At 57.9% G+C, this 543,786-nt stretch overlaps 33 protein-coding genes, 3 long non-coding RNA genes, 1 other non-coding gene and 3 pseudogenes across 87 annotated transcripts; 22 read left to right on the plus strand and 18 right to left on the minus strand.

Moving 5' to 3' along the window:
- Positions 1-10,520: 10,520 nt before the first annotated feature.
- On the minus strand, positions 10,521-20,858 carry NUCB1 (nucleobindin 1). Its single transcript, XM_051828815.2, has 13 exons — positions 20,702-20,858; positions 20,182-20,311; positions 18,833-18,940; positions 18,254-18,386; positions 16,766-16,869; positions 15,159-15,344; positions 14,861-14,951; positions 13,559-13,617; positions 13,212-13,304; positions 13,043-13,135; positions 12,694-12,864; positions 12,335-12,440; positions 10,521-11,533 (listed from the first exon to the last, which is right to left on the minus strand). Exons 2-13 carry the CDS (start codon positions 20,299-20,301, stop codon positions 11,415-11,417), a joined length of 1,383 nt encoding a protein of 460 aa, XP_051684775.1. The 5' UTR covers positions 20,302-20,311; positions 20,702-20,858; the 3' UTR covers positions 10,521-11,414.
- A 208-nt stretch (positions 20,859-21,066) lies between these two features.
- Positions 21,067-27,978, plus strand: TULP2 (TUB like protein 2). 8 transcript variants are annotated; one of them, XM_051828750.2, is made up of 13 exons: positions 21,067-21,509; positions 21,738-21,770; positions 22,176-22,227; positions 22,514-22,673; positions 23,088-23,210; positions 23,346-23,501; positions 24,592-24,713; positions 25,220-25,534; positions 26,155-26,267; positions 26,691-26,805; positions 26,886-26,984; positions 27,179-27,350; positions 27,616-27,978. In XM_051828750.2, exons 2-13 carry the CDS (start codon positions 21,739-21,741, stop codon positions 27,747-27,749), a joined length of 1,593 nt encoding a protein of 530 aa, XP_051684710.2. In that variant the 5' UTR covers positions 21,067-21,509; position 21,738; the 3' UTR covers positions 27,750-27,978. The 8 variants fall into 8 exon arrangements, with proteins under 8 accessions (XP_051684710.2, XP_051684712.2, XP_051684711.2 ...); XM_051828752.2 differs by having other exon boundaries at positions 23,385-23,501; XM_051828751.2 differs by having other exon boundaries at positions 22,514-22,640.
- A 1,333-nt stretch (positions 27,979-29,311) lies between these two features.
- PPP1R15A (protein phosphatase 1 regulatory subunit 15A) lies at positions 29,312-32,421 on the minus strand. The gene is made up of 3 exons (XM_051828805.2): positions 32,206-32,421; positions 30,089-31,621; positions 29,312-29,774 (listed from the first exon to the last, which is right to left on the minus strand). The coding sequence occupies exons 2-3, from the start codon at positions 31,610-31,612 to the stop codon at positions 29,400-29,402; spliced, it is 1,899 nt and encodes a 632-aa protein (XP_051684765.2). The 5' UTR covers positions 31,613-31,621; positions 32,206-32,421; the 3' UTR covers positions 29,312-29,399.
- A 959-nt stretch (positions 32,422-33,380) lies between these two features.
- Positions 33,381-54,054, plus strand: PLEKHA4 (pleckstrin homology domain containing A4). Of its 8 annotated transcripts, none has more exons than XM_051828796.2 (20): positions 33,646-34,271; positions 35,011-35,142; positions 36,079-36,186; positions 38,191-38,263; positions 38,365-38,465; positions 38,589-38,698; positions 39,287-39,502; positions 39,763-40,042; positions 40,738-40,812; positions 45,009-45,056; positions 45,169-45,249; positions 45,398-45,547; positions 47,386-47,484; positions 48,919-49,059; positions 50,377-50,476; positions 50,546-50,622; positions 52,526-52,687; positions 52,881-52,939; positions 53,346-53,458; positions 53,621-54,054. In XM_051828796.2, the coding sequence occupies exons 2-20, from the start codon at positions 35,059-35,061 to the stop codon at positions 53,878-53,880; spliced, it is 2,337 nt and encodes a 778-aa protein (XP_051684756.2). In that variant the 5' UTR covers positions 33,646-34,271; positions 35,011-35,058; the 3' UTR covers positions 53,881-54,054. The 8 variants fall into 8 exon arrangements, with proteins under 8 accessions (XP_069919205.1, XP_051684756.2, XP_051684757.2 ...); XM_051828797.2 differs by having other exon boundaries at positions 35,053-35,142; XM_051828799.2 differs by having other exon boundaries at positions 33,646-34,263; positions 35,053-35,142.
- On the plus strand, positions 53,347-69,590 carry HSD17B14 (hydroxysteroid 17-beta dehydrogenase 14). Of its 5 annotated transcripts, XM_070063110.1 has the most exons (10): positions 53,347-53,458; positions 55,543-55,690; positions 56,074-56,112; positions 57,170-57,252; positions 58,258-58,324; positions 60,188-60,279; positions 68,640-68,744; positions 68,969-69,036; positions 69,110-69,206; positions 69,301-69,590. In XM_070063110.1, the coding sequence occupies exons 2-10, from the start codon at positions 55,603-55,605 to the stop codon at positions 69,472-69,474; spliced, it is 813 nt and encodes a 270-aa protein (XP_069919211.1). In that variant the 5' UTR covers positions 53,347-53,458; positions 55,543-55,602; the 3' UTR covers positions 69,475-69,590. The 5 variants fall into 5 exon arrangements, with proteins under 5 accessions (XP_069919211.1, XP_069919212.1, XP_069919214.1 ...); XM_070063111.1 differs by lacking the exons at positions 53,347-53,458; positions 55,543-55,690; positions 56,074-56,112; ... (1 more) ...; positions 58,258-58,324; positions 60,188-60,279 and adding exons at positions 61,169-66,568; positions 66,678-66,803 and having other exon boundaries at positions 68,592-68,780; XM_070063113.1 differs by lacking the exons at positions 53,347-53,458; positions 55,543-55,690; positions 56,074-56,112; ... (1 more) ...; positions 58,258-58,324; positions 60,188-60,279 and adding exons at positions 61,171-66,529; positions 66,678-66,803 and having other exon boundaries at positions 68,592-68,780.
- Positions 69,591-70,561: 971 nt separating this feature from the next.
- On the plus strand, positions 70,562-80,906 carry BCAT2 (branched chain amino acid transaminase 2). Of its 6 annotated transcripts, none has more exons than XM_070063107.1 (12): positions 70,562-70,677; positions 75,284-75,358; positions 75,678-75,948; positions 76,875-76,950; positions 77,451-77,561; positions 77,669-77,788; positions 77,879-78,042; positions 78,597-78,739; positions 78,831-78,916; positions 79,563-79,703; positions 79,782-79,856; positions 80,551-80,906. In XM_070063107.1, exons 2-12 carry the CDS (start codon positions 75,337-75,339, stop codon positions 80,587-80,589), a joined length of 1,248 nt encoding a protein of 415 aa, XP_069919208.1. In that variant the 5' UTR covers positions 70,562-70,677; positions 75,284-75,336; the 3' UTR covers positions 80,590-80,906. The 6 variants fall into 6 exon arrangements, with proteins under 6 accessions (XP_069919208.1, XP_069919207.1, XP_051684763.2 ...); XM_070063105.1 differs by lacking the exon at positions 70,562-70,677 and adding an exon at positions 71,024-71,199; XM_051828803.2 differs by lacking the exon at positions 76,875-76,950 and having other exon boundaries at positions 70,565-70,677; positions 75,678-75,881.
- Positions 80,907-105,052: 24,146 nt separating this feature from the next.
- Positions 105,053-107,122, minus strand: FGF21 (fibroblast growth factor 21). The gene is made up of 3 exons (XM_002723699.5): positions 106,881-107,122; positions 106,441-106,544; positions 105,053-105,438 (listed from the first exon to the last, which is right to left on the minus strand). Exons 1-3 carry the CDS (start codon positions 107,113-107,115, stop codon positions 105,148-105,150), a joined length of 630 nt encoding a protein of 209 aa, XP_002723745.1. The 5' UTR covers positions 107,116-107,122; the 3' UTR covers positions 105,053-105,147.
- Positions 107,123-109,426: 2,304 nt separating this feature from the next.
- On the plus strand, positions 109,427-112,134 carry FUT1 (fucosyltransferase 1 (H blood group)). Of its 2 annotated transcripts, XR_001792734.3 has the most exons (2): positions 109,530-110,715; positions 110,833-112,134. XR_001792734.3 is itself a non-coding variant. In NM_001082403.1 (1 exon segment), a coding segment is annotated over 1 exon segment (1,122 nt). In that variant the 5' UTR covers positions 109,427-109,529; the 3' UTR covers positions 110,652-111,132.
- Positions 112,135-112,798: 664 nt separating this feature from the next.
- On the plus strand, positions 112,799-118,207 carry IZUMO1 (izumo sperm-oocyte fusion 1). 5 transcript variants are annotated; one of them, XM_051840813.2, is made up of 10 exons: positions 112,799-113,067; positions 113,673-113,978; positions 114,251-114,325; positions 114,611-114,697; positions 114,863-114,883; positions 115,116-115,196; positions 116,446-116,546; positions 116,752-116,905; positions 117,116-117,361; positions 118,069-118,207. In XM_051840813.2, the coding sequence occupies exons 2-9, from the start codon at positions 113,744-113,746 to the stop codon at positions 117,319-117,321; spliced, it is 960 nt and encodes a 319-aa protein (XP_051696773.1). In that variant the 5' UTR covers positions 112,799-113,067; positions 113,673-113,743; the 3' UTR covers positions 117,322-117,361; positions 118,069-118,207. The 5 variants fall into 5 exon arrangements, with proteins under 5 accessions (XP_051696773.1, XP_051696772.1, XP_051696770.1 ...); XM_051840812.2 differs by having other exon boundaries at positions 117,116-117,349; XM_051840811.2 differs by having other exon boundaries at positions 112,801-113,067; positions 117,116-117,338.
- Positions 118,208-118,232: 25 nt separating this feature from the next.
- RASIP1 (Ras interacting protein 1) lies at positions 118,233-128,728 on the plus strand. The gene is made up of 12 exons (XM_070063115.1): positions 118,233-118,543; positions 118,707-118,847; positions 119,208-119,896; positions 121,265-121,620; positions 123,585-124,238; positions 124,546-124,583; positions 124,795-124,946; positions 125,023-125,126; positions 126,408-126,651; positions 126,840-127,012; positions 127,767-127,914; positions 128,313-128,728. The coding sequence occupies exons 1-12, from the start codon at positions 118,233-118,235 to the stop codon at positions 128,510-128,512; spliced, it is 3,210 nt and encodes a 1,069-aa protein (XP_069919216.1). The 3' UTR covers positions 128,513-128,728.
- A 149-nt stretch (positions 128,729-128,877) lies between these two features.
- MAMSTR (MEF2 activating motif and SAP domain containing transcriptional regulator) lies at positions 128,878-133,502 on the plus strand. Its single transcript, XM_051840807.2, has 10 exons — positions 128,878-129,414; positions 129,785-129,868; positions 130,831-130,869; positions 131,243-131,343; positions 131,491-131,675; positions 131,907-132,009; positions 132,118-132,312; positions 132,625-132,792; positions 132,886-132,940; positions 133,019-133,502. The coding sequence occupies exons 2-10, from the start codon at positions 129,811-129,813 to the stop codon at positions 133,300-133,302; spliced, it is 1,188 nt and encodes a 395-aa protein (XP_051696767.2). The 5' UTR covers positions 128,878-129,414; positions 129,785-129,810; the 3' UTR covers positions 133,303-133,502.
- Positions 133,503-142,313: 8,811 nt separating this feature from the next.
- On the minus strand, positions 142,314-150,513 carry FUT2 (fucosyltransferase 2 (H blood group)). Its single transcript, XM_002723737.5, has 2 exons — positions 150,355-150,513; positions 142,314-143,813 (listed from the first exon to the last, which is right to left on the minus strand). The coding sequence occupies exon 2, from the start codon at positions 143,809-143,811 to the stop codon at positions 142,768-142,770; it is 1,044 nt and encodes a 347-aa protein (XP_002723783.2). The 5' UTR covers positions 143,812-143,813; positions 150,355-150,513; the 3' UTR covers positions 142,314-142,767.
- Positions 150,514-158,565: 8,052 nt separating this feature from the next.
- On the minus strand, positions 158,566-160,454 carry RFT-II (galactoside 2-L-fucosyltransferase). The gene is given in 3 exon segments (NM_001082402.1): positions 158,566-159,231; positions 159,234-159,243; positions 159,245-160,454. Coding segments are annotated over 3 exon segments (1,062 nt in total). The 5' UTR covers positions 159,969-160,454; the 3' UTR covers positions 158,566-158,903.
- Positions 160,455-165,811: 5,357 nt separating this feature from the next.
- On the plus strand, positions 165,812-171,774 carry NTN5 (netrin 5). Its single transcript, XM_051840814.2, has 6 exons — positions 165,812-166,664; positions 167,050-167,702; positions 169,917-170,105; positions 170,275-170,424; positions 170,750-170,803; positions 170,991-171,774. The coding sequence occupies exons 2-6, from the start codon at positions 167,069-167,071 to the stop codon at positions 171,200-171,202; spliced, it is 1,239 nt and encodes a 412-aa protein (XP_051696774.2). The 5' UTR covers positions 165,812-166,664; positions 167,050-167,068; the 3' UTR covers positions 171,203-171,774.
- A 6,666-nt stretch (positions 171,775-178,440) lies between these two features.
- On the minus strand, positions 178,441-180,284 carry LOC138846659 (uncharacterized). The gene is made up of 2 exons (XR_011384194.1): positions 179,111-180,284; positions 178,441-178,801 (listed from the first exon to the last, which is right to left on the minus strand). It is a non-coding gene; the product is annotated as an uncharacterized lncRNA (long non-coding RNA).
- Positions 180,285-180,483: 199 nt separating this feature from the next.
- On the plus strand, positions 180,484-184,798 carry CA11 (carbonic anhydrase 11). Of its 2 annotated transcripts, XM_051840805.2 has the most exons (9): positions 180,489-180,980; positions 181,058-181,132; positions 181,803-181,945; positions 183,036-183,221; positions 183,351-183,446; positions 183,525-183,597; positions 183,695-183,849; positions 183,995-184,160; positions 184,676-184,798. In XM_051840805.2, the coding sequence occupies exons 1-9, from the start codon at positions 180,914-180,916 to the stop codon at positions 184,699-184,701; spliced, it is 987 nt and encodes a 328-aa protein (XP_051696765.2). In that variant the 5' UTR covers positions 180,489-180,913; the 3' UTR covers positions 184,702-184,798. The 2 variants fall into 2 exon arrangements, with proteins under 2 accessions (XP_069919237.1, XP_051696765.2); XM_070063136.1 differs by having other exon boundaries at positions 180,484-180,980; positions 183,351-183,597.
- Positions 184,799-185,127: 329 nt separating this feature from the next.
- DBP (D-box binding PAR bZIP transcription factor) lies at positions 185,128-189,569 on the plus strand. The gene is made up of 4 exons (XM_051831357.2): positions 185,128-185,886; positions 186,531-186,917; positions 188,113-188,324; positions 189,112-189,569. Exons 1-4 carry the CDS (start codon positions 185,748-185,750, stop codon positions 189,325-189,327), a joined length of 954 nt encoding a protein of 317 aa, XP_051687317.1. The 5' UTR covers positions 185,128-185,747; the 3' UTR covers positions 189,328-189,569.
- An 80-nt stretch (positions 189,570-189,649) lies between these two features.
- SPHK2 (sphingosine kinase 2) lies at positions 189,650-200,906 on the minus strand. 6 transcript variants are annotated; one of them, XM_070063123.1, is made up of 7 exons: positions 200,631-200,906; positions 197,357-197,491; positions 194,384-194,852; positions 193,695-193,844; positions 193,514-193,608; positions 193,318-193,433; positions 189,650-191,343 (listed from the first exon to the last, which is right to left on the minus strand). In XM_070063123.1, the coding sequence occupies exons 3-7, from the start codon at positions 194,781-194,783 to the stop codon at positions 190,245-190,247; spliced, it is 1,860 nt and encodes a 619-aa protein (XP_069919224.1). In that variant the 5' UTR covers positions 194,784-194,852; positions 197,357-197,491; positions 200,631-200,906; the 3' UTR covers positions 189,650-190,244. The 6 variants fall into 6 exon arrangements, with proteins under 6 accessions (XP_069919224.1, XP_069919223.1, XP_069919226.1 ...); XM_070063122.1 differs by lacking the exon at positions 200,631-200,906 and adding an exon at positions 198,133-198,294; XM_070063125.1 differs by lacking the exons at positions 197,357-197,491; positions 200,631-200,906 and adding an exon at positions 195,952-196,172.
- RPL18 (ribosomal protein L18) lies at positions 198,628-201,045 on the plus strand. The gene is made up of 7 exons (XM_070063138.1): positions 198,628-198,851; positions 199,702-199,788; positions 199,874-199,981; positions 200,079-200,177; positions 200,266-200,389; positions 200,475-200,544; positions 200,929-201,045. The coding sequence occupies exons 1-7, from the start codon at positions 198,849-198,851 to the stop codon at positions 201,002-201,004; spliced, it is 567 nt and encodes a 188-aa protein (XP_069919239.1). The 5' UTR covers positions 198,628-198,848; the 3' UTR covers positions 201,005-201,045.
- A 940-nt stretch (positions 201,046-201,985) lies between these two features.
- On the plus strand, positions 201,986-209,359 carry FAM83E (family with sequence similarity 83 member E). 3 transcript variants are annotated; one of them, XM_070063130.1, is made up of 6 exons: positions 201,986-202,770; positions 203,807-203,974; positions 204,216-204,340; positions 207,332-207,779; positions 208,664-208,721; positions 208,976-209,359. In XM_070063130.1, exons 1-6 carry the CDS (start codon positions 202,297-202,299, stop codon positions 209,290-209,292), a joined length of 1,590 nt encoding a protein of 529 aa, XP_069919231.1. In that variant the 5' UTR covers positions 201,986-202,296; the 3' UTR covers positions 209,293-209,359. The 3 variants fall into 3 exon arrangements, with proteins under 3 accessions (XP_069919231.1, XP_069919232.1, XP_069919233.1); XM_070063131.1 differs by having other exon boundaries at positions 203,807-203,953; XM_070063132.1 differs by having other exon boundaries at positions 208,664-209,109.
- Positions 205,919-206,729, minus strand: SPACA4 (sperm acrosome associated 4). Its single transcript, XM_070063139.1, has one exon. It carries the CDS (start codon positions 206,399-206,401, stop codon positions 206,024-206,026), a length of 378 nt encoding a protein of 125 aa, XP_069919240.1. The 5' UTR covers positions 206,402-206,729; the 3' UTR covers positions 205,919-206,023.
- A 135-nt stretch (positions 209,360-209,494) lies between the features above and the next one.
- On the minus strand, positions 209,495-240,420 carry SULT2B1 (sulfotransferase family 2B member 1). Its single transcript, NM_001082176.1, is given in 7 exon segments — positions 209,495-209,688; positions 210,418-210,598; positions 213,060-213,154; positions 213,667-213,793; positions 216,584-216,792; positions 223,604-223,746; positions 240,286-240,420. Coding segments are annotated over 7 exon segments (993 nt in total). The 5' UTR covers positions 240,357-240,420; the 3' UTR covers positions 209,495-209,521.
- Positions 240,421-250,071: 9,651 nt separating this feature from the next.
- On the minus strand, positions 250,072-273,934 carry LOC127485922 (uncharacterized). The gene is made up of 4 exons (XR_011384193.1): positions 273,796-273,934; positions 258,651-258,976; positions 255,066-256,889; positions 250,072-250,532 (listed from the first exon to the last, which is right to left on the minus strand). It is a non-coding gene; the product is annotated as an uncharacterized lncRNA (long non-coding RNA).
- On the plus strand, positions 260,619-277,924 carry LMTK3 (lemur tyrosine kinase 3). 3 transcript variants are annotated; one of them, XM_070063117.1, is made up of 16 exons: positions 260,619-260,674; positions 261,757-261,869; positions 262,633-262,766; positions 262,975-263,125; positions 263,518-263,594; positions 263,991-264,109; positions 267,958-268,045; positions 268,207-268,355; positions 268,648-268,732; positions 268,809-268,930; positions 269,033-269,182; positions 269,467-271,970; positions 273,854-274,263; positions 275,190-275,325; positions 275,459-275,596; positions 277,416-277,924. In XM_070063117.1, the coding sequence occupies exons 2-16, from the start codon at positions 261,794-261,796 to the stop codon at positions 277,430-277,432; spliced, it is 4,356 nt and encodes a 1,451-aa protein (XP_069919218.1). In that variant the 5' UTR covers positions 260,619-260,674; positions 261,757-261,793; the 3' UTR covers positions 277,433-277,924. The 3 variants fall into 3 exon arrangements, with proteins under 3 accessions (XP_069919218.1, XP_069919219.1, XP_069919217.1); XM_070063118.1 differs by having other exon boundaries at positions 260,630-260,750; XM_070063116.1 differs by lacking the exon at positions 260,619-260,674 and adding an exon at positions 260,782-261,634.
- Positions 277,925-280,490: 2,566 nt separating this feature from the next.
- On the minus strand, positions 280,491-287,913 carry CYTH2 (cytohesin 2). Of its 2 annotated transcripts, none has more exons than XM_051840056.2 (12): positions 287,432-287,913; positions 286,537-286,684; positions 286,369-286,435; positions 285,471-285,589; positions 284,816-284,896; positions 284,064-284,176; positions 283,818-283,966; positions 283,298-283,409; positions 281,264-281,340; positions 281,069-281,140; positions 280,826-280,980; positions 280,491-280,741 (listed from the first exon to the last, which is right to left on the minus strand). In XM_051840056.2, the coding sequence occupies exons 1-12, from the start codon at positions 287,448-287,450 to the stop codon at positions 280,654-280,656; spliced, it is 1,200 nt and encodes a 399-aa protein (XP_051696016.1). In that variant the 5' UTR covers positions 287,451-287,913; the 3' UTR covers positions 280,491-280,653. The 2 variants fall into 2 exon arrangements, with proteins under 2 accessions (XP_051696016.1, XP_069919230.1); XM_070063129.1 differs by lacking the exon at positions 287,432-287,913 and adding an exon at positions 286,939-287,417.
- Positions 287,914-289,912: 1,999 nt separating this feature from the next.
- Positions 289,913-299,738, minus strand: KCNJ14 (potassium inwardly rectifying channel subfamily J member 14). Of its 3 annotated transcripts, none has more exons than XM_070063133.1 (3): positions 299,364-299,738; positions 293,304-294,063; positions 289,913-291,769 (listed from the first exon to the last, which is right to left on the minus strand). In XM_070063133.1, exons 2-3 carry the CDS (start codon positions 294,009-294,011, stop codon positions 291,173-291,175), a joined length of 1,305 nt encoding a protein of 434 aa, XP_069919234.1. In that variant the 5' UTR covers positions 294,012-294,063; positions 299,364-299,738; the 3' UTR covers positions 289,913-291,172. The 3 variants fall into 3 exon arrangements, with proteins under 3 accessions (XP_069919234.1, XP_069919235.1, XP_069919236.1); XM_070063134.1 differs by lacking the exon at positions 299,364-299,738 and adding an exon at positions 298,512-299,352; XM_070063135.1 differs by lacking the exon at positions 299,364-299,738 and adding an exon at positions 294,192-298,505.
- A 142-nt stretch (positions 299,739-299,880) lies between these two features.
- GRWD1 (glutamate rich WD repeat containing 1) lies at positions 299,881-304,289 on the minus strand. The gene is made up of 7 exons (XM_002723735.5): positions 303,880-304,289; positions 303,608-303,725; positions 303,281-303,446; positions 301,957-302,170; positions 301,722-301,864; positions 301,368-301,565; positions 299,881-300,563 (listed from the first exon to the last, which is right to left on the minus strand). Exons 1-7 carry the CDS (start codon positions 304,064-304,066, stop codon positions 300,246-300,248), a joined length of 1,344 nt encoding a protein of 447 aa, XP_002723781.3. The 5' UTR covers positions 304,067-304,289; the 3' UTR covers positions 299,881-300,245.
- A 1,316-nt stretch (positions 304,290-305,605) lies between these two features.
- Positions 305,606-336,386, minus strand: GRIN2D (glutamate ionotropic receptor NMDA type subunit 2D). 2 transcript variants are annotated; one of them, XM_070063119.1, is made up of 14 exons: positions 336,043-336,386; positions 335,070-335,362; positions 332,001-332,491; positions 328,856-329,475; positions 324,411-324,525; positions 324,061-324,272; positions 323,733-323,901; positions 323,174-323,327; positions 321,188-321,313; positions 320,760-320,989; positions 319,235-319,395; positions 307,577-307,764; positions 307,209-307,441; positions 305,606-307,073 (listed from the first exon to the last, which is right to left on the minus strand). In XM_070063119.1, exons 3-14 carry the CDS (start codon positions 332,463-332,465, stop codon positions 305,748-305,750), a joined length of 3,999 nt encoding a protein of 1,332 aa, XP_069919220.1. In that variant the 5' UTR covers positions 332,466-332,491; positions 335,070-335,362; positions 336,043-336,386; the 3' UTR covers positions 305,606-305,747. The 2 variants fall into 2 exon arrangements, with proteins under 2 accessions (XP_069919220.1, XP_051696013.1); XM_051840053.2 differs by lacking the exons at positions 335,070-335,362; positions 336,043-336,386 and having other exon boundaries at positions 332,001-332,504.
- Positions 336,387-338,496: 2,110 nt separating this feature from the next.
- On the plus strand, positions 338,497-344,588 carry KDELR1 (KDEL endoplasmic reticulum protein retention receptor 1). Its single transcript, XM_051840061.2, has 5 exons — positions 338,497-338,832; positions 339,492-339,592; positions 339,708-339,866; positions 341,600-341,852; positions 342,400-344,588. The coding sequence occupies exons 1-5, from the start codon at positions 338,742-338,744 to the stop codon at positions 342,432-342,434; spliced, it is 639 nt and encodes a 212-aa protein (XP_051696021.1). The 5' UTR covers positions 338,497-338,741; the 3' UTR covers positions 342,435-344,588.
- A 502-nt stretch (positions 344,589-345,090) lies between these two features.
- SYNGR4 (synaptogyrin 4) lies at positions 345,091-352,692 on the minus strand. Of its 5 annotated transcripts, none has more exons than XM_051840058.2 (5): positions 352,544-352,692; positions 351,601-351,801; positions 346,405-346,642; positions 345,598-345,737; positions 345,091-345,384 (listed from the first exon to the last, which is right to left on the minus strand). In XM_051840058.2, the coding sequence occupies exons 2-5, from the start codon at positions 351,691-351,693 to the stop codon at positions 345,151-345,153; spliced, it is 705 nt and encodes a 234-aa protein (XP_051696018.1). In that variant the 5' UTR covers positions 351,694-351,801; positions 352,544-352,692; the 3' UTR covers positions 345,091-345,150. The 5 variants fall into 5 exon arrangements, with proteins under 5 accessions (XP_051696018.1, XP_051696019.1, XP_051696020.1 ...); XM_051840059.2 differs by having other exon boundaries at positions 346,405-346,594; positions 352,453-352,692; XM_051840060.2 differs by having other exon boundaries at positions 351,601-351,798; positions 352,544-352,689.
- Positions 352,693-352,939: 247 nt separating this feature from the next.
- TMEM143 (transmembrane protein 143) lies at positions 352,940-371,417 on the plus strand. Of its 3 annotated transcripts, XR_007916996.2 has the most exons (9): positions 352,940-353,066; positions 353,427-353,667; positions 356,652-356,756; positions 364,470-364,664; positions 366,302-366,432; positions 366,747-367,026; positions 369,414-369,501; positions 369,859-370,048; positions 370,385-371,417. XR_007916996.2 is itself a non-coding variant. In XM_002723738.5 (8 exons), the coding sequence occupies exons 1-8, from the start codon at positions 352,972-352,974 to the stop codon at positions 370,630-370,632; spliced, it is 1,485 nt and encodes a 494-aa protein (XP_002723784.4). In that variant the 5' UTR covers positions 352,940-352,971; the 3' UTR covers positions 370,633-371,417. The 3 variants fall into 3 exon arrangements, 2 of the variants coding, with proteins under 2 accessions (XP_002723784.4, XP_008250637.4); XM_002723738.5 differs by lacking the exon at positions 369,414-369,501; XM_008252415.4 differs by lacking the exons at positions 356,652-356,756; positions 369,414-369,501.
- Positions 371,418-372,423: 1,006 nt separating this feature from the next.
- Positions 372,424-376,126, minus strand: EMP3 (epithelial membrane protein 3 (MAM blood group)). Of its 2 annotated transcripts, none has more exons than XM_002723734.5 (5): positions 375,594-376,126; positions 374,666-374,758; positions 374,365-374,467; positions 373,519-373,659; positions 372,424-372,688 (listed from the first exon to the last, which is right to left on the minus strand). In XM_002723734.5, exons 2-5 carry the CDS (start codon positions 374,741-374,743, stop codon positions 372,519-372,521), a joined length of 492 nt encoding a protein of 163 aa, XP_002723780.2. In that variant the 5' UTR covers positions 374,744-374,758; positions 375,594-376,126; the 3' UTR covers positions 372,424-372,518. The 2 variants fall into 2 exon arrangements, with proteins under 2 accessions (XP_002723780.2, XP_017195311.2); XM_017339822.3 differs by having other exon boundaries at positions 375,870-376,029.
- Positions 376,127-376,524: 398 nt separating this feature from the next.
- On the minus strand, positions 376,525-377,402 carry LOC138846658 (uncharacterized). Its single transcript, XR_011384192.1, has 2 exons — positions 377,261-377,402; positions 376,525-376,963 (listed from the first exon to the last, which is right to left on the minus strand). It is a non-coding gene; the product is annotated as an uncharacterized lncRNA (long non-coding RNA).
- A 741-nt stretch (positions 377,403-378,143) lies between these two features.
- On the plus strand, positions 378,144-397,851 carry ODAD1 (outer dynein arm docking complex subunit 1). 2 transcript variants are annotated; one of them, XM_070063127.1, is made up of 16 exons: positions 378,144-378,284; positions 378,542-378,597; positions 378,851-378,943; positions 379,854-379,953; positions 380,064-380,253; positions 386,044-386,166; positions 386,283-386,396; positions 389,568-389,635; positions 391,371-391,558; positions 391,642-391,776; positions 392,001-392,083; positions 392,164-392,332; positions 395,797-395,960; positions 396,260-396,357; positions 396,607-396,685; positions 396,921-397,851. In XM_070063127.1, the coding sequence occupies exons 3-16, from the start codon at positions 378,874-378,876 to the stop codon at positions 397,470-397,472; spliced, it is 2,133 nt and encodes a 710-aa protein (XP_069919228.1). In that variant the 5' UTR covers positions 378,144-378,284; positions 378,542-378,597; positions 378,851-378,873; the 3' UTR covers positions 397,473-397,851. The 2 variants fall into 2 exon arrangements, with proteins under 2 accessions (XP_069919228.1, XP_069919229.1); XM_070063128.1 differs by lacking the exon at positions 378,144-378,284 and having other exon boundaries at positions 378,458-378,597; positions 386,307-386,396.
- A 4,772-nt stretch (positions 397,852-402,623) lies between these two features.
- LOC103345576 (uncharacterized) lies at positions 402,624-407,863 on the minus strand. The gene is made up of 4 exons (XR_011384195.1): positions 407,659-407,863; positions 404,678-404,779; positions 404,447-404,516; positions 402,624-403,056 (listed from the first exon to the last, which is right to left on the minus strand). It is a non-coding gene; the product is annotated as an uncharacterized protein (transcript).
- Positions 407,864-439,279: 31,416 nt separating this feature from the next.
- Positions 439,280-440,152, plus strand: ORYCUNV1R1567 (vomeronasal 1 receptor oryCunV1R1567). Its single transcript, NM_001167254.1, has one exon. It carries the CDS (start codon positions 439,280-439,282, stop codon positions 440,150-440,152), a length of 873 nt encoding a protein of 290 aa, NP_001160726.1.
- ORYCUNV1R-PS1521 (vomeronasal 1 receptor oryCunV1R-ps1521 pseudogene) lies at positions 466,821-467,224 on the plus strand (annotated as a pseudogene).
- Positions 483,956-484,903, plus strand: ORYCUNV1R-PS1563 (vomeronasal 1 receptor oryCunV1R-ps1563 pseudogene; annotated as a pseudogene).
- Positions 500,236-501,183, plus strand: ORYCUNV1R1661 (vomeronasal 1 receptor oryCunV1R1661). Its single transcript, NM_001167337.1, has one exon. The coding sequence runs from the start codon at positions 500,236-500,238 to the stop codon at positions 501,181-501,183; it is 948 nt and encodes a 315-aa protein (NP_001160809.1).
- Positions 501,184-518,468: 17,285 nt separating this feature from the next.
- On the plus strand, positions 518,469-519,495 carry LOC100356930 (vomeronasal type-1 receptor 4-like; annotated as a pseudogene).
- Positions 519,496-543,786: the final 24,291 nt, after the last annotated feature.

The raw sequence follows: 543,786 nt of genomic DNA on the forward strand, positions 1-543,786 counted from the left end.
TCAGATACTCTATATATCGTTTTTTTATCCTATACCTACAAAGAGTTCGTGGAGCAGCTGCTGTTAGCCGGGCATGAGGACGCTGGCGTCCTACATCAGAGTGCATGGGTTCCTGGGCTCCTGGCGCCAGTGTGATGGATCCAGTTGCTGGGCTCTTGCCCCCCACGAGGGAGACGTGGACAGAGCTCCTGGCTTCTGGCCCAGCCCAGGCCATTTCAGGCACCAGGAGAGTGCACCAGGGCATGGGAGTTCTCTCTCTCTTTCTCTCTAATAAATACAGATAAAGCTGGCCTTCTGGTGTGGCGGGTTAAGCCACCGCCCGTGACACCAGCATCCTGTACGGGCACCGGTTCGAGTCCCGACTGCTCCACTCCTGATCCAGCTCCCTGCTGCCGCACCTGGGAAAGCAGCAGAAGATGGCCCAGGCACTTGAGAGACCTGGATGGCGCCCCAGGCTCCTGGCTTTGGCCCTGCCCAGCCCTGGCCATTGCGGCCCTTGGGGGAGTTGAACCAGCAGATAGAAGACCTCTCTCTCTCTCTCCCTCTGTCTCTGTAACTCTGCTTTTCAAATACATAAATAAATCTTAAAAAATAAAACTTTGGAAGAGACTGGAATTGACTTAAACATTAAAGATATAAACCTTACGTCCCAACATAACTCCACCAAGCTCCAGGCACCTTTAGAAGCAGTGTACCAACTGTGGATCCCTCCCTGGAGGGCTGAAGTGCCCGGGTTTAACCAGGGTGTCGCGTTCTGCTTACATTACTTGCGGCCCTTTCAAAAGTTTTTTTTTTTTTTTTTTTGGACAGGCAGAGTGGACAGAGAGAAAGGACTTCCTTTGCCTTCGGTTCACCCTCCAATGGCCGCCACCCATGCTGATCCGATGGCAGGAGCCAGGTGCTTCTCCTGGTCTCCCATGGGGTGCAGGGCCCAAGGACCTGGGCCATCCTCCACTGCACACCTGGGCCACAGCAGAGAGCTGGCCTGAAAGAGGGGCAACCGGGACAGAATCCGGTGCCCCGACCGGGACTAGAACCCGGTGTGCCGGCACCGCAAGGCGGAGGATTAGCCTAGTGAGCCGCGGCGCCGGCCTAGAGTTTTTTAAAGGTTAGGAAAGCAGAGGAGGTCAGAGGGTGCCCGAGGCCGATGCGGATGGCTTCCTGTGGGAGCTCCTGCCCTGTGTGCCCAGGGACTGGCAGGAAGACCCCGGGGATGGAGAAAGCTCGGGGAAGCTTTCCCAGACACTTTTCTCCTCCAGCTTTTTAATTTTTTTTTAGATATATTTATTTTATTCAAAAGTCAAGAATTACACAGAGAGAGAGGAGAGGCGGGGAGCGGGGGAGACAGATTTCCCATCGGCTGGTTCACCCCCAGATGCTTGCAGTAGCTGTGCTGGGGCTCAGCCAGGCTGAAGCCAGGAGCCAGGAACTCCGTCCCGGTCTCCCACGTGCGTGGCAGGGAACAGAGCGCTTGAGCCGCCACGGGCTTGCTCCCGGCGTGCCCGTTAGCAGGGAGCCAGGACTGGAGCCGGGCCCCCTGCTGTGCGACACGGGTACTGCGGTCCTCGCTGGCTGGGGCCCGAACCCGTGCTTGGCTGCGGGACCGCGGCGACCCGGGCGGCAGCTTCCCCGGCAGAGCCGCAGGGCCGGCCCCGGGTTCCTGCAGCGGGATCCGGGTCTCGCCTGTGGGCCGTTTCCCCGATGCGCCCGCGCCGGGCAGGGCTGGCCTGCACCCATCGCCAAGTGTGCTCAGCGCTTTCATTCAGGGCTTGGCCGTGGCTTCTGCTGTTGATTCCTGGTCCTCTTCAATTAGAGCGTGAGAACTGTGACTGCTTTCACGCACGGATGCGGATGGGCCCGGGCCGCCGGCCTCGTTTGCAGCCTCAGCTCATTCCTCCCCGAACGCTGTTATCCACTGGTAAACTGCGATTTCTTTGTCCGCGCTGACTTGCCACAGAGCCTCCGTGATTCGCGAATCTTCCGCCCGGCTTCCCCTGAAGTCGCTGTTTGCTCTTGTTCGATTGTTGTGGAGTTCGTGCTACTCTAAGAACCCCTATTCTTCTCCTCCTCCATGCCTCAGACACGTTTAACGCTTTAGTGTGAGTTTATTTTGATGAAAAAAAAAAAAAAATCTGAACTCCAGGGACCGGTGTTGCAGCCCAGTGGGTTAAGCCGCCGCTCATGACACCAGCAGCCCATGAGTGTGGACTCCAGTCCCGGCTGCTCCACTTCCGATCCAGCTCCCTGCTAATGCACCTGGGAAAGCAGTAGAAGATGACCCAAGTGCTTGGGCCCCTGCACCTGCGTGGGAGACCTGGAAGAAGCTCCTGGCTCCTGGCTTTGGATCGGCACAGCTCCAGCCGTTGCAGCCAATTGGGGAGTGAACCAGCGGATGGAAGACCTCTCTCTCTCAGTCTGTCTCTCTCTCTCTGTCTCTGCCTCTCCTTCTCTCCCTGTGTAACTCTCACTTTCAAATACATAAATAAATCTTTAAAAATAAATAAGTATATACATTTGAATGGGTGCTCCTGGGTTTTAACCCTGGAAGATACAACAGCCCGAGGCTGGCACACAGACGTGCCCCCGGCAGCTCCATGTGCAGAAGCACAAGCGCCGGGACACTGTGACCCTGAACCTGGACTGAGCAGCAGGGTCTCTGATAACAAGAGCCTGATAGCAAGAGCACCTGATAACAGGAGCCCTTTGTTTGCAGATCCCACCCTAGGTCGCCCTAGGCTGGGCAAAGGCCACAGCTGCAGCTGGGAACCTTGGACTGACGCCTCCCTGGTCCCCAGCCTTGGAGCTGGAGCCGAGGGTTACTTTTCACAGTCTCTTGCAGCCTCCTCCTCATTCTCCCTTTAAAAAGTCCCCCTTGAATATGCGCGTGTCTACTTTAACTCTGCCTTTCAAATAAATAAAATAAATCTTTAAAAAACAAACTGGCAGCTGTGGGCTGGTGCTGTAGCGTAGTAGGTAAAGCCACCTGCAGCGCTGGCATCCCATATGGGCGCCAGTTTGAGTCCTGGCTGCTCCTCTTCCAGGCCAGCTCTCTGCTGCGGCCCGGGAAGGCAGTGGAGGATGGTCCAAGTGCTTGTGTTAGGTAGGAAATTAGTTATGAGCTTATGTGTGTGTGACATAAAGGCCTAAAGAGAAGACGTCTATGTCCAGCAGATGCATCTGCATCTCAAAGTCATCCTGACAATGTTCCAGGGGCAGCCGGGTATTCGCATCCTGCCCTGCCCCCTTCTACCTGATGACCTGCCAGGTGGAGGTCCCCCCGACTTCCGCCTGACAAATCCTCCACAGTCTCCCAGGTGCAGCCCAGTATCTGCATTTCAAACACCCTGCTCCCAATCCCCATTCTCCAGGGGGTCCTGCTCACCCTTCCTCTGAACCCAGGATGGTGCCAGCTAGGCTTCCTCCTGTCTGATACCTTCAGGGGAAAACTCAGATAGGAGCTTCTTAATATTTACAGCCATAAAACCCTTTGTTTCAGGAGGAGATGTGTGAAGACAGAGACCCATCTCCTTAAAACCCCCGGCCTCAACCGGACTGCGTGCTCAGCCCTCTGCCTCTCTGCTGAGCCGCCCGCCTGGTCTGGTCAGGTGTAATCTCTCTACTCAACCATGTAACCTCACCCCCACCCCACCCCCAGTCTGAGCGACTGCACTCTTTCCCAGGTCCTGTCTGTCTGGAGGGGTGCCCATCCATCCTCACGGATGTCCCTTCCCTAATAAACCTTGCTATTTTACCTCCCACTGCTCTCTGTTTCATGCCTGAATTCTTTCTTGCGCGAAGACAAGAACCCTGCAATTTCTCCGGTAACACTTGGGCCCCTGCACCCATGTGGGAGACCCAGAAGAAGCTCCTGGCTCCATGATCCATCTGGGGAATGAGTCAGCAGATGGAAGATCCCCCACCTCTGACTTTCAAATAAGAAAATCTAAAAGAAAGAAAGAAAGAAAGAAAGAAAGAAAGAAAGAAAGAAAGAAAGAGAGAGAGAGAGAGAGAGAGAGAGAGAAAGAAAGAAAGTAAGTTGACAGCCAGGAGCTCATGTACCTGGGAAGTCCTGGTGAGTGAGGTGGAAAATTAGCCTGCTCCCACGGTCCAGCGATTTTTACCCTGGGCAGAAGCCAGGAGGCTGCTTCCGGGAGTTTACGGAGAACAGAATTAAGGGATAAGTTGAATCCTGGTGCAGAAAAATTTCAAGTCTGTGCATCCAAGGGTCTTCAAAAAGTGCATGAAAAATGCGTGTTGTGAAAAGCCGCGCAGTTTCCACTCCTCCCAGGAGAGGGCGAGAACCTGCGGCCCTGGCCGCACTTCCCATCCAGCTCCCTGCCGATGCACCTGGGGACCAGCGTTGGGCGGCTCAAGTGCTCAGGCCCCTGCCCCCAGCTGGGAGACCCGGACGGAGCTCCTGGCTCCTGGTGTTGGCCTGGCCCAGCCCTGGCCGTTGCAGCCATCTGGGGAGTGAACCAGCAGGTGGAAGACCTCTCTCTCTCTACCTCTGCCTCTCTGTGACTCTGCCTTTCAAATAAATAATCTAAAAAAACCCCCAAAAAACCAACCCACAAACAAAAACAAGAAACAAACGAGTTAGTACCCATGCAGATTTCAAAAAGTTTGTGGAAAATGGAATTTATTTTGGTGTAAAAGTTTCAAAATCCATGTCTAGTCTTTTCATAAGATATATTTTTATAAATTAAAAAAAAGATTCATTATTTTTGAAGTCAGAGTTACAGAAAGAGGGAGAGGTCTTTTATCTGCTGGTTCACTCCCCAGATGGCCACAATGGCCAGGGCTGGACCAGGCCAAAGCCAGGAGCCAGGGGCTTCTTCCGGGTCTCCCACATGGGGGCAGGGCCCACAAGGACTTGGGCCATCTGCTGCTGCTTTCCCAGGCCAGAGCAGAGAGCTGGTTAGGAAGCAGAGCAGCCGGGACTTGAACCGGCGCCCACATGGGATGCCAGCACCGCAGGCGGCGGCTTTACCTGCTGCGCCACAGCATCAACCCCACTTTTTAAGTTTTACAAATATACTTATTTGAAGTGCAGCGAGACAGATGCATTAAGAGCCTCCATCTGCTAACTCTGGCCAGGGCTAAGCCAGAACAAAGGCAGGAGCCCATAGCTCCATCCAGGTCCAGGCGGGCTCCTGGGACCCAGGGACCTGTGCATCTCCCTGCCCCCAGGGCGCGCATCAGCAGGGAGCGAGAATGGGAAGTGGAGTCAGGACCCAAACCCAGGCACTCTGACTCGGTTCACACACTGCAAGCAGAGCCTTTTTTTTTTTTTTTCCCCTAAAGATTGTGTCTGTTTGAAAGGCATGCATTACAGATAAGCAGACCCAGATCCTCCTCTGCTGTTGCACTCCACTCCTCCAGTGGTCTCCACGGTTGGGCTGGGGCCAGGCTGAAGCCAGGCGCTTCATCCAGGTCTCCCACATGGGCAGCAGGGGCCTAAGGACTCGAGCCGTCCTCCGCTGCCTTCCCAGGTGCACCAGCAGGGAGCTGGAATGGAAGCAGAGCAGCCAGGACTTGAACCAGGGTCCACGCGGGATGCCGGCACTGCGGACGGCAGCTTAACCCTCTGCACCACAGCGCCGGCCCCAGACATCCTCTTCCAAACTCACCTTCCAATTCTATTTTTCCATGAACTTTTAGAAATATCCTTAGATATGTTGGTCTTGGGCATTTTTTCCAAACTTGAACTTTCCACTCAAAAAGGCGACTTCTACCGTACATAAATCATAGCTCTAGAGGCAGCTTCGCGGCGCCGTGGGTTACACGGCCGCTAGGGGCACCTGCATCCCACGTGAGTGGCAGCTGGGGTCCCGGCGGCTCCACTTCCCATGCAGCTCCCTGCTAACGTCCATCCTAGGAGGTGGTGGGTGATGGCCCAAGTGCTTGGGCCCCTGGCGCCCACATGGGACACCCAGATGAAGCTCCTGTGGCCATTTGGGGAGTGAATGAACCAGCAGCTATTTGCACAGGTCCTCACTGAGGACTTAAAGGGCCTATCTCTTGAGGGGGGTGCACAATAGTCCATAATGTCGATGGTTAAATGTGAATGAGTCTGTCTCTTTCCCAACCTGAGACCTGGACCTTACTGGGAGCAACGTGTAAACCAAGGGCAAGACAGGCTTTAGAAAGTTCCACAAAGCAGCTTTGTAGGTCTGACTCACCTTGAGCCGCCAGCAAAATGTCGCCCATAGAATGTAAAACACAGATGTACGGCCAGTGTCAACGGATTGGGTCCACTGCCTGTGCAACAAATGTTTGACAAAGGGTAGGGCTATGTGCCAGTTCTTGAGGCAAAACTTTTCAATGAGACCTTCTGAAAGTTCACATGGGGGAGACTGAAGGCAAAATAAGGACGACCATCAGGGTGTAGAGGTGAAAGAGCAGGCTTTGAGATCTATAACTATTTTTTTTTAAGTTAATCTATTTATTTATTTATTTTTTGACAGGCAGAGTGGACAGAGAGAGAGACAGAGAGAAAGGTCTTCCTTTGCCGTTGCTTCACCCTCCAATGGCCACCGCGGCCGGCACACCGTGCTGATCTGAAGCCAGGAGCCAGGTGCTTCTCCTGGTCTCCCATGGGGTGCAGGGCCCAAGCACTTGGGCCATCCTCCACTGCACTCCCGGGCCACAGCAGAGAGCTGGCCTGGAAGAGGGGCAACTGGGACAGAATCCGGCACCCCGACCGGGACTAGAACCAGCTGTGCAGGTGCCACAGGCGGAGGATTAGCCTAGTGAGCCGCAGCGCTGGCCAAGATTTATAATGATTTTGTAATAACCATTTGGGATGGCCACGGGGGTCGGCATGCCAGGTTGGAGGGCTCCATAGGTGCCATGACCTTATTAACAGCGTGCAAATCCTGTAAAAGGCGCCATTCATTAGATTTTTTTATGACAAAAATGGGCGTATTCCAGGGAGAATTGGAAGGCTCTAGGTGTCCAGCCACGAGTTGCTCCCGTACAAGGCTGTAGCGGCATTTAACTTTTCTTGAGTAAGCAGCCACTGATCCACCCACACAGGAGTTGAGTATTCCATGTGATTTTATCCGCATGGGGTACAGGAAGGCCAGTGACCGTTACTAAAAATCCGAATATCTGAGTCCATGTCTATGTGTTTTAGAGGGGGCTGTAATAGGTTGAGTTATGCCCTGTCTCATTTTTCCAAGCCCTGTGCCAGGCACATAGTCCATGCGCAGCATTTGTTGTGTGACTATAGTATTAGGGCTACACAGGATAACTTCCATTTGGGAGAGAATGTCACATCCCCACAGGTTAACAGGGAGGCCTGGTAATACAAAAGGAGTCACAGTGTCCTTTTTTTTTTTTTTTTTTTTTTTTTAATATAATACCCTTGAGCTGACCTGGGGGTTATTGGACTGGCCTATACCTCGCAAATCAGTGAGAGATGCGGTCAGTGGCCAATGGGCGGGCCAATGATCTTGAGATATGACTGTGGCATTGGCCCCTGTGGCCAAAATGCCCTTGAAATCCTTTCCTTCAATAGTAAGGGTTGACACAGGCCTATTTTTTGTAATTGGCTGGACCCAATAAGCATCCGAGGAGCCCAAAGGGGTAATGCCCAGGGGCCTGGAAGAAAGTGAGGATGAACTTCCAGTAATAAAGGCAGAAGAACCAGCTGTGCTAGACGGGTGCCCTGTGGAACGACAGCTACTCCATTAGTAGCGGCTGCCAGCATTTTTATCTCCCCAGTAAAGTTGCTGTCAATAATACCGGGAACAACTTGAATGCCTTTGAGAATGGTTGACGCTAGGCGGAGAGTAAAGAGCACAGGTACCTGAAGGCAAGGGGCCCCGCACCCCTGTAGGGATAATTTGTGGGCCCTGGGTGGAACCTAATATTGTATCGGCAGCGGCACAGAGGTCCAGTCCTGTGCTACCTGGGGTTGCTCATTGGAGGGAGGCAATTGTTGGGCCTGAGGCTGGGAAGGGACAAACCGTTCTGCCCCAGGGTTTGTCCTTTGAGATATGGGGGCCAGGGGCTGGCCCCTCTGGGAGTTTCCCAGTTTGCGAGGTGGGAGGGGTTGGCCTGAAGAATTAGTTTTTGATCTGCATTTATTTGCCCAGTGATAGCCCCTATGACATCAGGGGCATAGAGTGGATGGAGCCACGCCTTGGGCCGTTGGTCTGTTTGATAAGGCGGTTGGCACAATGTCTGGGCTGCTTACAAGCGTAGCAGGTGGAGGTCCCCTTGGAGAGATTTTGGGTCAGTTTGAGTGCACCCCCAATTGCCAAGCCCACGGCATGGGCCGATCCCCCACCAGCGCAGAGCCTCACATAGTCTGAAAGATCACCCTGATGTTTATGAGGCCGAAGAATATCATTACAAGCTGGGTTGGCATTTTCAAAGGCGAGGTGCGTAACAAATGCGCTTCCATTTTCCCCTGGGCCAAGTAGTCTTTCGGCCACAACATTAAGGCGCGAGATAAAATCACTGTAGGGCTCATCCGGCCCCTGTAGGATCTTAGCCAAGGAGGTGGTAACTGGCCCCCTTTGAGGAAGCTTTCTCCAAGCCCCTAATTCGGCAGTTTGAATTTGCGCCAGAAGTCCAGAAGGGAACTGGGCTTGTGAATTGTTGGAATCATACGGGGCGTCTCCCAAAAAGTTTTCTGAGGGTCCAGTTTTTAGATGAAGTTTTAGCAGAATTTTTTGGGGCTATTTCTTTGCAAATCTGAACATAGTCGGCCCTCCACAGGACGTAGTCACCTCCGCTGAGAGCGGCTCTGGCGAGGACGTCCCAGTCATTAGGTGTAAGCCATCGGGCGCTCCGGTTCTCCAGCAAGGCCTGAGTATACGGGGCAGTGGGACCATACTGGGTGCAAGCAGTTCCAAGTTTTTCAATAAATCTGAGACTAAGATTTTTATAGGGTGGGGGCTGCCCATTACCAGTCCTTGATCAGGGCTCTGTTCTTTATCCCCTGACCCAGGTTTCTCACTGTCTTCCCCAGAGTGGTGAGACAAATTTCCCTCAGCTTCATTTTTCCCACCAGCAGCATGCTCAGAGCGATCTCCGCGGCTTGGCTCCGGGTCATGGGAAAAGCCAAAAGTGGTTGGTTTTTAGACCTGACTTTTTTTCCCTGAGGTCGGGTGAGGGGCTGTCCCAAGGTGTTACCAGAGAAATTGGAGGGTTCTTGTCTTTGCGCAAGAAAGAATTCAGGCGTGAGACAGAGTAGCGGAAAGTAGAAGTAGCAGTTTATTAGGGCAGGGACATCCGTAAGGACGGACGGACACCTCTCCAGACAGCACCTGAGAGAGTGCCCAGTCGCTGGGGGTGGGGCGGGTGGAGGTTACATGGTTGAGTGGAGAGATTACACCTGGGCGGGCGGGCAGGCCGGCGCTCAGCAGAGAGGCAGAGGGCTGAGCGCAACGTCCAGTTGAGGCTGAGGGTTTTAAGGAGATGGGTCTTGCTTCCCCACCTCTGCTCCTCTTGGAACAAAGGGCTTTTGGGATGTAAATAGAAAAACTTCTGAGTTTTCCCCTGAAGGTATCAGACAGGAGAAGCCTAGCTGGCGCCATCCTGGGTTCAGAGGACGGAGTCCTCGTCAAGGGAGTGCAGCTCCTTAAGGAGCTGAATATGTCCTCGTCTGTGCTGAAGTGATCGCCGCAGGGCTGACAAGTCAGGCACGGCAGGGTCGGCCCTTAGAGAGCCGGGGCGCAAAGGGAGGGCGAGGGGGAGGGTTATATGGCGGGGGATTTTTAAGATTTGGGGGCCAATCAGGATTATGATAACATAATTTGAATCTAATTTGTCAGGACTGCCTCGGATGGCAGGATATAATTGACTCGATTTATTGGTAGAAGCCGAAATGGGCTCCTTATCCTCATTTATGGGGTCCTCATCGGCGGAAGGCATATCCAAGATGACAGACGGACATTTAGATGTGGGTCGGGGGGTGGGGGGATCGCTGTAGCGTCTCCTCACCGTCCCTAATCAGGGCGTCGATGGAGCGAACTTTTACAATGTCATTGATTAGACTCCAATATGAGAAGGCCGTAACAGGCGCCTTTTCAGGGCCAAAGGTCTCATGAAAATCCTTTAAACATCTCCAACTCCTCACCACTTGCCCTCGTCAGTAGTTCCCTCCCTGGGGAACCAGGGACATAACTTTTCCACATACTCAAAAAATGCCTTTAGATCCTTATTTTTAACCCGAACTCCTCATGTCTTGAGGGCCTCCTTTAGACCCGAAACGAACATTTCCCGTGACGATAACGCCTGTCCCACGGTCAGTCACTAACCTTGCGCCGTCTTCACTCCGCAGCGTTGACCGAAGCTGATGTCTCGGGTGGGCAGTTCCGAGCCGGTCACACAGTCAGTTGGATCCAAGTTTTCCCCCTCGAAGGCGGCGTTCCTCCAATCTTACAGGCACTCGAGCCCCACGTTGGGCGCCAGCTGTCCCGTCCCGCGGGACGTCAACGGGGGCTAAGGACCTAGAGGGAGGAATGAGAGGGACAGGAGACACAAAGAAGGCAGCAAGACAGGAGTTCTGATTAAGCTGTAAAATTTATTTTTTTTACACAAGGGTTTATATGCTTTGTAGCAAGGGGGCTGAGGAGGAGGAACTGTTGTATGTGGGCGAGAGGCCCTGTAGGGCCGCATGATAACCGCATGTCTCAGGCGGGTGGGTAGCAGGCTGTATGCACGCCAGGATGTTTGCTGGACCTAGAGCTATGCATTAACCACAAGACGTTCCTTCACTTAACCACAGGACCTTCCAGCCCTTGAGGCAAGAAGCCACTGCAGGCACATCTTCACGCTTGGGGTCGTGGGAGGGGGAGATGTCCCCGACAGCGCCTCAGGCAGACCCGTCGGCACCAGGCGGGCGGACGCCAGGCCCGGCCTTGGCGGAGACGCTGGGACTGCGCCTGGCCCGGCGAGGACGCGGCAGGTGGCGCCACGCACGCACCGAGCCAAGATTCGTTCCGGAAAGTGTATTCGTGCGGACCCACGAGCAGCAGAGGCGGGGCTGGGACTGCTCCGGGGTGGGGGCAGCTTGGGGCTGAGCGTCCCCCGCTGCGGGGCACCCAGCCCTGCCTGGAGGCCGCTGTCCCTCGGGATCGCTGGATCCAACAAGGCATGAGGCTCAAGGGACCCCCCCCGAGTCCCCAAAAACCAACAGAAGCCGGGCTCGGGGCAGCGGACGGGACTTCCAGAAGCTGTGCGGACACAGGGCGGCCGCGGACTTCCTGAGGAAGCTGACCCCGCGCCAGCGGACGCGAGAGAGGCCAGGCCGCTGGGAGGGGACGGAGCTGCAGGGCGGAGGCGGGCAGGGATGGCGGCGGTGGCGGCGGTGCAAGCTGCGGCCCCCACGGAGGGCAACTGGATCACACCCGCTCCCGTCGGCCATGCAGCGGACGTGGGGGGCTGGGGTCGTTTGATCACAGGCGCTGGGACTCCAGCGGGGGTCCCCCCGTGGCCGGCTCAGGGGCCTTCTTTTCTGAAACGTCCGCTTCTTTCTGGTCACCGGCCGGGGCCGGCACGGGCGCGTCGTCTGCAGCTGGAGGGGGCCGAGAGCGAAGCTTAGATTCCCAGAGTCCTGCACCACAGGGACCTAGCCCCTCCTCCCTCAGACCAGGGGTCCAGCCCAGCCCTCCTCCCTCAGACCCAGGAGTCCAGCCCCAGCCCTCCTCCCTCAGACCCAGGAGTCCAGCCCCAGCCCTCCTCCCTCAGACCAGGGGTCCAGCCCCAGCCCTCCTCCCTCAGACCCAGGGGTCCAGCCCCAGCCCTCCTCCCTCAGACCCAGGGGTCCAGGCCCCAGCCACTCCTCCCTCAGACACAGGAGACCAGGCCCAGCCCCTCTTCCCTCAGACCCAGGGGTCCAGCCCAGCCCCTCCTCCCTCAGCCCCAGGGGTCCAGCCCCAGCCCCTCCTCCCTCAGACCCAGGGGTCCAGGCCCAGCTCCTCCTCCCTCAGACCCAGGGCTCCAGGCCCCACTCCTCCTCCCTCAGACCCAGGGGTACAGTTCCAGCCCCTCCTCCCTCAGACCCGGGGTCCAGCCCAGCCCTCGTACCTCAGACCCAGGGGTCCAGTTCCGGCCCCTCCTCCCTCAGACCCAGATGCTCAGCACCAGCCCCTCCTCCCTCAGGCCCAGGGGTCCAGCCCAGCCCTCCTCCCTCAGACCCAGGGGTCCAGCCCAGCCCTCGTCCCTCAGACCCAGGGGTCCAGCCCAGCGCCTCCTCCCTCAGACCCAGGGGTCCAGCCCCAGCCCCTCCTCCCTCAGACCCAGGGGTCCAGCCCAGCGCCTCCTCCCTCAGACCCAGGGGTCCAGCCCAGCCCCTCTCCCAGGCCAGGGCCAGCACCGGTGTCCGGACGGAACTTGAGCTGCCCCTCCGGGTTGGGGCCGGGGGCACCGAGGTCCTGTGGCTGCTGCTGCTGCTGCTTCCTCTGCTCCATCTGCAGAACGGCCTGCGGGGGGGGCCGCACAGACCCGGCTGTGGCGCTGGCTTCCCGGGCACTGGGGCCTCGGCCCCAGGGCTCCCTTCCCTGCCTGACGTGGCCGGGGGGCCGCCTGGCCACAGGGCAGCCCCTCTGCCCCCGGCTCTGCCTTCCCCACCCGCCCGTGTTGCACGCGGCAGCCGCACCGTGCGCCCACCACCACGGGGTCTTCCCGGGCTCTGGAGGCCCACGTGGACGAGATCGGGGCCCGGGGTCTCCGCACCTGCTGCAGCTCCCTCCTCTGAGCCTCCAGGCGGTCCTGGGACCGCCCCAGGGCCTGTGTCTCCTGGCTCAGCCGCTGGGCCTTGGCGTTCAGCTCGGCCTCGCGGGCGGCCAGCTCCTCCTCAAAGCGCCGCAGCTCCTCCTCCGTGTAGGCCGGGTGCATCTCCACGGTCTGCGAGGCCGGACACGGGCCATCCATCAGCGTGTGGCGGGCGGTCTCCAGCCGCGGCCCGCCCACCTCGCAGAGGCGAGGGAGGACCCAGTGCAGGCCAGGGCCGCCAGGGCAGCAGGACAGGGCTGAGGGTCCGCGGAGCGAGGCAGCTGCGGCCCAGCGCATCCCACGGGCTCACCTCCCACCCCTCCGCGGTGTCCCCGAACTCCTTCCTCAGAGTGGACGCGAGGAACTCCTCCAGGGTCACCAGGCGGTCCTGGTTGGCGTCCACCTGCGGGACGAGGGTGGGATCAGCGGCGGAGCCCCGCCCCCAGCCCGCCCTCCGGGGCCCCGCCCCCGCCTCGCACATTCTTCATCACGTGCTCCCGCATGCGCAGTCGCTCCTCCTCCATCTCACGCATGTCGTCCTCCTCGTTCTTCGGGTCGTACACTTTCTCCAGCTGCGGGGTCGAGCGAGAGGCAGGGGTCGCTGAGGAGCGCGGGGTCACCGCGTTCCCAGACCCCTTCTCGGAAACCCTCGCCCCCGCAGCAACTTCAACTCCCAGCAGTCCGCGGGGCACGGAAGCCTGGTGTCGCCCCTGCGCCTTCTGGGAGTTGTAGTTTTCTCCGGACGCCGACTCAGGGGCCCTCTAGCATCCCGGGGCCAGGTATGGCTGCTGTGGGGTCCCCGGCCCGCGGCTCCCGTGGCGCTTACCTCCTTGGTGAAAAGCGCCTCCAGCTCCTGCTCGTCCAGGACGCCGTCGCTGTTGATATCTGAGGGGAAGGGACACCGGGACAGGTCGTGACGGCCCTCTGGGGGTGAACCGGGGGCTCTCAGGCGTCAGTACCCCACGGGGGAGCGTGGGCTTTCCCGGAGCGTGCGTGGATCGATCCCAGCACCGGGAGTTCCGGGAGCAGGCTCAGCCCAGGATCGGGGGTGTCCAGGACTGCCTCACAGAGCAGGGCCAGCGCCCACTCCGGTGCCAGGGAAACCCGAGCCCCAGCTTTCTCGGTGCCCCGCTCCGCCCCGTCCCCCCAGCTCCCGCCGGGGTAGCCAGCGACCCTGCGCTTGCAGATCCGGTGGTCAGTTCTCAGCCTGCATCTCACCTAACCGTCAGCCGGCGCTCCCAGGAGGCCATCCTGCCCCCCCCCGCTGCCCCGCCCCCCGCTCCTCGCTGGCTCCACCCCCTTCCTCAGGCCTGGGGCTTTGCCGTCCAGCCTTGGGGTCAGCACTACCCAGTATGGCCGCCACTAGCCAAATGGACTGTTTCCGTTAAGTTTCAGCTTTTCAGCCCCTCTCATGCTACACGGCGACGGCCACGGGTGGCTGGTGGCCGCCACGGTGGACAGTGTACATGGGGGCTCCGGGTCCTCGGCCTCCGGCGCACCCACACGTGCACAGCCAGCGCAAGCTTCCTCCCGACGCGGGTTGGGTCATGTACCTGCCAGCCGCGTGTGGTCTCCCTCGCCCTCCCACTCCATCAGCCCGTGTGCAAGCCCTGCCTGCCCGTCACTTCTCCCTGCGTCCCGAGGTCCCTCCTCCCCACACTCTGGGCGCCAGCCCCTACTCCCGCGGGCTCTCCTCAGCACCCATCGGAATAAAGTCCCCGATCGCGAGCCTGGGGGCTGCCGGCACCTCCCCCACGCCCCGCTCCCGCCTGCTCCCCGTACGTTCGCTCCAGCAAGCCCGGGCGCCCCCCACAGCCATACTGCCTCGCTGTGCTGGCTGCCCGCCCCCCACCCCTGCCGGGGTGGACACTGGCCGGTCTTTAGGACTCAGAGGCCCGGTGCGTCCAGGCTCACCCGTGGTGGGGAGGATCCCAGCCCCACGCGGGGAAGGGAGGGGCCGGGCCTTGTGGTCAACCAGACAGATGGCTTCAGGCCGCCCAGGGCTGCCTAAGCCCCTCTAGGGCAGGAAGGCCCCTCTAGGGCAGGAAGGCCCCTCCTGGTGTTCAGGCCCCAAGAGGCCAGAGCCACCGCAGGGCTCAGCCGGGTCTGGGCTCCCTCCCCACCTTACCATGCAGTATGAAGAAGGTCTTGGGGTTAAACCTGTTGGGATCCAATCCATCCAGCTCCTCCCACACCTCCTTCAACTGGGCTTGGCTGCCCTGTGGAGGGGAGAGCCGCAGCTCGTGAGCGACAGGTCTGGGAGCCGCGCGATCCAGCCAGGGGACCCTACTCCCATCCAACCGAAGTCACTCCGGAGCAAGAAAGCCAAGAAGACTACAACTCCCGGCAGCCCCTGTGGCACAAGCCAAGAAGACTACAACTCCCAGCAGCCTCTGCGGCAGCGGGTTCCCAGTCTGGGTTCTCACAGGCACGTTGACTTTCGGGTGCTCTCGGTGCCGGCGCTGCTGCTCCTCCAGCTTCTTCTCCGCCTCCTTTCTCTGCTCCTCTCCCAGGGACTCCAGATACCGGCGGCGCTCGTGCTCCTTCAGCATCTCGTAGCGCTTGAACTCCTCGTGGTGGGCCGCGTCGTACTGGGCGAGGTCCCGGGTGGCCTGGGGGAGGCGGCCGCTCGCACTCCTGCCCCGGCCGCCCTGCCCGGCTCCCGATCTGACATCCGCCCCGCCCCGGCCCAAGCCCTGCGCCCTGATCTCACTTTCTGGGTCTCCACGATTGCTCCTCCCCAGGATGCGCCCTTCTCTCTGTCAAACGAGATGACAGGGGCCGGTGCTGTGGCCCCTGCGGTAGCGGGTAAAGCCGCCCCTGCGGTGCCGGCAGCCCTTATGGGCGCCGGTTCGAGTCCCGGCTGCTCCACTTCTGATCCAGCTCCCTGCTATGGCCTGGGAAAGCAGTGGAAGATGGCCCAAGTCCTTGGGCCCCTGCACCTGCGTGGGAGACCCGGAGGAAGCTCCTGGCCTGGCCCTGGCTGTTGCAGACACTGGGGCACTGAGCCAGCAGCTGCATGATCTGCCTTTTGAAAAAAAAAAAAAAAAAAAAAAGCCAGACTGTTCTAAGCTACTAAGCACTGGTCAGAGCCACAGCAGGAAGTTAGCACGGCCGTGGCGTGGGGGCCGGCCTGTACCGGATTCTCAGCCTGCGTTCTGTGGCCACACAGCAGGTCACCCCTGGGGGACAGCCAGCACGGCCCAGTGCGGAGAGGAGCGGACAGTTTCTGGAATGTTCTGGAGTCTAGCGAATGTCAGGACGGGGGGCCGGCCCAGTGCGGGGCTTTATTGCACCGCGTTAAAATAGCTGCTATTACCTTCATGGCCACTAGAGGGAGCTACCGGGACTCCAGGCCAGGCTGGGCAGCGGGCTCGGGGCTGGGGGCGCTCGGGCTGGGGGGTCTCGGGCCAGGGGAGCCGCGGCAGGGCTGTGAGCCGGCCACGGCAGCCTTGGCTGCCCCTTCCTTGTTGATCCCATGTCTCAGACGCCGACGGTATCAGTTCCCATTACCGCGGGGAGGGATGAACCCAAACTTAAGAGCTTAAAGTGATGGGATCCAAGCATCCCCTTGGCCCTCACAGCCAGGGCTGGAAGGCAGCCCTCCCCGGAACGGCGGGCGTGCTGGCCCAGCCGGCGAAGCTGCAGCCTGCCACGCCCACATCCCGCGCCTGGGGCCCTGCCACCCACGTGGGAGACCCGTGTGCCTTGGCTTTGGATGGCCCAGCCCTGCCGTTGCGGCCGCTTGGGGGAGTGAGCCAGAAGACAGGTTTCTGTCTCCGTCACTAAGCCTTTCAGATAAGAAATCCACCCTAGGTCCGCATCAGCGGGGGCCGCGGCGGGGGCGGAGCTGTGACGCGCAGGCGAGGCCGGCTGTGAGCAGCACCCTCGCCCGACCTGCCCGCAGCCTCTGCTTCCCCAGAGGCCGGAGGAAGCTTCGGGAAGCAGCCCAGCCTGCGCCAGCGAGGAGGAGGAGGCGCGGGCAGGGGACCGGGACCCTGCTCTCCCGCTGGGCCCCGGGCCTCCCGGTTACCGTCTGGATCAGCAGCTCCAGGTCGCGGGCCTCGAACGTGTGCTGGTTCTGGGGGTCCAAGTGCTCGAACTGCCTCAGGAGGCTCAGGTGGTCCACCTGCACGTCTGCGGAGGGGGGGGAAGGGAGGGAGGTGCTGAGCCAGCTGCACAGCCCACGGTGCGGGGGTGTGGGGGGGTAAGCCGCCGCACAGCGCACGGTGCGGGGGAGGGGTGAGGGGTGAGCCAGCCGCACAGCGCATGGTGCGGGAGGGGGGAGGGGGTGAGCCGCCGCACAGCGCACGGTGCGGGGGGATGTGTGTGGGGGGGATGAGCCAGCCGCACAGCGCACGGTGCGGGAGGGGGGAGGGGGTGAGCCGCCGCACAGCCCACGGTGCTGGGAGGAGGCTCAGGGCCCAGCACACAGGGCGCTGGGGAAGCTCCGAGGATCAATCTGCTGCCGGAGCCTGGGCCAGCAGGGAGGGCTTCCTGGAGGAAGCGAGCCCACGACCAAGGCTGATGTGTACAATGACTGTACTGGGGACAGCAGGGGGGGATCTATGCTGATCCCCGCTTTCTGGAGTTGGAAACGGAGGCCCAGAGAGGACGCGGCTGTGCACACAGGAGCCAGGCAGTGACAGAGCCTGCACCCTTGGGAGCCAGGACGGCGTCGCGGCCACGGAGGCCAAGGCCAGTGGAGGTCCCGCGTGCAGGAGACTCTGCACTCAGTGAGCCGCGCTGGGGTGACGAGGGCGCCACAGCCCAGCAGAGGGCGCCCGCGGGACCGTGGTGAACCTGGGCCCCAGAGGCCGGCACAGACTTTGGACCGCCGGCCAGCTCCCCAAAGACGTCCACGGCCCAACCCCTGCGCCCTGCGGCTGCGCGACCTCGGGTGTGAAATGGGCCTGGCAGACGAGGCCCGGCTGAGGCTCTGAGATGGGGACAGGCTCCCGGGCTCCCGGGGGAGGAGCCCCTGTGCCCCCCAAGGCTCCCTGTGAGAGGGCCAGGAGAACTAACGACGGCAAAGCGCGACGAGATGGCCGAGGGCGACGCCAGGCACCGGCCCCGTGGCACAGCAGGTGGAGCTGCCCCCTGCGACGGCGGCGTCCCAGGTTCGAGTCCCGGCTGCTCCACTTCCGCTCCAGCTCCCTGCTAGGCCCCCGAGGAAGCAGCGGATGACGGAGCCCAGGGCTTGGGCCCCTGCACCCGCGTGGGAGACCCGGCTTCAGAGAGGCTCAGCTCCGGCCATTGCGGCCAACTCGGGAGTGACCCAGGGGACGGAAGACCTCTCCCTCTCTCTGCCTCTGCCCCTCTGTAACTCTGCCTTTCAAATAAATAAATCGCTTTAAATATGATAATGAGGTTTAAAATTTAAAATAGGGAAACAGAAGACAGACGAGAGGGCACCGTGAGCGCTGAGCTGAGCTGGGAAGAACAGGCACCTTACAGGGCCGGGAGGCCCCGCCCACCCGCGGCCCCGCCCACCCGCGGAGGCCCCGCCCCGCCCACTCACTGGGCTCCTGCTCCGCGTCCATCTTGGCCTTGAGCAGCATCCGCAGCCGAGACACCTCCTGCCTCTTGAGCTCATCCAGCTTGGTGCGCACGTGGTGGCTGACGAAGTCCAGCTCTCGGCTCAGTTTCCCGCTCTGCAGGGAGCGAGGGGTCAGCCTGAAAGGCCGGGCGGGCTCCTCCGCCTGCCCTGCCCCGCTACTGCGAGCCCACAGGACAAGGCGCAGCCCCTCAGGTCCGGGCCCTGCGCCCTCTGCACCGCGCCTCCCGTCGCCTCGCACGCTGGGCTGCAGCTGCACTCATGGGGTGTGGGCTCACACACAGGGGGCGTGGCCTGCCAGAGACAGCAAGACCAGGTGACCCCAGAGATGGACATTGCTAACAGCGGCGAGCGAAGCCCGTGCACGGTGCACCCTCGGCCCCCACACGGGAGTCGGCGACGACGCAGGGGATCCCAGCGCGGCTCATGTTTTGAATGAATTCCGCGTGCTAAGCGCGGGTTCCCCAGAGCCCTCTCCCGCCGAGAGGCCCCCCACACCGCGGGCTCAGCTGGCACCGCAGGGCCTGCGTCCCCTGCCCTCACCTTGATGTCCTCGGCGTTGGCGGCCTGCAGCTTGTCCCGGAAGTGACCGTCCGTCTCCAGCACGTTGATGACCTCCTGCAGGTACCGGTGGTAGTACAGCCCGGTGTCCTGGGTGACAAGGACAGACACGCAGCCATCGCCCCGCCCTCTGCAGCGCCTTCCTGTAGGCAGGACCGCGGCCCTGCTGCCCCGGAGGACTGACGATGGGGCTGGGGGCCAGGACAGCAGGGGGCCTGCTGTGGGGCACGAGGACTCCGGGTTCCAATCCCACTCACGGTGTAACCCTGACCCGAGGGCTGGTTTTCACCTCCTCCCAAGTCCGGGGGGGATTTGCGATGGAAATCGAGGGGCGCCCAGCCCGGCACCCCCACGGAGTGCGTGCTGGGGTGGACGGAATTTTGCTGGGAAGCAGTGACACAAGCTTCCGTTCAACCACCCATCTAGCAGTTCACTGAGTTTTTTGAGAGAGTTCTCATTGGCTGATGCACTCCCCACATGCCCACAACAGGCTGGGGCTGGGGGCTGCGGGGCCAGGAGCTCCATCCGGGTCTCCCGCGTGGGTGGCAGGGGCCCAACGGCTTGAGCCGTCGCCCTGCGTGGTCCCAGCTCCCAGGGCGCGCAGTAGCGGGAAGCCAAAGGCAGCCACGAGGGATTGGCGCCTATCAGACACAGCCTGGATGTCGCCATCCCATACGGACACCGGTTCAAGTCCCAGCTGTTCCACTTCCCATCCAGCTCCCTGCTAATGCGCCAGGGAAGGCAGCGGAAGATGGGCCAAGTGCTCGGGCCCCTGCACCCGCGCGGGAGACCCGGATGGAGCTCCAGGCTTCCTCCAGGCATTTGGGGAGTGAACCAGCAGGTGGAAGATGCCTGCTCTCCCTCCCTCTCCTTGTCCTCTCTCTGAAATCCTGCCTTGCAAATAAATAAATGAATAAGTAAATGTTGCGAAGCACTAAGTCTGGTGGGATTTGACAGACAGCTGTTGGGATTAGTGCGCAGCTCAGGGGCCCTTTCTTCCGTTCAAACCCCAACGCCTGGAGCTCCGTGAAGTTAGGACGCCTCTGCCTATCATCAGCCGCTCCCGGTGCTCCTGGGAGATGTAGTTTTCCTTTAATTTCTCGTTTCTTCTCGGGTGGCAAGGCTCTTAAAGCGAGAGAGGCTTAGGTGGACAGGGGTGCTTTGTAAACTTAGCATCTGGCCTGATTTTCAAGTGGGGGGCACCCCAGTTTTTAACTGAGCCCCAGACCCCAGTGTTGCGAAGAGAACGGCAGGCGGGCCACAGCCGCAACCTTGGGCTCAGGTCGCCCCGGGGGCGCCGAGGGCTGCAGCGCGCAAGGCGGGCCACTCACGGGACTCTCGGTGGCGGGGCTCTCGTCCTGGCGGGGGGACCCCCGCTCCAGCGGCACGGCGCCCGCAGCGTGCAACAGCAGCAGCAGCAGCAGGGCTCTGCGCGGCCCACGGGGCGGCATGGCGGCCGGTCTGCGAGGGGCAGCGAGGTGGAAAATGCAGACCCCCAGCCGCCTCCCAGCTCAGTCCCCTGGGGTCCGGCCCCCCGTGCGGCCCCCACCCCCGGGAGTCCGGACTCAACGCGTTTCGTGACCCGGCACCCGGGGGTCCACACCTGCAAGTCCCCGCTTCCTCCGCCCCAGGGACTCGGGAGTCCCGGCCCCCAGCGCCCTCTTCCCTCGCGCTCGGACACCCCAGACCCCGGCCGTTCCTCCCCCAGACCCCGGAGTCCAGGCTCCGCGCCTCCTCTCTCCCAGGACCCGGAAGCCCTGGCACCGGCCCAGCCTCCCCCGGGACCCCGTTCTCCGGCATCGCGGCCCCGTCCTCCCCCTAGGACCCCGGAGCCTGGGCCGCGGCCCTCACCTCGTCCTCGCCGCAGAGGGCGTTTTCCCGGGCCAGGACCTCAGGGGCTCGCTCAGTGATTTCCCCCCTAGGCCACGCCCATCTGCCCGGAGATCCCGCCCCCAGGACCCTGATTGGTCCACGCTGGCTCCGGGCGCTCTCGTCACGCCTCCTGGCCTCGCCCCTTGCCGAAGTCCCGCCCCTATCCCCCGACAGCTTCGCTTGCTTTCTCAGAAGCCCCGCCTCCTGATGCTGCGCTTCCTGCCATGTAGGACACTTTCCCGAAGAGAACTACAACTCCCTGCAGGCCCTGGGCGGGAGCGGCGGAAATGAGTCACTTCCGCCGACGTCTTGGCCCCTTCGCCTCCTGGGAGTCGTACTTTGACTATTTGTTTTCGCGCCCAAGAAGCACCTGCGAGGTGCAGCTCCGTAGCAACCGAGCAGACTTATAAGCTCCTTATAAAAGGAGACACATGGAGGAGACTTTGCGGCCGCCGCTTCTCTCAGGCCCCTTTAAGGAACACTTACGTGCCATTCCGATTCAGAACCCCGGGGTTGCCTAGCTGCAGGGCTGGCCAGAGGTCACTGCTTTGTTGGAAGTGAGTGTAGGGGACAGGGAGAGAAGAGATTAGGATAGGCCCCAAGAGGCACGCTCTCTACCTCTGAGCCCTTTGTTCTCCTCCTGCCTGCTTCCCAGAGAACCCGAGATTAGTCCCCAGCTCTCAAAGAGTTAGGTGTGCTTTAACATGGCCTCCAGAGGCAAGGCCCTGAGGTGTGAATATGAGTAGCCCGTCCCCGCCAAAGCGGAAGAGAGTCTTCAAAATCCCAGGTAGGTGGGACCTGCGCAGGGGTTTGCAGCCCGGGGCCCCGAGCTGCAGGCGTAGAGAGAGTCGGGCTCCCTGCCCCCCCCCCCCCCCCCCCCAGTGAAGGAGTCGGAACAGCTGGCCGTCAGTCCTGCTGCAGGACCCAGGCTGCCCGGGCTTAAGGTCAGGTCGGGAGGGCAAGGGCTGCTGGGAGGCTGGGTCTGCGTTCTGACCGCTTGTTCTCGCCTCTCCAGGATGTCTCAGGAAAATAGCACGTGTAAGAACGGGTGAGTGTGGAACCAAGCTGTCGGGGCGCGGGGTGCGGGCGCTAGTGGAGTTCATCTGAGACTTGATTATGCCTCCCCGGCACTCGGGTCCGGCCCCGTAACCTAGCAGGTGGAGAATCCGGGGCTTTGCAGGGGGACTGGGGACTGGGCTCCTGGGCCCTGCCAAGAGGGGGCTGCCGGGGGAGACCTCCGGGCGTGAGGGGGGACGGGGGACCCTGAGACGGGAAGAACGCAGATTCCAGACACAGAAAAAGCTTGAGATCTGGCGCAGCAGGCTCAGGTTCCGCAAGGTCTGTGACCTCACCGCTCAGAACCCGAGTGGGGCGGGGGCAGGCGGGGAGGGGGGAGGGCAGGGGGGAGGGGGAGGGCCCCGCTTGCTCCCACACCAGCCTGCGTCTCTCCCAGCACCCTTGCCGAAGAGCTCGCTGCCCTGAGGATGCAGAAGCTGGAACAGCAGGTACCCTGCCCAGGACCCTCCCCCGCCCCCACCTCACATCTGCACTTGGGAAATAAGAAATAGGAACTTGGGACCCTAGAGAAGCAAACCCTGGTGCGGAGACCCCTACATTTCGATGGAAGGAGGGGCTGCGTGCCCAGGACTCTTGGAGCTGAGGGCCTGGACCCTTGAGACTCAGGGGGTCACGAGTTCGCCCACCTATGCGGGCCTCCCCTCCCCAGCCCCCCCCCCAACACCTGTCTTCCCGTCTGATAACAGCGCGGGTTCCCGCTCCCGCCCCCTCCAGAGGCGGCTGTTCGAGAAGAAGCAACGCCGGAAGCGCCAGGAGCCGCTCATGGTCCAGGCCAATCCTGACGCTTCTCTGCGGCACCGGCAAGGGTCGCGGCGAGAAGACCGCTTCAAGGCCGACCACCGTGAGGGCAGCTCCGGGGCTCTCAGATGGAGACGTCAGTCTGTGGGGAGGAGCCAATAGGAGCGCGGGGGCGGGGCCTGGCAGGGCCTTTGGGCGAAGCCAAAGGGGAGCATGGGGCGAGGGTTCGTGGGCGGGGCGCATTGCCATTGGAGGATCGTGCCCGAGCGCGTCCTGTGATTGGGCAGAGCTCGAGGGCGGGGCCTGGGGGAACCCGGAAGCGGCCGGAGAGAGCCGAGGCCGGGAGCGGGGTGCGCGGAGCCAGGTGGCGCCTGGTGGCGGGGCGTGGACGGTTCGGAGGCGAACTTGTGGGGAGGCTGTGCGAGCCTGGCATGGGGTTGTTTAGGCGCGGAGCGGTGCCTGTTTGAGCCGTAGGATGGCGTTTCGGCGGGTGCGGGGGTCCGCGTGCTGGAGCCCTGTGCGTTCACTGACGCCGCCGCACTTGTCCCAGGCTTTGGGAACCCTCTCCTCCAGGCACACCTGCTCCCCGAAGCGCACGGTCCGCCGGGCACCGTGGGCTGCGGTGGGGACGGCAGCGGCGAGCGCTGCCCCTTGCTGTCGCCGACGGAAGCAGGTAACCGCCAGCCCCTGGGCCGCCTTCCCCCGAAAACGGCTCCGACCAAGCCCAGGCGTCTGCGGCCCCACCCGCTCCTCCCTCCTGCCTGGGCCGTCAAGTCCTGAGCCGCCGCCGCCGCCTCCAACCCCCTAGGACCCGAGGCTCCAGTCCCCTCCCTCTCCTGGCTTCCAGACAATTCCGAACCAGAGCTGGAGGAGGTCTCCGTGGAGGACGTGCCCGTCTCTCCTCAGCCCTATAAGGAGCCTCAGGGAACTCGCCGCAGGGGTTGGCTGGCCTGGAAGTGGCCCGGTAATTTCGGGAACATCGGGGTGAATTCCGGCTTCCTGCCGTGTGGCCGATCGTCTTCCTTTCTTGGAAGCCGCTTTCAAAAAAGAAAGGTTTATGTGTTTCTTGAAGGGCAGTTATAGATCCCATAGTTCCGTGGTTCTTGGTGTGTTCACAGATCTGTGCTGTTGCCTCTCTCTATCCTAGAACACTTATGCCACCCCGAAAAGAAACCCTGCGCCCATTAGCGGTCACCCCATGTCATTTCCTCCAAGAGAAGCCCTGATCCACTTCTTGTTTCTTTAAATTTGCCCACCCTGAGGCCGGCGCAGCGGCTCAATAGGCTAATCCTCCGCCTAGCGGCGCCGGCACACCGGGTTCTAGTCCCGGTCGGGGCGCCGGATTCTGTCCCGGTTGCCCCTCTTCCAGGCCAGCCCTCTGCTGTGGCCAGGGAGTGCAGTGGAGGATGGCCCAGGTGCTTGGGCCCTGCACCCCATGGGAGACCAGGAAAAGCACCTGGCTCCTGGCTCCTGCCATCGGATCAGCGCGGTGCGCCGGCCGCAGCGCGCCGGCCGCGGCGGCCATTGGAGGGTGAACCAACGGCAAAGGAAGACCTTTCTCTCTGTCTCTCTCTCTCACTGTCCACTCTGCCTGTCAAAAAAAAAAAAATTTTGCCCACCCTGTTTCATGTCCGTGGAATCATGCGATATGTGACCTTCTGTGTCTAGCTTCTCTTATGTATAAAGTTGCTAGGGGTCATCTATGCTGCAGCCTTGCCAGTATTTCATTCCTTTTCATTCCCTAGTAATATTCCATTGTGCCACACACACCCCCCCCCAATCCCCATGACATTGCCAGCATTTCAGTGACAAGACTCCACATTACTGCCCCAACTTCTACCCCCCGTCTCTGGGATAGGAGAAGGGTGAGACCCTCACGTCCCTTCCTATTCTCAGCAGCCTCTCGGGAGGATGTGGCAAGGGAGGGCAAGGAGTAGTGAGTAGGGGCTGAGAACCCCAGAGTTCTGGCCTTGTGCCGCTAGCCCCGATGGCCATGTCCCAGACTCATGGGACCGAGTTTTCCTTACTCCGGTCCCGGCTTCTCCCCCCCTTAGGGGCCACCACAAAGGACCAGAGTGAATTACAGGATGTGGAGGACGAATTCAATGAGCCCAGTCCAGACGCAAAGCTTGGAGTGGACAGTGGCTGGGAACGCGGGGACGTGGGCACCTGCCAGGTGACGGGAGGCACGGGCGCTCCGGAGGAGGAAGACGGCCAGCCTGGGACACCCGGGGAGGGTGGGGAGGAAACCCTGGGGCGCTTTTTCTTCCCTGCTGTGATGGGCTAGCAGACGCTGTGTGTGTGTGTGTGTGTGTGCGCGCTATTTATCAGAGCCAACTGCTCTCACTTAGCCTGGTGCAAGGGTTCCCTTGGAGCCACACCTGGGCTGTGTGCAGTGTTACCTGAATTGAATCTACACCGTTTTGTCCGAATGGGCAGTGCGCCCCACAGGGGTTCTCCAATCAGTAGGCAGAGTCGGCTCGGCTTCAGGGGGAAAGCGAATAGAACTAGCCAATCAACAGCTCCTGGGGCGTGGCTGGGTTGGCTGACTGAGACCTTTGACCAATGGCACAGGAAACATGTATGGCTGGGGGCGGCACCCTTTGCTGGGCTGGCCAATCAGCAGTCGGCAAGGTGGGGCGCCCGCTGTCGCTCACCTTTGAATTTGCCGTGTGGTGCTAGAGCGAAGACCCGGAGGAGAAAAAAGAGGAGCGGGGGTCTTCCGGAGTGACCCCCCCAGAGGCAGCGGAAGAGCAGGTGTCGGAACGCGAAGGCAAAGGCCCGAGCGGCCCTGACAGCGGCCACGTGGAGGGCTTGGTGCAGTTGCCGCCGTCCAAGCCCGGGCCTCGGCTGGGCGAGGACTTGGAGGCCTACGTGCTGCAGCCGGCGCCTCAGGGCCACATGGTGCAGTGCCGCATCAGCCGCAACAAGCGCGACGTGGACCGCGGCATGTTCCCCTTCTACCACCTCTACCTGGAGGCCGAGGAAGGCCTGAAGGTTCGGGCACGCCCGCCCGCCTCCCAGCCCGAGCCCCTTCTGCGCAAAGTCGGGATGTCCAGGAACCCTGGCCTCGCTGGTCATTTGCAAGGTGGACCTGCCCACTCCCACGCCCAGCCCTGGCCGTCCCAGGCCCGGAATCCGTTCCTCATGGAGCCCGGTGGCCTCGGCCGTCTCACACCAAGTCTTGTCCCACTGCAAGTGGTCTCTCCTGAGCTTCCTCACTGTCAGACCTCACTCAGTCCTGGGACAAGCCACACCCCTGACAGGGTGCCCCTCCCCTCAGGGCTGACCCCTAGCCAGGCCTGGGTATCAGGATGAACGTCCCTTCAAAGTCCTGCTCCAATGTTGCACGTGAGGCCGTTCCAAATTCTCAGTTCCTGCCTGTGACGGTCAGGCTTGCCACGGCCTGGGCTTAAGTCCCAACCAGGGGTCGCTACTAAGAGGTGAAGCTCCCGTCCAGGACCCAGCTGATGGCTTCCTCAGGGAGAGCCCCACCTCCCAGCAGGTTTGGGGGTCCTTACGGCCCTGGTGCCCTCGCCATGGCCACGGGCCACAGCCTTTCCTTGTCTGTGGACTCCTAGAAACCCCTTCCGACCGGCTGTGTCTCCCACCCGCAGCACTTCCTCCTGGCTGGGCGGAAGAGGAGAAGGAGCAAAACCTCCAATTACCTCATCTCCCTGGACCCCACAGACCTGTCCCGGGACGGCAACAACTTTGTGGGCAAAGTCAGGTGTGCAGAACGGGTAGCAGGGAGCCGGGCCGGGGGGGGGGGGGGGGAGAAAGGGACGAGAGGACCACAGTTTCCAACAGGTCACAGGCTCCCCCTGGGGAGTCTGATTCCGGAGGTGCAGCCAGGGGTGTGGGAGAGAGAGGGAAGCCGTTCGAACCCGTTGGGGTGCAGGCTCTCAGAGGCACGGGGCTGGGCCTTCTAAGTCAGGAGTCAGAGCCTGGTGTTGAACCCAGGTGCCCTGACGTGGGACGCAGGTGCCTTAACTGCTCAGGCCAAATGCTGGCCGCAGGGAGGAGGGTTGCTAACGGGCCATAGTAGGAGGCTGCAGGCTCACCACAGGGCTGGGGGCCGGGACTGGGGCTACAGGGAAGCTGATCCTCACCTGGGGGGTGTTGTATCCTACCCACTCCCTTCCCGGAGCAGATCTAACATCTTGGGCACCAAGTTCACCATCTTCGACAACGGGGTCAATCCCAAACGAAGGTATCTGACCCCGGGGACTTCCCGGCTCCGAGAGGAGCTGGGAGTCGTGTGTTACGTAAGTGTCCCAGGGTTGGGGGAGAAGGGGCAGGACAGGAGAGGAAGAGAGCCAGGCCAAGGGGGAAATAATGCCGGCAGGAGACCAATGTCCTGGGATTCCGGGGGCCTCGGAAAATGACCGTGATCATCCCTGGAATGGACAGGAAGAACCAGAGGATCAGAGTCCAGCCCCAAAATGTGAGCCCCCAAGGTTGCTGCCCTGGGGGCGTGTGGGGGAGGGGTGGAGCTGCCATCCTAGGTCCCGGGGCGGGGGAGGCCGGAGCGGTGCAGGTGGCCCGTGGATCCTGGGGAACTCTGTCGGATTCCCAGGGCGTGAACTCATTTTCTGAGGGTTGGTTTCGGTTAACCACGCCCCCTACTTGCCCTCCCAGGAACAGGAGTCACTCCTGGGTCGCTTTCATCGCGGAGCCAAACAGGGGCTGGTCCTGCTGCGAAACAAGTACCCGTCGTGGAGCGAAGAGAACGGCGCCTACGTGCTCAATTTTCACGGCCGCGTTACGCGCGCCTCCATCAAGAACTTCCAGATCGTGCACCTGGATGACCGTGAGCTCCTAGGATCCCGCGGCCTCCCTGGGCCAGGGGGCGTGAGCACCCGAACTACCTCTCCCATCAGCACTGGCGCGTTCTTCTAGGCAGGGCGGGCGCCGCGCTGTGGCAAAGCCTCCTGGGAGTTGTAGTTTGCAGGACCCGCGGGGGCGTTAAGGTCTCAGTAAAGGGCGCCACACGAACCTCTTGGGAGTTCTCTGAGCCCTGAAGCGGGGATCGGGAGAGCGGCCGCCCAGGGCTCAGTTCCCGACTTCCCCCTCAGCGAATTGCCTGGTGCTGCAGTTTGGCCGGGTGGCCCCAGACATGTTCACCATGGACTTCCGCTTCCCGCTTTGCCCGCTTCAAGCCTTCGCCATCTGCTTGTCCAGTTTCGATGGGAAACTGGCTTGTGAGTAATTCAATAAATACCACTCCCCCGCCAGCCTGGGCGCGTCTGCTTCTGCACCGTCTCAGGACCAACACGTACTAGATGCCGCCTGGGGTCAGTCCTGGCCCTGGGCGTGGAAGGCACCTACCCCCATGGGGTCCCCAATTACAGGAGCTGGAGGTGAGGGCAGCGTCGTAGCGGCCTGGGGAGTCAGTGGACAGGGCAGGGCGTGAGGCTGCACATTCGGGCCACTTTTTTTTTAAAGATTTATTTATTTATTTGAAAGTCAGAGTTAGGCAGAGAGACAGAGAGAGAGGTCTTCCTTCCACTGGTTCACCCCCCAATTGGCTGCAACAGCTGGAGCTGGGCCGACCCAAAGCAAGGAGCTTCTTCCAGGTCTCCCATGTAGGTGCAGGAGTCCAAGGACCTGGGCCATCTTCTACTGCTTTCCCAGGCCACAGCAGAGAGCTGGATCAGAAGTAGAGCAGCTGGGTTTCGAACCAGCACCCATATGGGATGCTGGCGCTGCAGGCGGTGGCTTTAACCGCTGCACCACAGCACTGGCCCCGGTCCACCTTATTTGAACTGGATGGATCAGAGATCAGAGAATTCCAAGCTGTCTATGGAAGCTTGGGTGGGTGATGGAAGACACGCATCAGGGAGAACGAAAATGGCTTACATTCCTAACACGTGAATTAATTCATTTGATGAGCACTTTTTTTTTTTTTTTTTTTTTTTGACAGGCAGAGTGGACAGTGAGAGAGAGAGACAGAGAGAAAGGTCTTCCTTTGCCGTTGGTTCACCCTCCAATGGCCGCCGCGACCAGTGCACCGCGCTGATCCGATGGCAGGTGCCAGGTGCTTCTCCTGGTCTCCCATGGGGTGCAGCGCCCAAGCACTTGGGCCATCCTCCACTGCACTCCCTGGCCACAGCAGAGAGCTGGCCTGGAAGAGGGGCAACCGGGACAGACTCCGGCGCCCCAACCAGGAACCCGGTGTGCCGGCACCGCAGGTGGAGGATTAGCCTAGTGAGCTGCAGCGCCGGCCGAGCACGGTTTTAAACTGTGATCCTTTTGAGGCCTTCCAATCCTGCAAGTTGTGTACAACTGTCAGCTATGTTATAGATAAGGAAACCAAGTCTGTGCACAGCGGACTCAGAAACATGACATCAGACGACAGGAAAATCTCCCGGAACTCAGCCCCAGGCGCATGCCAAGGCCCCCAGAGAGCGAACCCCAGCATTCTGGGCTAAGGGGGACCTGCAAGGTGGTACAGTGCCAGTGTGTGGCATTGTGGGTCCCCTGCCGCCGGCACACGGCACCCCATGTGCTGTGTCCCGGCACCTGGAAAAGCTATGGAAGATGTCCCTGCCACCCATGCAGGAGACCCAGATGGAGTTTCAGGCTCCTGGCTTTGGCCTGGCCCAGCCCCAGCCACTGCAGCCATTTGAGGGAGGAATGAGCCAGGGGATGGAATTTAACTCTACCTTTCAGATAAATAAAATATTAAAAACTGACGCACTCCCAGCAGTGCTATTTCCCAACCATCTCAAGGGCCCAAGGTAGGGTGTCAGTTCTGTCCCACACGAGATGTTGCTTGCTACAAATCCAAAGGCTTTATTTTTGCATAAATAAATACTTAAGAAAATGATGAATAAATAACACACAAACAAACTTGGTCTTAGCCACGCCTCCCACTGAGGCCCAGGCAGGGAGATGGGGTTTCAGTAGGCAGGGAGGGAGAGGGTGTGGCCACGGCTTGGCACAGGGCCATGGCTTGGACTGGGGACTTGGGAGAGGCGGGGGAGGAAGGCAACGTGTGGGCGGGGGCGAGGATGGGGCCCAGGGAAGAGGGTGGGTTCCTGAGGCGCGCCCAGGCTCTGGCCCGGGGTTCAGGGCTGAGGCAGGGGCCCAGCTCCTCCTGGGCCCGGGCGATGCGGCGGGCAAAGCGGCTCCGATCCCTGGCGAACTGCTCCCAAGGGCCCTTGCGGGCAGCCTGGGCCGGCCCCGCCCACACAGCCAGGAGATGGACGGTGACCTTGTCAGAGAAGCGCACCTGGAGGTGGACAGCACGGCCATGCAAAGACGGGCATCCAGGAGGGGGAGGAGAGAACCAGAGAGCAGTGAGGCAGGACGAATGCCCACCAGAGCAGATCCCCGCGCGGCCGGGTGCCGCAGCTGCTGCCTCTCCCCCCGGGGCCCCGCCTCTCACGCAGCAGTGCGTGACAGCTCTCCCGACAGTGCACACGCAATCCTGTGCAACACGGGCGCCCAGCAGTCCCGGCCGGCAGCCCTCCTCCCCCGCCCAGGCCTTCCCACTCCCAGCCCCCTCCTCCCCGAGCCTCAAGGCCCAGGGCCCTCGGCACCCACCTTTCTGGCCAGGGGAGTCTCAGGGTCCGGACCGCGGGCCGGGGCCTCTGAGACCTTGAGCCGCCTTCGCAGCCGGACGGGCAGCTTAGGAGGAGCCCACGGAGGGGGTGGCTTCTCTCCAGGTAGGTAGACGGCCACTCGGAAGGCAGGGGGCTCAGCTTCTCCATCCTCCTCAGCTGATCCCTCGTCGCTGTCATCGTCTGTGTCCTCTCCTGGCCGATACACCCAGGCCCTCATGAAGGCACTTGTTGCATGGGTGGGAGAGGAAACCTCAGCTTCTCCCCACTCCTCAGCTCCTCCCTCCTCCTCAGCTGATCCCTCGTCGCTGTCATCTTCCGTGTCCTCTCCTGGCCGACACACCCAGGCCCTCACGAAGGCACTTGTTGCACAGGTGGGAGAGGAAACCTCAGCTTCTCCCCACTCCTCAGCTTCTCCATCCTCCTCAGCTGATCCCTCGTCGCTGTCATCGTCCGTGTCCTCTCCTGGCCGACACACCCAGGCCCTCACGAAGGCACTTGTTGCACGGGTGGGAGAGGAAACCTCAGCTTCTCCCCACTCCTCAGCTTCTCCATCCTCCTCAGCTGATCCCTCGTCGCTGTCATCTTCCGTGTCCTCTCCTGGCCGACACACCCAGGCCCTCACCAAGGCACTTGTTGCACGGGTGGGAGAGGAAGCCTCAGCTCCTCCCTCCTCCTCAGCTGCCCTGTCAGCAGGGCCCTCCTCCTCCTCACTGTCTTCTTCCTCTGGGTCCTTGCCGGACTGACTGAGCAGGGGCCTCCGAAGGGGCGCCAGGCAGCGTGGCCCGGGGCCGGCGTCTCCTCTCCCGGCTGCTCCGTGCACCCCTTCCCCTGTCTCCCTGCTTTCCTCTCCTGAACAAGGCTCCCGGGGCCTGGGCTCGGCGCTGGAATCCGAGGCCGGATCGGAGGCCCTCCTGCCTTCCTGGCTTCCTGCTCTTTCCTCCTCCGTGGCTCGGGCCCCGCCGTCCCCTGGGCAGCGCGCCCCTCTGCTGGGCTCGGGTCCTGGAGTCGGGGAACTGGCGGCGCTGGGGGCGTCTCCATCCTCTGTGCGGGGCTCCCCCCCTGACCAGGGATAAGAGACCGGGGCCACGCCCCCTCTCTCCGCTTCCTCCGCCCCAGGGTTCTTATCAGACCCGCGCAGGCTTCCCCCCCACAGGCTGGGGCACAGGGCAGCAGGCTGGCCGGCTGCAAGCTGCCCTCCCTGTTCGACACTGGCTGCCTCTTCGTCATCGTCATCTGCAAGTCCCGGGGCCTCAGGCAGGCAGCCTTTCCGCCTGAGGCAGGGTGTCCTGCCGCTGCCTCCAGCCCCCCAGGGGGCTCCACGGGCGGCCACGGGCGCCTCCAGGCCAGCCTCGACCTGATGTTCCAGCAGCCAGCGCTGCGGAGGTCCTGGGCCTCTCAGGAGGCTCCAGGCCCGGCTGAGGAAGCCCATCAGCGGGGACAGGAGGAAGAAGGGGTGGGCGTCCCCCCAGGGGGCGCCATGATGCGGCACCTGGCCGGGCGCCATCTGTCTGGGCTGGAAAAGGGGGAGAAGGAAAGGAAATAAAGTTGAGGGGCCATTTGGGGCTGGCGCGGGGCGTGACCGTGAGTCAGGCCGCCGGAATTAGCAACAGGCGCAGCTCGGGATTCCTGACGCCGGCCACGCCCCTCTCGCGCTCTGGGGCCCGGCTCGGTCCACCCTTGGGTCCGAGCGTCCAGACCCCCGACCCCTCCTCTCTTCAGACCCAGGAGAACCAAGAACAAAGGCCTTCTCCTCGCTCCCCGTGGGGACGCAGGTCGCTCACCGCCCTGGGCACTGACAAATCAGGCCGCCATCTTTCCCTGGGGGCTCCGTACCTCCCGACACCCCCAGCCCCGCCGCGGCTTCCTTGGGGACCCAAGGGTCTGTCTCGCAGGCTCAAGCTCCAAGACTCCCAACCCTCCCGCCTTCCCAAGCTGCGGGCCCCGGCCCCCTCCTCCACGCCCCGGAGACCCCCACCCCCGGTCCTACCCCGCCCCAGGCCCTGCCTCCCTCAGGACCCGAGCTCGAGTCCCGGCCCCGAACCCTCTAGTCCCGGGAGCCCGGCCCTAGCCCCCAGCTCCCCGGCGCCCCTCGCTCACCGTCTGGGGCCTGCTCGTCACCCCGGAGGCAGGAGCGCCGGCTCGGGCTGCCAGAAGCGATCGTAGGTCCGGACGGCTCGGGAAGCCAGCGCGTTCATCTCGCCCTCAGGCGTGAGGCTCGAGGACACTTGGTCCCACCGGCGGTCGCAAGCGCAGTGGCGGCGAACGGGCGTCTCGCATGTAATCTTCCACGGTGCTGGCTGGCGACTGAGCGGTGGAGCACGGACGCCGCTCGCGGCGCTTTTATAGGCCGGCGCGCTGACGTCACGCGGGGCGGGGCTTCGGGAGCCCGCCTCCGCGGGCGGGGAAGCGAAAAGGGAACCGGGACTTCTCGCGGGGATTCCAGGCCTGTGACGTCACGGCGGCCTTTCCGGACGGGCTGTCCGTCACGCACGTGCCCCTGGCTCAGCTCTGCGCGATGGCTCCCCAGCCCAGCGTAGGCGGCGGGCCCCAGCCTGCGGTCGCTGGCGGACGGGGGTGGCCGTGTCCCCGTTCCACTTGCCCAAGGTGGTCACTGCAGCGTCCAGCCTCCTAGCGGGCAGGCCGGCCCCTGCTCGGCTGTATTCGCGGGGCTGCACTGCACAGTCGGCATTTCGCCTACTGATTTACTGTTCGATGTAACCATGGCCTTAAATATTTTCTTAATAAAGTATTTATTATTTATTTATTTGATAGCGTGAGAGAGAGAGAGAGAGAGAGAGAGCTTCCATCTGCTGGTTCACTCCTTAAATGGCTGCAAGTAGCCAGGACCAAGCCGGGTCAGAACCAGGAGCAAGAAGCTCCACCCAGGTCTCCCCCGAGGCTGGAGGGGCCCTGGGGCCTTCACCTGTCTGCTCAGGTGGGAACTGGATGAGCAGAGCAGCTGGGGCTGGAACCCGCGCTCTGACGTGGGGTTCCGGTTGGCCTTAAAGTGTCTGTATATATTACCTATGTATATTTTTAAAGATTTGTTTATTTTAAAGGTAGAATGACAGAGACAGCTGGAACTAGATCCGGCTGAAGCCAGGAGGCAGGAACTCCCTCGGGTCTCCCATGTGAGGTGTGGGGGGGCCAAGCCCTGGGCCATCACCCTCTGCCTTCCAGGGGGCATTAGCTGAGTGGCCGGCCTCGCACCAGCCCTCTGGTGGGGGTGTGAGTGTCCCAGCCGGCAGCTGAAGCCCCTGCTCCACAACACCTGAAGAAATTACTTTTTAGGGTGCACGTTTTGGTTAGGACTGGGTGACTCCCTCCTGGGAGTGGGAAGCATTTGCTCTGAGCGCCAGGCCCAGGGACACAGAGCCAATCCCCTGTCCCTCTTCCCCTAGCCGGTCCATAACTTTGCTCCCCAAAATGTGCCCCAGCTCCCACCTGGATCAGAGATGGAGATTCGGAGCTGCCCCCTACTTGACCTTGCCCCAGCCAGCGTCTGGAACTGGATCAGGCTGACACCAGGAGCCAGGAACTCCCTCGGGTCTCCCATGTGAGCGGCGGGGACCCAACCCCTGGGGCCATCACCCTCTGCCTTCCAAGGGGCATCCGGGAAATCCAGGCCGCCCCTGTGCCTAGGTGATGGAAGCACCCAGCCCCGCCCAATCAAAGTCTCCCTTCCAGAACCGAGGAGCCCCGACTCAGGCTGTCAGCTTCTGGATTCCTGACCCCAGTTCTTCAAGAGCCTCAGCCCAGACTGCTTACAAAACGCAGGTCCTCTCCCTTTAGGCCACCAGCGGCCCTGGCCCGATCCTGCCCCTGCCTGCAAGCCCAGAGCACTCCCGGCCACAGCCCTTGGGGACCCTGGAGCTGGGGGCCGGGCAGCCCCTCCCCTCAGCTGGGAGGCCAGCCCAGCCAGGGGTCTGGCTGCGGTGGGGAAGCCAGGAGGGGCGGGGACAGCCGGGATTGGGAGGGGAGACAGCGGCGTGGGCGGCTGGCAGAGGCAGGGAAAGACCAGCAGAAAGGAAAGAGAAACGGGAGAGGGAGGAAGAGAAAGCGGGGAGAGTCGGAAGAGAGAGGGGGAGAGGGAGAGAGAGAGGGAGAGAGAGAGAGAGAGAGAGAGAGGAACGACGTGGAGGGCCAGAGAGAAGAGTAAGAGAGTGAGTGGGGGGGGGGGCGAGACGGGGTAGGGGGGAGAAAAGTGTTAAGGAAGAAACCGAATCTGTAAGAAAAAGAGAGAGAGAGAGACGGGGGAGAGAGCGTGGTTGTGGGAGGAGAGAATGAGAGAGAGACGGACTGGAAGAGGCAGAGGTTGGAGAGAGGTAGGCAGAAGGTGAGTGAGAGGAAGAGAGGGGGAGAGAGGGAGCAACAGGAGACAAAGAGACAGCGAGAGGGCCAGCAGGCAGGTGAGGAGAGGCCGAGGCCTGCGAGAGGCGGTTCCGGAGAGACGCGGGAGGCGGGACACCTGTCCCCGGGACCTGTGAGCCGGGTAAGCTCCCTAGCTGGGCTGGGACGCGCTGGCTGGTGTACATTCCTCATGCCACTAGCTTGGCCCGGGCACTTGGCCAAGGTGGGGTGGAGGTGTGCGTGGGACAACAGGAGACAGGTAGCCTGGGACAGCCGGAAGGAGGCAGGGCAGGGGGTCCCTTAGGCACAGAGAGGGTCAAATTCCTGGCCAGGGCACGGTGGGCAGCAAGAAAGAGGCCCCTATTCTCGGGCCTGGGCTGCAGACAGCTGCCCCTCCCCGCAGCTGCCAGTACCGCCTACCTCTCTTGGCATTGCCCTTGGTATGCGGGCCTGGGCCCTGGCCTCCCCCAGCCCCCGGTCCCTAAACAACAGTCTCTTTCTCTTTAGCCTCCTCCGACCTCTGCGCCCCTGACCCCACTCTGTCCCCGGCAGGGTCCGCTGCAGAGACACAGCCCCTTTCTTCCTCTCCCCCAGCCCCTGATGGAGGAAGGCAGGCCCTGGAGCAGCCTCAGCCTGGCCAGCAGCACCTCTACCGTCTCCTCACTCAGCAACCTGAGCACCAAGGTTCGAGCTTCCCGGTGGGCATGGGGAGGAAGGCGCGGCTGTGGGCCACCCAGCCCCCTGTTTCCTTGCCCTGGGTTCTGAGCTGCTCCAAGGACCCTGGTGGTTAAGGACAGTATCGGGGGTCTGCCAGACAGAGTAGGGTCCCAGATCCCACCCGCACCCCGCCCCCAGCACAGCTAGGATTTCAGAGGCACGCCCAGCTCTGACCCCGCCCCTCATATTTTCCTAATTCTAAGACTAGCAACCTCCACTGACCCTGCTTGCTAAACTGGAGGCCACTCCCTAGCCGTGAGGCGGCTCTAGGAACTCTAGTGGCTGTGGGACACTCCCTGTGCTCTCTCTGGCCATCAGTCTACCCACTCATGAAACCCTATGAAGAAAGCCCCTTCTCTGACGGTCAAGGCCAGCTCCCTGCCCCCCGGGTCGTCACCACGGTCACGAGTCCAGTTGCAGCCTCTTTTCCCTGTCCTCCTGCTCACACGCTTCCCGCTCCCCAGGTTTGGGGCGCAGAGACCCGACCCCACTTCTAAGGAAGGGTGCATTGCAGCCAGCAGGGGGAGGCAGCCCCATCTGGGCGGGCGGGGGTAAGGGCCCCCTTCTCCTGCAGGTGGTCACCAGGGGAAGTCAGTGCACTGGACTGGCCGGAAGTGCCTCCTGATGCCGGAACTCCCTGCCAGTATTCAAGTTCAAATGCCAAGGGCTTCGCCACACCCGGGACTCTCATGGCTAAGGGAGCAGACTGCAGATTCCCAAGTCCCCCCACTCCCCACAGCCTCTCCCCTTCTCCAAGCACCGCCCCCCGTCTGCCCATCAGCTGTGCAGTGCGGACCCTGGATCTCCAGCAGGGCCCAAGGGCAGCTGGCCGAGGGCCCACGGCTGCCTGCGCCTCGTGTCCGTCTGGAGGCCCGGTTCACCTCTGACCCCTTCTCTCCTCAGAAGCCCACCCGGGCAGTCAACAAGGTGCACGCCTTTGGGAAGAGAGGCAATGCGCTCAGGAGGGACCCCAACCTGCCCGTGCACATCCGAGGCTGGCTTCACAAGCAGGTGCCGTCGGGGGGAGGGGCAAGGCCAGTGCAGGCTGCGGCCCTGGCTGCCCGCGGGGTCTCCCCTCCCAGGTTCCCGCTGTGCTCCCGTTTTGCCGTCACTGCCTCTCCCCTTGTCCTGCCGTTGCGTCTCTCACTGGCTCATTCACGCGTTCGTTCAATGACGCTTAAAACGTTCCTGGTCCCAGGGCACACACCATGCACGTGACATTTGGGAGGGGGGAACTGGGCAGAGATAGGTCGTAAGTTAGTAAATCAATAAATGGATTTTGGGGCTGGTGCCGTGGCTCACTTGGTTAATCCTCCGCCTGTGGCGCCGGCATCCCATATGGGCGCCAGGTTCTAGTCCTGGTTGCTCCTCTTCCAGGCCAGCTCTCTGCTGTGGCCCGGGAGTGCAGTGGAGGATGGCCCAAGTGCCTGGGCCCTGTACCCACGCGGGAGACCAGGAGGAAGCACCTGGCTCCTGGCTTCAGATCAGCGCAGCGCGCCGGCCGTAGCAGCCATTTGTGGGGGTGAACCAATGGAAGGAAGACCTTTCTCTCTGTCTCTCTCTCTCACTGTCTAACTCTGCCTGTCAAATTAAAAAAAGTCTTAAAAAAAAAAAAGGATTTGTTCATTTCAGAGGCTAGGAAGCGCTGTGAAGAAATGGCAGAGCAGGGTGGGCGTTTGGCCTGGTGGTGAAGTACCGGGGTTTGAGTTCTGCTTCTTCTCCCCGTCCCACCGTCCGGCCAGAGCAGACCCTGGGAGGCACCACGTTGTTGGGTCTCTGCCACCCGTGTGTGAGACCCAGATGAGATTCTGGCTCCTAGCTTTGGCCTGGCCCAGCCCTGGCTGTTACGGGCATTTGGGGAGTGAACCAGCACATAGGAGCTCCCTTTCTGTCTTTCACACAAATAAAAGTCTTCAAAGAAGAGGAAACACAGACGCGTGTACTGGAAAGTGGCTGAGGCCAGGGCGAGTTCTCACTCAAAAGGCCTCTGAGCTGAGAACGGAATGGCAGGAAGTAGCTCACCGTGCGAGTGTCTCCGGGGATAAGGGACATCCCAAGGGAGCCGTGTGGCAGAAGGCAAGAGCTTGGTGTTTGGACGCAGCCACGGGGGGAGAGGCGGGAGGGCCTGCGGGCCTTGGTTCTCGGAGAGAAGTCCCTGGGGATTGGCTGGAAAAGCACCATCGGCTTGCATCCCCGCGTTCCTGAGTTGGGAACCCTGGGGCTGGGGCTCTGGCCTCTCTGTTTGAACACAGCTTCCCAGGGGCTCTTAGGCAGGTGCTAGTTTGAGACGCCTTCCCAGGCTCCGGGAGAAATGAGCCGGATCTCAGTGTGGCAAGCCGCTGTCCCAGGGCGGGTGTTTGGTGCGCTGGTTAAGATGCCCGCATCCCCTATAGGAATGCTTGGGTTTCGGGCTGGCTCTGCTTCCCACCCAGTGCCCCGCTGACATGCGCCCTGGGAGGTGAGGGCGATGGCCCAGGCGCCTGGGTCTCTGGCACCCCTATGGGGCCCAGGTGGAGTTGTGGGCTCCTGGCTCGGGGCTGGCCAAATCCCAGCTCTTGTGGCTCTTTAGGGGTGAAGCAGTGGCTCGAGGATCTCTCTCTAATAAAATGAAAGTAAGTAAGAAATTGGAAACAGAGAGAAAGCCCCTGTCTCCATGTGGTACATCCTCTTCCCCAAACTTCCCTGAAACTTCTCAGCCCCCGACTGACAGGTGAGAGAGGATGAGGGCTCTCCGGGAAAACGCGTGTTCATGCTTTAAAAGGGACGGAGCCGCTCCTGTACCCGCGTGCCCAGAATCCACGTCCACTCCCACACACTGACTTCCGGCCACCAAAGCCACCAGCTCCAACATGTGTCTCTGTCCCTCCCTCTCCCCCGACCTGTGTGGCTGGCTCAGTCTCCCTGCCTGCCTCCATCCCGCTCCCCCCAAGTCTCTCTATCTCTGGCTCTCTGCCCCACCCCCCACCCCCGTGTTACCCATCTCCATCTCCTTCCTCCTCTCCTCTCTCTCCCCAGGACAGCTCTGGGCTCCGGCTTTGGAAACGCCGCTGGTTCGTCCTCTCTGGCCACTGCCTCTTCTACTACAAGGGTCAGTGTCCAAGCTGGCAGGGTGGGAAGGCTCCAGCCTTCCCCTGAGCCTCGTGGCCTCCTACCCCCGCCCCCCGAGTGATCCCAGCCCCCTCTTTGCAGACAGCCGCGAGGAGAGTGTCCTGGGCAGTGTCTTGCTGCCCAGCTACAGTATCAGGCCGGATGGGCCAGGAGCCCCCCGAGGCCGGCGCTTCACCTTCACCGTGAGTCCATCAGTGGGGCTGGAGGGGTGCAGGGTGTGTGGGTGCAGGGACAGCCATGCCTGGACAGCAATCGCCTTGACCAGGGTCCATGGCGGCCCGGTCCCAAGCGCTCCCTTCCCGCAGGCGGAGCACCCAGGCATGAGGACATACGTGCTAGCCGCTGACACGTTGGAGGACCTGCGGGGCTGGCTCCGCGCGCTGGGCAGGGCCTCCCGCGCGGAGGGGGACGAGGGGTGAGTGGGAGTCCAGGCCGTGCCCCTGGACCTGTACCTCCATTCTGAGGCAGTCCCAGCACCCCAAACTTCTGCAGGCGCTGCAGGCTGGAACGTCCAACCCCGGGTCTTCCAGCCAAGGGGACCAGCCCCACCTGTTACTCAGGCCCCGCCCCCAGGGAGTTCTCTTTCAATCAGCATAGAGACTCTCCCTTAAGCCCCACCCACCAACCTTCCACCCCACCCATCATCAATGTTGAGCGCTCCGATTGGCTCCGTCAGAAGCCTGTCTGTCAGATAAAAGACAAGGTCAGGTTTTGTTTGTTTGTTTGTTTGTTTGTTTTTAAATGAGAGCTTGTCTTTAAGGCTCTGCCCCAGCCTGTCCCAATTCTCGGGCTGGAACTGGATTCCCTGGCTCGGCCTACTTCAGAGTCCCAGGCATTGGGTTCCGCGAGCGGTGTGGACCCTGTGGCCTAGCCCCGGTCGCTTCCTCCATCCCTCTCTGCGAAATGGAAGCCGTGACCTCCCCTTCTGGGGTGCATCGCCGCGTCCCCGTGTGTGAAGACGGCGTTCAAAGCAGTGACATCCCTGCGTGTGCCCGCTCTGCAGGGGCAGACCCAGGTCCCCGGCTCGTCCCCAGCCGGCGGAGGGCCCTGGCGGCCCTGGCGGCCCTCCGGAGGTGGGCAGAGGCGATGAGAGGCGCGTCTCGGAGTCGCCAGAGGTGGCTCGCCTCGCCAGAGGTCGGGGCCGGCCGCGGCTGCTCACCCCCAGCCCCACAGCCGACCTACAGTCTGGACCCCGGGCTCGGAGGGCGAGAAGCCCGGAGTGAGTGGGACGGGGGCGTGGTCTCCGAGGAGGGCGGGGCCGGGCGGGGCGGGGCCTAGCGCCTTCTGAGGGGCTTGTGTGTGAGTGGCGAGGGTGTTTTGGGGTGGGAATTGTGGGGATCCAGCCCGTAGGGGAGGATTCTACTGAGAGACGGGAGGTAGGGGCCATGGAGACGTGCGCTTCAGGCTGGCCTGAGGGGTCCTGAGGTGCCTGGTGTGGGTGGGGCGCCGGTTGACTCAGTTTCCCGCTTCTTCCCGCAGCCTGTTTACACCCCTTTCTCGCCCTCCGTCCCCTCTGAGCCTCCCACGTCCTCAGTCTGCTCCTGCGCGGCGACCCCCACCCTCCTCAGGAGACGCAGCACCCCCGGCCCGACCTCACACCCCGCTGAGTCGCATTGATGTTCGGCCTCCTGTGGACTGGGGCCCCCAGCGCCAGATCCTCTCCCGGCCCCCTACCCCCCGCAGAGGACCCTCCTCTGAGGCCGGAGGAGGCAGGCCCCCCAGGAGCCCCCAGCACTGGAGTCAGGAGCCCAGAACACAGGTGAGCGGAGAGGGGACACTCTGGGCATCGTGGGTACCATCCTCACAGCTTGGCACAGCTGTGAAAACATGGACTCTATCTCCCATCAGGCACCTCGGCTGCCCTGCCAGGCTTGCCGGTGGCCGTTGTGCCTTAAAGCATCATGGGGATTGTAGTCCAGAATGCTCAGGGCGCCTCCGTTAATCTTCCCACATTGGTCTCCTGCCCCTTTTTCCTCTCAGCATCGTGGGGTTGGAGTCCAGAAGATATCTAACTAACTTTCATCAGTGCTTGAGGCTGTGTGGCCTGGAAAATCCATTTATTTTATTTAACTATATTTAAAAGAGTGGCAGAGAGAGAGAGAGAGACAGGGGTCTGTCATTTGCTGGTTCACTACCCAAATGATCACAGTAGTGGAGCCTGGGCCAGGCAGAAGCCAGGAGCCAGGAACTCCACCCAGGTCTCCCAGGCGCGTTGGCTGGACACCGCATTGGAAGCACGGTGGCCAGGATGCCGCTGGCACTCCGACAGGGGATGCGTAACCTGCCACTCTTGGGAGCGCACCTGTCGTCCTGAGTCCCCATGGTGGCGCACGGCTGGGCCCGGCTTTTGAGGAAGTGGAGCCTCCAGAGTTCTAAACACTTCAGTTCTGTGCTGTGATGTTTGTTACTAAGACAGGCCAGTTTCTAAACGTCTCCATGTTAACGTTCCTCCAGGCCCCCTCTGGCTCCTCCACTTACCTCCGGCTCCCTCCGCGGCCTCCAGGGACCCGGGCCTCCATGGTTTTGTTGGTAGGTACCCCGGGCTTCCTCTGCTGTGTGGGGTCCGTTCTCAGGCCTGCGCTGCCCCGGGGAGACTGGGTATCTCAAGGTGCTTGGAAAGGTACTTATGTTCCCCTACTGGGGCCGCGATAGCCAAGCGCCGCCAGCGGGGTGACCGACAATAACTGCGGCTCCGAAGGCCGGCAGTCTGCAGGGCTGTGCTCGCTTTGAAGGCCCTGGGGAGGGCCTTTGCTTGCCCGTCTCCTAGCTTCCGCTGACAGCAGGCCCTGGCGGCCCCATCACCCCAGCCTCCGCTGCGTCACCACCTGGCCATCTCCCTTTGGGGCTGCCTGTGTGTGACATTAGCATGACATCATCGTAACTCACGCTGCACCTGCAGACGCCCTATTTGCATATGAGCTCACCTGCCCAGGTACATGGTTGCGACCTGAACATGCTTCTTAGTAGGACACAAGCGAACGGTCAGTAGAGCCCAAGGGCTTTCCACTGGCAGGGCTGAAAGCAGTTCTGGAGATCTGTTCCAGGCAAGAAAGCCTAGGAGGGCGGGAGCTGCCTTCTGTGTCTTTCAGGAACTCCTTGGAGTAAGGGGGGGGGGGTGATGGGAGGGGCTGTCGTGCCCTAGAAGTGGGCTTCATGGAGACCACAGTCTGAGCAGTGGCCACTCACAGCGGGGGAGGGACGTCTGGGGTGGCACTGGAGGGCCTAGCAGGCCTGAGCCCGCGGCGTCTCGGATACTCCCAGGGGGCCAGCTGCTTCGAGCACCTGCCAACAGCGAGGGACTTTTGATGCAACAGCGCCCCTGTGCGTGTGCCTGGTTCGCGTGACTGGGTTCTGCACCTGTGCATTCAAACAACCCCGGGCAGAAAACACGGGGGGGGGGGGGGGGAATTGTTTTGAATTGAGTATACAGATTTTTTTCCTTGTCATTATTCCCTAAACAATTCAGTATAATAACTGTATTTTTTTAAAGATTTATTTATTTATTTATTTGAAAGGCAGAGTTACACAGTGAGGGGGAGAGACAGAGAGATCAATCTTGCATCCACTGGTTCACTTCCCAAATGGCCACAACAGCCAGGGCTGGGCTAGGCTGAGGCCAGGGGCTAGGAACTCCGTGCAGATCTCCCATGTGCAGGGGCCCAAGCACTTGAGCCGTCTTCTGCGGCTTTCCCAGGTGCGTTAGTAGGGAGCTGCATCAGAAGCAGAGCAGCTGGGACTGGAACGTGTGCTCTGGTGGGGACACTGGCGCTGCAGGTATCAGCTTAACCCGCTGCAGCACAGCGCCAGCCCAGGGACTCCTTGAATCCGAGTTCCTTCCTCTCCAGAGAGGAGCCAGCTTTCCTGTGGCCATCGGTCAGACGAGCCACCCTTTCCCATGGATTCCCCAGGCCACCTCTGTCACGTGTGCGTGGCTGGTCTCATCCGCTGATTCTGCGCCATTGGTCTCTTTGCTTACATGCCAAGCAAACTTACTTCTGTCTTTCTCTTCCAAAGGTAGCGTTATGGCCTTGTGCTGTGTATTCCCGTGAGGTGACGCAAGTCTACATTCACTCGTGAATCTGATGTGGGTTGGATTAGTGCGAGTTTCTCAGAGCTCCCCGCTGCTTGCTGTGAGGGGGGCGGGTACTGCGGTGAATTTATGTCAGTCAAGGAGCACCTAACAGCTTCATAATATTGAAGTGTCTCATACAAGGCATGGACTGGCCGGCGCCGTGGCTCACTAGGCTAATCCTCCGCCTTGCGGTGCCAGCACACTGGGTTCTAGTCCCGGTCAGGGCGCTGGATTCTGTCCCGGTTGTCCCTCTTCCAGGCCAGCTCTCTGCTGTGGCCCGGGAGTGCAGTGGGGGATGGCCCAGGTGCTTGGGCCCTGCACCCCATGGGAGACCAGGATAAGTACCTGGCTCCTGCCATCGGATCAGCGCGGTGCGCCGGCCATGGCGGCCATTGGAGGGTGAATCAATGGCAAAGGAAGACCTTTCTCTCTGTCTCTCTCACTGTCTACTCTGCCTGTGAAAAAACAAACAAACAAGGCATGGACTATCTTTTCATTCATTCAGGTCATCTCCTAGGTCTGTTTTTTCAAGTTTTCGATTTTTTTCCCCCATAGAGATCTTGTATATTCAGGTATAGCAACTCCTATACCTGAATTCCTGTTGTGTGTGTGTGTGTGTGTGTGTGTGTAGAAAAATACGAAACATAAAATGTACCATATCAATACCTTTTTAAAAATTAAAAAAGAAATTCTAAATCTGTTTCTTTGAGAGGCAGAAGGAAATCTCCCATCCACTGGTTCACTTCCCAAACGCCCGCATGGCTGCAGTTGGGCCAGGAGCCGGGAACTGAATCCAGGTCTCCCGTGTGGGCAGCAGGGACCCCATTGTCTGAGCCGTCACTGCGGCCTCCCAGGGTCTGCATGAGCGGGAAGCTGTGGCCAGGAGCCGAGGCTGAGGACCCAACCCAACCCAACCCAGGCGCTCCCATGGGGGACGTGAGCGCCTTAACCAGTCTCTTCTCCACTTCTAAGTGTGCAGTTCAGTTACGTGTGCTAAACACAATACAGTCAAATGAAACAGATCTCTAGAACTTGTCTATCTTGGGGCTGGTTCTGTGGCGTAGCAGGTAAAGCCGCCGCCTGCCGTGCTGGCATCCCATATGGGCGCTGGTTTGAGTCCCAGCCGCTCCACTTCTGATCCAGCTCTCTGCCTGGCCTGGGAAAGCAGTAGAAGATGGCCCAAGTCCCTGGGCCCCTGCACCCATGCGGGAGACCTGAAAGACACTCCTGGCTCCTGGCTTCAGATCGGCGCAGCTCCAGCCGTGGCAGCCATATGGAGAGTGAATCAGCGGATGGAAAACTCTCTCTGCCTCTGCCTCTCTGTAACTCTGCTTTTCAAATAAAAATAAATAAATCTTAAAATAAATTTTAAAAAGCACATGTCCATCTTGTACAACCCTGTTCCTTTTGAACAGCTCACTGTTCCCTCCCACAGCCTCTGGAACCCACTGCCCTGCTGTGTGTGTCAGTCGGTTTAGCTGTGTGCATCTGTCAGTTTAGCTGTGTGCGTCAGTCAGTTTAGCTGTGTGCATCTGTCAGTTTAGCTGTGTGCGTCAGTCGGTTTAGCTGTGTGCATCTATTGGGTTAGCTGTGTGCATCTGTTGTTTAGCTGTGTGCGTCAGTCAGTTTAGCTGTGTGCATCAGTCGGTTTAGCTGTGTGCGTCAGTCGGTTTAGCTGTGTGCGTCAGTTGGTCTAGCTGTGTGCATCTGTCGGTTTAGCTGTGTGCGTCAGTCGGTCTAGCTGTGTACATCTGTCGGTCTAGCTGTGTGCATCTGTCGGTTTAGCTGTGTGCATCTGTCGGTCTAGCTGTGTGCGTCAGTCGGTTTAGCTGTGTGCGTCAGTCGGTCTAGCTGTGTGCATCAGTCGGTCTAGCTGTGTGCATCTGTCGGTTTAGCTGCAGACTCCTCATGGGAATAGAACCCCGTGGAACTGGACTTTGGGGACTGGCTGATTTCATGGAGCCCGGTGTCTTCAAGGCTCTTCTCTGTTTGTGCAGCGGGACTCGCTTTCTGTACGGCCTGAGTGGTGTTTGCGTGGATCGATCACACTTCATCTGTTCACACGTCATGATCGGAGAGTTTGGGTCTGCTCTTTGGCTATTATGTGCAGTGCCGCGACAGACTGGGTGTGCCAAGATCTCTTCAACACCCTGCTTTCCATGCTTTTGGAGATGAGCCTTCCTGGTGGTTTTAAAGCCACTCGAATGGGGTCTTACGTTCTCATTGTGTTTCCCAGTTCTTAATGCTGTACAGCAGTGCCCTTCGTTTACGTGCCGTCCCCTTGCATCTGGGTCTCTGCCGAATCCACTCATTCGCTCTTGGATTCTGTTGCTTCTTTGGGGTGGAGGAACGTGCGACCTGTAAACATTGATGGCTTCACCGATCCCCCTCCTCTCCTTAGACCTTCCCGTTTCCCCTCTTTATAGCACTGGTCAGGGTCTCCGGTGCCACGTTACACCGTAGTGGCCACAGTCAGCTAAAGTTTCCCCATGGATTCTGCCGTTTGCTGTCGCTGTTTGATCCCATTGAATGTTCCGAAGCTGACGCTCAGAGGGGCGCTAACAAGCAGAGGGGGATAAAACGGGCAGGGCTCAGTGAGCTACGGTGGGGACCTGTGTGCACCCTTTGACCTTTGACTTCTCCCCCTCTTCAGCCAGGTCCCCCCTTGGACTCAGCCTTCCACCAAAATTTGGAGACAGATGTAAGTTCTCCCGAATCTAACCCCTGCTGCTCTCCGACCAGGGGAGGGAGTGTTCCGGATGGTGGTAGGGGGCGGGGGGTGCGTGCATAAGTAGCTCCTGTTCTTCCTCCAGACTCTGCTGACCAAGCTGTGTGGGCAGGACCGGCTCCTCAGGAGGCTGCAGGAGGACCTGGACCAGAAGCAGGAGGAGAAGGTGCCGGAGGGCCCCAGCCCCTCCCCTGCCCTTAGCCCTCCCTGACTGTCGGGTCCGGATGCTGGGTGGATGGCAAGGTGGGGGATGCTTGCCCTCTCCTGTGGCCGGGGGTGGCCTCGGAAGCCTGACCACCTCCCTGTCGCTGCAGGAACAGCTGGAAGCAGCCCTGGAGTTGACCCGGCAGCAGCTGAGCCAGGCAACCAGAGAGGCTGGGGCTCCCGGGAGGGCCTGGGGGCGCCAGCGCCTCCTGCAGGACCGACTGGTCAGCGTGAGGGCCACCCTCTGTCACCTGACTCAGGTGAGCCCCGGGGAAGGGGGAGGCCCTCCCAGGGGGTCCTTGGGGGGCACATCCATGGACTCACGGGAGCGTTCCTCAGAATTCCAGCCTCTTAAACTCTAAACCAGGAACCGGGGCCATCCCAGGGCACGGGAGACAAGCGTAAGGTCCACAACTTAAGTCAGCACTTTCAGAGGGTGATTTCATTTTTTAACTTTTTAAATTTATTTTTAAAGATTTTATTTATTTTGAAAGATTATTTATTTGAAAGGCAGTGTGAAAGACAGAGATTCTGTGTGCTAGTTCATGGCTAAAATGGTCACAACAGCCCAGCCGAAGCCAGCAGCGTGGAACTCTGTGGAAGTCTCCCACATGGGTGCAGGGCCCAAGTACTTGGCCATCGTCCGCTGCTTTCCCAGGTGCGTTAGCAGGGAGCTGGACCAGAAGTGGAGCAGCCGGGATTCCAACCGATGCTGGCATGTCAGGCAGCATCTTAATCCATTATACCGCCACATCGGCCCCTAGTTTTTAAATTGTTTTGAAGATTTACTTATTTGTTTGAGGGCGATGGAGAAAGGTCTTCCATTTTTCCATCTGCTGATTCACTCCCCACGTGGCTACGACAGCCAGCACTGGGCCAGGCGGAGGCCAGGAGCAAGGACGTCCATTCTGGTCGCACACTTGGGTGGCACGGGCCCACTGCTGCCTTCCCAGGTGCTTTACAGGGTGGCCGGGACTTTAGCCGGCGCCCGGGCTCAGGCAGCAGCTGACCCTGCCACATCACACACTGGCGCCCCTAAGAGGGTGATGTTAACGTGGGCTTCCTGGATCCGAATCTCGACTCCCACTCCTAGTAGCTGTGTGACCTTGAGAAGAGTCACTTAACCTTTCTGGGCCTTAGGTGCCTCCTAAAAATAGTATTTACTTTGTAACGTCACTGTGAAGATTGCACGTGTGTGTGTAAATGAATGACTAAACCAGTGAAGGACCCATGACTTGGCTATAATTATGACATATGCATGATGTAGACAGATGCTTACATGGTGAGATTATTGTTTACGTGTCTGTAAGGCGGAGACAATCACAGACCCCTCCTCACGAGAATTAAGCGGGTGTGTAAGCTGCTGTTGTGACGGTCAGTGGTGTGGCGAGGAGGTTTGTGCTGCCCAGAGGTGTGTGGCTGCCGTGGCACTGGTGTCAGCTGTGTAGACTCTGCCCCCGTGGAGTAGCTGTGATGTCAGCTGTGTAGACTCTGCCCCTGTGGAGTAGCTGTGACATCAGCTGTGTAGACTCTGCCCCTGTGGAGTAGCTGTGACGTCAGCTGTGTAGACTCTGCCCCCCCCATGGAGTAGCTGTGACGTCAGCTGTGTAGACTCTGCCCCCGTGGAGTAGCTGTGACGTCAGCTGTGTAGACTCTGCCCCCGTGGAGTAGCTGTGACGTCAGCTGTGTAGACTCTGCCCCCGTGGAGTAGCTGTGATGTCAGCTGTATAGACTCCACCCCCATGGAGTAGCTGTGACATCAGCTGTGTAGACTCTGCCCCCGCCATGGAGTAGCTGTGACATCAGCTGTGTAGACTCTGCCCCACCCTGTGGAGTAGCTGTGACATCAGCTGTGTAGACTCCGCCCCCGTGGAGCAGAAGTAACCCTGGGATTCCGGGAACGCTGTTCTTGGTCCACACCAGCAGCTCACTGGAACTGCAGGTTCTACCAGGTGCTGGAGCCCCACCTGGGGATTATTGTCTGTGTATCCCAGGGCACGGGAAGCAGGCTCCCTCCCTTCTTGTCAGCCGTGGAAAGGTGGGGTGGGGATGGTGGAGTGAGTGCTGACCTCGTGTCTCCTGTGTTCTGGAACCTGAGGAGCGGGAGCGGGTCTGGGACATCTATAGCGGCCTGGAACAGGAGCTGGGCACCTTACGGGAGACGCTGGAGTACCTGCTTCACCTCGGGTCACCCCAGGTACCTCCCTGCTGCGGAGCCTCCGGCCCTCTGTCCACTCTAAGTTCCCCTGGAAGCCTTCTTGTCCTTGGGGTGGGGGTGGGGGCTCCTGCTGTCTGTCCTTTCCTCCTGAGGCGCTTGGTTTGCAGACCGACTTTGAGATTCAGAGCCACTCTCCCCTGGTTCTACTCACGGCGCAGCCTCCTCTCCGTATGCAAATTCAGCTTTTGAGTCAGCACCCTGCCTTCACTGTTGCTTCTGTCCTCTGCAGCCTCAAGTTCTAGGCCCAATCCTGAGTTCAAGCCCCACTCCTAACATATAAGCCCAGTGCTCAGCCTCAGTCCCACTCCTCCTAAGCACAGCCGTGGCATTCTACATCGCGTGTGTGTAGTTGAAAACATTACCCTCTAGTTAAATCTGTGAAGTGCCTCTTCCCAGATTTAAGCCCCACTGTCTTCACCGTGAGCCCCTCCTACTTCATCCTAAAATCCACCCCATGACTCCAGTCCACTGCCTACTGGACTTAAATACATCTTGGCACCAACAACACATAAAAAGAACAATGGGTAACACCCAAATTGGGTTTATTACAGGAATGCAAGGTTAGTTTAACATTTGAAAACCAGATCATGTGTTTCACGATATTTAAGAAAATAAAGGCAAATAGATGAATGGATGCAGGAAAACATATCACAGATATGTTGGAAGTGAAGCCATTTTTACGTGCAGATGACATGTAATGTCGAAAATCCAAAATAATTTCCAGTTAAATTAGATAAGCAAATTCAGGAAGGTGAATATGCAAAAACCAACTATCTTTCTATGTGTTAGTGCCAAACAGTTGGAAAATGAATATGTAAAAACTATATAATTTATAATAACAGAAAAAGGGATAAGTCTAATTAAAGATATGCAAGACACTTATTCTGAGAACCACAAACATCAAAGAGAAACTGAAGACGACCTATAGACATGAGGAGGTATACCATGTTTATGGACAGGAAAAGCTTTAGTCTCCCCACACCCATGTCTCCAACAGAGATCTGCATTTCTGACACACATTCAGAAGATTTTCATGGAGATTAACAAGTTGACACTAAATTATATTTGGAAATGCAAAAGGCCAAGACAATCTCCAGGAAGAACAAAGTTTGAGGACCAACACAACTGGATGTGCCCTGTGACGATAAAGCCTCACTGAACAGTGTCACAGAGCAACAAAACTAGCCTAAGGGATGGAAGGAGGTGTTCAGAGACAGACTCCCAGGTATTTGTATGGTCATCTCTTCATGACAGAGGTAACACCGCAGAGGAGTCTTCAACCCAGTTGGACATCCAGATAGATAGATAGAGATCCATATAGACCTTAACACCCTAGCATAACCCTCCCTATGACATGTCAGCCAGAACCCGCCGGTCCCACCTCTGCATCACAAACTCCTCTCATTCCCCCAGGACCGCGCCTCTGCCCAGCAGCAGCTGTGGATGGTGGAGGACACCCTGGCAGGTCTGGGTGGCCCCCAGAAGCCACCCCCCCACACTGAGCCTGACTCCCCGTCGCCCGCACTCCAAGGGGAGGAGTCCTCAGAGAGGGAGGTGAGAGTCACACCCCTTGCTCCTCATCCCCAGCTTCCTGTCTCTTCCTGCGAGGCCCTGGCCCTGCCCCACCCCCCATCCTCTTTCCCAGGTTAGTTCTTAGCATGGTGCCAACCTTGTGCCTGGGCAGCTAACCAAGTTCCGGCAAGCAGTCTAACTCATGGAAGCCTCTCATTCCTTATTTGCTATCCAGGCGACACTGGGTAGCCATGGTGGGGGATTGGTCCCAGGATCCCCTGCGGCTGTAGAGGCTTAAGTTTCGTGTACAAAATCAGGCAGCACTTGCATACAACCTAGTGCATAGCCTCTCGTGAACTTACACCCGTCTCTACATGACTTGTGATACCCACTACATAAATGCTCTTGAACCGTCATCCTATTTCAGGAAACGATGACAAGAAAGAAAAGTCTGCACGTATTTGGGATAGCAATCTTCCATCTCTGGTTGAATCCACATGTGCAGAACGTGTGTGGGGGGTGACTGTGTCACCCCACATTCCTGTGCTGTGGGCCCAACAACTCCCAAGGCCGGCTGCGAGCGCCCCTTCCCAAGCCCTCAGTCAGATTCCGTGAGCTCAGCCTTGTGGGGAGCCCTCGGCCCACAGATCTGGGCGAGCGCTGCCAGTCAGGGCTGCTGCTGCCCCAGACACTGCTGCTTGTCGTGCTCGGCTCGCAGGGCTCTGCGGGGCAGCAATGGTGCCTGGAGCGTGTGTGGCACACAGTGGACCCTCGGGAAGTGGGGCCCCGGGTGCCACGGCTGGGTTAGAGACACTGCTTGCTCCAGCCTTCAGACAGTGCATCTGAAAGACCTGCTCAGCTTGGCTATGTTTGTGCCATCAGCCGTTACATCTCCCTCTCTCTCTTTAAATACACACACACACACACACACACACACATATCTATCTATCTATCTATCTATCTATCTATCTTTCGCTATCTGATTTATTTATTTGAAAGGCAGAGAGAGAGAGAGAGAGAGGTCGGTCTTCCATCCACTGGTTCACTCCCCAAATGGATGCGACAGCCAGGGCTGGGGCTGCTGAATCCAGGAGCCTGGACTCCCCCCAGGTCTCTCGTGCAGTGGGCAGGGACCCCGCACTTGGGCCGTCGTCTGCTGCCTTCCCAGGCACCTTAGCGGGGAGCTGGACTGCAAGTGCACAGTAGCTGCTCCAGTATGGGATGCAGGTGTCCCTCGAGGCGGCCTAACCCACGTGGCCACACACTCCACGTTTACCATCAAGGCCTTCCTGGCCCTGTCTCACTTGAACAGTGGGAACGGTAATGATAACTTTCACTCCTCTCTCCCGACCCCTGCAGAGCCTGCCTGAGTCCCTGGAGCTGAGCTCTCCCCGCTCCCCGGAGGCTGACTGGGGGCGGCCCCCGGGGGGCGACGGAGACCCGGCCAGCCCTCGCGCAGGTGAGCATTCCGGTGGGGTGGGGTCTCTGGGTGGTCCCACCCTCACCGACACCTGTGCCATCCTTGCAGGTCTCGGGTCTCCAAAGATGTCCCGGGCCCCCAGCCCCGAGGGTCCCCGCTCCACATCCCCACAGCCAGGAGCCAAGGTAGGCCATCTGGGGTCCCCCTAGGTCCATCTTTTATTTATTTTTTTTGACAGGCAGAGTGGACAGTGAGAGAGAGACAGAAAGGTCTTCCTTTTGCCATTGGTTCACCCTCCAATGGCTGCCGTGGCTGGTGCGCTGCGGCGGGCGCATCGCACTGATCCGATGGCAGGAGCCAGGTGCTTCTCCTGGTCTCCCATGGGGTGCAGGGCCCAAGCACTTGGGCCATCCTCCACTGCACTCCCGGGCCACAGCAGAGAGCTGGCCTGGAAGAGGGGCAACTGGGACAGAATCCAGCGCCCCGACCAGGACTAGAACCCGGTGTGCTGGCGCTGCAAGGCGGAGGATTAGCCTGTTGAGCCGCGGCACCGGCTAGGTCCATCTTTTGACCTGACTGCCATGGACCCCCCCCCCCACATTCCTGGGGACAGACCTGGGAGAAGCGAGTTCTAAAACCAGAGCAAATTGCACTAATTGGTGCCAGAAGCAGCAGCAGATCCAAGCTATCTCCCTGGAATTCTTACTCATGTATTTGAAAGGCAGAGAGATCTGAATCGCCAGTTCACGCCCCTAATGGCTACACCGCCAGGACTGGGCCAGGTCAAATCCAGGAGCAGGGAGCTCAGTCCGGGTCTTCACAGAGGCTGCAGCAACCCAGCTGCTTTATCCGTTACCTGCTGCTTCCCGGGTAAACTTGAGCTCGAAATGGAAATTCGAACCGGAGCTGGGACTCAAATCCAGGCGTTCAGATACGGAGTCCGGCTCCCAAGGGGCATTTTAACCTCTGCACAAAGGCTTGGCAGCAACCCTGGACCTTCTTTTCTTTATTTATTTGAAAAGCAGAGTTAGAGAGAGGCAGAGAGAGAGAGAGAAAATCTTCCATCCGATGGTTCACTCCCCAAATGACTGCAACAGCCAGAGCTGCACCGATCTGAAGGCAGGAACCAGGAGCTTCCTCCAGGTCTCCCACATGGGTGCAGGGGCCCAAGGACTCGGGCCATCTTCCACTGCTTTCCCAGGCCACAGCAGGGAGCTGGAATGGAAGTGGAGCAGCCGGGACTCGAACCAACGCCCATATGGGATGCTGGCACTGCAGGGGGAGGCTTTACCACAGCACCGGCCAGGCTCCTCCTGAAGACACTGGGCTAGGAGCTGTTCCAGGCATCTGAGCGTCTGGCAGTCCCTTGGCCTGGGACGGCAGAGCCAGCTTTCGGGGGGCCTTGTGCCCCTGTGTGCCCTTTGCACATCCAGGCTTGCCCGTCTCTGGAAGGAAGCAGGCCGCATGGCTCCCTTGGCCCGCTTTCCTGCCTGTGGGGTCGGAGCCCGACAGCCTGCGCTCCTTCTGTCCCATCTCTGTCCCCTCCGTTCAAGCTGAGAGGACCCACTGGACCCACCTGTCACTCACCATGGCCTAACCACTTAGCAGCCGGAGCCCAGCCCCACCCGCGGTGTCCTTCCGGGGCTGGAAGTCTGTGCAGGTTCCCTGGGCTTGTGGCAGAAGCAGAGGGGGAAGGGCATTTACGACGCCCTGCCAGCCTGACGCCTCTGCAGCCAAGGAGTCCCGTCTCTCCTCTTGTCCTGGAAGCCGGTGCGAGTAGCTTCTGTCGCCAGAGCTCGGGGGTCTACACTGGCGGCCAGGGAAGTTGGGGTGCTTCCTTCTGCTGGGGTCACAGCTTAAACTGCGGCAGCGGGCCCGGAGGAGGGTGCAGCCCCGGCCCCGGCCCTCCAAGGCCTGTCCCTGTGGTCAGGGTGAGCAGGGGCCGGCCAGCGCCAGCGCCAGGAGTGGAAAGACCCCTGGGAGATGCTGTGACTGTGCTAAGCACGAGGCTGCAGGCTGAGCGGCTCAGGGGAAAGGGAGAAGGAGGAGGCCCACGGTGGGGCAGCTGGGGGTCTCTCATCTCCCTAGGCCCCCGTGGCCCGGCCCCGGATGAGTGCCCAAGAGCAACTGGAGCGCATGCGCAGGAACCAGGAATGTGGACGACCCCTCCCGCGCCCGGCCTCCCCCAGGCTCCTCACTCTGGGGAGGACCCTGACCCCCGCCAGACGCCAGCCGGACATGGAGCCAAGGGTGAGGGGGCCGGGGCGGGGAGCGGGGGCCCTCCACGCCGAGTTTGAGCCTCAGTTTCCCTGTCTGTGAAATGGGGACACGCCCCCACCTAACCCCAAGGGCCTTTCCTGATTCTTCCCAACTCGTGGTGTTCACTGGCTCCCCTGGCGGTGGCTCCCGGCTCAGGAATTCTAATGCCCCAGTTCCTTTGCAGCCGGTCCTAGGACACACGGGAGCCGCGAGATGGCTGAGAAGCTCGGGGTCCTGGAGTAGGTAAGGAACCGGAGGGCGGGTCAGGCACCGGGGACAGCAGTCTGCACACGGGGAGGGGCGGGGCGGGGCGTGTGGCTCCAGCCTCCCGAGTACCGAACTCACGAAGGGCGAAGCGTGCGTCTCTGGGGCGTCTGTGACAAACTCAGAGAGCGCTAGGGCCTCAGTGAGAACTGCAGGCGCCGTCACCCCCGGGGTGGACCTCAAACCCTGCCCTTCCGCACCAAGGAAATCGGGTAAAATATGGACGGCGGCTGGACTACAAATCCCATAATGCACGCGGGCGGCAAGAGCGTCGCGCCAAGCTTGAAGTCTCCGGAAGACACGTGCCGGGGACTACAACTCCCAGAAGGCCGCGCGCGCACCGCCGTCCCCGCCGCACACGCTCCCCCAACCTTCTTTTTCCTAGTCCGAGGAACGCTGCCCAGTCCCTGCCGCCGTCCGAAGGCCCCCGGGAGCGGGTCCTCAGCCTCTCCCAAGCCCTGGCCTCTGAGGCGTCACAGTGGCACAGAATGATGATAGGTGAGGGGCTGGGACTCTCGGACTGTTGGGTTTTAGGGTGGGGAGAGCGGGGGCCTTGCAACCCTAGGTCCTGGTGAGGAGCGGTCTGGGGCCCCGGGCTCCCGGGGGTCCGGAGGCCCGCGCCCGAAGCTTGCCAGCCTCGTTCTCCATGCGTCTCTCCAGGCGGAAACTTGGACTCCCGGGGAGACCCGCTCCCCGCCGCGCCGCCTGCCCCCTCGGACCCCACGCCGCCGGGGCCGCCTCCCGCGAGGTCTCCGGTGGCTAACTCCGGCTCCGCGGGCTTCTCGCGCAGAGGTAGCGGGCGTGGCGGAGGCCCCGCTCCCTGGGAGCGCGCGTGGGACTCCGGGCCGTCCGCCCCGGCTGAGAACCGGGATGAGGGGACGTGGCCGCTGCGGGTCACTCTGCTGCAGTCCAGCTTCTGAGCAGGCCGCCCCCAGCGCGAGGGGTGGGCAGGCGGTCCCGCCCGCGGGCCGGGGCCGGCGCCAGACGCGGGGTGGCCTGGTCCCCACCCGTGGCCTGGGGGACGTGTTTCCATGGCCGAAAATTGGTTTGCCGAACACTGTGCACATTAAGATTAAAACAACTTTTCGCCTCCAGTTTCTGTCTGTCTGGGGTGTGACTGGGGTCCTTGAGGGGCAGGCTGCAGTCCTGGACTCCCGGGCCCTGGAGGAGAAGGGACAGGGGCACAGTCTGAGGAGGGAGGCACACAGGATCCTGGACTCCTGGGTCTGAGGGAGGAGGAGTTAGACAACCAGATCCCTGGGTCTGCGGGAGGAAGCTGGGGCTGGACCCCGGGTCTGCAGGAGGAGGGGCTGGGGCTGGACCCCTGGGTCTGAGGGAGGAGGGGCTGGGGCTGGACTCCAGGTCTGAGGGAGGAGGGACTGGGGCTGGACCCCTGGGTCTGCAGGAGGAGGGGCTGGGGCTGGACCCCTGGGTCTGAGGGAGGAGGCTGGGGCTGGACCCCTGACTCTGAAGGAGGAGGGCTGGGCTGGACCCCTGGGTCTGAGGAAGGAGGGGCTGGGGCTGGACCCCCGGTTCTGAGGGAGGAGGGCTGGGACTGACCCTGTGTCTGAGGGAGGAGGGGCAGGGCTGGACCCCTGGGTCTGAGAGGGGAGGCTGGGCTGGACCCCTGGGTCTGAGGGAGGAGGGCTGGGCTGGACTCCTGGGTCTGAGGGAGGAGAGCCGGAACTGGACTCCTGTATCTGAGGGAGGAAGGTTGGTTTGGACCCCTAGATCTAAGGGAGGAGGGGCTGGGCTGAACCCCTGGGTCTGAGTGAGGAGGGGCTTGGGGCCTGCACCCCTGGGTCTGAGGGTGGAGGGCTGGGGCTGGACCATGGGTCTGAGGGAGGAGGGGCTGGGCCTGGACCCCTGGGTCTGAGGGAGGAGGTGCTATGGGCTGGACTCCTGGGTCTGAGGGAGGAGGGCTGGGGCCTGGGCTCCTGGGTCTTAGGGAGGAGGGGCTGGGGCTGGACCCCTGGGTCTGAGGGAGGAGGGGCTGGGGCTGGACCCCTGGGTCTGAGGGAGGAGGGCTGGGCTGGACTCCTGGGTCTGAGGGAGGAGGGGCTGGGGCTGGACTCCTGGGTCTGAGGGAGGAGGGGCTTGAGGCCTGGACATCTGGGTCTGAGGGTGGAGGGCTGGGCCTGGACCCCTGGGTCTGAGGGAGGATAGGCTGGGTGCCTTGACTCTTGGTCTGAGGGAGGAGGTTCTGTGGTCTGGACTCCTGGGTCTGAGGGAGGAGGTTCTGTGGGCTGGACCCCTGGGTCTGAGGGAGGAGGGCTGGGGCTGAACCCCTGGGTCTGAGGGAGGAGGGTCTTGGGGCCTGGACCCCTGTGTCTGAGAGAGGAGGACTGCAGCCTAGACCCCTGGATCTGAGGGAGGAGAGGCTGAGGCTGGACTCCTGGGTCTGAGGGAGGAGGGGCCAGAACTGGACCCCTGGGTCTGAGGGAGGAGTGGCTGTTGGCCTGGTCTCCTGGGTCTGAGGGAGGAGTTCTGTGGGCTGGACCCCTGGATCTGAGGGAGGAGGCATGGGACCCAAGCTGAGGTCTCTGGCCTTCCTGATAACGCCCCCAGGGCGGGCCTTCTAGGGTCCATCCCCTGTGTGGGTTTCATTCTCGGAAAGACTGTGAGAGAGAGAGGAAGTGTCCATGGCCTCCGGGGCCCGCTATGCCGGGAAGGTTGTGGTCGTGACAGGAGCCGCGCGTGGCATTGGAGCCGGGATCGCGCGGGCCTTCGGTGAGTCAGGGTCCGGGGCTGGGAGGGGAAAGAAGGGGAGGGGAGATACTGGGTGTGGGAGGAAGGAGGTGGGATCCATGCAGGGGCCTGGGGCCGGGCACCCCCTGGTGTGCGGCTACAGAGCGGGTGGTTTGGGGCCTAGTTCTGTGCATATTTGGGGTTCTCCCTGGACCCTCCCCACCAGTTAGCACTGAGCCCAACGGGCAGCTGGAGTGGACAGGGCCTCATTGAGCCTCTGCCCTTTGTCCCCGGGGGCAGTCATGAGACTGGGGTGGGCGGGGTGGGGAGAGACTGGCTCAGGGCCTGTGGCCAGAAGAGGGCAGCCAAGGCCTGGGGCAAGGTCCACGCCTGCCTGTGGTGTAACTGCTCTCCTCCTTTGCCAGTGGACAGCGGGGCGCAAGTGGTTATCTGTGACAAGGACGGTGAGTGAGGGTCCTTAGTCCAGCCCCAGCCCTCCTCCCTCAGACCCAGGGGTCCAGCCCAGCCCTCCTCCCTCAGACCCAGGGGTCCAGCCCAGCCCTCCTCCCTCAGACCCAGGGGTCCAGCCCCTCCTCCCTCAGACCCAGGGGTCCAGCCCAGCCCTCCTCCCTCAGACCCAGGGGTCCAGCCCAGCCCTCCTCCCTCAGACCCAAGGGTCCAGTTCCGGCTCTCCTCCCTCAGACCCAGGAGTCCAGCCCAGCCCTCCTCCCTCAGACCCAGGGGTCCAGCCCAGCCCTCCTCCCTCAGACCCAGGGTCCAGCCCAGCCCTCCTCCCTCAGACCCAGGGGTCCAGCCATGGCCCTCCTCCCTCAGACCCAGGGGTCCAGCCCAGCCCTCCTCCCTCAGACCCAAGATTCAGCCCAGCCCTCCTCCCTCAGACCCAGGGGTCCAGCCCAGCCCTCCTCCCTCAGACCCAGGAGTCCAGGCCCTCCTCCCTCAGACCCAGGGTCCAGCCCAGCCCTCCTCCCTCAGACCCAGGGTCCAGCCCCAGCCCTCCTCCCTCAGACCCAGGGATCCAGGCCCTCCTCCCTCAGACCCAGGGTCCAGCCCAGCCCTCCTCCCTCAGACCCAAGATTCAGCCCAGCCCTCCTCCCTCAGACCCAGGGGTCCAGCCCAGCCCTCCTCCCTCAGACCCAGGGGTCCAGGCCCTCCTCCCTCAGACCCAGGGTCCAGCCCAGCCCTCCTCCCTCAGACCCAGGGTCCAGCCCCAGCCCTCCTCCCTCAGACCCAGGGATCCAGGCCCTCCTCCCTCAGACCCAGGGTCTAGCCCAGCCCTCCTCCCTCAGACCCAAGATTCAGCCCAGCCCTCCTCCCTCAGACCCAGGGGTCCAGCCCAGCCCTCCTCCCTCAGACCCAGGAGTCCAGGCCCTCCTCCCTCAGACCCAGGGTCCAGCCCAGCCCTCCTCCCTCAGACCCAGGGTCCAGGCCCTCCTCCCTCAGACCCAGGGTCCAGGCCCTCCTTCCTCAGACCCAGGGTCCAGCCCAGCTCTCCCTCTGCAGAGCGGGGCGGCCGCGCACTGGAGCAGGAGCTCCGCAGAGCCGTGTTTATCCGCTGTGACGTGACTCGGGAGGAGGATGTGAGGGTGAGGGCCTATCTGTGTCTGCCCCATCGCTGATACTTCTCCCTCTCTCGCTCTCACTCTCTCTCTGCCCCCTGGTTTGGCTCCAGGTCCACTCTGCCAGACCTCCCGGGGCAGGGCCTTCCGTAGGTGCCCTGGGCCCTCAGAACCTGTAGACCCCTCCCAGAGCCTCCCTCCACCACAGCCCCTCCTCGCTGGCTCCTGCCGCTTCGCTTCTCTTCCATCAGAGCCACTTTGTTATCTGACGCCCCTGATCCCGTCCCCCGACCTGGGGCTCCGTCCCTCTCTCTGGGTCTCTGTCCCCCCCCCCGGGTCTCTGTCCCCTCTCTGGGTCTCTGTCTCCTCTCTCTCTGGGTCTCTGTCCCCCGACCTGGGGCTCCGTCCCTCTCTCTGGGTCTCTGTCTCCTCTCTCTCTGGGTCTCTGTCTCCTCTCTCTCTGGGTCTCTGCCCCCTCTCTCTTGGTCTCTGTCCTCTCTCTCTGGGTCTCTGTCCTCTCTCTCTGGGTCTCTGTCCCCTCTCTCTCTGGGTCTCTGTCCTCTCTCTCTGGGTCTCTGTCCCCCCTCTCTGGGTCTCTGTCCTCTCTCTCTGGGTCTCTGTCCCCTCTCTCTGGGTCTCTGTCCCCTCTCTCTCTGGGTCTCTGTCCCCTCTCTTTCTGGGTCTCTGTCCTCTCTCTCTGGGTCTCTGTCCCCCCTCTTTGGGTCTCTGTCCTCTCTCTCTGGGTCTCTGTCCCCCCTCTCTGGGTCTCTGTCCCCTCTCTCTCTGGGTCTCTGCCCCCTCTCTCTGGGTCTCTGTCCCCTCTCAGGTTCTGTCCTGCCCCGCCCCCTCCTCTGGGACAGCCGCACATGACCGTGACCGTCTCCTCCTGGCACCCCTGCTTCCTGTCCCATCTCCTGCGGAGCCCGCAGTCCTGGGCTCCCCTTCCTCAGAGCCCTGCTCCCCACTTGCTGCCTTGCTCGGGGTCCTGGGGCCACCCCTGCCGGGTCCCAGGGCCGTGCGCTGTCTCCACAGGCCCTGCTCTCCGACACCGTCCACCGGTTCGGCCGCCTGGACTGCGTGGTCAACAACGCCGGCTCCCGTGAGTTGTGAGCCCGCCCCGTCCTCCTGCTCCTCCGTGTCCCCCGCCCCGCGCTGTGGCAGCCCACAGGCCTGAGCCCGCCCCGCTCCGTGCCTCAGTTTCTCCGTCTGTAAATCAGGAAACACTGCCGTGGTTTTTCTCCGGGGTGCTGGGGTGCCCCTGCAGAGTGACAGCTGTCACTCTCTCGGGCGGGTGCACAGCCTCCTGGGAAGCAGGGGCTGTGGGCTGAGGGGCGGGGCTTGCCTGGGGGCGCGGCCTGGCGCTTCTCTTCAGCTGTGCTGGGCTTGGGTTTGAGCAGAGAGCTCACCTTCCCCTCGGTGCCCTTGGCACCGCACAGGTTCCGACCCCTGCAGGGCCAGCGTCCCGCGAGGGCTAAGTTTGCGTCCACACAAACATTTTTTTAAGAGATTTATTTTGTTTATTTGAAAGGCACAGTGACACACACAGACAGAGGTCTTTCCTCTGCTGGTCCGTGAACGGCCACAACAGCTAGGACTGGGGCCAGGCTGAGGCCAGGAGCCTGGGACTCCATCCGGGGTCTCCCACGTGGGTACAGGGGCCCAGGCACTCGGATCGTCCTCTGCCTCTTTCCCAGGCCATCGGAAGTGGAGCAGCCAGGACTCGAACCTGCACTCTGATACAGGTGCCAGCCTTGTAGGTGGCGGCTTAGCCCACTGTGCCACAGCGCCAGCCCCAGGAAAATTTATTTGTACCCCAGAATCAGTGCCGGGGCTTCCCCTGGTTACTCCTGGGGGTGCACAGAGCTTGGGGGCACGTATTTCCTGCGGAGGTAGAAAAAGGGACAGAGAGGGGCCGGCACTGTGGTGTAGCAGGTAAAGCTGTCGCCTGCAGTGCCGGCATCCCATACGGGTGCCGGTTCAAGTCCCGGCTGCTCTACTTTCTATCCAGCTCTCTGCTGTGGCCTGGGAGAGCAGTGGAAGATGGCCCAGGTCCTTGGGCCCCTGCACCCGCGTGGGAGACCCGGATGAAGCTCCTGGCTCTCTCTGGCTGTCGCGGGCTGTGGCCACTTGGGGAGTGAATCAGCGGATGGAAGACCTCTCTCTCTGTCTCTCTTTCTGCTTCTCTGTAACTCTGCTTTTCAAATAAATAAACAAATCTTTTAAAAAAAGAAAGAAAAAGAGACAGAGAAGCCCTGAGGCAAGAGACTGATGGAGACCCGGGGTAGGCAGACGGACAGCTGTTGGGGGGCGGCTGCACAGCCCGGGCACTGTTTGCAGACGGGACAGTGGTGTGTGGGAGAAGGCACAGTTTGCAGATGTAGGATTACTGTCTGTGTCGGAGACACGCGTGTGGACAGACGTGTGGGCACACGGGCGTGTGACTTTCCATCACGCCACCTGTGCGCTCCCCGAGAAGTGGGGCCGCACCCCTAATCCACGACCTCGGTCCCTGTCTCCTGCTCTCTGGGGAGGAAGGCCGAGTGACAGACAGGGAGAGAGAGAAGAGACAGAGAGGTCTTCCACCTGCTCGGTCACTCCCCGAGTGCCCATGTGGCCAGGGCTGGGCCAGGTCGAAGCCAGGAGCCTGGGTGGCAGGGACTGGAGCCCCGGGGCCCGCCGTCTGCTTTCCCAGGCGCGAGGGCAGGAAGTAAGAGCGGAAGCAGCGTGAGGGGCTTGAACCGCTCATTCCTGCCTCCCGGTGGGGCAGCGGTGAAACCTACAGGGGCAAGTGAGAAGCGCCGGCGCCCCCGCTCGCAGCTGGGAACCCGGGAACCCGAGGGCAGGACCGTGGCTGTGCAGGGTCGCGCAGCCGGGAGGCGGGAGGCGGAGACTCCGGCCGCGGGCCCCACCCCTCCTGCCGCTCTGGGCGGCCCCTGCTCACGACGCCCCCACCCCACCCCAGACCCTCCCCTGCAGCCGTTGGAGGAGACCACGGCCCAGGGCTTCCGGGAGCTGCTGGAGCTGAACCTGCTGGGGACCTACACCCTGTGCAAGGTGAGGGCTGGGCCGGGCCGCAGACCGGGTGTGGACCGTGTCCCCGCGGGCAGAGCGCCCGTGCGGGCGGAGGCTTCACCGTGGCCCTTCTAAATGAGTTAATCCAGCAAGTACTCCTTTAGCCCCGACGCCATGCCAAGCACTGGGCACAAAGCAGTGAGCAAAGCCGACCCTTGTGGTGGGGCAGACCCGGGTGGGGGGCGGCCAGAGGTCAGGGAGCGGTCAGTGCTGTGCACAGAAGTGACGGAAGCTTGGGGACGAGGCGCGGTGGGCGAGTGTGTGCACGTGTGTGTGTGTGTGCATGTGTGTTGACACGTGCATTCTTGTGCACATGTATATGCATGTGTGTGTGTGTGTTCATGCGCTTTTTTTTTTGACAGGCAGAGTGGACAGTGAGAGAGAGAGAGACAGAAAGGTCTTCCTTTTGCCGTTGGTTCAACCTCCACCACGCTGATCCGAAGCCAGGAGCCAGGTGCTTCTCCTGGTCTCCCATGGGGTACAGGGCCCAAGCACTTGGGCCATCCTCCACTGCACTCCCTGGCCACAGCAGAGAGCTGACCTGGAAGAGGGGCAACCGGGACAGAATCCGGCGCCCCGACCGGGACTAGAACCCGGGGTGCCAGCACCGCTGGGCAGAGGATTAGCCTGTTGAGCCACGGCGCCGGCTTGTTTCCTGTGCTCTTGATCATGGCATTTTGCCAGTGTGCAGACAAGGAGAGAGAATCGTATCTCCAACCCCACGTGCCCATCGCCCTGTTCCCAGAAGTCTTTGCTTTCTGCTCTTCTTGCTTCTTGTGGCTTCCTTATTTTCATTTTGTTTTCTGGAGAGTTTTTTTTTTTAAATATTTATTTGTTTTGAAAGGCAGAGTTACAGAGACAAAGAGATAAAGAGAAGGGGGGGGGGTGTCTTCCATCCACTGTTCACTCCCCAACGCCTGCAGCAGCCAAGACTGGGTCGGGCTGAAGCCCGGAGCCTGGAGCTGAGCCTGGGTCTCCGGCGTGAGTGGCAGGAACTCAAGTGCTGTTGCCCTCTGCGGCCCCCAGGGTGGGCCTTGGCAGGAGGCTGGGTCAGAGGCGGAGCAGCCAGGCGTGAGGCCACACTCCAGCATGGCTGTGGGCACCCACACAGGGGTAATGCCCGCCCTGGTGGGACTTTTGTATGTGTGTGTGTGTAGGGGCTGGTGCTGGGGCGTAGAGAGTGAAGCCGTTGCCTGCAACATGGGCGTCCATACGGGCACTGGTTCAAATCCCAGCTGCTCCACTTCCGACCCAGCTCTCTGCTGTGGCCTGGGAAAGCAGTAGAAGATGGCCCAAGTGCTTGGGCCCCTGCACCCACGTGGGAGACCCGGAAGAAGCTCCTGGCTTTAAATCAGCGCAGCTCTGGCCGATGAAGCCATTATGGGAGTGAGCCAGTGGATGGGAGACCTCTCTCTCTCTCTCTCTCTCTCTCTCTCTCTCTCTCAACCCCCCTCCCTCTCTGACTTTCAAATCAATCAGTAAGTCTTGAGGGAGAACACCCTACAGTTGGTCGCTGTTTTAGCCGGAGCGCGGGGCGGGAGGACGGCTCAGGGCTCTCCTCTGAGCGGTGACTTGGACTCGAGACCCTAACCACAGCTGAGGAGTGAGAGCTGCCTGTGGTGGGCTGGTGGGCCCTCTCCAGGCACCGGACTCCGTCACTGAGCCCTTGACGCAGGCGTGCATCGTGCCCCACAGGTACGCCCAGGGATTATGCCTCAACCACATAAATTATTATAACCACTATTACAGGTTTTTAAATAAGAGTTGTGGAAGCCGGCACCGCGGCTCACTAGGCTAATCCTCCGCCTTGCGGCGCCGGCACACCGGGTTCTAGTCCCGGTCGGGGTGCCGGATTCTGTCCCGATTGCCCCTCTTCCAGGCCAGCTCTCTGCTGTGGCCAGGGAGTGCAGTGGAGGATGGCCCAGGTGCTTGGGCCCTGCACCCCATGGGAGACCAGGAAAAGCACCTGGCTCCGCCATGGGATCAGCGCAGCACCGGCTGCAGCGCGCCGGCCGCGGCGGCTGTTGGAGGTTGAACCAACGGCAAAGGAAGACCTTTCTCTCTGTCTCTCTCTCTCACTGTCCACTCTGCCTGTCAAAAAATAAAAATAAAAAAAAAGAGTTGTGGAAGAGCAGTGGGGGCCCAGGAGCAGCAGGTGCACGGGTCCGGGGGCAGGCGGCCGCTCTCGGGCAGGAGGTGCAGCAAGGGCGTCAGCGCAGAGCCCCTGAGGGGGCGCGCGCAGGAGGACAGGGCCGCGAGTGGGTGGAGGAGCTCCGACTGTGGGGACTTCTGGGTCCCGGGGATCTTTGCTTTGCCAACAGCCGGCTCAGCAGAAGGAAGGGAGCTGCCTGCGTGGGAACTGGCGCCCTCTGCTGGCCACCCCGGGGAAGGGCCTGCGACTGAGGGCCGAGGCTGCCGTGGCCAGGCGGGCGGTGAGGTTGTACGCGCCCGGGCCCTGCACTTGGTGCAAAGCGGTGCGAAGCCGGGTCCGTTTTGAAGCTGGGATTGTCAGGATTTCTTCACGGCCCAGCTGTGCGAGTGGATTTCAGAGAGAAAGGAGTGCCACCCCTGCTCCAGCAACCGGTCCGACCCAGCCAGGAGCCCTGGGAGGGGGGTGCTGCTGAGTGTGAGGTGCCCACCCAGCACCCACTCCAGGTGGCCAGCGGGCAGCGGGAGTCAGCGGGTCTGCAGGAGCGAGCCTGGGGCCCAGCTGCCGGGAGAGCACCGGCGTGGGGTGGGGGGCTCAGGCACTCACTCGCAGGCCCCTCCCGGAGGCAGGTGTGGTGCCCCGGCCGGTCAGGGCGAGCCCTGGCTCCTTCTTGGGCCGAGCCAACACGGCACCCCCCAGTGTACAGGCACGATGGCTCGTGAGGGTTCACGCACTTCCCCGTTATTGCCAGCGTCAGGAAAGAGAAAGCTGCCGGGCTCTTGCCACTGTGAGTGGGGGTCCTGCCTGCGATGCAGTGCAAGCGACTCGGCCCTCCCCGGGCCTCAGTCTCCTCATCTGTGAAATGGGGCTCATCCTGGCATCTCACTCACACAGCCCTGGTGGAATGAAGCCGCCCTCAGACTCCCCCGAACACGCGGTGACTGGTGAACCTTGCCCCGTGTTGCTCCTTGCGGCCAACCTGCCTCGCTCTGTTTCAGTTCCCTGAGCTCAGGATTGGGCAAACGCAGCCTGGGGAAGTAGGCCAGGGTGAGCACAGAGCCGACCTGAGCGGGAAGGCAGGAGGTGGACAGACCGGGCGTTTCTCTCACTGCGCCCAGCGTGGGAAGGGCCTGGGGCAGGAACTGCTTATCCTATCTTAAAGAAGCCGCACTGTTGCCTTAGACGGCTCTGTCCCCTGCCCCCTGTCCCCGAGACGTTGTGCAGGTTCATGAGTGAGGGCGTCACGTGGGTCCTCCGTGGGCTCGGCGGGGTCTGTGCTCCGTCATCTTTACGGGGACATAATTCAGCCCTGAGGAACATTGCCAGAGTGGGCGCGCGAGGTTCTCTGCATAGATTCTCCGTGGTCAGCGTCTTCCATGTTTCTCCGTCTGCTTTCTTTACGAGCAGAGAGACTGGAGAGGGGGAGAGAGAGGAGGAAAGACAGCTCTTGGGGGCGGGTGCTGTGGCGTAGCCAGTAAAGCCGCCGCCTGCAGGGCCGGCATCCCATATGGGCGCCGGTTCTAGTCCCGGCTGCTCCACTCCCTATCCAGCTCTCTGCTCTGGCCTGGGAAAGCAGCGGAGGATGGCCCAAGTGCTTGGGCCCCTGCACCCGCGTGGGAGACCCGGAGGAAGCTCCTGGCTCCTGGCTTCGGATCGACGCAACTCTGACCATTGCAGGCATCTGGGAAGTGAACCAGAGGGTGGAAGACCTCTCTCTCTCTCTCTCTCTCTCCCTTTCTCTCTCTCTCTCCCCCTCTCTCTCTCATATATATATATATATATATATATGGCTGTAATTCTCTGTAACTCTGCCTTTCAAATAAATAGATCTTTAAACAAGAAAGCAAGCAAGCTCTCCCATCCACTGGTTCACTCCACAGATGCCTGCAACAGCCAGTGCTGGGCTGGGCTGGGCTGGGCTGAGGGCTCCACCGGGTCTCCCATGAGAGGCAGGGACCCACTTGGCACCCCCTTGCAGGGTGGCTGGGTGTGCATCCGCAGGAAGCTGGGGTCAGGAGCTGCCAGAGCCAGATACCACACGTCCGCCGGGGCACGTGCGGAGCCCAGGTGGTGGTTTAACCCACAGCGTTACAACTCGGGCTGTCTGATACCTCCGCTCAGTGCACCTGGACCCGGGTGTCGTCTGCCCCTGCCTCCCGCACTTGGTTTTCCCCAAGATGAAGGCTTTTGTCTCTGTGTTCACACCTCAGTCCCCAAACCTAGGACGTGACACCATCCCTACCAGAACCCCGTGGGGCTGCCAGGGGCCTTGAACGGAGCTAGGCTGCAGAGAAGGGTGGGACCAAGGACCTGCTCCCTCCCAGGCCTACAGATCCCCGGGAGGCCTGGGCATGGGCTGTCAGAGCTGGACGCGTCCACTCATGCTGGCTGCTGGGGGACAGCAGTGAGCAGGTGCGGGGGGGGTGCTGGACAAACGCAGGGACAGGCGTAGGTGTGCGTCTCGTGGTGGGCCGGCGTTGGGGGCGGCTGAGAGTGACAGGGAGACCGGCTTGTGCTGGGTTCAGGCGAGGCTTCTGGACGCGGTGACAGGCGAGGGGGTAGGGAGGCGGTGACGCTGTTCCTGGCAGAGGGAGCAGCCATGCGAGGCCTGGCGGTGAGCCCCTGGGGTGCTGGGAAGGGAGGGGCACAGCAGGAGGGGCCGGGTGGGGACCAGGGCACGCTGGGTCTTGGGGCCAGGCTGAGAGGGCGTGGCAGCCGTGGGAGGTGCCTCAGCACGGAAGCGCCATGGTCCCACTGGCACTGGCTGCCGTATGAGGAAACCAGCGTGACCCTGGGAAAACCGGTATTAGGATCGAGTCTGTCCAAGGAGCAAGTGCTGGCCTTTGGGGTCTCACGTGGCCTGGCCCTAGTCCATCTCTGCCCTGACCTCTACCCCGCCGGCCTCACCGCCACCCAAGGCACCAGCTTTGCTTCTGCCTTGGGGCCTTGGCACCGGCTGTTCCTCTGCCCAGCAGGTGTTCCCGCCAGAACCCCCACGGCTCACACGGATGCGTTGTGTCAAGCCGCCCAGCACCCTCCAGGGACCCCCTGTTGAGAACTGCACCCCCAGCGCCCCCTGGTAGTCTGTCCGCTATCCGCCGTGGCTCTGTCATGGAGTCTGTCTTGTCTCCTGCAGCCCCCAGCACACAGCAGAGGCTCTGCGCGGGTTTGTTGAGTGAATGAATGAGGTGCAGCGACCTGGACAGGTCCAAGAGCTCACTGGCAGGGGCGGCTGCTGGGGCCGGGTGGGACTGAGGCCAGTTCCGGTGGGGGCAGGGGCTGGGGAGGACCCACAGGCCGGTTCTGTCCAGGAGACATTGAAATGCAGATGCCTGGGGGTAGAGGGGCTGGGGTCTCCAGAAGGGGTCTCTGGGGCAGATGCCAGAGGTGGGATCCCAGCCCAGAGGGAGAGGCAGGCCGAGGAACCCCAACCTTTAGGAGAAATGGGGTCAGATGAGGCGGCAGAGCCAGGCTCTGAGGATTGGCACTGGAAGAGGAGGAGGGGAGGGGAAGGGGTGGGGAGGAGGGGCGCCGGCCAATGAGGGCCGGCACATCCTGGAATGTAGCAAACGAGGTGCTGAGCGACCTTGAGGGAGGTGGGAGAGGCTGGGGAGGGCCGAACAAATATTTATGGAGCACTAGCTGTGTGCTTGGTGCCAAGCAGCCGGTCTGGGCCCCTGCAGGCCCCGGGTGGGGTGAGCTGCAGGCAGGTGTGCGGCTGGGCGGGGCTCTGAGCGGACAGAGGGCGGGAAGGTGGCCGGGAGGCCAGGCTCCCACCGCCCCCAGCGCCCACGCTCCCTTCCTGGCGCTCCTGTCCGCTCAGCATCTGCCTGGTTTTGGGTTTTGGCTTCAGGCTGCCTGGCCGTGGACAGCCATCTGTCAGGTGTCACGGGGAGCGCTGTGACGTCACGGGGAGCGCTGTGAGGTCGCGGCTCGCGGGGTTGCTATGACGATGGCATACTGGAACACTAAGCGCTGTGGCGAGCTGGGAACAGCGCCAGCCCCGCACCCGGTCCTCAGCCGCCGTATTCTCTCAGAGCCGTCCCCGGGAGACGGACGCGACGCACAGTCACACAGATGCCCGTCAGCGGCTCGCGTGACGGGAGGGGAGGGGCGGCCAGGGTGCGGTTCTGAGCAGAGTAGTCAGGGAGGGCTTCACTGGGGAGGCGGCATTTGAGCAGGGACTGAAGGTGCCGGGGGAGTGTGTTTACCCGGGACTGTCCCGATTTAGCACCGAAGCTGGGGACTGAAAGTTCCGTGTCCCCAGAAACCCTTGAGCCTGAGCACGTGGGATGGCCGGCCGCAGGGCAGCCAGCCTGGAGCCGTCTCAGGACCCTGCTGGTTCCAAGGCCCTGAGGTTGGGACGCGTGGCGGGAGAACGGAGGGTTTGGGGGACCCCACAGGGAGCTGCTCACATTCCTGCCGGGAGAACGCAGGGTTTGGGGGACCCCGCAGGGAGCTGCTCACATTCCTGCTGCGAGGATGCAGGGTTTGGGGGACCCCGCAGGGAGCTGCTCACATTCCTGCCGGGAGGACGCAGGGTTTGGGGGACCCCGCAGGGAGCTGCTCACATTCCTGCCGGGAGGACCTGGGTGCCAGCTGCTGGCTCAGGCTCACTAGTCTCCAGTGGCGGGGGAGGCCCCGCCCAGTCCGCTCAGCTGCCTGGGGCCGGAGGGAGGTGGACTGAGTTTGCCCAAGGTCACGTGCAGTGAATGCACACACAGGCGTGCTGCACGCACACGGATACACACGCATGCTGCACGCACACACATGCACACACGGATACACACACATGCTGGTACACACACATGGATACACACACAGGCGTGCTGGCACACACATGGATACACACATGAATACACACACATGCACACACAGGCGTGCTGGCACACACACGGATACACATGCATGCTGCATGCACACACAGGCGTGCTGGCACACATGCTGGTACACACACACAGGTGTGCTGGCACACACACATGGATACACACACATGCTGTGTGCACATGCATGGATACACACATGCACACACACGCATGCTGGCACGCACACACAGGCGTGCTGCACGCACACACAGATACACACGCATGCTGGTATGCACACACATGGATACACGCGCACGCTGGTACACACATGCTGGTATGCACACACATGCACACAGGTGTGCTGGCACACACATGGATACACGCGCACGCTGGTACACACATGCTGGTATACACACACATGCACACAGGCGTGCTGGTATGCACACACATGGATACACACGCATGCTGGTACACACACATGCACACACAGATGTGCTGACACACACATATGCTGGTACACACACAGGTGTGCTGGCACACATATGGATACACATGCATGCTGGTATGCACACACAGGTGTGCTGGCACACACATGCTGGTACACACACACAGGCACACACATGCTGGTACACACACACAGGTGTGCTGGCACACACATATGGATACACATGCATGCTGGTATGCACACACAGGCGTGCTGGCACACACATGCTGGTACACACACATGGATACACACGCATGATGGTACGCACACATGGACACACAGGCGTGCTGACACACACATGGATACACACGCGTGCTGGCACACACACATGTGCACACAGGTGTGCTGGCATGCACACACACGGATACACACGCATGCTGGTACACACACATGCACACACAGGCGTGGTGGCACACACATGGATACACACGTATGCTGGTACGCACACACATGCACACACAGGCGTGTTGGCACACACATGGATACACATGTATGCTGGCACACACATGCACACACAGGTGTGCTGGCACACACATGCTGGTACACACACATGCTGGTATGCACACACGCACACACAAGTGTGCTGGCACACACACATGCTGGTACGCACACACAGGCGTGCTGGCACACACACACACACAGTGGGGCCTCAGGTAGCCACGGTGTTGCAGGGAGCGTCCTCCACAGTTCACCCAGGCCTCCCATCTGTTCCCCTCTTGGACCAGGAGAGCCCTGGGGAGCGGTCGCTCCCAGACAAGCAGAGGCTAAGTGCTGGGACCGAGACACCAGAGAGGGTGCTCACGGCGGGGTCCTCCATGGCGTCCCCCGCGGGGCACCTGCGTCTGTGTTTCAGCAGAATCGGGGGACCCCAGGGGGGCTGATTCCGACTCCGTCTCTCGCCCAGCTCGCCCTCCCGCACCTGCGGAGGAGCCGGGGAAACATCATCAACATCTCCAGCCTGGTGGGGGCGGTCGGCCAGCTCCAGGGGGTTCCGTACGCGGCCACCAAGGTAGGCCGGCCCTGCCCACCCCCACCTCCCCACCTGGTGAGAGCCGGCGAGTGGACAGCCTGCCCAGGGTCACCCTCAACTCCCAGATTCAGCCCAAGGAGGCCTGACGCCCGTGACAGCGGGGAGCAGAGCGGGGTGCCCACAGGAGACGGGGAGCCCCCCCCAGGTTCTGCTGCCCCGGCTGGAAGGGGGCCCATATTCCCCTCCCCTCGCCTTTGCTGCAGGGCGCAGTGACGGCCCTGACCAAAGCCTTGGCCCTGGACGAGAGTCAATATGGCGTCCGCGTCAACTGGTGAGCAGCCCCCTGGGGGATGGGAAGGGGGGTGAGCCCCAGAGGCAGCTGCACTGATGCCCGCCCCCCCCAGCATCTCCCCAGGAAACATCTGGACCCCACTGTGGCAGGAGCTGGCAGCCCTGGCGCCAGACCCCAGGGCCGCAATCCGAGAGGGCGCCATGGCCCAGGTAGGAGTGAACACCAGGTCCCAGTGTGGGGCGGGGGCATGGCCATCCGGGCGGGGTCCCCTCCACGGCCGTCCTCCCTGCTCTCTGCCCCCAGCCCCTGGGCCGCATGGGCCAGCCCGCGGAGGTAGGGGCTGCGGCTGTGTTCCTGGCGTCGGAAGCCAGCTTCTGCACGGGCCTCGAGCTGTTCGTGACCGGGGGCGCCGAGCTGGGGTATGGGTGCAAGGCCGGCCCCAGCACCCCCGTGGAAGTCCCGGATCTGTCTTCCTGATTTCCCGCACTTCCGCCCCAAACCTGTACCCCGAACCTCCTCGGACCTCACGCCCACCTTGGGATGCGCGAGGCACACCCCGCCGGTGCCCACGAACACAGAACATTCTGCAGCCAGCCGGGGCGTCTTTGCGTTTATTCCCTGCCCTGTTGGACAGTGCCCGCCGAGCCGCCCTGCACCCCCGGGACCAGGGCTCCCGCAGCAGGTTGTGGGGAGAGCACTTGCCAGGCCGCTAATTGGCAGGCCCGCGGGGGAGACGCTAATTAGGCGCTGATTGGGAGGTAATGGGCCGGCTGGAGGCCTCCTTTTACTCTCAGCCCTTAGGGACAGCAGTTCTGGCCGAGGGCGGAGACGTCTGGGTCACAGCGAGCTGGGGTCGGGGGACACCGCGGGTCGCGGGCTCCCCGGGCTGGGCGAGAGCCGCCCCCGCCTCGCCCCAGGTGAGGGGGGTGGAGCCGCAGGGCTGCTGCGGATTGGCCGCGGCGGGGGGCGTGTGGCAGCCGCTGATTGGCTGGGGCGGCGGGGGCGTGGTCGCTCGGCTCCGCCCCGGCAGCCGCGGGCCGGGTGGGCGGGGGAGGAGGCGTGGAGCCGAGACAGGGGGCGGATGGGGCTGGGGGCCCGGGACCCCGGTTTAGGGGCGTTGCGGGGGATAGGAGTTGAGGGCCGAGCTGTCCCTAGGCAGACACACGGAGGCCCCAGGGCCGGTTTCCGGCGTCTCGGTCCCCCGGCTATGGGGGCGAGGGACGGGCCTCGCGTGGACTGCACGGCTGGACCCCGAGGCGCGAGTGGCCGGAGCGCCCCTGCAAGGGGTGCCCCCGGGGACCCCGCTCCAGGGGCCGGCCCTGCTGACCGGGGGGCGGGGGCTCCCTTAACGACAGGGCCCGGCAGGTCAGCGGGAACCCGGGGGCCGTGATGGCCCGAGTCCTCCGCTCCTGGCCTCTCCTGGCTCCCACCTCGGGCGGCAGCCGCAGCGAGGGGAAAGGGGTGCACTTGCGGCGCATGCGCCCTGCAGCGGGGCCCGGCTCCGGGGCGTTCCGTAATTGGGGAGCCCGGGCGGGCCTGGGATGCGGGGGGGGGGAGGGGCGGCCGTCCCGCGGGAGGGGGTGTGAGTAGGGCGGGGCCGGAACGTTTTTCTCCGGGGCCACGCCCGGGCGGGCACAGTTAACCGCCGCACGGATCATGGCCGCAGCCGCGCTGGGGCAGGTGGGTTCTCGGCCCCGCGCCGCCGAGGGGCCGGGGAACCCCTCGGGGCAGGCGCACTTCCGGCAGGACCACCGGCGCGCGCCCGGTGCGTCCGGCTGGGCGCCGCTGCGGGTGCGACGCTCGGGTTCCGCGGCGGGGTGCCGAGGAGGATGGGGCTCCGTTTGGCAAGGAGCACAAGGCTTGCAGTGGGGCGTGGGGAGTCGGAGGGGCAGGCCCTAGGCGGGCCAGATACAAAGCGGGAAACGTGGAGGAGAGGACCGAAACGGGAGGGGCGCGGCACTGGGTCAGGCTGGGGCGGTTGTGTTTGAGGAGGGGTGGGGGGCGGCCGAGGACCTACGGGGTGGGGGCAGGATGAGGGCAGGGCGTTCAAACTCCAGGCCCCCCTGGGAACCGGACGATGAAGCTCGGTAAAGACAATGCCGTGGGCCGTGTTCCCGACCCCCCTTACCTTGGTCCCGGTGACGTGGACGGCCTTCCTCCAAGGCGGAGAGCCGCGCTGCTGCGGGGAGTCCTTGCCGCTAGGTAACCAGGTCCTGCAGTGAGGAGGGGTCGCTGGAGCCCCGCCGGCCACAGCACGGCCCCCGGGGAGGGGGAGGTGTTCCCTGCAGGCGGGCAGAGTTGCGCCTTCCCCTGGTCCTGGGCGGCAGTGGGGGGGTGGTCGCCCCGGGCTGTGATGTGCAGAGGCCTGCCCATACTCTGCCGTGCTGTGGGACCCCCAGCCTCGAAGGCCGCTTTGTCTTGTAGTGGAGACGGGGCTGAGCCCTAGGCTGGGACAGGCGGGAGTCCCCGACCTGGGACAAGCCTGGGGCAGGGAGGGCTGTGATCCGGGGATGGGCCCGGGGTCTGAACGGGGACACTTCGGGCCCCCCTCAATGGGACAGACACACTGTGAGGTTGTGAGGTAAGAGGCTCAGGCTGCGATGTGAATCAGGGGCTGTGACCAGAAGCCCTGGGCCTGGATGAGACAGCATGAGCTGTGACCAGGACGTGAGTGGCCGACTGGGTTGTGGGGCGCGGAGGAGGCTCCCTGGGGTGACAGAGCCCTGCCCGATGGACCCGCCAGCCCCAGTCCTGCCCTTGTGTCTCAGGGCAGGTGTCCGAGCCCCGGCTCCGGTTCTGGCTCCAGCTTCCTGCTAACGCACACCTTGGGAGGCAGCAGGTTCCGCTCAGGTGTGGGAGGCCAGGTGGAGTTTCTGCCCCAGCTGTTGCGGGCGTTAGAGGGAGGAACCAAGAATGGAAAACCCCTAGTTCTCTCTGCCTTTCAAGTAAATAAAACTAAGTAAAGGAACAGTCACACTCCTTGTCCCAGCAGCCCCTCTGCCCTCTGGGGCCCAGCCCTGTCTCTGGGGGGGGGGGCACCTTCCTGAGCTGAGCCGAGCCCCGCCCCTCAGGATGGAGGCAGCTGCATCACGGGGCCTCCCTCCGTGGCCCGGGATCCGTCCAGCCTGGATGCTGAGCCAGTATCTGGCCAGTGCGGATGTTTTTCTGTCTAGTCTCCCTGAGGTAGTCTCTCTCCGGCAGTTGGGGTCTCTCTCCCCCAGTTTTTTCCCCAGGCCTCGGGGCGCCCTTCCACTCTGCACAGCCCATCTGATCTGCTTTTCATCGATTTCTCTTCCGTTTCCTTGTTCTCGCCATATCCCCCACTCAGTATTTTATCCTGAGGTCTCCTGGCTTTATTTCCTGAGACCTGAGTTTCTCTCTCTCTTTGTTTTGACAGGCAGCGTGGACAGTGAGAGAGATAGAGAGAAAGGTCTTCCTTTGCCGTTGGTCCACCCTCCAATGGCCTCCGCGGCCGGCGCACCGCGCTGATCCGAAGGCAGGAGCCAGGTGCTTCTCCTGGTCTCCCATGGGGTGCAGGGCCCAAGCACCTGGGCCATCCTCCACTGCCCTCCCTGGCCACAGCAGAGAGCTGGCCTGGAAGAGGGGCAACCGGGACAGAATCCGGTGCCCCGACCGGGACTAGAACCCGGTGTGCCGGCGCCGCTAGGTGGAGGATTAGCCTAGTGAGCCGCGGCGCCGGCCTGTTTGTTTGTTTTAAAGACTTACTTATTTGAAAGGCAGAATGACAGGGAGGATCTTCCATCCACCGACTGACTCTCCAAATAACCAACAGCCAGGTGTCGGCCAGGCCAAAGCCAGGAGCCAAGAGCTTCATCCTGGTCTCAGCCAGGGGCCCAGGTCGCAGGCAGTGGCTTAACCAGCTGTGCCACACACCAGCCTCGCTGTCTTACTCATGTGAAAGGCAGAGTGGTGGAGAGGGAGAGGCAGAGAAAGGGAGAAGGAGAGAGAGAGCCTCCACCCGCTGGTTCACTCCCCAGATGCCCACGACGGCTGGGGCTGGGACATGATTCCATCTGGGTCAGAAACCGTGGTCTGCTGCCTCTCTGGCACATTAGCAAGAAACTTGACCGGAAGAGGAGTGGCCGGGATAGAACCAGCACCCTGATGTGGAAGGCGGGCACGCTGAGCGGCAGCACACGCCCGGGCGCCACGCCACCTGCCCGGCTGGGATCCGATCCTTGGGCATCTCCCCGGGGCACCGCGTCGCCCGCCCGGCTGGGATCAGGTCCCTGGGCATCTCCCCGGGGCACCGCGTCGCCCACCCGGCTGGGATCAGGTCCCTGGGCGTGTCCCCGGGGCGCCGCGTCGCCCGCCCCGCTGGGATCAGGTCCTGGGTGTCTCCCCGGGGCACCGCGTCGCCCGACCGACTGGGATCAGGTCCCTGGGTGTCTCCCCGGGGCACCGCGTCGCCCGTCCGGCTGGGATCAGGTCCTTGCACCGCGTCGCCCGCCCAGCTGGGATCAGGTCCCTGGGCGTCTCCCCTGGAGCACCACACCACCTGCCCGGCTGGGATCAGGTCCCTGGGCGTCTCCCTGGGGCACCGCGTCGCCCGCCCGGCTGGGATCAGGTCCCTGGGCGTCTCCCGGCCTCCGACTCTGTTCTTTGCAGATTTGCTCCTCATTTCTGGGTCTTTTTCCCTCATTCTTCCTCTGCCTTCTCTCACTGTCCTTAAACTTCTTCCGTCCTGGCTGTTCTCTGAGGGCTGCTGTCCCTTCCCTGTGTCTGTCCTCTCTCCATGCCTGCTGTCCCACCCCCTCCTGGGCACCAGCTGCAGGGCTGGGCAGGCCACGCCAGGGACACCCGCTCTGCTCAGTCCAGGAGCCCTGGGGCCGCCCGAGACTCACCTGCCGGCCGTGACCGCGGCTGTTCTCGTCCACTGGGCAGGAGTGGCTTTGCCTCCCACAACCTCAGGACCCAGGCGCCTCCCTGCAGGGTTGGGGACACAGGTCACTGGGAGGGGCCACTCTGCTGGAAGCACTGACCTCTGTTCCCCTGAGGTGGGGGAGGGGCCGAGCGAAAGACTGTGGGCTTCTCTTGGGGCCTGCGCTGGCTGTGCTGTGGTGGAGCGGGTAAAGCTGGCGCTCGCGACTCACATCCCATATGGACGTGGACGCCGGTTCCAGTCCCGGCTGCTCCACTTCCCATCCAGCTCCCTGCTGTGGCCTGGGAGAGCAGCGGAAGAAGGCCCGAGTGCTTGGGCCCCTGCACCCACGTGGGAGACTCAGACGGAGGTCCCGGCTTCTGGTTTCCCTCTGGCCCAGCCCTGGCCCCCCGGCCGTTGTGACCATCTGGGGAGTGAATCAGGGGCTGGAAGATTCTCCCTCCCTCTCTCTCTCTCTCTCTCTCTCTCTGTAACTCTGCCTTTATAAAGAAATCGTTAAAAAAGTGAGCTTCGAAATATTGATCAGAGATGATGGGGGACTCCCCGCAGCCTTGGAGGGGCTGCCCACGCGGAACTGGGCTGTCCAGGGTGTGCGGCAAGCTGAGCCCAGTTGGGTCTGAGGGAGGAGGGGCTGGGGCCTGGACTCCTAGTCTGAGGGAGGAGGCGCTGAGGGTCCCGATCCTGGTCTGAGGGAGGAGGGGCTGGGGCCTGGACTCCTGGTCTGAGGGAGGAGGGGCTGGGGCCTGGACTCCTGGTCTGAGGGAGGAGGGGCTGGGGCCAGACTCCTGGTCTGAGGGAGGAGGGCTGGGCCTGGACCCCTGGTCTGAGGCAGGAGGCGCTGGGGGTCCCGATCCTGGTCTGAGGGAGGAGGCGCTGGGGCCTGGACTCCTGGTCTGAGGGAGGAAGGGCTGGGGCCTGGACTCCTGGTCTGAGGGAGGAGGGCTGGGGGGTCCCGATCCTGGTCTGAGGGAGGAGGGGGCTGGGGCTTGCAGTGCTCAGTCCCGGGGGAGCAGGACCTGTAGTCCCTCGTTTTCCTGACCTGGGCCAGGATTTGGGTCCTGGGGGCTTTCACTCACCTGCACAGCTCCCCTGGGCGTCCGCTGCTCTGAGCTGCTCTCAGGCTGGGGCCAAAGTTCCCTGAGTGGGCGGGGCCTCTCTTTGACTTTACCCCCCAGTGGGAGGGGTCAGACTGCCGCGGACTCAGCTCTTTCCAAGGATGTGGCACGCGTGGGGGCGGGGAGTGGGCTTGGCCTGGGCCACGTGTGTGGTGCGGAATCCCGGGGGGAGGGAACCTCACAAGTACAGGGGGTGCAGAGGGGGTGCGGGGGCCCCAGCTCTCTCTCTGCTGGCCTCATCAGCCTTCTCCCTTCTCTTCCTGCCCAGATCTGGGCCCGAAAACTTCTTCCGGTCCCTTGGCTTGTGTGTGGTCCCAGAAGATGTGCCTCCTCCAACTTCAAGGTGAAAGGAAGGGGCTGGACTCCTGGGTTGGGGGGAGGTGCGCAGGGGGCTGGGGTTCTGGACACCTGGACACCTGAGCCTGGAGGAAGACGTACTGGGGCTGGATTTGGGCGTCTGCAGGAGGCCCACAGCTTAAGAGGTGCCGGTGGTAGGCAGTGGGTGGAGGAAATGAAATGAAACTACATATCCCAGAAGCCTCTGTGGTCCGAGGCCTCCCTTCTCTATGGCTCCGAGGCCCGTGGCATCATGGGAGATGTAGTTTATCCCTTTGGCACGCATCTCCAGATTCCAGGACACCTGGTCCCCTGTCTTTCCTCAGGCCGCGGATCTGCAGCTACAAATGACGGCGGAGCCTCAGAAGAAGCCCAACCCCAGCGAGCCCCTGATGTTCGGGAAGACGTTCACCGACCACATGCTGATGGTGGAGTGGACGGGGAAGAAGGGCTGGGGCCAGCCCCGGATCCAGCCCTTCCAGAACCTCACGCTGCACCCGGCCTGCTCCGCCCTGCACTACTCCCTGCAGGTGGTGTGGTCGTGACCTCTTCCTGTTCCCGGCTGCACTTCCTCCGCCTTGCCTTGTCTCAAGCCAGGTGCACCCTCCTGGGTCGGCTTTGCCTGCTTCTCCTTTCTGTGGGTCTTCGTTTCTGAGGCCCTGGGTGTTGCTGGGTCCCCAGCGTGAGCCCCACGCTTTCAGTGTGACTGAAGCAGGACTTCTCCCGGCAGAGAGAGGAGCGTGGGAGGAGGGGCCCAGCCAGTGTCCGGCCCAGCTGCAGGGAGAGCCTGGCATGTCTCAGGGGAGTTGCGGGACTGGAGCATGGCCGAGGAGACCGATCAGGGCCACTGGGTCTTGTCCGAGGGCTCTGGGTAGGGCAGGTCAGGGCCAGATCTGAGACCCTCAGGGCACGTGTGGAGGCCAGGCTGGGGCGAAGGTCCAGGTGGGAGAGCTCTGGGTGGAGAGGGACAGTGTAGGGGCTAGCAGGAGGGGCGGGGCTGGTGCCCAGGGCTCTGCCAGCTGGGCGGGTGGGCCGGGGACCCGGAGGGGAGGGCCCTCTGCCTTTCTAGGAAGAAACTGGGGAGGTGTTGGGTTTCATGACTCAGAGCCAGGGAGGCGCGATGAGCGGCTCACAGCTGCAGGGCCCCTGGCAGTCTGGGTAGGTTTTGTCGTCTACAGCAGGGTTTTATGATATCGGGCGTACTTTCCTGTTCCTCCTCCCCCCACTCCCCCTCCTGATTTATTTATCTGAAAGGCAGAGAGAGAGAGGGAGAGATCTTGAGGTCTTCCACCTGCTGCTTTACCCCCTGAGTGCCTGCGGCGGCCGGGGCTGAGCCAGGCTGAAGCCTGGAGCCAGGAGCTCCATCCTGGTCTCCGGGTCTCCCACGCGGGTGGGAGGGGTCCAAGGACTCCCAGGACGCTGTCCTCCGCCACCTTCCCGGGGGCATCGTTAGGGAGTTGCTGGGACTGGAACCCGGACACCGGCCCGCCCTCAACGCCCACACCGGCTTGCTTGTTTTTCAGAAATCTGAGGGGTTTCCCCCGCTTTCTCTGTACACTGAGCTGGAGCCGACAGGGCCTGCGGCTGGTAGACACCAAGGCGAGCGTGGGGGGTGCACCATGGGGGCTGCAGACCCCCCAGGGGGGCGCCCGGGGCCGCATCCCCCTCTCCTCTCAGCAGCCACAGTTCCTGCCCAGTGTGGCACGCAGACGCTGGCCCGCGTCCTGTCCGTGACTGCCCTCGGGGGCCGGCTGACACCGGGGACCACGTCTGCAGGTCCCCCTCACTCTGGGGCACGCTAATTATGCTTTATTATAATTATATATGCATAACACACACATCACAGGATGCACCACTTCAACCATTTCAAGTACAGTAATGCTGTGTGGCCATCCCCGCTGTCTGTTCTAGAGCTTTCCATCCCCCCGAACAGAAGCCCCCAGCCCGCTAAGCAGTGCCCGAGGCCCCCTGGTTCACCCCCAGATGCCTTCAGTAGTTGGGGGGCTAACGCCAGGGCCCCGAATTCAGCTCGGAGCCGCCGGTCTCCTCCGTGTGTCCATCTCACTCTGGCGCTGAGCCCCGCCCCCACTTCCCTGCAGCTCTTTGAGGGCATGAAGGCGTTCAAGGGCAAGGACCAGCAGGTGCGCCTCTTCCGGCCCTGGCTCAACATGGAGCGGATGCTGCGCTCGGCCAGGCGCCTCTGCCTGCCGGTGAGGGGGCCCTGGCTCAGCCCGGGGAGGAGGGGGGCGCAGGGCCGGGCGGGCCTGGGGGCGGGATGGAGGGCTCCTGACTGCTGACCCCTCCGGATTCGCCCCAGAGCTTTGACAAGGCCGAGCTGCTGGAGTGCATCCGCCGGCTCATCCGAGTGGACAAGGACTGGGTTCCCGAGGGCAGCGGCACCAGCCTCTACGTGCGGCCGGTGCTCATCGGAAACGAGGTGGGCCCTGCCCCCGGGGCGGGGCTTCTGAGGGGGGAGGCCGGGGCCTGCGCTCCCGGGTTCCTGACGCTGCCCCTCTGCCCTCTGCAGCCGTCGCTGGGCGTCGGCGGCGCCACCCAGGCCCTCCTGTTCGTCATCCTGTGCCCTGTGGGCTCCTACTTCCCCGGAGACGCCGTGACCCCCGTCTCCCTCCTGGCCGACCCCACATTCATCCGGGCCTGGATGGGGGGTGTCGGCGACTACAAGCTGGGGGGGTAAGCCTTCCTGCCTCAGCAGCTCTGGCTGTGGGAGCCCCTGGGCGAGCACCTGTGCTTCTGAGGTGGGCCTCTGGGTGCCCGGGGGTGTGACCTTGGCATCGGGATCCGCGGCGCGTAGGCGCTCAGTGCGCGCACCGCGTCCAGAAGGAGGAATACCAGAGATGAGCTGGGGTCTCGTCCTTGGGCACTGGCGAGCCCAGGGAGGCTTGGGAGGGAGGGGCAAGCTTAGCGCCGGGTAAGAGACCAGGGTTAGGATAGGGAGACAGGAAGTCCTGGGCCGCAGACCAAGCCTGGACGCCGGCAGTGCGTCCCAGAGGGGTGACCTTGGCAGTGGTTTGACAGCTGGGGGTTTGGTGATCACAAGAGGGGTGAGGAAGATGATTGGGGGGGCACGTACCCCCCCAGGGTCTTCACACCAAGCTCATGGCCAAGGACGCTGTCCTGGGGGTGCCCAGGAAGCCACAGGAGGGCTGTGAGCTGGGGAGGGGGTGCCCCCAGTGTGTTGGGGAGGACGAGGTCCCTCCCCCATCTGACCAGCTTGCCTCCACCAGGAATTACGGGCCCACCGTGTACGTGCAACGGGAGGCACAGAAGAGGGGCTGTGAGCAGGTCCTCTGGCTGTACGGCCCCGACCACCAGCTCACCGAGGTGGGCACCATGAACATCTTCATCTACTGGACCCACGAGGACGGGGGTAGGTCCGGCCCTGGCCGCAGGGCAGGCCCCGGGGGTTCTGGGGGCGGGGTGTGGAGTAACCCCGCCCCCTTCCCTTGCACCTGCCCTAGCGCTGGAGCTGGTGACGCCCCCGCTGGACGGCATCATCCTGCCCGGAGTGATCCGGCAGAGCCTCCTGGACCTGGCTCAGAGCTGGGTGAGGCGCTGGGGGCCTGCGGGGGCGGGGCTCCCGTGGGGGCGGGGCTCCGGTGCTGGGGGGCCTGCGGGGGGGTTCCCGTGGGGGCGGAGCTCTGGTGCTGGGGTGCCGTGTGGGCGGGGCTCCCGTGGGGGCGGAGCTCCGGTGCTGGGGTGCCTGCGGGGGCGGGGCTCCGGTGGGGGCGGGGCTCCGGTGCTGGGGTGTCTGCGGGGACGGGGCTCCGGTGCTGGGGTGCCTGCGGGGGCGGGGCTCCGGTGGGGGCGGGGCTCCGGTGCTGGGGTGCCTGTGGGGGCGGGGCTCCGGTGCTGGGGTGCCTGCGGGGCGGGGCTCCCGTGGGGGCGGGGCTCCGGTGCTGGGGTGCCTGTGGGGGCGGAGCTCCGGTGCTGGGGTGCCCGTGGGGGCGGAGCTCCGGTGCTGGGTGCCTGTGGGGGCGGGGCTCCGGTGCTGGGGTGCCTGCGGGGGAGTTCCTGTGGGGGCGGAGCTCTGGTGCTGGGGTGCCTGTGGGGGCGGGGCTCCCGTGGGGGCGGAGCTCCGGTGCTGGGGTGCCTGTGGGGGCAGGGCTCTGGTGCTGGGGTGCCTGTGGGGGCAGGGCTCTGGTGCTGGGGTGCCTGTGGGGGTGGGTGTGCATCTGTGCCTTGCCGCCCAGGGGGAGTTCCGGGTGGCGGAGCGCGCCATCACCATGAAGGAGCTGCTGCGGGCGCTGGAGGAGGGGCGCGTGCGGGAAGTCTTCGGCTCGGGCACCGCCTGCCAGGTGTGCCCTGTGCACCAGATCCTGTATGAGGGCCAGGTGAGGCCGGGCTGCCGCCGAGGGCGAGGGCGGGAGGGCGGGCGCGGTGGCGCGGGGCCTCACGCGCCTTTCCCGCAGGCCGTCCACATTCCCACCATGGAACACGGGCCCGAGCTCATCCTGCGCTTCCAAAAGGAGCTGCAGGCGATCCAGGTGAGGCCGGGCGCTCGGCATGATGGAAGGGCTCCCCTCAGCAATCCTAGGAGCAGGTCACGGTTCCGCCCATCACCCCGGGGCCTGCGGGGTCAGCTTGCCGCCTTCCAGAGCCCCGGGCGAGGCTTCGCTGAGAAATCCCCTTTCCCATGAGCCTCTGCGGCCCCAAACGGATGTCCCGCTGGGATAAAGCCCTTTCCCATGAGCCTCTGCGGCCTTGGGGTATCCTGGTAGAGCATACCCCGTCCCAAGAGGCTTTGCGCGCATCCCCTCTTCCGTTTATCCTGGGGACTGAAAGCCCTTTCCCATGAGCCTCTGCGGCCTCGGGGTATCCTGGTAGAGCACTGCCCGTCCCAAGAGGCTTTGCGTGCATCCCCACTTCCGTTTATCCTGGGGACTGAAAGTCCTTTCCCATGAGCCTCTGCGGCCCCTGGGCATCCTTCTGGTGAGAGAACGCTTTTCCCCATGAGCCTCTGCGTGCCCCAGCTGCCCGTTGGAGCGACCCCCCTCCCATGAGCCTCGGCAACCCCAGGGTATCTTGGGTAGAAGGAATCCCGTTCCCGTGAGCCTCTGCGCTTTCACCCCACTCGCGGGCATCCTGGGGGCGGGAGGCTGCTTCCCGGGGACTTCCGGGACCGGGGCCTGCTGGGAGTTGCGGTGCGGCTGCCCCTCATGCCGCCCCCGTCTTCCCTAGTACGGAGCGAGCACTCACGAGTGGATGCTCCCGGTGTGACGCCGCGGGCTGCGCCATCCAGGCCCCTCCCCTCGCCTCCTCGTGACTCACCTCAAGTGCAATATGGAGTAGCAGGCCGGGGGCGCCGACGCCGGGCTGCAGCGCGCCCCCGTGTGGTCGCTACACTCCCAAAGCCGTCGGGGCCCGCTCGGCCGCCGGCCCAGCCCCGCATCTCGGCCTCGGGGACCAGGCGCCCGCTGCTCCGTTCCCGGGCCGTGGCCGTGTCTCTCCGTGCGCAGCCCGGCCCCGGTGCTGCCGTTGATTTTTTTTTTTTCCCTCTCTGTGCTGCAATTTTGAAATAAAATGCCAAAGAACAAGGCGCGAGTGGTCTCCAGCGGCGCGGGGGTCTCCAGCCAGGAGTCCTGGGGACGCCATCGGTTTGCTTTTCCAGGACCCGGTGGCTCCTGCAGCCTGCAGGGGGCGCCCCCTCCCCTCCTGCGCCCACACCTTGCCCTTCCTGGGGACGTCCACTCTGCAGCCAGTCGCCAGGCCAGAGCTGTCCCCCGTCTGCTCTTGTCCCCTCCTCTCTGTCCCCTTAGCCCTGGGGCAGCGGGATTCCCGCACAGAGAGGAGACACCAAGGCTTTCAACAGGAAGTGGTCTCTACTGTGTGCCCACAGCAGGCCCGGCGGAATTCCTTCTCCAAGCCCGAGCCGGAACCCAGAGGGGTCTTTCCTTCTATGTGGCTTTAGCCTCGGGTCTCCCCCACGTGGCCGCGCGCATAGGTTGGGTTGGTGGTCTCATGTCCCTGGCGGCCGCAGGAGTTGACACAGCACTGCCCGTGGGTCCGTGGTCTGTGGGGAAGTTTCGGGAGAGCCGGGCATCGGGACCAGGCGTGCCACGTTTCTTTGTGGACCCGTGTGCAGGCGGAGGGGCCCTGTGGGACCGCTTGGCAGACGCGGTTGGTGCCAGGCCAGCAGCAGTGTCTTGGGGCAGCAGCGAGCCATTGCCACATCTTCTCATCCTCTTTTGTCAGCAGTTGCTCAAGGAAAGGTTATGGGCCAAAGGCCTCAAGGGACAAACTGGCTCCAGGCCTCTGCCTCTTTTTCCTCCCTCCTTTGTCAGTTCCGTGGATGAGCAATGGTCGGAGCTGCTGCTGCCATTTTGTGCCCACGAAGGGTGCTGCTGCCCACACTGAACACGGCAGTGAGCGAGGAGGAAAAAAATCTCTGGGTCTCCCCACGAATATCCTGATTTTTTTTCTTTTTTGGCTTTATTTATTTGATAAGAGAGTTACAGAGAGAGGTAGAGCTAAAGAGAGAGAGAGGTCTTCCATCTGCTGGTTCACTCCCCAGATGGCCGCGACGGCCTGAGCTGTGCTGATCCGAAGCCAGGAGCCAGGAGATTCTTCCAGGTCTCCCACGCAGGTGCAGGGGCCCAAGGACCTGGGCCATCTTCTACTGCTTTCCCAGGCCACAGCAGAGAGCTGGATAGGAAGTGGAGCAGCCGGGACTTGAACCGGCGTCCGTATGGGACACTTGTGCTGCAGGCAGGGGCGTTAACCCGCGGTGCCACAGCACCGGCCCCTTCCTTTGTGTTTATGGAAGTCGGGAAGAGCTGAAACCCCCGTGTAAGCCGCTCGGGTCGGACGTTGGTCCTCTGTTGTCTGCTCGGTGATGTCAGCCGGGGCTGCTCCGTGTCGTCCCAGGGCCAGGGCTCCTGTCGCCCGGGAGCATCCCTGACTCCAGGAAGCCATCTGAGACTGTGCCCAGCCATCAGACCCCAGATGAAAATCCAGGCTCGCCTCAGGGCGCCCCAACGCTGGACCAAGGGCTCACCCCACCCCCGCTTTTATTTTGTAAAACTTAAACTGTTCGTGACTTTTGGGGAGCAAGTTCACCGTCCCAAGACTCCGTTTTCTCGATACAAACAGAAGGGCCCTGAGGCCAGCGCTTTGGCTCACTAGGCTAATCCTCCGCCTAGCGGCGCCGGCACACCGGGTTCTAGTCCCGGTTGGGGCGCCGGATTCTGTCCCAGTTGCCCCTCTTCCAGGCCAGCTCTCTGCTGTGGCCAGGGAGTGCAGTGGAGGATGGCCCAAGTGCTTGGGCCCTGCACCCCATGGGAGACCAGGAGAAGCACCTGGCTCCTGCCTTCGGATCAGCGCGGTGCGCCGGACGCAGCGGCCATTGAGGGATGAACCAACGGCAAAGGAAGACCTTTCTCTCTGTCTCTCTCTCACTGTCCACTCTGCCTGTAAAAACAAAAAAAAAAAAAAAAAAAAAAAAAAAAAAAAAAAAAAAAACCAGAAGGGCCCGCACCCTAGGAGACGGCAGGCGGCCACTCCGGTTCCCGGCCGCCCACGCGCGACACCCGGGCTGCGCAGGGGCGCCCCGCCCCGGCTTCACCAGCGTCTGGGGAATGAACCCGTGAACGGAAGATCGGGCTCTGCCTTTGGGGAAAAAAAAAAAAAACTTAATTGCTTTCCATGGCTAATTATATGGTGTGTGTTTCTGCCAAAGTTAAAATTGAAAGTTTGTTTTGTTTTGTGTTTAAGAGGAGGGAAAGCAAAGCTAAGGGCTAAAATAAATGTCGAGTGGCGGGAGCCCCGCCCCGCAGCCCGGCTTCCGGCGCCATCTGGCGGCAGCGGTGGGTATAAAGCTCGGCCGGCGCGAGCAGCCCGAGCTCCGGGTTCGATTGCGGCGCGTGGTTGGAACCGTCTTCATGCCGCTATGAAATGCAGACTGAGGATGGGCGTCTGAGAAGGACCCCTCGGGTGATGCTTAAGAAACACCGCCTTGGGCCACCGCCTGCGGTGCCGCACCCCGTATGGGCGCTGGTTCCAGTCCCGGCTGCTCCACTTCCGATCCAGCTCTCTGCTGTGGCCTGGGAAAGCAGTAGAAGATGGACCAAGAAAGGTCTTCCTTTCGCTGGTTCACTCCCAAATGGCCGGTACGACCGGCGCTGCGCCAGTCCAAAGCCAGGAGCCAGGAGCTTCCTCCCGGTCTCCCATGCGGGTGCAGGGCCCAAGCACCTGGGCCATCCTCCACTGCACTCCCGGGCTGCAGCAGAGAGCTGGACTAGAACCCGGCGCCCGTATGGGATGCTGGTGCCGCAGGTGGAGGTTAAACCAAGTGAGCCACGGCGCCAGCCCCCAAGGGAGTATAATTAAAAAAAAAAATTGTCACGGAGCCCTCATTGAAAAGGTGGCATTAGGCCAGCACTGAGTAGCAGCCATTTGGAGGGTGAACCAACGGAAGGAAGACCTTTCTCTCTGTCTCTCTCAATGTCTAACTCTGCCTGTCCAAAAAAGAAAAGAAAAGAAAAGAAAAGGTGGCATAAAAAACCCCACTTTTCTTATGAAAGCTGTCAAATACACAGGAAAATAGCGAGACGGAGTCCACAGCCGGTGCGCACCACCAGCACTCAGCAGCTTGGCTTCTGCCGCCCAGGTCTGCACGTGAGGCTCCGTCTCCCACACCCTCAGCTGCTTGTGCCCACGCCTTCCCCTGGCTTTTCTGTCCGCTGTGTATCTCTGCCGCACCTAAGGACAATAGCGCTGAGCCCCCGGCTCCGTCCAGTTCCCAGCAGGAAGTGGCGATGGATGCGGGTGAGGCGTGAACTCAGGGCTTGGCAGAAGAGAACGGAGGCAGCCAGAACCGCAGGTGCAAAGGCCCTGGGCCAGAGGCTGGGAAGACGTGGGCAGAGGGAAGGAGCCTGGTGCGGCCCCCGGGGGAGCCAGCAGAGGGCGCCCTCTGCCGGCCGCGTGCGGACCCGCGCGAGGCGGGCACGAGCAGGGAGCGTCCCTGGAGCCGGGGACCCAACGGTGCGGGTTCGTGGCGCTGAGCGCTGCGGGGCCAGGGCAGCGGCGACCTGGAGGGCGGCAAGCCGTCCTGCTCGGATTCTGGGTGCACTTTGAGAGTCACCCCGTGTTGGAGGGCAGGCCGAGAAGCAAAGCGCGCGGTGTGGCGAGGTTTCTGCAAGTGTAGCCTGTTCACTGCAAGGTTCCCGCTGACATCCCAAACCCCAGAGCCGCGCGGGGTTTCCCTGGGGGAGCGGCTTAAACCGCAGCCGTGCCGCGCGGCCCCCCCCCCCCCGCCCCTCCAGCCGGGACTCACCGGCCGGCTGGTCTATGCGCACCTGCTGCCTCCTGCCCCGCCCACGACGTGTTACGGGGATCACAGTAATCCACTTCACACCCTACCAGCTAAAAATATGAGAGTTCCCGTTACTTTTTTTTTTTTTTTTTTTTTTTGGACAGTGAGAAACAGAGAGAAAGGTCTTCCTTCCGTTGGTTCACCCCACAATGTCCGCTGTGGCCAGTGTGCTGCGCTGATCCGAAGCCAGGAGCCAGGTGCTTCTCCTGGTCTCCCATGGGATGCAGGGCCCAAGCACTTGGGCTATCCTCCACTGCACTCCCTGGCCACAGCAGAGAGCTGGCCTGGAAGAGGGGCAACCGGGACAGAATCCGGCACCCCGACCGGGACTAGAACCCGGTGTGCCAGCGCCACAGGCGGAGGATTAGCCTAGTGAGCCACTTTTTTTTTTTTTTTTAAGATTTATATTTATTTGAAAGACAGAGTTACAGAGAGAGGTAGAGACAGAAAGAGAGAGGTTTTCCATTTGCTGGTTCACTCCCCAATTGGCCACAATGGCTGGAGCTGCGCTGATCTGAAGCCAGGAGCCAGGAGCTTCCTCTGGGTCTCCCACGTGGGTGCAGGGGCCCAAGGACCTGGGTCATCCTCCACTGCTTTCCCAGGCCACAGCAGAGAGCTGGATCAGAAGAGGAGCAGCCGGGACTAGAACCAGCACCCATATGGGATGCTGGCACTGCAGGCCAGGGCTTTAACCCACTGCGCCACAGCGCCGGCCCCCACACTGCGACCTTGTCTAGGGAGGGAAGAAGTTCAAAGCTCTGCTTCTGTCAACTCCAGTCATAAACCTACCCAGTATCTCTTTTACAAACATACCGGGCCCACCGCCCACTGGAAGCCTGCTCCTAGGTCACGTAGGCTGCAACTGAAACCCACCAGGGCTGTAACAGCTAAGATGCGGATGAACCTAGAAATACTGCGGCACACGCGGGACTGTTGCACAGGTCTCGGGAGATGATTCCCGCTGAGCCCACGGCGTAATAAACTGCTCAACCCTCCACGTCTCTAGTGCCTGTTTAATGGAGGGAGTTTTCCCAACCCAGATTTCTGTAACATTTTCAATTTTTATGTTAATTTAGTTTAGCTTAGTTTATTTTAAAGATTGATTTTTATGTGTTTGAAAGTAGAGTGACACAGAGAGGGACTTGGGCCGTCTTCTACTGCTTTCCCAGGCCACAGCAGAGAGCTGGATCAGAAGTGGAGCAGCTGGGACTCGAACCAGCACCCTTATGGGATGCTGGCACTGCAGGTGGGGACTTTTCCCGCTATGCCACAGAGCTGGTCCCCACCCTGCTCCTCTTAATGCAAACATCTTGAGTCCAGCATTGTGGCCTAGGGAAGAGACTCCTGGCTCCTGACTTGGGATGGGCTCAGCTCCAGCCACTGTGGCCATTTGGGGAGTGAACCAGTGGATGGAAGACCTCTCTCCGTCTGTCTGTTTCTCTCTCTGTAACTCCATCTCTTAAATAAATACATAAAATCTTCAAAATAAAAAGGAAATGAATACCAAGGGGCTGGCGTTGTGGTGCAGTGGGTATAGCCGCTGCCCGTGATGAGAAGGGGTTGGAATCTCACCATGGGTCTTCGGGTGCCTAAAACGCACTTGCAGTAGGAGCAATTTTTTGGTGTGTGTAGCTGTTACGGGACGTTGAAAGAGATCTGTTCTTGTGTCCCATTGAAGAAGAATTTCCACGCAGACAGGGAGCCAGAACAAAGATCTATTGAAATGAGGAACCTCCTGCCCCAGCAGTCAGGAGGGGGCTCCAAGGGAGGAGTTGCCTGGGAAGCCTGCGGGCGTACTGGCTTCTTTATGCATAAAAGTAGCTACCTAGAGTTAACCAATCAGGAGAAGCGCAGAACCGCAGCGACTCAGAAGGCAGAGAGAGCAACCAATCAGAGGGCTGGAATAACAGCCAATCAGAGGACTGGGATAACGGCCAATCAGAAAGCTGGGATAACGGCCAATCAGAGGACTGGGATAACGGCCAATCAGAAAGCTGGGATAACGGCCAGAGGGCTGGGATAACAGCCAATCAGCGGGCTGGGATAAGAATCAGAGGCAGAGATAAACCCATCAGACATTGGAATCTGTAGGCTCCTCCAGCCTGCTCTGATAAGACTAAGGGTTGCTAACGGCGGCCTGGGGAAGAAGCAAGTGGGCTGTCCACTCTTATCCCGCATCAGGACTGGTGTCCGTGTGCAGGGGGTGGGAGTCTCCGGGGCGCCTCCCCCGTTCTCGGGTCGCGCGTGGAGGATGTCTGCATTACCTCCTTAGGGCACGGGGCGGGCAGGTGTGGGGGCATCTGTGGCCAGCGTGGAGGAGAAAGTCCTTCCGCCCCATAAAAGTGTGATAAGAAAGGCAGTGCATACAGGATGCGGGGAGATAGTGGTGTGGCCTTGACTGACTCAGCGGGCCTGGCTTGTCCAGACCCTGCCCACTCCCGGGAAGGTGTTCTTTGCCCTTCTCCTGGGAGTCTCTACGGTAGCTTTGGAATGTCTTGATAAGGCTATCTTGGTTTGCCAGGCGTTGCTGAGCTGAACCGGGTAATCTATGATAACAGTGATTATATCAGGGAACTTGTTATCAGTCTGACCCTGGACTCAGGGTGGTGCCCCCCCTCTAACGATGCTGGCCACGCTGCCCCCCGGGTGAGATTCTCTGGCCGACACCCTCTGTGCACCGGCATCGGTCACCGTTGGCTGAACTGGGCACCGTCCTGGGGGGTGGTGTTTGTGCCTGGCCTCTGCTGGGTGTGGCGGGGAAGCCCGAAGGGTCCAGGTTCTTGCCTCTGTCCGACAAAAGAAGGTGCGGGTGAGTCGTGCTGAAGGTACAAGGTATAGGGCCAAGGAATGGGATGGATTAGCAAAGTGGAGGTACAGACCCAGGGGGCGTGCAGGCTGAGCCGCCCCCCGGGGGTCCAGTGCTGCCTCTGGATGTAACAGGGGGGTCACAGTGGTTGGGGCTGGGGGCCAGGATTTCCAGGAACCCGGTGACTGCCTGCTCCTGCCCCAGAGGTGTCATGGCGCCCGGCACGTGGTGGGAGTGTCAGCCGTGGGGATCCCATAACAGTTTTATAGCAGGTTGCAGGTCATGGCTGGGCTGAGTGTGCTGGGTGTCTGCAGCCTGCACCGGTTACCAGCAGCGGCTTTCCTACTGGGGAGGGGTGTGGTGACCTAAGTTGTCCTCTCTTTTCTCCCATCCCTGACTGGGGCGGATTCTAACGTGTACAATAAACTACCCGTTTGCCTCCTTCCTCTGAGTTTTATGGGTCCCCAGGCTCCAGGCACGGCATGACCTGCGCACACAGGAGGGGCTGTAGAACAAAATGAGAATTGGTGTGCGGTCCACTGAGAGAAGCCAGCCTCGGAGGCATCATTTGCACAGCAGAAGCCTCACGCAGGTCCATCCACAGCCTGGGAAGGAGGGTTGCAGCCCTCTCCCTGGGGCAGCTTAAGGGACCACACCCAGCCGTATACCAGGAGAGGGAGGAGGGCTGAAGAGGAGCGGGCCACACCCAGATCTACAGGCCCTCCCGAGGGAAAGCAGACCGCGCCCTCACCTGCCACCACCCCCCCCCGCTGCTCTCGTGGTCTGCCCTGTGGATTTTTCCCATGCAGTAGGGCTGGCACGTTCACTGCCACCCTCGGTCTCACGTCTGCTCCAGCTGTTTCTGGTCGCAGGAGGTTTTGGGGGTATCTATGTTAGGGCCTGGTGAAACACTTAGATCTTGAATTACATAACAAAAATAAGGACATGGAGTATTAGAGAAGCTATGAAATATTGGGTGTGCATAAAAGGTACACAAAGAGGGCTGGCTCACTGGGTTAATCCTCCGTCTGCGGTGCCAGCATCCCGTCAGGGCTCCGGGTTCTAGTCCCGGCTGCTCCTCTTCCAGGCCAGCGCTCTGCTGCGGCCCGGGGAGGCAGTGGAGGATGGCCCAAGTGCTTGTGTTAGGCAGGAAGTCAGTTATGAGCTTACCTGTGTGTGACATAAAGGCCTAAAGAGAAGACGTCTATGTCCAGCATATGCATCTACATCTCAAAGTCATCCTGACAATGTTCCAGGGGCAGCCCGGTATTCACATCCTGCCCTGCCCCCTTCTACCTGATGACCTGCCAGGTGGGGGCCCCGCCCCTGCCGCCTGACAAATCCTCCACAGTCTCCCAGGTGCAGCCCAGTACCTGCATCTCAAACACCCTGCTCCGGATCCCCATTCTCCAGGGGGTCCTGCTCACCCTTCCTCTGAACCCAGGACGGCGCCAGCTAGGCTTCCTCCTGTCTGATACCTTCAGGGGAAAACTCAGATAGGAGCTTCTTAATATTTACAGCCATAAAACCCTTTGTTTCAGGAGGAGATGTGTGAAGACAGAGACCCATCTCCTTAAAACCCCCGGCCTCAACCGGACTGTGCGCTCAGCCCTCTGCCTCTCTGCTGAGCCGCCCGCCTGGTCTGGCCAGGTGTACTCTCTCCACTCAACCATGTAACATCCCCCCCCCCCCCCCAGTCTGAGCGACTGCACTCTTTCCCAGGTCCTGTCTGGAGAGGTGCCCATCCATCCTTACGGATGTCCCTTCCCTAATAAACCTTGCTATTTTACCTCCCACTGCTCTCTGTCTCACGCCTGAATTCTTTCTTGCGTGAAGACAAGAACCCTGCAATTTCTCTGGTAACACTTGGGCCCTGCACCCTCATGGGAGACCAGGAGGAAGCACCTGGCTCCTGGCTTTGATCAGCGCAGAGCCAACTGTGGCGGCCATTTGGGGGGTGAACCAATGGAAGGAAGACCTTTCTCTCTCTCTTTTTTATTATTTTTTTTATTTTTTTATTTTTTTGACAGGCAGAGTGGACAGTGAGAGAGAGAGACAGAGAGAAAGATCTTCCTTTGCCGTTGGTTCACCCTCCAATGGCCGCTGCACTCCCGGGCCACAGCAGAGGGCTGGCCTGGAAGAGGGGCAACCGGGACAGAATCCAGCGCCCCGACCAGGACCAGAACCCGGTGTGCCGGCGCCATAAGGCGGAGGATTAGCCTAGTGAGCCGCGGCACCGGCCATCTCACTGTCTAACTCTAGCTGTCAAATAAAAAAAAAATTTTTTTAAATGTACACAAATAACTTAAAACAATTTTTTTTATTTTTATTTATTTATTTTTTTTTTGACAGGCAGAGTGGACAGTGAGAGAGAGAGACAGAGAGAAAGGTCTTCCTTTGCCGTTGGTTCACCCTCCAATGGCCGCCGCGGCCGGCGCGCTGCGGCCGGCGCACCGCGCTGATCCGATGGCAGGAGCCAGGAGCCAGGTGCTTTTCCTGGTCTCCCATGGGGTGCAGGGCCCAAGCACCTGGGCCATCCTCCACTGCACTCCCTGGCCACAGCAGAGAGCTGGCCTGGAAGAGGGGCAACTGGGACAGAATCCGGCGCCCCAACCGGGACTAGAACCCGGTGTGCCGGCGCCATAAGGCGGAGGATTAGCCTAGTGAGCCGCGGCACCGGCCATCTCACTGTCTAACTCTAGCTGTCAAATAAAAAAAATTTTTTTTAAATGTACACAAATAACTTAAAACAATTTTTAAAACAATCTTCCAGGAACTTGTAGGATTTTTTTTAAAAGATGCATTTATTTATTTGAAAGGCAGAATTACAGAGGGAGAAAGAGAGGTCTTCCATCCGTTGGATCATTCTGCAAATGACCACAGCAGCTAGGAGCCTGGACTCCACCCAGGTCTCCCCCGAGGGTGCAGGGCCCAAGCACTTGGGCCATCTGCGGCTGCTTTCCTAGGCGCATTAGCAGGGAGCAGGAGTGGAAGTGGAGCAGCCGGGACTTGAACCAGTACTGCATAGAGGATGCCAGCGCGCTCCGCCCTCTGTGCCACAGTGCCAGCCTCCTCTAATTCTTTTATTAAAATCAGCTTGCTTATCTGAGAGGCGGAGCTTCTGTTAGGGCAGTCAGTGGGAATTGGGGGGAATTGGGGTGCGTTTCCTCAGGAATCTCCAATTTTACCCAGAGCAGAGCAAGGGAGTGGTCACTCCAGCCTCCAGAGCTCAGTTTATTGTGAAAACAAGTACCCATCCCCCCCCCCCCCCCCCCGGCTTTTTTTTTGTTTTATCCTGAGCGAGCCAGACAGGATAAAGGATTGCAGATCAGGTCTTTTGATGGATTCTGTCCCAGCCTTGTAACTGAATGTCAAGTGGTTTGTTTTTGTTTTTTCCAAAATTGTGCTTAAAAGCCCTAGAACCACTGGCCACTTTGGGTTTTTCCCTCCCTTGGAGCCCAGCCCCATGACTCTAATAAATCTTGCTTTTAAATCTCTCTGCTTGTCCACTTGGGAGTTCTTCTTCCATGTGAGACAAAGAACCGAGGTAATAATTTCTCCGCCGGTTCACCCCTAACACTTCCATCCCTTGGCTCGCTCCCTAAATGTCCCCCGTGGCTGGGATGGGGCCTCGTCACAGCCGGGAGCCAGGAACACAGTCTGGGTCTCCCGTGTGGGTGGCAGGAAGCCGGCTACCTGCGCCTTCTCCATCCGTCTCCACCTGAGGAGCCAGAGGCGGGTGCTAACCCAGGCTCACTGGGGGCCCCTGGTCTTCACAATTTAAGGAGAAACCTGGACTTCCTTCTAGGAGTACAACAAAAATTACCAAGCTGGGGCCGGCACTGTGGCGTAGTGGGCTAAGCTTCCAGCATCCCATATGGGCGCAGGTTCAAGTCCCAGCTGCTCCACTTCTGATCCAGCTCTCTGCTATGGCCTGGGAAAGCAGTAGAAGATGGCCCAAGTCCTTGGGCCCCTACACCCAGGTGGGAGACCTGGAAGAAGCTCCTGGCTCCTGGCTTTGGATCAGCGCAGCTCCGGCTGTTGTAGTCATTTGGGGAGTGAACCAGCGGATGGAAGACGCGCTCTCTCTCTCTCTCTCTCTCTCTCTCTCTCTCTGCCTCTCTGTAACTCTGCCTTTCAAATAAATTAAGATCTTTTTAAAAAATGATCAAGTTATGCTTGGCACAGGAACAGGCAGTTCTTGACGGTGTTTTCAATGCTCTCCTCACACTTACGATCAAGAGAAACTTTGCACATGGACTAAGACAAACACGTTTTGGAACCTTTCAGTCTTTTATTTTTTTATGACCTTTGAAATTATGCCTGCCAAATCCAACAGCTAACGTTATCATATCAAAGGAGGCTATGAAGGGAAAACCCGCCAGAAAAGCAAAGCCTGGATTATCACAAACTCATGCTTTCCCCTTGGAGGTAGGGAGAGATTGCGATTAGAGGGGAGAGGAGGCAATCAATGATCTATTGTTGGGCCTGCTCCTGTGTGTGGGCGGGAAGGCACCTCCCTTCACGCTGCCCAGGTCCTGATCCCCCAACCAGTAAATGTTACCCCATGTGCAAAAAAGGGGGCCCCAAATGGGCTGGACTGGGGCCACTGTTATGGCATAGTGGGCTAGCCTCCACCTGAGGCACCAGCATCCCATAGGGCGCCAGTTCAAGTCCCAGTTGCTCCTCTTCCCATCCAGCTCTCTGCTGTGGCCTGGGAAAGCACGGGAGATGGTCCAAGTCCTTGGGCCCCTGCACCCACATGGGAGACCTGGAGGAAGCTCCTGGCTCCTGGCTTCAGATCGGCGCAGTTCTGGCTACTGTGGCCATCTGGGGAGCGAAGCAGCGGATGGAAGACCTTTCTCTCTGTCTCTACTTCTCTTTGTAACTCTTTCAAATAAATAAAATAGATCTTGTTTAAAATAAAGAGCAAAGGTGCCTCTCAAACACCAAGCTCTGTGTCAGGGACTGGGATCCAAGGGTGAATGTTGAAGATGAAGGTCGCACCCCTATTGCCATGGAAATAAGAGTTTTAGGAGCTACGGGCTCTAACAAGCAGGTGGGGAGGAGCCCCATCTCCCAGCATGCCTTGCAAAAGCCGGGGTCCAAGCCGAGGCGGTGGGGGGCAGGGAGGCTGGGAGCTCTGGTCTCTCTGGGCTGGGACACAGCTGTGCCCACACGCCCCCCCCCCCCCCCCGTCTCTGCTGCACCTGCTGTTGGGATTCCAGCTCCCGGGCGCTGGTTACCTGTTGGTGTGTGACAACGGCACCCCCTTCCTCACAGCTTAAAATAGCACGTGTTGGTTATGGCACATACTTAAAACCATTTTGTAAAAAATCCATTTTATATGAAAGGCAGAGAGAGACAGAGAAATCTCTCCCCTGCTGGTCCACTTCCCAAAGGCCTACAACAGCCATTGCTCGGCCAGGCGGAAGCCGTGGACCCAGAGCCCCATCCGGGTCTCCCACGTGGGTGGCAGGGACCCTGTGCTCCAGCCAGCATTGCTGCCTCCCAGGGTGCGCGCGTGAGCAGGGAGCTGGGAGCCGAAGCTGAGCCAGGCTGGGGCTCGGCTGGGTCCGGGGCAGCTGGCCTGGGCGGTTCTGCCTCAGTGGCTCCACAGGAGGCTGAGGCATCCTGGGGGCAGGGAGGAGAGGGGGCGAGGGGGAGAGGGGAGGCGAGGAGGGAGGAGACCGGACACCACCTGTGAAGGCACGGCCACCGTCACCGGGGCTGCTGCCTGTGTCTCTCTGCTAATCGGTCTTCACACGTGTGAGAAATCAAACCGATCGTTGGAGCCCCAATATTTCGGGGGGAGCCCCAATATTTCGGGGGGCCCTTCCCAGCAGCCAGCACTGCTGTGGGACAGGGTGTGGACATTTGAATGGGACACGTCAGTGCTGTGTGACTTTGCCACGTGTGTATATAATGTCGATTAAAAAATAAATATGGGAAAAAAAAAGAGAGAGAATAAAGAAGACCTCAGTGACCTAATAATAGGAGGAAAGAGAGGGCACACAGTTTGCTGAGCGAAGGCCAAATGGCTCAATGAGTTCCCTGTAAAACGCGGCGGCTGTAAAGGGCGCTGAGCAAACAGTGGAAGGTTCCTTAACGACCTGGGTGTGGCGAAGCTTTTGAACGATGACTCAGCACCCAGAGCCATAAAGAAACGGGGACGCGAGAGGACTGGGGTGTTCTCGCTCGGCCCTCGGGAGCGGCGCTGCGGGCCAAGCTTCCGCGCCAGGGGCGGGGGTGTGGGCAGTGAGGCCCACGCGGGAGCTCTCTTCCACCGAGCGGTCCTGCAAAACACCAGTCAGAGTTCTCAGAAGGGGATGCACACACCGAAAGGGAGGAAACGAATGAGCCGTTCAGTTGGGATTGGTTGCTTTCCTTGCGAGCCCACCATCTTCAATACGTCAAGAGAGGGGCCCGCACTGTGGCGTAGCGGGTAAAGCCGCCGCCTGCAGCACCGGTATCCCATATGGGCGCCGGTTCAAGTCCCGGCTGTTCCACTTCCCATCCAGCTCTCTGGGAAAGCAGCAGATGATGGCCCGAGTCCTTGGTCCTCTACACCTGCGTGGGAGACCTGGCTCCTGGCTTCAGCCTGGCCAAACTCCAGCCATCGTGGCCATTTGGGGAGGGAACCAGCAGCCGCCACTGAGGGGTGAACCAACAGAAAAGGGGGACCTTTCTCTCTGTCTCCCTCTCTCACTGCCCACTCCGCCTGTCAAAAACAAAAACAAAAAACCTTTCCACTATAAATGAAGTATCTTACAGAAACTCACGAGATTGGTGGCACAGATGGGAAGTTCTTGCAGGCGAAAGTCCAAGGGCTGATATTCAGCTTACGGAGACGTGAGGCGGCGAGCTTGTGGCCCAGTGCTCACGAGTCCGTCCCGGTCGCCCAGATCCCGGCTGCGGGGCCTGGGCTCAAGCCCTGGCTCTGCTCCCAGTCCCAGCTCCCTGCTAACGCGGCCCCGGGGAGGCCACAGAGGGTGACTCAAGGACTTGGGTCTCGGCCGCTCCCGTGGGAGACCCGGCTTGAGCCCCAGCTCCTGGTTCCGGCCCGCCCACACCCCGGTGCTGCCCTGTGCAGGCGTTTCCTGAGTGAACCAGCGCAGGGGAGGTCTGTCTGTGTCTCTGTGTCACCAACTCTCAGATAGAAAGAAAGGGAGGGAGGTTCTGGGGGCTGGCAGTGGGGCACAGGAGGTTAGGCCGTGGCCTGGGAAGCCCACATCCTGCGTCAGAGCGCCTGGGACCTAGCCCTTCGCCACGGCTGACCCCTCTCTACTGACGTGCACCCCAGGACACAGCAGCTGACGGCTCCACCCGTGAGGGAGACCGGACGGAGGTCCTGACTCCTGGTTCAGGCACTTGGGCTTTTGGGGGATGAACCAGCAATTGGAAGATAGTTCTCTGCCTTCTCTTTAAAAAAAAAAAATAATAATAATTTCTCTTTCTCTCTGTCTCTCTCTCTCTCTCTCACTGTCTAACTCTGCCTGTCAAAAAAAAAAAAAAAAAAAAAAGGAGTTTATTTGAAAAAGATACAGAGAGAGAAGAGGCAGAAAGAGAGAGGTTTTCCTCCCTCTAGTTCACTCCCCAAATGGCTGCAATGGCTGGAGCTGTGCTGATCCAAAGCCAGGAGCCTGGAGCTTCCTCCAGGTCTCCCACGTGGGTGCAGGGGCCCAAGGACTTGGGCCATCTTCTGCTGCTTTCCCAGGCCACAGCAGAGAGCTGGATCAGAAGAGGAGCAGCTGGGACTCGAACCAGTGCCCACACGGGATGCTGGTGCTGCAGGTGGAGGCTTAACCTACTATTGCACAGCGCTGGCCCTTAAATAAATAAACTTAAAAAAAAAGTTAAATGGTAAATTTTTAAAAGGTTCATGGAATTCAAATTTAATTTTTAAAAGAAGTATAAAACTCCTTATGAAAGAAGACCAGCAATCCAACACAAAGATGGGCAAAGGGTGAACATAGCTCCCTGTCGAGAACATTCCAACGTGCTTGCGTCGACAGAAAGCTCTCATTTATGGAAGAACTGCACCTCCTGATCCTCTCCCGGCCCGTCGGGCTTCTGCCACCCGGAAGGAACCCTTCCCCTAAACTCCGGTGCTTAGTGGGTTTTGTGGTGGCCTCACACTGGTGCCGTGACTGGGAGCCAGGCTCTCCCATTCACCTTGCTCTCCCCCTGGGGATCTGAGTAGCTTTGGATCATGGACGCCTGCCAACCACAGAGCACACCCCAGACCTCCTTCCACGCCACCGAACACTCCGTGATCCCCATCCACACACCGGGCTTTCAGATTCCAGGGTTTTCTGATGATACAGCAATGGGTGGTCAGTACTTGTTAGAGCCCCTAAGGAAGAGGATTTTGCAATGCATAGATGTTGCAGTTGATTTCTTCTGAGAGGAGGAGCATGGTGGGGGCAAGAGGGGCGGAGTCACCACACAGACCCCGGGAGTCGGGTGAAAGCAGGCCTGAGGCGAGCAGCCACAGACTCGTTTGTTTCAGTAGGTACAGCAGCTTATATAGCCAAGACAGCCAATCCGGTCAAGGGGCAGTCTATGCCCTAACCAATCACAGCCTGTTGCCAGGCAGGGTTTCAAAGCCATTCCTGAGTAACTGATGCTCCTTGCCAGCGGCCATCTTGGCATGGCCTTCTCATTCCACCACACATAGACATTAGTCGATATTTTAAATCATCTTTTTTTTTTTTTTTTTTTTTGACAGGCAGAGTGGACAGTGAGAGAGAGAGAGACGGAGAGAAAGGTCTTCCTTTCCGTTGGTTCACCCCCCAATGTCTGCTGTGGCCAGTGTGCTGCGCTGATCCAAAGCCAGGAGCCAGGTGCTTCCTCTGGTCTTCAATGTGGGTGCAGGGCCCAGGCACTTGGGCCATCCTCCACTGCACTCCCAGGCCACAGCAGAGAGCTGGCCTGGAAGAGGGGCAACCATATGGGATGCCGGCACCACAGGCGGAGGATTAACCAAGTGAGCCACGGCACCGGCCCCACCACTTTTTTTTTTTTTTTTTAAGATTTATTTATTTGTTTGAAAGGCAGTGTTACAGAGAGAGAGAGAGAGAGAGAGAGAGAGAGAGAGAGGTCTTCCATCCGCTGGTTCACTCCCCAATTGGCCACAATGGCTGGAGCTGTGCTGATCCGAAGCCAGGAGCCAGGAGCTTCTTCCGGGTCTCCCAAGCAGGTGCAGGGGCCCAAGCACTTGGGCCACCTTCTACTGCTTTCCCAGGTCATAGCAGAGAGCTAGATAGGAAGTGGAGCCATTGGGACTCAAACCGGTGCCCCTATGGATGCTGGCACACCACAGTGCTGGCCCCAAGACACCAATTTTGTTTTCTGCTAAAGTAATCTATTGTGTTGTCTACTGTCCCGTTAAGCTCTGCTAAGGAGCAACTGAGTTAAAAGAGTTATGGTTTGTTTGAATATACAATCATTCCAGATCTCTGTGCAGTGATCAGATCTGGTCTGTATTATGTCCTGATGTTAAGGGATCCTGCTTCTACCAGATATTTTAAACCTCCCTGGTGTCCTTCACAGGCATAAAAAAAGTCCAAATTCCTTGGGGACTTTGATATTTCCAGTTGTCCCTGGAAATGTCTCTCATCGTGTAGAGACACCAGCTAGTCAGCTGTTTGGATTACATTACAGGCACTGTCGAGTGTGACATGGTGCTAAATTTTACGTTACGATAATGTAAAAGACTACTGATACAAATGTCCAAAAGTCAAAAATCTGATGACCTTGTTACCAGATGGGATGGTTATCTTACTGAGAAAGGCCCAGAGGCCTAAGACGGGATACAGGTGCTTTTCAAAATACTGAGTGGAATAAGCAAGTGCCTCCTGTGGGTTCACGAGTTTATAACTTTATCCACGGCTGTTTAAAGTCGTTTGTCACCCACGGTTTGTGTTCTCCTCCAGGCACTAAGGATCAGATTTGCTGCTCATAAAGCTGAGACGTTGTTGGTTCTATGGTTACCTGTGTTGTCCTGTAGGTTCTCATGGACTCTTCCCAGCCACGTCCGTGGTAGTCAGTGTTTCGGGACGGCTCTGCAAGCAGGTGAAGCCGGTAATGGACTGCAGGTCCCACTGGGAGAGACAGTGAGCCAGGTTACTGAGAGCAGAAACACTCGAATCAATCGGTAATTTATTGGTAAAAAATTTTGCTCATAAATTTAAACTGCTAAGTTTTTTTTTAAGACTTATTTATTTATTTGAAAGGTAGAGATACACAGAGAGAGGAGAGGCAGAGAAAGAGAGAGAGAGGTCTTCCATCTGGTGGTTCACTCCCTAATTAGCCACAATGGCCAGAGCTGCACCGATCTGAAGCCAGGAGCCAGGAGCTTCTTCCAGGTCTCCTACATGGGTGCCAGGGCCCAAGGACTTGGGCCATCTTCCACTGCTTTCCCAAGCCACAGCAGAGAGCTGGATGGGAAGAGGAGCAGCCGGGACTCGAACTGGCGCCCATATGGGATGCTGGCACTGCAGGCGGCGCCTTTACCCGCTACGCCACAGCGCCGCCCCCCTAAACTGCTAGGTTAATGGAAGATACATGTTGGTTCGTGTGACCTGAATCTCTGTGTCATGTTTTAAATGTGTTGGTAGAAAGAAACTGAAACTGCTTAGGTCACTGACGCGTTGGTGCTGAGTTTGCTGGTCAGACAAGTTACACGGTGCTAGATATTTAACTGGAGCTTCCTGACATGGTGTCCTGAGTTATCACTTAGCAGTTACAATTGTTTGCTAAGGTTTCACTTGACACTGTTGCTGTCCAGGCGGCCTGCGAAGCCTGGGCCCTCCCTCGCGCCTCTGGTCTCTTCCGGGTGGGAAAATGATTGTACTGGACTCCCCAGGGTGTGCAGTTTGATTCTTAGACCTTATACAAGGGATGGCTAACCTTTTCCTGTAATAATAGCGTGGCCAAAATGAGAGCTTAAATTATGGTGTTGCGGCTAGATTTACTTCACCCTGGGCGCAGTAGACAGACAAAGCCTCCCTTTCAGACCACACAAAGGGAGAGAACGTTCTAAAGTGAGGACGTGGCGTTCCCCTTGGCATTGTGTACCCTGCAGAACACCCACTACCAGAACCTGCCTGTGACGACAGACTTCTAGCTGAGGCCACAAGGGTCAGAGGTGGGACTGAGCACCCCCTTGACTTTAAAAAAAAAAAAAAAAACAGGAGGAAGAAACAGCGAGGCAGCAGAAGCAATGCAGAGATAGGCGGCGGGCCTGCTAAAGGCGGCTGTGCACAGTGGTCTGCCCTCGGGAGACCCAGCAGGCCAGGCCACTGCGGCGGCTTTTAGTGTGGAAGGCCTGGGCTTCCACAGAAGGCGGCTGGTGAAGGGCCCCGCAGCTCTATCAGGCGAGAGTTGGGTCACCGGAAATGGAGCTGCCCTGGAGTCGAGGGACGCCCAGGTCAGAGCCGCAGATCTCGCTGGCTCCAAGCTGAAAAGCCCTCCACTCAGCCCGCCTTCCAAAGTGACCACCGCAGCTGAGGGGACGGCCAGGTAGGGTCAGTGACACTGCAGGCAGAACCATGAATTTCCTGTTAGCGACGCCACCCGCCTTCCCCTGGCCAGCTCTCCTCCCAGGCCAGCTGGGTGATGGGAGTCCACAGGGTGCCTCCCCCAAGGAGGTTCACGCCCCCCTTAGGATGTACCCGGCGGGAACAGACAGGTCTGGGCCTCCCAACCGGCAAGGCCTCGGAGCCCACCTGACGGCTATCAGGCCCCTTCTCTCAGCTTCTGTGGGCCTCTCAGCTGGAAAGCTCAAGCTCAGCCCTGGTTGAGATAGCACTCTCTTAGGTCCTCCAATAACGACCTTGTCCTTGCTTCTAGACCCAAGTGGGCCTCACTCCTTTGTAATCAGCGCCTTACTCCTACAGCAACGGCTCTGCTCCCGACCCGGTGTATTGGCGGTCCTCGCCCCGCCTTGTCGTTGTCTGATTGTCCAGAATTGTTCTACGAACCCTCCACCCGCAGGAGACGAGCGGCCTTGCCCCCAGCCTTGGCTGGCATCAGCTTCGCAGCCCCCCGCCCCCCAGCGGTGAGCTCAGGGCAGCTTTGGGCCCCGATGTTATCTTGACCCCAAAACAACCCCAGCATTTCCAAGAGGAGGTCCCTAGGTCCATTGAGACCTCAGCTGACGCCATTCGAGGTCCCCAAAGCCAGCACCTCACTAACAGGCGTGGTGCTATGGGCCAGACCGGCCTTACCAGTGATGCTCTGTTAACCAGTCAGGCAAGGTAAACCACCTCCACCAAACAGCCTTCACCAGGGCCCGGAGACCCCCACCCCCCACCCCGTGAAATCCTCTCATTGCTTGGTTGATGCCACGCCTAGGACCATTGGCTGCTATGATCAGCCTGGCCTTTCTACCATCTTGTACAAGTGTTTACGGGAGGCGATAATGGAACCAACCAAAACCTTCACCAACCAGGCGGTCGACCAGATGCTGCTACAGGGATCCACAGGGCTCCTCCCCCAGGAGACAGCGGCCTGAGACCTTGTCCCCTGTCACTGGAGAGCACCTCATCGCCCCACGGCAGCAGGAAGTAGCTCTGAAGACAGATCATCGTCCCTCCACCCGTCCTGGACTTTTGGGGCCGCTGCAATCCCATTCAACACCTGCTTTATAAGAAACAAAAGGGGAAAATATTAGTGACATGGTGCGGTCTTATCTGTGGCGCCATCTATGCCCCGGACGCCGTCTTAGGCTCTGGGCCCTGCTGCCGTTGCTACAAGCCAGGTGACCAGACGGCCCAACCACAGGTGTCAGCTCCACCCCCACCCTAGTGGGATTCGCTGCTTCTATCGCCCTGCCCCCTGCCAAGGTATAATAGGACCTGCTTCCCGCCCACCCCCCCCACGTTGTCCTGGTTCCTCTTTCTCTCTCTTGACCTCTCCCCCACCCAACAATAAACCTCTCTCTTAAAAGAAAAAAAAAAAGAACTGCAAATGAGGTCACATGGGAAGCTGGCCAGGCCTGAGAGCAAAGAGGCTTGCAGATGAGAGAGGAGGCCCGTGCAACTCTTCCAAGGGAGCAGGGGATCTGGCCTCCGCAGGTGGGCTGGTGATACAGTCTTACCTTGGCCCAGCGGCCCTGTCCGGGGAGGTGGGGCTTTCAGTTTGTTTCCACACACAGCAAATGAAATGTTTACAGAGTGACTCATTGTAGCATTCCTGGATCCTGCAAGCTCCTGAACATAGTCCAAGAATCCAAGCCTGGGAAGCAGGTAGGTTAATCACTCTTGGTGTGTGGAATACTATGCAACTGTGTAAAAGAACGAGGCGGATGGGCGTTTGGTGCAGGGATTCGCATGCCGAATTCAGCCCCGCATTCCGGGCCTCCAGGCAGAGTGCCTGGGGACCCTGCTGTCAATCCCAGCTTCCTGCAATGCTGACCCTGGCAGACGGGGGTGATGGGGCAGGTAACTGGGCGCTGCCATCCCGGTGGGAGGCGGGGATGGAGTTCCAGGCTCGTGGCTTCAGTGTGGCCCAGCCTGGGCTGCTGCGAAGATTTGCGAGTGAACTAATGGATAAGATCGTTCTTTCTCTCTCTGCCTTTCAAATTAAAAAAAAAAAAAAACGAGGTGCTCTTTAGATATTCATGGGGAAGTATTAGTGCAGAGAATGAAGGGCGATTTTCTGATTTCTTTTTTGGTGTTGCGGCTGTTTTGTGAGAGCCAGGGGAACAAAAATGACTGGTTTCCCACTTCTGTTTTCTTCTTCTTTTTTAAAATACTACTGTTACTATTTCTATTTTTAAAAATATATGTCTTTGGGCCGGCGCCGCGGCTCACTAGGCTAATCCTCCGCCTAGCGGCGCCGGCACACCGGGTTCTAGTCCCGGTCGGGGCGCCGGATTCTGTCCCGGTTGCCCCTCTTCCAGGCCAGCCCTCTGCTGTGGCCCGGGAGTGCAGTGGAGGATGGCCCAGGTGCTTGGGCCCTGCACCCCATGGGAGACCAGGAGAAGCACCTGGCTCCTGGCTCCTGCCATCGGATCAGTGCGGTGCGCCGGCCGCAGTGCGCCGGCCGCGGCGGCCATTGGAGGGTGAACGAACGGCAAAGGAAGACCTTTCTCTCTCTCTCTCTCACTGTCCACTCTGCCTGTCAAAAAAAAAAAAAAAAAATATATATATATGTCTTTGTTTTCATTTTTTTATCTGAAAGGCAGAGAGACAGAGAGAGAGGTCTTCTCTTGTCTGGTTCACTCCCCAGATGGCCACAATGGCCGGAGCTGAGCCAATTGGAAGCCAGGAGCCAGGAGCTTCCTCCCGGTCTCCCACGCGGGTGCAGGGGCCCAAGGACTTGGGTCATCCTCCACTGCTTTCCCAGGCCACAGCAGAGAGCTGGCTCAGAAGTGGGGCAGCCAGGACTTGAACTGGCGCCCATATGGGATGGGCGCACTGCAGGTGGCAGCTTTACCAGCTATGCCACAGCACCGGCTCCAATAATTAATTTTTAAAGGGGTCATTCCATCAAAATCCTGAGCAGAATAGAAACTTGGAGGAAGCCCAAGGAAGTCGTAGAAAGTGTCTGTTATGAGAAAACCTCCCATGGATTTCCAACATGTGTTTGCACGCGGGTGAGCGCACTGTTGCATTCCATTTTCCCATGAACTTTTGGACGTATCCTTGTGTTTATTTACCTTTCGTTGTCAATGGACCGAAAGGAAGTGGGGCGATGGGATGATCGTTGCGCTCCAAGCTGCCTGCCCTGGACAGCGAAAGTATTTGTAAGATTCTGAACCCTTAGACTCAGAAAAAAAAAAAAAAAAAAAAAAAAAAACCATACTGGGAGTGTCTGACTGCGTTCTCTGTCCCAGGCGGTGCTGGGAATGAGATACCATACTTGCAAAGAGTTCATTGACTGAATTCGCAAACAGCGTCCGCGTGTTCGGAGAAGCCTCGGATTGGGAAATGCATGACTTGCTATTTTTAGCTGTGGAATCAGCTCCCCGAATGTTTAGAAGAAAGTTAATTGTTTAAAAGTTCATAGATCATTAACAAAAAGCCAAACAGTTGAAACAGTTGTGAATTTTCCTGTCCACGCACAACAGCTGGTGAGACCTTTCACCGGGCTGGGAGACTGGCCGGGGCGGGGCGGGTGGGACGGGAGCTGGGGCTCAGCAGTTTCAGTTTTGCAGAAGGCAGCAGCGCAGGAGGTTGGTCGCCAGAGCGTGGGAAATCCATTTTCTCTACTGAGCAGCTGTCTGGACGGGAGCTTCACGTCTGTGTTTAGTATCTGGGCATCACTTGAGAAAGACAGCGCCCAACTCACCGTCTCTGTCAGCTCCACAGTGCTACCCTGTACCCCCAGCCCCCCGCCAGGCCAGGCAGGGCTGGCTGGTGTGGGTGCTGGGCGGGTCGGCCCTCCTGTGCCCACTTTTGCATATTTTTAAAAGATATATTTATTTATTTGAAAGTCAGAGGTACACAGAGAGAGAGAGAGAGAGAGAGAGGTCTTCCATTCACTGGTTCACTCCCAAGTTGGCCGCGATCCAAAACCAGGAGCCAGGAGCTCCTTCTGGGTCTCCCACGTGGGTGCAGGGGCCCGAGGACCTGGGCCACCTTCTACTGCTTTCCCAGGCCACAGCAGAGAGCTGGATGGGAAGTGGAGCAGCCGGGACTTGGACTAGCGCCCTTATGGGCTCTGCCATCACAGGCCGGTGCCTTTATTGGCTATGCCACTGCACTGGCCCCAGGAGTCAGGCTCACAGCTTTGGGGATGACATATTCTTCAAGCTGTATCATGATCTGGGGGAGTATTTTTTTCCCAGGGGGTATCAGCAAGTGATGAGGAGGGTCTGGTACTCCGTGGAAAAATAGAGTGGGGTCATGAACGTGCTGCCTGGGAAGACTAGCCCATGTCACATGGCGTTCTCCATGGGGGCCACACTTGTCTCCTGCTTCCCAGGAGACAAGAACCAGCCGCAGGAGGCGTGGGCGGTGGGAGGGGCTGGGGCAGGTGGGGCTCCCACTACCCACCAGCCTCCCCCACTGTGATCTCTAAGACTGTCTCTCCCTCGCTCCGTTGTAGTGGAAAACTGCACTTTCTACAAACTTTCATCTCTGCTGGGTGTTGGATCCCTCCCATGACCCCGTGGGCCCTGAGTCTTATTTATTTACTTTCTTATTTGGAAAACAGATCGATCTCCCCTCGACTAGTTCACTCCCCCAGTGCCTGCAACAGCCAGGTCTGGGCCAGGCCAAAATCAGGAGCCAGGAGTTCCGTCCAGGTCTCCCACATGGGTGGGTGGCAGGGGCCCAAGCACTTGGGCCATCACCTGCCACCTCCCAGGGTGCCCGTTAGCAGGAAGGGGGAGCTGGGGATGGAACCCAGCACTCTGATATGGAGTGGGGCATTTTCATTTTTATTATATATTATTATATTTTAGTAAATGCCATATAGGGAATAAGGAATGAACCATGTGCGTGACGATGCACACACACGAATAAAACCTGGAGGGAAAGAGGGACGGGGTCCTGATCACCCGACACCTGTGTGTGTCGGTGCGGACCCCAGCAGCTGGAAATAAAAATCCTCTGGCTCTTACATCTGTCACTGCTCTCTGCGATGACTGGGAGATGATTCGGACATAACAAGAAAGGTCTTCCATCTGCTCCCCGAATGGCCACGACCGCCAGGTCGGGCCAGGCTAAAGCCACAGACAGGCCCTCCATCTCGGTCTCTCCACATCCTGGCCAGGGCCCCAGCACGTCAGCCATCATCCGCTGCTTTTTCAGGAGCATTAGCAAGAAGCTGGATCAGACGCAGGGCACCCAGCTCTCAAACTGGTGCTCTGGTAGGTGACCCTGGCGTTGCAAGTGGCTACTTAACCTGCTGCACCACAATGCCAGCCCCGTTATTTATTTTCATTTTATTTGAAAGACAGAGAGACAGACAGAAAAATCTCCCATCTGCTGGTTCACTCCTCAAATGCGTTAAACAGCCAGGGGCTAGATCCCAGAATCCATTCCAGGTCTCCCATGTGGGCGGCAGGGACCAAGTCCCTGAGCCATCAATGCATCCCTGGGTATAGACAGGCAGGAAGCTGGATCGGAGGTGGAAGAGCCAGGACTCGAAGGCAGACACCCCAGTATGGGCCGCGAGAGTCCCAAACAGCGTCTTAGCCCTACACTCCTTGTCCCTTTTGACTGAGAGAATCCTCCCACTTGAGTCTTGACGTTAAGAGCTGGAGACTACAATTCCCATGAGGCTGTGGGGCTGTTGCAACACTATAAAATGACCCTCTTACCGCGGTCCCTCTGAGAAACAGTTCCACAATGCTAACACAGGGTTGGGGCAGGAGTGATTAAGAAGTCCTTCCCTCTCCAAGAGCAAGAATAGTATCTGTGTCCCGGGGCGGGGCGGGGTGGGGTGGGGGGCTCAGAGCAGCAAGCTGAAGCCCAGAGGGAGGCCAGGGCCTTAGGAAAATGGGGGTGATGGAGGTGGGAGGTGGTGTTGGGGATGGCAGGGTCAGCATCGAGGGGAGACGGGGATGCAGATCCGTTCCGTCCCCCAAACATTGACACGTGCTCAGGTCACACTCTGTTGGAGTCTTTATTGTTCCACGTAAGAAAAAATAAAAAAATAAATAAGATAAATACCCCAATAAATAAAGAGGGGGCCCGGCGCTTCAGGAGGTGTAGCTGGGGCTCTGGTCCAGCGCAGGCTGCACCATGCTCAGGGGGTCCGGGGAGTCGACATCGGGGGGCGCGGCGGCCAGGAGGCCTGGCGGTTCCGGAAGGTCTGGCGGCAGGCCGGGCAGCGGCAGGAAGCGGGCTGGTCCCCGGGGGGCCGGCGCCCTGCGTGGGGAGCTGCCGGGGGACAGGCGCAGGGGCAGGCCCAGGGCCTCCGAGAGGTAAACGTTGTACCCGTCCTCACGCAGCAGCTCCCGGAAGCTGCAGGCCTCGCGGTCGAAGTGGAGCTAGGGAGAGAAGGACAGGAGATCAGAGCCCAGGGGGTCCTCTGTGCCCCCTGAGGCGGGTCCAGCCCTCCTCCCTCAGACCCAGGGGTCTGGGTGCCCAGCCCCTCCTCCCTCAGACCCCAGTGCCTCCTCCCTCAGACCCAAGGGTCCAGGCCCCGGTCCCTCCTCCCTCAGACCCAGGAGTCCAGCCCCAGCCCCTCCTCCCTCAGACCCAGGGGTCCAGCCCCAGCCCCTCCTCCCTCAGACCCAGGGGTCCAGCCCCAGCCTCCTCCCTCAGACCCAGGAGTCTGGGTGCCCAGCCCCTCCTCCCTCAAACCCCAGTGCCTCCTCCCTCAGACCTGGGGGTCCAGCCCCAGCCCCTCCTCCCTCAGACTCAGGGGTCCAGGCCCCAGCCCTCCTCTCTCAGACCTGGGGGTCCAGCCCCAGCCTCCTCCCTCAGACCCAGGAGTCTGGGTGCCCAGCCCCTCCTCCCTCAAACCCCAGTGCCTCCTCCCTCAGACCCGGGGGTCCAGCCCCAGCCCCTCCTCCCTCAGACTCAGGGGTCCAGGCCCCAGCCCTCCTCCTTCAGACCTAAGGGTCTGGGTGCCCAGCCCCTCCTCCAGGAAATAACACCCCAAGAACAGAATTCTCCCTCCCTCCAGGGCTGTCCTGCGGAGCCCACCCCTGCCCCCAGTTCACAGAGAACGTGCCGGCTGAGGGGCCCGCCAGGGTTCCCGGAGGTCAGGCTGCCACCCCGGGTTGCGGTCACTTCCCAGGCCACAGGTTCCTGAGCGCCCCCACGTGCAGCGGGGGCCCATGTGGTCAGGGGCAGAGGCGGCAGTCACAGGACAGGGCCTCTCCGCCACTCTGCCCGGCACGTGTCTCCTGACCTGCGGCCCCCAGGGGTTGCAGCTGGGTCAGGACGTGCTGGGAGCTGAGAGCCAGGCCGGGCCGGGCCGGGCTGACCACGCAGGAGCGCAGACCGTGGGGGGACGCACAGGAGGGAGGGGCCGGGAGACTCACCGAGCCGTAGAGCGTGCCATCCGGCCTCTGGCAGAGGAACCTGGACGTCTGGACCCCCAAGATCTGAATGATCCCCGGTTGTAAGGCTTTCATCTGCAAGAGACCTGCGGGAAGAGGGGGTCAAGCCCGGGGAAGCACTGGAAGAGGGCCCAGGTCCTCGGGCCCCTGCACCCGCGTGGGAGACCGGAAGAAGCTCCTGGCTCCTGGCTTCGGATCGGCGCAGCCCTGGCCGTTGCGGCCATCTGGGGAGTGAACCAGTGGATGCAAGACTCTCTCTCTCTCTCTCTCTCTCTCTTTCTCTCTCTCTCTCTGTAGCTCTTTCAAATAAATAGGTAAATCTTTCTAAGAAGGGGGTCAGGCCCTTGGGGCCCGCTCAAGGCTTGAACCCCAGCCCTGCTCCCTCAGACCCAGCCCCTCCCCCCCTAAAGCCCCCCACTCACTTTCTGGGCTCCTCCGGGCAGCCCCCACCACCGTGCCATCCGCCCTGATCTCCAGGTGGGCTTCTGTTTCCTGCGCATCGTCCGTGTACAGGTGCTGCTGCCGCACTTGGTCCCCAAACTGGAGGAGGGGGCTGGAGTCGGGGATGGGGTGTGCCTGGCAGGCCCCCAGCAGCAGGGCAGCGAGCGCGGGGACCCACAGCCCCGGGGGCCGGCACTTGGCCTTGCCCCAGTCCATCAGGGGCTCAAGTCCTCCGTGGTCTGGGGGCGGGGGGTGGGGACGGTCAAGACTCGGTGCCAGACTGGCTGGTGTGCGAGGGCCCGCTCCCGGAGGGCAGCTGGGGCCTGGGTCCTTCTGCTTGTGGGTCCCGGCCGACAGGACACCCCGTCTCCTCGGACAGGTGCAGCAGCTCCAGAATTTATAGCAGGCAGACCTGCCCAGTCACTCTCTCCGGGCCTGATCCGTGCTATTTGACCCACTTGGCAGGAACCAGAATTCCACGGTGGCCAGGACAGCCCAAAGAGATGATGCAACCCGGGGGTCCCTGCAGCCGCGGGCCTGGGACCTGACTCGGGGGGATGTCGGAGCTGGGGACCTGGCTAACTGGGACCCCAGCGAAAGGGGTCCTGGACTCCTGGGTCTGAGGGAGGAGGCTGGGGCTGGACCCCTGGGTCTGAGGGAGGAGGGGCTGGGGGCCTGGACCCCTGGATCTAAGTGAGGAGGCGCTGGGGGCCTGGACTCCTGGGTCTGAGGGAGGAGGCTGGGGCTGGACCCCTGGGTCTGAGGGAGGAGGGGCTGGGGCTGGACCCCTGGGTCTGAGGGAGGAGGCTGGGGCTGGACCCCTGGGTCTGAGGGAAGAGGCACTGGGGGCCTGGACTCCTGGGTCTGAGGGGGATGCGCTGGGGGCCTGGACCCCTGGATGCAAACTGTGCTCCCCACATAGGTGCTCTGTGCCCTGTCTGTCCTACAAGGACCCCAACAGTGAGGGTCCCTGCCCAGCAGGAAAGCAGGGGCTGCTGGGAAGGACCTGCAGAGTGTGTGGTGGGCGGGGGCTCTCTCTGGGCCTTGGGCCAGCCTCAGCCTCACCAACCCCTGCACCCACGCTCAGACACTGCATGGCCCTGCTGCCTCCTCCTCCTCCCTGATGCAATCCTGGTGTTTCTTTCACCAGAAAAGCCACTCCAGGCCTGGACAGGTGCTCCCAAGATATCCCTGCGGGCGGGCGGGGGGCACGCTGATGTCCCAGCCGGCTGCAGAGCCAGGCCTGGACTGGAGGCAGTGACAGCGAGAAGAGTGGGTGGTGGCCTGGAGCTCGGGGGATTCAGGGCCTGGACCCTTGGGTCTGAGGGAGGAGGGCTAGGGCTGGATTCTTGGGTCTGAGGGAGGAGGCGCTGGGCAGGTGCCCGGTCTGGAGGAAGTAAGGGTGACGCGCCTGTGCCTTCCAGATTCAGGCGGTCTGAGCGCTGGGGCGGGCGCGGCGCAGCTCCGAGGCCTGTGTTCCTCGGCCCCGCGGGACAAGCCCGATGTGGCCGCCTCCGCGCCCAGCTCTGCTGGGAAGGAGCTAGGAGGCGCCAAGGACCCTGCAGTTCCCGAAAAGGATGGCTCGGGCTGCAGGCGCCGCCCAGGAAACGGGCTCCATCCCCGGACGAGCGCAGCAGAGGCGGCCATCCTCGGGCCCCCAGGGACCAGGTGTGGGGGGCGGGGGGCTGCCCCGCGGCCGGGCAAGGCCTGGCTGGGCGCCCGCAGGTGCCAGGCAGAAGGTAAGCGCCGGCAGCGGACCGGGAGAGGGCGACGGACCGGAGCGCCCGGGACCAGCCTCGCACTGGAGGCGCGCGAGCATGAGGCGGCGGCCCGGGGCGGGCAGAGGCCCTGGGGGCTGCGGCGCCGCCCGGCGGCCCCGGCCCGGGAGAGCAGGGGCTGGGGCTCCCGCCCTGGAGAGCTCTGGCTGCGGCGCCAGAGACCGGGCGGGGCTCCGGCTCGCCTCCACCTGCCCGGCCCTGGGGGCGGGGGCTGGGAGCCCCGGACCGCGCCCTCTCACCTTCCTCCCCTCCCTGAGCCCTTGCAGCCAGTCGGGGGCGGCCGTGGCAGCGTGGCAGGCAGGGCTGCGGCCCGGGCAGCCTGGCGGCCGGGGTTCTGGGGCTGCCGGCGCTCCCCGGGCGCGCGGGGCCGACTGTGGATCTGCCACCCGCGAGGGGCTCGGGTGAGAGGGAAGCGGATGCCGGAGACCCGAGCCGGGCCCTAGGTGGCACTGCCACATTCAGCCTGATTCTCGCCGAGCCGGCTCAGCCTCTCCCAGGAAGGACTCCATCCCTGGGTCCTGGGCCTGCAACCTGCCCTATCCCCTTGGGAGCCTTCTCCATGGTGGCCTTCGCCTCGCCTACACAGGTACGCCGGAGCCGGTGGGCTTGGCACGTGGGGAGGCCGGGATTCCCAGCTGTGGGGCCCTGTCTGGAAAGCCATCATCTCCCCCACCCCTCCCGGGAGCGTGCCCCCTCCCGGTCTCCTCCCACACTCCCGGCAGCCGGAGCCTGTGGCTCCCTCATTCCCCGGGGCTGCCTGGGCCCAGATCCCCCCGCCTCTTTTCCCAGACCTCCTCCGTGGCCCCGCAGGCGCCCAGCCTTGCTGCTAACTCGCTTCTCCTCCCTGCAGCCATGTGGCCTCCGAGCCGCCGGCAGCTCTGTCTGGCCTTCTTGCTTGTCTGTGCCCTCTCTGCCTTCTCCTTCCTCCTGCATCTCCACCAAGACCTCTTCCGAAACGGCCTAGCCCTGTCTCTCCCGTGTCTGGAACGCCAGCCGGTGCCAGCCCCAGTGGCCATCGTCTGCCTGCCCGTCACGTCGCCGGCCTCCAACGCCTCCTCCTGCGCCGGTAGCCCTGCTGCCCCCTCGGGAATCTGGACCATCCACCCGGATGGCCGCTTTGGGAACCAGATGGGGCAGTACGCCACTCTGCTCGCTCTGGCCCAGCTCAACGGCCGCCGGGCCTTCATCCTGCCCGCCATGCACGCCGCGCTGGCCCCCGTGTTCCGCATCACGCTGCCCGTGCTGGCGCCCGAGGTGGACAGACGCACGTCGTGGAAACAGCTGCTTCTGCACGACTGGATGTCGGAGGAGTATTCCCGCCTGGAGGACCCCTTCCTGAAGTTCACCGGCTTCCCCTGCTCCTGGACCTTCTTCCACCACGTCCGGGAGCAGATCCGCAGGGAGTTCACCCTGCACGACCACCTCCGGGAAGAGGCCCAGAGACTGCTGGGCAAGCTGCGGCTGGGCCGCACGGGGGCGCGCCCGCGCACCTTCGTGGGCGTGCACGTCCGCCGCGGGGACTACCTGCAGGTGATGCCCCAGCGCTGGAAGGGCGTGGTGGGCGACCGCGCCTACCTGCAGCAGGCCATGGACTGGTTCCGGGCCCGGCACGAAGCCCCTATCTTCGTGGTGACCAGCAACGGCATGAAGTGGTGCTGGGAGAACATCGACGCCTCCCGCGGGGACGTGGTGTTCGCCGGCAACGGCCTCGAGAGCTCGCCGGCCAAGGACTTTGCGCTGCTCACGCAGTGTAACCACACCGTCATGACCATCGGCACCTTTGGCTTCTGGGCCGCCTACCTGGCCGGCGGGGACACCGTCTACCTGGCCAACTTCACCCTGCCCGACTCCGAGTTCCTGAAAATCTTCAAGCCCGAAGCCGCCTTCCTGCCTGAGTGGGTGGGGATTAATGCTGACCTGTCCCCAGTCCGGACACTGTCTGGGTCTTGGAGGCCCTGGAGATTTCTGGGATAGCCCGATCCGTCGCGAGCTGACGGTCCCCGTCCCCAGAGAAGTTTGTGGCGTGGCTCCAGAGCAGGTGGGCACCCACAGCCAGAGTGATTCTACCTGGGCAGACTTGGGGAGAAGGGGCTTTCTTGAACTGCCGGAACATTCTAGAACCAACAGAAACTTTTTTTTCCCCCTCCCCTGATAGCTGGCGGTGTAAGAAGAAGCTCAGGGCCGTTCCAGAAGCCACAGTGGCCACCTGTTCTTCCTTGGACGTTTCCAGAGGGCTTTGAGGTGGCTGCCCCGGGAAGAGGGGACCCTCCGTCTAGTGTTGATCAGCCTGGGCCTTTCTGGAAGAGGTGTTGCAACCTCCGGGACCTCAGAAGACAGAAGGGACTCGGTAGCTTTTCTACAGTCAGCATGTACCAAAAGCCAAAACGTGTTTTGGGGGGGCAGGCTCTTGCCTACGAGGAACCCGGCAGGGCCCTCCAGAGGGGATGGGGGATCCTAGATGAGGTTGGAGAATCTGACGACAGTACAGCAGGGAGGTCAACCCCTCAGCTTGAGAGATGGAAACAGACTCCCCGAGGCCGAGCAGCCTGACTCTGGCGAAGCCGGGGGAGCTTGGTCCGCCCCACAGCCCTTGCCACAGCCTCCACGCCTCTTCTGTGTTGTGGACAGACTGAAAGAGAAGTGTTTTTTTTGTTTTTTGTTTTTTTTTGTTTGTTTGTTTGTTTTGTTTTTTGCTGAAAACTTACCAAAGACAAGCACAGCACGTGTTGGCTGTCACAGTGAAGGAGGCCCCTCCTCTGCAGAATCTGCCAGTCAGCGGGCATCCAAACCCCTGCTGGGCATGGGGGAAGCCAGTCGGTGCCGTGCCTGCCAAGCCACGCGTGCCCCTGAGCTCACAGAACCAACCACTGGATCTGGCTTTGGCCAGGTCTGGAAAGAGAGAATCCAAAGATGTGTGTGGTTCCTGGAACCCAACCTTTAACCCAGGGGCAGCACAGGGTCTGGCCGAGGGCGGCAAGGTTCTTGGCTCAGATTTCAGGAGTCCCTTGTGGCTTTCCGGAGGGTGAGGGAATGCAGCTGTACCACAGTCCCTTCTGCTCACTTCCTCCACCCGCTGGTCCAAAACCCCGAGCCTCTACCCATTCTTCTCAGGGACTTCCCATTTCAGCCGCCATGGGCATGGAGTCGAGGTCCACACCTCCAAGCCCTGCCTCTGCAGCTTTGTGGAGCTATGTGTCCGTGTGTGTGTGTGTGTGTGTGTGTGTGTATCCGGTTCCAGACCCGGCTGCTTCACTTCTGATCCAGCTCCCTGTAACACACCTGGGAAGGCATCAGAAGATGGCCCAACTACTTGGGACCCCTGAAACCCACGCGGGAGACCTGGGTGGAGTTCAGGCTCCTGGTTTTGCACTATTTGGGGATTGAACCATGGATGAAAGATCTCTCTGTCTCTCTCTTTGTACCTCTGCCTTTTAAATAAATAAATCTAAAAACAAAACAAACAGTGGAGGGAAAGGTGGGGAACTTCCAGGGTCTTCCATCACTCACGATGTCCTGGGGTATGGTGGTGCAGGCTGAGATCCGCAGCCCCCTGTCGCTGCTAGAATCACACGGAAAGGTAAGGAAAGAGAATCGAGGCCCCAGCTTCTTCTCTCAGATCCTCAGTATCAGCCCCCAGCACGCCGATCTTGGCGTCCAGTCCCACAGATTGATGAGAGAAGGTGGAGCAGGGAGGGTGTGCAGTGTCATTATTGAACTACATTTCCCATGAAGCTATGGGGTTAGCGGTACCGATATGCAAAGAAGAAAGGCCCCTAGGCCTTCTGGGAGTCGTAGTCCCAAGACTACAAGCGGCCACTTCCCGCGCCTAAGTAATTGATGCCAGGGTTTCTCCAACGGGCGAGAGGGCATCTAACCGGAGGCCTGGTCCTGAGGCAAAAGAAGGGCGGACACCGACGGTTCCCTGGCTCTGGAACTTTAACAGGCGGCATCCGCTTCCATAGGTACTGGGAAAATTCTAGCATGAAAGGGAGCCACCTCTGTGACGTCATGGAGTGACAGGCGGGGCCGCCCTTTGTTGCGGTCCAATCAGAATGAGGGCTGCACTCCTGGGTGGGGCCAGGGAAAGCTCGGCGGCATCCCCTGGGCAACTGGGGCTCCCACGCGGGAACTGCAAAGGGGAGGCTGCAGGAGTTCCTCGTGGAGAGGGGACCGGCCCGCAGTCGTGGGCTCTCGATTTCCCGCGCCGTGGGAAAGCGCTGGAACAGGAGGACGCGGCTCGGCTCCCCCCTCCCCGTCAGCAGCCCTCAGAACCTGAACCGGGGTCCTCCGCGGACCCCAGTGTCCGAGCGCGGGAGTCGGGGCGCTGCTGCTGAGGGTGACTCGGGCTCCTTCGTCTCCTAAGGAGAGGCGTGCGCCCTGCAAATCGGGGGTGCGTTAGTCTTGGGGGAGGGTCGCTAAGGCACCCCGGGGCTGGAAGAGAGCTTGGTGTCTGTAGGGTCTCCAGGCTTAAGGGTTTGGGGTGTACTTTGTTTTTCACGGAGTTTTGAGTTTGACAATAGGGTTGGTTTTATATCGGGTGCTGTTCCCGGTTTGCTTTGGGCACTGAGCTTTTAGCTTGAGGTGCAATGGTTTGGGGAGACTTAAGGTTTGGAGTTCAGGATCCCTTCAGTCTGGGGAGTCGGGAAGCCTGCACGGGGCGGGGCTCCAGGGTCCTGCCCGAGTCGGGGCTGCACGGGGCGGGGCTTCAGGATCCTGCCTGAGTCGGGGCTGCACGGGGCGGGGCTTCAGGGTCCTGCCCGAGTCGGGGCTGCACGGGGCGGGGCTCCAGGGTCCTGCTGAACCGCTTGCTAAAGTCTTAGCTAGGATGCCGGGCGGGTACCCTGGAGGGCAGATTCTCACAGCCTGGAGGCATTTGGTGGCCAAGGCACATCTCTACTTGGAGGTTTCCCGAAGAGCTTCATTTTGTGGTTTGGGGCCCAGTGGATAGGGGAGCCAGTGAGGTCCTAAGTTGGGCTGTGGCTTTTCTGCACTTAGCGCTCAGCCACTCTCGGCTTGGGGCGAGAGGACCCTGCCCGGTGCTTCTGGACCTGCATGCTCTGGCGGCCATGGGGCCCTGCTTCGCCCTCCGCGTGGCGGCCCTGGCCGGCTGCCTGTCTGCCGTCGGGGGCTGCGTCACGTGCGACCCGAGGGTAGTGACGGCGCTCGAGAATTTGGAGAAGGACTACCTGCCTAGCCACTTGGATGAGAAGCATCACCAACATTTGATGAAGAGGGTCCATGATGCCCTGAAGGCACTCCAGGAACTGCCGTTTAGCGAGGATTCCTATATGGGTGTCCTTGGTGAGGGCAGGGTCTGGGGGGGCCTGGGGGCAGGAAGGGGGAAGGCCAGAGTGCATATTTCAGGGCCCCTAGAAAGTACTGTTTCTCTACTTAGCCAAAAGCTTTATGTACCAAAACTACAACTCCCAGAAGGCAACAGGACTGTATCCCTGAACCAGGCCTATCCCTGTACAGTGTGGCCTCATGGGTATTGTAGTTTGAGATGAGTTCCGCCCGCCCCATGAGGCAGTCCTGATGGAATCTGGGGTTCTGTCTCCCCCCGACACACACAGATGAGAGCACCCTGGACCAAGTCTCTTGGAGTTTCCTGAAGGATCTGAAACGCATCACAGACAGTGACGTCAAAGGTAAAGGGACGGAGGGTGCAGGCGGCCGCCGACTCGCCTGGCGGTCAGACCCGGGGCCCCACAGCCGAGTGTCCAGGCCCAGATTCCAGCTCTGCCACATCCCGGCTGCGTGGCCTGGGCCAGAGGCTGTGCAGAGCCCCCGGCAGAGCCTTCCTCCGCCGTGGTGAGGACGAGGGAGCGAGGCGTGGGTAGAGCAGTGTCAGGGCCGGCTCCTGGGAAGGCCAGAGAGCGGCCGGCGGCTGCCTGGCCCTCGCCCCTGGCTGCCCCTCGCCCCGTTCTTCCCAGGTGAGCTGTTCGTCAAGGAGCTTTTCTGGATGCTGAACCAGCAAAAGGAAGAGTTCATACGCATTGCCGCTCAGTTCCATAAAGAGGGTGAGCGGCACGGGGGCCCCTCCCTCCACAACCCAGGAACCCCACACCCCCTCGGCTCCCTCACGCCCAGCCCCTCTCCTGGAGCCCCAACTTCAGCTCACCCACCCCACACTCTTTAATTTAGAAATCTGATTTTCTCTCTCTCTCTTTCCCCTTCGGAGGCAGCTTACTGTCCGAACAAATGTGGTGAGTTGGATAGTGGAGGCCGGTGCTCCGTCCCCCACCCCTGCCCTCCAATATCATCTTCGCCCACATGGCTTTGTTGTGGGTGCCCCTGGTGTGTCTGGGTTCCCCAGCTTGGTTTCCCTGGGTGGCGGGTCAGGTTCTACCAGCTCTCTTCACTGAGCCTCCCGGGGGTGGGGACTTTGCCAGGTCCCGTGGCCCCGCCTCTCAGGGGGCGTCGACCTTGCTCGGGCAGGTACCATGTTGCAGGTTCTGCTGTGGTGCAACACCTGCAAAAAGGAGATTCACCCCTGCCGCAAGTCCCAGGACTGTGGGGGTGAGCAGGCAGGGCTGGGCGCAGGCTGAGCCCAGGAGGTGGGGGTGAGCGGCACTGGGTGCAGGCCGAGCCCAGGCGGTGGGGGTGAGCGGGTGGCGCTGGGTGCAGGCAGAGCCCAGGAGGTGGGGGTGAGCCCAGGAGGTGGGGGTGAGTGGGCGGGGCTGGGCGCAGGCAGAACCCAGGAGGTGGGGGTGAGTGGGCGAGGCTGGGCGCAGGCAGAGCCCAGGCAGTGGGGGTGAGCGGGTGGCGCTGGGTGCAGGCAGAGCCCAGGAGGTGGGGGTGAGTGGGCGGGGCTGGGTGCAGGCCGAGCCCAGGCGGTAGGGGTGAGTGGGCGGGGCTGGGTGCAGGCCGAGCCCAGGTGGTAGGGGTGAGTGGGCGGGGCTGGGTGCAGGCCGAGCCCAGGCGGTAGGGGTGAGTGGGCGGGGCTGGGTGCAGGCAGAGCCCAGGCGGTGGGGGTGAGCCCAGGCGGTGGGGGTGAGCAGGCGGGGCTGGGTGCAGGCAGAGCCCAGGAGGTGGGGGTGAGCCCAGGTGGTAGGGGTGAGTGGGCGGGGCTGGGTGCAGGCCGAGCCCAGGCGGTGGGGGTGAGCCCAGGCGGTAGGGGTGAGCAGGCGGGGCTGGGTGCAGGCTGAGCCCAGGAGGTGGGGGTGAGCGGCGCTGGGTGCAGGCCAAGCACAGGAGGTGGGAGTGAGCCCAGGCCGGTAGGGGTGAGTGGGCGGGCTGGGTGCAGGCCGAGCCCAGGCGGTGGGGGTGAGCGGGTGGCGCTGGGTGCAGGCAGAGCCCAGGAGGTGGGGGTGAGCCCAGGAGGTGGGGGTGAGTGGGCGGGGCTGGGTGCAGGCAGAGCCCAGGCGGTGGGGGTGAGCCCAGGCAGTGGGGGGAGTGGGCGGGGCTGGGTGCAGGCTGAGCCCAGGCGGTGGGGGTGAGCCCAGGCGGTAGGGGGTGAGTGGGCGGGGCTGGGTGCGGGCAGAGCCCAGGCGGTGGGGGTGAGCCCAGGCCGGTAGGGGTGAGTGGGCGGGGCTGGGTGCAGGCCGAGCCCAGGAGGTGGGGGTGAGCCCAGGCGGTGGGGGTGAGTGGGCGGGGTTGGGTGCAGGCCGAGCCCAGGCGGTAGAGGTGAGTGGGCGGGGCTGGGTGTAGGCGTAGCCCAGGCGGTAGGGGTGAGCGGGCGGGCTGGGTGCAGGCCGAGCCCAGGCGGGAACCTGCGGTGGGGCCCGGCCGCACGGGGGCGGGGCGTTTCACGGGCCCTCCTCCTCAGAGCGCAGGGTGGAGGTGCACCAGATGGACGACCTGATTCTGGACTGCAAGCTGAGCTGGCACCAGGCCTCTCAAGGCCTCACGGACTACAGCTTTTACAGGGTGGGGCCCCCACTCCTGTAACCCTGACCTCCCGAGTTCCCCAGGGCCCACTGGCCTGCACGCACGTCCCTCGTGACCCCATGACTGACACTCAGGACTCCGTCCCCTGACCGGCGGCCCTGCCCCCCCCATGACCCTCTCACCCCTGTACTCCCAGAAGGCCCGAGTTCCCCAGGCCTCGGTGACCCCTCGAGCTTGGGTCTAGGTTTGGGGGAACAATTCTGAGACCTTGATGGCCAAGGGGAAGGCGCACCTTCTGACCAAGCCCCTGGTGGGTCCAGAGGACGCAGGCACGTACCGCTGCGAGCTGGGCACCGTGAGCTCCGGCCCAGCCACCATCATGCGCTTTCAAGTCACAGGTCAGTGCCAGCACGGTGACAGGGGTGCGGCATTGGGGGCCCCGCGGGGTGGGGCCAGCTTCCGGAAAAGGCGTGGCCTCGGGTCGGGGCGTGGCCTTCCGCTCTGGGCGTGGCCTGTGGCTGCAGGTGCGTGCAGCTGCTGGGCCTGGGTCCCGGGCGGGTCGTGCGTGCGCCGCCGGGACCTCCCTCTCTGTGCCCCTCTTCCCTCAGTGTTGCCCCCGAAGGTCATGGAGGAGGAACCGTCGTCAAACGTCATAACAAACACCGATGGGCGCCCAGGCCAGGCGACCCCGGCAGGCTCGGCGCCGTCCTCCACCCTCCATGCCCCGCAGCCCGAGAACATGCTGAGGAGCCGCCTTGTGGGGCTGCTGATCTGCTGCGTCGCGGTGCTGATAGCCGGCATCGCCACCGCGTGAGCCGCCCACTGACGAAGGCAGGGCCCCAGTGAGAGGCAGGGTAGCCCCGAGGGCCGAGGGGCGGGGCTGGCCCTGGGGGTGGGGCTTGCCTGGGAGGGCGGCGCTGTCTGGGCGGGTGAGGCTTCCGCGGGGCGGGGCTTGTCTAGGTGGGTGGGGCCTTCCACTGTGGGCGGGGCTTGCCCTGGGGGCTGGGCTTGTCTGGGAGGGGAGGCTTCTGTGGGGGCGGGGCTTGCCTAGGAGGGCGGAGCTTTTCACTAGGGGCGGGGCTTGCCTCTCAGGGTGAGGCTTCCCCTGGGAGCGGGGCTTTCCACTGTGGGGCGGGGCTTTTGCCTAGGAGGGCGGAGCTTGCTGCTGGGGTGAGGCTTTCCACTGGGGTGGGGCTTGTCTCAGGGGCGGGGCCTTCCACTGTGGGGCGGGGCTTGTCTAGGTGGGCGGGGCTTGCCCTGGGGGCTGGGCTTGTCTGGGAGGGGAGGCTTCTGCGGGGGCGGGGTTTGCCCGGGAGGGCGGGGCCTTTCACTGGGGGCGGGGCTTGCCTCTCAGGGTGAGGCTTCCCCTGGGAGTGGGGCTTTCCACTGTAGGGCGGGGCTTTTGCCTAGGAGGACGGGGCTTGACTCGGGGGCGGGGTTTCTGCTGGGGGCGGGGCTCGGGCTATTGCTAGAATAGGATCAGTTTTGGGGGCGTCGGGCAGGGCATCGTGCCTTCAATGTCGCCTGACCCGTCTCCGGCCCGCACCCGCTCCTCCCGCAGGATGCTGTGCCGGGGCAAGGCGATGAGTAAGACAAAGTCCTCCCAGCTGGACGTCGGCAGCGACGACGAAGACGAAGAAACTTCTAAGAACCCAAAGAAGGCAGAGTCCACGACTCAATAAAAATCTGATTTTTTCTAAGTAGCCGGCTCGCTCCCCTGCGCTGATGCGAACTTCTGGTCCCCCCAGGGGACAAGTCTGGGCCTGGGGTGCTGCTCGCGGCCTCTCGAGAGGCCTGCCCGACAGCCTCCGGGAGCGGGGCTGGGCCAGGCTGCGCAGGCCTCCTCCCCCAGGCCTGGTCTCTCACAGGACGCCCCCTCCCCGCTCTTCCTGCCGGGCTTCCTCTCGCCTTTTCCTGTCCCCCACCCAGTGCTGGGAGCTGGGACAGAGGCTACAGCTTTACGGGAGCGGAGGGACCGGGAACCAACCCAGGCCGGCGGAGCCAGGGCCTCCGGGGGCTGCGGGACCCGACGCAGGGTGAGAGCCCGGGAGCCAGCGGCCGGCCCCTACTCCTCTCGCATCCCAGGGGGCGTGGGGTCCAGGGCCGCCTCCCGCTCCGGCCTCGGGGGCCTGTGACTGGAGTCCAGGACCCCCTCGGCTGCTCCCCCCTGAGCATCTGGGGCCTTACCCTGTGCCTCAGGGCCATGCTGTCTGGCGAGCGGAAGGAGGGCGGGAGCCCCCGCTTCGGGAAACTCCATCTCCCCGTGGGCCTGTGGATCAATTCCCCCAGGAAGCAGCTGGCCAAGCTGGGGCGGCGCTGGCCCAGCGCTGCCTCCGTCAAGTGAGTGCCCAGCTCCGCGGGACCCCTGCCCCGCCGCGGCCCCACCTGCCCCCCAGTCGCGTCCCCGTGCCTGCCCTGCCCTCGGTCACTGCCAGTGAAGGGCCTTGGAAGGGTTGGGGTGGCTCGGTTCCCGCCCTGAGTGGGCCAGCGGGGTGCGGAGCGGGCGCGGGGCCGCAGTGAGGCGGACGGGCGCTTCTTCACCGTCCCCTGCCCTCTCACCTCCCGGGGGTTCCTCCTGGGGGACTCGCTGGCCCTTAATTCTTTCGTCCCTCACTCTCTCTGCCCGCCTCGCCCGCTCCGTGCCCGCATCTCCGGTTCTGCGCGCTCTCCGCGTCTCTCTGCCACCCGACGGACGCCCAGGTCTTCGTCCTCCGACACGGGGAGCCGCAGCAGCGAGCCGATCCCCCCGCCGCCGCCGCACGTGGAGCTGCGGCGGGTGGGCGCGGTGAAGGCGGCCGGGGGAGCCTCGGGGAGCCGCGCCAAGCGCATCTCCCAGCTCTTCCGGGGCTCGGGCACCGGGACCGCCACGGGGTCCGGCGGCGCGGGAGGCCCTGGGACTCCGGGGGGCGCGCAGCGCTGGGCCAGCGAAAAGAAGCTGCCCGAGCTGGCGGCGGGCGTAGCCCCCGAGCCCCCACTGGCCGCCCGCGCCACTGCGCCCCCGGGGGTCCTCAAGATCTTCGGCACGGGGCTGGCGCTGGGCGCCAACTACAAGAGCGTGCTGGCCACGGCGCGCTCCACGGCGCGCGAGCTGGTGGCCGAGGCGCTGGAGCGCTACGGGCTGGCGGGCAGCCCCGGCGGCGGCCCGGGCGAGAGCAGCTGCGTGGACGCCTTCGCGCTGTGCGACGCGCTGGGCCGGCCCGCGGCGGCAGGCGTGGGCAGCGGCGAGTGGCGGGCCGAGCACCTGCGCGTGCTGGGCGACTCCGAGCGCCCGCTGCTGGTGCAGGAGCTGTGGCGGGCGCGGCCCGGCTGGGCGCGGCGCTTCGAGCTGCGCGGCCGCGAGGAGGCGCGCCGGCTGGAGCAGGAGGCCTTCGGGGCGGCGGACGGCGATGGTGAGCCGGGGCGGGGCCTGCGGGAGGGGGCGGGGCCAGGAGAAAGGTCGGGGTGGGGCCTGCTGGAGGGGGCGGGGCGAGGAGGAGGACGGGCTGGGGCTCGGGGGCGTTGCCAGGAGGATGGATGTGCTGGGGTTCGGGGGCGGGGCCAAGAGGACGGACGGGCTAGGACCCGGGGCGGGGCCAGGAGGAAGGTCGGGGTGGGGCCTGCTGGATGGGCGGGGCCAGGGGCGGGGCCTACTGGAGGGGCGGGGCTCGGAGGAGGACGGGCTGGGGCTCGGGGGCGGGGCCAGGAGGACGGATGGGCTGGGGTTGGGGGCTAGGGCGCAGGGCGGGGCCAGGAGGAGAGAGGGGCTGGGGCCCGGAGGCGGGGCCTGCGGGTGGGGAGGCGGGGCCAGGAGGATGGAGGGGCTGGTGCTCCGGGGCGGGGCTTGTGGTCGTGAAGGGCTGGCTGGGGGCGGTTCCTTTGGGATTGGTTCCGGCGGGGGACGGGGCCAAAGGCGAGGACCTGAGAATTGGGCGGAGCCTGGAGGCAGGGGAGGAGCTTGGGACCCTGGAGGGGCGGAGCCTGGTCGGAGACATGGGTGAGGGGCGCCCCAGAGGGGCTTCCGACAGGGGAGTGGGCAGGCACCTCAGAGAGCCTGGCAGGAGGGTCAGTGCGTAGCGGGGCCTGACAGTGGCCAGCCCCGAGGACTGTGTGTGTAGGGCCTGTGGGACGGGCAGGGGCCCGCGGGATGCGGAGGGGTTCGCGGGAAGCAGAGCGGGATAGCAGGTGGGGTGCTGGGCGTGAGGGGGTGGGCGGGGCCGGAGCTCCAGAAGGGCAGGAGGTGTTGGCGGCTGGGCTGGTGGGGGTCTGCCTCTGCAGTAAGCCCGGGGGGTCCTTGCCCGGCAGGGCCTGGAGTAGGTGGGCGGGGGCTGGGGCTCCTAGGTAGGCCGAGGCGGGGACGGAGCCCGCTGGTCTCCAAGCCTCCCTTGGGGAGACGGGGAGACAAGACTTCTGCGCTCCGGTCTTGATCTTCTGGTCTCAGCAAAACCTCAGGCGAGGGGTCAGTGAGATGTCCACCAAGGAGGATTTAGCGCAGGGCTTGCACCGCGCGGGCGCCTAGTAGAATTACCCCGGGTCACGACGGCCTCGGGTACCCTGGGAGGCGTGGTCCCAGCACGGTCCAGGCTGATCACCTCCGAGCGCCCCGTGGCGTTCGGGCGGAGGTGCCCGGTACCCCGAGCTTTCACAGGTGCTGATGATGAATCCACGTTAAAAGTTCCTGAGGGGAGACCTGCAGGGCGGCCGGGGGCTGCTTCCTGCCTCTCGGCGGCCCCTGCTTTGCCTCACGAGCTCCCGCCCCACGCGTGTTCTTCTCTCCGCAGGCGCGGGCGCCCCCTCGTGGCGGCCGCAGAAGAACCGCTCCCGGGCTGCGTCCGGCGGGGCGGCGCTGGCCAGTCCCGGCCCGGGGACGGGGTCGGGACCCCCAGCCGGGTCCGGAGGCAAGGAGCGCTCTGAGAACTTGTCCCTGCGACGCAGCGTGTCGGAGCTCAGCCTGCAGGGGCGGCGGCGGCGGCAGCAGGAACGCAGGCAGCAGGCGCTCAGCATGGCCCCGGGGGCAGCGGATGCCCAGATCGGACCTGCAGACCCCGGGGATTTTGATCAGTTGACCCAGTGCCTCATCCAGGCCCCCAGCAACCGCCCCTACTTCCTGCTGCTCCAGGGCTACCAGGACGCCCAGGTAAAGAGTCTCCTCCCTTTGCCCCTCACAAAACTACAACTCCCAGAATCCCCCGGGTCGCAGTGGCCTCGGGTACCTTGGGAGGCGTGGTCCCAGCAAGGTCCAGGGTAGATTTTTATCCTGAAGAGAGACGTGGGGCGGAGGAGGGTGGCCTCGGGTACCCTGGGAGGCGTGGTCCAAGCAAGGTGCAGGGTAGAGTTTTATCTTGAAGAGAGAGACTTGGGGCGGAGGAGGGTGGGTGGCTGACAAGGATTCCCCTGCGTTTCATTGGGAGTTGGGAGCAAACACGGTTTTTCTCAAGGAAGTGTGGGGGAGTCTATAAAGCAGGTCCCGGGCAAGCGGTCCTTTCTTTGGGGAGAGAAATGGAGCATGAGTGGGTCTCCTGGACCAGAAATCCCTTCACTGGTGCCTGGGCCGTTGTCCTGGATGACCCGAGCTTATCTTGCCGCGGAACAACGTGAACACTGTGGGTGGTAGCAGGTGGTACTGAGCTTTCCATTGGGGCCACAATAGGGGGACTTGCTGGAGGGCTAGGGAGCAGAGAGGAAACAGGAAATGGGCTGGGGTCGGTCAGGAATTATTTTGTGAATGGCAAGAGAAGGTGTTGTTGGGAATATTCATTTGTCTGTGATGTTGAGGGGACCCCTTCTTAGGATGTCCCCCTTTAAGCAACAGTGGTACAGCCAAGCTCAACAGGTGCGGCTGGGACCGGAGAGAAAGCCACTGTAGAAGGCTGTGGGGCTTGTGGGACGCTTGCATGTTTAGTGTTTGCGAGCAGGCCAGTTGGATTAGGCAGCGTGGCTGTGTAGAGATGAGGGGACAAGACTCGATTCATGGAGGATCCTGCATGGAAGAACCGGGGCGAGGGACTGGGGGGAGCACGCCGTGGCAGGGGGCTTGTATATATCCTGGAAGCCCACTCCCCAGGACAAGAAGGGAAACAGAGGCTGTCTTTTGGGACAGGCGGCGAAATTGGCCAGGGTTCTTCTGCCAGCTGAGAGTCTCCCGTAGGAAGAGGAGGGAGCACCCCCAGCAGCCAGTCCTTTCGGCGAAGTTCCTGAGAAGCCCTTGGTGGGGTAGAGGATTCACAGGAAGCGTCCATTTCTTGAGGACAGGAATGATGGGCAGACGCAAATATACCCTAAGAAGGAATTTATTTGGACTCGTCTGCTCATGGGTGACTGAGTGGCGAGAATCCGCTGTTGACGAGGCATTCCTTCCAGGTTAGGGAGCGGGAGAGCCCATTGGAGCCAGAACAGGGCTCCATAGAGAACAGGGTTCATTTTTCTGGGGAGGCAGATGAGCCCAAGGGGTTGTGTCCATTAACAGGGTGTCGGGGTCGCCGGGAGGGCTTTGTGTAGAGGAGGGGATTTGTGAAATCAAGGGGACGATCGCGCAGACAAGTGTGGGGAACAGAAAGACCTTATTTTAGGAAGGAAGCCAGATTGGTGGGTGTTCCATTTTTATGGACTGGAGATGAGAGAGACTATCTAGGAAGGAGACTTCTGGAATACACGGCTTCCTTCGGCGGGTGACACGGGACACGGTTCTAAGAGGGTCTGCTCGGAGTCCCTAGAAGAGGCCGCGATATGGAGAGCTCTCTGGAGCTGTCTGCTCCTGGAGAGGAGTGTTGATGGACTCCCCCATCGGGGGCGTAGGGCCGGCGGGTGCGGCCCTTGCGGGAGCAGTGTCCCCGGAAGTGAGGTCACGGCGGTGGGCTGGGGGTGCGTGAGCCTCCGCCCTATGGAAGAGCCCTTGGTGGAGAGAGGATTCTCTTTAGTGACGGAGTGGAATGGCAGCGTCCACTTCGAGGCAGCGGGGTGTGCTCATAGGTGTCTGGCCTCGGACCGGTGTTAGGCGAGCGGAAGGGCCCAGACGGCAGCACCTGGGGAGGCCTTTCGCGCTCACTGCCAGGAAGCAGAGGGTGCCGAGGGGTCCTTAGTGCGGCCTCGCTTTCCCACCAGGACTTCGTGGTGTACGTGATGACGCGGGAGCAGCACGTGTTCGGTCGCGGCGGGACCTCGTCGGCCCGCGGCGGGTCCCCGGCCCCGTACGTGGACACCTTCCTCAACGCCCCGGACATCCTGCCGCGTCACTGCACCGTGCGCGCGGGCCCCGAGCCCCCGGCCATGGTGCGCCCCTCCCGGGGGGCCCCGGTCACGCACAACGGCTGCCTCCTGCTGCGCGAGGCCGAGCTGCACCCCGGCGACCTGCTGGGGCTGGGCGAGCACTTCCTGTTCATGTACAAGGACCCCCGCCCTGGGGGCTCGGCCCCGGCGCGGCCGCCCTGGCTGCCCGCGCGCCCCGGGGCCACGCCGCCGGGCCCCGGCTGGGCCTTCTCCTGCCGCCTGTGCGGCCGCGGCCTGCAGGAGCGCGGCGAGGCGCTGGCCGCCTACCTCGACGGCCGCGAGCCGGTGCTGCGCTTCCGGCCGCGCGAGGAGGAGGCGCTGCTGGGCGAGATCGTGCGTGCCGCGGCCTCGGGCGCCGGGGAGCTGCCCCCGCTCGGGCCCGCCACGCTGCTGGCGCTGTGCGTGCAGCACTCGGCCCGCGAGCTGGAGCTGGGCCACCTGCCGCGCTTGCTGGGCCGCCTGGCCCGGCTCATCAAGGAGACCGTCTGGGTGAGCACCCCGAGCCCCCTCCCCAGCGGGCCCTTCGCCTCCGCGCGGAGCTGGGAGGGCGGAAACTGCCTTTCCCGTGATACCTTGCGGGGCCCCAGAGGATGCTGGGAGTTCACCCACTGCGCTCGATGCCTACCTCTGGAGCTGTGGGATCATGGGAGAAACTATTCTGCAAAATGGCGGGAGAGAGCAGCATAGGGTTAGGATCATCTGAACACTGGGCAGAGACCATGGATGAAAGAAAAGGCGGGATATTAGCCAGGACACCTTCTTTCCTCGCCTTGATTCTGATCTTACTGTTCTGCAGGAAAAGATCAAGGAAATCGGAGACCGTCAGCCGGAGAAGTAAGAGGAACTCTGGGCAGAAAGTTCGGGAGGGAAGCAGGGCTGGGGGTCTGCACCCACGCGGCGTCACTGCATGACGTCACAGTGCGAGTTTCCGCTCCTCCGTGGGACTCCCCTTGCCCAGCTGTGAAGTGGGGCTTGGCGCTGGTCTCCAACCCTGCTCTCGCGTAGGGGTTGGGCAGGGGCCGCAGGTTTCTTCCTCTTCCCCCAGCCACCCCGAGGGGGTCCCCGAGGTGCCCCTGACGCCCGAGGCCGTGTCTGTGGAGCTGCGGCCGCTCATGCTGTGGATGGCCAACACCACGGAGCTGCTGAGCTTCGTGCAGGAGAAGGTGCTGGAAATGGAGAAGGAGGCAGACCAGGAGGGTGAGCTCGGACGCCAGCCCACGCCCTCCCCGGCCCGCTCGTGGGGGCTCCCTCTCACTCCCAGGCCTGTCCTCAGACCCGCAGCTCTGCAGCGACTTGGAATTGTGTGACGAGGCCATGGCCCTCCTGGACGAGGTCATCATGTGCACCTTCCAGCAGTCCGTCTACTACCTCACCAAGGTTGGCCTCGCCCGCGGCGTTCCAGATGGCCGGCCTCGCTGACGTCACTTCCCGTCTCTCCCGCGCGCGCTGCTGTTGTGACACCACTTCCTGTTTGAGTTCGCATTGCTTCCTGCCTTTCTGGCCTCGCTTCCGGGCTTTGCGATGATCCCCTCTTAGCCGACTGCCCTCGCTGGCTGGGTGCTGTCAGCATCCCCCCTTGCGCAAGCTCCTGTTTCCTACGTCCACTCCTCAGGAACTGATAAGTGTTCCATAAACACCGGGAGGTAAACAGATCAGGTGGCGCCGGGCGCTGCCATCTAAGCTCCTGGCCTCCTGAATGCGGCCTGGCTCCCTGCAGCTCTGAGTTCACTTCCTCTGTGGACTCACGTTCTGCACCAGCTGCTTCGTCTGCTTGCCCGGCACCACCTTTGACCTCGCCGTCGCTTCCTGGGCTTCTCAGGGCCTGATCCCCGATCCCCTATCCAGAAAACGAGGGGGAATCTTGGGGGACCGACAGCATCTCAGCCGAGCAGCCTGGACTGGGAAGCCCGCTTCCCGGACGTCCCTGCCAAGCGTGGTTCGGTGTCTTCTGTCTCCGGCCTCATTTCCTGTCCTCAGCCTGGTCTTTCTTTCCCCTGGCTAGCTGCCATCCCACTTCCTGGCCTTCCATTCTTTTGCTTTCCTTTGGGGATTCCGAATAAATAGCTCCTTCGAGGGGGCCTCCTTCTCCAGTGCCCAATCTTCTTGAGCAGTCTCTGCTGAGAACTACAAGTCCCACAATGCACGACAGGTGGCCTTCAATACTCTTGGAACGCCTTGCTTGGGACTTGAGCTGTCCTTGGCCCGATCAGTGCTGGAAACCTGTCCACCACGGGGGATGCTTGGTGCACGCTGCTTGGGCTGCACGCACGGCCTAGTGGGGCGCCTGGTTTCCAGCTGCCTGCAGATGTGCGGCCTGGAGGGAGTAGCAATGGCCCAAGTGATGCGGCCCCTGCCACCCACGTGGGAGACCTGGACTGAGCTCCAGGCTCTCAGCTTTGGCTCGGCCCAGCCCTGGCTGTTGTGGGCATTTGAGGTGGGAACTAGCAGACAGTTGTCTCTCAGTCGATCTCATAAATAAATCAGTCAGTCCCATCTATAAAGTAAGGGTTTGTTCAGGGAGACCCTTAAGGGTATTCAGTCAAAAGAGAACTACAACTCCCAGAAGCCTTTGGTGGCTCTCCCGTATCCTCACGCTCCATCACCGCGGAGCTCCCAGGAGTTGTAGGCCGATCACTCGGTGTCCCTCTGTCTCCTCAGACTCTGTATTCAACGCTGCCTGCTCTCCTGGATAGCAACCCTTTCACAGCGGGCGCGGAGCTGCCAGGGCCCGGCGCGGAGCTGGAAGCCATGCCGCCAGGGTTGAGGCCGACGCTGGGCGTGTTCCAGGCGGCGCTGGAGCTGACCGGCCAGTGTGAGCTGCACCCAGACCTCGTGTCGCAGACTTTCGGCTACTTGTTCTTCTTCTCCAATGCGTCCCTTCTCAACTCGCTGATGGAGCGAGGTGAGGGTTTGTGTGGGGGCTGCCCGGGAGGGAAAGGCAGGAAGGAGCCGGGGAGCCAAGGCTGGACACGCCACGGGCTGGACACGCATGTGGGTGCTGGGGAGACTTTGCTTCCGCTGCAGGCCGGAGCAGAGCGGCCTGAGGACGGAGCCAACCCACCCACTGTGCTTTAAAACCCTCCCCCACAGGCCAAGGCCGACCCTTCTACCAGTGGTCCCGCGCTGTCCAAATCAGAACCAACCTGGACCTTGTTCTGGACTGGCTACAGGGGGCGGGGCTGGGCGACATCGCTATGGAGTTCTTCCGGAAGCTCTCCATGGCCGTCAACCTGCTGTGCGTGCCCCGCAGCTCCCTGCTCAAGGTGACTCCGGGTCGGCTGTGCCTGACCCCTGACCCCTGACCCCGGCGGCCTCCCTCTGCATTCCGCTCCCCCTCGAACCCCGTTCCACCCCGGCCCCAGCTCAGCCACCATGGGGTGCCGCACTGGCAACTAACAGGAAGCCAACAGCAAGAAGCACCAAACTTGGTGGTGCCTGAATCCCAGGGAAACTTGCTAAAAATAGTGTCCAGGGTCCCTCCCTCGGACGTGCTGAGTCAGGACGTCTGGAGTGAGACCAAGGCATTCCCATGATGCTTAAACCACTCACGAAGCGCGCGCCCCGCGCCGGGCTCTGTGTAGCCCTTCCAGCTCCCCGGGAGGAAGCCTGCTAAGTGCTTTTCAGACGAGGCCGCTGGGCTCCCGTCCTTCCCACTGTGTGCAGTGCGCGGAGGAAGCACGCGACAAGACTGCACCCTAACATCCTGTTAGGCAGCGCCCGTTCTCTGTTTGCGGAGGAGCAAACCGGGCCACAGGGACCTGCCACTGTGACAAGGCCCGCGGCCATTTCTGACCCCAGCCCGTCTGAGCCCCGTCTCGGATCGGAGCCATGCTCGCGGCCAGAAGGCAGCCACCAGAGCAAATCCTCACGTGCCAGTCTGCAGAACAGACTAGGGGCCCATCCCGTGTGCCCCCGCCCCCGCCCGCTTCCTCCATCCTGTGGCTCTACAGCGATTCACATCGCCGCCCAGACGCCGGGCCAGCCCGCTCATGACCACCTATCCGCTCTCCCCACCAGGCCTCCTGGAGCAGCCTGCGAACTGACCACCCCACGCTGGCCCCCGCTCAGCTGCACCACCTGCTGAGCCACTACCAGCTGGGTCCCGGCCTTGGGCCACCCCCCGCCTGGGACCCTCCGCCCGCAGAGCGAGATGCCGTGGACACAGGTGAGCAGGGCGAGGGCGTGTCCGCCGGCTTCTCTCCTCTGCAGCAGCAGTCGGGACCCCGGGCCGAAGCGCGGGATTCCACTCAGCTCCCCTCTTCCCAGGATCCTGGAGCCCTCAGCTCCCTCCTTCTCCCACACCTGGGAGTCGGGGCCCCGCCACCCCATGGGATCCTGATGCTGAGTTCCCAGCTCTGCCTCAGGGACCCGGGCAGCCGGGTCTAAGCCGTTCTAAGCCGAACTACAACTCCCATCATGCTCCGGGGCGGGCCGACTCGCGTCACGTGGGCGCGGCCTCCGCTCCAGGGGTTGCTGGGGGCCAGAGGTTTTTTTTTCCCCTTCCTGGATACGGCCGCCGCTCGCCCCTTGTCAGACTCTAACCGCGTCGTCCTCGCCTCCTAGGGGATATCTTCGAAAGCTTCTCCTCACACCCTCCTCTCATCCTGCCGCTGGGCAGCTCGCGCCTGCGCCTCGCGGGGCCCGTGACGGACGACGCTCTGCATCGTGAACTGCGCAGGCTCCGCCGCCTCCTCTGGGATCTTGAGCAGCAGGAGCTTCCGGCCAATCACCGTCACGGACCTCCCGTGGCTACGCCTCCTTGAAAGCCAATAGCAAACGAGCCCGCGAACCTTGAAAAAAACCCGTCGATTCCTGCTCCCGGGAGCCCGCCCGAGCGCAGAGCGTACTGGGAGTTGTAGTTCTCTCCCCGCGTGGACTGCTGGGAGTTTGAGTTTGCGGGTGGCGGAGGATGGGACGGTGGGGAGACGGGCTTGGGATGTAGCGCCAAGGGGCAATAAAGGTATCTGTGGTATTGGCAACACCTCGCCTGTTAAGACTCGGGGCGCCGGTGGAGACTTTCCGTGAAATAAGGCAGCGGGGCCCTCGCCTGGAGCGCTGGGCCGCTGCCGACTCGAAGGCGGTATTTATAGCCACGGCCTCAGCCTGCCCTCTGGCCTGTAATCCAACCCTGAGGGCCCGGGGCCTCCCGCGCACCTCCGAACACAGCCCTCGGCCCTGCCAGTGGCGACCAGCGGCTCCCTTGGGCCTCGAAGTCGGTCCTTCGGTCCCTCCGCTGGACCTGTCGTGCCTGTTGCACACAACAGGGGGCGCTGTCCCGAGCCCCTCCCTCCCTCGGACCCAGGGGTCCAGACCGCACCCCCGCCCCAGCTCCGGACCCCGCAGGCCAGGCGTCCCCTGCCTTGAACCCGACTCCTGCTGCTGCGTCAGGGAAAAAGCGACAGGTGGCACCTGCCGGTAGGGGCGGGGCACGACCACCTGTCGCTGCTGCTCACCCGCGCGCCGCTCCGGCAGCTGCTGCTGTCAGTCCGCCCGACCCCATCGCCCCGGGACGCGGAGGAGGAGCGAGCCAGGGAGCCCCACGTCCGCCCCGCCCCAGGAAGGGGGGTCCCAGATGGTCTCAGGCTGGCGGGGCGGAGCCTGTGGTCTCCAGCGCAGACCGTGGGACCCTGCCCGCGCCAGAGCACAGCTGCGCTGAGCCCACCTGGTGAGAAGCCCCCGGGTGGGGGGGGGCTCCTTAACTCTTTGCTCCCCTCTGGTCCTGTCCCTTCCCGGCAGACACTGATGGTCCCGTCTCCGCTGTGGTTCCAGGGACTTCCATTCCCCTCTTGATCCGGGATCTGGGATTCTAGCATTGAGTTCCCACCCTCAACTTCCTCTCTCAAGATTCAGAAGTCCAGGACCCCAGCCCCGTCCCCTCTCACACAGGCCTGCAGCCCCCTCCTCCCTCAGATCTGGGGGCTTGGGGCAGCTCCCCATAGAGTAGTTATGGCCCCAGGCCGCACCTACCCCTGACTTCCTCAGGCCCTTGTCCTGCAAACCTCCTGACCCCAACTCTGGCCCGGCCCTCCCCCCAGTCCAGGTCCCCATCCCAGCCTCCACCATGACCCTGGCAGCTTCCTCCCAGCGCTCCCAAATCATTCGCTCCAAGTTCCGATCCGGTGAGAGGCTCGCTTTATGCATGGGGTGGGGGGAGGGAGGTTCCAGGCAATGCTCTATTCTGGGGGGAGAGTGGGACCCACAGGGCACAATTGTGTGCCAAAAGGTCACTTGTGCATAACAGAGGCCCCAGCAAGGAGTGAGTGTGCAAATGGCTAGTGGGGACTGGGTGGGGACCGGGTGGGCGTGCAGAGGTTCAGACGATGCAAAGGAGCGAGGGCTTAAACTGATGGTGTTGGCAAAACAGCTCCGAGCCGAGGAGACCTCGGAGTGCAGGTGGAGGGGCAGTGAGCTGTGGAGCCTAGCAGGTGCCAAGTGTGCCAGTGAGTGGAGCTGGGGGAGAGTCAATTCCTGGGCAGGCGAAGGAGCCCTGAGTGTGCAAATGAGTGCTTGCATATATGGTTGGGTGGGTGCAGACGCTGGAAACCGAGCGAGTGTGCAAAAAAGGCACATGTGCAGGCTAGAGCAGAGGGCCGAGTGTCGATGCTGGGTGGGTCCCAAGGCAGAGCGAGCCAAGGGTGACGAGTGTGGGAAAGGGTGCAACTGTGTAAAAGTAGCACGTGTGCAAACGCAGAGTCCAGGAGATGCGCGTGTGAAGGGTGAGTGTGCAGAAGGGGCTGACTGTGGGAGGGGAGCAGGTGTGTGCCACGCCGGGCACACGGACACCGGGAGGTGAGGTTCGGAAGGGCCGGTCCGCCAAGATGGCGATCGTGGCGGGGCGGGGTGGGCACGGGCATGAGGGGGGCAGGTGGAGCTGGGGGCAGGGCTGCCTGCTGCGTGCACGCTCGCGGGCTGGCGCCTGGCCCCACCGCGGCTCCGTGCTGGCAGGGAGCTCTGGGGAGGCCCGCCCACCCGCCCGCAGGGGTGTGCGCGAGGGGGCCGGGCACCAGTGTCCCGCCAACAACTCCAGGCCAGGCTCCCGGACACTCCCTTCCCGCCTTCCTCCTCCCCCCTCCCGCCACAGTCCTGCAGCTGCGGATCCGCCGACGGAATCAGGACCCGAGTGAGTGTGGGCCCTGGGAGGGAGGGGATGGCGGCCGGGACACACAGAGAGCCCACTCCGCCCCTTCCCACTGGCCCAGCGGCCCAGCAGCCCCCGGGGGGCCCTGCTTCCTGTCTCCCTGCCCCCCCCCAAGATGCATGAGCCCAGATGCTGTTCCTTCTGAGAACACAGGAGCCCCAGACCCCACGAGCGCCTGGGACGTGGCTCTCAGCTTCTCCCCCTCTCCGGGAACCAGGGGTGCCTGGAACCTGTGCCCCCCCCCGGGCTGCCACACCCCTCGGCGACCAAGGGCACAGGGTCCCTGCCTTTCTCGGGCCCCTCCCCTCCCTGCCTGGCTGGCTGCTCCAGCCTCCCCATCTCTCTCTGACCCCAGCCTCCGGACCCGCCCTGCCCTCGGCCCCCGACCCTCTGCTCTTCAGCCCCGGGGTCCTGCTCCCTGAACCAGAATTTTGTCCTTGGAGGTCCCCCAAGAAGGTGAGTGCGGCCTGGGGCGAGGGCAAGGCCCCCTGAGAGTCTGGCCTTGGTCCTCCTTGCTGCTGTCCCTCCCTGGGGGCGCCCAGCTCACCCCAGCTTTGGCCCTGGCTCGGGGGGGGGGTGTCAGCATTGCACCTGCCCCTTCAGGCATCTCCCGGCGTCTCCGAAGGCTGCTCTGAGCCCCAGCCTAGGGGCAGCTTGACCTGCGACCAGCACATGCCCCCAGAGCCCAGACAAGGGGCCAGGGCGGACCCCCAGGCCCAGAGGCCGGCCCTGCGTCCCCCTGGACCACCTCTGTGGGAAGGCACAAGCTCACAGCCGCCACATCCTAGGTAGGACCCCACTTTCCGGTCTCTTGGGGACCCAGAAATTCAGCATCCTTCTGCCTCACACCGAGTCCAGGCCCCGGGAAGGCTGGCCGGAGCCCCCTCCTCCCCTAGGACGCCGGGGTCTCCCAGCCCCTCAGAGACCCCGAATTCTGGGCCCTCGCTTTCCTGCGTCTTCTCGTGGCCGGTCTGTGAGGACCACAGAGCGCCCGTCTCTCTCCGCCCCCTCATCGCCAGGATGAAGCCGGCTCCCCTCCCCCCGTCCCCACCGGGGGTCCCCAACCCCTCGCCCCCTCCACACAAGCTGGAACTTCAGACCCTCAAACTGGAGGAGCTGACGGTGAGTCTGGGTCCCGGAGCCCTCCCCGGAGATTCTGAGTCCTGCCCCGACCCCCGCCCGCGCCCCAGAGCCCGCCCAGCACCGCTCTCCCGCCCCCCACCCGCCCAGGTCTCAGAGCTCCGGCAGCAGCTGCGCCTGCGGGGCCTCCCGGTGTCCGGGACCAAGTCGATGCTCCTGGAGCGCATGCGCGGTGGCGCCCCGCCCCGCGAGCGGCAAAGACGCCGGCGCGAGGACAACCCCGCGGGTGCCCCCTGGCCACGCCTGAGACCCAAGGCGCTGGGAACCGCTCGGCGGCAGGGCCCGGTGAGGGCGGGGCTGTGCACGTGTGGGCCAATGAAGAGTAGATAAAGCGGGAGGAGGCGGGAAGTGAAGCGCTGAGTAGCCAATGGAGGTTGGGTGGGGCGTGGCTTCACGGCGAGAAGGCTCGTAGGCGGGGAGGGCGTGGTTCAGAGCAAGAGGGGGAGGATCTTAAGGGGAAGAGGCCAATGAGAGGGTGGAGGCGGGGACAAAGAGTATAGGCCGGGACAGGTCCTGGGGGTGGAGCCACAGGCTGAGTGGGCGGAGCTGGGCCCGATGGGCGTGGTTTACTGGAACTCGCCCTCTGCTCGGCTCCAGGTGAAGCCAGACCCGGCGTCTCACAGGTCGCCTCTCGCGCGTGCAGCGGACGCCCTGGTGGCGGCCCCGGCCCCGGCTGCGGCTCCGGCCCTGACCCCTTCCTCAGCCCCGGCCTCGGCGGCGCTGACTCTGGAGGAGGAGCTGCAGGAAGCCATCCGGAGGGCCCAGGTGAGGGCGTTGTAGGTGCCGGCGGGGCAGGGGGCTCCGGCCTGACGTTCTGGGCGGGAGTCCCAGGTTCACGCCGCGTCTGCCCGCCCGTAGTTGCTTCCGAACCCGGGCGTCGAGGACATCCTGGAGGATCGGGTGCAGCCTGACGGTGAGAAGGGGCCTGGCGGTCGGGGCTGGAGGCCCGGCCCCTGCCGCCCTCGGCTCACGCCCCGTTCCTTCCCCGCAGACCCGTTGCCCCCCATCCCCCTGGAGTTCCCCGGCTCTTTCGACGTGCTGTCCCCCTCCTCCGACTCCGAAGGCCTCTCCTCCGTCTTCTCGTCCTCGCTCCCGTCCCCCGCCAACTCCCCGTCCCCCTCGCCCAGGGGCCTCACGGACTCCTTGGACTGGCTGGAGGCCCTGAGTGGGGGTCCTCCGCTGGGCTCCGGGCCCCCAGCCCCCAGCATCTTCGCTGCTGACGTGTCCGACTCCAGTGGCAGCCGGCTGTGGGACCTGCTGGAAGATCCGTGGTGATGGATCCCGGGGCTCCCAGGGACCCAGAGGCCACAGAGAGACCAGCTGAGGGGTGGGCTGAAAGATGAGAGACCGCCCCGCCCCGCCTGCCCCCCCCCCCGCTCCCACCGCCTCCCCCTGCGGCTGCATCACTGCGCACGCGCGGGGGGGGGTCATTTGCTGCTGCCCACGGCAAACACGCTTGCTGCTCCCTTTCGAGACGTCCTGGATGTTTTTGTCCCGGCTCCCAACCCTAGCCGGCTGTCTGTTGTCCGGCGAAGCTGGACTTCCAGGTAGACTTCCTGGCACAATGGCTGGGGCTCAGCCGGGAGCCGGGACTTCCATCCGGGTTGCCCACATGGGGGCCCCAGCTCTTGGTCTGTCTTCTGCTTTTCCAGGCACGTTATGTGGAGCAGCCGGGACTCGAACCACTGCCCATACGGCTGAACCCGCTGTGCCACCAACCAGCCCCTACTGTGGCCTCTGTGGTACAGGGGGAGCAGTGGTTTGCGTTTCAAGGGCTCTGGGACCCAGAGACTGTCCTAATAGTGCTTGGCCCTAGGGTGACGAGCCTTGGGGACAGTGGCCCAGGGTGCGAGCTGGGTCAGGGAGCTGGCGGGCAGAGGAAGGGGGTGCTCGCAGGAGAGGCCCTTACAGTCGTGGCATTGATAGCCCTGCGACGGGCAGTCCTGGGGTCAGCCCAGCAGGACAAAGAAACATTGTAACGGCATCAGGTCTGCAGAGGCCGGGGCGAATCGGAGGGGCCGTGGTGGGGCTGGTAGTGATGGCTCGGGACCTGGGGCCAGTGACTGCCTGGCTCGGGACCTGGGGCCAGTGACTGCCTGGCTCGGGACCTGGGGCCAGTGGCTGCCGAGGCTTGGTCTCGGTTCCCCCGACCTGTGCCTGTCCAGGGAGGAGGGGCCTGTCCCACGGCTTGACCTGGCCTGGGGCGCATGCTGGTAGCCAGCAGTCACCACTGTCACTGCCGCTGGGCAAGTCCAGGGCCTCCGCGGCGGGCACGCGGGTGCACCTTGGAGAGCCGAGGGAGCGGGTGTTTAGCCTCGAAGATAAGGCGCCTGGCCTCGCCCCGCAGCGCCCGGGGTCCATTCCCAACACCGGCTCCTGACCCCAGACCCTGGGCGGCAGCCGTGATGCCTCACGGTAGGAGGGTGCCCTGGAGGGAGCTCCTGATTGCGGGCATTTGAGGAGTGAAAGGGGGCGGGGTGGGGGGCTCTCCCTCTCTCTGGAAAGTAACTAGCAGGGAAGGGAAGAGTGCTTGTGACCGGAGGCGGGCGTGGGCGGGCCTGGGCGACTTCCTAGCCAGCAGGTAGGATTTGTGAGGTCACTGGAGGGGCGGAGCTGCCCCACGTCACGGAGGCGGGTGGACGGGCTCCTGGCCGTGTCACGGAGGCGGGTGCACGGGGTCCTGGTCATGTCACGGAGGCAGGTGGACGGAGGCGGGTGGACGGGGTCCTGGCTGTGTCACGGAGGTGGGTGGACGGAGGCGGGTGGACGGGGTCCTGGCCATGTCACGGAGGCGGGTGCACGGGGTCCTGGTCATGTCACGGAGGCAGGTGGACGGGGTCCTGGTCATGTCACGGAGGCAGGTGGACGGGGTCCTGGTCATGTCATGGAGGCAGGTGGACGGGGTCCTGGTCATGTCATGGAGGCAGGTGGACGGGGTCCTGGTCATGTCACGGAGGCGGGTGGACGGGGTCCTGGTCATGTCACGGAGGCGGGTGGACGGGGTCCTGGTCATGTCACGGAGGCAGGTGGACGGAGGCGGGTGGACGGGGTCATGGTCGTGTCACGGAGGCAGGTGGACGGGGTCCTGGTCATGTCACGGAGGCGGGTGGATGGAGGTGGGATGGACGGGGTCCTGGTCGTGTCACGGAGGTGGGTGGACGGGGTCATGGTCGTGTCACGGAGGCGGGTGGACGGGGTCCTGGCCGTGTCACGGAGGCGGGTGGACGGAGGTGGGGTGGACGGGGTCCTGGCCGTGTCACGGAGGCGGGTGGACGGGGTCCTGGTCATGTCACGGAGGCAGGTGGACGGAGGTGGGATGGACGGGGTCCTGGTCGTGTCACGGAGGCGGGTGGACGGGGTCCTGGCCGTGTCACGGAGGCGGGTGGACGGAGGTGGGGTGGACGGGGTCCTGGCCGTGTCACGGAGGCGGGTGGATGGGGCCCTGGTCATGTCATGGAGGCGGGTGGACGGGGTCCTCCCCCTGTGTCCTCAGCCCTGGGGCCCTGAGACGTGCAGGGAGGGAGGAACTGAAGCAGAGGGGATTCGATGGCAGTCCTTGGGGGGTGGGGGGTGAGGCCAGTTCTCCCAGAAAGAACCGGAAGCCCAGGAGGTCGGAGGGAGCATTTTTGTGTGTGTGGGACTCCAAGGATGGGGACTGCGGCAGAGCTGGGGCTGGGGAGGGCGGGTGGGGGTCCCACGGGGTCCTTTATGTCAGGCTGCAAACTGAGAGGCCCTTCCTGCTGGCCTGCTGCAGTTTCTGACAGCGTCCGTCTCCACGGCAACCTCCCCCCCCCCCCCCCGCAGCCTGGCTGCTCCGGCCACGGCCACTCCTTGTCCCACGTCAGCTGAGAAGGTCTCCCCTGTGGCCTCTCTCTCCCCCTCCCTCTCTGTCTCTCCCCCTTCCTCTCTCCCCCTCTCTCCCCCTCCCTCTCTCCCCCTCCCTCCCTCTCTCTCCCCCTCCCTCCCTCTCTCTCCCCCTCCCTCTCTGTCTCTCCCCCTTCCTCTCTCCCCCTCCCTCTCTCCCCCTCCCTCCCTCTCTCTCCCCCTCCCTCACTCTCTCTCCACCTCCCTCCCTCTCTCTCCCCTCCCTCTCTCTCCTCTTTCCCCCTCCCTCCCTCTCTCTCCACCTCCCTCCCTCTCTCTCCACCTCCCTCTCTCTCCACCTCCCTCCCTCTCTCTCCCCCTCCCTCTCTCTCCACCTCCCTCTCTCTCCTCTTTCCCCCTCCCTCCCTCTCTCCCCCTCCCTCCCTCTCTCTCCCCCTCCCTCCCTCTCTCTCCCCCTCCCTTTCTCTCTCCCCCCTCCTTCTCTCCCCCTCCCTCCCTCTCTCCCCCTCCCTCTCTCTCCTCTCTCCCCCTCCCTCTCTCCCCTCTCTCTCCCCCTCCCTCTCTCTCCTCTCTCTCCCCTCCCTCGCTCCCTCTCCCTCCCTCTCTCTCCTCTCTCCCCCCTCCCTCCCTCTCTCCCCTCTCTCTCCCCCCTCCATCTCTCTCCCCCCCCCACCTTGCTCTCTCCTCCTCATCTCTCCACTGCCTCCTGCCCTTTCTCCCCACCCCTTTCAGTCCCTGCCCTCCCCTGTCTCCGGGCCCAGCTCTCCTGTGTCCAGCAGGGGGCAGCCTTGGGCTGAGAGTGGCCCGGGCGCGGGGCAGCCAGAGGAATTCTCCAGAAGGTGGAGGCTGGGAGCAGGCTTGGGTGGACTGGGGTTGGAACCCAAGTCTGTGGGCAGGGCTTGGAGCCGCACTGCCTACCGCCTGTGGCCCGACCTTTCTCAGACCCTCAGGCACTCCTGGCCCTGGGCACAGCCGAGGGCCGGGTCCCCCAGGGTCGGTCCCCTGGGAGCCCCAAGCAGCCCCTTTCTGCCCTCCCCAAAGACTAGGGATGAATTTGCTGTTTAACCAACATGGCCAGCTCGCTTTGTAACCGTGTTCCCGGAAGGCCAGGGCTCTTCCCCTGAAGTGCGCCCTCCTGCCCCCTCCAGTGTATACAGTAGGGGTCCCCTGCCTTCTCTCCTGGACATCTGCTCCCTCGCTCCCAGTTGCTGACCTGTGTCCTGCATGCCCGCCCCACTTTTCCTCCCTGCTCCCTCCATGGTGGCCTCCCCCAGCCCCCCCACCCCCCCCCCCGCCACCCCCCATCCTCTCCGCCCATCATCCCAGACACGCCCCTCTGGTGCGTCTTGAATTCTGCGATGTAAATGAGTCACGTTTAATCTCCAAGGCAGGTTTCCCACAGGTCAGCTTCTTTCCCACGGGGATAGAGAACCGCACACACACACGCACACACACATGCATACACACGTGCACACACCTGCTACACACATGCACACACACACACTACACACAGGCATACACACACAGACACAGGCACAGTGCTCATCTCCAGTTCCGCTGCACGGGAAGCACAGTGGGGACAGAGGAGCACACTGAGTGACACAGAGAGCACCCAATCAGCCAAACTGACCAGGCGGCGGCTTGCGCATGATAAACGCTTTTACAGACGTTAGCGAACAGTAGGCACGCTCTGCCCATTCCACAGATGAGAAAACCGAGCCAGCGATTCAACGCAGAGGGAGACGGGGGCGGGGGGAAGCTGCAGGCTGTTTTCTGACCGATTCGGCCTGACGGGACAGCCCATGCGTGCGGGGGAGGCACAGGTGCATGGCCCAGCAGTGAAGACCCCTGCGTTGCCCAGCCCAGAGCCTCTGCCCCCAGGGAGGCAGGAGGGACGGCTCCGGTGTTTGGGACACCCGGACTGAGTCCCTGGCTCCTGGCTTCGGCCTGGCCCAGTCCCCGGCGGTGTGGACATTTGGGATTGAACCAGTGGATGGGCGTTCTCCCTCGCTCTGCCTCTCAGATAATGGTTTTTGTTTTTAAAGGAGAGGGGAGTTAAGGGGCACGGACATCTGTGCAGCGGGCGGGGCAGGGCCGGGGCTTGTCCCAGCGAAGCTGAAAATGGTTTTGCTTCCTTAACGGTGCCTGGAATAACGAGGGCCCTAACAGTCAGCTCTGTCGATCCTCTCTGGTCTGAATTTGCTTGTATCTGCACAGACATCCCTGCAGTCCTGGGGCGCCCGTCTCTAGAGAGCCGGGTGGTGAGAGGAGTCTAGGTGCGCACGTCCTTGGGCCCCCATCACCAACCTCCCTGGAGTCTGGCTTTGCCCAAGACCAGGAGCGGCCCGGATGCTCCCGCTCCGCGTTCTGAAGGGGCTGCTTCCCTGGCAGTGCCTCCCCCCTCCCCCTCTCCCTCCCCACCCCCTTCCTCCCTCTCCCCCCCCCCCCCCCCCCGCACCTGCCTCTGCGGCCCTGGCTTTGTTGGAAAGGGAGGCACCCAGGGTAATTAAGGGAAAAAGCCAGAAGTAGCTGATGTCACTTCTGCCCGATTCTAACGCTCAATTAGAATTTAAAAAAAAAAAATTATTGTGTTTCTTTAACTTTTTTTTTTTTGTCTGTTTTTTGTGTTTTTTTTTTTTGACAGGCAGAGTGGACAGTGAGAGAGAGAGACAGAGAGAAAGGTCTTCCTTTGCCGTTGGTTCACCCTCCAATGGCCGCCGCAGCTGGCGCGCTGCGGCCGGCGCACCGCGCTGATCCGATGGCAGGAGCCAGGAGCCAGGTGCTTTTCCTGGTCTCCCATGGGGTGCAGGGCCCAAGCACCTGGGCCATCCTCCACTGCACTCCCTGGCCACAGCAGAGGGCTGGCCTGGAAGAGGGGCAACCGGGACAGAATCCGGCGCCCCGACCGGGACTAGAACCCGGTGTGCCGGCGCCGCTAGGCGGAGGATTAGCCTAGTGAGCCGTGGCGCCGGCTTCTTTAACTTTTAAAGTGTGGTGGGTGGGGTGGGGCTCCTGTTCCCACCGACTGCTTCACTCCCCAAACGCCTGCAACAGCCAGGAGCCGGGAGCTTCATCCGGGCCTCCCGCGGAGCTGCAGGGGCCCAAGCGTCAGCGGGAAGCGGGAATCAGGAGCCTAGCTGGGACTGCAACCTAGACTCTAATTGCTGTGCCCAATGCTTGCCCCTAAAAAAACCGTTTTATTTAAAAAGCAAATAGTCAAACCGGTTCAGCGACCATTGCCCCCCTGCAGCTAAGACAGGACTTTGAAAGGGGATCCCTTGAGTTGGGTTCTTTTGTTTTAAAGATTTATTTACTTGAAAAGCAGAGACAGAGAGATTTTCCATCCACTGGTTCACTGCCCAAATGGCTGCAATGGCCAGAGCTGGGCCAAACCAAAGCCAGGAGCCTCTTCCAGGTCTCCCACGCGGGTGCAGGGGCCCAAGGACCTGGGCCATCTTCTACTGCTTTCCTAGGCAGAGAGCTGGACCGGAAGTGGAGCAGCTGGGCCTCGAACCAGTGCCCACACGGGATGCCAGCCCTGCAGGAAGCTGCTTGAGGCCGAGGGTAGCGCGCGACCCGGTGCTGTGGGAAGCAAGTCAACAAAACGGGGCCCAAGAGACCCCCACCCCCCCCCCCCCCCCCGCACAGAGCAGCCTGCCAGGAGGGAGGGGCGTCCCTGGAGCTGTGCCCGGGCTTGTGACACCCGAGGGCCGGAGCCGCCTCTTCCCCACACTCCCGTTCCTTGGCCTTCTTCCGCCCCTCGCACAGAGGTCCCCGACTTAGGGTCGCTCCGCTCCGGGAGACTCCACTTCGCGATGCTGTGAAAGTGACGTGTGTCGGGAAGAAGCTCCTTCCACCTGAGAGTTCTGTGCTCTTCCTGGGCTGGCGCTTTGTTCTACGATCCTTTCCCTGCACGCCTGGGAAGCACCAGAGAGGGCAGCTCCCAGGCAGCCCCGGGGTCGCAAGAGGAAGCCACTGCGCCACCATGGGGCCTTCGCACGTGAAGGGACCTCGAGGCGGGCCGGGAAGTGTGCGGACCTTGTCTGTGTGTCAGCCGAATCTGCTCAGTTTGTTCCAGGAATGGGTGGTGGAGCAATGGGTGACCCCAAGACCTCATGGCGTAAGACAGCCTTGACCTCTGGGAGTCTGAGGGGCAGGAGCGGCTAGCCACCGCGGCCCTGTGGCGCTTGCCCCACTGCCACCTCTCTCACACCTGGGCCAGGCTGACCGCACGCGGCCCCTCGCTACGGCCTGGACTCCCCCTCCCAACATGGCGGCTGCGTTCCCAGCAAACAGGTGAACGCAGTGCCGGGAGGGGGTCCAGGCTGCGGGGAGACCCTGGTGCCGCCACGGCCCAGGTCGCACGGGGCCCGACCCCCGGAGTCACTTTCGGCCGCTGCGTTTGGAGGTGGCGCGGTCATGCGCCTTGCGCCGCCCCCGCTTGGCAGGGCCACTCTGACGCATGACAGGTGGGCTGGAGGAAATGTGACGCGGCCACCGCCGGAATCCCCGCGGAAGCCGCCTTTCTGGCATAGACTGGTGATGGGATTGCCTGCGAGGCCTTTTGAACCTGCTGATGTCCCCGTGATGAAACTCCACCGCTAGCCAGGCGCTGCGGCGCAGGCCATTACGTCACGGCCTGCGACGCCACAGTCCCATATGGAGCGCAGCTTCCGCTTCCGGCCATCTCTCGGCCGGGGAGCTTCCGCTTCCGGTCCAGCTGCCTGCTCCCGGCCTGGGAAAGCCGCAGAAGATGGCCGCAGAAGATGGCCCCAGGGGTGGGGCCCCTGCGCCCACGGAGAAAGGCCTGGCCCAGCCCTGGCCATTGCAGCCATTTGGGGAGTGAACCCGCGGGTGGACGAGCTCTCTCGGTGTCACTCTGCTTTTCAAATAAATAAAGGGAATTTTAAAATTCAGCCTGCCAAGGTCGGGTTCATGGTGACGATTAAGTAACCGCTTACTTGTTTGGTGTCTGACGGTGACACCTGTGTCTTCCAGATGTCTTCTGGATGGTGTGGGATGTGGTCACCGAGCATACGGGCAGACACGCGTGGACATTTACCGCGAGGCCGGGCAGAGCCCTGGGTCTCCGAGCTCTCGGGGATAACCACCCGGCCCTCGGCCCTCGGAGCCAGCGTGGCACAGCTGCCAACCGGGAAGAGGCTCCTCTTCTGGGTAGGCTGATTTTAAAGACGTGAGCCCTGTAGGGGACACAGTCCCAAGGACACCTGGCTTGAAGAGCACACCGTGGACTCGGTGCAGGCTCCACCTGCCTCCTTGGCCAGGTGCCTTTGTGTAGTGAACAACCTGTGCAACAGTTCAGGGCAGCCCTGTTGTCTGTCCTGCAGCCCCCTTCTTTCTTGGTAATCTCACCCCACAGTCTCCAGCAAGTCATCCACCGTGCTCTCCAGAGGAGACGGAAGAGGTCCCCTGGTGGCGGAGTCCAGCCGTGGGCTCACCTGCCTTGCCTCATGGGTGTGGGGACCCGGCTCTCTCACCGGAGATAAGGGGTCAGTTGCTGGAGGCCTGGGCAGGCGCTGTATCTGCAGGTGGCTTCCCGTGGCCGCCCAGGGTGATGGGTTGGGAGGCTGCCTCCATGGGGTGATCTGAGGTGGGGGCACCTCTAAGAAGTGGGGTCTGGGGGCCAGCCCTATGGTGCGCTGGGCTAAGCCACCACTTGTACCAGCATCCCATATGGGCGCTGGTTCCTGTCCCGGCTGCACCACTTCCGATCCAGCTCTCTGCTTATGGCCTGGGAAGGCAGTGGAAGATGACCCAAGCACTTGGGCCCCTGCACCTGCGTGGGAGACCTGGAAGAAGCTCCTGGCTCCAGGCTTCAGATTGGTTCAGCTCTGGCCATTGTGGCCATTTGGGGGAGTGAACCAGTGAATGGAAGACCTCTCTGTCTCTCCCTCTCTCTGTGACTCTACTTCTCAAATAGATAAGTCAGTCTTAAGAAAAAAATGAAGTGGGGCCCAGTGTTGGGGGGTGAAGTCACTGTGGGCCCTGGGAAGCGGTGGACAGAGATCTCACCGGAGCCCTGGGCTCATTCTTGCCAGAGGTTGTGATAAAAAGAGCAAGTCCAGCCCAGCCCCTCCTCCTAGGTGTCCTCTCTCGCTATGCGGCCCCGCCCCCTCACACCTGAGCCCCAACTGCAGAGCTGTGACCTAAATGAGCGTCTCTCCTGGGGCGGGCGCTGTGGCGTGGCGGGCTAAGCCGCTGCTTGGGAGGCCCCCATTGCCTGCTGGAGCGCTGGTTTGAGTCCAGCCCCTGCTCCTGCAGCCTGGGAGGCAGCAGGAGATGCCTCACGTTTTGGGCCTCTGCCACCCATGGTGGGAGACCCGGATGGAGCTCCTGGCGCCTGGCCCCAGCCTGGCTGTTGTGGGCATTTACAGAGTGAATCAGCAGATGGAAGATCTCTCTCCCAATCTCTGTCACTCTGCCTTTCAAATCAATCACTCTTAAAAAAAAAAAAAATCTTTATAAAGTTACTCAGCCCCAGAAACTTTGTTATAGCGACAGAGAACAGACTAACAGAAGGTTTTCCTCAGCTTTCCAAAGGGACCCAGGACGAGAGTGACCCTCTTTTTGCTGCCTTTGGAAAAGGTTTGCATCTGTGTGTGACACCTGGATATGTGGCAGCCCTTTTGGGACCGTGAGTTGAGGAGGCTAAGAAGTCGAAGTTGGCACAGCCAGAAGCTCCATGCAACAGAGCTGCTGGGTTGGTGACCCTGGAGCTGCACCCCCTCTGGGTCCCCCGGGGAGATACTTGGATTGTGCTTGGAGCACGTGGTAGCTGGCACTCCTCTTGTCTGCAGCTCACAGCACTCTTCTGCAAGAAACGGGTCTTGGCCCACGTGACAGTGTGGGCCTCCCATGTCAGAGTGGCCTCAGCGGGCCGGGGACAGGCCAGCGTCAGTGCTTGAGCAATGGGGACAGGTCAGCATTAATCCCCACCCACTCCGGCAGGAAGGCGGCCTCAGGCTTGAAGATTTTGAGGAAGGGAGAGTCGGGCAGGGTGTAGTTGGCCAGGTAGATGGTGTCCCCGCCGGTCAGGTAGGCGGCCCAGATCCCAAAGGTGCCGATGGTCATGACGGTGTGGTTACACTGCGTGAGCAGCGCAAAGTCCTTGGCCGGCGAGCCCTCAAGGCCGTTGCCGGCGAACACCACATCCCCGCGGGAGGCGTCGATGTTCTCCCGGCACCAGGCCATGCCGTTGCTGGTGACCACGAACACCGGGGAGCGGTAGCGGGCCCGGAACCAGTCCAGCGCCTGCTCCAGGTAGCCCCGGTCGGCCACCACGCCCTTCCACACCTGAGGCATGACGCGCACGTAGTCGCCCCGGCGCACATGCACCCCCACAAAGGTGCTGGGCCGGCTGCCGTTCACCCGCAGCCCCCGCAGGAAGGCCTGGGCCTCTTCCCGCACGTGGTCGTGCAGCGTGAACTCCCGCAGGATCTCGTGGCGCAGGTGGTGGTAGAAGGTCCAGGAGCAGGGGTAGCCCGTGAGGCGCACGTAGGGCGCGGGGATGTGGCGGTAGCGCTCCTCCATCCAGTCGTTGAGGTGGTAGTTCTGCCACGGGACCCTGCTGGCCGTGCTGCTGTGCAGCACCGGGAGGCTGATGCGGAAGATGGGGGCCAGCGTGCTGTGCATCTGGGCCGGGATGTAGGCGGGCCGCCCATTCTCCTTGGCCAGGGCGTACAGCGTGGCGTACTCGCCCATCTGGTTCCCCAGGCGGCCTATGGCGTTGATGGTCCACATGCCCCCGAGCGGCTGGCTTGGGGCCCTCTGGCTTGTGGGCCTGAAGGTCACGGCCGGCGTGAGTGCTGGCAGCAGCTCCTCCCACGTGGGTTGAATCCTCACCAGGCGCTGCTGGAGGTGGAAGATGGTGGAGGCGGTGAAGACGAAGAGGATGACGTGGACCATGGGGAAGGCGAAGGGGACCTGGGCGGTGCTCATGGCTGTCAGGGGAGGCACAGCAGGGATGTTAGTTAGCTCTTGGGAACCGGCGTGTGCGGTGTGCACGGGCGCCATGAGGGCGTGCGTGACCACTTGCCAGGCTTGCCTCTAGAGGGTGCATATGGGATGTGTACACCGTGTGTGTCTTTGCGAGGTGAGTATGCCTGCAGGGACCTACGCTGTAGGTACCCGTGAGGGTCCTTTGTGGGGAAATGGGATTCAAAGATCAGAACAGTGTTCTGCAGAAATGTTGATGTCCGTGCATGTGAGGGCATGCAAACGGTTAGTGGAGGATGCATATAATAAGAAAGCAATGCGTTGATTTCCAGATTGCATTAAGGGAAACTTATCTCTCTCTTTTTTAAATGTCTATTTATTCGAAAGGCAGAGGAACACAGGGAGAGAAAGGGAGAGAGGGAGAGAGGGGGAGAGGGAGAGAGAGAGAGAGAGACTGACCTCCCATCTGCTGGTTCACCCCTCAAATGCCTGCAGGCGCTGGGCTGCACCAGGCCAAAGCCAGGAGCCTGGCACTCACTCTGCATCTCCCACACGGGAGACCCGAGTGCTTGCGCCCTCACCTGCTGCCTCCCAGGCACATAGGCAGGAAGCTGGATTGGAAGCAGAGGCAGGACTCAATACCAGGCACTGCAATATGGGAATCAGGCATCCAAAACAGAATCTTTTTTTTAATGTTTTATTTATTTATATGAGAGGTATAGACAGTGAGAGGTTATAGACCTCTCTATAGACAGTGGTAGAGTTATGGACAGTGAGAGGAAGACAAGAGGGAAGGGTCTTCCATCCGCTGGTTCACTCCCCAAATGGCCACAATGGCCAGAGCTGAGCCGATCTGAAGCCAGGAGCCAGGAGCTTCTTCCTGGTCTCCCATGCGGTTGCAGGGGCCCAAGCGCTTGGGTCATCTTCCACTGCTTTCCTAAGCCACAGCAGAGAGCTGGATCAGAAGAGGAGCAGCCGGGGCTAGAGCCAGCACCCAGATGCCGGCACCGCAGGTGGAGGATTAACCTGCACCACAGCACTGGCCTCCAATACAGCATCTTGTCCTGCTCTGCCACAATGCCGGCTCCAAACTTACTTTTAAAATGTATTTTCAATGAGCTTCGTGAAGTGCCCTCACCAACGATGTGTGTGACATGGTATGCATACAAATGAGCAGTGGGTGAAGCCGCCACCCACTACACCAGCACCCATATGAGTGCTGCTTCAAGTCCCGGCTGCTCCACTTCCTATCCAGCTCCCTGCTAATGCATCTGGGAAAGCAGCAGAAGGTGGACCAAGTTCTTGGGCCCTGCCACCCACATGGGAGACCCAGATGGAGTTCCAGGCTCCTGGCTTTGGCCTGGCCCAGCCCTGGCTGTTGTGGCCATCTGGGGAATGGGAAAATCTTTGTGTGAGTGTGTGTGTATCTCCCTCCGAACTCTGCGTGTGTGGGCACACATGTGCACAGACCTTGCACGCGTGCACACTGTGTGTCTGTTGTGGGTGTTGACCGTCTGAGTCTGCCTGCGTGGACATCTCTACACGGGGAAGCAGTTACCTGCGGCTATGATTACTGGCCCCAGTGTCTAGGGACGTCCATCTTGTGTGTGCTCTGCCTCCGTCCCCCTGCAAGGGATAGGTCCCTGCCTATTCAGGGCTCAGCCACTCAGCCTACCTAACCCCCCACCCCGGCCACAGCTGACTGAACTTGACTTTGAAACCTGGCCCCACGGTGGCCCCTGTTCATTGACCACCAGCCTGTACACTGGCCATACATGGGAAAGCTGGATAGGGCCAATACGATTCTCTCTCCTGAGTGTTTTTAACTGAAGACCCTGAAGGCAGCTGGCAGGTGATGTGGAGAGAGGGAGCAGGGGTTGGAGCTGCTGAGGTGGGGGGAGCTGGTAACCCTTGGTAGCCGGAAGGTTCCTGAAGTCCCAGAAAAGCACCCAATATTTGAGTGCCTAAACAACCTGTTGTTTTCAACTCTGGTTACAATAGAAATGAGAGGCCGGCGCCGCGGCTCACTAGGCTAATCCTCCGCCTAGTGGCGCCGGCACACCAGGTTCTAGTCCCGGTCGGGGCGCCGGATTCTGTCCCGGTGCCCCTCTTCCAGGCCAGCTCTCTGCTGTGGCCAGGGAGTGCAGTGGAGGATGGCCCAGGTGCTTGGGCCCTGCACCCCATGGGAGACCAGGAGAAGCACCTGGCTCCTGGCTCCTGCCATCGGATCAGCGCGGTGCGCCGGCCGCAGCGCGCCGGCCGCGGCGGCCATTGGAGGGTGAACCAACGGCAAAGGAAGACCTTTCTCTCTGTCTCTCTCTCTCACTGTCCACTCTGCCTGTCAAAAAAAAAAAAAAAAAAAAAAAAAACAATAGAAATGAGTTCCAGGAGTAGGGTGGACGCACAGAGCAGCCCCTCAGGAACACCGGGACTCACTAGGGCGTCGCTGGAGGTGGCGGGCAGTGTGGACAGAGAACTTGGACCGGCGGTTTTCAGACCCGAGCAGTTCGGCTGCTGCCAGGGACTCCCCACCCCACCCCTCCTTACGAGGCTAAGGCTTCGTCATCGCTGAGGGCTGCATCCGAAAGGGATTGGTGATCCTTGCTGCTCTGGACACACAGCTGGGCTGTGTCACCACAGTCACGACCCAGGTGTGGCCCCCGACAGCGAGGTCAGGCTCTGGGTGCTGGGCAGGGGCAGGAAACCAGCGCCTCCGAGGCGCGGGGCTCTCCCCAGGTCTCGCCAGCCCCCCTACCCCCCGCAGGTGAAGCTGGGGACCCCAGCTGCTCCGCCCCAGCCTCCTCCTCGGGAGCAGGAGGTTTTAACTGTGCCAAACCCTGGAGGCTTTGCTCAAAGGTCATGTCGAGACAAAAGGTTCCTGGATGGCTTGGTCCAAGGCGAGGGTCCTGGGCAGGGTAAGCACGCAGATGGCCACGGGAGAACATTAGCACTAAATCAAGCACGTGTGACCTGGCTGAACCTGCAAAGCTGCCAGAGGCAGGCAGGTGTGGCCCATTAGGCTTATTATGCTTCATAAGATTGGCACAGGACCTCACAATGGCCCCGCTTCCCAGAAGCCTCAGGGCCCGTGGGGATCTTTCGGGAGTCGTAGGAAGGAACCTGGCCTGGGCCACTGGCTCTGAGGCCTTTGCTACGGGTTGAGCCCAGCACGGCTCTCTCCCTCTTTGACTTGACTGAGAGCAGCTGGGAGGCTGAGTTCACCCCAGTCCAGCTCATGTTCCTGGATCCCTCAGTGTTGTCAGAAGACGTTTTGTCCACAAATTCTAAATCAGACTCCTTCCTCATTGCTGCGAAAGTGAATCCTGGGGCCGGTGTTGTGGCACAGCAGGCTAAAGCCGCCACCTGCCACGCTGGTATCCCATATGGATGCCTGTGTAAGTTCCGGCTTCTTCGCTTCCCATCCAGTTCCTTGCTATTAACACATCTGGGAAGGCAGCAGATGATGGCCCAAGTACTTGGGGCCCTGCCACTCATGTAGCAGACCCGGATGGAGTTCCTGGCTCCTGGCTTCCGCCCCAGCCATCGTGGCCATATGGGGAGTGAACCAGCAGATGGAGGACCTCTCTGTCTCTCCCTGTCCCTGTCACTCTGCCTTTCAAATAAATATTTAAGCGAATCTACACGCACCAGGCCAGCATGGAACGCATTCTGTGCGTCACACAGTGGCTGCCATGCTCCCAATCTCATCAGCTGTGGGACGCGGGGCGGGTGACTTTGCCTCTCTGAGCAATAAGTCGAGGCTGGGCACAAACACACAGTGAGCGCTTGCTGCGGCCGCCTACACAGCGGGGGGCTGCTGCTGGGTGTAGGCTCTGGGTCAAGCCCTGGTGGTCTCCACGTTTCTTACTGGGGGTTGAGACAGGCATCTGGACCACAGACCACAGAGCCAGGAGGAATCCCAGGTGACCGAGGCAGCCACAGGCAGCCCCACCCAATCAGGTACAGGTAAAGCAGGCGGCGCTAACTCCAAGGAGTACCCCCCATCCCCTCAATGAATTCAGGGAGAGGTCTGTGAGTCCACCTGCCAGGACTGATGTTTGGGTTATTTAAATTAAAAAAAAATTTTTTTTGGCTGGTACTGCAGCTCAGTAGGCTAATCCTCCGCCTGCGGCGCCAGCACCCCGGGTTCTAGTCCCGGTCAGGGTGCTAGATTCTGTCCCGGTTGCTCCTCTTCCAGGCCAGCTCTCTGCTGTGGCCTGGAAGTGCAGTGGAGGATGGCCCAAGTGCTTGGGCCCTGCACCCCATGGGAGACCAGGAGAAGCACCTGGCTCCTGGCTTCGGATCAGCGCAGCACCGGCTGTAGTGGCCATTTGGGGGGTGAACCAACGGAAGGAAGACCTTTCTCTCTCTCTCTCTCACTGTCCACTCTGCCTGTCAAAAAAAAAATTTTTTTTTTTTTTTGAATCTTGCTGTATGGGACAGAAATGGTAAGATGGGAAATCAAGGGGCGGATTGTAATGAGGTAGCACTTTTTTTTTTTTTTTTAATTTGACAGATAGAGTTAGACAGAGAGAGAGAGAAAGAAAGGTCTTTCTTCCCTTGGTTCACCCCCCAAATGGCCACTATGGCCAGAGCTGCGCTGATCCGAAGCCAGGAGCCAGGTGCTTCCTCCTGGTCTCCCATGGGGTGCAGGGCCCAAGCACTTGGGCCATCCTCCACTGCACTCCCTGGCCACAGCAGAGAGCTGGCCTGGAAGAGGGGCAACCGGAACAGAATCCGGCGCCCCGACCGGGACTAGAACCTGGTGTGCCAGCGCCACAAGGCGGAGGATTAGCCTAGTGAGCCACGGTGCTGGCAAATCTGCTGCTGCTTTCCCAGGCTTCTTAGCAGGGAGCTGGATTGGAAGTGGAACAGCCAGGACTCGAACCGGCATCCATATAGGAGGCTATAGCACAATGCTGGCCCAGGGCCTGCTTCATTCTTGTCTCCCTCTGGAGCTGGGTCCCTGCCAGTATCAGCCTGCCCCTCACTTCTTGTTTCCCCTTGTCAGTGTTTCTGGGTCGGTAAAAAAGTCAACAGAGGCAGACAGGCCCTGTCAACCCATCTCTTACCACAGGGTCCCTGGGCAGGGAACTTTGTGTCCCCTTAAAATTTGTTTGCAGCAAACAGACAAAAAGGCCGGTTTGGCTTGGGTACACAGAGGGGCAGAATGTTCTAGAATAACGTCTCTCTCAGGCCGGCGCCGTGGCTCAATAGGCTAATCCTCCACCTTGCGGCGCCGGCACACCGGGTTCTAGTCCCAGTTGGGGCGCCGGATTCTGTCCTGGTTGCCCCTCTTCCAGGCCAGCTCTCTGCTGTGGCCAGGGAGTGCAGTGGAGGATGGCCCAGGTGCTTGGGCCCTGCACCCCATGGGAAACCAGGAAAAGCACCTGGATCCTGGCTCCTGCCAGGATCAGCGCGGTGCGCCGGCTGCAGCGGCGGCCATTGGAGGGTGAACCAACGGCAAAGGAAGACCTTTCTCTCTCTGTCTCTCTCTCTCACTGTCCACTCTGCCTGTCAAAAAAAAAAAAAAAAAAAAGAATAACGTCTCTCTGCCTCCTTACCTGGGGAGGATGCAGGAGAGGCCCCCACGCTATGAGGCTAAGGCTTGGAGAGAGGTCCCGTGGGCCATGGCCAGTGGCCTTGCGTTGGCTGTGAGACCCTGGACCTGGGTTCTGGGTGTCAGTGTCCCGCCCAGGGACCTGGGTCTTTCCTCTCTGAGTTTCAGTGTCCCACCCAGGAAGCAGAGACGGAGACCCCGCCCCCCTCTGGGGCTGTGTGTGCCACACTGACCCCCAGACTCGGACGCCCTGCACCCACGTTTCTGTCTGCCTTGAGCCAGGTCTCCTCGCCCCCACCGCACCCCGCCCCGCTGACGGCAGTAAGTCAGTGGGTTTCAACAACACCCATTTCACATCAAAGGGGACCGAGACAGGCGCGGGGCCACGTGGCAATGGAGGCGCGGATGCCTGGGTTTGTGGAGTGTGGGGGCCAGGCTGGGGCGGAGCAGGGAGCAGGCAGGGGCAAGAGGAGACTGGAGAGGCTCCTGCCAGCAGGGACATCCTGGCCAAGGCCACAGCCAGGGCCAGAACCCAGGGCTGTGCTGCTCAGTGTGTGGGAGGAGCCCAGGGCACTGTGGCAGGGAAACCCAGCTCCTTACCTGCCCTTGGTTCCGACAGCTGCATCCAGCGGCTGCATGGCAGCGGCGGGGAGGGGGCGAGGGTCTTCCCTGGAGGGGGTGCACGAGGAAGCCGGACCCACACGGGGCCCCCAGCTTCCTGGGAGAAACCCCACCTCCCGCTCCTCAGGAAGGGGCCCCGGCACCTGCAGGAAATCCCCAGCCTCTCTGCCTCCTTCTTGCCCCTCTGGTCCCAGCCCTCTCCACCCCTACACCGAGAGCCAGCTGGCCTGGGGGGCTGAAAGGTGGGTCCTGGCTGCTGGGGGTGTCCACTGCCCCAGCGACTGGGTTCAGCCCCTTGCAGCACTCTGCCCGGTGTGTGAGCCACAGGGGTGATGGGAGAGGCCCGCCACCCCCCCGGCTCTCACCTGGTTGTGGTCGCAGGAAGCGGGGACTTGTTCAGTGGCAGATTGGCTCACTGCTCCCTCCGGGTCTCTTCACCGGGGGAAACAAAGCAGCCGGAGCCCTCCTGCAGGTGTGGCTCCCAAACCCCGCCCAGGATGTCCCTGGTTTCCTAGAGCGGTGGGGCTGGGCAGAGGCCAGGTGAGTTTGGGCCCCTCCTCCTTCCCTTGTGCCTGCTGGGCTGCAAGCCAGGAAGACAGCCTGGAAGGGGCAGAGTCCAGCAGGGCCGGGCTCGTCCTGAGTCTGGGCACAGGCACACTGCAGGGCCCTGAAGGCGTTTATCTGGGGAGGCACCTGTGCCAGACCCCCGTTCCCCCTTGGCAGTAATTTCATGGGGGGTGGGGGAGGCACCCGCGGTAGCCCTGGCGTACGGAAGGGAACCCCAAGCAGAGAGAGCCGAGGAAGTGGCCGAGGCCGCACGGCTGAGGGCGGTGGAAGTCAGGGTCGGGCGCCAGGCAGGTGGGGTCGCGGAGAGCACCAGTAATGGCAGCTCCCGGTTTCCCTTATTCCGAGAAAACGCTCAGGAAATCAGCACCCTGCTCGCACATGCAGTATCACAGGCTGCCGGTCAGGCACAGGAGGGACGCGGAAGGTCACTGGGGAGGAGACGGCAGTGTCGCAGCCACATACCCTGGCCCCGAGGGAAGCAGCAGGAATTCCACTGACCAGCTGTGAATCCCCCTTAAAAACAACAAACAGGGGCCAGCGCTGTGGCATAACAGGGCAAGCCTCTGTCCGCGATGCTGGCATCCCACACGGGTGCCTGTTCGAGTCCCGGCTGCTCCACTTCTGATCCAGCTCCCTGCTATGGCCTGGGAAAGCAGCAGAGGATGGATCAAGTCCTTGGGGTCCCCTGTGCCCATGTGGGAGACCTGGAAGAAGCCCAGCCCCAGCATTGCAGCCATCTGGGGAGTGAACCAGAGGATGGAAGACCTCTCTCTGTGTGTCTCTCCTCCTTTTTCTCTCATTATGCCTTTCAAATAAATAAAAAAATAAAACTTAAAAAAAAAAAACACACACACACATGGGGCTGGCACTGTGGTGCAGCCAGTTAACGCGCTGGCCTGAAGCACTGGCATCCCATATGGGCACCAGTTCGAGACCCAGCTGCTCCACTTCCGATCCAGCTCTCTGCTGTGACCTGGGAAAGCAGAAGATGGCCCAAGTCCTTGGGCCCCTGAACCCACATGGGCGACCTGGAAGAAGCTCCTGGCTCCTGGCTTTGGATCAGTGCAGCTCCGGCCGTTGAGGCCAATTGGGGAGTGAACCAGCGGATGAAAGACCTCTCTCTCTCTCTCTCTCTCTCTCTCTCTCTGCCTCTCCTCTCTCTATGTAACTCTTTCAAATAAAAAAAAAAAATAAATCTTAAACACACACACAAATAGAAACAACCCAAATCAGATCAAGGCTTGCACTCAAACCACCAGTTTCTAGAAAACAGGTAGATAAAGTTTCCTGCGAATGGCAGCTGTGAGCAGGCAGGCAGCGAGTCCCGAGGTGCAGCGGTGTGCAGGACAGAGGGCTTAGTGCCCTGGAGAAAAAGAAACCCAGGGAACGGCGTACAGTACACAGGGCGGGTTCTGGGCTTCCGGGCACGGGCGTGGATTTTCACCTCTCTGGTATCTGCACGATGGTCAAAAGTCACAGGAGTGTGGGGCAGTTCTGCTGATGTGGCTCCTGCCATCCCCCGTCCCTGGTCCCCCAAGTGCTTTGGTAGCCTCTCAGAGTCCCAGAAGGCCCCACGGGGACGGCACCCCCAGAGTGCTGCTGCCCTAATGCCCTAAGTCCTCCACCCTCGGGGCAGCACTTGGGGCGCAGTGGTTACGAGACACTGCCATCTCCAAGCACCCCTGCTTCCAGTCCTGGCTAGTCCACTTCCCAGCAGCTTCCTGCTCACGTGCCTGGGACACAGCCATGATGGCTCAAGTACCTGGGCCCCTGCCACCTACGTGGGACACCCTGGCTCCTGGTTTCAGCTTCGCGCAGCCCTGGCTTTTATGGGCACTGGGGGAATGAACCAGCAGATGGAAGATCTCTTTCTCACATTCTCCCTCAGTCGCTCTTTTAAGTAGATGAAAACAAATAACTAAACTTCATTAAAAAAAAAAAAAAAAGCCCTTTGCTCTCCTGTTTCAGAACCAGTGCTGTGTGGGGAAGCTGACAACCAGCTCTCCTGGGAAATGCTCGGGCTGGAAGTGTCTGAATACGCCCGCCAGAGCCAATTCCAAGCTCCCAAGGTTACCTCGTGGGACATGGGACTGGAACAAGGTGTGCAACAGGACCATGCTGTATGAGGAGGCTCGTTGCGGGGGAACCCCCAGGTGGTTCACTCCCCAGATGCAGGAGCTGCTGCTGGGTGTCCAGCCCAGAGACTCTGAGTGGACATCTCAGCCACTGAGCTCAACGCCTGCGAGGCCCCTGCATAATAGCCTGCCGCCCTCCAGACACAATGAACGCAGGTAACCTCCAGAGGTGCATTAGTGTAAGTGTAGCAAGACAACCAGGGCAGGCTGGATTTGCAGATTTGGTCCCGATACAGTGTATTCAGCTGTGAGTGCTATGGGGTTAGATAAGTGCTGAATGTAACCAGTAGCTTGCAACATTCCCAGCAAGCCAGCCATCAGCCCTCCTGGGAGGTGCACCCTCCATAGCTCAATAGGAAAATCACAGAACGGTGTGGATGGACTCCCCTCCCCCCAACCTGCCCCTCTGATTCCCAGGAGCCTCTGTCCCATCCCTGTCTCCCTGTCCCTCCCAGGGCCTCCTGGCTCTCCCGCCCCGGAGCTGGAAGGATCACTCCCATCTCTCAGATCTGACGGCCACTGCCTGGCCCTGGGCTTCCACCGGACTGAGCTCACCAGGAACTGGCTGTCCCAAGGGCCGAGGCTGTGTTCCCGGCCCCTCAGGGCAGGCGTGGAGAGAGTGGGTCCCCAGATCCAAGTCAGGGCAATGGATGTCCAACAAACGCACTTGCCGGTCGAGCCAGCTCGGAGCAACAGGCTCCGGAAAGAGAAATGCACAGAGAAGGAGGGGCAGCAGAACAAGAGTAAGAGACGCAGGTCGTCTCCCTTACGTAGGACTGCCATGGAGGGCTTCCAGGAGGGGGTGGCATCCAAGCTGAGACCTGAAGGGCACTCTCCTGCGAAGAGTCAGCTCCCAGCTGTGCCCCTCTGCCCGGCCAGCTCCTCAGGTGCTGTGTCACTCAGCGCTCTGTCCTTGGGGCTGTAACAAGTGCCTGAGGCAAGCCACGGTGGGAAGGGTTATTCTGATGCACTGTTCTGCAGCCCTAATGGCTCAGCCTTGGGCGCTGCTAGGGGTTGGCAGTGGCGGAGCCTGAGGCATAGGGCGTGGCTGGGCCTAACCAGCTCCTGTAGCCTCCGGGGTGGCGCCGTAGGGATGCTGTAGCATAACAGGTAAAGCTGCCACCTGCAGTGGCTGCATCCCCTATGGGCACCGGTTCGAGTCCCAGCTGCTCCACTTCCGATCCAGCTCCCTGCTAACCTGCCTGGGAAAGCAGTGGAAGATGGCCCAAGTCTTTGGGCCCCTGCACCCATTTGGGAGAAGCTCCTGGCTCCCGGCTTCAGATTGGTCCAGCTCTGGCCCTTTTTGGGGAGTGAACCAGCAGATGGAAGATCTCTCTCTCTCTCACCCTCACCTTGCCTTTCAAATAAATAAGTAAATATTAAAAAAAAAAAAAAAAAGGCATTGAGCCTCCTGCTGCCTGGACGCCATTGCTGGATCAAGTCTCTGTCCTGCCAGTGTCTCTGCGTGACCCAGTCCTGTCCAGGCCAGAACAGGATCAAGGTCAGGGTGTGGCCCTGGTCTGTCCACAGAACACAGCACGCATTGTTCTGCACCAGGAAGAGGAGAACTGCAGGGACTGTGATTTCCGGAGTCAGGAGCTTCACGCGGGTCTCCCCCATGGTGCAGGGGCCCAAGCACCGGAGCCATGTCCCACTGCTGCAGAGGATCCCACCCGGGGGTCCCTCCCCCACAGAAGGGTGCTCCCCGCTCTGTGGGTGACGACGGTGAATGCTCACTGCCTGGCTCCACGGGCCGGGCATCTTTATAAAACAAATACCAGTCTATGGAGACATAATGTGCAGACTACACATCCTACCTGTTTGACACGTACAGTTCCATAGGGTTTAGTATGTTCACGGAGCTGTATGTGCCGCACCACAATCCACGAATAACATGTCCACCAGCCCCCGGCTGCGGCCTGAAGGTCATTGCTGGAAACTAATCCCAGACTCGACAGGGTTGAGAGGTGGGGCCCTTCCCGGGTGGTTGGCGGTGCTGGTGTGCTGGCTCAGCAGGGTAAGCCTTTATACCACCTGGAGTGCTGGTTAGAGTCCCTGATACTCTGCTTCTGGTCCAGCTCCCTGCTGGGAGACGGCAGGAGATGGCCCAAGTACTTGGGTTCCTGACACCCATATGGGAGACCTGGATAGAGTCTGTCTGTCTCTCTCCTCCTTTCAAATAAAAATTAATTCATTAAGGAAAACAGGGGTAGCAGATAAAGATGCTGCCTGTGTTGCCAGGAACCCATCTGGGCACGGGTTTGAGTCCTATCTGCTCCACTTCTGATCCAGCTCCCTGCTAATGGCCTGGGAAAAGCAGCAGAGGATGGCCCAAGTTCCTGGGCCCCTGCACCTGCATGGGAGACCCGGATGCAGCTCCTGGCTCCTGGCTTCAGCCTGGCCCAGCCTTGGCCATTGGTCATCTGGAGAGTGAACCAGTGGATGGAAGACCCCTCTCTCTACATAACTCTGACTTTCAAATAAATAAAAATTGGGAAAAAAAAAAAAAGAAAGAAAACCAAGACACTCCCCATTTCCTGTCCAAATCCTCCCCCCCTCCCCTGCCCCACATGCTTTCTGTGTGGACATTTCTTACAGCGTGTGGTTCTGTGGCCAGGCAATATTTGAACGCTCAGAGAGGTCAGGTCACTTGGCTGGAATCACACAGCTAATGATCGTGGGAGCCTGGCATGGGCAGCTGTGTCCAGGGCGTGTGCCCGTCGTCACCGCCCAGTGGACGAGCCCATCCCATGCTGGGTTTTGTGAATGCAGTGAAAGCCAGGCTGACTTTCCTCGCTACTGGAGAGGCGTCTTGCAGGTGACCAAGCCTGTGATGTAACTAAGAATCACAGAAGAACTCGTTCAGCGAACCCAGCCTCGCCTCCCCACCCCACTCCCAGCTCCTCTCGTGCAAGCCAAAGGGGGTTGCACACAGACAGCCCACTTCCGGTGGAGCTCCACCCCGGAGAGTGACCACAGGGGCCCAGCCCCCCAGCCAGAGCGGTGCAGCTGGCGAGGCCGAGCTCCCTCTGGGAGGACGACTCTCGGGCAATCTCAGGGGGTTTCTCGGCCATTTCTGCAAAAGCAGCTGGGTCACTCCAGGGCCACCCCTGCATAGCTCTGGCACCTGTCCAGGTCCAACCAGACTCACACCCTGCTTGAGTCAGCCCCGGCGTTCCCTTCCTGGAGACTTGATTTCCTCCTCTTGCCTGGAACACAGGCAAGGCCAACAGAGCCCTTTAGTCCCCAGTCTGCCTGCTAAGCCACCGTCTGTCATGCGGTGGCTGTGCAACCCACTCCGCTCACGTACGGTCACACTGGGCGGCTGTCACGAGGGACCCCAACAGGAAGCCACTCCGGCTCTGCCTCTGGCCCGCCATGGCCGTGCGGCCAGCAGTCGCGGTGGATGAAGGGCCCACCCTGCTTCTGGGTGACCTCATTATGAGTGGACCTGCAACCCGTCCTGTTTCCCAATAGGGCACCATTCCTGCGGGCCTGGGGCTTAGGGCTTTCGCGCAGGGATCCAGAGGGGTGGACTTCAGAAGTGTGTCCAGGCCTTGTCTGGGGGAACCGCCAGGCTTCCTTCTCGCCCCTCTGGTGACAGACATGGCGGGAGGAGCATCTCGGGGGAGCTGGCCAACTTCTGCTTGGGAACCAACAAAGGGTAAGGCGCTCAGCAAATATTTATTGAATGGATTTAGTGCAATTTATTGGTGGCAGCTGGCCTGGACAAAAGCAGCTCACTTCCTCCTTCACACAGGGAGGCAGCGCTAGGTTCCCCTGGCAGTCATGCCAGACAGAGCCAAGCACCGTGTAGGCCGTGACACCCCCCACCCCATTCCCAGCAGCCAGCCCTGTTCCAGGTCTCGCCCTCGGCACCTGTGGCTCCCCAGGAAGTATGAGAAGGAAGCAGGACAGCGAAAGGGTGCCCAGCTCCCCACCCCAGCAGCTCCTGGCTTTGTCCTCCACCCCATGTCCACGAGAAACATCCTGCCTTCTGATCTGGGAACCAACAAACCCTCATCCCGCCAAGCAGGGACGAAATGCAGCTAGTGGCTCAGTGTGGGTGCCAGGTGCCCACGCAGGAACTTCCCATAGCATAATACCAGTGCTGGCATTGGTCAAGTGCCCACGCCGGGCAGCAGGAGGTAGGTGCAGAGGTCTGGGTAAGATGTGGGGAGACCCAGGAGAAGGTGCAGCTCTTCCCTCCCGTTTCTGGGCCCAGCCCCACAGGAATTCAGAGGGCGAGGGGGCCCACGGGTGTCACCCATCAGCATCTTGGGGCACAACGCAAGGTGGAGAAAGTTGGAGATGAGATTTGGAGCAGCAGGGAGCTGGCACGCGGGTGACGTGGCTGCTGTCTGAGGTCTCCTTGACAGGGGGCAGGGTCAGGTCCCGGATTCCTCTCCCTGGAAGGGGTAGATTGGGAAGAGATCCAGGCTGAGGGAACTACGAGAGGCTGGTTCTGAAAATGGAGGGGAAATGTACGGAGGGTGGACAAGTGCTCGACTCCGGGAAGGGCTGGGCCTTTACGGCTGACCTGTGTTTCCCCAAAGTCATGCTGAAGCGCTCAGCTCCCAGCCACACCCTCGGGGTCTGTGTCTGGAAACCTGATCGGTATAGCTGTCATGAAAATGAGGTCATTAGAGTAGGAATGAATCCAACGTGACTGGCGTCCCTGCAAGAAGAGATCTGGATGCAGACACAGAGGGAGAGGATGGACGGCCATCGACAGGTCAAGGAGAGAGGCCCGGGGTGGATCCCCCCTCACCCAGCCTGCCAACACTTCGCTCCGGGACTTCCGGCCTCCAGGACTGCAGGAGCCCGGCTTTGCCAGGGCAGCCCCAGCGAGGCAACCCCCCAGCCTCCAACGCGGGCCACCCCAGTCCTCAGCCCCCGCCTGCCGGTTCAGTCCTCAAATGTTCACGACAGCAGAGGCTGAGCTGGGGCCAGAGCCGGAAGCCGGCGCGGAGCTCACAGTCTGGGTCTCCTCCTGGGGGGCAGGATCCCAACCACTTGAGCTGCAGTTGCTGCCTCCAGGGCCTGTGTTCTTAGGCAGTTGGGGCCGGGAGCCGGGGTTGGAGGCTGAACCCAGGTCACTCCGAGGTGGGACCTGGGAACCTGAACCCGCAGACCTGCTCCAAGGCTGTGGGTTTCTAAGAGGAGAGGCGGGGCTGTCTGACCTGGCAGGTGAGACTCCAGCTGAGGTGCCTGTGTCCCATCCTGGAGTACCTGGGTTCGATTCCTGGCTTGAGCCTACTTCCGGCTAACACAGACACTAGGAGGCAGCAGTGATGGCTGAGCTCCTGCCACCCACGTGGGAGACCTGGATCGAGTCCCTGGCTCTGGCCAACGGGAGGAGGGAGGGAAGTGGGAGGGGAGACCTGAACTAGGACGCTGTCTGCACGCGATGCCCTGGCTGTGTCACGGCCCAGCAGGGAGGCCCTCCTGAGAGGCAAGCACACCCTGGCACCATGTTTTGGGGCCCCAGAACCACATGTGGGATCAGCCTCTTTGTGTTATACTCCACATGGTGTGTGGGGCTCAGCTACAGTGACAGGGCCCACCCATCTGTCCTGGGGTTTCCCAGAGGGGTACAGGGCCTGGAGACACAGGCAGCGTGGGGTTGGGGGAGACCCCTCCTGTCAACCACTGTCCTTGAGGTGCCCACTCTGGGAGCCTTGGCCCCATGTCCTTCTCACTCCCCAGGGTGCTACCTGCACCCAAATCCCTCTCCCCACCCAGTGCAGGGGACTCCTCTCTCTACCAAGGGCACCTCAAACTCGGTGTGCCCTCCAACTCTCTCACGGTGAGGCCCAGGACACCCACAGCCTGGATTCCTCGCTGCCCGCCCAAACTTCTAGTTCCTCATTACTGCAGGCAGGGAACGGGGCCATCCGGGAGGTGAGCACAGATCCCTAGGGCTGCGGGGAAGGGGACATGGGTGCCCCACTGTCTTACAGCCCCACACACCACGCACTAACGAGGCACCGGCTGTGAACGTACTTGTCAAGTTCCCCCAGTCGCCGCTGAGGTCAGTTCTGAATTATTTTTATTTTCAGACAGCAAATGAAGGCAGAGAGAAGTTAAGTCACTTGTCTCAGGTCCCTCGGCTACAGGTAGGTAAGTCTGCATTCAGACTCCGTGTGGGATCCCGGGTCCATGCGCTGCTCCCCGTGAGGCGTGAGGAGCAGGGAGGGACGCACACGGCGCTAGAGGCCACTCCACAAGGCCCGCCCCATGTTGGCGGTGATGCCGACCCACTCCGGCAGGAAGGCGGCCTCGGGCTTGAAGACCAGGTGGAAGGGCGAATCTGGCGCGGTGTAGTTGGCCAGGTAGACGGTGTCCCCGCCGGTCAGGTAGGCGGCCCAGAAGCCAAAGGTGCCGATGGTCATGACGGTGTGGTTACACTGCGTGAGCAGCGCAAAGTCCTTGGCCGGAGAGCCCTCGAGGCCGTTGCCGGCGAACACCACGTCCCCGCGGGAGGCGTCGATGTTCTCCCGGCACCAGGCCATGCCGTTGCTGGTGACCACGAACACCGGGGAGCGGTAGCGGGCCCGGAACCAGTCCAGCGCCTGCTCCAGGTAGCCCCGGTCGGCCACCACGCCCTTCCACACCTGAGGCATGACGCGCACGTAGTCGCCCCGGCGCACGTGCACCCCCACAAAGGTGCTGGGCCGGCTGCCGTTCACCCGCAGCCCCCGCAGGAAGGCCTGGGCCTCTTCCCGCACGTGGTCGTGCAGCGTGAACTCCCGCAGGATCTCGTGGCGCAGGTGGTGGTAGAAGGTCCAGGAGCAGGGGTAGCCCGTGAGGCGCACGTAGGGCACGGGGATGTGGCGGTAGCGCTCCTCCATCCAGTCGTTGAGGTGGTAGTTCTGCCACGGGACCCTGCTGGCCGTGCTGCTGTGCAGCACCGGGAGGCTGATGCGGAAGATGGGGGCCAGCGTGCTGTGCATCTGGGCCGGGATGTAGGCGGGCCGCCCGTTCTCCTTGGCCAGGGCGTACAGCGTGGCGTACTCGCCCATCTGGTTCCCCAGGCGGCCCATGGCGTTGATGGTCCACATGCCCTCCCGGGGTAGGTGTCCGGGGACCACGACCACGCGGGCTGAATATGCCCAGGGAGCCGGCACCAGAGCCAGGCGCTGGTGGCAGTGGAAGACAGTGGATACCACAAAGATGGTGAACAGGAAGTAGATGGTGGAGACGGACGGGTGGGTGGCCCTCAATCTCCTGGTGGCTGTGGGAGGACAGAGGACATAGTCAGGGGCGAATCTCATCCTTCTTTTTATTTATTCATTTATTTATTGGAAAGGCAGAGTTACACAGAGAGAGAGGGAGAGGCAGAGAGGGTCTTCTACCTGTTGGTTCACTTCCCAAGTGGCTACAACGGCTGGGGCTGTGCCAGGCTGAAGCCAGGGGCTTCATCCGGGTCTCCCAGGTGGGGGCAGGGGCCCAAGGACTTGGGCCAACCTCTGCTGCTTTCCCAGGCCATCAGCAGGGAGCTGGATCAGAAGTGGAGCAGGTGGGACTCAAACCAGGGGCCATACCAGGTGCCGGTGCCACAGGCAGAGGCTTCACCCAGGACACCACAACACCAGCCCTGTGACCCTCATCCTTCTACCGCTCTCACTCAATCCACCCAGCAACCTAGTAGTGCCAGGGAGGCCTAAGGGTGGAGGCCTGGGCCTTTCTGCCTGGCCTGAGTGCCGGCCCCACTCCTCCCCAGTGCTGTGTGACTTTGGCCAGGTTACGGCACTCTCGAGTCTCTGATCCCTCACCTAATGGCTCAGAGAGGACCTGTGACCAGGTGGGACCATTTGAAAGTGCCAATATTCAACCATTATTGTGCCTATACCACTTTGCCATTTTTTAAAGATTTATTTATTAATAAGGCAGACCAACATACAGAGAGAAAGACAGAGACAGAGACAGAGAGACATAGAGAGATCTTGTACCCACTGGTCCACTCCCCAAATGGCCACAACAGTAAAGGCTGGGCCATGTCCCAAAGCCAGGAGCCAGGACTCCATCCGGGTCTCCCAGGTGGGGGCAGGCCCAAGCACTTGGGCGCATGAGCAGGAGCAGGATTGGAAGCAGACAAGCTAGGACTTGAACCAGTGCTCTGATATGGGATGCCAGCATGGCAGGCAGAGGCTTAACCTGCCGCGTCCATCACTGACCCCACCCCCACTCTACAGACCTCCCAGGACTGCCCCGTCACATCACTGACCCCCACCCCCACTCTACAGACCTCCCAGGGCTGCCCCGTCACATCACTGACCCCCACCCCCACTCTACAGACCTCCCAGGGCTGCCCCGTCACATCACTGACCCCACCCCCACTCTACAGACCTCCCAGGACTGCCCCGTCACATCACTGACCCCCACCCCACTCTACAGACCTCCCAGGGCTGCCCCGTCACATCACTGACCCCCACCCCCACTCTACAGACCTCCCAGGGCTGCCCCGTCACATCACTGACCCCACCCCCACTCTACAGACCTCCCAGGACTGCCCCGTCACATCACTGACCCCCACCCCACTCTACAGACCTCCCAGGGCTGCCCCGTCACATCACTGACCCCACCCCCACTCTACAGACCTCCCAGGGCTGCCCTGTCACATCACTGACCCCACCCCCACTCTACAGACCTCCCAGGGCTGCCCCGTCACATCACTGACCCCCACCCCACTCCACAGACCTCCCAGGGCTGCCCCGTCACATCACTGACCCCCACCCCACTCCACAGACCTCGCAGGGCTGCAGAACTGAATGCGCGTATCTGGAACATTCTCCACTCAGCGCCTAGCACACAGGACATGCCCTCTGTGTGTTGTCAGAGACACTCCCAGAATATCTGCCTGCAGCCAGTGCTGTGCCGGGGCAGGGAAGGCGCGGAGAACGAGAGGCAAGCACCCTTGGTCCAGTGAAGGTGGGCCAGGGCACCCCTGCACATGGCATTGATCTCCCTGTGCCTCAGCCTTCTCCTCCGGGAAATGGGATCAGCCACAGCACCTGCAGCCACGCGTCATTTCCCGTCACTGCCTGTGGGTGGGCCAGGCTGGTCCATTTTTCTCCTGAGGCTGCTCTGCCCCATCAGACGTGACAGTGGCATGTGCCCATGTTGAGACTGGCAGTCCCTGCTTCCTTCTTCCAGAACATTCTCTGTGTGCTACTGCGTCAAGCTGGATAGCTTCAGCTCTCCCATGTGGTCTGCAATGAGCCCTTCTCCCAGGAGGGATGAGCAATCCACACCCCACACAGCCCTCGCAGCCCACGGAGGACAACCTGGTGCCTTTCAGAGCGGAACATCTGCATCACGCCGCAAGGCAACCCCACGCCCTTCAGCCACCTCCCAGCAGTGCCCCCTGGCCTGCCCTCCGTCACAGGACCCCGCGAGGGCTTGGAAGCGGCCTTGGGGTCTGGGTTTGTGCACTCCTGGGGGCTCCCTGCGTGGCTGTGCCAGTGCCTCCATCCCCGGACCCTGGAGCTGTTTCCAGGCTGCCTCCTGTGGCCTGCAGGAACGCACCTGGCACGTTTCTGCGTGGACGGAGTTTTCAGCTCGCTTGAGCACCTCCCTGGGGCAGGACTGCTGTGCCCGGGCCGGCTGAACCGTGTCAGGAGCTGGCCCCTTCCAGTGCCCGCCCCAGCCGAGGAGGCTCTGAGCTCCCGCCCCAGCCGTCACTCGCCATCATCCCTCTGACCCCACATGTCCACAAGGGGCCCAGCTGACTCTGCCTGGGGCAACCAGGCTGCGGGCTGTGAACCGGCTCCACCCGGTCCTCCTGCAGGGACGCTTCACACCCAGACCTGGGCCGTCCCCACTCAGTCCCCAGCACAGCCTCATGCCCTGTCTGTTCCCCGACCCGCAGCATCCTGTGGTCTGCCCACGGCAGGTCCAGTGCCTACCACTCAGTAGGTCCCCTGGGGCCTGGTGAAACAACGGAGCTATGCCCCCAGCTCTTGGGACCTTGCCACCCCTGCTGGCTCTCCCCCTCCCTCTCCCCTGCCCCTAACCAGCTCCCGTCCTCAGCGCTTGATTGATCTGGCCCTTCCAGGAACTCAGCACACCTGGGTCCTCCCTGAACGCCTTGCTCTCCACCTGGTCCCCACCAAGGGCAGCTGGGACAGCATGGGTGACAGCACCCCTCCCCCCACTGAGGCGGACGACAAACCCACTGCCAACGCTCCGTTTTTAAAAAGTGAATTAAGGCCGGCGCCGCGGCTCACTAGGCTAATCCTCCGCCTAGCGGCGCTGGCACACCAGGTTCTAGTCCCGGTTGGGGCGCCGGATTCTGTCCCGGTTGCCCCTCTTCCAGGCCAGCTCTCTGCTGTGGCCAGGGAGTGCAGTGGAGGATGGCCCAAGTGCTTGGGCCCTGCACCCCATGGGAGACCAGGAAAAGCACCTGGCTCCTGGCTCCTGCCATCGGATCAGCGCGGTGCGCCGGCCGCAGCACGCCGGCCGCGGCAGCCATTGGAGGGTGAACCAACGGCAAAGGAAGACCTTTCTCTCTCTCTCTCTCTCTCTCACTGTCCACTCTGCCTGTCAAAAAAAAAAAAAAAAAAAAAAAAGTGAATTAAGTCTACCTGCCCCCCCGACCCCCAGCAAGCTGGGGAAAGCTGTCACACTGCCCGCCCACCTAAGGGTCCTGCCACGTGGGGGACAAGCCGAGCTCCCCAGCCAGCCAGAGCCCCCAGCAGGTCCCAGAGCCGGGGCAGGCGAGCAGAGCAGGGGGGCCCTGGTCACTGTCAGGGCGTGGCTGGAGCAGCGCACGGGCTCACGCAGGCCTCCGCTTACTAAATTCCGAAAGCTCCCCCTTTCCCGGCAGTGTCCATCAGTCCCAGCCCCGGAAGTCACGGTCAGGAACGCCGGGGCTGGCGGCCGGTCAGCGCCACCACTCCTTATCAGACATTTCCCAGCACAGGGTGGCAAACTCCATGTGCTGAGCTCGCCTGGGACAACGCCTGGCCTGAAAGGACCTGTGGCCTTCTGTACACTTCACTCCTCTGGTGCGTCCTCTCCCGGGATGCTGACACACTCAATGCCGGGTCGTGGCTGGGCCCTGCCCCGGCTGCCAGGTAACGTGCGGGTCACCCGCCCCGCGACAGAGCCGACACGGCTCATTCCCCTCCCCCAGGAAGGCACCTTTGACAGATGAGGAAACCGAGGGGCAGAGAGGCAGCGCCTGGACATGAACCCAGACAGCGCCCGTCGGAGTCTGTCAGGGCCCGAGATTCCTCCGGCAAGTCCTGGGGGCACAGCAGCCCCCCAGTTCCCCTCAGACACACCCTTGTGGGGGACCTGCCCTGGTCACGGGGCCAGTGATCACGTGAAGCCCAGAGCTGGGGGTGGCACCATACTAAGCCCCAGAGGCGGCTCGCTGGCAGGCCCTCCCCGCTCTGGGGCACTGTGGGAGCAAAGGTCCCCAGTTCCCAACTTGGGGAACCTTCGACCCTCCCTTCCCCACCCCCAGGCACCCTCAGGGCTGATAAGAAGGAACCCCAGGGCCAGCGTGACTACAGCTTTGCTGGCCACTACCTGGAAACACCCGGGCCTCCTGCCGGCCCCAGCCCCTTTGCTACTTAAGTCTACAACCCACCCCGCTTCCTGCAGGGGGCGCTCGCTCAGGGCCTGTGGCCTGGATGAGAGCTGGGATCCTGTAGGACGCCCCCAGCCCCAACACCCCACGCCCCCACCCCTTTCTCTTGCAGCGAATCCCACATCGCCTCATGAACTCGCATCTTCCAAATCCGACATCTTCACCCTGCTCCTGCCAAATCGTGGTGCCGGAGGGTCACCTGGGTCCACCCCCCAGGACAGTGGGCCTCCAGCTCTGGGCACCGCAGGCCGCACGGCAGCTGATGCCACGCCCCGGGGCACTGCTGTTCTCCGTGAAACAGGCCGGGAATGTTCTTTTCCCAAAGCCACGGGGACTCTGACAGCGACATTTGTGAGGACGTCCCGTGCAGGCCGCTGTGGAGGCCGCCTCCGAGCAGGGCCTCACTCTATGGGGTCCCGCTTTCTCCCTTGGCCACTGGAGCCACCGAGGCCGAGTGTTCTCTCTCTGCAGAGCCTCCCCTACCCCCTTAGGAGGCTACTGGGGTCTTCGGGCTTCCCAGCGGCTGGTCTGGTCCTTCCAGGGCTTGAAAGCGACTGACCCTAACCCACAGCTAACAAAAGCCTCCGGGTCAGGGGAGGAGCTGGTTTGGGGTCAGGCAAACGCCCCATCTCAGCGTGAGCGGCCCTGACCCAGCCCCAGGCCAGCCCCTCCCACGTCTCATCCACCACCAGTGGTGGGTCTGAGCCTCACCCTCAGGATCCGAGTGGGAACGCGGCACAGACCCCAGCCTCGGGACCCCCGGCCCCCGGCCGCCCCATCCTACCTGCCCGGAGCCTCCTCGGCCAGCTTGCTGGGGGCTGTTGGGCGGCAGCACTGCCAGGGGCGACCGCTCTCATGTCCCACGGGGTCCGGGTGGTGTGGCTGCCAGGGGTCCCTGTGGGGAGAGCAGAGCTGCGGTTGGCGAGGGGATTGGAGGGGGGGGCGGTGGTGTTGGATTCTGCAGTCTCGGCTCTGAGCTCCCGCCCAGAACCCCCACTAGCCTGGGGCCTGAGAACAGCCACTCGCCACTCCCTCCGGAGAGCCCACCGGAGCTCCTGCGGGAAGACGCACGGGGATCCGACTGCGGGGCGCTCTCTCCAGGGTGCAGGTTTGGCCAACGCCAGGCGCCTGAAGGCTGGGGTGGGGGTGCATGCCAAGAGCCGGGACAGAAGCCTGGGCTGCAGCCGGCCCACTGTCTGCTGGGAGGGTGGCTGCCCCTTCACTCAGGGGTGGGCTTATGGGGCCCAGCGCGGGAAGGGCTGGGGGTTCAGCCATGGGCTCCTCAGTGGGCAGGGACTGGCCTCCGGGTTCCCTCAAACCCTGTGGGACTCAGCCCGGTTCCTCAAGGTGCTAAGGGCAGAGGGTCGCACCGCTGAACTATCCCGCAAGAGAGAAACGGGGCATGGGAGGGGGGGCCCTTAATGAGGCTGGGACTGAGGGCCTGGCCAACGCCTGCAGCCTGAGCGCAAAATGGCGCCAGGCTCCTGGGGGGAAGGCGGGGGGGGGGCATGCCTGTTTGGGCTGCACGTGGCAATGGCAGTGGGGACACACGGACTGTGTCCTCCCAGGCACCGGTTCTGGGGTAGATTCTGAGCCAGGGCCTCAGAGGGGACCGAGAGAGGCTGCCAAGGTCCCTGGTCCTGAGTGACTACCTCCCTGGGAGCTGCTGGCTGGGGAGGGAACATGGCGGGCAGCTCAGGGTCAAGTCCCTCCTGGCTCCTGCCACTCCGGGGCTGGGCATCTGTCACCCACCCCGTCCCACTCTCCCTTCCTGCCTCTCTGCTCTCCCTCCCTCCCGACCCACCACCCTCCACATCTGCCCCACCATCTGCTCAAGGCCCTGCGGCCCAGGGCAGGACGTGGGGCCGAGGTGATGAGGAAGCCCTGGGAACCTCACTCAGGGTCCTCATACCCCCAGCCCCGCAGGAACCCAGACATCTGCCCTCCGACCCCACGGGGCTCTGGTGAACTGCTCCCCAGCGTTAGGGGCCCTACTCTGTGGCCTTGCACCTGGGTGGGAAAGGGTTAAGGGTGGAGGGCTGGGGGTGGGTGGCAGGAGGGAGGAGGCAGGGCTGTTTGGTGATAATCCTCCTCCGTGCCCAGGGTGTGGAGAACAAGGTTAGGGCCCCACGTGGGAAACGGCCTGTGCTCTGATCCCGTGGGCCGGGGCCTCAGCCTCTCGCCTCTGATCCCCCGCGGTACCGCCAGGCCTGCCCTCCCTCCGGGGGGCCCCTGGCCGTCTGTTGTCCACAGCTCCCCTGCCCGGCTCTCAGCCCACCTGCCTGCCCTCCACAGGAATCACAGAGCCCGGTTCCCCCTCCCTGAGGACTGCGGACCCCCGACTTCCTGTCTGGCCCCTCCCTAGGCCCAGGTCTCCTCTTCCCTGCCTTCGCTGCCATGGCTGCTGCCCCCTTCTCTGTGTCTTTGTCGCCTGTCTGCAGCCCCCTCCCCTGCCCAGCAGGACTGCGTCTCTCCCCTCTCTTGGTTTCCGCCTCTGGTGCAGCCCCTGTGCCCTCTCCCCAGGGCTCCTGCCCTCGACACTGACGGATACCTCTGGGGTGCTAAGCTACGGATTAGTTCAGGCAGAATTCTCGATTTCGCTTGCGTTCCTGCCCCTCTGGGTTATGTAAACAGTAATTCTCCCCAGATGGAACTATTTTCCTCGCTTCGGAGCCGCTGCTGCGAGGGGGCTCGGGCAGGGCTGGGGTGGGAAGCGGGGGCTCCACGGTCCCAACCTGGCCGCCTCTTCTCTGCAGGTGCGGGCCCTGCCGTGACATGACCGTGACCTTTGCCTTCTTGCTCCTCCTGGGCCAGGCCGCGGGGGACCCATGCTATGACCCAGGGGGCCGCCCCCGCTTCTGCCTTCCACCGGTGACCCAGCTGGCCAGGGGCACAGCAGCCTCCTGCCCGCAGGCCTGCGCCCTCTCGCAGGGGACGGGCCTCAGTCCCAGGGCCATCTGCAATGGCAGCCTGACCCTGGCGCTGGGTGGCCCCTTCCTCCTGACATCTGTCAGCCTCCGCTTCTGCACCCCGGGACCCCCGGCTCTCGTCCTCTCTGGCGCCTGGGCTGCTGGGGGTCCCTGGAGGCTGCTGTGGCGCAGACCTGCCTGGTCTGGGGCCTTAGGGGGCCCAGAGAGGGTAACCTTCCGCTCCCCACCGGGCCCTAAGGCCAGGGTGGTGGCCAGTCACCTCCGCGTGGAGGTGGGGGGCTGGGCGGGGCTGGCTGCGGCTGGGGTGAGAGGCCGCTGCCAGTGCCATGGCCATGCCGCCCGCTGTGCCGCCCGCGCCCAGCCCCCACGCTGCCGCTGCCGCCATCACACCACCGGCCCCGGGTGCGAGAGCTGCCGCCCATCCCACCGAGACTGGCCCTGGCGGCCTGCCACGCCCCGGCACCCTCACCCTTGCCTGCGTGAGTGCTGGGCCCTGTTCCCCCCTGACACTGGCCTAGCCCTGGGCACTTGGTCCCCACGGTGGCGGCAGGGTGCCCTCTTCCCTCCCCACTCTTCTCAGTCTTGGCTGCCCCTACTCCCCCACAGCCTCCTCACCCCCTCGGCTGCCTGCAGTGATGAGGATGACAATGACCCCAGCACCCTGCCCAGGGCCTGGCCTGCTAGGAGCTTGGGGGTGTTGACTGGACAGTTTTAGGGGAACAGGCAGCCAGCGACTCCTGACGCCTCCAAACAGCCCCATGGGAAAAGCATTCAGTTATGAAACGCAGACTTATGGGCCACCTGTGTGCTGAGCAGGGACAATCACCAGGCCCATTTTACAGATGGGAAGACGGATGCTCGAGTTCAAAAATCCCTTGCACAAGGACAAACCATGACCGCATTAGCAGGGCCAGGATCTGAGCCCAGGAAGCCGTGTTCTGGGGTCTCCGCTCGTCCTGTGGGGTGGAGGGCAGGAGGGCAGCCTCGAACCTCAGCTTGCACCCTGCTCCTCTGCCTGTTGGCTCTGAGGCCTTGGGCCAGCGACGCGACTTCTCTGTGCCCAGTTCCTGCCTTGCACAGTGGGGACAGTAGCAGCACTTCCTTTACAGACTGACATGCAAACTCAGCGAGCCAATAACACAAAGCCCTAGAGCCCAGTGCGGGGCCTGGCATGAAAGCAGGCTCCCTAGAGAAAACACTGTCCCTATTGCCAGGTCAGGAAGGGGGGGCCCAGGGCACGCGGCACCCAGGCCTCCGCCAGCCAGGGCAGTGCTGGCACTGTGCTCATGGCCCTGCATGCTGCCCACGTACTGGGCCACCAGGTGGACAGGGGGCCCCAGGAGCCGCCCAACGCCCTCTCCCTGCTCGGGGCTCCCACGCACAGGCACTGGGAGCCCCATCCCGGCCGCGGCCCTCCAGAGAAGGTGGGAGTGTGTTCTAGACCCCAGGCGGTAACTCTGCTACACAGAGAGACTCGTGTGTGTGCTGGTACACACGAGCACACGTGGGTACACGAGCGCACACACGCACACGTGCAGTCACAAGCGCCCAGATGCACACACTGACGTGCGTGAACACATACACAAGCACAGGTGTGTGCAATGCTGACATACACGTGCACACACAGCGACATGAGGCCCCCCGCTGACCCCCTGCCCCTCCGGCACGAAGGACACCAGAGGGGTCCTCACACCACACCCCATTCTCACCCCCACCGAGGACTTCCCCGGAGGCACCGCCCTCCCGGCACTCTGCCCGCCACCACTGAGCCAGCCCGTGCAGGGCAGTGAGGGAGGGGGACGCGTAGCCTTCGTCACGGGCGTGGACAGGCCCGGGAGCCCACTCCTCTGGAGAGTCGCAGGTGTCCCCAGACCGGGCTGGGCACTGAGGTGGAGGCTCTGGGTCGTCGGTGAGGCTGCCCCGAGGCGGGGGGAGAACAGAAAGGCTGACCCCCCCAGGGATGACCTGAGGCGCTCTACCACCGCTCCCGCCACAGAAACCCTGGAGAGGCCGTGCAGCCAACTGAGGCCAGTTCGGAGTGTCAGCCCATCCCACGGCTCCTCGGGGTTCCAGGGACTGACTGGCAGCCTGGGCCTCTCACGCCCCTGGAGTCAGAGATCCCTTAACCCTGGTCTCTCTAAAGAGCGGCCAGGCGGGCGCCCTCATCGGCCTCTCCTGCCGCCCTGGGCTCGCAGGAGCCCCGGGGCAGGCCTGGAGTCTGTCTGTGGCGGCTGCCTTAGACAGCCAGGAAAACGTGGGCTGCGCCAGCTTAGGCAGGGGACTTCCCCTCTCGGCGCCTCAGCGCCTCGGTCCTCAAGGGGCCATCGCCATGAGGATGCGGTGCAAGGCGCTCCGCGCCGAGACTTGCTCTGTGCCGGGCGCCGGGCCACGCGCCGTTTCCTTCACGTGAGCCTCCTGCCGGACACAGGAACGCCACTCCACAGCCGCGGAGAAACACGCTCCACCCGGGGGTCGCCCGCCCACGGCACACAACAGAGGCAGAGGCAGGGTCTGGCTCCTCTCCTCCAAGCACAGCCCCGCCCCCGCCCCGTCCACTGGACAGGATGAGAACGGAGATGGTCTAGGACCCAGCTTATCACCCAGCGCCCTCACTGTACTTCCTCTCCCGAGGGTAGGGCAGGGGGAGACGGCTGGGGAGCGGGCCCTGACGCACCCCTCCCCACCTGTCCTAGCCTGCTCTTGCAACCAGCATGCCCGCCGCTGCCGCTTCAACTCCGAGCTGTTCAGGCTGTCCGGTGGCCGCAGCGGGGGGGTTTGTGAGCGGTGCCGTCACCACACGGCCGGGCGCCACTGCCACTACTGCCAGCCGGGGTTCTGGAGGGACCCCAGCCAGCCAATCACCAGCCGCAAGGCCTGCAGGGGTGAGTGTGTGCAGACGGGTCCAGGGAGAAAGGTGGCCACGCCACACTCCTGGGTCTGAGGGAGGAGGGCTGGGCTGGACCCCTGGGTCTGAGGGAGGAGGCGGCTGTGGAGTTGGAAGAGGGCATCTGGGTTCAGACCCCCCGCACCCCAGCTCCTCTCCTCATGCAGCCTGCCAGTGCCACCCTATCGGGGCCGTAGGAGGCGCCTGCAACCAGACCAGCGGGCAGTGCTCCTGCAAGTTGGGGGTCACAGGCCCCACGTGCAACCGCTGTGGTCCTGGCTACCAGCAGAGCCGCTCCCCCAGGATGCCCTGCCAGCGTGAGTCCGGGGGACAGGGCCGCGGGCTGAGTGGGGCGGGAGAGGAGCGTCCCAGGTGTGCAGGGGGGCTGGGCCCTGGAAGCAGCAGCCAGAGGCTGAGTCTGGGGTCCTCGAGGAAGCGGGGACTGAAATCCCTGCCTGCCCAGCTTGGGGGAGGGGGCTAAGGGCTGGGCTACTGGCTCTGGAAGAGAAGGGGGCGGGTCCACAGCCCCAGGGACCAGGGGAAGAAGGGCCTGGGGGCCTCCGGGGGGTGGGGGTGGCGGCTCGAGGCCTAGCTTCCTGGGGTGGGGGGCGAAGAGACAAAACTTCTCCTTTGGTCTCCCAGGAATCCCAGAGGCAACGACCCCCCTTGCCACCACCCCCGGTGCTTACAGCTCTGGTAAGAGGCGGGCACGAGACCCTCGAGCAGGGGCACGGCTGACTGAGTCCCCAGGTCGGGGGACAGGAGCCACCCGCTGGGCCCAGTCCCAAGGGTGCAGGCACCCCATGGGAGTGCGGGGACGGGCAGGGCAGAGGGCACGCGCCAGGCCTCAGGTGGCGACTGAAGACCACCGGACCCTCCCCAGACCCTCAGTGTCACAACTACTGCAACGTCTCGGACCGCAGCGTCCACATGAGCCTCGCGAGGTTCTGCCGGCTGGACTTCAGTGAGTGTCGGGCGCCCCGCGGGTCGGGGGGCTGCACCCCGCCTCCAAGCCAGCCCTCCTCGGGAAAGGGGGTCGGATTCCAGAGGGTCCTTGCTGGTGGGACACAGGACAAACGGGGAGGGGCGGGCTAGGCTCCCCGGCCTCCTCGTCCATCCTCCGGTCCTTGGCCAGGCCTTGCTGATCTCGGCCCCTTTCTGCCTCCCTCTGGGTCCCAGGTATCCGAGCCTTTGCCCCACTCCTCGCCCAGCCCCAGGGTACACCAGCCCAATACCCTGGGCCCCAGCTCCTAACCCGGCAGACAGGCGCCCACCCAGGGGTCTCCTGCCCCCCAGACCCAGCCAGGCAGCCCAGCCCGCGACGCTGTCTCCCCCAGCCCCCTCAGAACGCACACTGTCTGAATCTCTTACTAGTACCTCCTCCTTCTGGTCCCCCCCAAATACAGCCCAGGGCCCTTCCGCCTCTTTCCCAAGACCTCCACTCCTGACCCCCTTGGACTGCAGACCCCTGTTTGGCTTTGTCCCCGGACCCTTCTATCATGGAAGCCCCCACGGCCCCCACCTTTAAAGTCCCCCCAACACACCCGAGCGCCACGGCCCCTCCGACAGCACGTGGAGCTCCGCCCCGTGCACCATAAGCCCCTCCCCGCCTTGCCAGCGCCCCTCCAGCGGTCAGAGACCCCGCTCCTCCCCACGCGGCCTGACCGCACCCCTCCCCCGCAGTTCTCCGCGCGCAGGTGCTGGCGTCCGAGGCGGCGGGCCCGGCGTGGCGGCGCCTGGCCGTGCGCGTGCTGGCCGTGTACAAGCAGCGGCCGCGGCCTCTGCGCCGCGGCGCCCAGGACGCCTGGGTGCCCCACGCCGACCTGGCCTGCGGCTGCCTGCGCCTGCAGCCCGGCACCGACTACCTGCTGCTGGGCAGCGCGGCCGACGCCCCCGACCCCGCGCGCCTCGTCCTCGACCGCCACGGCCTCGCGCTGCCCTGGAGGCCGCGATGGGCCCGGCCGCTGCGGCGCCTGCAGCAGGAGGAGCGCGCCGGGGGCTGCCGCGGCCTGCGGCCCCCGACGCCGAGCCCCACGCCGGGCCCCTAGCCCAGCCCCTGCCGCCCGCGGCGCCCACCGAGGAACTTAAGGGCGACGCCGAGCAGCCGGGCCGCCTGACGCCGCTGACGTCACGCCGCGCGCGCCGGCTCTGCGCAGGCGCGAGGCGCTTCGCCCAAAAGGCGGGAACGTGCATGAGGGCGTTTTGGTCCCCGAAGCCCCTCGTTCCACCTGTGACCCACGCAAAGTTGTCCCCGTAATAAAGCCTCAAACTCTGGAGAAATCTCGCCCGGAGACCGTGATGGGTGCTGGGACAATCCCTAGGGGCAAGCGGAGGCCTAGAGTTAAGTGAGGAGATGAAGAGCCGAGGACAGCGCCCCTGACAGAGCAGCCAATCCGCTGAAAGAGCTCTTCTGACATCACTGGGTGCTGGGCAGATGTGTGTTGCCTGCCGATAGGCCAAAAGCGGGAGGAGGGGCGTGGCTGGAAAAGGCGGGAAATTCGAGGAGGGAAGGGACAGCCGGTCTAGATTTCCAGAAAGTTCCACATTTAGGAACTTGGGGTTCCTGGTGGGCTCTCAGGATAGTCTCTGAGAAAGGAAGAAAGAGACTCAGGGGATCTCTGGTGAGGGTTCTGATGGGGTCACCTAGCCACCCAGCCCCGGAGTGGCGGCGTCACGTGGTGCCAGGACCTCTGTTCCCACCGCACCGCGGGGGTGGGCTGAAGAGCAGGAAGCAGCAAGGGCCGCGGGACGGACGGCCATTGTGGCCTGGGGCCTTCCTTGCCACACTGACCTTTGCCCAACACCCATGATCAACAGCGGTTTCAAAATCGAGGGCCCCAGCCAGGGGAGCGACTGAGAGGGACCCCCAGAGCAAGGCGCATGTTTGGACCCAGAGAACAATCCTGTTGCTTCAAGGGGAGAAAAGCGGAGCTCTTGGCCAATGAGGAGTCGGCATGGGTGATGACGTCACTGGGTGCTAGGCAGAGAAAGCCGCCCTCCTGCACGTGGCTGGCTTTCCTCGCGCGGAGCCGGAGCCGGAACCTGGCCTTTGGCCTCCGGCTGGGCCCGGGTGAGGGCTTCCCGGCAGCAGGAGTCTTTGGCCTCAGCGTTCAGATTCGGTCCTTCCTCCCACCGCATCTCTGACTTGATTTATTAATTTATTTGAAAGGCAGAGAGAGAGAGAGAGAGAGAGAGCGCTCGCGCTTCCATCTCCTGGTTCACTCCCTAAATGGCTGCCATGGCCAGGCCTGGGCCAGACCCAGCCAGGAGCTTCATCCGCGTCTCCCAAGCCCTTGGGTCGTCGTCTGCTGCTTTCCCAGGCGCATTCGCGGGAGCCGGACCGGAAGTGGAGCAGCCGGGACCACGAGCCGGCGTCCCAGGTGGCGGCTTCACCGGCTCCACGACAGCACCATCGCCTTCCTGCTCCTTTTCAGACCAAGCAAACCCTGCCCCAGGGCCTTTGCACTTGCTCACCTGGCTCCTTCCCCTCCTCAGCTAACAGCAGGCAGGCTCCCCTGCACCACTGAGGCGAGGCGAGGCTTGCCGGACACCAGGAGAGCCTGTTTCTTGCTCATGTACTGGCCTCCGTGGGGTTGACAAGACGGGGTTTCCCACTCAGACGTTCAAGGACTCAGACAGAGACAACGACCCCCCTGTCATCGCAGTGCCTGCCACCGCGGTCACGGGCAGGGAGAGAGCGCGCGCGCCGGCCGGGCCCCCAGGCGCCCTGAGTGTTCTGGCCCGGGCTGACTCCCTGCTGCCCCCCCCCCGCCCCCCAGCTCATTCTTGGCTCAGGATTCTCTCGTGGTGTCTGTCTCTGCTGCACGGAGGTGAGGGCGTGGGATCCCCCGACGCCCAGGCAGGCAGAGGGACTGGGGAACCCGTTTCCTGCGGCGGCAGTATAGACGCTCAGATCCCGCAGCTGGCGTGCCACAAGTTATCTCACGGGTCGCTGAGCCAGCCCCACCGTGTCCCCGAAGCGGCCGCCCTCCTGGGCTCTGCTCCCTCCGCCTGCCCGGGTTCTAGGGCCACCCCCATCCCGGGGTCATGGCCCCTTCTCCCACCTTCAAAGCCAGCAACTACAGGGAGAGTCCCTTCCACACTCCAGGGTTCCCCTGCCCCCTCTCCCCTCCGCGTGGCTCTTTCTGGCCACAGCCCCTGCGTCTAAGGACCTGAGTGGTTAGACGGGGGCTGCTGGATAACCCCGAAGCAGCTCTCCATCTCGGGCCTTTAACCTGACTCACAGCTGCAGGGTAGGGGGGAGGCCGCACAGTCACTGGTGCTGGGGACTAGCGTGCAGCCGTCTGTAGGGACCACCTTTCTGCCCACCACCACCACGGGACACGGGCGAGCGTTAGCGTCTTCCAGCACAAACCTCTGCTCGGGTCTCACAGCATCGGTGAGGACTTCCCTGAGCATCCCGACTCAGGGGCACCCGCCAGTCTTTGCCTCTGCTTTCTTTTTCCTTCTGAGCTCTGTTTGTCTATTTTTTTTAGGATTCTTTAAATAATATTTCTTTGAAAAGCAGAGTGATACATATATAAAGTGAGATCTTCCACTCATGGACTCACTCCTCAAATTCCTGCCACAGCTGGGGCCGGGCCAGGCCAAAGCCGGGAGCCTGGAGGTAGTCCAGCACCTTCCAACCTTCCACTGTTCTTAAAATCATCCCTCATGTTCCAAGATGGCAGCCACTGCTCCAGACATCATATCTGTAGCCCTGTAGTGGAGGAAGGCACAGAAAAGGTCAGAGCCCACATGGCTGACTTGCAAGGATGTTTTCCAGAAGCTGCCACACAACCTCTCTGCTGTCATCTCATTGGCTAGAAGTTCATCACATGTTCACACTGAGCTGCAAGAGACCATGGGAATGTGGCCTTCCACCCTGGGCTGTTTGGATCTAGCTAAATACAGTGTTCTGATATGAATGGGGTGGGTACTGTGGCATAGCGGGGAAAACCGCTGCCTTTGAAGCCGGCACCCACATGGGTGCTGGTTCAAGTCCTGGCTGCTCCACTTCCCATCCAGCTCCCTGCTAATGTGCCTTGGAAAGCAGCAGAGGATGGCCCAAGTGCTCTGGCCCTGCACCCATATGGGAGACCCAGAAGCAGCTCCTGGCTCCTGGCTTTGGTCTGGCCCAGCCCTAATGGATGTGGCCATCTGGGGAGTGAACCAACAGATGGAAGATCGCTCTATCCCTCCCTCTCTAACTCTGCCTTTTTATTTATTTTCTATTTTATTTAAAAAACAAAATAGAAAATAGAATCAGCTATGGGTGATGGAGCAAATATTTTTTAAAGACTACGTAATTTATTTATTTTATTTATTTTTTTTTTTGACAGGCAGAGTTAGACAGTGAGAGAGAAAGAGACAGAGAGAAAGGTCTTCCTTCCATTGGTTCACCCCCCAAATGGCTGCTATGGCTGGTGTGCTGTGCCGATCTGAAGCCCGGAGCCAGGTGCTTCTCCTGGTCTCCCATGGGGTACAGGGCCCAAGCACTCGGGCCATCCTCCACTGCACTCCCGGGCCACAGCAGAGAGCTGGCCTGGAAGAGGGGCAACCGGGACAGAATCCGGCGCCCCGACCGGGACTAGAACCCGGTGTGCCGGCGCCGCAGGCGGAGGATTAGCCTAGTGAGCCGCGGGGCCAGCCTAAAGACTACGTAATTTAAACATGCAGAGGCTGCGCCTCCCCCAGGAGGGGAGGAACCCAGGCCAGCGCGCAGATGGGGAGGATTTTGCTGGGTCCTGAGGCAGGGGGATGGGGTGAGGAGGCGGAGAGGAGCTGTGGGAACCGCGGGGCTCGGAACCCTGGCCCTGCAGCTGCCCGCTGGGAGCCGGGGAGGTGGGAGATGAAAGTGTGAGGCAGGGCGAGCCCCGTATGTCCCCTGTGACCCCCACTTTCTTCCCAGCGCCCGAAACGAATTGGCGTGAAATCCACATCTGGGCCCCACCTCCGGCCTGGCCGGCCCCTCCCCTCCGGGCACTGAGCCCAGTCACTAATGGCAGCGGCACAGGTGGCCTCCGGGGCTCAGAGGAGGCCCCAGCCCACCTCCGGCACCGCCCGGTGCCCTCCTGCAGCACACAGAAGGGGAATTGGCCCAGCAAAGAACGGGGAGCTGTGAGGAGCCCAGACAAAGGGAAGAGGGGGCCGGGAGGCGTGCTGGGGCAGGGGAAGAGGGGGCCGGGCAAGGCCAGGGCAGGTGGGATCTTCAAGGCCAGGCTGAGGGCCTGGTCTTAGTCCCAGGCGCACTGGGGAGCCATGGGAGATGCATGAGCTGGGGAGGAGTCACCAAGGCCTGGCTCCCCCGGGGAGCCCGGGGAGGGTCCTGAAAGACGTGGACCCTGAAGGACCCAGTGGGGCTTGGTCCTGACGGGAAAGGCCGAGGGCTGGGGACCTGGCGCAGGGCTGCCAGGGAGCCACGGCCCCGGCGGGGTCGGCTCTGGGTTGGGGGGCAGAGGGAAAGGGGAAGAAGATTGGAGGGGGAGCCGGGGGGGCAGGAGGAAGAGGACAAGTGCTGGGCCCCCTGGGATTACAGAGACACAGGCAGGCAGTTAAATGTCACCCACACAAGGAAGAGGTTTTTTTTTTTTTTTTTTTTTTTTTTTTTGTCAATATTTATTTATTTATCTGAAAGGCAGAGTTGGGGGGAGACAAGGGGAGGTCTTCCATCCAATGGTTCACTCCCCTATGCACCCCCCAACAGGCAGGCTGAAGCCAGGAGTCTGGCACCCCATGGGGGTCTCCCAGGTACGGGGCAGGGGCCCCAGCACCTGGGCCGTCTTCCGCTGCTTTCCCAGGCGCGCGAGCAGGGAGCTGGATCGGACATGGAGTAACGGGCGCTCCAGAGGGGGGCGTGGGAGTCCCGAGCGAGCGGCGGCTTGACCGCTGCACCACCGCCCTGGCCCCGGGAAGCGCCCGCCAACCTCCCTCCTTAGCAGTGTTTCTGCCTCTGCGAACGCTGCGGCCCCCGTATTTTCGCTTCATTCATTCAGCATGTTCTGGCGTCACCTGGACATGCCGGCCCGCAGACCTCCCTCCGTCACATGGGGACTTGCCCAGTGTGGGAGCGTGGGCAGCAGACATCTGGGAGCCACTGTGTTTGGTGTGCCGTGTAATCACGGAGGCACCTGGCCCAGCCTGGGAAGTCAAGGAAGGCTTCCCGGAGGAGGCGGGCACTGCAGAAATTCAAGTAGTCTCCCCAGACACATGGCAGGGCCTGCATCTCTGCAGAGAACGTCACGCAGTCACAGTGGGTCTCTCTCCTGAGGACTCCTGTGTGGGGTAATGCTGGGGACATGGGGGGCAAGCCTGGGCGCCTGTCCTCTCTGGTGACACGTGTTTTCTGGAGGCAGCCCGGGGAGGCTTCCCTGTGGAGGATGAGCCTGCTCCTGCCCTCTCAGCACCCCCAGCTCCTTCTGCCTCCCGCTGTGCTAAAAGCAGCGGCAGTAAGGCCGGCTCCGCGGCTCACTAGGCTAATCCTCCGCCTTGCGGTGCTGGCACCCCGGGTTCTAGTCCCGGTCGGGGCGCCGGATTCTGTCCCGGTTGCCCCTCTTCCAGGCCAGCTCTCTGCTGTGGCCAGGGAGTGCAGTGGAGGATGGCCCAAGTGCTTGGGCCCTGCACCCCATGGGAGACCAGGAGAAGCACCTGGCTCCTGGCTTCGGATCAGCGCGGTGCGCCGGCCTTGGTGGCCATTGGAGGGTGAACCAACGGCAAAAGGAAGACCTTTCTCTCTGTCTCTCTCTCTCTCACTGTCCACTCTGCCTTTCAAAAAAAAAAAAAAGCGGTAGCAGTGTACGGCGGTGTCACCGCGTGCAGGCTGTGCGTCCAAGACCACGGCGCTGGCAGGGACCTGCTCTCTCCAAACGCTCCAGGGGAGAATCCTTCCTGGGGCTTCCTGCAGTCCTGGGCTCGTGGCCGCCTCACTTCTCTCTCCTCCTCCTCTGTCTCCACTCGCCCTCCATCTTTCTCTTGTCTGGGGTCTGGGGTCTGCCAGCGAATGCAGGCTGATCTCATTACCACGTTCACCACATCTGCTAAGACCCTCCTGCCAGGGAGCTGTAGCGTGGCGGGTCGAGCCACTGCCTGCGATGCCGGCATCCCCTATGGGCGCCGGTGCCTGTCCTGTCTGCCCCACCTCCCACCCAGCTCCCTGCTAATGGCCTGGGGAAGCAGCCGGAAGATGGCCCGAGTGCTTGGGCCCCTGCACCCGCATGGGAGACCATGATGGAGAGCCTGGCTCCTGGCTGTGGCCTGGTCCAGTCCTGGCTACTACAGCCATCTGGCTAGATCTCCTTACATCTCTCTCTGTGACTCTGCCTTTCAAATAAATATTTATTTATTTAAATTAATTTATTTGAAAGTTAGAGTTACACAGAGAGAGAGGGAGAGTCAGAGAGAGAGAGAGAGAGAGAGAGAGAGAGAGGCGGAGACAGAGAGAGAGGTCTTCCATCTGCTGGTTCACTCCCCAGATGGCTGCAACAGCCAGAGCTGTGCCGATCTGAAGCCAGGAGCCAGGAGCTTCTTCCAGGTCTCCCACGCAGGTGCAGGGGCCCAAGGACTTGGACCATCTTCTACTGCTTTCCCAGGCCATAGCAGAGAGCTGGATCAGAAGAGGAATAGCCAGGACTGGAACTGGCGCCCATATGGGATGCTGGCACTGCAGGTGGCGGTTTTACCAGCTGCACCACAGCACTGGCCCCAATAAATATTAAAAAAAAAAAAAAAAAGAGCAATGAAGCTAAAAGATTTCATGTAGCATTTCCATACTACACAGTTTCCATGAACTTTTTGAAGAACAAAATATTTCATATTTCATTTGGTGGATTTGTTTGTGTTTAACTTTTTAATTCCACTTCCCCGGAACTTTTTGAAGTCCCCTGGAATGTGTCTGCCGTGTTTTCACCACGTCTCTCGGCTTGGTGTTCCCCGTCCCACCACGTCCTAGCTGGATAGCTCTGGGCAGGCAAGTCACTTATGCCCTTGGAGACTCGGTTTGCTCACCTGTGAAATGGGTCGGCAACAGCCTCCACCGAACTGGGCAGAGACCGTTCTTGGGACGGAAGGGAGTTTGTGGACGATCCCTGCTCTGCACTCAGTGTCTGGTTCCTCTCTGGTCTCCGGGGCTCCCCAGTCTGCACAGGTGAGAGTCCTGCTGACCTCAAAGCCTCATGGGGTTCTTAAAGGGGCCGCCTCTCTCTTGTTCTCCCCATCAGTGGTTTTAGAATAAATCCACCAGCAGGCACTAGGGCCAGGGGTCAAGGCCTGGGTCAGGAAGCCTGCACCCCTAATCCGGGTGCGTTGGTTCTGGCCGATGCAGGCCCAGCTACCGCCCGCCGTGGGCATTTGGAGGAGTGAATCAGAGATGAGGACTCTAATAAATACATAATGTAGAAATCAGCCTGCACATTCTTTGATGCCCCTCCCTGGGAGTGTGGGCCAGGTTCAGTGACTCAGGCCTGCAGCCCTGGCCAGCAAGGTAGCCGAGGGCCACCCCCAAACCGCCCACCCGACCCCGGATGCAGGGTGGCAACACCCCGTCCCTCCTGGGTGCTCTGTCCGAGTCTCCGTCTCTTCCCCGCTGGGGGTCTCTGGACCTCCGTTTCCAGCCTGCCCCTCCCAATGCCGCCGGCCCCTCCGTGCTATGCTTCCGGGCCTCGCTCCCTCTCTCTGCCTCTCTCCATCTCTCTCCCTCTCTGCCTCTCTCTCTCTCTCTCTCTCTGCATGGGAGGCTCTATTTATAGCTGCTGTGCTCTGTGCGGGTCTCTGGTCTCCCGGCCTGCAGCTCCCGGCGCGCCTCTCCCGGTCTCCCCCACCTCCGACGCGCCTCTGCCCCCGCCGCGGCGCGGTGGTCTCGGGCTCCCGGCTCCGCGTCCCCGCCCCTCGCTCCCTCGCCCGGTCTCTGCCTCCCTCTCCCGGTCAGCGGCCCTCACCGCACCCCGCGCTCCCAGGGGATCCCCTGGCCGCGTTAAGGCCGCCTCTGGCGGAGGACCGAGCTGCGCCGCGCGCGGGGGGCTGCGGGCGCCGGGGCGGGTCCCTCCCGGGCCGCCGCGGGCGGGGGGAACCCCGGACCCTCCGAGGGCGGCGGCCCGAGCGCCCCGACTTCCGAATACTCTTCCCAGCTCCACCTTAAGCGCCCCCTCCCGCTTTCTGCAGAGGACGGGAGCGGCCAGCTCGCGGCCCCAGGTGTCCCGGCCACCCCGCCCCCGCGGCTCCGGGGCCGACCCCCGGCCTGCCCCTGGCGCGCCCCCCACCTGCCTGAGAACTGTCGGCTGCTGAGCGATCTGCACCCCCCGCCCCGACCACAAAAAAATAAATAAATAAAAAATAACACCAAGCTCCTGGCGGAGAGAAGAGAGGAGGGGGAGGCGGGAGGCAGGGCCGGGAGAGGAGAGCCGAGGAGCGGCGGGAGGCGGCGAGGGAGCGCGGGAGAGAGCGGGGAGAGGGAGGCAGGATGGAGGCGCGGAGTTAGGGGGCTCGGGAGAGCCGGATGAAAGAGGAGCCGCGCCGGGGGTGTGCGCTAGCAGCCGAGAGGGGACCCCCGGGGCGGGCAGAAGGCGGGGAGAGGGTGCGGGAGGCTGCAGGGCTGGGGGCAGAGGAGAGGCAGGAGGCGAGGCAGAGGAAGGGAGCAGGGACGGAGTGGCTGGGGGTGGGGGTGGGGGTCTCGATCCCCAGCTGCCCTCGGGGCTCCCTGCGGGCCAGACGGGAAGGCTGGAAGTCCTGGAGGTGCAGGGTCCCAGAGAGAGGGGAGGGAGGAGCTGAGGGGGCCAGGGTGCCGGGAAGGGGTCGCGGCCGGGCCTTGTGGGGATGGGGGCGGCGGCTCGTCTGAGCGCCCCGCGCGCGCTGGTACTCTGGGCCGCGCTGGGGGCGGCAGGTAAGACCTGGGGGTCCGAGCCCCTGGGGGAGGGGCGGGGGCGCCCAGAAGAGGGGTTCAGGTCGCTCTCTTCCCAGCTCGCATCGGACCCGCACCTGACCCGGACGACTGGTGGAGCTACAAGGATAATCTCCAGGGAAACTTCGTGCCAGGTGCAGCCGGCGGGGACCCAGCAGTCCGCCCCCTCCCAGACTCAGGAGTCCGGGTCCCCAGCCCCCTCTTCCCGCCCCCAGGACCGGGAGCCCCAGCCCCCTCCTCCCTCCCTCAGGAGTCCAGCCAGCCTCTGAACCCCAGCGGCTCACCATGGGACATTATACATGCGCATTTCAAGTAGTGAGTGGGAGTGAGTGGAAGGAAAGAAAAGTGTGGAGGTGGACAGTCTGTGTGTCTGCGGCGACAGGCAGGTCCTGGCTCCTGCTGGGACCCGCCCCCTCCAGCCCTCTGTCTTCTAACTTCTCTCCCCGGTACCTTCATTACCCAGCTGTGGGATGAGGCGCAAAGAACTACAACTCCCATGGGGCTCTGGGGCGGCACACAGTGGATGGGCAGGCCTGCCGTGCTGGTGCCTTCTGGGAGCTGTAGTGCCTTCCATGATCACATAAGCCGGGTTGGATCAAGGAGATGTTGGGGGTGAGGGGCGAGTCTTAGGACTATTGCAAGAGTCTTCCAGGGCCCAGGGTGCTGGATCCCAGCCCCTCCCCCACCTCAGGCCCAGCCCCTCCTCCCCTGGGACTGGAAAGTCCAAGCCGCAGCCCCCTCAGCAGACCCCCCCTGCGTGGGGCTCCACCTGCCATGTCCCTTCCTTCCCTTCTCTGACCCCAGGACCTCCCTTCTGGGGCCTGGTGAACGCGGCCTGGAGTCTGTGCGCCGTGGGGAAGCGGCAAAGCCCCGTGGATGTGGAGCTGAAGAGGGTCCTTTACGACCCCTTCCTGCCCCCGCTGAGGCTCAGCACCGGGGGAGAGAAGGTAAGGGCGGGGCTCCCGCGGCCGCTGGGTGTGGGTTTGCAGGGGAGGGGTCTGGGGGTGTGGCGCTAGGGGAAGGAGAGGTGCCCACTGCCGGAGAGAAGCTCCCTGGCCGCCCCATCTCTGTAGAGGCAATGGAACATAGAACGGTTTCTGTGCCAGGCAGCTTTAAATTCGGGCTAAACCCTTTAATCGTCCTTGGAATGGGGGCTGTGACTTCACCCTTATTTTACGATGCAGAGACGGAGGCACAGAGAGGTTGAGTTCCTTGCCCGGGCCCACCCAGCTAGAGTGCCAGCACTGGGATTCAAACCAGGGAGCGTGGTCCCAGTGTTCACGCAGGAGCCGGCATGGCCCTGCACTGAGCCGCCCAGCCACTCCCACCCCGCACCCCCTCTCCCCCACTTGCAGTGCATGCGGGCACCATGGCCTCCCCTAGCCTGCTCCTTGCTAACCTGCCTCCCTGCCCCTGGTGATTCACTCTGCACCTCACGGCAGACTTGTTCCGGACACACCCCGGATCCTGCCATCCGGGTAGGTGATGGCAAACACTGACACAGTTCCTACAGAGGCTCGGCATCCTGCACACTGCTTATTTATATAAAAATGCAGCTTTCTCCCTCATTGTCCACAACGCCCTGCACCACGTGGCCACTCTCTCCTTTGTACACTGGACGTGCCCCCCCCCCCCGGCGGGTCACCTCAGGCCTTTGCACTCGCCATTCCCTTGTCCTGCAATGCCCGCCCCCGCCTACACTCCAGGTCTCCATTCGAATGTCACCTCCACAGGCAACACTTTCCTGACCCCCTTCAACCACAAGCTGGGGTCCCCTCCCAGCCTGAGCGCAGGGTGTGATGAATCAAGCAGTTACTTGCAAGGTGCACAAGGACAGTCCCCCTCGCTCACGCACGCTCACGCGCACCCACGGCTCTGTGCCTGGCCTCCGCTCCGGTCTTACCTGTCAATCATCAGGACGGGTACTAAGCGGCTGCCCCGGGGCAGCACAGAGCCTGCAGGTTGACTGAGTGGCTGTTGGACTTTGAGAAACCTCGGGGACACGGGCCCCCCTGAGCGCGTGCGCCTCTCCCACAGCTCCGGGGAACCCTGTACAACACTGGCCGCCACGTCTCCTTCCTGCCCGCGCCCCGGCCCGTGGTCAACGTGTCCGGGGGCCCCCTGCTCTACAGCCATCGGCTCAGTGAACTGCGCCTGCTGTTTGGAGCACGCGACGGAGCTGGCTCCGAGCACCAGATCAACCACGAGGGCTTCTCTGCCGAGGTGGGGCCCCTGCCGCCCCGCCCCCGGAGCGCTCACCCTACCCCAGCCTGGGGGGCCCCAGAGGTGGAGCCAGTTCTCTGCTCCCCTTCCGCCGGGGGACCCCACGCCCTGTGCGCCCCTCCTCCGCAGGTGCAGCTCATCCACTTCAACCAGGAGCTCTACGGCAACCTCAGCGCCGCCGCCCGCGGCCCCAACGGGGTGGCCATTCTCAGCCTCTTTGTCAACGTGCGCAGAGGCCGGGCTGCGGGGTGGCGGGGGGAGGGAGGGCCTGGGGCGCGGTTAACCCGGGGTGCCCCCACGCAGGTGGCAGGTAGCTCCAACCCGTTCCTCAGTCGCCTCCTTAACCGGGACACCATCACCCGCATCTCCTACAAGAGTAAGTCCCTGGCGTGCTGCGCGCGGGGAGGGAGCACCCGCGGGGCAGCGGGGGCCAGAGGGGCGCCCCTCTTCCCTGTGGCCTGTTCTTCGCGCAGACGACGCCTACTTCCTTCAAGACCTGAGCCTGGAGCTGCTGTTCCCCGAGTCCTTCGGCTTCATCACCTACCAGGGCTCCCTCAGCACCCCGCCCTGCTCCGAGACGGTCACCTGGATCCTCATTGACCGGGCCCTCAACATCACCTCCCTGCAGGTGAGGCAGGGGTGTCCGCTGGCCGCCCGCCCCCTCCCCAGCCGCCGGGAGCTCCGAGGGTCCCGCGCGCCCTGGGGGTGGGGCTTGGCCAGGCCCCGCCCACCCGCTCGCATTCACCCCCGTCCTGCGCCCCGCTTTCCCGCAGATGCACTCCCTGAGACTCCTGAGCCAGAACCCGCCGTCCCAGATCTTCCAGAGCCTCAGCGGCAACGGCCGGCCCCTGCAGCCCCTGGCCCACAGGGCCCTGAGGGGCAACAGGGACCCACGGCACCCCGAGAGGCGCTGCCGAGGCCCCAACTACCGCTTGCATGGTAGGGCCCAGTCCGCACCCCTCCACGTCTCGCGCTGACCCTGAGCGCTCAGCCTTTTCCCCGCTGCATGTCCACGTGGTACAACCCGCCACGGGCCACGGTGCCCCCTTTCCTCTTTGCTGCTTGGCAAGGCAGCGTCCTGGCTTCCCCGCGGGGGTCCCGCTTCTGCCTTTTCCAAAACGGGACAGTCCGGATCCCCTCCCGGTTTCCATGTGGTACGTCCCACAGCGCCCCCTTGCTGGCAGCCGACATGGTACAATCCCTCCCCCTCCCCGCCGCCTCTCGGTGGTTCAGCCCAGCGAGCTGGCGGGCCCCCCCGGCTTTTCCACATGGTACGGCCCAGCCCCGCCCTCGCGCCCCACCCCCGCCGGGTGCAGCCCTGGCCACTCCCCGTAGCTGCTCGGCTTGGCACTTTCCGGCTCCCCCCGCCGGAGTCTCCGTGTGGTAGAGCCCGGCGCGGCCACGCCCACGCCCTCTGCCCCGCGCCCCTGAACTTCCGCCGTCTGTCTCCACAGTGGATGGCGCTCCGCTAGGTCGCTGAAGCTCCGCGTCCAGGATTGCGCCTGCCCGTCCCGAGCCTCCCCACGAGGGGAGGGAGGTCACCCCCAAAACAAAGCTATTAAAGAGACAGAACACTTCCTGCTTCTCGGTGGTCTGAGTCTAGGCGCGGTGGGCGGAAAACTTGGGTAGCAGATAAGAGCTGCCGCCTCCCAGAAGCCAGTCGCTCTCTTCCGGAGCTTCCGTCCCCCCAAAAGCGACCCATCTGGGCACGCAGGCCTCCCCCGCCTCCCCCAAAGAAAAAGACCCATCTGGGCACGCGGCTCCTTTAAGAGGCACCTCCCCGCCCCACCCCCGCCGTCGGCAGCACGCGCCGGGCCATGTGCTTCCCCCTCCCTCCCGCCTCATTGGCCAGAACTGGGTCACGGTCCCGCCCCCTGAGCCGCCTCCCATTGGGCAAATGTAGGTCAGTGTCCCGCCTCCCTCCGAGCGGCGAGGCCGCGGCACGCGCTCAGCCCCTCACGCGCCCTCCCGGGCCGCGGCAGATCCGAGGGCTCCCATTGGCTGCGGGTCTCCAGGGGTCGGGACGCGATTGGCCCGTGCCGGCGGCCGGAGGGAGGCACGCGGCCGGGGAGGATGGCCAGGGCGGCCGGCGGGGGCCGAGAGGAGGGGCGCGCGCTGTGGCGTCGGTGTTTTGGTTTTTTTTTTTTTTTCCGCGAAAGAAGTTTGCTGTGGCCCCGCCTCGAGGCGGCCCCCTCCCCCGCCGCGCGGCGCACACCTCCGGGTGCGGGGCGCAGAGCGCCTTGCATTGCGAGAGCGGCGGACTTCGCGGGAGCCGGGCTCGCCCACCCTGCAGAGGCAGCGCCGCGGGCACCCGAGGAGCCGTCGCGTCGCCCGGGCTGCCGGGCGCTCCTGCCCCGAGCACCGCCAGGCCCCGTGCTGGATACTGGAGGCTTGCAAGCTGCCCTCGCCCGCCCCCGGGCCGGACACTCGCCCGAGCCGCGGCAAGGACCGTGCTGGTGACTGGCAGGCCCGCCCGCGCCCGCCTCCGCCCCGGGAGCCCATGAGCCTGGGGGCAGGTGCCGGGCGATGGCGCGGCCTCTGAGCGACAGGACCCCGGCCCCGCTGCTGCTGGGAGGCCCGCCCGGGGCCGCCCCTGGCGGGGGATCGCTGCTCGGGCTCCGCAGCCTTCTGCAGGGGACCAGCAAGCCCAAAGAGCCGGCCAGCTGTGAGTGAGCCCCCACCCCCGCCTCCTCCGATCCGGACAGCCCACTCCCTGGGGCCGCAGGTGCCGCCCCGAGTGCAGGGACTGCGTCTCTCCGCACCTGTGTCTGTTCATTCTTGAGCTTTTAGATCCCTAGAGCCCCTTAGAGCCCAGGACCCCCCGCCCCAAATGCCGGCTCTGAAGCCCGTACGTGAGGACCTCCCTCTTCCGCCCGCCCCAAGACTCAGGAGTCCAGCGCCCCAGGCCCCTGGGGCCCCTTTGGCTCGGGAGCCCGGACCCCCGGGTCCAGGGAGAAGGGAGGGGGTGTGTCGGATGCTCACACGGAGGTGACACGGGCGTGGGCGGAGCCTCGCGGGCTCACATGGAGTCTGGGGATGAGGAGTGTGCCCCACGAGTAAAGCCCCCTCTGGAGGGCGGGGGAGCCGCGCGGCTGTCAGTCTCCCGGCGCACCTGTCCCGGCGCCGACCCCCACTCGCCCTGAGCCTCCGCCCCTGGCTGCCCTGGGCGGCTGTGGTCCGCGTCCCTGCCCCGCCCCCGCCTCGGTGTCCCCCGGCGTCTGCCTGTGCCGCCCCCGTGTCCCCCGGGGGTCTCCGTGAGCCGGGCCGCTTCTCCCATCTCGAGCCCCACATTCCCCCCCTACCCCGCAGGTCTGCTGAAGGAGAAGGAGCGCAAGGCGGCTCCGCCCGCAGCCGCCGCCCCCGGGCCGGGCCTGGAGACGGCGGGCCCGGCGGATGCGGCGCCGGGCGGCGGGTCCCCGCGGGGGCGCCCCGGGGCCGGGCCGGGCCCGAGTCTGCTGGCGCCGCTGCTGTGGGAGCGCACGCTGCCGTTCGGCGACGTGGAGTACGTGGACCTGGACGCCTTCCTGCTGGAGCACGGGCTCCCGCCCAGCCCGCCGCCCCCCGGGGGCCCGTCGCCCGCGCGCACGCCCGCGCCCTCCCCGGGGCCCGGCTCCTGCGGCTCGGCTTCCCCGCGCTCCTCGCCGCGACACACCCCGGCCCGGGCCGGCCTAGGGGCCGCCGGCGGCCACCGCGGAGGTGCGACCGAGGGGGCTGGGCTGGCCGGGGGGCGGGTGCGGGCAGCGCTTCCCGTTGCGTCCGCGGGACCGGTGCCCCCAGCCCAGCGCTGTCGCAGCGAGGGGTGGGAATCCCTGTCCCCTAACGGATTAGGGGTTGAGGCTCTGGGCCCTGTGAGGGGACGAGGGCCTTGGGACCCCCAGTTCCAGGAAGCCTGCCCAGTCCAGAGGCTGGGACGTGGGGGGCCGGAGGTGCGGGGTGCGCCAGGCCAGGCGCCCAGAACTCGGACGGGCCGGGCCCGGGACAGGACCGCGACCGCTGAGGCTGAGCGAGGGGAGAAGGCGCGGCCGGGCACGGACTTGCGAGCCTGGAGCCCCGCGTCCTGGTTCCCCAGCAGCCCTGAGGCCGCCCGGGGTGGGGGACAAGGGCCGGGATCTGCATGCTGGACCTCCCGGCGGGGCGAGGGCCTGGCCGCCCGAGTGCCCGGGAGAGGAGGCGGCGCCTGGGTCCCAGTGGCCACGGGGCGGGTTCTTCCTCGACAGCAGAGCCGGGACTAGAGCCTTGCGGGGTGGAAGATGGCGCCGAGAGCCCCCAAGGCGGAAGGGCAGCGGCGCTTCCCTGCGGGCGCGCCGGCCTCCCTCGGGGCGCACCTGCCCCAAGCCCCGGGGCCCGCCCCCTCCCCGCCGCACACTCCCGCGCCACGTGAGCGCCGCCCGGCTCGCGGCGCCGTGCGCACGCGCGAGGGGGCGGTGCCGGGAGCGTGCGGGCGCCGCGGCGGGGGGGCGGGAGCAGGCGGCGGCACGTGACTCGGCCCTGAACCCGTGTCCTCAGCCGGCCCCGGCGGGCTCGCGCTTAAAGGCGCAGGCGCCTCTTTTCAAACCTGGCACCTGGGTGCCGCCTCCGCTGAAGAAAGCGGCCACCTAAGATCGTCTGGATGCGGGCGATTCCTTTTTTTTTTTCTGAGAAGCTTCGTGCCTAAGCTTTTGGGGTTCACGCTGAACCGTGGGCAACACCACTGAATCTCAAATTCTGGGGTTCTAGAAGCATGACCGGGTCTCTTTCCCTGCCCGTGGAAGTGGAGTTGGCTCCATGAGGGGTAGACTCCGGTGGCATAAGAAGCCATGCAGCGGTGGGCCTGACGCTGCATGCAGCGGGGGTGTCCGCTGGGGACCCCTCCCCAGGGTAAAGACGCAGTGGGGTGACCTCTCTCCCCAAGGCCTGACTGCTCGGGACACGCCCAGCCCCGTGGACCCAGACACGGTGGAGGTGCTGATGACCTTTGAACCCGACCCAGCTGATCTTGCCCTGTCAAGCATTCCAGGCCACGAGACCTTCGACCCTCGGAGACATCGCTTCTCGGAGGAGGAGCTTAAGCCGCAGCCAATCATGAAGAAGGCCAGGAAAATCCAGGTGCCCGAGGAGCAGAAGGTGAGCTGCCCGCAAGGCCCCCGGGGTCGTCCCCGCCTGTGGCCGCGGGGCACAGGGAGGCAGCGTGCTGGGGCCGCGCTGAGCTTCCACTGTCACTTGGAACCCGGACTCGGTGTGCGGGCTTCCTGCTCTCCGTTGCTAAGGACCGGCTTCCTTAGCAACGGGATGTCAGCCGTCGCCTTAGCAGCCCCCAGGCCGGCCGAGGCGGGGCCCTTGACCTGGGGTTAGAGCAGCGCGGTGGTTAGAGACTGGATTCTCCCCCAGGAAGCAGGCTTTAATTAAATGGGAGGGAGCATCTTCCCGAGCTGGGTGGGCCTTGTCACCAAGGCAAGGTCCTCCTTAGCAACCAAATCCAGGGTTGGAGAACTCCTGGGTACCACACTCCGCGGGAGGTCTTGGGTTCGGCCACCTTGTTAGGGCTCAGGCGTTCCATCGCCCAGGTCAGAGACTGGCCAGCATCTTTAGGTCCACTTTGGCTTGCTCTGGACCCAACCCGCGGAGGATCGTATGGGACACCATACCCCTGGGCGGCTCTGGAACGACGCCCACAGATGGGAGCATCCCTAAGACCCCAGACCCTGTTGCTAGGAAACAAGCGTCCCTAGCTACCTGCAGCCCCTGGGAGGCTGAGCACTTGGGGCTGGGGTCTGTCTCTCGGCTCAGCTGTTGCTAGGGGCGTGCTCTCCGTAGCAACGAGAGCCCCAGGCGGACCCCGCCTCCCCCAGGCTCTGCTGCAGGGCAGAGAGCGGCCCCTGGATCTCAGCGCCTCCCACTCCTCCGCCCCCAGGACGAGAAGTACTGGAGCCGGCGGTACAAGAACAACGAGGCGGCGAAGCGGTCCCGCGACGCCCGGCGGCTCAAGGAGAACCAGATATCGGTGCGGGCGGCCTTCCTGGAGAAGGAGAACGCTCTGCTGCGGCAGGAGGTGGTGGCCGTGCGCCAGGAGCTGTCCCACTACCGCGCCGTGCTGTCCCGCTACCAGGCGCAGCACGGGGCGCTGTGAGGCCGCGGAGCTCGCTCGCCCCCTCTCCCCTCCCGCCCTGTGGCCCACGGGCTGGCCGGCTGGGTGCTCCAGGGACGTGATGATGCAGATAAATACATTTATATTTTTAAGAAAAAGCGAGCCTCCCCGCCCCTCCTCGTGGGGGCGGAGAGAGTCCTCCGTGTGTGCCCCCGGCACTTTGGGGACCCCATCCTCCCACGCCCCCGTGGACACGGTCCTGAATAAATGTTGAGAACCCCGGAGCCAGCTGTCGTGGGGAGAAGGCAGCTACCTGGCCCCGGCTCGGGGCCCGCGGAGCCGCTGGACGAGCGAGGGGCCGAGGTCCGCGCGGAACGAAGCGGCTCCTTTATTGCATAGACCTTTTCAATTGCTTTTTAGACTGGGGACGAGGGGGACGCAGACGACACACAACAGGGGAATGGGCTTCCCCGCCCGCGCCCTCGGGGGCGGGAATATTAGTGCAAATCCGAGCGCTGGCCCGGGGGACCCGCCCCTCCCGAGCTGACTGGCCAGTTCAGTGGAGGCACCGGAGTGGATAGGGCGAGACCCGGGCCCACACCCGCCAGTTATCTAAGGCCTCCCCAGTGCGTACATTCCAGGTTCCGTCATTGGGTGACGCGTAAGGCAGGCTCCGCCCTCAGACGCCAGGGCCGTCCCGAGCCCTATGCGGTCTGGACCGAGGCCACGCCCGGTGGCCGGAGCTCGGACGTCAGGCACTACCCTCGGGATGCGCGTGGAGTCCAGGCCTCCCTTCAGCATCGCATCTGGTTCCCTGGGGGGGCGGGCGCAATCCTGAGTCGGGACTAAGGCCCTTGCGGGCCTCCGCCCTCTTAGCAGCCAGACCACGCCCCCTGGCTCAGGCTCCACCTCCTTGGAATGTAGGCCCCGCCCCCGGCGGGTTCCAGGCTTGGTTAGGTTCAGGGGCCCTGCCTGCAGCTGCCAGGAGGCCCGGTGAGCAGCGTGCCCAGGCCCGGGTGGATCTGTGCCTGCAGTGGCCCGTACTCCACCTGCTCCCCGTCCACCGTCAGCACGCCGCGAGGCGTGAGGGGCTCGAGGCGGAAGGCACGGGCAGTGGCGTAGCCCAGCTGCGGACAGCCCAGGCTGAAGTGGCTGCCATGCTCCATGGCCAGGAAAAGGCGCAGCAGCATGGCCCTCGAGATGCCGCTACGCACCCATATCAGGTGCACCAGGCCGTCGTCAAAGCGCGCGTGGGGCGCCGCCACGAGGTCGGCACCCAGGTGGCTGGGCGAGATGGCCAACATGAGAACAAAGTCTCCCTCCAGCGTCACCCAGTCTGGGGGCAGCGGGCTGCCGAGAGGCGGCAGCAGATGGTCCGGCGGGCCCCACTTGCATTCAGCTTCGGGGGCAACAGGAGTAGGGGGTGGGGGCGGGGGCCCAGGGGATGCTGGCACTTCTGGGGGCCCCTCAGTGATGGGAGAGAGCAGAGCTGCCTTGGGGGAGCCGGGGGGTGAGGGCAACAGTGGGTCTGGGGACAACGGGGCATCCCCAGCCCCACCCCAGTCCCCAGCCAGCTCGGGGCCCCCGCCGTTGAGAGAGAGGATAGGCAGGGGCTCCGGCGAGCCCGGGGAGGCCAGGGCCGGCTGGGGCAGGGGCAGGGGCAGGTCAGACACTGAGCGGTGCAGGGGTGAGTGGGCCACGGGAGGGGCTGGGTCTGGGGCCAGGGTCAGCTCCGACTTAGCCCGGGGCAGCCCAGAGGCAGAGGTGGGGGAGGCGGGCTCGGCGCAGGCGGGGAGGTAGGAGAGGCGTCCGCGGTAGGTGTGCAGCGTGGCGAGGCCCAGCACTGTGCCCAGTGTGAAGCGGGCACTGCCCAGGGCCCTGAAGCGCTCGCTGTGGATGTCCACGTCAGACACGAAGCCCCAGGCCACCGACAGGAAGGAGAAGCAGCGGGACCCTGAGGCCAGTGTCACCGAGAGCAGGTCCAGGGGGTGGCCGCCACCCCGGCAGAGCAGCAGCGTGCAGTTGAGCAGCAGGTCGAGGCCCAGGCACGGTGCGAACCTTCACAGCGGGGGGCATGGCACGCAGTGGGTGGGAGAGAGCACACGGGGTCAGACGTGAGAGGGTGCAGACGGGACAGACACACACACACACAGGGTTGGGTGTGAGGACAGGCAGACAGGGAGACACACACACACGGGGTCGGACATGAGACAGTGGGCAGACGGGAGACACGCACACAGGGGGTCGGGTGTGAGAGGGTGTGCAGACAGGGAGACACACACACACACAGGGTCGGACGTGAGAGGGTATGTAGACCAGGGAGACACACACACACATACATGGGGTCGGGTGTGAGAGAGTGTGCAGACCAGGGAGACACGCACACACACAGGGTCGGACGTGAGAGAGGGGACAGACAGGGAGACACGCACACACAGGGGGTTGGATGTGAGAGGGTGTGCAGACCGGGGAGACACACACACACAGGGTCGGATGTGAGAGGGTGTGCAGACCAGGGAGACACGCACACACAGGGGGTCGGACGTGAGAGAGGGGACAGACGGGGAGACACGCACACACAGGGGGTCGGACGTGAGAGAGGGGACAGACAGGGAGACACGCACACACAGGGGGTTGGATGTGAGAGAGGGGACAGACAGGGAGACACGCACACACAGGGGGTTGGATGTGAGAGAGGGGACAGACAGGGAGACACGCACACACAGGGGGTCGGACGTGAGAGAGGGGACAGACAGGGAGACACGCACACACAGGGGGTTGGATGTGAGAGGGTGTGCAGACCGGGGAGACACACACACACAGGGTCGGATGTGAGAGGGTGTGCAGACCAGGGAGACACGCACACACAGGGGGTCGGACGTGAGAGGGTGTGCAGACCGGGGAGACACGCACACACAGGGGGTCGGACGTGAGAGGGTGTGCAGACCAGGGAGACACGCACACACAGGGGGTCGGACGTGAGAGAGGGGACAGACGGGGAGACACGCACACACAGGGGGTCGGACGTGAGAGAGGGGACAGACGGGGAGACGCGCACACACAGGGGGTTGGATGTGAGAGAGCATGCAGATTGGGGAAGACACACACACTCACGGGGTCAGATGTGAGACAGGGCAGAGCTGGGGGAGATACACACACACACACACACACACACACAGGGCCAGACGTGAGAGGGCGGGCAGATGGGGGAGACACACACACACACACACGGGGTCGGACCTGAGAGAGCGTGCAGACCGGGGAGACACACACACACGGGGTCGGACATGAGACAGTGGGCAGATGGGGGAGACACACACACACGGGGTCGGACATGAGACAGTGGGCAGACAGGGGAGACACGCACACACGGGGTCGGACATGAGACAGTGGGCAGATGGGGGAGACACACACACACGGGGTCGGACATGAGACAGTGGGCAGACAGGGGAGACACGCACACACGGGGTCGGACATGAGACAGTGGGCAGATGGGGGAGACACACACACACGGGGTCGGACATGAGACAGTGGGCAGACAGGGGAGACACGCACACACGGGGTCGGACATGAGACAGTGGGCAGACAGGGGAGACACGCACACACAAACACAGGGTCGGACGTGAGAGAGGGGACAGACTGGGGGAGACACACACACACACACACACACACGGGGCCAGACGTGAGAGGGCGGGCAGACTGGGGGACACACACACACACACACACACGGGGTCGGACGTGAGAGAGTGTGCAGATGGGGGAGACATACACACACACGGGGTCAGACGTGAGAGAGCGTGCAGAGACACGCACACAGACACACGGGGTCAGACGTGAGAGAGCGTGCAGAGACACACACACACACACACACACGGGGTCAGACGTGAGACAGGGCAGACCGGGGGGGACACGCACACACAGACACACTTGGCACTGGTTCCTCCCGGGAACCAGTTGCTCTCACAGTGCCTCTGCCCCAGCCCAGCTGACAGAGGGTCGGGCTGAGGGGGGACGGCAGGGGCCCCGACCTACCCCCCACGCTGGTTCACTGCTCCCGCCAGCGCGTTGCCCGACCCGCAGGGGAGGATGCCCACGGGCACCTTCACGGCCTCCTGCCAGTCAGGGCGGTCCAGGAGCCCGTTCAGCACCTGCAGGGGGACAGAGCGGATGCCCGGGTCCGCGCGCCAGCCCCCACCGGCCCCCGCGGCGCAGAGGGTTCTCGCTCTACCTCATACAGGAGCCCGTCTCCAGAGACCGTCACGATGCCGTCCCAGCCGCCCAGGCTCAGCCCCTGCACCAGCTCCCGGGCGTGGTTCTGCCGTTCTGGAGTGGGAACCAGGAGGTGGGGCAGGTGGGCAGGCCCTCCCCTGGCCCCGCCCCACCCCCCGCCCACGCGGACCCCAGCGTACCTGTCTGTATGAGGTTGAAGGACAGCCCAGCTTCGGAGATCATGGGAAGCACATGGTTCTTACACCACTGCCAGGCCAGGCCCCGCCCCCCAAACGGATTGACCAACAGGAGCAGCCGGGCTGGCCGAGGCAGCAGGTCAGGGGTGATCTCTGCAGAGAGAGGGCCCTGGCCTTGGAGACAGCCCCTTCCAGCGCACCCCGAGGGCAGGGGCGGGGGCGGCACCGGAGCCCGCACCTGGCCCACCCCCATCTCCCGGACCAGCGCCCTTTGGACCCACGTCGGGGAGGGCCCAGGAGCCGGGGTTCCCACTCTGCCCGGGGCTCAGGCAGCCGCCCCAGAGGGACGCGGGCCCTCAAAGCTTTTCCTTCCTGCGCCATAGGAGACCCTGCCCCAGAGCCCACCGTGACAGCGCACGGGCCGGCCTACAGCCACCTCTGTCGGCATGTCACTGGGCGGTGACGGGTCAGCTCGCGGTCGGCTGCCCGCCAGCCGCCAGCCGGGCAGGCTGACTCATCTGTGGTGAGACCGGGGAGGGGGAGGGGATACAGCTCATTTCCCTTTGCCCTCGCCTCTGCCCCCTGCCCCTCTGCCGTCCATCCCAGGCTGTCACACACACACACACACACAGGAGGTGATGGCATGCCCAGAGGCCGAGCCACCAGCCCCGGACGAGGCCCTAGCGCCTCACCCCCGTCCCCAGGCAGAGGCAGTCCTCGGAGCAGGCAGGTGAGGGCGGAGGCCCAACGCTGGGCCTCGGCACGGTTCTCCTCATAGGTGGCCGCCCCGTCCACCCGGAAGGTGCGGGTGGCTCTGCGCCGGCCCCCTCGCCGGCCCTGGGGGTAGGTGTAGATGCACACGTAGGCCCCGGGGTCCGAGGGGCTGCAGCTCCGCAGGGTGCAGCAGCCTGAGACCTCAGCCAGCGGGACCAGGCCGCCCCGGGGCCGGGCCTCGGGCTTGGGGCGCAGCCGCTGTATGTGCAGGGCCTGTGATGTGAGAGTGAGGGCGAAGCGTGGGCCCCGGGCCGGGTAGGAGCCAAACTCGCCGTGCAGGAGTGGGGTGCTGGCGGCCGGCGGCGGCGGCGGGGCCATGGCCTCAGCCCTGTCCGGGGTGCTCCCAGGCTCGCGGCCCCAGCTCCCGGTCAGCTCTTGGTCCAGCCCCTGTGGGGAGGGAAGAGGGCAGGGGTCAGAGTCCGGGACCTTCCAGCAGGTAGAGGGAGGGACAGGGTCTGTGAACAGGGGCAGGGGCAGGATGGACATGCAAGAGACACACAGACCCAGAGGGACAGCGGCAGGTCAGGGCGGAGGCGAGCGGGCAGTAGGGCCGGCATCCCGGGGGGCCTGAGACCCAGGCGGGCAAACGCTCGTCCACGTGCTCACTCCCCGCCATGTGCCACTCGCACTGGGCCCACGCAAAGCACACACAGCCTTCAGACTCACAGGAACCGGTGCAGGGGGAGGGCCACGCCCCTGGCCCAACCCCGCGCTCAGTCATCGGCAGGTGCAGTCACATCGCCCAGCCTCAGACACGAGGCAGGGGGCGCAGGCCTGAGAGCCACAGAGAGTGGACGGAGGGAAACCCGGGTGGACGAGAGCGACTGGGAAGAGCGTCTCACGCCAGCGAGAAAGGCAGCGGACAGAGTTGGAAGAGAGGGAAGGCAGGAGAGGTAGGAAGCAGGGACGTGGACACCCAGGGGCCAGACGGGAGCCGCACGCAAGCACTGGTCCGTGAGTACTGACCTGGGCGGCTGGCCGGCTGCTCTTCAAGGAAGGGTGGGAGCCAGCACTGAGTCCCTGCCCCTGCCACTCACCCCTTCCTGCTGCCCCGCCCACCGGCCAGCCCAGCCTCTCTCCAGGCTCACCGCGGCCGGGACACGCCCCCCGGCCTGCGGACTCACCCTCACAACTCCCTCTGCCCCCTGCCCGGGGCGGCGCCCGCCACACCCCCGACCTGCACAGGCTGCCTGTGTGCACCTGAGCCCAGGCTCAGCCACACAGCGCTACATGTCCCCCCGGTTCTGGGCCTGCACGCACAGGTCCCTGATGCATGAGCCCGGGTCTCCGTCCCCGGGGGCTCTCCGTCTCTGGGGGCTCCCCGGCTCTGGGGCCTCCATCTCCACTCCGTTTCCAGAACGCAGCCCCAGGCCCCCTCAGTCCCCGGCCAGGTTTCCCATCACCACCTGCCACCCCGGGCACCCCGCAGGCGCTCCTCCTGGACCCTCCGTCCCCCAGACTCGGGCCCCTGTCCCGACCTCCGCACCCTCAGCACACGCGGCGCTCTCCGCCAGACTGCCCCTCAAGTCGGCGCCAACCGCCCCCATCGGACGCAGGGGTGGGGGGAGGGTGTGCATCCGCTCCGCCAATGGCCGTGGGGCCGGCCGCAGCCTAACCAATGAGGGAGCAGGGGGGCGGGACCGGTAGGCTCCAGCGCTTGGCGCAGGGGCCGGCCGCCCGAGTGCCCGAGATCTGGGCGGGGCATCGCGAGGCCAGCCGCCATCCAAGGAAAGGGCAGACGCGCAGCAGCCGTGGCGTCGCGATCCCACCAGGGAGCGCCGCTGCCGCCATCTTTGTTGAGGGCACAGAGAGGCCCGTCCCATTCTGCCAGTTAATAAAAGAAAAAAGGGGTGTGGGGCAGGAGACCCTAAAACAAGCAACGGAGTAAAAGACACGAAACAAGGCAGAGACCCAGAGACGGGCTCAGAGGCAGACAGCTGGGTGGGTGGGTGGGGGACTTGATTTTTTTTTTTTTAGTTGCAGAGAGAAAGGCAGAGATATTGACAAAAGAGACCAAAACAGTGGGGTTGGGAATGCAAGGTGAGGGCACAGGAAAACCTAGACGGCGACAGCGAGACAACTTACAGGATGAAATCCAGGGGGCAGAGCTCATACGCACAGAGGCGGCCCAGTGAGGGACCCGCACGCACCGGGAGACAGAGGTGACAAGAGCGTGGGGGGCGGGAAACTGAGCCCAAGACAGAAACGCACACGGGAAAAGGCGTGGGGCGGCACAGCCAGGAGACCGGGGAAGAGACGGAGCCGGGCGGGCCGGGGCACGGCTTCCTAGAAAGAGGAGTTCACGGTTGCCACACAGGGTGCCTCCCATCCACGCCCGTAGCCACAGCTACTCGGAGCCGCGGGTGACGCGGAGATGGAGGGACAGAGGCTCCCTGAGGTGCAGCACAGCGGGTGGGGCCGCCGCCTCATCCCGCAGGGGCGCCGGTTCAAGTCCCGGCTGCTCCACTTCCGATCCAGCTCCCAGCCAGCCAGTGCCCCTGGGAGGGCGGCCGAGGATGGCCGGAGCGCTTGGGCCCTTGGAGACCCAGATGAGGCTCCTGCCTTGGACCTGGCCCAGCTCCGGCCGCTGCGGCCATCTGGGGGGTGAACCAGCAGATGGAAGACCTCTCTCTCCCTCTCTGTAACAGTCTTTCAAGTAAGCAAACGCAGAGCTCGGGGCGCCGGGATAAAGGCGGCAGAGACACTGACCGAAGAGGCCCAGACAAACTCAGACAGACAGCACGGGGGGAGGGGGGCAACAGAGAGGAGGCGTGCAGCCCACCCAGAGGAGCTGGGAGACAGAGGGTCCGTCCACACCCGCCCCGACAGGGCTGAGAGCCCTGGAGCCATTCCCACGGGGCCGTGGCCGGGGCTCCCCGGGGGACACTCACCTGGTCCCGCGCTCCTCTGAGGCGGGGTGTCCATGCATCTGCACGGCCTCGGCTCGGCTACATCAGCGGGGCCTCAGCCCTGCGTGCGGGGCCAGGGCGAGGAGTGGCGGTCACCGTTCTGGCCTGGCCTTTGCTCTGTGGAGAAGAGGTGAGTGAGCAGCTTGCAGGCAGCCGGACCCGACGGGCCAGCTTCGTCACCGCCCCGACCCGTTCCTCTGGTCCCAGAAAGGAAACGATAATAACAGGTGTGTGAAAGAGCCGTTATTAGGTGCGAAGCATTCGACCCCAGCGCTTTTATGAACATATATAATCCTGGCAGACAGCGAGCCCATTGTCAGCCCTTTCTTGCAGACAAAGAAAGCCAGGCTCCCAGACTTGCCCAAGGTCACGCCGTCACTAGGCAGCAGAGCCAGGATTTAAAAGGGGCAAGCCCGAGTCTCCGCATTCTTGTATTATTCTCCTGGGGTCTCCATCCCCCGCCCCCGCGCCCCCTCCCCTCTGCATCTATCTCTGTCTCCATCCCTGCAGGCCGCTGCCCCCGCCCCTGCGGGGCCGGTTCACGCATCCCCGTCCCCCCCACACCCTGCACGCCGCCACCCCCTCCCCTGCGGGGACTCTGCACGCCGCCGCCCCCTCCCTGCGGGGCCGGTTCACGCATCCCCCCTCCCTGACCCTGCACGCCGCCGCCCCCTCCCCTGCGGGGCCGGTTCACGCATCCCCCCTCCCCGACCCTGCACGCCGGGGCCTCGCTCTGCGCCCTCTCCGCCTTCCAGTACCCTGCGCATCCCTCACACCGAAGCCGCCGGCCCGGCTGGACTCTGTGGCTTGCAGACAGACGGCCCCCGGCGGCGGAGGCCGAGGAGGGAGACAGGCACGGGCCCTCTCGGGGTGGGGGCAAGGCTGCGGGGACAGCGTGCTCCAGACGGAGCTGCAGCGACAAGGAATCGGGACAGATCTCAAGTAGGACTTCCCGAGCGGCGGCGGCGGCGCACGGGCAGAGGTGAAGCTGATAAGGAAACGCCCGAGGCGTGAAGTCACAAGTTTCCGGAGGCCAGGCCCGACCCGGCCCCGCCGGCCCCGCCTCCGCACCGCCGCGGCTCGGCCCGCCCGGTCCTCCGGCAGCCACCGAGAGGCCGTCAATGTCGGGCCAGAGCGTCCCCCTAGCGGCACACATCTCTCTCGGCTCCCAGCGCGCTTTCTTCCGGAAGGCTACCGAGAGCAAGGGCTGGGTAGGGCTAGAGAGGCCCCGACGCATCGGCCCTTCTCTCCCTGACGTCGCCCCTGTTCCTCTGTGGTTGTTTCTCCGCCCTAGCCCGTTGTCGCCCACGCAGCTGGTCCTCCGACGCGCCACAAAGAGGCCTCGGTCGTGCTAGAGCGGCGCGGCGCGCTCCTGTGACGTCACACGCGCGCCGCTCGCTGAAGGCTTTCCACACCCATTCCGGTGCTTCTCTGTCTCTCTCTTTCCGGACGGGGCCGGGCAGGAGTCGCCATCATGGTGAGTGAGTTTTGCGGAGAGCTGGGTGCTTCTCCATCCGCCGCCATCTGCCACAGTCTCGGGCTTGGGGCATGCGGGAGAGAGGCGGGGGGTCCGCGGGGGTGTCCAAGGAGCGGCTCCGAGGCCATGGGGCTCGGAGGGACTCCGGAGGCCAGCGCTGGGTCAGAGCCACTCTGGCCGGCTTCCTTCGGAGCCCGCTGCTCCCCGTGCTGAGGTTCGGGGAGTCCTAAGTGATGTGACCGTGGTCACGGGAGGTGGCGGAGACTCCGGACCCAGGCGGCTGACCCCCCAACCCGTCCGCGCCGACTTAGTCTTTGGTCCCCACGACCCAGATCGTCCGTCACCCTGCTCTGCTGCGGGGTCTTGGGGACGGGGAGGCCCTGTGGGTGCTGTGCCTGCAGCGGCTTCATCTATGGGCACCGTGACCCCCAGCGCCGCTGCGGACGGCGGGGAGTGGTCGCCACTTGGGTAGGGCAGGCGCTGGCCCGACGGGGCGCTGCGGTGGCTCCTTTCACCATGAACGCGCTGGAAAACCGAGTTACCCGGGACAAAGCAGGGGGTGCCGTCGTGCACGTCGTGGGCGCTGCGAGGGCCGCACACCAGCTCGGGCCCGACTGCACGCGGGGTCTCGCAGTGTTGACGTTACCGCAGAACACGGCTTGGAGGCAGTTAAATCCCCCTTAGCGTCGCGGGGTACGGCCGCCGCACGCACACGTGTCTCCCGGGGGGACCTGGGGTTTGCGCTGTTGTCCCAGAGTGGGGGGGCCCGGCCCGGCCGCCGCTGAGCGTGGGGGGGCGTGGTGGTTCCTGCGCAGAGTGGGGCCCGTGGTCACCGTCCCCCCCCCCCCAGGGAGTCGACATTCGCCACAACAAGGACAGGAAGGTTCGGCGCAAGGAGCCCAAGAGCCAGGACATCTACCTGCGGCTGCTGGTCAAGGTGAGCGGGAGCTGCGGCCGCGGCGTGGGCAGCCCCCGCGCGGGCGCGGGCCGGGCCGGGCCTCACCTGCCGCCCCTCTCTGCAGCTGTACAGGTTCCTGGCCAGACGCACCAACTCCACGTTCAACCAGGTGGTGCTGAAGAGGCTGTTCATGAGCCGCACCAACCGGCCGCCGCTGTCCCTGTCGCGGATGGTGCGTGGCCGCGGCGCGGGCGGGGGCGGGGGAGGGGGAGGGCCGCCCGGGGCGGGGGCGGGGCCTGACGCCCCCTCTGCGCCCCTCTCCCCTGGAGATCCGGAAGATGAAGCTTCCCGGGCGGGAGAACAAGACCGCCGTGGTGGTGGGCACCGTCACCGATGACGTGCGCGTCCAGGAGGTGCCCAAGCTGAAGGTGAGCCTGGGGCCTGGCCACGCCCCGGAGGGCGCCCCCCACGGGCCGGCGCTGGCTCGGCTCTGACCCCGCCCGCCCCGTGCCCCAGGTGTGCGCCCTGCGCGTGACCAGCCGTGCCCGCAGCCGCATCCTCAAGGCCGGGGGCAAGATCCTCACCTTCGACCAGCTGGCCCTGGACTCCCCCAAGGGCCGCGGCACGGTCCTGCTCTCCGGTGAGTGCCGCCGCCCGCCCGCCCGCGCGGGGCTCCCTGGGGAGGGGCGTGTCCCTGTCTGATCCCGCTCGTGTCGCACCCCCAGGTCCCCGCAAGGGCCGTGAGGTGTACCGGCATTTCGGCAAGGCCCCCGGAACCCCACACAGTCACACCAAGTGAGTGTCGGCCCCGGCGGCTGGGCAGCGCCTGGCTCACGGTGGGGGCGGGCTCTTGGAAGTTCCAGAAAGAGGGGGAGACAGACCTTCACCCGCTGGCTGCAGCAGTCCGGGCTGGGGCTCCATCCGGGTCTCCCACGCGGGTGCAGGGGCCCGGGCACTTGGGCCGTCTCCTGCTGCTTTCCCAGGGCATAGCAGGGAGCTGGAGCGGAAGTGGAGCAGCCGGCACTGGAACTGGCGCCCACGTGGGGTGCTGGGCTGTCGTACGGGGGCGTTGGCTGGGAGCTGGGTGTGAAGTGGGACGCCCTCCATGCGGGGGCAGGGCCGGCTCTAGTGGTCCGGGCGCCCCTGCTGCCCTCTCACCCTCCCCCCCTCTCCCCACAGACCCTACGTGCGCTCCAAGGGCAGGAAGTTCGAGCGCGCCAGAGGCAGACGGGCCAGCCGGGGCTACAAGAACTAACCCTGCGCACCGCGCTGTTAATAAAGATTTTTGGACGCCGACGTCTGTGTGTGTGTGTGTGTTGGGAGGGGGGACGGTGGAAGGCCCTGGCCCGGCCCCAGGCTGCACCACCTGCTCCCGGAGCCCCGCCTCTCCTCCCGGAGTCTGTCCAGTTGGCCACGCCCACCCTGGCACTAAGCACTGTTGGGGCGAGGACCAGGAAGTGCAGGGGGCAGGGTGTGTGGGCAGGTGAGGCGCAGCCGGCGCTGGTGGCCATTGGCCGCGGGCGGGCGCCCCGGGAGCTGCACCCCAGGACCTGCGGGCCCACCCCGTTTGCACAAGGGGCTGGGCTGCCCCGGGCGAGGCCTGCTGAGGCCACAGCAGGAGGAATGGCGGGAGGGCTCCGGCCCCCTGTGCTCCGTGCGCACTGAAAAGGCAAGGAGGGAGGGGGATAGCCGGCCGGGGCCGCGTGGGGAGGCTGGGGCTGGGCCTGGGCTGCAGGGACCAGGGGTCCAGAGTCTCCGGGAAGGAGAGGGATTCTGCAGCAGTCCAGGCTGGGGTCCCTGCGGTCAGGGCTCGGCGCGGCCGGGCCCGCAGCCTGAGCCCCGATGCTCCCTGGGGACCGTGGGCTGGCTCCGTAGGACTGGAGCCCCCCCCCCGGGTGTGCCTCCACCTCAGTGCAGGTCTAGGGATCAGGGTCCTGGGTCGAGTCCTAGTGCCTGGCTGGGGCGGGTGAGGCCGAGCTTGGAATGCGCTGCTCCAGGGTGGGGCGCAGGTGCACTGGGCCGTGAGCCGGCAGGCCGGCCGCTGGGGGCTGGTGAGGCAGCAGCTGGGGTGGGAGAAATAGGCTAGCCAGCTACGGGGTGCACCCCCAGCGGGCTGCATACACGCAGCTACCAGCAAGGGACGTCCAGGGGGTCAGCCGCAGGGACATGCTGTTGGCCAGGGTCGAGTAGTGGCTGGAGACACCTGCTGCCTAGGTGCGCTTGGGCAGTTAGCCAGGGCCTCAGCCTGGCCAAGTTCGGGACGGCTGAAGGGCCGGTGGTGGCATCGAGTGGCCAGCTGATGGGTCCCACGGTGGGGTGCGGTGTCAGCGTGCAGAGGTCAGAGGCATGGTGTTGACCCCAAGCGAGCAGGCTGAGGCACTGGCGGGCCGCCCTCTGGGTGCTCTGATTGTCAGGCAGTGACCCGGCTCAGCCACCGGAGCCATCTGGATGCCCAGCGCCTTCCTGTCTGGAGACCCCTGATGCTCAGCGCCCCCTCCCCAAGACAGCCGAACCTCGGGCCCCAGCCTCCTCACCGGAGCAGCCCGGATGGCAGCCTCGCAGCTGGCGGCCCTGGAAGGCGTGGAGCCGGGGGCTGAGGCGCTGCCCCTGACCGAGGCCAGCCCAGGCTTCCTGTACTCCGAGGGCCAGCGGCTGGCGCTGGAAGCCCTGCTGAGCGGCGGGACAGAGGCGTTCCAGACCTGCGTGCAGCACGAGGGGCTCCGGCCCTTCCTGAGCAGCGACGAGATCCAGGGCTTGGCAGAGGCCGCCGAGGACTGCGCAGGAGCCGAGCAGGGGCCCAGCGGGCCGGCGGAAGGAGCCGCCGCCACCGATGGGGACGCGGGCACCCTGACCTACTGGCCCGGGCAGTCTGAGGAGCCCGTGCCCCCGCTGCGGCTGGGCTGGCCGGAGGACACGGCCTGGAAGGGCATCACCCGGGCGCAGCTGTACACCCAGCCGCCCGGCGACGGCCAACCGCCGCTCAAGGAGCTGGTGCGCCGGGAAATCCAAGCTGCACACAAGGTGGGTGCCCGGGGGCCTGGAAGCCACGCCCCACACCAGGATGGCCTCACGTGCCAGCCCCGGAACTGGGGCCCAGCCAAGACGCGGACCCCAGTCAGAGTCCACACCCCAGACCTTGTCTCCATCTCCCCACCCCGTCAGATCTGGGGGTCTCTACCCTTCCCTGAGACCTGGGTGCCCCTAGACATTCAAATCCCCAGAACCATTTGCGGCCCCCACAGTCTCAGTCGCGACCCCCCCCCCCCCCCCGTATCCCCAGGCCGGCGTCTCCACTCTTGCCCACCTGTGGCCCCCAGGAAAGCCGGCTCTTTTTCAAAAAATAAAAATAAAAAAGATTGACTTTATTTATTTGAAAGGCAGAGTGAGAGAGACACGGAGAGCTCTTCCAATCACTGACTTCTTCCCCCAGTGCCCACAGCAGCCACGATTGGGCCAAGTGGAAGCCAGGAGCCAGGAACTCCCTCCGGGGGGGCAGGGGAAGCACTCGGCCGTCCTCTGCTGCCTTCCCAGGCGCATTAGCAGGGATCTGGATGGGAAGTGGAGCAGCCGGGATAGAACGGGATGCCCAGGATGCAAGCCGCGGCTTAGCTCGCTGCACCCCAAGGCCAGCATGCCTGTCCATTTGGCAGTGTTGGGGGCCCAGGGCTTTCCATGGTGACTAAGCACAATCCCCCAAGAGCCCTGTGAAGCAGGAAGCCGACACACAGGGTGGCCGGGCGGAGACTGGAACCCAGCTCCGCGGCTGGTGGCTCAGGCATCGTCACCACCCCCTTCCTCTGCACCCGGGAGCCCCAGAGCACAGGTGGGGGCCTCGCAGGTCAGCCAGAGCCGGGCCGCCGTGCACATAGGAGACCGCAGCTGCGGGGGCTGTGTCCAGGCAGGGAGTGGAGGTGTCTCCCCCCGGAGTTAAGCCCTAAACCCCCAATCCCGCCAGCACCTCGCCTCAGACACAGGTCTGAGGGCAGCCCCCTCCCACCAGATGCCCCCGAGCCCTCTGCGCCTTCTGCGCCAGCACATCCTGTCTCCCCACCCCTAGCTGGTGGCCGTGGTCATGGACGTCTTCACGGACCCGGACCTGCTCCTGGACCTGGTGGACGCCGCCACGCGCCGCTGGGTCCCCGTCTACCTGCTCCTGGACCGCCAGCAGCTGCCTGCCTTCCTGGAGCTGGCCCAGAAGCTGGGGGTGAGCCCCTGGGGCACGGAGGTACGGACGGGGCCCAGGAGTCCCCCCACCCCCGGCACCAGGGCAGCGGGAACAGCGCCTCCCATGGGGTCCTGCCGAGGGGCCCCCTTTAATCGGATGCCCCTCCGCGGCCCCGGGGGGGAAATGGGTCCTGGGCCATGACGTTGGGACCCCTGCGGCTCTGGGGAAACCGGGACAGACGGACCCTTCCTCGGAGAACCAGGCCAGCAGGGCCTGGGCAAAGGCATGTCCTCCCCGCCAGAACCTGGACGTGCGCGTCGTTCGGGGCTGCAGTTTCCAGAGCCGCCGGCGACGGCAGGTGTGCGGCTGTGTGCGGGAGAAGTTCGTGCTGCTGGATGGACACAGGGTCCTCTCTGGATCCTACAGGTGCGCCCCTCCCCCGTCACCACCACCACGTCCCCCGGCTCTGGGCCTCTCTCTCCTCATCTGAAAAATGGGTCCAGCCGGCGCCGTGGCTCAATAGGCTAATCCTCCACCTTGCGGCGCTGGCACACCGGGTTCTAGTCCTGGTCGGGGCGCTGGATTCTGTCCCGGTTGCCCCTCTTCCAGGCCAGCTCTCTGCTATGGCCAGGGAGTGCAGTGGAGGATGGCCCAGGTGCTTGGGCCCTGCACCCCATGGGAGACCAGGAAAAGCACCTGGATCCTGGCTCCTGCCATCAGATCAGCGCGGTGCGCCGGCTGCAGCGGCGGCCATTGGAGGGTGAACCAACGGCAAAGGAAGACCTTTCTCTCTGTCTCTCTCTCTCACTGTCCACTCTGCCTGTCAAAAAAAAAAAAAAAAAAAAAAAAGGGTCCAAACCACCCTTCCCCAGAGAGGAGTTTTGGGGCTCAGGGGCTCAGAGCTGGGTGCTGCTGCTGGCCTGTTGGGCGGCCTTGGGTCCACCTCTCCCTCCCTCCCTCCCTCTCTCCCTCTCTCTTTCCCCGACCCTGTGTTTCCCCACTGAAAATCGGCCCACAGTTTGTGGCGGGGGTGGGTGGGGTAACTGCCCTCCTCTGAGCCCCCCAGGGATGGGCTCACCTCTCTGCTCTCCGTTCTCTGGGGCCCCGAATCCCGGCTCAGCCACTTCTTAGCCGACACTCCTGCCTCAGTTTCCCCACCGGGAAAGCACGCATCATAACAGCAGTGCCATCTCATGCCGGGCCCAGCGGGCTTGCACCCCAGCTCTGCCAGGGACTGGCAGCAGGGTGACACGGGGAGGCCCCGGCAGAGGTGCCACTCACGTCCCGGCCCGGGTGCCCCTTCCTCGCCGTGCGCACAGGGAGGCTGAGCCACAGCCCGGCTCCACCCAGCACACATCGTAGCATCCTTGTCACCGCCACCCCTACAATTAGGACAGCCAGAAAGATCTCCGGGGACAGGCATCAGCCTGTGTTGAGTGGCTGGGGGAGGCGGTGGCGATGGCTCGAGTGAGTGGGGTCCCTGCCTCTCCACGTGGGAGACCCGGGTGGCGTTCTCCGCGCCCGGCTTTGGTCCCGGGGCGGGGGTGCCATGCAGGTGCTGGGGTGTGAACCGGCAGGTGGCCGCTCCCTTTCCCTCTCCCTCTCCAAATGCGAAGTCCGCAGCCCTCGCCACTTGGCCCTGGGGTTTGCAGCCTTGAACCTGAGCCAGAGTCACCTGGGGGACTTGAACCCCAGCTTCCTCCTGGGGCCTGGGGTGCAGCCCGAGCAAACGCATCTCCCCAAAGCTAGAAGCCTGGCGGCCAAGCCGGCTCCAGGGGCTCTCGCTTCCCGGCTGTGCCAGCGCCTGGCACACAGCACAACCAGGCTCTCAACAGCAGTGCTCCTCTGTTTCCCGAATACTTTTTTAACCGTATCTCATCGACTGAGCCTCGTGCAAAGCCGCACGTCTTAGAAGCGATGAAATACAGCAGTGGCAGCCGGCGAACCCCAGCTCCGGCCCCTGGCGGACAACCCCAGAATGGATGAAGCCAGGGCCACGAGGGGTTGTCCAGGGTGGGAGGGCCATTTAATGGGGGCAGGGGGTGGAGGCAGGGGGCGCGGGGAGCAGCACAGCCAGGAGACCCGCCCGGGCCCTGCCCTCCGCCTGGGTCATAGCAAATGCCGGAGCAGCGACCAGCCGAGCGCCAGGCCGGCGGCGGCCCCCGCTGTTGTGGGGCCGGGGGCGCGGTTGCACATGTGGCCGTAGCAGCAGGTGCTGGTGAGGGTGTAGGTGACGCCCATGTAGCTGACGGGCTCCTCGCGGCCACAGTTGGTGGAGTGCACGCAGCCCTTGTTGATGATGGGGCTGGCGCCCTGGGCTATGCCGTGGCCCACGAAGCAGTCCTCGTCCTCGCCGCAGCGCATGTGGGTGCCGGGACAGTAGGAGGCGTCGGTGAGCTCACAGAAGACGCAGTCCTTGGCGCCCTCTGCGCCCGGGGGCCGAGCCAGGGCCAGCAGCAGCAGCGGCAGCAGCTGGCCGAGGACCATGGTGGCCTGGCGGCAAGGACGGTGCCCAAGCCAGGCCGGGGCTTGCCGGACCTCCGCGAGGGGCTGACGCGGTGACCGCCCCGCTCGCCGCTCGTCTTCTGCCCGCCGCTCTGGCCTCAGCCGCCACCCCCACCCCGAGCTCCGTGTCCTGTTCAGGCCCTGTGAGGCCTCGTGGGCAGACACAGGCCAGCGGCCACTGCCTGTCCGGAGTCCATGTGAGGCAGAATGCGGTGACCTCACAGACTCCCCAGGGTTCCCGCCGGCTGCTGGGGGGGGTGAGGTCACAGGTGGGGGGAGGGGCGCCACGTGCCTTCCCACCAAGGCCAGGGGCTCCCGGCAGCCCTCGCCAAGGTGCCCTGCGTGAGCTGTGCCCGCCGCGGTTCGCTCTGTTTTCTTTCACTGCCGTTGGTTTATTTGAAGGCGAGAGTGACAGAGAGAGCATCCTCCATCTGCTGGCTCGCTCCTCAAACAGCGCAACAGCCAGAACTGGCCAGGCTGAACCCAGGAGCCTGGGCTCCATCCGGGCCTCCCCCGTGCGGGGCGGGCGCCCAAGCACTCGAGCCCTCAAACGGAGTCCTGGGGAGGGGAACGGAGGCCTCTGCGCCTAGTTCGTTTCATTCCCAAGAGGCTGAGAGAGGACGGGGGCACTGCCCGGCACTGCGCAAGGCTCCCGGTGCCGGCCGGGGCGGGGGCGCGGAGCTGGGCCCACATCCTCCCGTTCCAACCCGCCGGGGTTTTGGTTCCTTGTCACAGATGGGCCGGGGGCGGGGACAGCCAGAACCTGGCACACAGCAAGTGCTTAACCCATGTGGTGGTTCTAGGAGGCTGCTGAGTCTCAGATCAGTCCCTGGGGGGGGTGGGTACTGGGGCACGTCTCAGCGGGGGAGGGGGCAGAACCCGGGGTTCAAACGTCCCCCGACTCCGCCCTAGCTTCACCTGGAGCGACGCCCGCCTGCACCGCGGCCTGGTGACCCTGCTGACCGGAGAGATCGCCGACGCCTTCAGCCAGGAGTTCCGGATGCTGTACGCCACCTCCCGGCCGCTCCCGCCTGCGCCCAGTCCGAGCTCCTTGGCTAGTGACCCGGGGGGCCTGCCGGCGGCCCGCAGCCCACACCGGGTGGCGCACCGGTGCTCCATGGCCCCCGCCTCACCGCCGCCACCCGAGGGCGCGCTGGCCCGCCGCCTGGCCGCCTGCCGCGTCTTTGCGGGGGACAGGACTGAGGCCCCTGCGCCGCCCCCGGGGCCAGCGCTCAGCGACATCCTGAGGAGCGTGCAGCGGGCGCGAGCGGCCAGCGGCCCCCCGACCCGGCCCAGCCGCTCGCTGTGGGACCTGAGCCGGCTGTCCCAGCTGTCGGGGTCCAGCGATGGCGACAACGAGGTGAGACCCGGAGGCCCACCAAGGGGCAGGCACTGTTTTCCAGGGCGGAGGGAGAAAGCACAGGGCCATCCACTTCCTGCGCCCCTACTGTGTGCTGGGCAGGCGAGCGCCGGCTGGCACAGGGCAGAGACCACCCAGCCCCCGGTGCCAGGCCCGGCCTCTCTGAGCCTCAACTGTTCCCATCCAGGAAGTGGGCTGAGCGAGGACGCTCAGCTGGGGTTGCCTGGGAGGGGTTGGCCGTGACAGCAGCAGTGACCCCCAAACGGAATTTGTTTATTTTTAAAGATGTATTCATCATGGCGCTTATTTTTATCTTGCCTTTGCCCTTGCCGGGAACACGATCCCTTCTGGCCAGCTTCACGGGGGAGGGTGTTTCTCAGCACCCCACCCACCCATTTTACAGATGGGTTAACTGAGGCCCGCTCCATCTGGCAGATCCCAGTGCTGGGGAGGGGGCCGGGGGGAGCTCCAGGGTCTCCCACCCCCACCCCACAGGTGCTCAGACAATGGGGTCCCCTAGCACCTGCTCCAACCTCAGGAAGCCTCGTGGGGGAGGCAGGGGGCTGGCCCAGGACAGAGGGGAGAGTGAGAGGGGTGCCTCCCAGGAATCACCCCTGGGCAAGCAGAGGGGCTGGGGGATGGGCAGGGCGAGGTCCTCAGTGCCCCCGCCCTGGCCACCCTCACCCAGCGTCACCTCCCTTGGCAAATATTTGCTGCCCCAGGCAGCTGCCAGCTGCTGCGGGTCCCACCCAGCTGGGGAGCTGCCGGCCCCTCTGTGGGTCTGGGGTCCCCCGGGGGGCCTTCTCCCCTCTGTCTCACCTCCCCCTCCCCGGCTCCGGGCCCCCACCAGCCTGCTTCTCACCTCTGTGTCCTTCCCTCCACAGACCAAGAAGTCCTGGGGCTCCAAGGACACCCCGGCCAGGGCCCTGATGCGGCAGCGGGGTGAGGCTGACTCCCGCCCGCTGGCCTGGTCCCAGCCCTGGGGCGGCCCCCTGCCCCTGCTCCCCGGCCGCCGCCTCCGCTACCTGTCCCCTCCGCAGAGGAGGTTTGGGGAAGAGGCCGCGCCCAGGCTTCTGGAAACCAGGGGCGTGCGGCAGCCAGACTGGGCCTCGCGGACAGGACGTGGGGGGTGGCCCTGAGGGGCCCCGCACCACAGCAGCTGCGCGTCATGGCCCAGTGTCCGACTTTGTCCCCAGCTCCATCACTTGGTCTCCGGTTCTGGACCTGCCTGTCACAGCCTGGAGAAGGGGACCCTGGGACTGGCGTGGGGGTCCTGGAGAGAGGCTGCGGCCGCCACTCGAACTGTGTGGGTGTCGGGGTGGGGCTGCCCCCCCAAGGCTTCCCGCCCCCACTGTGCTCAGGAACGCAGGGGAGAGCCCTGGATGGAGGGCAGGGGGGCGGGAGGGGGCAGGGACCTCCAGCTGGGGCTGGGCGGCCCTGGGCCTCGGTGAGTGGTGAGTGTGCACGGGGGACCGGCCTGCTGGGGCTCCCCTTCGCCTCTGCTCAGGATTAAAGGGGTTCACGCCAAGCCCTGCATTTCCACAGCCTGCCCCAGCCCCTCCTCCTGGGACCCAGAAGTCAGGTCCCGCCCGCCGGGGCTCCTGGCCGCACCTTTGCCCCCAGGGGGCGCCCGAATCTCACACCCCCGCAGAAAACCGATGGGGAAGTGGGGCCCTCTCCTCCCGAGGCCCCTGCCCGAAGCGCATCGACGAGCTCGGGGAGCGAAGGGTTTATTGTGCGGGTCACGGGTTGGGGTGCTCAGAGGCGGGGTCGGGGCTGGGGTCCTCAGGGGCCTCGGAGGCCTCGTCCCAGGCGAAGGCGGGCAGCCCCTGCATCTGCCTGCGGTAGACGCGGTCGAACGCTTCGCTCTGCGCCACGGTGAAGTGGTTCTTCCAGTCCCCACAGACCCCTGCGGGACGGGACGGGGTGAGAGGCCGCCCCGCCGGGCACCACCCCACGCGTTGTCCCATCCCCAGGTCTCCTGAGCTGGCTGACCTCGGGTTCACCTGGCCAGGCCCCAGGACCCCTGTCTCACCTGCTCCCTCCCCGGCTGCCCCACCCCACTGCCTCCTCCAGCAGATCTCTTGCCACGCCCCCTTTGCCCCCTGACCTCTGCCCCAAATGTTCCTTCCCCTGAAGCTCCTAGGAACGTTGCACAACCCCCACCCCGTGTCACCTCCTGGGACTTGTCCCTCTCTCTGCTGTCTCCCTGCCCGGGTGCTCCTGGGTGCCCCGCACCTCCCCCCTGCAAGAAGTGCCCGCAGCCAGGACCCCACCCCTGCCTGGAGGCCCTGGTGATGCCACTCGCGTCATGGGAGTCTGAACCAGTGAGGGGCTGTGCCACGAATCACGTGACACCGCGGGGTGGGCTGGATAATGACCCCCCATGCCAATCGACGCCATCAACAAGGTGGCCTTAGGTGAGGCTGTGAGAGTCCAGGGTCCTGACATGTGGGGGGTGGTCCTGGGGTCCTCATGGCGGGGGACAAGAGTCAGGCCGAGACTGGAAGGCGAGGCCTCCGGTGGGCAGTGCAGGTGTGCAGGAGCCGGCCCTCCCGCTGGGGCTCTGGGAGGCTGAGCTGGGCTTGGGACCCCCGCACATGCACCCCCGCCCTGCCCCGGGCCCCCAGCCCCGCACCTTTCCGCAGGAAGGCCCCCTGGCTGTGGTCCAGCAGGCTGGCGGGCAGCAGCGTGTAGTTGGACATGGTGTTGGCCTTCATAGCGCCGAAGGCCGAGTGTGCCAGCACGGAGCCCAGCGCCTCCTCGCCCAGCGGCCGGCCCAGGAACTCGCAGACGCGCCGCACTGAGCGCTCGAGGTCCTGGGGGCGGGGACAGGGGTCAGCCCCGGCTGGACGTCCCTGCCCCGCGGAGCAGGGGGGCGGAGCCACAGCTGTGCGGTCTGGGGTTTTGCAGGAGAGGGGAGCGGCTGGGGGCAGCGGGGTCGGGAATCAGGCTGCTCCAGGCTGCGCCTGGCTCCTGCTCCTTGTCCCCCACGGCCCTCCTGCCATGGTTCCTCTCCTCGCCCTCCCTCTCCCAGACCCCCCGCCTCCATCTCCCTCCTTGTCCAGCTCCTCTGTGGCTTTGAGGGACAGCTGTGCCTGGTGTCAGAGCCCCCGCCCTGCTCCCTATCCTGGCCACTCCATCTCACCACCCCCTGCACGTCCCGTCCAGGCCTTGGCCGGGGCTGCCAGAGATGCCCTATGCCACCGATGCCGCCCAAACAGGTCACTGTGGACTGAGCGCCAGGCCACGCCCACACAGAGACGCTGGTTCAGATCCTGCCATCGGCTTTCCAGGGGAAGTGCCGGCTTTCCAGGGGAAGTGCCGGCTTTCCAGGGGAAGTGTTGGCTTCCCCAGTTGGTCCACTGGGGCTCAGAGAGCGGAAGACACAAGCCCAAGGCCACACAGCCAGACAGGAAGCCCGCCGGCCCTGCCTCTCCCCGGCGGCCCTCTCGGCCACACCCAGGGCCCAGCAGGGTGGGCGCCATGGCCGGCCGTGGTTTTCCAGGTGGCGCCTGGTTTCGTAACCCTGCACCCCTCCACACTCTGGAACCACAGACGTGGCCCAGAAACGCGGGCGTGGGCGGCACCGCCACCCTGGGCAGCCCAGAAGCTGCCGGGCTGTGGCCCAGTTCTGGATTTGGAGAGCAGAGCTTGCCGGAAGGGGGGGGGGGAGCACCAGGTCAGTTTCTCCTTCTGGATCTTTCCATCCAAAGAAAGGTACCAGGGTCTGGAGAACAGTGACACAGGGTAGGGCAGGGCCTGCACTGGGGGGCCCTGTCCCTCCCAGGCTGAGATCTGGGTGGCCGGCGCTCACACCCTGCGGGTGCGGTGAGGCAGGCCGGTGGGGGAGCAGTCTGTCTGTGCCTCTGACCCCTGGGGGACCTCACCGGGCCACCATCCCCCAGGGCCCCGCCCGCCGTCAGCTGGCAGGTTTCCCACCTGCTTTGAGGGCGAGACCCGGCCCTGGAGGCTTAAGGGACCAGGGCTTAAGGGACATAAGTGCTTTGCCGGACCTGGGTCAGACTCTTCACTACAAAGGGTCCCGCCCGGCAGGAAGGGAACAGAGTGACACAGGGCGCGCACAGGCAGGGGCACGTGGTGGGGACAGATCACGGCCGACGCCAGGCATCCTGCTTGCGGCCAGGCGAAGCCCAAGTCGTCCTGAGCGGTCCCTTCTTCCAGGGAGCCTTCCCGACTGCCCCGGCTAGAAGGAGGCTCTCGTCCCCCTGTGCCAGCCCCAGCGCTGGCAGATGGGGTCCTTCTAGGACTCCCGTCTGACTCCAAAGCCTGTCTCCTCCTGCCTGCCACACCCCCACGGACTCCGTTCCCACCTGCCACACTTCTACCTGAGTCCGTCGGCTCCTCTGCGGCTCGAAGCCCACTGATGGCTACTGCCTACCACGAGAGGAGCCCAAGTCTTCATGATGGCTTCACCGCCCACCCCCCCTTTCCTCACGGGGCTCTGGGGACACAGCAAGGAAAAGACACCCCAGGGCCTTTGCACTGGCTGTTGCTACTGCCCAAGACACAGCTATTGTCTGGCCGCCATCAGATCAAGTGTCCCTGGGAGGCCTGGCCAGACCACCACCCCCTGTTTTTTTTTTTTTTTTTTTTTAAGATTTCTTTCTGTGATAGGCAGAGATAGAAAGGGAGAGACAGACAATACACCGAATGTTACCCTATTTTAAATCAGGTCGGGGTGAGCATTGCGATGTAGTCGTTTGGGCTGCCTGCATGCCATGTGGAAGTGTCTGGTTCGAGTCCTGCCTGCTCCACTTCCAATCCCGCTCCCTGCTAATGCGCCTGGGAAAGCAGCGGAGGAGAACGGCCCAAGTGCATGGCCCCTGCACCCACGTGGGAGGCCGGGATGAGGCTCCTGGCCCCTGGCTTCAGCCTGGCCAGCCCCAGGGGTTGTGGGCAGTGGATGGGAGATTTGTCTCTGCCACTCTGCCTTTCAAATAAGTCTTAAAAAAAAAAAAAAAAACCCACACCCGCTGTCTCCCTTTCCTGCTGGGGTTTCTGTTCTTCACGGCAGCTCATGCGCTGAACGCTGTGTTCGTCCCTGGCGCCTGGCCCACGCCCGGCCTCAGGGACTGTGTTCCGGCTGTAACCCCAGTGCCTGGCGCAGCGGGAGGCAGAGCAGGCCTGGGACCCGCAGGAACGGCGGGTGTGTGTGTGTGTGTCTGCGTGTGGAAGGGGCGGGGATGATGAGGCGGTGGCGAGGAGGAGGAGGAGGGGGAGGAGGAAGAGGAGGAGGAGGAGGAGGAGGGCACGCACCTGTTGCATCTCCTCGTAGGTGATGAACAGGAAGTTCTCTTGGCCCTGCATCCGAATCCAGCCCTTAATGTGGTCGAACCAGGAGCCGAACTGCACTGCGGGCGGAGGGCAGGTGGGGTGAGGGCTGGGGCTTGGTGTGCTCTAACCAGCCCCCCTCAGCCCCCCAGGGGCTTTCCCAAGCCCCTCACGGCTCTGCCAAATTCAGGGTCCCTCCCAGCCAGCTCCTCCCTGGGCTCCCCATCCAGGTGGTCCCTGTCCATCTGTCTGTCGGTTCCTCAGCCATCTGACCCCCACCGACACACACACACACACACACACACACACACACGGGTTCCCCTCCAACCTCGAGGTCAGGGACGGGGTGCGGGGGGTGCCACTGGCTCAGCGTCTGGCACCCTGCCTCCATCCGTCTCCTCTGCGCTGATTTCTGCCTCTGCCCATGTCCGCCCGGCTCGCTCTGTCTCTCCCCCTCTCCGTGTCTCATCGTCTTTCCAGGCCTGGGTCTTGGTCCCTGTCCTTGCTCATCTGGAGCCTGAACCCCTCCATGACCCCCTCCCCCAGGGTTTGAGCTGCACATACCCCTCCCCCCACGTGTCCTTGACCTCACCTTCGCCTTTGAGGAAGTCCTGCAGAAACTGGTCGGGTTTGCCCGGGTCCTTCAGCTGCCCGGCGATCTTGGAGTAGTGGTAGAGGGACACCACCACGTCGCGGGGGTTCCGGCCCAGGTAGATCACCTGCGTTGGGGGTGGTGGGCAGAGGGGCGGAGGCCTCAGTCCCCTGAGGCTGCCTGCCCTTGGACCCCCTCCCTCCTGACCCCAAGGCAGGCAGGACTCAGCCCTGCCCCCTGGAGGGCCGCATCCCAGGAGGAGGGGCTTCTTGGGGCAGGTGGGCACACAGCTTGGCTTCAGACAACACAGGGTGGGGGACATCAGGGCACCCGGTGCCACCAAGAGAAACTGGTTCTGCCGCGGCTCTCCCAGGAGGAGGAGGGGTCCCAGGCCCTGCTCTCTGGGCTTGGAGCTCTTCACCATCTTCACATCCCACAGCCACGGCATCCCCACCCCCTGCCCTCAGCACCCCCAGCCGGGCTCCTCCCCCGAAGCTGCCAGTGACACCTGAGGCTGGGAGCACACGACCGCGCCTGCACCCTCTCGCCTGCCGGGCCTGGGTCTGCACTCCTGGGGTGGGTGCCCCTGCAGGGCAGGGCGGGACGCCCAGAACCCAGGCGCAGGGGACTCAGGAGATAACTTAGCAGCCAGAGTCCCAGACGTGGACCGTGACGGCTTTGGGCGTCAGCGCTCAGCACGTGCGCCCCGGGACCTCTGTCCCTGGCGCCTGCGCAGTCGCAGACTCAAGGCTGCCCGACAAAGGCAGCGCTTGCCCCGGGGTGCTAAGCACGGGCGTTTCTGGCCTAGTCGGGTGCCCTTGATGGCCGGGGACCTGGGGCCTGGGGCGACCTCTGGGTGAGCAGCCTAGCCTTCAGGCCCGTCCCCTCCCCAGTAAAACCGCCTGGACTCCGGGTGAACGTCCATCAGCTGCCCGTGTGACCTGCGCCGGGCGCGGCTGCCGGAGCCCCCGCACACGGTGCGCCCCTTCCCGTCCCTTCCCTCTCGCTGAACTCAACCCCGGCTGAGCACAGCAGTGCTCCTTGCCTGTGGTGACCTCGGGGCAGCTCCCAGGGGGCAGCCCCCGTGTCCCAGGCCCTGTTCTGCCCGCGCTCACCCTCGGCGAGCCCGCCCCGCCCCTCGGCGTTCCTTCCCGGCAGAAGCGACAGTCGCCGCAGCAGTGCTGGGAAGCGATGCTGGTGCGTGCGGATTTCTCCGCGGCGTCGGGCGCGGGCCCTCAATGCCACCGCCGCGGAGCCACCGCCGCGGGAGCCGGGGACCAGAAGCCGGCCGGGCTGCCTCCCTCCTGCAGCCCCTCCGCAGCGCACACCCGACAGCGGGTCGGAGGCCCTTGGAACAAGTGCTTGTCAGCGATGGCAAGATCCAGGCCTCGATGCCAGGACCTAGGCCTCTATAAAACCAAGCTAGAAATTCGATTGCTCCGGCCTCCCAGGAACTACTGGTAGGGACAAGCAAACACCCCTGGCCTGCGAGCCCCGGGGCTTGCCTCCCCCCACCCCAGCCCCTCTGATCGTGCAGTTCGGAGCTTCTCTTTTCGTTGCTTTAAACAAAGCTTCGCTTCTTCTACTCCCACTGTGTGTCCCCTCTCGTAAATCGTGACGACCCCAGGACAGGAAGCGACTGTCTCGCCAATTTCCCACAATACTATTGCCCTAGCATGGCTGCCGCGCCGGCCTGTGGGCCGAGGCAAGGGTGTGCAGAGGTGATAGGCAGGCACCACGCCATCTTACTGAAGGGCCCTGAGCCACAGTGGATGTTGGCCTCTGTAGGGGGTCCTGGAATCCCACTCCACCCCTGCAGACACCGAGGGACAATTGGACGCACAGTAATGGGCTGCCAGCAGATGTGTCAGCCAGACCAGAGCTTCCCCCTGGACATCTGAGGGGGCCCCTGGGTGCCCCATCTCCCCCTCCCCTTCCTCCACTCCTCCCCACCCTCTGCGTCCCAGCTGACGGCGGCCCGATCCTGACCGCGGCCTGAGCGGACCCCGACTCCTCTCTCTCCCACTCCCACGTCCTGTCCGTCAGCAAATCCTCCCGGCTCCCCCTGCAGATGCAGACTCAGCCCTTGAACCAGGCAGTCCCAGCCACCGCCTGGCTGCCACCCCACGCCATTCCCCGCCTGGCCTCCAGAGGGCACTGGTGAGACCTCGCTGCTCCACCCAGAGCGCTGATCCTCCAGCTCAGTGACCGGTCCCACCGACCGCATCTCCCCTTGCCCTGCTCACGTGGCTCTGGCCGCACAGGCCTCCTGGCTGCTCTTCAGACCCCACAGCCACCCCAGGGCCTTTCCGCCTGCTCTCCCCCCGCTCTGAAAGGCCCTCCCCAGTGACCCCGCTGCCATCACCCTCCCTCCTCACCCCCCAGGCCTTTACACAGATGGCACCTTCTGAACGGGGCCGCCGGTGACCCCCCTACTTACAACTGCAGCCCCCCACTCTGTCCCCAGCCTTCTCCCAGGGGACACAGCCAATATTTCCCTTATTTATCCCATCTCTTCCCTGCCTGTTCCCTTTAGAATCCGGGCCCCGGGGCCGGCACTGTGGCACAGCGGGTAAAGCCGCTGCCTGCAGGGCGGCATCCCATACGGATGCCAACTGGAGACCCGGCTGCTCCACTTCCTGTCCAGCTCTCTGCTGTGGCCTGGGAAAGCAGTGGAGGATGGCCCAAGTGCTTGGGCCCCTGCACTTACATGGGAGACCTGGAAGAGGCTCCTGGCTCCTGGCTTTGGATCAGCCCAGCAGCCATTTGGGGAGTAAACCAGCAGATGGAAGACCTCTCTCTCTCTCTCTCTCTCTCTCTGCCCTCCTGCGTGTCCGTGTGCGTGCCAGGCCACACACGCAGCAGGTGCATGGTAAACAGGGATCAATCACCCCCACCCCCACCCTGCTTCCTGTACCTTGGCCTTGGAGTTGAAGAAGGCCTTGGTGAAGAGCTGCCTGGGGAGGTGGGAGCTCCTGAGGCGGGGGCTGGGCTGGTCCGGAATGCTGAAGGCGCTCACGATGGTCTCACACCAGGGCGCCCGCTCCCAGATGGGCACGGAGCGGACCCAGGAGGGGTCCCCGTCTTTCAGGATCAGGCTGACGATCTCGATCATCCAGGAGGTGCCTGCCGAGAGAGCGGGGAGCGGCAGGTCAGCCGGGCGGGCTGGGGGCGGAGGCGGGGGTGGGGCAGGACCTGCCTGTTAATGACGCCTCTGTTGAGCCCTCTGCCCTTTCTCCCGGTGCAGATTCTGCCCAGCCCGTGCGGGACACGAGGCTGCGGAGCGGGAAGCGGTGCTGTGACACAGTGGGCTAAGCCACTTCCAATCCAGCTCCCTGCAGATGCGCCTGGGAAAGCAGCCGCAGATGGCCCAAGTGCTTGGGCCCCTGCACCCACATGGGAGACCCCGACGGAGCTCCAGACTCCTGGCTGAGCCTTGGCCGTCGTGGGCATTGGAAGTGGATGTGAACACGACATGCAGTGTTCTCTAGGCCTGGCCCCTAACCGTGCCCCACGCGGCTCTCGCTCCCTCCCTGGGTGCGGAGACTCGGGGCTCCGGGGACTGGCAGGGCCACAGCAGGAAGCATCAGGGTGGCTGGAGCTGCAGGGGCTCCCTGCTTCCCCCTCCCCTGACTGCACCCACAGGAGTGTACAGGAATGAGACACAGACTGTGGGATTCCACCACTGAAGTCCTGAGGCTTAAGAATGAGAGCGGGGGCCGTTGCTGTGGCGTTGTAGGTTGGGCCTGCACCTGCAGCACCGACATCCCATGTGGGCGCCGGTTCCGATCCAGCTCCCTGCTGGAGGCCTGGGAAAGCAGTGGAAGATGGCCCCAGTGTTCAAGTCCCTGCACCTGCGAGGGAGACCCAGAAGAAACTCCTGGCTCCTGGCTTCAGATCAGCCCAGCTCCGGCCATTATAGCCATCTGAGGAGTGAACCAGTGGATGGAAGACCTCTCTCTCTGGCCCCCCGCCCCGTCTGTAACTCTGTCTCTTAAATAAATAAGTAAATAAATAAATCTTAAAAAAAAACAAGCAATCGAGAACAGGCAGGCCTCCCTGCCACATGGGGGAAGCTCTGCGGTTTCTGTGCCTCCCACTGGACTCCCCTGCACTCGGGCACAGCCACCAGGAAGGGACCTGGGCATTACTCGGTTTCCGGGAGACCGAGATGGGTCGGATGAGAAATGCTAACAACCTCTCAACAGTATTGCACTGGGTTGGATTCTAGCAACCACCCATGCCACTTATCAACTAATGGCCTCCTGGTTCCAGGTCCGCTCGATACTGGAGCCGGACCCTGAAAACCCTGTAAACATTTCTGAGTCACCGGGCTCAGTGCTAATCTCTGGCAGCAGAGGGCGCTGGAGGACACCGAAGGAGGTCGAGGCTTCGCTCCCGGTTCCTGCCGCATCCTGCGCGGAGCTGCGTTGAACCAAGGCCAGTCCTGCAGGGGCCGCGGGGGGATCCCTGCGCCCCTTGCCGCTCCACTCCCCAGGGAGTTTCGGAGGCCGGGGGCACCAGAGTGGATGTCCCAGGGCGGTCCCAATCCGGAGTGGGGATCCCAAACACCAGGAAGTCTGTCTTCCAAAACTGGGGCCTGGGGGGATGGGGAGGTGGGGGGCGTTCGGCTGCTGGTCCGCAGGAAGTGAAGTCCCTGCGTCAGCGACTCCCACGTGCTTGGGCGTTCTCTTTACCCCTGATAAAGTTTCAGCCACTGTCCAGCGTGGGGTTTCCCATGGCCTCAGGTCCACTTGTGGTGTTGGGCCACCATCACCCTATGCGTCTCCAAAGCACTGTGCCTCTGCGCCCCTTAAATGGGAGCTCCCCACGCCCCCTCCCTGCAGCCCCAGCAAACACTGCTCTCCCTCTCCCGGGAATGCGCCTCAGATAAATGGAATCCCTCAGGGCTGGCGTGGTGCAGCGGGCTCAGCAGCCACTGTGACTCGGCATCCCACATGGGCACCTCCGACTGCTCCGCGTCTGATCCAGCTCCCTGGGGAAGCAGCAGAAGATGGCCCAAGTCCTGGGGCCCATCACCGATGTGGGAGACCCGGATGGAGCTCCATGCTCCTGGCTTCAGCCTGGCCCAGCCCTGGCTGTTGAAGTCATTTGGGAGTGAGCCAATGGATTAAAGCTCATTCTTGGGGCGGGCGCTGTGGTGTAGCTGGTAAAGCCGTCGTCTACAGTGCCAGCATCCCTTATGGAGCTGGTTCGAATCCTGGCTGCTCCACTTCCGATCCAGCTCTCTGCTATGGCCCAGGAAAGCAGCAGAAGATGGCCCAAGTGCTTGGACCCCTGCACCCACACGGGAGACCTGGAAGAAACTCCTGGCTTCAGATAGGCACAGCTCTGATGGTTGCAGCCAATTGGAGAGTGAACCAGCGATGGAAGACCTCTCTCTCTCTCTGCTTCTCCTTCTCTCTCTGTGTAACTCTTTCAAATAAATAAATAAATATTTTTTAAAAGTTCCTTCCCTCTCTCTCGCTCTCTCTCACTCTGAGGCTCATCCACGCGGCAGCACAGCTCAGCATGCCCTGCTTTTCCCAGGCTGAACGCGGATGCTGCAGTCGCTCCACTTGTTCACGCGTGGACGGGTATTTGGCTTGTTTCCACCTTTTGAGATTTTTTTTTTTATTTGAAAGCCAGAGTCTGTCTCTCTCTCGCTTGCTCTTTCTCTCTCTCTCTTGCACACACACACACACACACACACACACACACAGAGCTTCCATCCACTGGTTCACTCCCTAAATGGCTGCAACCACCAGGGCTGGGCAGGCCGAAGCCAGGAGCCTGGAGCTTCTTCCAGGTCTCCCACGCGGGTTCAGGGACTCAAGCACTTGGGCCATTCTCCATGGCTTTCCCAGGCCATAAGCAGAGAGCTGGATTGGAAGTGGATCAGCTGGGTCTCAAACAGGTGCCCCTATGGGATGCCAGCATCACAGGCAGCAGCTTAACCCATTAGGCCCCATGTTTCCACCCTTTGGCTACTGCGAGCCCTGTGCCTGTGAACGAGTCTGTCCCATGCCCTGTTTCAGTGTTTTGGGGACACACCGGCAGTGCGGTTGCTGGGCTCTGGGGTAATTCTGCACCCAAGTTTTTGAGGAAGCCCCATGCTGCTTTCCACCGCAGCTGTGCCAGTGGCACGCCTGCATTCCAGTGTCCCCACACCCTGGCCAATACTTGTTACTTTCTAAGTGATAACCACCTCAGTGGGTGTAAATGAGGCTTTCTATTAGCTTTTCCTGTCCAAATCAGTGTGTAATCGCCTCCTGCGTGGACCTGACTGAGCTCAGCGCCGGCCCCCTCTACCCTCCCCTCTCCTGGAAGGGGGTCCCCTGGCACAGGGCATCCACTCACAACTACAACCCCCAGCAGCCTTTGCGCCGGGGTGCGATCACGTGGCCGAGCTCTGGCCTATGAGAGGCGAGCGGCGCGAGCAGCCCTTCCAGGTCCCCTCTTTCAAAGGAGATCCTGGAGGTGGTGTTGGTAGCCCGGCCGCGCCGTCCTGGAAGCCGGTGAGAGAGGCCCTGGCGCTCCCGTGTGACTGCTGGAGCTGAGCGGGGCCCACCCTCCCAGAGACCCTCACAGGGGGCTGCAAAGATTTTAACCGAGTAAGTTTCACCGCGGACTTCCTGCCTTGACAGCCTGGGAGTCACAAAGCAGCCACGCCTACATCCGTGCCCCCAAGAGTCACAGCCCCCCCCCAACACACATACACACACATACACCACATCAGAAGGCTGAATCTACAGGTCTCAGATTAAGACGTTAACCAGGGGCCGGCGCTGTGGCGTAGCAGGGAAAGCCAACGCCTGCAGTGCCGGCATCCCATATGAGCACTGGTTCTAGTCCCGGCTGCTCCACTTCCGATCCAGCTCTCTGCTGTGGCCTGGGAAAGCAGTGGAAGATGGCCCAAGTCCTTGGACCCCTGCACCTGCGTGGGAGACCCAGAAGAAGCTCCAGGCTCCTGGCTTCAGATCGTCACAGCTCTGGCCGTTGCGGTCATTTGGGGAGTGAACCAGCGGATGCAAGACCTCTCTCTCTCTCTCTCTCTCCTCTCTCCTCTCTCTGTGTCACTCTTTCAAATAAATAAATAAAATCTAAAAAAAAAAAAAAAAAAAAAAAAAAGATGGGATGCTGTCAAAGCAGGAGGGGAGAGAAGACACAGACAGACACTAAGAGAAGCCAGAGGCAGAGCGCTGGCCCCGGATGTTAACTCTCGGGGAGGGAGGCTGCAACATTTCTGTAGGCCTCTGCTGCGCCCGCGGGTCCTCCAGGGATGCAGAGATGGCGGGCGGCGTGGAGGGAGACTGCTTACGTGAACCTTCTGTACTTCCTGAATGCTGAAATTTGACTGCGTTCGTTTTTGAGAGAGACAGTAATACATTTATTGTTAAAGATTCACTTATTTGTAAGGCAGAGTTAGAGAGAGAGAGGAGGAGAGAGAGGTGTTCCATCTGCTGGTTCACTCCCCAAATGGCCACAGTAGCCGAAGCTGGGCCAGGCCAAAGCCAGGAGCCAGGATTTTCATCCAGGTCTCCCACGCGGGTGCAGGGGCCCAAGGACCTGGGCCATCTTCCACTGCTTTCGCAGGTCATTAGCAGGGAGCCAGATCAGAAGTGGAGCAGCTGGGCTTCAAACCCGCATCATATGGGATGCCAACATTGCAGGCTTTGGCCCAACCCACTACACTATGACACTGGCCCCATGTTTTATTTTAAGTGTGTATACTTACCATTTTTATCTACTTGAAAGAGAGAAGGAAAGAGAGAGAGAAAGAGAGGTCTTGCATCCACTGGTTCACTCCTCAGATGCCCACAATAGCCACGGCTGGGCCAGGCTTAAGCCAAGAGCCAGGAACTCCATCCTGGTCTCCCACATGGGTGGCAGGGGCCCAAGGACCTGGGCCATCCTCCACTGCTTCCCAAGAGGCATTAGTAAGAAGCTGGCTCAGAGGCAGAGTAGCTGGGACTCGAATCCGTGCTCTGATACGGGATGCAGGCGTCCCAAGTGCAGGTCAAATTAATACATTTGAAAACGTGTAAAATGAACTATAATAATTGGGCATCTGTATGCAAATACATAAGAGCTTTAGCCTATACCTAGTACCATACATAAAAATTACTCAAAATGGGTCACAGATTAAATACAAAATCCAAAACCACAAAACTTACAGAAAAAAAAAGGAAGACTGAAAAAATAAAATAAAATAAAACCCAGTAAAACATAGAGGACACGTTTATGACCGTGAATTTGCAAAAAATTCTTAGACATGACATCAATTCATCACCTATGAAAGGACAGACTGGATTTCACCAAAATGAAAAACACGCTCTGGGGCAGGTGCCCGTGTCCCGCGTGGGAGGGCCTGGTTCGACTCCCAGCTCCGGCTCCTGACGCCAGCTTCCTGTTCATGCAGACCCTGGGAGACCGCAGTGACAGCTCAAGTGCTTGGGTCCTGCCACCCCCGGGGCGACCTGGGCTGAACTCTGGGCTCCTCGCTTCAGACGTCCTGGCTGTCATGGGCATTCGGGTGCTGAAACAGCCGCTGGATCTCTCGTTCTCGCCTGGCTCTCCCTCACACACCAGATCCTCTAAAAAGGTCTGTACACAGCTTATGTAAAGCACTCTCAATGTTCAAGGATAAGAAGACAAAGAAGCCAGTTAAAGAGAAAAGCAATATTTGAAGATGCTTTTCCAAAGAGGATGTATGCTGGCTGATGGCTGAAGACATGCTCAAAGTCACAAGCCATGAAGGAAATGTAAATTAGAGGCACAGTGCAACGTCAGTGTGCACCTACTGAGATACTTTTAAAAAAAACCCTTGGGGCCAGCATTTGGCGCAGCTGTTACCACATTCTGTATCAGAGTGCCTGTTTGAGTCCTGGTGCCCCGCTCCCCTATCCAGCTTCCTGCTGATGCACCTGGGAGGCAGTGGATGCTGGCCCAAGTGCTTGGGCCCCTGACACCCAGTGGGAGACCTGGATGGAGATCCTGGCTCCTGGCTTTGGCCGGAGCTGTAGGCATGTGAGGAGGTGAGCAGATGGAAGATAACTCTGTGTCTCTCCCTTTCTCTCTCTGCCACTTTGCATTTTTTTCTTTATTTTTTTTAAATTTTTTTATTTTTTGACAGGCAGAGTGGACAGTGAGAGAGAGAGACAGAGAGAAAGGTCTTCCTTTGCCGTTGATTCACCCCCCAATGGTCGCCACGGCCAGCGCACCACGCTGATCTGAAGGCAGGAGCCAGGTGCTTCTCCTGGTCTCCCATGGGGTGCAGGGCCCAAGCACCTGGGCCATCCTCCACTGCACTCCCGGGCCACAGCAAAGAGCTGGCCTGGAAGAGGAGCAACTGGGACAGAATCCAGCGCCCCGACCGGGACTAGAACCCAGTGTGCCAGCGCCGCAAGGCGGAGGATTAGCCTAGTGAGCTATGGCGGCGCCGGCCTTTACTTTTTTTTAATGATTTATTTATTTATTTGAGTTACACAGAGAGAGAAGGAGAGGCAGAGAGAGAGAGAGAGAGGTCTCCCATCCTCTGGTTTACTCCCCAATTGGCTGCAACAGCCAAAGCTGCGCTGATCTGAAGTCAGGAGCCAGGAGCTTCTTCCGGATCCCCCAAGGACTTGGGCCATCTTCTACTCCTTTCCCAGACCATAGCAGAGAGCTGGATCAGAAGTGGAGCAGCCGGGACTAGAACCAGCGCCCATATGTGATGCCGGCACTGCAGGCAGCAGCTTCACCCCCTATGCCACAGTGCCAGCTCCTGCACTTTGAAATAAATAAACAAATCTTTAATTAACAAAAATCAAATAGCCACTGGGGATGCTCATACCCCACACCAGAGAGCCTGGGTTACAGTCCCAGCTGACGCACACCTGGGAGGCAGCCGTGTGGCCACCCCCGTGGAGACCCCCGCCCCCCAGCCGGCAGGTACCTGACTTGGGGTAGGTAACGATGAAAATGTCGTCGTCCCGCACGTCGGGGCTGTTCTCCGCCAAGCTGATGCTCTCAGGTGAGTACAGGCCGCTGGGGAAGGGGACGCCCTTGTACCTGAAGTATTCACCTTGCAGCTTCTGGCTGTGGGAGGGGAGGGGAGGTGGTGAGGAGGGAAGGCGCTGGGCTCGGGCCTGTCCACCTGCTCTCTCTGTGGGGTCGGCTCCCTGCACCCCCACCACGATCCTGCAAAAGCAGACCCCTGCAGCCTCTGCTCTGTGGATGCAGTGAGGCACAGAGGGGCTGAGGGACTTGCTCAAAGCCACACAGCCGGCGGGGCGGAGGGGCCGAGGGCGTGCCTGACCTCAGCCCCAGAGGGATACGTGAAATCCCATTTTACAAGCAAGGAAATCAGGGCTGAAGTCAGGTGCTCGGGGCTGGCGCTGTGGCATAGCTGGCAAAGCCGCCGCCTGCAGTGCCGGCGTCCCCTGTGGGTGCTGGTTTGAGTCCCGGCTGCTCCACTTCCCCTCCAGCTCGCTGCTAATGCACCTGGGCAATCAGCAGAGGATAGGTCAAGTGCTTGGGCCCCTGCACCCATGTGGGAGAACCAGAAGAAGCTCCTGGCTCCTGCTTTTGGCCTGGTCCAGTCCCAGCCATTGCAGCCAACTGGGGAGTGAAGCACCCGATGGAAGACCTCTCTCTCTAGCTCCCTCTCTCTCTGTAACTCTGTGTTTCAAATAAATAATTTCTTTTAATCAGGTGCCCGCCCACACCACATGGCTACAAAATCCCATGCCAGGTGCTTCAGGAGCAGACAAGTGAAAACCTCCAAGGAGAGATGTGCTTGGAGCAATCGGTTGCATTCTCTCTTTTCTTTCTTTTTATTTATTTATTTTAAAGATTTATTTTTATTTATTCAAAAATCAGAGTTACACAGAGAGAGGAGAGGCAGAGAGAGAGAGAGAGAGAGAGAGAGAGAGAGAGGTCTTCCATCCAATGGTTCACTCCCCAATTGGCCACAATGGCTGGAGCTGAGCCGGTCTGAAGCCAAGAGCCAGAGCTTCTTCTGGGTCTCCCATGCGGTTACAGGGGTCCAAGGACCTGGGCCATCTTCTACTGCTTTCCCAGGCCATAGCAGAGAGCTGGATTGGAAGTAGAACAGCCGGACTCAAACCGGCACCCATATGGGATGTCGGCACTACAGGCAGCAGCTTTACCCACTATGCCACAGTGCCGGCCCCTGCTCACTTCAGATCCGGCTCCCTACTAATGCACCTGGGAAGCAGATGATGCCCAAGCGCTTGGGCCCCTGCACGCACGTGGGAGACCCAGATGGAGTTCTGGGCTCCTGGCTTCGGCCTGGCCCAGTAGATGACAGGAGTCGCTCCTTATGCCAGAGGACGCGTCCTAAAACCCCCAGTGGATGCCTAAAACTGAGGCCAGCACCACACCCTCTGTACAAGCACAGCAGTCACAATGGTTGATCTGATAACCCAGACACCACCGTGTGACTACCGGGCGGGCAGCGTCCATGGCGAGGATATACTGACAAAGGGATGAGTCCCAGTCCCAGGCTGGATGGAGCCGGGCAGCGTGAGACTTCATGATGCTACTCAGAACGGCGTGCAACTTAAAGCGTGGGAAAGCTTTGTTTCCGGAACTGTCCATGTGCAGACCACTGCTGGCTGCAAGTTACTGAACCTGCAAACAAGAGGGTCTGAGGGTACCACTGTGTACCACCTGTGAATTTCATTTCAAGATCTCTTCATTGTATGCAGTACTAACTCAGAGGGGTGCCCACTTAGCACAGCGTTTGGCACACAGTAGGCCTTCAGGAAATTGTAATTTCTTTGGTTGTCCAGTGGCGTCATCAGCCATCCCACAGGTTGAACACAGGGGCGGCAGGAGTGATGTCACCGGTTGCCAGGCAGATTTAGGCCAGTGGGTGGGAGCCGTGAGGTCATGGGTTACCGGGCAGATTAGCAGCTGCACGCCTGCGCCTTGGCTCTGCTTCCTTCCATCACCCACCCTCTTGGAGCTTAGTCTCCTCTGTCCTGTGAAGATAACTGTCACCCTCGAGGATCAAGAGGGCTGGCGTATCCGACACTCCACGCGGCAGGTTCACGTCTCCGATGTCACAGGGCCACCTTTGCCAGCTTGTAGTACGGGAAGACGGAGCGGCCACCAGGCAGAGAGCTGCGGCCTGCAGGAGTCCTGGAGCTTTTCTTTCCTTTTCTTTTTTTTAAGATTTATTTTATTTGACAGGCAGAGTTACAGAGAGAGGTAGAGACAGAGAGAGAGGTCTTCCAACCGCTGGTTCACTCCCCAGATGACCGCAACGGCTGGAGCCGCGCCGATCCTTAGCCAGGAGCCAGGAGCTTCTCCCGCGTCTCCCACGCGGGTGCAGGGGCCCGAGCACTCCCAGGCCACAGCAGAGAGCTGGATCGGAAGAGGAGCAGCCGGGACTAGAACCGGCGCCCATATGGGATGCTGGTGCTTCAGGCCAGGGCGTGAACCTGCTGTGCCACAGCGCCGGCCCCCTTGAGGTTTTTGTGGAATGGATGAATGAGTCGGGGTGGGGGGGGGTGCCCGCTCTTGCCCTCCCCAGCCCTGGATGCTCAACCAGGACTTGATGGAGGAAGGAAGGAGGAGTGGGTGAATGAATGACGGCGATCTACTGAAGCCTCAAGGGCGCTGGTGTCCTCGCTGCTGCCTCTGTGGGCCGTGCTCAGCCAGGCTGCAGCCAGCCAGGCACTGAGCCCAGGACCACTCCCGACGGGCTCCGGGCTGAGAACCCGGCAGAGCTGGGCTGGGAGGCTGCGCAGCCGGGGTGCACCCGCTCTCCACGCCTGGCCCCAGGTGCCCTCTCCTCTCCGGGTCACGGACACGAGGAAGGAAGACAGCAGATGTGCCAGGCGGCACTGGATGCAGGAGGTCCTGGCCTCCTGGAAGGTACCTGGCTAGCTCCGCTAGGGGGATCCCAGGACACAGGCTCTCAGCAAAGCCACCACCCTGCCACACCCGTCCACCAGCTCCAGGCCTGGCTCAGGCCCCTCTTACCCTGTGCCTGCAGCCACACCCAGCCCCTGCCAGGGCCTCTTTTTTCTGCCTACAGCCCATCTGCCCTCCCCAACCCCAGAGCTCTCCATGTCCCTCCCTCCAGTGGCTCCTCAGGACAAGGTCCCACCCGTCTGCCAGAACGCCCACTCCATCCTGCCCGCAGCCCACTTTCCCCCTCGCATAGAGCCTGTGTGCACTCTGTTCCCCCCGCCAGGAATGCCTCCCCCCTCCCCTGCCTCCATGGTCAAGGCCCAGGTTAGATGTCACCTCCTGAAGGCAGACTTCCTGGGCCACCAGCCCCTTGCACGGCCTCCTCGGATACCTGGACTCCCCCGGGAAAGGGGTGGAGGGTAAGGGATAGCCACCCTCTGGGAACCTGTGATCACAGATTCTCCCAGAACCCCATGAGAGCCGCACTTTGGACCAGAAGAAGTGGAGGCACAGAGAGGTCAAGCTCCCAGGGTCACGCAGCAGCCGTCACGGGGGGTCTGATGCAACACCTGTGCGTGAGCCCGTGTCCCCACGGTCCGACCCACACCCGCCCCCACTCAGTCCCTCATGATGGGAGCCCTCGTCTGGACAGACTGGGGTTTGCCCCGGGCCCTGTGTGACCCGGAAACCACGGCCGGACTCTGCAGAAGGAGGGCAGGGCGGCCGCTGGAGGGGCTCGGCGGTTGACTCGCCTGCTTGGGACCCCCGAATCCCGTGTCGGAGTGCCTGGCCTGCAGTCTCACCTCCTCTTCCTGCTAATGCACACCCTGGGAAGCCAGCACGTGCCCTGCCCCTGCCACCTACACGGGAGACCCGGGCTGAGTTCCAGGCGCCTGGATTCGGCTTAGCCCCGCCCTGTCTGTTGCAGCATTTGGGGCTGTGCATTGGCAGGGAGCTGGAATCAGGAGACGGAGCCAGGACTCAAACCCAGGCACTCCGATTTGGGACGGAGATGTCCCAAGCAGCAGGTTAACCGCTGGCCAGAAGTCTGTTGCAGTTTAAGGATTTTCAAATATTTGTTTTAGTTTTCAGTCCAACTTGTTTGCCAATGTACACAAAACACCCGTTGCCCAGGCTGACACGGAGGGGCCTTTGGTCAATGTTTGTCCTAGGAAGTCAGGGTGACGGGCAGCAGTGCGCGCTCACCGCCAGCTGCACGTGCTGTGACTCATTCATCCGCGCAGCAGCCCAAGCAGGTGGCAATGGATGGCCAGAGAGGCCGGTTCACTGGTTGAGGCCACACAGCTGCAGAGGGCCGAGGTGGGACCTGAACCCAGGTGGTGTGGCCTCAGCGTTTGCACCCTTAGCCGTCCAGGACCAGGGGGTGGCTCCTCCCAGCTTCCTCAGGGGGTCCCTGCCTGCTCGGCCCCTTTCTGGACAGAGGCTAAGGGTGTTTGGGGGACAGGTCAGGAAGACATGGGGTGACCTCAGGCGGCTCCCACACCCACCCTGCCAGCGTGCGCATAGTTAACCCCCGCGGCAGGCGATTCCAATGTTGATTAATGCGCCTCAGTGAGCTCTCTGAATAGGAGTGACCAAAAAAGGTCATGGAGAGGCAGGCACTGGGGTGCAGGCGGCTAAGCTGCCGCTGGGGACACCCACATCCCGGATCCGAACGCCCGGTTTGAGTCCTGACTGCCCCACTTCCAACCCAGCTTCCTGCTCAACGGCTCAACTGCTTGAGTCTCTGCCACCCCACGTGGTGGGAGACCCCAGTAGGGAGTTCTGGGCTCCTGTCTGGCCGGGCTCAGCCCCAACCTATCACAGATGTTTGGGGAGCGAACCAGTGGGTGGAAAATCTCTTTCTCCCCTGTGTCTGTCTGTCTGTCTCCCTATATACATTGCTCTGCCTCAAATAACAAAAAAGAATCCATCAAAAATGTGTATTATGAAAAATGGATAAATTTCAAAATTTTTGGCATCAAAATAAACTTAACATTTAATTCCATTTTCCATGAACTTTAAGAAATGTATTTATCTGAGAGGCAGAGAGAGACAGAGAGGGAACCTTGCATCTGCTGGTTCACTCTTCAAATGCACAAAAGGCACTGGAAGCCTGGGGCCCAAAGCTGGAGGATGGGAACTTGGTCCATGTCCCCCGCGGGGGCGCAGGGACCCAACCACGTGACCCAGCACGGCTGCCTCCCAGGGCCTGCACTGGCAGGAAACTGGAGTCCCAAGGTCAGGAATTGGATCCGTGTGGGATGCAGGGGTCTTAACCACTAGGCTGAAATGCACCCAAGTCTCCTTGTATAAACAAAGCGTCTAAAGTTCAGTCTCCATCTCTCCTGGGCGTTTATCCAAGAGAAGCTGAACCCGTGCTCACACGCACACCGCGGGTCATCACCACTCTGCCCATACATGTCACAAGTCACACGTCATGGGCTGGGAGCGGCCCTGGCAGGGTCTGAGCAGGATTTGGATCCCAGGGTCAGGTGGACGTTGAAGCAGCAGCACTTCAAGCTGACTTAATGCAGCAATGGTGGGGATCTGAGATTCTGACACCCGGGGAAGGGCATGGGGCACCCTCCAAAGGCAGCTCCCAGAGAGGAGTGGCTCTAGAAGCTGAGGGTGCTCCCTGCCACTCTCCTTCCTGGCTCACCACATGGTCCCATGGTCGTCCCTCTGGCCTTGGCAGATCCCTGAACCACGGTGGCCGTGGGATCTCGGACTGTGACCCACCAAGCCCTTAGTGGAAGTCAGCAGTCTTCTCTCAGGGGGACCGGCGCTGTGGTGTAGCAGGTAAAGCCACCACCTGCAGTGCCAGCATCCCATATGGGCGCCAGTTCGAGTCCTGGCTGCTCCACTTCCGATCCAGTTCTGCTGTGGCCTGGGAAAGCAGTGGAAGATGGCCCAAGTGCCTGGGCCCCTGCTCCTGCGTGGGAGAACTAGAAGCAGCTCCTGGCTTCAGATCGGCACAGCTCTGGCCATTGCAGCCATTTGGGGAGCCAGCGGATGGAAGACCTTTCTGTCTCTCCCTCTCTCTCTCTCTGTAACTCCATCTCTCAATAAATAAATAAATAAATAAATACATCTTTTTCTTTTAAGCTCCTCTTGTGTATTTTGGTGGCCATAATGGGAGGCTGATGCAGATAAATGTCCTTTGGTAGGAAGGGGCTAAGCCCTGGGCCGCTGTGCCGTGCACCACACACAGCACAGGGGAGGCTCTGAGACACCAGGTCACAGTCCAGGGAATTCCGTCTGTACGGCTCTGGTTGGCTGAATCACTACCCCAAGGACGTCGCCTCCTAATCCCCGCAGCGGGTGGATGCGTTCCAAGAGGGGCTTGTAGCCTGGAGCTGAGAAGGATCCGAAATGGGGAATGGTCCTGGGTTTCCTGGGTGGGCCCCGAGTGTCTTCATGAGGGATGTGGAGGCTGAGGGTGCGAGAGGGAAGGAAGGAAGAGAAGCAGCCCCGTGGGAGGCTGCTGGCTTTGAGAAGGAGGAAGGGGCTGTGAGCCAGGGAATGCAGAGGCTCCTGGAAGTTGAAAGGGGCAAAGAACGGATGCTCCCCTGGAGCCTCCAGGCGGAACCAGCCCCGTGACACCCTGGTTTTAGTCCGGTGAGGCCCCGGAAGAAGAACACACTGGCGATGGAAGAATCCCCGTCTGGGGTCTGGCCTTGTGGCACAGTGGAATAAACCGCCAGTGAGAGTCCCTGCTCCCTGCTAATGGCCTGGGAAAGCAGCGAGCAGAGGACGGCCCAGGTGCTTGGACCCCTGCCTCCCACGTGGGAGACCCGGATGGAGTTCCAGGCTCCGGGTTTCAACTTGGCCCAGCCCTGGCCGTTGCAGCCACTGGAGAGTGAACCAGCAGAAGGAAGACCTCTCTCTCTCTCTCTCTCTCTCTCTCCTCACCTTTCAAATAAATGGAATAAACCTTTGAAAAACAGCCACCACCGGGTAGTGGGGACTTCTACAGAAGCAAAGGAACACAAAGAAGTCTCAAAAAAGGAGGAGCGGCAGGGGCAGGGGCAGGGGCAGGGGCAGGGGCAGGGGCTTGGCCTCGGCGCTGAGTCACCGTGGGACACCTGCAGCTTGTGTCACAGCGCCTGGGTTCAAGGTCTGGCCCCACCTTCGATACCAGCTTCCTGCTGATGCACACCCTGGAGGGGGCGGGCGGGTGCCAGTGCTCGGGAGGGCCAGCGCCTGGCTTCGCCTGGCCCAGCTTTTGCTACTGCAGGCATTTGGGAAATGAACCAGTGGTGGGGAGATCTCCGTGTGTGTCTGTTCGTCTCTGGCTTTCAAATAGAAACTGAAGATTAATTAATTAGATTTATTTATTTGAAAGACAGAATTAGAGAGAGAGAGATCTTCCATCCAATTAGTTAATTTTAAAAAGAAAGACAGGACAGAGAACAGTGCAGCCACTGTGGAGAGGGGCTGGCCCTGGCGGTGGTGACTATAGACAGTGGCAGGAGGGAGCCACTCAGGGCCAGGAGACGGTTGTGGGTGCTGATTTTGCTGGCAGCTACGCAAATTTTTCCTGTGTCAAAATTCCTAAAACCACGCACAGCTCCCCCACCAAGCGGGACTGTATTGCCTGAACTTTTTTCTAAGAGCCTGGTAGTCGTAGTTGTGCTGGTAATGGGCCCTCGGCCAGCATCCCTGTCGGCTATCAGGGTCGCTGTCCATCTCAGGTGTCTCTGAGAAGGAGCCTGGGGAGGGTTGGGGGCAGGGGCGTGTCCAGGCAGCCTCCGGGCCGACACAGCACCATCTGAGCCCAAGTGGAACACTAGGTCCGGCTGCCTGAGCTGGGGGCAAATGCATCCCGAGCGCCCACTACCCTGCAGGAGCTGGGGAAGCCGCAGGGAAGGCGGTGCAGTCTGTGCCTGAGCGCCGTCCGCAAGTGACCGGAGGGAGGTGAGGGCTGCGGGGCCGGGGCTGCATCTTAGGGAAACGGAGTCAGGGAGGCCCCTCTGAGATGCTGCCATTTGGGCAGAGCCCCGAAGCGGGTGAGAAGCGAGCCGGCCGGGGCTGAGGGTCTGCGTGGGGCAGGGGTCCCCCTCCCGGGAATGCCACGTGGCCGCCCCTCCCTCTCACCCCATGCTGAGTTTCCCCAGGGCCCGGCTGTGCTGCTGACTCACGTCTTGGTCAGCCGCCTGTCTCTGCAGATGGCTGCCAAGCTCCCGAGCCGGACCCGGCCTTGCGGCACCTCTGGCCCAAGACACGCTGGGCAGCGGCCAGCCGCCCTGCCCCTGCCCGCGCTGGCCTCTCTGCCAGGACTGCCCTTCCTCGCCTCCTCACGGCTTCCACGGGGGGCCCATCTGGGTGGCTTCCCTGCCTCTCCCTTCCTTCCAGGATGACTCAGGCCGAGCACAAGGCAGAGCCTGGCTCCCAGCTGGGGCGACTGCCCCACCTCCCTGGGAGCTCATGAACAACGTTTGGATCCTATGTGCGCGGGCTCCGTCCTCTGCAGGGCTCGGGTCTCCCACACCTCCCACACATAGGATTTCCTTTTAACACTTAGTGACTCTTTTCTTTGTCTATTGCCTTCTTTAAATCAGTCTTCCCCAAGAGTGGACAATCTGAGACAGAGCAAAAACACTTCCTCTACTGTATATGCAGGATGTGCACAGCAACACTGGTTGCCACAGGCCAGAAACGAGAAAGGCTTGGGTAAGCAAATCAGAACCCCAGATAAACCTCACTGCAGTCCAAAGGCAGTGTTTGCCTCCAGATAGGGCGACAGGTGCACAGTTATTGCTCCAGACAGGTGCTCTTTGAATTTCTGCGGTCCATGACCATAAACATTATTTTTTTTAATTTTTTTTTTATTTGAGAGGTAGAGTTACAGACGATGAGAGGTAGAGACAGAGAGAAAGGTCTTCCATCTGCTGGTTCACTCCCCAAATGGCCACAACGGCCAGAGCTGGGCCAATCTGAAGCCAGGAGCCAGGAGCTTCTTCCAGGTCTCCACATGGGTGCAGGGCCATCCTCCACTGCTTTCCTAGGCCACAGCAGAGAGCTGGGTCCGAAGCTGGCAGCCAGGACCAGAACTGGCACCCATATGGGATGCTGGTGCCGCAGGCAGAGGATTAACCTTCTGCGCCACAGGGCCGGCCTTGTAAACTTCTAATAAAAGAAAACAAACCCAAGGACACAAAGAACTCCAGGCGATGCTACGAAGCCTGGGGTGTTGTTTAGGTGACACCTTCTATCTCAGTAACTCCCTCGGAAACAACACACAGGGGCAGGCGCTGTGGCGCAGGGGGTTGTGCCACTGCTTGGGACACCCTCATCCCATATCCCAGTGCCTGGGTTCGAGTCCCTGCGGCTCCACTTCCTATCCAGCTCTCTGCTGTGGCCTGGGAAAGCAGTAGAAGACGGCCCAAGTCCTTGGGCCCCTGCACCCACGTGGGAGACCCAAAAGAAGCTCCAGGCTCCTGGCTTCAGATTGGCGTAGTTCCAGCCGTTGCAGCCATCTGGGGAGTGAACCAGCGGATGGAAGACCTCCCTGTCTCTCCATCTCTCTGTAACTAACTGTGTCTTTCAAATAAATAAATATTAAAAAAAAAAAAAAAGAAAGTAAAGAAATCCCTTTTGTCTGGTTCACTCCTGAATCGCCGACAGTAGCCAGAGCTGGACAAGGCGGGAGCTAGGAGCCTGGACTCCCTCCGGGTCTCCCACGTGGGGGCGGGCGCCCAGGCACTGGAGCTGGCACTGCTGCCTCCCAGGGAGCACATCAGCAGGAAGCTGGAACTGGAAGCAGAGCCAGGACTCACAGCCAGGCGCTCCAGTACGGGATGTGGGGATGCTGGCAGCGCGAGAGGCCTCCTAACCAGGGCGCCAGATGCCCGCGCCTGCTCCGTGGCTCGTGTGTTTCTCAGTGGCTCCGTGAGGACATCGCGGCCATGTGCGAAGGTCCACCTGCAGAGCACCCTCCCTCGTGCTGGGAACACTGCTGTCCAGGATGGCAGCTGTGCGACAGTGAAGCCACTACTCGGGACACCCACGACGGGAGACCCAGAGGGAGCTCCTGCCACCTACCTTCAGCCTGGCCAGCCCTGGCTGCTGTGGGCATTTGGGGACTGAACCAGCTGATGCAAGATCTGTCTCTCCATTCCTCTTTCAAATAAAAAAAGATAAAGAAAAGAGGACCATAAAAAAAAAAAAAAACCAAAAAAAACAGAAACAAAAAGCCATTTTCCTTCTGAGAAGAGACACGCGTAGGGGAGTGGGAGTTTACCCAGCTTTTGCCTTCTCAAACCCATCCAGACAGAACGCAGCCCGGGGCCCCCACCCTTTGTCCCCAGAGGCCACTGCCGTTGGGAAGTGCCTCTGCCTGGAACTGCCACCACGCTTCCATCTCGGCCTTTGGCAGCTCAGCTTAGCACTGGATGCCCTCCGTATCCAGCCAGGACTGGGCCAGGACCCCCTACACACCCCTGGTCCACCCCATCCCGAGTCCCCTCTATGAGGTGGCATGGGGTTGGCACTGAAGCCGCAGCCTCCTCTGCGCCCCTGCCATGGGCTCTGGGTGACTGAGCTCCCACCCCACCCGACTGCCACGGCCGCCACGGCCCACACGTGGGGAGTAACCACGGACAGTGTCTGCACGTGGCCCCAGTACAGACCCAGTGGCTTTCTTTTTTTCCCCCAAAAAAAATTTTTTTTGGATGTGGAGCCCGTGGGCAGAGAGGGCCGACTGCATAGGAGGCAGCCACATCTCCACCGTGTGGACAGATCACCAGATCACGGCTTGTTTTCCATCGCCCTGACGGGGGACACCGGGGCTGCTTCCAGAGCTGTCACTCCCAAAGCTGCTAACTGGGGCCGGTGCTGTGGCGCAGCAGGTTAAACCGCTGCCTGCGACGCCAGCATCTCATACAGCTGCCTGTGTGTGCCTTGGCTGCTCCACTTCCCACCCAGCTCCCTGCTAATGGCCTGGGAAGCAGCAGAGGATGGCCCAAGAACTTGGGCTCCTGCACCCATGTGGGAGACCCGGATGGAGCTCCAGGCTCCTGGCTTCGGATCGGCTCAGCTCCAGCTGCTGCAGCCATTTGGGGAGAGAATCAGCGGATTCTCTCCCTCTGTAATTCGGCCTTTCAAATAAATACAAATAAATATATATATTTGTAAAAGCTGCTGACAGTGACCTCTCTGGCCTTTGTGGGACAGCACCCCCTGCCCTGGCACCGTCTGCCTTTCCCACGGACCAGTGATCGGGGGTGGAGCTGCTGGAACATGGCTGGACGCCACACTACTTGGAGCATGGCGACCGCGTGGCAAATCTGCTCTCCTCACCGTGCTTTTTCCCCCTCGGGGATTCTCGCACACTCCACATCTATGTAAACTTTAAGATGATTTTTCTAAAAACACACACAGTGGAACTCCATCGTGTCGATGTATTCCTTGATGACGCGGGAGACTTGAACTCCATTTTCCCCAGGAGCTTTTTTGAAAACCCCTTGTAGTAACAACAGAGAAATATCTGGCTAAAGAGCCACTCCCTGGAGTCTCTCAGGGTTCTTGGTGCGAGACGCGGGTTTGTGACTTTGCCCGACGTCCACTGAGCTCCTTAAACACAGGCCTGGAGTTGTTAAAGCAGCTGTTTTCTCCTCCAGACGTGCTGGGATGCATTCGCACGCCCGCAGACCGAGGCTCCGAGACGGGAGTGTCTCACCCAGCTTTGCAGCATGGGACACGCACTGTGGGCTGGAGGTCCCCAGCCCTGTCCCTTGAAGCCGTCTCTCTCCCTGCCACCCCGGGGTTCCTGTGCCCCTCCCCCTGGGTAGGCACCCAGCTTGGCGCCAGAACGCGGGCAGGGCTGGGCTTCCTGTATTGTTCCGTTCCCACTGTCAAGTTCTGCTTGTTCCCTGAACACTCCATGCTCCACCACACCACGGAGCCGCTGCCTGCGCTGGGCTCTCGCCTGGGGCTCTCCAGCCTTCTCTCTCTCTCTCTCTCTCTCTCTCTCGCTCTAGCTCTCTTTCTCCCCACCCCCAGCACACTCCTATTTAATTTTAAAAGATTTATTTATTTTATTTAAAGGCAGAGTGACAGAGAGAGGGGAGAGACAGAGAGAGATCTTCCATGTGCTGGTTCACTCCCTGCATGGCTGCAATGGCTGGTGCTGGGTCAGGCTGAAGCCAGGAGCCAGGAACTCCATCCGGGTCTCCCATGTGAGTGCAGGGCCCAAGCACTTGGGCCATCTGCTGCTGCTTTCCCAAGTGCATTTGCAGGGAGCGGGATCGGAAGTGGAGCAGCTGGGACTTGAACCGGCGCCCATACGGGATGGTGGGCTTAGCCCGCAGCGCCACGACGCCAAGCCTACCCAGCATGTTTCTTAAGCTCCTACTGTGTGTTCTCCTGCCCTTGGGATGTGTTACTGTTGATTCAGCTCAACACGGATGCTCGCTGGGACAGCTCAGAAGCAGCCAGGGCACAGCTTGGGCCTGCGAGTCGCTGAGGGCTGAATGTGAGGTGAACATTTCCTTTGGAAAGAGCGGCTCGGACTTGAGAAAACACGCTCGGCTCGGAAGGCTGGGGCGAGCGCACTGATCCTCAGCAGACCCAGCTGGGTGGGGCGGGTGGTGACAACAGTTCCACCTGCTTCTCCCACGTTAACACAAAATACACCTGCTACAAAACGCGGACCTATGGCGCTCCTGCTCCCACAGGAGGTGGGCAGCCTCGAGGGCCCCAGGGGACCACTGCAGGTCCCTCCCCGGGGCCCAGTGGAGAGAGGTCCCTGAGGGGCAGCTCAGTTCCAAGCCCGTCTGGCCCCTTCCTCTAGAGTGTGGTTAAGACTGGGGTCCCGGGAGTCGCCCCACATATACAGTGCCTCTCTGGGCCTCGGCGATCTCACCTGTAAGGTGGGGATCTCAGCACTGGCTGTCACGGGGGTGTCAGGAGGGGGGTCACACGAGCCCCCCCACACCAAGCCCTCAGAATGGGTGAAGGCTCAGGAAGGTCTTCGCCCAGGCCCTGCCCTCTCCAGCACTGGGGTCACGGACCCAGGAGTGGTCAGGGGACTTGGAGGAGGAGGAGGAGGAGGAAGCCAAAAGAAAAACAGCCCAGAATACGTGCTGAGTCAGCTGAGGCCTCGGGCCTGGCCTCCCCCAGCCGGCTGGCACTGACTCAGCAGCCCAGAACACGCCTGCCTGCCAGGCGGGTCCCAGAGTGGGCAGCAGGGGCAGGATTCGAACTCAGAACGGCCTTGAGGTCCCGGGAAAGCCCTGATCCTGGGGCCCTGGGCCCCCCGCCAGTCCCGGGGCGCAGCAGGCCCTCTCCGCAGGCTGCCCGCAGGGCCACCCTCTGTTCATTTGCTTACTGCAGCAGCTCTGGGACTGGCTGCCCCGCCACGGCTGTAAAATCATTGGAGCGGTTCGGGCTGGTGGGGGGAGGGGCTGGGTTGTAAAAGCACCGCCACCACCAGCGAGATCGGGGTTCAGCCATGGCTGCCCCCAGGTCCAAAAGCCAGGGAGGCTTCTCCGGCCTCGAAATGCAGGGAAGTGCAGTGGGGCCAAGGGCTCCTTCCTGGAATTCCCACCCAAGGCGTGAGTGAGGCAGGTTCCCCGGGGTTCAGATCCTGGCTACACCCTGCTTGGCAGCTGTGTGACCCTGGGCACGTCACTGAACCTCTCTGAGCCTTGGATTTTAAGATTACAGGGGAATCCCTGGGGGATTACAGGCGCTCCCAGGGCTTGGTGTGAGACGCTGAAAGCAGTCTGTGTGGCGGGCGCCTCCCCACTCCCCACCTCACTGACCTCGCATGGTCTGATGTCCCCACTTAACACTTTATTTCATGCTTGTTGTCTTTTCCACGCCATTGCATATGTGCAAGGCTACATGGACCGCACATCAACCTGGTAAGGCATGTCGGCTACGAACCTCACCTTCTGGAACATTCTGAGCCCAGCATCCCCCCAGAGCCTCCGGCTCCTCCCTGCCCATCCACTTCCTCCCCAGCTCAACCCCGGTCAGTCCCCTTTGCTTGTTTAAAGGTCGTTTCTATGACGGAGGCCTGTGTTCCAAGACAAGCTACGGGGCCATGGTAATGCATGGGCGGGGGCGGAGGGAGGAATGGCATCGAAAGATGTTTACTTCAACGCAAAGAATTTTTGAGACCTGCCAGAAGCCATCTCTTGATCTGCAGTCCCCACGGACGCAGGCGTGCGTCTCAAGGTGGTTCTGCACCAAAATCACCTCCTCCTTCCATTCCACGCTCTGCCAACCTGCACAGGGTCAACATGGCTCCTTCCGCAGCCTGGGGAGAGCCACTCGGCCACCCTGGGAGTTTCCAGAGCCTCTGCTACTACTTCCCTTCGAGCCTCGCCCTCCCCACCTGTCACCTCACCCTGCGATGAGAAGGTGGCTTCACCCCTCCATCCTTTTCTTCACGCTTCTGCTCCACTCAGCTCCGATCCTCACTCCGTGCTGAGCTGAAGTCTGACTCTGGCCCCAAGGCCTGGGGTGGGCGTGTCCCTACCCAGTCCTCTACTCCTGACCACGCGCCCTGAGCTGTCCACGTCAGATCGCGCACTCTGAGGAGTTTGGCAAGTGGAGGAGAGACGGCAGAGGTCACGGCGTGCAAAGGCCGGACCGGGGACAGTTGAGGCCAGAGTGGGCGTTGGGGCACCAGGTGGGGGTCACAGAGAGGAAGGTGGGGCCCAGGAATCAGAGGAGGGAGCACCACCTTGAAGCCACCCTGGATGTCAGATCCCTGCTGGGGCCACAGCCAGCTGGAAGCGAGGACATAAGGGTGTGGGGGGCAGAGGAGGGAGAGGAGGGGGCCTCAGCCCCCAGCCCCACCCCTGCACTCCAAGCCAGAGCAGTTCCTTGTGGATCACTCTGCTGTGGGAGTTCAGATTTCTCTCAGACAAAGGAAGTCTTAAGGTTTGGGGAACTCCTGTCACAAGTCCTGGGGAGCCACGGAATAAACTTGAGCTGGAGACAGAAAGGCCTGGGGCCAGCGTTGTGGCACAGCGGGTAAAACCGCCACCTGCAGCGCTGGCATCACATATGGGCGCCGGTTCAAGACCCGGCTGCTCCACATCCTATCCAGCTCTCTGCTATGGCCTGAGCAGTAGAAGATGGCCCAAGTCCTTGGGCCCCTGCACCCACGTGGGAGACCTGGAAGAAGCTCCTGGCTTCGGCTCAGCTCCAGCCATTGCAGTCAATTGGGGAGTGAACCATCGGATGGAAGACCTCTCTCTCTCTCCCTCTCTCTCTCTCTCTCTGCTCTCCTTCTTTCTCTGTGTAACTCTTTCAAATAAATAAATAAATGTTAAAAAAAAAAATACATAGAAAGGCCCTTGGCGGCAGAAGCCCGCCATGCAAAGGCCCTGGGGTACAGGACAGGGAGGCGTGGCCAGGGAAACAGAGTAGGGCAGAAGGAATGCAAGGGAAGAAGGAGATTGGCTTGGGGGCGGGGAATGGGTGAGGCCAGAACCCCAGGGGGCCTGGACGCTAGGGAGGGAGGACTGGAGGCAGAGGCGGTGGCCTGAGCTGTGGCTGTAGGATGTGGGGGTTGGGGCAGGCAGGGCAAGGAGCGTGCCTGGGCTTTGTGACGGGTGGGGGGCACCGCTGAGAGGGGCGGTGGGGCAGGCCTGGCAGCACAGGCTGTGCATGGCTGGGCCTGGGACATCCAGGAGGAAACAGCCATGGGAGGAGGATCGGGGGCTCCCGGGAGCTCACAGGAGTCCCCGTGTCTGGGCTGAGTGGCTGGGCAGGAGCAGAGAGCAGGGGGCTCCCGGTGTCGGGGCTTGGGGGTGAGGACCCCAGCTGTAAGCTGTTTTACCCCTGAGTCCGGGGCCAGAGCACACCCAGTGCAGAGCGCTGAGCAAGGCCTCTGGCAGCCCAAGAGGCCCAGAGACGCCTGTAAGCCAGGGTGGGTCACACAGCGATTGGGACTCAACTGCTGCTGCTTCGGCATCCTGAGCTGGAGGAGGGCCCCCACACTGGACGCTGCAGTGGGCCAGCTGGGGTGGGACCAGAGTGGCTGGAGGGCCCCAGGGGCCAGGAGAGCCGTCCCTCCAGAGACCGCCGGACACGGAGAGCGGCAGACCACCTGGGCCCCGGGGAAGGCAGGGCGTGTAATCACGTAAGACCGGGTCCAGACCTGCTTCTATCTGCGGGATCGCGACCGGGTCACTGTCCCCCTTAGCCTCGGCCTCCCCCTCTGAAAAGTGGGTGCCACTGGAGCCCGCCGAGGACTCCCGGATGGTCAGAGTGACGCCAACGCCATGCCCCAGCCACACCTGCCAGGGCCACCCTACTGGCAGCCGCCAAGCTCGGCCCTGCCCACCTCAGCTCTCCCGGCCTCCCCCCATGGAGGTAGCGCATCCTGAGCCCCCAGGAGGGAACACAGCCCCCATTCTCTGAGGGCCCTCCTGGGGTGTCCTGGGACGAGACTGGTGTACAACAGGCCCCTCGGCTTCCTGCACAGCTACTACGCACCGACGTGGAGGCCTCCATCAGGGAGACCCCGGGGGACCCCTCTGGCAGACGAGACAGCTGCGGCTCAGCACAGCCAGCCCATCCCCTCTGAGGGTCCCACACCCCAGCGAGGCCGGGAAGCACAGGTCAGTCCGGCCCCAGCCCCGGGGCAGGCCTGAGGCTGCAGGAGGCCTTGGCTAGCGGCCGGCCTCTCCCCACCAGCCTCCTCCTCCGGGGGGTCTCACGGCTCACCTGATTTCTGTAATGTCGTCCCCGTGGCCGCCCCACAGGTCCTGGGCCGGGAGGTCGCAGGGCTCGTCCATGGCAGGTGAGCAAGGGTGGGGAGGGGAGGACGAGTAGGGACCAGGTGTGCGCGGTGTAGCGTCTGCTGCCCGCCCCGGGGAGCCCGCCAGGTGCCTACCTGCGGCCCGGCCCACGGGGAGGGGCAGCACCCAGCCGGTTCTCCCAGCTGCTACCCACGCCTCCAACGATGGCGGGGAGAGGCCGCCAGTGAGCCACCCTTCTCCGAGGGAGGGGAGGAGCCGTGATGGGCACGTCCCGGGCGTCTCGTGCCTGGCTGGGGACAGAGTCCAGGGGGTCAGAGCCAAGCCCACACAGGAACCATCTGGGCGGCTGTGTGCCCACCAGGGGCCTCTGGCTGCTCATCTTGCAGAGGGGGGGCTCCCACCCATCTTGGGAGTCTGTTCATTCATGCATGCATTCATTCATTCCGGAAATATTTATGGAGCACCTGCCGTCGGCCAGGCACTGCTCGGGGTACAGGGAACTGCCAGACGGCGCCTCCGCCCTCGTGGGCTGGCACAGCAAGGGGCACGATTAGGAACAGAGACAGACACAGCCAGGACCCACGCAGCTCCAGCACAGGTGCAGCCGGAAGAGGGACGTGAGAGAAGGGGTCAGAGGCACAGAGAACCCAAGAGGACAGAGACCGTGAGAGACACGGAAAGCCAAGAGGAGACCACGGGCGAGACAGACCGCAGAGAAGGTCGGAGACAGGGAGGGACCCGCGGAGAGCTGGCCGTGGGGGTCTGAAGTCGCAGCGCGAACCCCAGCTCCAGCACCTCCCGTCCACCCCGCCCTGGCTCGGTCTCCCCCACTGTGAATGGTGCCGCCTCACCCGGCCATCGTGGGGCTGTGCGAGGCGTTCTCGGGCGCCTGTTGGAGTTTGTGGCACAAGCGGGCTCAGCGATGTCGGAGCTCCGATTCCCCTGAGCCTCGCGCTCCCACTGGTGGCCTTGGACCCCTCAGACCCCTCCGAGTCCTGGAGGCTGGCCAGGAAGCCCCCGGCTTCCCACCGGGGTGAGGAGAGAACACAGACCTTGTGTGGCAAGATGGCCACGACTTCTGAGCAGCCAAGGTCTGGAAGGGACATTAAGGTCCCTGTGGCCCCGCCGCCACGCCCCTTACGCACGGGCATTTCTCATGAAAACTTGCTAGAACTTTCTCCTCGCTTCCCTGGAATGTGCCAGAAAAGTTTTGGTCAGATGAAAAGACTCAAAGATACTATCACTTACAATCGTGTTTACTGACCAATTGCATGGGGGGGGGGGGCGGGTGACATCAGCTGCAGAAAGGCGCCCAGAGGGGTTCCTAACTTGCCTAAGAGCACACAGCACTGCCCACCCTCACTGAGCAGAAGACGAGCACCCCGGTGCCCCGTGCCCTGGCCCCCCTGCCCTGGCCAGGCCTGGCTCACACTCTGCTCCCCACCCCGGTCAGCCCCTATGCTCCGGGCTGTGCCAAGGACTCCCTCACAGAGAGGGTGGGGGCTGAGCCGAGACACCCACCCGGCCCTCGGGCCAGGCCGCCTCTGCCTCTGGGTTGTCTTCAACCTTTCTTTGTTCCGGGCTCTCAGGAGGTGACAACCCTGCCCTGTCCCTCCCGTGGGAACTGCCCCTCAGCCCACACACCAGCACCCGGGCAGAAGGGCGCCACCAGGGAGACACTGGGAGAAGGGCACGCTCAGGCCCTTAAAGGGACAGGGAGGCCCTTAAAGGAAGCAGGAGGACTCAGGGGATTGAACGGAGGGTGTTGAATGGACAGGGTGCCCAGGACCATTCCTCCCTGGGTAGTGGCAAGAAAATGGGCAAGCCAGGAGGCCCTGAGACCCAGGCAGTGCTCCCACCCCAGGGCCCTGGCACGTGCTGTTCCCCCAAAGCTGCGCAGCCTCGCTTCCTGCGAGTTTACCCCGTGGTCCTCCTCCGAGCCCTCCCACCATGCCTGTCCTTTCCCGCGTGCTCACCGCCACGTTTTGCTCCTTTGACTTGCTCATTGCCTGTCTCACTAGGGGACCACCAACCCCAAGGGGCAGGGCTGTGGGCTGCTGCATCCCCAGGGAAGTGCCTGGGGAATCAGAGGTGCTCAAAATGTGCCTGCTGAGGGGGTGGGTGAGGCTTCCCGGGGAGAGGGGGCGTGAGTGACAGGTCACGGGGTGCACAGGTAGGCTGTTGGCTCTGGGTAATGGGAGCTGAGGAGTCACATGGCTGGATGCCAGGGGCCAGGGGGCCAGCCTCCTGCAGGAGTGGCGAGGAGGAACTAGAAGAGACTAGCAAAATATCTCAGCCCATTACGGGAGGGTAGGGGCTTGACAGAGACCACCAGGTCCACAGAATCTTGACATCCAAGGACAAGGAAGAGACTGCGTGGGTAGAGGGCGTGGGGAAAAAGCAAGTGGGAAGTCCAGTACCAGCGCATACTCACTCCTCCCTCTAGCTGTCCATCCCCCGTCCATGTCCATCCATCCATCTGTCCATCCGTCCAGTTAATATCCAGAGAGGTTTAGAGCCATGCTGTTCCACATAGGAGCCACCTGCCATAGGTGGTTACCTAGCACTGGAAATGTGGCACATGTGGCCAAGCAGGTGACATTTTAAATTTTTATTTCATTTCAGTTAGAATTTAACTTTGAAAACCAAAACCATATGAAGGCTTTTTTTCCTATTGAACTGCTGGAAGCTGAACACTGAAATTGTGACCCAAAGCTGATAAAACCTCTCACAAGTCACCTTTATATTGATTCCTCGCTGAAATCATATTTGGATAGATTTGATGAGATATATGCCTAAAAATTTCACTGGTTTAACTTTTTTTTTTTTTTCAAGATTTAGTTGTTTAAAAGGCAGAGTGACAGAGAGGAGGAGACAGACACGCAAGAGGGGACTTCCATCTGCTGGTTCACTCCCCAGATGGCTGCAGCAACCAGGGCTGGGTCAGGCTGAAGCCAGGAGCCACGAGGTCCATCCAGGGCTCCATGTGTGTGTGTGGGGCGGGGGGCAGCACTTGCGTCATTACCTGCTGCCTCCCGGACACATCAGCAGAGAGCTGGATTGGAAGTGAAGCAGCCAGGATTTGAACCAGGGCTTGCATGTGGGATGTCAGTGTTGCAGGTGGCAGCTTAACTCACTGTGCCACAATGCTGGCCTCCGCTTTGTACGTCTCTAAAAAATGTGGCGACCAGAAGGTTTGAAAGGTTTGTGTGGCTCTGCCCACTCCGTATTGACTCCACAGGCTTTGGGAAGTCCCTGGGATGCGAGGCAGGGCTGGGGAAGGTAGAGGAAGCGAGGAGAGATGTTCTCAGGAGGTGAAGGAGCCTGCGGCCTGTGTGGAAAAGGCACAGGGGGTGGGCCTGGCAGGGTCAGGGCGAGGCAACACAGATGCTTCCTCCCAGCCAGGACAGGGACCTGGGCGATGGGCAGGTGACTGTGGGGCATCTGGGGACACTCACTCCCATCCCTAAAGGCAGCAGGAGGGGTCGGTGCAGTGGCGTAGTGGGCTAAGCCTCCACCTGCAGTGCTGGCATTCCATATGGGCGCTGGTTCAAGTCCTGGCTGCTACACTTCCAACTCCAGCTCTCTGCTATGGCCTGGGAAAGCAGTAGAAGATGGCTCAAGTGCTTGGGCCCCTGTACCCATGTGGGAGGCATGGAAGAAGCTGCTGGCTCCCGGCTTAGGATCTGGCTGTCACAGCTACCTGTGAGTGAACCAGCGGATGGAAGACCTTTCTCTCTGTCTCTCCCTCTCTCTGTCTGTAACTCTACCTGTCAAATAAGTAAACTTTAAAAAAAAAATCTAAAAAAATAAATAAAAAAGGCAGCAGGAAGCAGGGCAGGTGGGGTGGGCTGGGCCAGTCAGCACTTGCTCTCCACCCCCATAAACCTCCAGGAAGGTGGACCTGGGGCTTGTGTCACCTGCACGTCACCTTCACGTGCCATGACCGCGAGGAGGGCGCCTCCTGCCCCAGACCTCGGAGCTGATTGTGCAAGGGGAGCAGGGAGTGGCTCCCAGCCTGGGCCGCCTGGGACAGCAGGGCCGCGGAGCTGTGCCCCCGGTGCTCATGTCAATCCCCCAGCCTCTCCCTGGCGGCCCCATCTGCCCCCTGCCCCCCACCCCCCGGCCCTTGTGCGTCTCAGCTCTTAGAACTCAGCTGTGGGCTCAGGGAGGTCACTGGGTCATGAGGTCGCTGTTCACACAGAACCAGGCCACTGTCACCTCTACAGCCCGACCTTGCCTCTGAAAGCTGGTAACTGCCAGCCATGCGTTCCGGGAGAGCTGAGCAGACAGCAGCTCTGGCTGGCCCCTGGGGGGCAGCAGGCAGGGGCCCAGATCCCAAGTCAGGAAGGAAGCAACAACCAGGCAGGGAGGCTGCGTGGGTTGGGGAGGAGGTAGGCCTGGACCCCTGGGTCTGAGAGAGGAGGGCAGGGGGCCTGGACCCCTGGGTCTGAGAGAGGAGGGCAGGGGGCCTGGACCCCTGGGTCTGAGGGAGGAGGGCAGGGGCTGGACTCCTGGGTCTGAGGGAGGAGGGCTAGGCTGGACCCCTGGGTCTGAGGGAGGAGGGCTGGGGCTGGATTCCTGGGTCTGAGGGAGGAGGGACTGGGCTGGACTCCTGGGTCTGAGGGAGGAGGGCTGGGCCTGGACCCCTGGGTCTGAGGGAGGAGGGCTGGGCCTGGACCCCTGGGTCTGAGAGAGGAGGACTGGGGCTGGACTCCTGGGTCTGAGGGAGGAGGACTGGGGCTGGACTCCTGGGTCTGAGGGAGGAGGGCTGGGGCTGTACTCCTGGGTCTGAGGGAGGAGGACTGGGGCTGGACTCCTGGGTCTGAGGGAGGAGGGCTGGGGCTGGACCCCTGGGTCTGAGGGAGGAGGGGCTGGTGCTGAGCATCTGGGTCTGAGGGAGGAGGGCTGGGGCTGGACTCCTGGGGCTGAGGGAGGAGGGCTGGGCCTGGACCCCTGGGTCTGAGGGAGGAGGGCTGGGCCTGGACCCCTGGGTCTGAGGGAGGAGGGCTGGGCTGGACTCCTGGGGCTGAGGGAGGAGGGGCTGGGGCTGGACCCCTGGGGCTGAGGGAGGAGGGGCTGGGGCTGGACTCCTGGGTCTGAGGGAGGAGGGGCTGGGGCTGGACCCCTGGGTCTGAGGGAGGAGGACTGGGGCTGGACTCCTGGGGCTGAGGGAGGAGGGGCTGGTGCTGAGCATCTGGGTCTGAGGGAGGAGGGCTGGGGCTGGACTCCTGGGGCTGAGGGAGGAAGGGCTGGGACTGGACCCCTGGGTCTGAGGGAGGAGGGCTGGGGCTGGACTCCTGGGTCTGAGGGAGGAGGGCAGGGCCTGAACTCCTGAGACTCGGCTGAAAACTGAGCACCGAGACACCTGTCCCGGCCAGAAAGCTGCGAGCTGTGAGGGATGCTGGGTCCCCAGAGTTCTTTTAGGACAGGAAGGTGGGGGCCCGGCCCCACCCCCCCAATCAGTGGGTCCATCTGGGGTGTGCAGCGTTGTAGAAACCTCCTCCATGCTCCCCGCCCTGATTGCTCCATCCCACAGAGGAGCCTGCCCCAGGCCCGATACCATGGGCCTTGGCCCCACCCCACACACTCCCGGCCTGGGGCCGGGCTAGAGGCCCGTGGGGGCGGCTGCACACCCCAGCTACTCTCAGGGAGGGCCAGCCAGCAACCCTGGGGCACTTGGTCAGGGTGAGGGGGCATCTTGTGACCTCACCAGGCGCCTGGTCACACAGGAGAAGGAGAAGTGACCCCAAGGGGTTAAGACCAGGAGTGAGGAGTGTGAGGGAGCCACGGGGGGCTGAGGATCAGGAAGGCTGGCCAGACCCAGCGACCTGAGGTTCCTAGTGCTGCGTGTGGTGTCCACAGCGACCGACAGGTGGACAAAGGCACCGCCCCACCCCCGCATCTCGGGCCTCCCAGTGCCATCCTCACTGGTCCCTGGCACTCTCCTCTGCCAAGTGCTGGGACCAGCCAAACCCGCTGTGCCAGTCGGGCATCCCCACGCACCCCCCCATCCTCTCGCCTCCCTGCAGTGGCTCCAGGGAGGCCTGGCCCAGCCCGAGGGCGAGGGCGGCGAGCAGGTGGGTGGGAGAACAGGACGCCCCAATCCTGCAGCTGCTCCGCCCCTCCCTCTGGTCCTGCTCATTCCTGCCCTTCCCAGGCTCTCCTGGCCTGGGCTGGGGCCCTGCTCCTCTCCTCTAGGGGCCCATACTTCCTCTTGGCTCTGAGTCCCCAAAAACCTGCCCCACCACGCGCACCTGCTGGGCCTGCCCGTGGCTCCCATTCATTCAGATTCATTCATCTGACAGCTCCGAGGGGGCGGAGCCAAGCGCAGGCTCCTGCCAGGAATCCAGGAGAGCAGAGAAGGACAGCGTCACCGTGGGGGGCCTCACCACACCCCTCCCCCCACAGCTGGCTGCACAGGGGACTCTGCTGAGGTGGCCGGGTCCAGAGGTGACCCTGACCATCCTCTCCAGGTAGGGCCTGTGCTCCACAGCTGGCTCTGCAGCTGGAGGGAGGGGCCGAGACCCAAAGGCTATCGGCGGTCTTCACGCGGCGGCTGAGGCCCAGGAACATTCTCCCCTGGGCGCCCAGAAGAACACACAGCCCTGCCCGTGCCTGCCCTGTGAGGGGAGCCCCTGTTATCTTTGATTGATCTATTTTGATTGAAAGGCAGAGATACAGAGAGAGAGAGAGAGATCTTCCATCCGCTGGCTCACTCGCCAAATGACTGCAACCGCCAGGGCTCGGCCAGGCCGAAGCCGGGAGCCAAGAGCTCCATCCAGGTCTCCCACATGGGTGTAGGAGCCCAGGCACTTGGGCCGTCTTCCGCTGCTTTTTCCAGGGCATCAGCAGGGAGCTGGATTGGAAGAGCAGCAGCTGGGACTCGAACCGGTGCCCATGTGGAATGGTGGCGTCTCAGATGGCAGCTTAACCCGTTGCAGGGCAGCGCTGGCCCCTGGAGCCCCTTTTAGAAACGTTTGGTGCAGACTTCAGACCGCCACTGCTGAGGCGATGAATGAGGCAAATGGCACGGCCAGAGGGGGAAACAGGCAGCGGAGGGGGACACCAAGCATTGTGCAAAATGGCCGGGGGTGGGGCTTTGTGCCCTCTTCTCAAATGGAATTGTGGGAATATCAGCCTTTCTCTCACGGCCCTGGTGATGACAGCTGCCACTCGAGGCAGCCTTCCCGGCACCCGAAGCTGAGCAGGGGAGACAGGGCAAGGAGATTGAGGAGGGAAAGGTAGGCTGAGTTTCCATCACAGCCTCAGGTCCGAACGCTCCTTCGAAGGCGGTGAGAGCTGGAAGGAACATTCTAGAGAGTGGGTCAGTGTGGGCAGAGCCCGGGGCGGGGGGGGAGGAATGACGTCCAGCTGCCTTGCTGCCTGGCCTCGTTCAGGTCACCTCCTCTGAGAGGCCTGCCCTGATTGCTCACCCAGGACAGTCCCTGGTTCACATCCCAGCCTGTTCTCCCGCCCGGCCCTTCCCTTCCCAAACCCAACCCCAGTTTCCCTCTGAGACTCTCTGGGCGGAGGGAAACTGACACGCCTAGCCTGCCGATGCCGGCCTGGTGACACAGCCAGGCCACCCGTGTCCACACACTCCCGGTTCTGTCTTTGCCCAGCGCTCCCACCACGTGTGCTGGGGGCCCCGGGACCTGCACTGCTGCTCCCCAAGCCCTCCTCGCGACTTTTATGAGCTCATCCCCATTTCACAGACAGGGAACACATGTCACAGTCGGTAGAATTTGGCCCATGCTTGGGGAAAGCCTGTCCCAGCTCCTGGGGACTGCTTGATGAGCAGCAGCCGTGTCAGCCGCCCCGCCCAGGGCTGCCCAGCACGGAGAAGCCCGGCCCCAGACGGAGGGCAGCGGGCGCTCCAACGGTCAGCGGGTGGCTGGCTGCCTCTGCCATCGGGTTGGCATCTGAGAAGAGGCCCTGTGTCCACTCCGCTCCCCACCAGGGACCCCTCTGACCAAATGGGACTGACCCCCAACCTCCCCTAGGCTCACCTGGGAAGGACCGGAGCACTCTGGGTAGTCTCGGCTTCAGGAGGGGGGTGCCACTGGCACCTGGTGGGCCGAGGCCCAGGTGCCACCCTGCACAGGGCGGCCCCCGCCATGCCACCGGGAATCTCCCGACCCCGGGCACTAGCAACGCCGGGGCTGAGATGTAGACCCCGACTTCAGTGTGCCGGAAACAGGGGCGGGATGCCCCGCGGGACGTTCCCAGGAAAGAGACACACGCAGAAGCGGGACAAGCCACACAGGACAACGCCCCAGGCGTTCCAGCTCCTCAGATCCGGAGCAAGGAAGAGAACACACGGCAGGCTCTGCTCAGCTTCACCCCCTTGGTTCCAAGGCTGAACGCTTAAGCAGCCTCACGCGTGTTTCCAGAGCCCCTCGGCTGCCCGCTGGGGTGGCCGGCATGTAGCAGAGCACGCGGTGGCCAGGATGTGGGGCTGCGTGCAGGGGGCACGAAGGCAAACGGCGCAGGGGAGGGGAGTCGGTTTGTCGGTCCCCTGCCCAGCTCCGCAGACGCCGTGCCCCCGGCAGGCACAGCCAGAGCCTTGGGTGCTTACCCACAGCCGCGCTTATGTTAAAGCACACACTGGGCACCACAGATGCCCACGGGCAGATACACAAATCCGCAAACCGTGGCCCAGACAGACCGAGGGATGCTGCCAGATAGTCCAGAGGCAGAGGCCAGGCGGGCGTTTGGCTCAGTGGCGAGACGCCGCTCGGGGCACCAGCGTCCCATGTCAGAGGGTCTGGGTCCCCCCTCTGCTTCCTGCTAGTGGGCACCCTGGGGGGCGCAGGGGAGGGGAGTCGGTTTGTCGGTCCCCTGCCCAGCTCCGCAGACGCCGTGCCCCCGGCAGGCACAGCCAGAGCCTTGGGTGCTTACCCACAGCCGCACTTATGTTAAAGCACACACCGGGCACCACAGATGCCCACGGGCAGATACACAAATCCGCAAACCGTGGCCCAGACAGACCGAGGGATGCTGCCAGATAGTCCAGAGGCAGAGGCCGGGCGGGCGTTTGGCTCAGTGGCGAGACGCCGCTCGGGGCACCAGCGTCCCATGTCAGAGGGTCTGGGTCCCCCCTCTGCTTCCTGCTAGTGGGCACCCTGGGGGGCAGCAGTACTTAGCTCAAGTACTTAGCTCCCTGCCTCCACCTGGGAGGCCTGGATGGAGCTCCCAATTCCTGGCTTCAGCCTGGCCCAGCCTTGGCTGCCGCGGACATTTGGAGAGTGAACCAGCAATGGAAGATCTCTCTCATCTCTCTGACCCTGTCTTTCTGCCTTTCAAATATAAAAGATGAATCAAAATTAAAAACGTTAACAATTAAACTTACCGGGGCCGGCGCTGTGGCGCAGCTGGTTAACGCCCTGGCCTGAAGCGCCAGCATCCCATATGGGTGCTGGTTCGAGTCCTGGCTGCTCCACTTCTGATCCAGCTCTCTGCTGTGGCCTGGGAAAGCAGTAGAAGATGTCCCAAGTGCTTGGGCCCCTGCACCCATACCCATGTGAGAGACTTAGAAGATGCTCCTGGCTCCTGGCTTCGGATCGGCGCAGCTCTGGCTGTTGAGGCCAATTGGGGAGTGAACCAGCGGGTGGAAGACCTCTCTCTCTCTGCCTCTCCTCTCTCTGTGTAACTCTTTCCAATAAATAAATAAATCTTTAAAAAAATATTCAACTTACCGATGACCCAGCAGTCACGCCCCTCGGTGTTTACTGGAAAGAAATGAAAACTTTGTTAATTAAAATGTATACATCAACGTGTGCCTCAGCTGTGTTCACCACGGCTGAAGAGCAGAACCCCAGTGTGCACCACGAGGTACATGGATAAACATAGCTTTTGAATATTTTTTAATTTATTTATTGGAGAGGCAGAGTTACAGAGAGAGGGAGAGAGGTCCTCCATCCGCTGGTTCACTCCCCAAAAGGCCTCGACAGCCAGAGCTGGGCCAATCCAAAGCCAGGAGCTTCATCCAGGTCTCCCACGTAGATGGCAGTTGCCCAGGCCCAAGCACTCAAGCCATCTTTGCTTTTCCCAGGCCATTAGCAGGGAGCTGGATCAGAAATGGAGCAGCCAGGACTCAAGCCAGCGTCCACGTGGGAAGTCGGCATTGCAGACGGCAGCTTAAATCCGTATGTCACAGCACCGGTCGCTGGCTAAACACATTTTGGTGAATCCATGTAGGGGAAGCATCTGCAATGCAAAGGAATTAGCTCTTAGACACACAGCGTCCTAGAGAAACAAATCTTAATAAACGCATCATACAAAGTGGAAGAGGCCGGAAGGGTCAGTGTGGTGGCACAGCAGGCGGAGAGGCCGAGCTGCTGCTGTGGCGCCAGCGTCCAATACTGGGGAGCCAGTTCAAGCCCCACAGAGCTCTGCTTCCAATCCAGCTTCCTGCTAACGCGCCCGGGAGGCAGCAGGGGATGTGCTCAAGTACGTGGGCCCCTGCATCCGCACGGAGACCTGGGTGGAGTTGCTGGCTCCTGACTGGCCAGGCCCAGCTGAGGCTTGCAGCCATTTGGAAAGAACCAGTGCATGAAAGACCTCCCCCCACTCCCTGTCCCTTCCACTGTGTTGCTCTGCCTTTCAAATACACAAGGAAATCTTCTTAAAAAGAAGCTAGATGTGGCCGGCACCACGGCTCACTGGGCTGATCCTCCGCCTGTGGCGCCGGTACCCCGGGTTCTAGTCCCGGTTGGGGCGCTGGGTTCTGTCACGGTTGTTCCTCTTCCAGTCCAGCTCTCTGCTGTGGCCCGGGAGGGCAGTGGAGGATGGCCCAGGTCCTTGGGCCCTGCACCCGCATGGGGGACCAGGAGAAGCACCTGGCTCCTGGCTTCGGATCAGCACAGCGCCAGCCGTAGTGGCCATTTGGGGGGTGAACCAGCGGAAGGAAGACCTTTCTCTCTGTCTCTCTCTCTCTCACTGTCTAACTCTGCCTGTCAAATAAATAAATTTAAAAAGAAACTGGATGGGGCTGGCATTGTGGTGTAGTGGGTAAAGCCACCTCCTCTGATGCCGGCATCCCATATGGGCACTGGTTCAAGTCCCGGCTGTTTTGTTTCCAATTCAGCTCCCTGCTAACAGCTTGGGAAAGCAGCAGAAGATGGCCCAGTGCTTGGGCCCCTGCACCCACGTGGGAGACTCAGATGGAGTTTCTGACTCCTGGCTTCAGCCTGGCCCAACCCCAGCCATTGGGGCCACTTGGGGAGTGAATCAGCAGATTGAAGATGTCCGTGTGTGTCTCTCTGTAATTCTGCCTTTCAAATAAATAAATAAAAAAAATCTTTTTAAAAACCTCATCAGTTCATGTACAAACAGGGTGCATTTTAACTTGTTATACCTCTATCAACCTGAGACAAAAAAAAAAAGAAAGAAAGAAAGAAAGAAAGAAAGAAAGAAAGAAAGAAAGAAAGAAAGAAAGAAAAGAAAAGAAAAATGAGCCTAAGAATTCGCCTTGGTGGGGCTGGTACAGCAGGTAAAGCCGCTGCCTATGCCTCCGACATCCCATTTGGACGCCGCTTTGAGTCCTGGCTGCTCCACTTCCGATCCAGCTCCCTGCTATGACCTGGGAAAGAGGTAGAAGATGCCCAAGTGCTCGGGCCCCTGCACCCGTGTGGGAGACCCGGATGGAGCTCCAGGCTCCTGGATTCTGCTTGGCCCAGCCCTGGCTGTTGTGGCCATTTGGGGAGTGAACCAGCAGGTGGAATATGCACCTCTCTCTGTGACTCGAACCAGCACTCATGGAATGCAGGTGTCACAGATGGTGGCTTTACCCGCTGTGCCAAAATGGGCCCCGGCCATCGCACGTAACTGCCAGCTCTGGAGGACAAAGGCATGCTCCAAAGGCGCCTTTGTCAAACCCGCCACTCCCCATTCTCTGCTCAGCAGACCGGCGGGCCGGGAGTGATGTCAGCAGCCAGGTCACCGGGAGCAAAGCAGCGTGGGCGTCCCAGGGCTGTCAGGAATGGCATCAGCCAGCGGGGAACGCTGCAGCCACAACTTTTTTTTTATGTTTCTTTTTTTTTTTTATTTAATGAACATAAATTTCCAAATTACAGCTTATGGATTACAATAGCTTCCCCCCCCATAACTTCCCTCCCACCCACAACACTCCCCTCTCCCACTCCCTCTCCCCTTCCCTTCACATCAAGTTTAATTTTCAATTATCTTTATATACAGAAGATCAATTTAGCATATATTAAGTAAAGATTTCCACAGTTTGCACCCCCACAGAAACACAAAGTGTAAAATACTATTTGAGTACTAGTTATAGCATTAATTAAACACCTAAGAGTAATTGTGTATTAATTACAGAGTTCAACCAATAGTTTTAAGTAGATCATAAAATGTAACTTTTGTTTTGTTGTGGCTTCCCTCCCCCCCCCCCCCCCCCCCGCCAACCTCCCTCCCTCCCATGGCCCTCCCCTCACCCACTCCCTCTCCCATCCTGCCCTTCATCGAGTTTCATTTTCAATTACCTTCATATACTGAAGATCAACTTAGTATATACTAAGCAGGGATTTCAACAGGCTGTACTCACTCAACCGAACCAGGTATAGGGTATTGTTCGACTAGTAGAGTGTTGTTTTTGAGTTTCATAGTTAAACACATTAAGGACAGAGATCCTACGTGGGGAGCATGAACCCAGTGACTCCCGTTGTTGATTTAACAATTGGCACTCTTATTTATGATGTCAGAAATCACCCGAGACTTGCTATGAGCTGTCTAGGCTATGGAAGCCCCTTGAGTTCACGGACTCTGAACTTGTTTAGTCAAGGCCGTATCACAGTGGAGGTTCCTTCCTCCCTTCAGAGAAAGGCGCCTCTCTCCTTGATGGCCTGTTCCTTCTGCTGGGGTCTTGTTCACCAAGATCTTTCATTTAGATTGTTTTTTGCCACCGTGTCATGTGCAGCCACAAAGATAAGTGAGGGTGTCCCAGGGGACGGGGCTGGGGGACCACTCGGTTATTGGAACCCCATGGGATATCCGTCCCCTCTTCCAGGACATCCCCCTGGGGTCCTGCTGCGCCCATCTCATATCTTTGTGAGGTCTCCTCCCTACTGGATCTGGGCTGACCCATGGGACAAAGCCGTGACGGCAGCAGTGACACACGGAACACTGCGGCTAGGTCAGCAGAAGCCTCACGACCTCCACCGCGGTGCCCGGGTTGGGGCTGGAGGGAGCTGGTCGGGCCACACAGGTGTTTCCATCACACACACATCCGCCGTGCATTTCAACATGTATATATATATAGGCACCAAATAAACTCCTCTTTGAATCTCATTTTTCACGAATTTTTCAAAGATTCCGTAGATTCAGGGAGGCTGGAGTGGCTGGTGGCGGGGGAGACCCGCGGTGCTGGGGCAAAGCCCAGACCGGAAGTGACCCCCGTGGGAAAGTCGGCCCTCCGATCCTGCCTGCCCGAACCACCGGCCTGTCACTGGTGGAGCTGATGCGTGGGCTAAGGTCACGAGCAAGGTCAGGGCTGCTGCCTGGGTGGGCAGAGGCCTGGTGGGAACAAGGCGCCCCCAGAAAACAGCAGGGCAAAGGCCCCGAGGCAGTTTCTTCTTGCACAGAGTACTGGTCCCTGGGGGGGGGGGGGCTTTAGCCGTGCCAGCTGGGAGCTGCCGGGGGCTGGGGGCAGCGCAGGGACGTGAGCCGACTACAGGGTGGGGCTGGGGGCAGCGCAGCCAAGAGCCCACCAAGAGGCTGCTGCATCCATCCAAGCAGCCCAGAGGCCGCCAGAGGTGCTCAGATTCCAGGAATATTCCAGAAATGGCGTCAGCTGACGGCTCAGGTGTGGGGGTGTGAGAGAGGAAGGCGCCGGACGGGCACTGAGCCGCTGGGCCCCAGCCGCTGAGCCGGGAGGCCGTGGGTGGGGCGGGAGGACGCTTCCTAACCGAGCCACCCGACCCACGCTGCTCGCGCCTCCAGGCTTTGTGCCCGGTCCCGCCGCCTGGAATGCTCCCGCCCCCGGCCTCACCCCTGCTCCCGGTCACAGAGGTCACCCTGGCCCTGCGCACGGTGGCCGCACAACCTCCGGCCCTTCCCCCTCCCACCGGAGTCCGTCCGCCTGCAGCCCAGCTCCGGCCAGGCGGCAGAACCTGGGGGCGCTTTGATCGCACAGCGCACGCGCGACAGAACCACCTCACGCGTCCCTCCGCCCGCAAACGTGAACCGAGCCTCTGCTGTGCGCCGGACACCGCGGTAGGGGCCAGGGCCCCGGAGGCTCAGCGCCTCGGGTCCTGCTGCAGGCCGGAGGGCTTCACGGAGGAGGTCAGGGGGCGTGGCAAGCGCAGAGCCCAGGGGGACCTGGAAGAGGGTGGCGGGCCACGGCTAAGGGACTGGGGGGTGCGGAAGGCAGGGGCTGAGGCCAGCCTGGGCCCCGGGAGGGCCTGCGTTCCGGTGCTGGGTATTAGACGACGCTTTGACATCCTGGGGCCGAAGGACATCATTTGGCTGCGCTTTCCAGAAGCTTCCTTGTCCCTCGGCTTCTGGGCCCAAGCCATCACCAAGAACTACAGTCTCCCTCCCAGACCTGTCCTGACAGCTCTGTTGACAAGGAATTCCATCCCCCCCTGTGCAGCGGAGGAGCCCGCGCATTCGCCATCTGCGCCAACGCCGCCGCCGCCATCACTGCCCATTTCCCAGCCGTCTCCCAGACCCCTGGAGGGCCTACCCTAGCCCCAGGCCCGGCCGATCGTTCTGTCCCCGTGGACCTACCCGTTTCTCCCACAGGGACTCACACACCCCGCGGCCGCAAAGGTGCACCCACAGCGCAGCAGGTGTCGTAAAAGTCGTAAAAGACGTCCTTCCTTTTCCGGCACACGCACGCGCCGCCATGTGCGCATCCCTCAGTAGGGTCTACATCGCGAAGAAATTCTGCGTTCCCCATTTTTCTTTATTTGGCAGGCAGGGAGAGAACAAGATCTTCCATCAGCTGCTTCAGTCCCTCAAATGGCCACGCCAGCTCGGACCGGGCCAGGCCGGAGCCAGGAGCTAGGAGCCCCATCCGGGTCTCCCGCGTGGGGGGGGGGGCGGCGCCTCGAGTGCTTGAGCCTCCATCCGGGTCTCCCGCGTTGGGGGGCGGTGCCTCGAGTGCTTGAACTTCCATCCGGGTCTCCCGCGTGGGGGCGGCACCTCGAGTGCTCGAGCCTCCATCCGGGTCTCCCGCGTGGGGGGCGGCACCTCGAGTGCTCGAGCCTCCATCCGGGTCTCCCGCGTGGGGGCGGCACCTCGAGTGCTCGAGCCTCCATCCGGGTCTCCCGCGTGAGGGGCGGCGCCTCGAGTGCTCGAGCCTCCATCCGGGTCTCCCGCGTGGGGGCGGCGCCTCGAGTGCTCGAGCCTCCATCGTGGAGGTTTCCAGAAAGCGCAGCGCGCACACCCTGAGGCGGACACGCGGGGTTTGCGCAATGCCGCTCGGCGCGCCGCATTTTTTAAATAGTGGGTATTTTATGAAAATAGGCTTCTGTGTTAGCTCCGGAGGCTTCACGCGTTAGTATTGAGTCATGTTTAAGAGGCGTTAGTAAACAAAGGGCTTCAAGTTTCCACTTCGACTTTCTCGTGGGGCGAATCTCGGTGGAGGTGCCCACAGACGTAATAGCCTTTTGGAGACCAGTAATTTCTGCGGGTGAAAGGCTGTTTGCTCTTACGTGAGACCTGGTCTTGGTCTTTACTGTTTGTTTTTTCCTGTAGGTCACAGGGAAAGCGGAAATACTGATTTTTTAAAAAAGAATAATTTATTTGGAAAAGAGAGGGAGAGGCAGGGTGGTCTTCCGTCTGTTGGGTCGCTCCCCGACGGCCGGGGGCCTGGGACACCCCCTGCGTCTCCCCTGTGGGGGGCCTGGACCCCAGAGCTCGGGTGTCTTCAGGGCTTTCCCGGGTGCGTTAGCAGGGAGCTGGATCTCGCGTGCACGAGAACCAGAAAAGACAGAGAACGTCTCAGTGTCGGTGACATGAAAGTGATTTTGACTTCATGGACACCCCCAGAAGGATCTCAGGGACTCCCGGGGCGGGGCCCAAAACCATATTTGAGAGCCACCGATGTACAGCGACAGGTGTGCAACCAACGACCGTCCAAAGAGAACAGAGGTTCTGGCCAGCGTTGTGGTGCATGGAGTTGAGTGGCCACCTGTGACAAGAGCATCCCATATCGGAGCGCCAGTTCAGGTCCCGGCTGTGCCCCTTCAGGTCCGGTCAGATAAATAAATAAATCTCTCCTTTTTTAAAAAAAATCATTTATTTATAAAGTCATAGTTGGAGAGGCAGAGAGAGAGGTCTTCCATCCACTGGTTCACTTCCCAGATGGCCACACTGGCCAGGGCTGGGCCAGGCGGAAGCCAGGAGCCAGGAGCTTCATCACAGTCTCCCCTGTGGGTGCAGGAGCCCAAGGACTTGGCCTATCTTCCACTGCTTTTCCCAGGCCATTAGTAGGGAGCTGGCTCTGAAGTGGAACAGCCGGGACTCGAACCAGTGTCCAGATGGGATGCTGGTGTTGCAGGCGGTGGTTATACCTGCTTCGCCATAATGCTGGCCCTGAAGTAAATACTTAAAACAAAAAAATTGTATCAAAGAAGTGGCAGCAAAGAAGGATGTACTTTTCTCTAAAGGGAGGAGAGAACTTCCACTTTGCTTATGGCTTTGTCTAAATACTGACGGAGTTTGTGGATTCAGAAAGCTTCCATAGCCTTGGCAGCTCCTGTCAAGAGCCTTGGGTGGTCACTGACGTCATACATAAGAGTGCTAGTTGTTAAATCAACAGCAGGAGTCACTGTGCACTAACTCCCCATGCAGGACCTGTGTCCTCAATGAGTTGTATTATGAGAGTTAACTGTGATACTTGTTCTCAAACAGTGTGTGTGTGTGTGTGCAAATTGTTGAAATCTTTATAGAGTTGGTCTTCTGTGTATAAAGTTAATTGAAAATGAATCTTAATGGAGAATGGGACTGGGAAGGGGAGAGGGAGGAAGAGGAGGGGTGGGAGTGTGGGTGGGAGGGCAGGTATGGTGGGAAGAATATATCCCTCAAGTTGTACTTATGAAATTTGTATTCCTTAAAAATTAATCAATTAATTTTATCATAAGTTTGGTGACCAAGCCAATGGTGACCCAAGCAGATAAACAGTCTTGAATTATTTACTGCCTGTGAATGGGTGTTCCGAAGTGGTGGAATTCTTCATGCATTCCATGACAGAAAATTCTATCATTGCTACTGTGAAGACGCTGGCTTGGCCCCCAACTGCAGGCCTTAGACAAGCAGGGGCGAGTTTTTCACAGGTGCAAGCACAGCGCGTTTGGTTACAGAGACAAGGTATGCTGGAAAGAAGACTGGTACTTAAGGTGGTTTTTTTTTTTTTTTTTTTTTTTTTTGTATTGATTTATTTCAAAGGTGGAGTTACAGGAGGCAGAGGCAATGAGAGAGAGAAGTCTTCCATTCGCTGGTTCACTCCCCAAATGCCTACAATGCCCAGGGCTGTGCCAGGCCGCAGCTAAGAGCCTGGAACTCCATCCAGGTCTGCCACATGGGTGGCAGTTGGCCCATTCCCCGCTGCCTTCCCAGGGACGTTAGCAGGGAGCTTGAACACAAGCAGAGTGTCAAGGACTCTGAAATGGGATGTTGTCCTCGGAAGTAGCAGCATAACCCATTACCCACAATGCCTACTGGCACTGTGGCGTAGCAGGTAAAGCCGCCGCCTGCAGTGCCAGCATCCCATATGGCCGACAGTTTGAGTCCCGGCTGCTCCACTTTTGATCCAGCTCCCTTCTAATGTGCCTGGGAAAGCAGCAGAGATGGCCGCGTGGGGGACCCAGATGGAGTTCCAGGCTCCTGACTTCCCCCTGGCACTGTCCCCACCTTTGTGGCCTCGTAGGGAGTGAACCAGTGAATGGAAGATCTCGCTTTCCATAAAATAATCAATCTTTTAAAGAAGAAGAAGGCCATTTCTAGGGCAGGTTGTGGGGAAATTAGGCACATGTGGCAATTCAAAGATGGCGCCCAAAGGAAGTAAGGTGGGCGGTGCCCAAAGTCGTTTGCTACCAAAGCTGATTGGCTGCACAGCATCAGGGAGGTGACAACTGATGATGAGTGCACAGACATATGGCTGGTCCTGTAAAAAGTCACCCTGTAAAATGACCTTTTAAGTAATTGGTTGGTCCTTAATCCCTGCCCCAGTAATCACGTGGTCTTGTGCTTTAAAAGGCTTTGCCATGTGCCAATAAACGGAGTTCTTGCTTGCGTGACTTGACTCCCCGCTGTGTCTGACTGTCTCCGGGATCAGGAGGCTGGGGAACGGGCGAGCGGCGCACTTACCTTTCTTCGGACCCAGTCCATCCTCGTTCGGGTGGACTAAGACCCTGCAGCAGGTGTTTGGTGCAGAGGCTGAGACACCACTTGGGACACCCGCACTCTGGTCCGAGTGCCTGGGTTTGCGTCCTGGTTCCAGTTCTGAATCCAGCTTCCTGCTAACGTGCGCTCTGGGCAGCAATGATGGCTCAAGCACTTGGGTTCCTGCTGCACCCACGTGGCGGAACTGGATGGCGTTCCGGGCTCCTTGCTTCGGCCTGGCCCAGCCCTGGCTGTTGCGAGTATTTGATGAGTGAACCAGGGAATGGAAGATCCATCTCTGTCTCTCTGCACTTCAAATAAAATGAAAGTAAAATATTTGTTAGGCAAAGGATAGATAAGGAGCCGAGGATTGCATAAGGAGCTCCAGATGTCTAAGACGAACAGTGCCTATGTGTGCATCTTGCAAGTCAGACGGACCTGGTGGGTGAGATGGATAGAGCCCCCACTCTCTCTGACAGCTCTCAGTAGGGTTTCTGTTGAATGCTTTGCAGGCTTTTAGGGCAGTTCTGCCCACACCTGGGATCGTGAAAGTGTTGGATGCCAGCCCTGCTGCCCTCTCCCCATGCGGGGGCTGATCAGCCTATTAGAAAACTCTGAAAGACCTCAAATTCCAGAACACATCTGGCCCCCAGGGTTTGGGATAAGGGATGATGTTCCCTCTGCAGTCAGCGTGCCCTCGGCTACTCTAGTTCACTAAAAACAGTAATCAGACCCCAAATTGCTTGTGACCCAGGCGTTGAGGTCACACCCCACAGATGACTGTTGGGCACTCATGCTTTGGAACAATCTGGAACAGCTGTTCCGCCCCAGACAAGGTCACTCCCCTGCCCCTGGAGAGCTCAGCAGCTTTAAATCCTGGTTTGCGATTATTTCACACGCGGCTTCCAGGAAGGCAGGGAGCAGGTCTGACCCCAGGCCTGGTGAATCACACAGTAGGTGCTTAACAAGTGAGTGAACACGTGAGCAAGGAGCCAGCCGGAGTCAGAGTTGGGGCTGTAACCCCGCCCAGGCCGATCCCTAGGGCTGTTTTTCCCATGTCATCCGCAAAGATGCAGACAGCGGACCCTGGGTCCTGGCTGACCTCCACGGCCGGCCGGCCACCGCAGCGTCCTGGAGACCTGCGTAACCCGGGAGTCCGGGCTGGATGAACCAGGACTACATTTCCCACAAGTCTCCGCGCTGGAGCCACACCCCCTCCGTGAGCCTCCGCTTCCGCCAGGTTCCTTGCCCTTCAGCCTTGGGGGCAGCCCATTGCAAATTTCCTCACCACCACCCCCACTCCCGACCGCAGTCCCAGTCCCTGCGCCTTGCAGCCAGGGCCGAGCACCCCCTCCTTCCCGCAAGGAGCCTGCCTCAGTTTCTCTACTGAGACTCTCCTCCCCCGCCCCCCCCCCCACGGGGTGGGCTGTGCGCTGCGGGGTCTGTGGACCGCGCGTCTCGGTGGATAAGCCTTGGGTCCCTGCCGGAGGTGGGGGCGCCGGTGAGCCGCGCTGGGGAGGGGGCGTCTGCGTGCGCAGCGTCCCGCCCGGCCTCCCCTCGGCGACCACGCAGAAATCCGCGCCCAGGGTGGGAGTCCGCGCTTCCGGGTGTGTGTGTGTGTGTGTGTCTGTGTGTGTGTCCTGGTGCGCTGTGTGTCGGTGCCGCTGACGCCTCGGGCTCCTGTGGCAGCCCCGCCACTTCCCGCCCGAGCGCCTGTGCCTCAGTTTCCTCGTCTGTCCGTGGGCGTGACGCGAGCGCCTGGCTCAGAGGCTGGAGAGGTGACCGAGCGCCGGAGCGGATACTCGTGGGAATAAACAAATGAAAAAAACAAAAACAAAAACAAAAAAACCTGTGCTCCTGTTATCTTTTGTTGTGAGGAGGCCGGGGCGAAGTCTGTGCGAGTGCGCAGGGGACGTGGGTGTTCCTGGTGCGTGCGTGTCTCCGTGCGTGTGCTGTGGCTCGTCTTCGCACTGGGTCCCTGTGCCCGCCTTTGGGAGGGCTGCGCTCGGGTAGCGAGTCTTGGCGACCTTGTGTGGAATGTTTGCGCGTGATGCGTGCCTGTGCGGACTGGCGTGTCGGCTGTGGGTGCGTGTGCTTGCATGTGCTTGGCGTGGCTCTGTGTGTGGGCTGTGCGCGCCCGTGTGCACCTGCGTCCGGATGCGTCCGTGGGGTGCCCCTGGCTGCTGTGGGGGCCACCACATGCCTGAGACGTGTGCGTCTGTGATGCTGTGTCTCGGGGGAGGAGAGGTGTCCTTGGTGGCCCGTTTGTCTGCACAGCGCGTGTCCCTGTGGTAGCCGCGTGGATCTTTGTCTGTGGCCCGTGTGGGGGCTTTGTGGCGCTGAGGCTCCTGCGTGGCCGGATGCGTCTGTACCAGGGGCTGGCTGCCTGCGTGTCTGTGTGTGCGTGTGTGTTCCCGGGCCGCTCTCCCCGCGTCTTTGTGTGTGACGTGTACGTGTCCCCGTCTGCTGATAGCTGTCCACCTTTGTATGTGATGTGCTCGTCTGGGAGGGTCTCTGCGACGTGTGTCAGCTGTGTGGGGGCTGCGTGTGCCTGACATGTGCGTCTTCGTGTGGAGCACACGTGTCTGTGGCCGTGGCATGCCACAGCAGGGTCCCGGTCGGGCACTATGGGCCCTGGGAGCCCCCCCCCCCCACACCGCCACCAGGGGTCTGCTGGTCCCCGTCTGTCCTTCCCCCTCCCCTTCCCTCCCTCCTGGCCGCCCGAGCTACCCGGAGCCAGTTGCCATGACGACGCTCCATCCTCCCTCCTCCCACCTTCCTCTGACAGGCTCTCTGATCCCCCAATCCCGGCTGCCCTCGGGGGCGGGGCCCTCATCCTCGCCCCCCCCAATCCTACCCTCTCCCCCCCACCCCAGCAACCCCGGCTCCCCAGCTCCTCTCCTCCGTCCGCCTCTCCATCCCTTCATCTGTCTGTCCCTTCGAAGAGGGGGAGGGGGGTACCTGAGCCAGTAAGCAGCCCCTCCCTCCCCCTGTCCTGCGTCTCCTGCCCCTTTCCTGGGCCGGGGGGAGGCCAGGGTCGCGCGGGTCCCCATGGCTGGGGGCTGAGGGCCCGCCCCCCCCTCCTCCCCAGCCGCCACCACCTCCACCTCCCGGCCATCCTCGACAAGATGCCTGCGCCCGGCGCCCTCCTCCTGCTCGCGGCCGTCTGCGCCTCCGGCTGCCTGGCGTCCCCGGCCCAGCCCGGTGAGTCTGTCGGGCCACGGCCTCGCCGCCCGCCGGGGTCCTCCGCGGCCCCCGCTCGGTCACCTGTGCGCGCCTCCCGCGGTCTGCGCCGGCCGGGCCTGCGGGAGGGCGGCCGCGCAGGCCGGGGAGGGGTCCGTGGGGCCTCCCGCGTGTTCGCGTGCCCGCGTGTGCTGTCCGCGGTGCGCAGCAGTCGGGAAAGACGGGGCCGCAGCCGGAATTGGGGGCACAGGAGGGAAGGCTGGCCCGAGGGGCACACGGCGCGGGAGGCTGTTGCGGGCTCGGGGCGCTGGAGGTGGGGACCTGTGTGTGCGCCAGGCGACCCTGTAAGAGACAGGTGTCAGCCCCCTCCGGGGTCCTCCAGCGTGGGCCAAGATCTCCCAGCCTGCAGCCGGGGCCCATCCTCTGCCGCGAACAGGGGGTAACAAGGCTGTCCGTGGGAGCGTATTTTAAATTCTGAGAGCTCCAGGCCTCACTTTCACTCCTGCTTCCCTCAGTTCTCGCTGGAATCCGTCCCATCCCGGGGGTAAGGGAATGGGGTAGGGTGGACCCAGTTTGGGGCGAGAGGGAAGACCCCACCCCCAACCCAACCACCTGGGAAGGCCCCAAACTACGACTCCCACAATACCCCGGGCCACTCGGCTCCTCTGCCAAGGGGCTCCTGGTTGCAGAGCATCATGGGATTTGTAGTCCGGGATGGGAGGGGCCTGGCGTGCAGGAGCCGGGGGCTTGAAGTCGCGACTCCAGCCCAGCCCTGTGTCCACAGATGGATTCGCCATGGGTCGGGCCCCTCTGGCACCTCCCTACGCCGTGGTCCTCATTTCCTGCTCCGGCCTGCTGGCCTTCATCTTCCTCCTCCTCACCTGTCTGTGCTGCAAACGGGGGGATGTTGGTTTCAAGGTGAGGTGCCCTGGGGGCTTCCATGCGGGAGGAAGACGCTGGCAAGTCCAGATGGGTGGGGTGGGGTGGGGGCAGTGAGCCTGAGACCCCCTCTGGAGGCTTGGACTCCAGGAATAGGGTGCAGACGCGGCCGGGTTGGGGGCCGGCCCCAGAGGCCGGTGGCGCTCCCCCAGCCTGTGCCTCCTCGCCCCTCGCCCTCCGTGCCCAGGAGTTCGAGAACCCGGAAGGCGAGGACTGCTCCGGGGAGTACACTCCCCCGGCCGAGGAGACTTCCTCCTCTCAGTCGTTGCCTGATGTCTACATCCTCCCGCTGGCCGAGGTCTCCCTGCCAATGCCTGCGCCGCAGCCTTCACACTCAGGTACCGCCCTGCACCCGGCCCAGGACCCCTGGGCCCCAGGGAAGGCCCGGCCAATAGCGAGGGGGGCAGAGGTGATCTTTGAGGAGGCCATTGCTTGAGGCAAACCCAGATTTGGGGACCCGTGTGTGGTTGTGTTGGGGGGGCGACTGATAGAGAGAGGAGCCTAGATCTCATCCTTACAGGCAGCCAATGGGAGGCGGGAGTCAGGTCACAGGATCCCGGGCCCCCACAGGGAGGGACTGATTGGGTGCTGAAACTGTGTGGGCAGCCAATGAGGAGGCTGAGCTCACCGGGGACGATTGGAGGCAGCCAATGGAAAGCGAGTGGTGTCCCCACTGAGTTGGGGGTGGGGTTGGAGGCTCAAGGGCCTCCCCCTGTCCCTCTCACCCCAGACATGACCACCCCTCTGGGCTTGAGCCGCCAGCACCTCAGCTACCTGCAAGAGATTGGCAGCGGCTGGTTTGGGAAGGTGAGTGGGGCAGGGGTGGGGGTGGGGGTGCTTGCTCCTGCTGTGCTCCTGTCCTGTGTCCACACCCCTGCTCTCTCCTCATCCGGCCCTCACGGCCTCCCTGCCCCCCCACCGCCATCCCCCCACATCTGTCGGTCAGCGCCTCCCTCCTCACTCCATTGACCACTCCGCCTGGCCACCCGGCTCTCCACGGGTCCGTCCGTCTGTCCATCCTTCCATCCGTCCCTGCGTCCATCGGACTCTGGGCCTGTGAGTCTCTCATCTCATGTCTGGTGGGGTACAAGGGTGGGGGGAGATGGAGAGCCAGAAAGGAGGGGGCGGGGAGCTGGGAGCCGTGGGGGGAGGAGGACAGGGTGGGGGAGGGCACTCGCTGACTCCTGGGTGCCCCTTGGCCAGGTGATCCTGGGAGAGATTTTCTCCGACTACACCCCAGCCCAGGTGGTGGTGAAAGAGCTCCGAGCCAGCGCGGGGCCACTGGAGCAACGCAAGTTCATCTCGGAAGCACAGCCATACAGGTACAGCGGGATAGGAGTGAGCGGGACAGGGGTGAGCGGGACAGGTGTCAGTGGGACAGGGGTGAGCGGGACAGGTGTCAGTGGGACAGGGGTGAGCGGGACAGGGGTGAGCGGGACAGGGGTGAGCTGGGCAGGTGTGGCGGGACAGGCATCGGGGCTCCTCCATAAGCGTGGGCTCTGGGTCCTGAACACCTGGGGCGTGCGCCTCCTAGAGGCAATATCTGGAATGGAAGGCGTACGGTATGAGGTCAAACTGGGTTCAGATCCCCCAGGTCATTCTTCCTGGCTGGGGGGTGCCAGCTGCAGGTGCCCTCCTGGGGCCTGAGCTGGGGGTGCACAGGGCGCGTCTCCCTCGGGAGCCGGAGCCCAGGATGCCTGAGAGGGCCCCTTCCTCAGGCCCCTGCTTGTGGGTGGGGGAGGGCAGAAGCCGGATCACGCTCCAGGGCCTTGAGCTGGACCCCACGCTCCCCAAGCTGTTCCCGTCCCCTTTCCACTGGACTCTGTGAGGCTGGGGAAGGCAGGACCGGTCCCTGCCCTGCCTGCTCTCCCTGAACCCCACGGGCTCCTGGGTGAGGTCTGCCAGGTAAATGCCTCGTGTGTGTGTGTGTGTGTGTGCACGCAGAGACCCCCCCCCCCCCCCAGCACACATGGGACGTTGGCGCTCCCTCACTCTAACACCTGCTGTGGCTGCTGCTTGCCCACAGGCCCTGTGCAGTCTCACCGTGTCCCCTCCCAGATTCCCCCACAGCAACCTCAGCATGACAACTTGTCTTGCTCCCCCTCCCCCTCTCTGACCCCTCCTCAGGTCTCAGGCAGGCCCTGGGCCCCTGCACCTCCCACGCTCTTTGAGGGCCACAGGTGTGACTTTGTTGTGAGGCAGCCATTGGCCATGTAGGCAGAAGGAGAGTTGAGCCAATGGAAACTCATTTCCTCCCGCACACAGGCCACATCGAAGGGCTCGGTAGCCACGGGTGGCTCCTGTGCTGTTGGGCTCATCATGGCCCGAGCTCGCCGTGGCCACAGGGTGGCGGACATGTGTCCCTGGCTGTATGACCATTGGCAAGTCACTTCACCTCTGCCTCAGTTTCCTTCTGGGTCAGCTGGGGATCACCCACTCGCCAGGAGGGTGTTGGGAGGCTGTGCAGTGGTAGACAGGCGTGGGACAGGGGGTGGCTGTGCAGTGGTAGACAGGCGTGGGACAGGGGGTGGCTGTGCAGTGGTAGACAGAGGCGTGGGACAGGGGGTGGCTGTGCAGTGGTAGACAGGTGTGGGACGGGGGTGGCTGTGCAGTGGTAGACACAGGCGTGGGACAGGGGGTGGCTGTGCAGTGGTAGACACAGGCGTGGGACAGGGGGTGGCTGTGCAGTGGTAGACACAGGCGTGGGACAGGGGGTGGCTGTGCAGTGGTAGACACAGGCGTGGGACAGGGGGTGGCTGTGCAGTGGTAGACAGAGGCGTGGGATGGGGGGTGGCTGTGCAGTGGTAGACACAGGCGTGGGACAGGGGGTGGCTGTGCAGTGGTAGACAGGCGTGGGACAGGGGGTGGCTGTGCAGTGGTAGACACAGGCGTGGGACGGGGGTGGCTGTGCAGTGGTAGACAGAGGCGTGGGACAGGGGTGGCTGTGCAGTGGTAGACAGGCGTGGGACAGGGGGTGGCTGTGCAGTGGTAGACAGAGGCGTGGGACGGGGGGTGGCTGTGCAGTGGTAGACACAGGTGTGGGATGGGGGGTGGCTGTGCAGTGGTAGACACAGGCGTGGGACAGGGGGTGGCTGTGCAGTGGTAGACACAGGCGTGGGACGGGGGTGGCTGTGTAGTGGTAGACAGGCATGGGACAGGGGGTGGCTGTGCAGTGGTAGACACAGGCGTGGGACAGGGGGTGGCTGTGCAGTGGTAGACACAGGCGTGGGACGGGGGTGGCTGTGTAGTGGTAGACAGGCATGGGACAGGGGGTGGCTGTGCAGTGGTAGACAGAGGCGTGGGACGGGGGTGGCTGTGCAGTGGTAGACACAGGTGTGGGACAGGGGGTGGCTGTGCAGTGGTAGACAGAGGCGTGGGACGGGGGTGGCTGTGCAGTGGTAGACACAGGCGTGGGACAGGGGGTGGCTGTGCAGTGGTAGACAGAGGCGTGGGATGGGGGTGGCTGTGCAGTGGTAGACACAGGCGTGGGACAGGGGGTGGCTGTGCAGTGGTAGACACAGGCGTGGGACAGGGGGTGGCTGTGCAGTGGTAGACAGAGGTGTGGGATGGGGGTGGCTGTGCAGTGGTAGACACAGGCGTGGGACGGGGGTGGCTGTGCAGTGGTAGACAGAGGCGTGGGACGGGGGTGGCTGTGCAGTGGTAGACACAGGCGTGGGACAGGGGGTGGCTGTGCAGTGGTAGACAGAGGCGTGGGACGGGGGTGGCTGTGCAGTGGTAGACACAGGTGTGGGACAGGGGGTGGCTGTGCAGTGGTAGACACAGGTGTGGGACAGGGGGTGGCTGTGCAGTGGCCTTGAGCTCCTTGTGCCCCTGCCAGCCGCAGTGTCCTGCACAGGATGGGGGGCAGCTTTGTTGCACCTGTCCTGCGGGGGTGGGGGAGGCCACAGGATAAGCAGAGGGGGCCTGGGTACTTCCTGTTCCCCTGCCCCTGGCCTGCGTCTCCCGCAGAGCGCTGAGTCCAGCCAACAGAAACAGCTAGACCCACACCCCCTCAGTGGTCATCTTGCAAGAACTCACCACACCTTGGGGGAGACACATAAATAAATGAAGAAATATATTATAAAGTCTTTGTTTATTTGAGAGGCAGAGAGAGGGGAAGAGAGAGAGAGAGAGAAAGGGAGAGAGGGAGAGAGAGGGAGAGAAGGAGGGGGGGAGAGAGAGAGGGAGGGAGGCTCCCACCCATTGACTCGCCCTCCAGGAGCCTACAGAGGTGAAGCTGGGAGCCCGGGATCCGATCCAGGCCTCCCCTGTTGGCTGGGACGCAGTTACCTGAGCCATCCTGCTGCCTCCCAGGGGCTGCATTAGCAGGAGCCCAGGGCCAGGGCTGGGTATCGAACCCAGGCCCTCTGGGATGGGAAGCGGTGTCTCGAAGCAGCATCTTAACCTCCAGGCCAAACATCTGCCCTGAGAGAGAAATAGGAGAAAACCAGACGAGAGTGCCAACAGGGTGAGGCAGTTTGTCACAGAGACAGGGGCCACGCTGGACCACGGGTGAGCCCGGGTGGACCCACGGGAATCGGCCACGCAGAGCCGTGTGGGAAGCACGTTCCAGGCAGAGGGGTCAGCAGGTGCAAAGGCTGGGAGGCGGGAATGCACGGAGAGAGCCATCACTCCGTACACCCTGGACCAGAAGTGGCAGAGATACTGCCTGCCGGCTCCTCTCCGATCTCATTTCCACAAGCACAGGAGGGAACTGCGATGACCATCCCCGTTGTACAGATGGGGAAACTGAGGCAGGGAGCGAGGTGAAGTGACTCACCTGCCAGTGCACACCTGGGAAGGCTGGAGTGGGGAGAGAGCCCCAGACCTGACTCCCATGCAGGGGTGGGGGACTCTGGGGAGGGGAGGGCATGGAAAGGTGGCCCTGGGGAAAGCCACACTGGGCCAGCCCATGGGCTAGGGCAGACCAGAGGTCTTCCTGGGGCAGCGGGGAGCCACAGAGGGCTGTGGATGGGCAGACGGCAGGGCCAGGCAGAGTGAGGGGAGAGTGGAGGCCAGGAGGTGCTGACGGGTGAGGGTGCGTCCGCCCGACCCTGACGGCAGGCCAGTCCTGGATGACTCTCGGGGAAGGGCTGGGGTGGGGGTGAGCTGAGACGAGGCAGGGGTGGGGTGGCAGGGGCCGCTCCCCTGACCCAGCCCCCGCCCCCAGGAGCCTGCAGCACCCCAACGTCCTGCAGTGCCTGGGCCTGTGTGTGGAGACGCTGCCCTTCCTGCTGATCATGGAGTTCTGCCAACTGGTGAGGGTCCTGGGCGCGGGGCTCGGCGGGGGGCTGGGCCAGGCTGCTCGCCACGCAGACACTCCTGCCTGGCAAGCCGGGGGCTTCTGCGGCTACCAGCCTCCCAGCAGCCGGGGAGACCAGCGGCGCCAGGAGCTGACCCGGCTCTTCCTCCCTCCCAGGGGGACCTGAAGCGGTACCTCCGGGCTCAGCGGCCCCCTGAGGGCCTGTCCCCCGAGCTGCCCCCTCGGGACCTGCGCACCCTGCAGAGGATGGGCCTGGAGATTGCCCGGGGGCTGGCGCACCTGCACTCGCACAACTACGTGCACAGGTGGGCGGGGCTCTGTGGGGAGGGGCCTGGGGGCGAGGGGTGGCTCTCTGGGAAGAGGGGGGGAGCAGAGGCGGGCCAGGGAGGAAGAAGAAAAGAATCCCAAGAGAGCCTGGAAAGGGGTGGGAGGAGCCAGGGGCCGTTGGGAGGAAAGGCCAGAATTGTAGAGAGGAGAGGGGGCGTCACCTGAGTTGGAAGAGGCGGTAGCAGCTGCAGGGGCCAGGGAAGCCATGAGGACTTGGGTCTGGGCTGGGGGAGGCGTCGCCCCTGCGCTCACCTGCACCCCCCACCCTAGCGATCTGGCCCTGCGCAACTGCCTGCTGACCTCTGACCTCACTGTGCGCATCGGAGACTACGGGCTCGCCCACAGCAACTACAAGGTGGGGGCTGCCCTCCGGAGGGGCGGGGGGCCGCGGGGGTGGCCTGAGCCGCCTGACCCCGCCGGCCCGCCCCCAGGAGGACTATTACCTGACGCCGGAGCGCCTATGGATCCCGTTGCGCTGGGCGGCGCCCGAGCTCCTCGGGGAGCTGCACGGCACCTTCATGGTGGTGGACCAGAGCCGCGAGAGCAACATCTGGTGAGGCCCTGCGGTCTGCGGGCGGGGACACTGAGGCTCCCAACCCCCAGCGGGACAGCCCCGGGCTCTGACCTCCCCGCGCCACCCCTGTGCCGCCCGCAGGTCCCTGGGGGTGACCCTGTGGGAGCTGTTTGAGTTCGGGGCGCAGCCCTATCGCCACCTGTCGGACGAGGAGGTCCTGGCCTTCGTGGTCCGCCAGCAGCACGTCAAGCTGGCCCGGCCGAGGCTCAAGCTGCCCTACGCCGACTACTGGTGAGAGCCGGGCACTGCGGGGACCCAAGACCTGCCGGCTCCCTTCCTGGGGGCCCGGCTCCCCCCCCACCTCTGCCTGCACCTGCGACTTGGAGGGAGGAAAACTGAGGCAGGGAGGGGCACGGCTGGGACTTGAAGCGGTTTTCCCCCAGCAGACCCCTGCTGCTTCCACCTCTAATCCCACAGCGCAGAGCCCAGACAGGGCTCCTCACGCCTGCCAGCCTCCCCCTGCCCCACGCCCACCCCCAGCCTTCTACCCTGCACACTCTCACCCCCCCCCCCAGGTATGACATCCTGCAGTCCTGCTGGCGGCCGCCCGCCCAGCGCCCCTCGGCCTCTGACCTCCAGTTGCAGCTCACCTACCTGCTCTCGGAGAGGCCCCCCCGGCCGCCCCCGCCGCCACCCCCGCCCCGAGACGGCCCCTTCCCCTGGCCCTGGCCCCCATCGCACAGCGCGCCGCGCCCCGGGACCCTCTCGTCCCCGTTCCCGCTTCTGGATGGCTTCCCCGGGGCTGACCCCGACGACGTGCTCACGGTCACGGAGAGCAGCCGCGGCCTGAACCTCGAGTGCCTATGGGAGAAGGCCCGGCGGGGGGCGGGCCGGGGCGGGGCGGCGCCCCCCTGGCAGCCCGCGTCCGCGCCACCGGCCCCCCACGCCAACCCTTCCAACCCCTTCTACGAGGCGCTGTCCACACCCAGCGTGCTGCCCGTCATCAGCGCCCGCAGCCCCTCAGTGAGCAGCGAGTACTACATCCGCCTGGAGGAGCACGGCTCCCCCCCGGAGCCCCTCTTCCCCAACGACTGGGACCCTCTGGACCCAGGCGTGCCTGCCCCCCAGGCCCCGCAGGCCCCTTCCGAGGTCCCCCAGCTAGTGTCCGAGACCTGGGCCTCCCCCCTCTTCCCGGCGCCTCGGCCCTTCCCGGCCCAGTCCTCGGCATCAGGCAGCTTCCTGCTGAGCGGCTGGGACCCCGAGGGCCGGGGTGCGGGGGAGACGCTGGCCGGAGACCCTGCCGAGGTGCTGGGGGAGCGGGGGACCGCCCCTTGGGCCGAGGAGGAGGAGGAGGAAGAAGAGGGCAGCTCTCCGGGGGAGGACAGCAGCAGCCTTGGGGGTGGCCCCAGCCGCCGGGGCCCCCTGCCCTGCCCCCTGTGCAGCCGCGAGGGGGCCTGCTCCTGCCTGCCGCTGGAGAGGGGAGATGCTGTGGCCGGCTGGGGGGGGCACCCTGCCCTTGGCTGTCCCCACCCCCCCGAGGACGACTCGTCTCTGCGGGCAGAACGGGGTTCCCTGGCCGACCTCCCCCTGGTCCCCCCCGCCTCGGCCCCCCCCGAGTTTCTGGACCCCCTCATGGGGGCGGCGGCGCCCCAGTACCCCGGGCGGGGGCCACCTCCCGCTCCCCCCCCCCTGCCGCCACCTCCTCCCCGGGCATCCGCGGACCCGGCCGCGTCCCCCGACCCCCCGTCGGCCGTGGCCAGTCCCGGCTCAGGCCTATCCTCTCCGGGCCCCAAGCCGGGGGACAGCGGCTACGAGACCGAGACCCCTTTTTCCCCCGAGGGAGCCTTCCCAGGTGGGGGGGCGGCCGAGGAGGAAGGGGTCCCTCGGCCACGGGCTCCCCCCGAGCCACCCGACCCAGGAGCGCCCCGGCCACCCCCAGACCCGGGTCCCCTCCCGCTCCCAGGGACCCGGGAGAAGCCGACCTTCGTAGTGCAAGTGAGCACAGAGCAGCTGCTGATGTCCCTGCGGGAGGACGTGACAAGGAACCTCCTAGGGGACAAGGGGCCGACACCCCGGGAGGCAGGGCCCAGGAAGGCGGGGAGAGGCCCCGGGAACAGAGAGAAAGCCCCGGGCCCGAACAGGGACCTGCCAGCCCTGGGCAGCGGGAAGAGAGCCCCAAGCCTGAGGCTCCCCGTGAACGGAGCGACAGCGCTGGAGAGCGGGGGACAGAGAGCCCCCGGCGGCGAGGGGAAGGAGGCGGTGGAGAATGGGGGCCTGGGGTCCCCGGAGAAAGCAGAGAAAGTGCTGGAGAATGGGGAGCTGACACCCCCAAGGAGGGAGGAGAAGGCGGAGAGTGGGGGCCCGGGGGCGCCGGAGAGAGCAGAGCAAGCGCTGGAGAATGGGGAGCTGACGCCCCCAAGGAGGGAGGAGAAGGTGTCCGAGAATGGGGACCCGAGACCGCCCAGGAGCGCGGAGAAGCCACCAGAGACTGGGCCGCGGGGAGCCCCAGGACCCTGGGAGAAGACGCCGGAGAATGGGGGGCCAGCCCCGGAGCACTCGCCGGAGAGAGTCCCCACAGCCAGCATGGCGGCTTCACCCCAGAACGGCACGGAGACGGGCCCTGGCCCCCTTGGCCCAGCCCCCAGGAGCGGGACGCTGGAAGCCGGGACCGAGAGGAGAGCCCACGAGACTGGGGGGGCGCCGAGAGCCCCCGGGGCTGGGAGGCTGGACCTCGGGAGTGGGGGCCGAGCCCCAGTGGGCACGGGGACGGCCCCCGGCGGCGGCCCCGGAAGCGGCGTGGACGCAAAGGTCGGATGGGTAGACAGCACGAGGCCGCAGCCGCCGCCGCCACCGCCGCCGCCCCTGGAACCACAGCCGAGGAGGCCGGAACCAGCGCCCCCGAGAGCCAGGCCGGAGGTGGCGTCCGAGGGAGAGCCCGGGGTCCCAGACAGCAAAGCCGGCGGCGACACGGCACCCAGCGGAGACGGGGACCCCCCCAAGCCCGAGAGGAAGGGCCCCGAGATGCCACGGCTCTTCTTGGACTTGGGACCCCCACAGGGGAACAGCGAGCAGATCAAAGGTGAGGAGGCCTTGGGGGGCTCAGGTGGCGGCCGTGGTGCGGCGGTGGGGGGAGCAGAGCAGGCCGGGCAGGGCAGACCCCAAAGCCACAACCACCCTGGCTCAGCCCCGCCCTAGCTCTGCCGCTGGGGCCCCTGCCCCTGTTGCGTGCCTCAGTTTCTCCATCTGCCAGAACAGGTGGCCGTGGTTAACGGAGTGAGATGAGCCAGAGCGTGCAAAGCCCACAGCCTAACGGCACTGCTTCAGCCACTGCCACCCCCGCAGCCCAGGGGCCAGGCAGCGTAGGGACGAGGACGGGGCCGGCTCAGCTCCAGCGAAACCGTCCGGTCCTGAGGGGCGGCTCCTTCTCAGGAAGCCCACCTCCACTCTCCCCCCTCTTTGAAGCCAGAGCACTGTTCCCCCCCCCCCCCCAATGGCTGCAACCAACTCAGAGGCAGTGCGTCCCGGGCCGTGTGGTGGGCCTCTGGGGGAAACTGTAGGGGGCTGAGGTGTCCGCCCACCGAGCCAGCCTCGGGGTGGGGTGGGGAGTGTGCCAGGCCCCGAGCTGCCCAACGCTGGGCCTCAGGGCACCTCAGCCCCCTGCCCACCCGCACTGGCCCTGGTGAGCTGGAGGCACAGCAGTGCTTCCCTGGAGAGGCAGTGAGCTAAGGACGCAGGAGTGTGTCCCCCCGGGGGGCCATGTCAGAGAAAAGAGAGCCCCCCCCCCCCCCCCCCCCGTCTAGAGGTGGACATGACAGCCCCCAGAATCCTGGGAGGCGATGGCGGCTCCTATCTGTCCTGGGACTCCTGGGCTCTCCTCTCCGGGTGAGCCTGTGGCGAGGGGGGCGAGGGCCAGGAAGGGGCTGGGCACAGGCCTCTGTCTCCTCAGCACCTCCGCCAGGCCGCGTGGGCAGCGTGGGGCCAGCTGTGTCGGCAAAGAGCTGGAGCAGCTGCGGACCTGGCTGGGCGGAGGCTGGCGCTGGCCTGCTTTTTCCTACTTAGGGAACTCCTATGCATCCTCCGAAACCTTACCCACAGTTCCCTTCCCTGGGAGGCCCCCCTGATTTCTAACAGCCATCACCCCGACTTTTCTCTGGGGTCCCCCAAGCCCCTGTTGCTTCTCCTGTGCAGCACCCCCGGGGACCCCATCGCCCTGAGGTGGTCATCAGGAAAGGTGGACGGGGGGAGGAAGCCACACAGATGCCCGGGGGAGGGCGCTGAATTGGGCACCAGCAGGACATGTCCAGTCAGGAGTGAGGGGACGGTGACCCAGTCGGCATCCGTGCTTCCCCCTGCGGGACCCGGGACCTCACCTTGTCCCCACCCCGCCCCACAGGGCCGGGCCCGCAGTTCACTTATGCGCTGGTGGAGGGTTGAGTAGCCCTGTTCGCTGGCAGTGAGGACACAGGTGCTTCTGCTTGGCCAGGGACGCTCGGCGAGTGAGCAGGACAGGCTTGGGATTCGAAGCCGGGTTTCCTCCTCTGGGGACCTGAGACCCTGCTAGGGCAGGGGAGGGGCCTGGAGGCGGTCCGACAGCCCAGCGTTGGCGTCTGCGAGCCAGTGTCACACGGTGGGCACCATTCGCCCATTAACCTCACAGGCACCCACTGAGCCCTCCCAGGAGCTCGGCCCCATCTCTGTCTCCCTGCCACAGTGAGAGGGTCTGGGGGCTTCTGAAGCCCCCGGCTGGCGGAGGAGCAGGGCTCGGCTTAGGAAAGCGAGGTCCTGGCAGGTGCACGGGTTCAGAGGTGGGAGGAGTGGGGAGATGGCACCTGTGGCGGATGGAGGTCCAGCCAGGAGGCACTGGGCACAGAGGCTGCAGGGGCGCCCAGGGGCTGGGGGCTTACCTGAGCGCAGCCAGGCCTGGGGGCCTGCCTCAGCCTCACTGTATCTCTCCCCTCGCAGCCAAGCTCTCGCGGCTCTCGCTGGCACTGCCGCCGCTCACGCTCACGCCGTACCCGGGGCCGGGCCCGCGGCGGCCCCCGTGGGAGGGCGCGGACGCCGGGGCGGCTGGCGGGGAGGCCGGCGGGGCGGGATCGTCGGGGCCAGCGGAGGAGGACGGGGAGGACGAGGACGAGGACGAGGAGGAGGACGCGGCGGCGGCGGGCGCGGCGGCGGGGCCGCGGGGCCCCGGGAGGGCGCGGGCAGCCCCGGTGCCCGTCGTGGTGAGCAGCGCCGACGCGGACGCGGCCCGCCCGCTGCGGGGGCTGCTCAAGTCTCCACGCGCGGCCGACGACCCCGAGGACAGCGAGCTGGAGAGGAAGCGCAAGATGGTCTCCTTCCACGGGGACGTGACCGTCTACCTCTTCGACCAGGTGGGGAACCCGGAAGAGGGCGGGGCCGGTGGAGACACGCCCGTGTGGGCGGGGCCTGGGGAGGGGCAGGGCTGATCCGCGCCCATAAGGGGCGGGGCCTGGAGGGACAGGTATGGATCCACGCCCAGAAGGGGCGAGGCCGGAGATGGATCAGCGCTCCGAAGGGGCGGGGCCTCTGGGCGAGGCCGGGGAGGGATCCACGCCCAGAGGGGCGGGGCCTAACGGATGGGCGGAGCCTAGTGCGGGTGTGGGACGGGGTGAAAGTCTATAGGCTGAAGGTGGATCTGGAAGAGGGTGCACTGACTCGGTGATAAGAGGCCAGGGAGAAAAGCTTGGACAGGATCAGGGCGTGGTCTGCAGGGTTAGCTCGGGGAGGGCGAGCCGGCCTTGGGGCGAGGCGCCGGGGACGCGGCAGGTCCTGCCACGATGTTCTGGGACCCGGACGGGTCTTAGCGAGACGGGTTGCAGATGGTGCCAGCAGTGTCGAGGCCGCGGGGATTCTGCGGGAAGCTTTGGGGCTGGAGGCATGTCCGGCGAGGTCCAAGCTGAAAGGCGGGGCCGAGCTCTGGGGCCTGAGCCGCTGACATAAGGGGGCGGTGCAGGGGCGCGCGTGGGATGCGGTTAGGAGGACTCCCGCAAACGTGGGCGCCCGTGGCCTCGACCGCGGAGGCGGGACTGTTGGGGCCCCAGCGCCGGCCCCGGCTGCGAGCGGGCTCCGACTGCGGCCGGAGTCAGGTAGGCAGCTTCGGGCCGGGCCGGGACTTGGACGGCCCGTGAGGGGCTCGGGCCAGCTCTCCGGAACGGCCGGAAGCTGGACCGCCGGAGCCCCTGGAAGGCTGGCAGGCCTTCCTCGCTGCGGGACGAGGCTGTGGAGGCGGGGGGGTGACGCTCCGCGCCCTCTCGCTTCCCCTCACCTGCCCTCGCAGGAGACGCCCACCAACGAGCTGAGCGTCCAGGGCCCCTCCGAGGGGGACACGGACCCGTCAACTCCCCCAGCGCCCCCGACGCCTCCCCACCCCGCCACCCCCGGAGATGGGTTTCCCAGCAACGACAGCGGCTTTGGTGAGGGGAGCGTGGGTGGGGGCGGGCCCCGATGCGGGGGGGGCGCCTGGCGGGGCGGGGCCTGCTGGGGCGGGGCTGTCGGGGCGGGGCCGAAGCCGCGACGTGTCTGACCGTCCTCTCCTGTGCCCACTAGGAGGCAGTTTCGAGTGGGCGGAGGATTTCCCCCTCCTCCCCCCACCAGGCCCCCCCCTGTGCTTCTCCCGCTTCTCCGTCTCGCCTGCGCTGGAGACCCCGGGACCCCCCGCCCGGGCCCCCGACGCCCGGCCCGCAGGTACCCAACTCCCTCTTCTGCGCGTCTCTCCTCCCTGTCTGCCCGCCTTGTCCTCATCTCTGAATTTTCAATCGCCACCGACCCCTCAGCCCGGCTCAGACCAGACAGACAGTAGCCATCAGTCTGGGCAGCCACGCCCTTCGCCAAGCCTCAGCTTCCCCTTCTGCAAGGGTCCCCCCTCCCCCCACACACACACTCTTATCCGTGGGCTCAGGCGGCCGCGCGCTACTTGAGCCCACTTCCGCTCATGCACCTGCCGCCCGGGAAGCCGGCGCGCTCGAGGCCGGGTGCTGGGAGCCAGGCTGTCCCTCGGCCGTGCCCCCAGCGGGACTGCAGCCCCTCCACAGGGTGGCCGGCTGGCCCGCGGACTCTGCAGTGTGCCTGCCGCATTGGAGCCCGTGGCGGTGGATTCTGGTCTTGGCTTCGTCTTACACAAGGGAGCCCCGAGGCCCAAAGGGGAGCGCCGGGTCCCTGCCCTCGGCGGGAGTCAGCCCTCCTCAGGGTCCCTGCCTGCAGCGCCCTGGGGAGGGTCGCGGCTCCCTGGGCTCCTGCCTGTGCCTGCGGCTCGGGCGGGGCTCTCTGCTGCCCTCTGCTGCCCGTGCACTCTGTGCGCTGAGCAGGGCAGGTGCAGGTGTTTGTTCCCTGAGAGCAGAGCTGAGCAGGTAGAAGGCTCAGCTTGGCCCTGTCAGGGAGGGGCCCGAGTCCGGATGCGCACCCCGCCTTGTCCCCGCTGTGTGACCTGGGGCAGGCCTCTTGCCCCCTCTGTGCTTCCGTGTTGTGCTCTGCAGAAGGGGAGTCAGAGCAGGATGCAGCTCGCAAGGTGGTTGAAGGGACCAAGTGTGCAGCACGGAGCCCTGACCGTGCAGCGGGGTCTCTGTGTGTCAGACACCCACCGTGAGCAGACGCCGGTGGGGCACCCGGGCCATGCAGTGCTGACCGAGACCTGTGCACCCTGCCCACCCCCAGTGCTGACCACAGGGTCCCCCAGCACAGGAGCGCCCCTGCACCCAGGCCGCTAGGAGAGCTGACGCCAGCAGGAGGCCCTGCCTCCCCGTCCTGGTGTCCTTTAGCCACCAAGGGCCACCCGTCCTTAGGCTGGGGGTGGAGGGTGAGGGCTCCGGGGCAGGGGGGAGCGAGTCGGGGCTCAGGGCTGGGGAGAGGCGGGGGCTCAGGGACACTGGCCGCATCCTGAGTCAGGACAGGGGCCGGCCGGGCTGGTGAGGGCGGATGACCTCACCTTTAGTCACCAGGAAGCTGGACCGGGGCCCAGTCGCGCAGAACCCCAGGTTCTTGGCTCAGCCGACAAATATTCGGCTGGCTGCGGCCTAGCGCGAGGGGCGTGGTCTTGGTGCAGGCCCCCAGGTGGGGAGTGGTGAGGACCCTTCCCCCACAGGCATTGCTTCTCTGGGTCTGTGAGACGGGTGGGGCAGAGGAAACCCTGCGGGCGGTGCTGGGTGGGGGCCCCCAGGGCCTAGGGAGCTTTATAACACAGGATGCAGGGCCGCCGCGGCATTCGGATGAGCAAGCACCGGGGAAGGGGGACAGTCAGAAGGAAACGAGCTAGACTGGCTCTCGGAGCGGCTGGGGAGGGGCTCTGAGGAGGCCCCCACAGCGGGTCACTGAGGTGTGTGGGAGCGGCGGATGCAAAGGCCCTGGGGCAGGGCTCAGCTTGGAGCTGCAGGTACAGAGAGGCCGGAGCAGACCGCCCGTGCCAGGGCCCAAGCTGGGGGCTTTCCTTCCCTTCATGTCGGCAGCCACGAGCCTGCTCCCTCTACCCCCTCCCTGAAGTTCCACTTCTCTCCCTGCTTGCCATCCCCAGGCCCCGTGGAGAACTGACTCCCCGAAGACCTGACCCCCCTGCAGCCCCAGAAGAGGGGTTCAGGGTAGAATCCTCTGTGGACGACGGAGCCACTGCCACCACCGCAGACGCCGCCTCCGGGGAGGCCCCTGAGGCTGGGCCCTCCCCCTCCCCCACCATGTGCCAAACGGGAGGCCCTGGCCCCCCGCCCCCCAGCCCCCCGGATGGCTCCTCTGACGCCCCCGACCCCCTCGGTGCCAAATGAGGCAAGACGCCCCGCCCCCCGGAGAGCCGCCTCTCGGAACTGAACTGAACTCTTTGGGGCCTGGAGCCCCAGGCACAGCGGAGGCCCCTCCTCTCCCGCCCCTGGCCCCACACGGGGGCCTCAGGCTTCGGGGATCTGGACCCCGCCACCCATCTCGCGCCTCTCGTCCCCTCCCCAGCCCGGCCCCTGGAGGGGCCTCTGGTCCAAACCTTCGCGTGGCATTTTCACATTATTTAAAAAAGACAAAAACGACTTTTTGGAGGAACGTGGAACCTGTGTGTGTGTTTCAGGAGGGGCGGCTACGCCGTGGGGAGACCCCAGCCCCGCGCGCGGAGCCTGGTGCCCGGTGCCCGGTGCCCGGAGCGCGGGCCGAGTTGGGGGCGTGGCTCGGGAACGAGTGCTGACGCCTACGCTGGGACGGCCACGCCCCTCGACGCTCAGGGCCCACCTGCCCGGGGTGGCTCTGCCTCAGTTTCCCCTTGGCATGCTCGTGCCTCGCCTTCATGCTGACAGATGCCTTTTGTCTTTAGCTCCCGGGCTCATTCTGGGATCCACCTGACTTCCCGGCTCCACCCGGCCCTCTTCCTCGCTGTCTGAATCTATTTCTGTCTGCCCTCGCCCTGTCTCCGCTCCGGGCCAGTCTTCCTGTGGCTTGCTGTGCCTTTCTGCCCCGTGTTTGTTCTTGTCCTTGGCTTCTCCTGGCTCCTCCGGCCTCCTCCCTCTGACTGGGTCCCAACCGGCCCCGGTAACCTTGGCACTGGCAGATTTGAGGGAGGAAGCAGGGACGGACCAAGGGTGAGATCCTAGCTGGAGTACTGTGGCCTCTGGCTTGGGAATTAGGGTGATGGGGACATTATGGTCACAAGTAGGTTCTAGGCGAGGATGAAGGTTTCCTAGTGGTGTTGAGTGGCCATAAGGAGGGGGCTTCAAGGAGGCAGGGCTAGGCTCCTGGGTCTGAGATAACAGCACCTCAGGGTGGGTGCCCCCGTCCACCCCTTTCCTTTATCTCGCTCCCTTTCAGAGGCGGGAAGTCGGAGACCCGTGTCCCGGGGGCTGGCCATCTCCCAGGTGGAGGCGGAGTCAGCCCCGGGCCCTCCTAGGCTGCTTCACAGCCTCCCGGGTGGTCCCTGGCTTGTAGGAGCATCGCCCATCTCAGCCTCTGGCCACCTGCTGCCCGCGTGCCTGCCTGTGTCCAAATGTCCCCTTTTCATAAGGACACCGGTCACGTTGCACTAGGGCCTGGCTAATTATACCTGCAGTAACCCCATTTCCAAACAAGATCACATTCACAGATGCTAGGGGCGGGCCTTCAAGATATGAATGGGGGGGCATTTCAACCCCTAGGAAGAGGGTGGGAGTCTGGGGCCCTGTGTAAGGAGGGAGAGCGGAGTGTGGGCAAAACCCAAGGACAACTCTGAGGTGACCGCAGCCTGGCTGGAGTCAGGCAGCTGGCCATCTCCAGCTTGATTTGGTCAAAACAGAGCCGCTGAATCTGTAGGCCCCCACGCCCAATGCGGGTCAATGGCATTGCCACCCACCACTCCATCCCACCCTCGGCAGGTCTGGGCAGGTCTCTGCTCCTTCACAGCTGCGCAGCCCCCACCCCCCAACCTCCACACTGCTCTCCCCACAGCAGGCGGAAGCCCCTGCTGCCAGCACCTGCCTGCCCGAGGCCACTTCCCATCCCGCCAGGGGCACACGAGAGGACCCGGCGAGGACCGACAGCTGACCAGGCCACCCGCTCCCCCACACCAGACCCCGTCCTGCCTCACCCCTGCCGCCCCCTTACAGAAGCCGCTCTACCTCTCTACCTGGGCTCGGCCAGGTAGTGAGCAGCCACTGCAGGGGCAGTCATGGGACCCTTGATTATCCAGGGACCGCTGCCCCCACTTCCCCGGAGCCACTGGGAGAAGCGGCTCCACCCCGGAGCACTGCCTCCACAGCGTGGAGCCTGGAGCAACCTCAGCCCCCAAGGTGCCTGGGGGCGCGGGGGGAGACGCCACACAGCACAGCCAGCCGGGAACAGTGGTCGGAGGGCGCGGGGAGGGGGCAGTGCTCTTCCTGCACTAAGGGCCCCTTCATGCCAGCCGGTGCCTGCGGCCAAGCTCGTGACAGGACTTGGGCCGCTCCCCAACCCACCCCGAGCATTCAACACCTCGGGGTGATGCGGCCATGGTATGGTGTGGCGTGGTGTGCGGAGGAACTACAACTCCCGGCAGCACATGCGGGCACAGCCGTTTCCCCACCTGAGGGTCTCCCTGGCAGCCACGGGTGGTGGTCTCAGAACCACCAACCCACGCTTCTGGGGAGCCAGGAGCCCGCGTACTGGGGGAACCACGCATACCCCACCTATAGGCTAAAGGGGACCGGGGCTCTCCCTTCAGGGGCTGAGACCCCTGGCTGGGAGGCGGCGCAGATGCACGGCCTTGACACAGGAGCCTGGAGCAGGGAGGGGCGGCAAGGCAAGCAGCACAGCCCCGCCCTGCCCACCGCACCCAGCGGTCTGCCTCCTCCCCACACCCTCCCCGGACCCCTCTGCAGCTCTACAGTTCAGCCTGCCCCCAGCACCCTGCGTGGCACAGCTCACAGAGGGAAGCCTGGCCCCGAGTCGGCCAAGTCTGACAGCAGCTCCTGCCCCGTGGAGCTCCCCCCTCGACCCCCTGCCACTCCCAGGACTCGGGGTGCAGCTGCACCCCACCCCTCAGAGCCCCAGCCGCCTTCCCTCCTGCACCGGCCCAGGGACAGCGGCTGCGCGGGGCGCCCAGCTGGCTCCCCTAAGCACTCGGTTCTGCCAAGCCCAAGAAATGAGGGGGTCCGCAGACACGAGTGGGTAGATAATAAGATTACCAACAGCGTGTTAATTACAAATGCGGACAGAGGAGCTAGAGGTGAACTTTCCAGACAGGGAACCGGGATCCGCAGCCCCAGGGCCCGGGGGTCCGGCCACCCAGGCGGGGCAGCTCCAAAATAAATAACGGAGTTGGGGGCAGGGGGTCAGGGCTGCTCCTGCTTCTTCTTGACAGATATCCGCTTCTTCCTCGCCGCCAGCATCTCGTAGAAGGGGTCCACGCTCACTGCCGCCCTGCAGAAGGGGCGGGGGCGGCCAGGATGAGCAGCGCAGCGAGGCCGCGCTCACCCCCCCCCCCTGGCCCTGGGCGGGGCTCACTGGATGGACTTGATCCACTCGTCCTTCTCCTCCTGGGTGGGCGCCGAGATGCGGTACACCATGTGGTTGCCCTCCACCACGCGGCCGTCCGCCTCCGTCTTGCACGCTTTGATGAGCTGCCCCTTGTTGTTGGGGATGTAGAGCTCGAAGCAGTTCTGGGGGCGGGGCAAGGGGACCTAAGTGCCAGCCCTGGGGCCCGAGGAGACCCCCCCCCCCCGGGACGGGGGACAGAGAGGCTCTGACCGGCTTCCGGGGGTCGTCCACCTCACGGATGCTCAGGTTCTCCAGCGGGATGATTCCGCGGGGCTCCTTGTCCTGAGGGCGACGTACATCTCAACCTTGTACACCTCCACCCCAGCACCCCTCCCCCAGCGCAGGAGGCCAGCCCCCTCCCCCAGCCCAGGAGGCCAGCCCACCGTCGGCACAGCCCCCGCTCACCGTCGTGTACTCGAAGTAGTAGAGGCAGTTGTCTGTGAGGATGAACCAGCGCCGCTTCCACGTCTTCACCCGGCCCCCTGAAAGGGAAGGGGTGGGAGGGGGCCTGGGCTCAACGAGGGGGGGACGGGGCCTCTGGGAGGGGACGGGCCTCTGGGAAGGGAGGGGAGGGAGAGGCAGAGCAGGAAGGGCAGGGCTCTCGGCCTAGGACAAAGCCAGTGTGGGAAGAGACAGACGAGCAGGCACAGGTGCGCCCGGGCCCCAGGCACCGGTGGCCCCCAGCACCGCTAAGCCAGTGTGTCAGCCCAGGCCAAGTCTCGGCCTGCAGCCCCTCCTCCCCGGAGGCCCGAGGCCAGGGCAGCCCCCTCCCCTGTCTAGTGCTGGGGACGGGCAGAGCTGTGTACCTACCTCCTGGGGCAGACAGCGAGAAAGCAGGCAGGGCCAGGTGCAGGAGAGGGGAAGGCAGGAGGACGGGGTGCCCCCGAGAGCCGCAGGCGACAGAACGGTGCGGGGGAGGGGATGTGCAGGGCCAGGCAGAGAGACACAGAGACATCAGCAAGAAACACGGCCAGAGAGGGAGGGAGGGGAGGGGGAGGGAGGGAGGGGAGAGAGGAGAAAACCAGTTACATCCACATGAGGGAGGATGGCCACAGCCTCTCCCCCGGGGAGCCAAGGCCCTGAGCCCATTGTGGCAGCCACAGACCCGCCGCGGGACCCATCTCGGGCCAGAAGAGCCACAGGGGTGCCTGTGCAAGTCACCGCAAGGGCAGGACAAACCCCTGTCTCTGGCCCAGGGGACGCCCGGGGCTCATCTCAGCTCCGCCACAGACTTGCAGTGTGACCTCTGGACACTTGCTAGCCCTATCAGGACTCCAGCCCGGAGACCACTTGGGCCCACGTCCCTGTGGACAGACCCCCTGAGGACAGGCCACCCAGTCCCCTCTCCTGTAGCTGAGTGTTATAAGACAGGGCACCTCGTTCTTGGGCTACAAAGGGAGCAGATACACCTGGGTAACAGGTCTGGGCCCAAGGCTGCCTGTCCCGTGCCTGGGCTGACGGCTGCAGCTGGGAGATGGGAACAGCTCCTGCTCAGGGAGTGGGGAGTGGCTGCCCTTCCCCGCTGGGGCACCAACTGCCTCGGCTGCCCTGGCCCGTGCTTACCAGGAGGGCCTCTAGCCGCTGAGGAATGCTACGGGGTTTCAGTCCACCTGCAGAAGGGCCTGTCCAGAGGGAGGCTGAACCCATGCCGGAGCTGGCCTCCCCTGCCCCAATGCAGCCTGGCCTCGAGCCCTGCCCTGCTCCAGCCTCTGCCTCCTGGGAGCCACGCCCTGCTTCTCCCTACCCCTAGCCAGGGGTCTCATCCTTGCCCGCACCACAGGTACCTGGGGAGCTTTAAAAATGGCTAACGGCCTGGACCTCAGGGCTGGGCCAGGGCCCCAGGACTGTCACGTGCAGCCAGGGTGGAGATCTCTGGACAGCCACCCCGCTTGTGGGCCTACAGGAGGACCGGCGCCCTGCCTAGCCAGGATCCGAGTCGGCCCAGCTGGTCCAGGCTGTCCCCTTCCAAGCTGGGAGCTAATCTGAGCAGGCGAGGAGTCCCCTGGGGGATTCTGGGACAGGTGTCCTCGCCTGTACCTTCTGCCTGTGGTGATGTGCTAGTGAGGGCCGATACCCATGATGGCCACTGTGACACTGGCCTTGAAACGGGGACAGAAGCAGAGGGATGCTGGCCCCAGGTTTGGGGTCCCCTCGGGCCAGGCCTGCCGCCTGCAGCCCCTGTCACTGACTGTCACTGCAGCACTGACGAGGGCCTGGCGTGCAGAGAAGATGAAGGCCAGGGCTAGGAGCGCTTCCTGCAGGCCAGGCCCCGTGTGGGGCCCCAGCCCTCAGGCCTGACCCCGAGTGCACCCTGGAAGGGTCAGGGAGGGCCGCTCCCCACCTCAGGTCACACAGCAGGAGTGTGTGGAGCCGAGCGCCCCCGGCCCGGGGCCGTACCCAGCACCCAGGCCCCGAGCTCCCCCCGGCCGGGGGCCGTACCCAGCTTCAGGAGCCAGCCCTCGCGGTCCGGGTTGAAGAAGGTGTGGGTCAGGTCGTTGCCGTCGTCCTCGGGGATCTTGAAGGGCTCGTTGCGGATGCTGTCATAGAGGCTCTGGGGGGCGGAGGCCTGGTCAGCCACTCGGGGCTCCCGCGCCCCTCCCAGGGCTCGCCGGGGGCAGGGAGAGTGTGGCGGGGCCACCCAGCGGGGGACGGGAGAAGCGGAAGCAGAGGCAGGAAGCCGGGGGAATGGGGAGACAGAAAGAAAGAGCAACAGCAGATGGGGCCTAGGACAGGGATAGAGAGACACTGGCCTGGAGCTCAGGGCCGCTGACAGAGACGGAGACAGAGACCACAGAGAAGAAAATAAAAAACTGAAAAAAAAATAGAATCGCGCCAGGCGGCAGGATGGGGCCATGTGTGGGAGGGGAGGGCAGTGCTCAGGCAGCCCCAGGACAGCAGCACCTGGGAGGCCCCAGGCAGGGGAGGCGGCCGCGACAGGGGCAGGGAGGAGGAGCCTGACCCTCAGCAGCTCCTCGGGCAGGTCCCCGCCCTCGTTGATGCCCCGGTTCATGGCCACGAAGCGCTCGAGGCCCGGCTTGTCGCGCACGTTGGGGTTGTGCAGGCTGGTGTTCAGCATGATCACCGCGAAGGACAGCACGTAGCAGGTGTCTGCGGCGGGTGGCCAGGGGAGGCGGTGACCGCCTGGCCCCGGCCCCGCCCCCGGCCCCGCCCCCGGCCCCGCCGCCCCAGGGGCCTGCACCCTCACCTGTGGACTGGAAGACGCCAGGATTGCACAGGCAGTAGCGCTGGGCAAAGGCCTCCATCATTCGGTCAATCTTCTGGGCCTCCCCAGGGAGGCGAAAGCTCCACAGAAACTGCCTGGGGGCGGGGCGGGTGTGGGCGCCAGGACCAGCAGGAGCCCCTCCCCCGGAGCCGTGGGAGGGACCGGCCAGCGAGAGACCCAAGCGGCCAGGCCTCCGCCTGCGTCTCAGGGAGGGGCCCGTGACCCGGTCTGACCGGGGGGCACTGCCAGTGCAGCTCTGGCCCCTGGGGCGCTGCCTGGACGCCCGCATCCTGTTCCAGTCCCTGCTCCCCGGCTTCCCGCCAACGCACACCCTGGGAGGGAGCAGCTGGCGGCTCAAGTACCTGGGCCCCGCCACCCACATGGAGACCGAATGGAGCTCTGGGCTTCTGGCTTCAGCGTGGCCCAACCCTGGCTGTTCTGCCTAGGTCTCTCTCTGCCTTTCGAATAAAATGAAAATTAAAAATACTTCTTCTGAGGTTTCTAAACAGGTCTGGTGGTTGCTACGGGCTTCTGGTGCCACGTAGGAAGGTCAAGAAGCTCAATGCCAACACGACGAGCGAAGAGGGCGCCTGGATACGGCCGTGCCTGGAGGAGGCTCACTCATGGACTTTGGCATTACAAGAAGCAATCAACTCCCTAGTTTTGTGTGGGGTGGGGCTCACCACTCCGGACTAAGGAAAGTGACTTTCTGCCCCCCCGACCCCTCCCCTCACCTGAGGGCCTGCACCAGATTGAGGTCGGTGAACTCATGCAGATCCACAAAAGCATGGAGCACGGCCAGGTTCAGCTCCTCCCTGCGAGCACAGGACAGTCACACACACAGGAACGCACAGGGGGCACTGGGGCAGCTGGCCCTCGGCAGGGAACGCGGCTTCCCGCCTGGCCCCACGGCAGGGCTGCTCAAGTTTAGCTGCACCGTTGCTGGGAGACTCGCACCCACCACCCACGCCACCTCCTGCCCCCTCAGACGACCCCACACTCCCCAGATGTGGACACGGTGCCCTGGCCCCTAGACGTGCACCCCAGTGGCCATGAAGGCCTGCCAATGCCCCCCGCCAGCCACATGCTCCCCAGCCATCACCCAGCTGCACATCGCCTAGATGTCCACGGGGTCCGTGCTCCCTAGGGGCCTGCCACGCGTCCCCACACTCCCTGGCTGGCCAGACAGCTCCCACGCACACCTGCAGCCCATGCCTGGTTCTCCCACTCCCGTGATGCTCCTGGATGCTCTCTATAAGGGGACCCCCGTCTTGGGCGCTGGCAGGCCGCCCACACCCAGACACACACACTCCGCAGCAGTCCGGTCCGAGGGCCAGTGTGCAGGGGCCCTGCCCAGGGAGCGAGGCCGGCAGGCATGAAGGGGCTCACCTCTCCCCCAGGTAGTCCCCGATGGCTGTCTTGTTCAGCCCCTCACCCTTGTACAGGAAGCGGGCGATCTCCTCGGGGGTATTCTGCAGAAGTTCATTCTCCACCAAGAACTGGATCCCCTGGCGGGCGAGAGCGGGCTCTCAGTGCCCGGGGCCAGGCCGTCACAGGTGCCTGGACCTCAGCCTCCCTGTCCCTGCCTGGCTAGGTCCACGCTGAACACCTGCTTGCTGAGTGACGGTGTCAGTGGGCAGCAGTGGTGGACACCGAGCCCCAGGCGGCCTGGAGGCTCCTCGGCGCCCTCTTGGCCGTGCAGCCCCTACGCTGCAGCTACAGCTCGTTCTGGGCGGTGGGTCTGTGTCCAGGGCCTCTCCTCCCTGGGTCCCCAGCTCCGCCCGGCACAGGGTCGGGCCCTCGGGAGGCACTGGAAAACGGGTGTTAAATGAACGACTGGGTGAGCAATGCTGGGCCAGCGTGCGCGTCCCGGCTGCTCCACTTCCAAGCCACCCGCCTGCTAACGTGCCGGGAAGGCAGCAGATCATGGCCACGTCCTTGGGCCCCTGCACCTGTGCGTGAGACCCGGAAGAAGCTCCTGGCTTTGACCTGGCCCAGCCCTGGCTGTTGGGACCTCCCTCCCTCTCTTTCCCCCTTTTAAAAAAGTCTTTCCTCCAACTGGTGAACGCCTCTCCATCCTCCAAACCTAACCTGGTCTCCTCCTCGGGGCAGCCCCCCAGGCTCCCCGTTTGGCTGTCCACAGCCTGGTGTCTGGCGCCTCCCCAGAGGTTGGACTGCTCAGGGCTCACAGCGCAAGCGGACAGCCAGTAGCTGAGTCCAGGGACTGGGGACAAACCTGCTACAACCCCCCGCCCCCCGGCAGCACCCAGCCCTTGGCCCCCGGTACCTTCTTGGGGTCCATGTTGAACTTCTTCCTGCCCATTGCCATCTTCCGGTTCCGCTGCAAGGTCTTACTGCAGGGGACACGAAGCAGGGCGGGGGCGGCGGCCCAGGGTCAGGCCTGGCGTCCTGGGCCGGCCTGGCTCGGGCCGCCCGCCCCGGGCCCGGCCCTCACCTGCCCTCGTTGGCCTCCAGCCCCTCCACCTCGCTCATGGCCTCGCTGAGCTCCTCCCGCAGGCGCTGGATCTCCACGAGCAGCTCCTGCTTCCGCCGTCGGATGTTCTCCAGCTCCATCCGCTCCTCCGGCGTCAGGTCTGGGGGTTCTGCGGGGCCGGGGTCGGGGTGCCGAGGGTCAGCCCTGGGGCCGGGAGCCTGCATGCTTGCAACGTGGGGCGAGACGGGGCTGGGGCAGGACGCAGGTGAGGCGCCTGCCTCGGATGAAGGGGGCACTAGCAGCCTGGACCGCTCAGGCCAGGGCTGAGGCCGGGAGTCCCGGGGGGGGCGGGGGGGCTTAGGGCCCGGCCCCCAGAGTCTGAGGGGGAACCCGCGTGGGAGCCTCGGCCTCCGGGTCCATTACTTGGAAAGCGGCCGTGGTGTTCTGATTCCATTACTGGCGCGGCGGCCGGGGGGCCCGGGGGAAGATGGGCCTGGGTCTTCGGAAGCCCTGGGTCCAAGGGAAGTGACCACGGCAGGAGAAGCCGACGGCAGCCCGCGGAGTCGGGACGGCGCGGCCGGGCCTCGGCGGACCCGGCAGCCCCCACGGCCTCCCCTCCCCGCCCGCCGCTGGGCTCGCCCGGCCCCTCCGGCGGGAATGGTTCCGCCCCGGCCTCGCCTCCGCCGCGCCATCCCGCCCCCTCCCGCCGACGCCGGAAACGGGCTCGGCCCAGACAATGGCCCGGAACGCCCCGCGCTCGCGGACCCCGCCGGAAGCCCGCCCGGCGCCCCGGCCAGCGCGGCGGCGACGGCGGCGCCGAGGACCCCGGGCGGCGGGCGCCGGGCGCGAACGCCGGCGGCGGGGCGTTCGCCAGGGAACGCTCCATCCGCTCCACGGCCCCGCCCCTCCGGCCTACCGTAGACGCCGTCCTCCATGGCGGCGAGGAAGGCCCGCGGGGAGTCCGGGGCGGTCCCGCCAGTCGGGCCTGGATCCGCGCTGGCCCGCGGGCTCGGGTGAGCCCGCTCAAACGCCCCGGGAGCCACCGCCGCCTCCTCAGCGCCAGTCCTCAGCGCTGAAAAGACTCTCCCTTCGTCGCCCAACCGCCCGGCCGGTAGGGACCGCCCCTCGTCTTGACACCGCCCAATCCGCGGCGACCCCTCCGGGCTGCACCGCCCCCCGACGCCAAAGGACAGTCCGCCCAGGCCAATAGGCACACAAGAAACAGGTGTTAGGCATGTCCGGCCGGAGGTAGACAGCCAGGGGGCCCAATCGGGGTGCGGGCAGGGCGCCAGGCCCCGCCCCCGAAACAAAAGAATGCCCTTGGCAAGCCTGTCCACCAATGAGAAGCCTCGCAAAGGCGTTGTGAGGAGGTGGGGCTGTGCGCGAGCGGAGAACACTGAGCCTGCGCAAGGACTCGGGGCGCGCGGAGTCTGGGTCAGTCGAGCCCCGCCTCTCAGCACGTTGCCAGGGGGCGTTACTTTGTTAGTCCTGTTGCTAGGGGGCGGGGCCTAGGCCGTGAGCCACACCTCCCGGCCGGCCACGCTGGCTTTGGACCGCCGCGGTTGCCGCGCAACCATGAGCGGCTTCGCCGGCCTTTTGCCTCGCGTCTCCCTTGCTACGTGCAGACCCTTCCCTTAACGCCCCACATGACCACTCCAGCCGCTTCAGGGTCAGGACGTAGTGAAATGGAGTTCTGTCAAATGCTACACTCCCGGGTACCGGTCACGCAGAATGGGACGTTAGGGACAGCACCGGCTCCGCCCTCTTTCCTAAGCCCCTCCCCTTAGCGTAGCATCCTCCCTCCGAGTCTCTACCTCTTTCTCTTTTCTCTGCCGCCTCTCTGCTTTCTCTCCCCCGACTCCGGCTCTGCTCTGTTCAGGCATCCCCCACCCCGACCCTCTCAGACTCCCCCCGCGCCCCAGGCCCTCCCGTTCCACAGCCCCGGCCGGGGGTGGCAGGTGCGCAGGTCCCGCCTGGACAGAACCGCCGAGCCCCTGTGAGTGGTCAGACCACGGGGACTGAAGTCTCTGGGCCTCACCTCATTTGCCGTCCCTGGGCTGGGCGGGCGGGGACGGATTCGGGGCCAGGACCTGGTTAAGCCGTTGGATTAGACATGGAGCCTTTTAATCCCCTCACTGACCTTTATGAGCGGCCCGGGTCCTGTCCTACCCGGCCAGAGAACGGCGTGTGTCGGCTTTGCCCCCATTCTGTCCTTCCAAACCGAATCCCTCCTCGTCACTGCACCCCAACTTAACATCCTCCCCCACCCCTTGAGACTCCATTGTCCCCTGCCCCTTCCCCAGACACCGCGAGCTGTGAGAGCGGCCAGCTAATTAATCCCATCCGGTCATTACACGGGGATTCTGAAGGATAAAAGGGGTCGGGGAAGCCCGAAGGGGACAGCCGGTTGAGCAGTACTTGTGCAGTGACAGCGCCTGGCCTCGGCCTGCAGCACGGGAGTGGAGACGCCTCCTCCCTGCCCTGGCACTGGCTCCCTCTGCGGCTGGCTCCCAGCCTGCAGGATGATTAGCCACATGGCAGCATGGGGGCGGGCCTAAGACCTCCCCAGAAACACTTGTAGACACCCCCCGTCAGCGTGCCCAGTTCCTTAGTCTGGGGGACAATCTCCCGCACAATACCCACTTCCTCTCCCCTCCACGGGAAGATTCCGGTGTTCAGAGCTACTTCCTCCCTGCCCAGATTCTAGAGCTAGGCCAGGGACTAGCTGGCTTTGGCCATTAGCCATGGTTCCACTACCCCTTGCTGGCCCTGTGATGTCCTTTTTACTTATGTATTTGAAAGGCAGGGTGACAGTGAGAGACGGAGCCATCTTCCACTTGCTGGTTCACTCCCCAGATGGCTGCAACAGCCCAGGGCTGCACCAGGAGCCAAGAACTCCACCCCAGTCTCCCACACAGGTAGCAGGGGCCCGAGCACTTGGGCTGTCTTCTGCTGCTTTCCTTGGTGCATTAGCAGGGAGCTGGATTGAAAGCCGAGTGACCGGGACTCGAACTGGCACTCCACTGCCGTTGTCACGAGTGGCAGCTCCACACACCGCATCACCACGCTGGCCCATGGCCCAGTGATGTAGGTGCCCGAGTTCAGAGACAGCTTCCAAGGGCACCTCCCATCCCAGCCACCCCTGGAAGGCCAGGTGCTCCAGTACCGGGATCCACACCCCCACCCCGCCCTCAGTGAGGGGAGGAATCACTAAGTTCCAACACCGCTTTTCACAGATGGTGGAGCCGAGGCAGGGAGTGGGAGTCGTGTGCCCAGCGCCACACAGTAAGAGGATGCAGGGTGGAGCTTTAGCGGGAAACTTCCTGGACTGCGTTCCAGTTGGCTGCAGCCTGATTTCTAACCCCACTGCAGGAACCAGGGAAAAAATAGATATCTGTATTTATATTATGTATATAATATACATATGTATAACATCTTTAAGAAATAGACACGCGTCACTAGGTACAGGATTCCAGCGCATTCTAGACTCCCCAGTCCCAGCCCTTCCCCCTCCCTTGCCCACTAAGGAGCCCTGTGACCGGCAGGGTCTCACCTGAGCCCTCAGAAACCGTGCTTAGCAAGCCCGAGTCCACCTCCTGGAGCTGCCGAGCAGCCCACGTGGAGGCGGGGAGCGCGTCCAGGCCTCGGGGGTGGCCATCCCTGGATCTCTGGAGCCTCATTCCTTTTGGCATGACAGAACCACAGGAAGTCACCTAGAACCCTCGAGAGTCGCAGTTCCACCGGGAAGCCACAGAAACCGGGAACTGCCCGCCCCCCCCACCCCACCCCCCGCCGTGATCAGTCCAGAGCTGCAGAATCCAAATTCCTTTGGACGTTCTAGAATGGCACTTTAAAAAATGAAAACCACCCTGCGGGGGCCCTGGCAGCATCGCTCGCCCCTGGGCATCGGTCACTTCGTCCCTCTGGACCCACAGACTCGTCATTGTGTTGTGCATTCTAGAAAGCAAAGTGTCTAGAGTTCGGTTCTCTAGGCCAAGCCAGCGCTTGCCTTGGTAGCCAACCTGGACTCAAGGAATCAACTCTTGGGCTCTCTGAAACCACAGTTTGTTCTTTTTCTTTCTTGGCTCAGTCGCCACTCTTCGTTTTGCATCCGTCTCGGACGTGCAGCATTCCACAGCCTTCTCGCCTTCGGCGGTCTAGAACAAGTGATTCGCCGCTCAGTCGGCTGAGTCGGAAACCAACAGCCCCTTGCAGCGCAGGTCAAAGCCACACCCACCAGCCCCGGATCCGCTGCTGTGCAGGAACTGCCAGCTTCCTTCTCCGCACGCAGCCTGCCCTACACCACCGACCCCTAGCTCTGCTCAACAGCCCAGACCCAGCCAGGCAGAACCATCTAGAGCCACCACTTCCTTGGCTCTTGGGTGCTCCAGAGCTCTGGAGCCACAGCTCTGGTGAGACGCAGGAATCGGGCTCTTAAAGGGGTTCAGGGAGGAGCGCAGAAGCAGAGGGGCTAAGGTCCAGACAGTGTGTGGTGGGTCCGGTCCACCAGCCATGGCAGACGCTCACAAGCTAACGGTTTACCCAGCAGGCCTGTGGGCCTCGGGAAACGGCTGCCCCACCCCCGATGCAGGCTGAGCTCTCCATCTTGCTCCCCCGTGGAAAGGGGGCACAAGCGGAAAGGGGATGTTGGCTTGCGTCACGGGGGCAGGGTCAGCGCCAGGGTCGGGGTGAGAACTCGGGGGCTGGCAGCCCCTGCTTCTTGCTCCGCCTCACTCCCTTCCTTGGCCTCCTCTTCCTCCTCTTCCTCCTGGCAGCAACTCAGAGCAAGTTCATTCTCGTAACAAAACGCAGCCAGGGAGCCGGGGAAGCTGGACTTGGGGCTGTGGGAAGCCTGCTCCGCCCGCTCGTCCAGCTCCTTGGCGCTGCAGACGGGCGTCCCCGGGACCTCGTAGGTGCGGTGGAAGTGGCGATAGTCGACTTCGTACTGGGAGCCACGCTGGAAGAGGACCGGCTCAAAACGGTGGCCCCAGAGCAGCTCGCCGGGGAGGTACGACGAGCGACACTGCGTGGTCATGGCCGTGGCTTCCACCATGCCCTCGAGGATGACCACGAGCTCAAAGTCGGCCCGGGCCAGCTCGGCCCGTCCCAGCTCGTACAGCGGGCTGGCAGAGTCGATCTCGTGCACGATGGTGATGGGAGACACCAGGAAGATGCGGTCGGTGCCTCCGTCAAAGCCCACGTCCACGTCCTGGTGGTCGAGCGGGATGTACTCCCCCTCCGGGGTCACACGAGGCTGCAGGAGAAAGGGGGGGGGGAGCCGAAGGCAGCAGGAAGCAGAGAGACGAACAGGGACACAGGGAAGAGCAAAGACCACGCGCGGGGATGGGTACGGTGACAACACGGTCCCAGAGGGAGGGGACAGGGACACGGGAGAGAGGGGGATGGAGACCCAGGGAGGGGCGGGGGAGGTCAAGACACAGAGGTAAAGAGAGGGAGAGATAGGGATAGAGATGGAGGAAGACAGGGACAGAATGCAATTAACACAGACCACAAAGAGGATGCAGAGACAATGCGAAGATGACATTCAGCCAGGACACGGAGAAGAGGGATAGAAAAATGGTTTTCAAATGCGTGGCCAAACACACACCATGATGATACAAAGATGGAGACCTGACACCCAGGACTCCAGCACTGCCCTGGCTGTCCCCAGGCCAACCTACCCTCCAGCCCCTCAAGTCCGGCATATGGTCTAGCTCCACTCGTCTGCCCCACCCCCCAACCTCCTGTGCCATGCCACTGCCCCACAGCCTTCTGGAAGATTCCGAGGTGTGTGTGGGGGGGCACCTCTGCTCTTGCACCCTTCCCCCACCACACGCAGCCCGCAGTGCCCAGGGTCTTCACTCGGCCCGGGGAAGCCTCTCCCCCAGGTTGTTGGACACAGTGGCATTGGAGCCATTTGACCACAATGCCAGGAACATGAAGGGCCCTTCTTCGGGGTTGCCCCAGGGTCCGGGAAGCGACAGAAGCCACAGTTCTCCCAGGAGGCTGCTGGAGCCACTGAGGTGGGGGATGAGGCCTCCCGCAAGTGGCGTAGCTCAGCTCCGCAGGGTCGGGCTGCACCCCACCTTCCCACGGTGCCCTAAGGGTCGGCTGCACCCCATCTTTCCCATGGTGCCCTAAGGGTCGGGCTGCACCCCACCTTCCCACGGTGCCCTAAGGGTCGGGCTGCACCCCATCTTTCCCACGGTGCCCTAAGGGTCGGGCTGCACCCCACCTTCCCATGGTGCCCTAAGGGTCGGGCTGCACCCCACCTTCCCACGGTGCCCTAAGGGTCGGGCTGCACCCCACCTTCCCACGGTGCCCTAAGGGTCGGGCTGCACCCCACCCTCCAACGGTGCCGTAGGGGCTCAGCCTCAAGTAGGATGAGAATTGTAAACCTGAGCCATGCAAGGGTCCCTGGAACCCCACCACCCACGGAACACAGTCTCCTCAGAGCACCTCAGGCCGGCTCTTTCCCTGTGACGCCCCAGACGCTTCTGGGAATGGCAGTCCACAGCCCTTCCCACCCAGGAGTGGACCGCCTAGGCCCGGATTTCCCACAATCCCATGGCCGGGCCATGCTCAGGCCACAAGCAGCTCTTCAGAGTTCCAACCCAGGCCTCCGTAAAGAGCGGCCGCAGACCCTTCTCCCGATCCCGTCTCCTACGACCCCGAGAGGCTGCTGGGAATTGTAGTCCACGCACCCTCCAGGCCCACCCGCGTCGCCCTTGCGCCTACATCTCCCACAGTGCCCTGGGCGCGCCTGCAGACCCCGCGAAGCGCCGCACCTGCAGCAGCTGGGCCCGCACGTGGGCCTCGACCAGGTGGCTGCGGCGCAGGTTGCCGACGCGCCACATGAGGCAGAGGCGGCGGTCGCGCAGCGCCACGACGGCGTTCTCGCTGAAGACGAGCGTCTCGTTGCGCTTCTTGGGCTTGGCCATCTTGGCCATGACGGCGCCCACGACGAAGGCGTCGAGCACGCAGCCGGCGATGCACTGCAGCACCACGGCGGCCACGGCGGCCGGGCACTCCTCGGTGACGCTGCGCACGCCGTAGCCGATGGACGTCTGCGTCTCCAGCGCGAAGAGGAAGGCGGCCAGGAAGCTGGCCACCTGCGAGAAGCAGGGCGCGGGCGGCGGCGGCGCGGCCAGGTCGCCGTGCAGCGAGGCGATGAGCCAGAAGGCCAGGCCGAAGAGCAGCCAGGAGGCGAGGAAGGAGCAGGAGAAGAGCAGGCACATCCAGCGCCAGCGCACGTCCACGCACGTGGTGAACAGGTCGCTCAGGTAGCGCGCGCCCTGGCCGCCCAGGTTCACGAAGCGCACGTTGCAGTGCCCGTCTTTCTTGACGAAGCGCCCGCGCCGCCGGCCCACCGGCGACTGCGCCGGCGCCCAGCCGTTGCGGCACAGCCCCGGCCCGGCCTCCTCCTCATCGCCCGCCCGGCTGTCCCCCGACTCCAGGGCGCCGCTCAGGCGGCGCAGGGCCCTGGCCAGGCCCATTGGGCGCGGGGGCCCCCTCCACTTGGCCTAGTGGGGGGCGGGCGCCCCGAACCTGCGGGGACAAGCGACAGGACAGAACATCAGGGGTGCCTGGAGCGCATAAGGTCGTGGGCCAGGGGTGCTCCCTTGGGTGGGCCTCGGTGGCCACCGCCGGCAGGCTCTGGGTGGGACAAAACTCACCTTCCAAGCTCAGCCCCGGTGGCCGCGCTGTCAGAAACACCTGGGCACCCTGACAGCAGCCTTGGACATGTGGCACGGTTGCAGCAGACTTTCCACAGTGCCAAATTTCTGCCTTAAATCTGTGGTTTCCGTAATATGAAGGATGACTAAGTAGGCCATTGATAGACTGCTGTGGTCTCGGGCAGCGTATTCAGCTGTGCCTCACGGGGTTGATACTGTTTTTTTTTGTTTGTTTGTTTTTTGACAGGCAGAGTGGACAGTGAGAGAGACAGAGAGAAAGGTCTTCCTTTGCCGTTGGTTCACCTTCCAATGGCAGCTGTGGCCGGTGCGCTGCGGCCAGTGCACTGCGCTGATCCGATGGCAGGAGCCAGGTGCTTCTCCTGGTCTCCCATGGGGTGCAGGGCCCAAGCACTTGGGCCATCCTCCACTGCCCTCCCTGGCCACAGCAGAGAGCTGGCCTGGAAGAGGGGCAACTGGGACAGAATCCGGCACCCCGACTGGGACTAGAACCCGGTGTGCCGGCGCCGCAAGGCGGAGGATTAGCCTAGTGAGCCGCGGCGCCGGCCGATACTGTTGCACAGATGCTGAGCTGGGGTGTGGAACAACTTGCCCGAGACACAGCTGACTGCGCTGGACTCTGTGCCAGCCACCGGCCAGGTTGTAGCTCCACTCAGCACGGGGTCAGCGTGGAGACCCCAGCAGGCTGAGGTTGGGCGCGGCGCAAAGACACGCTCCAAAAGCACAAGCGACATAAGCGACAATCTCCTTGAAGACATTGAATTTCATCAACATTTTAAAAGAATTTATATCTATCTGCGAGTGGGTGTTTTGTGCCAGCAGTTAAGGCACCACTTGGGCCGCCCCGTCCCACACTGGAGCGCCAGGCTTTGAGTCCTGTGCCACTCCTGATTCCAGCTTCCTGCTAACCTGCACCCTGGCAGGCAGCAGGTGGTGGCTCGAGCACTTGGGTCCCTGCCACCCACACGGGACACCCGAGTTTCTGGCTCCTGCCTCTGGCCATTGTGGACATTTAGGGTATGGTCGGGAAGTCCCTCTCTTTGTCGTTCTCTCTCTGCCTTTCAAATACATGACATAATTTTTTTTTTTTTTTTTCATTTGAGAGAGGTCCCACTCACTCTGGTTAATCCCCCCCAAGCCCATCAATGGCCAGGGCCAGGCTGGGGTGAAAACCAGGAGCCAGGAACTCAATCCTGGGTCTCCTAGGTGGGTAGTGGGAACTCTATTGTTTTTTATTAAGATTTATTTTATTTACTTGAAAGACAGAGTTACAGAGAGAGGAGAGTGAGAGAGGTCTTCCACCCGCTGGTTCACTCCCCAGATGGCTGCAATGGCTGGAGCTGCACCGATCTGAAGCCAGGAGCCAGGAGCTTCTCCCGGGTCTCCCACGTGGGTGCAGGGGCCCAAGGACTTGAGCCATCTTCTACTGCTTTCCCAGGCCACAGCAGAGAGCCGGATCGGAAGAGGAGCAGCTGGGACTAGAACCGGTGCCCACATGGATGCCGGCGCTTCAGGCCAGGGCTTTGACCTGCTGCGCCACGGCGCCGGCCCCGGGGACTCAATTCTTGAGCCATCCCTGCTGCAAACTGCATTGGCAGGAAGCTGAGTGGAGCGGGAGCCAGCACCGGAACCCAGGCACTCTGGTGTGGGCCGGCGCGGGAGTCCTAACTGGCATCTCAGCTGCTGAGCTAAATGCCTGCACCCACATGAAAAACGTACGTGCACCGAAGGACGCTCAGAGAGGTGACGACGACCTCGCGGCTGGAGAGACCAGCTACAAGTCAAGTGTGGGACGCAGAACTTGCATCTGAAATATACGGCGAGCCCTTGCCAGCCCATTTAAAGGTGGGCAAAGGTCTAGGCAGGCATTTTCCCAAAGAAGATGTGTGTCCAAGCAGGGCACAAAAAGATGCTTGGGGGCCGGCGCTGTGGCGTAGCGGGTAAAGCTGCTGCCTGCAGTGCCGGCATCCCTTATAGGTGCCGGTTCAGGTCCCAGCTGCTCTACTTCTGACCCAGCTATCTGCTATGGCCCGGGAAAGCAGTAGAAGATGGTCCAAGTGCTTGGGGCCCTGTAACCACATGGGTGTCCTGGAAGGAGCTCCTGGCTCAGATTGGTCCAGCTCTGGCCGTTGTGGTCATTTGGGGAGTGAAGCAGCAGATGGGAGACCTCTCTCTCTCTGCCTCTGTGCAACTCTGCCTTTCAAATAAATAAAGATGCTGATTACCACTGGCCATGAGAGGACTGTGCACCCAGCCACAGCAGCCCCACAGAGCAGCCACGTAGGCACTGAACTGAGGACAGCAAGACCTTGCAGAACTGGCGTCCTCTGCACTGCCAGTGGGGGTGGAAAGTCACGCAGCTACTGTGGAAACCAGGCTGGGAGTTCCATAGGTGGCCTGGCAGAGTCACCGTGTCAGTCTGCCATTCCACCCCACAGTGCCCACCCGAGACAGACAGGCAGCCACACAAAGCCTCGCACACGGCCGCTCCTAAGAGGCGAGAGGTGGAGATGACCCAAATGTCCACCAGCGCTGAGTGGGTGCAATGTGGCTTCTCCCACAGTACAAAGCAGGCAAACGCTGAGAGGATCGAGCCCAGTAAAGCAGCCAATCCCCAGCCCACGTGCCCCCCTCTCCGTGAGGTGCGAGGACGGGCCGGTCTGAATTGCGGTGGCCCAGGACCGAGGCTTCTCTGTGGGGTGATGAGGCTGTTCTCAGTTCAGCTGTGCAACCATGAGAGTGCTAGCCACATCTAACAGGTGAACAGTACAGCAGGAGGTTATGTCCCCACGAAGCTGGCAGAGTAAGACAGGCTCCCAGGGGCCGGGCCGTGGCACAGCAGGTTAAACCACCACTTGCGACACTGGCATCCCGTGTCAGTGGCAGTGCCGGCTGCTCTGCTTCCGACCCAGCTCCCTGGAAGGCAGCCGACGATGGGCCTGGACTGAGGAGTTGGGCCCCTGCACCCATGTGGGAGACCCGGATGGAGGTCCAGGCTCTTGGCTTCCATCTGGCCCAGCCCCAGCCAGTGTGGCCATTTCGGGAGTGAACCAAGCTCTGCTTCTGTAACAAACAAATGTTGCCAGCACCGTGGCTTAGTGGGTTAAGCCACCGCCTGCAGCACCAGCATCCCTTATGGCACTGGTCTGGGTCCCGGCTGCTCCACTTCCCATCCAGCGCTCTGCTGTGGCCTAGGAAAGCAGTGAAGATGGCCCCAGTGCTTGGACGTCTGCACCCAGTGGGAGGCCTGGATGAAGCTCCTGGCTTCAGTCTGGCCCAGCCCTGGCCGTTGCGGTCACTTGGGAGGGAGACCTCTCTGCCTGCCTCTGCCTCTTCTCTCAGTCTGTAACGAGGTTCAGCCCCGACCCTCTACCTCAGACAGCTCCTACTCGGTTGCTGACACCACATGCCTGGGATCCCCAGCATCCTCGCCCAGAGCCTTGATTTACTCATCTGTGGGATGGGGATATAACTTTCCAGTTGAAGAGAGAGGTCTGGAAGGAAGGGGATGGCGGCCTCTCCGAGCAGCTCACACCCCTCTCCAAGCCTCAGTTCCCTCATCTGGGAAGTGGAACGAACCCCAGCAGCCCGACGGGCGTGGACCCGCAGGCCTCACCACCCCTCAGCTGCTGCAGGGGCGACACCCGGCGCCGTGGTGGGGGGCACCTTTCAGGGCTGGCTGGCTAAGGCCAGAGGAATCTGGTTAACTGCCGATTCCATCGGCGCTGGCCCAGCCCCTGCGTGCTTGGACTGTGCCTGCCGCACAGGGGTCAGGGATCCGCCTGGGCCCTCCACCTGAGGACTGCTGACCAACATCGAGGTCAGCACCCACGGGGTGCCTGGAAGGAGCTGTGCACCTCTGGGTCTGGTCTCCACAGCCACCGAGTGGGGGCGTAGGCCCACCTGACGGGGGTGAAGCGGAGGCTCAGGTCAGACGCCCCAGGCTGGGCGGTGCCAGCGCCTACCTTGTACCCAGCTGCGACCTCTCCACCTCCCACAGCCCAGGATGCCAGAGCGTGTTCTTAGGGAGGGGCAGTGGTGGGGTCGGCATGCAAGCCCTTGCCTCCTGGGAAGTCCCCCCTCGTGAGCCAACAATAGGGCGCTGACAGGCCCCACCCTGCCCCAGGCCGGCCTCCCACCCACTCCCCACTGCTAGCCGCTAGCTGCAACCCTTGCTGTGCACAGAAAAGCAAACGGAGGTTCTGCGGTGAGGCTGCCTCAGGGCCAGGCGCCGAGGGCCCCCCTAGGGCTCAGGGAGTGTTTGCAGCCCCCCCACTGGGTCCACCAGACCCCGAGGCTCACCTCGACTGCTCAGGAGGCCAAGGTCCTCACCCCATCTCACGGGCCCAGCCCAGGCTCGGAGGGGTCTGTGGCCAGGCCTGGCCCTCCTCAGCCCGCGAGGCCGACCTGTGTTCACCTCACAAAGCCACCGGACGCTGCACCTGCGGGGGTCTCTGGGTGCCCAACGCGGCCCGGCTCCCAGACTTGGAACAAGGTAGGGCGGGAGCGAGCGGGATCCCAAGCCCGAGGGCCCCACCCCCTGCAGCTGACCTGCGAGAGCAGCTTAAGGTTTCCATATAAAGGAGACACAGGGCTTAAGGTGCTTCAACTCCGTGTCAAAGTCACTGTCTAATCTGCAGCCAAGAGGCCCCGCCCCTCCCCCCGCAGAGGGTTCCATGCTCTTCCTGGAGGCGGGGGCATCCCCCCACTCCCCTCCCCCATAACGGGGGTCCCCACAGCGAGTGGGAGCAGAGTGGGGAGGAGGGGTGGGGCAGAGACTGCAGACAGGGCAGGCCCAGAGATGGGCAGGGAGAGGCGGGCGTTGGGAGGGAGCCTGAGGAAGAGAAATTGGCAGGAGGAGCAGGGCGGGCGGGGGGGCGAGGACCTGAATTGGGGAGCAGAGACCAAGGGGGCCGGGGCGGGCAGGAGACCTTGCCTGGGGAGGTGCAAGCCATGGGGCGAGAAGCAGAAGCCAGGAGGGTGGGGTGCAGCGAGCACAGGCAGTGCCCCCAGCATGGGTGGGCAGAGCTACAGGCAGCAAACCTGGGTCTCGGCGGCTCCCCGAGGGGCCACGGTCAGGGCAGGGGCCGGGGAGACGGGTGTTGGGCCGAGGGGGGAGGGTGGGGGCGGCAGAAGGAGGGAGTGGGCACGTACCTGGGGGGGCTGCCCACCCCCATGCCCTGGGGGGGCTCTGCTGCTCAGGCTGGGGGAGGCCTCTGGGGGCCCGGGGGCTGCGGTCTGTCCTCGGCCCCAGGGGCCTGTGCCGGGCGCCCGCGACCTCTGAGTCCACAGGCGGATCAGAGGCCTGGATGGAGGGGGCAGGGGGTGTGGCCAGCAGCGCCGCAGAGGGGGAGCCAGGGAGGACGGCCAGGCAGGCAGCTGGGCGGCAGCCCAGCAGGCTGGAGAGGCACAGGTGGGGGCAGGGAGGCACGGAAGGCCAGGGACGCTGATCAGGAAGAGAGGAGGAGCTGGGGACATCGCTGAGGGGTCCCCTGGAACGAAGCCTAAGTGGGGGCATGGGACGAGACCCTCTGACTGCTGAGTCCCAGATGGAACACAACAGAGCGTGGCCCCTGCCGCGTGGGGGCTGGAGCACACACAGCGGGGACCCCCTGGGGACAGCTGGGGACCGACTTCCTGCCTCGCCAGGCGGTCGGAGCCTCACACGCCCTCCGGGCCTGTCTGGTCCTTTATTGCATCTCGGGAGCCCCTGCCCTGCGGCTCAGAGAGGGGAGGGCCCCACGCAGCCCCCTGCTGGGAAATCCTGGCCAAACCCAGCGGCCGGAAGACAAGGGTGGGACCAGAGTCCGCTGGAGGAGCCCACAGCTCGGGTTTGGTCCGGCCTTTGTCAGGCCCCTGAGGTCCCTGGGGAAGACCAGGTGCCAAAGCCCAGGGCTCACAGGCCACGCCGGGCCCGCCAGGCCCCGCCAGGTGCGGGTGTGGGCCAGCGTCCATCTCAGCCCTTTTCTCGGAGGGGCAGCCGACAGGCGGCACGAGCGGCTCCTGAGCAGGGCACGGCAGAGGCCGCGGCCCGCCTCAGACGCTGATGGTGCGGAAGATGGTGAAGCCGGACAGGGCGGTGCTGACCACGACCCCGGGGCACTGCGGGTGCCAGTGCAGCTCCTTCAGGTCGGTCTCGCCCTGGTGCACGAACAGCAGCTGCTGGGGGAGGTCCGCCAGCCCGGGCTCGGCCTCCGCCTCCCTGGCCTCGGGGTCCCGCTCCACGGCCAGGTCCCACTGCGTGATCTGGTTGTCGGCGCCGGAGGCAGCAAAGACCCCGCTGTCCTGGGGGTGCCACTCGACAGAGGTCACGGGGGCCACATGCTGCTTGAAGGTGGCCACCGGGGAGCCAGACTGCGGGCAAGGATGGAGTCAGGGGCTCAGACGGCTCAGCCTCGGGGTTCAGCGGGACCCCGCACCTCACCACCCACAATCTGTGATGAGGCCTGGAGGAAGCCCCCCCTCTCCTCCCTGGGTGCGTGCCGGCTCCCTCGTCTAGACAATGTTCCCCCAGGGCTCTCCCCTGACTTTGTGAAGGCCCCACTTTGGGAGCTCCAGAGGCAGCCAACCGGGACAGGGGTCCCAGGTGCTGCTGGGACCTGAAGGAGGACTGGCTGCAGAGGGCCACCGTCATCACCTCCAGGAGCCAGCCCAGGCTGAGTCCACAGAAGCGGCTAAGCTGCAGGGAAACAGATGACCCGGCCGCCCCGGAAGAGCTCGGGCTCCGGGAAGCTATGGCTCCGTGCACAGGGACCCCACAGGCTGCAGCTGCTCCTGCCAGAGCCTCTTTCTGCTCTACAGGTCAGCGCTTCGCCGGGCTGTCACGTCGCACCTGCTCCTGTCCTCGCTGTGCCGCGCCTCCTCCCCTGCAGCGAGTGAGCTGGGTTCCCACTCTCAGTCCACCACAGGACCAATCTAGAGTTCCCAGGGGCCCTGAGTCGTGGGCCGCACAGCGGCTGCACCTCTGCCCCATGGGCAGATGGGAGCTGCAGTCTCGTGGTCTCTCATCCCTCGTCAGAGACCTCACAGCCACCAGGACCCTTCCTCTGCCCGAGCGTCAGCCTCCCCACCCACCCCAGGAGGGGCTGGCCCCGCGCCGGCCGGCCGCCCGAGCACGGAGGGGGAACCCGCAGGCCCAGCGGCTGCTCCGGGAGGTACCTTGAACTGCCGCAGGTCCCAGACCTTGAGCGCCCCGTCGTCCCCGCCGCTGAGCAGGAAGGGCTCCCGGCGGCTCCAGCTGATGACGTTCACGTCCCCGTCGTGGGCAGCGGCTGTGGTGAGCATACAGGCCTTGCCGGGGGCTGCCCGGATGTCCCAGATGCGAATGGAGGCGTCCACTGAGCAGGACGCGAAAACCTGGGCGAGGCGGAGTCTCAGTGACCCAGTGTCCCCCCTCCTTGAAGACCAGGAGTGAGTGAGGGGCTGGCCTCTCTCTGTGACCTCACACCAGGCCAGGCCTGCACCCACTCCTGCCTCAGCACCCAGGATTCCAGGCCCCCAGCCCTTCCTCACCGTGTCCTCGGTCGGTGACCACTGCAGGTCCTCCACAGAACGCGTGTGGCCCACGAATGGCCGCTGGTCCACGTGCCAGGAGCCACCGTCTGTGGGTGTCCAGAGGTGGATGTTCTTCTGACAGTCACCGGTCAGCAGGCGACCTGGGGAAGCAGTCAGGACGTGAGCCCGCCCACCTGGCCACAGCTCACTGCCCCTCCCCCACACCCGCCCGCGGGCACGCGCCAGGACTCACCAGGCACCCGGGGCGACCAGTCCAGGGCGAAGCCCTCACCCATGTGGCCAGAGAAGGTGAAGATGGGCTTCACTCGGGCCTGCTCGTCCCGGAGGAAGACCGCCAGGGCCTGGGGGTCGTCCACCACCTGCAGAAGCCGCCGCAGCGCAAACACCTCCACCTGGCCCTTCTCTGACCACACCCCGGCCACAGGCTCCTCGCCCAGCCATGACACCTACAGGGGAGCGGAGGTCTGGGTCACCACGAGGCCCCAGGATCCCTGTGAGCCAACCCACAGGCTCCCCCGGGCCGGGGCTGCAGCTCGGGGAGTGGTCAGCTCCCCACCCTGGAGTGGCGGCGTGGGCTGAGGGTGGGAACCGGGGCCGTCAGCCCCGTCACCCCAGGAGCGTGCCAGGAGGACTCCCAGTGCCGGCAGCCTCAGGGCTCAGCCCCCCACCCCCCCCCCCCAGCTCGGGCCTCTCTCCTCGTCACGGAGTGGAACGACTCCGCCCAGGCTCCCACCCGAAGCTCACAGCCTCAAGACTCTCGCCCTTCCCCTCACAGAAGCTCACTCGGCCAGGGCTCCCCGCTCTTCCCCGCTGCCCGCGGCCCCCGCACCGATTCACGTGGCAGCCACCACAGTCCCTTTGCAACAGAAGGCAGGCTCCACACCCACCAGCGCCCGCCGCCCCGTCTCAACCCAAAGCCCGCACGCTAACCACGGCCCCCGGGGGCCCACCCCACAGCTCGTCACCCCCTCATCCACTCGGTCTCCGCAGCTCCCCGGGACGCCACACACACACCACGGTCACCCCAGCACCTCCGCACGCGTGTCTCCCTCCCTCACTTCCTGCGCGTGAACCCCCTAACCCCACTGCCTGCCACGGCAACTGCACCCCAGAACACCCCGGGCCCCGCAGCCGCTTCACGTGGTCTCCACGCCCCTGACAGCTTTTGGCCGCTTCCTACACTCTCTCGTGCCTGCTTGCGCCCCAGCCGTTTAAGTCGCCCCCTGCAGAAGGGGCGGGGCTGGGACAGGATGACGGAGACACAGCACCGCCCTCCACACGCCAGCGACAGGTCAGGAGGTGCTCCAGCTCCCAAGCAAACAAAAACCCACAACCCACAGCCCCAGCAGCTCCTGGATCCTGGCCAATCACTCACACACACACACACACACACACACACGTCACCAACACCCAGGTGCTGTGCACGCCCACCCCATCAGACAAGCAGCATGACAGGAAAGTAAGAGACAGGCCCGGCTCGGAGGCCGACGGGAAGGCAAGGTGTCGTGAGCGGGGCTAGCGCAGCGGGCAGCTGGTGAGTGTTCCCGGGACTCTACCCGAACTCGGTTGATGCCGCCATAGTGGGGAACCATGGCCAGCTCCAGCTGAGGCTTGCGCTCCTCTTCATCCTCCTCGTCGTCCTCCTCCTCCTCCTCGTCATCACTGCCCTCTGAGGGCGGGGCCTTGGTCCCGTGCAGATTGTGCATCCGGAGCATCATCAGTCTGGGGACAGTGCGGGGAGTCAGGCACCGGGCGGCGGAATCCTTGGGGGGCAGGGACGGCGGAAACCCGGGCTCCTGGGTCTTGGGGGGCGGGGGGTGCGGCCTGGGACAGAAGCTGGAAGCCCTAACTCCTGGCTGCGAACGAGAACCTGCCTCACGCACCTGTTGCTCTGGGCGCTCTCTGCCTGGGTCCCAGCACACAGGTACAGCGTAAGAGGAAGCTCGGTGCGGTTGTCTCCCAGGTGGTCTCGGACTATGTCGAAGCTGAGACACGGGGCGCCTGGGGACGGACGGAAGAGTTAGGCCGCCCCGACGGAAGGGTCTCAGCCGCCAGCTCCCTCTGGGGCCGGCCATCTCCTCCTGGACCGCAGCTCTCGGGGATGTCTCTTAAGTTAACTTCCCTGGACCCCAAAAGCCCCGGCCTTCGGCCCTACCTGTCTGAGCCCGGTGGTACAGCACATAGGCCTCCTCGTCCATGACCAGCTCCTCCCCTTCGCGCAGCGGCGGCCCCCGCCCAGGCAGGTACACCTGGGTCCGGCCCTCGGAACCTGTGTCACCCGACTCGGTCTCCATGGGTGCCTCGTTATCACACGTGCGTCGCCGACCCTTGCGCGCCGCCATCTTCGAACCCTCTCACGGCCGGCGCGAGGTGAGAGCGTCACTTCCGGGTTACGCCCGTCGCCTTCTAAGATCCGCACCCACAGCGCGGTTGCCTTGGAAACCTGCCGCTCCAGCGATCGAAGCGGGGCCGCGGGTCGGGGGACGGAGAAGGAGAACTCAAGTAACGGCGTCCTGGTGCAGCGAGAGCGACCCGCAGATACGGAGAGGCCGTTCGTTCCCCGTGACCTCAGGGAGCTCTTCCGCCTGGTAGTGGCAAAGGATTCTGGGAGTTGTAGTCCTGTAGGAGGATCCCGAGCGCCTTTGATTCCCAGTGCTAGCCACTAAATTAATTATTCATATATGCAAACTTGAGCACTTAGTGCGAGGAGACCCGGGTTTCGGCTCCCTGGGGACCCCGTATAAAGCGAGTTTCTTCTGCCCTCCCTGTTCGGATGGTGTTGGTTTATTTCAAAATGCTTTGGTGAAGACAGGCTGCCTATTTCGAGTTAGCTAGAGGGGCGGTCAGTGGCCCGGTCAGCTCGGTGAGGCGGCCGGGCCGTCGCTCGCGGGAGGGGATACTGAGAACCTCGGAAGGCTTGCTGGCAGTGGACGCTGAGGTGTCGCCTCAGCCCGGATCGCTCCCACCACTCTCTCGGGGTCTCCGTCTGCGCCCCCCGCCCCGGTTCTCTCTAGTCCTCCCCTATGAGGCTTCCCTCACTTTATTCCCGGCAGAGAAGCTGGGGGCGGGGGAGGGGCCGGGAAACAGACACGGAGCTCAGGCCCGGACTGAGGAGCCATAAAAACATGGTTTATTCCAAACACTGCAATGTGGACGAGGAGAGTGGGGGGAGGTGTGCAGCCCCAGACCCCTCCCTCTGCAACCCAGCCCCAGACCCGGCTGGCGCTCTGGGGAGGGGAGGCTCTTGGGGGTCCGCTGGGGGCATCTTTGAGGGGCCACTAGGAAGGGCCGGACTTGGAGGGGACGCGGTCGGCGGCACCTGGGCTGGACGGGAGGTGCGGCAGGGCGGGGGGTCCCGGCTAGGGGCGAGGGGTGGTGGGGGGCGGGGGGCTGGGGTCCCGGCGGGGCTTCTGCTGGGGACGCGTCCTGGGTCCGAGTAGGAAAAAAGCCACCGAGGGTGGGCGAGGAGGAGGAGGGGGCGTCGCGGTTTGACACCCAGGGTCACAGTCTGGGTCGGATGACGTCACAGTCTGGGGTCAGGGGTTCCTGTGTGGCGGGGCCGAGGTCTGGGGTCACAGTTTGGCGAACGCCGTCTCACAGTTTTGAGTCCCGACGGATGAAAGGTTAAAAACGGCCTCCCCGGAGGCGTGGCTGGGGCCGGGGAGCTGCACAGTGATGCAGGGGCCACGGCCCCGGGCGTGGGGGTGGGGCGCGGGCAGGGCGAGACCCCCACCACCACCTCCCGCCCCTTCTGGTGACGTTAAAAAGCCCTTGTCGGGTTAAAAAAAAAAAAAAAGTCCGGTGGGCTCCGAGACCCCCGCCCCCCTCGCTCAGAGGCTGGGTGACACTTGGGCGACCCATCCCCTCTGGCTCGCGGTTCCCGGGATGCGAGGGGGCGCAGGGCGCGGAGCCAGCCAATATTTTCCTTCCCAGCCCACGCGGGTCCTGCCACTGCGCGCGCCCCCTCGGGCCGTGGCCTGCGCTGACCGAGGGGGCGGGCGGTGCGGCCACCCCTGGGCCGCGTCATACCTCGGACTCGAGGCTGGAGAAGTGCGCCGAGCCCCTGCGGGTGCCCAGGTCCCCGCCCCGGTGTCTCCGGTGCGGCGCGGCGGGCAGCGGCGGCCCCCAGTGCGCGGCGTGCGGGCACCTGCGCGCGTGGCGCGAGGGCCCGGTGAGCCTGCGGGCGGGGGCGGCGCGGGGGCACGAGCTGAGGTCCTCGAGCGAGCGCGAGGTGGGCGCGGGCGGCGGGAGGTCCCAGCCCCCCGCGGCGCGCCGGTGCCGGTGGTGGTGCGGCGCGGCGGGCGCGCGGTGCGAGGCGCGCGGGCGGTGAGGGTGCGGCCGCGGGCAGCCGCAGCGGGCCCGGCGCCGGGGCGGGGGCCCGGCGGCCCAGGGCGGGGGCGGCGGCGCCCACCAGCCGCCGTCCAGGCCGTCGTGCGAGCAGCTGAGATGGCGCGGCGGCGGCAGCAGCTCCAGGCTGGCGCAGTGGCGGCAGTGCCAGGCGGCCGGGCCGCTGCGCGGGGGCAGGTAGTCCCAGCTGCCGGCGCGCCAGCCCCCGAGCTTGTCGACCGACCAGTAGCGGCCGGGCGGCGGCCCGAGGCGCTCGGCGTACGGGTACGGGAAGTCGGCGAACCACCAGGGCTCCAGGCCGCCCAGGGAAGCGCCGCCCAGGCTCTCCGAGTCCTCCGACTCCGACGGCGACGGCTCGAGGTCCAGGTAAGGGCAGGGGGGCGGCGCGGCGCGGCACGGGGGCGGCGCGGCCGGGGCTCCGCCGCCCGCGCCCCCCGCGCCGCCCGCGCCCCCGGCGCCGGGCCCCAGCAGCGGCTGGCTCTCCGGGTCGGAGCGCGGCCAGCGCGCGGGCGCCGGCGGACTCTCGTCCTCGAAGGCCAGGCGGCAGAGCGGCGGCCCGACGGCCGAGGCCGCGGCGGCAGGGGGCGCGGGCGGCGACGGGAAGCCGGGGAAGGCGCCGGCGGGGGGCTCGGCCGGCTCCTTGTCGCGCACGATGGCGAAGTAGGAGGGCGGCGGCTTCTGCGGGGGCTGCGTGGCCGGCGGGGACAGTGGGCGCGCCGCCGCGCCCCGGGGTGCCGCGCGCGCCTCGCCCAGGCCCAGCCCCTGCGGCTCGATGGGGCCGTAGTAGCGGTGGAAGCCGTCGGCCAGGCCCGCGGCCCCCGGCGGCCCCGCGCCCTTGGCCCGGCGCCAGCGGTCCACTGCGGCGCGCTCGCGGGGCACGAAGGGTGCGGGGCCCGGCGCCGGGCGCGCCGTGGGGTACGCGGGGCTGGGCAGGGGCTGCGGCGGCGGAGGGGGCTTGGCGGGCGGCGGGGCGGCCTCGGCGCTGCAGCAGCTGTACATGCCCTGCGGGAGAGCGCGGGTCAGCGCGGGGGGTCCCGGGACGCGTGCCTCCCCCTCCCCGCCAAGGTCTGCGTCCTCCCCCGGAACCCTGTCCGCTGCGCCCTCCGCTCCCCCGTCTCCCGCTCCCGTCCCGCGTACCCTGGAGAAGGCCAGCAGGAAGTCCATGCGGTGGGTGGGCCCCAGGCAGTGGCGCAGGCGCCAGTACACCAGGTGCTCCCAGGCGAAGACCAGCAGGGACAGGCCCATGGCCACCAGGAGCATGTAGAAGACCCCCGCCATGTTGTCGATGTCCAGCTTGCTGCTCATCACCTCGATCTTGTCGTTGTGGCAGATCCCGGACAGCCACAGCCGCTCCAGCATCTCGATCTCATCTGGGGTGGGGTGGGATGAGAATTCACCTGTCCTGAGCGCCCAGCCCAGCAACGCGGGAGTCCAGCCCCTGCCCCCACACCCTGCTGTCCCGGCCCTTATCCCCTCCTCCCCCCACCCGGGACCCCAGGCCGCACCGTCGCCCAGGAACTGCAGCAGGGCCAGGTCGATGGGCCGTTTCCAGCGGGAGCCCTTGTGCAGGGCGATGCCGTAGCCCGTGGTGGCGAAGACCTTGCCGGAGCCGATGGTGACCAGCTTGCAGCCCTCGTCCTTGCGGGCCATGTAGTTGAGCACGGCCGCATCGTAGATGAACGCGTCCAGCTTCCTGCGGGCCATGGGGGCGGCGGGGGGAGGGGCACGGAGGGCAGGGTCAGTGCCACACGGAGCCCCTCCTCCCGCAGGATCCCGACCCTCACCTGCCGCGACCCTCACCTGCCGCGCAGGCCCAGGCCGCGGCCTAAGGGGTTCTAAGGGCTCTCTGTGCCTCGGCTGCAGCATCTGTGAAATGGGCCGAGGGTCGGCGCCGCGGCTCACTAGGCTAATCCTCCACCTTGCGGCGCCGGCACACCGGGTTCTAGTCCCGGTCAGGGTGCCGGATTCTGTCCCGGTTGCCCCTCTTCCAGGCCAGCTCTCTGCTGTGGCCTGGGAGTGCAGTGGAGGATGGCCCAAGTGCTTGGCCCTGCACCCCATGGGAGACCAGGAGAAGCTCCTGGCTCCTGGCTTCGGATCAGTGCAGCTCTGGCTGTTGTGGCTAATTGGAGAGTGAACCAGTGAATGGAAGACCTCTTCCTCCTTCCCTCCCTCCTTCCCTCCCTCTCTCTTTCAAAGTAAATAAATAAATTTTTTTTTATTTTTTTATTTTTTTTTTTACTGACAGGCAGAGTGGACAGTGAGAGAGAGAGACAGAGAGAAAGGTCTTCCTTTGCCGTTGGTTCACCCTCCAATGGCTGCCGATCCGAAGACAGGAGCCAGGTGCTTCTCCTGGTCTCCCATGGGTTGCAGGGCCCAAGCACTTGGGCCATCCTCCAATGCCTTCCTGGGCCACAGCAGAGAGCTGGCCTGGAAGAGGGGCAACCGGGACAATCTGGCACCCTAACCGGAACTAGAACCTGGTGTTCTGGCGCCGCAAGGTGGAGGATTAGCCTATTGAGCCATGGTGCTGGCAAATAAATCTTTAAAAAAAGGAAGGAAGGAAGGAAGGAAGGAAGGAAGGAAGGAAGGAAGGAAGGAAGGAAGGAAGGAAGGAGAAAGAAAGAAGAAAGAAGAAAGAAAGAAAGAAAGCGAGCATTACAGAGAGAGAGGGAGGGACAGATCAATCTTCTATCTGCTGGTTCACTCCCCAAATGGCCACAATGGCTAGGCTGGGCCAGGCTGAAGCCAGGAGCCAGGAACTCCTTCTGGGTCTCCCACGCGGGTGCAGGGGCCCAAACACTTGGGCCATCTTCAGCTGCTTTCCCAGGCCACAGTAGGGAGCTGGGTCAGCAGGAGGCAGGTGGGAGACCCGGAAGAAGCTCCTGGCTCATGTGGCTTCTTGGGGAGTGAGCAGGTGGATGGAAGACTGATCTCTTTCTGTAACTCCGCCTTTCAAATAAATTAATAAAAATAAAATGGTATTTGAGTGGGGAAATTTTTGCCCACCGTCTAGTTCTGGGAGGGAGGCACCTGCTACAGTCTAGCCCAGGAGAACATTCTCTGACAGCGAAATCCGTGGTCCATCCTGGCGGTCCCCGCACCAGCCACACTTGGCCCCTGAGCACTTGAATCCTGACCGGTGCCACCGTAGGGGTGTTACTTAACATTGCACTGCATTTTAATTAGTTTAAATGGAAGTAGTATGACAGACAGATAACGATGCGGCTGGGCGCAGAGCTGCAGGGAAGGTGGGGGTGCCGTGCATGGGATTCTCTGGGAAAAGCCCAGAGGTGAGCAAGGAGACAGCTGGGGGGGGCGGGTCCCCCCCACCGGATGGGGGGGCTGGATAGGGCAAAGACTTCAGGGTGGGGTGGGGTGGGGGCTGAGAGGCGCCTGGGACAGGAATGGCATTCACTGCTGATCGGGGTTTGAACTAATGCCACAGAGCCCCTGGCAGGCAGGGCGGGCCCAGCTGACATCTGGAAACAGAGAGAGAGGGAGGGAGGGAGAGGGAGAGGGAGAGGGGGGCGCCCGAGAGACCCCGCAGCTGCAGCCACCCTGGGCGCTCCCTAGGCAAACTGCGGTTTCTGTCCAGGTTTCTTTGTTGGGAAAGGTGCAGGAGGCGTCCTGAGCTCTGGATCAGGCTGAGGAGGTGGGGTGCAGGGGGCTCTCAGGGGCCCCTGGGGGAGGCTCCTGGGGTGGGGGGAGAGGGTGGGATGCTGTGCCTCTCCCCCACCGTCCCTAAGCCTCTGCTGAGACGCACCCACTTCCCACGGCCTTTGTCTGGGTGTGGGTTTGGGAAAAGCACAAACGCCTTTGCCTTCAAGCCTTGCTGTCTCGACTGTGTCGCCGTGGTGCCAGTGCCTGCCCTCCCCCAGCTCCCTGCTGCACCTCCGGCAACCTGACTGACCTCCAGCCTCCCGGCCCTTTGCACCTGATGCCCCTGCACTGTCCTTACCCCTCTGCCCTCACCTCCTACCTCGCTCACTGTGCTCCAGCCACACTGGCCGTGGAGCTGTGCCTGAGCCGCTCTGCCTGCTCTTGCCTCAGGGCCTTTGCACTGGCTGTTCCCGCTGCTGGAACAGTCTTCTCCCAGCTCGACACTGATTCACTCCCTCACCTCCTTCAAGTGTTTGCTCAAGGGGTAAAGCTGCCTCCTGCAGCACGGACATCCCACATGGGTGCCAGTTCAAGTCCCGGCTGTTCTACTTCCAATCCAGCTCCCTGCTAATGTGCCTGGGAGAGCACCCACGTGGGAGACCGGAAGAAGCTCCTGGGTCCTGATTGGCCCAGCTCCCACCTCCACAGCCATCTGGGGAGTGAACCAGCGGATGGAAGACCTCTCTCTCTGTAACTCTGCCTTTAAAATAAATAAATAAATCTTAAAAAAAAAAAAAAAAAAAGCTTCTCCGCCTAGCAGCGCTGGCACACCGGGTTCTAGTCCCCGTCAGGGCACCGGATTCTGTCCCGGTTGCCCCTCTTCCAGGCCAGCTCTCTGCTGTGGCCAGGGAGTGCAGTGGAGGATGGCCCAAGTGCTTGGGCCCTGCACCCCATGTGAGACCAGGAAAAGCACCTGGCTCCTGGCTCCTGCCATCGGATCAGCGCGGTGCACCGGCCGCAGCGCGCCGGCCGCGGCGGCCATTGGAGGGTGAACCAACGGCAAAGGAAGACCTTTCTCACCTGTCTCTCTCTCACTGTCCACTCTGCCTGTCAAAAAAAAAAAAAAAAAAAAAAAGCTTAACAGAAAGACAGAAAGGAAAATAAAATCTCTCAGGAAGTGGAGCAGAAAGATAAAGAGATGGAAAAAATAAGATAAAACAAAAGGGACAGTCCAGGAGGCCCAGAATCACCTTATGAGTTCCAGAAAGAACAAATACAGAAATGAAAGAGGAGGAATTCAAGAAAATTCCAGAAACAGTCTCAGAAAACCCGCAGGAGGATGCGGTGACAGCTCGGCAAGGCAAGGGGCCCGAGGGCAGGCGCTGACCGGCCCGGCACTGGGAACAAGCAGAAGAAGGAAAGGCCACGTGACCCCGGGCTTGTCACCTTGACCCTGGGCATCGGAAAACCACGGATGATGCCTCCGATTTCGGAAGAAAAGTGGCCTCCCATCCAGAGCTGTGCACCCCGCCGGCTGCATGAGCCAGGACGTTGCGGGTTTGCTGGAGGTTCAGGAGAGCAGGGTGGGAAACCCCGAAGGAGGAAGAATCTGGACCCCAACGGGATGCAGACCCGGAGAGGTGAGGCGTGGTCCCACGACGGCGCCCGGGAGCCAGCCCAGAGCGGGCCACGAGGCCACGCGGGACTTCTTCAGTAAGATACAATGGGGGCCGGCGCTGCGGCTCACTAGGCTAATCCTCCGCCTTGCGGCGCCGGCACACCGGGTTCTAGTCCCAGTCAGGGCGCCGGATTCTGTCCCGGTTGCCCCTCTTCCAGGCCAGCTCTCTGCTGTGGCCTGGGAGTGCAGTGGAGGATGGCCCAAGTGCTTGGGCCCTGCACCCCATGGGAGACCAGGATAAGTACCTGGCTCCTGCCATCGGATCAGCACGGAGTGCGGCGGCCATTGGAGGGTGAACCAATGGCAAAAGGAAGACCTTTCTCTCTGTCTCTCTCTCTTTCACTGTCCACTCTGCCTGTCAAAAAAAAAAAAAAAAAGATGCAATGGGCAGAGTTGCCAGTGCTGTGGACGCTCAAGTAGTGAAGAGAGAACCTGGGTGTGGATTAGTTAAGTACACGGGCCGGCACTGTGGCACAGCGGGCTAAGCCACTGCCTGGGCTGATTCCATATCAGAGCAACAGTTTGAGTCCCGGCTGCTCAGCTTCCTGTCCAGCTCCCTGCTAGTGCGCCTGGGAGAGCAGCGGAAGACGGCCCACGTCCCTGGGTCCCCGCACCCACGCGGGAGACCCGGATGAAGTCCGTGGCTTTGGCTCAGCCCAGTCCAGACTGTTGTGGCCACTTAGGGAGTGAACCAGTGGATGGAAGACCTCTGCCTTTCAAGTAAGTAAGTCTTTTTTTTTTTTTTTTTTTAAGAATTAGTTAAGCCCAAAGAAAACAGCCAGTAAGCCACTGAAGGACAAAAAAAGACAAGCATTAACTCCAGGAAACACAGACTTGTGTGGGAGAGGAAGGTAATCCTGGTGTACTACTGCGGCAGCTGGGAGAGGGCTCCACAGCCACACCGCCGCGTAAACACTGAATATTCATCCAGCCAGACTCACACTGTGGGAGGCTGGGCTGATTTAAATAAGAATATGAGTGTGTGCCTTCCTTGGGGAGAAGTGGAAATGCCTAAAATTGGAAAATCAATAGGTAGCCCTACAAACATGGTATTTAGAGACGGGGAGAAAAAATAGCAAAGTGGCTCCGTCAGTGTGCTGAGGAGCAGGTGCCTGGCGCCTGGGGTGACCGTGGCCCACATCTGGGTACCTGGTCCCCTTGCTGGCTCCGGCTTGCAGCTCCGCTTCCTGCTAATGTGCGCCCTGCCAGGGGCAGGTGATGGCTCTGGCCCTTGGGCCCCTGTCACCCACCTGAGAGACCTGGATGGAATTCCTGCTTCCTGACTCCAACTCAGCCCCGTCCTGGCCATTGCAAGCATTTAGGGAGTGAACTGGCAGATGGGAGGTCTCTCGTCTTTCTCTTGAATAATTTAAAGGGTAAAAAATGAGGTGGGCCAGCATTGTGGCAAGGGGGGTGGAGCTGTCGCCTGTGGCACCAGCATCCCATATGGGCGCTGGTTCTTGTCCAGGCTGCTTCACTTCCCATCCAGCTCCCTGCCAATGTACTCGGGAAGTCAGCGGAGGATGGCCCAAGTGCTCCTGGCTTCAGCGTCATCCAGCCCTAGCTCTGTGACCATTTGGGGAGTGAGCCAGCAAATGGAAATTCTCTCTCTCTCTCTCCCTCCCTCCCTCTCTCTCTCTCTGTCTCTCCCTCTGTTATTATCTGCCTTTCTCATAAATAAATAAATCTTAAAAAAAAAAAAGATGAGATGAACAGATTTTCTGAGGAGGAAAACTGGGTAAGCCGATGGTGGACCATTGTTTTTCTTTTTTAGATTTTTTAAATTTTATTTATTTATTTGACAGGTAGAGTTACAGACAGTGAGAGAGACAGAGAGGAAGGTCTTCCTTCCGTTGGTTCACCCCCAAATGGCCGTCACGGCCGGAGCTACGCCGATCCAAAGCCAGGAGCCAGGTGCTTCTCCTGGTCTCCCATGGGGTGCAGGGCCCAAGCACTTGGGCCATCCTCCACTGCACTCCCGGGCCACAGCAGAGAGCTGGACTGGAAGAGGGGCAACTGGGACAGAATCCGGTGCCCATATAGGATTCCAGTGCGACAGGCGGAGGATTAGCCAAGTGAGTCATGGCACCAGCCCCCTTTATTTTTCATTAAAAAAACAAACAAACAAACAAAAAAACTTGTATTTGACTCTCCAAAGTATGCAGATAAATCTGATAAAAATAGATCTAAAAATCAAGGGGAAAATATACAAAGGGATTTGGGGGAAAAAAAAATTCGGCAGCAGCAGCAGCAGCAGGAAGCCAGAGCAGGAGGCGCTAGGGAGCCACACTGGGTGGCCCCTGGGGGGTGAGGGAGGCCCCTGGGGAGCCACACTGGGTGGCCCCTGGGGAAGGATGGAGGCCCCTGGGGAGTGAGGGAGGCCCCTGGGGAGTGATGGGGGCCCATGGGGAGTGAGGGAGGCCCCTGGGGAGTGATGGGGGCCCCTGGGGAGTGATGGGGACCCCTGGGGAGCTATGGGGGCCCCTGGGGAGTGAGGGAGGCCCCTGGGGAGTGATGGGGGCCCCTGGGGAGTGAGGGAGGCCCCTGGGGAGTGATGGGGGCCCCTGGGGAGTGATGGAGACCCCTGGGGAGCTATGGGGGCCCCTGGGGAGTGAGGGAGGCCCCTGGGGAGTGATGGGGGCCCCTGGGGAGTGAGGGAGGCCCCTGGGGAGCTATGGGGGCCCCTGGGGAGTGAGGGAGGCCCCTGGGGAGTGATGGGGGCCCCTGAGGAGCGATGGTCCCTGATGGAGGCCCCTGGGGAGTGATGGGGATCCCTGGGGAGCTATGGAGGCCCCTGGGGAGTGATGGGGGCCCCTGGGGAGTGAGGGAGGCCCCTGGGGAAGGATGGGGACCCCTGGGGAGTGAGGGAGGCCCCTGGGGAGTGAGGGAGGCCCCTGGGGGGTGATGGAGGCTTCCTCACTGCAGGCCTGTGCCCGCAGGGTGGGTCCTGCCCAGCTCCACCTCCCATCTGGCTCTGCTCGGTGCTGGTGACCCGAACCCAAGGTTCCCAGCAAGCGCTCTGGATGGGTGGGGTTGTGTCCCCTCCCCAGATTATTCCCAGGTCAAAGTCTTAGCCCCCAGATCCGGCCCCTCGGAGGTCATAGGGTGACCCCGGATCTCACGGGATTGGGCCCCGTGCTCAGGGGGAAGGCTGGTTGCAGGTGGAGGTGCGGGGCCACAGAGAGCGGGCTTTGGACAGACCCCTCCCTCGCAGCCCTCAGAGCGGACCAGAACTTCTAGCCCCTGGAACTGGTAGACAAAACAGGAGCCCTGGCAATGAGCGGGACCAGCACTTGACGTATAAGACGGGATGCACCAGGCATCCGGCCTCCGGCAGGGATGGCGAGAACAAGGGCAGCCCCTCTGCGCCGCTGCTGGGAGTAGAAATTGGCGCGCCTACCTTGGTGCCCGTCACGGCTCAGCCCGCCTCTCCCTGGGACCCAGCACTTCCACCCCAGAGGACCGGAGCGAGAATGTTGGTGGTGGGATGTCCCTCCGGGCCAGCCCCCAGCCCCAGCAGCACAAAGAAGGATGCTCCGTGGGAGACAGTGGTGAGCGGGCAATCTGGTCGGAGCACGGAGCAAAGGAAGCTGGACATGCAAGACACAGTGTCTGCAGTTCGATTCTGCTCAGATCATGGTCACAAAGCAGGCGAAAGTGATTCACCGTGCTCTGCTCTGGTGGCTGCAAGGGCGGGGGTGCAGGGAGGTGGGAGGAGTTTCACGCCTCCGCCAGGCACGGGTCCCTGCATGTCTACGCACTCAGAGACAGTGAGTGGCACTGTTACTTGTATCCCACTGTGTGTGTTACATCTTGCTAAAACAGAACAAGGGGCACAGTGGGTAAAGCCCCAGCCTGCAGTGCTGGCATCCCATATGGGCGCCAGTTCGAGACCTGGCTGCTCCTCTTCCCATCCAGCTCTCTGCTATGGGCCTGGGAAAGCAGTGGAAGATGGCCCATGTGTTTGGGCCCCTGCACCTGCGTGGGAGACCCAAAGGAAGCTCCCGGCTCCCGGCTCTGGCCTGGCCCAACCCCAGCCATTGTGGCCATCTGGGCAGTGAACCAGCAGATGGAGAATCTCTCTCTCTCTCCCCCTGTAACTTTGACTTTCAAATAAATCTTACAAATAAAAAATAACAAAATACATAAAAGACCATGAGATGTGGCCTCAAGTTTTTGTAACTCATCAGAGGCTGGGGACGTCCCTGACTTCTATATGAAGACATGGCAGCTCTCTGTTTTGTCAGCTCCGGGGAGGACAGATGTGCACTGGTTTTGAGAGAGGGGCCGTCTCAGTGGCTGGTTTCGTCCTCACTGCTTGTTGATTGACAGCAGGAGTACCCCACACCCCCCAGTCTCCGAGCGCAAGAACCGAGCAGAGAGGCAGACCTGCCGCAGAGAAGGACCGTTCCCTTTGCATCCAGCGCTGCCCCCTCCCCGCCTGTAAGGTAGGGGCTGGGGAAAATGGCCCTGCTTTCCCCAAGGCAGGGGGAGATCTGGAATTCCCAGAGGCCTTCCTGGAGGGAGGGGCTGGGGAGGGAAAAAAACGAAAGGAAGAAGGGGGGGAGTGAGTTGGGCGGCTGGGACTGGGGCAACTCCTCTAGGGTGAGTGGGGAGAGGAAAAGTCCCAGGGCCGTGGGGGTGACCAGAGCCCTCCATGTCTGCTGTGGGTGATGAACACTCTGGGAAACGTAGACCCGTGCTGTCCAGGGAGCACCCCAGACTCTGTGGGAGACGATTATAGGAGGGGTCTCGACCATGTGCGTTTGGATTCTGCATGGAAATCATGGTTTGGACACACACTGGGTCTGAACGTGGCCACCGAGGACTCTGCTGGGGATGGCCTGGACAGGATTGCCTTTCGCGCTCCCGGTCCCCAGTGGGGGCTCTGGTGGGGACTAAGGGGGAAGTGGGTTCCACTGCGGGTCAGTTGGCTCCAGAGCTGGGAAGACACAGGGGGTCCAGCGACAAGGGCCAGAAAGTGACCGTAGCAGCAAAGAGGAGCTGGAAGCCAGGGTGAGCCTGGGAAAGCCAGGAACTTGACAAATTCTCAAGAATTCAACCCTAGGGGGCAGCGGGGATCCTGGATGACATCTAGGGGTGAGGGGAAGCAAAGAAAGAGATGACGAAGGGGAGGGAATACCGGTAAGAGAAGGAAGAGGAGGACAAGATGGCAAAGTGCAGAGAAAGATGAGCAGAGCTAAAGACAGTGCTACACGGAGCTGCCCGACACGAAACAGCCAGACGGAGCTGCTGAGCCCGACATCCGTGAGTCCGGGGCTGGCATCTGGGCACAGCAGTCAAGCCACTGCCTGGGTCGCCAGCATCCCAGACGTGCAGAGCGTCGGCTAGAGTCCCGGCTGCTCCGCTTCCGATCCAGCTCCCTGCCAACCCGCCTGGGGAGGCAGTAGAAGATGGCCAAGTGGCTGGGCCCCTGCCAGCCGCCTGAGAGATCAGGATGGAGTTCCTGGCTCCTGGCTTTGGCCTGATCCAGTCCTGGCCATTGTGAACATTTGGGGAGTGAAGCAGCGGATGGAAGATCTCTCTGTGTGTGTCTCCCTCTTTCTGTTACTGAGCTTTTTCAAATAAATAAATCTTAAACTAAAAAAACTGACATTCAGAAGAGGGAGACGGAGGTCTTCACTTTGGCAGTAAGCAAGCGGTAGGGGAACAGATCTTTCAGGGAGAGGGGAAGCGAGACTTTAGGCAGGGTACAGGTGTCTGGGGGAGCTCAAGGAAGGGCGCTGAGGGCCGCACCCAGGCTGCAGAGAGCGCCGGTGCGTGAAGCCTGTTCCGGAACCTTCGAGGCTTCGCCCACCTGCAGGTGCCGGTGCAGGGACTGGGACGGACAGCCGGGGGCCGCCCTGGCCGCCGCTGATTGGCCCACGCCCGGACACCTGACCCTAGCTGGGGCCAATCAGCTTCGTCCTGGTGGTGCTGGTTCCCGGAGCTGCGTGGTAAAAACCGGAAGTGTGGGCCCCGTTATTTTAGAGGTTAACACTAAGGCTCAGGAGCGGCATCGACGTAACCCCGGGACCCCAGCAAGCCAGGGGTAGCCCCCATTCTAGCTAGGAATGCGTGGTGTTCCGACCACTGCTATTACGCGTCCCGGGATACTCTTAGGAATGCCCAGGCGGTAGCGGCCATTGGAAGCTCCGGCGGAAGATGTGAGGGGGAAAAACCTTTCTCCAGGGAGAGGGCAAGCGGATGGGGCACACGTGGAAGCGAGCGGAGCCGGGGAGAAGGTGGCAAGACGGGTCCCGTAAGATCCGGTACCGTCTGTGTTCCCCGCCTCCCTCCCCTGGAATGGAAGCTTCGAGTAGACCAGGACTCAGGCACCTGGCACGGAGCCTAGCACATCAAAGGCACTCGCTCCATCTCGCTGAGAGAATGAGTGGACGGATGAATGCACAATGGGAAGAAAATGATGTCTTTTTCCAGCGGTGCGCTGTGAGCCGACGTGTCTGCTTGGCCAGCCTTAGACCTGGGCAAGGGGGTGCCGCTCTGGGCCCCGCTTTCCCGGAGCTCTCCCCACGCAGGGAGAGGAAGCCTGGGCTGGCAGCTCGCTTGGGGGTCATGCTGTGGGAGGGTGCGCTCCCTGGGCAGGCGCTGGAAATGTTTGCTGCAAAGCCTCGGCCCAAACCAACCCCCCAAACCCCTCCTGGTAGGGGTGCTGGAGGGGCAGGGGGAGCAGGTAGCACGGGGGTCACGGGGTGGGCCAGAGAAGAGGCGACTGGTAAGGAGGTGCTGAGCTTCACAGGCTCCTACGGGGAGACAGGGGCCGTGTGACCCCCAGAAACAGGACAGGGCACCAGCAGTTAGATCTCACTACTCTGCGCTTGGATCCAGCTTCCTGCTAACGAGCATCCTAGGAGACAGCAGATGATGGCCCAAGTCCTGGGGCCCTGCACCCACATGGGAACCCCACGCAGAGCTGCTGGCTGGTGGCTTCAGCCCTGACTCTTGCAAGCATTTGGGGAATGAACCAGCAGATGGAAGATCTCTTTCCCCTCCTCAAATAAATATTAAACAAACAAACAAACAAAAACAGAAGTCAGATCTCCTCTCCCCATGGCGTCCCACTGCCCTTGGAATCAAGTCCAGCCCTGACCTTGGCCTCAGAGTCACCCCGGTGTCCTCCCCTGCCCCTCAGCCACGCTGGCCTTGCTGTGTCACCAGTAGACCGAGACCACGCCCACCTCATGCCCTGTGCACACCCTGTCCCTCTGCCCGGGAGTCCAGACTGGTGCCCTCACCTCCCAGGTCCGCAGCCAGCTAGAGTCACGTGGCTGTGAACTGATCAACAGAACGAGCTGCCACCCTCTGTGTCGCTGTCCCTTTCCGGAATGGCCTGGCTGACATGTCTGTGTGCGCAAATGTCGTTCACGTCCTGCCTGCACGTGCTGTGCCCACCGAGGGCGGGGCTGTGTTCTGTGTGTCCACTGTCTGGCACAGATGAGGGGATGAGGAGATCATGCCAGCTTTGCTGGGGCCTGGGGTTGGACACGAGGGGGCCTGAATTTAGCCTGATCCTTAGGGCCCAGGAACCTGATGTTAAGAAAATGAAAACTGCGATCTGAGTCCTGATTCCAGTGAGTTGGGCAAACTCCATCCTAAGTGTCTGCCCTGAGGATGAACCTACTAACAGAGGATGTTACGAGCTGCGTGCCCGTCAGCCCCATTTCACAGAGGCGGCAGCAGCGGTTCAAAGAGGCTGGGTAACTTGCCCGAGGTCACACACAGAGCGAGGATTCAGGCCCCGAGCCCATCACTGGTGGACCCCCGGAAACCTCACCCGTGGAGGCTACCTTCCCTAAAGAGGCGGCCTCTCCCTCCCGCCGGGCCACTACCCCCGACGCCCCCACCCGCCCCCGCCTGCGCTGACCCTGCCTTGAGCTGCGTGAGCGCCTCCTCCACGCGCGGCTGGTTGTAGCGCACCATGTAGCTGTGCATGTCCGGGTAGTTGCTGCGGATGTTTTTCTCGGTGGACCCGTTGGGCACCGTCCCGAACTTCAGGGGCGGGTACTGCTCCTGCGGCCGCTGGAACTGGGCAGAGGGGGCGCAGGGGGGACTGTTAGGGTGCGCCCCGAGGATATCCCGACCCCAGCGCTCCCAGAAGGGGCCCTCCTCCCAACTGGCAGGCCCCAGAGGTGCTCCCCCACGTCTCTACGCCCACGCCCCTCCCCCACACAGCTGCAGATAGGAAGTCGGGCAGCACAGGCCTGGGGTGCCAGGCGCTCAGAGAGGTGTCTGCCCAATCCCATTCAGAAACACTTGTTTTCACAACAGATGTAGGGGCCAGTGCTGTGGCACAGCGGGTTAAAGCCCCAGCCTGCAGAGCTGACATCCCATATGGGCACTGGTTCGAGTCCCGGCTGCTCCACTTCCCATCCGGCACCCTGCTATGGCCTGGGAAAGCAGTGGAAGATGGCCCAAGTCCTTGGGCCCCTGCACCTGTGTGGGAGACCTGGAAGAAGCTCCTGGCTCCTGCCTTCAGATTGGCTCAGCTCTGGCCATTGTGGCCATTTGGGGGAGTGAACCAGTGGATGGAAGACATCTCTCTCTGTCTCTACCTCTCTCTCTAACTCTTTCAAATAAATAAAACAAATCTTAAAAAAAAAAAAAGGCAGAATCAGTCAGGTGCCTGCTGGCTCAGTGTCAGATGTGTGCCAGGGGCCTTCAAAGGAGCTCATAGAACAGTGCATATTAGCAAACACCTGTGCATGGATTGCAATTGTTTTGATATCCAACCTATCTTTCAATTCCATTTTTCATATACTCTTTGACGTCCCTCATAGCCAACTAAACAAGTCTCATAAAACCACCGATGCAGTTGGCACGTTTTCTATCTCTATTCCTTTGACAGAAACGCTTTTTGCAACCCACTGAGTGGGTCCCTCACAGGCCAGCACGCCTGGTTAACCCCTTCTCGCTCAGAGTGTGCCAGGTCGCCACAGACCGTGACCCTGCACGGTAATCACTAGAGGCAGCACCAGGAGCAGCTGGATGGCTGGTTCTGTGTCTGCAGAATCTAACACAAAAAACCCGGAGGACTGGCTTTCATGGGTCTCGGTTTTAAATTTTATTTTGCTGTTCTGCTCACTGGATTCTGTCGTATCTTACAAAAAGCACTGGGCCTCCAGTCAATCAGAGGGTTCAGAAACTAGGCCTCACAGCTTGGGAGGAGCACTGGTCTGGAACGTTCCCTCTGGCACTACTGCCCGTAGGACATTGGGGCACAGACATGCTCTTCTCCAGGAGTATGTAACACATCCTGCCTCCTCCCAGAATGAACATCCTCCCATCCTGGAATTCTGGGGGAAAGGACCCCCCAGAATCCTCCTCTTTCCAAGCTGACTGACTTCCAACCGCAGCCACTGCCCCTCCCCGCCCCCGTCACCCGCACACACCTTGCGGTCACTGAGCCCAGACACGGTGTCCACGTACTCCTCCTGGATCATGAAGGCGGCCAGGTTGGCTGTGTAGCTGGCGAGGAAGATGACGGCGAAGAAGGCCCACACCAGCACCATGATTTTGCTGGTGGTCCCCCGGGGGTTCTCCACGGGCACCGAGTTATTGAACACCAAGGCCCAGAGCAGCCAGATGGATTTCCCAATGGTGAAGGTTGAGCCGCCAGGGCCTGTAGGGGGCCAGGATGGAGACGTGATCCCAGATTCCTGCTGCTCGATGCGGGGGCAGGAAGAACTACAATTCCCAGTAGCCCCCGAGGCCTCTGGTGCCTCAAGAGGCTACTGCTCTCCCCTAGGGACTGCTGGGAAATGTAGTTCTGTCTGCGGTCGGGGTGCTCCGAGGTAGGTGGTTGGGGGAGGCCACTCACGCTTGCCCGTGGCCAGGCTGCGGTTGTAGCCCACGGGACTGAGGTACTCGAAGATGAAAACGGTGACGGCGACCACAGTGAGGCACATGACGAACATCATCACCCACACGGCCGGGCTGTAGGGCTCTGGGGACAAGCGTGGGATGTGTGGTCACATGTGGGCACAGCGCGTCCCGACATGACCCACCCTTTCCTGTCCACGTCGCTGGCTCCCCTTCGTGGGATGCTCCCCTTATGGTCCCTGGAGGCTGTCTCTCCCAGAGGGAGCCATCGGGGCCCGGTGGCTTCACACAGCATCAACGGTCCCCTAAGTGTTTCCAGAGCCCATCTCCAGCCACTCACAGTGTCCCTCACTGAGCCTAGCGCAGCTTCCCCAGATCTAGGGAAGATCCCTGTTTGCCATCCATCGCCCTCCCTCTTCCTCACCCCATGCAGCCTCTGTCCCAGTGCCCCTGCGCCTGCGCCCCAACCCATGCTACATGGGCCTCTTTCATCTCATGGGTGGCAGGGCGCAGGCCCCGCCCTCGCTCCGCCCTCTGTTTCCCCAGGCTCAGGCCCCGCCCCCTCCCCACCTCCACCCCACCCTCTCCTCAGCTTCCCAGGCTCAAGCCCCGCCCCCCACCCCGCCTCCACCCCGCCCTCTCCTCAGCTTCCCAGGCTCAAGCCCCGCCCCCACGCTCTCCTCAGCTTCCCAGTCTCAGGCCCCGCCCCCCACCCTCTCAGCTTCCCAGGCTCAGGCCCCGCCCCCCACACCCTCTCAGCTTCCCAGGATCAGGCCACGCCCCCACCCCACCCTCTCCTCAGCTTCCCAGGCTCAGGCCCCGCCCCCACCCCGCCCTCTTAGCCTCCCAGGCTCCAGTCTCCTTCCTCCAGCCCATTCTCCCCGCGGCCCAGACACAACCCCCCGCCCTTCCCTGCCTCCCGACCACGCCCACCCCCGGGGTCACAGCCCTCCCGTGGCCCCCCAGCACCCTCAGGACAAAGCCCCCGCCGCCCAGCTTCCTCTTGTCCTCCTTTAGGGCCTTAGCCGGCCCGGCCTGTCCATCACACAGCCTCCCATCTGCGCGTCACCCGCAGCGACAATAAACCCAAGTCACTTCCTTGGGATTAGTGGTCAGCACTAGCTGCAGGATCCGCCCCTGAGCAGCAGGGTCACCGGCCTGCACGGCCGCCGCGGCATCTGGGGGTGAGCCCGTCGCCTCCGCCGGGCAGCTTGGTGGGGCACAAACAGGACCTTGTCACTCCCTGCTATGCGCTGCCTGCAGCCGGGGCCTCATGCGGTGCTACTGAGCTGTGCGCCCGCAGAGACCTCAGTGCCCGAGACATTGTTTGGGGGGAAACAGACAGAAAACAAAACACAAAGGAAGGGACGCGTCTGCTCCCAGCTCCCTGCTCTCCCAGCGTCCTGGCTCAGACATCAAGGGGCCGGTGAGACCTGACATGAACCGTCGCCGCTGGCCGCATGTCCACTGCTCCAGCGCAGGAGAGGGGCCCTCCTCCCAGTCTGCCTGGAAGCCTCAGCCCGCATCCATCTCCTGGTCTCCCCGCACCGCCATCCTTCCCCGGCATGGACCTTGGACACTGACCCTTCACTGGCCTCTTGGTCCCACAGAGCCAGCAGTGGGATCCGGGAAAAGCCCAAATCCAATCACCCGTCCCCACTCCACCGCTCGTGTTTACAATGCTGCCTCCCATCTTGTCCAAGGCCCCAGTCACAGAGACCCTCCAGGCACAGCCCACCCCTTTCCAGCCAGGCCCCTGCAGGCCGAGGTCCCCCCCAAAGGGGCCACTTCCATCCACCCACCCATGGCGTCACGCTGGCCTGATTTCTCACGGGGCTTTATTGCCATCGGAAACCATCCTGCCCGTGCCCCCTTTAGAGTTTATTTGCTGCGGCCCCTGCGAGGCTGCGCGGGAACCCTGCGTGGTGGCGGCCAGCTAGCTGCTGGCCTAGGTCTGGCTCCTGGTCCCAGGGCCCCAGCTCACCGAGGAAGGCCGAGGGGGACACGGTGCCATTGCTGCGTGCCACCATCACGCTGATGCCCGTCTCCACGAAGGGGACAGAGAAGTCCACGATCTCCGACCGCTCTTCGTTGATGGTGAGGGAGCCGATGGCCATGTCCGCCCGCTGGTAGAACACCTGGGGTGGGGGCGGGGAGCGGGCGTGGGAGCTCGGCCCGCGAGGGTGGACACCCACGGTGGGCCAAGCCCCACCCCAGGAGGACACCGGGAGGGACGCCAGGAGGGCAGCGGGGCGCAGAGTGGGCTAGGGAAAGGCAGAGGTGAGTCCATCCCGACTCTCCATCAAGCTCGCTTAAGAGCTGGGGTTCCACTCCAGGCCCTGCCCCTTTTAAGAGTCCCGCCCTCCAAGCCCCGCCTCCTGCCGTTCTCCCCAATCCCTTTTCCGGACCCTCAACTGGCCACGCCCCCCAGACATCCCGTCCCCGCCCCTCGCCCAGGCACACGGCTGGCGTGGCCCCGCCCCTCGCCCCAGGCACACTGCTGGCGTGGCCCCGCCCCTCACCCACCGGCGCCACCCGCTCACCTCTCCGATCATGCCGTTCCACACGCCATCGATCTTCTTGCCATGCTTGCCGTTGGTGACCAGGTAGAGGTCGTAGCTGAAGCCGATGGTGTGCGCCAGCCGCTTCAGGATGTCGATGCAGAAGCCCTTGCAGCACCGCTTTTCCGGGCGGGGGGCGTCCGGCGGGGGGCTGCGGGGAGCAATCAGGCTCGGGGAGGTCGGGGACCCTCCCTCGCACGCCCCCCGCCCCCCGGAGGCCCGAGGAGAGGGAGACGGAGGCCCGAGGGGTTGGAGTTCAGCGCCTTGCTCGGGGTCCGCGTGGGGCCTGGCGGGGTGGGTGGGTGGGCACCTGTGCGTTCTGTTGAGCTGGCTCCTGCAGGGCACCGAGTCGCGGATGCAGGTGCCGCTGGTGGGGTCCGCGGGCTCCACGATGACGAAGGGCCTCTCTTCGAGCGTGGCCACCGTCAAGTGCTGCGTGTCGTCCACCGGCTGCAGGAAGCGGCCGTAGCGGGACCACAGCGGGTACTTGAGGCGGAGGGTCTGCTGCTCCCAGCTGCCCACCTTGGCCAAGAACCAGGAGTCGGGCTCGCTGCGGGGGCTTCCCAGGGTGTCCTGACCGCCCTCAGACCCCCCGCCAGGAGCCAGGCCCCACCCCCACCCCACCCCCGGCCGGTGCGTGAGGCCTGGGTTGTGACTCACCACCTCCCACGTCCGGTCCCTGGTGAGGGAGATGACCACCAGGGAGGGGTTCACCAGGAAGCCATCCTCGTTGAAAGAGTAATCCCGGTTATCCCAGGTAATGTTCATGAAGTACCTGCCCAGGAGCAAGGGAGGGGGCAGGTGGGGACCCCGCTAGACCCAGGCAGCAGCAGGGGGGCAGAGCCCCCCGGTACAGATCTGCCCTGGACCTGGCTGGGCTCTCACCTCCTTCACCTGCGGGATCTCACCCTCCCCTGATGGGGGACCCGGGCAGTGCTGGGGTCTCTGCCCGCTGTGACAGCCTCCCCACAGCAATCAACGCCCACTGCGGGGTGTCCCATCTCCAGGCCTCTCCAGCCGCTGTCCTCTCCCTGGGGAATCTGCACCCACCCCCTCCCATCCTCACCAGCTCCTGTGTGTCCTAAAGACAGCTCAGGGGCCCTGCCACCCACGGGGGAGAGGCAGGCGCAGTCCCTGGCTCCTGGCTTCAGCCTGGTCCAGCCCCGGGGCCGTGGTGGCCATCTGGGGAATGAACCAGCAGATGGAAGATGTCTGTCACTCTGCCTTTCGAACCAATAAATCTTTAAAACAAAGACTCAGCTCTGGTTCTTTTTCTTTGGGAAGAAGCCAGGGGACGAGGTGTCCCAGATGCCGAAAGCCACACCGCCCCCAGCCCCTCCCTCCTATCTCCACAGCAGGCCTGGGCCCCCAGGGCCTCTCAGAGGTCCTCTGTACCCCCAAGCTGACTCCCCCCTCCCCTGCTCACAGCCCCGCCCATGGGCTGGCGCTCCAGGCAAGGACCTGCACCATCTACCTCCGACCCGCTCAGCCTGTCGCCTCCACCTGCTGTGAGCTCCTGTGGTTGCACCAACCTGTCTGCTCTGGGCCTTTGCACCTGCTGTTCTGCCTGCCTGGACTACTCCATCCCCGGCAAACTCCCCACTGCTCTTGCAACCCAGTCGAGACCCAGCGCCTGGCTCAGGCCCCACCTGGCCTGGCCCTGTGTGTCCCCGCCCCCTGCTTAGCCCTTTCTGCCTCCCGCTTGCTGTGTCCCGGCCCCGCTGGCCTGGCCGCACTGCAGGCCTCCTGGCAGGCAGCCCTACGCCAGGACTTTCGCCACTGTTCTCCTTTGCCCTTCACTCCGCTCTTCCAAGGCGTGCCTCCTCTCTGTCCATTTATTTTAAATTTCCAAATTCCTCCTACTCCGAAAGGCCTGTCTTGACCAATCCCACCTAGCCCACACCCCTCCCCCAGCATTTCCTGACACATTCACCGTTTTGTTCTCATCTCAAAAGTTACCATCTGCTGATGCTTTCTTTTAAGAAAAAAAAAAAATCATTTACTTATTTGAGAGAGACAGAGCGGGCACACTTCCATCCACTGGTTCACTTCCCAAAGGCCCACAGAGCCTGGGGCTGGGCTGGGCTGAAGCGGGGAGAGCCCGGGATGAATCCAGGTCTCCCACAGGGTGGCAGGAACCCAACTTCCCGGGCCATCGCTGCTGCCTCCCAGGGGCTGCATGAGCAGGACCCGGAGGCGGGAATTGAACCCGGGATGCAGGTAACCGCTGGGCGAGATGCTCGCCCTACTCTCTGCTTCCTGCGTGCTCACCGCGAGGCTGCAGGACTGCGAGAACAGAGACCTGCCTCGGCACCATTCTCCTGTCCCGGAGCAGTGCCTGTCACAGAGCAGACCCACCGGAGGACTTCTCAATGGGGGAAGAAGAGGAGGGAGGGATAGATTTGGGAAGTGAACCAAGGCTTGGGAGGGCCCTCTGCCTCTCAAAATCAATTAACTAAGGTTTTAAAAATATCCGGAGAGCTGTGTGGTGGCCGGGAGGGGCTGGAGTTGCCAGGGATGGGGAACCGTGGGTGCAGAGAGGTAAGCCTGGCAGGACGGGGGAGAGAGAGGCAGGGAGACAGGGAGTGACTAAGAAGCTCAGACATGAAAGGGGAGCCGGCCCCGGGCTTGGCCTCAATTCCTGACGTCTGAGCTTCTGTGTGTGTTTATCTTTCCAGTAATCGCCCTTTTTCCCCCGAGGAAACTTCAGCGAGAGCCGGTGTCTCCTGCCACCTCCTAGTCCCCCTCCCAGGTGCTCCGGGGACGCCGGAGCTGCCGCCATCGCTCCGCGTGGCCACTGTCCCAGCGCTGCCCGCCACCCCCACGGCGCCCTGCGTTCTTGGAAGGAGGGGCCCACGGAGCGCACAGCTCTGTGTGCTCAGTGTCCAGCGAGAGCCCTGGGCCCTGCAGGCGCTCAGCATGTGCCCAGGAGCGAGGGCTGCTTTTCTCAGCCTCCTGTCCCGGGATCCTGACTCCCAACTCGGCAGTTCTCCGTTCTCCCTTGGGTCCTCTCCCTCGTCCCTGTCACCTCTCCCCAAACTCAACCCGTCTCTTCATTCCCAGATTGAAGGTCTGTCCATCCTCCATTCTGTCCCCACCCCCCAGCCGCCCACTCCCAGAGCTTCCGATGATGGAGAAGCTGTCTCCCGTCCAGCTCTGTTCTAAGGTGGCAGTGTGTGCCGTCAGCCACGATCCCCACCCCCAGCCTCGCCTGCAGCTAGCTCAGGCCACCTGCACTGCACCAGTGATACTGAAAACATCTGACCGGCAGGGTGGGCGTGGTGACGCAGCAGGTTGGGACAGCCACATCCCATATCGGTGCTGGTTCAAGTCCGAGCTACTTTATTTCCAATCCAGCTCCCTGCTATTGCATGCTGGGTGGCAGTACATAGGGCTCAACTGCTTGGGCTCCTGCACCCACGTAGGAGACCCAGGCAGAGCTCTGGGCTCCTGGCTTCGGCCTGGCCCAGCAACGGCTGTTGTGGCCAGTTGCGGACTGAATTGGTGGTGGAAAGACCTCTCTCTCTCTCTCTCTCTCTCTCTCTGTCACTTTGCCTTTCACATAGATGAAAATAAACAAACATTTAAAAAGTACAGCTTGGGGGCCGGCGCTATGAAGAAGCAGATTGAAGCCAAGGCCTGCAGCACTGGCATCCCATATGTGCGCTGGTTCGAGACCTAGCTGCTCCACTTCCCATCCAGCTCTCTGCTATGGCCTGGGAAAGCAGTAGAAGATGGCCCAAGTCCTTGGGCCCCTGTACCCACGTGGGGGACCCGGAAGAAGCATCTGGCTCCTGGCTTCGGATCGGTGCAGCTTTGGCCGTTGTGGTCATTTGGGGAGTGAACCAGCGGATGGAAGACCTCTCTCTCTCTCTCTCTCTGGCTCTACCTCTCTGTAACTCTGACTTTCAAATAAATAAAATAAATCTTTTTTTTTTTAAAATAAAAAGTACAGCTTGATAATCAGCACAGCCCAGGGGCTGGGTCGGCCAGAGCGGACGTTGTTGTGAATAACCAATAAGTCAGCCCTGGCCCCTGCCTGTGTTCTCCTGGTGTGTTCTCCCGGAGAGCAGGGGAGACTGGTCTCTTCCAGCTCATTTACTCCAAACATAATTGCTTTCTCTCCCATTCATCTTCCCCCTTCTCTTGAGCTAGGCCCACTCTGTCATGCCCGCAACCCAGCTTCAACTGTGCAGAGATATCAGAGCGGCCAGCAGGGGGCTGGGGGGACCCCAGGTCCCTGAGTGACCAGGCCGAGCACGGATTGCTCTGGGGGGGGGCACAAACTTATCCCACATTTGAGCCCCCGGACTGTGAGCTCTGTTTTTTTTTTTCTTTTAATTAATGAATTTATTTGAAAGTCAGCATTACAGAGAAAGAGAGAGAGAGAGGTCTTCCATCCGATGGTTCACTCCCCAATTGGCCGCAATGGCCGGAGCCGCACCGATCCGAAGCCAGGAGCCAGGAGCTTCTCCCAGGGCTCTTACATGGGTGCAGGGTCTCAAGGACTTGGGCCATCTTCTACTGCTTTCCCAGGCCATAGCAGAGAGCTGGATGGGAAGTGGAGCAGCTGGGTCTCAAACCAGTGCCCATATGGGATGCTGGTGCTTCAGGCCAGGGCGTTAACCCACTGCACCACAGCGCCGGCCCCTGTGAGCTCTGTTTGTTAATCAGGCTCTGCTCATGTCTTATGCGGGTTGTTGATCATATTTGTATTTATGTACCACCAAGAAGGCAGAAGGCAGAAGGCAGTGCCAGTGCTGTGGCATAGCCAATAAAGGGGCCGCCTGCACCCTGTATGGGCGCCGGTTCAAGTCCCGGTTGCTCCAGCTCCCTGCTAATGTGCCTGGGAATGCAGTGGAAGATGGACCAAGTACTTTGGTCCCAGATGCTGTTCCAGCCTGTGGCCTGGACCAACCCAGGTTGTTGCGGCCATTTGGGGAGTTGAACCAGCAGATGGAAAATTCTCTCTGTAACTCTGCCTTTCAAATAAATATTTAAGGGGGGGCAGGAAGGAAGCTGAGCGCGAGGGCTGTTTGGCACGGGAGCCCACCCTGCTCATGAGAGCTGCAGGTGGTCAGGCCCCTCCCGCCGGCCCCACTCACCTGTGCAGACTCTCGCCGCGGTGGGTGCGGTTCTGGGCCCGGCAGTCGTGGCCAAGCTCCGGCAGGAAGCCGTAGTCACGCAGCAGAGCCTGGGCGCCTCTGGCCACCACGGCCACGCCGGCCGCCACGCGGCGGGCCAGGTCATCCCGCCAGCCGGCAGAGCGCACCGCAAACAGCCCCGCGGGCAGCGGGACGCCGCCGGGCAGAAGCGGGGGCTCCCCGGGGGCCCCCGAGCCCCCACCGCCGGCCAGCTGCGGCCCCACCATGAACCACACGTAGCCGGGCCCCGTGAGGCCGGCCTCCTCGGCTGCCCGGAACACGGGCTCGGCCTCCTCGCGGGCGCAGAAGAGCAGGCGGATCTGGGCGCTGACGCTGCGGAGCTGGGCGCCCAGCACGGCCTCGCCGGCCCCGGGGTCCAGCGTGAGCGCCCCGCGGTGCTCCCAGCCCACCAGGCTGCCGTCGGTCAGCACCTCGATGTAGGACAGGAAGGCCCGGTGGCCGGGGGCACGCGTGGTCACTGCTACAAAGGACGTCCAGTCGTACTCCTCCAGCACCTCGAAGATGACCTGCAGCTGCTGCTCGGTGGAGGAGCCCAGCTGCAGGAACGTGGAGCCCTTCTCCTGTCGGGAGGGACCGGACGTCAGGCCTCGCCCGCGAGCACTGGCCCTCCTGGCCGCTGCTAGGGGGCCCTCGGCTCCCAGCTCGCTGACTGCGGCTCACCCCACACTCTCCTGTTCCCCCTGGAAGCCTGCCTCTCGGGACTGCTCAGGGCCGCTGCAGAGCCACAAGGCCTGAGTCCCCACGCGGAGCAAGAGGACACGGGCATGAGGGACAACCCGCCTGTTGGGTTGTTTCTGCGCAGGTCTGGGGGCTCCTTTGTTACAGCAGCAAACATCACTGCCCAGAGCACACCGGCGGCCAGCGGCGGAACTACAACTCCCAGCATGCACCAGCTCCCGGTGTGCGCCTGGGAGACTACATCTCCCAGCATGCCGCGAGGGCGCCGCGGCTCCCACTTTCCTGTCTCTGGTTTTCCTCCGGACTCCCCGTGTCCTTTCCCGCCCTCTTTCTCAGCCCGAACCTTAAACGAGGGGTGCCCCTTAGTGCTCTCTCTCCTCCCTCCCCGGCGATGTCAGTCGGGCCTGGGGTTAAACTGTCGAGGCCGAGCAGGCTAAGCTGCTGCCTGTGACACCAGCGTCTCATGTGAGCACCAGTTCGAGTCCCGGCTGCTCCATTTCCGACCCAGCTCCCTGTTAAGGTGTCTGGGAAAGCAGCGGAGGATGAACCACATAACCTAGGCCCCTGGCACCCGTGGGGGAGACCCGAATGGAGCTCTTGGCTCCTGGTTTCATCCTTCATCCTGGTCCAGTTACAGTCTTTGCGGCCATTACAGGAGTGAACCAGTGGGTGGAAAATTCTCTCTCTGTAACTGCCTTTCAAGTAAAACATCTATAAAAAAATCAAACTTCCAGCTCTTTCCCTCACCTCAGACCAGCTTCCCGTCTTCTCTCTTTGGTTCCACCCCAAACCTCGACCATGCCTTCCCTGTGCCTCTCACCCACACCCAGGCCGTCTCAGGTCCTTGCTGCTCTCCGTTCAAACATCTCCCCGCCTGTCCAGTCCTCGCGGTCACCACTTCCCCTCCCCACCTCCGCTTCTACTCCTGCAGCTCTCCTTCTGCTCCCGAACGGCGGCCACCGTGACCGCTTGCAAATATCGATTGCATCTCATCCCCTCTTGGTTGGAAAACATCCACCAGTGAGTCAAGACTTCAGAATCAAGTTAAAGCCTTGGCTGCACCAGGCCCCTCACCGGCTCCAACCACGCTCCCTCCTCGCCCTTTCTCCGACGTCTCAAGCTTTGCCCTCAGCTGGCCCCTCCTGGGGTCACCGTCCTGGCTCCTCCCGCCTTGGCTCTCTCCTCAGGTGTAGCAGGGAGGCCTGCGCTGCCCACGATCCGCCGCAGTCATCCCAGCATCCTGCCCGTGTCCTCCAGGACACATTTTACCCTTCCCGGTCTCGTCTGTCTCCTCATTAGAATGCAGGCTCCATAAGGCAGAGGCCTCGGCTCCCTCCACACTCACACACCGTATTCCCCAGAACCTGGCACAGAATCAGGGCTCAATAAACCCTCCTGTGCTGTAATGAGAACAGCGAGTGGGTGCAAGTGGGCTGGGGGCCCCTGTTCCAGCATTCAGCGGGACACAGATGGCGCCCTGAGGACCACTTGTTCCTCCAGCCAGACTGCACTTCCATAGACTACATTTCCCAGAAAGCAAAGTGCAGACACTGGGCGGACCACAGCGCCCAATGCACGATGCAACGGGCTGGGTCACCTTAGCCACCACGGAGCTGACATCCAGGAAAGAACAAGTTCACCTTCCAAGTCTGCAAATCTGCTTACAGATCTCTGGACAATGCCATGCCAAGGAGAACAGCCAAGTGGGACGGAGGTCCTTCCAGAATGCTATGGGCTGAACTACAAGTCCCAGCATGCAACGATGACCCAGTCACAAAGCCACTGGCCCTCACAGCAGGGAACCGGCCCATTTAGGCCCCACCCACTCAGGCGGGTCCCGCAGGGAGCCCCACCTCCCTCTTCAACTGGCCCCGCCCCGGAACAGGCCACACCCCCGTTTCAGGCCCCGCCTCCTTGTCAGTCCGAAGGCCTGGCTCGGTCCAGGCTTCTCCTGGCTACCTGGACGGCCTCTGAGGCCTCACTCCAAGCCACGGCCGGCTATGGCCTCTACCCTCCGCGGCCCACTCCCTGGCTGAGCCGCCTCTACCGCAGGTCTTTATACCCGCTTTCCATAGCTGGACACCCCCTCCTCCCCGGCAGGCCCCCCACCTCCCACTGGCGACTCCCCCGCCTCTCGGCCCCCTCTCCTCCCCATCCCAGTTCAGCCTCCTCCTCCGTACACTCCGCCCTGTCTGCACCCCAACCCTTTTGCCCTCACTGATCCCAGACCCCACCCCTACCCGCCACTCGCCTTTCTTGCGGTCACTCACCTCTAGGACTGGGCCCAGGTAACCCCCCACACCCTCCATGGCCTCTGACCCTGCTTCTCGGACACTGCCCCCAGTGACCCAGACCCCCACCCCCCACCCGGGACGCGGCCCCGGAGCCCAGTCCCCGCCGCGCGCACCTTGGGCGTGAGCACGAGCGCCGCGCCGCCGTGCACGGCCACGATGGGCAGCGAGGTCTGGGCCGACAGGAAGTCGAGGATGGGCGCCACGGCGGGCGCGCGCGAGTCGTCCTCGAAGACGACGCCGTGCACGCGGAGCCCCGACAGCAGGTCGCAGAGCTGCAGCACCAGGCTGCGCGGGTCCGAGCCGTTGAGCACCAGCGCCACGGGCCGCACGTCCAGGCCCGGGCTGCGCACGGCCGCCGCCACGGCCGGCCCCAGGCGCGCCGCCTCGGCCGCGTACGCCGGCCCGGAGAACACGAGCGCCACGTTGAGCGGCCGCGCCCCGCCGAGGCCCACGCCGAGCCCGCCGGCGCCGCCCGGCCCCGGGGCCTCCTCGGGGAACGGGCTGGCGCAGGCTAGCGCCAGCAGCAGCAACATCCTAGCGGGGCCCCGAGGGCCGCGGGGGCCACCGGCGCCGCGCATCGCCTGCGGGCCCCTCCGGGCGGCCTCTGAGACACGAGGTGGGGGTGGGATGGACGGAGGAGGGCGAGAGACGGGGTCAGGGGGACACGGAGAGACCCCCGTGGCGGGGGGCGATGGAGCAGAGGAATTGGGGTGTGAGAAAGGGGGGAGCCACAAAGACGCGCAGGGTGGGTGTTGGGGTGGCAGGCAAAGAGGGAAAGGGGCGACAGGGATAGGGGAGGCTCGGGGTGGGGGCGTGGGGGGGCGAGACAGGCGCAGGAAACCCGCAGAAAGTTGGGCAGAGAAGAGAGAGACCCCCGCAGCCGCCGCCGCCCGCGAGACCCGCGCACAGACCGAATCGAGGTGCGGGCAGGCGAGGAAACACAGGAGACAGAAATAGAGGCGAACCGGAGCCCGAGACCCCCGCCAGCGAGGTGCGCGGCACAGACATGAAAGGCAGCACAAAATAAAAGGGAGGAAAAGTGAGGGACAAAAATGAGAGAGGGAAAAGGGGTCAGGTGTGTGTGGGGGAGAGAGAGAGAAGGCGAAATTAGTGGGGCGTCCTAGGGAGAGGAAAGGCCCCCCAAAACCTGGGCCCTCACCCCGGCCACAGCCTCCAGCCCCCAGTCGTCCCCTGACTCCTGTCCCTGGCCCCCTCCCCATTCTCAGGACAGTCGGGGGAGCCAGGCTGGAGGGAAGGGTTGGGGGCACAGCTGTGGTGAGCTGTTGGGGGTGGGGGGTCCTCTGGCTCCCAGCCCAGAGCAATTTAGTCAATTAGAAGAAGTGCAGCGTCTTTTCCTGTGCCCCTGTCAAGTGGTGGCCGCCTGGGGCGGCTGGGCTGGGAGCCCAGACTCCCGGGTGCTGGTCTGAGGGAGGAGGGCACGGGGGACCTGGACTCCTGGTTCTCAGACAGGGACCGCGCACCAGGGGCTTCCTGAGGGGCTCGGGGGTCGGACAGGGAAGGGTTCTCTCTTGCTGTCAATCAGGCTCCTGTCCAGTTGCCATGGTAGCACAGGGCTCGTCCACCCCACAGCCAGCCAGGGTGGGGGAAAGGCCCACACCCCCTCCCCTGCCTGGAGGCCTCTCCCCACTCCGCCCCGCCCAACACCTCACCTTCCCCGAGATCCTGGCCACCGTCTCCCCACCCCCGGGGTGGGGGCTTCTGGCACGAGCCCCTCCCACTGCCGGCTCCTCCTCGCCCCTCCCCTGGTTGCCTGTCCCCAAGCAGCTGGCTCAATCAGCGCTCAGAATAGCCCCCCTCCACCCCAAAATAACCCACAGCTGTGGCCTGGCCCCCGCGGGGTTAACTCTGGCTCTCCCCTCCCTTCCCTAGGGCTGCTCACCCCTCAGCACCGCCCCCTCCAACCCTGCCTGTGTCAGAACCGCCCCCACCTGGCCTCTGCCCTTGGGGACCCACGGAGGGGGGGTCCTGCTTCCCTGTTGGGGCCCAGGAGGCACCCTCAGCCCCACCCTTCTCAGGAGGTTGGGTGTCCAGCCCATTCCCTAGGAGGGGCTGGGGACAGCACTAGAGGCCCCATTGCCAGAGCCTGCACCCTCAGGCCCCGTGTCTGCTGTCTCTGTTCTTCCTGTTCACACGGTGGTGGCCGCAGGGCCAGACCCTTGTCCCCTGCGCTGTCAGGGACTGGAGAGACGGAGCTCCCAGCCCCTCGTCCCTTGGACTCAGAAGCCTGGTCCTCCCAACTTCTCCCGCAGACCCCCAGAGTCCCAGGACCCAGGGGTCCGGGTGCTGAGCCTCCTCCACCCCCAGCAAACAAGGGTGCGGGTTCCCGGCTCCTCTCTCCCCATAAGACCCAGGAGTCCTGGTTCCCAGCCCTCCCCTCCCTCCTGGACCCTTGTCTTGCCCCAAACTCTGCCAGCCTCCACATGCCAGGTGCCCCCTCCCCCCCGCCACTGCAGCCTCCCCAGCCGTCCCACTCAGGTGCTGTCCGTGAGTTGAGGAGGGGGAGGGTGCCTGAGGCTCCTGGGGTGTCCCCATCTCCGTTGCTCCCCCCATCATCACAGAAGGAGAAGGAGAGAAGAGGCCAGTTTGATCAACAGCTCCCCCCACCCCGAGTCGTGCTGCAGACGGCGTCCTGCCCCCCCCCCCCCGGTCTCTCCCCATCCCAGTCCTGCCGCTGAGGGAGGCTGGCAGGGTGTTCCAGAACCTTGAGGAAGGGGTGGCAGCTGGGGGCCGGGGTGCCCTCAAGGTCCTTGGCAGCAGTATTAATAGCAGATTCATAGCTCTGAGATGGAAGGGGAGACGGAGAGGGAGAGGCATGGGGCCGGCCGGAGACAGGGGCTGCTGATGTGTGTGGGGGGGGGTGTGCAGAGAGGTGGTGAGCAGGGGAGGGAGGGGTGTGGGGCTGGGAGAAGGGCCACTGGCAGGCAGATGGGGGGCTAGGGAGGCCTGGGGTGCAGGAGCCCAGGATAAAGGGTCTCACAGAGGAAGAAGGTGGGTTTGGAGGACAACTCATGGCGGGTGAGGTGCTGGGGGGCAGGAAGGACTCCCCACCACCGTTCAGGCCCCTCCCCCCAGGGACCCCCCCCAGCCAACTTTCCCTGTCCTAGATTGGGGAGGGGGTCCACATCCCCACCCTCACCCCTGCATCCCCTGCCCCTGCTTACCTTTTCATGACCCTGTTCTGTGGGGGGGGTTGCGGGGGTGGCCAGGACCGGAACCCGGCGTCCGGCGACCCGAAGATTCCGCCGAGGGCCCAGGGAGCCGCTGGGGGTGGGGGGGCAGGCCCTGGGGCGGCGGCGGCGGCGGCGGCGGCGGCGGCGGCGGCGGCAGCGGCGAGGACCTCCTGCCTGTCCCTGGCTCCGGCTCTCCCTCCTCTTCCTCGGTCCTGTCCTGCCCTGTCTGTCCCCCAAGGTTGCGGCCACTGGGACTAGGCGAGGACGCGGCTACACATGTTGCGCTGGAAGTTGGGCCCCGGACATTGCGGAGGCTGTCGGGGTGTCCTCTTGCGGCCCGACCCCGTGGGGATCCCCCCTCCGCCCACCAGGGGTGCCTCCCCCTGCTGCTTCAGCCCCGGCTCCTCCCCCCGCCCATGTGTCCGGTCCCACCTCTCCCTGGCTCACTCGCACCCCCCATCCCCAGCGTCTGTCTGTCTGTCTGTCTGGGTCACCTCTGAAGCCAGTGGCTGGCGTGTGTCTGGGGCGGGGGGCGGGAGCCTGCCTCTCTGGGGAGCTGCTTGCCCCTTCCCTTCCTCGCTTGTCCACCCCAGGCCCCCCACCCTGGGCACCCCCACTCTCAGACACAAGCAGAAACACACACGGGCACACACGCACAGCCTCGCTTCCCTGGGATTCCCCCCGCACACCCCCGGAGCCAGAGGAAGGAGACGCGCGCACACACACACACAAGGGGGTCCGATGGGGTTCGGGCTGTCTGGACAGACGGGAGGACGCAGGCGGCCGGACGCCCGGCGGGACGCAGACAGGAGGCACAGATCCCAGGTACACAGCATCCATCCAGGCTTGGGGGGGCTCAGGGTGGGCGCAGACAGAAAGACCCCTCCCTGACTCGGCTGCGCCGCAGCCCTCACACAGACACACCCCCCCTCGGCACCACAGCCCCAGACACACGGGTCCTCACCGGGGAGATGGCAGTCCTTCGGGAGAAGCCTGGGGGCCGGGCGGACCCTCCCAGGCCGACACCCCCCGGCTGGGCACCGGTGGCCGAGGGAGGCTGCGGGCGGAGGGTGGCGGCGGTGGCGGCGGCGGCAGCGGCGGCGGCTTGGAGGAGCCGGAGCGGGAGGGATTCGCACACTCGCTATTCTCACACACACACACACACTCACTCGGGATGCGATTAACATTCAGTCCCCGTCCGTCCCTGCCGGGAGACCCACAGCCCCCCCTCCTGGCGTCCCTGGGGACCCCTTCTCCTGCCAGGGCTGGGGGGAGGGGGCTGCTCCCCCCCACTCCCAGCCTCTGCCCTCCCCCTGGGACCAGGGAGTGAGGGGCTGAAAACAAAAAGGAGGAGGAGGGCAGGTGGGGACTCAGAGCCCGGTGTGGAGCCAGCAGCTCTGCACCTGGGCGCAGGGCTTGGGGGGCCGAGTGCTGCCCCCTCCCCACGCTGAGGCTTGGGAAGCAGGGGGCTTTCCCCTGACCTCAGTGTCCATTGCCTACAGCCATCAATTGGCCTCTGTTGTCCTAGAAAGCCAGGCCTGCAAACCAGGTCTCCTTCACTGAGGCCAGCCCCCGCCTCCTCCCTCAGACCCACGAATCTGGCCCCTGCACTCCCCCCTCAGACCCACGGGTCCAGCCCCTGCTCCCCTCCCTCAGACCCATCAGTCCAGTCCCTGCCTTCCCCCCTCAGACCCAGGGGTCCAGCCCCCGCCCTCTCCCCTCAGACCCACGGGTCCAGCCCCTGCCCTCCTCCCTCAGACCCAGGGGTCCAGCCCCCATTCCCCTTCCTCAGACCCATGGGTCCAGCCCCTGCCCTCCTCCCTCAGACCCAGGGATCCAGACCCTGTCTTCCTCCCTCAGACCCAGGGATCCAGCCCCTGTCTTCCTCCCTCAGACACAGGGATCCAACCCCCAGCCCCTCCTCCCCCAGCCCCAGGGATCCAGGGTCCCAGCCCCTCCTCCCTCAACCCAGGAGTCCAACCCCAGCCCTCCTCCCTCAGATCCAGGGGAGGCTGTGGTCTGCAGGGGGAACACACTGCCTTCCCCCAGGGGTGTCTGAGCACCTGTGCATGATGGAGGTTGAGGTTGCTCAAGAAACAGGGTCCGGAGGTATTTCTCCTTGGGGCCCCAAGCACGGTTTGTGCTGGGAAGTCAGGACGCCCAGTACTTAAAAGGAACTTGGGGGCCGGTGCCACGGCTCACTAGGCTAATCCTCTGCCTGCGGTGCCAGCACCCCGGGTTCTAGTCCCGGTTGGGGCGCCGGATTCTGTCCCGGTGGCCCCTCTTCCAGGCCAGCTCTCTGCTGTGGCCAGGGAGTGCAGTGGAGGATGGCCCAAGTGCTTGGGCCCTGCACCCCATGGGAGACCAGGAGAAGCACCTGGCTTCTGGCTTCGGATCAGGGCGGTGCGCCGGCTGTAGTGGCCATTTGGAGGGTGAACCAACGGTAAAGGAAGACCTTTCTCTCTCTCTCTCTCTCACTGTCCACTCTGCCTGTAAAAAAAAAAAAAAAAAGGAACTTGGGCTCCAAGGAGGGCCCCCAGATTCCTGGGTCCCAGTGGAGAAGGGACTTCTGGACCCATGGGTCTGTGGGAGGAGGGCTGGGTCTGGACCCCTGGGTCTGAGGGAGGAGATGCTGGGGGCTGGACCCCTGGGTCTGAGGGAGGAGGGCTGGGACTGGACCCCTGGGTCTGAGGGAGGAGGGCTGGGGGCTGGACCCCCGTGTCTGAGGGAGGAGGCACTGGGGCCTGGACCCCTGAGTAGAGGGAGGAGGGGCTGGGGGCTGGACCCCTGGATCTGAGGGAGGAGGCACTGGGGCCTGGACTCCTGAGTCTGAGGGAGGAGGGGCTGGGGGCTGGACCCCTGGGTCTGAGGGAGGAGGTGCTGGGGGCTGGACCTCTGGGTCTGAGGGAGGAGGGCTGGGGCTGGACTCCTGGGCCTGAGGGAGGAGGGCTGGGGCTGGACCCCTGGGTCTGAGGGAGGAGGGCTGGGGGCTGGACTCCTGGGTCTGAGGGAGGAGGGGCTGGGGCCTGGACCCCTGGGTCTGAGGGAGGGGAGGCTGAGGCTGGACCCCTGGATCTGAGGAAGGAGGGGCTGGGGGCTGCCTTCCTGTCTCCTGGGTGGTTTGGAGTGGGAGGCCCCCGCTGAGGCAGATGCCTGCAACCCAGCCTTGGGGTCTCTGTCCCGAACTTCAAAGCTCAGCCACCAGCCTCCTGAATTCCCACCCAGGGCGGAGCACGGGCGGCTGGACTACGTCCTGGAAGAGATACGGTTGCCTGGGGCCACGAGTGCTGGATTTGGGAGTCTCGGATCCCAAAGACCCCAAAAGTTCATGGCAGGCAACCTTGCGGGCGCATTCGGCGCTGACGCTGCACGGCCGCAGGTGCGCGACAGGGGGAGCCCGAGAACCGGCTCCCGCCTTCGGGGGCGGGGCTCCCAGCCCGGGTTCCTCCCCCTCCCGCTCTCCCTCCCTCTTCCCGGCTCCAGCTCGGCCACCAGCTCCGGCTTTGGCTCCCCCTTCCAGGGCCCCCTCCGCCGAGCGGAGCCCACCCGAGGGTCCCTTTCCCGCCCCCCAGCCCGGTCGCCCGGCCCGAGCAGCAGCCCCGGGGGGCAGCCCCCCGCCAGCCCGCCTCCCTGCAGCTCAGCCCTGCCAGAGCGCCCCCAGCCATGAATCTCTTCCGATTCCTGGGAGACCTCTCCCACCTCCTAGCCATCATCTTGCTTCTGCTCAAAATCTGGAAGTCTCGCTCTTGTGCCGGTGAGAGGCCCACTGGGGCGGGGGGCGGGGAGACCGGAGTGGGGCGTCCCGGGACTCGGTGGGTAGGGTTTGGGAGCACACGGTCCTCTCCCACTGCTTGCGAGAGAACCCAGGTCTGGGGTCACCAGGGGGTCGGCCGCCTTCTCCAGCCTGCAGGACGCACAGTTTTGGGGGGGGGGGGGCGGCGGCAACTCCAGGACCCCAGTTCAGCCTCCCGCAGCCCCAGTTGGGCAGCCTGGAGGTTCTTGGGCTGGGAGCAGGGAGCCATGGCAGGCGGGGAGGTGGCCCGGAGTTGGTGACGTGGACGGTGGCTGCCAGGAAGGGAGCCGCGAGGGAGGTGACTGGTTCCGGGGGCAGGGGGGCGCTGAGGTCAGACAGGGTCCTCTCCCTCAGGCCCCTTCGCAGCTCAGATCGGGGGAGGACCCTCGTGGGCCCCCGGGGTGGTTATGAGGCCTAGCCTGGGATGGAGCCTCGGGCTGGAGTAGCTTCAGGGCCGGGACTGCCCCCTGGCTGTGGGCGGTGGGAAAGGGCCCGGAGCCCGGTGCTTGGGAGGCCCTTGGGGACGGCTGCATTCCAGAGCTGCCTCCAGGCTGGTCCCCGCGTCTGTGCCCGTCCGGTCCGTGGCAGCCTCATCTCTCCCTTGTCTGGCGGGGCTGCAGGGATTTCGGGCAAGAGCCAGGTCCTGTTTGCTGTGGTGTTCACTGCCCGCTACCTGGACCTCTTCACCAACTACATCTCACTCTACAACACGTGCATGAAGGTAACGGCTCCGCCCCCTCCCTGGAGGGGGGGCTGGGTGTCCTGCAGGTGGCCCAGGCCCCACCCTGCGGGCCGAGCCGCCTTCTCCTCACCGCCCCCCCCCCCGCCCCCATCAGGTGGTCTACATAGCTTGCTCCTTCACCACAGTCTGGATGATTTACAGCAAGTTCAAAGCCACTTACGACGGCAACCACGACACCTTCCGGGTGGAGTTCCTCGTCGTCCCCACGGCCGTCCTGGCGTTCCTGGTGAACCATGATTTCACCCCCCTGGAGGTAGGCCGCCCTTCCCGGGCCCTGCGACGGTCAGGTGGGAGGAGCCTGGCCCGACCCTCCCTAGAGCTGTCTCCTGTGGGGTCCGCTCAGACCGCCTTGTCTCACTTGTTGGGTGCGCGGGCTGTGCCAGACGCTGTGGTGAGCATTCCACCTGTGTTAGCTTTTCACTCCTAATAGTCCCATTTCACTGGTGAGAACACTGAGGCCCAGGGCATCTAAACGCCGTGTCCAGGGCCACTGGCCCAGCGAGAACCAGACTGAGGAACTGGATCCCAGATCTGCCAGATTTTATTGGCGTGACACTGGGTCCCCAACTTGAGCCGTCGGTGCCTCTGATTCCCCGTTTGTAAACTGACAAACAGCTACCGAGAGCCACACGCTTGGCCTGGTGGGAAAACACGGCTGGGCTCTGGAGCCAGCGCGCGGGGATGTGAGGCCCTGTTCTGCCCACTCCGCAGCCACGGTACTTCTGGCAAGTTCTGCAGCTTATCGGTGCCAGGGACTTCCGGCTGGCAGACGGGGGGCTCAGCTCGTCCCCCTTGGCTCCCCCGAGCACAGTGTCTGGCGGGAGGTTGGAGGAGCCGTGTCTAGGTTGGTCCGGAGACGGGAGTGCTTAGTCCCAAGCATGGTGCTTCTGCTTCTGGACCTTAGCTGCCGTGGTTCTCATCACCCGCTGTTTTGGCGGGGCCGGTACAAACTCCTCTAGGCCTTGATCGTGTGTCTCCTGGGGCCTGGCAGTGCGTCTCGCAGACCACGAGTGGCCCAGGTGGCACTTTCAGAACCGGGGCCTGAAAAGGGGCTGGCGGGGCGCAGCCTCTTCCTCTCGTCGTCCAGCAGTCCCTGGGGTGCCCAGTGGTGGTGCAGGCTCCTAGCCCTCTCTAGACACTGTTTCCCTCCACTCACTCAGGAGCTGTGCTAGGTGCTGGGGCCCCCAGGGGGAACAGGATGTGCGCGTTCAGGTGGGCACGGCCAGAAAGGAGATAAGATGGGCTGATGTGGGGGTCCGGAAAGGGGAGACGGGACAGTCCCTCTCCGAGCAGTGGTGAGTGCAAAGGCCCTGCGCAGGGAATAAGATGGGATTGGGCAGGACCTTGACAGCCGAGATCAGGAGTTTGGATTTTTATTCTGTTTGCAACAGGGAGAAGCTGCCAGGGGATTTTTTTTTTCCTTCCTCAACTTATTTGAAAGGCAAAGAGACAGAGATCTTCCATCTGCTGTTTCACTCTGCCAATGTGTGTGACCGCCAGGGCAGGGCCACAGCAAAGCCAGGAGCCCAGAACTCCCTCTGGGTCTCCCTTGCTGAGTGGCAGGGACCCGAGGACCTGAGGCGTCACCCGCTGCCTGCCGGGGTGTGCGGGAGCAGGCAGGAAGCTGGAGTCGGAAGCGGATGTGGGACTCTTGGTGTCCTGGTGTCCCGGAGAGGAGACGCTGCACCTGACACTGCCCCTCCCCCACCGCCAGAGGCTTTCGAGTCGGGGAGTGGAGGGGAGTGGGGAGATTCCGTGCCCACCGCAGGGACGGGCAGGCGGAGGCTTGGACGGCCTGGGTGCCCAGGTTCCAACCGCGCGCCCTTCGCTGGAGCGCCGGCCCTGCTGCTCCCTGGGTGGTGCGAGCGTCTCCCCTGCCCGGCGCCTTGTTTCCTCGGGTGCTCACGGTGGTGTGCGCGTGCCGGGGTTGTGTTGCTGCCCTCCCATTCGTGCCCTGTTCTCTGCCCCGGCCTCCGCCCCGCACAGATCCTCTGGACTTTCTCCATCTACCTGGAGTCGGTAGCCATCTTGCCGCAGCTGTTCATGGTGAGCAAGACGGGCGAGGCGGAGACCATCACCAGCCACTACCTGTTCGCGCTGGGCGTCTACCGCACGCTCTATCTCTTCAACTGGATCTGGCGCTACCACTTCGAGGGCTTCTTCGACCTCATCGCCATCGTGGCCGGCCTGGTCCAGACGGTTCTCTACTGCGATTTCTTCTACCTCTACGTCACCAAAGGTAGCGGGGGGCAGGGGGTGGGAGGCCCTGGGGTCTGCTTCTCCCACTTCCCCAAGCTCATGCCCACCGCCCTCCTAGGAGCTCGACCTCCAACCCCTGCCTCCCCGGGGAACAAGGCCCTGTCCCCTTGCGTTCTAGTGCGGGAGGGGCTGCCCGTAGTGAGGATCAGGGTCAGGGCTAGGAAGCGAGGGAACCCCAGATGCTTCTGTGAATCACTGCAGAGACTGGGGGACTGCCTGTAGGAGGTGATGTTGGGCAGAGGCCTGAAAACCAGAAGCTTTGTGAAGAGGGAGGGGCTACAAGGTGAAGGGCGGGGTGTGTGTGTGTGTGTAATTCCCAGCACTCCCCCTGCTCTGGGGGTTAAGGCTGAGGCCCTCTGACCCCACCTCCCTCACCAACCCTTGGCCCCCAGCCCGAGTTCTTCAAGGGGGCAGGAGCAGCCGGTGCAGAAGTGGGGCCATGACTCAGCCCCTGGGTGAGGCCAGGGTCCCCAGCTCCGTGATCGGGGCCTCTGGGACTAACGCCCGCCCCCTTTCTCTCCCCGCAGTCCTGAAGGGGAAGAAGCTGAGTTTGCCGGCATAGCCCTGGCCCTGGCCCTGACGGCGGCGGGCGGCGGAGGAAGCTGACGGGGAACAGCCTTCCCATCGGGGTGATTTTTTAAGAACAACTTCTCCCCGCTCCCCATCCCCCTCCTGCCGGGTTTTTTTTGGGGGGCGGCGGGCGGTGGAGGACCCAAGTCTTGGGGAGCTCAGGACCTGGGATATTTGTAGTTTTTTGCCTTTTAGAAAAGAAAAAAAAATCTTTCCACTATTTAGTTTTGGATCCTGAAGACTCTTTTCTCTTCTGCGCTCTGGTCCTGGTTTTTATAAACTGTTTTTGGGTGTCCTTTGGGGGCCGGGACAGCATCACAGATCTCCCCCGCCCTCAACCCCCCTGGCTGCCAAACACTAAACCTGCCACCCCACCCCCACCCTGCTGCCCACCGTGGCCACCAACACAGCCCCTACCCCCACGGCCCCCAATTCCTGGGGAGGGGAGGGAGGGGGTGAGGGGGGCCCAGGACGGTCTCCCTGCTGTTTTCATGATAATGTTTTTGCAGAGTTTGGGTTTTTTGATCTTACCCTGTTTTTTTTTTTTTTTTCTGACAAATTGGGGGGTGGGGGTGGGGATTGGGGTCGGGGGATAGGAAAGGGGCCGGCCTTAGGAGTCACGGCTCTCAGGCCATGTTTTTGTACAGAGCTGGTGGTTGATTCTTTGTTCTCTTCAAATAAACAGAGGAACACGGTACCTCTCCTCTTGCTCCTCCTTGCACTCTCTGCTGTGTGTGGGGTCCTGCTCCGGCCTTCGCCCCATCAAGCCCACTGTCCGCAGGTGACCAGGGCCCGGCCGGAGCAGGAGGATGAGGAGCTGGGCTGCACCCTGGCCCCTCGCGGCTCCGCCGGGGAAGAGGTTCTGGAGGAAACCTGGAGGATTCCTCTTACCTGGCCCTGGGGCTGCCGAGGGCCTCCGAGAACGAGTGCGTCACAGGCTCCACTCTGTTTTTATAAAATAATGCTAACAGGAAGGGAACAGGGCTGCCGGCCCACACGCCCAGCTTTCCCACTAAAGTCTGGGTTTCTGGCTTCTCTTGGTGTGGCAGTGCCGGGCGCTGGGTTCTGGATGGCTGCAGGTGGCCGGGACTGAGTGGCTGGGCTGCCAGCTTCCCGGCGCGGCCCCCAGGACTCGGCTCCAGGGCCGTTGCCTTTCCTTCCTGGGCTCCCAGGTGGGGGTTTCTGCCTGCTGTCTGGCCCAGAAGCTCTCACCTGGCCTAGTCCCTCCCGTGGACCACACCTGCCTGGCTCTTGTCGGCTTCTGGACCTTTGACCCTTGCCTTGAAGCACTCCCTCCGCGCCCTCTGAGACCGTCCTGATGCCACCCTTGCCCTGCCTGCTCCTGTGCCCGGGAGGTGTGCTGGGGGCTGTGCCTTCACGGCACCCAGGGCTTCCGGAGCCTGTGGGCCTGACCACAGCCCCTGCTTTCCCAACTGGCTTTTTTGGGCTGCTGGGGTTGACCCTGGGGTCGGACTCCCTGTCTGCTGAGCCCCGTGCACCTCTGTGGACACAAACTGAAAACCTCCTGGATCTGATGCCCTTCTTGAGTTTGGCAGGCAAGGGCTTGTGGGCCCCGGGAAACTGACGCACCCAGGACGGCCCAGCCTGCAACAGAGAGGCTGGCTCGTGTCAGCTGCTTCCTGTCCCGCGGCTGCTGCCCTTTCAGTCCAGAGGCCCACAGGGACCGCGTCACACTTATTTCTGTCCCGCCAGGATGGAGCATGGGGCCGGCCGCGTGAGCAGCCCGAGACTAATGGAACCCAACAGCTCAGTGCCTTTGTCCGGGGTGTTAACTAACATTTGCCGGCCACGTGTGCCCCGTGGCGAGGCTTTTTTTTGTTTGTTTTTTTGGGGGGGTGTATTTGTCATAAAAAAATCCTCATGATAAAATGGATTTCCAGTCGTTCTAGAAAAACGAGGAGGGTTAGAGCTATGCTGTCCAGTGGAATAGCGCCTAGTTCTCTTAGTTCTGTCAGGGCCGCTGAGCGCGTGCGGCGCAGTCTGAGTCGGGGAACGCCGTCCGCGTGAGCGTGCAGTGGGTTTTCACCACGGTATGAAGTACGAAATGCCTGAGTTTTGATGTCAATTACATGTGGGAATGCGACTCTTGGATATATTGGGTTAAATAAACTGTATTAAGATTGGTGTCACTTGTTTCCGGTTTTAGTGGGCCAGCACTGCTCTAGAGCCCCCGCCCTGTCCCGGTCACACCCGTCACAGGGCCCTCGCTGGCGCTGCAGCAGGCCAGCTGTTGATAAAGACGCCTCCCTCTTCCCCAGGATGGGCTTTGAAAGGCTGGGGGGGAGCCGAGTGGCAGCTGAGTCCCAGGCCCTCACTGCATGTTCCCTGCAGGGCTCAAGGCTGGGTCCTGCCTATGCTCTGCAGGTGGGAGCCACTCCCATCTCTGAACTTGAGCTTGTGTGGGGCATCTTGTGCCACCCCCACCCCCCCGCCGTGGCTGGGGTGGGGACTTCGCTGGGTGACAGCTGGACAGACTAAGTCCTGCCTGTCACCTCCAATCTGCTGCTATCGGGGTGGAGCCCCAGAGGTGGACGGAGACTGCAGAGACCCCCAGGTGACCCTGTGGGATGGCCACCCCCTCTCCGGCTGCACCCGGGGCCAGAGAGGAACAGACGGGAGGACAGAGGTTCCGGAAACCCTCCTGGAGGGAGGACCGTGGCTTTACTCTTGTGGATGGATAAGCATGTCTAGTCGTCAGGCATCATTGCAAGGCGGGGGGCCTTCGGGGCGGCCACGTAGGGGGACAGGGCAGAGCTGGAGTAGTTCAGGCTGTTGGGGCCGGTGGGGGGCGTGTTGACGGGGCTGGCGGCCGAGGGTGGGGACAGGGTGGTCAGCACCACACCGCCCTCATCCAGGGAGCGCTTGTAGGGGACGGGAGCATCGCTTCGGAGGTCCTGGACGGCCAGGTAGGCCTGGCCTATCTGTGGGCGGAAGAGGGTGCGCTGCAAGGTTGGCTTGGGCTGGGCAGGAGGGGAGAGGGCCTGGGGCTGACAAGGGAGAGGCAGACTGGGGTGGCTGAGCTAGCTGGGGCTGCTGGGAGGAAGGGGTGTCCTGGGGGCCCCCCACTCCTGACTCCCAGGTGAGCTGAGCAGGAATGTTCTAGCTGTCTCACCCAGGGAGGGACCCATCCTCACCCAGATGAGGATGGAGAAGAAGGTGAAGGTGATGGCGGCCTTGGCACTGCCGCTGCCCACAAGGAACTGTTTGGGTGGCGAGTGCTGCCACTGGTTGGCCAGGAAGCAGAAGCACACGAACCAGACGCCTGCCCAAAGGACTGTGGTGTCAGGAGAGAAGAGGGGCCGGGGAGAGCCTGCTCAGCGGGAGGCCGGCAGGGCTGGGGGTCTCTCAGCTCCTCCCCAATCCTGAAAGCTGAGGCCTGGAACAGGCCATTTCAGTTCATTGAACAGAGTTGAGAAGTTCAGTTCCACCTGGTCAGGTGGGCCCCTGCGTTGGCGCGCGCAGGCTCAGAGCACCTCCCCTCACCCAGGGGCCTCAGCTGGTGCCGGACGCAGTGGCTGCCGTGGCTGGCAGGACTCCCTGGGCCCTGAGCTGCTGGGACGGGCTCAGGGGGACGAGGAGGGAGCAAAGGGACTGCAGGCTCCTTAGCTCGTCATTCCCGGAAGCACCCTGTGAGCTGCAGGCCCCCTGCCACGCCCCTGCCTCCTCAGAGGCTCAGAGCAGGTGCGACTCGGGCAAGCCCCCAGGGCGAGATTTCCAACCCAGCTCTCTGGCCAGGGCTCTGAACCCCGCTTCCTGCCACCTGGTGGCTTTTCCAGACGTGGGGTGAGCGCGAGGGAAACACTGGGAAGGTTTCTAGAATCAGCCGGGGAGGGGGGGGTCACAGGGGCCGTGACCTTGACGTGGGCCTGAAGCAGGTGCTTGGGGAGCCGGGGAGGGCTGGGAGCAGGCTGGTGGGGGGGGGGTGGTGTTTGGGAGCTCACCAGCCAAGATCAAGTCCAGGAGCTGGAAGGCTGTCTTCAAGTGGGTGCTGGTGATGCGAGCCTCGTTGGCGTCCAGGGCGAGGAAGGCCACGCACGTGAGGAAGGCCAGGAAGCCGGCTCCCACGGCGAAGCTGCAGGCCACGCTGTTGCTGTTGAGGACACAGCGGAGCTGGGAGGATTCCATGTTGTTCTGGTAGCCGTCGGTCAGCAGTGAGGAAAAGACCACCAGGGAGAAGACCTGTGGGTTTGCAGGGCCCAGGCGGGGAGCTCAGAGGTCCCCGGGGTGGAGGGTGCTCCCACACGCCTGGTCCCCTGTGGGGCCGGCCCTCCTCATCAGCCCGCTCCTCGTCCCCTCTTCTGTAGCCAGGCCAAGGCCTCGTCCTCCGGAATCGTGGCCCCTCAGCCCGTCCCCTCCATGGCATTCTGTGGGCCATGGCCCCGCCCCCACCAGGTCCTCCAGGGTGGGCTCTACTTGGTGTCCCCTCTCCTCCCGCTTCTAATTGCAGCTCCTGCCCCACGCCCACACCTCACTCCACGCCCCATTTCTGCCGCCAGACCCAGGTACTGAGATAAAAGGCTGAGCCAGGAGCCAGGGACGGCCCACGAGCATCCCTAGGCTCTTCGCACCCAACCCTTCTCTGCCTGTGACTTCTGTCTCTCCTCCCAGCCCCGCCAGCTCCTGTTCATTTTTTCCAAGTAAGTTTGTGAAATAGCCCAAATATGCAAAAAAGCACAGAGAAATGCCACACCCAGTGCAGGCTGCTTAGAATGAATAATTGTTTGTTTTGCATCGGGGCTTGGGGGAGGGGGGCCCCAGCACAGCACTGGTTCGGTAATCTTGCCCCCCTGTGTGTGCCCGGGTCTGCACCTGCTCAGCCTTGCCTTCCTCAGTGGCGTAGGCACTGCAGACACAGGCCCAGGCCCCCCTGCCGGCCAGCCCAGGACACGGCAGTACGCACGACCCCGTTTCCTAGACTGTGAGACTGGGGCACAGAGAGGACCGGCAGCTGGCCAAACGCCTCAGCTTGCCGGGGGCACAGCCGGGACTTGAACCGGAGCAGCCTGACTCCTGGGTCTGCTCTTTGCTGGCCCCATGGCTTCCTGGCAGACCAACTCGGTGGAACTTTGGTCCCAGGTGGTATGGTCTGTGCCAGACAGAAGGAGCCAGTGTGTACATGGGGGAGGGGGGGCGGGCCCGGGGGGCTCCTGGATGAGGCGATGCTTGTGAGTGTGAAGGGGGAGAAAGGCTAAGGAGTGCGCACATTGTCTGGAGGGCAACAGGTGGCCACGGTGGGCAGGTGGAGCCCTCTGGCGGAAGGGGTGAATCTGCAAGCAGGGGGGAGGCTGGGGTTTGAGGTTTGAGTGAGAACTGATGTCGTGGGGCTGGGTTTGGGGGGTGAAACACTGGGATCGGATGGAGATCAGAGAGGATGAGGCGTTCACCAGGCAGGAGGAGGAGGAAGGGCGTCCCAGGCGCAGCGCAGGGCTCCTCCAGGGACAGGAGGGAGCTGGGCCAGCCGAGCGCGGAGAGCGGGGGGGGGGGGGGTGGCGGAGATCCCGAGCTTCCATTTCTTCCTTGGGTGTGACTTTATGAACAGCAGTGTGCTGAGCAGAGGGTGGGTCAGAGCAGAGGGGCTGGGTGGAGGCAGGGGGCCCGCAGACCCGAGCGGAGGCTGCTGAGGAGGCCCCAGGCCAGAGGCACCAAGACCAGAGCCCTGGGGAGTCAGGTAATATTTAGGACGCGAAATTGGACCTGGTGATTGATTGGATGCGGTGGTGCTGGTGCTGGGGCTGGCAGGGGAGTGAGCTCAGGGCACAAAAACAACCGAACCTTCTGCGTTAGAAGCCCAGCTCCTCTGGGACCAGCTCTCGGAGGGCGCCTTCTCTCCGCCCCCGGCACCCGGGCCTCACCGGGCCTCAGCAAGTGTGTGTTGGAAGAGTGAATGGGTTCGGCTGCCTGGCTCTGGCTGTGACCTTCAGAGGACCGACCCACCTCCGTCCTCTCGCCTCTGCTCCACTGCCTTCTCTGAACACCAACACGGACAAACAAGCACACCAGCAAACACGACCCCCTTGTCCTGCCCCGCTCCACAGCCCTCACGGCCACCACCGGCTCCTGAGACCCCCGCAGCAGCCCTCAGGGGGTGGCTCTTAGAGGCTCCCAAGGTGGAGCCAGGTGGAGGGCGGACAGCGCATCCATCATGTCCGAGCCCAACTCCGGCTCACCTGCGCCACCTCCCTGGCACCTCGCCCCGGCCCCACGCAGGATACACTGTTAATTTCTCTCTCTCTCTCAGGTGATAAATCGAGCTATTAGGGCAGACTTGAAACAGTCAGATTTGATGGAACCTACCAGCAGTGTGGCCCTGGGAGCCTCAGTTTCCCAGTCGATGCTATGAAGGGGGGGGCGGGGAGGGGTGGGCACTGGGTCCTAGCAGGTGCCCAGAGAGGAACCATCCCCTTAAGGTCAGCGGGCAGAGGCGGGAGCACTACAGCCCAGGCCTCCCAGTCCCGTGGGCTCAGAGTCCACCGACCCCAAGAACCCGGAGCTGCAGCGCCAGCTCGGGCCCTGCCCCCGAGGAGGGGGCTTGGCTGGGCTGGCCGGACCGTCTCCCTCTGCAGCCTGTCTCCCTCTGCAGCCCGAGCCCAACCTCCGTCCACGCCCTCCCCGGCCTGTCCTCAGGGAGGGAGCAAAGACGTATCAGTGAAGGCACCAGCTGGCAGGCGGCAGTGAGGACAGAGCACCAGCTGCCCAGAGACTCCCTACTGAGGAGCCAGGCCAGGGGGGAGGGGGAGGGCGGCGGGCAAAGTCCGTGACCAGAACGTCTGGCGCGTCCGGGCGGCCCCTTCCTCCCCCTGCCCCACACCAGTCCGCGCCAGCTGGGCCTCCTTCTCCCCGGCCACCCGCCCCGCCGTCGGAGGCCTCGGAGACGGCGGGCAGACCCAGTTTGGTTTGCTCAGCAGCTGGGGGACGTCCTTGGGCTAGCCTCAGTTTCCCCGTGGGTTAGGCAGGGTGCGAGCGAGGGACCTGGGCAGGGCACTCACAGGTCTCCTGTGCCCCTGGGGGAGAAGGACCACGTGACGCAGCCCCCATCGCCAGAGGCCCGGGCAGCGTCTCTCTCCTGCCTCGCTAGTCATGACTTTTCCCCGCTGGTAATCACTGCTTAGGGAAAGGACTACTTGGCAGGCCCTTGCCAGTCAGTTTAGGGGGCGTGCACCCCTTTCATCTGCTTCCTGTGGGTGGGCCTTCGGGATCCGCTTGTCACAGATGAGGGTGCAGAGGCTCAGGGAAGCCAGCTTGCTCAAGGTCATGCGGACGCCCCGGAAGCAGGGGAGCTAGGGGACAAAGCGGGGCCCCTGTGAGAGAGACAGGGAGAGAGGAGGTGCCACCGCCGCCACTGCAGCCAGGCTGGCTCAGGCAGAGTGGGGCCACCCACCCTGGCAAGCACGCAGGGCTCCAAGCGAGGCCTGTGGGCTCCTTCCCTGGCCACAGGGCTCCAGAAGGGGTTGGGAGGAGATGCAGGGGTCGGGGGAGGAACCTTGGAGAGACCTGGGTTTGACCTCCCTGGGTCTGTTTCCAATTCTGCCAAAGCTAGGCAAGCCAAGCAGGGCAGGTTAGAGCCCAGAGCCTTGGCTCTTGTGGGGAGCAATCCGGACTAGACTAAGTTACTCGAATTAGGACTTATTCTATGCATCTGCTCTCCCACAATATGGCGCTGGGAGAGAAGTAAACAGCTTCCGCACAGCTGCCTCCAGTTCAACTAATAAACTGTAGGACTTGCTCCCGATTGGAGAGCAGCGTACTCGGCGTGTGGGCAGCCGAGTTGGGATTGGCGGAGGAGGACTATATAGGAGGAGAGAGACGGCATGCACCAGGAACATCTAAGGGGAACATCTGAGGGAACACCTGTGCAGCCCCCCGAGAAAGCCGGCCGGCGGTGTGCCGCTCCCCTGCGGAAGTGGGGAATGCGGCCAGGGGGAACTGCCCTTCCACGGAGGTGGAAGGGATAGTAGCCAACCCGGGAAGAACCAGCAGCAAACCCGGGGAGGGCCGAGCAGACGAAAGAACAGCGCAGGGTCCTGTGTTGCTCCTCCACGAAGAGGGGGAGCGACATAATGGTGCCGTGACTCGGATATGAAGCCTAGGCAGGGTTTAGTGTCGTTCCTCCACGAAGAGGGGGAGTGACAGCTCTGACCGCTCAGGCACAAAGCCGTGCAGAGCAGCGCCGATCGGACCAAGGTGTCCTGGTTCTTCGAGGAGGTGGCAGTGACGTAAAGCCCCTGGCCTGGTGCCTGGTGCCACACGCACTTTGGGCTACGCCATTCTCTTCCCACCTGCCCGTACCTCACTTCCTAGAGCCCCTGCCGGAGAGCTGCAAACGGAAGGGGCTCAGGCATCGCACGGACCCAATGTTGAGCCCTGGCCCTGCCTCCGGCTGCGTGGCCTCGGCCACACCCCAGCCAATAGAACTTTCTGGCCTGACACCAGTGTTCCATCCTGGCACCATCCAATGGGGAGCCACCAGTCACGTGCGGCTGTGGGGCACCGGCACCACGGCCATGGGGACTGCGGAACAGAACTGAGGTTTTTTTAATCTGCTCTGACGGAAAGCACGCTGGACAGCGCTGTCTGTACAAAGTTACTTCACTTTTCTGACCCTTTGTTTCCTTATCTCTAAGGGGGCCGGGCAGGGCCTCCTTTGAAGAGCTTGTTCCTACTCTCAGGGCCCGTTGCTCTCTGGGAGAGGCAGCTTCGGGGACCAGCACTGGGCACAGCGCATTAAGCTGCTGCCTGCAGCGCCGGCATCCCTTATGGGCGCTGGTTCGAGTCCCGGCTGCTCCACTTCCCATCCAGCTCCCGGCTAATGTGCCTGGGAAAGCGGTAGATGATGGCCCAGGTGGGCCACCCATGTGAGAGACTTGGATGGAATTCTGGGCCCTTGGCTTCTGCCTGGACCAGCCCTAGCTGTTGCAATTTGGGGAGTGAACAGCAATGCAAGATCTCTTTCTCTCTCCTTCTATCACGCTGCCTTTCAAATACATAAATAAATCGAGAGAGAGAGAGAGGCAGCTTCAGCCATGGGCTCCCTCTTGTTTTGTTTTCCCAGCGGACCCCTGCTTCTCTGCTTGGGTCTGAGAGCCCAGGACTCCTGTTCTGCCACCCAGGGGTGCCGGGGGGCCCCAGGAGGGCCTCACCCCTGCCAGGATCCGCACAATGGTCTTTGGCCTCCTCAGAAACCGCACGGCCTCACTGTCTGCCAGGTCCTGGAGGCTTTCGGGGAAGTGCATGGCGGCCGCTCTACTGCTGGGGCTACGGCAGGAAGGGGCGGGGGTGCTGGGTGTGGCCGCCGGGGTGCTGCTGTCGGGGTGCTCCAGGCCCACCCTGGGGCGCGGCTGCTGCAAGACAAGATGGGGGGGCTGTCAGAGTCATGGGCTGCTGGGGCCCCCTGAACAGTAGCACAGGGTGGGGGAAGTAGGGGGCCAGGAGTGGGGTTGAGGGGGCATGGGGTGAGGGCTGCCAGGGCTCCTGGGGCTCAGGGGGTGTGGCTGAGGAGCTGCTGGAAGTCCCAGAGGCAGGGGCTGATGGCGTCAGGAATAAGGCAGGAGGGATTTCTGGCCGCCCTGGGAACGGGGCTGCTCAGGATTCCACAAGTCAGGAGTGGGGCGGGGGCTGTGGGGTGGGACTCCCAGGGGTGGGTGCGGGTGCAGGGGCCCCTGATCAAGGGGACATTGGGGGTCCTCCCGGGAGGGCCCAGGTCACGGGCTGTGTTCTCACGAGACGACACGGGGGGTGTCCATGGGGAGTAGGGGTTGGCAGTGGCTGTCAGGGCCCCTTTCAGCCCGAGAGGGGGCAGCATCGCTGTCGGAGGCGCTGGGCATCTCAGGGAATATTCTAGGCTGTCCTTGCCATCTGGGTGTTGCCCAGAATTAAGGGCCCCCCCTTGGAATTCGGCGCCATTTTCCCCAAAGCGCACTGCCTCCAGCGGGGAGTCTGGACCTGAGACTTGCCCCCAGAACGAGGTGGCCGTGTCCCCCGCGCTAGTCTACCTTCTAAGAACCGGGGTCTCCCCTCTAGGGACGTGTGCGTGCCGAGGCCTGGGGGGCCCTCCCCCGGCTCTGGAGCACCGCTCTGCGTCACCTGGCTGGAGGCCGGCCCTTCCTTCCGCCTGCGCCCCCCTCCTGGTGCCTGGTGCCCCTCAGTCTTTTGGTTCCGCTTTTTCCCGCCTTTTCGCTTCTCCACAGCTGATTGGCTGTACCAAAGCCCCGCCCCTCTCTTCTCCCGCCTACTCAGGGGCGAACACGAGAGGGGGCGGGGCCTTAGTGGACGTTGGGACGCTCGCCGTTGGCGGGAGGCGCGCGGGAGCCCTGCCCCGCCCCAGGCCTACCGGGAGTCTCGCGCCTGTCCCGCCCCTTCCCTTTGAAGCCGGCGGACAAGGAGACACCCCTTGAGCGCATGCGCCGCGTCCAAATGAGGACGGGGTGGAGAGGCTAACAGGTCGCGCATGCGCAACTGAGAGTGGGCGGGGAGAAAAAAATGGATCGCGCAGTAAGAACCCGGATTTGCGCATGCGCTTTACTAAGGCTGAAGCCAAACCTTGGGGGCCAAGGACGCCCTTCTGCACATGCGCAGGAGGCTCAATGACAGTCGAGCGTTGCCTAAGGTGAGGGAGAGGCGAGGGATTGCCTGGCCGGGGGAGGGCGGCCCTGCACCCCCTAAGTAGCCTTTTGGAGCATCTCCTATGTTCCTAAAGTCCACCTCGCCGGCTAGACCCTGAGGAAGTCAGTTGTACTACTTCTGGGTGTCTAGGCCTGCAGAGCGCCCCAAAACCCAGGATCCCTGACCCCTGTCTAGGCCTCAGGCCAGGTGTGCGTGTGGGAGAGGAAAGGCAAGCGGGGCGACGGGGCAGCGGGTGCACTCCGCCCTGGCCGGGGCAGCGGCGGCCCCTGCAGGGCGGGGCGTGGAGGTGGAGAGGGCGTTCCATCCACATGACCTTTGGCCTCTGTCGTTTCCCTCCGTTTAGGCTCCCGGGAAAGGGCCTGGCTATGTGGCATGTGACCCGGGGGGTCTGCGGGTCCAGGTTCCGAGTATGGCCCCTGTTGCCCGCGCTCCTCGGGCCCCCGCGGGCCCTCTCGTCCCTGGCAGCCAAGATGGGGGAGTACCGCAAGATGTGGAACCCCACGGAGCCCCGCGACTGGGCCCAGCAGTACCGCGAGCGCTTCATTCCATTCTCCAAGGAGCAGCTGCTCCGCCTCCTGATCCAGGTACCGACCGTCCCGGGACCTAGGGCCTGGGGACTACGGCTCCCGGCAAGCTTTGCGGCGGCAGGGCGCCCACATACTGTAGAGGGCTGCCCTGGCGCCTCCTGGGAGTTGTAGTTCCCTGGGCGGTCTCCTCCAGTCCCAAGTGGGTGTGTGCGAGGTGTGTTGCAATGCCAGGGCCCGACCTCTGAGTTGCAGATACGGCTTCGATTCCTGACTTCAGCTTGTTCTGGAACCTTGACAGAGCTTTCTGGAGTATGGTGTTGTGTTCCCTCCCCCACCCCCCTAAAACAAGTAATCCTCATCATCACTAGTTTTGCTACCCAGTAGTAGTTATACATACAGTGTCACAAAGCTAGGCTCATAATTATCGTCACACCATTTGGGTTCTTACTCTGGCATCGCACCAAGCCTTCGTCATGTGTTGTCCCATCATCCTAACAACCCAGTAAGAGACATTGCACCCCCATCTCTGTTTTATAGAGGTGATGAATACATTCAGAGGTAAAGTAACAGTCCAGGGGTCTGACTCCAGAGCTGGATCGGGAGCAGGGTGAGGCAATGTTCCAGCCTACACGAGTGCCTTCTTAATGCTGGCCCCCTTGGTTGCCTTCTTCACCGGCCCCAGTCCGGAGCCAGACTCTGACCCCCGCCATGCCTTCTGTCATGAGGGTTTGCATTCATTCAGTCCGCAGTTTGTTTTTTTTTTTTTTTAAAGATGTATTTATTTATTTGAAAGTCAGAGTTACACAGAGAGAGGAGAGGCAGAGAGAGAGAGAGAGAGAGAGCGAGAGAGATATCTTCCATCCAATGGTTCACTTTCCAGTTGGCCGCAACGGCCGGAGCTGCGCCGATCTGAAGCCAGGAGCTTCTTCCAGGTCTCCCACGCAGGTGTAGGGGCCCAAGGACTTGGGCCATCTTCCACTGCTTTCCCAGGCCATAGCAGAGAGCTGGATCAGAAGAGGAACAGCCGGGATTGGAACCGGCACCCGTATGGGATGCCAGCGCGTCAGGCCAGGGCGTTAACCTGCTGAGCCTAGTGCTGGCCCCTCAGGTGGCAGTTGTTCACTGAGCACCCACCCCACATGCTGAATCCTGCGCTACACTTAATGCAGACATCACGTGCACCTGTGGCCATGCGTGGTCACATCCGGCCCCCGTCAGTCCTCCAAGAAGCAGAGTGCGGTCCTCTGTCACTGCCCAGGAAGCAGAGGCTTGGCGCTCCTGTGCGCTGTGGAGTCAGACAGGCCTGTGTCACACTCACCTCCCTGCGATACGGTGACTTTCCCAAGCCTCTCTCCCTCTGAAAAAGGGCAGTTGTAGGGGGCTGGCGCTGTGGCGCAGCGGGTTAAAGCCCTGGCCTGCAGTGCCGACATCCCATATGGGCACCAAATCTAGTCCCGGCTGCTCCTCTTCTGATCCAGCTCTCTGCTATGGCCTGGGAAAGCAGTGGAAGATGGCCCAAGTGCTTGGGCCCCTGCACTAACATGGGAGATCCGGAAGAAGCTCCTGGCTTCGGATCAGGGCAGCTCCGGCTGTTGCGGCCATCTGGGGAGTGAACCAACAGAGGGAAGACCTCTCTTTCTGCCTCTACCTCTCTCTGTAACTCTGTCCTTCAAGTAAATAAAATAAATCTCTTTTTTTAAAGGGCAGTTGTAATTCCACGAAACTCTCTCTCTCTCTCTCTCTCTCTCTCTCTCTAAGATTCATTTGAAAGGGAGAGTTAGAGAGAGAGGTCTTCCATCTGCTGATTCACTGCCTAAATGGCTGCAATGGCTGGAGCTGAGCCAGGCTGAAGCCAGGAGTCCGGAGCTTCACCTGGGTCCCCCGCGTCGGTGGCAGAGGGCCAAGCACTTGTGCCATCTGCTGCTTTCCTCTGTGCATTAGCAGGGACCTGGATTGGAAGCGGAGCAGCCGGGACTCCAGCCGGCGCCCATGTGAGATGCCAGCATTGCAGGTGGTAGTGTAACCCGCTTTGGCACAGCCAGCCCCACAAACCTTGTGTCCCCTGGAGGACGACGCCGTGCGCGCTGACGGTGCCTGGCACACGTAAATGTTGTGTGTCACCAAGCACGCGTCCAGGCAGCGCCTCATCCTCCAGATCTCTCGGCCAGGTTCTTCCTTACGTTGGGCTGACGTGGTTTCTTTTTTTCTTAAGAGAAAATGTCGAGCACTTTTTAAAAACTTAAACCATATCTATTTATTTGGGAGGCAGACGGACAGTGATTGGGGCTGGGCCGGGCTGAAGCCAGGAGCTGGGAATACAACCCAGGGCTCCGGCAAGGGTGGCCGGGGCCCGCGTACCTGAGCCGTCACCTGCTGCCTCCCAGGCTGTGGGTCAGCAGCAAGCTGGAATCAGGGTGGAGTCAGGACTCCAACTCCGATCCGGGATGTTGGTGTCCGAACAGTGTCTCAACCGCATGGCCAGATGCCTGCCCCGGCCTCGGTTTCATTGGTCAAACCCCATTCTTCACACTGAAATGAAAGAACAATTGTTTTTTAAAAAATTATTTATTTGAAAGTCAGAGTTACACAGAGAGAGAAGGAGAGGCAGAGACAGAGAGAGGTCTTCCATCCACTGGTTCACTCCTCCAGATGGCTGCAACAGCTGGAGCTGCACCAATCCGAATCCAGGAGCCAGGAGCCTCTTTCCAGTCTCCCACGTGGGTGCAGGGGCCCAAGGACTTGGGCCATCTTCCACTGCTTTCCCAGGCCATAGCAGAGAGCTGGATCGGAAGTGGAGCAGCCAGGACTCAAACCAGCACCCATATGGGATGCCGGCCCTGCAGGTGGCGGCTCAACCCGCTACGCCCTGGCGCCAGCCTGGGCACTCCGTCTTAAGCACCACGCCAAACGCTTACCCCCCAGACAAAAACGCGAGCCGTTTAGGAGGTCCCGAGCTCTGCCTGTGTGGTGCTGCCAGGGAAAGCGCCCTGCCCAGCTGGGGCAGGAGCTCTGAAGAGAAGTTCTGCTCTCTGAGGCCACAGGAATTCCACTCCAGCCCGGCGGAGAAGGTGGCTCTGGAGGAGTTCTCGGCCCACGTGGACTTCTGCACCCTGTTCCACTACCACCACGTCCTGGCCCGGCTGCAGGTGAGGCGGATCCCTCAGCCAACACTCAGGGCGCCTGCTTGGAGCCTGGCGCTGGGGGCCTAGCAGTGGACAGGGCTGGTGCAGCCAGGCCCGCCTGGGGAGACGAGAAGTAAACACAGGTGGGGTGCCCTGCGGGGACTGGTGGAGGAAGAGTGAAGAGGGGAGAGAGCGGGGAGGTAGGCCAGAGGGAGTGGACGCAGATCTCCCCGAGCTGCCTCGGGGCCTCCGCGAGCGGTTGTTGGACTCCCACGGAGCCGGGAGCTGCTGTTTGGAGGAGGTCAGAGGCGAGGAGGCCTGGTGAAGAGGCTGTTGCCCTTGTCCAGCGAGAGGTGATGGGAGCTCCGTCAGGAGTAACGGCCATGGCGGTGGTGGAAAGGAGGCGCTGCCTCGCTGAGAAGCGGAGGTGGGGAGGCCCGTGGGGACCACCCGAGCTCGATTCTGGACTCAGTGAACCTTCCAGGTGAACAGATGGAGTTTGTGGGTCTGGGTTGTGCGAGCTCTGGGAAGATCTGGGTGGTACAGAAGGAGACCCCCAAGGGGGAGCAGAGAGCCACAGATCTTCACCGCTCAGGGCTCCCGGGGCTGAGACGGCCCCGGTGCTGGCTGGTCCTTAGATGTTGCCTCCTCCCACGGTGGAAGGGGCCGAGGCAGCTCTGGGGGCACTGGTCTCTTCTGTGAGCGATCCACCCCGCGACCCAACCACCTCCCAGAGGCCCACCCGCTACGATCTGGGTGGCCAGGGACGCTCGCACCAGGGCAGGTGCAGACAGAGAAGAGCGCTAGGGACCCAGCCCTGAGAGGACTGGGAGTAGCGAAGGGAAGAGAGGGGCGGAACTCCACGGCAAATACCAGCCTCTCCTCCCTCCTCCCGGGGCTCTGCCTGTGCCCGGCTCCCCCAGGACCACTGTCGGGTTCAGTGGTTTCCTTGGACTCACGGAGCTCACAGTTTGTGACACTGAAAGGACACAGGTGAAAGTCGGCAGAGTCCCCGGGAGAGCCAGCAGCCGCCCTCCCTGTCCTGTCCCCCGCTGTGATGCCGGCAGGAAGCCGACCTGAGCTGGCTGTCCAGGGCTTTCCCTGGGCGGTCCATCACGTGAGCGTGGTCTCTGACCTTCATAAACCCCGCAGAGGTCAAACATAGCCGCTGGCCCACGCGGCCCCGGCCACGGAGCACGGCGTTGGCGGAGGTGTCTCATGGGGCTCAAGCCCCTGGTGAACCAGGACTCTTGCCACAGCTCAGCTGGGCCAGGCCCTCGCCTGGAGTGTGCAGGCTTTGGACACGGCCGGCCTGCTGGGTTCACCCTTCCCCGCGTCACCACTGCCCTCCTCCAGCCCCCTTCTTTGCTTTGAATAGCCAGGACAGCCCTGGAGTGCCTGCCCGCCCGGGCGCTGACCCTCACTCTGCAGCCGGCTTTGCACAGGTGCACGCTGAGGCCCCATCACGCTCACAGGTGGCCCCGAGGCTCTGGTCACAGGGTTTTCTGTTTTTCTATTTTTTTTTCCTAAGGTTTATTTATTTGAAAGGCAGTTACAGCGGGGTGGGGGTGGGGGTGGAGGTGGAGGGGAGAGGGAGAAAGAGAGAGGTTGTCTATCCCCTGGTTCACTCCCCAAGTGGCCGCCACAACTGGGGCTGCGCAGATCTGAAGCCTGGAACTCCATCCTGCTCACAGGGGTAGCAGGGGCCCAGGCACCTGGGCTGTCTTCCACTCCTTCCCAGGTGCATTAGCAGGGAGCTGGGTGGGACATGGAGCAGCGGGGACAAGAACCGGAGCCGGTATGGGATGCTAGCATCTCAGGGGATGTTTTAACTTGCTACATCACAACTCCAGGTCCTGTTTTCTGTTAACATTTTTTTTTTCAAAAAAGTGTTATATTCTAGCTTATGCTTATATGTATAGAAATGTAGAAATAACATAAGTGAATATACTTACATCTCCAAGGCACAAGGCTGAGGGGGTCAGGTGGAAGTGGCGGGGGGGGGGGGTGAGGCCCCGGTGACTGCTGGGGGCCATGAGACCAGCGGCCGTGTTGGAGACGCGGCCTCCTGCCCCCAGCTCTGCGGGCGGCAGCCGCCTGCTCTGATCCTTCCTTGCCTTAGCAGCGCGCTCATTGAATTCACTCAGTAAATATTTATCGAGCGCCTACTGTGTCCCCTGAATGGTTCCATGTCCCCGGGCGCAGCGTGAGCAGGACAGATGTCCTCCCAGTGAGGAGGAAGTAGCCGGGCAGGAAGGCGCAGGGACCAAGGACCAGGCGTCCAGGGCTGCCCTAGCAAAGGGCTAGAGCCGCCGGCCTTCATTCCCTGGGGCTGAGGTGCGGGCTGGGCTGGCTCCAAGGGAGGAAGCGGCCGGCGTCTCTCCCGGCCTCTGTGTCCCTGGCTCCCAGACGCTTTGTTCCACCCCTTCTCCATCTTCACCTAGCTTTCTTCTTCTCTCTCTCTGCTTTGTTGTCTCCTCTCTAAAACAAACAAACAAACAAACAAACAAAAAACCTGCTTTTCATTTTATCTGACAGGCCGAGGAAGAGAGGGACAGAGAGACAGATGGAGACGTCCCACCTGCGGGTTCACTCCCTGTGTGCCTGCAGCAGCCAGGGCCCCGGGTTCACTCTCCACACGCCTGAAACAGCTAGGGCTGTGCCTGCTGGAGCCAGGAACCAGGAGCGCCATCTGGTCTCCCACGTGGGCGCAGGGGCCCCAGCCCTTGAGTGTCCCGGGCGCATCGGCAGGGAGCTGGATGGGAAGTGGAGCAGCCTGGGCGTGAACAAGGTCCTCCAGGATGGGATCGCAGCCTCCCAAGCTGCGGTTTAGCTGCTGTGCCCAACACCTGCCCGGTTTGGTTTTATTTTTAGACATCTTTACGGGTTTATGTATTTGAAAGGCAGAATTAGGGAGAGAGAAAGATCTTTCACCTGCTGGTTCGCTCCCCAGGAGCGGGCAGCAGCGAGCAGGAATGGGCCAGGCCAATACCGTAGGTCCATCTGGATCTCCCGTGTGGGCAGCAGGTCCCCAGTGCTTGAGCCATCCTCTGCTAGACCCCAGGGTGCGCGCTGGCAGGAAGCTGCGTCAGAAGTGGAGCAGCCAGGGCACAGCGCAAGCGGCCAGCCTGGCGGCTGAGCCACATGCTCCCCTCCCGTCTGCGTCTCCTTACAAGGACACTGGCCTTGGACTTAGGCCCACCCTGTCCCTGTGGCCTCCTCTCCCTCCTGACCCTGCTTCCAAATGAGGCCACACTCGGCGTCTCTGAGGGCAGGTGAATGAAAACACTTTTATTTATTTATTTTTTTTTGGAGGGGAGAGTGTGCATTTTTAGGGGACAGTCTTCAGCCCACCAAGCCCAGTTAAAGTTGAATTTCAGATAGCCCAGGTTATCTATTTATTTAGTGTAAGTATGACTCAAAGATTGCATGGGACGTATTTCAACTGAAATCAGCTGCCACGGGCACTTGGTGCAGCAGTTAAGATGCCACTGGGGAAAAATACGTGTTGCTGTGTGACGTTCAGATTTAACTGAATGTCCTGTATACGTTTTTCTTCTAAATCTGGCAACGCAAATTCAGGAGAAAAAAGAAAGTAAGGACGGGTGTGCCCTATAATCTTAGGTGAGGCGGTCAGGAAGGGCCTCCCTGAGGAGGTGACCCCTGGGCAGAGGCCCAGAGGGTGAGTGCAGAGGTCCTGAGGCTGCGGCGTGCACGGCGCCTGCGTGCATGGGGTACGGGCGCAGCAGCATGGAGGCCCGAGGGGAGAGGGCAGACAGGGGACCCAGGCCGGAGGCTCCTGCAGGGCCTTGTGCAGGGAGGACTCTGAGCAGAGCCACGGGCTGCCCTAGGTGGGAACGGGCGCCCCCTGGTGGCTGCACGGGGCACTGACGGTGTGTGGGAGCCCGGAGAGCAGAGTCCCCACCCAGAGTTGTGTGCCAATAGATAGCCAAGCCGACCTCAGCTGCTGTACCGGGTCTCGGTGCCACACTGGGGGGTGAGAGGGGTTGGACTCTGGATCTCGTGGGGCCAGCAGGACTTGCTGATGAGCCGGATGTGTGGGAAGAGAGGGACCTCTGGGCCTGCACACCTGGGAGGACGCGTGGCCGCTGCTGGGGTGGGGGCAATGGTGAGAGGAGCTGGCTGGGGTCGGGGCGGGGCCCCGTGGGCTTAGCCGTTTGCCCATGGGGAGGCCCCTCGGACATCTGCATAGAGAGCGCAGCGGGCTGCTGCCGGAGGTGTCTGGGCTGGAGAGAGAAGCCCTCGGAAGACGGGGGTGCAGCAGTGACCACCGTGGAGACCCCACTGATCTCTCCGTCTGCCAGCAGGTGCGGCCCAGGGCTCCTTGAGCAGTGGCATCAGAAAGCCAGGCTTGGGCGGTGGGGATGCTCTCCCTGGTGAATGTTTGAGACCGTGGAAGCCAGGGTCACGGCTCTGTGGGGTCGGCTATCAGAGGTGACCGTGGCAGCCTGCACAGTCCATGTTCGTGTCAGAAAGAGGTGCCCCCCCCCCAGCCTGGGCTGTCCACTGCAGCAGCCACTGGCTTCGCGTGGCTTTTAAGTGTCGGCTGACTGAACACACACACAAAAATAGTAACAGAAAAGCTGTCTTCAGCTGCCGTTGTGCTGCAGGTGCGCAGGGGCCACCCGTGGCCGGTCAGTGCAGGAAGTCCGCATCCCTGCAGGAAGTTCTCGGGGGTGCTGCCCTGTACCCTCTACTTCCATCTGAGTGGCGGGCGGGGTTTATAGTGGCCCCAGGGGTGGCTCTTGTTCTGGCACCTTTGTGCAGTACACAACTTGTACAGCCACCCAGGTGGCCCTGTTTACACTGGGGAGTAAAGGAAGGCTTTGGTCTAGTTTTTTTTTTTTTTTTTTTTTTTTTTTTTTTTAAGGCTTATTGATTTGAAAGGCAGAGTTAGAGAAAGATCGAGATTGAGATCGAGATCTTCCACCTTCTGGTTGCTGGTTCACTCCCCAAATGGCTGCAAAGGCCGGAGCTGAGCAGATCCGAAGCCAGAAGCTTCTTTCAGGTCTCCCATGTGGGTGCAAGCACTTGGGCCATCTTCCACTGCTTTCCAAGGATAGCACCAGAAAGCTGGATCAGAAGTGGAGCAGCCAGGATGTGAACCTGCGTCCATATGGGGTGCCGGCATCATAGACAGGAGCTTTATCTGCTATGCCACAGTGCTGGCCCCTGGGAGGCTTTAAAAAAAAAATTATTAGCTGGCGCTGCGGCTCACTAGGCTAATCCTCCACCTGCGGTGCTGGCACTCCAGGTTCTAGACCCGGTCGGGGCACCGGATTCTGTCCCGGTTGCTCCTCCTCCAGTCCAGCTCTCTGCTGTGACCCGGGAGTGCAGTGGAGGATGGCCCAAGTCCTTGGGCCCTGCACCTGCATGGGAGTCCAGGAGAAGCACCTGGCTCCTGACTTTGGATCGGCGCAGCGTGCCGGCTGTGGTGGCCATTTGGGGGGTGAACCAACGGCAAAAGGAAGACCTTTCTCTCTGTCTCTCTCTCTCTCACTGTCTAAATCTGCCTGTCAAAAAAAATTATTTACTTTCACTTTATTTGAAAGTCAGAGAGATTTTCCATCTGCAGGTTCACTTCTTAAATTCCCACAAAGGCTGGGCGAAGCCGAAGCCAGGAGCCAGGAGCCAGGAGCCAGGAGCCAGGAACTCAATCTGGTCTTCCCTGTGGGTTGTGAGAACCCAAGTACTCAGGCCATCACTTTTGCCTCCCAGGGTTTGCGTTGCCAGGAAGCCGGAGCCTGGTGTTGAACCCAGGCATTCTGCCGTAGGCCATGGGCGCCTTAGCCACAGGCTAAATCCCTGCCCCAGGAAGCCTTTTTGAGAGTGATAACAAAGCCGGACTATGTCCGAGGAGTCGGAGTTCAGTAGCAGAAAGGGACAGAGGCGGGGAGAAGCTCCCAGCCGCAGCCTGTGCCACGTTCATGTGGCTGGAGGAGCTGAAGCTGGCATAGCTCGCATGCGGCCTTCCGGGGGCGCTGTGGTGCCGGTCCCCGTGGGCTGTAGTATGGAGTGGGTTCTGGTTCGCGAGGGCTGGAGGAGCCTTGGAAGGGTTTTAGCAGGAGACAGGTGTGGCCCAGTTTTGTCGATTCCAGACTGCGCTCCTGAGGCCGTTCCTGTGTGCCTCAGTTTCCACCTCTATCAGGAGGGTAACAGGTGCAAACACATGTGTGCGAGTTGTGCCTCAGAGCACACCTGGCACGTGTGCTGTTGCCACCCGTCGTCGTTGTCCTCTGAGTCGTGTGAGCCCTCCTGGCAGCTGGGGAGAGAGCAGGTGGGCAGTGGGGCCCACCCAGGTGATGGGGAGCGGGGCGGGGGGAGGGCCGATGTGCTCAGAGGCGGAGTCGGCGGCAGGTTTATGGCAAGCCGGCCAGGGCTGGCAGGCAGGCATTCCGCGCGGCGGCCAGGGCCCTGGCTCACAGCCCTGGCCGGGTGTGAAGCTCCCACAGGAGAGTCTGGCTCGCTGCAGACTCCTGATGGATGCAGAGTTCCCCCTCCCTCTCACTGCGGCTCGGCCCTGGCCTTGGGCTCTGTCAAGGTCACTGCGTGAGTCTGGACACGGGCCCCAGCGTACACCTGCGCCCTGTCCTCGGCTGCTATCATGGCTCCCTTCCACGCCACTGCGTCCCTGTGCGCTTCTCAGCCCGTGGGCTCTCCCACCCCAAACCCTGCCAGGCCGGCCCCCCTCTTCCTTAGGCTGACTCAAAGTCTCACCTGGCCCGAGCAAGTTCCTCCATCTCCACGCGGCCCATGGAAGGCGGGGTTTGTGGAGGGCTGAGCTCTCTGCGGCTGGCTTGCTGCTGGGACAACTTGTGCGGTATCCTGAGCCCAAGTCTGCACGGGTGAAAGGGGCTAGGCCACGGGGTCTCACTCTTCTCATCCACTCAGCAACTTTTCTGGGGGTGTGGGCTGGGGGACTATAGGTCTGGAGGGTGAGGCAGCTAGGCAGAGGCCGCGGGGCAAGGGCCCTGGGAGACGTGGCATGTTCTGGGTGTTACTCCAGCTGCAGTAGGAGGCTGTGGGGGGCGTGGTCTCGGGGATCTCCGTGAGCTCTGGCTGAGGCCGAGTGGAGAATGGCTCTGCAGCGGCAGGCAAAGCCATAGGCAAGCAGGGCGCCGGAATCGGCAGTGGGGCTGAGATGTGGGAGGCGTGGCCGGGCTTGGGCCTGTAGCCCTCTGGTGGTCCGTTCCTGAGCCCCTGGCCCTGGGGTGGTTCCCACAGGGCAATGCTGCCTCCTGGGACTGGTGGCAGGGCTGGCTCTGACTGGTTCCCTTGCTCACCAGAGACTGGCACCCACCCGGGTCCCTGCCACCTCTCGGAAGTGGCCAGGTACGGGAGGGCGGGTCTCTCAGCAGCCTGAAAGGCCTCTGAGATGTCAAAAAAATGAACGATATTTGCAGCACAGTGCGCAGGCCAGAGAGAGGGGAAGTCAGGCCAGCAGGAAGCGAGGGGAAGATGCGCCGGCCACTTCTGCTCAGGCTGCGGGCAGAAGCCTGGCCGAGCAAGGCTGGCAAATGGCCAGCCCCACGTCCTCCGTCCCCTCCCTGACCATGGTGCTCAGAGAGGATGCTGACTGGGGAGCCAGGTGAGCGCGGGGAGGTAGGGGACAGGGCCTAGAGCCCAGGGCTGGGGGCAGCCCACCGCTTGAAGGGATGGACAGGAGCTGACCTAAGCGGCCCCTGCCCATTGTCTTCTCCCCTTCTCTCTCCTCAGGCCTTGTATGACCCCATCAACCCCGACAGGGAGACCCTGGACCAGCCTTCGCTAACGGACCCCCAGCGTCTGTCCAATGAGCAGGAGGTGCTTCGGGCCCTGGAGCCACTGCTTGCCCAGGCCAACTTCTCCCCACTGTCGGAGGACACCCTGGCCTACGCACTGGTCGTCCACCACCCTCAGGACGAGGTCCAGGTGCCTGTCTTGCAAGCTGAACCTGAAGTCCCAGGAGGCTTTGGGGCAGGGGCTGCTGGGCGATGTAGTCCTGAGCCGGGGCAGAAGCCACGTGGCTTCCCCCCTTGGTGAATTAGAAAAAGGTCGCACCCCTTCAGGCCACGTCACTGCTGTTGGAAGGATGTCCTACGATCTTCTTAGGATTAGAGACTTACTTGCCATCGGCCAGAAAATCATCATAATAAGCCATACAAAGGCTCATCCTTCAAGTCAACAAACACTAAATTCCTAGGAAGCTCCACGTTTTAGCGTTTGTATACTTTTTCCGGAATAATATTTTGTCATCTCTGAAATTAGGATGTGACTTACAAACAGCGGTAAGACATGACTTAATTGGCACTGTATTTTCTTTCTTTTTTTTTTTTTTTTTGACAGGCAGAGTGGACAGTGAGAGAGAGAGACAGAGAGAAAGGTCTTCCTTTTCCGTTGGTTCACCCCCCAGTGGCCGCTGCGGCCGGCGCGCTGCGGACAGTGCACCGCGCTGATCCAATGGCAGGAGCCAGGTACTTATCCTGGTCTCCCATGGGGTGCAGGGCCCAAGCACTTGGGCCATCCTCCACTGCACTCCTGGGCCACAGCAGAGAGCTGGACTGGAAGAGGGGCAACCGGGACAGAATCCGGCGCCCCGACCGGGACTAGAACCGGGGTGCCGGCGCCGCAGGCAGAGGATTAGCCTGTTGAGCCGCAGCGCTGGCCTGCATTTTCTTTTTTAAGCAATTACTTGAAAGGCAGAGTGATAGAGAGGAGAGAGGGAGAGAGCGAGCGAGCAGCGAGAGAGATCTTCCACCCACTGGTTCACAGCCAGGGCTGGGCCAGGCTGAAGCCAGGAGCCTGGATCCAGGGACTCCATCCTGGTCTCCATGTGGCTGCCTTCCGAGGCGCATTACCAGGAAGCTGGATTGCAAGTGGAGCAGCCAGAACTTGAACCAGCGTTCCAATATGGGATGCCCAATTTGCAAGTGGTGGCTTAACCCACTGTGTCACTAGGCTGGCCCCTGTATTTTCTTTCTCCTTCAGTGCCTTTGTAAAAAAAAATGAGTATCTTAAAATCAGTGTCATGGAGCTGGCGCTGTGGCGTAGTGGGAAACGCTGCTGCCTGCAGTGCCGGCATCCCATATGGGCACTGGTTCAAGTCCCAGCTGCTCCACTTCTGATCCAGCTCTCTGCTATGGCCTGGGAAAGCAGTGGAGGATGACCCAAGTGCTTGGGCCCCTGCATCCGCATGGGAGACCTGGAAGAAGTTCCTGGCTCCTGGCTTCGGATCAGCACAGCTGTGGCCATTTCAGTCTGGAGAGCAAACCAGTGGATGGAAGACCTCTCTCTCTCTGCCTCTCTAGTGCTTCCTTTCAAATAAATAAACCAGTTTAATAAAAAAAAAAAACAAAAAAACAAAAAAAAAACTGGCATCTTAGAGTCTAGGATATGGGAATGAAGAGGCCCACAGTGAATGAGTGGTGCCCTCTGGGATAGCTTGCCTTGTGCAGTGCACACCGTGGACAGCCATATGCGGACACTGAATGGGGATGAGCGGGGGGGGGGCATCCTGCCCAGCACACCCCACACTGTGTCCAGCTGCCTGTCCCCTTCACCCCGTGCAGGTGACCATCAACCTGGACCAGTACATCTACATGCAGTTCTGGGCCCTGGGCCAGCGAGTGGGGCAGATGCCCCGGAAGTCCAGCGTGGGCTCCAAGCGCGGCTTCTTCACCAAGGCGCCCCCCGCCGAGAGGTGAGGCCGCCCTCGCTCCCCAGCCACAGCCAAAGGGAGCCAGGTTAGAGCCCAGGAGGGGCCGGCAGGTCAGGGCCCGGGAGCCCCGGAGCCTGGGGCTGGGGAGTTGCCTTTTCTTTCCCGGGGAAGTGAGGAGGGTGGAGTCTCAGAGCGGGAGGCACAGCCAGGACTCTGATGCCCTGCGACAGTTATGTCCCCGGCCCCCCACTGCTGGGCTGGCTGGACAGCTGACCCCCAGCACCGCCCATTGTTAGCGTGGCCGTGTGGCCATGGCCGTGGGCCGGGGAGGCCGCCCTGATTCCTCCGCCCCCCAGGAGATACTTTAAGCGGGTGGTGCTAGCGGCGCGGACGAAGCGCGGGCACCTGGTGCTGAAGAGCTTCAAGGACACGCCGCTGGAGGGCCTGGAGCAGCTGCTGCCCGAGCTGAAGGTGCGCACGTCCACGCTGCAGCGCGCCCTGCTCAACCTCACGCTGGTCGTCTCCGGCGTGGTCTTCTTCGTCAACGTGGGCATGGTGGTGCTTTCGGACCTCAAGATGGCCACCTCCCTGCTGCTGCTGCTCTTCGCTGCCTTCATGGGCCTGCGGGCCTCCAAGGTAGGTGCCCCGCCCCGCCCCGCTCCGCACCTGTCCTCCTGTGGCCCCGCCCACCCCGTGGCCCCGACCACCCCAGCCTCAGTGGCCCCGCCCTGTCCTCTCGTGGCCCCGCCCCACCTCCCGTGGCCCCACCCCACACCTGTCCTCCTTGGCCCCACTCTGGCCTCCCTCCCCCTCATCACACCTTGGGCTGGCTCCTTAGTCTGGCTCTGGCCTCAGTTTCCCCGCCCGGAGGATTGCAGGCGTGAACCCGTGCGGGGCCCTGGGTGCTGTGTGCGAGCTGACAGCCAGGCCTCGGGCGTCTGCTTTGAGAGGCGCGCTGGGATGTGGGGCAGGGCCGCGAGCCACGTGAGCCCAGCCAGCCGCGTGGCCGCCCTGCGCGGTGGTGATGGTGGGGAGACTCAGAGGATTAATCGGGGCTGAGTGCAGAGCCTGGCGTGCAGTGCGCCATGATCGTTATCATTACCGATGCGGCTGCTGGTCCCGAGGCCCCATCCTGGCCGGGTGCCATTATCACTGGGGACGGTGGCGGGTCTGTCAGTGCAGCCTCCTGGGCTCCGGCCCAGATGGACGGAATTGGAGCTCTGGGACTGGGGCCCAGGCCATTGTGTTTTCCGCGAGCTCCCTGCTTCCGCTCCATGTGAGAGCCCGGCTGCCCGGTACAGGGGTGCAGGTTGTTCACCATCCACAGATGCGTGGCTGGGGGTGGGGGTGGGGGTGAGCTGGCACTGCTTCTTCCCAGGCTTGGTGAGCAGCCCGAGGCGTCAGTCACGCCCTGTTGTCCCCTCTGGCTCATTGGTTTTCAAGCTGTTCCCAGCCGTCCTGCCAGGCTCTCAGGAAGACTGGTCGTAAATCCCGCAGATAAGAGCCAGGCTGGGTGGGCTGGGCTCAGGAGGGTGGAGCCTGGTGGAGGTGGTCCTCGGGGCAGCACGGCTGGGGGCGTGCGATGGGGCTGGCTTCTGGGCTACAGGGTGGGGAGGGAAAGAATGCCCAGAAAAGGGCCTGGGCTCTCTCCCCTGGGCCAAGGAAGTGGGGAGGGGCCATGGAGGGTGGAGGGGAGGAGCGGACCAGCTGTCCCACGCCCTCTGTGGTCCCAAAGGTCCAGGTGATTCCCTGCCCTGGACTGAGGCCCCCCGCCAGGGTCCCCCTTCCCATGCACGCGTGTTCCTGTGTCTCAGTCGCTCCCGAGTCTCCGTGCCCCAGCCCTCTCCACACGGCACTGTGTGCCCGCTGAGCCCAGGTCCATCTGCAGCCCTCCTGTCTCAGATCGGACCCGCTGCAGGAGGCAAGGCCACCCTCCCTGACCCGGCACCCCACGCCCAGCCAGCCTCTTACCTGCCCCAGCCTACCTTCCTAGTCCAAGTCTTCCAGCCTCCCCGGCTGGGTCCCCTGCAGCCTGTCCCTGACAGGACGCAGAGCCTGGCACGGGGACCCTGCTGCCCCAGCCCCATGGAACGCATCTGAGCTGCAGCTGCCCCAGCTCCCGCCCGGTTCCTGCACCTGCTCTCCCTGCAGACGTGGCCTCCCCTCCCACTGGGCTCCCAAGCCCTGCTCAGCCTCAGCCTCGGCTCAGAGGCTGCCTGCTCCTGTGGGACCTGCCCCGGGTGCCCCAGCCCAGCACCAGCAGGCCCGTGGGGCGCTGGCCAGAGACATGCCGGCCACCCGTTGTGCCTTGCAGTGGGGAGAGGCCACGGACACGCATGAGCGTGGGGCTGCTCACCGTGGGCAGCCTCGAGCACCAGGCTGTGCGTGTGTTCCAAGAACTGACCAGGCGTGACTCGGCTTGTTCCAGGGCGGGGGGGATCGGGGTGAACCCGGGTTTCCCAGAGGGCACTAGGAAGCCGTGGGTGGGGCTGGGGCTGCTCTGAGCTGTGCTGGGACACACAGGAGGAGGGAAGCTGAGGCCAGGGAGGTGATGCACCAGGCAGGAGAGGAGGGGCTGTGAGGAGGGGTGGAGCCAGGAGGGGTGCTGTGAGAGGATGGTGAGGCTGCCCCAGGAGCTGAGCCTGGGGGGCAGGAGCGAGTGGACTGCGGTCAGTGCTGAAGGGACGTCCAGGTAGCAGGTGGCAGCCCCGTCCAGGGAGGTGCCCAGCTCCTCGGGGCCCCACAGAAGACACAGTCCACGGAGTTCCACTCCAGAGGCTCGGAGGGCAGACAGGAAACCTCATGTGCTTTCCACACTATGCCGTGCCTGCACCTGCCCCCCACGGCAGGTGTGGCGACTTCTGCCCATGCCTGGACATGGGCCAGCCGTTGAGAACAGGCCCCCAGAGACCCCCTGGGCCGTGTGGGCTTAGGCAGCTGCCAGCATGGGCTGGGGCTGTCTCCGCAGCAGCGAATGTTAAGTGCTTGGGACGGCCCTCCCTGGCACCACCCTCCTTTTACAGCCGGTGGTGCTGCCCTGGGGCTTCTGTCCTAGCTGGGGGCTCCCAGCCAGGAGGGCTATGGCTACGGCAGCAGGTGTGCTGGCAGCAGGTGAATGGAGGAATCCCCATATGTATTTTCAGCCTGAACCCAGGCACGGGTGGGCTCCCACTTCCCCTCCCTGGGGACAGCAAGGATGGAGAAAGGGGTCCCAGGAAGGAGGGGTCCTCGGGTGGGGGAGGAAGCAGCCAGGACCCCGCTGGCCCCTCCACTTCTGTTCACGCCACAGCGTCCCCAGTCCCTTCCTCTGTGCGCCCTTGTGGAGGAGTTCAAACACAAACAGCCTTCCGCCCCTGAAAATGACAGCCCCAGCCCCAATGCCCGGGGAGGAGGGACCTGGGTGGGGTCGCCACGAGGCCTGCGGGAAGCAGTGGCGCGCACTGAGCCGGTGGTCGCCACCCGCCGCAGATGTTTGGGCAGCGGCGCAGCGCGCAGGCCCTGGAGCTGGCGCACATGCTCTACTACCGCAGCACGTCCAACAACTCGGAGCTGCTCAGCGCGCTGGCCCTGCGCGCGCAGGATGAGCACACCAAGGAGGCGCTGCTGGCGCACAGCTTCCTGACCCGGCGGCCGGGGGGTGCGCAAGGCCCGCCCGAAGGTAGGACGCGGCGCCCGGGAGACCCAACCCCCGAACCCAGCTTCCCGTCTGGGTCCCTGGTGTGGCCTCCGCCTCCATGGGGTCTTGGATGGATGGCGTGTCCCCTCTCCCCGCAGTCCTCCCTCTACGTGAGCCCACGCTCTCCCCACAAGAGACCCTTGCCCCTGTCTATAGGAGCTCCAGGCCGTCCCTTCCCAACAGGAGCCCCCACACCGTCCCCAGATGAGTTCCCATGCCTTGTCCCACTGCCCTCCCCCGCCAAGCCTCGAGGGTTCCGCCGGCCAGCGCCCCGCAACGCCTCCAGCCTGGCCTCACAGCCTGCTCTCCCACCCGCAGAGACCTCCCGGTGGCTGCAGTTGGAGGTGGAGAATTGGCTGCTGGCCCAGTCAGGCTGTGACGTGGCCTTCAACGGAACCCGGGCTTTGGCCCACCTGCAAGCCCTGACCCCGAGCGTCGGGCTGTATCCTCCCCCGGGCTTCCCCAAGCTGGAGCCGTTGGCCGCAGGGACTTCGAGTCTCCCCCAGGCCGCGCCCAGGAGTAGCAACCCCTGCCCAGCCGCATCCGGCCACCTGGGTAGGAACTAAACCCTGCCCCCTCCCTCCCCGACGAGCCGTCAATCATGGCTACCACACGGTTGTCGTTCTCTGACTTCCAATTACTCACAGGCGATTTTTCTTTTTTTTTTTTTTTTTTTTTGCTCTGCTGTATGCTTAAACGTAGCAACCAATCAAGGCAGTCAGCAGCTGGTAGGCGCCGCCCCCTTGTGATGTACAGCCAATCAAAGCTCCTTGGCTCGGTTCCCTTTCCATTCGGGCCGCAACCCCGCCATAAATACCCAGGCGCGGCTCGGAGGAGGCGAGGGTGGCTGCCTGTCACAGCCGTTCAGCCCTCCCGAGGCTACATATCACTAGATCACTGCCTTTTTAGCCTGCTCCGGGCGGCGTGCCCGTGCCGTGCACGCAGGTGGGGCCCCGGCCGGCTGCCGGCGACAGCTGCTGGGCGCCACCGACCCTGGGGAGCCGGCTGTCGCAGCGGGGAAGCCAGCGACGGGGTCGCTTGGGGAAACCCGATCTCTAATGACTGCTGCTGCTTGTGTAGGGTGGGCCCTCTGACCGAGCAGAAGGGGCTAGGAACTTTGGGATGGGCAGAACGGCGGGTCTGCAGGGAACCAGAGACCCCCACTTCGTCTGGGACACTCCAGTCCCAACAGCCTCAGGTGCCTTCCCTGCCCCAGCCCCTCTTCGTTTCCACAGAAACTACCTCGGTCTGCATCTCCCCACCACAAGCGCCCTGTGCAACAGTATTTATTGGTCTATCAATTTCTCCCTGTCCCTTCTCAGTCCTAAGGGAATAAATCATGTTTAATAAATCCGGATGAGTACGGTGGCTGCAGGAATTGGGAAGGCAGGCAGACGTCAGGATCGCAGACCTGAGGGACTCTGGGACGTGGGGGCGGTTACTAATGCATATGGATGGGGCAGACAGAGAAAACTGTTATTCTAGGGAGACGGGGTTCGTGCGTGCCTGGGGAGACAGACTGCCACAGGAGAGCCCTCAGGAGAACCTGAAGGCTGGGGACGGGCCAGGGTTCCCAGCCTGGGACTCACGAATGGGAGGCAGGGCGGCCAGGGCAGGTGTGCAGATTGTCCATTGCACAAAGACTCACCGTCCAGCCCCTGCCAGGTCCCAGTGTGGAGCTGTCACCTAATTTTTACTAAGGTGCCCAGAGGCAGCCTTTTGGGAGGCATGGGGGTGGGGAAGCAGAGGTTGGGACCTAAAAGAAGGGAGGTGAGTTTCCAAGAGGGAAGAAGAAAGCTCTTCCCATTGGGGTCAGCAGGAAACTAAAGAGGCCACCGGGTGGCATTTGGCCTAGCAGTCAGGATGTCCAGGTCCCACATCAGAGTGGGTTCCAGTCCCGCTCAGGCTCCTGGCTCCAGCTTCCTGCTAATGCGGACCCTGGGAGGCGGCAGGTGACGGCTCAGGTAGTCAGGTTTCTGCTAACCACTTGGGAGGCTCTTCTGTGCTCAGCCTTGGGCCTTGTGGGCATCTGGGAAAAGTGCGGAATGAACCAGGGGATAGAAACTCACTGCCTCTCGAAGAAAAAGGAGGCATACCCCATGCCTCTGCGTCCAGGAATGCGAGTTTTGGGCACTCCAGAGTGTCTGGAGGTCAATACCCAGGTGCCTCCCAGGGGCTTCTGCGTCCCGAGAGGAGAGGACCCAGCTCCTGGGCGCCCCAGCGAGGCGTGGGCTGCGGCTAGGAGGCGCGCATTCCGAGGCTGGGGCGGCCGGGGTGGGGGCACTCCCCGGTTCAGGAGAGAGCAGACGCGCAGCCGGGGTCCCGGATGAGGAGAAGAAAGGAGGGAAAGGCAGTGCTCGTGGACAAACGATTTTATTTTCTGGAGGACGCGCGGGGGCTTCCGGGCGAGACGGAGGGGCCGGGAGCAGGCGGGGGGGAAGCCGGGCGCAGCTCACTCCCGCTTCCGCAGGTGGATGTAGACGATGCCGCTGACCAGGGCGAGGGGGAAGGCCACCCAGGCGAGGGCGAAGCAGTAACCGAAGCTGCCCCCTCGCGGGTGCTTCGCCAAAATCTCCTCGGCGTGAATGGCATAGATCAAGGCCCCAGTAAACACCGCCACGCCTGCGGGAAAACAGGAACCAGGCAGCGCGCCGTGCGCGAAAGACTACATTTCCCAGCAACCCACGGGGGCAGAGAAGCGCTGAAAGGTTAGTGGGCAGCACCGCTGCCTTTTGGGAGTTGTAGTTCTCCAGCGCCGTGCCACCACGCTCCCGCCACGTAGCCTTGGGCCATTAATCTCTCTAGGTCCCATTTGCTCATCCATAAAATGGGACAGCAACATCCATCCATCATCCATCCACCCATCCGTCCATCCATCATCCATCATCCATCTGTCCATCCTCCATCCATCCATCCACCCATCCATCACCATCCATCCATCTATCCATCCATGGAATACTTTTCAATGTTTTTTTTTTTTTTTTTTTTAACAAGGCAAATATGAATTCGTGATTAATAAAAACAAGAGAGGGGCTTTGTGGGAACTCAGGAAGACAATGTCCTCCAAACGGAGGGCTATGGTTAATTTAGCCCTTTGCACCTGAAGTCAAAAAACCAAAAGGTAAACAAAACTCCCTGAAGTGTCTGATCCTGGGCAGATACACAGGAAACAGCAGTGCGCTGACACAAATGCGTGACTATGGTGATTCAGACCTCGCTTCTGGGGGACTCATTAGCCTCCACCCATTTCTGAGCCCCCAGGAACTTACTCCGACCCCTTCCCAAGACAGCCCAGATCGCTCCTGAGCCCCGAGAGCCCTCTGGAGCACCCCAGGTGCTGAGACTCCTTTCCTTTCACCTGAAGTCCATTCTCACCACCGCCCAGCCCCCTGCCACGCCCCCTGCCCCCTGCCCCCAGCCCGCGGTTCCCAGGCCGGCAGGGCAGCGCTCACTGGTGCAAAGCTGGCAGAGGCCGGTGGCGTAGAAGAGCCCTCCTCGCCGCATAGTGTACAGCTGGAACATGAACAGGATGAAGGAGAGGCAGCAGAGGATGAGGGAGAGCACCATGAGGACCTGCACCGCCTTCAGCCAGCCTGCAAGGGGAGCGGAGGGAGACGCAAGTCACGAGGCTTCAGCCCCAGCGCCGCCTGCCCGCCTTGTTCCTTCTCTCTCCTGTCTCCACACACTCAGGAGTGTCACGTAGAGGACCTTGCTAAATTCCTTTATCAGTTCTAGTAGCTGCTTTGCACATTTTTTTAAATATAAGGATTTTCTGCATAAACAGGTCTCCTGGGAATAGACACTTTTTGCTAGTTCTTTCGTGCCTTGTGCTTCTTTTTCTTGCCTTGTTGCATTGGCTACCTGCAGGACGATGCTGAATGGAAGTGGGGAGGCAGCTCACTTGCTTTTTGATTTTAGGACAAAAGCATCAAACCTTTAATCTCAGAGCTTCCGAGGGATGCAGCTCCACCCCTCTAGAATTCAGACGCATCCCGTGGAACCTCAACGTGGTGCTACTCCTGCATCCTTGAACTTGGACAAATCTGTGCACCCACTCGGAACGCCAGCTCCATCTCCGTAGAATGTAGGGAGCTTTCTCTCCGCCCACTCCTCTAACGCGTGGCCATACCCTTTTTGAGTCAGGAGGAGGGGGCTCTCGGCCCACCCTCCTAGGAGCGAGAGCATGGCTGCCATCCAGATGGCCGGGGCCTGCGTCAGCCCCACCCACTCAAGCTTCAGGGGCTCCCAGTCCCTGTTCCTGGGGTTTCGCCCCTTCCCGGTGGCCCCTCGGCCCTCACCGTTCTCGCTGACGTCGCTGCAGGCCCATGTTCTGGTGTCATTTTTCCACGTGCAGTCGTACCAGAGGTTCAGCGACTCCTTCCTGGGGAGGGTCCACCAGGACTGGGACGGACACGGACACAGGCCCCGGTCAGCAAAGGAGAGCGGGCGGGGTCGAGGAGGCCAGGCAAGGTGGGGGTGGGGGGAAGGGAGCGGAACCGCGGACAGTGGGGCGAGGCAGCAGGTAGAACCCAGACGGCTGGCGGCCGGGCCAGGGGGCGGGGCCGGGGAGGGGCGTGGCCGGAGTCCGAGAAGCCTTACCTTGTCCAGCGTGGCCACGAACAGTAAGATGAGGATGAGGATGTGCAGGGCGGATACCACCAGCAGGAGGAGCGACATGGCTGCGCTGGAAGCCTGGGGAGGGGCAGTCAGGGGGCTGAGGGGCAGGAGGTGGGCGCAGGTGCCAGGTGTCTGGTTCCTGATGAAGGGCGGGGCCGGGGCCTGGAGAGGGCCACAGACGGGCCTCCTGGGAGACTCTGGGGTCTGGCACGCATGTGCAGGACCAGCAGTGTGGTCCCTGTCCGGTTCTGGGTAGAGCCCTGCCCCTGAGAATTCAGACGGACACTCCCCAGATTGATGGGGGCCTGGGAGCTGCCCTCATAGCCAGCATCTTGCCTCACCCCACCCCTCCCCAGGGAGGGGGAAGGCAAGAGGGGGACCCGTGAGTCATCTGTGACTCATCCCCTACCCCTGCCCCTGCCTGCCAGCACCAGGGGAACCCCAGCCCATGGCCATGTCCACGAGGTCCCCGCCCCACCCTGCTGCCAGGCGGGAGCCTGCTGGACATTGCCCTGGGAAAATGGACAATATCTGTGTTGGGGCAGCTGGGAGCAGCCTGCCTCCCACAACCCTTCAGCCTCCCAAAACGGGGGGGCCTGGAGGCTCCCCAGACTTGGGGTGTTCCCCTGAAGGGTGGCTGGTTTCAAAGGCCCTGCCCAGAGAGTGAACACCCCTGGGGAATACTGCCGGGGGGGTGGACTCTGATGGGACCCCCAAATCCTTATCGGGCCCCACCCTGCCTGTGTCCCTACCCCAAGTGCTAAACAGTCACTTCTTAAGTTACAAGAGTTTCCACGGGGGCGGAGAGCTGGGGCGGGGGGTGCTTCCAGCCTGGGGGTGCCCTTCCCGCCCCGCGGCACTCCCAAGTAAATTAAGAAATGCCAGCCCGGATAACGGACTGGAAACTTACCGAGAGCCGCGCTCAAAAGTCAGGGTCGGAGTCTCGTCCCTCGCTCGGGCCTCGGGCCCCGCCCTTCTCCCTCCTTCCACCCTCTCCGGGCCCCCGCCTCCCTCGCCGCCGCCTCGCTCCCTCCCTCCTTCTCTCTCTCTCTCTCTCTCTCTCAATCCTCTCTGAGCCCGATCCCGGGACCCGTTCTCTCTCTGGTCCTCACTGCCTCAGCCTCCTTGGTCCTGCCCTGTCTTTCTGTGCTCTTCTCAATATATACACCGACCCTTTTATACCCACCCGCACCGCGCCCAGCTGAGGTCTGCAGCCAGTGGGAGGGCCCGGGTGCTCGGGTTCCTCATTCTCGGGGCCCCCGCCTGCCGCCACACAAGCATCTTTCTCGGGCCTCCCTCCCAGGGGTGAAGGGAGAAGTCCTTCCCGGGGGGGGGGGGGAACCTGGTTGGGGGGGGTGGCGGGGGCGGTGTCTCCTGTCTCTGGTGGAGCTTGCGGCCGGCTGCTTTCTGGGGTCGGAGCCTAGAGGAGGAGGGCAGATTCCTGTGGCCTGGACTGGGCTTGGGGCGAATGGAGCTGGCTCCGCAGTCGGGGTCATGGGATGGGAACCAGGGCGGGAGGCGGGCGCTAGGAACCCTGGTTTCCTGGCTGGGAGACTTTGGCCCAGTTCTCTCCCCTTGCAGAGCCTGGCTCCTAGGCTGTGTGGCGGGCACAGTGACGCTGACAGTACACCGATTCTCATAAGGATCGTGCTGCTAACTCTGAGTCCCTCCCTCCCTCCATCGAACATTTAGTGAGCATCTACTGCGAACCAGGTGTTGATGCTAACAGCGCGGGGCTCATCTTCAAGCAGAAACAGGTGGCGTAGAGGGACCCCATCACTGCAGGTCCATTCCAGAAGGTGGCTAAGCGCTTTGAAGGACACAGAACCATGGGGGTTAGGAGACGTGGGGACGGCTTTTTTTTTTTTTTTTTTTAACATTTATTTATTTTATTTGAAAAAGTTACACAGAGAGGAGAGGCGGCGGTTGGGGGCTGGGTCTTCCATCCACTGGTTCACTCCCCGGATGGTCACAACAGCCGGCGCTGCACTGATCTGAAGTCAGGAGCCAGGAGCTTCTTCTGGGACCCCCACGCAGGTGCAAGGGTACAAGGACTTGGGCCATCTTCTACTGCTTTCCCAGGCCATAGCAGAGAGCTGGATCGGAAATGGAGCAGCCAGGACTGGAACCGGCGCCCATATGGGACGCGGCGACCTTACCCGCTATGCCACAGTGCTGGCCCCAATGGCTACTTTTTCTGTAACCAGAGAATCCGGGAAGGCCTCTTGGAGGAGGTGATGTTTCAGCCGAGAGCGCAAGACGGGCGCCGTCCGTTGAGTGCTGGGGAGCAGAGGAAGTGCAGAGGGTTTTGAGAACAAACCCCTGTTGTCTGGAGGGAGAGCAGACAGAGGGGCCAGTGTGGCCGGAGCCCTGGGAGTCAAGGGAGCTGTGGTCAGCGCAGTCAGAGGGGGCTTGGAGAGGAGTCTGCGTTGGAGTTCCATGTACGGGGCTGTAGTGCCGGGGACCTCATGTTAATTTATTCCTGGGGTAAGGATTTAGGGTGAGGGGTCACGACGATGGTGTCTGGGGTCCACCGAGAGCCCAGGGTGTGTGTGGGGGTAGTCAGATCCTGGGTACCTTCCAGGGAGGAGGATTGGATGCTGCTGTCGGGGACCCAGGCTCGCTGAGGGGGTGACAGCTCGGCCACCGCGTGGGTCCGTGGGGGCCCTGGAGCCGGATACCGGTGCGCTCCAGGCTGCTGGGGCGAATCACTGAGAACTGCTCTTTCCCAGGAACTCTGCTACAGGGCGGTGCTTGGCGCATAGTAGGTGCTACAGCAGGCACTGGAGCCCAGTGGATGGGAGGGGCGTCGCTCAGGGTGTTCAGGAACTGGGGAAGGGGCAAATTCTTGGGTCTCCAGGCTGACGCTGGTCCCAAATATTAGTCCCTGAGACGGCCAGGCTAAGGGGGACCCCGCCCCAGTCCTGGAGGAGGCTGGGGAGGGGGTGGGAAGAGGAGACTTGATCCGCGGAGGTGCAGCAGCGGCGACTTAGAACTCCGAATCCAGTTCCTGAATTGGGTGCTCTGGGGATGTTCGGGGGGGGGGTGTCCCCCGCTCTGAGGTTCCGAGGACCAGAATGGGGGGGACGCGAGGGCGGTGGCGGGGCCTCCCCCTCCCGAGCCTCCGAGCTGAGCTGAGCACCCGCGGGCCGCTTCCTCCCACAGGAAACCGCAGGCGGCGGGCACACCCAGCCTGCAGGGAGAGGCGCCCACTCCTCGCCTGCCCGCCCCGGGGAGGCCCACGTGGGCAGCTGCGGGCCGCGCAGGGGGCGTGGCCGGAAGGCGGGGGCGTGGCGGGCGCCCCGAGGCCTCCGCCCACTTCCGCCTCCGAGTGCGCAGACTCGGGAAGCCGCCCAGACTTTTTGGCGGCTTTACGGGAGGCCGTTGGGCGCGCAGGCGCAGTGAGTCGCTGTGAGGCCCGGCGACGGCGGCGAGGGCGCCCCCATTTCACAACTCCCGGCTAGTGACCCCCTCAGCCTAACGCGGTATTCAGCATCTGAAGACGGCCTCAAGGACTTCGGCCTCACCCGAAAGCCTCCCAGATGTGTCCTTCCAGGCCCTGTCTGCCGCCGCTCACAGGCCCAGGGCCCTCCCAGCCCCGGTCTCCGGTCGCCACCGCCCTGCCCGGCCCCTTACTGACCCCTCGCCGGCCGCCGAGCCCCGCCCCGCGAAGACCCTGCACCTCCTCCCCTCCCAGCCCAGCGCGGACTCCCGCCGCCCGCCCACCGTGCCCCCGTCCGCCTGGATCCCCCTGAGCCCCCCGGGGTCTTCCGCTCCGCAGCCGCCTCCGACCCCTCCCCAGCCTCGGCCCCTCCCCGGCCGCTGTCCCCGGGCCTCATTGGCCTCTGGTCTCCCCAGTAACCGGACCACAACAGTGAGCATCCGCGTCAGGGACAGGTCCCGTTTTCCGGCAGGTAGCGCCCCGGCGTCCCCCCATTTCCCACCCCCCAGCCGTCAGGGGCGCCCCCTCCTCTCTAAGCAACCAGCCGGGGCTCACGGACTCCGAAAGTCCAGAGGACCCGTCCTCGCGGCGCCGGGACGCGACACGGAGCAGGCGGGAGGCGGGCCCGCCCGAGCGATGCCCCCTGCCCCCTCCCCTTGGAAGAAGTGAGACCCGGGCCCGCTCGGTGGCCTGTGGCCTGAGGGGGCCCGTGTCTGCCCCTACAGGAGCCCGGTCCTCTTAGGCCACGATGCCGCTGGGACACTCTGCGGGGAGCAACCGCTCCGAGGACGGCAGCGAGGCCTTGCCGGAGGGGATGGGTAATTCCTGCCTGTCATTCACGCCTCCGCGCCTGGAGTGGCGGGCCCGGGGCGGTGCAGGGGCGCCCTCTAGCGGCGGCGGCGGGGAGCGCCGACTGCGGGACCGGGAGGCCGGGCAGGCAGGGAGTGGAGTGGGGTGGGCTGGCAGGACTGCCGGCTGCAGCGGCTGGAGTGGAGCTGCGAGGTAGTCCCAGGCACTGCCAAGAGGAGAGAGCAGGAGGGGTATTTCCCCCAGGGGGAACGGCACGTGGCTAGGGCTGTGTTTCTCAGCCTTGGGGCGGGGTGGTTGTGGGGGGTGTTATGTGCCTGGCAGGGTGTGCAGCACATCCCTGGTCTCTATCTCGTAGGAATCAGTAGACTCTGCCTCCCTCTCCCCTACATGTCTCCCGACGCCACCACATATCCGTGGGACGGGACCGGACAGATGGGAGGGGTCAGGTCACATGGGACTCTGGCCTTGAGGGTCCTGCAGGTGTTTTGGGAGGCCCGTGAGCGTCAGATGGGTGGGGTCCGCTCCGAGAGGATCCTGGGGGTGCTGGTCCAGGGGGGGGAGGATGGAGTCTGAGCCCAGGGGAGGAGCTGACAGAGCGAGGAGGCCGGAGGATGGAGCTGAGGCCCGGAGCACCCCTAGATTCCAGGTCCTGTGTCTCAGCCCCAAAGCACTGAGACGCCTTTCTCGAGCGCCCTCTAGTGGGGAAATGAGTAAGTGTCCCAACCCCAGCTGGTCCTGGAGTTCGGGGAGTGTGAAGTGACCAGGCGGTCTGAGGGACACGGAGTCCCAGCAGGGGGGGGGGGGTGAGGCCCGGTCTTCAGTTCAGTTGCAGTTTGAGGGACCAGAATTCCCAGATCCTGGGCAGAAGGGGCTGGTGGCACAGACCTCTGTTGAGTCCCCTGTCGACCCCACCCTCAGTGGACTGGGAGCTGAGCCGCCTGCAGAGACAGTGCAAGGTGATGGAGGGGGAGAGGCGGGCCTACAGCAAGGAAGTCCACCAGCGCATCAACAAGCAGCTGTGAGCCAAGCCCCGGGGAGGAGAGGGTTAAAGGGGCTGGGGTTAGGGCAGGGGCAGCACCGCTGAGCTCTGCCCCTGCCCCCCCCCCCCCCCCCCCCCGGCCTGCGCAGCGAGGAGATCCGGCACCTGGAGGAGGTGCGGGCCAGGCTCCAGATGCAGATCGGCGTGGCCCAGAGCCAGGTCAAGCGGCTGCAGGACAACGAGCGGCTGGAGCAGATGGACCGCCTGCTGAAGTGCCGGGTCCGGGTGCAGGCCGAGGTGGACGAGCTGCAGGCGCAGACCAGGGCCCTGGATCAGGAGGTGGGTCCTGGGGCATCGTCACAGTCACGTCCCTGAGCCTCAGCTTCCTCATCTGAGAAACGGGGCCGTTGACAGCGTCCACTGATGGAGCTGTATTCGTGGGGAATGTGGGTGGTTGGGGCTTAGCACGGTCCCACACCAGGGGTGGGGGGTGGGTTAGTGAATTTGAGAAAGGTTCGCCCTTTGGAATTGCGGCCGTGCCGGCCCGGGAAGATGACGGCAGCGCCGTGCCTCTGCCTCAGGACCTTGTACTCCATGCACCCCTGATGCGCGCAGCTGGGAACACGCAGTTAAGGGCTTGCACGTTTTCCAGTTGGGGTTCTCCCTTCTACTCTGTCGAGGCCAGGTGCGTTCCTGCACATCCTCGCCTTGTTCTAGACAGGGGTTGGACAGCAGCTTGTCCTGGGGGCCCTGCATCCTTTCTTACCTCCACCGTGGCAGGTTACACCTGCTGCACACAAATCGGTTACCTTAGGGGTCTGGAGGCCGGAAGTCTGAGGTGGGTCAGGTCAGGATGTGGGCCCCGCGAGCTGTGCAGAGCCCTTCCCAGCCTCCGAGGCCACTGCACTCCCTGGTTCGGGGCCCCTTCCTGCATAGCCGGAGCCAGCAGTGGCCAGTGGAGTCACCCGGACGCCTGCCCCATCTCATCCTCCCCGACTCTGGCCCCTGGGATTACCCTGGGCCTGCTGGGTCCGTGCAGAAGGGTCTGCGTCCCGAGATCCTTGCACACAGTTCTCCTGGTGGCTTGAAGGAGCAGCCCGGCCAGAGGTCCCGGGGTGGGGGCGTAGGCATCTTTGGGGGGCTGTTACTCTGTCACCACTTGGTCCTCTGTTGTGAGTCTGTCTGGCGCCCAGTCTCACCCCGCTGGCTTTGGGAAAGTGGATTCTGACGTCCCCATGGCCGACGTGGGCTGTTCTTGGCAGTGTGCCGGCTCTGCAGGTGTGGGCCGCTTGAATTTCTCCCCTCAGGCTTTCCTGACCCAGGCCCAAGCAGAGCGATGTTCGCAAATGAGAAGTCTGGTCTGTTGAAGGGCTGCCTTTTAAAAGAACCCCCCCGCGCGCTCCTGACGGTCACCGTGGGAGTCTGGCGTGTGTGTGACTCACGTGTGCGCTCACGGCCGTGAAGCACGGAGACTGACACACAGCCGCCGGCGTCAGCCCCTTCACGGCTGCAGTCCATGTCCATCCCTGGCTTTTGGCCGACAGGAATGAAGAGCGGCCTGGGGGCAGGGGTTTGGGCCACTGGTTCAGGGCCTGCCTCAGAGGACCTGGGTTCTGTACCCGGCTCTGGCTCCTGGTGCAGACGACGGCTCAAGTGGTTGGTTCTCTGCCACCCACGTAGGAGACCTGGATTGCGTTCCCAGCTCCTGGCTTTGGCCTGGCCCAGCCCTGGTCGTTACAGACATTTGTGGGAAGGAAGCAGCAGATGGGAGCTCGCTCGCTCTCTTTCTCTGTCTCTCTCTCTTTCAAATAAATAAAATTTAAAAAAGAGGGCAACCAGAAAACATCTACAACAAACATCATATTTGATATTGAAACATGAAACAAGTTCTCTTTGAGATTAGCAAGAGTGACAGTGTGTCAGCTGGCACCATTGCTATCAGCATATAGTGGTGGGAGGGCCTGCCTAGTAGGGCATGGTGAGGGAAAGGAAAAAGAAGATTAAAAGATTAGAGAGGAAGAGTGAAACTGTGATTATTTATAGAAGCTACTGTGTACAAAGAAGGTTCTGAAGACTAATGCCAATTTATTAGAATTAGCAAGATACTTTAACAGTGTGCTAACATCAAAATTCATATACAAAGTCTCTTATGCTTCCTGTATCGGCAGAGGAACTTTGAGAAAATAAAATAAGACAAACATACAGCCAGCCGAAAGCCCTAGGAGGAAATCTAATAAAGAGTGTGCAAGGCCTCCTTGGAGTTACATTATAACATTTTGTGTATCTGCTGAAGATTTATTTTAGCTATTTGAAAGGCACAGTTATAGAGAAAGAGGAAGAAAAAGAGAGAGTGGGAGGGCTGCCATCCACTGGTGCTCCCTCCAAGTGGCTGCGACAACTGGGGCTGGGCCAGGCCGAAGCCGGGAGCCTGGAGCCTGGAACTCCAGGCACGTCTCCCACGTGGGTGCAGGGGCCCAACCACGTGGGTCAGCTTCCACTGCTTTCCCAGGTGCATTAACAGGGAGCTGGATCAGAAGTGGAGCAGTCAGGACTCCAGCTGGCGCCCGTATATGTGCCAGTGTGGAAGGTGGCAGCTTAACCCACTGCACCACACACTGGCCTCCGATTATAACGTATTGCTGAGAATTTTAAAGACGGTAACTAATGTGGCAATGTACCACATCCACGGATCGGCAGAGCCAGAGTTGTAGATTGTCAGTTGTCCCAAACTAATTTAGGCATTTGACGTGATTGCAAAAAAAAAGTTTTGGTGAGTGTAATTGACAAGCAGATTCCAAAGTTTATATAAAAGTGCAAAGAACAGGGGCTGGCGCTGTGGCACACCAGGTTAAGCCGTGACCTGCAGCGCCGGCATCCCTGCTGTTGTGCCTGGAAGAGCAGTGGAGGACGGCCCGAGTCCTTGGGCCCTACCCCAGTGGGAGACCTGGAAGAAGTTCCTGGCTCTTGGCTTCGGCCTGGCTCAGCCTGGCCATTGCAGCCATTTGGGGAATGAATAAGTGGATGGAAGATTTCTCTCTCTCTCCCTCTGTCTCTGTAACTGTCTTTCAAATAAATAAATAAAAAGAAAAAACAAACAACAATGAGAATAAAAGCACCAAGGTGAAGGAGCACTGGTGGGGGGTGCAAGTGGTCACACGTGTTCTGAAAAGCCCTTGCCTCCTCACCCACCCCCGCCCCCACTCTGTTAAATCTGGAGACAGACCTACCCACCACCTCTGACCAGGGCTGCGTCGTGTCTGCGTGGTCACCATCAAGGGCTCTCGGGGTCATCCTGGCACACTGGTGGGACCCGGCAGGCTACAGCTTGGCACCAGGTCACTTCTTTCTGCAGAGGGAGAGAAGGCAGGGAGACAGTGTCAGCACACCCTCCTCGGGCCGCTCACAGCGGGGCTGCAGGTGCTCTGTACCCAATCACGTTGTTTGCATGATAAACGTTGCCTGGAAACGCAGCTGACATTCTGAATTCACCCCAGCCCAGTGTGTTTCCATGGAAACAGTGCTGGCAGCAAGCCAGAGTGGTCTTTCCACAGTTTAGATCTGCTGTACCCCTCCCACCGAGAAGTTCCGGTTCTGAGCATCGGCCCGGGGCCGGCCTGTGGCCAGCGTGAGGCAGAGTGCTGGCAGGTGCATCTTCATCCCAGCCCTGACACCCATCAGAATTTGAATGAGTCCATCGATGTGGTGTATTTGTGATCCAACAGTATACAGCAGTGAGAAATGAAAGATCTTTGTCTCTCCTCTCTCTGTGACTTTTCCTTTCGAATAAAACAATTTTTTTTTATGAAACAATAATGCAAAGAGCTCCCTTAGAGAGAGAGCTTCCACCCACTGCTTCACTCCCCCAAATGCCCATAACAGCCCGGGTTGGACCAAGCTGAAGCCAGGAGTCAGGAATTCCATCCAGGGCCCAAGAAATTGAGCCATCATCTGCTGCTCTCCCAGGTGCATTATTGGGAAGCCGGATTGGAAACGGAGCAGCTGGGACTCCAGCTGACACTCGGGTGTGGGCTACAGCATGGCCTGCAGTGGTTTAACCTGGTCTGCTCCAGTGCCGGCGTCTGAGGACTTGATTTTTATCACAGCAACTGCTGAACACCCAGTTTCACAGACGTGACACCACAGAAAGGAATGTAGTGGAATCTGATGGTAGATACCACTACTTTGGGAACCACCTTAAGCTAGAGGTTTTTTTTTTTTAATTTATTTTATTTATTTGAAAGACAGAGTTACAGATAGAGGTAGAACCAGAGAGAGAGAGAGAGAGAGAGAGAGAGAGAGAGAGAGAGGTCTTCTATCTGCTGGGTCATTCCCCAGATTGGCCAGAGCTGAGCCAACCCAAAGCCAGGAGCCAGGAGCTTCTGGGTCTCCCACGCAGGTGCAGGGGCCCAAGGACTTGGGCCATCTTCCACTGCTTTCCCAGGCCATAATAGAGAGCTGGGACAGAAGTGGAGCAGCCGGGACTTGAACTGATGCCGGCGTTGCAGGCCTGGGCTTTAACCCGCTGCACCACAGTGCTGGCCCCTAAGCTAGCAGTTTATGTGGTGTCTGGACAAAAATCAGTATCCTCAAAAATCGAAAATATCCCTGTGGTGTTTGGTGTGATGTCTGGAGGTATGTTGGTGTCTTCCACGAGTTCATGGAAATGTGTATTACGAAAAAGCTATGCATGGGGCTGGTGCTGTGGTGCAGCGGGTAAAGCCGCGGCCTGCAGTGCTGGCATCCCATATGGGTGCAGGTTTGAATCCCAGCTGCTCCACTTCCGATCCCACTCTCTGAATGGATGGCCCAAGTGTTTAGCCCCCTGCATCCACGTGGGAGACAACTGCTCCTGGCTTCCGACGGGTCCAACTCTGGCCATTGTGGCCATCTGGGGAGTGAACCAGCAGGTGGAAAATCTTTTTCTTCCTCTCTCTCTCTCTCTAATGCTGCATTTCCAATCAATCAATCAATCATCTTTAATAAAAACCTATACATGGATTTGAATTATTTTTGGCATCAAAATAAACTCACCTTTTAATTCCACTTGCAGACTCTCTGAAGTCTCCTTATGCTATTTCACTGAGGTCTCTAACAAGGCACACAAACTGGGGTGGGTGGGGGCATCCAACAGCAAGGCATCGTCCCACAGTCTGGAGGTCTGAAGTGCAAGGCCAGGGAGTCTGCAGGTCTGCTCCAGGCTCCGCCCCTGGTGTCTGGTGCCCCCTGCCACGCAGAAGCGTCGGCCCCATTGCTGCCTTGGTCTCCACATGGCCGTCTCCCTGTGTGCACCTCTGTGTCCCAAATACCTTCCTGATGAAACAGCAGTCACATTTGATTAGGCCCCTGCCCAGTGATCTCATTATATTTTGTTATTATTTTTAAGGATTTATCTATTTATTTGAGAGGCAGAATGACAGAGAGAGAGGGAGAGAGGGAGAGAGGGAGAGAGGGAGAGGGGGAGAGAGAGAGAGAGCAAGCTTCCGTCTGCTGGTTCACTCCCCAAGTGGCCACAACGGCTGGACTGGGCCAGGTTGAAGACAGAGACCAGAAACTCCATCGGGGTCTCCCACGGTGGGGGCAGGGGCCCAAGCACATGGGCCATCTACCACTGCTTAGCGTATTAGCAGGGAGCTGGATCAGAAGTGGAGCAGCCGGGACTCGAACCAGCGCCTGTATGGGGTGCTGGTGTCCCGGGCGGTGGCTTTACCCACTGCACCACAGCGCCGGCCCCATGATCTCACTTTAACTCAGTGACCTCTTGGGGTCCGGCCCTGCCTCACTACCTACTTGTGCCTGCCAGCCTCCTTCTCCCAGGATCCTCTCTGTTGGTGGCGGTGGCAGGGGCTACGTCAGCAGGCGTCCTGGGACCTCAACCTCCCATCTCAGGCGTTTCCCCCCAAACACCGGGAAAGGAGGCAGGCTGGCCAAGCTCTGGGCTCGTGTCTATCTCCAGGCCAGTCCCCGAGGTTGGCCACGGTCAGGGCAGCATGTTAGCCTCACCAGAGCCACACAGAGAGTCACTGGGAACTGTCAGCTGGGCCACCTGGACAGAAGACGGCAGCCACGGCCGGGCACTCCCTCTCGCCCACACTGGCTGTGACAGACAGGAACCAGCCTCTTTCTTTCCAGATCCAGGAGTGGGAGACCCGGATCTTCACCCAAAGTAAGGACGTCATGGGCCCGGGGGTCGTCCTGGAGCAGAAGGTGAGGATGCAGCGGCGGATCAAGATCCTGGAGGACCAGCTGGACAGGGTGAGGGGCGGCTTCGCGGAGGGAGGGCCCCGGGGAAGCGGGCTGCTGGGGACCCAGCTGGGCCAGGCGCCAGCCACACTCTCGCGTCTGCCTCCCCCCGCCCCCCCCTCCCCCAGGTCACCTGCCACTTTGACATCCAGCTGGTGCGGAACGCGGCCCTGCGGGAGGAGCTGGACCTGCTGCGCATCGAGAGGAACCGCTACCTGGAGGTGGACCACAGGCTACGGAAGGTCAGCGGACTCCTCCCCAGGTCCTGCCTGCGGCTGTGCGCCCGGGGCTGCAAGGGCGGAAGTGTGGGAGGCGCCCGGCGCGGGCAGGGGCAGACTGGCAGAGAGCAGAGCCAGGCTCCAGGCACCTGCCTGGCCTCTGGGGCCCACTGAAGAGCCAGCCCATCCTCCCGCCCTTCCTCTCTCTCTCCCCCTGTGTGTATGAGTGATGGTGTTTTCGCCAGAGGAAGCCTATCACTGTGACTGTGGAGCTGTTTGGCGGCGCCTGGCGGGGCTGATGCGTTCGGTGCGGGTTTCCCATGGACGCCTCGCAGCTCTGCGAGGTGGGACCTGAACGCGGGAGAGCGTTCCAGGCGGCCTCTGTTCGGTGGTCCCAGCGCTGCCCTTTGCCATTCCAGGCCAGGGCCCCAGCACATGGGTGCACCTGGAGCCGCCGGCTTCCCGCGGCTTTGTCCCCTGACCTTGACGTTTCGGAGGCTTCCAGGACGCCGGCCGTGGCTGGACGACGTCCCGCCCCGTGGGTCCTGTCCGCTCTGTGTGGCAGCCTCAGCAGTGCGGGCACGGGGGGAGGGGGCGCCCGAGGCGGGCAGCTCTGATCCCCGTCCCTGTGGCCTGGTGAATACGTGGCCTGCAGTGTTCGGGCACGGGCCTTGCTGCGCAGCTGGTTCCCTAACCCTGTTGTTTGTCCGCCTGGGGGTGTGTGCATGGGCGGGAGCCTCCCCACCCCCCTTCCCACTGCAGTCTCGGGTAACAGGCAGCCCTGAGTGTGGCTACCCACCTTGACGTGCAGACTGTCCCTGTCACTCCTGTGAGCCCTTCCTTCCTCTGGGGCACCGGGAGGACAGGCTAGGCAGGCGGGACCTGCGCTGTCCCAGTTCCCAGGGACTCCTGGTTTCTGTCCAGTGAGGAGCAGGTGTCGGGAAACCAGGACACAGGTGCCCTCATTGCTCTTGGCTTCTCTCAAAGCCCTGAGAAACCACATGCACGTTTTATTTATTGACCTAAAACATTTATTTATTTATTTCAAAAGTCAGAGTTACAGAGAGAGGGGGAGAGACACCCACAGTGAGAGAGAGCTCTTCCATTCTCTGGTTCATTTCCCAAATGGCCACAAAGCCAGCACTGTGCCAGACTGAACGAAGCCAGGAGCCAGGCGCTTCCTCCAGGTCTCCCAGGTGGGTGGCAGGGGCTCAAGCACTTGGGCCACCTTCCATTGCTTTCCTAGGCCGTAGCAGAGAGCTGGATCAGAAGTACTGCAGCCAGACTCAACCGGATGCTGGCGCTGCAGGTAGTGGCTTAACGTGGTACACTACAGTGCCGGCCCACATGTGTATTTTTTTTTTTTTTGACAGGCAGAGTGGACAGTGAGAGAAAGAGACAGAGAGAAAGGTCTTTCTTTTGCCGTTGGTTCACCCTCCAATGACCGCCGCTGGCGCACTGCGCTGATCTGAAGCCAGGACCCAGGTTCCTCCTCCTGGTCTCCCATGGGGTGCAGGGCCTAAGCACTTGGGCCATCCTCCACTGCACTCCCGGGCCACAGCAGAGAGCTGGACTGGAAGAGGGGCAACCGGGACAGACTCCGGCGCCCCGACAGGGACTAGAACCCGGGGTGCTGGCGTCGCTAGGCAGAGGATTAGCCCAGTGAGCCGTGGCGCTGGCAACATGTGTATTTTAAAACGAGTTTATGTCAGTGCCTGTGATCCAGTCCAGCATCACTATTTTTTTTTCTAGAACGTTCCCAGTTTCAGCTATCTCCTTCCCACAGTGGGGACCCTGGCTCAGTCACCCGACACGTGCAGAATCGTTGCAGCTCCGCCCGCCCCACACCCCCAAGCCTGGGGCAAGGAAGAGCTCAGGGCTCGAGGCTCATGTGGGTCATGCTTGGTGCCCAAGGGGAGGGGTGTCTGCAGATGGAGCAGAGTGACCGCCTCACTGCCCCAGCCCCGCTGCCCCGTCCCAGCTGTCCCTGCTGCCCTGTCCCTACCATCCCCGCTGCTCCAGCCCCGCCGTCCCCGCTGCCCTGGCCCCGCTGCCCCGTCCCAGCCTTCCCCGCTGCCCTGTCCCAGCCGTCCCTGCTGCCCTGGCCCCGCTGCCCTGTCCCTGCCATCCCCGCTGCTCTGGCCCCGCCGTCCCTGCTGCCCGGGCCCTGCTGCTCCAGCCCCGCCGTCCCCGCTGCCCTGGCCCCGCTGCAGCTCTGCCCTTCACTGGCCCCCGCTTCCCTCTGCACTGGCTTTCCGTTTCTCTCTCTACTGATTTAGTTGCCTTTGTCCTCTGTGAACGTTAGCAAGGCTCCCGAATCACAGCTGTCCCTACGCAGACCTGGAGCCTCCTCCATCTCCCCCAGCCCTGTTGCCTCCTTTTTAACTTTTATTTATTTATTTATTTATTTATTTATTTATTTATTTATTTATTTACTGGAGAGGCAGAGTTACAGACTGAGAGAGGCAGAGGCAGAGAGAGAGGTCTTCCATCCGCTGGTTCACTCCTCAAATGGCCGCAACGGCCAGAGCTGAGCTGATCTGAGGCCAGGAGCCAGCAGCATCTTCCAGGTCTCCCACGCGGGTGCAGGGCCCCAGCACTTGGGCCATCTTCTACTGCTTTCCCAGGCCACAGCAGAGAGCTGGATCAGAGGTGGAGCAGCCGGAACTCGAACCAGTGCCCATATGGGATGCCGGCACTGCAGATGGTGGCTTCACCCGCTACACCACAGTGCCAGCCCATTTCCTTACTTTCTGATAATCCATTCTGGGTTTCTGTTTGCAAAAGTAAATGTGTACATGTGTGTGTGGAAAAAAATGGAATGAAAAGATAACTTTATTTTGCTGTTCATTTTCGAAATCCTACCTGGAAGTGTGTGTGTGTGCATGTACAAAATTCCCCACCTTTCTCCATCCTTCTCTTTCTCGCTCATTCTCGAGAATGCTTTTCACCCCCCGCCCCGGGCACTAATGTGGACGTAGGAGAGCAAGCAGTGTGGCCACAGGGCCACGGTTCAGCGACGCCATCCTGGGGAACATTCACGGGCAGGCGTTTCCCAGCCCCTCCACTGGCTCTCCCCTGACTGCCGACCTCCCGCTGCACCCTTCCCAAGCTCAGGGGTCGCCCTCGCGGGTGGGGCAGCGCGGGCTTGGGGAGCTAAGGAGCCGGCTTCTCTTTGGTCCTCCTCCCCGGCAGGAGATGCACCTGCTGCAGCACATGGTCAGCACCCTCATCCTCTCCTCCACCTCTGCCTACGCCATCAGGTAAGGGCCCCTCCGTGGCGTCCCAGTAGGGCGGGGCCTGGGTGATTCAGGTGCATCTGCCCGAAGGCCAAGGTCCCATTCCTGGGGTGTGCAAATGAACCTCATTGGCCCCCGTGGCTCGTGGCTCCCGGTCTGCAGTGAGTAAGTAAGGCTTCCTTACCCCGTGGCTAGTGCAGGGCCAAGGGAGATGAGGCAGAGGCAGGGCACCCAGCAGGCGCTGGCGGAAAGGGACGGAGACTGTCCGGCCACTTCAGGCGGGGACGCTCTGTACAGGACGGAGCTACCCTCAGTGCGGGCTTCTCTGGCTGACTGTGGCTCTCAGGGGCTCCAGGCTCTGCCTCTGCCCCTCTCCCTGCCTCAGCCCCGTTCCCCTCCTGCTCCCCACGCGTGGTTTCTGGGTCTCTCCCTCACAGGGAGCGGCACTGGCTCTCCCTCGGCCGTCCCTGGCACCGGAGCCTCAGCCCTCACTCCTACTGAGGTCCAAAGTGCTCCCCCCCCCAAAGGAAACCCTGGCACTCACTGTCCTCCCTCCTCTCCCTCCCCTCCCCGAGGCCCGGCAGTCCCCAGGCTCCTTCCTGTCCCTGGGGTTTGCGTGTTCTGGACGTTGCACGCTGAGGCAGGCACACAGTCCTTGGCTGTGGCCTTCGTGTGGGCCTCTTTCCTGAGGCCCATCTACCCTCGGACCACCACGGCTCCGATCTAGCCTCTCATGTGGCTTCTCTCTCTCCAAGTCCACGGAGCACCTGCGGGCTCGTGCTTAGCGATTCTCAGTCCTGATTCTGCAGGAGGGACTGCGGCTGGCCGGGCTGTACGCGGCCAGCCCCTCGACTCTGCCTGCTTCTGCACCGTGAACTGCCATGCAGGGCGCAGCTGGGCAGCTCCAGCTGGTGAGGGAGGAGGGGGCAGCCTGTGTCCCCTGCACTTTGCTAGGTGACTAGGGACGGTCGCTTCCGGTCTCTGAGACTCTGTCCCTAGGGCTGCCCTGGAAATTCAGCCGTCTAACGCACACGGCCCTCCCCTGGCGCCTGGGGAAGCTGGGTTTCGTCTCCCCTGCGCCTTGGTGTCGTGGAGCCTAAGGCCCTGGAGGAACTGAGTCCTGATTCCGGAGGCCTGTGTTGGGGGTGGGGGAGCTGCCTCCCGATTGGGCTAAGGTGGCCCTGGCAGGGTGAGGAGCTGGAACTCTGGGTGGAGACGAGAGCTGGCGTGGCTGGCGGCCAGAGGCCCTGGGGAGCCTGGCCTGCTGCCTCGCTGCCCAGCCCTGCGGCCTCGACGGTGACCGTGGCGCTAGGCTGGAGTAGAGACTGCATTTTCAGCAGTGCAGGGCAGGGATGCATGGTGAGCTGCGAGTCAGGGCGCCCCCCGGTGCCCCCAGAGGAACCTGCTCAGGTGGCGACGTGCCCGGCCCGCCCATGCCGCCCTCATCGCCCGCGGTCACCTTATCACCAGGCCACCTTTCCCCAGTTTGGGGTCATCGCTTGCTCTGTCGCCTTCACCACCTCTCACCAATCACAACAGTGTCCTGGCTCCCAGAAGCCCCCACGGTGCCCCGCAGCCACGCCCTCTCATGGGCCCTGCACCTCTGCCCTGACCCCGACCCCGGCCCCATCCCTCTCCTAGAACCTAGATCGTTCTGCCCGCCCCTGTGACTTCTGGCCGACCCCACGCCCGCCCCTACAACCCCAGGCCGACCGCTACCCAGCCTGCAGTGGCCCTGACCCAGGCTGGCCTCCCCCAGGGAGGAGGCGAAGGTCAAGATGGGCATGCTGCGGGAGCGCGCGGACAAGGAGGTGGCGCAGAACGAGACGGAGGCGCAGGCGCTGCGGCGGCAGATAGCGCACCTGGAGCGGCTGCACCGCTTCCTCAAGCTCAAGCACGACGAGCGGCAGCCGGACCCCGCCATCCTGGAGAAGCGCGAGCAGCGCGGTGAGCCCGCGCCCGGCGGCCCGCGTGCGCCCCGCCGCCAGCCGCCGTCCGGGACGCCGACCCAGCCGCTCCGTCTTCCGCAGCCCGGGAGGAGGCCGAAGGCCTCCGCAAGACCTCCCAGGAGAAGCTGGTGCTGCGCTACGAGGACGCCCTGAGTAAGCTGTCCCAGCTCACCGGGGAGAGCGACCCCGACCTGCTGGTGCAGAAGTACCTGGAGAGTGAGTAGGGCCCGGGCGGGGCGGGAGGCCGGACCGGGGCGTCGCGGGTGCAGCCCGCGCGCCCGTCTCCCCCACCCGCCTCCGGGCCGACGCCTGTGTCCTTCTGTCCCGTGACGAGTCTGTCTGCCCCGTCTGCCCGCACTTGTCGCCGTGGCCCGTCTCTCCGCCTTTGCGGCTGGCGTTCTTTCTCCGTCGCTCTGCCTGCCTTGGCCGACGCCCCCAAGTGGAGGAGCGCAACTTCGCCGAGTTCAACTTCATCAACGAGCAGAACTCGGAGCTGCAGCGGCTGCAGGACGAGATCAAGGAGGTGAGGCCGAGCGCGGCGCTCCTCCCCTCCCGCCTGCACGCCGCCGCGCACGGCGCCAGCCTCCCGCCCCGGTCCCGCAGGTGCAGGAGGCTCTGGTGCACGCGCGGGTCAGCGAGGAAAGCCGGCACTCGCAGCAGCAGACGGAGCGCGAGGTGCTGCAGCAGCGCGTGGACGCCGTGCGCTCCGAGTGCGAGAACCTCGAGGCCCGCTGCGCGGAGCTGCGCGGGCAGCTGGAGAAGCTCAAGACCGGTGAGTGCGGGGCGGGGCCTCTCCCCGCCTGGACCTCTGCCCTGGGGGCCTTCCAGGGAGGCCATTGTGCTACCAGTCCACCCCACAGCCACCACTCCACCCACCCACCCATCCATCCACAGCCACCCCTCCACCACCCACCCACCCATCCACCCCACAGCCACCCCTCCACCACCCACCCACCCATCCATCCCACAGCCACCCCTCCACCACCCACCCACCCACCCACCCATCCACCCACCCACCCATCCACAGCCACCCCTCCACCACCCACCCACCCATCCATCCCACAGCCACCCCTCCACCCACCCACCCACCCATCCATCCCACAGCCACCCCTCCACCACCCACCCACCCATCCATCCCACAGCCACCCCTCCACCCACCCACCCATCCATCCACCCACCCATCCATCCCACAGCCACCCCTCCACCCACCCACCCATCCATCCCACAGCCACCCACAGCCATCCCCCACCCACCCACCCAGGCATCCACCCAGGCATCCACCCACCCATCCATCCCACAGCCACCCATCCATCCATCCATCTATCCATCCACAGCCACCCCTCCACCCACCCACCCACCCACCCATCCATCCATCCACAGCCATCCCTCACCCACCCACCCAGGCATCCACCCAGGCACCCACCCACCCATCCATCCCACAGCCACCCATCCATCCATCCATCTATCCATCCACAGCCACCCCTCCACCCACCCACCCACCCATCCATCCACCCCTCCACCCACCCATCCATCCATCCATCCACCCACCCACCCACCCACCCATTCCCCCACCCCCACACATCTACCCATCCTTTCCCAAGTGCCCGGCAGTGGGCTTGTTGGGTCCTAGTGTGGGCGCCTGTTGGTGACTGCTGGATGCTGTACGCTGGTTGCAGCCCCACAGTGAGTCTGGGCGTCCCAGATGCTTCCCACCCTCCCTGGCGCTTCATGTTGGTGGCTGTGTTGATTCCAGCCACTTGAACATGTGAATGGTACCTCTGTGAACTTGTGTGCCCCTGATGACTGACGGTATCCACACCTTCTAGGCCAATAGGCTCTCTTGGGGTCGTTCCCATTCAATCTCGTGCGCTGGGCTTTTGAAACCATTGGGCTCTGGCCAGCGCTGCGGCTCAATAGGCTAATCCTCCGCCTGTGGTGCTGGCACCCTGGGTTCTAGTCCCGGTCAGGGCACCAGATTCTGTCCCGGTTGCCCCTCTTCCAGTCCAGCTCTCTGCTGTGGCCAGGGAAGGCAGTGGAGGATGGCCCAAGTGCTTGGGCCCTGCACCTGCATGCAGGAGACCAGGAGGAGGCACCTGGTTCCTGGCTTTGGATCAGTGCAGGGCGTGGCCATAGCGGCCATTTGGGGAGGGGGAGGGTGAACCAATGGAAGGAAGACCTTTCTGTCTGTCTCTCTCTCTCACTGTTTAACTCTGCCTGTCAAAAAAAAAAAACAAAAACAAAAACAAAAACAAAACAAAAACAAAAAACAAAAAAACACAGACAAAAAAAAAAACAGACAAAAAAACTGTTGGGCTCTTTGTCCTGTTACAGCTGAACTGCAGGAGTTCTTTGTAAGTCCTGGGTTTGGCGAATGTTTCCTCCCATACTATAGCTTGCCCTTTTCACCTTTCTGTGAAAAGCTCGGGGAGTTTGTTCTTTTCCTGCTCCCACAGTGAGGTCCTGAGGGTGGGACTTGATACGGGAGAGAGGTTTACTTGGCTTGCGGTTGTGGGGTTCAAGGGCGTGGCAGCAGCATCATGGCAGGGGCACTGGTGGAAGGGAGCGATGACGAGACAGGAAGTCAGGGGCCAGGCCCACCATTTTTCTTTTTCTTCTTTAAAAGGGTTGTTTATTTATTTGCAAGCCAGAGTTACAGAGAGGGAGGGAAAGACAGAGCGAGAGTGAGAGAGAGAGAGAGAGAGAGACAGACAGACAGACAGACACATCTTCCATCTACTGGTTCACTCCCCAGATGGCAGCAGTGGTCAGGGCTGGGCCAGGCGGAAGCCAGGAGCCTGGGACTCCATCCGGTCTCCCACATGGGTGGCGGGGACCCAAGCACTTGGGCCATCCTCTGCTGCTTCTCCTAGGCCATTAGCAGGGAGCTGGGTAGGAAGTGGAGCAGCCAGGACTCGAACCAGCGCCCATATGGGATGCTGGCATTGCAGGTGGCAGCTTAACCGCTATGCCACAGTGACGGCCCTGGATTTTCTCTTTTTATTGCCAATGTGAAATGCTGTGCTGGTTTGCAACTTTGTCTTTCTTTATTTTTTAAAGGATTTATTTATTTTATTTGAAAGGCAGAGTTACACAAAGAGAAGGGAGAGACAGAGTCCTCCATCTGCTGGTTCATTCCCAAATTGGCTTCAACAACTAGGGCTGGGCCATGCTGAAGCCAGGAGCCAGAAGCTTCTTCTGAGTCTCCCACATGGCCCCAGTCCTTGGGCCCAGCTTCTGCTGCTTTCCCATGTGAATTAGCTGGGAGCTGGATCAGAAGTGGAGCAGCCGGGTCTTGAACAATTACCCATATGGAATGCCGGCACTGCAGGTGGCAGCTTTACCTGCTATGCCACAGCGCCGGCCCCAGCTTTTTTTTTTTTTTTAAAGATTTATTTATGTATTTGAGAGAGAGAGAGAGAGAGAGAGAGAGAGAGAGAGAGAGAGAGAGAATCTTCCATCTGCTCATCTGCTGATTCAATCCCAAATGGTAGCAGTGGCTCGGACTGGGCCAGGCTGAAGCCAGGAGCCAGGGGCTCCATCTGGGTCTCCACTGTGAGTGGTGGAGGCCCATGCACTTGGCCATCATCTGCTGCTTTCCCAGGCCCATCAGCAGGGAGCAAAGTGGAGCAGCCGGGACTCAAACCAGTGCTCTGATGTGGAATGCCAGCATTGCAAATGGCAATTTACTCCTCAAATGGCATAAACCCCAGGGCTAAGCCAGACTGAAGGCAGGAGCCAGGAGCTCCATCCAGGTCCCACATGAGTGCAGGGGCCCAGGGATTTGGGCCATCTGCTGGTGCTTTTTCCAGGCCATTAGTAGGGAGCTGTATCGGAAGTGGGGCAGCTGGGACTCGAACCGGCGCCCATATGGGATGCTGGCACCGCAGGGGGCAACTTTACCCGCTACTCTACAGCGCTGGGTGCATCCCATGAACTTTTTAAAGTGCCCTTGTCTGAGCAGGCCGCGTGTGGGTCATGAGAAGTGACCTATAGGTCCCCAAGGTCGTGTGCACCTGGGGTCATGTGTTGGGAAAAGCGGAGACGACAGCCCTGGAGCCGTGCGGCGCCCTCACTGCCTGGCCCGTGGGTGGGCACTCCCCGGGGGTCGCCCTTCCTGTGGTGCCTTCCTGCTGCCCCAGCAATCTCTGGCCTGTCCCTTTGGGTCTCTGCGCCCACGGAGCAGGGCAGCGCGGTGGCGGCGGCGCCATCCGTGACAGCCGCCCGCGCTAATCCCAGACATCCAGGTGCTCTTCACCAAGGCCAACTGCGACCGCAGCGCCATCGACGACCTGCTGGGCGTCAAGACGCACCTGCGGGACCGGGACCTGGGCCTCTACCTGGGCATCATCGAGAAGCGGCTGATGCAGTTCCTCACGGTGCAGGCCTTCCTGGACACGCAGGTGCTGCGGCGGGGCGGGGCCTGGGCGGGGCCCAGGGCTGAGGGGGGGCTGGGGCGGGGCCATGCCGGGCTGGGGGGGGCCAGGGTTGCCTGGGCCAGGGAGGGGTGGGGCCCAGGGCTGCGCGGGGAGGGGGGGGCTGGGGCGGGTCCATGCCGGGCTGGGGCGGGGCCGGGTTGCCTGGGGCCAGGGCGGGGTGGGGCCGGGCAGGGCGGGAGGGCGGGGCGGAGCAGGGCCGGGGCGGGGTGGGGTGGGGATGGGCCCGGGCACGGGCCCCGCTTACCCCGGCTCCTGCTCCCCAGGGCTACACGTCCCTGGGGGATGCAGCCCTGATGGTGCTGGGCCAGAGCCTGGAGGACCTGCCCAAGAAAGTCATCCCACTGCAGCCCCCGGACAACCTGTGAGGCTCAGGGCGTGGGGGCGGGGCTTCCTGGAGACAGAGGCGAGGCCTGGGGGCTTTGGGCCAGACGGCGACGGGAGGGGGTGGCCATGGGTTAGGAAGTGAAGCGGGGGCCTCCAGGGAACCAGAGGAGTGGGGGCTCTAAGGAGCTCATGGGAAACTGGCGCCTTAGGTGTTTCAGAGTGGGGCGGGGATCTCCGGCGTTTTGCGGTCAAGAGTCTGGTCCCTTCCGTCTCCTCTCCACTCTAGGGAGGACCCCCCAGGGCTGGTGGTCAAAGATGACCACCCGATGAGCAAGGAGGAGCTGCTGAGCCAAGTGGTGAAGTCGGTGAGAGCTGGGAGCCCCGGGAGGCGCGGCAGAGCCCCGGCCCCGCCCCCGCCCCTAGTCTAGCTCACTGGCTTGACAGGTGGAGCTGTGAGAGCCGGCCCCGCCCCCGCCCCGCCCCCGCCCCATCCCCGCCCCCTGGCCCAGCTCACTGGCTTGACAGGTGGAGCTGCAGGAGCCGGCCCCGCCCCCGCCCCGCCCCATCCCCGCCCCCTAGTCCAGCTCACTGCCTTGACAGGTGGAGCTGCGGGAGCTGGCCCAGGAGCAGCAGCAGAAGGAGCTGGCGGAGGCCGTGAAGAAGGAGGACAGCACCCCCAGCCTGGGCTTCACCGGCCCCCGGGGCGCCAGCTCCGGCCTCTCCCTGGGGACCCCCAAGAAGCCGGACGAGGTGCCGGGGTCCATCCTGAGCCAGAGGACGAGCAGAGGCCGTGGGACGAGCTCCATGAGCCGCGTCACGTTCGGCGTCCCTGACCCCAGCCTCGGCCAGCTGTCCAGCAGTGCCTCCTTTAGGGAACGCAGCTCCAGCACAGCGCCAGGGACCCTGGTCAGCACCAGCGCCAGCGGGGCCCCGGGCTCCAGCCGGGCCTCAAGCCGGGGCCGCGTAACCTTTAGACCGGTCAGCTCCAGCAGCTACCTGGGCTCCACTGGCTACGTGCAGTCCAGCAGAGGCCAGGAGAGCTCGGGGAGCAGAGGCTTCAGTTCGGGCAAGGGCCAAGCATCCAGCACCGGCCGTGCCTCCAGCACCGGCCCCAGCTCCTCCGCCAGCAGAGACCCCCGGTGCTACTACTAGGGCGCCCGGCCCGGCCCTGCCCCTGGCTCTTCGCAGGGTCTTCTCTGCCTGTCTGCTTGCCTGGGGCCCTGCCTCTCCGTCTGTCCCCAGCTGTCTCCTGCGCGTCTCTGGTCCTCTCCAGTTTCATTGCTTTCTGCCTCCCAATCCCCCAGGCTCAGTCTCCGGTCCCTTGTGTGTCTTGTCCCCGTCTCTGCCCCCGTTGATCCCCTGCCTCCTGCTCTGCTCCCCCGTTTCCAGCGCTTTCTTCTTTGTCTCCCAGCCTCTCCTGGAGTCTTGGGTCTGTCGCTGAAGTCCCTCCTTCCCCACCCTCCCCAGGAGCCCCCCAGGACCTACCAGATGAGCTGTGCCCTAGGAAATAAAGGTCACAGCCTGGCGGCAAGCATGTCTCCCACGCGGGTGCAGGGGCCCAAGCACTTGGGCCATCTGCTGCTGCTTTCCCAGGCCACAGCAGGGGGCTGGACTGGAAGTGGAACAGCTGGGACTCGAACAGGCGCCCATGTGGGATGCTGGCACAGCAGGCGGAGGACTAACACACCTCCCCCATTCTCCCTCCATGATTCCTAAAGCCTCCGCCTGCATCTGACGCGCACCGCCCCCTTCACAGGCATTGGTCAGAGTGGGTCACCTGACCTGATGTGAGCCAGCAGGAAGCCCGGCTCCCTCTGTCTGGGTGGGGGAGAGGGAGGAGCCCCGTGAGCCCTGTCGAGGGCCAGGCCCCTCGCCCTGCCCACACTCAATGCAGTCAAACCCAAGCAGACCCTGCCCCGAGGAGACGGCGGTGAGCATCCTCCCCAGGACGGAACAGCAAGTGCGTCACAGCCTGGCGGGAGGTGGCCCTGGCCTGGGACAGCACCGGGTACCTTGGCCCTCGGCAGCCGCGGGCGTCTGTTCTGTAAAGCATGGGGTGTTCACGCCACACCTCCACCACCCTCCCACATGCTCTTAGTTTTAACAAAGTTTTGTTTGAAAGGCCGAGTGGCAGAGCTCTTCCATCCACTGGTTTGCTCCCCAAATGTCCACCACGGTCAGGGCTAGGCCAGACCAAAGCCAGGAGCTCCATCCGGGTCTCCCACGTGGGTGCAGGGCCCCAAGCACTTGGGTCATCTGCTGCTGCTTCCCCAAGCCATCAGTAGGAGGCTGGATGGGAAGTGGAGCAGCCGGGACTTGAACCAGAGCTCAGATGAGAGATGCTGGCGCTGTGTGCTGGCCTAACCCGCTGTGCTAGGACACGGGCCTGTGCCATAGACCGGGCACAGTAGCAATGCCGTGGGAATAGTTGTTCTGTGGTATTTGTGGGGCAAGAAAGCCAGTCTGCTCATGCGCAGTGTCCTGCAGCTGTTTTTCTGAAAGTTGGACGTGCGGATGCAGGGGGCTGGCCGCCCGTGAGGACGAACACTACGTCACCTTCCTCACCTGTCCCCTGGGACCCTGGAACCCGGCACGGTCACGCCAGGGCCAGCTGGCAATTGTGTAAGGACTGGGTCTTCGGGAGAGAGCATCCCGACCCGAGGTGCCGCCAGGGCTGCGGGGTGAAAACCGTCCCCACTGCGGCCTGCGCCCCCGAGGGCTGGATGAGCTGCCCTGGCCCGACCCTGGCCCGCCCCCCGCCCGTGCCCTCCCAGCTTTCTCACCCCACAGCAAACTCCAGCAGATGGTAGCGCATCCTCCTTCAGCTTAAGGACACCCAACACCTCTGCTCAGTGCAAGTCCCCGGGGCGGGTGTTTGGCACAGAGGACGCCGCCCGGGACGCAGGCATCCCGCGTCCTGGGTCTCAGTCCCCGCTCTGCTTCCGCGTCCTGCGAACGTGCGTCCTGGGATGTGGCAGGTGCCGGCTCGACCATCGGAGCTAGCAGGACGCTGGATTGACAGTGGAGCAGCTGGGTTGGGATGCGCACATCTCTGATGTGGGACGTGGGCCTCCCAAGCTGGGACTTAACCACTGGCCCGCCCGCTCTCCGCGGGCCAGGGCTTTCTCGTGCAGGGAAGAATCACTGGACGTGGTCACCACTGCTGCGGTTTTGGGGCACCCCTGCAACCCTTTCACGCAGGGCGCGGCCTTACTCGGCTCCGCCGCCAGGGGCGCCCGCGCCGCGCCGGGAACGGCTCAGCCCTGGCCGGCCTCGGACGCTGCCAGCCCGCGATGTCCTGCTCCCGCCTCGGCACGGGACGCCCGGATCTCGAGCAGCGTTCCCGGGGCCGAGCCCTGCGGGGGACTCGGGGGTCGAGAAGGCGCTGGCTCCGCCAAGACCCCCGTGCATCCTTCCTTCCGTCCACAGCGGTCACTGAATGTCCACCCCGTGTCCCGCAGAGGCCCCCGCCTGATCTACACCCGGGCCGAAGGACAGAGAGAACTCGACGTCGCGGCGCTGTCCGCACAGCGCAGGCACCGGCCCGCAGCTCCGGACGTGGCCTCGGTGCGGGAGCGGTGGCCGTGAGCAAAGTCAGGCCTCGGCCGGGCCCCTGCACCCACGTGGGAGACCCGGGTGGGGCTCCTGGCTCCTGGTTTCGGCCTGGTCCAGCCCTGGCCGTTGTGGCCATCTGGGGATTGAACCTGCGGATGGAATCTCTGTCACTCTGCCTTTCAAATAAATGAATAAATTCAAAAAATTGATAAAGTAATAACTTCAATTTAAAACAACAAAAGTACAAAATCAGGATAAAAAAAGAGCTGTGCCTGGCCCTGTCCCGCCCCTGGGGGAGCAGATGCTGTGATGTGAGGGGTTTGTTTTGCTCTTTCCCTTATTTTTAAATAATAATAATATTATTATTTTGCTCTTTCCTTAAGGCCAGAGCTCATGAACTACAGCCCAGATGCCAAAGCTGCCTGGGAGCTGAGATGCTTTTACAGTTTTAAATGGCTGGAAAAAATATTTAATTTATATTATAATTATATAACATTATAATATATTAATAATTAATTAATTAATATATATTATATTATAATATATAGACAGTTCATGCCACACAACCTCTGTGTGGGGTTCATGCTGTCAGCACTTGGACGTGGTTTAGCTGTGGACAGTGGGCATGTCCACTGTACGAAGTTGCACCCAGGTTTTTATTTTTTTTTCCAAGATTATTTTCAAGATTATTTATGTGAAAAGCCGAGTTACAGAGAGGCAGAGGCAGAGAGAGAGAGGTCTTCCATCCTCTGGTTCACTCCCCAGATGGCCGCAATGGCCCTGACCCATGCATGCTTCCTGTCCCATGTCCTGGGCAAGCTGTGCTGATAGCAGCTGCTAGGTACTCAGGGCCGCACACCCTGAGTTCTGTTCCAACTTTCTCATGGCTCTTGTCTTCCTCCCTCCTGCCCTCCCTCCTTCCTTCCTTCCTTTCTCTGTCTTTCTCTCTTTCTGTCTCTGTCTGTCTCTCTCTTCTCCCCAGGCAACAGAAACTATCTATTTCGACATTTTCCCACTCTTCCAACTATGGGCCCTCCTGAGACTCCGGGCATCCCCACTGGAACAATGGTTAGAGTCTGGTCGGAAGCTGCTCCACTTCCGATCCAGCTCCTGTTAAGGTGTCTGGGGAAGCAGCAGGTGGTAGCCCAAGTGCTTGGGTCCCTGCACCCATGGGGGAGACCAGGATGCAGTTTCAAGCCCCTGGCCCAGGAAGGTTCATTCTCTCTCTCTCTCTCTCTCTCTCTCTCTCTCTTTTAAATAAATATGTCTGTAAAAGAAAAAAAAAGTCTGGCTGTTCCTTAAATCTTGTAAGCAGGTTATGTGCCATCCCCCACACACTGGCCAAGGTCAAGGGCTTTTGGGGGGCCTAGAGACCCCCAGAGAGGCTCTGGGGAAGCTGTGGCTGTGCCAGTGGGTGTCGGTGATTTTCGTCCCTTGCTGGAATCCAGAGCAGCCCGTGGAGGGGCGGCACCTGTAGCCGACACTTCTGTGTTATGGAAGAGACAAACCGTGCCAGAAGGTGGAATGAGTGGGGGCTGAAAGTGCGTACAGAGGCGGCACTGCTGTCGTGGGTGCCGAAGGGGGCAGAAGCTGTGGCAGAGGAGGGAGAATGGTTGTTTACGGTGACCTGGATGGAATGGGGGAGCAACGTCTCTTCCCCATTGGGCATGGCCACCGAGCTTCGTCATACACCTTGTCAACATTTTCTTTTTAAAGATTCATTTATTTGAAAGGAAGAGCGAGTGAGAGACAGAGAGATCTTCCATCTGCAGGTTCACTCCCCAGACGGCCACCGTGGCCAGGACGAAGCCAGGGAGCCAGGAGCTCTGTCCACATTTCCCACACGGGTGGGCTAGCCTCTGCTGCCTCCCTCCCAGGGTGAGAGAACCACCCTCCGCCCTCTGCCCTTTGGGGTGTGTGGATTTTATTACGCCTGTCTTGTGTCAAGTTGGAGTAACTCCACGAAGGAAGATTCAAGCAGGTGTGGTCCATCTCCCAATCATTTGGTGCATTTTGAGAATGAATTAGTGAGGCACCTGTGGACATTATATGGGAGTGCCTCCTGTTTTATTAAAACAAATGAGATAAGTGGTACCAGCTTAGAATAATTTAAGACTGGCAGGGGTTGGCGCTGTGGCATAGCCGGCAAAGCCTCTGCCTGTGACATTGGCATCCCATATGGTCTCCAGTTTGAGTCCTGGCTGCTCTTCTTCTGAGCCAGCTCTCTGCTATGGCCTGGGAAAGCAGCAGAAGATGGCCCAAGTCCTTGGGTCCCTGTCACCCAGGTGGGGGATCTGGAAGAAGCTCCTGGCTTCAGATTGGCACAGCTCTGGCAGTTGTGGCCATTTGGGGGAAGGAATCAGTAGATGGAAGACTCTCTCTCTGCCTTTTGGATACATACATAAATCACCAGGGGGTCTGGTGATCTTCATGGGACCAGAGCCGTGGGCACAGGGACTTTGTGAAGTGATACAAGGAAAAGACAAGGGCTGCCTTCCTCAGGAGCTGAGCCGGGGTCGGTGATATCTACCGGCTCTCTAGAGCCAAGGGTGGTCCACGGAACACTCGTGCAGGGGCTGGGACAACCCAGCGTCCTCGGACCGGGCTTCTTCCACCTGGAATGTTGTCAAGGTTTATCCACGCTGCAGCATGGATCAATGCTTCATTCCTGGGGCACGCATTTGGCAGAGCAGGTGAGGTGCCGCTTGGGAGACTGGCGTAACCTACACCAGGGAGCCTGGGTTTGAGTGCCAGCTAAGTAACTTTATTTAAATTTAAGGCGAGGTTCAAGAGCAAGGGCGATTCAAGAGCATGACTGGGAGGAAAGAGACAGCTTCACAGGGATGAGAAAAATAATAACTGTTTGAAAGCAAAGGCACATTTCTCGTGATGTGGATGAGCCTTGTGATGTCTCAAGCAGGCGATGGGCCTACACGTTGGTATTTTCCAAGCACAGAAAGCACTCAGCGGACCAGACCAGAGAAAAACTGACATCGTCAGGGGAACGAGGAGGAGCAGCTAACCGGCAAAGGCGGAGGGCTGGGCGGCGTGCTGCAGCATCCCTCGGGGGTAGCGCTCTCCTCTCTGCGTCTGGGGGGCCTACGGGGCCTCGTGTCAGCATTAACTTCAGCAGTGGCTTGTTCCTTGTATTTCTGCTGTCCCCTCTCCTCCCAATTCGTGTCTGGAAATTATTGATCCATGTGTTTACAAGACATTCCCTACATCTAGCAATCCCTGGTGTAATTATTCCTGAGTTAAAGGTATTATTTCCAATTTTATCTAAAAAAAAAAAAGCTTTTAATTTTCCCCCACAATGTACTGAGCATCTCAAAGACATAATGTTATTATAGGATATAAAAAGCCTGAACAATGTGCAAAATGGATTAGAAAGACCATTGACTTGGGGATTTGATAGATCTAGACTGGTGCTGACCAGTGGGGTAGCCACTAGGCATATGTGGCTATTCAAGTTTAAATTAGTGAAGGTGAAAGAAATACACTTAAAGATAAGTAAACTCAAATTCCTCAATTGTACTAGTCACATATCAAGGGTTCAATAGCCACATGTGGCTTATGGCTTCCATATTGGACAGTACAGAGAATATTTTAATCATTTTAGACAATTTTATGGGACAGCAGTATTCTAGATTTTTTTTTTATTTGACAGACAGTGAGAGAGAGAGACAGAGAGAAAGGTTCTCCCTCCATTGGTTCACTCCCCTAATGGCCGCCACTGCTGGCGTTGCGCTGATCCAAAGCCAGGAGCCGGGTGCCTCCTCCCGGTCTCCCATACAGGTGCAGGGCCCGAGCACTTGGGCCATCCTCCACTGCCCTCCCTGGCCACAGCAGAGAGCTGGACTGGAAGAGGAGCAAACGGGACTAGTACCCGGAGCCCCAACAGGGACTAGAACCCAGGGTGCCAGCACCATAGGCGGAGGATTAGCCAGTGAGCCATGGAGCTGGCCAGTAGTCTAGATTTTAATATTAGCTGTGATTTTAATATTAGGTGTTAACTATACATCAATCTGCTGACTTTTTAACTTCATCAATTAGAAAAAATGACCTCTGATTCATAGATTGTCTCTATCTGTCTTCTATCTCTATACCTTCTGGAATAAATTATGACACTAGATATTCAGAAAGAGAGAGAGAGAGAGAGAGAGAGAGAGAGAGAATATTACTGCTATTTCCTTTATGAACTCCTGTCCCAGCCATGGAAATATATAGAGATGATCTCATCTGTTTTTCTCACTTGATTTTATTCTATCTCCTCCAGTGAACTTTAATAAATTGGAACAATTGCAGCTCTCTCCAAAGTTCTTATCCAAAGCATCAATCCTTAGAGATTTATGATTCAACAAACCTGCCGTATTATCAACACAGACTAAAGAACGTTGCTTCGGTCATGGGAACTTGGGGGCCCACATAAACTCCAGAATTAAAGGAATTTTTCTTGATGGTACAAATTCAGTGGCTTGACTAAGGGGTGAACCTCCATGTGTGGCAGGAGGTACTGCAACAGCACCGCGTGACCGAGAGCCCGTAAGTGGCTGCTGGCAACCTTTACCTACCGGTAGCATTCTGGAACAATCTGCGTCGACGGCATGCCCATCACCTAACTTTAATCACGGGGACAGGTGTCTGCAAAAAGAGACCACATAATGACTCTCCCCGCATCTAAACACTTCGTGCAGTGCATCAGTTGAAGTAGCATTGTATCAGCTACATTTCTTAGCATTAGTTTCTATCTGGATAGCTATTTTCTTACCAGGTGAACAATGCAGTGTAAAGAGGGTGCTTACCGGTCTCGGTGACTTTAATAATATTTTTGAGTGGCATGCGCAGCGATCTTAACTTGGATTTGAAAATCTCAAAGTCCTCAGGAGTCAGATCAGAGCCTGGGCCTGGAATCAGAACAGAATTCCGCATGGTTGTTCACGAGAGTCGGCATGGGAAGGCTATCCCAAGAGAAAAGCAGTGCTTAGACCAGGCCTAGCAGAGAGCCACAGGTGCTGGAGGGACTCACACAGGCTCCCTTGTCAGTGGAGGCAGCTTTGTCCTTTTCTTTCTGGAAACCTGCCAGGGCCCCTTGCTAAGGGGTTTGGGGCTCAGCGACAGGTTCAGAGGAAGGGCAAAGATGCTCCGATGGGTGTCGTGGGGTCCGGACACCAAAATGGGCCTCACGTCCCCTCCCTGCCTCTTCTGGCCAATCCTTGGGTCATCGATCTCAGCTTGAAAGGCTGAGTTGCACATTTAAGGGGTCGGTGAGGGAATTTTGTAGTTAAGGAGTGAAGTTCCAGTCATGGCAATTCTTCTGCATTTTTCCAAAATCTGAATCTTACTCCTAGGAGCACTAAAGAATCTCTAATGCATCTTGTGGGTGCTTGGGAGACTTGAAAACCCTATCGCAGGCTGGCGCCGTGGCTCACTAGACTAATACTCCACCTAGCAGTGCCGGCACCCCGGGTTCTAGTCCCAGTCGGGGCACCGGATCCTGTCCCAGTTGCCCCCCTTCCAGGCCAGCTCTCTGCTATTGCCAGGGAGTGCAGTGGAGGATGGCCCAAGTCCTCGGGCCCTGCACCCCATGGGAGACCAGGAGAAGCACCCGGCTCCTGCCATCGGATCAGCGCGGTGCGCCGGCCGCAGCGCGCCAGCCACGGCGGCCATTGGAGGGTGAACCAACGGCAAAAGGAAGACCTTTCTGTCTGTCTTTCTCTCACTGTCCACTCTGCCTGTTAAAAAAAAAAAAAAACAAACCTATCGCAGATCCAGCAATCCCACCAGCAGGTGCATAGCCACAGGCTATGTCTCCATGTCCATGAGGCAGCCGCACTCCTACGTATATTTCTGCACTGTTCACAACAGCCAAGATCCAGAAGTGGTCCCATTGGTGGATGAATGAGTAAAGAGGATGTGGGAGGTGAATACAATGGAATATCCTCCAGCCATAAAAAGAGTGAGATTCTATTATTCATAGCAAGAGCCTGGAGGAACTTACATTAAGTGGGAGAACTTGGGCATGGAAAGACAAACCCTGCCCATTCCCACATATATGTGGGTGCTAAGCATGAGGATCTTATAGAGGAAGAGGTAGGATACTGGTTCCTGGTGGCTGGGAAGGGTGGGGGAGGGGAGAGAGAGGCGGGGGGAGGAGATGGCTAACCAGTACAGGGTGCAGCACCATAGAAGGAGCACGCTCCGGTGTGCCTTTACAAAGTAGGGTAGATATGGTTATGAAGAATTCATTATTTGCTTTAAAATAGCAAGCAGGGGCCGGTGCTGTGGCATAGCAGGTAAAGCCACCACCTGCAGTGCCAGCATCCCATATGGGCACCAGTTCGAGTCCTGGCTGCTCCGCTTCTGATCCAGCTCTCTGCTGTGGCCTGGGAAAGCAGTAGAAGATGGCCCAAGTCCTTGGGCCCCTGCACCCGCGTGGGAGATCTGGAAGAAGCTCCTGGCTCCTGGCTTCTGATCGGCGCAGCTCCGGCCATTGCAGCTAATTGGGGAGTGAACCAACGGATAGAAGACCTCTCTCTCTCTCTGCCTCTCCTCTCTCTGTGTAAATCTGACTTTCAAATAAATAAATCTTTAAAAAAATAGCAAGCAGAGGGGCTCTTGAGCACAAAGAAATGGTAACAGAAGTGATGGATACAGGCCGGTGCCGCGGCTCACTAGGCTAATCCTCCGCCTTGCGTCGCCGGCACACCAGGTTCTAGTCCCGGTTGGGGCACCAGATTCTGTCCCGGTTGCCCCTCTTCCAGGCCAGCTCTCTGCTGTGGCCAGGGAGTGCAGTGGAGGATGGCCCAAGTGCTTGGGCCCTGCACCCCATGGGAGACCAGGAGAAGCACCTGGCTCCTGCCATCGGATCAGCGCGGTACGCCGGCCGCAGCGCGCTGGCCACGGCGGCCATTGGAGGGTGAACCAACGGCAAAGGAAGACCTTTCTCTCTGTCTCTCTCTCTCACTGTCCACTCTGCCTGTCAAAAAAAAAAAAAAAGTGATGGATACATCCACCACCCAGGTCTCATCGGCACATGTGTATTAGAAATGTTGCACTGTACCCCATCAATATGTAAAATTACTCTGTGTCTATCAAACAAATTACATTGGAAACCAATGGAAAATCATCCACAGTCTTGGATATGATCGCCCCCGCCTTTATTCCTTCCTGCCCTCTCCAATTATGATTCCCACTGGCTGAAACCCTACGAATAGCTCTCAGATGTTTTGGAGATCCAGTGTCTCCCACGCTGGCAGCATGCGGGGGCTTCGTCTTCCAACCTGAGCAGCTGCTTCCTGCAGCTGTGGCTTCCAAACTGGACAGCGCACTGGGAGCGCCTGAAAGTCTTTGCAAAACATCCTTCAGCGGGGTTGCACTGCTGACCGGTTAGGTGACAATATCTGGGAGTGAGGCACGGGTCTCAGGAAGCTTAGACTCCTGGCTCCCGGCTTTGGCCTGGCCCAGCCCCAGCCATTATGGAGTGAACCAGCGCTCTCATTCTCTCTCACTCTCTCTGCCTCTCAAATACATTGAAAACAAATAAATAAAACTTTAAAAATATTAACAAATGTTTCATTCCCAACAGGCTTGGGAGGATAGTTTGTCTCCCCAAAGACTAGACTCTCAAGAAAACTGGTCGGCTGTTCCACAGGCTCCCTGCAGATGGTTTCCAAATGGCTCACCCAAGATCTTGGGACGGGATGAGCATGGCCCCCGGCTCCCTGCCCCCTCCGGCTTGGGCAGCAGCAGCTCTGGGGACAACAAGCCCGGCTCACGCACTTACCCGTGCCCACGAGCACGGACGTCACGTCACCATCTTCACTGACGTTGATGAGGAAAACGAGGCCCATCGCTCCCTTGTTTCTGGTCACGTGGAGGTAGTTTCTCCCCCAGTCTGTGAGGGAGAGAAAGAGCCAGAGGCAATGACATCGCGGTGGCCCCACGGCCACACCCGGAACATCCACCTGCCCCCGCATCCAGGGGCCCTGGGGAATCCACTTCCAAGAGAGAAGGGAGTGAGTTTACTCCCAATGTCTTTATGCGGATGGGTCCTTTGAGGGCCGGTGTGGGCTGGATAGTCCAGGACCAATGTTCTTGCTGCTGTGGCTTCTTTAAACATCTTAACTCTTTGAGTTTTTTTTTTTAAATTGAAAATTAGACCAGAAATCGCCTTGTATTTCTCCTGTGTTATCAGAGGAGATGCGTCACCACGCTTTAGAGCGATCTCATAGTTGAGAATTTCCCTTCAGTGATGAACAAGCATCGAGTGAGTTCTGGTTCTTTCCTTCTGCACGTTTCACTCGTCAGCAGTGACAAAGCCAGACAGACACGTGGGAGCGGAAGCGAATACTGCAGGCAACAGGACATAGAAGATGCCTGCTCTCAGAGAGTCCCTGTTTTGTTGGGGAAGAAAACAGAGCAAAATAAGTAAGAAGAGGATCTGCGCAGTGGTCCATCTGTCGGTTCTGTCTTTTACTGAAAAGCAGAGTGAGCCAGTGGAGAGCTCCGTCGCGGTTGTGAGATTTGGCTGCGGTGTGGCAGGGCTTGTTGGACCTTGATGGATGACACAGCGGCTCAGAAAATAATGGGAGAGGCCAGCGCGGTGGTGCAGGGGGTTAAGATGCCGCCTGTGACACCGGCGTCTTCATATGAGCTCTGGTTTGAGTCCCGGCTGCTCCGCTTCTGATCCAGCTCCCTGTTAATGCCCCTGGGAGGGCAGTGATCAGTGGCCCAAGGACCCGGGCCCCTGCCATCCCCTGCCCTCCATCCAGGCTGGAGTTCCTGGCTCCTGGCTTCAGCCAGGGCTGTGCCATTTGCAGCCATCTGGGGAGTGGACCAGCAGATGGAAGATCTCTCTATTGCTCTGCCTTTTAAATAAGTAAAACTTTTATGCTTAGTGAAATAAGCCAGACCACAAAAGACAAATAGCATATATTCTCCCTGATTTGTGGTAGCCAATATATACAGTACCAAAAAAAAAAAAAAAAAAAAAACCAACAAAACTTGAATGTCTGCGAGTGAAATAGACATCTTATGATTGGATTATTTATAGCCCTTGGCTGTATTACTGGGGAACAGTGGCCTTTCTACTTACTGGTTGAACACTATATTTAGTGGAATATTGAGCCTGTGACTATCAAGTAAACTGAAATTATGTTATTGCAAAAATTAAAAGAAAAAAGAAAGAAGAAAGAGAAGGGAGAGGAGGGTGGACAGCAGCTTTATATTCTTATGATTGTATCTGAAATGCATGACATCGGTTCTCTTTACATGAATAAAATATTTTAAAAAACAATAAAGTGGCCGGTGCCACAGCTCACTAGGTTAATCCTCTGCCTGCGGTGCTGGTACTCCGGGTTCTAGTCCTGGTCGGGGCACCGGATTCTGTCCCGGTTGCTCCTCTTCCAGTCCAGCTCTCTGCTGTGGCCCGGGAGGGCAGTGGAGGATGGCCCAGGTCCTTGGGCCCTGCACCCCATGAGAGACCAGGAGGAAGCACCTGGCTCTTGGCTTCGGATCAGTGCAGTGCGCTGGCCATAGCAGCCATTTGTGGGGGTGAACCAATGGAAGGAAGACCTTTCTCTGTCTCTCTCTCACTAACTCTATCTGTAAAACAAAAACAAAAACAAAAACCAGCCTGGACCTCTGTCTCTCTGCTTCTCAAGTCAACAGAGAAACACAATTAAACCCCCATGAGTCTCATTTCAGCTCTGTCACTCCGGTCTGGCGAGCAGGGCTGGCTCCAGCCGTTGTGGCCATTTGGGGAGTGAACCAGAGGATGGAAAACCTTTCTTTCTGTCTCTCCTTCTCTCTGTCTGTAATTCTGCCTCTCAAATAAATAAATACAATCTTTTTTAAAAAAATGGATATCTTGGCCACAGAGAAGAAAGACTTAGGAACCACATGAGCTGGGTGGAAGTCTTGTTCTGTCACCTTGTAGTCTTCCGGGAAAATTTCTTAACCTATTTGTGCTTGTTTCCTACTTCCCTAACAGTGATGATAATAAAACTCACCTCTTTGGGTTACTGAGAGAAGCAGATACAGTCAGACATGCAAAACCCCATGACAGTCCCTGGTGCACTGTACTCTTCTCCAAACACCTGCTATTTTTAACAGTCGCCATCAGCATGGTAATATTAATCACCATAGTATTATTAATTATAATAACATACAGTCACACGTTGTATAACAATGAAGATACACCTTGAAAAATGTGCTGTTGTCCTGGTAAGACTTCATAAATCACATTTATGCAAACTAAGATGGTTGTGATGTCACTTGTGTCTTACTTATGATGTCACTTATGATTGTCTCTATGGTCTGTTGACAAACTCTGCTATGCAAGGCGTGAATGCATTTAAAAATAAAAGTGCTGTCGCCCACAGGACGTACTTACATGTCATGCTGAACCAGATATCTTCAGTTTTAACTGCCTTGCAGGTGAATTTTTGGCAAGTACAATTAGTCCTTGAAAAGGAAACCATTTTGAATTAATGAAGAATCCATCACCGACTTCATTAATAAAAAAAAAAAACTTCATGAACATTAGCATGTGGAAATCTTCCAGAACAAGTCATCTACTTATTTTGTTATATATACTTCCTAAGAAACTTTGATCTATGAAAAAATGTGCTTATGGAGAAGATGCCATTCACCACACAGAAGTGACTGGCTTAGGTTATGCCATGAGCCATTGCAGCAGGCTAGCATTTTTTTTTAACATCATCAAAATATTTATTAAAACCAAAGCAGGAGAGAACAGAGCTGTTAGGAACCAAGTCAAAGTGCAGATGGAGGGTGGGCATAGCAGTCAGCTGACCACAGGAGGGGCCCATGCAGTGTGGGCCCAAGAGGTCCCTCAGTCACCCCTCCTGCCCACCCTCAGTGAAGATCCTTCACTCCCCTCTCCCTGCTCACGGCCAACCTGGGGGACGGCTGGGGACCTGCAGTGACTCTCTGGGGAGTAACCACCCTCTCCATCACTCACGGCTGGCTGGCTGTCAGTCAGTCTCCCTCCCTCCCTCCTTCCCATTGCTATCTTTGCTTGCAAAAGTGTATCAAAGTGCACCAATACTGAAAGCTTAAGTTTTGTATCTGTGGACACCCACGTGACTGCCAATCAGATCAAATTGCGAACATTGCCAGAAATTCAGGAGACTCTCCTGTGAATCCTCCTGGTTAAAAACTCACCCAAAAGCCAGCACTGTGGCGCAGTGGGTTAACACCCTGGCCTGAAGTGCCGGCATCCCATATGGGTGCTGCTTTGACTGCTCCACTTCTGATCCAGCTCTCTGCTATGGCCTGGGAAAGCGGTGTGTGATGGCCCAAGTGCTTGGGCCCCTGCACCCACATGGGAGACCCAGAAGAAACTCTTGCCTCCTGGCTTTAGATTGGTGCAGCTCCAGCCATTGCAGCCAATTGGGGAGTGAACCAGCAGATGGAAGCCCCCCCCCTCTCTCTCTGCCTCTCCTCTCTGTGTAACTCTTTCAAATAAATAAATATTAAAAAAATACCACCCAAAGTAGCCACTATTCTAACCTCTGTCTCCAAAGCTTGATTTTCCCACTTTTGTCATTTACAGAAATGGAAGAATGAATAGGAGCCTTTGTGTCTGGCTTTCTCCATTCAGTATTATGTCTGTGTGTCCAAGGTGGTGGAATAGGGAGGGAGCTCACTGATAGTCTGGGAAAAGAGAGTTTAATAAAAGTGGAGATAGGGCCGGCGCTGCAGCTCACTAGGCTAATCCTCCGCCTTGCAGCGCTGGCACACTGGGTTCTAGTCCCGGTCAGGGTGCTGGATTCTGTCCTGGTTGCCCCTCTTCCAGGCCAGCTCTCTGCTGTGGCCAGGGAGGGCAGTGGAGGATGGCCCAAGTGCTTGGGCCCTGCACCCCATGGGAGACCAGGAGAAGCACCTGGCTCCTGCCATTGGATCAGCGCGGTGTGCTGGCCGCGGTGGCCATTGGAGGGTGAACCAATGGCAAAGGAAGACCTTCCTCTCTGTCTCTCTCTCTCACTGTCCACTCTGCCTGTCAAAAAAAAAAAGTGGAGATATTGTAGTCTCAGGGAAGAGTTAGGGAAAAAACTGCAGAGAAAATTCTTCCGGAATTAGAGGGACGTGGTGGATCTATGTGGAGGACATGGGCCCCCATGGCTTGGGAGCCCAGCTGCCTAGCCTCTTCTCTGCACCAGCACTGGAAAGATAGGTGAGGCAAAACTGCAGTAGCCTGAGACACTGGCAGAAAAGCAGCAGGAGGAGCCTAGAGGGAATGAGGCTTGAAGCCCCATGGGGGAAAGTACACCAGCCTAACTAGAGGAGAGAAAAAAATAAAAGGGACAGTACGGACACAATTCTCTCCACACACCTTACAAAGGCATGCAATGCAATAGAGCAGGTGCCATTTTGGACATATATAACAACTGCAACAGCTCAGTGCTGCACCTGCCCTCAACCAAGCAGAAAAACCTGACTCTGGTGGGGAGTAATAACAGGAGACTAAGACCTAGTGAATGTGTGGAGCTTATGAACCAGGACTGTGAAAAAAAAAAAAAAACTGAGGTGTGTGGGAGAACTCAAGGTGTGGCTGAGACATGAGTAGTCTTGATGGGAGACGCCACAACCTCGGGCAGCCTTGGCTACCTGGTGAGACATTGCAGGGGAATCTGAGCTTACACTGAGGATTGCACAGATCCTTTGTGTGGTCGTTGGGACAGAACAGATGAATATTATACCCACTGGGGCTAGATCTCAGGCACTGATTGCCATCAAGGAGAAGAGGATCTCCAATACACTCACAGCAGACTTCTCATCAGAAACACTACAGGCTAGGAGGGAATGGTGAGATATAGCCCAATTACTAAGAGAAAAAAACTGCCATCCCAGAATATTATATCCTGCAAGGCTCTCATTTGTGAATGAAGGTGAAATAAAGACCTTTCATAGCAAACAGAAATTCAAAAAATTTGTCACCACACATCCAGCCCTGCAAAAGATGCTTAAAGATGTGTTACACACAGAAACACAGAAACACGGTCATCAATACAAAAAAAGGTAAAGGAAGAAACTCTCTCAGTAAAATATCACAGGAAGTTCAAAGCATATATTAGAAATATTTTCGGAAAAATGGCAGGGCAAAGTCACTACTTATCAATAGTCAAATTGAATGTAAATTGCCTCAACTTTCCAGTTAAAAGACACAGACTGGCTGAATGGATTAAGGAACAAAACCCATCTATTTTCTGCTTACAAGAAACACATCTTTCCAACAAATATGCATGCAGACTTAAAGTGAAAGGTTGGAGAAAGATATTCTATGCCAACAGAAACCAAAAGAGAGCTGGCATAACCATCTTAATATCAGACAAAATAAACTTTAACACAAAAACTGTTAAGAGAGACAAAGAGGGGCACTATATAATGATTAAGGGATCAATTCAACAGGAAGATGTAACTATTATAAATGTATATGCACCTAATTACAGGGCACCAGGTTATTTAAAAGATATGTTAAGGAACTTAAAGGGAGACTTAGACTTCAGTACAACAATATGGGGGGACTTCAATACTCCACTTTCAGCAATAGACAGATCAACTGGACAGAAGATCAACAAGGAAACAGCAGATTTGGTCAACACTATGGACTAAATTGGTCTGGCAGATATCTACAGAACTTTTCATCCTATACTTAAAGAATACACATTCTTCTCAGCAGTACATGGAACCTACTCCAGGACTGACCACGTTCTAGGTCAGAAAGCAAGTCTCAGCAAATTCAAAGGAATCAAAATCATATCATATGTCTTCTCAAATCACAGGGGAGTGAATCTGGAAATGAGCAACTCAGGAATCCCTAGAGCATATGCAAACACATGGAGACTGAACAACATGTTCCTGAATGAACAGTGGGTCATAGAAGAAATCAAAAGAGAAATAAAAAAATTCTAGAAGTAAATGAGGATAACAACACAACATATCAAAACTTATGGGGCTGGCGCCATGGCTCACTAGGCTAATCCTCTGCCTGTGGTACCGGCACTCTGGGTTCTAGTCCCGGTTGGGGTGCCGGTTCTGTCCCGGTTGCCCCTCTTCCAGTCCAGTTCTCTGCTGTGGCCAGGGAGTGCAGTGGAGGATGGCCCAAGTGCTTGGGCCCTGCACCCACATGGGAGACCAGGAGGAAGTGCCTGGCTCCTGGCTTTGGATCGGCACTGCCAGCTGGCCGTAGTAGCCATTTGTGGGGTCAACCAATGGAAGGAGGACCTTTCTCTCTGTATCTCATCTCTCACTGTCTAACTCTGCCTGTCAAAAAAAAAAAACTTATAAGTTACAGGAAAAGCAGTGTTAAGAGGAAAGTTTATAGCAATAGGTGCCTACATCAAGAAATTGGAAGGGCACCAAACAAATGAGCTATCAATGCATCTCAAGGATCTAGGAAAACTGCAGCAAACCAGACCCAAAACTAGTAAGAGAAGAGAAGTAATTAAAATTAGAGAAGAAATCAACAGAATTGAATCCAAAAAACGTTACAAAACATCAGCAAAATGAATAACTTGTTTTTTGAAAATATAAACAAAATTGACACTCCATTGGCCCAACTAACTAAAAAAAGAAAAGACCCAAATCACTAAAATCAGACATGAAAAAGGGAATGTGACAACAGACATCACATAAATAGAGTCATTAGAAATCCTGCAAAGAGCTGTATGCCAGAAAACAGGGACATCTATCAGAAATGGATAGATTCCTAGACACATACAACCTACCTAAATTGAACCATGAAGACATAGAAAACCTAAACAGACCCATAACCGAGTCAGAAATTAAATCAATAGTAAAGGCCCTTCCAACAAGAAAAGCCCAGGACTGGATGGATTCACTGCTGAATTCTACCAGACATTAAAGAAGAATTAACTCCAATTCTTCTCAAACTATTCAGAACAATCAAAAAAAGAGGGAATCCTCCCAAATTCTTTCTATGAAGCCAGCATCACCTTATTTCATAAACCCAAAAAATATGCAGCAGAGAAAGAGAATTACAGACCAATTTCCCTGATGACCGTAGATGCAAAAATCCTCAATAAAATTCTGGCCAATAGAATGCAAAAATACATCAGAAAGATCATCCACCCAGACCAAGTGAGATTTATGCCAGGTATGCAGGGATGGTTCAACGTTCACAAATCATGTGATTCACCACATTAACAGACTGCAGAAGAAAAACCATATGATTATCTCAATAGATGCAGAGAGAGCATTTGATGAAATTCAACACTCTTTCATGATGAAAACTCTAAGCAAATTGGGTATAGAAGGAACAATAGATTCCTCAATATAATCAAAGCAACTTATGAAAAACCCATGGCCAGCCTCCTATTGAATGGGGAAAAGTTGGAATCATTTTCACTGAGATCTGGTACCCGACAAGAATGCCCACTCTCACCATTGCTATTCAATATAGTACTGGAGGTTTTAGCCAGAGCCATTAGGCAAGAAAAAGAAATTAAAGGGATACAAATTGGAAAGGAAGAACTCAAACTATCCCTCTTTGCAGATGATATGATTCTTTATTTAGGAAATCCAAAAACTCTACTAAGAGACTACTGGAACTCAAAGAAGAGTTTGGCAAAGTGGCAGGATATAAAATCAATGCACAAAAATCAACAGCCTTTGTATACAAAGGCAATGCCACGGCTGAGAAAGAACTGCTAAGATCAATCCCATTCACAATAGCTACAAAAACAAATACCTTGGAATAAACTTAACTAAGGACGTTAAAGATCTCTATGATGAGAATTACAAAATCTTAAAGAAAGAAATAGGAGAGGATACTAAAAAATCTAAAAATCTTCCATGCTCATGGATTGGAAGAATCAATATCATCAAAATGTCCATTTCCCAAAGGCAATTTATAGATTAAATGTGATACCAATCAAAATACCAAAGACATTCTTCTCAGATCTGGAAAAAATTATGCTAAAATTCTTATGGAAGCACAGGAGACCTCGAATAGCTAAAGCAATCTTGTACAACAAAAACAAAGCCAGACACATCACAATACCAGATTTCAGGACATACTACAGGGCAGTTGTAATCAAAACAGTATGGTAGGACCAGCTCTGTGGCACAGTGGGTTAACGTCCTGGCCTGAAGTGCTGGCATCCCATGTGGGCGCCGGTTCTAGTCCCGGCTGCTCCTCTTCCAATCCAGCTCTCTGCTATGGCCTGGGAAAGCAGTAGAAGATGGCCCAAGTGCTTGGGCCCCTGCACCCACGTGGGAGACCCAGAAGAAACTCCTGGCTCCTGGATCCTGGCTGCTGGCTCCTGGCTTCGGCTTGGTGCAGCTCCGGCCGTTGTGGCCATCTGGGGAGTGAACCAGCGGATGGAAGACCTCTCTCTCTCTGCCTCTCCTCTCTTGTATAACTCTGACTTTCAAATAAATAAATACATCTTTAAAAAAACAGCATGGTACTGGTACAGAAACAAATGGATAGACCAATGGAACAGAATGGAAACACCAGAAATCAACCCAAACATCTACAGCCAACTTATATATGATCAAGGATCTAAAACCAATTCCTGGAGCAAGGACAGTCTATTCAACAAATGGTGCTGGGAAAACTGGATTTCCACATGCAGAAGCATAAAGCAAGACCCCTACCTTACACCTTACACAAAAATCCACTCAACATGGATTAAAGATCTAAATCTATGACCTGACACAATCAAATTATTAGAGAACTTCGGAGAAACCCTGAAAGATATCAGCACTGGCAAAGACTTCTTGGAAAAGACCCCAGAGGCACAGGCAGTCAAAGCCAAAATTAGCAACTGGGACTACATCAAGTTAAGAAGTTTCTGTACTGCAAAAGAAATAGTCAGAAAAGTGAAGAGGCAACTGACAGAATGGGAAAAAATATTTGCAAATTATGCAACCAATAAAGGATTAATAACCAGAATCTACAATGAAACCAAGAAACTCTACAACAACAAAACAAACAAACAAAACTTAAGAGATGGACCAAGGACCTCAATAGACATTTTTCAAAAGAGGAAATCCAAATGGCCAACAGCCACATGAAAAAATGTTCAGGATCACTAGCCATCAGGGAAATGCAAATCAAAACCACAATGAGGTTTCACCTCACCCCGGTTAGAATGGCTCACCTACAGAAATCTACCAACAACAGATGCTGGCGAGGATGTGGGGAAAAAGGGACACTAACCCACTGTTGATGGGAATGCAAACTGGTCAAGCCACTATGGAAGTCAGTTTGGAGATTGCTCAGAAACCTGCATATAGCCCTACCATACAACCCAGCCATTCCACTCCTTGGAATTTACCCAAAGGAAATTAAATTGGCAAATAAAAAAGTGGTCTGCACCTCAATGTTTATTGCAACTCAATTCACAATAGCTAAGACATGGAATCAACCTAAATGCCCTTCAACAGAAGACTTCATAAAGAAATTATGGGCTATCTACTCTTTAGAATACTATACAGCAGTAAAAAAATGAAATCCGGTCATTTCCAACACAAATGGAGGAATCTGGAAAACATCTTGCTGAGTGAAATAAGCCAGTCCCAAAGGGACAAATATCATATGTTCTCCCTGATCGGTGACAACTGACTGAACACGTAAAAGAAAACCTGTTGAAGTGAAATGGACACTATGAGAAGCTATGACTTGATCAGCCCTTGTCCTGACTTTCGAGGAACAACTTACTACTTTATTCCTTTTAGTATTTTTTTGTTCTACTTAATACCATTAGTTGAACTCTTTAATTAATGCACAACTATTCTTAGGTATTTAAATTTAATTGAAAAATGATCCCTATTAAATATAAGAGTGGGAATAAGAGAGGGAGGAGATGTACAGTTTGGCCCATGCTCACTCAGGCTTACTCCTAATGGTAGAGCTAGAAACATGCCAGGGGATTCCAATTCAATCCCATCAAGGTGGCATGTGCCAATGCCATCTCACTATTCCAAGTGATCAATTTCAGTTCACAATTGATCGTAATGAAAGGACTAAGAGTCAAAGGGAGCACATAAACAAGTCTAGTATCTGCTAACACTAACCAATAGAATAAATAAAGGGGAGAGTGATCCAACATGGGAAGTGAGATACTCAGCAGACTCATAGAATGGCGGATGTCCTAAATAGCACTCTGGCCTCAGAATCAGCCCTAAAGGCACTCGGATCTGGCTGAAAAGCCCATGAGAGTATTTCAGGCATGGAAAGCCAAGACACTCTGGCAAAAAGATCTCTGTGAGTGAGATCCCAGTGGAAAGAACAGGTCTTCAAAGAGGGAGGTGCCTTTCTCTGAAGGGAGGAGAGAACCTCCACTTTGACTAGGACCGTGTCTAAACAAGATAAGAGTCGGAGAACTCAAGGGGCTTCCATAGCCTTGGAAACTCATAACTGGTGCATAGGGAGATTACTGATGCCATAAACAGGAGTGTCAATTTGTAAAGTCAACAACAGGAGTCACTGTGCACTTACTCCTCATGTAGGATCTCTGTCCTTAACGTGCTGTACACTGAGGCTTAATGCTATAACGAGTACTCAAACAGTATATTTCACTTTGTGTTTCTATGGGGGTGCAAACGATTGAAATCTTTACTTAATGTACACTAAACTGATCTTCTGTAAAAAAAAAAAAGAAAAGAAATTATCAATTCCCAACTTGACTCTCACTGGGATTAAACATGACAATAGGTCTGATCTGATTTCATCATCATTTAAAAAAAATCATCTATTATTTTTCACTTTATGTTTCTGTGTGGGAGCAAACTGTTGAAATCCTTACTTAAGGTATACTAAGCTGATCTTCTGTATATTAAGATAATCGAAAATGAATCTTGATGTGAATGGAAGGGGAGAGGGAGTGGGAAAGGGGAGGGTTGTGGGTGGGAGGGACGGTATGGGGGGGGGAAGCCATTGTAACCCATGAGTCGTACTTTGGAAATTTATATTCATTAAATAAAAGATAAAAAAAAAACAAAAAACAATCCCATCAAAGAGGCATATATACCAATGCCACTTACTTGTTAAAGTGATCAGTCTAAGTTCATAATTGATGAAAAAGATAGGATTAAGTGCCAAAGGGATAATTGATAGAATTAAAAGGAGAGAATGATCCTACATGGGAAGCAGGATACACAGACTCATAGAATGGCAAATGCCCTAAACAGCACTCTGGCCTCAGAATCAGTCCTTAAGGCATTCAGATCTGGCTAAAAAGCACATGAGAGTTTCACAGGCATTGAAAGCCAAGACACTCTGGTACAAAAATAATGGCCTAAATGAAAGATCTCTGTGAGTGAGATCCCAGTGGAAAGAATGGGCCATCAAAGAAGGCAGTACCTTTCTTTGAAGGGAGGAGAGAACTTCCACGTTGAATATGGTCTTGTCTAAATAAGATCGGAGTTGGTGAACTCAAGAGGCTTCCGTAGCCTTGGTAGTTCGTGACAAGAGCTTCGGGTGATTATTGACGTCATAAATAAGAGTGTAGATTGTTAAATCAACAACGGGAGTCACTGTGCACCTGCTCCCTATGTAGGACCTCTGTCCTTAATATGTTGTACTGCGCAAATTAATGGTAAAACTAGTATTCAAACAGTACTCTATACTTTGTGTGTCTTTGTGGGTGCAGTCTGTTGAAATCTTTACTTAGTATATACTAAGTTGATCTTCTGTATATAAAGATAATTGAAAAGGAATCATGATGAAGAATGGGATGGGAGAGGGAGTGGGAGATGAGATGGTTGCGGATGGGAGGGAGTTCTGGGGGGGAAAAGCCGCTATAATTCAAAAGTTGTACTTTGGAAATTTATATTTATTAAATAAAAGTTGAAAAAAAGTATTATGTCTGTGAGCTTTGTTCATGTTGGTTAGTGAAACACTCTGCTCCCTGTTTTACATTGCTGTATAATACACCAGTCTATGAAAACCCTACCACTTAGGCATGTATTTTAACTTCTTATACTTTGGGAGCTATTTCTAGTTTGGGGTACTATGAAGAATGCTGTAACTATTCCTGTAGATAACATTTACATACGGGTTAAGGACTATTTAATTCTCAGTCAATAAGAGAAAGGGGCAAATGTTACAACTGGTTCAAAAGAGAACACCCCCCCCCCCAAAAAAAAAAGCACACATTGATAAGGAGTCACTTATCTACAATTAGCACAGTTGAAAATAGCTCAAATACAATGGAAGCCAACCTGGAAGGATAACGGTGTGATTTCCATTTCCTGTGGTCTTTCATACCTATTCTTCCTTCTAAATTCTTTCTGCCACTGTTTCTGTCTGTCCTACAGCTGCTGCCTGTACACCCGTGAACCTGGCATCACACATTGTGAGGAAGCCAAGCTTCTAAATTCTCATTCTCGCCTTCCAGCAAGTTAAAGTTAGAGGAGGTTTGGAATAATCTTATATCTTGCTGTCGAGAGACTGAGGACAGCAATAGACAGTGCCTGACTATTATATGTCAAGTATGACTCAGAGCCACAATCTACAGCCAACAACCCAGCAAGCCAGCCTTGCATTCACAGTAACCAACCGTACTAGGCACCTTGCCACCTCCACGTCTGACTTGCGACACGTGGGACCTGTCGTAAGTCAGACTTAGAGTGAAGCAGACTGCTGTCTCTAGCAGCAGTTGTACACGCCAGCAGCAAGCCCTGTAACAGCTGGTGCTCAGATCTCCGGGACTGGGTAACAGCTAGCTTCTTCAACTCATTTTCGCTTCCACCTCCAACTTGGATCAAATGGAGAAAGCTAAGCTGTCAATACCACCGCATGCCCTGTTCTGGTTGGCCCACATCTGGCTTCCCCACACCAACAGCCTCCTATTTGGATGTATCCGAAACCTTCCCATTTTCTGCCATAAAACATTCTCATTCCTCTGCCTACATTTCCATCCCTGCTCCGTGCAAGCGAGGGAGGCCGACTAAGCTCTGGAAAAGTTTCTGCTTGTTCTCATTTGAGTGAGTCTCTGTTTATCTCCCCACCGTGTCACTCCTGTGTCTGGTAACTCCCAGGGGTTTCTGATACGTGAATTACTACTTTTGATGGACAAATAATAATTTTGCATATATATATATAGGGTACAATCTAATATTTTAAGATATTTGTACAGCATGTACTGATGAAGTCATTATAATTAGCATTTCCATCTCCTCATTTTTTTTTTAATCTTTGAGGCCCTCTGTTCCTATCTTCTAGGGCTTTGTAAAGTATATAATGTGTTATTGGAGGGATGGGTGTTTGGCATAGAGGTTAAAATGCTGCTTCGGGTGCCTGCATTCCATGTGGGAGTTCTTGGGTTTGAGTCTTATCTCTGCGTCCGATTGAGGCTTTGTGCTAACGTGCACCCTAGGTGGGAGTGGTGATGGCTCAAGTACACCCTGGGAGGGAGTGGTGATGGCTCAAGTCGTTGGGTCCCACTCATTTTGGAGACCTGAACTGAGTTCCAGTCTTCTGACTTTGGGCTGACACAGCCCTTGTCATGTGGGTGTTTGGGAGAGTGAAGCAGTGAGTGGAAGATTTCTTTCTTTCAAAGAAATACAAATTGCAAATTTTAGGCATGTTACTATAAACTATAGTCATCCCACTGTGCTGTGGAACAGTAAACATGGTCTCTTCCATCTAACTCTTCTTTTTTTTATTTGACATATAGAATTAGACAGAGAGAGAGAGAGAGAGAGAGGGAAAGGTCTTCCTTCCGTTGGCTCACTCCCCAAACGGTCACCATGGCTGGTCCGAAGCCAGGAGCCAGGTGCTTCCTCCTGGTCTCTCATACGGGTGCAGGGGCCCAAGCACTTGGACCATCCTCCACTGCCCTCTTGGGCCACAGCAGAGAACTGGACTGGAAGAGGAGCAACCAGGACTAGAACTGGCACCCACATGGGATGCCGGCGCCACAGGAGGAGGATTAACCAAGTCAGCCACAGTGCCGGCCCTCCATCTAACTCTTCTAGTACCTGTTCTCCAACCTCCCTCTATTCCCTTCACCTACCCTTCCAGCCTCTAGGAATCACATCCAAATTTTCCTGCTTCCACATATGAAAAGAGAGCAGGCAGTATGTGTCTTTCAGTATAAGGCTCGTTTTACATCACATAATATCCTCCAGTTCCATCTGGAGCTGGAAATGACAAGATCTCATCTTCTTTATGGCTAAATAATGTTCTGTTGTATTTTTATGCCATATTTTCCTTATCCAATCTTCCTTGGAGATATATCTAGAGGGCTATCCTCAGACTCTCCCTTGTTGCTGTTTTTCAACTCCTGTTCCCAAGGCTAGTCAGTCATCAGGAACGACAGAGCCATAACACAGATGGGCCACCTTATTTCCCATTTGGCCATCTTTATACAGGCTCCTCACACAGTACTCATCTTTGAAAAATATAAATCTACTTGAAAAGCCATCTTCCATGTGAACATTTCCAGACTGCATAGCTCCATGGCTTTATTTCCTCCTGGCTTTTTAAAAAATATTTATTTATTTATTTGAAAGTCAGCATTACACAGAGAGGAGAGGCAGAAAGGGAGAGAGGGAGAGAGGGAGAGAGGCAGAGAGGGAGAGAGGGAGAGAGGGAGAGAGAGAGAGAGGTCTTCCATCCGATGGTTCACTCCCCAGATGGCTGCAACGGCTGGAGCTGTGCCGATCTGAAGCCAGGAGCCAGGAGCTTCTTCCTGGTCTCCCATGTGGATGCAGGGGCCCAAGGACTTGGGCCATCTACTACTGCTTTTCCAGGTCATAGCAGAGAGCTGGACAGGAAGTGGAGCAGCCGGGTCTTGAACCGGTGCCCATATGGGATGCTGGTGCTTCAGGCCAGGGCATTAACCCACTGCGCCACAGCACCGGCCCCTCCACATGGCTTTTTAAGATGTTTCTGCTGGCATTGGCCACAATGGTGACCTTGCCCCCTAGGATGTCCATGTCCCACACAAGAGTGCCTGGCTCTGCTACGGACTCCTGCTTCCTGCTAACATACACACACCTTGGGAGGCAGCTGGTGATGGCTTAGGGAGTTGGACCCCTCTCACCCACATGGGAGATCCAGGTTGCGTTCCTAGCTCCTGGCTTCAACCTGGCCCATCTCAGCTGTGTAGACATTTGAGGAGTGAAGCAGAACTCAAAACAACAACAACAACAACAACAACAGCAACAACAAACAAGGCACCCAGTGTTTTGCCCTTTGCCACTGAGTACCCACCTGGTGTAGAAGGTGATTTCGAGATCTCCATTGTACATGCCTTGAATGTTACGGAGGTAGATTCTCAGTGGTCCATTCTCACTTATCATTTTTTCATTGTTGGCAGCCAAGTAAATAGTATTATGGTATGTTTTCCTCTAAAAAGAACATTCACATGGGGAGTGTTAGGAAACCCTTTGCTCTGTGCATGCTTCTAGATGAAAAGCAAAACAGAATGAAAGCAAACCCACGACTTGGCGACAAAGGCCTCTGACGCCGTGGCGTGGTCCGGGAATGATGGGTTATTGACTTAGAGTTTGAACTGGGTTACCATCTACTGCGATGGGCTCACTCTCAATTCTGATGCTTTGATTTTTGCCAGAGACAACAACTCTGAATTCTATACAGAACACACACACACACACACACACACACACACACAGAGTCTGATACTACCACAGACGTTTAAACAGGGCTGAATCATGTCTGCACATTGTACCTCATTATTCAGGTGAACCCTTTCAATGTAGCTCAGGAGGAGGAGTGCTAGAGTGAGAAGCAGAACCTTCATCCTGACGTCAGCCGCTCCTCACTTTTCTTTAGCTCCTGCTTGGCAAGAGGGTCCGGCTGCACAGCTTGCTTTTATAAGAGCTGTGCGTTGACGTGGCCTTTATGACTTGCCTGTTCTTCCTTGCTTGTAAGGAATCATCCAGTAACCCAAACAGCATCCAGTTGCAGGCATGAACTTCCAAGTGGCATTTTAGAAACGGGTCAAGTTTTGGCATTTGATCTGTGAGTAGACAATGCTTGCTAGCTGAGATATGAAATTGAAGGATCGTGGTGTGAGCTTCCCATTTCTTTCCTCAACATTTAGTATTTGGCAAACCACTACAAAGGTCTAGCTAATCATGCTTGGGTTCTTTCTTTACTTTGGTTAAGTGCTATATTTTCTTTTCCTTCCAACTACTTGGTCTTTTGTACGTCTGCCTAAATTGCTCTAAGCGTTCACTTAAGTACACCTTTGGAACGCATCTAATACAAAGAAAGTCATCTTAACATAACCTTGGCCAAGCTTACATGTTACGCCTTATAAACACCTTAGTCAACTCAATATATAATTTTAAAAAAAGAGAATAAAAGTTTTGAAGACAAAGGCTCATTATGGTTCTCTGAATTTTTCTACAGACCTTGTTTTTTATTTGGCACGATTTGTGATTTCCAGAACCAAACATTGCGCCATCCTTCCTCCCCAAGGAAATGCCATTAGTTTTAATTTTTGTGCGTGTCTAACAAAAGCCACATGCAGAACAGGATTCTGTAATTAATACTCAAGGGAGTCGCTGCGATTCCAATGCTTTGCCTGTCAAACTTACTGGTGTGCAATTGTAGTTATTCAGTGGGGTCGCTCGGGACAGGGTATTCAGGCGAGTAGTGCTTGAAGGACTCAGGAAAACAAAATCAAACATCTTAGCTTTACCAGCATACTCATAAATCAACCTCTGAGTCATCAATTCACCGGCCAGATGTTTTGTTTCACAGGCTGAGTTCTTGTTAGTTCATTTGGGTCAAAGATATTAAGCACACATGGCGCTGCTGATATTTATGTAATTTAGATCTCCATCTAAGTTCTAGTTAATTAACAGGCACAATATTGAAAAACTGAAAATGAGGTGGGTTGTGTGAGTTTTAGCCCATGTTGTAAATCTGTGTGATGGAAGATTAAGTCCATTTCTATTTTGCTGTCAGAGAAAAAACCGACATCATCTGTTGTCATCTGACAGACAGGTGACATTTTCTGATGATGCCAAGCTACCTTTCTCCCCATATTTCCCAGAGCTTACACTGCCTCTTAGCTATTTAAAAGCAGACAGTGGACTGGCAGAGGTACATACCTGAGTAAATGATTATAGCAGTGAAAATATGACCAGGGCTCTTAGAGGTATACAAACTCATTTGTTTAGTAATTTATGCATAAAATTACATATGATTATGCAATATTACGTGATGCTTTGACACACACACACACACACACACATATATTTTGACAGGCAGAGTGGACAGTGAGAGAGAGACAGAGAGAAAGGTCTTCCTTTGCCGTTGGTTCACCCTCCAATGGCCGCTGTGGCCAGCACACCGCGCTGATCCAAAGGCAGGAGCCAGGTGCTCCTCCTGGTCTCCTATGGGGTGCAGGGCCCAAGCACTTGGGCCATCCTCCACTGCACTCCCGGGCCACAGCCGAGAGCTGGCCTGGAAGAGGGGCAACCGGGACAGAATCCGGCGCCCCGACCGGGACTAGAACCCGGTGTGCCGGTGCCGCAAGGCGGAGGATTAGCCTATTGAGCCGCGGCGCTGGCTCCACATATATTTTGTGCCATTTCAAATGGGGATAGATATATCTATGCTCAAGCATTTCTCATGTCTTTATGGTGCATTGACAATAATTTCTTCTAGACTCTCCTCTGCACCAGGACAATAGGCCTTCCTTCTCTTCCCCAGTTGCCTGTTGGGACCCAGGGACCACCCTTTCTCCACTCCTCCTTCCTTCCCAATCTCCCCAGCCTCTGGCGACCCCTGTACCACTGTTCCAACTTCTGTGAGCCTTGATCAGTTGTCTCTCAAAAGGAAGGATGTGTTTCACAAAGCAGTGGTTATTTAAATAGGCTTTAAATGGACTTTTAAATCACAAAAGTTACAATGAAGAAATGAAAATATCTGGGTGTTGTTCAGTAATTGTGACAAATATACTAATACAAATAATATATATATATATAGTATACAAATATACTAATCTATTACAGGGTGTGGGTACGTGGGAACTTTTGGTCTTCAGCAAAAGAAAATTTAACCTTTTTTTCTAATTGGGTATAAGTAATAAATACTTCCCCCCAAATCCAGAAAATTTAAGCCCAGACATTTTTGGAAAGCCATGCTTAGTTTTTCCATAATGTGAATTTTTCTTGAACTTTTTGAAGAACTCTCATATGCATGGATTTCAATTTTTTGCTTCCAAAAAACTTATAATTCTGGTTTTTCATAAACTTCCTGAAGCCCCTTCATGTATGTACATATGTAAACATGTATGCTCACACACATGATGTATGATCTATAATCTTATCCACTCTCTGGAGCCAGTTGTACATATACTCCTTTTGTTGTATGTTGAAGTTTTAAATAAATGTTTGGCCACTTATTAAAGAATAAATGAACTATTAATGGTTGTGTATATGAAGAGTGGGCACCATTCACAGGGTAAGGCCACATCAAACTAGAGAGCTACCTAAATTAGGATATTTCTCCTGGGGTCCAGCCCTGTGGTGTAGCTGGTTAAGCCACCACTTGTGAAGCTCCGTTTCACACTTGAACGCTGGTTCAGTCCCGGCTGTTCAGCTTCCCATCCAGCCTCCTGCTAATGCTCCCGGGAGAGCAGTGGATGCTGGCTCTAGTACTGGGACTCCTGCCACCTACATGTGAGATCAGGATGGGGCTTCTGGCTCCTGCCTTCAGCCTGCTCCACATCTGGCTGTTGTGGCCATTTGGGGAGTGAAACAGTGGAAGGGAGATTCTCTCTCTCTCTCTGCTTCTCTCTGTTGCTCTGCCTTTCAAATAAATAAATAAATCTTAAAAATATTTTTTTCCCATTTATTGCAAGTAGTTCAATTATGGGTCTTAAACCATAGGGAAATGTGTCTGAATTTGTGTTTTAGAAACTATCTCCTGGCATCATTTAAAACTGTGGTTTGGAATCAAAGCCTAGCATCTGATAGAAGGTTAGGTTCAACAAAAAATAGTTCACGTGACTGAAAAAGTTCAGCAAGATTGTCCTGGCGAGTTCTGGTAAGGTGGATGATGACGGATATTAGATACTTGCATCAGGAACAAGCTGTATCTCACAATGCTCCAATTAGCCTGTGGATTAACAGAACCTGTGTGTGACCAGTTTTAAGTTTGACAAAGCAACCAGAAATGGTGCAAGGACATGGATTGGAAATGTTGACACTCTGATGTGGAACAACTGGCTTTTCTGCTCTGAGCCATCCATTTTTTAATTTAAACATTTTAAAATTAGTTTTTAAGATATTTGATATAGTTTGTAGATAAAATTCTAAGAAAACAATGCTACTCCCTTCCTCCCTCCCTCCACCTCTTTCCCTCTGGGCCATCAACTTACACTGTCACAGATGTGTCATTAATCATCAATAATGTTTTTGAGTCATGTTTCTAATACCCAGCTTGAGGGCCAGCTTTGCCACCTATCAATGTCACTGCAGTTGAATCTAATGATGTGACAGAGGCGAATTACACTGGAGCCTTCTTGTTGTCTGTGGTGCTTCAGCTATTGCTGCAAAGCAGTGATAGGATCTGGGTAATTCTGGATCATTGATCAGCCCAGAAAAGCAAAGGTTTTGCCTGTCGTCTCTTTGCTCATCACCCAGTTCCTCCTTCTGCCTTACTATTTACAACCTGAAATTTCAGAGGTCAGTGGTTTTTCTTCAGCAATACGCCAGCTTGGGACAGTGGACTTCTCTCAGTCTTCATTATAGCAGGGTAGCTGTGTGATTAGATTATGGCACATAACGAATACCAAGTGCACAAACACTACTGTGTTCTGATTTAGCTGGCATGCAGTTTGTTTGCTTGGCTCTTCTTTCCTGCTAAAGGAGGTGTAGGCACTTTAATTAAAGCTCTAACAATAAGGTAGGCACCGATTATGCTGGGTATGGCAGTGACAAGGTTTCCTCGCTGAACCTTCTGACCTCAAGACAACATACTACTTGTTACTATTGGTAACAGCAAGCCAATTTCCATTTGGTGAATAAGATCAGTTGCCTTAACCAATAGAGCAATCACCCTATCATTTTGGAATAGGAAGCATAAAATGGCTAAGGGATGGAACATATGTGTGTTCCATGGTACAAGCGATTCCCTCAACAAGCAAGACCTCCAACCTTAGTAAGTCCAAGGTGGTAGGAGTAGGAAGCCATAATTCCCGAAACTGGATTGTAGAGGTGTTACTGGAAAAGGTTACTCCAAAATCTATGCTATATTTGGGGCCCATGCATTTTGGCTTTGGATAAAATAACAATATTCTAGATGCTCATAAAAACTTAGACCACATTTAAAAAAAAAGAATTATTTTATTTATTTGAAAGACAGAGTTACACAGAGAGGTAGGGCCAGAGAGAAAGAGAGAGGTCTTCCATTCTGCTGGATTATGCCCCATATGACCACAATGGCTGACGTTGTGCCAAATCCGAAGCCAGGAGCCAGGAGTTTCTTCCGGTCTTTCACGTGGGTGCAGGGGCCCAGGCACTTGGGCCATCTTCTACTGCTTTCCCAGGCCACAGCCAAGAGCTGGATAGGAAGAGGAGTAGCCGGGACTTGAACCGGCATCCACAGGGGGTGCTGACACTACAGGCTGGGGCTTTAACCCAATGCACCACAGCACTGGCCCCAGACCACATCTTTTAAGAAGGCAACTAAACCTCACAGGTGCCACAATTTAGCCTCAAATAGTTATTATAACTTTCTATCTACTGGATCCTATTCCACAGGATCTCAGTAGTCAATGGCCATCACAACAGTATTTCAGTAGTTGGTGACAGTTCGTTGATGTCTCAATATTGGTGGCAGTCCCAGTGGAGTCTCAGTGGTTGGTGGTAGTCCCAACAGTATTTCAGTAGATCAACTGACAAAAAATTTTTCCTTGTTCATCTCAGCTGTGCTGAAAAAAAAATATTATCTTTGGGCTCAATTTCCTTTTCTGCCACTTATCTAATTTCCTGACCAGTCATCAATGAAGTGAACACCTTGAAGCTATTTTCTGTTCCTTCCTCAGGAAGAAAAAAGCCTGTGTGTGCTGGAGGACTTTCAGGTGAGATTACTGTAGTTACGCTCCATGTGGACCCACAGAGTGTGGACTGCGGCAAGGCCCATGCTATCTCCGAATCATTTTCACTCCACTGAAGGCTCTAATGGTTGACACACAGAAGGCTCTGGTATACATCAAAATTGTGACCTGTCCTGTCCTGAGGGAGGCGGGCGGGGACTTTGCTCTCCACTGTGAGAGCATTCACGTGTAGGGTTGCTGGAGGTGAAAGTTTGGAATGCCCCCTCAGACTGGCCTCTCCTCACCTGGAGTTTTTTTTTTTTTTTTTTTTATTTGACAGTTAGACAGTGAGAGAGATAGAGAGAAAGGTCTTCCTTCTGTTGGTTCACCTCCAAAATGGCCACTATGGCCAGCACTGTGCCAATCCGAAGCCAGGAGCCAGGTGTTTTTCCTGGTCTCCCACGCGGGTGCAGGCGCCCAAGCCCTTGGGCCATCCTCCACTGCCCTCCTGGGCCACAGCAGAGAGCTGGACTGGAAGAGGAGCAACTGGGACTAGAACCCGGCACCCATGTGGGATGCCGGTGCTGCAGGCGGAGGATTAACCAAGTAAGCCATGGCACTGGCCCCCTCACCTGGAGTTTTTAACCTCTCAAACGTGTCCAGACTGAGGCTCCAGCAATTCATCAGCTACATTCGATTTCTCCCTCCCGGGACTGCTGACCAAGGTGGTTTCTGGTCTGTCAAGGTTGTCATTCATGAATCTGTCTGTCTCTCCAACTTGTAGGGGGCAGGGCAGTGATTTGCCCTATGACCTCAGTTCTCAGATGGATCTAAGAAAAATGGTAGATTTTCCTTGTTGTGCAGCTGGGAAAGATGATTTAGGCAGTACTCACATGCTTAACCAGAAAATGGAATTTTAAGGTGACTTAGAGCAAAAGCTGATCTCCCATGAGGGTGCCAGAGACCCAAATATTGAGCTGAGGATTTGGTTAGTATTTTTTGCGGATTTATACATTTGAGTATTTTATCACTGCTGCCTCTGTTTTTTTTTTCTCTTTTTTTGACAGTGAGAAAGAGAGACAGAGAGAAAGGTCTTCCTTTACCATTGGTTCACCCTCCAATGGCCGCTGCGGCCGGCGGCCAGCACTGATCCGAAGGCAGGAGCTTCTCCTGGTCTCCCATGCGGGTGCAGGGCCCAAACACTTGGGCCATCCTCCACTGCACTCCCAGGCCACAGCAGAGAGCTGGACTGAAAGAGGAACAACCGGGACAGAATCCGGCACCCCAACCGGGGCTAGAACCCGGGGTGCCGGTGCCGCAGGCAGAGGATTAGCCTATTGAGCCATGGCGCTGGCCGCTGCCTCTGTTTTGAGTTTGTTTTTGTACATGGTGAGAGATAGGGAAGTGTGGTTTTGTTCTTCTGTGTGTGCCTCTCTGATATTCTCAGCACCATTTTTTTAAACTTTTTTTTTTTAAGAATTAGTTTGTTTATTTATTTGAAAGACAAAGTTAGAGAGAGAGGCGGAGACAGAGAGAGAGGTCTTCCATCTGCTGGTTCACTCCCCAGATGGCCGCAACAGCTGGAGCTGTGCTGATCTGAAGACAGGAGCCAGGAGATTCTTCAGGGTCTCCCATGTGGGTGCAGGGGTCCAGGGACTTGGGCCATCCTCTATTGTTTTCCCAGGCCATAGCAGAGAGCTGGATTGGGAGAGGAGCTACTGGAAGTACAAATGGAGCCTGTAAGGGATGCCGGTGCTTCAGGCCAGAGCTTTAACCAGCTGCACCACAGCATTGGTCCCAGCACCATTTGTTGAAAAGTGTGTCCTTTTTCCACTGCAGGCTTTAAGCAACTTTGTCAAAGACCAGTTGGATATAGATGTATTGGTTTACTTCTAGGGTATTTGTTTTGTTCCATTGGTCTGTGGTTCTTTTTTTATGCCAATACCATGCTGTTTTTAAAAATATGATTTCTTTATTTATTTGAAAGGCAGAGTTACAGAGAGACAGAGGTTGAGGCAGAGAGAGAGAGAGAGAGAGAGAGAGAGAGAGAGAGAGAGGTCCTCCATCCTCTGGTTCACTCTCCAGATGGCTGCAATGGCTGGAGCTATGCTGATCTGAAGCCAGGAGTCAGGAGCCTCCTCTGGGTCCCCTATGCAGGTGCAGGGGCCCAAGGACCTGGGCCATCCTCTGCTGCTCTCCTGGGCCATAGCAGAGAACTGGATTGGAAGTGGAGCAGCTGGGACTTGAACCAGTGCCCACATGGGATGCTGGCACTGCAGTTGGTGGCCTCACCTGCTATGCCACAGCGCCGCCCCCCCATGTTATTTTAATTACTATAGCCTTGTGATGTGTTTTAAAGTCAGGTAGCATAATACCTCCAGGTTTTTTTTTAAGATTTTATTTATTTATTTGAGAGGTAGAGTTAGAGACAGAGAGAGGGAGAGATAGAGAGGTCTTCCATCCACTGGTTCATTCCCCTTATGGCCTCAATGGCAGGAGCCGAGCTCATCTGTAGCCAGGAACCGGGTGGTTCTTCTGGGTCTGCCATGCGGGTGCAGGGGCCCAAGGACTTGGGTCATCTTCTATTGCTTTCCCAGACCATAGCAGAAAGCTAGATTGAGAGGAGCAGCCAGGACATAAACTGGAATGCATATGGCATGCTGGCACTGTAGGCAGAGGCTTAGCCCACTGCACCACATTGCCAGCCCCAGGTTTGTTCTTTTGTTGGATATTTCTTGGGCTACTCAGAGTTGTTTGTGGTTTCATACATACTTTAATTATTTTTTTTTTAGTTTTATGAATAGTATCATCAGAATTTTCATAGGGATTGTGTTGAATCTGTATGTTACTTTGGGTAGGATGGACATTTTAAAAACCTTTTCTCCCAATGTATGAACACAGGATGTCTTTCCATTTACTTGAGTCTTCTTCAATTTCATTCATCAATGATTTATAGTTTTTTTAAAAAATATATTATTTATTTATTTGAAAGGCAGAGTTACAGAGAGAGATGGAAGGAAAGACAGAGGGAGAGAGATGTTCCATCTGCTGGTTCACTCCCCACATGGCTGCCAGGACCAGAGCTGGCCAGTCCAAAGCCAGGAACCAGGAGATTCATCTGGGCCTCCCACGTGGGTGCAAGGGCCCAAGCACTTGGGCCACCCTCTGCTGCTTTCCCAGATGCATTAGCAGGGAGCCGGATTGGAAATGGAGCAGCCGGGACTTGAACTGGCGCCCATATGGGCTGGTCCAGATTTATAGTTTTATTGTGGAGATCTTTCACCTTTTTGGTTAAATTTATAATTTTTTTGGTAGCCCTGGGGAATGGGATTGGCTATTGATTTCTATAAATTAACTTTGTATCCTGAAGCTTTCCTGATTTCACTTATCAGTTCCAATTTTTATGTGTCGATATGGTATCCTACAAATTTACTGAATCTCTTTATCAGGTTGAATAGTCTTTTGGTGTAGCCTAGGTTTTGCATCATCATGTTATCTAGACACAGGGATAATTTGATTTCATCTTTTTGATGATTATAACTTGTACATTGTGACGACAAGTATTAATGAGAACCCTGCTACCCAGCAAACCACGCCTGCTCCACCTGGAGAGATTCTTGCTACAGTGACTACAGAACAGCTTGCTGCCCCGCACGCGCTGTGCATTGTGGGACGCGAGAAAGTTACAATGCCCTGCACTGTGCGCGCTGTGCACTGTGGGATGTAAAGGAGGTTACAACTTCCCGCCCCGCATGCGCGGTGCACTGTGGGACGAGGAGGGAGGTACAACTCCCAGCTCGCACAGGGGGCGCTCCAGGCTGCCGTGCCGACGGGAGTGTGAGCTCTGGGGTCCGCTCAGGGCCGGGCCATGTGGAGGGCTCAGGAGATGCCACCAGCTGTGGGAGACGAACTTCTGATGACGCGTGTCGTCCTGAAGTTTACTTTCTGACGCTGCTCAGCTGGGGAAAACGCAGCCCCAAGCGCCGACCTCGTGCTGCCCCTGAGGAAACCCCGTGCGCCCCCCGGAGACTCATTGTGCGTCTGGGAGGGCGATTTGGGGCTCTCCCGGGGGCGTCAAAGTGACGACCATAAACACGGCGGTGGAGGCAGCAGTGACAAGGTGACCGGTGTCCACCGGGAGGAGACGTCCCGCCGGCTCGGGGCCTGATCCACAGTCAGTGCCGGGCAGCCCCAGCCTGTGCAGGACGCCCCCAGTAAGGACCCTGCACCCCCAGCCTGGGGCGGGAGGGTGTGCTGGTGCCGCAGGTGGGGGATTAGCCTAGTGAGCCGCAGCGCCGGTCCATATTTTAATTTTAAAGGGATTCATATTTAAACTTATGTTATCATTTCCAATTAGAGATTTTACCATCTATTAATTTTGATGTTTGTCCTATGATTGTGTTAAACAGCATCGATCTTTAATTTTATTTTAGAAATTCCAACAGTTTTTATACTGACTTTGCTCTCAGCAACCTTGAGAATTCCTCAAATCAGAGCAGACGTTGTGGTGCATCTCATATGGGCGCTGGTTTGAGTCTCAGCTGCTCCCTTCCCAGTCCAGCTCCCTGTTCGTGCAGAAGGTGGCCCAAGTGCTTGGTTCCCTGTGCCGGACCCTGTGCCAGGGTAGGAGAACCTGGCGGAGCTCCTGGCTCCTGGCTTCAGCCTGGACCAACCCCAGCTGTTGCAACCATTTGGGGAGGGAGCCAGCTGATGGAAGACCTCTCTCTATGTCTCTCTCTGTCGCTCTCTGGAACTCTACTTCAAAATAAGAGAAATAATTCTTTAAAAAAAAGAGAGAATTTGTCAAACTGTTTAGGTAGTTTTGCCAATTTTTGTCAAATTGTTTATGAATTTCTTTCTTAAAACATACAACAGCTCAGGATAAAATCTGCTCATACCTTTATAATTATATTAATTTTATTTTTACTTAAAATAGACCCCTCCGAAATGATGAGGAAGAGGAGATAGCAGATGTTTTATTTATATACAATCTCAACACAAAAACTTGCAATATTTAGCCATTATGTGGTAATGTTGATGTGTAGATATCTTTCTCTCTGCCATGTGACATCAGTCTTAACCATTTCCAGGGGTGATTCTCTTGGTCATTGCTAGCTCTGCTTGGAGAGCACTGGATTCAATTCTACAAATTATGGGACTGCTTCTCATTTGCTTCCTGAACGAGATGGCTTCAGCATCATACTTTTCATACCAGGTTTATTTGGTTTTCCCACACTGTGACTGACAGAGTGCTCTCTCTCTTTCCCTAGGAAGTGTTTATAGATGTTTTTTTGTCCCACACCATTGAAGCATTATCTGGAATTCCTCATGGAATGATTTTTTTCCTGCTGCTCAGTTTCATTATGGGAAGCTTTGCATGAAGTTTGTGACTTTCTACAGTTTCATGTTTCTATGGTGAGTTAAGTTTTGAGAATTTCCCAGTGTGTCTCAGCCTTCCAAGTTTATTAGCATAGTCACGATATCATTTTTAGAAAATGCAGGTTCTTAGTTGTGTTTTTAACATTTGAAGTCTGATGTTACTAGTGTCTTCTCTTTAGGAAGTGCAGCCATCTCTCTAGAGGGTTTTTATTTATTAGTCTCTAGAAAAATGGCATTTTGAGTTTATTTGTCCACAGTGCATTTCACAATAGATTTTCCCACTTTGTTCTTACTATGGAATGCTTTTCTTCTGAACATAGAAATCCGTGTTAAGAATTAAAATGTTCTTTTTGTGATTCATCATGATTGTGTAAGATAATGTGTTCTATTCAGTTGAACTCTTCATCTTTGCTCTCATTCACTTCAGTGTTTGCTCTCTGGCTGCGTTGAATACATGGTGCACATGATAGCAGAGAAGGGGAGTCGGGCATCTGACAGTGAGTTGTGTGTTGGTCAAGGCATTAGGTACAGCAAATTAATTCACAAGCTTGAGTTTTTTGTAGTCTGGCCTTTTGTCTGCTGGTTCCTTGGTTACTAAAAGACTTTGGTTAAATCTACTACTACCATGGTGGATTTTCTTGTTTTTTAAAAAATAATTTCTTGTGTTTTTACATTAAATATTGATGCTGTTGTTTAGCATTTACAAATTTACATCTTTTATTTTTACCATAGTGGGTTTCATTATATCCAGCTATTCTGTTCCCTAAATGTTGGATTTGTGCAGTGTTATTCTGTATGCACCTGCTTTCTGATACTTGGTTGGTAGTTTTATACCTTCCTTTCTTTATTTTGAAACTTTCTCTTTCTTCCTAATTCTAGTTAAATCAGAAGACATTGTCTTTTTCTTGAAGTTCAGTTCATCTCATTTTTATGTGGATACTCTGTGTGTCTACAGATTAATATTGACCCTGTATATCATGTCCTGTTCAGTCACTTATGGACCATATGTGCTTTTGCATTTACAATGTGAATGCCATGGACAGCGCATAGCTGGGATTTGACATTTTTGACTCTTGCATTGTCTGCATTTGCTTGGTGGATTTAGTCCATTATTCATTAACTTTTTCAGCTTTATGGAGGTATAATTGACAAATATAAGCTTGTATTTTTAGCTAGTATATTGGGATGATTTGATATGAATACGACCTCTAAGTTAATTAACATAACACTCACACAGAAACCTTGTGTGCATGGTGACAGCTTGTAAGACCTATGATGTTAGCAAAATTCAATTATACAATACATTCTTATTGTAATACATATATTATCAACTATATTCAACCCATGTTACTTTAGCTATCTAGAATTTATTCATCTGATAACTCTACACTGTCACTAACACCTCTCCATCTCTCACCCCCATCTCCCAGCTCAGGTCTATGTGTAGATCTGCCAGTGTATCTTTCTTTGTGTTAACTAGTGAAATACCATAAAAATTTTACTTTGTTCGTGGTTCATTTCTCCTAATATCTAACATGATATCTGTTAAATTAAAAACCATATATAACATAATTTAGTTTACAGATATCAGAAATTGTAAAAAGAATGGATAGCACAGGAATGCAATCATGTGTGATTTTCTATTACACCCTGTTATGGAGTTGTTTTTGCAGATTTCCCGTGCTCTGAGGGATGACTGTGTATAATATTTGCGAGTATGATTTTGCTCTTGCCAGCAATGCCAAGTAAGAGAGCATAAAAAGGTGTGAGCTGACGGGTGAGCAGACTGACCTTGACTTTAGTGCCTCAGTTGGACACTTCCTTGTTACTAAGACTGAGAGCCACATTTTTCCAGAAACTCCTTGCTTCGCCTCCTTGTAAAGCCCTTCAGCAGACTTAGCCAAAAGAGTTCCTAATAGAGTTTGGATTGGTAGAAGTGGAACATAGGCCTTCTGTCATTTAATATTAAGTCACTGGACTCAGTGATGGACCAGACGCTCCCCATGGGCTACAGCTTCCCACTCGTCTTCCCCCAGGGCTCCCGGGGCCATGCATGTGCCCAGGGCTGCAGTTCCTTCAGTGTTGGTGCTACTCTGACACTTCTGCAGGTTCCCCTGCACAGACCAACCTTGATCAACCACCCAGGGCCTGTGGATGTTCCCAGCAGCTCCCCCTGCCCTCCCATTGAGTGCCCCACAGAGCTGTGTTTGGTGACCTGCTCTGTCCTCCTGGGTGCCCTTTCTAGACTTTGAAGCTCCTCCCACCTTTTCATAAACTCTGCTGTCCATTCTGACTCCCTCTTCCTTAAAGATTCCATTTCTCTAGGTTTTTGAATTGGTGTAACTGTTGTAATGTTAACAGGGCTATTTTAAATTCCCTCCATGCTGACTCTACCTGGACAACCTGTTGCCTTCTTTTGGCATGTGGGAGGTGTGTCTCTGTCATGTTTTGCAAGTACTCGTGTGTCAGGATTTCTCTTTGTGATTTTGTTTTATTGAAGGTCAACAGTAACCACACATTGAGCTATGAGGGTTACAGAGAGTGCCTGCCACATCCTAGTTTGTTTCCTTTTCCTTTTTTGAGTCCCAGTAAGGGCCTGATGGCACCCACCCATCATAAGCTGTGCAGAGTTGGTGCTGGGTGGGTTCATTTGAGAGGCAGATATTTAGCCAGGACCTCTCATGCTTGGCAGAAAGAGACCTGAAGTACATGAGTACTGAAGGGAATTTTGGGAGTTCAGCTCAATGATAGAATTATGAGAGACTTTAAATTGTGAACAGCAGGTAAATGGAGTGAGCAGAGAATTTGACTGAAGAAGGAGCTCTTGTGACAGGCCATGCTTGTGATAGTGGACAAGGAATGATGGTCAGAGAGCCTGAAGGTGAACCAGAAACTGTCATCCTGTATATTAAAGACAGGTTGCATTAAAAACTAAATTCATATATTTGTTTTATGAAAGGAGACAGAGATTGGGAGGGAGAGAAGGAGAGAGAAAGAGTGAGTGAGCAAGCAAGTACAGACTAACCCAGTGGTTCCTTCCCTATGAACCTGAAACAGTCAGAGCTGGCCATGTTCAGGGATCAGGACTTCATATATCTCTTCCATATGACTTCCCTGGGCTGATTCCCTCAAGCCATCATCTGCTGCCTCCTAGAATATGCATTACCAGGAAGATTGATTCAGAAGCAGAGTCAGGGTTCTAACCTGGGCACTCCGATATATATTTTGGGAATCCCAGAATCTTTCCATTTCTCTTAATGCACAACCTAGGATTTTTAAAAAGATTTATTTATTTATTTAAAGTCAGAGTTACACAGAGAGAGAAAAGGTAGAGCCAGAGGTCTTCCATCCACTGGTTCACTATCCTGTTGGCCACAATGGCTGGAGCTTTGCAAATACAAAGCCAGGAGCCAGGAGCCAGGAGCTTCTTCCAGGTCTTCCCTTGCACATGCAGGGGTCCAAGGACTTGGGCAATCCTTGACTGTTATCCCAGGCCATAGCAGAGAGCTGGATTGGAATTGGAGCAGCTGGGTCTTGAACCAGTACCTGTATGGGATGTGGCACTGCAGATGGTGGCTTTTACCTGCTACCCCATAGTGCTGGCCCCCCTAGGATGCTTTTTAAAAATTAAGAGTAGTTAACATTGTTGACCATATTAGTGACACAGTTTCAAGTAATTCCAACTAACATGATCCTAAATTACAGAGACATTTGAAGGCAGAAATATGAGAACAGAAGACGAGTACTCTGTATTGATGGTGTTTGTTACATGTAGGATTTCTTTCTTTGTTAGATGATTAGAAGCCAGCACTGTAGTAGAGTTGATGCCAGACGACAGAGTTGTTGTGAATCTGAGAATGGAATATAGAAAGTTAAGATACTCTATGAATGTATTCAGATTGGAGGAGACACGTATGTAATTCACTAACAATCTCTGTAGGAAGAAAGGTGATGCCTTACATGACAAAGACATGGTCTCTGAGGGAATGATATAAGCAAAACTCCTTAGTCCAATAAACGGAGATGAAGCACTAAGTCAGCCTCAGTGATTGTCATACTCTTCCTGTTCTGTTTGTGAACCAACGGTTTGTCTGCGTAACAATGCACAAAATGTTGAGCCAAAGTTTTAGATGTGGTGTAGAGAGAAAGACAGGATTGCTTTGTAAGACTGTGTTCATCACCATGTGTGTGTCTGCCCTTTGGGGCCAGAATGTTTGAGGGCTGTCCCGTGCATTGTGGGAAGTTGAGCTGCATTCCCAGCCTCTACCCACTGTGTTTCAGGAGCTCTGCAGCGTCTGAGAACAAAAATGTCTCCAAACATTGCGGTTAGATGAGGAGAAGCAAAATCCTCACTTGGAAAACCAGTTATTCCTTTTCACATTTTTAAATTTAATTAATTCTGTTTTTGATTGGTATAATACCTCAGTGTTTTAAACTGCTCTGAAGTGTTAAAAATGTTCCTTGTTTGAAAGAATTGTCTGCAGTGTAAATTCTAATAAAGCAGTTCAAGTGCACATACTCCACTTCATGCATTAGAAGCAGAATATTCTTCAGAGAGGTGAAGACTTACACATTGGTTTAGAGATTACAAGCACTCTATACTCTGAAGAAAATATCACCTGCATATTTTTCATTCATAGGGGCCAACATGTCCTCGTGGTAATAGATGGGAATGTAGCATATGACATTTGATGTCCACTGCTTCATATCATGTATAACTATAGTCTGAAATTCAAAGGATGCCCAAAGTCCAGTCCCTGGAAGTATCACAGTTGGGTCTGAAATATAGAAGATATGAACATTTCACCGCTTCTCTCAGAGAGCTGTTAGTCATCCTAGTTTTCAACAGACTCAATTTTTTATAATTTCAGTATATGATCTGTTTAAGAGGATGCCAAATTAGACTAATTAAAACATCTAAAAATATATAAAATCCTTGAGATAATGTTAACAAGTGATGTGATTTATACCTTTATCCTAATATGTCAGATTTGTATGGGTGTCATGGCAAACTCACTGCTCTTCATTATATACACATATACCTTCCTAATCGAGCCTCATCTGAAGAAACCCATAGATTGGATTTTCATGCACCTGACAGTGGTCAATATTTCAACCATTTTGATCCGGTCAATACCAGAACTCATGTCATCTTTTGGAATAAAAGATTTCTTTGATGATATTGGTTGTCAAGCATTTCTGTACATATCCAGAGTGATTCGAGGTCTTTCCATATGTACTACCTTTCTCCTAAGTGTATTTCAGGCCATCACTGTCAGTCCCAGTCATTCTAAATGGGCATGGATGAAACCTAAACTCTCCAAGTGGATTTTCCCCTCTTTACTCTTTTTTTGGGTCATCAACATGGTGATCTACACCCACATCATTAGAACTGTAAAAGCCAGATTGAATTTCACCGTGGTTGGTGAGGGATATGTTAATGTATATTGTCAGTCCAGGAAGCCTGTAGTCCATGAAGCAAGATCATTTATAAGTACCATAGTGATTCATGATATAGTGTTTCTGGCACTGATGATCTGGTCCAGCCTCTACATGGTGTGGATCCTCTACAGACACCGCAGGAGGGCCCAGCACATTCACACCTCCAGTCTCTCTTCCAAGACATCTTCAGAAAACAAAGCCACCTACACGATCCTTTTGCTAGTATTTTGCTTTGTGTTCTTTTATTTGTCAAACAACTGTTTGACCCTTTATGGATTTTATGCATCTGAGAAAAACTCAAGGTTGGAGGGTATTGGTGGAATTTTAGCATCATGCTACCCAACATTTTGCCCCTTTTTTCTGATGAAACATAACAAATTTATTCTCAAATTGACTTCCTTCTTTTCAAATATGAGAATGACCTTTTGTCCATGAGCTTTCAGTGGCTGATCTGACATCATCTTCAACAGAGGAGTCTCCATCAAGATTTATATGAGGAAAAGAAGCCGTAGGGCAATGGGGCACTGGAAATGGGGCTAGTTTGAGTGGAACTATGTAGTCCATTTAAAAACATTCAGGTTTTTTAATGTTAACATGAATCAAAATGTATTAATCCTTACATAGAATACACAGTGAAGTAACATTTTGGGTTAAATGAATGTGGTGTATATCATTAAGGTAATTTTATCTGCTTGCTTTTGTCCTTTTGAATGGAGCAACTAGAAAATACTGAGTTACATTTGGGCTTGCTTTGTATTTCTGTTAAACTGTGCTGTTAAAAGACTTCTCTTATCCATGAAATAAAAACCACCTATGTCATATATTTTGGAGACTTACCTAGATTAGATGTGCCCCAGTGACCTAAAGATAAAACAAAGGAAGTAAAGAGAGCCCTAAAATTATCTGTGATGCTGGAAAAAATAGTTGTATTTGTGAAAACATCTAGGAAAAAAAAGAGCTGATTAAGAGGATGGGAAATTGTGGAAGATTCAATCATTAATATTTAGTAAAATGCAGCATTTGCATAAATCCATCCATATTGATCTCCACTCTTTTTTTTTTTAAAGATTTATTTATTTGAAAGTTACACAGAGGAGAGGCAGAGAGAGAGAGAGAGAGAGAAGTCTTCCATCTGATGGTTCACTCCCCAATTGACTGCAACAGCTGGAGCTGGGTGATCTGAAGCCAGGAGCCAGGAGCTTCTTCTGGGTCTCCCACGCAGGTGTAAGGGTCCAAGCACTTGGGCCATCTTCTACGATTTCCCAGGCTGCAGCAGAGAGCTGGATTGGAAGTGGAGCAGCCGGGTCTTGAACTGGCACCCATATGGGATGTTGGCGCCTCAGGCCAGGGTGTAACCCAATGGGACACAGCACTGGCCCCTCCCCTCCCCTTTTTATGATGACATTTATTTTTTGGATCCAAGTCACTGGGATGTCAGTGAGAATTGTCTCTACATTTACATACTCATCAGCAAGGGCCTGATTCTTTTCATTGCTCCATGGTGTATTGGCTCACAGTATATTTGTTTTGCTAAACTTTTCTAACCATCAACATTTTTTTCTCAGTTTCATCTTCCACATCTTAATTTCTATGCCCTACTTCCCTCATTGTTCAGTTCCAGTCCCCAGGGACAGCTACAGTGACTGTAGCTTGAATCTTTGCACATATCTTTGTTCCCAAGGCTAAGAAATTCCACCGCGCCTGTCCAAAGGTTCCAAGGTTTGGAACCCAAAATTTCAAGAGCTCCCATTTCCCCTCTCTTCAGCTTTCTGTGGATCAAACACATTATCTAATGCCAGAGGGAGGCTCTTCCCATGCAGAAACTCAGTATTCTCCATGAGCTTTTAAAATTTGTTCTTTATCCTAATGTTTCAGTCAGGGTGACGTCGGGAAACACACCTCAGAGACCTTCAATGTGGACACTGCTTCATTACTGCGTGGCTGTCTTTCCTCCCCAGTTGTGTTTCCCTTCACGAAGTGTTGCTCCTCATGCTCCTCATGCCCCGTGGACAGCTCTCCCCGCCCCGCCCTCCTCCCCGTCGTGATTTCATCCTTGTGATCAGTACAGTTTGACATTTTCTTTTCCTTTAATTTTCAAATTGAAGTCTTATGATCGGGTATTGTCGCCTTCAAACATTTTTTTAAAAATGTTTATTTATTTGAAAGTCAGTTACAGAGAAGTAGATGCAGAGGCAGAGAAAGATTGATCTTCCATCTGCTGGTTCAATCCCCACATGGCTTGAGGGCTCCCACGTGGGTGCAGGGGCCCAAGGACATGGGCCATCTGCTGCTTTCCCAGGCGAATCTGTAGGGAGCTGGATGAGTAGACTACCCGGGACGTGAGCCAGTGCCCATATGGGATGCCAGTGTTGCAGGCAGCAGCCGTACCTGCTCTGCCCACAGTGCTACCCCAACGAATTTTCCAGACGTTATTTTTTTTTTTATCTTTTATTTAATGAATATAAATTTCCAAAGTACGACTCATGGGTTACAATGGCTTCCCCCCCATACCGTCCCTCCCACCCACAACCCTCCCCTTTCCCACTCCCTCTCCCCTTCCATTCACATCAAGATTCATTTTCAATTATCTTAATATACAGAAGATCAGCTTAGTATACCTTAAGTAAGGATTTCAACAGTTTGCTCCCACACAGAAACATAAAGTGAAAAATAATAGATGATTTTTTTTTAATGATGATGAAATCAGATCAGACCTATTGTCATGTTTAATCCCAGTGAGAGTCAAGTTGGGAATTGATAATTTCTTTTTTTCTTTTTTTTTTTTTTTTTTTTTACAGAAGATCAGTTTAGTGTACATTAAGTAAAGATTTCAATCGTTTGCACCCCCATAGAAACACAAAGTGAAATATACTGTTTGAGTACTCGTTATAGCATTAAGCCTCAGTGTACAGCACGTTAAGGACAGAGATCCTACATGAGGAGTAAGTGCACAGTGACTCCTGTTGTTGACTTTACAAATTGACACTCCTGTTTATGGCATCAGTAATCTCCCTATGCACCAGTTATGAGTTTCCAAGGCTATGGAAGCCCCTTGAGTTCTCCGACTCTTATCTTGTTTAGACAAGGTCATAGTCAAAGTGGAGGTTCTCTCCTCCCTTCAGAGAAAGGCACCTCCCTCTTTGAAGACCTGTTCTTTCCACTGGGATCTCACTCACAGATATCTTTTTGCCAGAGTCCAGACGTTATTTTTTAAAGTAGCACAATACTCAGCAGTTTCTCTTGCTGCATGAATGTTCACTGTGGCCACATCCGGACTCCAGCACCCAGATCCAGACTGGCACAGCTGCCCTCACCCCTCACCCCTCCCTGGCTGCCCCGTGGTGTCTACTCTGGACCAGTGACCCCACCACCATGCCTGTCAGGTCTCCCACTCACGCCCATAGGTACCAGGTGTCGCTACTGAGTGGCCCCTACATTCGCAGAGGAAATCATGCAGTTGCTGAGGCTTCGTCCCGCGTCACCAGTGTCTGCTGAGAGAGTTGTGAGGGCTCTCTTGCTCAGGCTGCTGGAGACTCAGAGGTGAAATCGCACTTCCGGGTCGGCTGGTGCTCCGTCCCAGGACGCAGAGCAGTGACGTCATGGACAGACCCGGATGTTGCCACGCTGGCCCCAATGAGGCCTCGAGGAAGGCCTGTTTGTTTCCGGTTTGCCGAGACCACCTCTGCGCTTGGTAAAAACCATGAACAATCACAGGTATTCCCAGCACAGAGCTAATCTTCATAGGAAATCCCTGGTGAGGGTAACCTCACTGAAATTTCCTGCATGCGTGCCCTGCACATGCACGGGTTCTCCCCAGGCTGCCGTTTTGACAGAATCTGGTGGACTTGGAGGCTGAGAGGGCAGACACTGATTTTCTCAGGCTCGTGGGGCTGGCGTCTGGGATGAGGGCGCCAGGGTGGCTGGGCCGTGGGAGCGCTCTCCCCCTGGTTGCTGGCAGCCATCTTGTCGCTGTGCCCTCCTGGGTAGAGAGGGGAGCTCTGGTCTCCTCCTCGTGAGGAACAGAACTCTGACGGGGCCAGAGCCCCCCTCACGGCGGCCGTCACTTTCCTTCTGTCAAGACCTGATCTCCAAATACAGTCACACGTGGCCCTGGGCCTTCCGCGTTTGCATTTCAGGGCAGTACTCAGTCTGTGACACACACACACTCACACACACACACACGTGTTGTATTGACACCTAGAAACCTCCATACCTCTTGAATATATAACTTTTTATGCCACCACTTTAGGGATTTTTGGGAGGCAAAGGTAGTTCCTTTTTGAGTGGTTTCTGCCTCATCTTCCTCAGGCGACGGATGATGAGTGAACCAGGTCGCATGCAGTGCAAATCTGCGGGCTTCTTCCCCCGCCCCCTGAAACCCATGAGCATTAGTTTTGATTGTGTCTGATGCCACTCGTCTGATCATCCCCAAAGTGGCAGAATCTGAATTCAGCTCAATCAGGTTAAAGTGCCACCTACAGGATGTTTGTTTCCAGCACCTTGTCTGGATTTTTTTTTTTTTTTTTAATATTTTGACAGGCAGAGTTGACAGAGAGAGAGAGAGAGAGAGAGAGAGAGAAAGGTCTTCCTTTACCGTTGGCTCACCCCCCCCCCCCCCAATGGCCCCTGCAGCCGGCGCACTGCGCTGATCTGAAGCCAGGAGCCGGGTGCTTCTCCTGGTCTCCCATGCGGGTGCAGGGCCCAAGCACTTGGGCCATCCTCCACTGCACTCCCGGGCCACAGCAGAGAGCTGGCCTGGAAGAGGGGCAACCAGGACAGAATCCGGCCCCCCGACTGGGACTAGAACCCGGTGTGCTGGCGCCGCAAGGCGGAGGATTAGCCTAGTGAGCTGCGGCGCCAGCCAACCTTGTCTGGATTTTTACAACTAGGATCATGAGTCCTTGCCTTACACAAGTCTCCTTTCTACCGATGTCATTGATGGGCTTCAGACAAAGCTCTTCAGGTCCTTCATCGTGGTTCACTGAATGTTTCCTGTGTTTCTGGGTCTGGAGGGGTTTTTGCAGTATTCAGTTGGTCTGTCTCTATGTGTTTTAGAACTTGTACAAGAAGAAATCATTATTTTTGGAGATATTTTAAACAATTGTGTTAATTGCTTCTTAGATGGTTACTCAACTCTGTTTTTTTTTCACTCTGTATTTTATAAGTTTTAATTATTTTTAGAGGATCAGAAAGATACACAGATAGAAATACAAATAGTCCTACCTGCTGGTTCCCTCCCCCTAAATGCACACAGTGCCCAGTTACCGGACCTGGGTGAAGGTGGATCCAGGAATCAGGCCAGGTCTCCTACGTGGGTGGCAGAAACCCATTTACTGGAGTCATCAGCTGCTCCCTCAAAGCGTGTGCATCAGGCTGAATCCATAATGGGAATCCCCAGAGCTGGGGTTTGGACTTAGACCTTGGCTACAGGAAGTCTGCATGCCAACTGACATCTTCACTGCCAGGCCACACACCCAGCCCTGTCAGTTTTGCACTAGGTACAAATTTTGGTTTTGGTGTTTTGTATTTACCAAGTGGGAACATCGCCTCAACCCTTCCATGGCAGCTGGCTGTCATACACCACACACGTGTGAACTGAAATAACTCTGGGTGACTGTGTGAATATGGGAGTCATTAAACCTCATGAGCATTGAGTGTGTTTCACAGAAGATGCATCCAGGAAGTTCCATGAGTCTCATGACAAAACAGTGAAAGATTGCAATCTAGGCAAAAATCAAATCCATACCAAACTGCTGCTCTTTTAATGTCAGCACACAATACAAGTTTTGCCGGAACAACATTACTGGATATAAGGTTTTCTTTATAATTTTAAAAATTTGTTAAACTCACTTTCTATCTTTGGAATGACTTTCTGGATTAACGGCATGATCGCTTTAATTATTGTGGAATCTACATGCAGCTCTTTGGGGTCGGTTGGTTTCCATTTGGCTCCTGCTGCAGATGGTCTGGGTTTGTCCTTCTCTTCCTGCCTCTGCTGTGTTTGCTCCTGAGGTTGCAAGGTTTCCTCCACCCTCGGGAGCCTGTGGGTGGTGTTTGTGACTGGCGGTTTCACCACTGAAGATTTCTTATGCCCAGTTTTTCTAGGGAGTGCTCTGATCACCCATTTTCTCAGTTTCTTATTTAATACTTTCCTGATCTCTTGGGTTGTAAATATTCTGAAATATGTGCATGTCTCCTACATTTCCATATTTATTGGTGGAACCATGATCGGTGGTTGTTTCTGTGTTAGAAAGCTGCATCAGACTGGGGGTCTGGTGGGCAACTTGGTCCCTAGCACTTGGCCCGTGTGGGGTGGGGCAATCCAAGTGGGGAGGAACCAGCTGGGCTGCAGCCGCCGCCTCGCTGTTCCTGTCCTGAGGTCACCGTGTTGTGTGTGATTACCTGACAGTCACACTGATGTCCACAGTGGGTGTTCCCCCGATGGACTTCCGGGCTGCAACAGCGGCTTCCTGCTGGGGAGGTGGCTCATGGGCCGTCCCCTGCCAGCCTTTCCTTGAGCCTTTGTCTTCCCTTGTTTTGGGAGCCGACTCTTAGAAAACCCAGGCAATTGCTCTTGCGGCCTCGTCTCTGCTGTGAGCGTGTAAACCCCGGCGCTCTTGGTTAACCTGGCCTGTGCATCCCTCCCCTTCTCAGCGTGTGTGTCCTACATGTGTCTGTGTGCTGGACGTGCAAAAGCATCTGACAGGACAGAGAGCAGACGTGACTTTTTCTCGCTTTTCATTCTCTGTTGTTTTGGTCTGTTCCATTTTCATTTCCTGTCATGGTGGACAGCTTGGGTTTAGGATTAGCCAGTTTGCTTCCCATTCTCTCTTGTCCCCTCCTGTAATCGTGCCTGGCTTTTCTTCGGCATGAATCAGTTTTCTTTATCTCAACTCTCTCTCCATATGTACTCAAATTTAATATCATTATGTATTCTATTTTACAAATATGAAATGGTTTTGTATGCTTTGTTGCCAGCGTTGAGCACTATAAATCAGAATTGGGCTCAGAGCTGTCAGTAGCTTCTGAGCAACAGGCAGCAAACAGGTTGCCACCATTGGATTTTTTGTCTCCACGTTTGGAGGGGAGGCTTTGCAGGCTGCATCCACCATATCAGAGCACGTCTTGCCATTTCTTTCACTTGGGAAAGCGACAGAAGCAAAAACAGACAGAGTAGGGCACTGCGTTGGCCTGGGTTCACCCACCTCACACTGTCCCTGGGCTGAGATTTGCACAGCGCTGCCACAATGCCCTGCCTGGGAGCTTCAGGTTCCAGTCGGCCACAAGGGGTCTCACTTGAGCTTGGGAATGGAAGAGGTGACAGATGCTGGTAGCCTTTTTAATATCAGGACATCCAGACTCAAGGACACACACACAGTGCTCTCAGCAGGCTCCAGCTTCCGGCTGATACCCCGGCGAGGCCCCAAGCCAACCACCAGCCCTGGCTGCACCTGTGCTGCACACACCTGCATGGCTGGCTCCTTCCAAGCCAGCCCCGAGGGCCAGGTGTCCGTGGTACTGCGTTTAGAACGCTGGATCCTGGGACTCCCTCTGCTGGGTTTTTGGAACCTGGCACCCTGACTCCCTCCACCCTCTCTTGGCCCCAGTAATCGCCATGTTGTTCTGTTCTAACCTGAGAGCCGCGTTTTCAGCTTTTACATACAGGAAACATGTGGCGTCTTTTTATGTCTCTATCTTGTTTCACTCAACATCTTCCTGTCTCATACGTGGTGCTGCAAGTGGCAGGGTTTCATTCTTTCTCATCGTTGAATAACATCCTGCAGCGCACATTGGCCACATTAAAAAAATCCATTCATCTGCGGATGGAGGCTTGGATCGGTTCCCTATCTTGGTGTCTGGCTTTCTTGAATAGCGATGCAATAACACAGTACTGTCCGTTTGCCTTTGACACAGACATTTCACCTCCTGGGGATGTAAACCCCCAAGCGGGATGCCTGGGTCATAGTGTGGCGGATATATTTTCATCTTGGGCAGCCCCCATTCTGCTGTCTATACCTGCTGAGCTAATGTGCATCACGACCCGCCACATGCAGGTGCCCAGAGCGGCTGGCGGTGGCGGCAGAATATCTATGGGCTGAGCCAAGGGATCTGGGTTTCCGCGCGACTGGGCCCCAGTTCTCGGTTCCTGGTGACTAAAGGTGAGGTCATTCAGCCCGGCCGGCCCTGTCCTGACTGAGGATGTGGCCGGGGTCCAGCATTCCGCACCCTGTCTCTCCAGCCCTGAGCCCTGAACTCTGTCTTGGTCTCCCCTGCCCTGGAGCCCTCACCCTCCAACCCCAGCCTAAGGATGGGCGGCCCTTGGTGGCTAAAGGACACCAGGACAAGGAGGCAAGGCCTCCTGCTGGCGTCAGCTCTCCTAGTGGCCTGGGTGCGGGGGCGTTCCTGTGCTGGGGGACCCTGTGGTCAGCACTGGGGGTGGGGCAGGGCACGCGGGTGTTGGTCGGCACTGCATGGCCCCGGTGCCACACCAGCGTCTGCTCACGGTGGACATCTGACACACAGAGACCCTGCTGCACGGTCAGGGTCCGTACTGCACACTTAGTCCCTTCAACCACCTTGCGAGCTGCATCCTGCTCTGATTCCTGTTCTGCAGAGCACAACACGGAAGCGCAGAGGGGGCAAGCGGCCCGCCCCAGGTCACACAGCGGGGCCACGGTGGAGCGCATCCGGACTGGGGCCCCTCCCCAACAAGGCCCAGCTGAGCCTTCTACCTGCTCAGCTCTGCTCTCAGGGAACAAACACCTGCACCTGCCCTACTCAGCGCACAGCGTGTACAGGCAGCAGAGAGCTCAGCCCAAGTTGCAGGCACAGGCAGGAGCCCAGGGAGCTGCGACTCTCCTCAGGGCACCACAGGCAGGGACCCTGAGGAGGGATGACTCCCGCCAAGGGCAGGGACCCGACACCGGCTCCTTGCTCCCCTCTGGCCTTGGGGCTCCCGTTTGCAAAATGTAACGAAGACCAGAATCCACCCCCCATGGGCTCCAATGCGGTAGGTACACTGCGGAGTCCCTGTGCCAGCCAGCCACCCTGCCCAGGGGCTGCAGCCCCACCAGGGGCACCGCTGAAGGATGGCCTGGCTCCCAGGCACAGCCTCCAGTGCGCCGGCTTCCCGGGCCCTGGGTGCCTGTGGCAGGTGCATGAGCAGAAGGGGCCCCCGTCGCATTCCTGGTCACTTGCTGATGGGTAGGTCCTGCTGGTGTTTGTCCGGAAAGATCTTTTGTCTCCTTGGCTTCTGAAAGCCGGTTTTATGGGTGCCTTATTCTTGGGGGCAGATTTTTCTTCCCTCTGTCCCATTGCTTCCCGGCCAGCCAGGCTCTGCTGAGCAGTGCACCGTGGATTATTCTGGAAGCTCTCGTAGTTGCTTGCTGCTTTTCTCCTGCTGCTTTAAGGATCCTCCTTGGCGTTGCTCTGGGAGAGTTTGTTTCCAGTACCTTCCGGGGTAGACTTTTTGGGCTTGGACTTCAGTTCCTGGATATTCACATCTCTTTCCAGCTGTGGCAGTGTTCTGCGATTGCCTCTTCAAATGAGCCTTGTACTCATTTGTCTTCTTCTGACCCCTCCGAATTCTCATTTACTCCTGTATGTCCTCTTTTGATAATCATAAGCTCAATGAACTCTTTGATTTTTTAAAATAATTGTTTCAGGCTGTCTAGATTTCTCTGATGACATTTTTTTTTTAAGAGAGAAAGGGGAGGTTGGGAGTATAGGAAGGAGGGGAAGGGTAGAAAGGAGGAAGAGAATATCACTATAGTCAGAATTCCAAAAAATTATTTTATAAACATTTATTTATTTGAAAGGTATAGTGGGGAGAGAGAGAGAGAGAGATTGACTGATTGATTGTCCATGTGCTGGTTCACTCCCCAAATGGTTGAAACAGCTGATTGGGCCAGGCAGATGCCAGGAGCCGGGAGCTCCGACCTGGTCTTCCACATGGATGGCAGAGGCCGTGTTTCCCTGCTTAGCCAGGGGCATCAGCAAGATGCAGGATCATGAGTGGTGGTACCAAGACTCCAAACAGCACTCTGAGGAGGGACGCTGGCACTGCAAGTGGTGGCTGAGCCCATTGTGCTACAGCATCAGCTCCGATTTCTCTGATAAATTTCTGTATGGTTCCTCTTGGTTTCTGAAGTTCACTGTGCTCCTGTGAGACAACTGTTTAATCAGCGTTGTCTCAAAGATCACACTTCCATCCCATTAGGGTCAGAAGTTGGTATGTTATTTTGTCTTTTCGATGTGATCACGGTCTCCTGGGTGGTCTTTATGCTCACATCACGTGTCAGCGTGTGTGCATCACAAAATAAGCCACTTACTCCAGGCTGACTGACGTGATCCATCAGCCTTGACCATGGCAGTCCTATTGGCATCTCAAGTGCAGGTTTTCCATGAGTGTGACAGTGACGCTGAGGTTGGCAGGACGTCCGTGCCCAGACAGAGCTGGGGGAAATGCACGGAAGGTAACTGGGTGGTGTTGGGAGGCAGGAGGGGGCAGAGCTGAGACTGGGCTCCCTCACATCTGCTGTGGGACTGGGACTGGCAAGCCCAACACAGAGGCTCAGTCACATGCATAACCCCTGGGGAGTGAGGTCTGGGTGGTTCTCCCTCTGGGTCCTTTCATGATGGTTTTAGTTGCAGGCTCAATGCCAAGGGGGCTGTAGCCAAGTTCACTGGGGATGGAGGCCATTTCTGCATTTGACCCCAGGAGCAGGCTCAGCGGGTCTGCTGCCTGGATACAGATCTGCGCTCCCAAAGGGACCCTCCTGGTTCAGGGCTCCACAGGGTTTCATGGCCCCTTGCACCTGAATCCAGGGACTCCCACAGGAGACTGTTGTCTGCCTATGGTGCAGAAGTCTTGTTGTGTGGCCAACAGGAGTGGGGGACTTCCTTATTCCAACACCTTACTAGAGTTGGTAGAAAGTGTTTAAACTGAGCACTGTCTTGGAATAGGTATGTAATGCAGACTGAAGTAAAAAGGAAGTTCATATATTTGTGCATTCTTTATACATTATAAATGCAAACTTCTACAGACAGTTCTGCATACTGAAACATACAGGTTCAGGGATAAATATCTAACGTACTACTCTTTTTTATGAATTTCTTTTTTATATTTAGTAAATATAAATTTCTGAAATACAGTTTATGGATTACAATGGCTCCCCCCCATAATTTCCCTCCCACTTACACCCCTCCCATCTCCCGCTCCCTCTCCCATTGCATTCACATCAAGATTCATTTTCTATTATCTTTATATACAGAAGATCGATTTAGTATATATTAAGTAAAGATTTCATCAGTTTGCACGCACACAGAAACACAAAGTGTAAAATACTGTTTCAGTACTAGTTATAGCATTACTTCACATTGAACTACACATTAAGGACAGATCCCACATGAGGAGTAAGTACACAGTGACTCCTGTTGTTGACTTAACAATTTGACACTCTTGTTTATGGTGTCAGTATTCTCCCTAGGCTCTAGTCATGAGTTGCCAAGGCTATGGAAGCCTTTTGAGGTCGCCCACTTTGATCTTATTCCGACAGGGATAAGTGGAAGTCTGAGTGGAAGTTCTCTCCTCCCTTCAGAGAAAGGTACCTCCTTCTTTGATGGCCCCATTCTTTCCACTGGGATCTCACTTAGAAATCTTTCTCTTAATAAAAAATGCCTTATAATATACAAATATGTCTGTCACACAGGCAAAACATTTCCAGGTGACACATTATAGTGCATCTAAATTTCAACTTCCCAGTGGTGGATCAGTACATGAAAGTTCTCATGAATTCCCCATGTCCAGCATCTCAAGTGACACACTGGGGCTTGAGATCCAGAGGAGCTGGATGTCGGACACCGCCTGTCACACTGACCTGTCATTCATTCTGTTCTTCCATGTGCTGAACTATTTATAACTGTAGAGTACACTTTACTTGGGTTTGATGGGAAGCCTGGCCTGATTACAACATCCAGAAATATACCATTAGGATCATGCTCTCAAGTGATCGACTTTTTGGATTTGTCCTCATATTTGAAATTTGCATTGGGAAAACATTGCTTCTTGTGTTATATACGTACACCTTGTTCATGCAACTTCATCTCAAGACCATAGATGTGATTGCTGTGCAGCTGACCTTGGTCAGTGTCATGACCATCTATCATGTTCAGGCTGGGCCCAGATATTGCATCATCTTTTGGAGTAAGACATCTTCTGGATGGTATTGTGTGCAAAGCCATTTTGTACACATCCACGGTTTCCTGGAGTCTTTTCATCTGCACCACCTCTCTCCTGAGTGCACTTCAAGCCATCATTAAAAGTTCCAGTCTCTGGGGAAATTAGGAATGCGAGGCAATTCAAAGATGGCGCCCAAAGGAAGTAAGGTGGGTGGTACCCAAAGTTGTTTACCACCAAAGCTGATTGGCTGTGCAGCATCAGGGGAGGTGACAACAACTGATGATGAGTGTACAGACATATTGCTGGTCCTGTAAAAAATCGCCCCGTAAAATGACCTTTTAAGTAATTGCTTGGTCCTTATGCCCTGCCCCAATGACTCTGCAGTTTTGTGCTTTAAAAGGTTTTGCTACACACCAATAAACGAGTTCTTGCTTGACTTGACACCCTGCTGCGTCTGACTGTTTCCAGGATCGGGAGGCTGGGGAATGGGCGAGTGGCATGTTTACCTTTCTTTGCACCCAGTATATTCTCGTTCGGGTGGACTAAGATCCTGATCCAGTCATTCTAAGTGGGCCCAGCTGAAATCAAAACACATTGTATGGGGCCCACTTGGGACATCTTCTACTGCTTTCCCAGGCCACAGCAGAGAGCTGGATCGATGTGGAACAGCTAGGTCGCAAATCAACACCCATATTAGATGCTGGCACTGCAGGCAGTTGCTTTACCCACTATGCCACAATGCCAGCCCCAGTGTTTCTTTCTTTTTTTGACCGAGTTAGTGAGAGAGAGAGAGAGAGAGAGACAGAGAGAAAGGTCTTCCTTCTGTTTGTTCGCCCTCCAAATGGCTGCTATGGTTGGCGTACCGCGCTGATCCAAAGCTAGGAGCCAGGTGCTTCCTCCTGGTCTCCCATGCAGGTGCAGGGCCCAAGCACTTGGGCCATCCTCCACTGCACTCCTGGGCCACAGCAGAGAGCTAGACTGGAAGAGGAGCAACTGGGACAGAATCAAGTGCCCTGACCGGGACTGGAACCTGGGGTGCTGGCACCGCAGGCAGAGGATTAGCCAAGTGAGCTGCAGCACCAGCCACCCCAGTGTTTCTTAAAAAGTTGATTCTTGGCTGGCACCATGGCTCGGTAGGCTAATCCTCCACCTGCGGCACCAGCACACTGGGTTCTAGTCTGGTTGGGGCATTGGATTCTTTCCCAGTTGTTCCTCCTTCAGTCCAGCTCTCTGCTGTGGCCCAGGAATGCAGTGGAGGATGGCCCAGGAGCTTGGGCCCTGCACCTGCATGGGAGACTGGGAGGAGGCACCTGACTCCTGGCTTCGGATCAGCGAGGTGCACTGGCTGCAGCATGCTGGCTGCAGCGGCAATTGGGGCATGAACCAATGGAAAAGGAGGACCTTTGTCTCTCTCTCTCACTCTCCACTCTGCCTGTCAAAAAAAAAAAAAAGTTGATTCTCAAGGGCTTTTTTACCAAAGGACACAATTCTCCCTTATTCTGTTTCAGCTGGGGCATTTTGTGCCCATTCCTAAAATCAAAGTCCTGGAGCAGTTTTGAGCAGAACCTAGCAGGGGATCAGAAGAGCAATGAGTGTCAGATTCCTAGCATTCTCCCTGAGGGGCTGACGAGTAGAAATGTGAATCAGAGCATCGGTCTCCATCTTCCACAGAATTTTGTGATTTTATCTACACCCAGTATTCTTTTAAATTTGTGTATTTATGTATTTTCTTTTATTTGAGAGACAGGGAGAGAGAGAGATTGATGGAATTTCCACTGGCTGCCTTCTTCCCCAATGTCCACAACAGTTAGAGCTGGGTCAGCAGAAGCCAGGAGCCAGGAACTCTGTCTGAGTCTCCCACATGGACATCAGGGCTGCAAATATTTGGTACTTGAGGCATCGTCTGCTGCTTCCCATGGTGTGTGTTAGCAGGGAGCTGGGTGAGAAGTGGAGGCAGGGCTTGGTCCCAGGCTCTCTGGTATTGGATGCCAGTGTCCCACATGGCAGCTTAATCTGCTCAACCACAATGCCTGCCATACAGGATCCCTCCCAAAGTCTGCTCTCCACTCCAAAACCCTCAATGATGCAGAAGTGCAAGCCTTCAAATATAGATCATTGCTTCAAGTAACACTATGCAAAGAAAGAGATGAGTCACTGTGCACTTACTCCTCATGTAGGATCTCTGTCCTTAATGTGTAGTTCAATGTGAATTAACGATATGACTAGTGCTCAAACAGTATTTGTGTTCTCTGTGGGGGCAAACTGATGAAATCTTTACTTAATATATAATAAATTGATCTTCTGTATATAAAGATAATCAAAAATGAATCTTGATGTGAATGGAATGGGAGAGGGAGCAGGAGATGGGAGGGTTGCAGGTGGGAGGGAAGTTATGGGGGGGGGAAGCCATTGTAATCCATAAGCTGTACTTGGAAATTTATATCTACTAAGTAAAAGTTAAAAAAAAAGATAGAATGAGAAGAGCAACTACAAGTTTCTTTAAGCTTTTGGATAATAATACAGAAATTTAAAAAATCTCACTTGACCCCTAAAGCTACTTTTAGAAATCTTCCTTACTAAGGAAAGCATCCCCATCAGGGAGCTGGTGTGGGGAAAGATATTCCTTGAAACGAGCTGTGAGGACAAAGCAAAAGCAGCCTGGGTGCTCAGAAACAGGTGACTCTTTGGGGAAATCCCCATTCAATGGGGAATCCGCATGGTGGAGTATTTTGCAACAGTCCCCGATGAGCTTCATCTGCCCATGCGGTGGCTCTCAGGGGGCAGGGACAAGATTGCTTGTGATCGGTAGCATCGACTGGCTGCTCCCTGTGGTCCTCAGCTCTGGCCTCCTCATTCTGAATCTTGGCAAGCCCAGCTTCACTCCTTCCCCACAATCCAGTTGTAGAGACTTGGAGATCAGCTTGATGACTGCTGATCTTCCCTAAGAGTCCCCACTTGTTGAGGTCATGGCAGGGATAGGGCTAGACTCACAGGTTCCAGCCAGAAGTTCAAGGTGGGATGGCACTTTGTCAGCTCGGCAAGAGCCCTTGCTGGTTCCTGCCTCCATTCTATAAATGTCCAAGCCTCTGGGATTTTGAGGGTCTTTGCGTTTCTTCGTGATATTTTGGGTTCAGTCTGTGGGTCCCAGACTGTGGAGAAGCAGCACACTTGGCTGAGTGCTTGCGTCCTCAGAGCCACAGTGAAGAGTGCATGATGCTCAGCAAACAAAGGAAAGCCAGTGCCCCCCAACAAAGCTGTGTAAGTGTCAGAGCAGCTTCCTGTTTCTCTACTTGAGAAAAGGATGTTTTTGCTAAGCTGCAGATGCATGCTGGGACCTCAGCGGGCAAAGTCTAGGTGAACTGGGTGAACTGGGTGATGGCAACACACCTGCTCTGCTGTGAAATGACCAGAAACTGAAACCAAAGGATCTGGCTGAGCTAGGGAATCTCAGCCTGATTCAGTGTTGGTGTCCACGGACACAGAGCTGTGGCAGAATGCAGCACCACAAAGTTCATTAGAGCTTTCAACAGTACAAGAAGTTTTAGGAAAAGTTTGGATCCCACTGAAAACTTCCAGCTAATTCAGTAGTTGTGCAAAATCTCCCATAAGTTTATGAGAGAATTCTACTTCCTACACTGTCATCAGTGGCCATGGCAACAGGGTTAAAAAATAATTTCAGGGGTGGCTGCCGGGTGTAGTGGTCAAGCTTTGCATTTGGAGGCCCACCTCCCACCCTGGAGTGCTGGCTTTGATCTCAACTCTGGCTCCTGTGTCTGACCCTGGCTGATGCAGACCCTGGGAAGCAGTGGTCGTGGCTCATGCCATGGGTGGTTCCTGCCACCCATGATGGAGACCTGGATGGAGCTTCTGGCTTCCAGTTTCAGTCTCTTTGTGGCTACTGTGGGCATTAGGGAAGTGAACCAGTGGGTGGAACCTCTCTCTCCCTCTCTCTTTCTCTCTCTCTCTCTCTCTGCCTTGGTCTCTTTGTCTCTTAAATAAATAAGCATCAGTTTTTTTTTTAATAAGACATAATTTAAAAGTCAAGCATTTGATGTTGCTTTGCTATTTTACAAACTTTTTTAAAAATTTATTTGACAGGTAGAGTTACAGACAGTGAGAGAGACAGAGGGAAAGGTCTTCCTTCTGTTGGTTCACTCCCCAAATGAAATGGCCGCCATGGCTGGCACTGTGCCAATGCGAAGCCAGGAGCCAGGCACTTCCTCCTGGTCTCCCACACGGGTGCAGGGGCCCACACACCTGGGCCATCCTCCACTGCCCTCCCAGGCCACAGCAGAGAGCTGGACTGGAAGAGGAGCAACCAGGACTAGAACCCAGCACCCTTATGGGATGCTGGCACCGCAGGCAGAGGAGTAACCAAGTGAGCCACAGCGCCGGCCCCCCAAGCATATATCTTTAAACTGAATTTTTCTGGGAAAGTTGGAGATCATTTTGCTGTCATCTTCAAAGCCCCCAAATCACTGGTTTGCAAATAGAAAAATGTGTTCTTTTCTCTGACCAGGTGGTGAGTGAGCCCTCATTCCATTGGGTTCCAGGAGCACTTTAATGCCAAAGCAACCGACTTAACTTAGGAAATGGTGCTCACTTATTTCAGCCAGTTACACCACAGACCAGCAAAGCACATTACAGACACAAGATTGCTCATCAAATCCTCTTCCCAACGCTCCCTCCCTCTCCGGGGGTCCAGCTTGGGGATGCTTTCTTGAATCAGAGAATGGAACCCTACTCACATAAGTTAACAATAAAATGATTTGGAAATAGAGATACTGATTTAAAATGTTTAAATAAAAGTCAAGGACTGTGTGTGATCTCAGGAACTCTGTGTGTGATTGGAGGCCACTCAGTGAGGGTTCAGTCTTTCCCTCTTGGTGACTTACGAAGACAAACCAATGTGACACACAGAAACCATGAGAATGACTCAACAGCTTGGGTATTAGGATATAAAGTGAACATTTAAGACCATATAACAGCAAATTATTGTGTGGACACCAGGCATCTGGGGCCCTCTAACCTAACGTTCTTCAATACACCTGACCACCAAACTTCAGAGACAGAGTAAGCCCAAGGCTAGCGAGGCATCCAGGGCAAGACGGAGAAGTCCCAGATAGAAGGCTGGATGCCAAGGGAGACTGTGAGACCTTGGAGAGTGGGGCACTGGCTCTCCAAACAGTGTGGATGTCTATGGGATGGGAATGATACCAGAATGCAACCAGGATAGGAGTTGTGGCAAAAATCGAGACTTGGGGGCTGGTGCTGTGACATAGCAGGAACAGCTGTGATGCTGACCTCTCATATGGGCACTGGTTCGAGTCCCAGCTGTTCTACTTCTGATCCATTTCCCTACTAATGCAGCTGGTAAAGTAGTGGAGGATGGCCCAAGTGCTTGGGCCCCTGACCCCACATGGGAGACCCAGAAGAAGCTCTTGGCTCCTGGCTTAAGCCTGGCCAGGTCTGGCTGTTTCAGCCATTTGGGGAGTGAACCAGCAGATGGAAGACACCTCTCTCTCTCTCTCTAACTAGGCCTTTCAAATAAATAAAGTAAATCTTTTATTCAGACAAGCAGTGACTGATTCATTTAGGTCTGTGGAGTTTGTAGAAGAGGAAGAAACTCCTTGAGTTAAGGAGTGAAGCCTCTGAAGTGAGGCTGTTATCTGGTCCTCTCCCCTTATCTATAGTCCTCTCCCCTGACCTACAGAGGTCTTTCCTAGGGCCCTCCAGTGAAGGCCTGGAGGCGAGGATGGCACTGACCCTGCATTCACTGTCTGTGCTACACACACGTTGCTATGAGCATGTGTAATTCATCCAGTAGGCACAGTGAGGGGACAATAATTCTCAATGACATAGCAGAGCACTGAGAGCAATACACTGGGATTCAAGTCACAGGAATGTGATCTCTCTCAGAATACCTCCTGTCCTGCTGGAGTCAGCTCTGTGGTTGTTCTTACTCTGCGTAGTAAGTGGAGAACGTTAACCTCACTAAAGGGAGTGCTCCATGGCTTTGCAGTTATGGACTGCCAGCACCACTGCTCTCACATGCTGGGGCCATTATCAAGGAGAATAAGGATCACTTGATCAGGCACAGTAACCCCATGGGCGTCCATCCCATAGCAGAGATGGATATTAAGTGCCTAACGGGCAGCATGTGTCTCCTGGCCGGAGAGATGATTTGTGTTCCAGTGGGAGAGTGGGAGATTTCATCAAGCTACTGCAGTGGCATGCAATATGTTTGAACTGCTTATTTCTGGAAATTTCCAATTTAGTTATTTCAGATCCAGGCTGACAGGGGTAACTGAAGTCAGGTAAAGAGAAGCTTCAAATAATGGGGTTGGCAGTAACTGATCCAGGCCTGAAGATTCTTGCCATTTCAATGCCTTCATCTCACATTATTTAAAAACATTTTCCAGGACAACAGTGTTCAGTGTCCCCTCATGTGTCTGGTGACACGGGCTCAAAACTGAAGTGACTGTTTGAGTGGTAGTGGTTGAGATGAAGACCATCAGGGTGGGGTTTCAGTAGAAATGGGACCTAGGAAATGAGGGGGTCTTGAGACTTGGAGGCCACGGATAGTATGGAGGGAGCTACATCATCGAATGCACCCAAATTCATGACCACAACATATGAGTGTGAGTGTGAGAGAGAGGAGGGGGAGAGGGGCAGAGCGAGAGAGAGACACGTTTAAGCCACACACGCAAGACAGTGAGCCACACCCCCAGCCCCCAGGCTCACAACCTTCACTTGGGCATGGATTGGAATGCTGCAGGTGAGCTGCTTCCCTGGGCTTCCCTCGGCTTCCTGCTGCTCTACCATGGGCTCGGGTACAGTGTTGGGGAAGGGGCAGCACAGAAGCTCCACACCTGGGTGGGGCCTGCATGGAGGCCTGAGGGCTCCCAGGGTGCGAGGTCCTCCCTGAGCAGGAGCAGGAGCAGGAACTGCTGGGGGCAGTGGGGGCACACAGCCAGCAGCCCCAGGCCTTGTCGAGGCACACGGGGACAGACAAGGAAGCTGGGTGGTCTCCCCTTCCCTGGGACTTCCTGGAGAGTGGGTGAAGGCAGGACTAGCAGGTGTGCTCTCAGTGGGCGTTGCCTGAGGAAGGCCCTCCTCCTGACCAACGTGGACAGCAGTCCCCATGCCAGGGCCACTGGAGCCCAGCGTCTCACGGGTGAAGCCAGGTAAGCTGGCAGGCGTCACACTGATGAGTCGGGTTGTGTCTTTCTTGTGCTGTGCTTTTCAGTGCTCATGACAATGACTAATGAATCCCTTTGATGGGACAGAGCACGAGTGGCAGACAGTGACAAGGTCGTGCTCCTCCTCCGTAGACCAGGACGATGAGTTGAGGGTCATGCCATGAGGACAGGTCACAGAGTTCATGGGAAAATGGAAAGAGCAGTGACATTTTATTTTGGTGCAAACATGTTGAAATCCATGCATAGTTTTTTTTTTTAATAAACTCACATTTTCCATGGTCTTTTTGAAGTTCCGTATGTGCTTTCCACATTTTATTTGCACCAAATACATGTATCTCTGATTACATTTTCCATAACTGTTAGATGTATTCATAGGCCAACTCAATGGAACCCATGGCTCGGTCGTGGGTAACTGGACTGGACAGAAGCAGCCCCAGGAAAACGAGGAGCACGCAGGCAATTTGAGAGGCGTTCCCTGATCAGCACCTCACAGGTACACACACTGCCAAACAGGGTCTCTAACAGTTCATCTGGGTGTGTGCGCGGCACAGAAATAGTTTAGTGCTTTCATTTCTTTCCGTCCACTTCCCTGCAAAGTTGTTAGAAGTCATCCTGAAATTCAGGGACACCAGCTGAAGGCCGTGCAGTCCTCATTTTATTCCATAACCCAGGATCAAATGCACCTGTCTGCTCTCCAGGACACAGAGACCATGCCTGGTGTAAATCCAGGCGTAGAAAATGAGTAGAGTAACCCAACATTTACTAATTGCAGTGTGGACGGAGTAGTTGGTTAATGGAATACAACGCAGCAGGAAGATAGATTCACTACAGTGCAAAAATCTACCTATTAGGCCTGCGCCGTGGCTCACTAGGCTAATCCTCCGCCTAGCGGCGCCGGCACACCGGGTTCTAGTCCCGGTCGGGGCACCGGATTCTGTCCCGGTTGCCCCTCTTCCAGGCCAGCCCTCTGCTGTGGCCCGGGAGTGCAGTGGAGGATGGCCCAGGTGCTTGGGCCCTGCACCCCATGGGAGACCAGGAGAAGCACCTGGCTCCTGCCTTCGGATCAGCGCGATGCGCCGGCCACAGCGCGCCGGCCGCGGCAGCCATTGGAGGGTGAACCAACGGCAAAGGAAGACCTTTCTCTCTGTCTCTCTCTCTCTCACTGTCCACTCTGCCTGTCAAAAAAAAAAAAAAATCTACCTATTATTGTCAAAGACAGACATTTTCCAAGAGTAAAATTTGAATTTGATAAGTATTTATTTGCACAAGGCCGCTCACAAAAGAATCTGTTAAGACCCCAAGATCGTAAGCTTTGAAACTCAAACCTACCCTGGTGTTAATCTAAAAAGTAAACCACTTGGTAAACCATCAGGAACATTAGCCCTGCGGGAGGGAGGAGTTTGTTAGTTTCAGGAGCACTCGTTTTAAAGTGTTCAGTTCCCGACAGTGAGCTATTAATCATCTCTGTGTGTGAACACTGGTTCTGTGGTTATTTGCTTATTTTATTTTAAAAAAGATTCATTTCTTTATTCAAGAGAGAGAGGTCTTCCATCTGCTGAGTCACTCCAGGAGTGGCCACAGCTGCTGGAGCTGTGCGGATCTGAAGCCAAGGTCTCCCATTGGGTGCAGGGTCCAAGGACTAGGGCCATTTACTGCTTTCCCAGGCCACAGCATAGAGTCAGGTCGGAAGTGGAGCAGCCGGGTCCAGAACCAGCGCCCATATGGGATGCCAGCACTGCAGGCAGAGGCTTGGCCTACTACGCCACAGCGCTGGCCCTGTTATTTGTTCAGATCGTATTCCTTACTGTGTAGGAAATATTCAACAGTTTAAATTGTGGCAGTTTCATTACTTACAGGGTTGGAAACCATTTTAAAAGGAGAAAACCGCTCCACATCAAACCATGTGCGACCCACGCTGAGAGCTTCCTGTGTAGAGTCTTATAGCTCAGCCCCCTGCTCTGTGCGCGCTGTGCACTGTGGGACACGGAATAGTTATAACTCCCTGCGCCACACATGCTGTGCATTGTGGGACATAAAGGAGGTTACAACTTCCCGCCCCGCATGCACGGTGCACTGTGGGACGAGGAGGGAGGTACAACTCCCAGCTCGCGCAGGGGGCTCCCCAAGCTCTCGTGGGAAGTGAGTGTGAGCTCTGGGGTCCGCTCAGGGCCGGGCCATGTGGAGGGCTCAGGAGATGCCACAGCTGTGGGAGACGAACTTCTGATGACTTGTGTCGTCCTGAAGTTTACTTTCTGACGCTGCTCAGTTGGGGAAAACGCAGCCCCAAGCGCCGACCTCGTGCTGCCCCTGAGGAAACCCCGTGCGCCCCCCGGAGACTCATTGTGCGTCTGGGAGGGCGATTTGGGGCTCTCCCGGGGGCGTCAAAGTGACGACGATAAACAGGGTGGTGGAGGCAGCAGTGACAAGGTGACCGGTGTCCACCGGGAGGAGACGTCCCGCAGCTGATGGAAGACCTCTATCACTCTCTTTCTGGAATTCTACCTTTCAAATAAAATAAATTTAAAAAAAGAATTTTGTCAAATCCTTTAGGTAATTTCACCAATGAGTCTATTAATTTCTGTCTTAAAACTTATAACAGCTCAGAATAAAATCTGCTAATTTCTTTGTAGTGTTATAAATTTTATTCTTCCTAAGATGACCCCTCCGAATGCATGAGGAAGAGAAGTGAGATAGCAGATGTTTTATTTATATTCAATCTCAACACAAAAACTTTCAATAGTTACTGATTATGTGGTAATGTTGCTGTGTAGATATTTTATTGTGTAGTGTTAAACCTTTCTTTCTGCCATTGACATCAGTCTTAACCATTTCCTGGGGTGATTCTCTCGGTCGTTGCTAGACCCCGTTTGGAGAGCACTGGATTCATTTCAACAAACAATTTGTGGGACTGTTTCTCATTTGCTTCCTGAACGAGATGGCCTCAGCATCATACTTTTCACACCAGGTTTATTTGGTTTTCCCGCACTGTGATTGACAGAATGCTCGCTCTCTCTCTCCCTAGGCAGTGTTGATAGATGTTTTTGTCCCACACCATTGAAGCATTCTCTGGAATTCCTCGTGGAATGATTTTTTTTCCTGCTACTCAGTTTCATCCTGAGAAGCTTTGCACATTTGTGACTTTGTACAGTTCTTGTGTTTCTATAGTGAGTTAAGTTTTCTGAGAATTTTTAGTGTGTCTCAGCTTCCCAGGTTTATTAGCATAGTCATGATATAATTTTGAAAATATGCAAATTCTTAGTTATTATGTTTTAAATATTTGAAGTCTGCTATTATTGGTGTTTTCTGCTTAGGAAGGCAACCATCTCTGAGGAGGGTGTTTACTTTTGTTAGTCTCTAGAAAAATGGCATTTTGAGTTTATTTTTCCATGGTTCATTTCACAATAGATTTTTCCACTTTGTTCTTACTACGAAATGCTTTCCTTCTGAACATAGTGTTAAAAATAAACTTCTTTTTGTAATTTTTCATAATAATTTAAGATAACTTATGCAACTCTTCAGCTTTGCTCTCATTCACATCAGTGTTTGTTGTATGGCCGTGTTGATTGCGTGGTGCACATGATAGCAGAGAAGGGGAGTCAGGCATTTGACAGTGACTTGTGTGTTGGTCAAGGCATTAGGTGCAGCAAGTGAATTCATGTGCTTGAGTTTTTGTAGTCTGGCCTTTTGTCTGCTGGTTCCATGGTTACTGAAGGACTTTGGTTAAATCTCCTACTCAATGGAAGATTTTCCTGTTTTTTTTTTTTTAAATCATTTCTTGTGTGCTTACATTAAATATTGATGCTATTGTTTAGAATTTACAAATTTACTTTTACCAAAGTGGATTTCACGATATCCAGCTATTCTGTTCCCTAAATGTTAGATTTGTCCAATGTTATACTGCAAGCACCTGCTTTCTGTTACTTGGTAGTTTTACAGCTGCACATATTTGCATGCACACATATGCACACACATACACAGAGCCACAGTTCCTTTCCCTTCAATGGGTGCTCAGAGAGCTATCCAGAATTTATTCATCTGATAACTCTACACTGTCACTAACACCTCTCCATCTCTCACCCTCTGTCTCCCAGCTCCTGGTAATCACTGTCTCCTTTATTTTGCTAACTTTGGTATTTTATATTCAATGTTGTACAGTCTTTTGTCTTTCTGTGCTTTGTTTCTTTTACCCAACATAACATCCTGTAGGTTCATCCATTTGTCATGAATGGCTGGAGTTTTTTCCTTTTTTATGGATGAATAAAATTCCCTTTATGCACATTTTTTTTCACCCCTTCACCTGTTGATGGATCCTAAGGCTCAACCCAAATGATTGCAACAGTCAGAGCTGAGTTAATGCAAAGCCAGGAGCCGGGAGTCTCTTCTAGGTCTCCCATGTGAGTGCAAGGGCACAAGGACTTGGACTATTTTCTACTGCTTTCCCAGGCCACAACAGAGAGCTGGATCAGAAGTGGAGCAGCTGGGACTTGAACCAGCACCCACAAGGGATGCCAGCACTGCAGGTGGTGGCTTTAATAGGTACCCATGGCACCTATATGGGATGCCAGTGCTGCAGGCTGGGGTTGTAACTCACTGCACCACAGTGTCAGCACCAGTGAGTCTCTTCTCAGGTCCATTCCTTGCTGTTTAGGTGAATATAAGCCTCTGATCCAGTTTGGCATCAGGACATCTGATGATCCAGCTTGGGTTTGTCTATTCCAGTGTCTGTGCTCCATATGAAATTTAGGACAGATTTTTTCAATGTCTGTGAAGAATGTCATTGGCATTTAGATAGTGATTGCCTTGAATCCATAGATCACTATCAATAGCATGGATATTTTTACAATATGGATTGTGGGGAGCAACTTGGACTAGACTAAGTTACTGGAATTAAGACTTATTCTATGCATCTGCTCTCCCACAATATGGCGCTGGGAGAGGAGTAAAGAACTTCTACACAGCTGCCTCTCTTTGGAGGAGAGCAGCGTACTTGGTGTCCGGGTAGCAGAGTTGGGATTGGTGGAAGAGGACTATAAAGGAGGAGAGAGACAACATGCACCAGGAACATCTGGATAACATCTGAGCAGCCCCCGAGAGAGCCGGCCGGCGGTGTGCCGCTCCCCCGCGCAAGTGGGGAAAGTGGCAGGGGGAACCGCCCCTCCACGGAGGTGGAGGGTCGGCAGCCAACCCGGGAAGGACCAGCAGCAAACCCGGGAAGGGCTGAGCAGATAAAAGAACAACGCAGGGTTTAGTGTCATTCCTCTGTGAAGAGGGGGAGTGACATAATGGTGCCGTGACTCGGATATGAAGCCTAGGAGGCATAATGGTGCCGTGACTCGGATAGGAAACCTAGGAGGGAAGAAGCGGGAAGAAGTGGGAAAATACCAGAGAGAGAGAGAGACTAGCAAAGAGCCTAGGGGAAAGCCGGACAGAAAAAGTTCTGGGAGAATTCTAGGGTTGAAAGTGAAAGTTAGAGGAAATAGACTGGGATACGGATTGTGGGGAGAAGCCAGGAGAAATGAGAGAAATATTGTTGTAAGAAAGCTAGGAAATGTACCAGGTAAAGAAAAATATTAGTTAGGGAAAATGAAGCCGCGGGGGCAGGCCGAAGCGGAGACGTAAGCTAGGTTGGGATTCGTCAAGTCAGCCCGGTGAGCAAAAGGCAAAAAACTAAAACCAGAAGAGGAGACGTAAGCTAGGTTGGAATCCGTCAGATTAGCCCGGGGAGCAAAAGACGGGAAGCCAAACCGAAAAGCGGAGACGTAAGCTAGGTTGGAATTCGTCAGGTTAGCCCGGGGAACTTAGACTGAAAACCGAGAAGTGGAAACGTGAGCTAGGCTGTGATTCGCGGAAGCCGCCGCGCGCAGAGAAATCGCATGGGGCACAAGCAGAGAGAGCGCACGGGGCGCGAGTAGATAGGGAGTGCGGGGCTAGCACCGAGGCCGTGGGTCGGGCGCAAGAAGGCGCGGAGACCACAGAGCGCGCGCAAAGCCGGGAAGCTGCGCAGATGAGAGAAGCGCGGGCTGAAGCCGCGCAGAGCTGGGAAGCCACTGCGGGGCGAGGTGCCGAGAAGCCGCGGAAATAAGAGAAACAGAAGTATAGAAGTAAAATGAGAGAAATAGGAATGCTGGCAGATAGAAGTAAAATAGGAGAGATAGGAATGCCCAGAGAGAGAGAAATAGAGAAAAATAAGGCCTCCCCACAACATGACAATGAGAGGGCTTGGAGTTGGTCTGCCTGATTAGTAAGACGATAAGCACCTGCAGGTGGCTAGCAGAATATCCGCTGCAGGTCACCGAAGACAGGCACGTTATCAACACCAATAAGTCTCCCCACAATATGGCAATGAGAGGGCTTGGATTCGGTCTGCCTGATTAGTAAGGCGATAAGCACTTGCAGGCAGCTCGAGCAGAGCATGCACTGCAGGACACCGAACACAGGCACACATCAGCGCCTAAAAACCTCCTCTCAACATGGCGAAGAGAGGACCCGGATTCGGTTTGCCTGATTGGTAGGGCTTGTAAGCACCTGTGGGCAACTCCAGCAAGCAGAGCAGAGTGTGTGCCACGGGGCACCAAAGACAGGAACGTATCAACGCCAAAAATAAAAAGAAAGGGGGAACTGTGGGGAGCAACTTGGACTAGACTAAGTTACTGGAATTAAGACTTATTCTATGCATCTGCTCTCCCACAATATGGCGCTGGGAGAGGAGAAAACAGCTTCTACACAGCTGCTTCTCTTTGGAGGAGAGCAGCGTACTTGGCGTCCGGGTAGCAGAGTTGGGATTGGTGGAAGAGGACTATAAAGGAGGAGAGAGACAACATGCACCAGGAACATCTAAGGGGAACATCCGGATAACATCTGAGCAGCCCCCGAGAGAGCCGGCCGGCGGTGTGCTGCTCCCCTGCGGAAGTGGGGAAAGTGGCAGGGGGAACCGCCCCTCCACGGAGGTGGAGGGTTGGCAGCCAACCCGGGAAGGACCAGCAGCAAACCCGGGAAGGGCTGAGCAGACAAAAGAACAATGCAGGGTTTAGTGTCATTCCTCCGCGAAGAGGGGGAGTGACAATGGATTATTTATTTCTCTGCTCCAAACACTGTGGTTAGATGAGGAGAGGCAAAATCCTCACTTGGAAACCTGTTATTCCTTTTTTTATTTTAAAAATGTATTACTTCTGTTTTTGATTGGTATAATACATGAGTGTTTAAAACTACTCAGACATGAAATGTTAAAAATGTTCTTTGTTTGAAAGAATTATCTGCAGTGTAAATTCTAAAAAATTAGTTCAAACACATATAGTACATTTCATGAGTTAGAAGTAGAATATTCATCTGAAAGGTGATATATACACATTGGTTTTGGGATTACAAGCACTCCAGTATTCTGAAGTAAATGTCACATGCAAATTTTTCATTCGTAAGTTCATCTGGCCTTCTGGCAAAAGAGGAGAATGTAGGCTGTGAGCATTTGAGGTCCAACTTCTTCATATCATGATGTATATCTTTACTCTGAAATTCAAAGGATGCCTGAAGTCCAGTCCCTGGAAGTACCATGATTGGCTCTTAAATATAAAGGAGTTCAACATTTCACCACTTGTTTCTCAAACAGAGCCGTTAGTCATCATATTCTTCAACAGACTCCATTTTGTTTATAATTTCAAAATACAAACTGTTTATTTTTCAGAGGATGCCTAATTAAAAATTCTAAACCCGGAAGACCATAACCCATGAAGCAAGGTCATTTATAAGTATCATAGTGATTCATGATGTAGTGTTCCTGGCACTGATGATCTGGTCCAGCCTCTACATGGTGTGGATCCTCTACAGATACTGCAGGAGGGCCCAGCACATTCACACCTCCAGTCTCTCTTCCAAAATGTCTCCAGAAATCAAAGCCTCCCACACAATCCTTTTGCTGGTATTTTGCTTTGTGTTCTTTTATTTGTCAAACAACTGTTTGATGCTTTATGGATTTTATGCATCTGAGAAAAACGCAAGGTTGGAAGGTATTGGTGGAATTTTATCATCATGCTATCCAACATTTTGCCCTTTTTTCTGATTAAACATAACAAAATTATTTTTAAACTGACTTCCTTCCTTTCAAATATGAGAATGACCTTTTGTCCATGAGCTTTCAGTGGCTGATCTGACATCATCTTCAACAGAGGAGTCTCCGTCAATATTTATATGAGGAAAAGCTGCACGGTCATGGGGCACTGGAAATGGGGCCAATTTGAGTTGAACTTGGCAGTCCATTTAAAATCATTCACATTTTAATATGTTAATGTGAATCAAATGTATTAATCTTCACATACATTGCACAGTGAAATAACATTTTGGGTTAAATGAATGTGTTGTATATCATTAAGCTAATTTTATCTCCTTGGTTTTTTTCCTTTTGAGTGGAGCTTGTAGAAAATAAAAAAATCACACTCGGGCTTTCTTATATTTCTGTTAATCTGTGTTGTTCATAAATACTTCCTTTATGCATTCAATATGTAAAACTTACCTTGCATATTTTGGTGATTCACGTAGAAGTTGGATGTTCCCCAGTGACCTAAAGATAAAACAAACGAAGTAATGAGAGCACTAAAAAATGTCTGTGATTCTGGAAAAATAGTTGTATTTGTGAAAAGATCTAGGAAAATAGAGCTGAATAAGAGGATGAGAAATCTTTAATATAGAGCACAATGCAGGGGCATCTCCCAGTATCTGCGTAAATCCATCTATAATGACCCCCTCCCCTTCTATGCTGATGTATTTATTATTTGGATCCAATCCATTGTATGTCAGTGAGAAGTGTCTCTTCATTTAAATACTCATCAGCAGGGGCCTGATTCTTTCCCATAGCTCCATGGTGCACTGGTTTACAGTATATTGACTGCAAAACTTTTCAACCAACATCTTTTTTTCCTGTTTCATCTTCCCCATCTTAACTTCTCTGTTCTACTTCCCTCATTGTTCAGTTCCCTCCCCAGGGACAGCACTCTGGTGACTGTAGCTTGAACCTTTGCACATATCTTTGTTCCCAAGGCTAAAGAATTCTACCTCACATGTCTAAAGGTTCCAAGGTTTGGATCCCAATCTTTCAAGATCTCCTGTTTCCCCTCTCTTTAGCTTTCCATGGTTCAGATACATTATCTAACACCAGAAGTGGTTTTCTCCATGAGGTTTTAAAATTTGCCCTTTATCCTAATGTGTCAGTCAGGGTGACATCTGGAAATACACCTCAGAGACCTTCAGCTTAGACACTGCTTCATTTCTGTGTCATTGTCTTTCCTCCCCTGTTGTGTTTCTCTTGAGGAAGTGTTGCTCCTCATGAGCAGGCACAGATGCCCCATGGACAGCTCTCCACCCCTCCTCAGCCCTCCACCCCATCATGGTTTCATCTTCATGATCAGTACAGTTTGAAATTTTCTTTTCCTTGAATTTCCAACATCAAGTCTTATGATTGGCTATCCTCTCCTTCAAAATTATTTTCTTTTTATTTTTTAAAGATTTATTTATGCATTTGAAATTCAGTTACAGAAAAGGAGAGGTAGAGGCAGAAAATCTTCCCTTTGATTGTTCCTTCCCGAGATGGCCACCTTGGTCAGGGCTGGTCCAGCTTGAAGCCAGGAGCCAAGAGTTCCTCTAGGTCTCCCCCCTGGGTGCAGGGGCCCAAAGATATGGGAAATCTTCCACTGCTTTCCCAGGCTGATTATCAGCAGGGAGCTGGATCGGAAGTGGAGGAGTAGGGACTTGAACCAGTGCCCATATGGGATGCCAGTGTTGCAGGCAGTGGCCTTACCCACAATGCCCACAACACCAGCCCCCAACGAATTTTCTAGAAGTTATTTTTAAAGTAGCACAATACTCAGCAGTTTCTCTTACTCCATGAATGTTCACTGTGGCCTCACCCATGTCCCAGCACCCAGATCCAGACCAGCACAGCTGCCCTCGCCCCTCACCCCTCCCTGGCTGTGCCCCATGGTGTCTACTCTGGACCAACAACCCCACCACCGTGCCTGTCAGGTCTCCCGCTCATGTCCATTGGTCCCAGGCATCGCTACTGAGTGGCCCCTAAATTCGCAGAGGAAATCATGCAGTTGCTGAGGCTTCGTCCTGCATCACCAGTGTCTTCTGAGAGAGTTGTGAGGACTCTCTTGCTCAAGCCACTAATGGCTCAGAGGTGAAATCACATTTCTGGGTCAGCTGATGGCTCCACCCCAGGAGGCAGTGCAGTGACGTCATGGACAGATCCAGATGTTGCCACTACTGGGACCCAGTTAAGGCCTCACAGAAGGCCTGAATGTCTCCAGGTTTGCTGAGACCCGTCTGCCCTTGGTAAAAACCATGGACAATTCACAGGTATTCCCAACACAGAACTAATCTTCATAGGAAATCCCTTGGTGAGGGTAACCATCACAGAAATTTCCTGCATGCGTGCCCTGCACATGCACGGGCTTTCCCCAGGCTGCCATTTTGACAGAATCTGGTGGACTTGGAGGCTGAGAGGGCAGACATTGATTTTCTCAGGCTCGTGGGGCTGGCGTCTGGGATGAGGACACCAGCATGGCCGGGCTGTGGGAACGCTCTCCCCCTCTCTGTGGTGGCCATCTTGTCGCTGTGCCCTCCTGGGGAGAGGGGGAGCTCTGGTCTCCTCCTTGCAGGGAAAAGAACTCTGACGGGGCCAGAGCCCCCCTCATGGCGGCCGTCACTTTCTGTCAAAACCTCATCTCCAAATACAGTCACACGTGGCCCTGGGCTTTCAGCGTTTGCATTTCAGGGCAGTACTCAGTCTGTGACACACACACACACACACACACACACAGATGTGTTGTATTGACACTTAGAAACCACCATAACTCTTGAATTTATAACTTTTTATGGCAGTGCTGTAGGGATTTTTGGGAGTCAAAGGTGGTTTGCTTTTTGAGTGGTTTCTGCCTCATCTTCCTCAGGTGACAGATGATGAGTGAACCAGGTCACATTCAGTGCAAATCTGGGGACTTCTTCCCCTGCCCCCCTGAAACCCATAACATTGGTTCCCTGATTGTGTCTGGTGCCATTCATCTGATCATCCCCAAAGTGGCAGAATCTGAATTCAGCCCAACCAGGTTCAGATGCATTGTGCTTCCGAAAAAGATGATAAAATCCTAGTAAAATGCCATTTACTGGATATTTTTTCCACACACCTTGTTTGCACTTTTACAACTAGGATCATGAGTATTTGCCTTATACAAGTCTTCTTTCTACCGATGTCTTTCAAACAAAACTTTTCAAGTCCTTCATTGTGGTTCACTGATTGCTTCCTGTGTCTGGTTCTGGAGGGTTTTTTTTAGTATTCAGGTGATTCTGTCTCTGTGTGTTTTAGAACTCATACAAGAAGAAATGATTACTTTTGGAGGTATTTTAAACAATTGTGTTGATTGCTTCTGTTTTTCTCTTAACTGTATATTTTATGTTCTAACTTTTCTTCCTTTTTTTTAGAGGATAGAAAGACACCCCAATAGGCAGGCATTCAAATACTACTACCTGCTAGTTCTCTCCCCCAAATGCCCACTGCAGCCAGGTCTTCTGTCTGAGTACAATAATAATGAGTTATGGACTAGAAATAAATAACTTTTTTTTTGACAGGGAGAGTGGACAGTGAGAGAGAGAGAGAGAGACAGAGAGAAAGGTCTTACTTTGCTGTTGGTTCATCCTCCAATGGCCACTGTGGCCAGTGCACCATGCTGATCCAATGGCAGGGGCCAGGTACTTATCCTGGTCTCCCATGGGGTGCAGGGCCCAAGCACTTGGGCCATCCTCCACTGCACTCCCTGGCCACGGCAGAGAGCTGGCCTGGAAGAGGGGCAACTGGGACAGAATCCAGCACCCCAACCGGGACTAGAACCCAGTGTGCTGGCGCCACAAGGCTAGAAATAAATAACTTTTAAAAAAGTTATTTGAAAGGCAGAATTAGAGAGAGGGACAGACAAAGAGTATTTCACCTTCTGGTTCAGTCCCCAAATGGCCACAATGGCCATTGCCATAGGGCTGTGGCAGGCCAAAGCCAGGAGCCTGGAACTTCTTCCACATCTCCCACATGGGTGTAAGAGCCCATGCCCTTGGGCCATCATCCCCTGCTTTCCCAGGCACATCAGCAGGGACTGGGTGGAGAGTGGGACAGTGGAACTGGAACAAGTGCCCATGTGGGATGCTGGCACCACATGTAGCAAAGTTACCTCCCATTTATATATATATATATATATATATATATATATATAGAGAGAGAGAGAGAGAGAGAGAGAGAGAGAGAGAGAGATACCCTTGCAAACTTGTGATGAATAAAGTAGACAAAAGATATTTTTTCTCATATCAAATTCAAATCAAGGATTTTCAATACATAATCATTATATGTTAGCCTTGACTTTGTAGATCTTTTATCATGTAATGCTAAGATTTCTTTTTGCTCTGTTGCATGAACTTTTACCATTTTTCTCCTCTGTTACAGCTGTGGTTGATCTTACACATATCTTCATAATGTTAACCTTACCCTTCCCTTTTTTCTTTATTCTACTCCATGGTATAATGTAGGAGAAAGCATTCTGAAAGCACACTTTATTATAGAATTTAAAATATCCTGGGCCTGCACTGTGGTGCAGTGGGTTAAAGCCCTGGCCTGAAGCACCAGCATTCCATAAGGGTGCTGGTTCTAGTCCCGGCTGCTCCTCTTCTGATCCTTCTGATCCAGCTATCTGCTGTGGCCTGGGAAAGCAGTGGAAGATGATCCCTGCACCCACTTGGGGACCCAGAAGAGGCTCCTGGCTCCTGACTCATGGCTTTGGTTTGGCTCAGCTCCAGCCGTTGTAGCATTTTGGGGAGTGAACCAATAGATGGACGACCTCTCTCTCTGTTTCTACCTCTCTTTGTAACTATTTCAAATAAAAAAATCCTATTGAGGTACTAAAACACACGTCTAATCTGCTAAAGTTAGATGAGAATCACTTCACCAAGGGCTTAAGGGAATTGTCACATACTGAGAAAATTTGAGTTTCAACTTCCGTGTAATATTGATAATAGCAAAAGATCTGGAGTTGAAGGTTTTTGAGTTGAAGATGTGCAAACTACTGGGAAGCTTCAGAGGTCTTAGTGGTTTCTGAGCCTCCATTTGTTCAGTAAAATGATTCCCACCTTACCCTTCCAATTGGGTAATTCTCTTGATCTTTGGTAGACTCATTTTGGATAGCACTGATTCACTTTATAATGAATTTGCGTAGGTTATTCTCCATTTGACTGATGGAGTAGGTAGTCCCATTTCTGTACATTAAGACTTGATTGGGCAGAGCCAAGATGGTGGAATAGTGAGGGCACGCACCAATAGTCCGGGAAAATTTAGTTTAATAAAAGTGGAGTTACGGTAGCCTCAGAAAAAGGATCACGAAAAAATTGCAGAGGAAACTCTTCCAGATCTAGTGGCTGTGACTCGGAGGACCTATGGGGGAGAGCAAGGTTGCCCACCACGTGGAAGCTGAGCCATGGGAACCGCAGGGGAGTGGATGAGACACAGACGACCGACCGGCAGGGAGAGCAGAGATGCCCAGGGCTCCGAGTCCAAACATCAGCGCTGGAAGGGGAGGTGAGCTCAGTAACCCAAGACATTGGTGGGGAAATGGTGGTCAGAATCTAGAGGGGAGCAGGAAAGTTCACCAGACTGACTACAGGAGAGAAGGAAAAAAAAAGGTGTGTGTGGGGGTACTGGTACAGATGAGTTTCTCTCTCTGCCAACCTTGCAAAGGCAAGCAAGATACAAAGAGCAGGCCCTGCTCTGGATATACATAACAACAGGGGAGGGCTAAGGAACTGAGTCGCTACAATTCAGTAGCCTAGGCAACCCAGTGGGAGTCCACAGGAGAAACTGTGCCTGCACAGACTCTTTGGGTAGAAGCCAGAGATCAGAAGCTAAATACCATCAATTCTGCACAGCCATGTGGTATTACTTACCTCCTGAATAAAAAATAAATCAATAAATAAATAAAAAGAGAGAGATTTACCATGCATAACCTGAGGGTGTCACCTTTGCACACCTGTAACCCGGAAGAACCAAGCAGAGCTCTCAGGCCACACCCATCTCAAGTCTCCAAGGCTCCTCCAAAAGCAGGCAGTCCACTTAACACAGACACAGTATAAAAAAAAACTCACAGTGAGGGAAGAATTAACAATGCCAAGAACTGTTAACACAAAAATCGAGGGAACAAGATCAATGAAGACACTATGACGCCTCCAAATAAACAAAATACCCCAAGCCAAGATTATGAAGATGATGAGATAGAAGAAATGCAAGATACGGATTTCAAAAAATTTATGATAAGAACATTTAGAAGTTTTCAAAAGCAAATCCTTGAACTACAGAAATCCTTATTGGACAGGATTTAAAATCTCTCTCATGAAAATGAAATTTTAAGGAAGAATCAAAATGAAATGCAGAAACTAGTAGAACAGGAAAGTGTGATAGTGAAGAGAAATCAAAATGAAATGAAGAGCTCAATAGATCAAATGACAAACACATTAGAAAGTCTAAAAAACAGAGTCAGTGAAACAGAAGAGAGAATATCGCACTTAGAAGACAGAGCACAGGAAAACATACAGTCAAACCAAAGAAAAGAAGAGGAAATTAGAAATCTAAAACATACCATTGGGAATCTACAGGATAGTATTAAAAAAACAACATTCGAGTTCTAGGAGTTCCTGAAGGCATGGAGAGAGAGAAAGGATTAGAGGCCTTTTTAGTGAGATACTAGAAGAGAACTTTCTGGGTTTGGAGAAGGACAGAGACATCCTAGTACAGGAAGCTCATAGAACCCCTAGTAAACATGACCAAAAGAGATCCTCACCATGACACGCTGTAATTAAACTCACCACAGTGAAACATAAAGAAAGGATCCTAAAATGTGCAAGAGAGAAACGTCAGATTACTCTCAGAGGATCTCCAATTAGACTCACAGCAGACTTCTCATCAGAAACACTGCAGGCTAGGAGGGAATGGCGAGACATAGCGCGGGTGCTAAGAGAGAAAAATTGCCAGCCCAGAATATTATATCCTGCAAAGCTCTCATTTGTGAATGAAGGTGAAATAAAGACCTTTCATAGCAAACAGAAATTGAAAGACTTTGTGGCCACTCGTCCGGCCCTGCAAAAGATACTTAAAGATGTGCTACACTCAGAAACACAGAAACACGGCCATCAATATGAAAGAAGGTAAATGAAGAACACCTACCAGTAAAAGAGCATGGGAAGCTCAAAGCATATACTAGAAAATATCTCCAGGAAAATGGCAGGGCAAAGTCACTATGTATCAATAGTCACATTAAACATTAATGGACTTAACTCTTCAGTTAAAAGACACCGATTGGCTGATTGGCTTAAGGAACACAACCCAACTATTTGTTGCCTACAAGAAACACATCTCTCTAACAAAGATGCATGCAGACTGAAAGTGAAAGGTTGGAAAAAGATATTCCATGCCAAAAGAAACAAAAAAAGCAGGTGTAGCCATATTAATATCAGACAAAATAAACTTTAATACAAAAACTGTTAAGAGAGACAGAGAGGGACACTATATAATGATTAAGGGTTCAATTCAACAGGAAGATGTAACTATTGTAAATGTATATGCACCTAATTACAGGGCACCGGTCTATTTAAAAGATATGTTAAGGGACTTAAAGGGAGACTTAGATTCCAATACAATAGTACTGGGGGACTTCAATACTCCACTCTCAGAAATAGACAGATCATCCGGACAGAAGATCAACAAGGAAACAGCAGATTTAATCGACACTATTGCTCAAATGGATCTAATAGATATCTACAGAACTTTCATTCCTACATCTAAAGACTTTACATTCTTCTCAGCAGTGCATGGAACCTTCTCTAGGATTGATCACATACTAGGCCATAAAGCAAGTCTCAGCAAATTTAAAAGAATTAGAATCATACTATGCAGCTTCTCAGACCACAGCGGAATGAAGCTGGAAATTAGCAACTCAGGAAACTCCAGAAAGTATGCAAACACATGGAGACTGAACAACATGCTCCTGAATGAACACTGGGTCATTCAAGAAATCAAAAGAGAAATGAGAAACTTTCTGGAAGTAAATGAGGATAACAACACAACATATCAAAACTTATGGGATACAGCAAAAGCAGTATTGAGAGGCAAGTTTGTAGCAATAGGTGCCTATATCAAGAAATTGGAAAGACACTAAATAAATGAGCTTTCAGCATATCTCAAGGACCTAGAAAAACTGTAGCAAACCATACCCAAATCTAGTAGGAGAAGAGAAATAATTAAAATCAGAGAAGAAATCAACAGGATTGAATCAAGAAAAACATTACAAAAAATCAGCCAAGCGAAGAGGTGGTTTTTTGAAAAAATAAACAAAATTGACACCCCATTGGCCCAACTAACTAAAAAAAGAAAAGACCCAAATCAATAAAATCAGAGATGAAAAAGGAAACGTAACAACAGACACCACAGAAATAAAAAGAATCATCAGAAATTACTACAAGGACTTGTATGCCAGCAAACAGGAAAATCTATCAGAAATGGATAGATTCCTGGACACATGCAATCTACCTAAATTGAACCATGAAGACATAGAAAACCTAAATAGACCCATAACTGAAACAGAAATTGAAACCGTAATAAAGGCCCTCCCAACAAAGAAAAGCCCAGCACCAGATGGATTCACTGCTGAATTCTACCAGACATTTAAAGAAGAACTAATTCCATTTCTTCTCAAACTATTCAGAACAATCGAAAAAGAGGGAGTCCTCCCAAATTCTTTCTATGAAGCCAGCATCACCTTAATCCCTAAGGCAGAGAAAGATGCAGCACTGAAAGAAAATTATAGACCAATATCCCTGATGAACATAGACGCAAAAATCCTCAATAAAATTCTGGCCAATAGAATACAACAACACATCAGGAAAATCATCCACCCAGACCAAGTGGGATTCATCCCTGGTATGCAGGGATGGTTCAACATTCGCAAATCAATCAATGTGATTCACCACATTAACAGACTGCAGAAGAAAACCATATGATTATCTCAATAGATGCAGAGAAAGCATTCGATAAAATTCAACACCCTTTCATGATGAAAACTCTAAGCAAATTGGGTATAGAAGGAACATTCCTCAATATAATCAAAGCAATTTATGAAAAACCCACGGCCAGCATCCTATTGAATGGGGAGAAGTCGGAATCATTTCCACTGAGATCTGGCACCAGACAGGGATGCCCACTCTCACCACTGCTATTTAACATAGTTCTGGAAGTTTTAGCCAGAGCCATCAACAAGAAAAAGAAATTAAAGGAATACAAATTGAGAAGGAAGAAGTCAAACTATCCCTCTTTGCAGATGATATGATTCTTTACTTAGAGGATCCAAAGAACTCTACTAAGAGACTATTGGAACTCATAGAGGAGTTTGGCAAAGTGGCAGGATATAAAATCAATGCACAAAAATCAACAGCCTTTGTATACACAAGCAATGCCATGACTGAGAAAGAACTGCTAAGATCAATCCCATTCACAATAGCTACAAAAACAATCAAATACCTTGGAATAAACTTAACCAAGGACGTTAAAGATCTCTACGATGAAAATTACAAAATCTTAAAGAAAGAAATAGAAGAGGATACCAAGAAATGGAAAAATCTTCCATGCTCATGGATTGGAAGAATCAACATCATCAAAATGTCCATTCTCCCAAAAGCAATTTAGAGATTCAATGCAATCCCAATCAAGATACCAAAGACCTTCTTCTCAGATCTAGAAAAAATGATGCTGAAATTCATATGGAGACACAGGAGACCTGGAATAGCTAAAGCAATCTTGTACAACAAAAACAAAGCCGGAGGCATCACAATACCAGATTTCAGGACATACTACAGGGCAGTTGTAATCAAAACAGCATGGTACTGGTACAGAAACAGATGGATAGACCAATGGAACAGAATTGAAACACCAGAAATCAACCCAAACATCTACAGCCAACTTATATTTGATCAGGGATCTAAAACCAATTCCTGGAGCAAGGACAGTCTATTCAATAAATGGTGCTGGGAAAACTGGATTTCCATGTGCAGAAGCATGAAGCAAGACCCCTACCTTACACCTTACACAAAAATACACTCAACGTGGATTAAAGACCTAAATCTATGACCTGACATCATCAAGTTATTAGAGAACATTGGAGAAACTCTTCAAGATATTGGCACAGGCAAAGAATTTCTGGAAAAGACCTGGGAGGCACAGGCAGTCAAAGCCAAAATCAACTATTGGGATTGCATCAAATTGAGAAGTTTCTGTATTGCAAAAGAAACAGTCAGGAGAGTGAAGAGGCAACTGACAGAATGGGAAAAAATATTTGCAAACTATGCAACAGATAAAGGGTTAATAACCAGAATCTACAAAGAGATCAAGAAACTCCACAAAAACAAAACCAACAACCCACTTAAGAGATGGGCCAAGGACCTCAATAGACATTTTTCAAAAGAGGAAATCCAAATGGCCAAGAGACACATGGAAAAATGTTCAGGATCACTAGCAATCAGGGAAATACAAATCAAAACCACAATGAGGGTTCACCTCACCTTGGTGATAATGGCTCACATTCAGAAATCTACCAACAACAGATGCTGGCGAGGATGTGGGGAAAAAGGGACACTAACCCACTGTTGGTGGGAATGCAAAGTTGTTAAGCCATTATGGAAGTCAGTCTGGAGATTCTTCAGAAACCTGAAGATAAACCTACCATTCAACCTAGCCATCCCACTCCTTGGAATTTACCCAAATGAATTTAAATTGTGAAACAAAAAAGCGGTCTGCACCCGAATGTTTATTGCAGCACAATTCACATTAGCCAAGACCTGGAATCAACCTAAATGCCCAACAGTAGACTGGATAAAGAAATTATGGGATATGTACTCTGCAGAATACTATATCGCAGTAAAAACAATGAAATCCAGTCATTTGCAACAAAATGGAGGAATCTGGAACACATCATGCTGAGTGAAATAAGCCAGTCCCAAAGGAACAAATATCATATGTTCTCCCTGATCGGTGACAACTGACCGAACACCAAAAACAAAACCTGTTGAAGTGAAATGGACACTATGAGAAATGGTGACTTGATCAGCATAGCCCTGACCATTAATGAACAACTTAATATGTTATCCCTCTTAGTATTTTTTTGTCTGTTCTACTTAATACTACTGGTTTAATTTTGTAATTAATACACAGTTATTCTTAAGTGTTGAAATTTAACTGGAATGTGATCCCTGTTAAACATAAGAGTGGGAATAAGAGAGGGAAGAGATGTACAATTTGGGACATGCTCAAGCTGACTTACCCCAAATGGTAGAGTTAGAAACATACCAGGGGATTCCAATTCAATCCCATCAAGGTGGCATGTACCAATGCCATCTCACTAGTCCAAGTGATCAATTTCTGTTCACAGTTGATCATAATGAAAGGACTAAGAGTCAAAGGGAGCACATAAACATGTCTAGTACCTGCTAATACTAACCGATAGAATAAATAAAGGGGAGAGCGATCCAACATGGGAAGCGAAATACTCAGCAGACTCATAGAATGGTGGATGTCCTAAACAGCACTCTGGCCTCAGAATCAGCCCTAAAGGCATTCGGATCCGGCTGAAAAGCTCATGAGAGTATTTCAGGCATGGAAAGCCAAGACACTCTGGCAAAAAAAGGGGACCTAAATGAAAGATCTCTGTGAGTGAGATCCCAGTGGAAAAAACAGGTCTTCAAAGAAGGAGGCACCTTTCTCTGAAGGGAGGAGAGAACTTCCACTTTGACTATGACCTTGTCTAAATAATTTAAGAGTTGGTGAACTCAAAAGGCTTCCCTATCCTTGGAAACTCATGACTGGAGCATAGGGAGATTACTGATGCCATAAACAGGAGTGTCAATTTGTAAAGTCAACAACAGGATTCACTGTGTATTTACTCCTCATGTAGGATCTCTGTCCTTAATGTGCTGTACATTGAGATTTAATGCTATATGTAGTACTCAAACAGTATTTTTCACTTTGTGTTTCTGTGCGGGTGGAAACTGTTGAAATCTTTACTTTATGTATACTAAACTGATTTTCTGTATATAAAGATAATTGAAAATGAATCTTGATAAGAATGGAAGGGGAGAGAGAGCAGGAAAGGGGAGGGTTGTGGGTGGGAGGGAAGTCATTGGGGCGGGCGGGAAGCCAACGTAATCCATAAGCTGTATTTTTGAAATCTATATTAATTAAATAAAAGTTAAAAAAAATTAAGTAATCAAAGGCCAGCACTGTGGTTCAGCAGGTAAATCCACCGCTTGCAGTGCCGGCATCCCATATGGGCATCAGTTCGAGACCCGGCTGCCCCACTTCCAATCCAGCTCTGCTGTAGTCTGGGAAAGCAGTAGAGGATGGCCCAACTGCTTGGGCCCCTATATCAGTGTGGGAGACCCGGAGGAAGCTGCTGGTTCCTGCCTTCAAATCAGTGCAGCTCTGGCTGTTACAATCATCTGGGGAGTGAACCAGCAGATGGAAGACCTCTCTCTCTCTCTCTCTGCCTCTCTGTAAGTCTCTTTTTCAAATAAATTAATTACATCTTTAAAAAATTTATTTTCACTTCATTTGAAAGGCAGAGATCAATAGAGACGGATCCATCTGCTGATTCATTCCCCGGATGTCTGCGACAGCCTGGCTGGGCCAGTCTGGAGTTAGGGGCTGGGAACTGCATCCAGGTCTCCCACATGGGTGGCAGGGGACCAAGCACGTTGGCTGTCACCTCCCTGAACGTGCATTTGCTGAGTGCTGGTTGGAACCGGACACTCACATGTGGGATGCCAGCAACCCCAAGGTGCCGTAACCACTGTGCCAAATGAGTGCCTCGAAACTCCTCTCCTCTATTCCACAGGCTTGTCGTAGTCCTCTCAAAGGGCTGAGATTTTCAGTCTAGGAAGTTGCAACAGTGGTACTAGTGTGAAACATAGCCTTGGTGGTTCTTAATAAAATGCGATTTTCACCTTTAAAAAAAAAAGACTTGATTTATTAGCTGTTGCTGTCAGTGTTGTGTTCACTACATTATGTGATGAAGGGAATGCTCTTTTTCTGTCCATAGGAAGAGTTTTTAGACATTGTTTATTCCTCACCATTGAGGCAATCATTGGGATGCTTGGTGGAATGATATATTTTCCTGCAACTCAGTTCCATCACGTGAAACTTTGCACATTGGTGACTTTCTATAATTCTAATGTATTTTTGGTGAGTCATGTTTTCTGGGGATTTGCCCATATGTCTCAACCTTCCAAATTTATTGGAATAGTCACAATATCATCTTTAAAACTATTTTTAAGTTCTCTGTTTTGATTTTTAACATTTTAAGTCAGATATTATTGGTATCTTCTCTTTAGGAAGCGCTACCATCTCTCTAGAGGTTTGGCAATGTTGTTATTCTTCAGAATAACTGCATTTTGACTTTATGTTTCTATAATGTGTTTCACAATACTGAAAGGTTTTTTTCACTTTGTTCTTACTAAGGAAAGTTTTTTTGAACTTAGTGAAAAATCAATGATAATATAAAATATCCTTTCCTTTTTAGAATTCATTATAATTCTGCTATGATAAATTATTCTGTTCAGTTAAACCCTGTACTTTGTTCTCATTTGGTTCAGTGTTTGCCGTATGGCTGCACTGATTACATGGTGCATGTTCTAGTGAAAAGGGAGGTTGGGCATTTGATAGAGACGCATGTGTTGGTGAAGGCATTAGGTGCAGAGGATGAACTGAGCTGCTCAACTTCTTCATTGTCTGACTCCCTCTTTGCTTGGTGGTTCTGAAATTGCATTGCCTTTGCTTACGTGTCTTACTACAATGGTGGATTCCCCTCCATGTTCTGATCCTTTCATGTGTTTGCATGTTTAGTGTTGATGCTCACAGATTTACAACCTTCGTTTTTGTCATGTGCACTTCATTATATCCAGATTTTTTGTTCCATAAATGTTTGTTTTCCAGTTTTATTTTGCATGCACCTTTTTTCTGTTGCTAGGTTTGTATTTTGTCATCTTCCTTTATTTTGGATTTTGCCTTTCTTCTTTATTGGACTTTTTTTAAAAGATATATTTATTTATTTGAAAGTCAGAGTTACACAGAGAGAGGAGAGGCAGAGAGAGGTCTTCCATCCGATGGTTCACTCCCCAATTGGCCGCAACGGCCAGAGCTACACCAGGAGCCAGGAGCTTCTTCTGGGTCTCCCACACAGGTGCAGGGGCCCAAGGACTTGGGCCATCTTCTACTGCTTTCCCAGGCCATAGCAGAGAGCTGGATTGGAAGAGGAGCAGCCGGGACTAGAACCGGCGCCCATATGGGATGCTGGTGCTTCAGGCCAGGGTGTTAACCCACTGCGCCACAGTGCCGGCCCCTATTGGACTTTTTTTTTTTTTTTTAACAGGCAGAGTTAGACAGCAAGAGAGACAGAGAGAAAGGTCTTCCTTCTGTTGATTCAGCCCCCAAATGGCTGCTATTGCTGGTGCACTGTGCCAATCTGAAGCCAGGAGCAGGTGCTTCCTCCTAGTGTTCATATGGGTGCAGGGCCCAAGTACTTGGGCCATCCTCCACTGCCTTCCCAGGCCACAGCAGAGAACTGGACTGGGAGAAGAGAAACTGGGACAGAATCCGGCACCCCAACTGGGACTAGCACCCTGGGGTGCCGGCACTCAGGTGGAGGATTAGCCTAGGGAGCCCTGGCTCCAGGTGGACATGTTTCTTTCTTTCTTTCTTTCTTTCTTTCTTTCTTTCTTTCTTTCTTTCTTTCTTTCTTTCTTTCTTTCTTTCTTTCTTTCGACAGGCAGAATTAGACAGTGAGAGAGAGATAGAGAGAAATGTCTTCCTCTCATTTGTTCACCCCAAAAATGGCCGCTGCGGCTGGTGTGCTGTGCCGATGCAAAGCCAGGAGCCAGGTGCTTCCTCCTGTTCTCCCATGCAGGTGCAGGGCCCAAGCACTTGGGCCATCCTCCACTGCCCTCCTGGGCCACAGCAGAGAGCTGGACTGGAAGAGGAGCAACTGGGACAGAATCTGGCGCCCCAACCGGGACTAGAACCCAGGGTGCTGGCGCCGCAGGCAGAGGATTAGCCTAGTGAGCTGTGGCACTGGCCAGGACATGTTTCTTTTACAAACGTTGTAATGATCTTTAAGTTTCATGTGTCTAATATTTAATGGACACACCTTATGTCTAGAGGTCAAAATTGGCCCTATGTATCATGCCCCATCCAATCACTTTTGGACTGTGTGTTTGTATTTATATGGATGCATTGGATGGCACATAGTTGGGATGTGGTATTTTTGACTCTTGTATTCTCTGCTTTTACTTTGTGATTTAGACTGTTTTCAGCTTTGTGGTGGTATAAGTGGTAGATGAAAGCCTATTTGATCGCTGACATATTGGGATGATTTGACATACATTTGATATGAGTGCTACAACTAAGTTCATTAGCATATCATTCACCTTCCATAGAAACCTTATATGTTGGGGAGAGCATCATAAGAGCTGTGTTGTGAACAAATATCGATGATATAGTACATTATTATCAAGTATATTCCACTCATATTGCAGCAGCTATCCAGAAAGTATTCATCTTCAAACTGCAAGGTTGTACCCTTTCACTAACATCGCTCTCCTCTACCTTATCATTCCTGAGAATCACCTTTCCTCTGTTTCTCAAAATTTGATATTTTGTAGTCCATTTAGAAGTGAGATCATAACTAGAAATCTATATAGTAAAGAATGGTAATGTGTGCGCGACAAAGACAATTGAGAAGAGTAAGTCTCTGAGAGAATGATATAGGCAACAACTCCAAAAATCAACAAACACAAATATTAAAGATATTAATTTAGAAGTCACCCTCAGTGACTGCCATAGCATTCCTGTTCTCACTATATTTGTGAACCAACTCACTCTACTCTGTTTCCCCTAAAAGTGTTCAAAATATGCTTGGGCCAAAATGTTTATTTTATATGTGCTGCAGGGAGCACAACTCAGTGATGATTTGCTAGACTGGGCTCATCAACTGTCATGTGACTTCTTGGGGCCCCAAAGTTCTATGGTATGGGATATCCTGTGCATTGTGGGAAATTTTGTGCATGGTGGGAAATTTAACAGCAATCTTGGACTCTACCCACTGTGTGACAGGAGCTCTGCACCAAGTGTGAGACCAAATATGTCTCCAAACACTGCTGGTTGGATGAGGGGAGGAGAAAAAGCCACACTTGAAAACTCCATGCTACTTCCTTCTGTATTTTGAAATTGAATTATATATTCAGAGTGTCATAATATGTGAGTGGTTAAATGTTTTCTGTCTTGAAAGAATTGTGTCTGCAATCTAATTTGTAAGAAAGAAGTTCAGATATCCATAGTACTGTACATGAATCAGAAATGTAGTGTTCTTTAGAAAGGATAGGATAGACACATATCATCAGAGGTAAGAAGCAAGCTAATACTCTGAAGAAAAAAATCACTTTTAATGTAAATTGTCATTCTCAGATGCCATCATGCCCTAATGTGAATGTAGGATGTGAGCATCCGGGTTCTCCTTCTTCATATCAGTTATTTCTGTAGTCTGAAGTTCAAACACTGTCCACTATTCAGTTCCTGGAAGTGGCACAGCCAAGTCTGAAATAGAAAATTTGACCATTTGTCCTCCCTCCCTAACACTTAACTGTCAGTCTTCACATTCTTCAAATGTTCCATGTTAAGAACATCATGTCACAGTACAATCTATTTATTTTCCAGTGGATGCAACCTTACCTAACTGAAACGTCATTGACATGTTTCCAGGTAACACAATTTTGAGATTTTTTCTCATAGCTCAGATTTTTATTGGTGTCATGGCCAATTCATTTCTCTTTATGAACTATATTTATGCCTTCCTAATCCAGCCTCAGCTGAAGAAGCCCATAGATTGCATTTTCATGCACCTGACAGTGGCCAAGATTGTAACCATCGTGTTCCAGTCAATACCAGACATCGTGTCATCCTTTGGAATCAAATGTTTTTAGATAATGCTGGCTGTCAAACTGTTTTTTTACATCTACAGAGTTACTCGGGGTCTTTCTATCTGCACCACCTCTCTCCTGAGTGCATTTCAAGCCATCACTATTAGCCCCAGCCATTCTACATGGGCGTGGCTGAAATCTAAGCTGTCTACCTGGGTTTTCCCCTCTTTTCTTTTCTTCTGGATCATCAACATGCTGATCTACATCCACATCATTGAAACTGTAAGAGCCAAATGGAATTTCACTGTTGTTGGTCATGGGTTTGTTCATGCGTACTGTCAAACTAGGCAGTCTGGAGATCACCATTCAGGGTCATTTGTAAGTGTCATGCTGACTTGTGATGTCCTGTTTGTGGCACTGATGATCGTGTCCAGCTTCTACATGGTGGGGCTCCTCTACAGACACCACAGGAGAGCCCGGCACATCCACAGCTCCAGCCTTTCCAGGCAGACGTCTCCAGAAAACAGAACTACCCACACTATCCTTTTAGCTGGCATTTTGTTTTGTGTTCTTTTACCTTTGCAATACCTTTGTGACCCTTTATGCATTCTATATACCTGAGAAAGACTCAAGATTGGTGGGCATTACTGGAATTTTATCATCATGCTACCCAACATTCTGCCCATTTTTGCTGATGAAAAATAACAAAAATATTCCCAAATTGACTTCTTGCCTTTAATGATGAGAATGCCTTTTTCTCCAAGTACTTTCCTTGGTTGATCTGACATCATTTATCACAGAGGAGTCCATAAAATTTTATGAGGAAACAAAGGCAGGTGACCATGGAACTAATCTCACTTGAAGTATTTGGTCCATTTAGAAAACACATTTTAAAATGTTAAATTGAATCAATATATAAATTTTCAAACTGTGTACATGTTTGAGTTATGCTTTGGGTGTAATTAACATATTGTCTATTATTAAAGTTAGTTACTTCTGCTTTTAATGGATCTACTGGAAAATGCGAAATTATATTTGGTGCTTGCCACATATCTGTGCAGCTGTGCTGCTCAAGAGAACTTCCATATTCATTTATGAAATTTTAACACCCAAGTCTCATTTTTCAGGGACTTGGCTAGAGGTCAGATGTGCATCCAGAGACCTCAGGAGATAAAACACAGGAATTCCTAAAGAATGGGATGCAGTAAAAATACATGTCCCTGTGTAAATAGTTCAGAAAACAGAGGTGATGAAGATGGGAAATCCAGTAGGTTCATTGTTTAACAGACAATGAAATGCAGGGGTGTCTCCCAGCATGTGCATAAATGCTTCCGTAAGATCCCCTCCCCTTCTCATGCTCCTAACTTTGTTATTAGGATCCAGTTCCTTGTGCTGTCCAGGTGTTGTGTGCTGTGGTTAAATACCCACCAGTAATGGCCTGAGGCTTTCCCAGTGGTTGGGGTGTAGAGACTTTCAGTGTATTTACTTCACAAAATATTTTTAATCAATACAGTTTTTTCCAAAGTTAATCTTCTCTATCTTGAAGTCTCTAACCCACTTGCTGTTCTGTTCTGTTTCTCAGGGACATCAACACATGCTCTGCAACTTGAATCCTAGCACATGTCTTTGTCCCCAAGGCTGATGGATTTCACTTCACATCACCATTAGATTCCAAGGGTTGGACCCCAGTCTTTCAGGAGCTCACATTTCCACTCTCTTCAGTTTTCTGTGGTCCCAACCCATTATTTAATGCCAGAAAGAGGCTCTTCCTGTGAAGAAACTCAGTTTATTACAGGAGCTCATAACACCTGTGCTTTATCCTGCTGTGTCAGGATGACATTTGGAAATACCCCTCAGAGAAAGAACTGCTAAGATCAATCCCATTCACAATAGCTACAAAAACAATCAAATACCTTGGAATAAACTTAACTAAGGACGTTAAAGATCTCTATGAGGAGAATTACAGACTCTTAAAGAAAGAAATAGAAGAGGATACCAAAAAAATGGAAAAATCTTCCATGCTCATGGATTGGAAGAATCAATATCATCAAAATGTCCATTCTCCCAAAAGCAATTTAGAGATTCAATGCAATACCAATCAAGATACCAAAGACATTCTTCTCAGATCTAGAAACAATGATGCTGAAATTCATATGGAGATGCAAGAGATCTCAAATAGCTAAAGCAATTTTGTACAACAAAAACAAAGCTAGAGGCATCACAATACCAGATTTCAGGACATACTACAGGGCAGTTGTAATCAAAACAGCATGGTACTGATACAGAAACAGATGGATAGACCAATGGAACAGAATGGAAACACCAGAAATCAACCCAACCATCTATAGCCAACTTATATTTGATCAAGGATCCAAAACCAATCTCTGGAGCAAGGACAGTCTATTCAACAAATGTTGCTGGGAAAACTGGATTTCCACATGCAGAAGCATGAAGCAAGACCCCTACCTTACACCTTACACAAAAATACACTCAACATGGATTAAAGACCTAAATCTATGACCCGACACCATCAAATTATTAGAGAACATTGGAGAAACCCTGCAAGATATCAGCACTGGCAAAGACTTCTTGGAAAAGATCCAGGAGGCACAGGCAGTCAAAGCCAAAATTAACATTTGGGATTGCATCAAATTGAGAAGTTTCTGTACTGGAAAAGAAACAGGAAAGTGAAGAGGCAACTGACAGAATGGGAAAAAATATTTGTAAACTATGCTACAAATAAAGGAGTAATAACCAGAACCTACGATGAGATCAAGAAACTCCACAGCAACAAAACAAACAACCCACTTGAGAGATTAGTCAAGGACCTCAATAGACATTTTTTCAAAAGAGGAAATCCAAATGGCCAAGAGACATATGAAAAAATGTTCAGGATCACTAGCAATCAGGGAAATACAAATCAAAACCACAATGAGCGTTCACCTCACCTTGGTGATAATGGCTCACATTCAGAAATCTACCAACAACAGATGCTGGCGAGGATGTGGGGAAAAAGGGACACTAACCCACTGTTGGTGGGAATGCAAAGTTGTTAAGCCATTATGGAAGTCAGTCTGGAGATTCCTCAGAAATTTGAATATAACCCTACCATTCAACCTAGCCATCCCACTCCTTGGAATTTACCCAAAGGAATTTAAATTGGCATACAAAAAAGTGGTCTGCACCTTAATGTTTATTGCAGCTCAATTCACAATAGCTAACACCTGGAATCAACCTAAATGCCCAACAGTAGACTGGATAGAGAAATTATGGGATATGTACTCTATAGAATACTATACAGCAGTAAAAAATTTGAATCTGGTCATTTGCAACAAAATGGAGGAATCTGGAAACATCATGCTGAGTGAAATAAGCCAGTCCCAAAGGGACAAATATCATATGCTCTCCCTTATTGGTGACAACTAACTGAGCACCAAAATGAAAATCTGTTGAAGTGAAATGGACACTATGAGAAATGGTGACTTGATCAGCCCTTGCCCTGACTGTTGATGAACAACTTAATACTTTATCCCTTTTAGTATTTTTTTCTGTTTGTTCTACTTAATACTATTGGTTGAATTCTGTAATTAATACACAATTATTCTTAAGTGTTGAAACTTAACTGAAAAGTGATCCCTGTTAAATATAAGAGTGGGAATAAGAGAGGGAGGAGATGTACAATTTGGGACATGCTCAATCGGACTTGCCCCAAATGGTAGAGTTAGAAACGTGCCAGGGGATTCCAATTCAATCCCATCAAGGTGGCATGTACCAATGCCATCTCACTAGCCCCAGTGATCAAGTTACACAGCAGACTCATAGAATGGCAGATGTCCTAAACAGCACTCTGGCCTCAGAATCAGCCCTAAAGGCATTCGGATCTGGCTGAAAAGCCCATGAGAGTATTTCAGGCATGGAAAGTCAAGACACTCTGGCAAAAAAAAAACAAAAAACAAAAAACAAAAAACAAAAAACAAAAAAAACCTAAATGAAAGATCTCTGCTAGTGAGATCCTAGCGGAAAGAACGGGCCATCAAAGAAGGAGGTACCCTTCTCTGAAGGGAGGAGAGAACTTCCACTTTGACTATGACCTTGTCCAAATATGATCAGAGTCAGCGAACTCAAAAGGCTTCCATAGCCTTGGAAACTCATGACTGGAGCCTAGGGAGATAACTGATGCCATAAACAAGAGTATCAAATTGTTAAGTCAACAACAGGAGTCACTGTGCACTTACTCCTCATGTAGGATCTCTGTCCTTAATGTGCTTTAATGCTGTAACTAGTACTCAAACAGTATTTTTCACTTTGTGTTTCTGTGGGGGTGCAAACTGTTGAAATCTTTACTTAATATATACTAAACTGATCTTCTGTATATAAAGATAATTGAAAATGAATCTTGATGTGAGTGGAAGGGGAGCGAGAGTGGGGGGTGGGAGGGAAATTATGTGGGGGGAAGCCATTGTAATCCATAAGCTGTACTTTGGAAATTATATTCATTAAATAAAAGTTAAAAACAAAAGGAAATAACCCTCAGAGACCTTCAACTAAGAACTGGTCCATCACTTAGTGGTGGTCTGTCCTCCACCATTGCCTCTTTCTGCTCCAGGATTAAGTTAAGTTTCAACACTTAAGAATAATTGTGTATTAATTACAGAATTCAACCAATAGTATTAAGTAGAACAAACAGAAAAAAATACTAAAAGGGATAAAGTATTAAGTTGTTCATCAACAGTCAGGGCAAGGGCTGATCAAGTCACCATTTCTCATAGTGTCCATTTCACTTCAACAGATCTGGTCCTGAGCAGGTGTGGCTGCCTCCTGGACGGCTCTCCATTTCCTCCTCTGCCCTCGTCATGGTTTCATTCCCTTGATCAGTGCAGTTTGAAATAGACTTTCCCTTGAATTACCAAATCCAATTCTGGTTTTGTGACCAGCTCTCCTCTCCTTCAGAAGTAGTTTTGAATGTTGAAGTTCAGCAAATTCTCCTGTTCCACGGACTTTCGCAGTGGACCCCCATGAAGCAGCACCCAGATCCAGAAGCAGAACAGCGCCGCTGTCCTCATCCCTCACGACCCCCGTCTCCACCGCTGTCCCTGTTGGTCTTGTGCTGTTGCCCGTTCATCCATGAGGCGCTCTTGCGTGTCCTGCGTCCTCTTGGAGGTGGTCTGTGTAAGAGCGCCTCTGTCCTGGGTCTGTGTAGGCTGTAAGAGAGTTGAGGGGTCTCCCACTCAGGCTCTTGGCCACGCAGAGGCGACATTGCAATTCCGGGTCTGCTGGCTGGTGCTCAGGCTTTGGAGCCCCTAAGGAAGCACCGCCCTGAGGGCGCGGGGAAGTGACGTCATAGATGGAGCCCGGGTGCAGAGGCTTCTGGGCCCTGTGCTGAGGCGGCCGGGAAGTCCTCTCTGTTACCAGGTTTGATGAGGTCGTCTCTGCAGCTTGGTAGAAACAATAAACATCCTACACAGGTATTTACACTAGAAAGCCAACAGTCACAAGAATTCCCTTTGAGAGAAACTGTCCCCAACATTTCCTCCAGGCTCCTTGCTTTGTCCTGCCTGAGCCCTGCCTGGGCCACTTGGGAAGGGAACCAGCTGATGAAAGCTCTGCTCTCTCTCTGCCTCTTCCTCTCTGTAACTGTAACTTTCAAATAAATACAATCTTTTAAAAGAAATGTAAGAAGGCCACAGTTCCACTGGAGTGTACACATGGGCTGAAACTCACAATCATATCCCAGAGTGACCACTTCATTCCTACATATGTTTTTGCATTCACATTAGCTGCCAGAGGTTATTTTAATTCAAATTTTATATTTCTATATGCAAATTAAAATTTTCATAAGTGGGGTAAATCAATAGAATGATTAAAAATGGAAATATTACAAACCACAGTGGGAATCTTATCAGTGTACTTTAGTCATTAACATAAACACAACCCAGAACAACAGCAGGGTGCCCTAAATATGAATAAGACATTGAACACCCTTGACCTACCTCATAGAACAGTAATTCCAACAGTTACACAAAATCCTTATGTTTCTTTCCCCAGCTGTGGAGGCACTTGGAAAAAGCAACTGTGCAGTGAACTCACAGTGAGTATCCATAGAATTCAAGAGTTTAATTCATTTAGACATGTGTGGTCTGTGTACAGTCATAATGAGTTACAGACTAGAAGGAAATCATTAAAAATATTTATTTATTTGAAATGCAGAGTTACAGAGAGATAGTGAGAGAACAGAGAGGTCTTCACCTGCTGGTTCACTCCCCAAATGGGTCCAATGGCTAGAGATGGGCCTTGCTGACGCTAGGAGATAGGAGATTTTTCCATGTCTCCCCCGTGGGTGCAGGGGCTCAAGTGCTTAGGCCATTTTCTGTTGCTTTCCCAGTCACATCAGCAGGGAGCTGGATCAGAAGTGGAGCAATTACAACAAACAGGCACCGATAGAGGATGCTGGCACCACAGGCATCAACTTTATCTGCTACACAACATGCCAGCCCCCAAATAAATAATTGAATAGGAAACAGTGCTCATAGCCCTTATCCATACACATTCAACCCTAAGAATAGTATTTCTAGATAACAGAGAAAAGTGAACTAAAATTTATCCCTATAAAGTCCATTATGTAAATAAGTGTGAGGATTGAATGAGCCCCTTATAAGAAAACAATGAGGCCGGGTCCGTGGCTCACTAGGCTAATCCTCCACCTTGCGGTACCGGCACACCAGGTTCTAGTCCTGGTTGGGGCGCTGGATTCTGTCCCGGTTGCCCCTCTTCCAGGCCAGCTCTCTGCTGTGTCCCCGGAGTGCAGTGGAGGATGGCCCAAGTGCTTGGGCCCTGCACCCCATGGGAGACCAGGATAAGTACCTGGATCCTGGCTTCGCATCAGTGCGGTGTGCCGGCCGCGGCGGTCATTGGAGGGTGAACCAATGGCAAAAGGAAGACCTTTCTCTCTGTCTCTCTCTCTCACTGTCCACTCTGCCTGTGAAAAAAAAAAAAAGAAAAGAATGATACTAGAATAAGCAGCAGGGACCGGTAATATGCAGCAAGTTAACCTCCCGCTTGTAAGCCAGCCCGCCCATGGAGTGTCAACTGCCCCTCTGTCAAATCAGCTTCCTTCCGGGGTGCCTAATTAGGCAGCACTTGGGTCCAAGCAGTTTCACAGTTGGGATTCCTGGCTCCTGGCTTCAGCGTGGAGCAGCCTCAGTCATTTTGACAATTTGGGGAAAGAACCTGCAGATAGAAGATATTCTCTCTCTGTCTCTCTCTCTCCATTCTGCCTTTCAAACAAATGTTTAAATATATAAAAATAACAAAGTGATTCCCCAAAAAGACATTAATAGGATTGAGAGATAAAAACAGAAACTCATAGAAAATAACCACAAATTTAAAGGGAAAATAAAGTAAAATTTCAGGTCTTGAATAGAAAATTAAGAAGCCAATAGTGAGGTCATGATTGCCACCAGCTGTTGGAGATGAACTTCTGATGACGTGTGTCGTCCTGAAGTTTACTTTCTGATGCTGCTCAGCTGGGGAAAATACAGCCCTAAGCACTGACTTTGTGCTGCCCTGGAGGAAACGCCGTACGTTACCCCAGGAGACTCATTGTGCGTCTGGGAGGGCGATTTGGGGCTCTCCTGTGGTCGTCAAAGGGAAGATGATAAACAAAGCCCTGGATGTAGCAGATGACAAGGTGACCGGTGTCCACCGGGAGGAGACGTTCCGCCAGCCCGGGGCCTGATCCGCAGTCAGTGCCGGGCAGGCCCAGCCTGTGCAGGACGCCCCCAGTAAGGACCCTGCACCCCCAGCCTGGGGCAGGAGGGCAGTGAGGCCTCTCCCCCTGCCTGCTCCCCACTATGGCTGCTCACACCAACTCCTTTTTGTTGTCTTCAGATGCATCCTCCAAGTTTCTGTGACCTTTACTTATATGTTCTTGTTCTTGTTGGCAGTTCTTTCTTTCATCTCACTATTTGTTTTCTCGTGCTTCATTCTTTTCTTTTCCCATTGTCTGAACCTCTCCACATCTCTCACTGCCCTCGGCCACTGAGTGTTCTTTGCTTTTGCCCTATGCTCTGCTCTTTTCAGTACCTACCTGATGTTTAGGACACTGGAATAAATGTGTCTAATTTCATTTTAAAAAACTCCTTTCCTACTTTTTGTTATTTTCATTTGTTTTTCTTCCATCATTCCATTTCTAGTTATTACTTCTTATTTCAAATTAATGTATACCCATTATATTTAAAAAGGGTACAGTCACACTTAGATCAATTTATGTCATCATTTCTGATTAGAGATTTTATCACATTGTGACATTTATCCTATGTTTTTGATATACTAAACAGTGCAATTTATGTTAGAACTTCAGATGGTTTTTATTCTGACTTCACTCTCAGTAACCTTGAAAATTCATCAAGTCTTTAAGTAATGTAGCCAATGTCTCTGTGAATGTCTCTTAAAATATATCATCAGTGATAAGACTGTGCATTTCTTTGTAATGACATTGATATTATTCTGTTTCTTAAAAGAGACCCCTGAACAAGCATGATGAATAGAAGTAGAAATAGCAGCTATTTTTATTCATTTGTCTCAAAGCAAAACATGGTGATATTTAGCCATTATATGATAGTGTCAACATTGTAGATATTTTATCACAGAATATTAAGCCTTTCTTTTGCCATATAATTTTTAGCCATTTATAGGAATAGAATTTATCACAGTATTTTATGTATCAACTGAAGTGCTAATCCATTCTTCTCCTTTAATCTACAACTGTGGTGAATTTTACATGTAACCATTATAATGTTCCCTTTACCCTTCATATATAGGTGATCTGGTCAGTTGCTACACTCATTTTGGAGAATACTGAATTCATTTACAATCAATTTGTGTAGGTTATTTTCCATTTGACACTTGGAGTAGGTAGTCTCATTATTATGCTTTTCAGCCTGGCTTATTAATTACTTCAGCCTTATTTATTAATCATAATGTATTTTTTTTGACAGGCAGAGTGGACAGTGAGAGAGAGAGACAGAGAGAAAGGTCTTCCTTTTGCCATTGGTTCACCCTCCAATGGCCGCCACGGCTGGCGTGCTGCGGCCGGTGCACCGCGCTGATCGGAAGCCAGGAGCCAGGTGCTTCTCCTGGTGTTCCATGGGGTGCAGGGCCCAAAGACTTGGGCCATCCTCCACTGCACTCCCTGGCCACAGTAGAGAGCTGGCCTGGAAGAAGGGCAACCGGGACAGAATCTGGTGCCCTGACCGGGACTAGAAGCCGGTGTGCCGGTGCCGCAAGGCAGAGGATTAGCCTAGTGAGCTGCGGTGCCGGCCTAATCATAATGTATTAACAGAATGCTCTTTTTCTCTCTTCAGGAAGTGTTCATTGATTTTTTTTTTTTGTACCTAACCATGGAAGCATTTGTTGGAAATCTTTGTGAAAATGGTTTTTCTTAAGTCTGGCATGATCAGTGTCTTCCCTTTAGGAAGTGGTACCCTCCTTCTAGAAGTTCATTAACTTTGTTATTCTTCAGAATTAACTTGAATTTTGAGTTTATGTTTCCAAATGCATTTCACAATACGTATGGATTTTTTCGCTTTGTTGTTACTGAGATATGTTTATCTTTTGAACATAGTGAGAAATGAGTGTTAATGTAAAATAGCCTTTCCTTGTTGTAATTGATTATAATTGTGTTAAGATACATGTTCTGTTACATTCAACTCTTGCACTTTGTTCTCACTGGGTTCAGTAAGCTGTGGCTGCATTGATCACATGGTGATGTTACAGTGGAGAAGGGAGGTCTGGTATTTGTCAGTGACTGCTGTGTTGGGCAAGGCGGTAGGTGCAGAGAATGAACTGACGTGCTCAACTTCCTCATTGTCTGACTCACGGTTTCTGGTGGTTCTGGAGTCTCTGAAAGCCTTTGGTTCCGTCTCTTACTACAATGGTGGCTTCTCCTAGGTCTTCTTATCCTTTCACGTCTTTATACTAAACGTTGCTGTTGTTTTGTGTTCACAAACTTAACAACTTTGGTTCTTACTGAAGTAGGAGTCATCATATCCAGCTTATCTGTCCCCTAATTGTTAATTTTTCCCCAATATTATTTTGCATGTACCTGCTTTCTGTTGCTTAGTTTGTAGCTTGTCATCTTCCTTTATTTTGAATCCTGGTCATTCTTCTTTATTGGACATGTGTCTTGCAGAAACGTTGTACTCCTCTTGAATTTAGTTCCTCTCGTATAATGTGGACACTCGCTATGTCTGCAGATTAACATTGACCCCATATATCAGGTCCCAGTCACTGACTTTTGGACTAGATGTGCTTTTGTATTTACATTGTGAAAATACCAGAGAGCACATGCTTGGAAAGTGGTATTTATTTAAAGATTTTAAATACATTTAGTTGTAGAGACAGAGAGAGGTCTTCTATCTGCAGTTCACTCCCCAAATAGTTGGAATTGGGCCCATCTAAACAAGGAACCAGGAGCTTTTTCTGGGTCTCCCGTATGCGAGACCAGGCAGTTGCACTATATTCAACTGCTTCCCAGACCATAAGCAGAGAACTTAATCAGAAAAGGAGCAGCTGGGACACAAACTGGGGTCCAAATGGGATGCTGATGCCAGGGGGAGGCCTAGCCTAGTATGCCACAGTGCTGGTCCCTTGATTTACATGTGAAATGAGCACTATAGGCAGGCTAAGTAGCATACTATTCACCTTACATCAGAACCTTTGTGTGCCTGGTGACGGGATGTAAGCTATATATGTTAGCATATTTCAATTATACAACACATTATTAGTTATATAATACATTTTTTATTTCTTTTTTTAACTTTTATCTAATGAATATAAATTTCCAAAGTACAGCTTATAGATTACAATGGCTTCCCCCCCATAACGTCCCTCCCACCCGCAACCCTCCCCTTTCCCACTCATTATTATTAGTCATCCCATATTAAATTAGATATCCAGAATTTATCTTCTTACAACAAAGCTTGTACCCTTTCGCTAACAGCTCTCCATCTCTCTTCCCCGACAGACACCATATCTTCTATTTCTCTGTGTTTGGTATTTATATTTCACATACAAGTGTATTCTTTGAGTCCTGCTCTAAGATTGGTTGGCCATATACATGTAGATTTACTTTTGGGATCTTTGTTCTATCAATGAGTGTATTGATTGATTGCTGTCAGAACATCTGACAATCCAGCTTGGTTTCTCTCACTGAATACAGGTTTTCTTTCTAGTGCTTCTTGCCTTGCACATGCATTCAGGACAGCTTTTTCAGTTTCTGTGACTTGGGTAGGGATGCCTTGAACTCACAGGTCACTGTAAATATTATGCTCTTTTAATGCTATTAGGATGATTCCTTTTTCTGTCTAATTGCCAAGGCTAGGGGTAGCAACAGTGGACATCTTGAGCCGGATCTTACAGGGGAAGCTGTCATCTTTTCATCACTGAGTCTGTTTTAACTGTGAACTTGCCACATGTGGCATTAATGATATTCAGTTCCATTTATCTAGTTAGTTTTTTGAGGTCTTTTTTTTTGTCATGAGAGGATATTCAGTGCTTCAAGTGCTTTTTCTATACCTACGATGTATTATATTATTTTTTCATTCACTCATGTAGTGCATTTCATTTGCTTTTGTGTGTAGAACTATCCTTACATCCCAGAGATGTCCTGATTACGTATGGTGAAATCCATTTATTCTGCATTTAAGTGTCAACATATTTTGTCGAACTTGTTGATAGCAATGTTCATCAGAAATATTGTCCTGTAATTTCCTTTTCTCATGGTGTCCTTCTCTGCCCTTTTTATTTTAAAAGTCAGGGAATATAGTCCTTCTAAAGTGAGTTGGGAAGTATTCCCTGTCTTCATGTTTTGGAGATATTGAGAAGGATGTTTATTATCTTGTCTTTTAATATTTTGTAGAATTCAATAATAAAGCCATCTGTTTCTGGGATTTTCTTTATGGGAGATATTATATTTTTATAGATTTATCTTATTTTTTGGATTTACATACATTTCATAAATAAAACTTTAGTAATATAGTAATTCTTTCCACCCTACCCACCATCCCACCCATCTTACTCTTTCCTCTCCTGTTCCCAGTTTATTATTATGCTCTATTTTAATTGAACATTATATACAGAAGATTAACTCTATTCTGGGTAATGGGTTCAACACTTTGCATAATGGAGAAAAAGAAAATAAGGAAAAAAAGTTAAAAATAATCCAATCAAACAAAACCAAAACTAACCTAAACAACAAAAAACATAAAAAAAAAAAAAAAAAACAAGAACAAAAGCTGTGCCTCAACAGTCCAGACAAGGGCTCTTCAAAGTCGCTGCATCTGGATGGTAATTTGCTTTTTTTGTAAACTTAATAATCTTTAAACTGGAACACAAGAATGGTACAGCTTTTGTGACCACATAGATATAACTATAATTTGTGTGACATAAGAATATCTTCCACTTAATTCACTAAAATGATGTAATTCTTTGAGAACAAGTTTTACAATAATTCTTTAATACAACTCTTTGAGGACAGAGGTCCTGCATGGGAAGTTAATGCACTGTGACTCCTGTTGTTTATTTAAAAATCAACATTATTTATAATGTCAGTGATCACCCAAAGCTCTTGACATGAGCTGCCTAGGCTATGGAAGCCTTTTGGATCCACAAACTCCTTCATATTTTGAGAAGGCTATAGGCAAAGGGGAAGCTCTCTTATCCCTTCAGAACAAAGTACATCCTTCTTTGGTGGCAGCTTTTTTCCGCTGGGGCCTCACCCACAGAGATCCTTCATGTAGATCAATTTTTGCCACAGTGTCTTAGCTTTCCATGCCTGAAATGCTCCCCTGGGCTTTTCAGCTAGACCAGAATAGCTTAAGGGTTGATTCTGAGGTCAGAGTGCTACTTAAGGCAATTGTCATTCTATGAGTCTGCTGTATGGACTGCTCCCCATGTTGGCGCATCCACTCCTTTTTAATTCTGCCTATTATTATTACCAAACACTTATATGATTACTTTAGCACTTAATCCTATATATATGCTCACTTTAACACTTAGAATGTATTTTTACCACTGGGCTTAAGGGGATTTAAGGTCCCATGGCAAGCTTTTAAGCTGTACCCTTAGAAGTAGGTCCATAGGAATGTATGCAGCACTATACAGCTTTACAGTTACAAACTTCATATTTTTCACAATTACAACTTTAGGGTCACAGTGATTCTTCTTCTGTGCCCGCCATCTCACCCACACTCTCTACCCTCTTCCACTTCCCTCTCTTATTCTGACTCTTATTTCTAACTAAGATCTATATTCAATTAACTTTATACATATATGGTTAACTCTATGTTAAGTAAAGAGTTCACCAATTAGTATGAAGAAAAAAAGGGTAAGTAAAATAAGATAAATAAAATAAGATAAAATGAATGAAAAGGAGAAAAATGAAAATACAGAAAACAAAACTGTTCCTCAACAGTGAAGGTATGGGCTGCTCAAGTCATTGCTTCTCAAGGTGTCCATTTCACTTCTACAGGTTGCCTTTTAGGTGCCTATTAGTTATCACAGGTCAGGGAGAACTTACGGTATTTGTCCCTTTGGGGCTGGATTATTTCACTAAATATGATGTTTCCAGCTTCATCCCTGTTGTTGCAAATGACTGGATTTCAATATTTTAACTGCTGTGTGGTATTCCATGGTGTTCATATCTCATAATTTCTTTATCCAGTCTGTAGCTTACAGGCAATTAAGTTGATTCCATGTCGTTGCTATTGTGAACTGAGCTGCAATAAACATGGGGGTACTGATAGCTCTTTCATATGCTGATTTCATTGCGCTTGGGTAAATTAACAGGAGTGGGATGGCTGGGTCATATGGCAGGACTATATTCATGTTTCTGAGGTATCTATACTGTCTTCCATAGTGGGTTTGCCTAACTTACATTCCACCAACAGTAGTTAATTAAGGGTACCTTTTCTCCTGTGATAGACTGCCAATCTTCTTATGCATTTTCTTCAGTTCAGATTTAATATTTTTATTTAAATTTTTAAATAAATTTTTAGCGTTTTCAACATAGTTCATAGATCCAATTCTAAGAATATAAAGAAATTCCCTTCCAGATTTAATATTTCTTTGTGATTCAATGTTGGTAGTTTGCATGTTTTTAGGAAGTGATTCATTACTTCTACTCATATTTCTTTGTGATTCAGTCTAGGTAGTTGTATGTTTTAGGAACTGATGCATTACTTCTAGCTCATGGTCTTCTCTTGTATATCTTTGTCTGAAGTAGGTTTTTATATTGCTTAGTATTTCTGTGGTATCAGTTTCCATGTCTCATCTTTTATTTCTGGTATCACTTATTTTAAGCTACTTTTAAATTTTTTGAATAGGTTGGCTATAATTATCCTCTGCTGCATTTATAATTTTTGCATGAATTTTTTAAATTTATTTCTACTTTCATCTCTGTGTCACTGTCTTTTTGCTTGTTTGCTATCTGTGCCTGTCCTTATCTGCATTCAGATATTTGTATATACAGAAAAAATGAAATGAAAAAGGTCTATATATAGTCTGTGCATCAGCATTTATGTTATCTCTTGATGGACCATGATAGTTTTACTTTTTAAAAATGATTTATATTTATTTATTTGAAAGTCGAGTTACACACAGAGAGAAGGAGAGGTAAAGGCAGAGAGAGAGAGAGAGAGAGAGAGAGAGAGGTCTTCCATCTGCTGCTTCACTCCCCAAAGGCCTCAATGGCCAGAGCTGAGCTGATAAAGCCAGGAACCAGGAGCTTCTTCTGGGTCTCCCATGTGAGTGCAGAGGCCATCTTCTACTGCTCTCCCAGGCCATAGCAGAGAGCTGGATCAGAAGTGGAGCAGCTGGGACTCAAAGTGGCACCCATATGGGAAGCCAGCACTTGAGAGAGAGAGAGAGAGAATCTTCCATCTGATGGTTCATTCCACAAATGGCCACAATAGTCAGAGCTGGGCCAGTGCAAAGCCAGGTACCAGGAGCTTCTTCTGAGTCTCCGTTATGGGTGCAGGTGCCCAAGAACTTGGACCATCTTCTGCTGCTTTTCAGGTGCTTTAGCAGGGAGCTAGATTGGAAGTAGAGCACCTTTACATGAACTAACGCTCACATGGGATTCGGGAGGCACAGACAGCAGCTTTACCTGCTGCATCCCTTTGCCAACCCCAATTCTATTTTTTGATTGGCATGACATGTGATTGTTGAAATTTTAAAGTTGTCTAAATAACATGTTAAAAATGTTTCTTATTTGAAATAATTGTGTCTGCAGTGTAAATTCTTTTTATTTATTTTTTTGACAGGCAGAGTGGACAGTGAGAGAGAGACAGAGAGAAAGGTCTTCCTTTTGCTGTTGGTTCACCCTCCAGTGGCCGCCGCAGCCGGCGCGCTGCAGCCAGTGCACTGCGCTGATCCAATGGCAGGAGCCAGGTGCTTATCCTGGTCTCCCATGGGGTGCAGGGCCCAAGCACTTGGGCCATCCTCCACTGCACTCCCTGGCCACAGCAGAGAGCTGGCCTGGAAGAAGGGCAACTGGGACAGAATCCAGTGCCCCAACTGGTACTAGAACCTGGTGTGCCAGTGCCGCAAGGCAGAGAATTAGCCTAGTGAGCCACGGCGCCAGCCTGTAGTGTAAATTCTAAAAAAGCAATTCATACACACACACACACACTGCATTTCAAGCAGTAGACGTGGATTATTCTTCAGAAAGGTGAATATACACATATTTTTAGAGTTAATAGCACTCTAGGACTCCGAGGAAAATATCACATGCAAATTCTTTGTTCACAGAGGCCAACAGGTCCTTGTGGCCATATAAGAGAGTGAAGGATGTGAACACTTGAATTTTACCTTCTTCATATCACCTGCCTCTACAATCCAAACTTAAAGGATGCCTGGAATCCAGTGCTTGGAAGTCCCACCCTTGTATCTGAAACATAGAAGATTTGAACATTTCAGCACCCATCTCCCAAGCTGAGCTGCTAGGCATCATATCCTTCCACAGGGCACCATATTTTAATAATTTCACAGTGCAACCTATTTTTCCAAAGAGACCAAACTTACCTAATTAAAACGTTGAAAACATCATTGAGATAATGTTTCCAAGTGACACAATTTATAGCTTTTTTCTCATAGCTCAGATGTCCACCAGTGTCACAGCAAACTCACTGCTCTTCATGATCTATATTTACACCTTCCTCATGCAGCCTCAGCTGAAGAAGCCCATAGACTGGATTTTCATGCACCTGACAATGGCCAATATTTTAAACATTATTTTCCATTCAATGCCAGAAATCATGTCATCATTTGGAGTCAAACGTTTCTTGGACAATATTGGTTGTCAAATTTTTTTGTACATATACAGAGTCACCCGGGGTCTTTCCATCTGCACCACCTCTCTCCTGAGTGTATTTCAAGCCATCACTATCAGTCCCAGTAATTCTAAATGGGCAAGGCTGAAGTTTAAACTGTCCACCTGGATTTTCCCCTCTTTCCTTTTCTTCTGGGTCATCAACATGCTGATCTACATCCAGGTCATTAAGGTCATGGGAGCCAAACTGAATTTCACTATGGTTGGCCAGGGATATGTCAATGCATACTGTCAAAGCAAGAAGATGAACATGCGCTATCCGGGACCATTTGTAAGTTCCATGGTGATTCGCGATCTCCTGTTTGTGGCACTGATGATCATGTCCAGCCTCTACATGGTGGGGCTCCTCTACAGACACCACAGGAGAGCCCAGCACATCCACAGCTCCAGCCTATCCAGGCAGACGTCTCCAGAAAACAGAGCCACCCACACTATCCTTTTGCTGGTATTTTGCTTTGTCGTCTTCTATTTTTTACACAACGTTTTGACCCTTTTTGTGCTTTATAGAACTGAGAAAAATACAAGATTAGAGAGCATTAGTGGATTTTTATCAACATGCTACCCGACACTCTGTCCCTTTTTTCTGATGAAAAATAACAAAATGATTCCCAAATTACTCTCCTTCCTTTCAAATATGAGAATGACCTTTCCTCGGAGAGCTTTCAGTGGCTGATTTGACATCTTCAGCCGAGAGGTCTGCACATAGATTTTATGAGGAAATGAATCATGTGACCATGGGACACTGGAAATGAGGCTAGTTTGAGTTGAGCTATGTAGTACTTTTATATACATTCAAATTTTTAAATATTTTTAATAAAAATGAACAAATTAATGTTCACATTGATTACATATTTAAGTTTTTGTATTTTAGGTTAAAATAAAGTGTTATATATTATTAAAGCTAACTGTATCTGCCTAGATTTGTGTTTTTTAATTCAGCTATGAGAAAATACAAAATGGGGCTGGCGCTGTGGTGCAGTGGGTAAAGCCCTGGCCTGAAGCTCTGGCATCCCATATGGGGGCTGGTTCAAGTCCCTTCTGCTCCTCTTCCAATTCAGCTCTCTGCTATGGCTGGGATAGTCCTTGGGCCCCTGCACCCATGTGGGAGACCCAGAAGAGGCTCCTGGCTCCTGATCAGTGTAACTTTGGCCATTGTGGCTATCTTGGGAGGGAACCAGCGGATGGATGACCCCTCTCTGTCTCTACCTCTCTCTGTAACTCTTTCAAATAAATCTGAGAATAAATCTTTAAAAAAACAAAAATGAAAATTCAAAATTAACACATGTGCTTGCCTTAGATTTATGTTCCTAAGAATCCATCCAAAAACATCAAAATACTCAAATCATACATTTGAAGGACTCATGTAGATGGATAGCATCAGTGAACTAAAGCAATAAAACACAGGAACTAATGAGGTTCCTAAGGAATGTCTGTGATGCAGGAAATATATATATACACACATTGCTATAGCTGTCATGGTGCCATAGCAGGTAAAGCCACCACCTGCAGTGCCACCATCCCATATGGGCACCAGTTCGAGTCCCAGCTGCTTCACTTCCAATCCAGCTCTATGCTATGGCCTGGGAAAGCAGAAGATGGCCCAAGTCCTTGGGCTCCTGCACCCATGTAGGAGACCTGGAAGAATCTCCTGGCTCCTGGCTTTGGGTTGCACAGCTCTGGCCATTGTGGCCATCTGTGGAATGAACCAGTGGATGGAAGACCTCTCTCTCTCTCTGCCTCTCCTTCTCTCTCTGTGTAACTCTGACTTTCAAGTAAATAAATAAATCTTTAAAAAATAAAATAAAAAGTTAAACATAAAAAAGCTATGAAAATAGCTGATCAAGAGGTTGGGAGGTCTTGGGGGGTTCAATCCTTAACATACAGTAAAATGCAGGGCTGTCTCTGCGTCTTCATAAACCCACCCACAATGATCCCCTCCCCTTCTCAGGCTGACATATTTGTCATTTGGATCCAGTCCCTTGTGCTGTCCTGAGATGGGTCTCTGCAGTTCAATACTCACCAGCAATGGCCTGAGGCTTTCCCAGTGCTCTGTGGTGCACTGGCTTGCAGTGTTTCCCTTAGCAAGTCTCTTTCTTCAATACTATTTTTCCTTATATTCAGTTTCCCTAATCTTACAGCCTGTGTCCCACTGAAGTCATTGATGAGTTCCAGTCCTCAGGGACATCGCACAGGGCTCTGCAGCCTGAATCCTTGCACATCTCTTTGTCCCCGAGGCTCATGGGTTCCACCTTGTCTGTCCCCTAGATTCCAACGGTCGCATCCCCATCTCTCAAGAGCTCCCATTTCCTCTCTTCAGCTTTCTGTGGTTCAAGCACAATGTCGAACACCAGAAGGAGGCTCTTCCCACGGAGAAACTCACTTTTGTCCATGAGCTTTTAAAAATTGTCCTTTAGCCTGCTGTGTCAGGGTGAAGTTTGGAAACCTGTCAGAGACTGTCAGCTCCGGTTCTGCCACTTGTTTGGGGTACTCGGGAGAAGCAAAGGTTATTCGTTCCCTTTGAAATGTTTTCTGCCCTTTTTCCGTTGGCAGCAGATGATGAGTGAACCAAGTCCTATGGGGTGGTCTGCAGACTTCTTGCTCTGCCCCAACAAAATCCCTGAAAATTGATTCCTATTTGATTGTGCTGGAATCTCTTCACTTGTTTCACCCCCAATTTGGCAGAATCTGAATTTAGCTCAAGCAGGTTCAGAATACATGGTGGTCTGTACACAAATGGAAAAATCAGGGCAAAATTCAAAGCAAAGATTTATCTTTCAAACACTTTGGATTTTTGCAACTAGGATCAGGAAGAGCTGTCTTACACACTGTGTTTCTATTATTGTGATTGACAAGCTTTGTTTAGTCCTTCATCATGCTTCATTGAATGTCTCCTGTGTTTTAAGTTTCTGGAATAGTTTTTGCAATATTCAGATGATTCTGTAAGCTTTTTAGAAACATGAAAGAATTCACTATGTTTGATAGAAGTTTAAAAATCATATTGATTACTTGTTATTCAACTGTTTCTTTTATACTGAGTATCTGTGAAACTCTCCAGATCTCTCACTCCCAAGACTACTGAATGTTTCCTTTTCCACTGAGCTCTCCTCTTTTCTCTCCATACCTAAATTAATATTATCTATTTACATTGGAGATAATGTGCCTCTAATTTTATTTTATTAGTTCCTTGTATACTCTATTGTTATTTTCTCATCAACATTCCATTTAAAAATAACCCTTTATTTCAAATAAATGGGTACATATTTTACAAGATTTATTTTATATGACAGAGTTAAGGAGAGACACACACAGAGAGATCTTCCATCCATTGGTTCCCTCCCCCATATGGCCACCATGGCCAGGGCTAGTCCAGTGTCGCTCCCCCTCTTCACGGAGGAACGACACTGTCCCAGGTTAGCTGCCGACCCCTCCACCTCCGTGGAGGGGCGGCACCCCCCGCCGCTTTCCCTGCTTCTGGGGAGGAGTGGCACACCACCGGCCGGCTCTCTCGGGGGCTGCTCAGATGTTCCCTCAGATGTTCCTTCAGGTGTTCCTGGTGCATGTTGTCTCTCTCCTCCTTTATAGTCCTCTTCCACCAATCCCAACTCTGCTGCCCACACGCCGAGCACGCTGCTCTCCTCCAATCAGAAGCAGGATCAGCTCCTGCAGTTTATCAGTCAAGTTGGCAAGAGGCAACTGTGTAGAAGTTTACTCCTCCCCAGTGCCATATTGTGGGAGAGCAGATGCATAGAATAAGTCTTAATTCCAGTAACTTAGTCTAGTCTCAGTTGCTCCACACAGTTCCCCCTTTCCTTTTATTTTTTGGCATTCATACGTGCCTGTCTTCGGTGCCCTGCGGTGCACACTCTGCTCTGCTTGCTGGAGTTGCCCACAGGTGCTTACAAGCCCTACCAATCAGGCAAACCGAATCCGGGTCCTCTCTTCGCCATGTTGTGAGGAGGCTTTTAGGCGCTGATGCATGCCTGTGTTTGGTGTCCTGTAATGCACGCTCTGCTCTGCCTGCCCACAGGTGCTTACTGCCTTACTAATCAGGCAGACCGAATCCGAGCCTTCTCATTGCCGTATTGTGGGGAGACTTGATGTTAATTCATGCCTATCTTTGGTGACCTGCAGCGCATACTCTGCCTGCAGGTGCTTACTGCCTTACTAATCAGGCAGACCGAATCCAAGCCCTCTCATTGCCATGTTGTGGGGCGCCTTATTTTTCTCTATTTCTCTATCTCCGGGCATTCCTATTTCTCTTATTTTACTTCTATCTGCCAGCATTCCTATCTCTCTCATTTTACTTCTATACTTCTGTTTCTCTTATCCCCGTGGCTTCCCGGCGCCTGCCCCGAGGTGGCTTCCCGGTGCCCTGCACTGCAGCGGCTTCCCTGCTCTGCGCGGCTTCAGCCTGTGCTTCTCTCATCTGCGTGGCTTCATGGCTTCGATTGTGCTCCGCGGTCTCCACGCCCTTCGCGCCCGCACCACGGCCTCTGCGCCAGACCCGCGCTCTCCTATCTACTCGCACCCCGTGCGCTCTCTCCGCTTGTGCCCCACGTGCTTTCTCTGCGCTCGGCGGCTTCCGTGAATCACGGCCTAGCTCACATTTCTGCTACCGGTTTAGTTTTCAGTCTAAGTTCACCGGGCTAACCTGATGAATTCCAACCTAGCTTACGTCTCTGCCTTTTGGTTTGGCTTCCCGTCTTTTGCTCCCCGGGCTGACTTGACGAATCCCAACCTAGCTTACGTCTCCGCTTCGGCCTACACCCATGGCTTCATTTTCCCTAGCTTATATTTTTCTCTACCCGGTACTTTTCCTAACTTTCTTTCAGCAATATTTCTCTCCCATTTCTCCTAGCTTCTCCCCACAGTCCGTATCCGAGTCTAAGTTTTTTCTAGCTTTCACTTTCACTTTCAACCTTAGATTTCTCCTAGCTTCTCCCCACAGTCCGTATCCAAGTCTATGTTTCTTCTAGCTTTCACTTTCGCTTTCAATCCTAACTTCCTCCAGCACTTTTTCAGTCTGGCTTTCCCCTAGGCTCTTCCCTAGTCTCTCTCTCCGGTATTTTCCTGCTTTTTCCCTCCTAGGTTTCATATCCGAGTCACGGCACCATTATCCCTCCTAGGCTTCATATCCGAGTCACGGCACCATTATGTTGCTCCTCCTCTTTGAGGAGGAACGACAGTGTCCCGGGTTAGCTGCCGACCCCTCCACCTCTGTGGAGGGGCGGCACCCCCCACTGCTTTCCCAGCTTCTGCGGAGGAGCGGCACACCGCTGGCCGGCTCTCTCGGGGGCTGCTCAGATGTTCCCTCAGATGTTCCTTCAGGTGTTCCTTCAGATGTTCCCAGTGCATGTTGTCTCTCTCCTCCTTTATAGTCCTCTTCCACCAATCCCAACTCTGCTGCCCACACGCCGAGCACGCTGCTCTCCTCCAATCAGAAGCAGGATCAGCTCCTGCAGTTTATCAGTCAAGTTGGCAAGAGGCAACTGTGTAGAAGTTTACTCCTCCCCAGTGCCATATTGTGGGAGAGCAGATGCATAGAATAAGTCTTAATTCCAGTAACTTAGTCTAGTCTCAGTTGCTCCCCACAGTCCAGGGCAAAGTCAGGACCCTGGGACTCTATTCAGGTCTCCCATGTGGGTCGTAAGACCCAAGCACTTTCAGTATCCTCTAATGTTTCTCAGGTGCATTAGCAGTGAGCAGGTCAGAGGTGGAGCAGCCTAGAATCCATCCAGCACTTACATGGGATGCTGGCAGCACCATACCCTGTTGTTCCATAATGTAGGCCCTCAAACTTTTTTTTAGAAGGTTTCAGTCACAGTTAGGTTAATTCATACCAACATTTCTAATTAGAAAGTTTATATATTTTATCAAATAATTTTGAGGCTAATCATTTATTCATGTTATTTAACTGGTGTAAGTCTTTACTTTTTTAAAATAATTTTGTGCTGGAATATGCAAATCAAAATGATTTGCATACTGATTCAGCTCTCACCAATCCTGGGACTCATTCTGCTGGGCTTTTGGGACCTGGCACCCCGACTCCCACCGCCCTCCCTACCTTGGCCCTAGTAATTGCCATGTCATTCTGTTCTAACCTGAGATCTGCGTTTTCAGGTTTCACATACAAGAGAGAATGCGTGGCATCTTTTTATGTCTCCATCTTGTTTCATTCAACATCTTCCCATCTCATACTTGGTGCTCCAAGTGGCAGGATTTCATTCTTTCTCATCGTTGAATAATATCCTGCAGTGCACACTGGCCACATTAAAAAAAAAATCATTCATCCATGCATGGAGGCTTGGAGTGGTTCCCTACCTTCGTGTCTGGCTTTTGTGAATAGCGATGCAGTAACATGGCACTGTTTGCTTCTGACACAGACATTTCACCTCCTTGGGGTATAAAGGCCCAAGTGGGATGACTGGGTCACAGTGTGGCAGATTTATTTTCACTATGGGCAGCCCCCATAGCTCAGTCTGTACTGGCTGAGCTAATAATGTGCATCCCAACACACCATGTGCAGCTGCCCAGAGCAGCTGCCTCCACCGCCTGCTGTCACGTCAGTCAGCCTGGAGTAAGTGGCTTATTTTGTGATGCACATACGCTGACACGTGTCTGTGAGCACAAAGACCATCCAGGAGATTGTGATCACACCAAAAGGACATAATATCGTACAGACGACTGACCCCAACAGGATGGAAGTGTGATCTTTGACACAATGCTGATTAAACAGTTGTCTCACAGGAGCACAGTGAACTTCAGAAACCAAGAGGAACCATACAGAAATTTATCAGAGAAATCGGAGCTGATGCTGTGGCACAATGGGCTCAGCCACCATTGCAGTGCCAGCGTCCCTCCTCAGAGTGCTGGTTGGAGTCTTGGTAGCCAAACTTCTGATCCTGCATCTTGCTGATACCCCTGGCTAAGCAGGGAAACAGGCCCTCTGCCATCCATGTGGAAGACCAGGTCGGAGCTCCCGGTTCCTGGCATCTCCCTGGCCCAATCCGAGCTGTAGCAGCCATTTGGGGAGTGAACCAGCACATGGACAATCTCTCTCTCTCTCTCTTTGCCCACTATATCTTTCAAATAAGTAAATGTAAGATAATTTTTGGAATTCTGACCATAATGATATTATCTTCCTCCTTTCTACCCTTCTCCTCCCTCCTAAACGCCCTCCCTCCCCTTTCTCTCTTAAAAAAAAAGAAATTGATAAGAGAAATCTAGAAAGTTTGAAATAATAGTTTAAAAAATCAAAGAGTTCATGGAGCTTACGATTATCAAAAGAGGACATACAGGAGTAAATGAGAATTCAGAGGGGGCAGAAGAAGACAAATGAGTACAGGCTGATTCGAAGAGGCAATCGCAGAACACTGCCATAGCTGGAAAGAGATGTGAAAATCCAGGAGTTGAAGGTCAAGCCCAAAAAAGTCTACCCCAGAATGTACTGGAAACAAACTCTCCCAGGGCATCGCCGAGGAGGATCCTTAAAGCAGCAGGAGAAAAGCAGCAAGCAACTACGAGAGCTTCCAGAATAATCCACGGTGCACTGCTCGGCAGAGCCTGGCAGGCCGAGAAGCAATGGGACAGGGGAACAAAAATCCACCCCCAAGAATAAGGCACCCACAAAACCGGCTTTCAGAAGCCAAGGAGACACAAAGATCTTTCCGGACAAACGCCAGCAGGACCTACCCATCAGCAAGCAACCAGGAACGCGACGGGGGCCCCTTCTGCTCATGCACCTGCCACAGGCACCCATGGCCCGGGAAGCCGTGCCGGAGGCTGGGGCTGGGAGCCAGGCCGTCCCACGGTTGTGCCCCCAGCGGAGCTATAGCCCCTAGGCAGGGTGGCTGGCTGGCCCGCGGACTCTGCAGTGTGCCTACTGCATTGGAGCCAGTGGCGGTGGATTCTGGTCTTGACTTCGTCTTACAGAAGGGAGCCCCGAGGCCAGAGGGGAGCGAGGAGCCGGAGCCCGGTCGCTGCCCTTCGCGGGGGAGTCAGCCCTCCTCAGGGTTCCTACCTGCAGCGCCCGGGTGGGAGGGGGGTGTCGCGGCTCTCTGGGCTCCTGCCTGTGCCTGTTGCTCGGGCGGGGCTCTCTGCTGCCCCCTGCTGCCCGTGCACTCTGTGCGCTGAGCAGGGCAGGTGCAGGTGTTTGTTCCCTGAGAGCAGAGCTGAGCAGGTAGAAGGCTCAGCTGGGCCCTGTCGGGGAGGGGCCCGAGTCCGGATGCGCACCCCGCCTTGTCCCCGCTGTGTGACCTGGGGCAGGCCGCTTGCCCCCTCTGCGCTTCCGTGTTGTGCTCTGCAGAAGGGGAGTCAGAGCAGGATGCAGCTCACAAGGTGGTTGAAGGGACTAAGTGTGCAGCACGGAGCCTGACCATGCAGCGGAGTCTCTGTGTGTCAGACGCCCACCGTGAGCAGACGCCGGTGTGGCACCGGGGCCATGCAGTGGCGACCGAGTCCCGTGCACCCTGCTCCTGAACGCTGGCCACAGGGTGCCCCGCACAGGAGCGCCTGTGCACTAGGCTGCCGGTAGAGCTGACGCGGGCAGGAAGCCCTGCCTCCCTGTCCTTGTGTCCTTTACCCGGGCCGCAAAGGGCGGCTTGTCCTTAGCGTGGGGGCTGGAGGGTGAGGGTGGAGGGTGACTGCCTTCACCATGGCAGTCCTGTTGGCATCTCAAGTGTAGGTTTTCCATGAGTGTGACAGTGACGCTGAGGTTGGCGGGACGTCCGTGCCCAGACAGAGCTGGGGGAAATGCACGGAGGGTAACTGGGCAGTGTTGGGAGGCAGGAGGGGGCGGAGCTGAGACTGGGCTCCCTCACATCTGCTGTGGGACAGTGACTGGAAAGCCCGACGCAGAGGGTCAGCCACGTGGGTAACCCCTGGGGAGTGAGGTCTGGGTGGTTCTCCCTCTGGGTCCTTTCATGATGGTTTTAGTTGCAGGCTCAATGCCAAGGGGGCTGTAGCCAAGTTCACTGGGGATGGAGGCCATTTCTGCATTTGACCCCAGAGGAGGGTCAGGGGGTCTCCTGCCTGGATATAGGTCTGCACTCCCAAAGGGACCCTCCTGGTTCAGGGCTCCACCAGGGCTTCATGGTCCCTCCCACCTGAATCCAGAGACTCCCACAGGAGACTGCTGTCTGCCTATGGTGCAGAAGTCTTGTTGTGTGGGCAACAGGAGTGGGGGACTTCCTTACTCCAAGGCCTTTCCAGTGCTGGTAGACTGGCGTTCAAACTGAGCACTGTGTCGGAATAGGTATGTAATGCAGACTGTAGTAAAAAGGAAGTTCAACTGTTTGTGCATTCTTCATGTATTATAAATGCAGTGTTCCACAGACCTGCATACTGAAACATACAGGTTCAGGGATAAATATGTAACGTACTACTCTTAATAAAAAATGCCTTATAATATGCCAATATGTCTGTCACGCAGGCAAAACATATCCAGGTGACAGATTATAGTGCACCTAAATTTCAACTTCCCCATGGTGTTTCAGTAGTTGAAAGTTCTCATGAATTTTCAGCATCCTGCATCTGAAGGCACACACTGGGGCTTGAGATCCTGAGCAATTGGACATCGGACACCACCTGTCACACTGACCTGTCACTCCTGTTCATCCACATGCTGAACTGTTTATAACTGCACAGTACACTTTACTCGGGTTTGATGGGAAGCCTGGCCTGATTACAACAAAGATACCATTATGATCGTGTTCTCAAGTGATATACTTTTGGGATTTGTCCTCATATTTGAAATTTGCATGGGGTACATTTGGAACACTTTGCTTCTTGTGTTATATACGTACACCTTGTTCATGCAACTTCATCTCAAGGCCGTAGATGTGATTGTCGTGCAGCTGACCTTGGTCAATGTCTTGACCATCGTGTTCAGGCTGGTAGCAGATATCACATCATCTTTTGGAGTAAGACATCTTCTGGACGGTGTTGGTTGCAAAGCCATTTTGTACACACCCAGAGTTTCCTGGGCTCTTTCCATCTGCACCACCTCTCCCCTGAGTGCACTTCAAGCCCTCATTCTCGGTCCCAGTCATTCTAAGTTGGCCTGGCTGAACTCAAAACTCACTGCGTGCATCTTCTCCTGTTTTTTTTTTTTCTTCTGAGTTATGAATATGTTGATCTATGTCAAGACCATCACAGAATTAGAAGCCAAAACTAAAGTCACTGTCAAATACAAAGTTGGAAGTCTGTTGTTCAAAAGACTTCACAAGCTTCATGGTGATCCGAGGGTGCTCCGTGTGGTTCTCATGATGTGGTCCAGCCTCTGCATGGTGGGGCTCCTCTGCAGACACTGCAGGAGAGCCTGGCACATCCACAGCCCCAGGCTCATGTCCCAGCCATCTCCTGGAATCAAAGCCACCCCCACTATTGTCTTACTGGGGTTGCTTTGTGGTTTTTTATTGTTTGAATGATGTCACTACTGTTTATTTGGTTTCCAGGTCTGAGCAAAGCCCAAGACTGGATAAGTTACTGGACTCATTTCCTCATGCTGCCCAACAGTCTGTCCTTAGGTGTGGATGAAGCATAACATAATTATTTCCAGATCACTTCTTCCCTTTGAAAGAGGAGAGTCAGGTTTTCTCAAAGAGCACACAGCAGCTGATGGATACCCATGGATTTCTTCTCCATTCACCAAGTCTTTAACAGTTTAGATGAGCAGGCCAATGCTAGGTAGCTAGTGAGTAGTGATATCAAGCTGGTGTGAACTGAGGTATGACATACACTTGACATAAGCATGGATTCCAGATCGTCTAATGAAAAGCCTATATAAATATTAAGTTAACAAATTTCTGATTGGGTAGTTGTTGAAATTGTAATATTTGGGGTTAAATGAAATACATGATGAATGCAAGATTAAAATTAATTATAGTCTCATCTGCTTAGTTTTGCTCTTTGTTCACTGTGGCTACTGGAAGACTTAAAAAATTACATCTGGGGCTTGATTTCTTTATATTAAACTGTGACCTCATAGTAAATTCATTTTTCTATCTATATGAGCATTCAAGGTAATAATTTAAAGATAGCATGTGACCAAAACCCAAAGCCTAATAGCTAAAATAGAGTGCATACAATGTTCACGGTATAGGAAAAAGTCCAAGCAGATGTGAGAAGAGGCATACCAAACACAGCATGTTAAGAGAAGTTGGAGTCCTGAGAGTTTCATTCTTTCACACAGAGCAGCATGCAGGCGTGTGTGTTGGCATCTGTGTGAACCCAGGCATAACAGTGACCCCACTTGGGATTAAGGCTGATGTACTCGTCACATTATACCCAGGCTCTTATAGAATTCTGTTGAATGCATCTCTTTACTTGCAATGGTTTTCTCAGAAGTGACTTGTTTTGCAGTGAATTGGTGTGCATTCGCTTTAGATATAGTCACTCATCACACTATTATTGCTCACATATTCACCGTTTTTGTCTTGTTCTGACAGAAGAGACCTCCGTTTTCTTCACTCAGAGTCCTCAGGGGTACCGTGCAAGTGACGAGTAGTTTGGATCCTTGCACACTTTGTCCCTCACGTGAATGCGGGTTCCTACCTCGCCTAGACACAACGTTTTTGGTATCATTTTTATTTGTTTGGTGGCCTCCATCCCACCTCCCAAAATTTTTTTTTGCAGTATCTTCTAGCTCTCTGCAGTTCAGACAAGGGTCCAGGGCCAGAATGATGGTTTCCTTTGAAGAACGTGATTTTTTTTCTCTCAAGAGGATTTTGAACTTGTGCTTTAATCCTTAGACAGTCACAGAGCTTAATGACCATTATCTTGATAAATATAGCGGTGTTTTTTTTAATCGCTCCTTCAATCCAGCGAGTGGCCTGGTGTGCAGGAGAAGTGTTCTTCAGCGTGGCAAATCACCTTCCATTGTTTGATGATTGCCTTTCCTCCACCGATGCTGTTCATTGCTCTGGCTTGGTTCTTTATTAGCCCATGGGGACGCATGCCCCTGGACAGCCCTCCCATGTCCCATCTCTGCCTCCCTCCCCAGCCTGTTTTCCTATCATCAATCAGCACAACTTGACATTTTCTTTACTTGATCTTCCAAACCCAATTCAGGTTTCACTGTTAGGTGTACTCTCCTTCCAAGACACCCACTGGTTGTTTGTTATCCATTTTTTTAAGTACAATTATACCATTCCATGAATTTTCCTGATGGAAATCCCCATGTGGCCAGCACCCAGGAACAGGATGTCAGTAGCTCCAAGGAGTCACCCCCTCAGTTGCCAACCCCGAGGACACCTATAGACAGGAATAGCCACACCATCTGCTGTGGCCAACTTCAGCATCTGCAATTCCTAGGTAACTCCACAAAGCCTCCATCTGCTGTCTCTGAACTTCTCAGAGCACAATATCTTCTTGTTCAAGTTCTCTTCCATCTGTGTCCTCACATGGTACAAGGTGAAAGGCAGCTCTCTGGGGCCTCTTACAAGGGCAGTAATAGGGTTGGTGCCCCAGTAGTGACCTAATTTACTCCCAAGGACTCCACCTCCTAATGCTGTCACATTGGCCTTCAGGAGTCAGCATATGACAAGGGAAAGCGCAAGCATGTAGACCACAACACAGATCACAGCTCACCAAAAAGATCTATAACACAGTACCCTCTTTGTGAACAATTTTTTTAAAATATTTATTTATTTCTTAGAAAGGCAGAGTTACAGAAGCAGAGGCAGAGTGATAGAGAGAGGGAGAGCTTTTTCTTCTGCTGGTTCACATCACAAATGACTGCAAGGCCAGAGCTGGGCCAATCCAAAGCCTGGAGCCAGGAGCCTCTTCCAGGTCTCCCTCGTGGGTGCAGGGGCCCAAGCACTTGGATTATCTTTTACTGCTTTCCCAGGCCATAGCAGAGAGCTGGATTGGAAGTGGAGCAACTGGGTTTCGAACCAGTGCCCAGACGGGATGCCAGCACTGCAGGTGGCAGCTTAACCTGCTATACCACAGTGCAGGCCCCATACCGCATTTTTAAAAAAGTTGATTCTCAAGGGCTTGTTTGAGCAGAACCCAGCAGGGGATCAGAAGAGCAATGGGTGGCAGGTTCCCAGCTTTCTCTCTGAGGGACTAACCAGTAGAAAATGCGAATCAGAGCATTGATCTCCATCTCCCACACAATCTGTCATTTTCTCTACACTCATTATTTTTTTAAAATTGTATATCAATGCGACCAGCATAGGAGTTGTGGCAAAAATCAAGACTCGGGGGCTGGTGCTGTGACATAGCAGGAAGAGCTGCTGCCTGTGATGTTTTGAAACTCCAACTTACACAGGTGTTAATCTAAAAAGTAAACCACTTGGTAAACAATCAGGAACATTAGTTTTGGGGGAGGGAGGAGTTTATTAGTTTCAGGAACGCTCGTTTTAAAGTGTTCAGTTCCTGACAGTGAGCTATTAATCACCTGCTGTGTGTGGACACAGGTTCTGTGGTTATTTGCGTATTTTATTTTTCAAAAGATTTATTGATTTATTTAAGAGTCAGCGAGAGAGAGGTCTTCCATACGCCGAGTCACTCCCAAAGTGGCGGCAGCTGCTGGAGCTGCACGGATCTGAAGCGAAGAGCCAGGAGCTTCCTCCGGGTCTCCCATTGGGTGCAGGGGCCCAAGCACTGGGTCATCTTCCAGGTCACAGTAGAAAGCTGGGTCGGAAGTGGAGCAGCCGGGTCTCGATCCAGGGGCCATATGGGATGCCGGCACTGCATTCAGAGGCTTGGCCTACTACGCCACAGCGTCGGCCCTGTTATTTGTTCAGATTGTATCCCTTACTGTGTAGGAAGTGTTCAACCGTTTAAATTGCAGCAGTTTCAATCTTTATACGGTAGGAAACAATTTTAAAAGGAGAAAACTGCTCCACAGCAAGCCATGTGTGATACACGCTGACAGGTTCCAGTGTCGACGCTTACAGCACAGCTCCCTGCTCTGTGCCCGCTGTGCATTGTGGCACATGGAGTAGTTACAACTCCCTGAACAGCGCGCTGTGCATTGTGGCACATGGAGTAGTTACAACTCCCTGCGCCACACATGCTGTGCATTGTGGGACGTCAAGGAAGTTACCACTTCCTGTCCTGCGGGCACTGCGCATTGTGGGACATAAAGGAAGTTACCACTCCCTGTGCCGTGCGTGCTGTGCATTGTGGGACACGGAGGAAGTCACAACTCCCTGAAGAGTGCGCTGTGCATTGTGGAATGTAAAGGAGTTTACAGCTTCCAGCCACATACGCGCTGTGCATTGTGGGACATAAAGGACGTTACCACTCCCTGTACTGGGCACGCTTTGCATTGCGGGTCGAGAAGGAAGGTACAATTCCCAGCTCGCGCAGGGGGCGCTCCAGGCTGTAGTGCGAAGTGAGTGTGAGCTCTGGGGTCCCGCTCAGGGCCGGGCCATGTGGAGGGCTCAGGAGATTGCCACCAGCTGTGGGAGACGAACTTCTGATGACGTGTGTCGTCCTGAAGTTTACTTTCTGACACTGCTCAGCTGGGGAAAACGCAGCCCCAAGCGCCGACCTCGTGCTGCCCCTGAGGAAACCCCGTGCGCCCCCCCCCGGAGACTCATTGTGTGTCTGGGGGGGCGATTTGGGGCTCTCCCGGGGGTGTCAAAGTGAAGACGATAAACAAGGTGGAGGAGGCAGCAGTGACAAGGTGACCGGTGTCCACCGGGAGACGTCCCGCCGGCTCGGGCCTGATCCACAGTCAGTGCTGGGTGGCCCCAGCCTGTCCAGGACGCACCTAGTAAGGACCCTGCACCCCCAGCCTGGGGGACAGGAGGGCGATGTCCAGGCCTCTCCCACCTGCCCGCTCCCCACCGCGGCTGCTCGTCTTTCTAACGTTTTCTATTTCTTGCTTCTTGTTTTTCCTGGCCCGTTTCTCTCCTCCCATGTGTGGGTCACTGTCTCATCCTCCTGTTTCTTTCTGCCTAGCATCTCTGAAAGCTCTCCGGCCTCTCAGTGGCTCCCGGCACTGAGATTTCGTTTACCACAGGCCGCTCTTTGTGACCTGTATGGTGTGAGTTCGGGAATCCTGCTCAGTTCCTTGTTAGACCTCAGTGTCTTTTTTTTTTTCATTTGACAGGCAGAGTTAGACAGTGAGAGAGACAGAGAGAAAGGTCTTCCTTCCATTGGTTCATCCCCGAAGTGGCTGGTACCGCTGGAGCTACACAGATCGGAAGCCAGGAGCCAGGTGCTTCCTCCTGAGACCTCAGTGTCTTGTGCATTTCTTTCCTGCCACTCATTTTCAGCTCCTTGATGGATGTTTACTTACATCTGAATTGACTCACCTCTCACTTTATTTTCTTTTTCCCTTTTCTTCCCCACTGTCATCCTTCGTATGTTTATAGAAGGAATTTTTAATTGAAATGGATGAATAGTCATGCTTATTTAAAATATTTTGATCCTTGTAGGTTAGTTGATGGTACTGTTCCTAATGAGAGGTTTTGTGTGTTTTTCAGTGTTAACTCCTAGGCTCACCATATCACTATACCCAAATGCTGTTATTCTTTAGGTTGTGTTTTAAAAATAGCTTTGTAGTGGAATATTGAAATCTGAGTGATTTTGATACTAACTTTGCTGTCAGTAAAACTGCAAAATCCCTCTTAGTATTTAAAATCATTTACCTAAGGATTCTGGAGGTTTCCTTTCTAGAACTCAGGTCATCAGTCCATGCTAGAGGATAATATCACTTTCTTTCCAAATGTTAACACATTCTATTTTCTGTCTTTACAATGGATTCCCCAGTAGTGGGAAGAATACAAATGGAAATAGCTATAGTATTTTCCATCTCCAAAAGGCAAGGTTTTTAAAAATTTAACCATTAATTTGATACTGTTAGCCATGTCATTGTTTTTATCATGGTAATTTTTTTATTGCTGTATCATAAAAATCTTAATCATTAATATGTAGTAAATTTTATCAAGTGACTTTATGTATCCCTTAAGGTGACTGAATATTTTTCCTTCATTTCCTAGTGTGTTAATCATCAATAATATGAATTCTACCATGCACCATGGGATATTACTCAACAGCTTGAATACTTTTATGTAGTGTGGAACTTACTGTTGCAATTATTTTGTGTAAACTCTTTTCCACTTAGTTCTGCAAATAGATATCTTTTTCATCATACATTATGATTTTTTTAACCAAGGTTGTGCTAATAACAAAATGTGATTCACAGAATCCCACTCCCACGCCCACCTCAGGAAGCATCTGTGATAGTTTTCTGTCTGATGTGTCTGGTGCACTGCACTGGTGGTGTTCCTTGGCATTTATGGAAGGACTTTTGCCCACTATTCACCTTCATCATCAGGATCCTTGCATATTATGACCATGCACGGTTCTAGTATCTTCCATGGTAAGTTAAGTTTCCAGGAAGTTGCCCGTATCTCTTGATCTTACAAATGTGCTGATGTGGTTAGTAAAATGTAATTTTTTAAGAACATATTTACAGCTCCTCTGTTTTGATCTCTTTAACATCTTACTTGTGAGGTCATTGGTGGCTTTCTATTGGGCAGTGGTGTAGTCTTGCTAGAGGGTTTCTGATGTTGGCATTTGCAGCTTCCTGACCTTTGGCCTTGCTTGCCCACCTTGGAATGCTTTTATTCTGCATTTTCTGTAGCATCTTGCTGTGAGTGCTGCCCTGTGAACTTGACCTGTGGAGTCTCAGCCTCTACCCACCGTGTGTCAGGAGCTCTAAAGGAATGGTGAGAACAAAAATGTCTCCAAGCCCTGTTGGCAGGGGGAGGGGAGGCCAGAAGGACAGACTTGGAAAACACTGTGCTATTTTTGCATTAAAAATTAATTATGGATTTTGGCTGCGATAATGCATGGTGAACAAAGCCCCTTGTCTTGAAAGAATTGTGTCTGCAGTCAAGATTCTAAAAATGTTCTGAGACATAGGTTGCACTTTCTGTGGTCAAAGTATAATACGGTGTTCTACAGGTCTTCAAAGAAGGAGGTACCTTTCTCTGAAGGGAGGAGAGAACCTCCACTTTGACTATGACCTTGTCTAAACAAGATAAGAGTCAGGGAACTCAAGGGGCTTCCATAGCCTTGGAAACTCATGACTGGAGCATAGGGAGATTACTGATGCCATAGACAGGAGTGTCAATTTGTAAAGTCAACAACAGGAGTCACTGTGCACTTACTCCTCATGTAGGATCTCTGTCCTTAATGTGCTGTACATTGAGGCTTAATGCTATAACGAGTACTCAAACAGTATATTTCACTTTGTGTTTCTATGGGGGTGCAAACTGTTGAAATCTTTACTTAATGTATACCAAACTGATCTTCTGTAAAAAAAAAAAAGAAGAAGAAATTATCAATTCCCAACTTGACTCTCACTGGGATTAAACATGACAATAGGTCTGATCTGATTTCATCATCATTTAAAAAATCATCTATTATTTTTCACTTTATGTTTCTGTGTGGGAGCAAACTGTTGAAATCTTTACTTAATGTATGCTAAACTGATCTTCTGTATATAGAGAATCGAAAATGAATTTTGATGTGAATGGAAGGGGAGAGGGAGTGGGAAAGGGGAGGGTTGCGGGTGGGAGGGACGTTATGGGGGGGGGAAGCCATTGTAATCCATAAGCCGTACTTTGGAAATTTATATTTATTAAATAAAAGTTAAAAAAAATAAAAAAAGTATAATACGGTGTTCTTGACAGAGATGGGAGTACTGAGCACAGGTTTGATACTCTGAAGAGGAAAATGTCTCAGACAAGCAAATTTCTCTCTCCTGCAGGCTGCATGTGCTTCTGGGTAACACACATGAATGCAGGAGGCAGCGTCTGAGTCCTACCTCCTTCACAGCCGTTTCCATGCTTGAGGTTCCTGAGAATCCCTGGAATCCAGTTTCTGAGGCGGCCACCCTGGGCCTGAAATGCAGAGGAGCTGGACGTTCCAGCACGCTCACCTCATGTTGATTTCTCACTCTGTACTTTCCTAGGCTCTGTTTTTCAAGCATTGTGCAAGACATTCTGCTTCTTTTGCAGTGGAGGCCAGCCTCACCTGGTGTTAGGATGCCACTCATGTTTTCAAGTGACATGATTGATGGCCTTCTTCTCATCTTCCAGACTTGTATTGGTGTTGCAGGGAACTTGGTGCTCTTGGAAGCATACGTGTACACCTTCCTGATCCAGCCGCACCTGAAGAAACCCATAGATGTGATTTTCATGCACCTGACAGTGGTCAATATTTTAACCATCCTGTTCACGCTGACTCCAGATATCATGTCATCCTTGAGAGCGAGACATTTTTTGGGTGATGTTGGTTGCAAAGTCATCTTATACATATTCAGAGTTGCCCGGGGTCTTTCCATCTGCACCACCTCTCTCCTGAGTGCTTTTCAGGCCATCATCATCAGTCCCAGTGGTTCCAAATGTGCATGGCTGAAATCAAAACTCTCTGTGTGCATTTCCCCTCTTTCCTTTTCTTCTGGGCCATCAACATGCTGATCTATATCTATATCATTGAAACTGTAGGCACCAGATCCAATATCACCATCGGCCATAAATATGCTCACCGCCACTGTCAAACTAGGCAATTTGGAGACCACCACTTAGGGTCATTTTTAAGTGCCATAATGCTTCGAGATGTGTTCTTTGTGGTGCTCATGATCTGGACGAGCCTGTACATGGTGAATCACCTCTGCAGACATCACAGGAGAGCCCAGCACATCCACAGCTCCAGCCTCCCCTGCCAGACACCTCCTGAAAACAAAGCCATCCACACCATCCTTTTGTTAGTAAGTTGCTTTGTGTTCTTTTATTGCTCAAACAATCTCTTCACCTTGTATTCATTGTATACACCCAAGAAAAACCCAATATTCAAGATGCTTCGTGGAATTTTATCCACATGTTACCCAACCATCTGCCCTTTTGTGCTGATGAAAAATAATAAAATCATTTCCCGATTTACTTCTTCCCTCTCCGTGATGAGAACCATCTTTTCTCAAAGAGCTTCCACTGGCTGATCTAATGCCCTGTCTGCAACTGAAGAGTCTCCATAAATATTGCTTAAAGCATAAAGGCTGTTCTTTTTTAAACACATGACTGTATTTCTTCATTTGATAGGCATAGAGGGAGGGAGAGAAAGAGGTGGGGGAAGAGAGAGAGAGAGAGAGAGAGAGAGAGAAACATTTCCATCCACTGGGTCACTCAAATGGCTGGGGCTGGACCAGTTCAAAGCTCAGAGCTAATAACTTAATAGAGGCCTCCCACATGGGTAGCAAGAACCCAACTACTTGAGATGTCACCTGCTGCCTCCCTGGGCACATATTAGCAGGAAGCTTGAGTTGGGAGTGGAGCCAGGACTCAAAGCCAGGGTCTTCAATATGGGATGTAAGTGCCTTAACGGTTGTGTTAACTGATAGTCCAAATGATTGCCCTGCCATAAAACATTTATATGAGGGGAAAAAAGGATACATGGATATGGAGCACTTGATTATTAGATTCCAGTGTTACAAATTTTACAACACTCTGCTTTTGAAGACTTATGAATGAATCCTAAAAAGATAAATTTTACATTGATGCACTCTAAACAGATAAAACATAAAACATAACAACTAAAGAGACTGAGGAGTGTTTGTGACACAGAAAAAATGAATGTGCCCATGGAAAGAGCTATACAAACAGCCCTGTGTGTGAGATGGAGAACGAGGGACGTTTCTCTCTAATACACAATAAAATGCAGAGGTGTGTCTGAGTCTCTGCACAAAATTCAACCATGGTGAGCTCTATACCTACTTCATGCTGACATACTTGTTACTTAGGTATAGTGTTGTTACAATGATTTCAATTAACTACCTCTCTTCATCTCAGTATTCTTCATCAGCAATGGCATGATGCTTTACCAGTGTCCCGTGGTCCATTTGTTTTACATATATTTACTTTGCAAAAACTTTTTGCACATTTCCCCACTCCTCTCTCTCAAATTCTCTTACTCTAATTTTCTTTGGGATTCGGGTCCTCAGAGATGTGAGGCCAGGGATCTTCAGAATGAATCCTTGCACACTGTTCTGTCACTGTTGCTGATGGATTCTACCTGGCATTGCTGGGATCCTGGTCATTCAAGAGTTCACATTTCCTAGGGGCCGGTGCTGTAGCGTAGCAGGTAAGGGCACTGCCTATAGTGCCAGCATCACATATGGGCACCATTGAGTTTCAGATGCTCCACTTCCGATCCAGCTCTCTGCTATGGCTTAGGAAAGCAGTGGAAGATGGCCCAAGTCCCCGGGCCCCTGTACCTGCATGGGAGACCTGGAGGAAGCTCCCAGGTTCTGGCTCCTGGCTTTGGATTGGCACAGCTCTGGCTGTTGCAGCCAATTCGGGAGTAAACTAGTGGATGGAAGACCTCTCGCTCTCCTTCTGTCTCTGTGTAACTTTGACTTTCAAATAAATGAATACTTTTTTTTTCTTAAAAAAAGAGTTCACATTTCCACTGTCATCAGTTTCTGTGGCTCTAACGAGACAGCTCAACCAATACTATGCTCTTCCCACAAAGATACTTGAGTTTTCCTCACGAGTGTTTAGAATCTGTACTTCCTCCTGCTGTATCAACACATGGATGGGATTTTTGTTGAGTGTCTCCCATGGGCCAATGCGTTAAAGGCAAGGTTTCCAAAGTCTTATGTTAACGCTTAATGGATCTGTGGTATTTGTTAATGGATTAAAGTTGGAAATTTAGCCCAATTACTGTCTGAAGGTGAGGACTTTGGGAAGGGGCCAGACTGGATTAGGTTGTGGGATGAAGTCCCCAAGACAGAGTCCTGGTATCTTTACAGGGAGGGACCACATAGACCTAGAAGCCAGGCCTCCTCCCCGTCTTCCTACTCCCTGCACTCCATGGGACCACCCTGCTCACACTGCCACCCTCACCACAGCCATCCTCCAGCCTCAGCAGATGGCTGAACCCTCAGTCCCTACCCTGTCTTGGGCTGTGAACTTCCAAAGCTCTGAGCCAGAAGTGACCTCCCTCCTTCAAAAAAGCTTGTCTCGGGTTTACCTGCAGGAAAGAAAATCTGATGAACATGGTCAGTCCTGGTGCCACCTGGGTGTGTGGCTCAGTGGATCTTCAATGTAGAAATGATTGGTTTTTCCCTCCACCAGTTCCTTTCTATCCATCAGGAATTGCTGCTCATTGCCAGTGGACACGGATGCTTCCTGGATTGCTCTTTACCCCTTTGTTTGCCTTCTGTTACTTTAAAATATCTGAGCAGAGCTCTTACGGGAAAGGAGATGCTGATTTCAGATTATAGTTAGAGGTTACAGGATCTGGTGGTCCCACAATCCAGTGTCTCGTAGAGGTTGGTCATGGTTGGTAGAGGGGCACAATTACCTGGTGAGCCATGGTGGTTAGGGAGAGAGGGAGAGATAGAGATAGAGAGAGAAATATCTAGGCTGAACTTGAACTCAAATACCCACTGGGGGCATACTCCCCAATGACCCAAAGACCACCCTATTGGCCCCACCTTCTGGATGCCACAATTAAGATCAAATCTCTACTCTTCACTCATCAACTATTAAAATGACAACATCAGAGTTTAAACATCTTGTGTGAGTGTGGAGGAGACAAGTCCCACTTCAAATATAACAACCTCCCTTCTCTCCAACACAAGTTCATGTTCTAGATCAAATGCAAATAAAAATTTTTCTCTTCCTTGATCTCCCAAACTCAGTGTTTTAAAATCAACCAACCTCTACTTCATACATATTCGTTATTTTTCGTTATTTTTTTTGAAAACCAGAGGGACACAGAGAAGAGGGAGAGACAGAATTTCGTTCATGCCCCAAAGTGTGCGACAGCCAGGCTAGGCTAAGGGGAAGCCAGGAGCCAAGAGCACCATCTTTCTCTCTCATGTGGGTGTACTTGAGTCATCACCTGCTGCCTGCCAAGCTCATTAGCAGGAAACTCGATCAGAATGTGGAGGAGCCTGGATTCAAACCAGGCACTGCGATACAGGCTGTGGGCCTTCCAAGTGTCAGCTTCACCCACTGTACCGCACTGCCTGCCCCTCGACGACTTTTTAAAGCAAGTGTAGGAAACATCCAGCAATTTCTCCTGCTCCAAGGATTTTCATGTGGACACACCCAGGCACTAGCACCCAGATCCGGAAGCAGAACAGCACCTTTGGGGCCGGTGCCACGGCGCACTAGGTTAATCCTCCACCTGTGGCGCTGGCATCCCATAAGGGTGCCGGTTCTAGTCCCATTTGCTCCTCTTCCAATCCAGCTCCCTGCTGTGGACTGGGAAAGCAGCAGAAGATGGCCCAAGTCCTTGGGCCCCTGCACTTGCCTGGGAGTCCAGGAAGAAGCCCTGGCTCTTGGCTTGGATGGGCATAGCTCTAGCCGTTGTGGCCATTTGGGGAGTGAACCAGCGGATGGAAGACCTTTCTCTCTGTCTCTCCCTCTGTCTATAATTCTACCTGTGAAATAAAGAAATAAAATCTTAAAGTCTTGAAAAAAGTGGAACATTGCTCCAAAACAACAACAACAACAACAACAACAACAAAAACAGCGCTCCTGCCCCGGGCCCCTCACACCTTCGCAGTCCCCACCACACGGTGTCTGCTCTGGGCTAACAAGCTCACCATGCCTTGTGTGGTCTTACCTCACGCCCATGCCTGCTATGAGTCTATTGAGCGGGACCTACGGCTTCTCAGAGGTTCCCATGCAACTGCTCGCATTCTGCCGCGTCTGCTGGGGTCGCTGAGAGAGTTCCAAGGAACTCGCCCGCCAGGCGGCTGGCCAATCAGAGATGACATCGCACTTCCGGGTCTGGCCGCCTGCGCTGGAACCTCGCAGCTTCTGAGGAGGACGCAGAGAAGTGACGTCATAGAGGAGCCCGGATGCAGATGTTACCGGCGCCGCTGCCAAGGCAACAAGTGGTGGCCTCTTTTTCCCAGTCTTGATGAGATAGATTTGCCTTTAAAAAAAAAAAAACAAAATATACAGGAATGTGTACTTAAAAGTTAATATTCAAAGCCACGGAATGGCTCCATAGCCTTTAAAAAAACAGACTTAAGTATGTGCTGCCTACAAAACACTTCATTTTTTAGGGGCAAAGTAAAGGAATGGAAAAATATATTCCATGCATATGAAACTCTGGAGAAAACAGAGCAGGGGGTCACTACAGTTATATAGAACAAGATAGGAGTAAATAAAAATCTATAGGAGATGAACCAGCTCACATATAATGATAAAATGTTGGCCAGCGCAGCGGCTCACTGGGCTAATCCTCTGCCTTGTGGCGCTGGCACACCAGCTTCTAGTCCTGGTCGGGGCACTGGATTCTGTCCCGGTTGCCCCTCTTCCAGGCCAGCTCTCTGCTGTGGCCAGGGAGTGCAGTGGAGGATGGCCCACGTACTTGGGCCCTGCACCCCATGGGAGACCAGGAGAAGCACCTGGCTCCTGCCATCTGATCAGCGCGGTGCAGCGGCCACAGTGGGCCGGCCGTGGTGGTCATTGGAGGGTGAACCAATGGCAAAGGAAGACCTTTCTCTCTGTCTCTCTCTCTCTCACTGTCCACTCTGCCTGTAAAAAATAAATAATAATGATAAAATGTCAATTCATTAAGTGCATACAGCATTTGTAAATAATGTGCATAGTAACACCTGATTTTATAAAGTAAATTTAAAAAAATTTTCTGAGAGGCAGAATTACAGAGAGAGAGGGGCAGACAGAGACAGAGGTCGTCCATCCACTGGTTCACTCCTTAAATGGGCCACTCTGCAGCCAGGAGCCAGCAGCTTCTTCCGGGTCTCCTACATGGGTACACTTGGGCCATCTTCCTCTGCTTTCCCAGGCTGTTAGCAGGGAGCTGGATCAGAAGTGGAGCAGCCAGAGCAGTGCTACAGGCCGAGGCTTTGTTCACTACACCACAGCGCCAGCCCCTATAAAGTAAATATTGACTATTGAGAGGCAGACAGCAATACAATCATAGTAGGAGACTTGTAGTCACCTTCAGCAATCAGCAGAGCACACAGACATAAACGCAATGAGGAAACATTGGACTCCAGTTATGCTTAGACCACATGGACCCATGCTTAGACCACATGGACCCAACAGATATGTGCAAAATGTTCTGCCCACAGCAGCACAGTACACATTCTTCTTAAGCACACACCAAACATTCTACTGGACAGATGATGGTAAACCACAGAATAATAAGAAGCTTACTTCTCATGTGGGATCTGTCCTTAGTGTGTTGTCCAATGTGAAGTAATGCTATAACTAGTACTGAAACAGTATTTTACACTTTGTGTTTCTGTGTGGGTGCAAACTGATGAAATCTTTACTTAATATATACTGAATTGATCTTCTGTATATAAAGATAATTGAAAATGAATCTTGATGTGAATGGAATGGGAGAGGGAGCGGGAGATGGGAGGGATGTGAGTGGGAGGGAAATTATGGGGGGGGAAGCCATTGTAATCCATTAACTGTACTTTGAAAATTTATATTTACTAAATAAAAAATAAAAAAAAGAAACTCAAGAAGATTGAAACCATATCAGGTTCAAGTCCTGGCTGTTCCACTTCTGATCCAGCTCTTCGCTCTGGCCTGAGAAAGCAGTAGAAGATGGCCCAAGTGCTTGGGCCCCTGCACCTGCATGGGAGACCTGTAGGAAGCTCCTGGATCCTGGCTTTGGATCAGCACAGCTCCAGCTGTTGCGGTCATTTGGGGAGTGAACCAATGCATGGAAGACCTTTCTCTCTGTCACTCCCTTTAACTGTAACTCTACCTCTCAAGTAAATAAATAAATAAATTTTTTTTTAAAAAAAGATATACATGTCCTAAAGGCATTAATTCCTCACTATAACGCAGACCTCAGAAAAAAGTGCAAGTAACTGCTTTCAACCACATGCAAAAAAAAAAAAATTCATTGTGGAAAACTGAGATGGAGAGAAGAAACAGAAATAACACAGGATTTATCAACTCAAGACTGGATGAGTATTCCAGCATACTCATAACTCAGGATACAATTACAACACAAATGCAAATTAACTGTAACTTCAGCTTTAAGCTCCTATATTTATGAAAAATTTTTTGAACACAAAAATCTGATAAGAATGTACCATCCACAAAATGTGAAAATTCATAACACCCCAAATATTCTACACTTTGCCAATCAAAACCTTCACAGAGGGGCTGGTGCTGTGGCACAGCAGGTTAACGCCCTGTCCTGCAGTGCCGGCATCACATATGGTGCCGGTTCAAGACCCGGCTTCTCCACTTCTGATCCAGCTCCCTGCTGTGGCCTGGGAAAGCAGTAGAAGATGGCCCAAGTCCTTGGGCCCCTGCACCTGTGTGGGAGACCTGGCTCCTGGCTGCAGATCAGTGAAGCTCCCCAGCCATTGAGGCCAACTGGGGAGTGAACCATCAGATGGAAGACCTCTCTCTGTCTCTGCCTCTCCTCTCTCTTTCAAATAAGTAAATCTTAAAAAAAAATTCAAGGACATTAACTATACAAAGAAAGCACAATGAATAAAACACGAAGGAATGCTCAACCCTGAGAGAAAGAGGTGAATAAATTTTTGTAGCTTTCACATTTATGTATTTATAGTTACAATATTCTATGAATTAACCTGTATCTTACATATTTACAGTCTTGTTTTTATTTGTTAGATTGTATCCCTTACTGTGTACGAAATGTCCAACAGTTTAAATTTTGCAGCAGTTTCAATCTTTATACGGTGGGAAACAATTTTAAAAGGAACAAACTGCTCCGCATTAAACCACGTGCGCTGCACCCTGAGAGCTTCCTGTGCAGGAACTTAACAGCACAGCCCACTGCTCTGTGTCCGCTGTGCATTGTGGGACACGGAGGAAGTCACAACTCCCTGAACAGCACGCTGTGCATTGTGGGACGTTAGGGACGTTACAACTTCCCGCCCCACACGCGCTGTGCATTGTGGGACTAAAGGAAGTCACAACTTTCTGTACCACGCACTGTGCATTGTAACACATCAAGGAGGTTACAACTCCTTGCGGTGCACTGTGGGACAAGGAGGAAGGTACAACTCCCCGCTCGTGCAGGGGGCGCCCCAGGCTGCGGTGGGAAGTGAGTGTGAGCTCTGGGGTCCGCTCAGGGCCGGGCCATGTGGAGGGCTCAGGAGATGCCACCAGCTGTGGGAGAAGAACTTGTGATGACGTGTGTCGTCCTGAAGTTTACTTTCTGACGCTGCTCAGCTGGGGAAAACGCAGCCCCTAGCGCCGACCTCGTGCTGCCCCTGAGGAAACCCCGTGCGCCCCCAGGAGACTCATTGTGCATCTGGGAGGGCGATTTGGGGTCTCCCGGGGGCGTCAAAGTGACGACGATAAACAGGGTGGTGGAGGCATCAGTGACAAGGTGACCGGTGTCCACCAGGAGGAGACGTCCCGCCGTCCGGGCCTGATCCACAGTCAGTGCCGGGCAGCCCCAGCCTGTGCAGGACGCCCCCAGTAAGGACCCTGCACCCCCATCCTGGGGCGGGAGGGTGGCGAGGCCTCTCCCCCTGCCCGCTCCCCGCTCTGTTTCTCTTCCAGGGTCTCCCTGGGTTTTTGTTTTTTTTTTCAGATGTGTCCTGCTAACACTGTTTTCCTGTACCGTGTTGCTTCTCTGTCCATCGCTCTATTTGTTTTCACCTCTTCCTTCTTTACACCGAGGGTCTCTGAAGCTCTCCAGATCGCTCGCTGTCCTGTGTGCACCGAGTGTTCTTTGCTTTTCCGCTGTGCGCTCCACTTTGCTCTGAACACCTCAGTGGTCCTTATTCCATTGCAAGTTCTGTACCTGGAAATCCATCTTGTTACTTCCCATTCTGTTCCGTCCTGTTGTTTACAGCATCATTCCATTTTGTTACTTCCCTATCAAGTGAATGGATCCACATTTTAATTTTAAAAGAATTCTGTCATATTTAGGTAAATTATGTCATCATTTCCATTTAGAGATTTTACATGTTATATCATCAGTGAATTCTTACATTTGTGATCAGTATCAATTTTAAATCTCAAACTTTTTCTTTTTAAATGGTTTGTATACTGACTTTGCTCTCATCAAACTTACATTCCTCAAATCAGAGCAGGCGTTGTGGTGCATCTCATATGAGCACTGGTTTGAGTCTCGGCTGCTCTCCTTCGGTACAGCTCCCGGTTGGTGCAGAAGGTGTCCCAAGTGCTTGGATCCCTGTGTCGGACCCTGTGCCAGGGTAGGAGACTTGGGTGGAGCTCTTGGCTCCTGGCTTCAGCCTGACCCAATTCCAGCTGTTGCAGCCATTTTGGGAGGGAGCCAGCTGATGGAAGACTTCTCTCTCTGTCACTCTCTTTCTGGAATTCTACCTTTTAAATAAGAAAATTGAATCTAAAAGAAGAGAATTTTTCAAATCCTTTAGGTAATTTCACCAATGATTATTTGAATTTCTCTCTTAAATCATATAACTGCTCTGCATACAATCTGCTCCTTCCTTTGTAATGATGTTAAGTTTATTGTTACCTAAGATAGACCGCTCCAAAGGCATGAGGAAGACAAGTGGAGATAGCAGATGTTTTATTCATATCCAATGTCAACAAAAAACCACTTTCAAGTTGAACCATTATGTGGTAATGTTGATGTGTAGATATTTTATTGATATTGTTAAACTTTTCTTTCTGCCGAGTGACATCAATGTTAACCATTCCCAGGGGTGATTCTCTTGGTCATTGCTAGACTCCGCTTGGAGGGCACTGGATTCATTTCAACAATTTGTGGGATTGCTTTTTCATTTGCTTCCTGAACTAGATGGCCTCAGCATCATACTTTTCACACCAGGTTTATTTGGTTTCCCGCATTGTGATTGACAGAATGCTTGCTCTCTCTCTCCCTAGGCAGTGTTTATAGATGTTTTTTGTCCCACACCATTGAAGCATTCTCTGGGATTCTTCGAGGAATGATTTTTTCCCTGCTGCTCAGTTTCATCCTGGGAAGCTTTGGACGTTTGTGGCTTTCTACAGTTCTCGTGTTTTTATGGTGAGTCAAGTTTTCTGAGAATTTGCCAAATGTTTCAGCCATCCACATTTATTAGCATAGTCATGATTTCTTTTTTAAAATATGCAAATTCTTAGTTGTTATGTTTTTAATATTTGAAGTCTGCTATTATATGTGTTTTCTCCTTAGGAAAGAATCCGTCTCTCTGGAGAGTGGTTGATTTTGTTAGTATTTAGAATAATGGCATTTTGACTTTATTTTTGCGCAGTGAATTTCACAAGATTTTTCCACTTTATTCTTACTTGGAATGAATTTCTTCTGAACATAGTGTTAAAAAACAAAATATCTTTCTTTTTGTAATTTCTCATTATTGTGTAAGATTACTTGTCAAGTTCAACTCTTCAGCTTTGCTCTCATTCACTTCAATGTTTGCTGAGTGGCTGCATTCATTACATGGTGCACGTGATAGCAGAGAAGGGGAACTGGGCATTTGACAGTGACTTGTGTGTTGGTCAAGGCATTAGGTGCAGCCTATGAATTCACAAGCTCAAATTTTTGTAGTCTGATCATTTGTCTGCTAGTTCCATGGTTACTGAAGGACTTTGGTTAGATATACTACAGTGGTGAATTTTCCTGTTTTTTTTTTTTTTAAATCATTTCTTGTGTTCTTGCATTAAATATTGATGCTATTGTTTAGTATTTACAAATTTATTTTTACCAAAGTGGATTTCATGATATCCAGCTATTCTGTTCCCTAAATGTTCGATTTGTCCAATGTTATTCTGCATGCACCTGCTCTCTGATACTTGGTTGGTAGTTTTACACCTTCCTTTTCTTTATTTTGAGGCTTTCTCTTTCTTTTTAATTCCAATAAATTCAGAAGACGTTGTCTTTGTCTTAGAAGTTCAGTTCGTCTCATTTTTATATGGTCACTCCAATGTCTATAGAGTAATATTGACCCCATATATCATGTCCTGGTCAGTCACTTTAGGACTGTATGTGCCTTTGTATTTACAGTGTGAATGCCATGGACAGAGCATAGCTGGGATGTGATATTCTTGACTCTTGCATTCTCTGCATTTGCTTGGTGGATTTAGTCCATTTTTCATCAACTTTTTCAGCTTTATTGAGTTATAGTTGACAAATAAAAGCTTGTAATTTTAGTTAGTATATGAGATGATATGAAATGAGGACTACCTCTAAGTTAATTAACATTAACACTCACGTTACACAGAAACCTTTGTGTGCAGACTGGGAGATTCTAAGACCTATGATGTTAGCAAAATTCAATTATACAATATATTATTATTTTTAAAAGATTTTATTTTATTTATTTGAAATCCAGAGTTACATAGAGAGAGGAGAGGTGGCAGAGAGAGGTTACAGAGAGAGAGAGAGAGGTCTTCCATCAACTGGTTCACTCCCCAGATCTGCAACAGCCGGAGCTGCGCCAATCTGAAGCCAGGAGCCAGGAGCTTCTTCCAGGTCTCCCACACAGGTGTAGGGGCCCAAGGACTTGGGTCATCATCTCCTGCTTTCCTAGACTATAGCAGAAAGTTGGATCAGAAGAGGAGCAGCTGGGACTAGAATTGGCGCCCATATGGGATGCTGGCACTGCAGGCCAGAGCTTTAACCTGCTGTGCCACAGCACTGGCCACTATACAATATATTATTATCAACTATATTCAACCCATGTTATTTTAGCTATCTAGAATTTATTCATCTGATAACTCTACAGTGTCACTAACACCTCCCCATCTCTTACCCTTCTCCCAGCTCCTGGTAATCACCATCTCCTTTATTTCGCTAACTTTGGTATTTTGTTTCCCACATCATACAGTATTTGTCTTTCTGTGTTTTGATTCTTTTACCTAAATCATGTCCTTTTTATGGGTGAATAAAATTCCTTTTGTATGCATTTTGTATACCCTAACCAGTGCTCGCCATCTCTTGTGTCATTGATAGTGACCATCCATCGCTGTGGGGTGGTGTCCCTTTTCGATTTTATTTGTATCTCTTTTCTTTAACTTTTATTTAATGAATATAAATTTCCAAAGTACGGCTTATGGATTACAATGGCTTCCCCCTCATAACATCCCTCCCACCCGAAACCCTCCCCTTTCCCACTCGCTCTCGCTTCCATTCACATCAAGATTCATTTTCGATTTTTTTATATACAGAAGATCAGTTTAGCATACATTAAGTAAAGATTTCAACAGTTTGCTCCCACACAGAAACATAAAGTGAAAAATAATAGATGATTTTTTAAATGATGATGAAATCAGATCGACCTATTGTCATGTTTAATCCCAGTGAGAGTCAAGTTGGGAATTGATAATTTCTTCTTCTTTTTTTTTTTTAACAGAGGATCAGTTTAGTATACATTAAGTAAAGATTTCAACAGTTTGCACCCCATAGAAACACAAAGTGAAAAATACTGTTTGAGTACTCATTATAGCATTAAGTCAAAATGTACAGCACATTAAGGACAGAGATCCTACATGAGGAGTAAGTGCACAGTGACTCCTGTTGTTGACTTTACAAATTGACACTCCTGTTTATGGCATCAGTAATCTCCCTATGCTCCAGTCATGAGTTTCCAAGGCTATGGAAGCCTTTTGAGTTCTTGACTCTTATCTTATTTAGACAAGGTCATAGTCAAAGTGCAAGTTCTCTCCTCCCTTCAGAGAAAGGTACCTCCTTCTTTGAAGACCTGTTCTTTCCACTGGGATCTCACTCACAGAGATCTTTCATTTAGGTGTGTTTTTTTTTTTTTTTTTTTTTTTTTTTTTTTTTTTTTGCCAGAGTGTCTTGGCTTTCCATGCCTGAAATACTCTCATGGGCTTTTCAGCCGGATCTGAATGCCTTTAGGGCTGATTCTGAGGCCAGAGTGCTATTTAGGACATCCGCCATTCTATGAGTCTGCTGAGTATCTCACTTCCCATGTTGGATCACTCTCCCCTTCATTTATTCTATCGGTTAGTGTTAGGAGTTACTAGACTTGTTTATGTGCTCCCTTTGACTCTTAGCCCTATCATTATGATCAATTGTGAACTGAAATTGATCACTTGGAGTAGTGAGATGGCATTGGTACATGCCACCTTGATGGGATTGAATTGGAGTCCCCTGGTATGTTTCTAACTCTACCATTTGGGGCAAGTCAGCTTGAGCATGTCCCAAATTGTACATCTCTTCCCTCTCTTATTCCCACTCTTATATTTAACAGGGATCACATTTCAGTTAAATTTCAACACTTAAGAATAACTGTGTATTAATTACAGAATTAAATCAGTCATATTAAGTAGAACAGACAAAAAAACTACTAAGAGGGATAATGTATTAAGTTGTTCATTAACAGTCAGGGCTATGCTGATCAAGTCACCGTTTCTCATAGTGTCCATTTCACTTCAATAGGTTTCCTTTTTGGTGTTCAGTCAGTTGTCACCGATCAGGGAGAACATATGGTATTTGTCCCTTTGGGACTGGCTTATTTCACTCAGCATGATGTGTTCCAGATTCCTCCATTTTGTTGCAAATGACTGAATTTCGTTGTTTCTTACTGCGGGATAGTATTCTAAAGAGTACATATCCCATAATTTCTTTATCCAGTCTACCGTTGATGGGCATTTAGGTTGGTTCCAGGTCTTGGCTATTGTGAATTGTGCTGCAATAAACATTAGGGTGCAGACTGCTTTCTTGTTTGCCAATTTAAATTCCTTTGGGTAAATTCCAAGGAGTGGGATGGCTGGGTCGAACGGTAGGGTTATCTTCAGGTTTCTGAGGAATCTCCAGACTGACTTCCATAAGTGGCTTGACCAGTTTGCATTCCCACCAACAGTGGGTTAGTGTCCCTTTTCCCCCACATCCTCACCAGCATCTGTTGTTGGTAGATTTCTGTATGTGAGCCATTCTAACCGGGGTGGGGTGAAACCTCATTGTGGTTTTGATTTGCATTTCCCTGATTGTTGGTGATCTTGAACATTTTTTCGTGTGCCTGTTGGCCATTTGGATTTCCTCTTTTGAAAAATGTGTGTTGAGGTCCTTGGCCCATCTCTTAAGTGGGTTGTTTGTTTTGTTTTTGTGGAGTTTCTTGATCTCTTTGTAGATTCTGGTTATTAACCCTTTATCTGTTGCATAGTTTGCAAATATTTTTTCCCATTCTGTCGGTTGTCTCTTCACTCTCCTGACTGTTTCTTTTGCAGTACAGAAACTTCTCAATTTGATGCAATCCCAATAGATGATTTTGGCTTTGACTGCCTGTGCCTCCCGGGTCTTTTCCAGAAATTCTTTGCCTGTGCCAATATCTTGAAGGGTTTCTCCAATGTTCTCTAGTAACTTGATGGTGTCAGGTCGTAGATTTAGGTCTTTAATCCATGTTGAGTGGATTTTTGTGTAAGGCGTAAGGTAGGGGTCTTGCTTCATGCTTCTGCATGTGGAAATCCAGTTTTCCCAGCACCATTTATTGAATAGACTGTCCTTGCTCCAGGAATTGGTTTTAGATCCTTGATCAAATATAAGTTGGCTGTAGATGTTTGGGTTGATTTCTGGTGTTTCAATTCTGTTCCATTGGTCTGTCCATCTGTTTCTGTACCAGTACCATGCTGTTTTGATTACAACTGCCCTGTAGTATGTCCTGAAATCTGGTATTGTGATGCCTCCAGCTTTGTTTTTGTTGTACAAGATTGCTTTAGCTATTCGAGGTCTCTTGTGCCTCCATATGAATTTCAGCATCATTTTTTCTAGATCTGCGAAGAATGTCTTTGGTATCTTGATTGGGATTGCATTGAATCTATAAATTGCTTTTGGGAGAATGGACATTTTGATGATGTTGATTCTTCCAATCCATGAGCATGGAAGATTTTTCCATTTCTTGGTATCTTCTATTTCTTTCTTTAAGATTTTGTAATTCTCATCGTAGTGATCTTTAACGTCCTTGGTTAAGTTTATTCCAAGGTATTTGATTGTTTTTGTAGCTATTGTGAATGGGAATGATCTTAGCAATTCTTTCTCAGTCATGGCATTGCTTGTGTATACAAAGGCTGTTGATTTTTGTGCATTGATTTTATATCCTGCCACTTTGACAAACTCCTTTATGAGTTCTAATAGTCTCTTAGTAGAGTTCTTTGGATCCTCTAAGTAAAGAATCATATCGACTGTAAAGAGGGATAGTTTGAATTCTTCCTTCTCAATTTGTATTCCTTTGATTTCTTTTTCTTGTCTGATGGCTCTGGCTAAAACTTCCAGAACTATGTTAAATAGCAGTGGTGAGAGTGGGCATCCCTGTCTGGTGCCAGATCTCAGTGGAAATGCTTCCAACTTTTCCCCATTCAATAGGATGCTGGCCGTGGGTTTTTCATAAATTGCTTTGATTATATTGAGAGATGTTCCTTCTATACCCAATTTGCTTAGAGTTTTCATCATGAAAGCGTTTTGAATTTTATCGAGTGCTTTCTCTGCATCTATTGAGATAATCATATGGTTTTTCTTTTTCAGTCTGTTAATGTGGTGAATCACATTGATTGATTTGCAAATGTTGAACCATCCCTGCATACCAGGGATAAATCCCACTTGGTCTGGGTGGATGATTTTCCTGATGTGTTGTTGTATTCTATTGGCGAGAATTTTATTGAGGATTTTTGCATCTATGTTCATCAGGGATATTGGTCTATAATTTTCTTTCAGTGCTGCATCTTTCTCTGCCTTAGGGATTAAGGTGATGCTGGCTTCATAGAAAGAATTTGGGAGGATTCCCTCTTTTTCGATTGTTCTGAATAGTTTGAGAAGAATTGGAGTCAGTTCTTCTTTAAATGTCTGGTAGAATTCAGCAGTGAATCCATCTGGTACTGGGCTTTTCTTTGTTGGGAGGGCCCTTATTACTCTTTCAATTTCTGTTTCAGTTATGGGTCTATTTAGGTTTTCTATATCTTCATGGTTCAATTTTGGTAGATTGCATGTGTCCAGGAATCTATCCATTTCTGATAGATTCCCTGTTTGCTGGCATACAAGTCCTTGTAGTAATTTCTGATGATTCTTTTTATTTCTGTGGTGTCTGTTGTTACATTTCCTTTTTCATCTCTGATTTTATTTATTTGGGTCTTTTCTTTTTTTAGTTAGTTGGGCCAATGGGGTGTCAATTTTGTTTATTTTTTCAAAAAACCAGCTCCTCACTTGGCTGATTTTTTGTAATTTTTTTTTGGATTCAATCCTGTTAATTTCTTCTCTGATTGTAATTATTTCTCTTCTCCTACTAGATTTGGGTCTGGTTTGCTGCAGTTTTTCTAGGTCCTTGAGATGCGCTGAAAGCTCATTTATTAGGTGCCTTTCCAATTTCTTGACATAGGCACCTATTGCTATAAACTTGCCTCTCAATACTGCTTTTGCCGTATCCCATAAGTTTTGATATGTTGTGTTGTTATCCTCATTTACTTCCAGAAAGTTTCTCATTTCTCTTTTGATTTCTTGAATGACCCATTGTTCATTCAGGAGCATGTTGTTCAGTCTCCATGTGTTTGCATACTTTCTGGGGTGTCCTGAGTTGCTAATTTCCAGCTTCATTCCGCTGTGGTCTGAGAAGCTGCATGGTATGATTCTAACTCTTTTAATATTGCTGAGACTTGCTTTATGGCCTAGTATGTGATCAATCCTAGAGAAGGTTCCATGTACTGCTGAGAAGAATGTAAAGTCTGTAGATGTAGGATTGAAAGTTCTGTAGATATCTGTTAGATCCATTTGGGCAATAGTGTTGATTAAATCTGCTGTTTCCTTGTTGATCTTCTGTCTGGATGATCTATCTATTTCTGAGAGTGGAGTATTGAAGTCCCCCAGTACTATTGTATTGGGATGTAAATCTCCCTTTAAGTCCCTTAACATATCTTTTAAATAGACCGGTGCCCTGTAATTAGGTGCATATACATTTATTTTTTTTTTTTTATCTTTTATTTAATGAATATAAATTTCCAAAGTACGACTCATGGGTTACAATGGCTTCCCCCCCATACCGTCCCTCCCACCAACAACCCTCCCCTTTCCCACTCCCTCTCCCCTTCCATTCACATCAAGATTCATTTTCGATTATCTTAATATTCAGAAGATCAGCTTAGTATACCTTAAGTAAGTATTTCAACAGTTTGCTCCCACACAGAAACATAAAGTGAAAAATAATAGATGATTTTTTTAAAATGATGATGAAATCAGATCAGACCTATTGTCATGTTTAATCCCAGTGAGAGTCAAGTTGGGAATTGAAAATTTCTTTCTTTTCTTTTTTTTTTTTTTTTTTTTTTTTTACAGAAGATCAGTTTAGTGTACATTAAGTAAAGATTTCAGTCGTTTGCACCCCCATAGAAACACAAAGGAAATATACTGTTTGAGTACTCGTTATAGCATCAAGCCTCAGTGTACAGCACGTTAAGGACCGAGATCCTACATGAGGAGTAAGTGCACAGTGACTCCTGTTGTTGACTTTACCAATTGACACTCCTGTTTATGGCATCAGTAATCTCCCTATGCACCAGTTATGAGTTTCCAAGGCTATGGAAGCCCCTTGAGTTCTCCGACTCTTATCTTGTTTAGACACGGTCATAGTCAAAGTGGAGGTTCTCTCCTCCCTTCAGAGAAAGGCACCTCCCTCTTTGAAGACCTGTTCTTTCCACTGGGATCTCACTCACAGAGATCTTTTTGCCAGAGTGTCTTGGCTTTCCATGCCTGAAATACTCTCATGGGCTTTTCAGCCAGATCCGAGTGCCTTTAGGGCTGATTCTGAGGCCAGAGTGCTATTTAGGACATCCGCCATTCTATGAGTCTGCTGAGTATCTCACTTCCCATGTTGGATCACTCTCCCCTTTATTTATTCTATCGGTTGGTGTTAGCAGGTACTAGACTTGTTTATGTGCTCCCTTTGACTCTTAGTCCTTTCATTATGATCAATTGTGAACTGAAATTGATCACTTGGAGTAGTGAGATGGCATTGGCACATGCCACCTTGATGGGATTGAATTGGAATCCCCTGGTATGTTTCCAACTCTACCAATTGGGGCAAGTCAGCCCGAGCATGTCCCAAATTATACATCTCTTCCCTCTCTTATTCCCACTCTTATGTTTAACAGGGATCACATTTCGGTTAATTTTCAACACTTAAGAATAACTGTGTGATAATTACAGAATTAAACCAGTCATATTAAGTAGAACAGACAAAAAAAAAATACTATGAGGGATAATGTATTAAGTTGTCCATTAGCAGTCAGAGCTATGCTGATCAAGTCACCATTTCTCATAGTGTCCATTTCACTTCAGGAGGTTTCCTTTTTGGTGTTGAGTCAGTTGTCACCGATCAGGGAGAACATATGGTATTTGTCCCTTTGGGACTGGCTTACTTCACTCAGCATGATGTGTTCCAGATTCCTCCATTTTGTTGCAAATGACTCAACCCAAACATCTACAGCCAACTTATATTTGATCAAGGATCTAAAACTAATTCCTGGAGCAAGGACAGTCTATTCAATAAATGGTGCTGGGAAAACTGGATTTCCACGTGCAGAATCATGAAGCAAGACCCCTACCTTACACCTTACACAAAAATCCACTCAACGTGGATTAAAGACCTAAATCTTCGTCCTGACACCATTAAGTTATTAGAGAACATTGGAGAAACCCTTCAAGATATTGGCACAGGCAAAGAATTTCTGGAAAAGACCCGGGAGGCACAGGCAGTCAAAGCCAAAATCAACTATTGGGATTGCATCAAATTGAGAAGTTTCTGTACTGCATATACATTTATAATAGTTACATCTTCCTGTTGAATTGAACCCTTAATCATTATATAGTGTCCCTCTTTGTCTCTCTTAACAGTTTTTGTATTAAAGTTTATTTTGTCTGATATTAATATGGCCACACCTGCTTTTTTTTTTTTGTTGGCATGGAATATCTTTTTCCAACCTTTCACTTTCAGTCAGCATGCATCTTTGTTAGAGAGATGTGTTTCTTGTAGGCAAGAAATAGTTGGGTGCTGTTCCTTAAGCCAGTCAGCCAATCAGTGTCTTTTAACTGAAGAGCTAAGTCCATTAATGTTTAATGTGACTATTGATACCTAGTGACTTTGCCCTGCCATTTTCCTGGAGATATTTTCTAGTATATGCTTTGAGCTTCCCATGCTCTTTTACTGGTAGGTGTTCTTCCTTTCCCTTCTTTCATATTGATGGCCGTGTTTCTGTGTTTCTGAGTGTAGCACATCTTTAAGTATCTTTTGCAGGGCTGGACGAGTGGCGGCAAAATCTTTTAAATTCTGTTTGCTATGAAAGGTCTTTATTTCACCTTCATTCACAAATGAGAGCTTAGCAGGATATAATATTCTGGGCTGGCAATTTTTCTCTCTTAGTACCTGTGCTATGTCTCGCCATTCCCTCCTAGCCTGTAGTGTTTCTGATGAGAAGTTAGCTGTGAGTCTGATTGTAGATCCTCTGAGAGTAATCTGATGTTTCTCTCTTGCACATTTTAGGATCTTTTCTTTATGTTTCACTGTGGTGAGTTTAATTACAACGTGTCGTGGTGAGGATCTCTTTTGGTCATGTTTACTAGGGGTTCTATGAGCTTCCTGTACTAGGATGTCTCTGTCCTTCTCCAAACCCGGAAAGTTCTCTGCTAGTATCTCACTAAAAGGCCTTCTAATCCATTCTCTCTCTCCATGTCTTCAGGAACTCCTAGAACCAGAATGTTGGTTTTTTTTAATAGTATCCTGTAGATTCCCAACAATATTTTTTAGATTTCTAATTTCCCCTTCTTTTCTTTGGTTTGACTGTATCCTTTCCTGTTCTCTGTCTTCTAAGTCTGATATTCTCTCTTCTGCTTCACCCATTCTGTTTTTAAGGCTCTCTAATGTGTTTATCATTTGATCTATTGAGCTCTTCATTTCATTTTGATTTCTCTTCACTATCACACTTTCCTGTTCTACTAGTTTCTGCGTTTCATTTTGAATCTTCCTTAAAATTTCATTTTCATGAGAGAGATTTTCAATCCTGCCCAATGAGGATTTCTGTAGTTCAAGGATTTGCTTTTGAAAACTTCTAAATGTTCTTATCATAAATTTTTTGAAATCCGTATCTTGCATTTCTTCTATCTATCTAATCATCTTCATAATCTTGGCTTGGGGTGTTTTGTTTATTTGGAGGCATCATAGTGTCATCGTTGATCTTGTTCCCTCAATTTCTGTGTTTATTGCTTGGCATGGTTAATTCTTTTTCCCTCACTGTGAGGTTTTTTTTTTTTAATACTATATCTGTGTTAAGTGGACTGCCTGCTGTTGGAGGAGCCTTGGAGGCTTGAGATGGGTGTGGCCTGAGAGCTCTGCTTGGTTCTTCAGGGTTACAGGTGTGCAAAGGTGACACCCTCAGGTTATGCGTGGTAAATCTCTCTTTATTTATTTATTCATTTATTTATTTTATTTTTTATTCAGGAAGTAAGTAATACTGCAAGGCTGAGCAGAATGGATGGTATTTAGCTTCCGATCTCTGGCTTCTACCTAAAGAGTCTGTGCAGGCTCAGTTTCTCCTGCAGACTCCCACTGGGTTGCCTAGGCTACTGAATTGTAGCCCTAACTCTCCCCTTTTATCATGTATATCCCAGCTCTTTGTCTCTTGCTTGCCTTTGCAAGGTTGGCGGAGAGAGGAAATTGTCTGTACCAGTACGCCCCCCACCTTTTTTTTTTTTCCTTTTCTCCTGTAGTCTGTTGAACTTTCCCGCTTCAAAGCCCACTTCCCTCTAAAATTCTGTCCGCCATTTCCCCGCCAATGTCTCCAGTTACTGAGCTCACCTCCGATTCCAGCGCCGATGTGTGGACTCAGAGCCCTGGGTGTCCCTCCTCTCCCCACTGGTGTCTGTGTCACATCGACTCCCCTTCCCGCACTGGCACTCAGACTCTGCGGCTCCCGCGGTTCATGAGAACTTCCACAGGGCTGCGGGTGTCTTCAGGAAGCAGCAAGCGAGGCTACGCACCGCTGAGCTTCTGCAGTCTTCAGGAGGAAGCCAAAGCAGTCCGGGAGGAATTCAGCGGCAATTTAGCCACACAGTCATAGTCCTATTTGTATCTCTTGATGATTATGGATAGTGAGTGTCTTTTCAAATACTTTTGGCCACCTTTTCATAGAGTGCTGGCCATTCATCTGTCTTCTTCAGGACAGTGTCTATTCAGACCCTTTGCCCTGTTCATTATATAGTTTGCACATATTCTCTCCTAGTCTATAGGCAGACTTTTCATATTGTTGATTATCCCCATTTCTGTGCAAGTTTTCTATTTTGGTGCAGTCTGGCTCATATATTTCTATTTTCTTGTCAGTGATTTCAGAGTTAAAACTAAATATAATTATTGCCTATATGTATAAAATACTTCTTTCTCTTTTATTAAAAAATTTATTTTTATTTATTTGAAAGAGAGAGATGAAAGAGAGAATCTTTTTTCAAAGTTTTATTTATTTATTTGAAATGCAGAGTTGCAGAGGCAGGGAGAGCGCGCGCAAGAGAGACAGACAGAAACAGGGATTGGTCTTCCATCTGCTAGTTCACTCTCCAAATGGCTCTATTGTCAGAGCTGGGCCAATCTGAAGCCAGGAGCCTGGAGTTTCTTCCAGCTCTCGCACATGGGTACATGCTTCTACTGCTTTTCCAGGACATAACAGAAAACTGGATTGGAAGTGAAGCAGCTGGGTCTTGAACCGGTGCCCATATAGATTTCTGTCACAGCAGATAGCAGCTTTACCTGTTTCCCACAGCACAGGCCCCCAAAGAGAATCTTTTATAAATATCCTAGTGTCATGTGTTACATTACTATCTTTAATTCTATTTGAGTTGATTTTTGTCTATGTTGTGAAATGAGTCAGTATCATTCTCTATTTTTGTTAAAGATTTATTTATTTATTTGAGAGGTAGAGTTACAGAGAGAAGAAGAGACAGAAAGGCCTTCTCTCTGGTTCCTTCTGCAACTGCCAGAACTGGGCCAATCTAAAGCCAGGAGCCAGGAGCTCCATTTGGTTCTCCCACATGGTTCAGGAGCCCAAGCACTTGGACTGTCCTCTGCTGCTTTCTCAGGTCATAAATATAGAGCTGGATCAGAAGAGCAGCATCCAGGACATGAATGAGTACCCAGTGGGTGCCAGCACCACAGGTGGTGGCATAGCCTGCTATGCCATAGTACCAGCCCCTCACTACCATTTTTCTGCATGTGGGTATCCAGTTATCTCAATATTGGTGATTTTATAGACTGTCCTGTCATCATAGTGTTTTCTTGGTGTCCTGGTCAATGAGTAGTTGACCATATGTATGTGGATTTACTTCTGCAATCTTTAGTTCATTTGTGAGTCTTTTCTTAATTCAGTTCCATTCTGCTCAGGTGAGTATAACTCTCTGATACAGTTTGGTGTCAAGGCATCTGATAAACCAGCTTGGTTCTTTTTCAAAATTGGTTTGTCTATTCCATGTGTATTGTATTAAACATGAATTTGGGGACAAATTTTTCAGTTTCTGTGAAGAATGCAGTTGGAATGTAGGTAGGAATTTTCTTGAATCCATAGATCACTATCAATAAATGGATATTTTGACAATATGAGTTATTCATTTTCCTGCTTTGTTTCTATGGTTCTGATTTCAAGGACTACATTGTGTGTAAGTGGCAGGAGTGGGCATCCTTGACCCTGCTCCAAGAAGGGATGGCTTCATCTTCTCATTGTTGAGGCTGAGTAGTTATGAACTCATCACGTAAGGCATTCATGATTCTTAGGTCCATTCGTCTACACTTAGTTTGTTGAGACTATTTTTTTTTTTAACGTGAGAGGGTGTTCAGTGTTGTCAGGTGCTATTCTGCACCTTTTGAGATGATCGTAATGTTTTATTTTTTCATTCTGTTAATGTGCTGCATCAGGTTTACTTATTTGTGATGTGGAACCATCTTGCACCCCTGGGAGGTCATGACTATTTATAGTGAATGATCCTTTTATTGTGCAGTTGACTTCACCTTCCAAGTATTTTATGAGGCATTTTTTTCAGCAATGTCCATCAGAGATATTGGCTTGTAATTTCCTTATCTCACAGTGTCCTTGTCTGGCTTTCCTTCCTTCTTTCTTTTTTTTTTTTTTAACTTTTATTTAATGAATATACGTTTCCAAAGTACGAATAATAGATTACTATGGCTTCCCCCCCATACCGTCCCTCCCACCCACAACCCTCCCCTTTCCCACTCCCTCTCCCCTTCCATTCACATCAAGATTCATTTTCGATTATCTTAATATACAGAAGATCAGCTTAGTATACATTAAGTAAGGATTTCAACAGTTTGCTCCCACACAGAAACATAAAGTGAAAAATAATAGATGATTTTTTTTAATGATGATGAAATCAGATCAGACCTATTGTCATGTTTAATCCCAGTGAGAGTCAAGTTGGGAGTTGATAGTTTCTTTTCTTTTCTTTTCTTTTTTTTTTTTTTTTTTACAGAGGATCAGTTTAGTATGCATTAAGTAAAGATTTCAACAGTTTGCACCCCCATAGAAACACAAAGTGAAATATATTGTTTGAGTACTCGTTATAGCATTAAATCTCAATGCACAGCACATTAAGGACAGAGATCCTACATGAGGAGTAAGTGCACAGTGACTCCTGTTGTTGACTTTACCAATTGACACTCCTGTCTATGGCATCAGTAATCTCCCTATGCTCCAGTCATGAGTTTCCAAGGCTATGGAAGCCCCTTGAGTTCTCCGACTCTTATCTTGTTTAGACAAGGTCATAGTCAAAGTGGAGGTTCTCTCCTCCCTTCAGAGAAAGGTACCTCCTTCTTTGAAGACCTGTTCTTTCCACTGAGATCTCACTCACAGAGATCTTTTGCCAGAGTGTCTTGGCTTTCCATGCCTGAAATACTCTCATGGGCTTTTCAGCCAGATCTGAATGCCTTTAGGGCTGATTCTGAGGCCAGAGTGCTATTTAGGGCATCTGCCATTCTATGAGTCTGCTGAGTATCTCACTTCCCATGTTGGATCACTCTCCCCTTTATTTATTCTATCGGTTAGTGTTAGCAGGTACTAGACTTGCTTATGTGCTCCCTTTGACTCTTAGTCCTTTCATTATGATCAATTGCGAACTGAAATTGATCACTTGGACTAGTGAGATGGCATTGGTACATGCCACCTTGATGGGATTAAATTGGAGTCCCCTGGTATGTTTCTAACTCTACCATTTGGGGCAAGTCAGCTTGAGCATGTCCCAAATTATACATCTCTTCCCTCTCTTATTCCCACTCTTATGTTTAACAGGGATCACATTTCAGTTAATTTTCAACACTTAAGAATAACTGTGTATTAATTACAGAATTAAATCAGTCATATTAAGTAGAACAGACAAAAAAACTACTAAGAGGGATAATGTATTAAGTTGTTCATTAACAGTCAGGGCTATGCTGATCAAGTCACCGTTTCCCATAGTGTCCCTTTCACTTCAACAAGTTTCCTTTTTGGTGTTCAGTCAGTTGTCACCGATCAGGGAGAACATATGGTATTTGTCCCTTTGGGACTGGCTTATTTCACTCAGCATGATGTGTTCCCTTCTTTCTTTTTTTTTAATATTTATTTATTTCAAAGTCGGAGTTACAGAGAGGTGGAGGCAGAGAGAGAGAGAGAGAGAGAGAGGAGAGAGAGAGACAGAGAGAGAGAGAAAGGAGAAAGGTCTTCCATGTGCTGGCTCACTCCACAGATGACTGCAATGGCAGGAGCTGCGCCAATCCAATGCCGGGAGTCAGGAGCCAGGGGCTTCTTCCAGGTCTTCCACATGGGGGAAGGTGTCCAAGGACCTGGGCCGTCTTCTACTGCTTTCCCAGACCATAGCAGAGAGCTGGATCAGAAGTGGAGCAGCTGGAACTCAAACTGGTGCCCATATGGGATGCCAGCACTGCAGGTGGTGGCTTTCCTTCCTGTGCTGTGGCACCAGCGCACATCTATTTTTTTTTGTTAAAATAAATCAGGGTAATATAGGCCCTCTAAAATGAATTTGGAAGTATTCCCTGCTGTCATGTTTTGGAGAACTTCAAGAAGGATATTATCTGGTCTTTAAATGTTCAGTAAAATTCAATAGTGAAGCAAGCTGCATTTGGAATTTCTTTATGGGAGACAATTTAATCTTCCTACTCATTCTCTTATGTTCAGATATAATTTTCTTCATGAATCAATCTTGGTAGGTTGCATGTCTTTAGAAATATATTTCTTCTACTTTATTCTGTTTGCTTTTATATCATTTGTAGTATGCTGTTATGATCTTTTGTATTTCTGTGGTATCAGTTGTAATGTTTCCTCTTCTATCTCTGTTCTCATTC

Source organism: Oryctolagus cuniculus, chromosome 18, assembly GCF_964237555.1.
Source record: "Oryctolagus cuniculus chromosome 18, mOryCun1.1, whole genome shotgun sequence".
In the NCBI taxonomy this organism is placed as follows: domain Eukaryota; kingdom Metazoa; phylum Chordata; class Mammalia; order Lagomorpha; family Leporidae; genus Oryctolagus; species Oryctolagus cuniculus.

Coding starts and splice junctions, on each gene's coding strand:
- FGF21 (XM_002723699.5), bottom strand. CDS start 107,115: ATGGACTGGGGCAAGGCCAAGTGCCGGCCCCCGGGGCTGTGGGTCCCC. Junction 106,545..106,880: donor TGCCCGGAGGAGCCCAGAAA/GTGAGTGGGGGG, acceptor CTCTTCCCGCAG/GTCTCTTGCAGATGAAAGCC. Junction 105,439..106,440: donor ATGGCACGCTCTACGGCTCG/GTGAGTCTCCCG, acceptor TTCTCTCCCTAG/CTCCACTTCGACCGCGAGGC.
- PLEKHA4 (XM_051828796.2), top strand. CDS start 35,059: ATGGAGGAAGGCAGGCCCTGGAGCAGCCTCAGCCTGGCCAGCAGCACC. Junction 50,477..50,545: donor CCCGGCCAGCCCTCGCGCAG/GTGAGCATTCCG, acceptor CCATCCTTGCAG/GTCTCGGGTCTCCAAAGATG. Junction 52,940..53,345: donor AGCTCGGGGTCCTGGAGTAG/GTAAGGAACCGG, acceptor TCTTTTTCCTAG/TCCGAGGAACGCTGCCCAGT.
- GRWD1 (XM_002723735.5), bottom strand. CDS start 304,066: ATGGCGGCGCGCAAGGGTCGGCGACGCACGTGTGATAACGAGGCACCC. Junction 303,726..303,879: donor GTACCACCGGGCTCAGACAG/GTAGGGCCGAAG, acceptor GTCCGTCCCCAG/GCGCCCCGTGTCTCAGCTTC. Junction 300,564..301,367: donor GGGACCTGCGGCAGTTCAAG/GTACCTCCCGGA, acceptor CCTTGCCCGCAG/TCTGGCTCCCCGGTGGCCAC.
- BCAT2 (XM_070063105.1), top strand. CDS start 71,094: ATGCCGTGGGCCGTGTTCCCGACCCCCCTTACCTTGGTCCCGGTGACG. Junction 78,917..79,562: donor TGGACCTGGCTCAGAGCTGG/GTGAGGCGCTGG, acceptor CTTGCCGCCCAG/GGGGAGTTCCGGGTGGCGGA. Junction 79,857..80,550: donor AGGAGCTGCAGGCGATCCAG/GTGAGGCCGGGC, acceptor CGTCTTCCCTAG/TACGGAGCGAGCACTCACGA.
- PPP1R15A (XM_051828805.2), bottom strand. CDS start 31,612: ATGGCGCCCGGCCAGGTGCCGCATCATGGCGCCCCCTGGGGGGACGCC. Junction 29,775..30,088: donor AGACTCCCCTGGCCAGAAAG/GTGGGTGCCGAG, acceptor GTCCACCTCCAG/GTGCGCTTCTCTGACAAGGT.
- NUCB1 (XM_051828815.2), bottom strand. CDS start 20,301: ATGCCGCCCCGTGGGCCGCGCAGAGCCCTGCTGCTGCTGCTGCTGTTG. Junction 18,941..20,181: donor GCCCCGCCACCGAGAGTCCC/GTGAGTGGCCCG, acceptor CTTGTCACCCAG/GACACCGGGCTGTACTACCA. Junction 16,870..18,253: donor GGACGCGGAGCAGGAGCCCA/GTGAGTGGGCGG, acceptor CCCCCTCCGCAG/ACGTGCAGGTGGACCACCTG.
- IZUMO1 (XM_051840809.2), top strand. CDS start 113,744: ATGGGGCCCTGCTTCGCCCTCCGCGTGGCGGCCCTGGCCGGCTGCCTG. Junction 116,547..116,751: donor CGGACTACAGCTTTTACAGG/GTGGGGCCCCCA, acceptor GCTTGGGTCTAG/GTTTGGGGGAACAATTCTGA. Junction 117,318..118,068: donor ATAGCCGGCATCGCCACCGC/GTGAGCCGCCCA, acceptor CTCCTCCCGCAG/GATGCTGTGCCGGGGCAAGG.
- EMP3 (XM_002723734.5), bottom strand. CDS start 374,743: ATGTCGCTCCTCCTGCTGGTGGTATCCGCCCTGCACATCCTCATCCTC. Junction 374,468..374,665: donor TCGTGGCCACGCTGGACAAG/GTAAGGCTTCTC, acceptor TGTCCGTCCCAG/TCCTGGTGGACCCTCCCCAG. Junction 372,689..373,518: donor CCTCTGCCAGCTTTGCACCA/GTGAGCGCTGCC, acceptor GTTTTCCCGCAG/GCGTGGCGGTGTTTACTGGG.
- TMEM143 (XM_002723738.5), top strand. CDS start 352,972: ATGCGCTTTACTAAGGCTGAAGCCAAACCTTGGGGGCCAAGGACGCCC. Junction 353,668..356,651: donor TGCTCCGCCTCCTGATCCAG/GTACCGACCGTC, acceptor CTGAGGCCACAG/GAATTCCACTCCAGCCCGGC. Junction 364,665..366,301: donor ACCCTCAGGACGAGGTCCAG/GTGCCTGTCTTG, acceptor CACCCCGTGCAG/GTGACCATCAACCTGGACCA.
- SYNGR4 (XM_051840058.2), bottom strand. CDS start 351,693: ATGCACTTCCCCGAAAGCCTCCAGGACCTGGCAGACAGTGAGGCCGTG. Junction 345,738..346,404: donor CCTGGACTTGATCTTGGCTG/GTGAGCTCCCAA, acceptor CTGACACCACAG/TCCTTTGGGCAGGCGTCTGG. Junction 345,385..345,597: donor TCTTCTCCATCCTCATCTGG/GTGAGGATGGGT, acceptor TTCCGCCCACAG/ATAGGCCAGGCCTACCTGGC.
- KCNJ14 (XM_070063133.1), bottom strand. CDS start 294,011: ATGGGCCTGGCCAGGGCCCTGCGCCGCCTGAGCGGCGCCCTGGAGTCG. Junction 291,770..293,303: donor TGCGGGCCCAGCTGCTGCAG/GTGCGGCGCTTC, acceptor TTTCTCCTGCAG/CCTCGTGTGACCCCGGAGGG.
- ORYCUNV1R1567 (NM_001167254.1), top strand. CDS start 439,280: ATGGCAAACTCACTGCTCTTCATTATATACACATATACCTTCCTAATC.
- KDELR1 (XM_051840061.2), top strand. CDS start 338,742: ATGAATCTCTTCCGATTCCTGGGAGACCTCTCCCACCTCCTAGCCATC. Junction 339,593..339,707: donor TCTACAACACGTGCATGAAG/GTAACGGCTCCG, acceptor CGCCCCCATCAG/GTGGTCTACATAGCTTGCTC. Junction 341,853..342,399: donor CTACCTCTACGTCACCAAAG/GTAGCGGGGGGC, acceptor CTCTCCCCGCAG/TCCTGAAGGGGAAGAAGCTG.
- GRIN2D (XM_070063119.1), bottom strand. CDS start 332,465: ATGCGCGGCGCCGGTGGCCCCCGCGGCCCTCGGGGCCCCGCTAGGATG. Junction 323,902..324,060: donor CAGCTCAACAGAACGCACAG/GTGCCCACCCAC, acceptor TGCTCCCCGCAG/CCCCCCGCCGGACGCCCCCC. Junction 323,328..323,732: donor GGAACGGCATGATCGGAGAG/GTGAGCGGGTGG, acceptor CCCCCACCCCAG/GTGTTCTACCAGCGGGCGGA.
- ODAD1 (XM_070063127.1), top strand. CDS start 378,874: ATGCCGCTGGGACACTCTGCGGGGAGCAACCGCTCCGAGGACGGCAGC. Junction 386,397..389,567: donor TGGACCACAGGCTACGGAAG/GTCAGCGGACTC, acceptor CCTCCCCGGCAG/GAGATGCACCTGCTGCAGCA. Junction 391,777..392,000: donor GGTGCAGAAGTACCTGGAGA/GTGAGTAGGGCC, acceptor GACGCCCCCAAG/TGGAGGAGCGCAACTTCGCC.
- DBP (XM_051831357.2), top strand. CDS start 185,748: ATGGCGCGGCCTCTGAGCGACAGGACCCCGGCCCCGCTGCTGCTGGGA. Junction 185,887..186,530: donor GCCCAAAGAGCCGGCCAGCT/GTGAGTGAGCCC, acceptor CCTACCCCGCAG/GTCTGCTGAAGGAGAAGGAG. Junction 188,325..189,111: donor AGGTGCCCGAGGAGCAGAAG/GTGAGCTGCCCG, acceptor CTCCGCCCCCAG/GACGAGAAGTACTGGAGCCG.
- FUT2 (XM_002723737.5), bottom strand. CDS start 143,811: ATGAGCACCGCCCAGGTCCCCTTCGCCTTCCCCATGGTCCACGTCATC.
- RPL18 (XM_070063138.1), top strand. Junction 199,982..200,078: donor CGCTGTCCCTGTCGCGGATG/GTGCGTGGCCGC, acceptor TCTCCCCTGGAG/ATCCGGAAGATGAAGCTTCC. Junction 200,390..200,474: donor CGGCACGGTCCTGCTCTCCG/GTGAGTGCCGCC, acceptor TCGCACCCCCAG/GTCCCCGCAAGGGCCGTGAG.
- MAMSTR (XM_051840807.2), top strand. CDS start 129,811: ATGACCCTGGCAGCTTCCTCCCAGCGCTCCCAAATCATTCGCTCCAAG. Junction 130,870..131,242: donor CCGACGGAATCAGGACCCGA/GTGAGTGTGGGC, acceptor CTCTGACCCCAG/CCTCCGGACCCGCCCTGCCC. Junction 132,010..132,117: donor TCAAACTGGAGGAGCTGACG/GTGAGTCTGGGT, acceptor CCACCCGCCCAG/GTCTCAGAGCTCCGGCAGCA.
- RASIP1 (XM_070063115.1), top strand. CDS start 118,233: ATGCGAACTTCTGGTCCCCCCAGGGGACAAGTCTGGGCCTGGGGTGCT. Junction 118,544..118,706: donor GCTGCGGGACCCGACGCAGG/GTGAGAGCCCGG, acceptor CCTGTGCCTCAG/GGCCATGCTGTCTGGCGAGC. Junction 121,621..123,584: donor AGGGCTACCAGGACGCCCAG/GTAAAGAGTCTC, acceptor CTTTCCCACCAG/GACTTCGTGGTGTACGTGAT.
- HSD17B14 (XM_070063110.1), top strand. CDS start 55,603: ATGGCCTCCGGGGCCCGCTATGCCGGGAAGGTTGTGGTCGTGACAGGA. Junction 55,691..56,073: donor CGGGATCGCGCGGGCCTTCG/GTGAGTCAGGGT, acceptor CTCCTTTGCCAG/TGGACAGCGGGGCGCAAGTG. Junction 56,113..57,169: donor GGTTATCTGTGACAAGGACG/GTGAGTGAGGGT, acceptor CTCCCTCTGCAG/AGCGGGGCGGCCGCGCACTG.
- FAM83E (XM_070063130.1), top strand. CDS start 202,297: ATGGCAGCCTCGCAGCTGGCGGCCCTGGAAGGCGTGGAGCCGGGGGCT. Junction 202,771..203,806: donor AAATCCAAGCTGCACACAAG/GTGGGTGCCCGG, acceptor CCCCACCCCTAG/CTGGTGGCCGTGGTCATGGA. Junction 204,341..207,331: donor GTCCTCTCTGGATCCTACAG/GTGCGCCCCTCC, acceptor ACTCCGCCCTAG/CTTCACCTGGAGCGACGCCC.
- ORYCUNV1R1661 (NM_001167337.1), top strand. CDS start 500,236: ATGTTTCCAAGTGACACAATTTATAGCTTTTTTCTCATAGCTCAGATG.
- CA11 (XM_070063136.1), top strand. CDS start 180,914: ATGGGGGCGGCGGCTCGTCTGAGCGCCCCGCGCGCGCTGGTACTCTGG. Junction 180,981..181,057: donor GGCCGCGCTGGGGGCGGCAG/GTAAGACCTGGG, acceptor CTCTCTTCCCAG/CTCGCATCGGACCCGCACCT. Junction 181,946..183,035: donor TCAGCACCGGGGGAGAGAAG/GTAAGGGCGGGG, acceptor CCTCTCCCACAG/CTCCGGGGAACCCTGTACAA.
- TULP2 (XM_051828750.2), top strand. CDS start 21,739: ATGTCTCAGGAAAATAGCACGTGTAAGAACGG. Junction 22,674..23,087: donor CGGGGCTCTCAGATGGAGAC/GTCAGTCTGTGG, acceptor CACTTGTCCCAG/GCTTTGGGAACCCTCTCCTC. Junction 25,535..26,154: donor AGGCCGAGGAAGGCCTGAAG/GTTCGGGCACGC, acceptor TCCCACCCGCAG/CACTTCCTCCTGGCTGGGCG.
- LMTK3 (XM_070063116.1), top strand. CDS start 261,222: ATGTGCGTCTTCGTGTGGAGCACACGTGTCTGTGGCCGTGGCATGCCA. Junction 268,356..268,647: donor TCGCACAACTACGTGCACAG/GTGGGCGGGGCT, acceptor CCCCCACCCTAG/CGATCTGGCCCTGCGCAACT. Junction 268,931..269,032: donor AGCCGCGAGAGCAACATCTG/GTGAGGCCCTGC, acceptor TGCCGCCCGCAG/GTCCCTGGGGGTGACCCTGT.
- CYTH2 (XM_070063129.1), bottom strand. CDS start 287,401: ATGGAGCGTTCCCTGGCGAACGCCCCGCCGCCGGCGTTCGCGCCCGGC. Junction 283,967..284,063: donor TGGCGTCTTCCAGTCCACAG/GTGAGGGTGCAG, acceptor CACCCGCCGCAG/ACACCTGCTACGTGCTGTCC. Junction 283,410..283,817: donor TGCCCGAGGAGCTGCTGAGG/GTCAGGCTCCTC, acceptor TCCGCCCCCCAG/AGCCTCTATGACAGCATCCG.
- SPHK2 (XM_070063121.1), bottom strand. CDS start 196,012: ATGGGGGCGGTTGGCGCCGACTTGAGGGGCAGTCTGGCGGAGAGCGCC. Junction 193,845..194,383: donor GCCTCTGCCTGGGGACGGGG/GTGAGGCGCTAG, acceptor CTCTCTCTGCAG/AGATCACCCCTGACCTGCTG. Junction 191,344..193,317: donor GCAGTGAACCAGCGTGGGGG/GTAGGTCGGGGC, acceptor CCCGCTGTGAAG/GTTCGCACCGTGCCTGGGCC.
- SPACA4 (XM_070063139.1), bottom strand. CDS start 206,401: ATGGTCCTCGGCCAGCTGCTGCCGCTGCTGCTGCTGGCCCTGGCTCGG.
- NTN5 (XM_051840814.2), top strand. CDS start 167,069: ATGACCGTGACCTTTGCCTTCTTGCTCCTCCTGGGCCAGGCCGCGGGG. Junction 167,703..169,916: donor GCACCCTCACCCTTGCCTGC/GTGAGTGCTGGG, acceptor CACCTGTCCTAG/CCTGCTCTTGCAACCAGCAT. Junction 170,106..170,274: donor CAGCCGCAAGGCCTGCAGGG/GTGAGTGTGTGC, acceptor CTCCTCATGCAG/CCTGCCAGTGCCACCCTATC.